The sequence below is a fragment of the Pinus tabuliformis genome, chromosome 3_2, assembly GCF_031772625.1.
Source record: "Pinus tabuliformis cultivar Carrire ecotype Pingquan chromosome 3_2, CPIR1, whole genome shotgun sequence".
Lineage (NCBI taxonomy): Eukaryota > Viridiplantae > Streptophyta > Pinopsida > Pinales > Pinaceae > Pinus > Pinus tabuliformis.
Window position 1 is genome coordinate 526,912,191 of NC_142302.1, and position 576,716 is coordinate 527,488,906.

Sequence of the window (576,716 nt, forward strand, 5' to 3'; positions counted from 1 at the left end):
TGCACTGCTGCTTCCTGTACTGCTACCCATGACTCTGTCGTTGCCACTGCTACATATGTACTACAACTTCCTCTCAAAATGCTGCCTCATGCTGCCCATAACGCTGCCACTACTAACTGTTGCACTGCAACTCAGTTGCTGAGAAGTAAGCAACCGAAACTTCACCCAAAAGCTGACATACTGGTAAGTCTGGATACCTCATGATGCTGAAGCTACCTCTACTGCTAATCTGTGCTAACCCTCTACTGCTATTGCGTTGTTGCAATCTGCTATGTGCCTCTGGCATTGCTGCAACCTCTACTGCGCTACTTCAGGCTATGGCACTCTAGCTCTGCCACTGTTTCTCCATCATCCCTCACACTGACTGACTCCCGTCATTCAGCTACTGTCATTAAGGGCTCCCGTAGCCGTATGTGATCCAAGAGTTTGGGCACCTCAAGGTTCATGCCCCTTGTGTAGTCCTCCCGACTACAACTCAATGTCGCCCCACCTCTTCTTCGGAGGTGCATGAGCACTCATGGCACAATCCTCGTCATCATCCTCCTTGTCAGCTTTCGCTCGAGCAACCTTCAAGTCAGAAGCCTCTTCCTTACCCTTCTTCCACGGGCACTGAGTGGCGAAACGTCCTAGTTCCCCACACCTAAAGCATCTGACCTTGGATATATCCTTCTTTTTCCTCTTTTGCTGCCCTTGTTGTCCCGATGATGTGAGAGTTGCATCCTCCTCCTCCTCCTTCTTGACCTGGGCACCTTAAACGCTACTCCCTGCCTTGGTTAACCTCTTGATCTCTTCTTGTCGAAGAGCTACCCACATCTCCTCCCAACTGGGAGAGTCGCTTTGCCCAAGATACTTTGGACAAATGTCTCCTAGTCCTCGGTGACTGCATTCAGGGCAGTGCTAACAATGAACTTAGGATCTGGTGTAGACTCCACAGAAGTCAATTGGTCCCGAATCCCTTGCAACCTGAGGAGGAAGGGATTGATCTTTTCTCCCTTCTGCATCTGGTACTGTCTTAGCTGATTTTCTAATAGCATCTTCCATTGGATGGAAGTGCCATGGTAAAAGGTGGTCAACGCCTCCCACATCTCCCTTGTTTTTTCCTTCTCAGCAATGTGTGGTACTACATGATCCTTGACCCTATCTAGGATCATGCACTTGGCCTTTGCTTGGGCCTCCTCATACTTCTTTAACAGATCAACGTCGACCGGAACAACAACTACTTTAAAGGAATAGTCCTTGATGCGATGCTTGTTTAGGATTGCTAGGATCCTTCCCTTCCAGATGACAAAATTGGATGCTCCATCCAATTTGTCCTGATCCCTTAGTCCATTGACCGCCATCTCTGCTCAAAAAATAGGATTGGTTCTCTTATCCCTCTCTTGCTTCCAATCCAGCAAGACTTGGATCTGGATTTCTTTGGTGCAAGAAACCCTCTAAGGAACAAGCTCCTCTAGACTCCCTCCAAGTCCTGATTTCCTTCACATAAATCCTCCCGCCAAATGTTGAATCACTCCTCTCCAATCCTTCTTTGCTGTGCAACCCAGATCTAGATTTCTTTGGCTAGAAATCTGTCAAGGCAGTGACTCCCTATACCTCGTCTTTGTCTCCCTAGACACTGTTATGCACCAACAACAACAACGTCCCACCAGCTCCTCAGATCGAATCCGTTGTGCTCCTTTATTCCCGACAACTGACTGATTCGAGCCTCTCAGGCTCTGTGCTGACTCTGAGAGCTGACGCAGTCACTGCGTGAGCTCCTCTTGGGTTCTGCGTCACCCTCTGCAGGCTCAAAATGCTGACCCAGGCACTGCGTGAGCCTCTGCGTCACTTTTCTGGCTTGCGTCACACCTTCAGCTACTCCTCTGCCACTGAAACAACGTTGTCACTCGGGACAATTGCTTCTCTACAACAAATTATCTGGATCTCCCGACTGGTGTCTTCAGTCTCCTATGATCTACAATGCGTTGATACCATGTGAAAATTTCTAAATCTACACATCAGAAATCCTACTGCAATCATTGGTTTATCATCTCCGACTTGTTTTTACATTCAACAAGTTATTTAATTATTTAAACAGCGATGAAAACACTATTGAGGACTATACATACATACATATCATGAACTGAAAATAGAATGAGACAAATACACAAGGGTCACCGTTATTTTTGGACAAACGTCTCTGGAAAAACCCAATGCGGGAAAACCAATGCAACAACTCAAAGGGTTTTCTATTATTAAGCAGTAGTTTTGTATACAACTTTGGATGCCCTCTCGGCTATCCAGTTACAGAGATAAAAATATACTAGCAGAAACCTTAGTGAGACTACCTCACCTCACCAGGAAAAATCTCTCCGTTCTGGCAACTAGACTGTTTATCCCCAACTACAACTGTGCTGCTCCTTCACAGTAACTGCGTGGGCTTGCATGGAGCACACCAGGATATTGCGTCAGAACTGCACTACCTCCTCTACCTCCTAGAGCTCTGATTTGAGCCTTTTCGGCTAATCCTGCTACTCCTCGGCTAAATTCGAACTTCTATTGGAGGGTGGCTCTACCCCTGCATTGACACTGCGTCAAGCAATGTGTGGGCCCTCCTAGCCCAGCGTCAGCCTCCCTAGGTCTGCGCTGCCTCCCCTAGCGTCTTTATGCCTCTCTCTACTATGTATTCGAGGTCTTGGAGAAGATCCTCCAACCTCAACTATCCCTGCCCCTCTTCTACAACATATCACTTGTTCGATTTTCTCAGCAAATCCTGCCCTAAAAAAATCAAACTGACTGATCTGTCAAGTGTATCTCCAACTGACCCTCAAGCCTCCCCTTATACTTTTCCTGTTGATGAATCAACGACCGATATTAAGTCCCTAATCAACTGCTAAGATTAAAATAGACTTGATCCTTGTCACTTAGAAGTTTCTCACCCATATTCCTATTAATACCCATTAATATTTTTAATTTCCTAAGTTTAGACTTAGGAATGCATTAAAAATATTAATTATTTTAATAACTCCCCATCATGGTGGAATTTCTCCAAACGATTTCTGGGTCTTGGAGATCTCATGTGTTCTAGCCCCTCCACAAAATTTCGGAGCTAGAGCACATCCGATGCTACCTAAAATCAACAAAGTATTTGTTTCCAAGTAATTTTTGTATAGGGATAAAACCTACATTAGTAACGAAAACACTTAGATTTTTTTTAATAAAATATTCATTAAATTCAAGATCATTTTTAAAAATCTCTTTATAAGAGGTAATTTTAGAAGCAATAGCGAGTGAGCTCTCTAGTAGTTCTCGTGATTGCAAGATTAGAACAAGTCTTATATTAAAATTTTCAGCCACATATTTTCTACTCTCCAACAATAGACTCGATGCTACTCTCATTTTGCACTTGGTTCAAAAAAATATTTAATGGATCTCAATGTATTCAATGGTTAAAGAAATAATGGCCTTAAACATAAAGCAACTTCGAGTTCATTAATTATTTTCTTTGAGGTAATGATTTCCCTTTCTTGTCCATTTATGTAATACTCGAGAACATCCCCTATTACCTAGTGAAACTTTAAAACTCAAGAAACTTTGATTTCTCCAGTGTTGATGTCATAATTCCATTGCTATACTACTTCCTTATTTTTAACATTAACCTTTTCAATTTGTAATTTATTGTAATGCCTATCAAATTCACATTGTGTAATGTCTTTTATTCTTCTTCAAAAATAATAAGATCTTGATTAGCAAGTTCTTCACTAATCATTCTGTTTTCTAGTATTTGCTCTTAGGTCCAACTAAGGATTTCAATGACAATATCAATCTCAATATTTTGAAAATCAATTTGTTCTTCTTGGGATTCCTTAATAGTTTTTCATTTTTCTCTTTAAGTTGATAGGAATAGTATGAGATATGTCAATCGACTGTCTTAGAGGGTCTTCACCTTCTCCATTACTAGCACTTTTTGTAGCAGATTTCTTCTCCTTAGATGTATTTTCTTATCCTTGACTTTTAGAAATTGAAGAGATTTTATGAGAATTATTTGGGGACTCGTGGTTAGTATCAGCTGTAGGTGTTCCCATTGCTTCTATTTTTCATTTGTATTGACCAAAGTACTAATATTACCATGGAGAGGGTTATCTTCATCATCATCTTCTTCTAGATTCTGAATATCCCCCATTTTCTTCTTCTAATTGCTTATTAACGCTCAAAGAACACCTAATAGAAGTCATATGAGGATATTCCATGTAAACCTTTGCAAGAATATACTTGCCTCATTTTCTGAGTGTCAAAAGATGAAGAAATTTCATGTAAATGGACAATAAACTTCACTTTGAAATCTTCAATTTTGAAAAGAGTATGAATGAATTGTTTTTTCCTTCTTGTATTTTGGATTGCAGGTTTCTGTGGAGTGGTTTTTGAGAGATAGAATTCGGATAATCCACAGTGTTCATCTTTTTTCTGTCGACGTTTCGAGTCTAGAGCAAGACTCATCATCAGGACTTGTTATACAGAGAAGAGGAAAATGATTGTGATAAATATGGTAAAGGATGATAGCTAGGATGATTTAGCCGACCATTGATCATTTAATAATTTATTAAATTTTTATTATTTAACCCATTATCTGAAAAACCCTAAACCTAGTTTTACTTCTGTATAGGTGAATGATGATGTTTTACTAATATTAATAATTGGATTTTAATTAACCTGGCTTAATTTGATTTGGAATGTTGAATATTGTATAATTAATAAGTTTTTATATTTTGTAATTTATATAGATCTAGGTTGCTTTAATTTGTAAAGTCCTATTTTGTTTTATTAATTGGATGCCTATTATTAACTACAATTAATACTTCTAGGTTTTATATATTAGGTTTATTAGTTTAGATTTAATAGTCCACTTAACCTAGAAGTATATATATATATATATATATATATATATATATTTATATATTATTTTTTTTTTTTTTTTTTTATGAAATGTATAATTGTAATTGTATAGTTATATGATGTTTAATCAATATGGTATTATATTGTTTTCTAATTAAATTGTTTAATAATTTTTAATATATTAAGTTTTGAATTGTTTTATTAATCTAGTCTAAATTGTTTTATTAATTAAGTCTATAATGGATATTATATACATTTTGTATTGTATATAATATATATAATATTGTTTATAGTTTTGTATTGTATATATAATATTTAATATTTAATATATTAAGTTGATATTGTTTTTATTATCTAGTCTAAATTGTTTTATTAATCAAGTCTATAATGAATTTTGTATAAATTAATTGAGTTTTGTATTGTATAGATATCTTGTTGTTTGATTATTATAGTCTTATTTTTATTTTTAATTTAGATGCCTATTGTTAAATAACTGAGGTTAATACTTATAGGTTTTATATATTAGTTTTATTAGTTAAGATTCAATAGTTTAATTTCAACAGTGAACAACTTATCAAAAACATAATATGGTAGAAGCATAGGCTTTCCTTCAAAAACCAAAGTGTCAAATGTAATAAATAATTTCTTGAAATTGAGAGATGCCTTTTCATGAGAGAAGAGTTTGAGCCTCATCCAAGAGTTTGCCTATATTAGGACCCAAAACCATCTCCCTAAATTATGTAAAAAATAGAGTTTTGTACTTGATAAAAGTGAAAGGGAGTATTATTGAATGCCAAAATTGAATAGACTCTTTGTCTATATTCACATTTTGAGCATCAAGTAGGTCTTTAAATATTTTTGCATAGACCAAGGCATAAATCAAATAGGAAGTCATGCAAAACCTCTTTGTACTTTCAAAATTTCCCAATTGTTAGGAAACCTCATTGGATATTATACTAACATAGTCAAATGCAACTCCCTCATTGACTAAATAATAGAGAACATAAAAAACATAACTAGATACATGTTCAGTGGAATCCTGACTAGCAATTCTTACCAAAAGCCATGTAAATTCTTTGTAGGGGTCAATTCAAGTATTTACTTGAATTTGGACAACATGAATTGAAGTGGGAGAAAACTTGTTTAAGACACTTTTTAGAAGTTCAATACATCTTCCTCGACTCTTGATGAATTCATTTGCTTCAATAATTTTGAAATTTATGTGTGGCATATATAGTCTTAATATTCTTTTGAAAAGGCTTGGCATTAGTTGTACATGATTTTTGCTAGTTTCTGCAAGGTGAACCATCCTTTTCTTCTTATCAATTTTTTTTACGCACCATGGAACAATGTCCGTGAAGTCAAATACTTTAGGCATGCAACCCGATTTTATTATTCTAATCACCTAGGCTTGGTTGGTACTTTGTTTCTCTTATGGTAATTCAAAATACCACTTATATGCAATAAACTAATGAAATTCATGGTATTCCCTTCCGAGTATAGTAACAATATTATGTAATAAGGCTCCTTCTCTATATTCAACATCTTTTGTTTTGGTAGGCTTGAGGTACTCAGTGGTAATAAACTCTTAATCCCACTTAATGAGGAAAGTAACATTGCATGATACTAAATCCATTAGCCACTTGTAACATTCCATAATGGTGCATTAATGACAAGTGCTTTTCTAAGGTAACAATTGTATGATCCCTTTATCAAGAACCTATTGAAAATATGATTGTACTAAGAGGGTGGTGCTGAATTAGTATAATGGCCAATTTTAATTAATCCAAAACACTTCATGCATGTATAATATCAGTCACAAGAACAACATAAATATACACCATGTATATATAATAAATTTTCTTTATTATTACATGATCTTGTTGGCACCAACCTACTGTTACATTGATTTTATGGCACCAACTAGAAGGAGGAACCAATCCCATGAGAAATACAAGCACCAACCTGAAATGCTTTACTGGAATCAACTAGAAGGAGACACTAGTCCCCTGAGTAATGTAAACACCAACCTGAGTTACAACTTACTTGATTTCTGATTTGATTTGTCTCTCCTCGAGTTTTCCTCTACTTCTGCATACAACATTCAATTGCACTTGGATTGAACAACTTTGAACATATTCCTTGAATTTATCTTCTGACCTTTTCCACAATCACATGTCTTCCATGGAATTCATTTATCGAGCTTATTCTACTCTAAGTCACACATACTTTCTTTTCACTTATTTGTCTTTCTCACTATTCACACAACCAAGCTAGGCGGATGATCGTTATGCTACAAAAGCATCATTGTATTAACTGCACTTTCAACCACACTCCAATTCCAAAATGTTTTGGTTTATTTATACCTTTCTAGGAAAACAAAACCTGGCAAGGCTAACACTTCATGGAGGATGATCTAGAAAACCATGAATTTCCAATTTATTTATATTACTAGAAATCCGGTCTAGAGGACCCATATTACTTTCCATATTTTCTTGGCTCCTCAAGGGCTTATGTTTGCATCCACATGACCTTTTTAATGTAACCATACTTTTAAGATATTATAATATATATCCAAATTTGAGTCCACTTAAATGTAAAAAGTTCTTGGACACCCAAATTTCCATGTTAGCTCCAAGTGCTTTGACACCTAACACTTCATGACGTAGGGCTAGGACCATAAGCCGAGACCAAGAGATTAAACCATGTGCTAAATAATTACCGACTTCTAAAGACATGAAAATTGATCCAATTAAGATCGACGGTGGCTAAGCCATTGTGAGCCCCCCTCGACTAATTGACCTTTAACAAGGGGGGTCCACAGTTTAACGTACGTGCAAATTAAATATCCTTCACATTTTTAAAGGCACACTAATGATCCCATGATCCATTCAAATCTAATGGTGGAGAACACACTTCAACCCCTCACTTTTCAGGACCGGGGGGGGTGATTTATCATATACAGTTTACTATTATGCAAAATGGTGCTGCCACCTGACACCATATCATCGCTCTACCGCATCATCACTCAACCATATCATTGTTGCCACTTGTCATGTCACACCACCTCGACGTCACTACGATGTGTCACTTCCTTCAGCTGCAACATCATCACTCTACCATCTGGTTCCACCTGTATTGCCACTTCATGCTACCACCTGCCTAACGTCCACCTACAAGCTTAGACCAGGGAATCTAGATTTGATGACTTTCTCAAGCTTTTCCTTGTTGCACGCCAAGAGGCTCGGATGCCTAGATGCAACCAACTTATCCGAATGTATTTGGTATTCAACTTTTAAGCTAATGTGATATGCGACAAAGAGCTCGAATGCCTCAATGCATCCCCAGATCCATGAATGTCTGGATACCTTAATGCAACTCTCGATGCACAAATGTCGGGATATATTTGAGGAGGCTTGGATGCATTTCAATGGTTTGGATATATTTCGAAGCCTAAATATATTGAGGGCTCGAATGTCTAGATGCCCTAATCCTTTACAGAATTGATTTCACTTCAAATCCAATTTCTTCATCATTCCGTAGGAGTTTACCTGAGTGTCATATACTATTGGAGAGCTCTTTGAGAGGCCTATCTATCCAACCACTTTTCCTAACTAACTACATTTACAAATTATAACTTTCACTTCAATCTTGAATGCTCAATAAGCTATTCACACCAACATCACACATTCAACTATCTCTCATTCTACTGGGCTTTGACACCAATGACAACATATGTGTAATAGGACCATGTCGTATTGAATGCTAAGATCAACTAAAATGTGTGAAGTATGTCATGGTAGTGCATCTTTAATTCACCTTGGAAGTAGTGTTTTGTACTAAGTTGATTGAAAAAAGACCGAGTATGCGAGGATATGGAAGTTGGGAAGTTGGGTTCGGGATGGAGTGTAAGTGTTAAGCGAGGTTTAGGTCATCCCACTATCCCAACTTTTGGACAAAGACTAAGAAGGAAGTGGTATATCAGGATGAGGATATGTGAATGAGGTGGTAAGTTGCCTTGTAATTCCAACTAAACGAAAAATGGCTAAGGAAGGATTTTTTTTTTCTTAAAAGAGGTATTTGACAATATGAACCAAATAAAAGCATAGTATGGCTAGGTTGTTTGGATACATGTATAAAGGACATGGAAACATAAAGACTTTAAAGGATTTACTGTTGATAAAAAATATTGATCAACAAGCCTCCAAATTAAGATATATCCAAACTCATACCTATAAAAAGTGTTGAGATTGCAACAAGATGATGGAGCTTAGTGAAAAGAGTCGCCTTCACTAAGTGGGCCCGCAGGCAAATTATGGCGCAAGTTTTATTTTTAGATCCCAGCAGGGATGATCACAACGGGAGTGACCACAGCAGGGATGATCATAGCAGGAGTGACCACAACAGGAATGATCACAGTAGGAGTGACCATAGCAGGAGTGATCACAACAGGAGTGATCAAAGTCTATTTTTAGACTGGCTGTCCAAAATAGAAAAGTCAAATATTATTGTCTCATAATAATATTTGGACTATAAACTTGATCTTATTCTCTTGGAGCACTTCAGTTTGAGCTACAAATGTGGCCCATGCAGCTGTCAGAAGGAAGTACGCTTTTCTTATGAGTCAGTTGAGTTGTTGCATGCATGACTTCAGTTAGAACTCAATCAGTTGAGTTTGGTGGAGTTGATTGTAGAGTTGATGGAGTTGTGTTCAGTTTGACTTGGTTAAACTAGTTGTAATTAGTCTAACTGCAAATAGACTAATGATGAGTTGTTAAACTAATTATTAACTCATAATGCAACTAATGAATACATCAGTTAACTCAGTTGCATGTCAGTGCATGTTCAGTTCAACAGGGACAGGTGTTAGAGGATCAGATTGCTATCAGTTGTGACTATAGTTGTGCATGAGGATTTGCACAATCAAGGGATTGAGTATGCCAATGAGTTTGCTCATGTATTTGCCTAGTATTATAGCCTCTGCTCACGTCTTACACAGGGTGAGTGATTCTTTGGAGGTGAAATACGAGTTTGGTAAACCATTCTCATTCATTCTTGAGCAGGTATTGAGTTGTGGAGGCAGGCAAGCAGTGGAATAGATTTGGAGATCAGATCTTAGCTGTATTGTGTGTAACAGGTGGAGCTGGTACTAGATTGCTTGTGATAAGCATTGTACTTTGTAATGTTACATGATTCAATCAATATAATATACAGATAATTGGGGTTTTTAGCGAGATGCTTTCCCCGGGATACATACTGTGTTAATGAGTTTGATTGATGCTTCTATGTATGCCTGTGAATGTTTTTGCTTCTGTAAATTGATGATCAACGTAGAGGAGGTTATGTATTATGCATGTTCCGCTTATAAGTGTATAATCAGGATAATCTCTGTGAATATGTGTCATATTATTCAAAATTTCTACAAAAAGTACCACAATGATACAATACACAAGATAAGTCCATAATTAGAGACTTAGTAAATAATAAATAGAATATGAATGCAATAACAAAATAGAGCATAGGCAAATAACACAAACCATAATATACAGATATATATTTAGGATATAGTTTTGCCCAACATTATTTCAGTCAAATGTTTGACTCTTTCATGTGCCGAAAGATAGTTTTGACTATTGTGTAAGTTTAAAGGAAATTAGGGGAGAGAAGGGAAGAGAAGGGAAGGTGGGAAGAGGTGATTGAAGAGAAGAAGAAAGGGGAGAAAAAAAGAAGAGGGGAAGATCAAAGAATAGGAAGAGAAGGAAGGGGGACTTGAAAAACAAGATGAGGAGAATAAGAGGAAGAGAGACAAATGAAAGAGGAGGAGGAAGCAAAGTGGAAGAGGAAACAAAATTTGGGGAAAAAGAGGAAAATGAAGGGCTATTTGGGGAAAAATTGGAAGAGGAATGTGGAAGGAAAAATAAGACAAAGATTAAGTGGGGGGTAGGAAGGGTGGTGGCGAGTAAGGTAGAGAAAATGAAGAGGAGGGGAAGAAACATAAGATGAAGAGTAGGAGGAGGATGAGAAAGAGAAAGAAGAGGGAGGGAGTAGGTAGAGACAAAGATGAAGAAGAAGAAGGAGGATTTGGTGGAAAATATGAAGAGGAAAGGGGAGGAAAGAAAAAAAGGGAGGAAGAAGGAGGAATTGAAAAGAAGAAGAGGAGATAGAATATGGGGGGAGGAGGAGGATTTGGGGAAAAAGATAGAGAGGGAGGAGAAGGAAGATGAAGAAAGATGAGTAAAAGAGGAGGAATAAATAAGTCCACTCTCCTAAACCCCTCAATTATTTTCCATTTTATGTTTAGTTTGTCTTAATTTTTACTAGTGAAACACCCACCCTGGGAAAATATCCCCCTAAATTCATAAACCCAACCCCAAAGACCCATTGACTTTCAATTTTTTTTTTTTTTAAAATCCCAAATTGTGCATTCAAATACCATTCCAAACCCCCAAAACAAAAAACAAACCACATTAAACATAATAAACTATGTAATCTCAAAGAAAAGATTTGGGAAAAGCTAAAAATAATGAGAGATTCTTATCATTCATCCAATCGGGGACCCATTAAATCTTTACTAAACTCAAATGTTGTCCACACACTGTTCAAAGAATAAGTCTCCATATGGTCTGGATGAGAAATACTCAAAAATAAAATGAAAAAAGTGACTCAAGTCATTTAAAACAAAAATAGATGGAATGAAGGCATCCCAAACTTACTCATGTGTCCATTTTTCACACATTTTATGTTGCAAGAACTTTTTTGCCTTTTATTTTTGTTTTAAATATATGATGCAAAACTAAACATGCACATTGTTTTCATAAAATTTGTGTACAATGATGCAAAATGGTTTTATTGTAAGAGTGAGAATAAATGAAAACATCAAAATAAAATCAAGATATTGGGTAGAGGAGAGGGGAATGGAAAGGGACAAGGTGAATTTTCTGAAGTATCCTCTAATGAAGAGAAGCAATTTTGAAATGAGATCTATATTCTTATTTATTTCCAAATTAACATTCTTAATTATTTTATTTTCTTTAAATGGGTGCAAAACACTTCTTTCTAATTAAAATCTGCATTTAAAAAAAATATTATTTTGTAGGTGCTCATATCCACCAGAAAAATAATATTTGAAAGAGATTTTTTCATGATAAACATCTTATGTATAAATTTTGTCTAATAAAATAAATAAATTTATCAATATTCAAATTAAGATAATCGTAATATAAATTATTAATACAAAATAATAAACACACACAAATTTTGATATAAAAAATTGGCTTAGTCTAACCTATAAATGAAATGACTTAAAATGTTTAATTTATAGAATTGGAGTGTCATAGGGATTTTTCAGGGAGCTGAATCTTTTTATGTATTTGAAAATACATTTTAAACAACAAAAAATTACATTCTTTCTTAAAATTGTTTTATGGTGAAAAAGCCTACTTTGTCTATAAGTTAGACTGCACTTAAAAAATTATTCCCATTTTATTCCCCTTTTATTAATTGATAAAGAGAAATGTCTGTGATAATCCCATCACCATTCCCCTTTTATTAATTGATAAAGAGAAATGTCTGTGATAATCCCATCACCATTATAAAGATGCACTAATTTTAAATCACAAAATCAGAGCCTAACCAGAATAGGGTTTCTTGACAAAATGTTTGTTTGTGTGAAAGCTTGTAAATTAATGCCATGTAGAGTTCTGTTCAATGAGGAACTACCTTTTTTTGTTCGGTTTTCGAAAATGCTATTCTAAAACGCTGCAACATTGATATTTCAAACTTTCTATCGTTTATTTTATATATAATAAATCACCGTAGCACAATTTAGAGGCATAAGTCCAATTTAATATCATCTTATGTTTTATATTTTGTGTTGCCCAGGAGTCTTCAGCTTATTTTGTGTTGCCCAGGAGTCTTCAGCTCCTCCCGACCGAACTGGAGGATAATCGCTCCCAAGATTCTCCGATGCGGTCCATAGTGGACGGCCATGATAGGTCCACGTAGGTGCGTATATTACATCTATCTATCTCCCCCTATCCTCGATCGGGTTTTTTTTCTCACGTGGTGGTCTGAATCTCCGTTTATAATTTTTATTAATCACAATGAAAATGAAAATGGTAATACAATTCAGAACAGGCGTCATCCTCGGCCTCGCTTCCCATTAACACCAAGCAAATAATAGTGATGTTATCACTACTCATGGCGACTGCTCCCAGTTCCGCCATTAATGCCGAAATTCTGTCACTCAGCAATTTTACATTCAAGTGCAGTGTGCCCTACAGATTAAAGAACCATGTGCCAAGTACCCCAATTAATTTCATTGGCATTGATTCCACTGGCACTGCCAGGAGAGTTTTCTGCAAAGGGCTCTCCTGGGAATACTCTAGTTTTGGCTTTACCTGCAGAAGTAGTAGAAGCTTAAACAGGTTAAAGTGCCGCAGTAGCAATGGCGACCAGCACGACAAAGGTTTTAAGAGCGGGTCCGTTTCTACTACTACAGAAGAACCACCTCCGTCTGAAGACCGTGACTCTCAAAAAGCCGAATCGGACTCCGAATCCACTTCTGCTAGCAATTCGACGGTATGAATATAAAAAATGTTATGTTCATGCCTGTAAAAATAGATTAAATTTGGATTCTCAGAGTCATTTCTTAATGGTATATTAATTCATTAATTTGCAGAGGCAACCCTATATGCTAATTTAGGTTACAAATTTAGAGTAGAAGTCGGTGAAAAGTTTGACTAAATGAAGTGTATTTTGCCGAGCTGTAGAATAAGTCACAATCTTTCTTTTGTTCCGAAGATGGCAAAATCTATTAGTTGTAAATCCGCATAAAGTGTATTTTGCCAAGCTGTAAAATAAGTCACAACCTTCTTTTGTTCCGCAGGTGGCAAAATATATCATAACTTAGCTGTCAATCTGCAGTGAGCACAACCATCACTGGCTGCTATCTGTGATGGGTCAAATCATCACTGTTATTCAAAGAAAGCTATGCTACCTGAAATGACCCACTGCTAGTATGTAAAGAGACAAACTATCACTCTAGCAGAGACCTCCTGGTCTTGGACCATTAGCCTGGTTCCTTACATTTGATGGAGACAAACTCTCAACTAATCATATGCTGTTTTAGGTCTTACTCTAGGACCAAAAGTTGGTTTCAGCCTAGAATTCACAAGGAAGTGAATATCCCTTGTGGTCATTAAGGCCAGCTTCAGTGGGGTCATGTGCTTTCTTGTAGCATTTAGCCTTAGTTCCATACAGAAGACCAAATGCTACCCCTTGCTGCAGTTTAACCTTATATCCAAGGGGAAAGTCACAACCTACTATTGCACAATTCTGGAAATTTGGGTGGTTTCATATATATATATATATAGATATAAATTAAATTTAGCAAGGTAAATTAGATGGAATGGGGGAATATTAATGTGGAATGAAATCCCAACACAGGAATATGCCATTGTAGTATGATAGCTCGGCCCACATGGCATGGCACCATAATCACAGCCATGGTAGTGGTAGAGTGAGGAAATATGCTATCACATCAACAAGGGGACTTGCACCCCAAAGCTAGATTGGCAAAGTAGGAAAACCACTTAGAAACCTTTGTATCTTGACCTTCTAATCTTTAATACAACTCACATATCTCAACAGCTCCAAAAATTTCTTTGCATATTCTTCCATGGTCATGTTCTCTAGTTTGAGTTCAAAGAATTCTCGCGTCTTCTTGTCATAGTGGTGCTTAGAGGATTACTTTTTTTGGAAGTACTTCTTGAATTATTTCCATGAGATTCTCTTCTCCTTAATGTACTTAACTTGTCTGTGCTGCTCCCACCACATAGAGGATTTTCCTTGCAAATTATATATAGCAATTCTGGCTTCTAAATTGGATGAGTAGTTATGCAACTGAAAGTACTTTATCCTTAGCAACTAGGATTTAGCATCCTCTCCCATCTTGTTTGGACCATCAAAGAATGGTGGCTTAATTTTCCCAGGCTCTCTTTGTAAATTATCTTGTTCATACCTCCTCCTTTGATGTTTGTCTAGCGATACTTTTGGGCTACTCTATGATTCTTTGGATGCATACAGCCCCGTAGTTGAATGTGTTGGTGAGTGATGGTGCCTTTGAGTTCTGGTAACACTTCTTCAGTGCCTGAATCTTCCCTATTTTTCTCTTTTTGAATGAACTCTACCTTCTTCCCCATGCCTTAAGCTTGACCCATTCTTCATTTGGGTCTGCAATTGATTCAAGCTTAGCACTAGCTGAGTGTCTAACTGATTTTGTTTGTCTTGAGCCCTTAGCATTCTATTATTATCAACACTATAACTTTGCACCTCCATCCTCAAGCTCATAGTTTCTATAAGCTCTAATGGCTCAATCATGACTATAGGGATCTTGCCTATCCTCCATGTTATCTTTGCAATGGTACTCTTCGATGTTGATCATAACTTATCCTTGCTGGAGCATTGACTCTTCAAGAAGTGTGCATTTAAGAAAAATTGTTAATCACACGTTAATTCTAGGTCTATAACATTTTTTTAAAAAATTCTAGAAATTATATGCATTTATTAGTTTTGCCTATTAAGGCTACAAGTCTCTTCTTCTCAAGTTTTGAAGTTTTGAGCCATCAAAATTATTCTTGTCTAAATTAGCCTTGCAATGGTTACACCCATACCCAGTTTTGGGCTTCTAAATAGGATGTTATGGCTTTATACAATGCTTTCTTCTACTGGACATTTTGTCAAACACATATCTTGCAAGGTACATTTTCCCAAACTTTTCATAGAGCTAACTCTGAAATTCGGGCACTTCTCATTTACACCTCCATAAGCTATTCAAATGCTGTAACAATTTTCCAATCTAGTAATTGCAACACTCAGTTCAATATTTGCAAGCTTCAAATGCTATTTTGCTCAATTATGCTCACGGAGAAATTTTGTCAAACACTTGTCACACAAATTGTGATTTCTTTATATATAGTTGACTTCTGGACCATACAATTCCAATGTTGCAACCAATAGTTCTGATGCCATATTGTAATGTACCCAATGCCCTTTGTGCACTTTGAGGATATGGGGTACTCTTTTAAACTACCCAAATTCACACCAACTTTTTGTCTGTGATGGCAAAATTGATTATATGAACTAGCTGTATAATTCAATAGTGGAAATAAAGCTACAAAACTTTTAACCATCAATTTCAAACTTAACACATGCATGCAACTTTATAATAATTTCAGCCATGAATAGGTAAATTAAAATCATGAGCACCGAACTGCACAAACTGGATTTAATGCTATACATAATAGAAACCACAATAACATTGTATTTCATAACACAACTAAGTAAACCTATCTTTCTAGGCAAATAATCCACTAATTGGTTGCAGGAAGACGTTCCACCCAACCATAGGCTCTTTGTTGCACTTAACCTCTTTGCAACAGAGGCTCACCTTTGAGTCGAAGCTATGAATCCACAAGGGTAAACTCTTCCTATGGCTGGCACTAATTCTCTTCTCACAACCCAATTCCTAGGTTCGTAGTGAATATTAACTCCTACAACAATCTCAATCCACAACCTTCTTTCCCCCTCATCCTGCACAGCATAAGGAATGTGATCCCCTTATTTGCTCAGTAGTCCCTCAAGCCATCCCACTTTTTTATAGGGCTCTAGCATAGGTTGGCCAAAAGTTCTCATTGTTGGGATTCTAGGGATTATCAATTGTAGTGAATTTGTTCAATGACACTAATTATCACTCCGTACAACCACAATTCTCTCATAATTTGTAGTTGTAGCTTTTTGTAGTTTGATTATAGTAATCTTACAACAATTTGCTTAGAGAAAGGTCTCTCGATTCCCCTCAACAGAATAATAGTTTGCATGGTAATTTTAATTCCCGATAGTTTGGAGTCTTCGTCAATTTGAAGGACATTCAAAATGTTCAAACTTCCCTCTAAACCTTCAATCAAATGATAGTTTGTTTGCATGGAAGAAAGGTAAAGCTCAAGTTGCATGTCATGAAGGGGCCGTGTATCCTTATAGAGACCCACACACCTCCTTCATGCACTAATCCTCCCATGGCTTAATGAAACAATGATTAGTTAATAATCAAGGGACATAATTAAGGTTGCAAAGACTCTGGGTTAAATCACTTACTAAGGTCCTTTTTGTTAGCCTACTTAAGCCCCCTTGTCTTTCTCCTCTTGTGGAGTCGTAGCCCTCCATTCCTTTGTCCTTCTCTTTTGTTGTTGGTGATGTATTTTTTTTTTATTATCATTCAATGTACAATCTTACATATCACATAGTTTGACTTTTAGCCATTCACCATATATATACACATTATTGAATTATGAATCAAAACTGAGGTATTACAACAAGGATTTTACATAACTAGTTCAAGTATATTTTTAGGTTATGTGAGAGGATGTGATAGGGTTTAGAGGGGACTTGTGAATGTTGACACCTAATCCGAAAGGATTGGGATTATTGTAAATAGTTTCAGTTGTGAATTAGAGAAAACCAAGAGACCTTGGAAATGGAATACCAAGAGTCTCTCCACTCATGTATATATTCATGATTTGGCTAATGCAATAAACAATTCATTTGTGGAGTTACTTTCCTGGCCTGATATGGTATCGGAGCACAAGCCCATAATTAGTCCCTTTCTGCCCTTGTAACTCCTATTTTTCTTCCATTATTCTCTGTCTAGAATATTTTGTCCTCTGTTTGCTGGTGAAAACGATGATTTTTTGTTTTGCTGTGCATTACTCATGTGACTGGTTGTGTTGAATTGAAGGCCATATGCTATATCTTCCTTCTGGAAAATGCATTTTGGAACTATGTTGTGCGTGTGTTTTAATGGTAAAAGCCGTGAATGCTGCGCTGGAGGATGTTAACTTTGTTGCTGTGCTAGAGTATGATAAGGCCATGATCTCAATACTATGTTGAATCGAACCTCTCCTGTTCAACCTGAGATCCGACGCTGTCTATGTAATCTAGTATGTGTAATCATCAATTTTTGAAGACTGTAATCTAGTTTGCGTAGTGTGGTGCGGTAGTTGAATGTTGTCGTATGTTGTGGAGATTTGTGTTAAATTGTATACACTTGCACTTGTGTTAAACTCATTTGGAGGGCCCGACCAGGTGTGATGTTTTGAAAATTTATTCTTATTAAAAGACCGATATGTGTATGTGGAAGATTGCGCTGGATTTGGTGGTATTTTTTTTGAATACTTTGAACAGGTCGTATTCCATTCATTATGAGATGAATTTTTTTAATGGGGCCGATATATATGTTGCATGGTATATTGAATGGCTTATGGTGAATGGTCGTAGGTGAATTGTAATATTGTGTTGAACCTTATTTTGTTCATATATATTATATTGAGAGGTTGGTTAATATATATTGCTTCATTTATTATATTGGGACGTTGGTTTATATACACATTTGAAAAGTCAAAGATTATTTGAAGCATGATGTATGGAGGCATATTGATGATCTTTTTGAAGACATAGCCAAACAATTTTATTACAAAGACATCAATCTTTTGTTGCAAGTATTATAATTATTTTGAGGCCAGATCAAATTTTATGATGCATTCACTTATCGCTATAGTTGGAGTGGTTTTCTCCGCCAAAAAGAACTACCATGAGTGGTCCAGGAAGATAAAACACACTTTGATTTTCAATGAGTTGTGGAAAGGAGTTTGTGAAGGAGAAGGAGCTAATCCTCCTCAGAAGCCCACTTCTGACAAAGAGCTTGCCATTTGGGAAAACAAGAACAACAAGGCCTATGCCTTGATTGCAACATCCATCAATGAAGAGGTGAGTCGTCATATTACTCCTTTTACATATGCTTTTGGTGCTTTAAGGAAGTTGAAAGAATTATATGACTCTCACTCCAAGCTTGAATTAGTCCAAGTTATGATCAAACTTTTTAATTTAGAATTAAAGGATGATGACCCTTTGGCCTTAGCTTCTAAAATAGGAGCCATTATGCATGACATAAAATCCACTGGTGTTGAAATAGATGTTCCTCTCACTACTTTTGTCAAGGCATTGTATCCTACTTATTCCCATTATCTTGAGTCATTACAAGCAAGTGACAAACTTTCAGAGATTTCTTTTGACTCTCTTGTGGACAAGTTTGTTGAAAGAGAGAAAGATTTTGGGAAGAAACAGACAGCTGCTTAGTCTTCTGAAAACGCTGCATGCCTTGCACAAAAAGAGAGGGACATGATTTTTCTAGAGAAAAGGTGGCCGAAGAGGACGAGGAAAGAAGGATTTAGAGGAGGGAGGCTGACATTTCCAAGGAGAAAGGGGGCCGACATTTCAAAGGAGAAAGCTCTGATCTTCATTGCATACGGTGTAACAGAAATGGTCATGATGCTTCCACACGTAAGCACTCATGGGACAGGATTAGATAGGACAGGGATGAAGAAAAAGGAAAAACATTAGATAAAGGGAAAGGAAAAGCACTTGAATCCGCTCATTATGTTGTGGCACATTGCAACATTGGAGTAACTAAAGACCTATTTAATGCTTCACTTGTTTCATGGAAAGATGCTGGGTTGCTTGATTCAGGAGCAACTTGCCACATGACTTTCATAAGAGACTCTTTGAAGAATTCACTGACAATGTTGATGGAGCAGTCTACTTTGCATATAAGTTAAAACTCAAGCCATCAGGTTCAAACTGCTTGGTCTTCCAAACTTTCTTCTACATGATGTTCTATGCCTTTCGGAGTTGAGGAGAAACTTGTTGTCTTTGGTCCACATCCGCCAGTAAGGACTCTCCATTCACATATTTGATCGCAAGGTTGAGGTCAGAAAAACATCAGATCAGCCACTTGTGATGATTGGGATAGAAGAAGAAAGATTATTGAAGCTGCAAGGAACCTCTCCTCGTGCACAAAACTTTTGATACACTTCTCATTATGATGAAGGTACACTTCCATCAAGCGTTTTATGGCATTCTAGATTTGGACATTTGAACTATGACAATCTTCATTTGTTGAAGGAAAATGGTGTTACTGGTTTGCTTACAATTCCTACAAAACTTAAGCAGTGTGATACTTATATCTTAGGAAAGCACAACAAACAATCATTTCATGATTCCCATTCTAGAGCACATAGAAAGCTTAAACTCATTCATTCTGATTTGTGTGGCCCTATGCCTGTTCCTTTTGCAAATGGCAATAAATACATGATGACATTAATGGATGACTACACCAGAATGTGTTGGGTGAAGAACAAATCTGAAACTTTTGAAACATTCAAGAACTTTCATGCATGGATTGAAAATGATGAACAATCTCATATTGGCTCTATTCGTACTGATAATGAAAAATAATATACTTTAAATGAATTTGAAATATATCTTCGCCAGCATGGGATCAAACATCAAATAACCGTGCCTTATAATCCCCAACAGAACGAAGTAGCTGAAAGAATGAACAGGACAATATTAAATATGGTATGCTCAATGATGTTTTTCAAGAATGTTAAGTTGATGTTTTGGGCTGATGTAGTTCTATGTGTTGTGTATATATATTATAAAGAATAGGTGTCCATCTCATGCTTTGAAAAACAAGACTCCTTATGAAATGTGGTATGGCCACATTCCTTCGGTGAGGCATCTCACGGTTTTTGGTTCCACCTGTTATGCCTTGATACCCAAGGAATAGAGAAATAAACTCGGTGCAAGGAGTTGCAAATGTATCTTCTTAGGGTACTCAAATACCTCCAAAGCATACCGTCTCTATGATGAAGTAAATAAGAAGTTTATAATATCTAGAGATGTGATATTTTTTGAATCTTCCAAGATTGACAATGTTGTTGAGCGACAACTTGATCGCTTGGATAGATTTGGACATGCAAAGTCTTTTCAAGAGTTTGATAATGAGATTCCACATCTTGAAGGGGGTATCCCTATACTGGATCAATCTATGGAATCTCCTTCTGAAGCACTTTCTCCCCCTCATGAAGCTCCAACCACTTATCAAGAAGACACTTTGAGTGATGTGATTGAGAGAATTGGAGGCTAAATCCTGATTTAGCCCCATCTCAGAAAGGTCCTCCAAAATGGCTCACAAAGGCACTTGAAAGTGTTCGTCCTGATGAAGTTGGAAAGATAGGAATAAGAAGCTCAACTAGACAAAATGGAGGTGATGTAGACAATATTGATTCACTGGTTGATATGGATGTTTCTTATGATTGTTGACTAAATTTGTCTACAGATTTCAAACCAACTTCCTTCAAAGAAGCCACTTCTCATGATGAATCGAAAGAAGCGATGCAAAAAGAATATGATGCTTTGATAAAGAATGGCACCTGAAAGCTGGTTGATCTTCCATTAGGAACTAAACGAATAGGTTGCAAGTGGGTCTTCAAGAACACGTATAAAGCAGATGGCTCACTTGACAATCATAAAGCCAGGCTTGTGGCAAAAGGTTTTGCACAGACGAAAGTGGTTGATTATGAGGAGACTTTTGCCCCCACAACAAAATGGGCTACCATTTAGACACTATTTGCCTTAGCAGCTCAAAACGATTGGAGAGTCCATCAAATGGCTGTAAAAACTGCTTTCTTGAATGGATATCTGAAAGAGAATGTTTTTATGTCCCAACCAAAAGAATTTGTTGTGAAGGGTCAGGAACACAAAGTATGCAAGCTTGTAAAATCCTTGTATGGCCTCAAGAAAGCGCCTCGAGCATGGTACCAGAAATTGATTAAGCATCTTCTGAAACTCAATTTCAAACATTATGATCTTTGAGGATGCAACTTTGTTTGTCAAGAAAGTTGGCAAAACAATTGTATATCTTGTGGTGTATGTAGATGATCTTCTGATGACAGGGAACAACGAAAACTACATTGCATTCTTAAACAAAGAACTGAGGAAAGGTTTTGAAATGACAAATTTGGGCTATGTTGACTACTATCTTGGTATTGAAGTAACCCAACATCCAAATTTTATATTCCTCTCTCAAAAGAAATACATCGGAGATCTGTTGAAAAAGTTTTGCATGGCTGAGTGCAATCCTTTGACTACTCCAATGGAACAAAATTTAAAGTTCACATCCACTGGAGGAAAAGAATTCGAGGATGCAACAAAGTAAAAACAACTCGTAAGAAGTCCCAACTACCTGACTACTACTAGACCAAACATTTCTTTTGATGTTGGAATCCTCTCTAGGTTTTTGCAAAAGCCTTGTGAGGGTGATTGGTCTGCTGCAAAAAGAGTTCTAAAGTATTTGAAGGGAACTCAGGACTTTGGACTCAAGTATATACAGGTGGATGACTTCAACTTGATTGGATACTCTGATTCAGATTTGATGGAGATAAAGAAACCGAAGTATCTACTTCAGGTTATGTTATGAGTCTTGGATCGAGAGCTGTCTCATGGAGGTCATGCAAACAGTCAGTGCCAATAGAGTCCACAACTGGGGCAGAATATGTGGCAACAATTGAAGCAACGAAAGGAAACTGTGTGGCTCAGGAAAATTCTGGAAGATTTGTAGGAGAAACAAGTGCATTCAACTCCTCCTTTGATTGAGAACACTTATGCAATAAAGTTGGCCAAGAACCCAAAGTTCCATGATCGTACCAAGCACATTAATACACAATGTCATTTGATTCTACATCATTTTGAGGCCAAGACTATCCATCTACGACATTGTTCCACAAATGAGCAAATTGTGGACATCTTCACCAAAGCGCTTCGAAGAGAAAAGTTTGAAAGATTCAGATTGATGCTTGGACTCACCAACATCCCTTTAGATTAGGGGGGGGAATGTTGACACCTAATCCGAAAGGATTGGGATTATTGTAGATAGTTTCGGTTATGAATTAAAGAAAACCAAGAGACCTTGGAATTGGAATCCCAAGATTCTCTCCACTCATGTATATATTCATGATTTAGCTAATGCAATAAGCAATTCATTTGTGGAGTTACTCTCCTGGCCTAACAATGAAACTTCAATACATATCCACAGATGAAAAGGTTGCATATATTCTCATCAAGCCTTTTGTGAAAGGAAAACTTGTCTTCTATAGGGATAAGCTAGGGGTGGTGTAGAATACCTTCATCACGAGGAGGCAGTGTTCATGTTAATAGCTCGGATAGGTGCTTTTGCATATGCTAGGTGTCAAGCACGCAGAAGATGTCCAAAAGCCTTTTTAGGTGCTTTTTTGTGTTGAGCAAGTGACTTTTATGATTTCTTTCCTAAGTTTAACTTAGAAAAAGCACATTAATCAATTAATTAATTAATTAATTAATGTTGATTGTTAAGCTAAGGATTCCAAAGAAAAATGAATTTAATTCATTTTAGTGAATTAGATCTAATATTTACCATTGATCTAAGTGGGTTAGGATTTAATCCTAGCCATCCATCACTTTGGAGATTGAGGGTTAGGGATTTGGCTTAATGAAAATTATAAAGGAAGCTTAAGGGAGAGGAAGATGACACATCCGTGCTTGGGAGAGTGATTTTCTCAAATGAGTGAGAGAACCATGGCTGGAGAGAAGAGAAAGGTGTGCATTAACGTGATTTCGGGAGAAGGATTAAAGGATGCTGAGTTTGTGGAGAGAGGACGTTGAGATTGCAGGAGGCCGAAATTTGTGAGGGGTTGAGTTTTTCCAGCCAGGTTTGCACAAGGGAAGGAGAACGAATTTCTCTAGCGTACAAGGGTCCGTATAGGTTGAGGAAGAGCAGGGGGAGGCTGAGTTATTTCTAGGGTCGAGAATTTCCAGTGGGCCGAATTCTTTAGGAGGCCGAAATTCCCAGGGGGCCGAAAATCCATGTTCTAGTATGCTGTAGTTTCTATGTATTATCTGAGGGTAATTTTCCTCTTTAAGGGAGCCCTAATTTTCTAGAGTAATAAAAAATGAAGGAGAATTTGTTGGGCAAATTTCTACTGTGTTTTGTCACTGATTCTGTATTCAATTCTACTGCAAATTATTTAAGTTAAATGGCAATGTATTTTTATTTAGTAGTTTTCACAAAAAATAAAAATATTGTGTTGCTATTAATTCCTAGGTATAAAATAAATCGCTGAGAATATTAAATCTGATCTGGTATTGGAAAACTAACAACAAGTGGTCAGTGACATGGTTGGGGTTTACTTTATGGAGGATGCCCCCATCTTCGTAATGGCTATGGAATTCCATGATTCTTGAGCGTTATAATGTGAAGAGGGAGCAATCACGGGACCTGAGTTGCCCTGCTCCTCTACCAATTTTCACCACCCAACTTGTGCACCTTTTTATTTAATGATTTTCTGTTTCTTTCATTGCTGCTTTTATTTATGCATCAAATACCCCTTAAAGATGAAGTGATCAATTGCTCATTGGGGTTGTTGTCAAAGTTCCTTCCATTTTGATTGCTCAATACATTAGCCAGGAACTGGGTGAGGGCTAACAAGGGGAGTAGAGATTAGGCTAAGATTTTGTCCACACACTTTATTATTTCCCAACCAATCTTTTACATTTTACCTTCATGGCCAATGTTTTCTTTTCTTTTTGCTGCATTAACCTCTTAGGGTAAATTTCCAGCCCCCTGCTCAAGAATGAGAAAAATAAGGAACCAACATTGGTTATGGATAACAATCAACCCAAATATGGGATGTGTGGATAAAGGGGATAAATAGAAAGTGTAAATATGAATTACTAGGTACACACAACATCAATAAGTGCTTCTTATTTGTGCCCATCCTGAACAGTGGAAAGAAAGACCTCAAGAAAGGTCACACTAGGCTAGTGTTAATTTTCCAATGTTCTATGCTGAAACAATCACTTATAACAATTCTTCTTCCAATAGCAATCAATTATCCAATATATCTTCAATCATCCAATGATAGTAAGCAATTGCAAATAGAACATAAAACCATATGCACAATAGAAGACAACCAAGAAAAATAAGGACACAAATATTTGGTCAAACACTAGGGAAAAACCCCACAAGCGTTTATTACTTAGAATAATGAGGGTTCCCTAACTAGGAAAATGACCCTACTGAGAAAATATAAGCTACAACAATTACAAATATTTTTTGGGCACTTGTGCTAGCTATATGACCCTCCAAATCTCCTCTAAAACCCCCCAATGACTTGCCGTTTGCTTCAGCTAGCAACCTTCCCTCAATTGTGTGCCTGATTTGTACTTCTGTGCACTTGGGCACTTGTACCTGTTACTACTCAAACTAGCAGGGGGTCCTAGAGGGGCACTAGCTAGGTCAAGAGCAACAACGAAGCTAAAGCCCACTGTCACCACAACTAAAGCTTCCTACTCTTTACGGACTTTCACCGATGGGAGGAGACCCGATATATAGAGAATCACTTATAAAGGATAGATCAACTAATGATGGGTGTGAAGTGATCTTGGGGACCCTTTCTTATGGGAGGCTCAAGAATGGGACTTGCTTGCTTCTTAAGCAAGGTACAAAGCTTTCTAGGATAAAGGGGTGAGGATTTAAGGGCTAGGTTCAAGGAGTATGAATTGTAAAAGAGCTTCCAAAACCCTAAAATCCTTATTGAACTTGGTTTCCCAATTGGTTTTTGAAGAATTGACTTTTCAAAGGTATGGGACCACATAGGACCAAGTGGACCCAGGTTAGGTTAAGGGGAGGATGTTTAGCAACCAATGATGATCTTAACCTAAACAAGGAAGGCGAAAGGATCAAAACGAGAGTTTCCACTTAGAGGTGCCAAATTGATCCTATGAGGTACTAGCCTAGGGAACACCAGGGCAAAGTTTGGTCTCAGGGCTAGGGTTTGGGATATCTCGCAATCCCACTGTCGAAATTTCTTCAAATTTGGAGGAGACCTTGAGGACACACCAACGCAGTAGAGGCCAGGACATCAAACTTTTTCTATGGCTACTTTGTCGGGAAAATGATGCCCTAGGTGGCCCATTGTGGTTAAACCTAGAAAAAAGGGGGAAAAGTGAAGAAAAAAAGAAAGGTTTTAAGGTGATCACCTTATGGTGGATCAATGCTTAATTCCTTTGGGGATATGGAGTCAAGAAGAATTATGAGAGTGGATCTCGTTTCTAGCTCAAGGAGGCTTTAAGGGCAACTTTGTTTAGCATTAGGGCAAAAAAAGAGAGTGACCTTAAAGCATTTATACTTCGTTTGCAAATCAAGATGGATTATCAAGATAACTTCGATCTCTAGGAAAATTTGTTCAACAAACATGGCCCATACATAGAGATATGCTATATAGAAACATAATTCCACAATGAAGTAGTAAATGCATGCAACAATTAGCCCTAAAATAGCGAAAATCCCATGATCAATGTATGTGACAAAGTAAAAGAAAATAGCATCAAAATTGTACTTGCATGTAAGAGAATACATCCAACCATTAATACATTTGCCAATTAAGAAGCTCCATGATAAGAAAGTGCAATCCAAACATCAAAATTCATCCATGCTCCAATTTCGTCCACCAAGAAGGAAATGCAAAATTCTCAAGAGAGCGAGTGATCCAATCCAAGTGAAGATACAAAATGAATTCATGTCTCTCTTATTTATACACTCATTAGAGTTCGAATTACGTAATTTGAGCCTACATTAGCCCATCAAATAAAAATAATGTGCAAATAACTAACTTTTGGTGACAAGCCCACCAAACTAGCTCATAAACAAAATAACAAGCCTCCCAAGAGGTTGAATAATCAATAATGCATGTCGTTGGGCTCTCTAAGAGGCCTGATGAAGTCCATAAGTGCCAAAATGGACTTCCAAAAGTAATGGACAAAGGGTTGGCCCCTTGTTCTCCACATAATAAACCTGTGGTGCTCCTAATGGCTGTGAGGGCACACAAGTGACCTCATGGGTCTCCAGGTAAGTTGAAGATGCCTGTAGACTATTTGCAAGGGCTCAAATGATGGTGTAAGTGATGCCACATCGGCATACAAGTCCTGGATCATCTGCCAAGTGCATGTTTCAACTGTGGGGCTTGCTGGGCAAAGGTGAACCAAGTGCATCTTCCTCGTCCAATATGTGAATCTCGAGCAATCTCTGGACATCTTTGGGGATCCATGGAGTGTTGTCTTCTACTGTGGAGGCCCATGGCTCTCAGCACACACCCTACATGTGCCAATGTAGCCCTCTAGAGTGTTAGGACCCCGTATAGGGAGACCAAACCCAAGATGGAGACCACCTGCAATCCTGCATAAGATCCAATGCGTACCCTAGTCTTCCAGTACAACAAGTCATCAAGGAAATCGAGTAAAAGAGCTTACAAATCATGGACAACAAGTGGGGACTTTATAATGGCATGCCCTTCCATAATGGGCTTTGGCATGTGCTAATGTCTCCAAGCTCCAAATGGGGTTAACCCAGTATCCTATTAGGTGGTTTCTACTTCTAAAGGGGATAATATTTCCAAGGTACATCTTTTAAAAGGTGGTGGCATGTGGTAAAGATATGAATGGATTATGGAATGAAGAGGGGCAGCCCTGGGCCACATGCTAGTGTATAAGGTAGCTAGTAAAAGGGAAGCCCACACTTGGGTATATAATGTATAGGAGGGAGCAATCGTGGTACATGAGGTGCCCTGACCTTGATTTTTCCACCCTTCTTTAAATGCCTTTTGCCTTTTACGATTTTTCTTTAATTAACTGCATGGGGCTCAAGGGGTGAGAGCATGATGTGTGAAATATAACAGTGGTTACCCCTTTTTAAGGTAGGGCAGTTCATTGCCCACCAGGGGTTGGGACAATCATGGGTTCCTAAATGATAAAGGAGGCTCATTTAGGGCCTATAGGAACCAGGGTGATGGCCATGATGATGGGGTAGAGCTCATGTATTTTTGCCCACGTGCTAAATGTGTTTGTAACTTTGTCCTGACCATCCTTTACATTTTGTGGTACATTTTCTTGTTGAATGTGGCCAATTATGCTTTTACTTTTCTTTTCAGCTGCATCAATCCCCGGGGCATCATTCCAGGCCTGACCCAAGGTGTGGACAAGGGGAAGGGGAAAGCTAACCTTATGTGGACCCGGTGGAGGAATGTGGACCCAGGTGGGAGAAACGATAAATGGGGTCATACTGAGTGGAAATGGGGGCAATATATGTGGATGTGGGAATGGGACTACGCAACCAAAATCAAGGTTTCCCATGAAGTACCATCCCTAAAGCCAAAGGGTTAATAAAAGAGATCCCACAGGACTAGAATCCAAGGGTAACATCCAAAAAGAGGTCTAGGGGACAAGAACACCGACCTAGCCCATTCTTTCTGCTGAATCCCCCCATTAATCTATGCCCAGAATTGTCAATGATAAGCAAACTACAATAGTCAATTACCAAATGACAAGGCATACCTTTAGGTTCGTGAGGTCCACCCTCAAACATATGATCATGGCAGATGGGTGAGGGATCACATGGCTGGCTCAGGTGGCGGAGAAGGGGCACAACGAGCTAGTTGGTGGTTCTAAGGGGTTGCTGGCTGCCGGTTGAGGACCATCTTGGAGAAAGCTTTTCTCCTAGAGATATCAACAATAAAATGGTGGGTAACATCTGGCTCTAATTGGGACATGATCTCTCAAAGAAGTGGACGAAGCTACTCAAATGAGAGGTCACGAAAACTCTAGCAATCTCTTGGTTACTGCAGACCTGTTACTTGCACATATAATGGATGAAGGACACGGGGCGACATGCTTTCGTGGCGTCTCATGATTGCACATGCTTGGATTAGGCCCATAAAATTGACTCATAGAAGTAAAATGCAGTTCTTCAATCTAAATGCTGCTAATCCATCATGAGAAATATCATATGACATTAGTTCGAATGTCGATTCAACATGCAATGCATCCTACCGTAACATGCGTATGGTAAGAGCAATACTAAGTGTAATCATAAAGCCAGTGCAACCAACATATCATCACGTCACTATACATATGCCTGCCAATATGATTACTCATGAAACAAAACCCAAAGCGAATGTGGACACAATCACATGGAGGCTGAAGTGGGTGGGAGGTGGGAAAACATGATCTCCATTTGATGTAAAATGAAGTCCTAAGAGAAGGAGAGTAGGTTGATCTAGAAGTGCAGGATTTTCCCTCTAAGTACACAATGATGGTATGAAGGACCACTCTCAAAAACTCCCCATCACAATCATTGATTATAATATTATGCTTTGTAGATGCCGCAAGGTCGTGACGAGAGGGGAACGAAGGGTGAGGGACATGAGGAGTGCAACAAGCAGGTTGCCCATGGAGATGGTCACATTGGGGAGGGGAGGTTTGCAGAGTGATCATAATCTCGAGATGAGTCAAAGGGGATAAATTCTACTCAATGAAGGGTTCTTCCTTGACATCATGTTCAAAAGGGGGAAAGGGTTATGGTCACTTGAGGTCATACCAAAAGGGATGAGGGACTCACTCGAGGAAGACTCAAAATGATGAACAAGAGGGAAAGGCAAAGGGAAGGGTGAAGTGTCACAGTGAACAGGTTTTCCTTCCCCAAAACCATATTCAGAAGGCTCAAGCGATTTGAATATATAATCATAGGGTGGGCAGGTACGAGCCTCATTGTCAAAGATTGGGTTTTCATTAAAAGGAGAATCAATTACTTCCAACTGTCCCTCTTCGTGCAAGGGAAAATAATAATTCTCCTTCCCAAGGGTATCGATGGACATGTCATCGCAAGTAATGCACGGGATAAAGGGAAAACCAATCTCAGCCTCATCTTCTTTGTTAGTATCATAAATCGGAGCACAATCAAATTGAGGCCCAACAATTTCCCATTTCGCCTTTTCAATGCGGAAATAATCTCCACTGTCATCTTCCAAGGAGCTCATGGGGCCACCTTCCTCAAGGTTCTCAAAAGGAGAGTCGTCAGGAGTGATACCCTTGAGAAAGGTAATGTTAGTCTCGACTTTATTTCCCGTAGCCTCATCCTCCTCAACACATGTGTTTTCAAAATCATTCTGTCCATCTTGCGGACCCAACGAGGACTCATCCTCCTGCTCATCACCGAGATCCTCAAGGTTATGTTCATCTAAGCGGGATCTCTCTTCTTCTCTCTTTTCTTGAAGAACAATGGCTAAGGTATTTGTTACATGATTTTGGCAATATGCTTCTAGGAGGAGATCATTAGTAGGGTTCTCTTTATATTCACATTTCATCTTATGAAGCTTCACCTCTTCTTCATATAAATGTAAGAATACTTCATTAGAATTACATTCCCTTACAAACCTCCTACACGACCTACTATATTCATCCATTCTTTCTTGAGTGATTTGGAGGCTCACAGGATCCAACTCTTCATCATCCTTAGAGGAGATATTCCTTTTCTCATTGTCATTGTCTTCCAACTCTATAATAGATGCTTGCTCATCATCCCCACCTACACTCGCGCTCTCTTCATTGTCATCCGACTGATCACCCTTTGGTTGACTATAACATTAATCATTGATTAGGTCAGTTAGAATATTTAAAGCATAGGTTAGGTGAGCTAGGTCAAAGAGGCGATTAGGATCCCTCTCATAGACATCTTTCATCATGTTGAGTTGTACTTGTTGTGATCTATAAAACCTGAGCATGAATTCCATATCCATACCTTCCAACACATTTTGGTAAGATTCTGCATATTTATCTCCACTCTTTTGTAGTTCTTGAAAGTCTTGGTCAGTGAGTTTTGCAAATGTAGGGCCAAGATTAATCTCTCTTTTACGATAGTCCATTTTCTATGATTTTGCGTATTAGGATTAAGATGGAGTCACGAGGGTGAATTAAAGTGCCTTGATAGATGCTAGCTTTACCCCACAAGCATTAACTTTGAAGCTTAATGAAGAACTAGGGCGTCATTCTTCCAACAGAGTCACCAATAATGATATGTCAATATGTTGTGTGGGGAACACAACACACGTTTCGTGTCCCCGACAACCACGCAAAAATGTTACCGCTCAAACTAGCAGGGGGTCCTAGAGGGACACTTGCTAGGTCAAGAGAAATAATGAAGCTAAAGTCCACTGTCACCATAGCTAAAGCTTCTTACTCTTTATGGACTTTCATTGATGGGAGGAGACCCGATATATAAAGAATCACTTATAAAGGATAGATCAACTAAGATGGGTGTGAAGTGATCTCAGGGACCCTTTCCTAGGGGAGGCTCAAGAATGGGACTTGCTTGCTTCTTAAGCAAGGTACAAAGCTTTCTAGGATAAGGGGATGAGGATTTAAGGGCTAGGTTCAAGGAGTGTGAATTGTAAAGGAGCTTCCAAAACCCTAAAATCCTTATTGAACTTGGTTTCCCAAGTGGTTTTTGAAGAATTGACTTTTCAAAGGTATGGGACCACACAGGACCAAGTGGACCCAGGTTAGGTTAAGGGGAGGGAGTTTAGCAACCAATGATGATCTTAACCTAAACAAGGAAGGGGAAAGGATCAAAACAAGAGTTTCCACTTAGAGGTGCCAAATTGATCCTATGAGGTACTAGCCTAGGGAACACCAGGCAAAGTTTGGTCTCAGGGCTAGGGCTTGGGATATCTCGCAATCCCACTATCAGAATTTCTTCAAATTTGGAGGAGACCTTGAGGACACACCAGCGCAGTAGAGGCCAGGAGATCGAACTTTTTCTATGGCTACTTTGTCAGGAAAATGATGCCCTAGGTGGCCCAGTGTGGCTAGACCTAGAAAAGGGGAAAAGTGAAGAAAAAAGAGACGTTTTAAGGTGATCACCTTATGGTGGATCAATGCTTCTTAATTCCTTTGGGGATATGGAGTCAAAGAGAATTATGAGAGTGGATCTCGTTTCTAGCTTAGGGAGGCTTTAAGGGCAACTTTGTTTAGCATTAGGGCAAAAAAAGAGAGTGACCTTAATTAAAGCATTTATGCTTCGCTTGCAAATCAAGATGGCTTATTAAGATAACTTCGATCTCTAGGAATATTCGTTCAACAAACATGACCCATACATAGAGATATGCTATATAGAAACATAATTCCACAATGGAGCAGTAAATGCATGCAACAATTAGCTCTAAAATAGCAAAAATCCCATGATCAATGTATGTGACAAAGTAAAAGAAAATAGCATCAAAAATGTACTTACATGTAAGAGAATATATCCAACGATCAATACATTTGCGAATTAAGAAGCTCAAAAATAAGAAAGTGCAATCCAAAAATCAAAATTCATCCATGCTCCAATTTCGTTCACTAAGAAGGAAATGCGAAATTCTCAAGAGAGAGAATGATCCAATCCAAGTGATGATACAAAATGAATTCATGTCTCTCCTATTTATACACTCATTAGGAGTTTGAATTACCTAATTTGAGCCTACATTAGCCCATCAATTAAAAATAATGTGCACATAACTAACTTTTGGTGACAAGCCCACCAAACTAGCTCATAAACAAAATAGCAAGCCTCCCAAGAGGTTGAATAATCAATAATGCATGTTGTTGGGCTCTCTAAGAGGCTTGATGAAGTCCATGAGTGCCAAAATGATGAATTGGACTTCCAAAAGTAATGGACAAGGGGTTGGCCCATTGTCTCCACATAATAAACTTGTGGTGCTCCCAATGGTTGAGAGGGCACACAAGTGACCTCATGGATCTCCAAGTAAGTCGAAGATGCCTCTAGACCATTTGCAAGGGCTCAGATGATGGTGTAAGTGGTGCCACATCAACATACAAGTCTTGGGTTATCTGCCAAGTGCATGGTCCAACTATGGGGTTGGCTGGGCAAAGGTGAACCAGATGCATCTTCTTCGTCCAATAGGTGAATCTCGAGCAATCTCTGGACATCTTTGGGGATCCATGGAGTGTTGTCTACTGCTGTGGAGGCCCATGGCTCTCAACACACACCCTACATGTGCCAATGTAACCCTCTGGAGGGTTAGGACCTCGTATAGGGAGACCAAACCCAAAATGGAGACCACCTGCAATCCTGCATAAGATCCAATGCATCCCTTAGTCTTTTAGTACAAGAAGTAGGCTAAGTACAAGAAGTCATCAAGTAAATCGATTAAAATAGCTTACAAACCATGGACAACAGGTGGGGACTTCGTAATTGCATGCCCTTCCATAATGGGCTTTGGCATGTGCTAATGTCTCCAAGCTCCATATGTGGTTAACCAAGTATCCTATTAGGCGGTTTCTACTTTTAAAGGGGATAATGTTTCCAAGGTACATCCTTTAAAAGGTGGTGGCATGTGGTAAAGAGATGAATGGAGTATGGACTGAAAAGGGGCAGCCCTAGGCCACACGCTGGGGTATAAGGGTAGCTAGTAAAAGGGAAGCCCACACTTGGGTATATAATGTATAGGAGGAAGAAATCGTGGTACATGAGGTGCCTCGACCTTGATTTTTCCACCCTTCTTTAAATGCCTTTTGCCTTTTATGATTTTTCTTTAATTAACTGCTTGGGGCTCAAGGGGTGAGAGCATGATGTGTGAGATATAGCAGTGGATACCCCTTTTTAAGGTAGGGTGGTTCATCGCCCACCAGGGGTTGGGACAATCTTGTGTTCCAAAATGATAAAGGAGGCTCATCTAGGGCCTATAGGAACCAAGGTGATGGGGTAGAGCTCATGTATTGGATTTTGCCCACGTGCTAAATGTGTTTGTCCCGACCATCTTTTGCATTTTGTGGTACATTTTCTTGTTGAATGTGGCCAATTATGCTTTTACTTTTCTTTTCAGCTGCATCAACCTCTGGGGCATTATTCCAGGCCTGACCCAAGGTGTGGGCAAGGGGAAGGGGAAAGCTAACCCTATGTGGACCTAGTGGAGGAATGTGGACCCAGGTGGGAGAAATGATGAATGGGGTCATAATGAGTGGAAAGGGGGGGGGTCAATCTATGTGGATGAGGGAGCGAGACCACACAACCAAATTCAGGGTTTCCCATGAAGTACCATCCCTAAAGTCAAAGAGTCAGTAAAAGAGATCCCACGGGACTAGAATCCAAGGGTAACATCCAAAAAGAGGTATAGGGGACAAGAGCACCGACCTAGCCCATTCTTTCCGTTGAATCCCCCCATTAATATATGCCCAGAAGTGTCGATGATAAGCAAACTACAATACTCAATTACCAAATCACAAGGCATACCTTTAGGGTCGGGAGGCCCACCTTCAAACATTCGATCATGGCAGATGGGTGAGGGACCACATGGCTAGCTCAGGTGGTGGAGAAGGGGCACAACGACCTAGTTGGTGGCTGCAAGGCACTGCCGGCTGAGGACCATCTTGGAAATTTTTTTCTCCTAGAGATATCACCCACAAAATGGTGAATAACAATACCAGTTATACAAACCCTCCCTGCACGACACATGTGAGATCTCTGGTTAAATACAGCCACACACGTGCAGCTACTCCTTGTTGATTTACCAAACTTGCTGTACAGTTTTGTTGGGAATGATCTCTTGCTACCGAAATCTCTCTTGATATTTTTCTCCCTTGGCCTTGACCTCTAAATGAAAGTCCTTTGCTGGAAAATGTAACTAGTTTTGATTTTTATAATTGTCATTGTACTCATGTCATTATGTATATTTTATGTAACAAGCAAAAGAAAAAAGAAAAATTATTATTTCAAGCATAGGTTTCATGCTTCTTTTGATTGGTCATCTAGATTAAGCATGTTCTTCATGCTTCTATGGTTTGTCATGTCATAAGAATTATTGTCATGAGTTAAGGAAGTCAATATCATTTGTATAAGACATTATTGAGCAAGTTGTATCTTGTAAAAGAATTCATTTTGAGTTTAGACAGTTAAAATAAGCCTCCTAGCACAAGTTGGCCCTGCCAGTGATATGTCGACCTAGAAGATGCTATTTGACCTCCACAAATGTGTATATATAGAAGCAACTTCGACCTCTTTTGTCACCAATTCGATCTACACAAGAAAGAAGTTCGATCTGAAGCAAGGAACAAGAAGGAAGCTAGAGCGAAGGTCAAGGAAACAAGAAGAAATCAAGAAGAAGGAAGATCTAATTTTGAGCCTTATTCTCTCACGTGCGAAAGAATTAGGGTTTTTGCAGCTATTACAGGGCCAAAGATTGCAGGTCGAAGTTGTAGATTCGAAGCTGAGGCCTGACGCTGATACTTGAAGCTGGTTGAAGAAGGATTGACCTTTGTTGACTTGTTTGATCTTTGGCCTAATTGGAGGTGATTCTTGGAGTGCTAGTTTGGTGCTTGGAGGAGGACTTGGTCTAGGGTTTTGGGTCTTGGTTTTCTCATTTGAAGTAGATTCTATAAGAGAAGAGATTCTTTTTATAAGAGAAGAGATTCTTTATGGGTTTTCCCCTTTGAAGGGTTTTTCCCTGGCTTGGAGCCTACTTTTTGTGTCCATTGTCTTTATTGTTTTTGCTCTTGATAATTGTTTGATGCAAAAATCTAATAAAGAAACATAAGAAGATAACTAAAGTTCACAAGCAATTATTAAGGTTAAGGATAATTAGTTTAAATAACTTCCCAACTAGATTCTTCAACATGGAATTAGAGCTAAGGTGAAGAAAGAGAAGGAAGCTTGGTGAACATGTTATTGACATAAGAAGGAATTTCTTTTCAAGGGAAATCATTTGCAAAAGGACACAAGGAAAGAAGAAGAAGAAGACGTATTGACCTAGAAAAAAGGTTACTACATCAAACTTTCATTGAAGACCTCATCATCTCAAGTAGGTTCAAGCTCTCATTGAAGAAGGAAGGATAAGCTCTTGTTGAAGGCTATCTAGTGCATCATCTTGAAGAAAAGAAGCATCAAAGAATCTTGGAATCATCATCCACTCTCTGACGCTGTTTGAAGACTCTATTGTCGAAGGCATCTAGAAGTTATCATTCTAGGGCATCTTTGAAGTCTCTTTGAAGGCCTTGAAAGCATCAAGATAGTTGGAGACGTCATGAAGAAGGAGAACTCTTGGTTGACAAGTAAGTATTGTTTTCTGTGTCTCAATCTACAGATCATATGGCTACATTTTGCAAGGAAAGCAACAAGCTCGTTGGATCAAGTCATGGAATAAGTTCTTGGTGAAGTTGCTATACCAGACAAAGAAAAGACTCAAGGGTTATCAAAATACAAGAAGGGAGAAGTGAGAGCAAAAAGGATTATTATTGAATCCATAAAGGGTCATCTTTTTCCCTTTGTTGTTGATTTGAAGACATTCAAAGCTATGTATGATAAGTTGGTGAAATTGTACTTTATAAGTACATCAAGTTAGAAGATTTCCTTGAGAAATCAACTATATAGAATAAGGAAGTCAAAGGATGAAGACATGACCACTTATCTTATGAAGCTCTCATAAATAGGAGATCAGTTGCAAGGGCTTGGGGAAGTTGTTTTCGATTCAGAAATGACTATTTGTGTATTAAATGCTTTGCCACCTGATTGGAGCAGTTTTGCAACTAGTATATACTCAAAGAAGGATACTACCCCTTTTGATGAGTTATGGGCTCAATTTATCTTGGAAGAAACTAGAATAAAGACAAAGGATGACATCGAATCAAATGAAAAGTCTCAAGCCTTTATTGCAAGGTCCAAGAAGAAGAAGAAAGGGAAGTTTGGAAAGTCCAAAGGAAAGCTAGATATGTCCAAGATTCAATGCTTTGGATGCAACGAGTATGGACACTTTAAGAGGGACTATCCAAACAAGAGAACAACAAAAGGAAGGAAAGGAGTGAAGCTCATATAGCTAAGGAAAAAGGAGAACCTGAGAAGAAGCCAAAAGGAGAAGATCCCAAGGATCTTTACTATTGAAGGAAGCTCCATCTCTATCAAGTTCTTTATGCAATTTGTCTTTCTTTTATTAAGTAGAAAGTAGAGTAGCATGCACAATTGCATTCTTTAGAAGAAGTCTTGATTTTTGTAAAGCATGGCATCATAGAAAGAAGCATATGATAGTAGAATTAGAGTCTGTTGGAAATAATACTGAGAGAGGGGGGGGGTGAATCAGTAGTATCAAATCAATATAACTTTTTCATTTCCATATTAAGATTCATATACGCTGCTTCAGCTAAGGCAACCCACAACTATGTGTAATGCAACAAGTGTATATCAACTAGACTTATGATTCAGTTAGTTGATCCGTTATGAGTGCATCAGAACATTATTAACCATATGACCAGTAAACAGGAGCAGTAAAACAGAACAGATCATCACACACAAGAAGCACACATGCACACCATGATGTAAGGTGGAAACCCAATGTGGGTGAAAACCACCTGCTGCAAGTCGTCTCAATCTTTATTTTAATAAGAAACTTCTTTTACAATGGTTCTGTATTGGTGCAGTCTTATACCAGTACGCAGGCTTCTACTTGCAGAAGGCTACAACCTTCTTTCGTTCTTCAGCTTCTCCTGAAGGGAGCTACAACCCCCATAGTTCTTGTACTAGCCGATCCATTTACTAGTACGCAGGCTGCTACCTGCTGACATGCTCCAAAGTTTTCCAACTGCTACTGGAAGGGAGCTACCACCCCCTTTGCTCTTGTACTAGTTGAGATACTAGTACGTAGGTGCCGGCCTACAATCTTCTCTCCTTCGGGTACCTCGTTTCATACATTTTCAGACTGGATACTCCTGAAGCACAACACATAATCTGAAGGCCACGTTTCATCCAATTTTCATACTGTACCCATCAATATAGTTGAAACACATTATCAATCAATCTTCTGAATAACCCAATCACCAGATCATTACATATACAAGGATAAATATGTGTGTTAGCAACCGGATCTAGTCCATCAGATCACATAAAGATAAGTCATTATGAACCTGATCCATTATAGATCTCATCCATCAATACTGAAGCTAAACATAATCAATCAATCAATCACTTCTCAGAATGCTGTTATCAGAACATAGTACCAGTAACCAGACATTAATTCAGAACCGTGAACACAACAGTAATAGACAAAATCAACTACAACATATCTTCTGAGAAGTCCGCAACTTCACCAATAGGAAGCATGCGGGTATCCGCACTTTCTCCGTGACGAGCCTGCGTATCACCGCACCTACGCCTCCGGCTCGACTACGCACCTTCGCATCTGCTGTTGTGGCTTGCCTGCGCACCCCCGCACTGCACAGTCTTATGATCTGCGAGTATCCGCACCTGCTACTGCGGCTTGCCTGCGTACCTCCGCACCTGCTGCTGCGGCTCGCCTGTGCACCTCCGCACATGCTGCTGCGGCTCGCCTGCGCACATGCACCGTGTCTGGACTGCGTACCTCCGGGTATAGATAATTTATCAGTCTTCAAGCATACCCCAGACTATCAGATCTACAGATCTGATCATGCGCCAAGGAGATCTCGACCCATCAGTCGATTTGTCTATAATACTCAGGTTTCTCCTTGATTCAGATCTAGCTATCACTCACCAACCGATCACCAGAATTTCAGATCTTGCTCTTCTTCAGATATTCAACACACAAGTTACATCCAACCAAATGATCTCCTTCCCCTTTTTATAGTCTAGGCCTTTCTCAAACCATGGACCAAAACCATAGAGATCCAATACTAGGGATCCAAAACCGGAGTTCAAACCTTTAGATGCAAAACCACGGACCAAACCATAGGTTCAAAGGCGTCGGACTAAATACCATGGACCGCCCGTAAGATTTCCCACGTGCGCGCGATTTTCTCTGCATGAAAGTGTGTGAATTGGGGTCCGCACCTTTTGAACTGTGAACCTGCGAACATGTCCGCACCTTCTGAACGATGCGCCTGCGGAACCTGCCGATGACCGCATCTTTTTATCGGCGCACCTGCGAACTTCTTATTTTCTTCATTCTTTGTAGGGTGGTCATCAATCTTTGCTACTGACCTGTTGCACTATGATCTGTCATCTGTATGAGTTGCCATCAAGGACAACACTTGAGCCATAATGCTAACAATCTCCCCCTTTGGACTTGATGGTAAAGCTAACTTTTCATACTAAGGACTTGTCATTTGATTCCTTTGAGCTGTCCTGCATCCCATGTATTATGTCACATCTAATATCTCTTCTGTAGATTCATCTGATTGTATATAAGTGAGATGTTCTTCTATGAGTGGGTTGCCATCAAGTACAACACATGCATCATAATGCCAACAATCTCCCCCTTTGGACTTGATGGCAACAACACCAACTCACTCTCCCCCTTTGACATCAAGGGCAAAGGGCGGACCAAGATATTCTCTTTCCTTGATAAACATTCTACTGTCCATACTCCCCCTGAGTATCTGCTGAAATCTCTGAATGAGCTCCCCCTTTGTATATGCCAAGGTGTACCAATCTGACCATACTCCCTCTGAGTACTGCTGAAGACTCTGCTCTGCTGAAGAGTGCTGTTCATGCTCCCCCTGACTGTAAGCAAGGTCTGCAAAAAGATGTTCTACAAGAAGAACATGACTCTATACATCATAAATGACCTTCCTATCACCAAAGACTCATACATACATCCATCTCCCACCAAAATGGGGATATACCAAACTTGACTCATCCACCCAATCAAGTGGGGATACATCAAGGTTTACACATGATAGCACAAGAGTATAACATCATCCATCCCAGGCATAGTGGGGAAACCAACATAGGTCGTTACATGACCTTGATAATGACTGAAATATTTCATCATCCTTCCTATGCATGGGGGTACAAATTACATCATATGACCAAAAAAGATTTCATCAAGTGACTACAATAGATAGAGACACACTATGACCTTTACATCGAATGATGACATTTATAACAGAGACCAAACATCTAAATAAGACCATGAAAGTCATCAGCAACTATCATACATAGAGTATGATTTGCTCTATAAGCAACATCCAGACCAGCAACCTGAATATGTCCATTAGTGTAGATGGCATCAACCTGTGACAAGATATGTCATCATGAACATCAAGATTTGCATGATCCAAGTATCATCACTTGGGAACCTCTGCATCAATCAACATATGTAAGTATCAACCCATCATTATATCATCATGACTCCAACAATGCAAATTTGAGTAATCATCCATGTATCCATCACTATGTATCTTGAGCTTAAGATCATGATTTCTTGATATCATCAACAGCAACAATCCTCTTCCACATGAGCGCTAAGAACTATAGGAATCCTACATCATAACTGTATTATATGATCTTTATGCATATGACGATAGCAGCATATGAGTGACTCATCATCAAGTAATGAAGATGTGTATTCAAGCTTTGTACTTCTCCTTATCCTTATGAAGATCACCATGTAAACACCATATATGTATCATCAGAGAATCAACCATAAATCTGATCAACTATGTAACCCCAAGAATCATATGACAACAATATATAAGTCTCATCACCAAGAACTACTAAACATAATGCCAACAATGCATTATTAAAAGCATATGCTCCCCCTGAACTTGTGTCATCTGTTCACTTGTCAGATCTGATCATGCATATATCAGCAAGAAGTATCAAGGCATCATCATTATCAAGTTAGGCGCAAAAACACTTCTAAACATCTTACAAGTGTCAAGACATTTCCACACATCATCAGTGTTGTCGCGCGGACTGACACGACAACGCTCAGACCGGGGGCTGTCACTCTGATCCCCGATCCCTCCGTTTAAGCCTGTTTCCCGCGGCTAAGGGGGGTAGTCCCTGTGATATGATGAGGCCAACTGTCGACCAGTTGGTTGGGAAACACGAGATACGATATAGAAAGGGCTCGATGGGTTTAGAGATTTAATAGACCAGTGCCTTGTGGAGTTAATGTTTAAATGATTACTTTTTAAATGATAAAAAGATGGACCATGAACAGCGATCATTTATCATTAAAAGCGAGATATCTGTTAAAACCACAAAGCTTTGTAATGACCAAAACGATATCCAGCAACATGAAAATTTTAAAAGATGAATGCTTTAAATCACCACGAGTCATGAACCATTAACCAGATATCATATTTCATATCTCGACTTGGAAAACTTAGATCTCAGCATGAAAGATATAACGTGAAAAAACCACTGAATCTGGCAAAATAACTTTCCAAAATTTTAATATTTTTCAAAACATTTTAAATCTTTTTTCAAAGTTTTTTATATATTTTTTTATTTTTATTTTTATTTTTCAGTACTATGGAAACTTAAAAAATCCTAAAAAGGGTTAAAATTCTAAAGCTGAATTCTAATCATTAAAACTAAAAATATATATATATATTTTTTATTTTTTATTTTTTATTCAAAAATCAAAAATGAAAATCTAAAAAAAACTAAATATTAAAGTCTAAAATTAAAATCTAAAATAATTAAAATCTAAAACTATAAACATAAAATCTAAAGACTAAATACTAAAGTCTAAACTAAAAATCTAACTTAAAGCACTAACGCTAACATTTAAAAACTTAATTAAAACAAAACGAAATAAAATCTAACTAAAAACTATGACTAAAACGTAACTACACTAAACACAATTAAAATTTAAATCTAAAAGATTCACGAACTATGTAAATATTAAAAAAGCGTAATGTCAAAAATTAATACAATCTACCAAAAACTAAAAAAACACTGAGCCGTAACCTCTCAGGACTCATTCACGCTTACAAAAATGAATCGATACGCAGCATACCTGACCCGAGAGAAATGACAGCGGACGGATTGCAGGGGTTGAGGATCGAATAGAAGTTGGTTTTGTTACCTGGAGCTTCCACGGGTTTGCCCAAAATCGTGACGTTATGAACAATGAACTGATCCGGCGGGCTTGAGTACACGCAGAGCACAGTCAATCGATTTCACCATAGCCGTGACCCAGCCTCAGAAAAACTGTGGATATCCAGCGGATTTGGAAACGATTTGCTAGCAGTCGGTTGGAGCACGTATGGGCAGGAAGAAAATCTCCTTTCTCTCGCCGTTTTGCAGGTGTATTTGCGCGTTTTGCAGGTGTATTTGCGGGTCAGCAGAGGAGTCGACGTCTTCCAGCAAATCAGGCAGCAGAGATTTCAGAAAATTTGCATGGGTGTCTTCAGTTTGATGGCCAGCGTGTTTTAAAAAAACGTGTTTCATCCAAATCGTCTGCCCTCTGACGCCTTCAAGCCATATGTCTGCGTGCTCATTCAAGTTTACCTTACGCTATTGATTGAGGCGTGCAGCTTTCAGCGACTGCGTGATGCTTGGGAAATTTTTCAGTTTTGAAACAGTCACTTGCTATCCAAATCGAATCTGCCTGTATAATGAGATTGACTGGCTCGCATAACAACCAAATTGATGGCGGCAGACGGCAGGATGGCGTGATTTCTTACGCAGATGCAAATTCAAGATTTTATTTCCCAATGAAAGCCCAGGCGTATTTCGAAAGCGATTTCAAGAGTCTCTTTCTGCAAAAGAAAAAAAAATTTGAACAGTAAAAACAGCTTTGATGAACCCTTGAGATTTCTCAGAAACCCTGCAAATCAAAATAGAAAATCGATACAAGAAAAATATGTACATGAAAACAAAACTGAAAAACCCTAATGAAAAATTTGTAACCCTAAGCAAAATTTTCGAAACCCTAGATTAGCTGATTAATGTACAAATTGTGGCCTCTTAACAGCCAGATTCAGCAAATAAGAGCAGGAATACTTTCAGAATATCAGAAATTTTGAACTTCACTGTGAACAGAAAGAAAAATCTCTCAATGTAAAACACGAAATAAAACTTAAAAGATTAACCCAGGGCACAATCAGCTGGGCTCTGCACAGAAAAGCCTGCGGGAGTTGGCTGGTTCAGCCGAGAACTTCCCCGAACGCCCACAAAATTTCCCTCAAAAATGTTTTCCTGCACATCTCAAGCAACCATCAGCAAAGAGAGAGAGAAAGCTGCTAGATCTCAGGAAATAATGGAGATACCTGCCATTATTTCAGAAACCCTAGCAGCCTTCAAACCCTAGCAGGTGAACAAGATACCTGTGCTCACACTACTCTAAAAACAAGCTATGATTAATGGCTGAAAACTGAAATATGCATAAAATTAAAGATCTCACAGCAATCCCAGAGAGTAACACCAGCCATTTTGAACCCCAAAGTCTTCTTTATTAACCAGAAAATCAGATTACAAGAGAGCTTTTTCAGTACAGACTCACAGATCAGATGATCTGAAATGACCCCCTAAGACCCTATATAAAGGAAATGATCCTAACGGCTAGTTCGAGTGATCCATGTAGAAATGATCTCGACCGTTGATGAGGATCAAGACATCTCTTGATCTCATCCGTCGATTTATTCACTTAAAATATTATTATTTTATTAGTTAGGGTTTTTGCTTGATTTTTTAATTTTTTATTATTTTTCATTATTTTATTATTTTTATTCATTTTTTAATTTTTTAATTCATTTTAAAATGGATCACTGAACTAAGCCTTCGGAAACATCACCTAGGACCTAGGACCTAGGGCTCATGAGGGGATTTAAAACATTTCTCGACCCTCAGGACACATTATATCATGACTTTTACAAAATTACATCTTAAGGGACAAACCCATTTAATACAGACCCTCACAAAACACCCAGCTCTGCGACACAACGATAATCTAGCAGATCAACACACTAGGATTCTCCTAAAGTTCTAATGACAAAATCAATCCCGGCTTTGGGGTCAGGTTTGAAGGAAAACTCTGCCGATCTGTGGATCGGTGAGACAAAAAACCTTCCGGGACGTAGATTATCATCAGAAAGTTAGGTCCACCTAGGCAAACTACATACATGACTTCATGTCTGCTAAGATTATTTACAGTTAATACATGCAGACTGGGTTTACAATCAGAAAGATCAAACTGCTGATGATGGCATGGCACGGACATGCTGATCAGGTGCTGCTTCTTCTTGTCAAGAAAAGACGGGGTGCACTGCATGGGAAGTTGACCAGTAGGGGTCAACAATCAGCAAATTGTAACCATTATCAAACAGAGCAAATAATAAACTGAATCATATCAGACTCTGCTAACATATACGCGGCTGTGCAGTGACTAACTCGCGTATATACGCGTCTTCCCTTTATCAAACTTGCTTATGAGATTTAGGACACTGAAGTTTTACACTTTCAGCTCCCTCTGAGTCTATATATTGTGCTGTACCACATCTTTCTGTCTGTACTTCCTTCTTCTTCCATATCTTCAAGTGTGATGACGTTTTCTTCTTTTGGTATGGTGTCCGTACTTTGTTTCTGCATTCCTTAGCTATATGTCCAAGCTTGTTACATGCATAATGTTGTCGCACAGATTGTCATGACAACGCTCAGACCGGGGGCTGTCACCCTGATCCCCGATCTCTCCGTTTAAGCCTGTCTCCCGCGGCTAAGGGGGGCAGACCCTATGGGATGATGAAGACCAACTGTGGACCAGTTGGGTTGGGAGACACGAGAGAAAACAAGCACTTATTTGATTTTATTAAGTTAATAGACCAGTGCCTTATAGAGTTAATGGCTGAGTTATTTTTTTTTTTCTTTCTTAAATAAAATTCTAAGATTAAAATAAAACAAAACTAAATTCTAATTAAACTAAATGAAACTTTACAATTTCTAAATTAAACTAAATGCTAGACCAAAATTAAATCTAATCTAATTCAAATTTAAATGAAACTGAAACTTCAATAAAAATGGTTAAAATTTAAAACATAAGAGAATGAAACTAAACTAAACCCTAACGAATTCCCTTTTTTCCTTTTTGATAAAGATCAAAAATTAAAATAAAAAATTAAACTAAAATCTAAAGCCTATAGTAATCTAGTTCTAAAAAAAAAAACATAAAATGTAAGCCAAAAAACATACCAACGTATGCATTTAAAAAAAAAAAAACCTTACGCATATAAGAATTTCATTTTGTTTTGGCTGTTTGTGTCAGTGTTTTACGACTCCGACTCCGACTCCGACTCGGCCGAGGATCGACTCCGACTCGGTAATGACTCGGCCGGCTCTATTTCAATGACTCGGTCGTTGTAAAAAATACATTAAATATTTATTTTTTTTATAAAAAAACATAATTTTAAATATTTTAAACATAATTTTAAAGATTTTCATTCATGTTTCCAAACACACATCATTATAATATAGATGGAAGACAACATATGATCAAAGTAGGCTCATGAACCAATCCATTATATCAAAATGGTACCCAATGGCAATACATAGTCAACTGTCATACATGATCAAAGACTCAAAACAAAATACAAATAACCAAGGAGGCTAGAAATGGCCTCTACAACAAAAGTAAACTGTGATGGTGACCAGACTCCAATACTAGTACTACTGGCTAGTAGCTACTGCCAGAGGAGCCAAGATCATCTCGACCAATCTTTGGATCATCATCATCAGAGTCAGACAAGGGGCCCCATGGCTCCTCCTCATCATCATCGTCTCCAACTGCAACTGTAGAAGTGGTGCCAGTACCACTAGCAGGCTGTGCAGCAGATGCAAGCTGAGATAAAGTAGATATGCGGCTGCGCTTTTGTCGTGGCTGAGCAGAGGAAGCACCTACAACTGGAGTCCTACTCCTTGCTGGCTGTGAGACTGAGGCTGGTCGATTGGGATCTGCATTCAACTGAACAGGCTGAAGTGGATGTTCCAGTTCAAGTTCATCAAGATCCTCATCAGGATCAAACTCTGGTGGATGACTCTCCACTACCCAATCTGATGTTGGATCAATGTCTTCCAACACAATGGGATTTGAATCAGGTCTTTTGTTCAGCAATTGGTTCCGTCTGAGCCGAAGGTTGTATTGGACAAAAACTAGATCATTCAACCGTTTTTGCTCCAAACGGTTTCTCTTCTTTGTGTGAATCCTCTCAAAGACAGACCAATTGCGCTCACACCCAGATGCACTGCAAGTTTGACTCAAAATATGAATTGCAAACTTTTGCAATTGAGGGCACTGGCCACCAAAGGCCTCCCACCATTGTGTTGCAAAAAACATAGGAGTGTAATGAATTATGAGTTAGATGAAGGCTGAAGCTCAACAAAATTACAAATTATATCTAACTTTCAAATTATAAATGATTTAACAAACTTTAGTCTTTAATAAAAAAAGTAAAACTGTAAAACCATTAAGAAATTGAAAATTGAAATTTTTGTTTACCTGGCTCATCTGCTTCTCTTGCAATCTTTGCTAGGTTCTTCCCAAAGGTACCTGTTGCATTGCTGAAGGATGTGACCTGTTGATGTATCTGCAGCTGATCAGACTCCGATGGGATCATGCGTTCAATGCAATCAACCAGTCCATCTCTGACCTCCCCCCTCAAAGCTCCTGACTCCTTAGCTTTATAATGATACCGTGGGTTCAAAAAATACCCAGCTGCATGTATAGGGCGATGGAGTTGATTGTTCCATCTTTCATCAATGATTGCCCAAATGGGCCCATACTTTGCCACTCTATCCTTGTATGCTGTCTTTATTTGCTCCTTTGCTTGATCCATAGCCTCATAAATGAAGCCCATAGCCAACCTTTCCCCATCCACCAACCGCAACACCTTAACTAGTGGCTCAGCAAGCTTCACAATCTCTGCTGCCTTTCTCCAAAAAGTTTCATCATGGACTTTCCTTTTCAATTCTCTGCCTTTTGGTTTGTTAGACCAATTGCTTTGATTCCATTCATCACTGGAAAACATCTTTTGCAAGTTTCTATGTTGGGAAAGCATAGATTGCAATGTCAAAAAATGTGTAGCAAATCTAGTGATGGCAGGCCTAATAATATCCTTGCCTCCAGTGTGTTTCCTCATGAGACTCAAAACCAGTGTATGATTGTAGATAAATTTTGTTATGCTTTTGGCATTATCTACAGTGTTTCTGACCCAATCTAATTTTCCAATATCCTCAAGCATGAGGTCTATGCAATGTGCAGCGCATGGGGTCCAAAAGATGGTCTTGTGTTTTTCCTCTAACAGTTTACCAGCAAGAACATAGTTAGAGGCATTGTCTGTGATGATTTGAACAACATTAGCCACCCCCACATCCTCAATAACCTCATCCAATAGCTGAAACAACAAGTGGCCATCTTTTACCTTATCAGATGCATCAACTGATTTTAAAAACATGGTTCCCTGTGGGCAGAAGACAAGAAAGTTTATGATGGTACGGTTTCTTTGATCAGTCCATCCATCTGACATGATGGTACACCCTGTTCTTGCCCATGAGTCCCTGAACTCTTGCAAATACTCATTAATGGATTGAATTTCTTTCTGCAAACGAAACCCCCTTAGCTCTTGCATAGTAGGGCCTTTGAAGCCTTTTCCAGTAGCATGTATGGCATCAAACATAGGCTCATAATATGGTGAACGAGCAGCATTAAAGGGGATATCAGCATCATACCACCATCTAGCTATGTAGTCACAAGCAGTCTCCCTCAATTCTTTCTTCCAATGGTCATCTAAAGTGGGCTGAATTTGACCTTTACTAACTTCAGGACCATGTGCATCTGATGGAGAGGAGGGAGTGAAATAACTTTTGATAGTCACATCACCCTTCATTCTACCCTTTCCCTTATCTTGAACAGAACCAAAAGAGGGAGGAACATAACAGAAAGGGTTGGATGCCTCAGTTTGAGGGATAGAGGAAGAACCCTCAAAATCATAGTGGGGGTTGGTAGCCATCATTCTTTGTATCTCCCTCTTCCTCCCAATTTCATCCTGTATCTCTTTTTGCCTAGCCTTATCTTCTTTAAATTTTTCAAAGCTGGCCAACAAATTCTTTCTAATCTCCTCAATTTCATCAGAGGGACATGCGGTAATTTGGCCTTTAATCCCTGCCAAGTGTTGTTTCAGCCTATGAATCCCCCCAGGACCTTCCTTAATTTTCCTATAGCAAAACTTGCAATGCATCTGACTATCAACCATTTCAACATATGCCCAAGCAGGATCTTTTGCTCTAGGTGCCATTTTTTGACTAGGAAAACAATCTGAAAATGAAAAAAAAAAAAAAATTGATTCAATGTTCATTTATTTGACAAAAAACACTCTCTAAGCTTTCTTGATATGCACCTAAAATTTACTAAGCAAAAACAGATTTATAGAGGTGGAAAAAAATACCTCCAGGCACAAACTGCCTCCTCAAGCTTGCTCCAAGAATCAGCTCCTCAATGCTGCTCCAAATGGCTGCCCAAGAAGCTCCTCACTCTAGCTACAATGCTCCTCCAAGACTCCTCACTGTTGCTCCAAAACAAGCTCAAGAACTGCTCACTAATTCTCAAAGAAGACTCTCACTCAAATGCATAAGACTGCTGTGAAAGAATGAGAGCATTTGGCTGTCTTAAATAGGGTTTGGGAGGGGGAAATGGACCCCAAAAGCATTTAACAAATTACAATTACCCTTTAGAATCCATTAACTGCATTTAACTTTTTCAAAAATCACATAAAAAGTGAATTTTTTTCATTTTTTACGCTGCTCAGCCGTAGGTTCATTGACTCGGCCGGGTTGACCGAGTCACATATGACTCGGCCGAGTCATATGTGACTCGGTCAACCGAGCCGGGTTGCTGGCCGGGTCAGAGTTTTGGGTGATGACTTGGTTCGACTCGGCCGAGTCGGAGTCGAAACGGGCGGGTTGTAAAACACTGGTTGTGTAGGCGGCACGACAGAGCTGGACGAAGGGCAAAACAACACGCAGGTGGAATATGGCAGCCGCTGTGGAATGGCAACTCGGGGTTGCGAGTTGAGCGTGAAAGACTGCGCGTTTTTTTTTAATTTTTTTTTATTTGCAGGTTGTGTGAAGACAAAAGGGGCTGCGTGAAGAATGCTGCGATTTTGAACCCACAAGTCAGCGTGAGGGTGATAAGCAATGGGTGCAGCGTGAAAGATCAGTGAGGGAATTGCAGGTACAACAAGTCGATGCAAGGGAATGAGGAAACTGCTGCGTTTTGAATACAAGAAAATGCGTGGAACAACAAAGGAGAATGGAATGGCAGTGGGGTGTGGAAAGGTAGCTGCACGCAGGGAGTTGGCACTTAGATAGAGGCTGCGTGGATAGTTTGGACAGAAGAAAATCACACAGATGGACAGCGATGATGAAGATTGAGACTGCGTGGAGGAAGAACTTTTGGAGCAATGGCAACAACGGAAAGATGGATCAAAAAACCCTCTAGATTCTCCAGTAAATCTTAAATCACCGTGCATTCAGATTTGTCTGATGGAAGCTTTGAATTTTTTCTCAAAACCTGTACCTGCAACCTGTAATGGAAAAAACAGAAAACCCAAAAATAATATGTGCAGAAAACAAAATTGAAACCCTAAATCAGCTAAATAAGTATAATATTTACAGATTAACGACTCTTAAACAGCCAAATGTGTCAATAATCACAGTAATATTATCAGAATTTAATTTTAATGTAAGACGCTTCAGAAAACCTTGCATGCATTCATAAAAAATATTTCGAATGATTAGCCCGGGATCAAGAATTGGCTGGGCTCTTTCAGAAAACACAATTCGGGAGTTGGCTGGTTCAGCCGAGAACTTCCCCTAACGCCCGGTAATCTGAAAAAAGGATTTCCTGCACAACTTAAAATCGACCATTAACATAGAGGGAGAAAACAATAGTGAAACCCAGATCAAATGGAGATACCTGCCACTATATTTCAGAATCTAAACTATCATTCAAACCCCAAAGATCATACAAGATACCTGTGCCTAGATCAATCTTCATTAAGCTACCATCAATGGCTGAAAATAAAGTTATGCAGAAAAATAAAACAATCTTACAGCATTTCCAGAAGAGTAACACCAGCAAGATTTTTAACCCCAAAGTCTTTCTTTATTGCACAAAAATGACTACAAGAGAGCTTTCTTTAGCACCAGACTCTCAGATCTCATCTGATCTCAAATGACCCCTAGCACCCTATTTAAAGGAAAAATTCCCAACAGCTAGTTCGAGTGATCAATGTCAAAATGATCTCGACCGTCGATGAGGATCAAGATATCTCTTAATCTCATCCGTCGAATTTTTAATGCATTAAAAAATTGAAATTCTGCATTTATTTACTCAAAAATGTTATTTATTTATTATTTTTAGGTTTTTATTTTATTATTTTTATTTATTATTATTATTATTATTTTTTAATCTTTTAATTTTTTAATTTTTAATTTTTTTAATTTATTTTTAAATGGATCCTCGAACTTAGCCTTTGGAAAAATCACCTAGGACCTAGGACTTAGGACTTATGAGGGGATTAAAACATTTTCTAACCTCAAGACACTTTACATCGTGACTTTTACAACTTTACATCAAGGGGGAGAACCCATTTGACATAGACCCTCATAAACCACCCAGCTCTGCGACCAAATATAATCTAGCAGATCAACACACTAGGATTCCTCTAAGATTCTAATGACAAAATTCATTCTGGCTTTGGGGTTAGGCTGAAGGAAAACTCTGCCGATCATGGATTGGTGAGACAAAAAACCTTCCGGAACGTAGATTATCACTAGAAAATTAGGTCCACCTAGGCAATTTACATACATGACTCAACTCTGCTAAGATTATTTACAATTCACACATGCAGACTGGGTTTACAACATAAATTGATCAAGTCGACGATGACTGTCAAATGGCACAGACATGTCAATCAAGCGCTATCCCTTTTGCGAAGAAAAGGAGGTGTACTGCTATGGGTAGTTGACACATAGTGATCAACACATAACATCTTACATGTCTCATATTCCTTCTATAGCAATCAACAACTCTGTGACCAAACATATTGCAAGCAAAGCAATATCCATTAAAGTACCTAGAATGTGATGATCTTTCTGCATGATGACCTTGACTCATTTTGCATCTGGATGCAACATGTCCAAGATTATGACATACATAGCATTCAACCTTATTTATAGGAGGAGTAAAAGATTTTCTTTGAAGAATTTCTTTCCTTGGTTGATGATGAGATTGACCATTCATGTCCTTGTTGAGCATTTCAGATTTTACATTAGAGTCCCTTGTCTTACTAGATTCACCTTTAACAGATTCATGAAAACCAAGACCAGCTTTGATAGCAGGAGACCTTTGACTACTAAGAATATCATCCAAAATCTTAGTACTATCTTGAAATCGTAAGAGCTTATCTTTTTCTTCTAGCTTATCTTTTAGCATATTTACCTCAACCTGATGTTGCTCTTCCTTTTTCAAGATTTCGCTTCTTCATGTTTTCTTCAGCTTTTCTTCCTTCTTCCAACTGATGTCTTAGATCGAGAACTTCATTTTCTTGTTTTTCATGAGCTTGGAGAAGTTCGTTATTCTGCTTCTTTGATTCTTCAAGATCTTCCTTTAGCGAGAGGATCGTAGCTTCAAGACTTTCATAGTAACTGGATCTATCTCTGAGTTTCTTGATTGTTGTGCTCTTCTCATTGACTTCATCTCTTAGTGATGTTACTTCATCCTGCAACTTTTGATATTTGTCCTTGAATAACTTCCTTACCTTGTTTCCTTCCTCTAGTTGAGATTTTAGATTGGTAGCTTCTTCTTTGAAGGCACATTCCCTTTTGTTCAATAGATCTTGTTGATATCTAATTTTGTCTGTAAGCCTTTTAAATTCTGCCTCTATTTGATATCTTTCTTGCTCACCCATAAGAGCAAATTCAGTTGTTTCGCTATCACTTTCATCATTTCCAAATGGATAGATACCTGTATCACCAGAGGATAACAAATTCATACCTGATAGATCATTTGCTTGTTCATCTTCATCATGAAGTGATTCTGAATCTGAAGTGCTTCTTCCACATAATCCCCAGTCGATTCTCCCACTGTCATAGTTCTTCTGAGATGCATTCTTCCTCTTAGGTGCTTTCTGCTTAAGCTTCTTTCCCATTGATCTACGGATCTCCTTCAAGCGATCAAGCTTCTACCAAAGGACCTGCTTTGATACCAATTGTTGGAAATAATACTGAGAGGGGGGGGGGGTGAATCAGGATTATCAAATCAATATAACTTTTTCATTTCCATATTAAGATTCATATACGCTGCTTCAGCTAAGGCAACCCACAGCTGTGTGTAATGCAACAAGTGTATATCAACTAGACTTATGATTCAGTTAGTTGATCCGTTATGAGTGCATTAGAACATTATTAACCATATGACCAGTAAACAGGAGCAGTAAAACAGAACAGATCATCACACACAAGAAGCACACTTGAACACCATGATGTAAGGTGGAAACCCAATGTGGGTGAAAACCACCTGCTGCAAGTCGTCTCAATCTTTCTTTTAATAAGAAACTTCTTTTACAATGGTTCTGTATTGGTGCAGTCTTATACCAGTATGTAGGCTTTTACCTGCACAAGGCTACAACCTTCTTTTGTTCTTCAGCTTCTCCTGAAGGGAGCTACAACCCCCATAGTTCTTGTACTAGACGATCCATTTACTATTACGCAGGCTGCTACCTGCTGACATGCTCCAAAGTTTTCTAACTGCTACTAGAAGGGAACTACCACCCCCTTTGCTCTTGTACTAGCTGAGATACTAGTACATAGGCGCCGACCTACAATCTTCTCTCCTTCGGGTACCTCGTTTCATACATTTTCAGACTGGATACTCCTGAAGCACAACACATAATCTGAAGGCCACGTTTCATCCAATTTTCATACTGGACCCATCAATATAGTTGAAACACATAATCAATCAATCTTCTGAATCACCCAATCACCAGATCATTACATATACAAGGATAAATATGTGTGTTAGCAACCGAATCTAGTCCATTAGATCACATAAAGATAAGTCATTATGAACCCGATCCATTATAGATCTCATCCATCAATACTGAAGCTAAACATAATCAATCAATCAATCACTTCTCAGAATGCTGTTATCAGAACGTAGTACCAGTAACCAGACATTAATTCAGAACCGTGAACACAGCACTAATAGACAAAATCAGCTAAAATATATCTTTTGAGAAGTCCGCAACTTCACCAATAGGAAGCATGCGGGTATCCGCACTTTCTCCGTGACGAGCCTGCGTATCACCGCACCTACGCCTCCGGCTCGACTACGCACCTTCGCATCTGCTGTTGTGGATTGCCTGCGCACCCCCGCACTGCACAGTCTTATGATCTGCGAGTATCCGCACCTGCTACTGCGGCTTGCCTGCGTACCTCCGCACCTGCTGCTGCGGCTCGCCTGCGCACCTCCGCACCTGCTGCTGCGGCTCGCCTGCGCACCTCCGCACATGCACCGTGTCTGGACTGCGTACCTCCGGGTATAGATAATTTATCAGTCTTCAAGCATACCCCAGACTATCAGATCTACAGATCTGATCATGCGCCAAGGAGATCTCGACCCATCAGTCGATTTGTCTATAATACTCAGGTTTCTCCTTGATTCAGATCTAGCTATCACTCACCAACCGATCACTAGAATTTCAGATCTTTCTCTTCTTTAGATATTCAACACACAAGTTACATCCAACCAAATGATCTCCTTCCCCTTTTTATAGTCTATGCCTTTCTCAAGCCATGGACCAAAACCATAGAGTTCCAATACTAGGGATCCAAAATCGGAGTTCAAACCTTTAGATGCAAAACCACGGACCAAACCATAGGTTCAAAGGCGTTGGACTAAATACCATGGACCGCCCGTAAGATTTCCCACGTGCGCGCGATTTTCTCTGCATGAAAGTGTGTGAACTGGAGTCCGCACCTTTTGAACTGTGAACCTGCGAACATGTCCGCACCTTCTGAACGATGCGCCTGCGAAACCTGCCGATGACCGCATCTTTTTATCGGTGCACCTGCGAACTTCTTATTTTCTTCATTCTTTGTAGGCTGATCATCAATCTTTGCTACTGACCTGTTGCACTATGATCTGTCATCTGTATGAGTTGCCATCAAGGACAACACTTGAGCCATAATGCCAACAGAGTCGACATAATCAAGTTGCTTTGAAAAGGATCATCTAGCTCAAAAAGAATGAGAAGATTGGGACCATATTGCATATTAAAGTTCATCCAAGCATTTTTTAACCTATTGTTAGAGGTAGTCATTTTGCAAGAAGGATCACTAAAGCTCCTCCTATAAGAACTATCATTTAGGAAGGTTCTTGGAAAAAGCATTATGACTAGTATATATTCCATCTAGTATGGAAACAATACTCTTGAAGGATGAAGGAATGTAAATGGTCAAGTTGCAGCATGAAAGAAATGATTAAAGTCTTTCTCCTCTTGGGGAAAAACCTATCTTCAACGGGTATAAGAAGCAAGCTCGTTCAAGAAAGGATGACTAGATGGTTATATAGAAGCAAAGGTATGCATATTTTAAGTAACTCTTCTCTAAGGTAGGGTTCATATCTACAAGAATCTTATAGAAAGAGTTGATTATAAAAGTGTGCTCGGTAAGTCTTCCATGTGATTACTCGATGCTTGAAAGAAGAAGTTTGATATGCCTCAGAATGGCTAAAAGATCAAGACTCTCCTGCAAGATAGCATGACTTAAACATGATGATATTAATCAACATCAAGTATGGTCACTTGAAGAAAGTAAAAGAGTTCATAAAAGGAAGATATTGTAGCTTGCTAATCAAGTTTGATTAGCAATGCATGGAGAAGGATTCTTGTACAATATGAAGATGGACCATGTAGAAGGATGTTGATCTCAAAGGATACAAGTAATAAAATAATTTAATGAAAGGGCCATCATGATAAGGTAATTATGATATTGATGTTTTGGTATTGGTTATTAGGTTAACATATTGTTTTGCTACTTGGAAGGAAATTGCAGAAATGCATAATGACAGTTGAGGCAAGTTCAACTGTTGGTGTTGAACTCGATTCAAAGAACATATGGATTGAATGAATGGTTTTGGTAATCCTTAAAAAATTATATAGTCAAGATGTTTACATCATCGTCTTAGAATTGGAAGGTAGTAGTACTAGAAGAAAACCTTGATGATCATATTTATATGACAATAAAGATCAATTTCATTTATAGAGGGAGCAATGATAGGCTCAATATAATTCCTTCATTGAGATAACTAGAGGAAAGCAATGTGTAAGGCTGATGGCCTGTCACAAGATTAAAGGAAGAAGATGGCTCCATAATATCCAGAAAGGTAGAAGCTCAACATGATGAAGAAAGGAGGAGCCATGCAACTACTACTTAAAAAATCTCCATGAAGAATTGGTAGCTGATACACTTATGAAGACAAGCTAGAGAGTTTGTGGTTATGACTTCCCAATTGAAAGGAAGTGAAGGACTCTCCTCTATGAGTTAGAGGGAGTAGGAAGTGTTAATTTTTACACTGCACTATGCTGTTTCAATTACTTTAACCCAATTCAATTCTTCAATTAGCAATCTTTCAATAACAATTAATACTTCCAATTATCAACAATAATTGATGATAGAACTGCATATGTAATGATAATAGGAGACAATCAACACATCAACAAGAGACACCGATTTGGTCAAAGACCAGGGAAAAACCCCACAAGGGGGAAAGCCCTTTGAAATTCTTCTTCTATTAGATTGTCATAAAATGTTCAGCAGAGAGTACAATGAGCCCAAATCCATAAATGATAATCAAAGTCAAAGTATTGACTTGTTCAACAAATCTACCAACCAATATCCAAAATATGTGCCAATAGTCAAGTTAATGCAATCAAAGATACCCACACACTTCTTGTTCACTGTTCGTAGTTCTTGTTTACCCTTCGCGGTTCCTGTTCACCCTTTGCAGTTCCTATCCAACCTTCGCAGTTCCTGTTCACCCTTCGCAGTTCCTATTCAACCTTTGCATTTCCTGTTCAACCTTCGCAGTTCCTGTTCACCCTTCGCAGTTCCTGTTCAACCTTCGATTTTAGATAGAATGAAACTCCAAAAAGAAGAAGAAAAGATATGTGATGATGATGTCCAAATGAGCTTGAGGTCACTTAAATTTATATGCTTCCAAGGGTGTCCAATTTGCTTTAGGGCCGACCTGATCAAATGTGCATATGTGGGCTTTTCTTCATAAGTACACTTTCCCTTATCCAAATTGAGTGCTTCAATAGTCAAAATTGGTCCTCTCGAAAAGAGGAATCTAGTCCCATGGTTGGAATTTGTCACTGAGAAGCAAAAATTAACACTCCCTCTCAACTAGGGAGAAATTCCAACTACATCATGTCATGTCACATCATGTCCCATCTTTTGCTCAACTCTATCTGCTGAAACATTCTCGAATCTAAAGAAGAAGAATCAGGGAGCATTAGCTACCACCCTCTATAACGTCGAAGAGCACATCTCAATCCAAAAATAATATCAGGGAGCACATCTCAACCTGAAACTATATCGAGGAGCACATCTCAACTTGAAACTACATCGGGGAGCACATCTCAACTTGGAATATCATGGGGGAGCTAAACATCTACAACCCCATATCGAGCAATAGGTGATATAGGGGAGCACATCTCAACCCATCCTATTGCCCACTGATCTTCCCAATAATGACCCTCAAGAGTCATGTGGTAGAACACCTGCATCATAATCAGCTTGGGTTGTACATCGCCAAGTACACTCTTAACCTATTTGCGAAACGGGGAGCGGTAATCCCAACAAGCCCAGCTTGTGGGTATGATGCCAACTGGGGTATACTCTGCAAAGACCAAGATAGGGGAGCAACATCTCCAACCCTTTGGTTAACAGATAGGGAAGCAACATCTACGACCTTATTGTCCAGAGATCCCTCAACTCTAGGAGCCCTCCATCTCAATTCCACACCCTGAGAGCTCAGACAGGGGGGAAGAGTCGACTAAGTGTTCTCGATCAGTGATGCCCCTTACCAGGAGGGGTCACATCCATCAGTCCAAGTTGCTCTCTGAAGACCAAGAACTTCCCTTTCGGTAAAGCCTTGGTGAGAATATCTGCAATTTGCTCATCTGTCGATATATGGAGTTTAACGACTCCTCTCTGCACTGTGTCTCGAATGAAATGATATCGAATTTCTATGTGCTTGGACTTGTCATGAAATATGAGATTCTTTGCCAGACAAATCCCACTCTTCTTCTTGCAATATATCGCTGTAGTGTCTAGGACCTGCTCGAATAGCTCTCTAAAGAGCTTCCACAATCAAACTGCTTCACAGCTAGCCATGCTAGCAACAATGTACTTTGTCTTGGCGGTACTCAATTCTATGAACTTTTGCTTCCTGCTCATCCAAGATATGATGGTAGATCCAAGACTAAAACAACATCCAAACGCACTCTTCTTGTCGACAACGTTTCCTGCCTAGTCAACATCGGTATATTTATGAAGTCGAACATCTCCAACAAAATATCTCAGACCAAATGTGATCGTCCCATGCAAATATCTCAAAATGTGTTTAACATCAATCCAATGTGCATGGAGAGGCTCGGTCATGAATTGACTCATTGTGTTCACTACATAGCATATGTCTGGACGAATGTTCACTAAGAACATTAGAGCCCTAATCAACTATCTATACTCAGATGGATTGGCCAAATTAGGCCCTGCAACATCTCCACATAACTTCTTGAAATTCATGTCCATCGGTGTAGGCAAGGACTTGCATTCTGTCATTCCAAATCTCTCCAACAACTTCACAACATATTTTACTTGTGAAGGAAAATCTCACAGGGCCTTTGCCACACCTCAATGCCTAGAAAGTAGAGCATGAGTCTAAGGTCCTTCATCTCGAATTCAGAAGCTAGCTCCCTCTTACACTCTATCATCAGGGGCTCACTACCTGCCAAGAATAGATCATCAACATATAAAACCAAAATCAACAACATATCTTGGACTACCTTGAAATAGACGTTGGGATCGACATGGCTTCTTGTGAATCCCAGCTTCACCAAATAACTGTCTATGTGGGCGTGCCATGCTCAAGGGGCTTTCTTCAAACCATACAATGTCTTCTTCAACCTGCAAACATGTGCTTTTCGATCCTCTACTTCAAATCCCCGTGGCTACTCAACGTACACTTCGTCCTGAAACATTACATGTAGGAATGTTGTCTTCACGTCCATCTAATGTAGGGTCCATCCTTGACTTGTGAAAAGAGCGACTATCGAACGAATGGTTGTATATCGAGCCACATGTGCAAATAATGTCGTCATAATCTTCTCTCTCTTTTTGGGAGAATCCTCGGGCCACGAACCTTGCTTTATATTTCTCAATGCTACTATCAACTCCATGTTTAATCTTGAATAGCCACTTTGAAGTCACCACAGATTTCCCCTTTGGTCTCGGCACAACATCCCATACGTCATTCTTCATGATTGATTCATATTCTTCAGCCATAACGTCCTTCCAAACTTGTTCTTTCACAAATTCTTCAAAGGCGGGAGGTTCTGCTTGTATCATAGTGCTCATGGCTACAACATTTCCCTGGTACCTGCATGGCTTCTTGCTTTCTCTAAATGATCTTCGAATGAGAACTTGTCTCTCATTATCTTGCAATATGTCACAGAGCCAAAGTGGCCTCTTTCTGATAGGAGGATTAGTTGGAGGAGGATCTAAGGGATCCATAGGTTCCATGGGATCATCGACAATGTCGGTCTCGGATTCGGGCAGGAAAGGACCATCTACAATATTCATACCATCATTCTTCTTCTCAGGAGGAGGAGGCAGAGGAAGGTCCCTTGCTTTCCCAAGGGCAACATCTTCATCAAATGTTACATCCCTGCTAATCTCAACCTTCCTTTGACCAGGAATATGTATTCTAAAAGCTTTAGAATTTTTAGAATATCCAACAAATGCACCTTTACTTCTGTGGCTTCCAGCTTGTTTCTTTTGTTCTTCGGCACATGGAAATATATGGGGCAACCAAAGATACGAAGATGGCTAACATCGGGCTTGACACCTGTGAACACATAGTTATAGTAGTGGTTGTGGGAGTCATAGTAGTGGTTGTGGTAATAGTGGGCAGCGGGCCACACCTCATATTGTTGTGCCTTGGCCTAGTGCTTGCCTTGTGAGGTCCCCTCACAAGACCTACTAGATTTCGAGGCAATAGGCAACATTAGCACATAGTTTAGAAATGGTAAAATATTACATTATATATAATTCATGCTCTGCTAATGTTACAATTACTTTATTTTGATTATAAATGGGAGTCATAAGGAGTTTAATGTTTCATGGAGGTATAAAGGGTATATTTTGGGAGTCACAAGGCCTTTGTGAGCTTTGAGAACTTACGTCCCATGGTAGCTTTGCTTTAAGTTGCACTTGGTTCTGGGTTTTCTTTTCATTGGAGTCTTTTCCCCATGTCATGAACCTTTGGAATCACATGTTTTATTACTTACCTTTTAATTTGAAACCTTAAAAGTGTATATTACTGCTATTGTTATTTATTATTTTCTCCTAAAGCAGCTAGTAATTGCTATTGTCCTCCAAATAGCTATAAATTGAAGAAATGGAGAGACACATGATAGAATCACAAGGGATGCTAAAACTCTACTAGTTTGCTTTGAAGAAGACCTCAAAGACCCTACCTCCACTCAAAAAAAGAAGGACTCTACACATTTGAAGCATCTTGGGAAGCCTCCACATTCTACTATCATCAACCAAAGGAAGCAAAAATAGCACTTCATCATAAAATCAAAGTGATCTCCCTCACATTGAAGAAAGGATCACATCTTGAACATCCTTGAAGGAATAGGAACATCTCTCCTTATATTGCAGAAGAAGCATTGTCATTCTTGAAGAAGGAAGATCATCATCAAGAAAGGCATCTAGTGAAATCATAATCATCAAGGAGGCATCTTCATTTGACAAGTAAATACTTTATATTTCATGTCTCATCCCACAAACCAAATGATTTCATTCTGCAAGGAGAACAATAAACTTGTTGGGACATTTAACTACCTTGCATGGAAGAAGAGAATATATTTAATTCTCATAGAAAATGAAGTTATTGAATATGTCAAGGGCTCAATCTCCAAACCTCCACAGAACAATCTCAAGCATTATCAAAGTATATGAAAGGAGGAATAAGGGCCCAAAGAATCCTCATTGAATCAATCAAGGATTCTCTCATCCCCAATGTAGCAAAGTTGAAGACATCAAAAGAGATCTATGACAAGTTGGTGGAATTATTCTCTGTAAGTATTGTAGGGGAAATAATATCTTTAAGAACTAATCTATACAAGATGAAAGTATCAAAGGAAGAAGGGGTAGCTTCATATCTCATGAAGGTATCTCAAATAAGAGACCAACTACAAGAACTTGGAGAAACTATGTCAGATCCAGAGATTACCACTCTTGTACTCAATGCACTACCAGATGAATGGGGCAATTTTTGTATCAAGCATCTATGGAAAGACGGAAGTCACTCCATTCTGTGATATGTGGTCATTATGTAAGATTGAAGAAACAAGATTAAAGGCAAAGAATGACGTTGGATCTAATGAGCAAACACAAGCATATGCAACTATAACAAGAAGGAAAGGGAAGTTTGGAAAGTTTGAACCTCGAAAGAAATTTCAAAAGAAAATTGACATGTCTAAGATTCAGTGCTATGAATGTAATGAATATGGGCACTTCAAAAGGAATTGTCCTAAACTCAAGAAGGGCAACAAGAAAAGAAAGGAAAGAAGTGAAGCCCATGTGACCGAAGAAGTAGAAGAACTGGAAGAGAAGAAGTCAAAGAAGGAAGAAGTAAAAGACCTCTACTATTGAAGATCTCACATACTTTTAGTTCATTTTCAGTTTATAGAAGTTAGCTAGACATGATAGGAAGCATTACAATCATGATAAGATGTAGTATAACAATATTGAGACGGCATCATATTAGAAGCATGAAAGGATAGCCGAAGTGGCAATTTAAATGGTTAAAGCAAGTCATCTAGCAAGATAGAAAGAGAAGACTATCATCACACCTCATCATCATTAGGAAGAAGCATTTGCTGAATAAGGATAATCAAGATCCTTCGTCGGAATCTTTGTTAAAAGGTTCACCTCTACTTAGAAGAAGCAAGTGCCACATTCCACCTAGTGTGGAATCCATAGTTTAGAAGGATGAAGGTATGGTACAAGATAAGTGCAATATGACAATATAGTTTGATGATAATATTACAAGGTTCGATGAGATTTTGCCAGTTAAGAAGAAGACCATGCATACTGTTAGGGGGAGCTCGTAATTCTTGACCATTCTTGCATAAGCTTTCCGTGAAGAACCCTATGAAACCTTTGATGAGTCACACATGGACAATCTTGATAGATCATCTCCCAAGAGTAACTCTATTGAAGAAAATCATGATATTGTGAAGATGTCTTCTGCTTGATCACAAGACAACAATCTTTCTTGTCTTAAGCAAAAAGAAGAGCTAGAGGAGTTTATGCAGGCAGGGGGAGTATGTGGATCATCTACCTCATCCATTTCCATGAAAGCATGCAAAGGCTTAGGGGGAGCAAGTCCATTAAAGAAAAGCATAATGACAGAGGGAGTTGCAAAAAGCAACATAACAAGAAGGAGCACTATGACAGGGGGAGCAATAAGGAGAACTATCATTGATGAAGAAAGGAAGAAAATATGATGGAACAACATGTCAAGAAGCAACTTGATAGGAGGAGAACTTGGACACCCCATTTTCCATTGATGTCAAAGGGGGAGAAATTGTTGAAAGGGAAAGAATATTGCCATCAATGACAAAGGGGGAAATTGTTGGTCCAAGTTGTCATTGATGTCAATATGGCATTGTTGGAGATGACACTTATCCCTGTAATACATGAATAGCCCTTGTTCCCCTAACCTCATGCAAACCCTAGGAGAAAACCCTAAGCATGAGATGATGCAAATTCCCTAGATATATATATCCCTATCTATATGATGACAATTCCCTAGTCTAATGATGCATGATCTAATGATGAATGAAGGAGCCTTTTCCATGAAACCCTCTTCTTGCATGTCATAAACTTGAAGGCCTAAAAAATAAAATCCTAAAGCCCTAGCCCTAAATGCTTGATTCATGATGCCCTAAGGAAGCCTTAATCCTTATAAATGTCTTAATCCTAGAGGAAGCCCTAACATTGTCCAAAACACAAATATCCTAAAGACTGCCATGAATAAAATTATGATGACAGTTCACAAAAATAATTTTATTGGTGGTAAAATGACCTCATTTAAGGATGAAAATGGCACCAACTTATAGAGGACATTTTCCCCTTTCCAATGAGCTATTACTCGCCCTCTAACTCCTTCTAGATTGAGAGAAATTGATTTTACAAGTTGGAAAAAAATATATTTTTAATGCTGGCCGACATGAGCCTACATGTGCAAGTCGGCTCCTTCACCCAACAGACGTGTCTATTCGTTGAAGGTTAAAATTTGTATAAATACATGTTTGGACTCCTCATTCTAGCATCCATTTTCGGTGAAGATTTCAGAGACAAGGCAGAGAAACAAGACAAAAGGCCGAGGAGGACAGTTAAGGATATTTTTGGGCATACTTCAGTGTTGGATATCTTTCAAGCTGTGGAATTGTGGATCTATGAAGAACTCAGATCTGCTGTGAAGACCATAATTACTAGGAGGCTCAGATTAGAAGAACAGGCCTACAGGGGCTCAAACTTAGCCTCAATAACTCAGATCTGTGGAAATATTATAGCTCGGTTGTGTAGACAATTTTGTGGAGTTTTGGAGGGTCAGATCACCCACTGTAATAACTCAGTTCTGCACTCTAGACAACTGCCTGTGGAAGACCAAAGTCACAGTCTTGTGACAGTCATCTAAACTTCGGTCCAGAGACTTGTTTAGGAGCTCGGTTGATCTACACTTCACCTGTAGCTTAACTCTGTGGAGGGCTCAGAATAGAAGAGACTCGGACTTGTGGAAAAGCTGCAAGTTTAAGGGCAGTCACATTAGTTTGCAGCCCGGTAATAGATATCTCGAACAAGTGTGGAAGCTACCTAGTGCAGTAAGCTCGGACAACCACCTTTGAGATAGCTCGGATCTGTGGAGTTATAATTGCTCAGTTTATTGACCTGTGATCCGAAGTACAACAACCTGTGGAAGTAGTGCTCAAAGGAAAGTGTGGTCAGTCACCATTATAGAACAGTGATACATGTGATAGATAAAAAGACTCTGCCTCCAAGATTGGAAGTACATATTTGACATTGGTTTGTAAGAGCTTGTTTTTGGAAACATCTCTTGACAGTCTTTTGTATATATTGAAGTGGATTTGGAGCTGCTTTGAGAATACTCTTGAAGACAACCTTGGAGTGGCCTCATTCAAAAGCCTTTTGTATTGACTTAAGGATTTGTGTAGCAACCTTTGGAGCATCATTGAAGTAATACCTTGGTTGAGCAACAAGTCTCTAGACAGCAGATAGTTGACATACCTTGGAGCAATAAAGTATTTGGACAGTGGAGTACTAGGACTCTTGGAGCAGTGAAGTATTTGGACAGTAAAGTGTTAAGAGCCTTGGGCAGTGAAATTTGGAACTCTTGGAGAGTTCTTGGGGTAGCATATTAAAGACACTTTGAAGATTTCTTGAAGACATTTTGAAGGCATCCTTGGAAATCATGATTCATTGTTGAAGACGCTCATGATGTGACCTTGGAGAAAGTATTTAGGTGACATGAAGAGCAATGGTGACACTTTCTAAGAAGAGAAATTGTCATTGATGAGCCAAATGCCTTGGAGATCGCTAAAGGGGAAGATATTGTTAAGGCTCGTTGTAGAAGATATTGGGAGTTGTGAAGAATCATTGAATTTATTTTAAAGAATTGAAGCAAAGGGTTGGAGCCCTAGAGGATAGGAGTCCTCAAGAAGACCAGGTTGGAGCTTGTACTAGAGATAGGGTTGGAGCCCTAGAGGTTGGTGCCTCAAAGTGACAAGGTTGGAGCCTTGGGAAGATAATGTTGGAGCACTTGAGGTTGGAGCCTCGTGAAGTCCAAGTCGGTGCTTGGAAAAGTACAGGTTGGAGCCTGGTGGATTGAAGATTGGTGTCTTCATCTAGGGTTGGAGCACTAATTATTATTGTACTCGATTTATTGTAAAGAGGATTGGAGTCCTCGTCATTCATTAATACAATTTTTCTATCATTGTTCATTTTGTGTTCTAATTATAAGTGATCTTAACTGGTAAAAGCAATAATTGAAAAGAAATACTGATTCACCGCCCCTTAGGCCCCTCTTAGTATTTCCAACAAGGTGAAGCTGCAGTATATATCTACAAATGAGCAGGTTGTAGACATCCTCATGAGCCTTGATGAAAGGCAAGTTTGTCTTCTTCATGGACAAGTTGGGGGTGGTGTAGAACACCTTCCTTGCTAAGAGGGGGAGTGTTAAAAATTGTAGCTTGTATAGGTTTATTGACATAGGCCTTGTCAATGTTGCACGAAGTAGGGACGAAGTGGGCACATTTTCACATTTTTTGGAAGTGAAGCATTAGAACCGTCTTTTTCCAAAATTCTCGGGAAGCGAAGCGTCTATATATATACATCATTGCATTTATATTCAAAAAACCATCTAGAGTGCTAAATTCGTTGCAGAATATATCAAAGTATGCATATTGTACACAAATCAAGATAGAAATGGCATCCATAGTACATTAATGATTAATTATTCGAGCATCAACCATCTAGAATCTAGATTCCTCTCCTCTTGTCTAGCCTTTGCCTCTACTTCGATTCTCTAGGGATATTAGTCAACATTGCCCAATTTTGATTAAACTGCCTAATCCAAGCCTTATAATATGGTAGAAAATGCTTAACATGTTAAAATTTGATGTTCTATGCTGTAACAATCACTTATTACAAAATTTCTTTGTGCTGCAATATTAGTTAAGCAATTGTAGATAGAACATAAACCAAATGCATGATGGAAGACAACCAAAAATAGAATGAGACACAAATAATTATATCCAATGACCAGGGCAAAACCCCAAAGGGGAAAACCCAACCGGATTTTTCTTCTATTAGATATCAATTGTTCAACAAAGATATAAAGTACAATGAGAGATCAAGAGAATGAGTAAGTTCACCCAAATCTGAACAAGTTGTAGCATGAAGATCACTGATAGCAATAGCTGATGCAAACACTGAATCAACCTTCAAGTTCTGCTCTTACTCTCCAAGTCTCTCTTCCTCACAATCTTCTTCAAGTCTCTCCAACTCTCTCTCTCAATTTCGAATCCTTCTTTCACAATGCACAAGTAGTGAGGGGAGAAGATATGAGGCACATATATATAGGAGGAGCAACGAATTCATGCCATAAAGGAGGAGCATGCCTTAGAGTAACTTGTATGCCAAATAGGGAAGAGTAACTTAAGCCATTATGGAGAGAGGCAACACATGCCTTCAAAGGAGGAATCTCGCATGCCTTGAGGAGTGTAACTCATGCCCTTTTAGGAAGTGTAACTCATGCCATTAAGGAGAGAGGGTAACAAATGCCATTTAAGGAGAGGTACGCATGCCTTTGTAACTTATGTATTTAAGAGAGAGTGTAACATATGCTTTAAAGAGTGCGTAAGAGGAATCTTTTATGACATGCCTTCAATGAGTGTGTAAGAGGAATATGCCAAGTCTTTAATGAGAGAGTAAGAGAGAGTGTAATGTAGACTCGTGTGAGACATATAGGAGAGAGGGGTGCGAAGATTGAAGGTAAGGTGACTTGAATTTCTTTTTGATAATAATATCATAGTATCATAAGGATAATGATAATATTGATAATTAAGTCAAAATTGAACTATTAGGATTGATTAATGATAAGTTGAGTGATTTTCCATCAACTATACTTGATTACCAATTGATATAAGGTGATTTATTATTTTTGGAAAGTCATACTTGAGATGCTAGACATGACTTTCTATTTTTGGAAAGTCACTCCAAAATTGTCAGAAATGAAATTTTATTTAAGAAAATTCATCCCTGGGCTGCCAATTTTCAACATAACATGGTTGATCAATGATTTTGACTTGAGTGAAGGGTACATTTTTGCTAAGGCCATGACAAAGGAGTTCAACAATCAACACCATCAACATTGGGGTACATATAGGGCTTTGTGCTCTTGATTAAATGCTAATCACATAATTTCATACATGATATAATCTAATGAAATGCCACAATCCCATTGATATTGAAATCCTGAAAATTGTTAAGTTTGTTGAATTTTGAATGGGATATGAAATTCTATTTTCTTCATATGAAGTCTAATGAGGTTGGAACCACTCTCAAACACCCTGAGTCATTTCATGGTAATGTTAAAACTTCAAGTAAAAAGATGAAAACGAAAGATAAAACTTTAAGAATTTAGCATTACCATTAGGGAGCATCTAGGAAGTGTCTAGGGAGCATCAAGGGAGCACCTTGGGAGTGTCCGGGAAGCACGGTTCTTCACAAAATGGTTTGAAAATTCCAAAAAGAGAAAAGAAAAAGATGTGTCCCTCGGAACCGTGCGAGTGGTTTTTGGCACTGTTGTGGAATCGTGGTTCAGGCCTGCGGAACTGTGCCAAAAACACTGTTTGGGCATGCAGAACCGCGGTTTGGAACTGTTCTGAATGTCCAGGAGCAGTGAATTTCAAGCGGAATGACAGTTTCGCCTGCTGTTCACCTGTGGATCCGCATAGGGTGCGAATCCGCACTTAGAACTGGGGGGGGGGGGACGGTTCTTGCAACATTGGGCCTTGTGTCTAGGCATGCAGAAGATATCTTGAAAATTTACTTATTTTGGCATTTTTTAATTCTTCCTTAAGTCCAAACTTAGGAAAAGCATGATAATTAATTTAATTAGTTATTATTGGCTTTGTAACTCAGATTTCTAAAGTTTGTAACTTTGGAAATTAATATTTCCATTTGACAAAATCAAGGAAAGTGATAAAATCAAATTTTGGCCTTTGATATTTTCTTTGAAAATCTCAAGGAGAAACTAGGGTTATGAGATAAATTATAAATTGCCGGAATGAGTGGGTGAAGGACACATTAGAGATCACATTGAGTGAGAGAGAAGAGGGCCAATTTGGGTGAGAAGAATGAATGTCAAATAGGTGAGAGAAGGGGCTGTCTTGTTCAGAGAAAGAGGGGTCGTAGCCTGGCCGTACTGAGCAACGAGAGAGGGGCCAAACCCTAGGCCGTGTTTGCAGGAGAGAGAGGCAGAGTATTGAGACTGAGTTTCCTGCTGGAGGAGACGCTGAACCCTGGGCTGAGATCTTCTGAAGAAAAGGGGCTGTACTATGCTAGAGAGACGGCACACTTCAGGCCGTACCATTGCAGAGGAGGGAAGGCCAATTTCTGTGGCTGTTCTTGGCTGTACATTCTCTGGATTTGCTGCTGTAATTATTTCCTGAGTATTTTCTCTGAAGCCTAATAAAATCCCTCTTTGCTAGCTTTTCCCCAAGCTGGGGTTTTCCATTGTAAAAGCTGTGTAAAAAGTTTGTGCCTGGATTCTTGTTTCTGCTGTAGATAATTTGTTTGAAGCTCAGATCTGTTAATTGTGTGTAGATTTCAGATTTGAGTTTTCTAGGTTTTCAGTGAAAATAAATTTCTGGGTTTCAAAATTTACTGGCACATTAATTGTTTGGCTGGGCTTAGAGAAACTAACAAGCTGTTAGATAAAATAAGTTACCCTAAATGTATCTACTAGTTCTAATACGTTGACTAGGAAGCTGCATAGAAGATTGGATAGCTCAACAATGAACATAGATATCTGTTTTTGTTTAAATTATTGTCAGCCATGCACTGGATCCTATGCAACATGATCACAATATGGAAAGATGAGAACCAAACTCAGCTAAGATGACCTAGTGTGAAACTGTTTTCTTTGCATGAATATGCTTTGATAACATTATGCATAGTGATGAGAATCCTTTCAATGTGTCTCCAACATGTTTCCCTCATATATGGGCCTCACACCTGACAGCTACAAAGAGAAGATGTCGTGAAACTTTGGCAGTGGTAAAAGAAGATTAACATGTGAAAGAAGCTTACATACCTCACTTTGGAAAACATAATATAGCAGTATTGGAAGAATACACAATTGGCATGTTGCCTAATCACCAAGGATCAAAGCATGGAAATAATGCATGTGTTGAAGGAGATATATCATATCAATTGTTTGAAACTTGATTGTTAGGATGCTATACTGTTACTAGCTACTTGCATGACCTGGCATCATATATGTCATAGACGAATTGTATCTAAACTTATACACGTTATTCTCCTTATGGACTTTATCTAATCCTTTCATTCTACTTATGAACATAGACATATTCTAAGTAAAATTTCAAAATCTTTTGTGGTCTTCAGGAGGAATTAGATTTTTCCAGGTCAAAGTGGTGATTGTTCAAAGTCTTTTATTTCTTTTATGGTAAATTGCATGCTATATATTCTCTGTAACATGCTTATAGAAAAATTAGAAACATTCCCAGCAAATATTTCATCTTCTTTTAATCCCATATTATTAACGCAAATCAAGGAACAAAAGAACAAATGGTAGGTCTAACTTCGTTCTATCAGAGTGACATTGTTGAGTTTCTTATTTGTGGATTGCTTGAGCTTCTTTAACTGCTAGTATGTTTTAACATGTTGGTGTGCAAGAGATGGGTATTCACACGCAATATTTTTAGCATTGTTATGCCCTTCAATCTGATAATGTTTTAATACAGGAACCAAATAGCCCTCAGTTGGAGTCAACAATAAGAAATTTTGAAGTTGATGCTTTCAAGTTGATGGAGCTAATTGGACCTGAGAAGGTAGACCCGGCTGATGTGAAATTAATAAAAGAGAAGCTTTTTGGTTATACCACATTTTGGGTTATTGGTCAAGAACCTTTTGGGGATCTAGGTGAAGGAGTTCTGTTTCTTGGAAATTTAAGAGGCAACAGGGAAGAAGTTTTTTCGAAGCTTCAAAAACAATTGAGGGAAGTTTCTGGTACTAAATACAATCTTTTCATGGTAGAAGAGCCCAATTCAGAAGGTTCAGATCCTCGTGGTGGTCCTCGAGTTAGTTTTGGGTTGCTAAGAAAGGAAGTTTCGGAGCCAAGGCCTACAACTTTATGGCAGTATGTTATTGCTGTCATACTGTTTGTTCTTACTGCAGGATCATGTCTAGAGTTAGGGGTTGCTTCTCAGGTATGCAGTATCCTTTCAATTTACTTTTACATGACCATGTATTTCTAGTTCCTATTGTTATGAGATGAAATTACTGGCTTTGGGGAAAAATGTTGGATTTTCACGTTTTATAGAATTTCAGAAATTTTATATGGTTATCGCTTTTTTCCAGTTACCCAGGCTACCCCCAGAGGTTGTTCAATATTTCACAAATCCTGAAGCCACAGAGCCACCTGACTTGCAGCTGCTGGTTCCATATGTGGAGTCCGCATTACCACTTGCCTATGGTGTACTTGGAGTTCAGATATTTCATGTATATCTCTTTCTAATTTACTTTTATTCTGAGGATATTTTTAGTTTTCTTAGCAATGTGGTTGTTCTGTTTTCCTCATTTTCATTATTCCTCGTCGTTGAGCTTTTTGATGACAGTTCAACTTATTTTACATTCAAACAATTCCACCATTTTCTCTTTCACATTATAAAAGTTTGTTTAGTAGCTCAGCAATGGCCTTCATGCTTTTCATTTTCTAAAGTTATACTAGACACTCGAATTATTGTAAACATCTGATCATGCATAAACCGCGTAGCCTGTTGGCACATTAATGTGTAGATTCTATGTTTTTTATGAGATTTTATCCCTCACCAACCTGAAGAAATCTTTACTTTTCCTCTTCAACTAATCACATAGGTTACAGGGGTTCCAGTTCATTTTGTCAGTTGAAATCTCTTTTTTTTCATATTACATGAAGGGCTGCCCGTATTCCCACATTTCTGTGTGCATTTAAATAATATATGCTGTCCCTTGCCTATATCAACTGAAGAACTTATTTCGTTCTCATCTTTAGATCTATGCTATATTCATCTTATCCATTAATCATGCAAATATCTATAAGCATTTTGATAACTGGGATTGAATTGCCCATTGGGTCTAGCTTGGGTGGTTAAGAGGACAAGTTGTTATCCTCCCCCGTTAGATTTAAATCCTGCTTGTGATGTGTTTGTGTCTTATGGGTGGACTGGTGATGGCAAGATAACAACAATCTCACTCTTGCTAAAGTGCTTAAGGGTGGGATGAGATGTTTCAAATGTTTTAAGCTCGAGGGGTTAGCTCAATTGGTTGTCATCAATGTTGACGGACAATTGGCTAATTCTATGCCAGTAAGGGCCTGATTTGAATTCCCCTAGGTGAGTGCACTAGTCTCTTGCTAACAAGCTTGGTATGGATGCCATCCCAATGTTACCAGACTCGGAATCGACAATAAATCGGTGAGGCAAAAGAGTGAAGAGTTTTAATCGGATTGGGAAAAAATCAGTGAATTCAATAAATAAAGATATACACATATATTAAATTAAAAAAAAACATTTTTCATTGATATTCAATAAAGCCATGTCTGTAGAATGCATAATATCAATAGATGAACAAAATATCATGAATGAATATCTCATATATGTTATGAGTCCAAACATGATCCAAAGTACCGAGCCCTGACTCCTAATCGGTGACTATGTAGAACCAGAAGCATCTGCTTCTAAAAGTTTACACAATACTGCATACTAATCGGTAAAAAAACAGTAACTAAGACTCTAAGAGTGAGAACTAGAAGCAATTCCTCCCACTCCTTCGCTTGCTTGACTCTCAAAATTCTCCAAGTCATCTAGGCTTAAAAGAGGAGCCTCCTCCGATTGGACCCAATCTGCTGCATTTGTTGTTTGCAGATCTATCTCTTCAAAGTCAATTGGTGAATGATCCAAACCTATCATTATCATGAGACATGAAATGTGAATTAAGGTTTGAACTTTAAGGTGCAAATCAAATTATGAAACCTTCAAATTCAAATGCAATTATGAATGACTATGCCAAGCCTTTTGTTTTTCAAGGCTTAGTGTCTCAACTCTCACCTAGTATTTGTTTGTTGAGAAGTCGTAGATTGTAATGGACACATACAAGGTCATTTAAGCTGTTTTGTGTCAATTGGTTGAGCTTCTTAGAATGTATTTTCTCAAACATGCTCCAGTTGCACTCGCAGCCTGAAGGACTGCAATGATTGCTTTAAGATTCAAATGGCAAATCTCTTCAAATTTGGTGTATCACTACCAAAGTTTTGCCCCCAAAGACCTAAAAAATGGCAAGGGTTCGTGGGTGGTAAGTTCTAAGTACAAATCAAAGATGATAAATAGTAAATACTAAAAAGACAACAAAATGTAATAAAACATTTAACATACAAAATAAAGTTTAAACAAATTTAATGAATTGATGAAGCCTTCAAGCCTCAAAGGGTACTTGGCGACATCTTAGTCCTTTCTCGTATAACACTAGTATAGGCAAATAATTTGGCTGGCGACCTATAATATTGTAGTTGGGCAAGGATGTGGCTTTGAACTTCTTGATTAGGGAAGCAACTTCAATGCATGTTATAAGTCCTTTGCCAACCTCCCCATCTTGATTAAATTTGCTCTTATCATAAAAAAAACTGTGTGTTTAAGAAGTACCCGGCAACAAGTAAGGGGGAATGCAATTGCTTATCGCAACGTGCATCAATACTGTCCCAAAGAGGCATATAGTTGGCCTCCTCATCCCCATATCGTCTTTTGATGGCCTTCTTTGCAAGATCCATTGCCTCATAAATGTAACCCATAGCGGGTTTGCCGCCATCAACCATCCTAAAAGTTCAAGCTTTCAAATTCAATGAAATATGAAACTTTGAAAATGAAATGAAGCTTGAAATGAAATTTTAAAAATGAAAAAGTTAAAAGACTTGAAGTCGCCGAAAACTCTGACAAGGGACTCCGTCACAACAATAATCTCTTCTGCATCTTTCAAGAAACCGTCATTAAACACAAGTGCAACAATTTCAGTGCCTTCAAGGGCCTTGGAATGTTTAGATGCCATCCACTCAGGTCCCAAGAACATCCTCTTTAGATTTATCTTTTGCTCAACCACAAATAGCAAAGATATGAAATTTGTTGCAAATTTGGTCACTGTAGGTCAAACAATTTCATTACCTTCAGTGTATTTTCTCATGGTGTTTAGGACAATAGTGTGATTGTACATATATTTGGTTATGGATTATGCATTATCCACAGCCTCATGTATCCAAGGAAGGTTACCAATATCCTCAAGCATTAAATCTATGCAATGGGCAGCACAAGAGGTCCAGAAAATAGTGGGGTACCTAATCTCAAAAGGCTGAACAACAACCATATAATTCTCTGCATTGTTGGTGACAAGTTGTATAACATGTTCTTCTCCCACTTCTTGAATGACTTCCTCCATCATTTCACAAATAGGTTGGACAATCTTAACCTTGTCTGAGGCATCCACTGATTTGAGAAACATTGTGCCTGCTGGACAAGATACAAGGACATTTATTAAAGTTCTATTCCTCTGATCTGTCCATCCATCACTCATGATGGTGCACCCTATTTCTACCTATGATGAATGAAATTCAGATAGCACAAGCATGACATCTTCAACACTCTCTAACAAAAAATTTGTCCTAAGGCTCTCTGACGAAGGGGCTTTGAACCCTGGACCTACAGTAGCAATTGCATCAATCATAGCTTGCCAATAAGGACTTCTGGTACAGTGGAAAGGTATGTCAGAATAGTACCAAAATTCAGCAATGGCCTTCCTTGCTTGACTATGGACATTTTTTTTTCCAACCAGTGGCATCCAAGGTAGGTTGGGAACTGGGTTTTGTGCGGGGAGCAAAAAAATTGTTTATGTTTCCATCTCCAATGTTGAATGTAGGAGGATTCATTTGGCCTTGAGTTTGACTTGAACTTTGAGGCATGTGTGGGAAACTTGAGCTCGACGTTGATGATTCAATAGAGGGAGATGAAAAGGGGGTATTGAAAGAAGAATGGCCAGCTCCAATAGTTCCTATTTCTACGTTTTGCTTTGCTTTCTTGGCGTTATGCTGACTCAACATATCAAGGACCAAGATTGCTTGGTGTTTGACAACTTGGTCAACCTTTTTGTAGAGACCTATATCATGGCTGGGTATTTGTGCAAGGCGGTACTTGAATCTATAAATGCCTCCACTACATTTTGCTTTGCAAAATTTATAGAGGAGCTTGGGGTCTCCGGGAATCTTGTCACAATAAGCCCAAGCAAAGTCCTTCTCCCTCGACATTATTGCTATTTTGGACTTGTGTTTAATTTGTGGCTCTTGTAGGCTGTAATAGACAAAAAAATTAAAAATTAAAAATGATCCAGAAATCTGAAAAACTAAATGAAATCAATCCAAACCTGCAAACCTTCTTAATCATAATGAAGACGTTATAAATACATATATATTTTATTTTTTGTTTTAACTTTAGAATCTCAGTATAAAAAAGTTATGTTAGAAATAAAAGCTTTCAAATTACTGTCACATTCAATCAAATTTATAACATTTACAATCAACAATCTAACATTTGGCGAGTCTGGTAATAATGTTTTCAATCCTATAACAATGTTAAGTCTTCACTCCTATTTCATATAACTTCTATAATAGAAATAGGAGCAAGTATGAAATTTATAACAATGTTAAGTCTATTATAAATAAATATAGAATTATTGAAAAAATGGCCTCTAGTGATATTGACATTCATGTATTCTTTATTGCAAGGAACAACCAAACCTGTGAAAGTTTGGAAATATTTCCATTTCTAAAACATCCCATGAAATGGCCAGGAAATGTTTCCCAGCTGTTTCCCAATGATTTCATGTCAACTAACCTGTTCCCACATTTCTTCTATCTTTTGTTGGTCCTAACGGAACCAACCAAAGTAAATACAAAAAGAATAGTTCCCAAACCATAAAGTATACCCCACTTTTTTATTAAACACAAAATGTTGATCTAAATGTAAGAATAATTCTACCCTATGTTTAATTCAATGATTTCTATTCGTTTTCATTGTGTAAGCAATATTCTGGGGCCCCTAGCAAGTACCTAGAATATTTCGGCAATGTCCAGAATAGGTCATCCAGACCTCCACTAAATAAATTGAAGTTAAAGTTAGTATTCGTAATTGGAATTAGCATTAAATAATTGAAGCTTGCAACTTGAAACAGTGAATGAAGCAACAATTTCACACATGTATAGGCAGTCACACTAAGTTACCAGGATTTGGATACGGATACGGATTCGGATTCAGAGCTAGATCCGCCAATGTTTTGAAAAGTCAGGATCCGAATACACCAAGGAAATGACAAGTACAAATAATATAAATATTTTTTTTATAATTTTAAAAATAAAAATTATAAATTTTATAATATATAGTCTATATATATTTGTAAAATGTAATACTTACATAAAATAATTAATATATTCCATTAATAAGCTTAGAATTAATATATTATTTATGTATTAAATAGTAAGTATTCATACAAATTAAATAGTTTATAATTAACGTAAAACATAATAATAACTATTATAAAAATTATTATTATTATTATAAATTACCTATTATAAAAAAATATTTAATTATTATAAATTAAATTAAAGAACAAAACTATTTAGATTCATTTATAAAGTGAATTGGATTATAAATTTAATAAGATAAAGTATCGGAGATCAAACACTTGGGAGCTGGGAATTTAAAATCCACATTAAGTGTTTTGTGGGCAAAATAAATTTATGTGGGACCTGGAGGCTAACAATCGAGTGACACACATATGTTCTGACAGACATTTATCAATGTTAAATAATATGTTAAATTTCGATTTGAACAATCGTTTGACGCACAAATTTTCCAACAGACTATTGTTACCCAACTGGTCCGACCAACGCACCTTCATTTGCAGAATTGATCAAGTCGCCGCCATAGAACACATGATTTTGTAGGTTTGGATTTACTATGAAAGGTTCATTATTTTTGAAAGCAACTCTTAAAGTGCATAGTGCAGATCCCAGTGGATTCGGATCCGGCTTCGTATCTGATTCGGGGATCAGCGGATCCAACTACCTAGCCCCACGGATCCGGTAACATAGCAGTCACACAATTAACAACACCAAAACATCACTTTTTTATTAAGAATTTGGGCACAAGAGTACAATGTAGATAGAGATAAATGAACTTGGGCTTTGCCTCAACAAGCTGGAGCAAAACCCAGGTGGTAAAATGTTGATTCCAGCTCCAAGGAAGATGCCCACAAATTCTGCGCTAGCCTTGGAAATTCACGGTTGCTGCTGTAAGATAGAAACGGGGTTTTCTGCCACCCCAATGCTCGGAATGCTCTAAAAATGTTGCTGCAACCTCCTTTTAATTTCCCCACAGGACCCAGAAAGGAATTGGTCCCAAACCCTTCCACCAGAAAACCGACAAAAAGTGTGAATTTCCAACTCCATTGGCTAAACGCACTGCCTAGAAATAAGCTACTGCAACTCCTCCAATCCTCCAGGGAAACTCCCGAAATTTGTTTGCTATTTCCCACAATTTCTCCTGCCACCAAGCCCACAAAATAGTGCTGTTCCTATTTCCCACTAGTGCCTCTGCCAAAGAATTGCACAGGCCCTAGAAGGCCAAAAATTTGCCCAGAAACTCCCTCAATATCTAGCCACCAAACCACCCCAAATAGCCTGCAATTGATGCACCAAGTTAACCCCAAAATTCCCAACAAGGAAGCTTCTCTCAAATGAATTCCACAAGTGGCACGAATTACTCCTCCAGCATCACTGTTCTACACAGTGGTGAGAACAACCTTCGATCCCCTGCTCCAGAATGGTTCCCAAATTGACAAATGACTCCCTTAGGGTGGTACTCTATGTCCACCAAAGTAAGAGCTGAGATTCCCTCCCAAATAGTCTCTTTGTGCTAAGCAACACTTGTTCACCTAGCTGAACAACTGAAGTAAACAACTAAGTTTAGATGTAAAATTGACAAAAGCCCCAAACAATGGCCCTCACCTTCTATTTAAGGTTGCTGCCTCAATTTTCCCTTGGTGGGGCCCAAACTCCACTAGCCTGAATTTACCTCTATTTTCTCTCTCTCCCAAGTGCGTACTCCTCAAGGGGGTGCATCTTCTTCCTTGTGATTGGCCCTCGCAGCCACCATAACTTTAATTTTCCTCATCTGCTAAGTCAAGCTTCCAGAAATGTATGCTAACGCCAAAAAATAATCAAAATGGTGACCCTCCTTAATACTTAGGAAATTGGGGATATTATAGTCAGCCTTGCCAAAATTTGCTTGTCCTCAAGCATCTTCAGTGCTAGATGCTGTAACACCTGCTCACCTTCCCATATAGTGTCCTCGGGAAGGTCCTTCCACTTGACCAAAAATCCTCTTATGGTTCTTTTCCCGAGTTTCCTTTCCCTTGTTTCCAAGATGGCCTCTGGCACCAACTCTAGATGCCCCTAATCATCCAATGGTGGAAGCTTTGTGGTGACTGTGAGCTGCTGCCGAAATGCCTTCTTCATGCATGAAACATGGAAAATGTTTTGCACTTTGCTCCTTGGCGAGAAGCTCCAGCTCATAGGCTACCTACCCGTGGTGACTGTGAGCTGCTGCCCAAGTGCCTTCTTCATGCATGAAACATGGAAAATGTTATGCACTTTGCTCCCCGGTGGGAGCTTCAGCTTATAGGCTACCTACCCAACTCGTCTTGTCCCTCGGTATGGCCCATAGAACTGGGGATTAAGTTTTTTGACCCCCTTCTGTTTCAGTGAAGACGGCCGGTATGGTTGGAGACGCAAGTAGACCATGTCCCCTACCCAACTCGTCTTGTCACTCGATATGGCCCATAGAACTGGGGATTAAATTTTTCGACCCCCTTCTGTTTCAGTGAAGACGATCGGTATGGTTGGAGATGTAAGTAGACCATGTCCCCCACCTCAAACTATCTCTCAAACCTGCGCCTATCAGAGTACATTTTCTATTTATTTTGTGCCACCTGCAAATTGTCCTTGAGAGCCTTGAGAATCTCTTGGCTCTCTTGGATCCAGTCCTTTGCCCTTGGGGCCCTGCTATCTCCAAAATCATGTTGGAAAACTAAAGTGCATCATAACAATAGAAGGCTTGAAAGGGTGACACACTGATCGACATATGGTAGGTGGTGTTGTAGCAGAACTCTGCAAGTTGTAGCCACTTCACCCACGCTCTCTACTGCTCGGTCACATAATTACGGAGGTACCCCTCCAACCACTTATTCACAATCTTCGTCTGCCCGGTCACATAATTACGTAGGTACCCCTCCAACGACTTATTCACAATCTCCATCTGCCCATTCGTCTGAGGGTGATAGCTTGTATTGGGTGTAAGCTCTGTCCCCACCAACCTAAACAACTCCTGCCAAAACGCCCCCATGAATCTGCTGTCATTATCATTTACTATGGTCTTTAGGAGAACATGCAATTGGAATACCTCTTTGAAGAACAACTCTACTACCTGAGAGCCTGAAGATCTCGATGAGATGGCGAAGAAATGGGCAAATTTGGTTAACCTATCCACCACTACATAAATGCGATCCCGCCCTTATGCAACTGGAAGGTCCGTGATGAAATCCATAGACACACTCTCCCATTTGCTCTATGGGATGGGAAGCGGCTAAAGTAGACCTGCAGGGTTTGACGACTCCCCCTTGTTTCTTTGATAGGCCACACTCTTCTGCACGTGCTTCAATACGTCTCCCATGAGACCATTCCATGAGAAATGCTCTCTGGTGGTCCTGTATATCTTGAGGAATCCGTGGTGCCCTGTTAGGGGTGAATCATGAGCTGCCTGCATAATCCTCTCTCTGAGCTGAGACCATGGCACCAAGTAGATCTTGTCCTTACAATATATCACATCTTCCATCACCCTGTACCGATCGTCCCCTAATGCGCCATCTAGTATCTCACAGGCCTGCCTGTCCTTGGAATACTCAACGAAAAGCTGAGCCTTCCAATCCTATGTGATGTCCATCAGAGATAGTGTCGCGGGCCTCCTAGATAGTGCATCTACCACTATGTTTTGCTTGCCCTTGACGTATTCTATCTCGAAGTCATACGCTTGGATCTTGCTGACCCACTTCTGTTGTCTCTCCTGCAACTCCTTCTGCTCTAGGAAAAAGCGAAGACTGTTGTGGTCAATCTTCACTTTGAATGACTCTCATAAGCTATGGGATGGCCCCTTTGCATCAACACTACTCCAATGCCCTCCCTTGATGCGTCACACTCCAATACAAAACACTAAGTAAAATCCGGTAATTCTAGAACCAGGTAAGTGCTCATGACCACCTTGAGATTCTCAAAGGTCTCCCACGCTACATCTGTCCAGCTGAAGGCCCCCTTCTTCGTGAGGTCTGTGAGGGGTGCGACCAACTGTGAAAATCCCCTCAGAAAGCGTCTTTAATATGTGCATATGCCCAGGAACCCCCTCAACTCTGTAACATTCTTGGGTGTGGGCCAATCAATGATGGTGCAGATCTTCTCTTGGTGGACCCTGACTCCATCCTCTCCTATCACATACCCCAAATATAGCATCTCAGTCAGCCCAAACTCGCACTTGGACATCTGGGCATAAAACTGCTACTCCTCCAAGATGCTCAAGACCCACTCCAAGTGCTGCAAGTGTTCATCCCAAATCTTGCTGTAAATGAGTATATCATTGAACAACACTAAGATAGATCTGCACTAGTACTTACAAAACATGTGGCTCATGCAAGGCTAGAATGTGGCGGGGGCATTGGTGAGTCCAAAAGGCATCATGAGGAACTCAAAATGTCCATAATGGCATCTGAATGCCATCTTCGGAATATCCTGCTCATGCACCCTGATCTGATGGTACCCAGAGCGTAAATATATCTTAGAGAAGTACTTGGCTCCTCTAAGCTCATCCATCAGCTTGTCTATCTGGGTTATGGGGTACCGGTTCTTCAATGTCCTCTTGTTCAATGCCCGGTAGTCAATGCACATATGAAGAGACCCATCCTTTTTCTTCACCAGTACCACTGATGAAGCAAAAGGGCTAGTACTTGGCCTGATATGCCCCAGCGCCAACAACTCCTGGATGGCCCTCTTGATCTCGTTCCTATAGGCTGCCTATATGGGGTAGTGATCACATTATGAACACCCTCCTCCAACTCAATGGTGTGCTCAAACCCTCGATCTGGTGGCCTGCCTGGAGGGATCTCCCCAAAAACCCCTTGATGTCTCTCCAACAATGCTAGTATGTCTGGATGCACTGGTCGTGCCTGTGTCCCTATCTCTGAAATCCTGAGCTCCACTGCCCACTCTATATCCCCATGCCGCAAGTCAGCCTCGATCTGATGAGCGGACACTATCTGGGGCGGGTAGGAGTGCATATCCCTTAGCACTATTGACTCCCATCTGAGTCCGTGAATTCCATTTCCAACTTCTGCCAATTAGTGGTGACTCTCCCCAGTGAGTACAACCACTGGACACCCAACACCATGTTGGTGTCCAAAACATCAACTACAAAGAAATGGTCAGTGACGGAGTAGTACCCCATCGTCAGAGTCAGGCTGGGGACATACTTCGTGCACTGCATCGTCCGGTCTCCCGACACCAGCACGTTGAACCCCTCAAATGTCTCTGTGCATATGCCCCTCCTCTCCACCATTTGGGAATCAATAAAGTTGTGGGTAGCCCCACTGTCCACTAAAACTGACACACGTTGCCCCTGTACTGTGCCTCTGATCGTGAGTGCCAAGTACTTTGGAACTTCCCGAAGTGAAACTAGAACGCCCTTAGATGGGGTAAATGGTCCTCCTCCCTGAGATGGTTGTGGGGCTACTCCTGTAGGCTATGGTCCCTCATCTCCGTGCCCTGCCTCTTGCTCAGTCTCCTCCTCCGGCTCACTATTTGAGTACACCTCAATGTAATGGGCCTTGCCCTTGGTGCACTTGTGCCCTGGTGCCCAAGGCTCCTGGCATGTGAAGCATAGCTTCCTCCTCCAGAGGTCCCTCCTCGTCTCATCATCCAACTAGCCACGCCCAACCTCCCTCTAAGGTTGACGAGTGTCTCTGCTCCCTTGAGGAACCAATGGTCTGGTGGGTATAGGGGCTCGAGTCTTGGGCACTGCGTCAATCATGTCTTGGGTCCTGGAGATAGCTGTAATACCCCCTAATAATAATAATAAATAAATAAAATAATATAATATTAAAATATAAGTAAATAAATAATAAACAATAAAGTAAAGATAATAATAGTAAATAAATAGTAAACAATAAAGATAAGATAATAATAGTAAATAGTAAATAATAAAGAAAAGATAATAATCGTAAACAAATACTAAATAATGAAGAGAATATAATAATAAATAAATAAAATAGAAAATAATAAATTGAAGTTTTAAATAAATATATATAAAAGTAAACTATAAAAATAGTAAGAATAAGTAAAGGTAACAAAAAGTAAAAATGAATAAATTAAGAAAGAGTTAAATTAAGAGAAATATTAAATTAAGTAAAACTTAAAATAAAGAAATAAGAGTTGGCATGTTGACACATGGAATGTGTGCATGTGGATCCCTTTCCATTTTTTGGTCTATTTAATGGACGACGAGGAAGATGAGATTCGTCCATTCCTTCATCCATTCTCTTGGGAGCAAAGTGTTGTGAGACAATGGATTCCCTAGCAGTAGTACGTTGATTGAGGGCTTAGGGGTGGTCAATTGTAGAAAGATTGTGTGCGACTGTGGGTGGAGAGTCGTCCCCAAAATCTTTGTTGCAGTTAGCAGAATTCAAAGAGCATTCAACTCCAAAAGCATAAGTAAGGAATATTGTCGATACATGTAAGGCGTTTCTACTCGTGTTTTTTGAAAATTCTATGTTAAATTGTTGAATAATTGGGTGTTGATTATTAATCATATAAATTGATGTAACTATTTGTATATTTTAAATCAGGGTTGTTACATATGGTATCAGAGCCTAAGCTCAACTCATAGGGCTTAAGGGCATTTTAATGTAGAAAACTTTGATTATTTCCAAAATTTCCAAATTACTGCTTCCATAGGAGAATACTCCCCGAAGTTTTATTGTCCATCATCGGCTTCAAAATTCTTCATCTGCTTAAAAATTTCTATGTGACCTCTAGGTACAAGTTTGAAAGAAAAAAATATATATTCAAACTTGAGTTCAATAATTTTGCATCTGATGACAAAGAGGAATTTAGTCAAAAGTGATTGAAAAATAAATACCAATCGAAGCAACAAATTCCAATTTAGACTCAAGCATTTTCTTGGAAGGTGACATTCACGACATTTGATAGAAGACAAAAGGCAGGCGTGTGAGCCAGTCGTGGGAAAACCAGGGCAGCGAGACTAGAAGCCCCAACTGGAATTCGAGCAAACTCACGCCCTATCAAATACCCCTATCATAGATATAAGTATCAGAGGCACATGGTGGCGACCATCAGAACTGTGCGCAAATTGGACTCGAAGCCGCCGGGGTCTTACAATATCTGCCATGTTCTTAAGGCGTATAACGAACGACTTTCGTTTAGAGATATGTGTGTTGTGGTGAAGGAGCAACGAGGCCTACTGCTGAATTCTTTGCCTAGATGAAGTTTCAGCTATCCGAGCAGTGTGGTCAGCGTGAACAGTGAGAGCAGTGTGAGTGTAGGGCACTTTTATGTAGTAGAAGTATCGAGCAGCGAGCAAGGAGTAGCGATAACCTAAACAGCTAGGAGCAGTGCGAAGTAATCTTGGCATTTTATAGACCTACATATTTCTTGAAACAGGTTGGACAACAAATGCATTCAAACATGACAAAGGAACAAGAAATTTCAGAACATGTGGAGACAAATGATTTAGGACAAGTGAAAATTGCCTCATTCGCCAAAGCTGGGAAGTGGGTTTGGGTCAATGCCAAACAATATCGGGGCATTTTAAAACGAAGAATAGCCCGTCTAAAATGGGAGCAAACAAGGAAGAAACGGTCTAAAAAGAAAAGTACTCGAGCCCTTCGCAAGAAGCACTCAAACAAGTCTCCTCTACAAGCACGTGGCAACAAGAAGTCCAGAGGAAAAGTCATTGATGATTCTGCCTTATATAGTCCCACATCCACACCTCTCACCTGGTCATCTGATCTTTATGTGAAAGAATTGTTAAATGCAAAACAAAGGTTGGAGGTTTTAGAAGCTAAAGGGCAGGAAAAAGATCATAAAATTCATATAATAACAACTGAGAACAAGGCTTTAACAGAAAACAATAAAGTTTAAAAAAAAACAAGTGACATTGCTACAGGAAGCTCTCCTGATAGGGAAGACAGAATGACAATGCATGAAGACGGATGTGCAAAACATAAAGAAATATGTAGTGGAAAGTACAGAGGTAGTGAATGTGAAATCATCCCAGGATAAAGGGAAAATGATTGCCCAAATAAACAACCATGAAGAGAATGCAAGAGAAGAAACGAAAGGAGATTCCACCAAAGTTTCCAAAACTTGGGCTCAAGTTATTAGCAATTCTGCTAATAAGGAAGGAGAAACAAATGTTCAGGTTGACAACATGCAAGATAGTGAAGGCAAGGAAAGACAAAATAGGGCAGCAAACATAATTATTAAAAGGGTGAAAGACTATGGGAAAAATGAATGTACTCTTGACCTTGCAAGAGACTTCTTGAAAGACAAGTTGCTATGGCAAGGACAAATATGCCAAGCATAGAGGGTGGGTAAGTTTAACACGGAGAGCCAGGCCCATAAAAGTCATTATGCCTAGCTTGTGTGATAAATATATCATTCTCAGCAAGAAATATCTCTTGAGGGGTTCTCGTTTTTTCCTAGAAGAAGATTTAACTGTAAAACAACAGGAGGAAAGAAGGGAGGAAATTTTAAAGGTTAGGGTAGCAAGAGATGAAGGCAAGAGAGCATGGATTTATAAAGGCAAAGCTATGATAGCGCAATTTGGACCCCCTTCCAAAACAGAGCAACAAGATGGTAATAAAAAAGAGGCAACAAACTCTTCAACAGGAAATCAGAAAGAGAGGTCAGTATGGGAAAGCAGGGACAAAGACTCATATGTGAGTCTTGCATGTCAAAATAAATAGTAATCAAGTCATACCTAGGTTTCCTTAAGATTAGTTTGTTGGAGTTGCAGAGGTTACCCATGGAGACGAGGACCTGGGTTAGGGCCTATTGCGGAAGATAGAGACATAATTTGCCTCATAGAAACACATGAGCATGAAGGGTGCAAGACACCTCTGTTTGAAGGATACTGGAAGATGGTAGTGTGGAACAGGGCAACAGGGAATGGCAAAGGGCACAGGGGTATCATGGTTTAGTAAGGGAGAAAGAAGGTCGTCTCATTCAGTTAGAAAAAGAAGACTCAAATAAGCAATTCATTTGGTTTAAAATATCAGAAAATGGAAACCACATCAGAATTGCAACATGCTATTTTGTTTTGCAGGTTTCAAAAATCTACAAAGGTAGAGGGCTTGACCACAAAGATCCATTTGCAGCCTTAAAAGCGGATATTACAACATATTCGCAGCTAGGTGAAGTCCTTCTAGTGGGTGATTTCAATGCTAGGACTGCAAGTGAGCAAGCTAGCATTCTTTGTTGTAAAGATAATTGTGACCCTATTTGGCTTACAGAAGAAAGTAATCATCAGTGGGAAAGAATTTCAGAGGACAAGGGCTGCAATCTCTTTGGTGAACAATTGCTTACTCTATGTGGGGCATTTGATTTAGTTATTTGTAATGGCTTGACTAGATGGGCAAAGTCCGGTAATTTCACTTGCAATACTTACAATGGAGCAAGTGTGGTAGATTATGTAATTTGCTCGCATGGTTTGTGTGAGAAAATGGAGGAAGTTTTGATTGGAGATCAGCTGTGGGACTTGAAATCAGATCACAAGCCAATTTATTTATGTTTCTCTTGGATTGGAAATAAAAAATTAGAGTAAAAAATTCAGCTGGTCCAACAAAATCTCCCATAGGGCAGAATTCTTTTGACCCCAACAAATTGTAATACCTTCAAAATGATGCTAGAGAGGCTCTTCGAGAAGGAGAAAATTACAATTCACAGCCTTCATAGTCATGAATTAACACATTTAATTCAATGCGCACTTGCAAAGTGCAAAAGAGCAAAAATTAAGAAGTCTGAAACAAATTGCTTTCTGGTTAATGCTTGGTTTGACGAGGAATGCAAAAAGTCAAGGAGAATGTGGAAAGAGTCAAACAAGGATAACATAAAGCTCAAAGCTTACAAGCAGTTAATAAGCAAGAAAAAGGCCGATTTCATGGTTTCAAGGAGGGGAGAACTAATCTTCCTTGGGAAAAATAATCCCAAATAATTTTGGAAGGAGCTCCAACCGAAAAAGATACAAATTGGAAATAATATTACAACTTCTAAATGATTTGACCATGCAAGACAACTCTATGAGCAGGTTCCCAAGGTTGACCCTCCCCCCTTGGTCAACATTGATATTGAACTCTTCACGGTACAAGAGGTAGAGATGGGTATCAAGAAGTTGGGTGTTGGAAAAGCAAAAGACTTAGCTGAACTCCAAGTAGAATATCTAAAGTGGGGCTCAAGGATTCTTGCACCTCACATTACAAAAATCTTCAACACCATCATACGACAAGGGCTCCCCACAGATTGGACAACTAGTCTGGCAATACCTCTTTTCAAGAGCGGTGACGTCAATAATCCCTCCAATTATAGGACCATCATGATAAACCCTTTGTTTGCAAAGCTATTTGGAAGTATGCTAGAAAACAAAATTAGCAAGTGGGCAGAAGAAAGAGATAAGCGTGCTAAAGGGAAAGCAGGTTTTAGACCTAAACATTCCATAGTTGATCACTATATAACTTTAAGGCACATCATTGAAAAATTTTGGGAGAAAAAGGAAGAATACTTTTGTTGCTTTGTTTATTTCAGAAAAGCGTTTGACTCGGTTCCTAGGGATAAGCTTTGGCACAGAATGGAAGAACTTGGGGTTACTAAACATTTGAGAGCAACTGTGCATAGGCTGTATGAAGAGGTGAAAGTCAAAATTAGAACTTCAACAGGCATTTCTGAAAGTTTTAGAAGCAATATCGGGGTCAAGCAAGGTTGCCCACTGTCTCCTACCCTTTTTGGTTTATATATCGACAAGCTTGAGGAGTGGTTAAATTTGCAAGGGGGTGATGGTATCTATTTGGGCAAGTTTGTTATAAGGCTTCTTTTGTATGCAAATGACTTTATTCTGATTGCTAAATCGGCCCTTGGTTTGCAAGAGCACTTACTATCCCTTGAGCATTTTTGTAGAAGTGTGGGGATGCAAGTTAATATCAACAAAACGAAAGTAGTGGTTTTCTCTAAGAAAAGAAAACATAACCAGCATAAGTTCTACTTTGAAGGCAACATTCTGGAAGAAGTTGCGGATTACAAATACCTCGAAATTGACTTCAACAAAAATCTAAGCTGGAATGGTTGTAGAAAGAAAAGAACTTTGGGGGGTTGGAAAGCATTTTATGCTTTTCAAAATAGGTGTAGAGAGGCAGAGTTATGGGACTGGAAAACCACTCAAACTCTTTTTGGGCTTCTAGTTATTCTGATGATTCTCTGTGGTTGTGAACTATGGGCCAGCAGTACATCCGACATGCAGTGGAGACAAATTGAGAAAATTTAGAAGCGTTTGATTACAAACAAATTTAAAGATTAAAAGTGCAGTTCCTTATGATATCTTGTTAAGTGAAACAGGGACTGCTCCTATTGAAGCAATTGCTATGGTGCGAGTCATAATGTATTTAAAAAAATTGAGCAAATGGAAGATGGTAGATGGACTAAGGTTGTCTTTAATGATAGATTGTGCAAGAGCAAAAAAACTTGGATGCAACAAAATAACAAATGGTTTAGTAAATGGGGTATTTGCTTGAACGCGTGTCCCATAAACAACAAAGAGATAAAAGCTTTTGTTATGGAAAAGTTCTACAAGCGTACTTGGGATAAGGAGCTAGGAAGAAAGAAAAAGTACCATATTGAAGTGTTTAATCCCACTCTTAGTCATCAACCAAAAGCATATATAGAGGCCAATATCTCTTGGAGAGCCAAAATTCTTATTGCTCAGTTAAGGACTAATTCTCATCAACTCCGTTGTGAAACAGGGCATTGGAAAAGGCCAAAGGAAGTGTGGGAGGAAAGAGTATGCATTTTTTGTTCTTATGAAAAAGTGGAAACATAAAAACATTTCATTTTAGAATGTGAGGCCTTCAAAGACAACAGGAAAGTGCTAGCAGCTAGCTCTTGGGATAATCTATTTAGCGAGGGGTTTGTCGAGAAGATGGGAGCATTTATTTTGAAGCTTCACAGAAAAAGGGTCGAATACATCAAGCAGATGGAGAAGCAATCTGTCCCATAGGCTATCTTTAGCCTCATGGACGTTAAAATAATTTCTTTTTCTTCTTCTTCTTCTATATAGATTTTGTAAAAATAAATAATTTTAAAATAAAATAATTGTTATTAAATTTAGATTTTGGATGAAGTAGTGTCCAAATAAATTTACTGAGAAGTTGCATGTCGGCAATGATAATGATAATAGACTTGAAAATCTTACACTAATTGTAATAAGAGATTTTTTTAATAAATCAATATTGACTTTTATGCTTAAATATATTGTTTATTACTTTTGGTGCAAACTATAAAAATAAATATAATAAATATGTTGCAACGATAGAGCAACCGACTTTTAAAAACAATAAACAATATACAAAGAATTAAATTAGTTGTCTTACTCTGAAGTAAAAAGTATTTTAAATATTTATTATTATTTAAATTTAAATTTATCTAAAGTTATCTAATATATATATATATATATATATATATATATATATATATATAACTGGTCATAAATAACTAAAAGTTATTTGATTGTTATCTTAAACTTTATGATTTATTTTTGAATTAAAAAATATATTTTAGAAATAGCTAAAATAAAAGCTAATTATAAATAATTAAAATTTATATTCTAAATTGTAAACTAATTATAAATAACTAAAATTATATCTCAAACTGGAAACCAAAACCCAAAACTTAAAGAGAAGTTCTAGTTAATTTGATATGACATACATAATTATTAATAATATAAAAGTTATGTATTAGTAAAAATAGAGATCTAAAAATACGTTAAAATTAATATTGTTCCTATTTTTAGATAAACAAGAGTTCGCGTATACCGATACACTGTAGTGGGTCATACCCATCTCAGGCCACCACTAGTATGTTTTTCTAAGATCTCAAGCATCATTTTTTTAGTATTTATTTGATATTTTAATTCGGCTCAATAGCTTTAATAATCTAAGTGAGATCTTAGTATTGAGGGGCTTTTTCATGCTTTACCCAATATATATATTTGAATCAAAATAAAATCGGTGTATTATAAGAGGTGCTTTATTTTGGTTAATAAAGTATAAAAATAAAAGTATTTTTAAATGACAATGATTATAAATAAGATAAAGGTAATGGTGATAGAGGTGAATATTAAATATTAATTATAATTAAATTTTGTAAGTCTTTTTTTTTATGAATTTAATTATGTTTTATGTCTAAGCCATTATATATGGGAGAAATTATAAAAGTGATTTTATATTTTATTTTGAGAGAATATTTTAAATCATAAATTACACAATTATTATGCTTATTTATGTCAGAATAGAGTATAGCTTAAGTTGATAGGATGAATTTCTTATTCCTATTAAATGGAAAAAAAAAGTAATTAGGTTGGCTTAGTAATCAAACTAATTAGATTTAATGAAGGTTATTGAGTGATATTTAAAAAATTACATCATGAGAGAGTACATGTATCTATCACATTAATTAGATGTCAACTTCTATTTATTAAATACTTGTTATATTCTTAATATATGAAAATATCTAATGTTGAGCTAATAAGAAATTGGAAATGTAAAAGAATTTATTGGAATCTGGTGAAAATTAATAATTAGGATTTCTTTTGACGTTTATGTAAAAATGAATTATATTTAGAGAATAGTGAATGATTATTTTATAATTTTCTTCCTATAAATTTTTTGAATGCTTATTGATTGTCTTATTATATGGTCGCGATGTGCTATTTTGTGTAAGTGTGAATTTGCTATGCAATGTTGTATCAAATAAATGTAACATTGGAAGTGATGTGGAATTCAAACTTGGTTCGCTACAAGGGAGATCATGGCTCCTAAGTGTCGAAGACAAACCCAAGTCACCCTTGAGGTGGAAACCCCACCTCCCGCCACTACAGAGATTGGAACCCTAGCTGAGCAAGCTATATTACGTTCCCTTGGGGAAATGACAAATATCTTTAAGGATTGGGTCACAAGCCAAGGTCAAGGTCAAAGAAATGATCAAGGTCAAGGAGGGGAGTTGGAACAAAAACGGAGACAAGACTTAAATTCTTAGTTCAATGTCGAAGATAGACAAACAAACCTCGATATTATGAAAGAAGTCCAAAAATCCAAATTACTAGAGTTCACAGGTCAAGATGGGGGTTCAATAGCAGAAGCTTGGGTAATCGGTGTCAAGAGAGCACTTAGATTTAAGGCATATACTTCAAGGGAAAAGGCCCAAATAGCAATGAGTCTACTAAAAGGAGAAGCTTTATTATGGTGGGTAAATGAAGAAACGAAGATGCAAGTCACCCCATTGCAAGTTACTTGGGAAATGTTTGAGGAAGCCTTCAAAACTAGGTACCTATTAGAGGAATACAAACACCAACAAATAGGGGCTTTCCATGTAGTGCGACAAAATGGTAGATCTATCGAAGACTATGAAGCTGAATTCTATGTGTTGGTCCATCATGTGGACTATATGGCAGATGATAAATGTCAAGCTGAAAGATTCTTGCATGGGTTTGATCCTTTGGTTCGAGCGGAGGTCGCCATGTGGAAACCCACCACTATGGAAGCAACCACTAGTTTAGCCAAACAAGTCCTGAGGACGATAAATATGAAAAAGAAAATGGTGGATGATGGAAGCATAGGGAAGGAACCCCCCAAGGCGAGGGTAAATAGAACAGGGGGGCACCCATATGGATTTAGGGAAGACGAAACAATGTTGCCTGGATTGCCAGTGCAAATTTTGGGTTTCCTCCAGAAGGATGTAGGGGTCAACCCTACTTGAGAAGAAATAATGGTGGAGGTAGAGGATTTGGTGGCCAAGGACAGGGACAAAGTGAGAATCGAGGTCAAACAGAATGTTGGGAATGCGGAGGTCCACATTATAGAAGGGACTGTTCGAGGTATCAAGCAGGGATTAAACAATAGGGACATAAAGCAAAAGGAGGAAGACCACATAACCCACATCGAATTCATGTCGCCATAAACCATCGCCAGGCCAAGCACCAAGCCACAATTGTGGAGTTCCTAGGTATGATAAATAACATTCCTCTATCTGTGTTAATTGATCCAGGTGCCACTGATAGTTTTATTTCTCCTTCAACACTGCTTAGATGTGGATTGACAACTCATGAGAAAAGTAACTTTAGGATGGTAGAAATGGCATCAAGCTCTCAGCAATCAGTAGGATCATTGGTAAAGGATTGCATTGTTAACATTGGGGGATGTGACACCAAGATGAACCTGTATAGCACGACTCTGGGGACTTATGAATTAATTGTAGGAATGGATTGGCTTGAATCTCATCAAGCTATAGTGGATTGCTATAATAAGACAATTCTCTTCAAAAATGACCAGGGAAAACCCACAGTAATCGAGGGAATTAAATGTGATGTTACGTTGCGCCTCATATCAGCCAAGAAGGTCAATAAGTGTATGAGGAAAGGATGCAAGATTTATGCAGTAGAGATGGTTCATGTTGACGGGAAGTCCTCTGATAAGTTTCACTCACTACTTTCTGAATTTGTAGATGTATTTCCTCTAGAGCTACCAGGCTTGCCTCGTATTCAGGAAATTGATTTTTCCATTTCCTTGAAACCGGGAACATAACCCATATCCAAAACACCTTATTGAATGACTGTCCCAAAGCTTAATGAGTTGAGTATACAACTTAAAGAACTGCTTGATCAAGGATTCATCTGACCCAGTGTATCACCTTGGGGTGCGCCAATGATCTTTGTGAAGAAAAAGGATGGAACTCTTAGGTTATGTATTGATTACCGAGATCTAAACAAAGCCACCATTCGAAACAAGTACCCCATGCCTCGCATAGATGACCTCTTTGACCAACTAAAAGGAGCTTCAGTATTTTCCAAGATAGACTTACGGTCAGGTTACCACCAACTAAGAATCAAAGAGGAGGACATACCTAAGACAACATTCAGAACACGATATGGACACTATGAGTTTATTGTGGTGCCATTTTTGTTTGACTAATGCTCTAGCAACATTCATGAACTTGATGAACAGTGTTTCCGCAGATACCTGGACCTTTTTGTTCAAGTGTTCTTAGATGACATCCTCATTTATTTCTGCAATGAGAAGGGGCATCAAGAGCACTTGGCATCAAGAGCACTTGAGATTGGTACTTCAATGCCTTAGAGAACATAAGCTATACGAGAAACTTACTAAGTGTTCTTTCTTTGAGAAGGAAATTCAATATCTAGGCCATACCATTAGTGGGAAAGGCATTGCAGTGGATCACAACAAGATTGAAACTATAATGGATTGGCCTACTCCTAAGAATGTCAAAGAAGTACGCAACTTTATGGGGTTGGCAGGCTATTATAGAAGATTTGTAGAAGGATTCTCACAGATATCCAGTCCCATCACAAACCTCCAAAGGAAAGGGGTTAAGTTTGAATGGATAGGTGAGTGTGAGAGAGCATTCAATGAGCTAAAATGACGATTAACAACTGCCCCAATATTAAAGGTGCCTGACATGGACAAGGACTTTCGTGTATGCACAGATGCATCAGGAGAAGGATTAGGTGCAATCTTGATGCAGGATGGAGGGGTTATCACTTATGCTTCATGTAAACTCAAGACCCATGAAATCAATTATGCCACACATGATCTAGAATTAGCTGCAGTTGTAATGGCCTTGAAACTATGGAGACATTATCTAATGGGGCGTCAATTTGAATTAAGAACGGATCATAAAAGTCTTGAGCATATCTTCACCCAAAAGGACCTTAATGCTCGACAACGACGTTGGAGTGAGCTATTTAGTGAATATGATTTCAGGATATCCTACATCAAGGGGAAGGAAAATAAGGTTGCGGATGCTTTAAGCAAGAGACCCAGAGTTCATTCAATACTATCATTGAAGATAGGCCTGAGAAGCCAAATTCTAAACCACCTAATAGGGGACCAACAATACCAACAAATAAAATTTGCCTTACAAGGAGGAGTACCAGTGGCATCCAAGTGGGAAGGATACACCTTAGATAATGATGGATTGCTACGATATAAGGGTAAGATGTACGTGCCAGCTGATGATGAACTTCATAAATTAATAATGAAGGAAGCCCACCAAGCTCCATATGTTGCACATCCAGGAGTCCAGAAAATGTATGCGGATTTAAAACAACTATTTTTTTGGACAAGAATGAAAAAAGATATAACGTAGTTCGTGGTCCAATGTTTAGAATGTCAACAGGTTAAAGCTGAACATCGTCACCCTGCAGGGCTTTTACAACCCCATGATATACTAGAAACTAAGTGGGAAGTTGTTTCGATGGATTTTGTTGGAGGCTTACCTATGAATTCCCAAAGACATGATTGCATTATGGTCATTGTTGATAAATTAACTAAGAGTGCTCACTTCATTCCAATTAAGAGCACCTTTGAGGCACCAACTATTGCTCAAGTTTTCCTAAAAGAAATAATTTGCCTTCATGGAGTGCCCTGGAAAATAATATCCGACAGAGATGCACATTTTACTTCCAGATTTTGGCAAAGCCTTTTACAATCTATGGGAACACAACTCAACTTCAGTACTGCATATCATCCAGAGACAGATGGGCAAACAGAGAGAGTAAACCAAGTATTAGAGGACATGCTAAGAATGTATGTCATGGATCAACAAAATCAATGGGAGAAATACCTTCCCTTAGTGGAATTTGCATACAACAATAATTATCACAGTTCAATTGAGGCAGCTCCCTTCGAAGTCTTATATGGAAGACCCTATCGTACTTCATTGAGTTGGGATCGATTAGAGGATCGAGTTATGTTGGACTTTGAAATGCTCTAAGAAATGGAAGAACAAATGGCTACAATTAAGCAAAGGCTAAAATAAGCCAGGGATCGCCAGAAAATTTATGCAGATGCAAAGAGAATTGATAGAAGCTTTGAGGAAGGAAGCCAAGTTTTTATTAGAGTCAAACCCTCTAAGAGTTCCTTTAGATTTGGCAAGGGAACAAAGTTATCCCCTAGATTTGTCAGCCCATTTAAGATCCTAGAGAGGATCAGACCAGTTGCTTATAAGCTCGAGCTACCATTCCATCTAAGAAGGATGCATAATGTGTTTCATGTTTCTATGCTTAGAAAATATGTACCTGACCATCCCATGTGTTGAAATTTGAGAAATTACAGGTTTCCAAGGAGGGAGTCCTTCAGGTCGAACCATTCTGTATACTGGACCACCAGGTTCGTCGGCTTAGGAATTGTGAGTTTGAGCAAGTCAAGGTCCAGTGGGACCAATATAGCCCAGGGTCAGCTACATGGGAAGATGCAGATGCTATTTTTAATGACTTTCCTTATCTATTTGATTAAATTGTGTGGTGAACTAGATAGGAGTGCATAAATTAGTTAAGGTAGATACTTTTATGGAGCATCTAGATCATGTCTTATTGTTTAAATTTGATCGATACATCTAAATCATACACTATGATTTCAGTTAAATGTTATGTTAAAATAGGTTTGTTGAGTATAATATTGGGATGAGGTTTCATGATATGATGGTATGAGGATAATGATGCACATGTGGTTCTTATTTATATAGTTGTTACGATAATGATGTTGTATGCTTATGATGAATATGATATGCATAGGGATTATGATGTTATGTTGAGGTATATTGACATATGGTTCATTTATTATGTGATGATATATCTTTGATGTTGAATGTTGATGTTATAACTTAGGAGGATATTATGATGTGAAGCATGTGGTAATTGTATGTAGATTTATGACAAGCAAAATTTTGTGATAACAATGATGTTAGAATTTTGTGATAACAACAATGTTATGTTCTCATGATGACATGCAATACTTGGCATGTGGATTATTTTCTATGATACTATGTGTTATAGCTAATGCCTTGGATGTATGTTGAGATGTGGCAATTGACAAGAAATCCACAAATGGGCTGAGAGGGCCAGTTTATTTGATGATTTGATGGGAGCCCACACCTGCAAGGGAGTATATGTAACACCATATGGGCTGCGGACAAACTCAATCAACACTACATATGCCAGTGGTTCCTTTGTCTTGTATAGCTCTTGAGGGGCTATGGGACCATCTTGAGGAGGCCAAGTGTCTATTGTAGGCCAACTGACTGATATTAGATTGGGATGTCGAAGTCTGGTGGGGGTGTAAATACTTCGATGCTTGGGGCTGTGCACCTTAGTGACTGTGGAGGGAGTGGGCTAACCTTGCAAGATGCCTAGAGTCATTGAGTACTGGGCCCAGATACCTGCCTTGGGGCCAGCCATAGGCTATGGTATAGACTGATGAGGCTTATGCCTGGTTTCAAAAGTGGGAAAATGACAAAGATTCCTTGGGATTTCCTAAGTGTTGTGGAAACATTCGATGCCTGTTGGTTATACTAGTTCAACAGTGGGTGTGGGGCAAAAGTGAAGTAATAAATAACTAAATATAATAAAATGTTAAATGATTCAACTTAACTTCGGGACGAAGTCCCTTAAAGAGAGGGAATATGTCATACCCCCTAATAATAATAAAAATAGTAATAATAAATAAATAAAATAAAATAATATTAAAATATAAGTAAATAAATAATAAACAATAAAGAAAAGATAATAATAGTAAACAATAAAGAGAAGATAATAATAGTAAGTAGTAAATAATAAAGAAAAGATAATAATAGTAAACAAATAATAAATAATGAAGAGAATATAATAATAATAAATAAATAAAATAGAAAATAATAAACTAGAGTTCTAAATAAATATATATAAAAGTAAACTATAAAAATAGTAAGAATAAGTAAAGTTAACAAAAATTAAAAATAAATAAAATAAGAAAGAGTTAAATTAAGAGAAATATTAAATTAAGTAAAACTTAAAATAAAGAAATAAAAGTTGGCATGTTGACACATGGAATCTGTGCATGCAGATCCTTTTCCATTTTTTGGTCTATTTAATGGACGATGAAGAAGATGAGATTCGTCCATTCCTTCATCCATTCTCTTGGGAGAAAATTCTTGTGAGACAAAGGATTCCCTAGCAGTGGTATGTTGATTGAGGGCTCGAGGGTGGCTAGCTGTAGAAAGATTATGTGTAGTTGAGCTTACGATTGGGTGGAGATTCGTCTCCAAAATATTTGTTGCGGTTAGTAGAATTCAAAGAGCATTCAACTCCAAAAGAACAAGGAATATCGTCGATACAAATAAGTCATCTCTACTCTTGCTTTTTGAAAATTCTATGTTAAAAAGTTGAATAATTGGGTGTTGATTATTAATCACATAAATTGATGTAAATATTTGTATATTTTAAATCGGGGTTGTTACAATAATGTCCATCAATGACGTGGGATTGTAAGCCCTCACCCATCCGCGCAAGGGTTCAGCTAACCCCTCCACAAACAACATAATCAACCGAGCCTTTGAAATATCTGATACCATCACGACCAGCCTCCAGAACTCTGAGATGTAGACCTCTGCACTGCTTGTCAGCCTCAGGTGGGCCAACTCCCTGAAATGTAGCTCGGGGTCCTTCCTTTCGATTCTCTTAATCAATCGCTTGGTGAGCTCGATATAAGAAGTTATATGAATGTGTCCTAGTGTGATCAGGTCGTGGTACCACCACTCCTGTGCATCCCCGTCCAGATGTAGCGTAGCAAACATAATAACTTCTGTCTCTAGCATGGGGTTTAGGTGAAAGTAAATATCTAGCTTCTGGACCCATGCTCTGACTGAATTTTTAGTTGACCCATCATAATTGGGGAGTGTAACTTTCCCTGCTATCTTTTGCACCTCCTAACTGGATGACCCTCCTTTGAAGTTTGAAATGAGCCCCAACTCCTGTGGCATGCCTCTCCTTGAGGTGGAGGTATTCCCCAAAGGACATCACCCTCCTAATCCTGGGGTATAACCCCTCATATTAATTAATATCTGAGGCAAATGAGTTCACCAGATCTACAACAGGGTCAGGTTCCCTCTCCTGCTCAGGCTCATCCACAAAATGGGGCATCGTAGGGTGACCTGTTTGGCCACGTAGAGGGGTGTGAGGTGGCTAGTATGTACGACTTCCTCCCCTTGCTCTGGAACCCCCATCACCTTGGGGTTTTGCCCCTGGTCTATCATTCACATGTAAGCCCATCACCTGTTGCATCATGTCCATCATAAGTTGACCTTGCCTCAACATCTGCTGGTTGGTCCTCAATAACTCCTCTAGAATCTAGTTCTGTCCTTCCTATCTAGGTTGCTCCAGATCCTCTTGGTTCTCCATGTGCCCTCTAAAATTCTCTAACTTTGTGTCACAAAATGGGTGTTGTGCTCTCTCTCTGCCTCGACCTCTAACTCTTCCTCTTCCCTGACCTCTTTGAAAAACAACTCCTTGGTACCTGGGTGGCATCACTTGCTCTTATCTTCCCACACTGGCCAAGAACATGCTTTGATACCACTGTAGTATTCCTAATTAGAATTAACAATAAATAACAGAAGAATGCAACTTGAAAAAGTAAATGAAGCAACAATTTCACACGTACAGGGAGTCATACAATTAGCAGCACCAAAAATTCGCTTTTTATTAAGAATTTGGGCTTAAGAGTACAATATAGATAGAGAGAAATGAACTTGGGCTTGCCTCAACAAGCTAGAGCAAAACCCAGGTGGTAAAATGTTGATTCCACCTCCAAGGAAGATGCCCACAAATTCTATGCTAGCCCAAGAAATTTACTGTCACTGTTGCAAGATAGAAATGGGGTTTTCTGCCACCCCAATGCTCAGAATACTCTGAAAATGTCGCTGTAGCCTCCACTTAATTTTCCCCATAGGACCCAGAAAGGAATTGGTCCCAAACCCTTCCACTAAAAAACCCACAAAAAGTGCAAATTTCTAGCTCCATTAGCTATAAACACACACCCTGGAAATAAGTTGCTGTAGCTCCTGCAATCCTCTAGGGAAACTCCCAAAATTTCCCTGCTATTTCCCACAATTTCTCTAGCCACCAAGCCCACAAAATAGTGTTGCTCCTATTTCTCATGAGTGCCTCTACTAAAGAACTACGTATGCCCTAGAATGCCATAAATTTGTCCAAAAAACTCTCTTAATATCTGGCCACCAAACCACCCCAAAGACCCTGTAGTTTGTTGTAAAATGTAACTAGGTTCATTCTTCATAATGACTTGTAATTATGATCTTTGTAAATGATGAAATGAAAAGAATAAAATTATTTTTATATGTCTTGCTTCATGGGTTTCATGAGCAAGAGATTTTATTTGTTAGTGGTTCCCGTTGAAAGCCTTAGGATTTGTTATTAAGGTCAATGAGTTAATGTCATGTATGAAGAGCTCGTCTTGCGCGTATGTAAAATGCATATGAGTCAATCTAGTGTCTAGATAGCCCTCCAAAAGACAAGCACAGATCTCCTCTTGAAGTTGGCGTGCAAGATGAATATAATGACACATGTTGGCTCACCTAAAATGTCACAACTATTCAGATGTTAAGGTCGGCTGAATATATGGTCGAACAACTATATATAGGAGGCTAGGCTCCTCGCATAAATACAGTGAACAAACTTTGCATCACTATAAGATTTGCTGATAACCATTACAATCAATAGTTCAGATTCCTCTGAAGTTTTTCGGGTGACCAAGAAACAGTGACAAGTTTGGATTCGGTTAGGAGACTGCTGTAATTGCTGTAAGAAGTTCAGATTTCAGAGAAAATCACTGTTCAGAATTATAATTGAGAGACATAGTTTCAGACAAGGATATCACTATAGTTCAGATATTATAGTCATTTCGGATTTCGGTGAGAGAGTGTCAGAGCTATGAAGGAAAGCTCAGATCAGAGCACAATATTAATGTTATGACAGTATTGTGAGATCGGTGCCTTTACAGTATTAAAGCGTCTATCTCAGTATTGATGTAATCACAGTAAGAATGATCACAAAAGTAAGGTCTCGAGAATATGACAGCGAAAAGGTCTCATAGTAAAGGAGATCTTGATGTGGAGATGGTGATAAGATCTCGATGATAACTATGTCTTGATGCAAAGAAGGTTAAAGCGGAAGAGGAGTCAAGAAGAAGAGAAGAAAGTCAAGAGAACTAGTCTCTTGGTCTTGGAGTGGCTAATAGGTCAAGGGTCTTGGTCTTGGTATTTGTCAATTGGAATCTTTATAAGAAGAATTTGTGCAGGTTTTCCTCTCAAAGAGTGAAAGGTTTTGGCCATGGCTTATAGCCTACATGATGTGTGTCTTGTCTATTTATGTTCATGCATTGGTTACTGTTTGATGAAGAAGAACACTAATAATTTAACGTGAGGAAGATACTAATCTAAAGAAGTAAAAAGCATTCACACGCAGTCACTAATGGAAGAGAAATCCCCTCATGCTGATGCCCTAGATTTCTCAACATGGTATTAGAGCTAAGGTGCTGAAGTCAAAGGAAGGGTATGTAATCAAAGAGACATTCAAGGTTCAAGTTCCAAGGAAAGGCATCAAAGCAAGTTGAAGGCTATCAAAGCAAAAGAACAAGATCTACATTGAAGAATCAAGCCCTAGATCGAAGAAGTAGCTGCAACAACAAGAGCTTTTGTTTCTCTAATTATCATCAAAAGGCCACAAAAACCCTCATCAAGTTGTCTACAAGGCAAGATAGCTTAAAGGACTTTAAAGAAGAAGATCACATCATCTTGGAGAAAGGTTGAAACCCTAGAAGCATTTCTGATCTACACTACAAGAGAAGTCGAAGTATATTGAACGCAAGAAGGCATTATCATCATTTTCAAGGTTATAAAGCAAGCAAGGATCCTCTCCTTGCCATAGAAGAAGATCACCCGAGGAAGCAACAAATCATCCTCATCAAAAGGAGCAACCTTTTCTATTAAAGAAAGGATTTTTCATTCGGAAGATCATCCAAGAGGGAGCACTAATGCATCTTCTTCAATCATCATCAAAGTGATCAAGTAGAAGAGTTCATCTTCACTTGTCAAGTAAGTATCTTTCATTCTTTAATCAATTTGGTAAAATGACTTCATATTTGCAAGGAGATCTATAAATTGGATGGGTCATCGAAATTCCTTGCATGAAGAAGGAGGATAGACATAGTCCTCTAAGAAGATGAAGTCATTGAACATATCAAAAGGTCTCCTCTGAATTCATGGAAAGGGATACTTATGAAGGATCCCCTCATATAGCAATATTGGAGACATCAAAGAGATGCATATGATAAACTCATTCTTTGAAGGTACGATAAAGAAGGTCACATTTGATCTACACAAAAGTAAAGATATCAAAGGATGAAGGATATCTTCATAAGATCTCATCTTCAAGATCTAGGAAAGAAGATAATCATCATTGATCTATAATGCACTAACTGATAATCAAGGTAACAAATATCCATGGGATAAGAAAGTTACCTCATTCAACAACTTGTGATTTCTATGCAAGATAGAAGATGACAAATTGAAGGCAAAAGTGTTGAAGGTTAAGGACTCAAACATTTGCTGGAAGGAAAGGAAGTTTGGAAAATTATGAAAGAAGAGCATAACTGAGATTCAATGCTATGGAAGTAAAAGATTATGTACTTTATAGGAAAGATTGTTCTTAGCTTAAGAAGGACAATAATAAGAAGGAAGCTAAAAGAAGGAAGTCCTAGGAAGAGAAGCATTAGAAGCAAGAGCTCGTGACATCACCATAGGGAAACATGAAGGATCGCTGGAACAAAATCTATGGTAGTCAACTTTGGAAGATATAGCTCTTGGTGACCTCATTAGAAGATCAAAGGAAGAAGTCATCCAGGACAAGTCTCATCATACATTAGTTTAAAAGGGAAACATTTGCTGAATAAGGATATGCGAGATGGAATTCTAATTGGAGGATCCATCGATCAAGAAAGGAAGCAAGTGTTTCATTAGAAACTCCAACTTGTGGAGTTCATGGGATGATGGTGACATGAGAGATGAAGCAGATCAAGGGGTTGGAGATCTTTTCAATCAAGGAAGTTGCTGAAAGAAGCCTAGATGACCTAAAGACAAAATGAGGTATGTATGCTTGTATTTAATATTATAAAGTCATGTCGTATGGTTGCAGTTAATCTCCTCCTATGAAAGAATGTCGGAAGGCATGAGTCACACTAGATGAAACCAACATAATATGTCTGCATATGAATTATGAGGTGGTTGACTACGATTGAGGAACTCTGAAGCCCCTAGGAATGAAGTGTGTGAAAAGGTAGGAAGAGATCGTGATAATATGCAACGAATGTTGAAGGCATTCAACATTCGAAGTCCAAGAAGATTTGACTAGAAGATCTCTCGGAAGGATGTGAAGACTCTGATAGAAGTCAGAAAAAGATAAAGACCCTTGACACTTAACATCTGTGGGAGATGTGTTGATCTGCATATAGGATGCTGATACTTACAAGAAGATGTCATGGTGAAAGATCATCACAAAGGTAAATATGATTTGAAGTGTTCAGTGATTATTTTTGAACTAACATCTAGTTGGGCTTATGTAGCACTGTAAAAGGAAAGATCTGTGAATGACTTCCAAGTAGACCATATGGAAGGATGTAATGTTCTTCCAGAAATATTTCATGAAAGAAGAATGACATGAAGCAAAGCTAGATGGAAAATCTGATAGATCACTTTCTGATGAGTTAGGGACATGACTAACTCATGGACAAAAGTGATAGATGATCTGTGCCCTATATAGAGAAGTTCCCAAAAGTTGAAGACTCCTTAAAGAAATTCTTGACATCGAAGAAAGGAGATTTTCATGAAGCTGAGTGTTCTAGAGATGCTATAGGTCCCTGGTTAAGAGGGAGCTTGAGAAGAAGTTTCCTACTTGGAGGAAACTCGGAAATTCCTAAGCTGAAAGGTTAGGTACATTCCTCTATGATAGGAATGGGTACATCAAAAGAATAAAACTCTTGGTATAAGGAGTGATGGACATGTTGTTTTATGCTTCATCTGAGAAGATAGAATGGAGGGTTGTGTAATCATTTGGCATCCAATGCTCTTGTGGGATGAGATAGGGAATCCCACGGAAGAGTAGTCATGGAGGACCGATATTCTTTGAGGACTGGGGAGTCCAAGATAAGAGTAGTCCTCATGGAGCATATCCTGAGAGAACCCGGGTGGGGTATGTTTTGAGAGAGACAAGGATGATGAGGGTGTCTATAAATCATTGGGTCTCGCCAACATTGAGCTCAATATCTTGAGAGATGGAGTTGTGAGTCAAGGCCTTGCTATATAACAATGCTGGTCGGTATGATGCTATACAAATGAGTTACAAATCTGAATTCGTCTTATGAGAAATTAATCAGTTTGAGAATGACCAAGTACCATTATGAATCCCTCCCTAGTTAAGAGGGAGTGTTGTAAAATGTAACTAGGTTCGGTATTTTTAATGACATGTAATTATGATCTTTGTAAATAATGAAGTGAAAAGAATAAAATTATTTTTGTATGTCTTGCTTCATGGGTTTCATGAACAAGAGATTTTATTTGTTAGTGGCTCCCATTGAGAGCCTTAGGATTTGTTATTTAGGTCAATGAATTAATATCATGTATGAAGAGCTCTTCTTAAGCATCTGTAAAATGTATATGAGTCAATCTAGTGTCTAGATAGCCCTCCAAAAGACAAGCACGAATCTCCTCTTGAAGTCTGCCTGCAAGATGAATTTAATGACACATGTCGGCTCACCTAAAATGTCACAACTATTCAGATGTTAAGGTCGGCTTAATATATGGTCGAACAACTATACATAGGAGGCTAGGCTCCTCTTATAAACATAGTGAATAGACTTCGCATCACTCTAAGATTTGCGGATAACCATTACAGTCAACAGTTCGGATTCCTCTAAAGTTTTTCGGGTGACCAAGAAACAGTGACAAGTTTGGATTCGGTTAGGAGACTGCTGTAATTGCTGTAAGATGTTTGGATTTAAGAGAAAATCACTGTTCAGGATTATAATTGAGAGACACAGTCTCAGACAAGGATATCACTATAGTTCAGATATTACAGTCATTTCAGATTTCGATGAGAGAGTCTCAGAGCTATGAAAGAAACCTCATATTAGAGCACAGTATTAATGTTATGACAATATTGTGAGATCGGTGCCTTTACAATGTTAAAGAGTCTATCTCAGTATTGATGTAATCACAGTAAGAAGGATCACAAAAGTAAGGTCTTGAGAATATGACAGCGAAAAGGTCTCATAGTAAAGGAGATCTTGATAATAACTATGTCTTGATGCAAAGAAGGTCAAAGCGAGGTCAAAGCGGAAGAGGAGTCAAGAAGAAGAGAAGAAAGTCAAGAGAACTAGTGTCTTGGTCTTGGAGTGGCTAATAGGTCAAGGGTCTTCGTCTTGGTATTCGTCAATTGGAATGTCTATAAGAAGAATTTGTGCGGGTTTTCCTCTCAAAGAGTGAGAGGTTTTGGTGCTGGCTTATAGTCTACATGATGTGTCTCTTGTCTATTTATGTTCATGCATTGGTTATTGTTTGATGAAGAAGAACACTAATAATCTGATGTGAAGAAGATACTAATCTAAAGAAGTAACAAGCATTCACAAGCAGTCACTAATGGAAGAGAAATCCCTTAATGCTAATGCCCTAGATTTCTCAACACAATTGACGCACCAAGTCAACCCCAAAATTCCCAACAAGGAAGCTACTCTTAGATGAACTCCACAAGTGGCACAAATTTTCTCCTTCAACGTTGCTATTCTGTGTAGTAGTGAGAACAACCTTCGACCCCTTGCTCTGAAATGGCTCCCAAATTGACAAATGACTCCCCTATTGTGGCACTCTAGGTCCACCGAAGTAAGAGCTGAGATTCCCGCTCGAAAATCTCTTTATGCTAAGCAATTCTTGTTCACCTAGCTGAACAATTGAAGGAAACAACTAAGTTCAAATGTCAAATTGACAAAAGCCGCAAACAATGGCCCTCACCTTCTATTTAAGCTTATTGCCTCAATTTTCCCTTGGTGAGGCCCAAACTCCACTAGCCCGAATTTCCCTCCATTTTCTCTCTCTCCCAAGTGCGTACTCCTCAAGGGGGTGTGTATTCCTTGTGAGTGGGCCCCACATCCACCAAAACTTTAATTTCCTCATCTCCTATGTCAAACCTCCAAAAATGTATGCTAACGCCAAAAATTAATCAAAATTGGTGACCCTCCTTAATACTTAGGGAATTGGGGATATTATAGTAGCATAGAGAGAGTGCATTGTTACAATCAATTTTATGTTCGAAACTTTGACTTTTTATCATTGTTAAAATGCCAAAATCCATCGCGACCTTGACGAATTACTAGGAATTAGAGAAAGGGAATTACAGAAGCCGAAGTGCATGCAGTGGGGGAAGAACCGTGCGGCGTGAACGTGACAATGGTGTCGTTGATCCAAGACATCTTTGGATAGGCAGGCAACAAGAGAAGTGAAAGCAAACAAGCGAACTCTTGTCTCCAAGCGCGACAACAACAAGAGAAAGCGAACAAGAGAACTCCAAGGACGACAACGACAAGAAGAAGTGAAGGAAAAATGCAAAACCACAAAATAAAATCCCGTAGACTTTTAACCTAATAATCTGAGTGGATCGTTGAGTCCTCTGCAAATTGCCAAAATTGCCAAGCCGCAAGTCCAACTCGGTGAACGCGATTTTGTCTCGCGGAGAGTTAGATTTGCTCGTTTGGTTGTCGATCAGAGTCGAAATCACGAGTACTCGCGAGTGATTGACAATTCCTGTTTCACTGTGACATCCTATGAGGTTTTATTTACATGGAACAAAATGAGGGGATTGCTTGATTAGGGTTTAAGGTTAGCCTAGTTATCTTTTTTATTACGCCGAGAGGTACTCTACAACCTAGTATAGGGTAGATGTGTTGGCGTTAGATGTTAGACGTTAGACATAAATATTTTTTTAACTTCCATTTTTTTTATATTGTAATTTTGTTTTTATTAATAAATTACAAAGAATTTTTAAGATAAAAGAAAATCATAATATACACATTAAAACAATGATTCCGTAACCATATTTAAATTTAATGAATAGGCACACAAAAATTTAATATTTACAATATAACAAGTTTCTTAACCTTGAATATTCACCCATTTTACCATGGATATTATTAACTTCTAAATAGGCTTTCCTACAATACCATGGGCCAATACCAAGGCTTATCAATACCACATACCCAAAAACAATAACTCATTTTGAATTTTTTTTTTTATAAATATTTTATTTAACTTAATTTTATAAAAAAATTTAAATTAAAACTTAATACTTACAATAAACATATCATAAGATTCATAACCATGGATATTCACCCCATTTTACCATGGATATTATTAACTTCTAAATAGGCTTTGTTACAATACCATGGGCCAATACCATGCTTATCAATACCACTTGCCCAAAAACCATAACTTATTTCAAAATCAAAATATTTTATTTTAATTTTATTTTATAACATTTTTAAAATTAAATATAACAACAAAAAGCTATGGGGAGATGTTGTAGTGGTGTAAATGTTTGTAAACATTTACATGTAGCTCAATTAAAAAATAATAAAAGGTTAAAAGTAATTGCCTAGAGGCGCTCTCTAGTCCAGTATGTAGAGATGTTGTAATGTCCTATAAACATTTTGACTCGGTCAAAATAAAATAAAGTTTAAAATTAAAATTAAAATAATAATAATGATAATTATCAATAAAACATTTTGACTTGACAAATTACATAAAAATAAAACGAAAATTAAAAATAATGTAATATATAAAATTAATAATTATAATTATAATTATAATTAATAATAAAACTAACCTAGATCCATCTTAACTTTGGATCTACCAAGCGTCGAGAGGGATCAAATTTGTTAATATGCAAATATCTTTTAGAGTGAAAAGAGATTTGATCCCTCTCGGTGCTTGGTAGATCTAGAGTTAAGATGGATCTACGCTGGTTCCACTTTTTTGGAAAAATGTTTATATTAATATAAGAAGGAGCATAACACGACTAATAAATTACAACTATAAGAAGTGTTACTGATCCGATCAGCATATGTGAACAAATTCCAAGATTAGTGGTAGTCAAAGGGAAACTCAAGCGAGATGCCTTTAGATTGGCTCTCCTTTGACACAAGTGGGTACCCCTAGATTAGGATTGCTAAAGCTAAGTAATGGTGGCTCAAGATGAAATGAAGAGTTAGCTCTAACAAAACATAAGTTGTAGCATAGTCAAATAAGGTGATGGAGGAATGACACTAGTGCCTATCCAAAGTGGGAAAATGGAGTCAACAAAGGAATCAAAGAGGGCTGAAAAGTAGATGAGTGAGGGATGATGAGATGTGCTGTTTTGGCATACAAAATCTCACCTATGAATGCATCATTGTATTGTTGGAAAAGACAAAATGTAGGCCCATATAATGGTGTCCTACTTATGAACATGTAAAGGAAGCAAGGGGTGATCTTACTCCTTGCATGAAAACATTATACAATTGTTCAATGAAACAACATAACATCAATGCTCCAAACTTGAAGACAAAAACATCAAGATGATGGATAGGAAACACGTCATCCAACCTTCTCTATATTGCGAGCTGCACAAGTACGAAACCTTTATTGGAGCAGAATTAGAAGTAATTTCTGGCAAGGATAAATCAACACCATGAATGAAGAATGAAGCCACACATTATTAGAAACCATAACTTTCCATTAACCTTCAAAAGATATCTAATGAGGTTTGTTACTGCGCAAACTAGCAGGGGTCCTAGGAGAGGATCCTAAAAGGGCAACTACTAGGTCAAGGGCAACAATGGAGTGATAGCCCACTGTCACCTTAGCGGAGGCTCTCTGCGATTTACAAACTTTCATTGATGGGAGGAGACCCAGAATAAAGGGAATCACTAGATGAAGGAGTCAATGAAAGGATGAGGAGTGATTTCTAAGACCTATTCACAAGAGAGACTCAATTGTATGGTTTGCTTGCTTGATAAGCAAGGTATAAGGTTCCCTAGGAAGGGCCAAGGGGATTTCAAGGGCTAGGGTTTGAGGATAAGACTTGTAAGGAAGATACCTAGTCCTAGAAATCTCTGTGAAAACTTGATTTCCAAGTGGTCTTTATGAAATTAACTTCAATAGGTTGTGGGACCACACGGGATCAAGTGGACCCAAAAGTAGGTCAAGGGGATGGAATTGATCAACTAGGGGTGTGCTTGACCTAATTGAGGGGGAGAAGGGGATCAAAGGGGAAATTTTTGATAATTTTGATGCAATGATCCGAATGAGGTCACTAGCCAAGGGAAACCAAGGGTAAGAATCGATCTCAGAGCTAGGGCTTGAAATATCTCGAGATCCCACCATCATAATTGCTTCAAATCTGGAGGGCCTCGAGAAGACAAAATAACGCAGTAGTGGGCACTTTTTTGATGGATGAATTGTGAGAAAATTGAAGCCCTAGGTCACCTATGGAGGCTAGGCATAGAAAGAAAGAGAAAGTGGTGAGAAGAATATGCTTTTTGAGTGATCACTAATGAAGGACCAGTGCCTAATCCTTGGGGGAATATGGAGTAAATATGAAATTTGTGATTTAGCGGAACTATACCCAATCAAGGAGCCTCCTAGACAACTTCGCATGGAAATAAGGGTATGAGAGCAGTTGCTAGGAGAGTTTATACTTCAATGTGCAATAATTGATGATTTATCAAGATATGTTCAATAGAAACAATCTCTAGGAACATTTGCCCATTCACACATGATACATAAAATAATGTAAAGATAAGCCTCTCAAGGGGGTCAAATGATCAACAAAGTGAGTTGTTGGGCCTTTGAGGAGGCCTAATGAAGTCCAAGGGGTGCCATGATGTAGAAATGGACTCCAAAAATAGTGGACAAGGGGTTGGCCCCTTGTTTTCCGAGTCAGAACATGTGGTACTCCCAAGTGGGTGTGGGGGCACAAGGACATCCTCATGGGTCTCCAAATGGATCGAAAATGCCTGTAGACCATTTGTAAGGGCTAGAATGATTACATAAACCCTCCCTCTGCAATGGGAGACATCCTTTTGACCCTGGAACATCTGTCTAGTGTATGGTGCAAGTGTGGCGCTGGCTGGGCATGGTGAACCAGGTGCATCATCCTCATCCAAAAGGTGGAACACGAGCAATCAATGAGCGTCGCTGGGGATCCATGAAGTAATCTCTGCTATGTTGGAGGCCCATGTCTCTCAATGCTCACCCTACAATTGCCCATGTGGCCCTCTGGAGGGATAGGACCCCATATAGGGAGACCAAGCCCCAAGTGGAGACCCAACTGCAATCCTGCATAAGATCCAATGCGTCCCCTTTCCCTCCAATACAACAAGTTGTTAGAATAATCAAGTAATAAAGCTTATGAGTCATGGGATCAATGGGTCACTTCATGGTGGCCTGCCCTTCCATAGTGGGCTTTGGCATGTACAAGTGTCTCCAAGCTCAATAGGGGGTTAACCAAGGACCCTATTAGGTGGTTTCAACCTCTAAAGGGGGTGACATATCCATGGTACATCCCTCAAGTGGTTAAAGGGGGTGACATGTCCATGGTACATCCTTCAAGTGGTAGGTGGCAAATGATTGAGCCGAGAGGCTCATTTTACAACCCAGTATGAGGGGATGTGGAAGTATGTCTGTTCATCAGTTTCCCTTTAAAATAAAAATAAAATTAAAAATTATGTTCTAAATAGAAAAATAATGTCAGCTATAATAAAAAAAATGAATATGAAGTAAAAAAAATGTGGGAGTAAGATGTTTAAATCTTACTTTTCAAAAATATTTCAACAAAAGATTTAAATAAACTATTTGAAGATCTATATTAACTAATTTATGTCAATATCAACTTCACATATGTCTATATATAGAAAATATGTTAAAATAAAATATTTTAGTGTGGTATATAAAAAATATTCAATGTGGGTTATCAATAAAGTATTTTAATAAGAATTAATATTGACATATACTTAAAAATATATTAATAATAAAAAACCATATTTGGTCCTATATATCCTCTATTTAGCATTCAAAAATACAATTTAAACAATGAAAATTAACACATTATATTTTGCACTCTAAAGAAGTTTGCACGTGAAGAAATTTGATCCCTCTCGGCTCATGTTAGATCTGTACTTAAGATGGATCTATGTTGGTATAATAATGGAATGGAGTGGAGATCAGGGGAATCATCCAGACCACATGTCAAGGTGCAAGGGTAGCTATAGTAAGGGAAGCCCACACCTGGGTATATGAGTGTAGGAGGGTGAAAATCGTGGTACATGAGTTACCCTGACTTTTGTTTATCCACCCTTCTTCATATGCTTTTTGCTTTTGATTGATTTTTCTTTGTAACTGCTCGGAGCTCCAGGGGATGAGAGCATGATGTGTAGTATATAGCAGTGGATACCGCCTTAAGGTGGGGTAGTTCATCGCCCACTAGGGGTTGGGACAATCATGGGTTCCTTAATGATGGAGGGGGCTCATATAGGGCCCATAGGAACCATGGTGATGGTCGCGGATAAGGGGTAGAGCTCATGTTTGGATTTTGCCCACGTGCTAAATTTGTATGCCCCGAATGCCTTTTGCATTTTGTGGTACATTTCCTGTTGAGAGTGGCCAAATTATGCTTTTTCTTTTCCTTTAGTTGCATCAACCTCCGAGGCATCGTTCTCGGCTCGACCCAAGGTGTGGACAAGGTGAGGGGGAGGGTAACCCTATGTGGACCCGATTGGGAAAATAGGTGAATGGGGCTAAAATGAGTGGAAGGAGAGTGATGTAGGTGGTATCGGGAAGCAGGACCACACAATCAAATCATGATTTCTCATGTAGTGCCATCCCTAAAGCTAATGGCCAGTAAAGGAGATCTCACGAGACTAGGATACAAGGGTAATCACGAAATCGGGCAATGGATACAAGAATTCAAGCCTAACCCACTCTTTCCGCCAAATCCCCCCACCAATCCATGCCCAAAAGTGCTCATGACAAGTAAGGAAAATTACTCAACTATACCAATGAAAAGCCATGCCTTTGGGGTTGGGATGCCCACCTTCAAACATACGTTCATGACAAGTGGTCGAGGGACCACATGGTTGGCTTAGGTGGCAGAGACAATGGCACATTGAGTGTAATATCCGTAACCCAGAATATTCCTCAAACCCCAGCAAAAATCCCAACCAAATATGTGCAAATGATATAATAACCCAGAAGTGATAAAATAACAGTGAAACAGTATATAATAATGTAAACCGGAAATATAAGCAGATACACAAGAAATGCAACGAGAAAATGCTAAGCCATTTTATTATACTGAGCAATAAACTGAGTACAAGAGGTGAACAAACAGATGGCACTTCGACTTGCACAAGGCAAGTGAAGAAATACTCTCGGAATGACAAGAATGGCCTCTCTGCATGGATACTGCTGCTGCTAGGAAACAAGTGATGATTTGGGGTTGCTCCCCTCCTCGGAAAAAGCTGAAACTCTGGATTCGGGCTCTACTCAAGAAACCCAGAAAAACCTAGAAAGCTTTCCTAGAATGGCCGACCTCCGAAAAACACCCCCTTGGGGTTCTGCGCAGTTCCTCGATGCCCTGCACTGCCACTTAAGAAAACCCCTCTAAACACTGCCTGAAACACTGCCTGAAACCCTGCCAAAATCCTCCAATGGGACAAGAGCTGGACCCATGCTCAATCTCCCTGTAAAAACCCACCTGCAAGACCCCAATCCAACACAACAACCAAACGAACTACGTCCCTCTCCCAGTGCTGCACAGTCCTCCAAAACGCTGCTAAAACTGCTGCTGGAATGCAAATGAAACCATTGCTGAAACACCAAAGGAAATACCTTGCCCGAGCAGGCACTCGAAGTCCCCCGGGGCTAAGGGTGAGATCTCCGAACAGAGACGCTCAATGCACTAAACAGTGCTGCAGACTAGCTAAATGGCCAGCATGCTCAGAAGTCGAAACGACTAGCTCAAAATGCACATAACTGAATGATCCAAAATGAGGGGGCTCCTCTCTATTTTATAGCCTCTGCTTCTCACAATCCCTAGGCCCACCTTCTCCTGCGTGCTTCTCCTCTTGCCACGGGTTCTTCCCTCCTGTGCAGTCTCTCCATGTGTCTGCGTGGGCTCCATTTCTGCGTCTACCCTTTGGCCCCCCTTGGCTCCCCTTTAAGTCACAACGTTGTGCTACCTAGGAAGTGACTTTTTATTCTAAAGTGAGTTATGTCCCCCTTCCTCACCTTTTATTTACAAATAACTATAGAAGGCAAAAATTGAACAAAATCGAATATTCCAATTAGCCATGGCTAATTAGGAATATTATATTCTCCCCCGGCAAAATGTTGTTTGTCCTCAAGCAACTGAAGTGATGGATGCTGCAAGATCTTCTCACTTTCCCAAGTGGCATCGTCATCCGACAAATTCTTCCACCTCACCAAGAATTCTCGGACCGTCCTGCTCCGCAGCTGCCTCTCCCTGGTATCAATGATAGCCTCCGGCTGCAATACCAAATGCCCCTCGTCATCCATGGGTGGTAGCTCATCTGTCACCGTCACCTACTGCCCGAATGCCTTCTTTAGGCATGATACATGAAAAATGTTATGAATCTTGCTGCCTTGGGGTAGTTCCAACTCATATGCAACCTGTCCAATCCTGCGTATCACCGTGTAAGGCCCATAAAATCGGGGCTTGAGCTTCTTAGCCTTCTTCTGCTTTAGTGACGATTGTCTGTATGGCTGTAATCGTAGGTAGACCAGGTCCCCTACCTCGAACTACCTCTCCACCGGACCCCTGTCGGCTTACAGCATCTGCTGGTTCTGTGCTGTAGCGATGTTATCCTTGAGAGCTTGGAGGATATCTTGACTCTCTTGGATCCAAATCTTGGCTCTAGGAGCTCTGTTATCACCAAACATCACGTCAACAAAAGATAAAGGATGATACCCATATAGGGCATAAAATGGTGACATACCAATGGACATGTGATGTGAAGTATTGTAGCAGTACTCCCCCAGATGCAACCACCTCAACCATGCTCGCTATTGCCCACTGACATAGTTACGCAAGTAGCCCTCTAGCCACTTGTTAACTATCTCTGTCTGTCCATCCGTCTGTGGGTGATAACTGGTACTCGGTGTCAACTCCGTCCCCACCAACCGGAAAAGCTCCTGCCAAAACCCGCCCATGAAATGGCTGTCCCTATCACTGACGATGGTCTTAGGAAGACCATGTAGCCTGAAGATCTCTCTGAAGAACAACTCGGCCACCTGTGTTGCTGTATAGTGTGCGGATATGGCAAAAAAATGTGCGTACTTTGTCAGTCGATCAATGACGACAAAGATACAATCCTTGCCCTGTACCATGGGCAACTTTGTGATGAAGTCCATCGAAATACTCTCCCATTTCCCCTCTGGAATGGGAAGAGGCTGCAATAATTGTTAAGTTATGATATGTTCTATGCTTATAACAGTTTACTTCTTTTCCTTATTATATTCCAAAGATTAGCAATCACACATACATAAAGTAAAGTGCAGATAGAACATTAAACGATCGACAGAAAACAAGCCAAGACAAGAGACACAAGATGTGGCGGCGAGCCAGGGACAAACCCCACAATGTGTGGGGAAACCCTTTGATCAAATCTTCTTTTATCTTCAATAATTCAGCAGAGAGAAATAGTACAATAAATCTGATTCATATCAACAGTAGCAAACCCTAGATCAATAGCATCAGCATTAGCGGCTTCATTATCAAACTAGGGCAGACGATATCTTGCAAACCGTTCGTCGGATTGACTTCATTCCACCACCAAAATTTGCGGCTTTCAGAGGAGGTTCAGATGAACCTACATCGCAGTTCCAAAGAGGAGATCTTCTAGGCCACGCAAGTCAATCTTTACTTCTGCAGTTGCAGCTTCAGTTTCAACAGTTTCCGGCTTCAAACTAGGGCAGTCGATATCTTGCAAACCGTTCATCGGATTGACTTCATTCCACCACCAAAAGTTGCGGCTTTCAGAGGAGGTTCAGATGAACCTACAATGCAGTTCCAAAGAGGAGATCTTCTAGGCCACGCAAGTCAATCTTTACTTCTGCAGTTGCATCTTCAGATTCAACAGCTTCCGGCTTCACATGTGTGAGAGAGAGACCCATTTCAGCGCAGTAGAGAAGAGACTCATTTCTGCGTAGTAGAGAGAGAGAGAGATGTGATGATATGAGTGAGTCCAAATGAGGAAAAGTCCTCTTATATTTATACACAACGTTGGTGGGTGAATAGATGCGACTGTTGGGCTTCTGAGCTTACATGAGTTGTAGGTCGGCTTGATAATAATTCCATAATCAAAATAAATTCATATCTCCATGAATACTTATCGGAATCGAATGATCTTTATATCAATCCTACACCTCTCGACGAGAGGAATCTAATAAATGTTATCAGCCATGAATAAGATGACCCACATGAAGTTTTGCCCTGGTTGCCAATTTTAACACTCCCTCTCAACCATGGAGAACTTCATCTGCAATCTGTCTATCGGTTGTTACTATTCATCCATCAAATGCACTGCCCTGTACAGCCTGACCCTTCCCTGCTCTGCTCTATTTTGCCTGTTCTGCTTTGTCTTGTTCTGCCCTGCACTGATCTGTACTGTTTTGCTCTGTTCTGCTTTGCTCTTGCATTGTTCTGTTCTGCTCTGCTTTTGTCTGAACTATGAAGAAGAAGAAATATCGAGGATGTATCATACTGACTCAAAGTCAGTCTTAGAGTATGTACCACTGGTCCCAGACCAGTCTCAACCAACCCGAAGTCAGCGTCATAGTGAGTACAACTCCACTGGTCCTAGACCAGTATCATCCTCCAGTGACTCAAAGTCAGTCTCAGAGTGTGTACCACTGGTCCCAGACCAGTCTCAGCCGACCCGAAGTCAGCTTCATAGTAAGTACCACTCCTACCACTGGTCCCAGACCAGTATCGCAGTCTCAGAGAGTGTACCACTGGTCCTAGACCAGTCTCAACCGACTCGAAGTCAGCGTCATAGTATGTACCACTCTCACTGGTCCCAGACCAGTACTGCACTGACACGAAGTCAGTCTCGGAGTATGTACCACTGGTCCCAGACCAGTCTCAACCAACCCGAAGTCAGCGTCAGTATGGTACAACTCCTACCACTGGTCCCAGACCAGTATCGCAGTCTCAGAGAGTGTACCACTGGTCCCAGACCAGTCTCAACCGACCTGAAGTCAGCGTCATAGTATGTACCACTCTCACTGGTCCCAGACCAGTACTGCACTGACACGAAGTCAGTCTCGGAGTATGTACCACTGGTCCTAGACCAGTCTCAACCGACCCGAAGTCAGCGTCATAGTATGGTACAACTCCTACCACTGGTCCCAGACCAGTATCATTGATCCCAGATCAATGGAGGTCATCCTAGCGTAGGGAGTACGGTAGATACAACGATGCGTCCATCGGTACTACTATGGTCCCTAACTTCATTTCCCTGCTCATTGATCAGATGAGAGGTACTTCCCATGAGTCCTAGACTGCATGGGTAGGATGCCTCGACAGGAGAACTAATCAATCCTGTCCTCACAGGAGAACACATCAATCCTGCTACAATCGCCGTGGAGAACACATCAATCCAGGTTGCCATGGAGAACACATCAATCCAGGCCTCACAGGAGAACTAATCATCCTGCTACACAGGAGAGCGAATCATCCTGTTCCACAAGAGAGCGAATCATCTTGTCCCACAAGAGAGCGAATCATCTTGTTCCAGTGTGCACCACCATGGGAGGGTGAGTCACCCTGTGGTCATATGTTGCTCCAGTAGGAACTGCAAGCCCTCAGAGCTCCCAGAGCTCAATGTATGCAACATGCAGGAGCCTTGTACAAGGGTTTCTTGCCGACTCCAAGTCGTTTGGGAAAATCACAGATTAGATCTTTCCTCTGGGCTTTGACAAGGTGTATCAACCTGTACATCATCTTAATGTGATGGAGCTTCCTTGCTCATCGACTTACCATATCCTAGATGATGTCTATCTGCTGGAGCAATTGACGAATACGGGATTCCTCAATAATCGAATCCCACCTCTGGTTGTTACAGAGAATCACAGTGGTATCCAATGTAAATCCAAACAACTCACTGAAGAGCTTTCGCAACCAGACTGCCTCACACGAGGTTATGCTAGCAACAATATATCCTGCTTCGGCGGTGCTCAAAGCCACTGACTTCTGCTTCCTGCTCATCCAGGATATCGAAGCAGATCCCAAGGTGAAACAGTACCTGGAAGTGCTCTTACGGTCCACCACAATGCCTGCCCAATCAACATCAGTATATCCAAGTAGTCTCACATCTCCGGCAGTGTATCTTAATCCATGAGAGATTGTGTCCTGAAGACATCTCAGAAGATTCCTGGCATCAATCCAGTGAGGCTCAACCAAATATGAACTCACAATGCTAACTGCAAAACATATGTTCGGACAGAGGTTCACCAAGAACATCAATGCGAATGAGTTTTTGAAACTCAGAGGCATTTCCCAAGTTTGGTCCGACATCACTACCATATAACTTCTAAAAGTTAAGATCCTCGAGGTAGTCATAGGCTTGCAGTCCATCATACCGAATCTTTCGAATATATTTACCACATATTTTCCTTGAGATAGGAAAATTTCCCTTGGCTTCTGCCACACTTCAAGTCCTTGGTCCTTCATTTCAAATTCAGAAGCCATCTCCCTCTTACATTTGTGAATGAGAGGGTTTGCACCTGTTAGAAAGAGGTCATTCACATACAACACCAGTATGAGAGGCTTGTCATCTTCAACCTTAAAGTAAAGGTTAGGATCAGCTTCACTCCTAGTGAATCCCAGCTTCATCAAGTAGCTATCGGTCCTCTCATACCATGCTCGGGGTGCTTGCTTCAGCCCATAGAGAGCCTTCTTCAACCTGCATACATGAGATTTTCAATCATAAATCTCAAATCCTTTAGGTTGCTCCACATAGACCTCTTCTTTGATAGAACCATGCAAGAACGCGGTCTTAACATCCATCTGATGTAGGTTTTATCCTTGTGAAGCCACAAGGGCTATGATCAAGCGGATGGTCGTATATCTGGCAACAGGTGCAAATATCATAGTCTATACCTCCCTTCTGGGATAAACCACGAGAACAAAATGAACCTTATACTTTTCCATACTTCCATCTGCTGCATGCTTTATCTTGTAAAGCCATTTGGATGTAACAATTGTCTTGTCCAGGGTCTGGGAACTACTTCCCAGACATCATTCTCCATAATAGACTCATATTCTATGGTCATAGAATCCTTCCATAGTTAATTCTTGATGACATCTAAGAATGATGAAGGTTCATTTTGTATGATCGTGCTCATGATGGTTAGGTATCCCTGATACTTGTTAAGTTTCTTACTTTGATGGAAGGTTCCTTAGGGTGCAGCATGTCCTTCAGCATCATCAAGTATCCCCCTAAGCCATGAAGGCCTCTTCCTAGAAGAGGAAGGCTCATGTGGATGAGGATCAATCGGATCCATGGGTTCTTCTATATCAGGCATTGATTCATCATCCTTTTCTTTCGGTTCCCTGGTGTCGGCTTCTTGAGAGCTACTCAAAGTCAGCAGATTGTCCACCTTGCTGAGAGCCATATCTTTGTCAAAGGTGACATCATGACTAATCACGACTTCCCTTTGACCGGTGGTGAACATTTCTTCAGGAGTTTAGGAACCCAATGCTTGATGAGGGCATCGATTTTGTACATATACGGCGGTGATTGTAGTTTTAGCCCATAGAAACTTTGGAAGTCTTTGATCATGTAGCATGGCCCGGACAGCTTCCATCATCGTGTGGTTCTTCCTTCCCACCACACCATTCTGCTCAGGAGTATGTGGTGTAGTAGTCTCCCTCTTAATGCCAACCTCAGGTATGCCTGAGTAAACCAATTGTAATATATCGGAGGTCTTGCTTTGGCTTGAGGGGAATGGTCCCCTTTTGAGCTTTCCTTTGGCACATCCCAAACATACACCTTCTTTCTCTACTTGGAATTCAGGCATCCCTGTTACCATCTGTCTTACATCAGGTAGAGCTTTGTAATGAAGGTGGGCAAACCTCCGATGCCAAAGTTCGGACTAAAGAGTTGTGTCACAAGACATGACACCTAGCGAACTTCCATCGACCTGATATAATGAATCAACACTAAACCCAAGAGTAAAGGCATCTTTAACATTATTTTTCCATATACATACCTTGCCATTGCTGAAGGTTACCTTGAAGCCTCTGTCTTCCATTGCCAAGATGGACACTAGGTTCCTTTTGAGGTCAGGTGTATTTAATACATCCTAGAATTTCTAGCCTTCTTGAATGCTTGTCCTCTTCCTTGATTCCCAGCTCTCCTCTTACCTTTGCTGTTGAATTTGTCATTCCTTTGATTGCCATCAGAGGGATTTCGAGTTGCACCACTGCATACTGTACCATGCTTCTCTAATCATGATTATCATCATGCTGCCCATGTCCATGATTTTATCCATCATAATTCTGCTCAAACTAGTGTGCATCATCATCATGCTATCCTATATGTCCATGATCTCATGTTGCCCTTTATGTCCATGATCTCATTCATCATGATGCTCATGATGTCATACATAGTGACTTGCTTTATCGCAAATGTAACATCGTCATTTTCTTCTAGCCTTAGATCTAGCCTTTCCTTTTGATTTAGTCTCGGAATTATTTCTTTTCTTTGCATGAGAAGAAAAGGCAGCAGGAGGACCTTTAGGCATGGGCATTTCTTGCACTTCTTCCCTTGTTTCTTCTTGAATGCATCTAGCCATTAATTCCTCGAAACCAGGAATTACATTATAGTTCAAAAGAGTAGTCCTGAACACATACCATTCAAATGGCAATCCTCCAAGAGTTGTGAGTGCCATTTCTCTGTCAGTAATAGTTTCCCCAATAGATAGGAGATCGTTCTTGATCTCGGTGATTCTTAAGAAGTATGCTTGCATACTTTCATCTTTACCCTTCTTGATTTCCCTCAGCTTATTTCTAAGAAACAAAACTTGATTTGCATCATTAACTTTAAATAAACTCACCAGTCTATCGTAGATTTCCTTGGAGGTGTCCAGTTCAGAGATGTAGGCCACCAAGTGCTTGTCTATAGAGTCCCGGATGATCTTCTATTGTTTTGACTTCTCCATTTTTTCATTTGTTCTAGGCAGCAGCGGATGCATTTGATGGAGGCTCAACAATATTGTCTCTCACATGATCCAACACTCCTTGATTCTCAAGGGTTAGATCGATAGACATCTTTCATCCGTGATAGTCAGCTTTCTCACGGAGCTTGTCTTCAGCAGGAAAGAGTGTTGAGGACCCCATAGTTCTTTTAGGATAGCCTTGCCAATATTCTCTTCGATGATTGCTCTTGCTCTTGCTCGGGCTTTGTCTTCACCTCAGCTCTGATACCATGTTAAGTTATGGTATGTTCTATGCTTATAACAGTTTACTTCTTTTCCTTATTATATTCCAAAGATTAGCAATCACACGTACATAAAGTAAAGTGCAGATAGAACATTAAACGATCGACAGAAAACAAGCCAAGACAAGAGACACAAGATGTGGCGGCTAGCCAGGGACAAACCCCACAATGTGTGGGGAAACCCTTTGATCAAATCTTCTTTTATCTTCAATAATTCAGCAGAGAGAAATTGTACAATAAATCTGATTCATATCAGCAGTAGCAAACCCTAGATCAATAGCATCAACATTAGCGGCTTCATTATCAAACTAGGGCAGACGATATCTTGCAAACCGTTCATCGGATTGACTTCATTCCACCACCAAAATTTGCGGCTTTTAGAGGAGGTTCAGATGAACCTACAACGCAGTTCCAAAGAGGAGATCTTCTAGGCCACACAAGTCAATCTTTACTTCTGCAGTTGCAGCTTCAGTTTCAGCAGTTTCCGGCTTCAAACTAGGGCAGTCGATATCTTGCAAACCGTTCATCGGATTGACTTCATTCCACCACCAAAAGCTGCGGCTTTCAGAGGAGGTTCAGATGAACCTACAACGCAGTTCCAAAGAGGAGATCTTCTAGGCCACGCAAGTCAATCTTTACTTCTGCAGTTGCAGCTTCAGATTCAACAGCTTCCTGCTTCACATGTGTGAGAGAGAGACCCATTTCAGCGCAGTAGAGAAGAGACTCATTTCTGCGTAGTAGAGAGAGAGAGAGAGATGTGATGATATGAGTGAGTCCAAATGAGGAAAAGTCCTCTTATATTTATACACAACGTTGGTGGGTGAATAGATGCGACTGTTGGGCTTCTAAGCCTACATGAGTTGTAGGTCGGCTTGATAATAATTCCATAATCAAAATAAATTCATATCTCCATGAATACTTATCGGAATCGGATGATCTTTATATCAATCCTACACCTCTCGACGAGAGGAATCTAATAAAAATATTATCAGCCATGAATAAGATGACCCACATGAAGTTTTGCCTTGGTTGCCAATTTTAACAATAATCCCGCGGGATGGCTCATCTCTCCCTTGCTTCTCTGGCAAACATCGCACTCCCGGATGTGCTGGAGTACATCCTCCTTGAGGCCCTTCCATGAGAACCTCTCCCTAATGGCCCTGTAGGTTTTGGTAAACCCTTGATGTCCTGCCAATGGTGAATCATGAGATGCTTGGAGTATCTTCTTCTTGAGCTGAGACCCCTCAGTCAAGAAGATCCGGTCCCTGTAATAAATGATCTCATCGACCACCTTGTACTTGTCATCTGCCACCTGCCCATCCAGAACCTCACATGCAAACCTGTCCGTGGAGTACTCTACTAAGAGTCGAGCCCTCCAATCTGTACCCAAGCTCATAAGAGACAACGTGGCTGGTTTACGTGAAAGGGCATCTGCTACCACGTTGTTCTTAACCTTGACATACTCAATGTCAAAGTCATATGCTTGGATCTTACTGATCCACTTTTGCTGTCTCTCCTGTAGCTGCTTTTGCTCCAAAAAGAACTTGAGGCTGTTGTGATCAGTCCTCACCCTGAACCTGTTGCCCACCAAATATTTGCGGATACTTAGCCAATGCATGCATGATGGCCAACATCTCCTTGTCGTATATGGAATACAATCTCTCGTGCGGAAGGAGCTTTCGGCTCTCAAATGCTATAGGGTGACCTCCTTGCATCAATACTGCGCCGATCCCCTCTCCCGACGCATCACACTCCAAGACAAATGGCTGCGTAAAATTTGGCAACGCAAGCACTGGGCAGCTGCTCATGACCTCCTTGAACCTGTCAAAGGCTCGCTGTGCTGTATCGGACCAACTGAATGCCCCCTTCTTCGTCAAATCTGTCAGGGGTGCAACAAGCTGTGAGAAACCTTTGATGAACTTTCGGTAGTAAGTGCAAATGCTAATGAATCCTCAAAGTTTCGTCATGTTTCTCGGCTCTGGCCATTCCTTGATGGCCTTGATCTTCTCCTCGTGGACCCTCACTCCGTCCACCCCTATGATGTGTCCCAGATACAACATCTCCGTCAACCCAAACTCACCCTTGGAGAGTTTGGCATAGAACTGCTGCTCGTGTAAGATACGCAATACTGTCTCAATGTGCTGGAGATGCTCCTCCCAAGTCCTGTTGTAAATGAGAATATCATCGAAGAATACCAACACAAACTTCCTCAAATGACTACGGAAGATGTGATTCATGTAGGACTGAAATGTCGTTGGGGTGTTGGTTAGCCCAAAAGGCATCACCAAGAACTCAAAGTGACCATTGTGACACCTGAAGGCGGTCTTGGGAATATCCTGCTCCCTCACGCGAATCTGATGGTACCCCGATCTCAAATCAATCTTTGAGAAGAATCGTGCTCCCCTCAACTCGTCCATCAACTCATCGATCCTGGGTATGGGGTACCTGTTCTTCAGGGTCTTCTTGTTCAGGGCCCTGTAGTCAATGCACATCCTCAATGTATCGTCCTTCTTCTTCACCAACACCACAGAAGAAGCAAAAGGACTCGTGCTCGGACGAATGTGCCCAAGTGCCAGCAACTCCTGGATAGCCCGCTCAATCTCGTCCTGATAGGCCTTGGGGTGCCTATAGGGGGTGGTGATCACTGCCTGGATGCCCTGCTCAAGCTCGATAGTGTGCTCAAACCCCCGATCCGGTGGCTGTCCTGGTGGAATCTCTCCAAACACTATGGCATACCGATCAAGGATGGACTGGATCTCTGGATGTACCGTCTGCCCTGTAGGCCTTGCCTCTGATGCACGCAGCTCCACTGCCCACTCTATGTCTCCCTTCCAGAAGACTGCCTCTATCTGATGAGCCGACATAGTTTGGGGCGGATATGTGTGCTGTCCCCGTATCTTCTCATGCCTCCCTGTCTTCTCATCATCCCACTCCATCTCTAGGGTCTTCCAATCCTTCGTGACCTTCCCTACATAAGCCACTGAACACCTAGTATCATGTTGGTGTCCGGAATATCGACCACGAAAAAGTGGTCAGTCAATGTGTAGGTGCCCATCATCACTGAAAGCTCTGGAACATAACGAGCACACATCATGGTCTGATCTCCTGGGACCAATACTGAAAACCCATTGAAGCTCTCTGTCTGAATACCTCTCCGCTCAACCATCTGTGCATCGATGAAGTTGTGGGTTGCCCCAATGTCAACCAAAACTGATACGCGTTGGCCACATACTATCCCTCGTACGCGCAACGTCAGATACTTGGGAACTCCTTGCAATGATGCAAGGGCCCCTCCGGTGGGTGCAGAAGATGCACAGGCTGCTGCTGGTAGTGGAGGTGGCAAAGGTCCCTGTATGGCATGGCTATCTCTTGCCTCCACATCCTCCTCGTCATCCTCTTCTCCACTACTCTCGGAGAAGACCTCAATAAAATGTGCTTTTCCAGCAACACTTCTACGTCCTGGTGCCCATGGCTCCTGACAGGTGAAGCACAACCGCTTCTTCTTCAGCTACCTCCTGGCATCGTCGTCAAGCTGTACTCGTCCTGGATTCCCCTTTGGAGGAGGAATCGTCACATCCTTCCCCTTAGACTGAAAAGTAGGTCTCTGGGGGTAAGGTGTCCGGGTCCTGGGTAAGACATCTTGTAAGTCCCGGGTCCTAGAGTGTGGCTGGTTTAGTGGATTGGACTAAACCCTGAAGTGGCTTTGCTAACCCCTCAACATACATATAGACCCTTCGTGTCGTGGATAGGTCTAGCACCATCACGGAGACCCTCAAGAAATCTGCAATGTAGGTTTCTGGGCTCCTTGTCTGTTTGAGCCTCGTTAGCTCAACGAAATGCTGCTCTGGATCCCTTCGATCAAATCGCTCCATTAGTCGCCCAGTAAACTCGACATATGTCGTCACTGTGGAGTGCCCCAGTGTAACCATCCCATGAAACCAGCAATCCTGGGCCTCGCCATCCAAATGCAATGTTGCCACCTTGATGGTCTTTGCCTCCAACATTTGGTTAAGCTGGAAATAAATGTCCAGCTTCTCCACCCAAGACTTTGCTGAATTGTTTGATGAGCCATCAAACGTAGGCAAGTGGAATCTACTCGCTGCACGGTGGGTATCGCTATCATGGTAATGCCGGTACCCTCTGTGATGGTTGTGGGGTCTGCTATCCCGCTGGAGCTGAACAAAATCTCTGAATGAGAGGGCTTCCCTGAACTCCTGCCCATAGGCGTAGTACTCTGCAAAATAATTGCCCATATGTCCGGGCTCTGCCTCCTGCTGGGCTATGGCCCCCGTGTCTGTTCTTAAGAAGGTGGGCATGGTAGAGCATGTAGGGGCATGTGAGGCCACCTGCTGCGCAGTTTCACGCTGCTCTGGCAAGTGATGGGATGCACCTGATCCCTCACCAATCTGAAAAATTCGTGGGCTCTCTCGCTGTCTAGCCTCTACTGCCGTGAATCTCTGCCCCATCACCTCAATCTGCATCGACAGATCCTGCAATGATTTGAGGAGCATATCTGCAAATCTCTTCCCGTCCTCGTCGACCATCTGTTCTGCGTCCACTACTGGCTCTCTCTGTTCTGAGTCCACCACCGGAACACAGTCTCCCTCTCCGTAGGTATTCTCCAACCTACACTCACTTTCTCTGTATTTCCTACCTTTGTAACAGATGTAGGGTTTTCCCCTTGGTGTCATAGATTGCTAGCTCCACAGGCTGAGCCAGATCTATGCTCCGATACCACTGTAATATCCCTAACCCAGAATATTCCTCAAACCCCAGCAAAAATCCCAACCAAATATGTGCAAATGATATAATAACCCATAAGTGATAGAATAACAGTGAAACAATATATAATAATGTAAACTGGAAATATAAGCAGATACACAAGAAATGCAACGAGAAAATGCTAAGCCATTTTATTATATTGAGCAATAAACTAAGTACAAGAGGTGAACAGACAGATGGCACCTCGACTTGCACAAGGCAAGTGAAGAAATACTCTCGAAATGACAAGAATGGCCTCTCTGCGTGGATACTGCTGCTGCTGCTAGGAAACAAGTGATGATTTGGGGCTGCTCCCCTCCTCGGAAAAAGCTGAAACTCTGGATTTGGGCTCTACTCAAGAAACCCAGAAAAACCCAGAAAGCTTTCCTAGAATGGTCTACCCCCGAAAAACACCCCCTTGGGGTTCTACACAGTTCCTCGATGCCCTGTGCTGCCACTGAAGAAAATCCCTCTAAACTCTGCCTGAAATACTGCCTGAAACCTTGCCAAAATCCTCCAATGAGACAAGAGCTGGACCCTTGCTCAATCTCCCTGTAAAAACCCACCTGCAAGACCCCAATCCAGCACAACAACCAAACAGAACTGCGTCCCTCTCTCAGTGCTGTGCAGTCCTCCAAAACGCTGCTAAAACTGCTGCTGGAATGCTGATGAAACTACTGCTGAAACACCAAAGGAAATACCTTGCCCGAGCAGGCACTTGAAGTCCCCCGGGGCTAAGGGTGAGATCTCCGAACGGAGACACTCAATGCACTAAACAGTGCTGCAGACTAGCTAAATAGCCAGCGTGCTCAGAAGTCGAAACGACTAGCTCAAAATGCACATAACTGAATGATCCAAAATGAGGGGGCTCCTCTCTATTTTATAGCCTCTACCTCTCACAATCCCTAGGCTCACCTCCTCCTGCGTGCTTCTCCTCTTGCCACGTGTTCTTCCCTCCTGTGTAATCTCTACATGTGTCTGCGTGGGCTCCATTTCTGCGTCCCCCCTTTTGCCCGCCTTGGCTCCCCTTTAAGTCACAACGTTGTGCTACCTAGGAAGTGACTTTTTATTCTAAAGTGAGTTATGTCCCCCTTCCTCATTTTTTATTTACAAATAACTATAGAAGGCAAAAATTGAACAAAATTGAATATTCCAATTAGCCATGGCTAATTAGGAATATTACATTGAGCTATCTGGTCGCTGCAAGGAGCCGCTGGTTGCTACTGAGGACCATCTAGGAGAAATTTTTTCTCCTATCTACACTACCCATAGGTGGTGGGTAACAAGGCGCAAGTGAGGAGCTCTCCCACAAATCCATTCTTGAGAAACAAATGAGGGAGCTACTCGTTAATTAAAGTCTCTAGCTCAACTTCTTAAAATCAAATAATATTAGTGGATTCTAGATCCACTTTTTCCTCTAACAAGAAATATAAAATATGTAATTACTTTCTAGATCCACTAATCTCATCAATAATAATATTAAAATAGGCTTGGCAACTTTAGGTCCATGCTTTTCTCCAAGAAAAACAATTTTAAAAACCATATCATTAACCAATCTGCAATATTCTAACAAATGATGGATGCTAGATCCACTTTTTACTCCAAGATAAAGCAATATAATAAACTATTTCAGATCCACAATTTAGGGAGTTGAAAAGTCCCCTTGAAGGCTAGATGTTCCTTCTCCATGAAATAGTTTCTAAACCTACCTTGGTGCTACCTCATCATGCTGAGCGTTTGATGAAGGTAAATGGGTCATCCTCCAATGGATAACCGATTCTTAAAAGTTGGACTATCTCTTGAAGGATTCTTCTTTGACCCAACTAACTTCTGAAATGTGGAATGATTTCCTCAAAAACTTCCTTATTACATGGGACGTCCAAACATAATCCCGTGAGATACTCTTCCATCCTTAAAATACACCTTGATAAATTCAAAAGTACCTCCTATGCTCAACGTCTTCTTAGAAAATTTCTTTTCAACCAAAACTTAGGCTTTAATGCCACATTCCATGGAGAGCGTTTTTCTAGAGGAGACCACTTTGAGCTTGTCAAAAGGGCTACTTAACCCATAGTATTCAAAACTGGAACCGATGACCAGATCGATCCACCTATCGAACCAATTTTTGAACCGGAACTGGAAAAACCAAACTAGTCATATCTCAATGAATCAATCTCTAATAAAATACATGAAATAATTAATTTTTAATGAAAAAGACTATTTTTAAGATTTAAAACCATGATTCCAAATCAATAGAGACAAAATATGTAAGGTTTGCTCATCTATATACCATGTAAAGGTGAATATATCAAAATGGCTCCGAGTGCAGTACATATCAACAACAAAAAACATAATCAATGAGGCTCTAAATGGCCTATAGAGTCCAAAAACAATGCTACAAGCTATGGGGCCACTGGCCTACTACAATTCTACATATCAATGATCAACATGATCACTCCTCATCATGATTAAACTTATCACCAGTATTAGACATGGGATCATCAACAAGAGCTACATAAACACCATTTGGCGTAGACTTTGAAGATTCCTTAGATTCCTTTGCAACCTTAGTAGTAATAGTAGCAACAAATTGGACATCAAAATTACAAATCACTGATCAACGTGATCACTCATCAAACTGATCATTGATTCAACACTACTAGAAATGGGATCATCAATAAGAGCTACATAAACATCATCCAGCTCAAATTCTTCAAACATGGATTGTCCAACCTTATAGTATGGTAGAATTTGAAAAAGTTTAACATGACTAACCAATGATTTTGGTTTGATTGAAGGGTTCATCTCCTCAACCTTATAGTATGGTAGAAAAAGCTTAACATGTCTAACCAATTATTTTCCTTTGAGTGAAGGCTACATTTTTGTTAAGGCCATGGTAGAAAAGTTCAACAAGCAATACCACCAACATCAACGAAGTTCAACAATCAATGACACCACCAACGTCAACGAAGTTCAAAAATCTATGTCACCACCAATATCATGGTACTTAAAGGGCTTCATGCTTTTGATCAAGTGCTAATCTCATACCCTCACACATGACATAATCAAATGGAAACATTACAATCCCCCAAATCTCGAAATCTTGAAACCATTAACTTTGTTGGATTTTGAGTGAGATATAAAATTCTAGTTTCTCCATATGAAATCTAACGAGGTCAAAACAACTCTTAAACATCTTGAGTCATTTCATGGTAATGTTAAAAGTTTAAGTACTTCAAGGACTTCAAGGCTCTAATAGAAAATCATTTAGGGAAGAGAATCAAAGATTTCAGGTCTGATAATGGTGGAGAATTGAATTCAAACGAGTTCATTGACTTTTGCAAGAAAGCTGGGATTAAGAAGGAGACTATTGTACCTTACAACTCTCAACAAAATGGAGTGGCTTAAAGAAAGAACATGACCATCATGGAAGTTGCACGAGCCATGCTACATGATCAAAAGTTGTTGAAGTTTCTGTGGGGTGAAGCTACAAAAATTGTGGTCCAACATCGGGCTTTACATATGTGAACACTTCTTCATAGGTCTATGTTCAAAACGTGACTCCGCATCAAGCCTTGGGTGACAAGACCCGCGAAGAAGTGTTCACAGATGTAAAGCCCGATGTTGGACACTTGAGGATCTTTGGCTACCCCGTATACTTTCATGTGTCTAAAGATAAGAGGAGCAAGCTGGAACCTTTAGGGAAGAAAGGTACGTTTGTTGGATATTTTGAAAATTCTAAAGCTTTTAGAATATATGTGCCTGGTCAAAGATATCGAGCTTAGCGAGGATGTGACTTGCGATGAAGATGCTGCCCTTGGAAAAGCAAGGGACACTCCTCCTCCTCCTCCCTATGTTGGGAAGAGGGATAATGGCATGGACCTACTAGAAGGTCTCTCTGTGCTTGAACCTGACACTGATGTCGCTGATGATCCTTTGGAACCCATGGATCCCTCAGATCCTCTTCCATGTGATCCTCTTGCCAAGAAGAGACTATTATGGCTTCGTGATACCTTACAAGACGCTGAAAGACATGTCGCTGCCAGAGGAACCTTCAAAGAAAGTAAGAAGCCATGCCGATACCAGGGTTATGTTGTAGTTATGAGCACCATCATATAGGCTGAGCCTCCCACCTTTCAAGAAGTAGTGAAAGAACAGGTCTGGAAGGATGCCATGGCAGAAGAATATGAATCTATAATGAAGAATGATGTGTGGGAAATAGTTCTGAGGCTTAAAGGGAAGTATGTTGTGACTTCTAAATGACTGTACAAGATCAAGCATGGAGCAGATGGAAGTATCAAGAAATATAAGGTGAGGTTTGTGGCTAGGGGCTTCTCCCATAAATGTGTAAATTTCTAAGAAATTTTTATTGCAGCAACTGGAATTAATTCTTCTAACTGTCAAATTAATTATGCAGTTTATTGCTATGACAACAACAAATTAATCACACTGCAATCTTCACAAATAAAATACTGCGGAAAATAAAAGCGTTGGAAACTGAGAAATGCTAGCGCACATAAAAATGACACCATTATTTTTGGACAAATGTCCTCGGAAAAACGTAATGTGGGAAAACCGGTTGCAGCCACTGGTGATTCTACCTAAGAGAAATATTGGAAAAATATGCTGAGGGATTTTACCCTCTCCCCGAACAATCACGACACCTGATTGCCTTTTAAAAGCAAGCCGTCTACCTTGCTCTATGTAGGCTCTGCGTCACCTTAGCGTAGACCCTCTCATGCTCAGCCCAAAACACCTACAAATCAAGCCGCCTTGCCTGCTGCTGATTGGGAAAATGCTTCTCCGACCCTCTGGAAAATCCTCCCGACCTCTAGAACTGAAAACGTCCTCCCCTTAAGCCAAATTGAATTGCTCTGCTGAAGCAACTACGTAGTCCCTCTGCTGCTTCTTCGAGAAAATTTTTGGCCTCGTCTTTCTAACACTCAAGAACTGGAAAACTTCCTCCGGATCATTGTTGACCTCTCTTGACATCTTCGCCTCTTGGCTCGATCTCCATTGCGGGATCACTCCTGCAACTAGGAATTTGAATTGCCTAGGCAACTGAGTGTTTGCACTGGTGTGTTCTCCATCTACCCATCGACCTCTACTTATAATCTCCAGGTGGGACTCTAACGACCAAGATTAAAACTTAATCGATGGCTGAGATCATCTCCAAGTCGATCCATGTGAGTTTCTAGAGAATTCTCACCTTTCTCAATTAATTACTATTAATTAACCACTTTTCCTACTTAGGTAATTTTTAATTATGGTCATTTAATTTAATTGAGCCATCTCTAGGTGGAATTTCCAGAAACGATTTCTTGGAGAACTCATCTGTTTTAGGCTTTAGCCTCTCCACAAAGTCTTGAGACTAGAACACCATCCGATGCTACAAAAACTAACAAGAAAGAGGGAGAAGATTATGATGACATCTTTGCACTGGTTGCCTGCTACACTACTATTCGATCTATTGTTGCTCTTGCTGCTAGTCAAGGATGGACTCTTCACCAAATGGATGTGAAGACCACATTTCTTCATGGCATACTCCAGGAAGAAGTATATGTTGAGCAACCATAGGGTTTTGAAGTACAAGACCGAAAGACTCTTGTTTAGGATGAGAAGGCTCTCTATGGATTGAAGCAAGCCCTTAGGGAAACAATAACTACCTGATGAAGCTTGGTTTTACAAGAAGAAATGCCGACTCAAACCTCTAATTCAAAGTTGTACAATATATGCCCCTGATTTTGGTTTTATATGTTGATGACTTATTCTTGACAGGTGGAGAGCCTCTGATTCTCGAGTGCAAGAGGGATCTGTCCTCTGAATTTGAGATGAAAGAAATTGGATTGATGCACTACTTCCTAGGCTTAGAGGGTGTGATAGAGACCTAGTGAAATTTTCCTCTCACAAGGGAAATATGTGGTGAAACAATTGGAAAGATTTGGAATGGTAGAATGCAAGTCCATGGCCACACTGATGGAGATGAACTTCAAGAAGCTATGTGGAGACGCTGCAGAATCTGACTTGGCAAATCCCTCTGAGTATCAACAGTTGATTGGGGCACTGATGTTCCTTGTGAACGCCTGACCAGACATATGTTTTGTAGTTAACTCTCCGAGTCAATTTATGATTGAGCCTCTTCACGCACACTGGGTCGTTGCTAAGCATGTGTTGAGATATTTACATGGGACGATTAATCTTGGACTGAGATATTCTGCCAGAGATGTGAGGCTACATGGATACATTGATGCTGATTGGGCCGAAAATGCTATTGATAGGAAGAGAACATTAGGGTGTTTTTTTAGCTTGGTATCTGCCATGATATCATAACCTAGAAACCCTTGACCTCCATAGGATCTTCAATTACTCCACAGTGCCGTTGAAAAACTCAGAACTTGATTTGTATTTAGATTTGCATTAGAAGCATACATTGTAGAGCTCACGAATCTCCGTTTTTGTAGAGGCCATAGAGGCTTCTAGTAAGAGAGCCAACCTTGAGATTTGAATTTTCTATTAACTTAAATTTTGCAGCCAAAACCCCTCGCGTGCTTTTAATTTCAAAACTAAATTTAGAAAACCTTCACAAACAACTTTTTGCCAAAACATTATTTATTTTTTAGTGAAGATCTTTTGCCATTGATACACTGCCACATCATACATTGTTGGGGCCTTTGACCAGGTGAAGGGGACATTAACTTTGACTTGACATAACTCTCAAACTGTATGGAGTCTCAAGGCGAGCCATATACCGTTGGGATCAACATAACGAGGGGCATCAGTTGGTGATGGTTATGAAGGCAAATTCACCATTCTTCGTCCTAAAAAATCTTCAACAAGTGCGGGGCTATTTGGAGCCTCAAGGGATTTTAGGGTTTTCCTGTCATATGAAGCTTTAATTAATGCAAACTAGACAAATATTAAGAGTGTTCAAGACCCAACGTTGGCATCATTGGCAACACCATTCAACAAATATTATCCTAGGAAAACCCCAAACTAGGGGAAAAACCAAACAACCTTTTCGTAGAGAAATTTGTCCAATTCAACAAGGAATACAATTTAAATTTTCCTTTCATATCTAATCAAACTGGCGAGTAACCAAACCGATGTCAAACCTGGTCATACAACCCTTAATAGCCTCAAAAATTCAATCGGTTGTGCCTAAAAAATATCGGCTTTCCTCATAGACTTAGGTTTGCCTCGAATTTTGTCCTTCTAATCTTCCCATAGATTCATCCTTTCAGTAGCCTCAGGTTCGTCCTTCACGAGCTTCGGATTTTTCCCTCAGGAACCTTAGATTCATCCTTTAATAATCTTCAGGTTCATCCTTTAATAATCCTCAGATTTGTCCTTCAAGAACCTTAGATTCGTCCTTTAGTAAGCCTCGAAATTTTTCCTCATATAATCCGAATTAGCCTTAGATGATGATCTGAATTTTTTTTGGATGCGTAAATGGAGAGGACAAATGTCAATAAATAGTAGTCGAATGTGCTGAATTGGTGTCTCCCTTCACTGCGGCTGACATGAATCTAACCTTATGTTTTGGGGCTGAAATTCATGGGACCAGCAATTCATGGGTTTTGGTGGCAACATTTTTGGTGCCATTGTTTTAAAGGTAAGACAAATTATGGAGACTGATCTTAGCTACAATACTTCAACACAATGTAGCTAAATTATGGATCTTCCAAGTGCAATTTGAATGGTTGGCATGGTCAATGCCTCTTCTATGCCTAGACCATTGCTAGGAAAGATTTGGTGCAACTGATGCAGGAGCATTCGGCTCAAAAATATCATTGTATTTTAGTAGACATAGGGGGTCTTGTGTTTTCAAGGAAGTTGGTTTCCTGAGTATTAAATTAATGTAATTATTAAGGTTTTGAGTGATTTTAATGAGAGAAACTAGAATAGGGATTAATTAAGTATTGTGAGGCATATTTGTAAATGTTTTCGAATGTAGGAGAACATGAGTGATGATGAGTGATTAGTGAGGATTGAGAGATTTTGAAATATTGTAAATCCTAGTTAAGGAATTGGTTTCATGATTTTGGGGATTAAAGAGAATCCTTAGGATTTAGTTAAGTTGTTGAGATCCTCAAGGGATCATTGAGAGATTTTAGGACTTGATGAGCAGATTAAGGATTTGAACCAGGAAATGGGTTAGAGAATCTTTTGTATAAATGTAAGCCTAAAAGGCATAAAAGAGGGTTAGCTAGCTAGGAGTTAATAAGTGAGTTAGTTAGAGAGCTACGGGTAGATAGATTGAAGTAGTGTCAAAAGGCTACTGATATAGAAGATCATGCCGAGAAAGAAATCCTTGTGTAAATGCTTGTTTATTAATACAGAAAGTGTAATTTCCGAGTTTGTGTGGATTGTATTGTATAATCGAATTATAAAATATGCATAGTATCATAGTATTTGCATAGCACAAGTGTGCAGGGAATTCAAAACGAATCCGAGAGAGAAGAAGTGCAGACATGAGTGTTATGGTTTGCACACAAACGGTATTGGAGAAAATCCTTAATGGTTATAGTGAAGGTAGAGCTGTAAGGCTTCCTAAAACCTAAGGATTTATGAAGGAAGCGTAAAGGCGCGAAGAAATGAAGTAACAAAGTGAAAATCGAGATCAGAACAAGTGAAGACCATAAGGTGAGAACAAAAACACAGGCAAAAAGCGAATGGGCTATTACACAGTAAGAAACAAAAGAACGTAATAGTGTACAGGAACTGTTGGATCAGTGAGATCAACGAATGAGAGCGAGGGAGATAGACGACTAGGATTAAGTTGCGCAAAATGAAGTTAAGAGGTTAAGGTACAGAGTGATCGGACCGTTCGTTTAATGAGTGATCGGACGCATATCGCTTTCGAAAGTAAGCGTAGGTTAATGTGCTAGGAAAAGGACAGAGCGGTCTTGAAAAGAGCGGTAAGCAGTATCTCGCGCGCCCTCAGAGTGGTAAATGGTATTTCTAAATTCTACGCGATTAACCTTAGCAGCCGACACGTAGCACGAGAAAACCACAAATCTCGCGCGCTCTCGACCTGATATCGGTCGTGCAAGTATCTGCGTGAGATTGTGGATGGCCATTGGATCGAGCGGAATTGATCAACGGTGGAGATCGGCCAAGCTAGTTGGTGAGCGGACGATGCGATAGCCGTTGGATCGGATGAGACAGATCAATGGTGGAGATCGACTAAGCTAGTTAGCAATCGGGTGACGCAATAACCATCGGATTGAGGAATGAGATCGACGGCGGAGATTCACTGCGCTAAAGAGAGCATCGATATATGCGCAAAGGTTTGTGGAATGGCGGAAAGGTAAGGTTTTAAATGTGGTTATGAAATATTTCTATTATACAAGAGTTATAATAGAAATGAGCGGAATAAATGTATTATGGTTAATGTTGGGTTAAACTAAAATCAGAGTTAAAAGGGTATGGTTAATATGTGCGGGTAATAAGAATTAACCAAAGATTATGAAGGATTTATAAGGTTCCGCTCAAAGGTTTATAAAGGTCCAGGCTTTGGACAATTATATAAAACGTTTCCGCTTAAGCATTTAATTAAGAGCATTAAACCTTGGATTAAGAAGGTTTTACTAGGCAGGAATATTAAAATTCCTGGGACATGTACATGACATGCATTTTATATGCATCATTATGGTATTTGCGGCTTAGGCTGGCATCATTTGGTATCAAAGCTGAACAAGGAATTCTGCATGTAAAAATTCTTTGAGAAACTTAGAACACAGTTATGTTTTGAAGGTATGTATACAAACAAGAGGAGATCAGATTTTAAATCTGACAAACAATAGGCACACAAAGATAAAGTGTAGCAGAATTGCAGATGCAAAAGAAACAGAGAATAGTCCATTCAAAGTGCAGGTGAATGGTAGAACAAGATCATGTAGAGGTCTTGAAGGTAGTGGCATAAGAAGGTGAGAAGATTGCAGCAACCTAGAGCAAGGAGTGCTCAATTGGTTCCAAAAGAGAGAACCAGAGAGATGCCGAAAGACTAAGCTTAGAGGAGAGAAGCTTAGTGAGGCATGTGTAGCAAGAAGAGGACTTGTTATTGCAGAGGTTTTTTTGCAACTCATGGAAAGATCATAAAGGCAATTCCATAGAGGATGTGGGTAGAATTGCTAAGGGATGAAGGAAGCTGGTAAGAGTTTCTGAATGAAAGCAGAATGTGGCAGAACCTTGAAGAATTCCAACAGAGGTTGGATAAAGAGGACAGTTGTGTTCTTAAAAGGTGCAGATGAGTTGAAGCCTAGAAGGAGCAGAGAGAAGTGCTCAAAGAGGTTCGAGAGAATAGAGAACCAAGTGCTTGCCAAAAGACCAAGTACAAAGGAAAGCTTGGTGAGGTAAGTGGCAGCAGGGAGGACTTGCTGTTGCAGAGGCTTTAGTGCAACTCATAGTAAGTGAGTGAGGAACTCATGAAGATAGAGAAGAAGATGACTATATTTGTCATAACAGAGATAACAGAGGTTCTGAGGAAGACCACAACAGAAGAAAAGTGAAGAAGGAGGATGCCAAGGCAAATGGCAAGAGAATGAGTCAAGAGGAGCTTGACAAGGAGATTGCAGAGTTAAAAGAACAACTCAATGTATTAAGGATGCTACTAGAGGAAAACCAAAGACAAGGTTGGGTCTTGAGGAAAAAGGCAGTGAAGTGGTCTAAATTACAGAGAAGGCTACAACAGAGGCAAGTGAAGTGGCTGGTGGAAAACTCAGAGAAGATGAGTTGGAAATGGAAGTTTCCATTTGTGAAGCAGAACAGGGTGAAGTTCTAGGTGAAGATGAAGACTGGAGATCTATGAAAGATCTTATGAACCATTGTGCGAATTCAAGACAGCAAGAAGTTTACTTTGCTGAGGAAGGAATTATTGATGATTTTCTGAACTGTTGGACAAATTCAGATCAGCAGGAGGATATGAAACCTTGTATATTTGAATCTAATAATTTTGATGTGATTACAGGTTTTGCAGAAGATGAGCAGTCTTTTGAAGCTGTCAAAAGTATGGAAGAGTATCTTTCAGAAGATAAATACTCTGAAGTAAAGAATGATGGAGAATGTCTCTTGAATGAGAAAAGCAGTGAATTATTGCAGCAAAAAGAATTTAGTAATACATTGATATTTGAAGCTGTTACAACACAGGAACAATTTCTTGTGAAAGAGGGAGATGAGATTCAGTCTGAAGAACTGATATGTGAAGCAACAGTTGAGATTGTTGAACCTTGTAATTTTCAAATTGATAAATTGTGTATAAATGCAGGAATTATAAGTGAAGATGAAATACTTATGAAGTGTCAAAGAGAAATTGAATTGCTGGAATATTTGTTGGATAACTCAGAGTATGACAGTGTGATTGCAGAGGAAGGAGCTCACTAGTGTGATTGTAGAGGAAGGAGTTCACTACAGTGGACAAGAGCAAAAAGACATCATTGAAGCAGATGGCGTGGAAGAGAGATTTGCTGACAGTCTCGAGAGTCCTTTAGGGAATTCTTTAAAGGGGTTGAATCAGCGTACTGATGTGCTGATAGAGAAGGAAAAGTCAGATCAACATACTGAAATGTCGCCAAGGGAAGAAGAGGCACTGAGGCCTTATGTTTTTCATTTTAATAATTGTTTTGTGAGTGCAAGTTTTGTTGCAGATGCTGGAGAAAATTTGGCACATATGAGTAGCCAAGTAAAGATGGAAGAGGAAGGAAAGTATGCTGGAATTGATGAACAACATAGTAATGTATTTGAGAGGAATCAAGTACAAGGGGAATTGGAGGACAATTTACTTTTTGAAAGTAAATTTACAGATATTGAACAGAGGTTGTTTGGAAAATCACAAGAGGGTAAGGATGAAAGGGCGGTAGTAAGAATCTGACAACTTCAAAGAGAAGATAATGAACAACAGTTTGAAGATGAGTGGACAGAGTATAACAACAAATGGTAGAGTATGTACCAACTCAAGGATGTGCTAGAGATAGAGATTGAAGAATTATGGCAGTTAATGATGAAGCAGTCCAGATGGAGGAGATTGACAACAACAGGGAGAATGATCAATTAGAATTTGAAACTAATTGACGAGGAGAGGAAGATGAAACAGAAGACTATAAACATACAACAATAGCAAAGGAACAGAGCATTCAGACAACTACAAACTAAAGTTTGGGACCTTGGAGGTTTTCTATCAACATAGGAGAACACATGATCAGGAGATCATGAATGTTTTCAACCTTGAGAGTTTGATGCAGGAGCATTCGGCTCAGAAATATCATTGTATTTTAGTAGACATAGGGGGCCATGTGTTTTCAAGGAAGTTGGTTTTCTGAGTATTAAATTAATGTAATTATTAAGGTTTTGAGTGATTTTAATGAGAGAAACTAGAATAGGGATTAATTAAGTATTGTGAGGCATATTTGTAAATGTTCTCGAATGTAGAACATGAGTGATTAGTGAGGATTGAGAGATTTTGAAATATTGTAAATCCTAGATAAGGAATTGGTTTCATGATTTTGGGGATTAAAAAGAATCCTTAGGATTTAGTTGAGTTGTTGAGATCCTCAAGGGATCATTGAGAGATTTTAGGACTTGATGAACAGATTAAGGATCTGAACCAGGAAATGGGTTACAGAACTTTTTGTATAAATGTAAGCCTAAAAGGCATAGAAGAGGGTTAGCTAGCTAGTAGTTAGCAAGTGAGTTAGTTAGAGAGCTATGGGCAAATAGAGTGAAGTAGTGTCAAAAGGCCACTGATATAGAAGATCAGGCCGAGAAAGAAATCCTTGTGTAAATGCTTGTTTATTAATACAAAAAGCGTAATTTTTGAGTTTGTGTGGATTGTATTGTATAATTGAATTATAAAATATGCATAGTATCAGAGTATTTACATAGCACAAGTGTGCAGGGAATTCAAAAAGAATCCGAGAGAGAAGAAGTGCAGACAGGAGTGTTATGGTTTGCACACAAATGGTATTGGAGAAAATCCTTAATGGTTACAGCGAAGGTAGAGCTGTAAGGTTTCCTAAAACCTAAGGATTTATGAAGGAAGCGTAAAGGCGCGAAGAAATGAAGTAACAAAGTGGAAATCGAGATCAGAACAAGTGAAGACCGTAAGGCGAGAACAAATACACAAGCAGAAAGCGAATGGGCTATTACATAGTAAGAAACAAAAGAACGTAACAATGTACAGGAATTGTTGGATCAGTCAGATCAACGAACGAGAGCGAGGGAGATAGACGAATAGGATTAAGTCACGCAAAATGAAGTCAAGAGGTTAAGGTATAGAGTGATTGGACTGTCTGTTTAATAAGTGATCGGACGCATATCGCTTCCGAAAGTACGTGCAGGTTAACGTGCTAGCAAAATGATGGAGCAGTCTTGAAAAGAGCGGTAAGCAGTATCTCGCGCGCCCTCAAAATGGTAAATGGCATTTCTAAATTCTACGCGATTAACCTTAGCGGCCGACACGTAGCACGAGAAAACTAGAAATCTCGCGTGCTCTCGACCTGATATCGGTCGTGCAAGTATCTGCGTGAGATTTTGCGATGGCCATTAGATCGAGCGAAATTGATCAACGGTGGAGATCGACCAAGCTAGTTGGCGAGCGGACGACGCGATAGCCGTTGGATCGGATGAGACAGATCAACGGTGGAGATCGGCTAAGCTAGTTAGCGATTGGGTGATGCGATAACCATCGGCTTGAGGAATGAGATCGACAGCAGAGATTCAATGCGCTAAAGAGAGCATCAATATATGTGCAAAGGTTTGTGGAATGGCGGAAAGGTAAGGTTTTAAACGTGGTTATGAAATATTTCTATTATACAAGAGTTATAATAGAAATGAGCGGAATAAATGTATTATGGTTAATGTTGGGTTAAACTGAAATCAGAGTTAAAAGGGTATGGTAAATATGTGCGGGTAGTAAGAATTAACCAAAGATTATGAAGGATTTATGAGGTTTCGCTCAAAGGTTTATAAAGGTCCAGACTTTGGACAGTTAAATAAAACGTTTCCGCTTAAGCATTTAATTAAGAGCATTAAACCTTGGATTAAGAAGGTTTTACTCGGCAAGAATATTAAAATTCCTGGGACATGTATATGACATGCATTTTATATGGGTCATTATGGTATTTGCTGCTTAGGCTGGCATCAACAACTCTTTTGCATCCTTCCAAAATCCTTTGGAGAATGGGAGAACCCCAAATCCTAAAGTAATTTTGTGTTCTAATCATATCAAGAATCTAAGGTGATCCTTGAATCCTTGAATTTTTCTCTTATGGAGAATTATATGCCTAACTAGTACTTTCCATGTTTGTCACCACCAAGACTATGGACATTCCATTTAGCAAACTAAATGGCTCCTTGAAGACTAATATGAAGCATGTGCTTTCGTTTGGGCAAGATGCTGATACTCCAAGGAACGAAGGGAAGGTACCTATTGCCACCTGTATTGCACAGGGATGCACATGTGATAATCTAAATTTTTTGGAGTGTGGCATGATGATCCTAGCCTTCAAAAGGCTTGTATGTTGGTAGAAGGCTTCTTCAGTTGTACACCATGGAGATCTTTGGTTGGGAGAATCTCAATTCTATTAGGTAACCGGTAACCGGTAATCGACAACCTGTCAAACCAGCCGGTTAGCAAGCCTACCGGGTCAAACTAGCTGAAAAACTCGATTCACCTCCTCATTTCGCCTTTTTTTTTCCCTAACCAGTTCTAATCGGCCGGTTTAGGACGGAACGAACTGTTTTATTGCCAGGGCAACTATAACCCCCCCCAAAATGTGTTTTTTTGAGTTTTGAAGCTGGTTTGAGGGAAATTTGGGGTTGTTTTCCTCCAAAAATAGCCCCTCCAAGAAAAACATGCCTACCCTCTCATTTCCTGACACATCTCAACCCTAACAATGTTGGCAATTAATGGTAATGTTAAATTCTTAAAGTAAAAGTGACATTTCCTTTAATTTTCATTTTCATCCTTTTACTTAAATTTTTAACATTACCATGAAATGACTCAGGATGTTTGAGAGTGGTTTCGACCTCATTGGATTTCATATGGAGAAACTAGAATTTTAGATTTCACTCAAAATTCAACAGACTTGATGGTTTTCAGGATTTCATGGTTTGGGGGTTTGCAATGTTTCCATTTGATTCTATCATCCGTGAGGGTATGAGATTGGCATTTGATCAAGAACATGAAGCCCTTTAAGAACCTTGATTGTGGTGGCATTGATTGTTGAACTTTGTCGATGTTGGTGGTACTGATTGTTGAACTCCTCTACCATGGCCTTAACAAGAATGCACCCTTCACTCAAAGGAAAACAACTGGTTAGGCATGCTAATCTTTTTCTACCACATTATAAGGTTGAGGAGATGAACCCTTCACTCAAACCAAAATCATTGGTTAGGCATGTTAAACCTTTTCAATTTCTATCATGTTATAAGGTTGAGCAATCAAAGTCTGAAGACTTTGAGCTAGATGATGTTCATGTATCTCTTGTTGATGATGTTTATGTATTTCTCGTAGCGTTGAATCAATGATGAGTTTCATGAGTCACCATGTTGATCAGTGATTTGTAGTTTTGATGTCTATTTTTGCTACTACTAAAGTTGTAGAGGAGTTTTAGGAGTCCTCAAACTCGGAGGCATATTATTTATGTAGCTCATGTTGATGATCTCTTGTCTAGTAGTGGTGATGAGTTCGATCATGATGAGGAGTGATCATGTTGTTGATCACTAATATGTAGACTTGTAGTAGTTCAGTGACCCCATAGCTTAGAGCATTGTTTTCGGACTCTAGAGGCAATTTAGAGCCTCATTGATTATGTATTTTGTTGCGGATATGTGTTGCACTCGATGCTATTTTGATATATTCACCTTTACATGGTATATAGATGAGCAAACCTTGCAGATTTTGTTTCTAATGGCTTGGAATCATGGTTTTAAATCTTAAAAATAGTTTTTTTCATTAAAAATTAATTATTTAATGTATTTTTTTAAACCGGTTCGTTTAGCCCTAACTAGTCCCGGTTCGATCAGTTCCGGTTCGAAACCCGGTTCATTAGGTGGACCGGTTCGGTCACGATACCGGTTTTTAAAACATTGGGTTGGATGGCAGTTGTGCTTGTGCTTGTGTGGTGGATTGTCATGGCTTGGGTTCTTCTTCATGGTTGCATATCTTGGTTGATGGAGTCTTAGGAGTTTGTGGTTTCATTGAGGCTATGGTTGATGGTTATGAGATGGTCCCTATCATTGCTGGATATTGTTCATGGCTAGCTTAGCCTAACACTGATGCATCGCATGGTTTAAGTTATTGCAAAATCTGGCACCCTAGTGCAAAAGCTCAATAAACAACCTAGATTGAGAGGAACAATGGGAAAGTTACCTCTGTCAACTTAGCAACTACTCACTTGCTTTCTGTGGTTGGATACAATCTCCAATGGGGAGGCTTCCCTAGTAGATCTTAGGAATTAACCTATATGATTTTAGGTTAAATACCCCATAAGGATTCTACTATGAGATTCATCCAAGGACAAGTATGCAATATTAGGGTTTCAGGTGATTTTAAGGTGTGTTTTCAAGAGAGCGATTTCAAAGGTGCCTATGGTTAAATATAGAGGGCTTAGTTAGACCTAAAGAGGCTCAAATAGGCACCCAAACACATGCATTCTAGAAATGATGCTTTGCTGTTATAAACATAAAACTAGGGTTTTAATGAACACTTTTACAACATACAATTTTTTTATAACAACAATGAGAAAATAACTATAGAATTTATGATAAATATGTGGAAAATTGGGGCTATTCAATGAACAAATAAGAGAAGAATTTCAACAATTTTCAGTTGTTGAAAGTGCATAAATCAACAATAAAACCCTAGACGTTAGGCCCTAATTAATGGCTGAAAAATGCATCTAAATAATATTTTTAATTTTCCAAATGAATGCATGAGAAGTCTAACACTAGCACTATAAGGTCTAAGGTAAATAATGCCGAAAATTGCAGATTTGGCTGTAGCCTAACCCTAATTTACCCTAGAAAACATAAAAAATGAAAATTTAGAGTTTTTATTTTTATTATTTTATGGATTGACACAAGAGTGAAGACTAGTGCCTTTCTCAATCAAGGGCTAATGCAGCCTAGAGCTACAATTCTGTGGAAGAGGACCTATTACCCCTCATGTCAGTCAGGTGATCATATATATTTGCAACATATTTCACCACCATTGTAAGCCCAAGATCATAAGTCAAAATCCTTGTAACAACCATGTGGAGGTCTATATTAGTTATCCTAGGTCTTGTGATTGGTTGGGCCATGGACAGTCCCTTTGGATTCATCTCTGGTTCCTTTCATCCTGGATAGGATTGGAGGGTCTTAGATGGACTTACTTGAGGACCCATGGTTTTATAGGAGCCTGCTTTTGTATTAGTTAATAGTGATAATGTGATATGCATTTACACTATGATAGATCTTTTGTAAAAGCAGTTCTTTGAGCTTGATGTCTTTTTACAGTTGGATCACAATTTGTTTTAACCATATTCAAATCAAGCATAGTTTATTGTTTTCATTTTTAGATTTACCTTAAAAGTTAGCATATGATTTTCATAATACTTACTGCACATATTTTTAAATTGTGTCATCTTATTAGGAGGTTGGACATTTTCTAGCTGCGCTTCCAAAAAAAGTGAAATTGGGAATTCCTTATTTCATCCCAAACATCACCCTTGGGAGCTTTGGTGCCATTACACAGGTATAGCATCAGAATTTTATTTACTTTCTATACATTGGATGAAATTATTAGAAATAAGGGCCTCTCTCGTCAGAAAATATGTTAATGGGCACGTAAGGAAACACAAAAAGGTTTAATCATGAGGAATCGGATTATACGTTCACCATGGACAGGTCCGATTGTTATTTCTTTTTATTTGATTCTGTATAATGTATGTGACGAGAACTGAAGGAGAACCATTTCTTGATCCAATATAATCTGATAAGATGGCCACAGATTTGAATAGCTGTCTTTCTATATAGGTTTATGGGATTTGTTATTTGTTCTTGTAGCTTTTGTTTCAAATTCTTTTATTCAGCTTTGATGCTCTCTCTGATTCATATTGGCTTTAAATCTTCTTTCAGTTTTCGAATGCTTATTGTTTCCTTTAGCAAAGATCATCTCGGGACTGACCAACTGCATATACAGGAAACACGATGAAAAAAATTATGTTTATTTGGTATGGAAAGTGAATCACAGGCGCTACTTTTGAAGAGCTCTTAGAGCATAACAAATGATCTGGTAGTGTTTTGACTGGCCAGCAGTGTGCTACTCTTCTTTTTAATTTTGTCTAGATGTCTATTATCAATGGTATAGGCACACAACAGCAATGTATATTACAAGATTAGGAATCCCGAGAGAGTGATCAAGCATGTAAGTATAAAGGAGATAGGATTGAATAAAATACATGTAGAGAGATAGGTGATCAAGTTTGAGCAAGCTCCCCTATGAGTTATGTACAATGAAATACGAATATTGTAATGGAAAGCATAATTTACAATAATAATACATTGTCCAAGTTCACTTTCAACATAGGGACCATGCTCATCAATTAAGTTCTATTGGAAGCCTATTCGAATAAGGGAGTTTAAAAAATTGTGACACATAAGGGCTATCGACTTATATATGCTGCTACAAGCTGCTTAATCATTTAGTCACTCATCAAGATATTGAAATGCTAAGTATCCACTTCCACTAGATCCTTACTGCCTATATTGCTGAATTGTGAATTTTCCTCACATTTGTTGTCGTATTTGGGAAACAGCCACAAGGTTGATGGACTTTATCTATATCATCAGTTGGTCGCACATGCTGAAGATACAGGGTTCCTAGTACAGCTTTGAGTTCTCGTGTGTACATAGTACATACTTGTGGTGGCCTTGTATAAAAACTATACCTCTTCAAATTCGAACACAGTCCCTGCCTTTTCAGTGATACAATTTCTATTCAGCTGTCTGAATCTATGATTGAACTTGTACTAGTTTCTTGACCTTGGACACTGTTGACATGTTATCTCTAGTTTTGTCATTAAGTTATATTTTATCCTTTAGAAAGCATTTCTTTGGAAGCATTTTTAAATCTTGCTAACATCTTCTTGATTGACAGGGTTACTTGCAGTGTTACTTGGGAGCAGGAGCGAAAGTGGGGAGCGGGAGCGAAAACAGGAGTGGGAGCGACATTTTCAGAAGCTCCCGGTTTGGGAGCGAATCCCGGAGCGTTTTTTATATAATATATATATATTTTTATATTTTTTATATTTTGATACATATATGTCAACAAAAACATGTAGAATAATGAATTAGATATAAAAAACATAAAAAAACATAGATTGAACCATATAACAACAATCATCTAGAAGTTATAATCTTTATCAACCACATACACAAGTTAGTAACATAGTAACATACAACATATTGAGTCTCATGATTCATCAATCTTAAAGTTTCAAGCTTTCAAAATTCAATATATAACATTTATCATCATTGATCACCAAAGTTGTACTTGTAAGCTAAGTGTAACCATTACAACAAATAATATCTAACATGAAATGAAATGTTATAAAATGAAATGAAATGAAACAACTTTCAACTTTCATGAAACATCATATTCATAATTCATTACTAATGAGTTATAATTGCCAACTTCAAACTTAAATTGTCATATATTGTTTAAAAAAATATCATAATAAATATGAAAGAGTCAATAGTTATTAAAGCTACTAGAAACTAGAAAAGAGAAGTAAATCTATTATCTATTTCTTATGCTTGGGCCTCTTGCCACCACGAGAAATGTCTAATTTTTTAGTCTTGTTGGAAAATTAGGATCTTTGTCATTAATATCACCCTCTAAGCATTAATATCCAGAGGTATCTTTGTCATTACCTCTGTATTTGTATAGGGATCTTTGTCATTAATATCACCCTCTAAGCATTAACATAAGATAGAAAAAGCATAGCATGTCAAGTCAAGATTTTGTTTGAGTGGTGCGTACATTTTTAGGAGGGTCATGATAGAGGAGTTCGACAACCAATTTCACTAACATCAAGGTACATAGAAGGATTGGTGCTCTTGATTAAATACGAGTTCCATACCCTAATACATGACAAAATTCAATGGAAACATTGCAATCCCCCAATCTTGAAATCCTGAAAAACTGATAAGTTTGTTGGATTTTGAATGAAATCTAAAATTCTACTTTCTCCATATGAAATCCAATGAGGCCGGAACCACTCTCAAACATCCTGAGTCATTTCATGGTAATGTTAAAAATTTAAGTAAAAGGATGAAAATGAAGATTAAGGAGAATGCCACTTTTACTTCAAGAATTTAACATTACCATGAATAGCATATCAATACTAGGGCCTAGACTTGATCATTAAGCTGCCCCACTAAAAAATTATTTGTTTCTTTCAAAAAAAATTGCATTTCAAACATTACTACAAAAAAAAATTGCAAAAAAGGCAAAACACTCCCAAAAAGGCAGGGAGTGAAATTTTTTCTAGGGAGCGCGCTCTCGACCCGCTCCCGCCCGGAGCATGGATTGGGAGCGGGATTGAGGGGGGGGGGGCCCGCAACACTGGTTACTTGTGTTTCACTTTGAAACATTTCATTTTAGAGCAAGTGTTATTTATTTTAAAGCAATATTGAAGGCACTAGTCTTATATGCTCATCTTTGATTTATGTGTTGATGGTTATTGAAGTATATTTCATTTCATATTGCTCATCATATTTGCTCATAATCTCAAGTAATCCAAATTAACCTTGACATCTCCTAGAAACCTCACATCACCTTTTTAACTTAGCTTTTCATTTAGGGACCACCCCCCTTAGCTTGCCTAGGAGAGAGCTTAAACAGAGAGAGTTGGGAATAGGTGACAACCCCATCTCTTAGTTTTGTCACCAATCACACCTTTTGGGATTAAGGGATTTTCGAACTAACTTAGGCGTGTGTGACAGGCGGAAACAACAAGGTCCACAACAAGTTAGCCTCCCCCTCCCCTTGTCCACACTTTGGGTCGGGCCTGAAACGTTGCCCCGAACGTTGATGTAGCTAAAAAAGAAAGTAGAAAGCATAATTTGGCCACTCTCAACAGACAATGTACCATAAAATGCAAAAGATGGCCGGGACATACAAATTTAGCACGTGGGCAAAAGCCAACATGAACTCTACCCCTATCGTCATGGCCATCACCTTGGTTCCTGGGGCCCCTATATTGGCCCCTTGCATCACTAACGAACCCATGATTTTCCCAACCCCTGGTGGACAATGAACTGCCCAACCTTAAAGGGGGGTATTCACTGTTATATCATTCGCAACATGCTCTCATCCCTTGGAGGCCCGAGCAGTTATAAAAGAAAATTCAATAAAAGGCAAAAGACATATGAAGAAGGGTGGAAAAACAAAGGCTCGGGTAACTCATCTACCACGATTGCTCCCTCCTACATCTATACACCCAAGTGTGGGCTTCCCTCATCATAACTACCCTTGTACCATGGCATGTGGCTAGGAGCCTTCCCCAATGCCCCACTCCGTTCCATCATTATATCACTTGTCACCTGCCATATGATGGATCTACCATGGACTTGTTACTCCCTTAGAGGTTGAACCGCTTAATAGGGTCCTTCATTAACCTCCTTCTTGAACTTGGAGAAACCTGTATACTCCAAAGCCCATTATGGAAGGGCATGCCACTATGAAGTGCCCACTTGGTTCCATTACTTGTAAGCTCATTTGCTCAATTACACTAATTGTTGAAGTTTCTAAGTCTACCAGTTAGAAACCCTCCATGCACTTTACTGATTTATTCCTACCTACTTGTTCCATTACTTAACAAGTTATTTACAATTTAAATACTGAAAATAAACACTATTGCATGCTCAACATTTTACAAATCATCAACTGAAGGAAACAGATACAAGCACACAAAATGACACCGTTATTTTTGGACCAATGTCCCTGGAAAAACCCAATGCAGGAAAACCGGTGCAACTATCTAAGGGTTTTCTTATTAAGCAGTTTCAGAGTACAATCTGGGTGCCAAATCCGGCTTACCCAACAGAGAATGCTCTTGCCAGTAGTACCTCTCAGTCTGAGACAAATGTCCCGGCTGAAACCCCAGATGAACCCTTCGGCAGCTCAACTCCAATCTGCCCCAGAAACCCCAACGTCTGCCTTTCTGGACTGGGTCAACCTCTCTTTGCACAGTGTTGGCCTTGCGTCAGCCTCAGGAGGCCCTGCGTCAGCCTTCAGGCCCCCTGCACCAGCAACACTGGCCTCTCTGAAGCACTGGGCAGCTCCTGGCTGCCTCTGCGTGAGCCCTGGCTGCTATTGCGTCACTCTTTCTGGCTCCTGCGCTGATCTCCCGGCACTATCTCTACCTCTCTATCTCTCTGTAGTCACTTCCCCTCAGCTGCAACTCCGATCACTGATTCTATCTCTCTTAGCAAACCCTGCTCTAGAGAATAGAATGACTAATCATCTGGTGTACTCTCCAAGTGACCCTCAAGCCTCCTCTTATACTTTTTTCATTGACATATCAACGACTGAGATTAAGTCCCTAATCAACGGCTAAGATTAAATCTGGCTTGATCCATGTCTTTTGGACCATTCTAACACAGTTTTATATTAATCCACATTAATATTTTAATTTCCCTAAGTTTAGACTTAGGGACTCCATTAAAAATATTAATTATTTTAATATTTCTCAAACTGTTTAGAATCTGCCCAAACCCTTTCTGGGTATTGGAGATCTCATGTGCCCCAACCTCTCCACCAAATTTCGTGGCTAGAGCACATCCGATGCTACCCCAAATCAACACTCCCTCTTAGCGAGGACTGTGCTTTAGCAATACTCCTCACTGAGTATCACCTTGATCATCTGGCATCAGTTCCTGTGCTGATGCTAGGCCTGCTGCCCAACGTGCTCTGTACTGCTGCATCCTGTACTGCTACCCATGGCCTTGCCACTGCCACTACTGCATTCGTACTGCAACTCCCTTGCATCCGTGTTGTTGCTGGTCCTTTTCCCAACACTGCATCCGCACTGCAACTCCTCTCATCATGTTGCATCGTGCTGCCCACTGCTGCACTGCAACTCAGTTCTGAGAAGTGAGTAACTGATCTCCCAACTCTGACCTCTCTGTTGGGCTAGAGGACCTCCTGATGCTGAAGCTCTCTCTGCCGCTGATAAGTGTTGCCACTCTGACCTTTGTGCTGCTGCAACAACTCCCTGCATCTTGCACCGTTGCACACCTCTCTGTGCCATCCTGCACTGGTGCAACACTCCCGTGCCTCTCGCACTGCTGCAGCCTGCTAGTTGCACATTGTCTCGGGACTCTTGCACTGTAGCTCTCTCTGCTGCTTCATCCGCATCCGTCTCTACCCACATTTGCCAGTCCTGCTACTCCTCATTGGGGCTCCTGTAGCAAGGTCTAATCCAAGAGGCTGGGTACCTCAAGGATCCTGCCCCTCATCGCTTGTAGTCCATCTGACTACAACTCGATGTCTCCCCACTTCCGCTCAAGTGGTGCATGTGCACTCATGGCACAGTAATCGTCTGTCTCCACTTCCTTCTCTGCCCTTGCTGGCGCTACCTTAGTCTTGAAAGACTCTCCCTTACTCTTCTTCTTTGGACACTGGGTCGCATAATGACCCAGCTCCCCGCAGTGGAAGCACTTGATCTTCGAGAGATCCTTCTTCTTCCGCTTTTCTTGCTTTCCCTCAAATGCTAGGGCAACATCTTCCTCCTCCTCCTTTTTGACTCTGATCCCTTTACTGTTGCTTCCTGCCTTGTCTGCCGTTTGATCTCTTCTTGGCGAAGAGCTGCCCACATCTCATCCCAAGGTGGAAGTGTCCCTCTGCTGATTATACTCTAGACAAATACCTCCCAGTCTTCTGAGACTGCATTCAAGGCTGTCCTCACCATTAGTTCTTGATCTGGCGTGGCTCCTATGGAAGTCAACTAATCTCGGATCTCATTCAGTCCTCCGAGGAAGGTGTCAATTGGTTCTCCCTTCTTCATCTGATATGACCTCATCTGATTTTCTAATAACATTCTTCTCTGCATAGAAGTATGCTGGTACAATTTCTTTAGGGCCTCCCACATCTCGTTTGTCGTTTCCTTCTCGACAATGTGTGGTACTACATGGTCCTTGACCCCGTCAAGGATGATGCTCTTGGCCCTCGCCATTGCCTCCTCGTACTTGTCGTTCTCAGCTGGGTTGACTGGGATAGCTATCATCCTCAAGGCGAAGTGCTTGACATGATTTCTGTCAAGTATGCATAAGATTCTGGCCTTCCCGACAGTGAAGTTTGAGGCTCCGTCCAGTCTGTCCTGGTCTCTTACTCCGTGTAGTGCCAGCCTGCTCTTCTACTTCCCTCCTAGAATTTCTTGATGTGACTCCCTCTGAGTCTCAATTTCCCTCCTGGAAATCCTTCTGCCGATGTTGAGATGCCCCCTACTTTGATCGTCTGTGCAACCACACCACTGATCTGGATTTCTCGGCTAGAAACCCTCGGTAGCAACTCCCTCCTCCTTGGCCTTGCCTTGTCAGGTACTGTTCTGACTACAATACCCCACCAGCTCCACTCTGCAACTTTCCCACAGCCTCCTAAACCCCAGCAACCTGAAGGTGAGAGCTCCTAGGCTCTAGGCAATCCCGACACTAGAAACTCGACCTCCTTAGCCAACTGCATCACAGTCCTCTGGCCCTCTGCGTGAGCCTCCCTTTGCCTTCCTTGGTCTCTGCGCTGCCTCTTCCTGGCTCACCCTTGATGACACAGGCACTGCATCGCCCCTCCCTTGTTGCTGCTCTGCTAGGAACAACTTCTGTCACTCGGGACAACTGTTTTCTGCTGCTATTGCTCCGCTCGGCTGATGTCCTCATTTCTCCTATGATCTGCAACCATGCTCCGATGCCATGTTGAAGTTTCTAAGTCTACCAGTTAGAAACCCTCCATGCACTTTACTAATTTATTCCTACCTACTTGTTCCGTTACTTAACAAGTTATTTACAATATAAACACTGAAAATAAACACTAGTGCATGCTCAACATATTACAGATCATCAACTGAAGGAAATAGATACAAGCAGACAAAATGACACTGTTATTTTTGGACCAATGTCCTTGGAAAAACCCAATGCGGAAAAACTGGTGCAGCTATATGAGGGTTTTCTTATTAAGCAGTTTCAGAGTACAATCTGGGTGCCAAATCCGACTTACCCAACATATAATTCCCTTGGCAATAGTACCTATCAGTCTGAGACAAATGTCTCGGCTGAAACCCGGATAAGCCCTCCGACAGCTCCTTAGCTCTAATCTGTCCCAGAAACCCCAACGTCTGCCTTTCTGGACTGCGTCAACCTCTCTCTGCCCAGTGTTGGCGCTGTGTCACCCTGAATGGGTCTGCGTCAACCTCAGGAGGCCTTGTGTTAGCCTCAGGAGGCCCTGTGTCAGCCTTCAGGCTCTTTGCGTTAGCAACGCTGGCCTCTCTGAAGCATTGCACAACTCCTGGCTGCCTCTGCGTGGCCCTGCGTGAGCCCTGGATGCTACTGCGTCACTCTCTTTGGCTCCTGCGTTGATCTCTCAACACTATCTCTGCCTCCCTGTCTCTCTGTACTCACTGCCTCTCAGCTGCAACTCTGATCACTGATTCTATCTCTCTTAGCAAACCCCGCTCTAGAGAATAGAATGGCTGATCATCTGGTGTACTCTCCAAGCGACCCTCAAGCATCCTCTTATACTTTTCTCGTTGACATATCAACGGTCGAGATTAAGTCCCTAATCAACGGCTAAGATTAGATCTGGCTTGATCCATGTCTTTTGGACCATTCTAACACAGTTTTATATTAATCCACATTAATATTTTAATGTCGCTAAGTTTAGACTTAGCGACTCCATTAAAAATATTAATTATTTTAATATTTCTGAAACTGTTTAGAATCTGCCCAAACCCTTTCTAGGTATTTGAGATCTCATGTGCCCCAACCTCCACCAAATTTCGTGGTTAGAGCACATCCGATGCTACCCTGTTGATTTGTTGTACTAGAAGGTGAGGAGATGCATTGGATCTTATGCAGGATTGCAAGTGGGTTTTCATCTTGGGGTTTGGTCTCCCTATAGGGGTCCAAGCCCTCTAGAGGGTTATATTAGCATTTATAGGGTGTGCGTTGATAGCCATGGGCCTCCACTATAGGAGAGAGTAGATAGCCATGCCATGGGATACTTCAGAACAATTCATTGTTGGCTCATGTCCCATTTATTTGATGACGATGATGCACCTGGACCTCCTTGCCCAACCAGTTACACTCTTGCACAACACACTTGGCAGTTGATCCAGGGCCCAGATGGGGTTGTGTCTCACCATGGGAGACAAAGGGGGGGCTTGCATCATTGTTCCAATCCTTGCAGATGGGATACATGCTTATTCGATTCAGTTGGAGACCCATGAGGATGATTTTGTGCCCCCACAACCACTTAGGGGTACCACAAGTCATTTGCTTGGTGATCAAGGGGCCATCCCCTTCATCACTATTTTTGCAGCCCTTCTATTCATTTTGGCACATGATGGACTTCATTCGGCCTTCCAATGATTCTCCTAGCAATTGTATTATCATTTCGGTCCTCTTGAGAGGCTCATTTTTCATATTATGGGCTATTTGGTGGGCTTGTCACCAAAAGGATGTTATTTTGCACATTATTTTTATTGTAGGGGCATTATCAAGCATAATTAGGCAATTTGAATCCCTTGGAGGATCATATAAATGTTGGACGCCTAATCCGCTAAGGGTTGGTGTGGAATGTGAACAGTCATCGGAGTCCAAGAGACCACTTGGTATGTGAAGACCAAGGTTCACAAGGAAATGTATAAATGTACATTATTGTGATTAATAAATGCAATGAATGCTTATCTTAATCTGTTGTCCATTATTTTTGTCTATGTTTAACATGGTATTAGAGCTGGGCCCTGCTCCAATTTGAGTCATTGGTTTTTTCTTTTGTGGGCTCAATCTAGGCACTCTCACCAAAATTGTCTTTTCTCTTTATGTCAGTCTTGCCTATCGATATTGCCGCTGAGCATTCTGCCTTCTATGTTTGCTAGATTGCAGACCTAATGCACTTGACTGCCTCTACCCTGATCTGTCGCCGCTGTAGAAAACGTTCCCTTTTGACATGACGTGCCTAACAACTCTACCTGTTTCTCTGCATGCCAATCGAAACCCAATTCTTCCATCATTGTCATACACACGATTTTGCCATCTCTCAAGTTTTCCGTTACTATGTAGTCGCTCCATTTATTCCTATGAAAATACAATTATTTTTTCGTGCTTGTCCATCGCGTATTGTCGTACTCTGCAGACCTGTCTTTTGGTCTGCGTTTTCTCTGGCCAAGCTCCAAAAATAACCTTTTTTGCGTAACGTTTATCCTCTTGCACTAGGCACGGTCCTCTAAGCCGTTTCATCTGAGCCTGTTCCAAATACGAGAGAATAAATTTGCTTCATGTACCATTCGCAGAAGATCACATAACACTTGATTCTTTTTCAGTTTTGTCAAAGTTGGTGTTTTCAGTCTTCTCTTTCTCAACCTCGTTTTTTCTTCTATTATTAACTTATCAATAGTCGTCTTGATCAACCTTAGATAGACAGGCCTGTTACCGCTCAAACTAGCAGGGGGCCTAAAAGGGACTCCTAACTGGACAACTGCTAGGTCAAGGGAAACAATGGAGACTTAGCCCATTATCACCTCAACTAAGACTTCAAGCAAGGTACAAAGCTTTCTAGGATAAGGAGGTGAGGATTTAAGGTCTAGGTTAGAGGAATATACTTTGTAAAGGATTTTCCCAAACCCTAAAATCCTTGTTGAACTTGATTTCCCAAGTGGTTCTTGAAGAATTAACTTTTCAAAGGTATGGGACCACATGGGACCAAGTGGACCCAACCTAGGTTAAGGGGAGGGAGTCTAGCAACCAATGATGATCTTAACCCAGACATGGAAGGGGAAAGGATCAAAACAACAATTTCCACATAAAGGTGTCAAATTGATCCTATGAGGTACTAGCCTAGGGAGGACCAAGGCAAATTTTGATCTCAGAGCTAGGGCTTGAGATATATCACAATCCCACCGTCATAATTTCTTCAAATTTGGAGGAGAACTTGAGGACACACTAGTGCATTAGAGTCTAGGAGATCGAATTTTTTCTATGGCTACTTCGTCGGGAAAGTGATGCCCTAGGTGACCCAACTTGGCTAGACCTAGAAGAGAAGGAGAAAGATGAAGAAAAATGGTTCTTTGAGTGACCACATATTGGTAGATCAGTGCCTAATCCCTTGGGGAGAATTTAGTCTAGGAGAATGATGAGAAAGGACTTCGTTTCTTGGTCAAGGAGGCCTCAAGGAATTCTTTGCTTGGCCTTTAGGGAAAGAAGAAGTGACCTCAAAGCTTTATACTTCACTTTGCAAAAAGAGATGGCTTATCAAGATAAATTCAATGGTAGAATTATCCCTAGGAGATTTCATTCAACATACATGGCCCATACATTGAGAGATGCTATATAGAAACAATAATTCCACAATTTCGCAATTATGCAATGCAACAATTAGCCCTAGTATAGCGAAAATCCCATTCCAATGCATATGACAAAGTAAAACAAGAATAACATTAAATGTGTGTACTTACATGTAAGAGAACATATCCAACCATCAACAATTTGACAATAAAGAAGCTCCAAGATAAGAAAATCCAATCCAAACATCAAAATTCATCCATGCTCCAATTCATCCTCCAAGAAAGAAATGTGAAATTCTCAAGAGAGAAGAATGATCCAATCCAAAGTGATGATACAAATGAATTCATGTCTCTCCTATTTATACACTCATTAGGAGTTCAAATTACCTAATTTGAGCCTACATTAGCCCATCAACTAAAATAATGTGCAAATAACTATCTATTGGTGACAAGTCCACCAAACTAGCTCATAAATAAAATAATAAGCCTCCCAAGAGGTCAAATAATAAAAATGCATGTCGTTGGGCTCTCTAAAAGGCCTAATGAAGTCCATAAGTGCCAAAATGATGAGTTGGACTTTCAAAAGTAATGGACAAGGGGTTGGCCCCTTGTTTTCCACATAATAAACATGTGGTGCTTCTAATGGCTGTGAGGGCACACAAGTGACCTCATGGGTCTCCAAGTAAGTCGAAGATGCTTGTAGATCATTTGTAGGGGCTTAGAAGATTCTGTAAGTGATGCCACATTAACATACAAGTCCTGGGTCATCTTCCAAGTGCATGGTACAACTGTGGGGCAGGCTGGGCAAAGGTTAACCAGGCATAACTTCCGCGTCCTATAGGTGAATCTCGAGCAATCTCTGAACATCTATGGGGATCCATGGAGTGCTGTCTACTGTTGTGGAGGCCCATGGCTCTCGACACACACCATACGTATGCCAATGTAGCCCTTAGGAGGGTTAGGACCCCACATAGGGAGACCAAACCCAAGATGGAGACCACTTGCAATCCTGCATAAGATCTAATGCATCCCCTAGCCTTCCAGTACAACAAGTCGTCAAGGAAATCGAGTAAAATAGCTTACAAACAATGGACCACAACTGGGGACTTCATAATGGCCTGCCCTTCCATAATGGGCTTTGGCAGGTGCTAATGTCTCCAAGTTACAAATGGAGTTAACCAAGTATCCCATTAAGTGGTTTCTACTTCGAAAGGGAATAATATGTCCAAGGTACATTCTTTAAAAGGTGGTGGCATGCGATAAAGATATGGTAGGAGTAGGGAATGAAAAGGGGCAACCTTGGGCCACATGCTGGGGTACAAGGGTAGCTAGTAAAGGGGACACCCACACTTGGGTATATAATGTATAGGAGGGAGCAATTGTGGTACATGAGGTGCCCCAACCTTGATTTTTCCACCCTTTTTTATATGCCTTTTGTTTTTTTATGATTTTTCTTTAATTAACTGCTTGGGGCTCAAGGGGTAAGAGCATGATGTGTGCGATATAGTAGTGGATACCCCCTTTTAAGGTAGGGCAGTTCATTGACCACCAGGGGTTGGGACAATCATGGGTTCCTATATAATGAAGGAGACTCATAGAGCTTGTAGGAACTAGGGTGATGGCCATGATGATGGGGTAGAGCTCATGTATTGGCTTTTGCTCATGTGCTAAATGTGTTTGTCCCGACCATTTTTTGCATTTTGTGGTACATTTTCTTGTTGAATGTGGCCAATTATGCTTCTACTTTTCTTTTTAGCGGCATCAACTTCCGGCCCCCCGGGCAATCATTCCAAGCCCGACCCAAGTTGTGGGCATGGGGAAGGGGAGAGCTAGCCCTTTGTGGACCCAGTGGAGGAATGTGGACCCAGGTGGTAGAAATGATGAATGGGGTTATAATGAGTGGGAAGGGGGGAATATATGTGGTTGAGGGAGTGGGACCACGCAACCAAAATCAGGGGTTCCCATGAAATACCATCCCTAAAGCCAAATGGTTAGTAAAAGAGATCCCAAGGGAATAGAATCCAAGGCTAATATCCAAAGGGGTCTAGGGGACAAGAGTACAACCCTAACGCATTCTTTCTGCTGAATCCCTTCATTAACCCATGCATAGAAGTGTCCATGATAAGCAAACTACAATACTCAATTACCAAATGACAAGGCACACCTTTAGGTTTGGGAGGCCCACCTTCAAACATACGATCATGGCAGATGGGTGAGGGACCACATGGCTGGCTCAGGTGGCAGAGAAATGGCACAACGAGTTGGTGGTTGCAAGGGTCTGTTGGCTCCCTGCTGAGAACCATCTTAGAGAAATTTTTTCTCCTAGGATATCACCCACAAAATGGTGGGTAACAAGGCCTATGTGGTTTCCATAACATTAGTGGAATAACAGGCCTATATTTTGGATTGAAGTTTCAACTTTTGTATAATTTGTTGGTGGCCATAATAATGCATTGGATGCATTTTCTTCAGACGTAAGGGATCAACTATTTCAAGCTGTGATTAGTTCCCCAAGAAGAGGATCAACTATTTCAAGCTATGATTAATGGTGCCATAATTTTGATAAATTATTTTCCCACCAGTTTTGTCCTCCAACTAATAAGGAACATTTCTCATATCAACCATTGGCACACCCATACATTTTATTCTCACAGTAGGTGCACGTCTCCAATAGTTGTGTATGCCATTTAGTATGTTATGAGTTAGTCCATCTCTACCTAATTTATCCGGGCATGTTGGAATTGCATCCTCAACTTGGACACTTAGAAGTGGTTGCGGTGCTAGAATTACTTACAATATGAGGCCCACAAAGTGAGAACACATATGGGGAATGAGAGATCTTGGTGCGCTACAAGATAGTGACAACGATGCCTGTATGTGAAGATGGTTACTATTTATTCTTCTATCTGCGTCTACTCTCAAGGAGGACATACATTGCACTTGCATTGAACCATTTTTGTCCTTTAATGCTGTTTCTCTACGGCTGAAGAAGAGTGTCCGTGTGTGTGGAAGGTTTGCAGGGTGGACATATATTAGCATTGAGCTACCATTTAGGGTGTGACTCAAATGAAGATTATTCACTTTGTATAATTCACATTTCGCTGATCCTTGTGATGTACAATGAGAGAAAGTAAGGTGCTCACTGTTAGAAGATGCATTGGTTCATTTTCGGTGAATTAGTTTATATCTAAGTTGCACTGAAATGGATACGGAGTTTGAAACGGATACGGTAAATTTTCGAAAAATCTGGATACGATACGGCATGAAATGGCACACACACACACAAACACACATATATATAAATTTTAAAATTAAAAATTTCTACTACCATTCATATTTCAAAATCTAGATTAGATATGAAGACTAAAAATAGTAAATACATAATCAATTATCATCTATGATCTATCATGATTCATCATCATCAATTCAGCATATGCCATAATTTATAAACATTCAACGTTGTCATCATCATTAACGATTATTATAACATTCATGATTCAAGTTTCAACATACATCAAGTTATCAATATGACAAGTTATACAGATACCATCATTACCAAAATTAATAATGCATACTAATTACTACAGAGTACAAAGTACAAAATGAACTATGACTAGTAGTCTACTATCATTATTCATAATTCATATGGTTGTTCAAAAGTTTAAAAGTTAAAACACCATCATAAATTACATTTACATATCATCAAATATGTCTTCATTCATGCCTCTATAAGGTTCCACATCCTCTCTGGAAATGGGACTGGGAACATTGCTGCCATGTCCACTTGAAGATCCACCTATTGGTGACTCCACATCAAACGAATTCATATGAGACATGGCATTCAATGTCATATCCAAGTCAGGCAACTCTGGTTCCACATCACATAATTTGGTGGGCCCGAATTTGTATATATCTCTCGTGTGACAGAAGGCGAAGGTTTGAATGAACATACACTAGTTCTTCAGCCTTCTTAGAGCCCAATCTGTTTCGCCTCACTGAATGGATGAAGCCGTATTTACTCCAGTTCCTTTCTGCTAAAGAGGAACTAGCAACCTGTGACAAGATCTTGATGGCCAATTTTTGAATATGTGGAAGTGCCCCACCATAGAAGTTCCACCACTCAATTGGACTTAATCTGGTCTTGTCCTGCATACACTCAATATCACAACCCCAACCCTCTGATCCCACAAAATGAGAAAACTGTGCACAAATCTGAAGCCCAATTTCGGGATCTACAAAAAGCTTTCTAAAAGAATTTGTAAATCCTTCTGCGACTTCTGGGTCTTTGTTTGGTGTGCTTCTTTCTGGATCACGTAGCAACTCTGCAGCATAATATTTTGGATTCACTGCATAGGCTAAAAGGTGCAATGGGGTGGTCATCTTGTTCCACCTTTTGGTCAATATATCTTTTACTTCTCTGTAAAAGAATTCATTCGAGTCATTCTCCTTGGCATCTATAACCAACCTTATCTTCTCTATCATGGAATCAATGCCCTCATACACCTCTCCCAAATTAGGCATATCTGTGTCAAACATACGGAGCAAATCCACAATTGGCTTAGTAAATGCCAAGAGGTATTCCACCCTATCCCACCATTCATCATCAACAACCAACCGTTTCATTGCTTGTGCTCTATCAGATTGGGATTACCTCCATTGATTCCAAAGAGAACTGCATACCATTGCCTGTAATGCATCTTTCGCTTGCATAAGTCTTGTTAGGACTATGATGTGAGAAGCAAATCAAGTCTCGGCAACTTGCAGGGGTCAAATTGCCAATGTTTCAAATTTCAACAAATTAAAAATCATAATTTGATTGAATAACTATTATGATTCACAAATCATGACATTTGAAAATCCAATTTAGATATTTGAATTTAGAGTCAGAAATTAGAATTTATGAAATATTTAATAAACTTTAAAGTATAGGTACCTTAAGGAGCTCCAACTTAGAAAATTCCCTGTAGATGCCTTGGGACATGTGGTGGTTTGTGACAAAGGCTTGAATTTCTTTTGCCTCTTCAAAAATAACTCGAATCCATTCAATTTGCTTCCCCATCTTGCTCAACATGAGGTTCAATGAATGTACAACACAAGGGGTCCAAAAGATGTGTTGATATTTGCCTTCAATAATTAGGCTTGTTGCTCTGCACACCGTTGCATTGTCAATTATTACTTGGACAAAATTTTCAGGCCCCACCAATTTAATTGCTTCAATCAAGATGTTAGCAATGAATTGAGAATCTTTCATCTGCCCCTCACAGTCCACTGCCTTCAAAAACATTGCCTCATGTGGGCTCTGAGCAATCACATTGATCAAAGGCCTATTTCTTTGATCTTTCCGTCCATCAGAAATGATGGACACCCCTGAAATGAGCCATGAATCACGAATGGGGCCTAATTTAGACTCCAAATCTAACTTTTGAGCACTCAACAATGTGGTGCATACCTTCTCATATCCAGGGCTTTTGTACCCTCTTGGGGCTTCATTCACTGTTTTTACCATCTTTGCCCAGTAAGGAGATCACACAAGGTTAAAGGGAAGACCATTTGCATAAATGCATTGGGCTACAATTGCATCTGCTATCTCTCGAGCATCATTATTAAAAATCTTTTCAAGCGGTCCCAAATTTGACTGCTTTGAACCAACAATTCCATGAGAATGAAGTGGAGGCTTTGATGAATATGCTCCCAACTTTGTTGGGTGTTTTAAATGGGAGGTAGGATTTGCCTCATTTGCTTTAGCATCTTCCTCGTCTTGTTCTCTCTGATATTTTGCAATTTTTACCTTGCTTAAACCATTTCCATTTGTCCCATTCTCTTTAGGTGGGCCACTGCATATTCGAACCCCATTGCCTTTTAACGCAAGCAAATGTGCTTTAACCCATGTGTTGATTCCTTATACTCATTTTTACACTCACTGCAAACCCATGCCAATGATCCACCTCCTTGGATATTCCAAACAATAGATACATATTTCCAAAGTGGTGACTTTGGATCAACTTTAGGGGTTGATTCAATTTCCTTTGCCACTTCCTCTGCCTCATGAATGGCTGAACTTGAAGTTGCCATGAATGATGACGATGATGATGTAAATGAAACTAAAAGAAGAAAATTGACACATATCATTATATCATATATTTCAAAAGTTCAAAAGTTAAAACTTAAAACAAGTTACAATTTAGTAATTTACAACTGTTACATTTTGAACAAGGAATCAACTACCTACAGAAAACTTATCAACCCCTATCTAGTATCAACACATGCCTGCTTAGGTACCTGTATAGAGTGCTAGAGCCAACTCCTTTTTCCTCAAAAATCTCAAGTTTCCATACAGGATTTCCATCTAATTGGAATTCAGGAACTACTAGTTTTTTTATGTGGCAATTCAGGAAACCATCCAGATATCTAGGTCAATCTCAAGCAATCTGCAGAAGATGGTCTAGTTAATGAAAGACAACAAATCCCACATAGGTTCTAGTACCAATCAACAATGAGTTCATGGTCATTGGTGAAAAAAGCTACCTAGAGCCTGAAAACAAATAATTGCCTAAACAGTTCACAGAATGAAATGATTCTATGGAAAATGCATTTGCCAAAATGAAGACCCCTAACCCCTAACAAGTCAATGCCAAGGTATATGTGCCTCAGATCGAGAAGCATAGATTTCAGGTCATGAAAGAATCTACTATTTGATCTCTTCCGACTTTTTCTCTGTTTTAAAGTTTTTATTGTTTTATGATTTATCATTATACTTGAAGATATTTCTCCCAGAAGATACATCAAGAAGTTAGAACCCCTTCTATAGGTTGACCATGCTTCACATGCTGATCTGCCTTTCAGTTTTGGTCACCATTTTCACTTTATCTCAGTAAGTACTCAAATTTTAGAATGACAAAATGGATCATTGTTGAGAAGCTCCAGTAGTACCTCTACCCCTGCCACCTGATGATGCTGACCTAAACAAAGTCCAGGGTTAGGGATGAACCTTATCAGGAGTAAAGGGAATGAGGACCTTCAAGAGGAAGAATTGCTTGTAGATAACAGTTCTAATGAGAACAACAACAATTGGACTGACTGCATTGTTCAATCTGAGTCTTGTAATACGCAACTACAAGTTAGCTAAGTAAAGCCTTAAGGCCTTCTAGAAGAAAATGACGCAGCCAGTGTAAATCTTGACTTGACTGATCTTGGCTCCTTGGGTTACAATTTCCTCGTTCAACCTGGACATATTAACTCCACTGTTTCGGTACTTGCACACTACGGGTATCTATCCACAATCTATAATTCTTATAGTTGAGGATATCCATTCATCATAGTTACTGGCAACAACATTACAGAACGCATAGAAAATTAACCAATGCATGAATTCCAAGGTTACTCCGACAAGCACTGATTTTTCCTCAATGCTCTTCATATACATGAGTATTGAAAACAACCACGACTCAGCATACTCAATTTCCTGCAGGATCCAATGCTATACGCACTAATCAACAACTATGGTTTAATATCTGGGTGTGAGCCCTGACATATAGAATCAACGCATGGTCTATTGAAGCTTGAACCTCTTGCAATCAATCGTTTGCATCCAAGTGCAGAAAAGTGACTGACCTCGCGACGCCGGGCGTAGAAGAACAATGCTGGAATCTGTCTCGACTCTCGGCTCTCAACTCGACTCTTGGTGGTGATGAAGAACAGTTGTCTTGACTCTCGGCTGCGATGAAGAACAACTATCTTGACTCTCGACGGCTTCCACGATATTTCTTCACGGTAATGGCAGCAACAGGTCCACTTTGCAACTTTTCCTCTCAGCGACAAATGGCAACTCTTCCTCTCGGCAGCAAATGACAACTCTCGGCGACTTCCAATTTGCAAATGAAATGATATGCTGTTAAGTTTTAGGTTTGGGTAGTTTTAAGTTAAAACAAAAAATCAGTTAGCTGTTCCCAGTGGGCAGATGCAACCATTCCTCGAAATGTTTTTTTTTTTTGGTTTTTCAGACAAAACGGATCACGATTTTATAAATACGTTTTAAATTTTTTCAAATTTGTTTCAAAATTGCGTAAAACGTTTCCATTTTTTTAAACCAGCAAGTATTTTCTACAAAAACGCGGGGTGAAAAAAACCTTCTCGTATCCAGAAAAAAATGGCAAAAAAACGTTTTTTTCCGGTGTTTCGTTCCCGGATCCGGATCTGAAACAGGAAAACGCTGTTTTGGAGTTTAGGGTAGCCGTTTCCGGCAACTTAGGTTTATATACATTGATTCTCTGCGATGAAGTGAGCAGTCAAAATTTATACCTCTGCATTGTATTGGAATAGTGTTGAGGGTTTCATTATATGAGTGTTGTCATATGCATTGAGAACCAGTCATTACTGCTCATGGTTGGTGTGTACGCTGATTGGAACATTGAGTCACCAATGCATTTTGGACGATTATATATTTTAAAAAGGCGAATCATTGAAAGATCATTGCAACTGGAGTTGTTTCCACCAAAGTTGTGCCAACTGTTTGGAGCAGTACCCTCTCAAAACTCTCGTGGTCCACTGTGTGGCAGCTCACGCTATTGGTGCAATGTGATAAAGTAAGATTCTTGGAATATGCATGACTTTACTTTTGGTCATAAACCAACCCTGTTTTTATAATTGACCTTCATGTTGACCCGTGTTCGATTTGTGTGGAGACATTGATGATCAAGATTGTTATTTTTAGTGAGCTAGATTGAGCTTTAGTATACTGGCCCTCGTCTCAGAATGTTTAGTGTTTCTTGTATGTAAATAGTGGTGCATTTTTTAGTTGAAGCCTTTGATTTTTGAGATCAGAAAATGGCTCGAATTAATAATGTATTAAAGTTATTGAATACCCTGATACAATCCACTGTTGATGATATGGTAAAAGTCAGCAAAATCACTCTCACAGACATTTGAACCTGCTTGCAAAATGCACAAGAAAAGATTGAGTTTTTGCAGCTTGAATCACAACATCAACAAGATGTGTTACAACATTGTAGTCATCATTTTGAACTAGTTATTGTTCAAAACAATCCCCTATTTGACTTTGAAAGTAACTCCAATCGACAACTAGCAAGTGATCAAGTCAGTAATGCTGAGGTTGATCCCCATCTAGTGCCAATTTCAGGAGTACTTGTGTCCGTAGAAGCAAGAATTCAGCGTTACACTTCCCAAGTCCATCATCAGACCTTGGGAAGAGCCTGTCAGCAACAAGCACAAAACAAGTCTTGGATATGATAAGGAGGCATCCTTTCATACTCCAAACTACTCAAAGACAATAAAATTTCAAAGTGTAGGGTTTCTTCATCGTAGTTCATCTTCACTTGTTTCAGATTTTGTTCCTCTTCCAAAGCAACCACAGATTGTGAAATGTCAACATTGTGACCAAGTTGGCCATGTGGAGGATCACTGTTTTGATCTTCACTCGTGCAAGCATTGTGACCAACACACTCATTCTTCAATTAGATGCTTCAAAAACAAGCCTCCTGTAAGAACAAAGATTCACCTTGGATGGATCACTTCTTGGCAATGGGCTTCAATAACCAAGAAGATATTTCACTCATATCACAGAATTTGTTCATATGTACTGAAAAGTCTTGTAGTTGAGTTTTCTTCATCCTCTCACCTTGGATCTGACAGGGGGGGAATTGGTGGTCATCTACAAGTTTCAAAGATACATCAAGTGAGCCTGAGCCACAACCTAAACCTGCTGCCTGAGCCTATAGCCAGAGACAACCATACCCAGATTCAGAGTTGTAGCCAGAGATATAGGAGCCCCTAAGCATGCCTTTGGTTGGAGGCCTTTCTTAAACCGCCGTAGGTTGCAGACCTCCCTTTTCCAGGTTGAAGGTCTCCCTCTTTAAATCCTTAAGGAGCACTTCCTCTAGCAAAAGACTTCAACTTCTTGCTAGATTTGGAAGAGTTTCGGGAATTGCACTAAGCGTTCCTTTGGTTGGTGGCCTTCGTTAAACCACCGCAGGTTGTAGACCTCCCTTCTTCCAGGTTGAAGGTCTCCCTCTTCAAAGCATTAAGGAGCTATTAAAATTGGCAACTAGGGCCAAATTCCACTTTGGACAACTCATTTGATCGAGATGATGATTACATTGAATTCCTTTTTTCAAGAGGACCAAAATCGATCCAAAGATCATCAAATTTGGACAAGCATAAATGTGTTTTTGAATTTATGCCCACACATGCAAATTGTCAAGGTCGACGACATCATCATGTAGCCTCATGAAGCCCAATGGACATGTCACTTCACCCTCAACGACTTATCTAAATATAAGTGATCCCAACCTCATTTGGCACCTCACTCACTCACACATTCTTCTCTCTCTTTCTCTCATTGGTTCGTACAATTATTGGGCATATCTTTTCTCTCACACGTGTGGCAAGGAGGACGAATTTCTGGGCCGATTTCAGGTTGAAGGTCTCCCTCTTCAAAGCATTAAGGAGCTATTAAAATTGGCAACTAGGGCCAAATTCCACTTTGGACAACTCATTTGATCGAGATGATGATTACATTGAATTCCTTTTTTCAAGAGGACCAAAATCGATCCAAAGATCATCAAATTTGGACAAGCATAAATGTGTTTTTGAATTTATGCCCACACATGCAAATTGTCAAGGTCGACGACATCATCATGTAGCCTCATGAAGCCCAATGGACATGTCACTTCACCCTCAACGACTTATCTAAATATAAGTGACCCCAACCTCATTTGGCACCTCACTCACTCACACATTCTTCTCTCTCTTTCTCTCATTGGTTCGTACAATTATTGGGCATATCTTTTCTCTCACACGTGTGGCAAGGAGGACGAATTTCTGGGCCGATTTCAGGGCTGAAATTTTAGCGCTGTTGCAGGGTTTGACCAACGTTGACCAGGCACTTCGACTCATCATTTGATTGCGATTTTTGTGGGAAAGTTTCGTTTTTGGCAGGCTGTACTGTTTGGCATAGAAACTGAGATTTTTTGGGCTGTTTGACTTGCATTGACCGCAGGCCTATTTGACCACAAAGTTGACTTTTGTTTGACTGGTTTTGACTGCTCTAAATAGGACTGTTTTGATTGTTGTTTGACCAACTAAGGAGGCCGAGTTAAATGCACTTTGACCGAGCTACTAAAGGGCTAGTTTGACCCTTGACCGTTGACTAATTAAGGCACACACTGTTGCTGATTTGATTGCTGTTGACCAGGGATAGAATCGCAGAATTTAACAGGGCTATTTTGATCATCCATTGGCAAGTCAATTTTTACTTTATTGTACTCTCTCTCTCTCTCTGTTGACCATTTGATATAATAATAAGAAGAATTGATCAAAGGGTTTTCCCCATCTTGAGGCTTTTCCTTGGCATCCGCCAAATCTGGTGTCCTCTTGTCTTGGCTTGTCTTTTGCATTTTATTGTTCATGTTCTATCTATAGTTATTGTTGATGTGATTTATGGTTAATGTGATTTCTATTGGAAAACTAAATTGGAAATTTTCATTGATGCTATAGGAACATTGAAGTAATTGTGCTAAGCATAGAACATACCATTGTTATCTAAAATTAACATGGTATCAGAGCCTAGGTGAAGACAAAGCCCAAGCAAGAGAGAGAAAAACAATCACTAAGAGAGATTTGTTGGACAGACTATTGGACAAGCCTCAATGGCTTCTACATTTTACTTCAAATCTGAGGATAAGCTCAAAGACAAATCTGACTATCATGCATGGAAGATGACTTTGGACTTGACTTTGGAAGAGCATGATGCAATGGACTATGTGCAGGGAAAAGTGGTGGAGCCTCCTTCAAATGCACCTACTACTGTGAAGACGAAGTATAAGAAAGGTGAGGTCAAAGCTAAGAAAATTATCATAGACTCCATTCAAAAGCATTTGGTTGCCTATATTTATGATTTGGGAACATCTAAGGAGATGTATGATAAGTTGGTTGGGATGTTCAAAGTGAACAATGCAAATCAAATCTTCTTTCTCAAGAACAAGTTGAAGGACATCAATATGGATAAAGGGGAGTCTATCCAATCCTACTTCATGAGAATAACACAAATCAAGAATGACCTACTATCTATTGGAGAAGTTATTGCTGACAGGGAGCTCACTCTCATTGCACTTGGAGGTCTTCCAAGATCATGGGATGTGTTTAACACCACCATTCTCAACAATGACAGGATACCTAGTTTCGATGAATTATTGGCTCGATGCACTCAAGAGGAGACGAGGATGATGGAGAGAGACAAGCCCTCAAATGGAAATGAACCTACTGCTTTCTCCGCTCATGCAAAGAGGAAAAATAATGCTGGTCCAAGAAGACAGGGTCAAGGATTCAAGCAGGGATTCAAAGAAGGAAGAAAAGGAAGGTGCTACAATTGCAACAGGTTCGACCACTATGCTAGAGAGTGTCCTCACAAGAAGAATACTCCAAGGGATGACAACAACATCAACAACCATTTCAAAGGCAATGACAATCAAAGTAACAACAAGTTCAAGAACAAAGGAAAGAGGAATGCTCCCTCTACTCAAAATGGAATTTGTCGACCTCCCAAAAGGACAAGAAATACCAAGTATAGTGAAAGTAATGTTGTAGATAAACAAAATGATTTTTACCTTATTTCCATTCTATGTACTGCCTCTCCTCCGGATACTTTGGATCATTGGTTGATTGATAGTGGAACCTCAAGGCACTTCACTGGGTACAAGGAGGCACTCTCAAATTTAATTGAAAAGAAGATTAATTTGGAGATCATATTTGGAGATAATGCCACCTACCCTACGAAAGGGATAGGTACTGTGACTCTTCACTTGAATCAAGGTCAAACCATTCGTCTACAAGAAGTATTATATGTGCTGATTTGAAGAAGGACCTGGGGTCTATTTCTACAATGGAAGATAAAGGCTTCAATGTAGCATTTTTTGATGGAAAAGTATGTATTTGGCAAAGAAACCCTAAATATGCATTATTGTTGGATTTAGGGTTGATGGTCTCTATCAAGTTGGAGGAAGTCCATTGGGAGCTTTGGCAAGCGATACTTCTCTTCAATTTGAGCTATGGCACCAGAGGTTCACCCACTTACATTACAAATGCTTACCTGGGGTAAGGAAGATGGTCACAAGTATGCTTGAGTTCAATATGAACCATGGAGGTGTTTTTTAGGGTTGTGCAACTGGGAAACTTACCAAGGGACCATTCCCTTCTAGTGAAAGCAAGACCGCCGATATTCTCCAATTAGTCCACTCTGACCTATTTGGTATGTTGCTCGTAACATCACTGGGAGGATACCTATATTAAGCAATCTTTGTGGATGACTTCTCATGCAAAACATGGATCTATTTCTTAAAAAAGGATGAGGTGTTCAAATGGTTTCCTTCTTTCAAAGCCTTGGTGGAAAATCAAACAGGGAAGAAGATCAAGATACTGAGGATCGACAATGGAACTGAATATGAATCAAATGAATTCAATGACTTTTGTAGAGAGGCTGACATTAAGAGGGAGACAACTGTTTCATACACTCCTGAGCAAAATGGCATTGCTGAAAGGAAGAATCGAACAATCATGGAAGCCACTCGTGCCATCCTCCATGATCAAGGCCTATCGAAGATCTTATCAGGAGAAGCTGCCAACACTGCTGTATATGTTCAAAATAGGAGCCCACATCAAGCATTGGATTTCAAGACACCCGAGGAAGTTTTCACTGGTAAGAAACTTGATGTTTCTCATTTTAGAATATTTGGTTGTCTCGTGTATTTTCATGTGCCTAAAGAGAAAAGAAACAAGTTGGAAGCTTTTGGGAAAAAGGGTATAGTCATTGGATACAGTCAAAATTCGAAAGGATATAGAATCTATGTACCTGGTCAAAGAGATGTGGAAGTAAGTCGTGATGTTACCTTTGATGAAGATACTGCCCTTGGGAAAGCCAAAGATCTCCCCATTCCAAGGAAAGATAATGATGATGCTACGAAAAAACAAGATGAACCTCCAACAGATGAACCTATGCCTGATGTTGATGGTTCGATGGATCCTATTGATCCACCTCCTGGTGATCCCTGTACCTCAAGGAAATGACCACTATGGCTCAAAGATACTCTTGAAGACGTTGAAAGACATACTGCTCCAAGAGGGACATTTCGTGAAAGTAAGAAGCCAAACAGGTATCAAGGGTACGTGGCTGCAATGAGTGCTATCGTTCAAGCTGAACCATGCACATTCGAAGAAGCCGTAAAACACCAAGTATGGAAGGATGCGATGAATGAGGAATACAAATTGATCATGGAGAATGATGTCTGGGACGTAGTGCCTAGACCCAAGGACAAGACTGTGGTCACTTCTAAATGGCTTTACAAAATTAAACATGTAACTGATGGGAGTGTTGAAAAATATAATGCCAAGTTTGTTGCTCGAGGCTTCTCTCAAAAGGAAGGAGTGGACTATGACGAAATATTTGCACCGGTTGCCCAATATACCACTATCCGATCTATTATTGCTCTAGTTGCCACTCAATGATGGAGCCTACATCAAATGGACGTTAAGACTGCTTGCTTGCATGGCTCGCTTAAGGAGGAAGTCTACTTGGAACAACCTCAGTGGTTCGAAGTACAAGATCGAAGGACACATGTATGTAGGTTGAAGAATCCCTCTATGGGTTGAAGCAAGACCCTGGGGCTTGGTATGAGAGGATTGACAGTTATCTTATGAAGCGGGAATTCACGAGGAGCTATGTTGATCCCAACCTATACTTCAAGGTTGAAAAAAACATAGTTATTATAGTATTTTGAATATAATCCTACACTTTATATAACTGTATTGAGAGGTGCTCTAGAGTCCAGTATGGGGGAGATGTTGTAGTGGTCCACTAAATGAAGAATTAAAGGAAAAAATAATAATTGTAACAAAACCTAATTTTGGCTCAACTAAAAAAGTAGTGAAAAGTAACAAGTAATAAAAATAATAAATCTATTCAATGTTAGAAAATGTAAAGTGGCAACAATTATAACTTATTTTCTTCAACCTTGATACTTGCTTGTGAAACTTAGTTATCTTCTTTATGTTCTTTAGTTAGATATTTTCATCAAACAATATAAAGAAACAATAGCAACAAAAGAGGACATAGATATAGGCTCTCACCCACGGAAATACCCCTCCAAGGGAAAACCCATAAACTCTTATCTTCTTAGAATCTGCTTCAAATGAGATACAGAGACCCAATCCCTAGACCAAGTCCTTCTCCCAGTACCAAGTCATCCCTTCCTCAATACCTTCACTTAAACTGCTTCTTCCTTGCAACTTTGACCTGCTAGCGACTGCTTAGCTACTTGACCCAACAACTCTCATTTTTGGTTCTTTATGTTGATGATCTCTTTTTGATAGGTGCCAACCCTCTCATTTATCAATGCAAGAGAGAGTTTACTTCCGAGTTTGAGATGAAGGACCTAGAATTGATGCACTACTTGCTAGGCCTAGAAATCTGGCAAAAGGTAGGCGGGATTTTCCTTTCTCAAGAAAAATACATTGTGAAGCTGCTAGAAAGATGTGAGATGGTTGATTGCAAGTCTGTTTCTACTCCGATGGAACTCAACTTCAAGAAGCTATGTGGAAGTGTTGCTAGGCCTGAATTGGAAAACCCTTCTGAGCATCGACAACTTGTGGGGGCCCTGATATTCTTGGTAAACTCCCGTTCGGACATATGCTTCACTGTGAATACGTTGAGTCAATTTATGGTTGAGCCTTATCACATACATTGGGTTGTTGCTAAGAATCTTTTAAGATATCTCCGTGGCACAATCAACTATGGGCTGAGATACACTGCCAAGAATTTGAAGCTACATGGATGCACTGATGCTGACTGTGCTGGTGGTGGATCGAAATAGCACGTCAAGATGTTGCTTCAGATTGGGGTTTGCTTTGATTTCGTGGATGAGAAGGAAGCAAAAATCGATTGCTTTAAGCACCGTAGAGGCCCAACACATCGCAACTAGTATGGCCTGTTGTGAAGCTGTTTGGTTGAGGAAGCTCTTTAACGAGCTATTTTAGCGTGTGCAGGATACCACCGTGATCTATTGCGACAATGAAAGTGGGATTCGCCTACCAGAGAATCTCGTGTTCCACGACTGCTCCAAGCACATTGATATCATGTACCACTTTATCTGAGATATGGTACAATGGGGAGCAATAAGGCTCAAACACATCAAGACTGATGAACAAGTTGCTAACACCCTCACGAAGCACTTGGGGAAGGTCAAATTCTTAGCATTCCAAGAAAGACTTGGAATCGTGGAAGGACCCTCCCATGAGGGTCCCGCTTGAGTTGGACATTGAGCTTTGGGAGCTCCTAGGGGCTTGGGGTACTTCTTGGAGCTATGAGCGACCATAGGGTGAGTGGTTCACCATCCCCTATAGGTGCGCTATGTACAGAGTTAGTGGTTCACCTTCCCCTGTGACACCCCATGATGGTTGACATGTGTGTACTTGGAATCGTGGAAGGACCCTCCCATGAGGGTCCCGCTTGAGTTGGACATTGAGCTTCGGGAGCTCCTAGGGGCTTGGGGTACTTCTTGGAGCTATGAGCGACCATAGGGTGAGTGGTTCACCATCCCCTATAGGTGCGCTATGTAGAGGGTTAGTGGTTCACCTTCCCCTGTGACACCCCATGATGGTTGACATGGGTGTAGGGTGAGTGGTTCGCCTTCCCCTACGATTGATGACACGTGTGTAGGGTGATTAGTTCACCTTCCCCTACGATCAATGATATATGCATAGGATGAGTGGTTCGCCTTATCCTATGGCATATGAGCAGGATGAGTGGTTCACCTGCTCTTGCGGATTCCCCAACATACATCCTACCCATGTAGTCCTAGACTCATGGGAAGCACCTTTCATTTCGCCAATAAGTTGGGAAAAGTGGATAGGGACCATAGCACTATAGACAGACGCATCATGCACTGTTGTACTCCCTATCTCTAGGATGCATGGTGTTCGACAACTTGATCTGGGATCAAGCCTAATTAGGGTTTTACCCCTGGACTGACTTTTGTTAGTGGAGAGTTGTAAGGTCTTGTGACTGACTCTCGATCGATTCTTCTCCACTATTTGTATCAATGTTCAGTAGAGTTGAGACAAGATACAAAGATGGTACATGATGACAAGATGGCATGATGATCGATTCTGATGGATGGATTGGCAAGTGGAATTCTCCGTAGTTGAGAGGGAGTGTTAAAATTGGCAACTAGGGCCAAATTCCACTTTGAACAACTCATTTGATGGAGATGATGATTGCATTGAATTCCGCTTTTCAAGAGGACCAAAATCGACCTAAAGATCATCAAATTTGGACAGGCAGAAATGTGTTTTTGAATTTATGCCCACACATGTGCAAATTGTCAAGGTCGGCCACATCATCATGTAGCCTCATGAAGCCCAATGGACATGTCACTTTGTTACCCACCATTTTGTGGGTGATATCCCTAGGAGAAAATTTTTCTCCTTGATGGTCCTTAGCCAGCAACCAACAGCCCCTTGCAGCCACCAACTAGCTCATTGTGCCATTTCTCCACCACTAGAGCCAACCATGTGGTCCCTCACCCATCTGTCATGATCGTATGTTTGAAGGTGGGCCTCCCAAACCTAAAGGTATGCCTTGTCATTCACCTGATGCATACAGACCCAATTTTAGACCCTAGCATCCAGTGTTGTATAGAGGTATGCAGTGATGAGCAGTGGCCTGCAGAGGAGCATGGAGATGCGTGGTTGTTTGATGTAGCATCTTGGTTTGCATTGAGCGACTCACATCGCATGAAGTACACATGGGGAGTGCCAGGTACAGTGACACAGGTAGGATACAAGACGGTACAGGATGGTACAACAGTAACACGAGGTAACAGTGGTGTGCAAGGATAAGCTGTAGGGTACAATGCCAGGTTGAGGAGTACATGGATACTTGGTGGGATGCAAGGGCATATGGTGCTGCACAGCGAGGCTTTGGGTTGTTGCCTCCAAGGAGACTTATGGACGGAGACACCGGGCATACCTTGGGGTGTAGTTCACCTAGGATCGACGGGTACGCAGATGAGTGATACTCGATGGTATCCATGGGGAGTCACAGGCCTATCCCTCTTATACATCACTTACATGCACAAAGGATTTGGCTATTGTCCTTTGACACTCTGGGCGTGAGTAGCGGGGGACAGGGAGCTCACTCGAGATATTGGGATGACACTCAAAATGCTAGGGGAAAGACTTCTCAGTGGTGGCATTGGGTCGGTGCACGAGTTGACAACCACATGTTGGGGGATGAGGTGATCATCTGCAAGGGTGGCATATCGTTCATCAGTGAGCCTATGCCTACGGAGCTGGTCACAAGGGAGACATGTGTCACTCTTTCCACAGGGCATGTCAGGACCATGCATGAGCAGAGGATACCGTGTATGGCTGGGCAACTTTCCAGTATGTGTCCGACCTCCAGATATTGTATTGGCACATTATCAAGAGGGCAGATGGCAAACTCAATGGTGATGGTTGGCAGGAGCAGGATGGGTCGGCATACACTGAGTCGATTGCGAGTATCAGATACCCATCTATTGGCTGCCTTCAAGGGGTAGTTATTGGCACATGTGGCTTCCCACAGTCGTCGGTACTATGTAATAGGCAGGCACAGGGCAATTTAGCATGCATTATTTTAGTTCGTGATATACAGGGCCTATATGTCGGTTGCATGCAGGGACTAGGGATGAGGTAAAAACAAATTCCAATAGTTGTTAGAGCTATGCATGCCATAGCAGGTCTGGCTAGGGGATCTAGGGATTTAGTTGGTTAATGGGCCACTCCATCTCGTGAGGAGCAGGACCATAGCAGAGGGCGATCTAGCTCACTTTGGGGTTGACAAATAGGGGATCACTGAGGCCTCCATTGTTGGCAAGGCAAGCTTCTTCAAATGCAGCTTAGGATCGAGACTAGCGATGGGTGGGTAGATATTGACATCATAGAGATACTTGGGCTGGATGAGCTTGGTCTTCGTTAATATTTCGCCTCCAGGTTTAAGGGGAGGAGGTTGCAGTGTGCACACGATGGGCAACCTATTCGAGTTAGAGTGGCGTAGCGACAACATGGTGGTGCTTTTCTGAGACGAGCATGGGACCCGAGCATCGCAGTACTAGACAACTTAGCGACCTTTAGGGATGAGCTGGCTGCTATAGGGGGAGATCACTCAGATTTTCTGTTGGGCTTCAGTGAGTCGCTGATGTCGTGGGGGACTTCATCAGCATGGCAGGTTGGTTAACAGGAGGATATTAGGAGAAGCACATGCGGGAGAGACTATGTCCCCATAGGGATTGGGCTGTATCTTCAGGAGTTTACTCTTGGTGTGCATGAGGTGGACTACTTGGTAGGGCAACTTCATGGAGAGTTGGACAGAGTCCTACATTATCATGATGCTCTACTTATTGATAATATGCTGAGGGCTTCTGGAGCTTATACCTGGTTGGACGATGAGTGGAGCAAGGGGTGCTTAACATTGATTAGGATGCCTTGGGATCCTGGTATTGAGAGATTCCTTCATGATTAGACAGTGCAGAGATCGGGGTTGAATTAGTGGCACATTTGGGACCCTAGTATTATTGGGTGATCATAGTGGTGATTAACAGGCAGAGGAGGTGCTTGTTTCGACATTGCTTGAGGATAAGCAATTTTTGGCGGGGAGGATTGTAATATCCCCAATTTTGTGAGCATGGGAATTTTGCCTAATTTTGGTGATATTAAGTAAAGGGGCAAATATTATTTTGGAGAAATGTGGCAAGTATTATTTTATTGGTGATTGCTGGCAAATTATTATTTTATTAAAATGGAGGCAAAAGTCACTTAGTGGAAAATGGCCCCCACCAATAAAATAATAATTAGAAAAGGAGTCTAGAAGCATGAGGAGAAATTATAAAAGGAGGATGGACGCATTTGCTAATCATCTTTTGACTATTACACTTAACACTTCATCTTCTCTTGGAGTTGTTTAGCGCAAGGGTAGAGTGTTGTTTAACACAAAAATTCTAGGGGGAATTCCACCCCATCTTCTAAGGACTTCGAGTGCCTCCCTAGTTGGGAATTCAGAGAGTCCATTGTTGGGCTTTCATAGAGCTTCATTGACAATAGTTTTCCCATCTATGCCTATTTCCTTAGCGTAGAGGCAATTCGAGTTATTCATTGTGGTCTAGCATACAACGAGTTGGAGTCTGGATTATTTGCAGGAAGATTCTCCTAGTTGGAGCCAGGGACTTTGTGGTGATTTTGCAGGGAAAGAGAGCAACAAATCTGTGGGATGAAGTTCTCTTCATTTGGAAGTGCGTAGGGGTTTCTGATTTAGTCTACGCAAGGGAAGAAGGGAGAAGAACTGTGGAGAGATAAGGGGCGGAGATGGGAGGTATACCTCAATGGAGAATTTAGTTAGTGGTAGATTTGGGCATAATTCCGTAATATCAAACTGTGGGGCGTTTTCTGGATAGATTGGGCGATTTGCACTTGTTGGGGGTCACCGGGGGTCGGTGGATTCAGCCCAAACCCTTTCTGGGTTTTTGTGGGTTTGGTGAGAGGAGTCCGGGGTTAATTTCGTAAAATTTTCTGGGCAGTATTTCTAACAGAAATCAGTGTTCTAGTTAGCAGTTAGCGACAAAAATTATTGGAGAAGGGCGCAATTCACTCTGAGACTATTCCACCACTTGGGTCCATGAGATTTTTCTGAGTTATTCTGGGTTCTTTGCGAGGAGGCTCCAGTTAATTTCTTGGAATTTTCACGCAGTTTAGAGGGTTGAAACACCAATTCCATTCTAGCCAGCAATAACAGAATTTACTGGGCCAGCGCAAAGACTTGGGGAGAGCAATTTCCAGCACTTGGGCAGCTCCATTTTCACCTGGGACTTGACTAGCTTGCTATAACAAGCCTAGGTTCATCTTCTTAATTTATATGTACCTTCTTTTCTCAATTAATAAAATGATTCAGCTCTTGGTATAATTTCTGGTGCAATTTGTCATTATGCTGGTGTGTTAGTTTTATGGTTACATGTTTATGCTTTATTTGTTGTTATCACTTAGTATTTCCCACTAGGAATATTACATTTGCCCGCACCTTGGGTTGGTCCTTGAATGATGCCTAGAGGTTGATGCAAAAGAAAAGAAAAGAAAAAGCATAATTGGCCACATTCAACAGGAAATTGTACCACAAAATGCAAAAGATGGCCGGGACAAACACATTTAGCATGTGGGCAAAAGCCAATACATGAGCTCTACCCCCTTCCATGGCAATCACCCTAGTTCCTATAGGCCCTAGATGATTCTTCTCTATCATTTAGGACCACATGATTGTCCCAACCCCTAGTGGGCGATGAACTTTCCCACCTTAAAAGGTGGTATCCATTGCTATAATTTACACGTCATGCTCTCATTCCCTTGAGCCCCGAGCAGTTAATGGAAGAAAAATCATAAGAGGCAAAAGGCATATGAAGAAGGGTGGAAAATCAAAGCTGGGGTAACTCATGTACCACGATTGCTCCCTCCTACACATCATTTACCCAAGTATGGGCTTCCCTTTCATTAGCTAGCCTTGTACCATGGCATGTGACCTAGGTTTTCTTCTTCATCCCCTACTCCGTTCCATCACTTTATCACATGCCACCATCATTTGAAGGATGTACCATGGACATACCACCCCTTTAGAAGCAGAAACCACCTAATAGGGTGCTTGGTTAACCCCCCTTTGAGCTTGGAGACATTTGCACATGCCAAGGCTCACTATGGAAGGGCATGCCATTATGAAGTGCCCCCCTGTTTTCCCTGGTTTGTAAACTCTTTTACTTGATTTCTTTAATGACTTCATGTACTGGAGGGCAACGAGATGCGTTAGATCTTATGCAAGATTACAAATGGTCTCCATTTTGGGTTTGGTCTCCCTATACGGGGTCCTAACCCTCCAAAGGGCTACATTGGCACATGTAGGGTGTGTGTAGAGAGCCATGGGCCTCCACAGTAGCAGATAGCATTCCATGGATCCCCAGAGTCATTCAAATATTGCTTGTGGTTCACCTATTGGACAAGGAAGATGCACCTGGTTCACCATGCCCAACCGACTCCACAGTTGCACCATACACTTGGTAGATGGTCCAAGATCTATATGATGATGTGGCATCACTTATATCATCATCCTAGCCCTTGCAGATGGTCTACAAGCATCTTCAATTTGTTTGGAGACCCATGGGGACATTTGTGTGCCCCCACATTCATTTGGGAGCACCACAGGTTTATTACTTGGAGAACAAGGTGCCAACCCTTTGTCCACTATTTTTGGAGTCCTATCTCACATTATGGCACCTATGGACTTCATTAGTCCTCCTTTAAGGCCCAACGACACATGTTATTGATCATGTGACCCTCTTGAGGGGCTTACTCCTTTATTATTGAGCTATTTGGTGGGCTTGTCACCAAAAGTACTTGTTATTTTGCACATTATTTTATTCTAGGGGCTAAATTAGGCCAAAATAAGCTAAATCGAATTCATTAGACATTGTATAAATAGATGATGAGTTGATTCATTCTCTCATCATCACTTGGATTGATCATTCTCTCTTAAGAGATTTTCGCTATTCTTTTTGGAGGATGAAATTGGATGGATGGATGAATTTTGATGTTTGGATCTCTTCATTTTTGTCTTGGAGCTTCTATATTGGCATATGATGATGATTGGATATACTTGTTCTCACATGTAAGTGCTCTTTTAATGCTACTTTATCATTTTCTTATGTCACATGCATGTTGCTGGGGAATTTTGCTATGCTAGGAGGAAATTTGCTGCTTTTCTTGTGTGAAAGAGCGCAAATGTCTTTTATTAGCATTGCATCATGTCGTGGGCCATGTTTGAATAAGTGAATGTTCCTAGAGATATTTTGTTGAAACTTTATCTTGATAAGTCATCGCATATTGGCCATCGAAGTATAAAGACCTTGAAGCAATTGTCCCATGCCCTAACTGCCATGCGAAATTGTTCTAAAGGTCTCCTTGATGAAGTGAAGCCATCCTAAACATTGGAAATCATCTTGACTCGATTTCTCCCAAAGGATTAGTCACTGGTCCTCCATAGGTGATCACCCTAAAGCATATTTTTCTCACCTTTCACTCTTTCTTTCTAGGTCTAGCCTACATAAGTCACCTAAGGTGTCAAATACTTCGATTTTTGGTCCACAATTGCACTGGAGTTTGTGATGGTGGGATCTCGAAATATTGCAAGCCCTAGCTCGAGGACCGTTTTCTACCCTAGGTTTCCCTTGGCTAGTGACCTCATTTGGATCATTGCATTCTATTCCAAGAAGATTTGTCCATTGATCCTCTTCTCTTCCACAATTAGGTCAAGCCCCTCCTTGAGTGACAATCCTTCTTACCTGACCTAATTTTGGGTCCACTTGGTCCCGTGTGGTCTCACAACTTTTGGAAGGTAATTCTACAAAGACCATTTGGAAACCAGGTCTTAATAAGGGTTTTTAGGACTAGGTCCCTCCTTAAGAAGTCTCATTCCCAAAATCTAGCCCCTAAGACCCTCTTGGCCCTTCTTAGAGAGCCTTTCATCTTGCCTCTTGGGCAAGCAAGCCATATATTGAGCCTCTCTTGTGAATAGGCCCCTTCAGGAACCACTCTTTTCCCTTTATTGACCCATTCATCTAGGTGATTCCCTGCATACTAGGTCTCCTCCCATCGGTGAAAGTTCGTAAAGCATAGGGGACTTTAGTTGAGGTGATAATGGGATATTGCTCTATTGTTGCCCTTGACCTAGTAGTTTCTCCTCTAGGATCCCTACTAGTTTGAGCGGTAACATTTTGGCGTCGTTGCCAGGGACATGAGACGTGTGTTTTGTTCCCCATACGACATATTGACATATCATTTTTGCCGACTCCATTGGAAGAACGAAGCCCTAGTTCTTCATTGAACTTTAAGGTCGATGCTTGTAGGGTGAAGCAAGCATTTTTTTAGGCATCTTTAAATTGATCCTTGTGACTCCTACATAATTTACATGTATATCTCGAATAGGTTGTCTTTCTTTCATGATTTTCCCGCTTTGGACATCGTTAGCATGCCTGGCCACTCTAATCATGTCACAGGAAGGATGGTACGTGGGGTGCCCATGTTTGATGGTGATCCACTCTCTGCAATTGACCATGTAGAAAGATTTAATGCACATGCTTCAAAAGAGAAAGTGGTTCACCTGGATGTCCTTATGTTGTTCATGGAATCTCTTGGTGGTGATAACTCATGGTTGCATAATCATGAACTTGAGAGCATCTCATCTATTGAGGAGTTCGTTGATGGCTTTCTTAGACACTTTCAAGTATACCCTGCATTAAGCATCCAAGAGGAAGCCTTCATCGAGCATCATCAAGACATTGAGAATCTAAGTAATGAGCAGGAAGACAAGTCATCGTTGGGTCCGCACAATGAAAAATATGATTCTAACATGTGTGTAGGAAAGAATGGGTCTATGGAAAGTGAAGTTGAGACTAACCTTACCTTTCTCAAGGATATTATTCCTGCTGATTCTCCTATTGAGAACCTTGAAGAAGGTGATCCCATTAGCCCCTTGGAAAATGACATTGGAAATTATTTCCATATTGAAAAGGAGAAATGGGAAAATTTTGGTCGTCAATTTGAATATGCTCCCATTTATGACACCGACAAGGAGGATGAGGTTGAGGGTGGTCTTCCCTTTCTTCTGGGCATTGTTTATGATGACATATCCATCATACCCTTGGAAAGGAGAATTATCATTTTCCCTTGCATGAAGGGGAGTAATTGGAGATGATTGATTCTCTTTTTTGGGAAGACCCTATCTTTGATACCAACAATGATAGGATTGATAAGGCCCTTGCTCATACCTACCTTCCTTATGATTCCGACAGTATATTCAAATCACTGGAGCCTCTAGAGTTGGATTTTCAGAAAAAGGATGCTGTTGAGACTTCACGTTCCCCTTTGCCCTTTTCTATTGTTCATCATCTTGTGTATTCATCAAGTGATTCCCTCACCCCTTGTCATATGATCTCAAATGACTGTGAGCCCTTCCCCCCGTCCAAGTATAATGTCGAGGAAGAGCCCCTCATTGATTATACTTTACCTCCTTGGACGCACCCTCAGGGTTTTGATCACTCCATGACCTCTCCTCTCCAATGTGACTATCACCTTAAGCAACCTATTTGTTGCACTCCTTCTTTCCCTCACCCTTCGTTCCCCTCTCATCACATTCTTGGGGCAACTAGAAAGCACAATATTATGAGTAATGATTGTGATAAGAATTTCTTAAGGATAATCATTCATTCCACCATTGTGTACTTAGAGGGAAGGCTCCAGATTTCTAGATTGAGTCTTGTTCCTTGTCATAGGGATTCCTCTTACCTCACATGGAAACTATATTTCCTCACCTCCCGCCCGCAACATCCTCCATATGTTTGGGCTTGCATTCGCTTTGGGATTTGTTGCATGAGTAATCAAAGAGGCATGCATAATTATATTGATTTGATGATATGTTAGTTGCACTCACATTATGATTACACTTAATATTAGCTTCGTCGTATGCATGTTAGGGTAGGATGCATTGCATGCTCATTTTCTCATTAGAACTAACATCATATAATATTTATTATGGTAGATTAGATGCATTTTGATTAAATTTGAATTATATTTACTTTCCTGTTGATTTTATGGCGTAACACTAAGCATGGGTGATCATAAGACACCATAGAAACATGCTGCCTCGTGCGTTTAGTCTTTGATATGTGCAAGTAACAGGTCTACGGAAACCAAGAGATTGATGGTGTTCTCATGACTTCCCATTCGAGTAGCTTCGCCGACTTGTTCGAGAGCTCATGTCCCAGTTGGAGCCAAATGTTACCCAACATTTTGTGGGTGATATCCTAATGAGAAATTTTTTCTCCATGATGGTCCTTAGCTGGCAGCCAGCAACCCCTTGTAGCCACCAACTAGCTCATTGTGCCATTTCTCCCCCACCTGAGCCAGCCATGTGGTTCCTCACCCATCTATCATGATCGTATGTTTGAAGGTGGGCCTCCCAAACCTAAAGGTATGCCTTGTCATTTGGTGATTGAGTATTTTAGTTTACTTATCATGGAAACTGTTAAAATTGGCAACTAGGGCCAAACTCCATGTGGGTCATCTTATTTATGGCAACTGATATTTTTCTTGGATCCCTCTCATTGAGAGGTGTAGGATTGATCTAAAGATCATCCGATTCCGATTAGTATTCATAGAGATATGAATTTATTAGTGTTATGGGACAATTCGTCAAGGTCGACCAACAACCAAATAAACCCCACTTGTGCTCAACGTTTTCGTATAAATAAAGGAGGACTTCAAGTCATTTTACTCTCATCTCTTGTGATCTCACTCTCCACTTGTTTTGGGTTTTTGGTGGAAGAGGAGGTCTAGAGGAGATGCCTTCTACACATCCCTAAAGAAGGGTCATCTAGGAGAGCCCTAGCCGCAGACTTGTAGGAGATCTGGCTGCAGATCTAAGAGGTCCTAATCCACAGCTAGAAGATGCCCTAATTCGCAGCTAGAAGAGCCCTAATCTGTAGCTAAAGGGAGCCCTAATCCGCAGCTAGAAGAGCCCTAATCCGCAACTAAAGGGATCCTTAATCTGCAGCAAAGGGAAGGCCCTAACCATCAACTAGAGGAGGCCTTACGCTGCCCTACCTAAGGGTGATATGGATATACCCTAGCCGCAACAACCTAGAGTCTAGAAAGCATGGGAAAACAGGGATCCGAAGTCTGGTACAGGAGGCCGAGTGGTTGAGGTAAGTGCGGATAGTCTTAGGGCTGGAACAATGATATAATCAGGATCCGAGTTTGCTGTGAAGAGGGCTGAGAAGGCTGACTATTAGGCCGAGTTCCTAAGGGTCAAACACATTGCTGTTTGGAAGTTATTTTGGCACATTTTCGGAGGTCTGTTGCTACAACAATCTGTTGTGCTAGGCCGCAGGCCATAGCACACAACTAGAGGCTGTGTGAGGGCTATCAAGGGTGGACAACACCCTAAGCAAGTAGCGTGGGTGAGGAGGAGACCTATGAGGGTATGCTGCAACCCTTAAAGGGTTAGTTTGTTGACTATGGGATGAAACTAGGGCTGCTGCAAGTGCCCTAACCAGGTGTGCAACAAACAACTGTGCAAACAAATGATAGCATGGTCTAATTGGACTATTTGGGCATGTTGGTGTAGCTGGACATATTATGGGACAACAGCGAGTACAACATAGTGCTATCAACATACAGTGATGGGTAGCAATGCAGCATAATATAAAAAGGGTGCAACACTATGTATGATGCAGCTACATGACTGAATGTAGTGATGATGAGTGCAACATAGAGTGTAGATTCGTGATGAGAACAACCCAGTGATTGGAGAAGCACAGTAACACGAGCAACAGTATGAGGTGCATAACATGGTCATTAGGTCCAACATTGTGATGATGAGTTCAACATGGTGTAGCACGGTGAGGTGCAGCACATGGATGAGATGCAGCGCAATGATAGGTGAAGGAGTCACCTTGGAGAATCAGTTGAAGCAACATGTCTTCAATTGATGTCATGTAGAGATGATCTAGTCTCTTATCTAGAAATTCAAAGTGTCGACTTCTGTTATAAATGTACTATCTCTCTCTCTCTCTGCTGAACTATTGAAGATCATATAAGAAGAATTGATCAAAGGTTTCCCCACATTGGGGTTTGTCCCTAGCTAGTGCCATATCTTGTGTCCTCTTGTCTTGGCTTGTCTTCTGCGATTTATGTTTATGTTCTATGTGCAGTTTACTTTAACGCTGATGTGATTGCTAATCTAGAAAGGTTATTGAGCTAACTATGAAAATTGAAATAAATTTCTCTAAGCATAGAACATAATGAAACTTAACATGGGATCAGAGCTGAGGTGAAGACAAAGCCCAAGCAAGAGTGAAAGAGTAATCACTGAAGACAGTTGGGAAAGAACAAAAGGATCAGTGGATTCCTCATCCCTCTTCAAATTCATCGAGGGTGAAGTCGAAGCAGAGAATATTATCAGAATGGCGCAACGAAAGTTTTTGATTGCCTACCTAAAGATCACTTCAATGGAAAGATCAGGGCTAAGGGTGGAAGGAAAGGCAGATGCCTTGGTTGCAATAAGTTGGCCAAGGACTGTTCGAATGGCAGGGACACATCACTTGATGATGATAACAATCATTCCGGGGTCATCTTCAATGATCAGAGGAATGACAGGTAATGCAAATAATCAAGGAAACCACTGACTCTTCAGACAAAGCAAGGAACCCCAGGTATGAAGAAGCAAATGTTGTTTCTGATAAGATAAAGAAGCGCTATCTTGTATTGGTCCTCTCCTTCAGATTCTTTGGGAATCTGGCTTATCAATTATAGTGCTTCAAGGCACTTCATTAGATAGAAGGGTTGTTAAATTATGGTATGTTCTATGCTTAGAGCAGTTTACTTATTTTTCTTCTTATTACCCACAGATTAGCAATCACATATACATTAAGTAAAGTGCAAATAGAACATTAAATGATCAATAGAAAACAAGCCAAGACGAGACACAAGATGTGGCGGCTAGCCAGGGACAAACCCCAATGCGAGGAAACCCTTTGATCAAATCTTCTTTTATCTTCAATAGTTCAGCAGAGAGAAATAGTACAAAATCTGAATTCTGTAATTTTATATCAGCAACAACAAACCCTAGATCAACAAAGTCAAACTTGGTCAAACTAGTTGAAATTGACCTCTAAAATGCTTGGTCAATTTCCGGTCAACTTGTCCTCAAACAACCTAAAGAAACAACCCTTGAACAACCCCAAAAGTACAGTCAATTTGCAGATTTATGAAGTCAACGTGCAGCCCTAAACTAGGGCAGTCAACACCGGTCAAACCAGAGGTCAGATCACCTCGGTTTTTGTGCCAAAAATTGCGGCCTGCCTAGGAGAGGCAACCACACCCAATCCGCACTTCTGGATGGTCAACGCTGGTCAAAGAGATGACCTACTGCCCTAGCGTCCTTCTTTCTGCGTCTTCCTTGCCCTAGGACGTCTTCCTTTCAGCCACACGTGTGAGAGAGAGAGGCTCCTTTTATGCGTAGGAGAGAGAGAGAGAGAAGATGAGTGAATGAATTGTCCAAATGAGGAGGAGGCTCCTTGTATTTATATGCAAACGTTGAGGGTGAATAGACGTGACTGTTGGGCTTTTGAGCCTACATAAGTTTGCTGGCCGACCTTGACAATTTGTCCATAATCAAAATAAATTCATATCTCCATAAATACTTATCGGAATCGGATGATCTTTAGATCAATCCTACACCTCTCGATGAGAGGAATCTAGGAAAAATATCAGAAGCCATAAATAAGGTGATCCACATGGAGTTTGGCCCTAGTTGCCAATTTTAACACTCCCTCTCAACTAGGAAAAACTTCATCTGCAATCCGTCGGATCGTCGCTGCTATTCATCCATCAAATGAACTGTCCTGTATAGCTTGACCCCACTCTGCTCTGCTTTGCTCGAACTATGAAGAAGAAGAAATGATCGAGGATGTATCATACCATCCTCCACTGACCCGAAGTTAGTCTTAGAGTGTGAAACACTCTCACTGATCCCAGATCAGTATCATTGATCCCAGATCAATGGAGGTCATCCTAGCATAGGGAGTACGGTAGATACAACGATGCGTCCATCGATAGTACTACTATGGTCCCTATCCTCATTTCCCTGCTCATTGATCAGATGAGAGGTACTTCCCATGAGTCCCAAACTGCATGGGTAGGATGCCTTGACAGGAGAACTAATCATCTTGTCCACAGGAGAACGAATCATCCTGTCCAGTGGATGCCACGGAGAACTAATCATCCTGCTCCACAGTCGCCACAGAGAACGAATCATCCTGGTCCACAGGAGAACTAATCATCCTGTTCCACAGTCGCCACGGGGTGTCACAGGGGAAGGTTGAACCTTTACCCTATACATAGTGCACCACCAGGGGATGGTGAGTCGCCTTATGGTCACATGTTGCTCCAAGAAGTACCCCGAGCCCCCCTGGAGCTCCCAGAGCTCAATACATCATACTCGACCCTCATAAGAGGGTCTCTGAATGACACCAAGTCGTTCTCGAAAAGTCAAGAATTTGACCTTTCCTAGGGGCGTTGTCAAAATGTCAGCGACCTGTTCATCTGTACTGATATGTTGGAGCCTTATTACTCGTTGCTGCACCATATCTCGAATATAGTGGTACCTGATATCGAGATGCTTGGAGTGATCATGAAATACGGGATTCTCTGATAAACGGATCTCGCTCTTGTTGTCACACAGGATCACGATGGTATCCAATATAAATCCAGATTCCAAACAGCTAACCGAAGATCTTTCGCAACCACACTGCCTCACAGGAGGCCATGCTAGCAGCAATGTACTCTGCCTCGGCGGTGCTCAAAGCCACTGACTTCTGCTTCTTGCTCATATAGGATATCGAGGCAGATCCCAAAGAGAAACAACACCCAGAAGTGCTCTTTTGGTCCACCACATTGCCTGCCCAATCAAAATCAGTATACCCAAGTAGTCTCACATCTCCGACAGTGTATCTCAACCCATGAGTGATTGTGCCACGAAGATATCTCAACAGATTCTTGGCACCAATCCAATGTGAGTGGTGAGGCTCAACCATATGTTGACTCAATGTGTTGATTGCAAAGCATATATCCGGACGGTATTTCACCAAGAACATTAATGCTCCGACGAGTTGACGATACTCGGTAGCATTTCGTAAAACAGGTCTGGCAGCACTACCGCTTAACTTCTTGAAGTCAAGCTCCATCGGGGTAGTTATGGGCTTGCAGTCCACCATGCCGAATCTCTCCAATATCTTCACCACATATTTTCCTTGAGATAGGAAAATCTCCCCTTGTTTCTGCCAGACTTCCAGTCCTAGGAAATAGTGCATAAGTCCTAGGTCTTTCATCTCGAACTCAGAAGCCAGCTCCCTCTTACATTCGTGAATGAGAGGGTTTGCACCTGTTAGAAAGAGGTCGTCAACATATAGCACCAGTATGAGAGGCTTGTCATCTATAACCTTAAAGTAAAGGTTAGGGTCGGCTTCACTCCTAGTGAATCCCAGCTTCATCAAGTAGCTATCGATCCTCTCATACCATGCTCAGGGTGCTTGCTTTAGCACATAGAGGGCCTTCTTCAACCTGCACATATGAGATTCTCGATCATAAATTTCAAATCCTTCGGGTTGCTCCACATAGACCTCCTCTTTGATCGAACCATGTAAGAACGCAGTCTTGACATCCATCTGATGTAGGTTCCATCCTTGCGAAGCAGCAAGGGCTATGATCGAGCGGATGGTGGTATATCGGGCAACAAGTGCAAATATCTCGTCATAGTCTATACCTTCCTTCTGAGAGAAGCCACAAGCGAAAAACGAGCCTTATACTTTTGCGCACTTCTGTCAACTACATGCTTTATCTTGTAAAGCCATTTTGAAGTGACCACTGCTTTGTCCTGGGGTCTGGGGACAACATCCCAAACATCGTTTTTCATAATGGACTCATATTCCTCGGTCATAGCATCCTTCCATACTTTATGCTTGACAGCTTCTGTGAATGACGAATGCTCATTTTGGATGATCGTGCTCATGATGGTCAGGTATCCCTAATACTCGTTTGGCTTCTTACTTTCACGGAAGGTTCCTCTGGGTGCAATGTGTCCTTCAGCATCATCAAGTGTCCCCCTAAGCCATGAAGGTCTCTTCCTAGAAGAGGAAGGCTCTTGCGGAGGAGGATCAATAGGAGCCATAGGTTCTTCCACATCGGGCATCGTCTCATCTTCCTTTTCCTTCGGTTCCCCGGTGTCAGCTTCTTTAGATCCCTTAAAGTAGGAAGATTGTCTACTTTGCTAAGAGCCATATCTTCATCAAAGGTGACATTATGACTAATTTCGACTTTCCTTTGACCAGCTACATAGATTCTATAGTCCTTAGTATTTTCACTATAGCCCATGAAGATTCCTTTCTTTCCAGATGCACCCAATTTATTCCTTCTCTTTAGGCACATGAAAATATACAGGGCTTCCAAAAATTCTAAAATGAGATACGTCAGGTTTCCTATCAGTGAACATTTCTTCGGGAGTCTTGGAACCCAATGCTTGATGAGGGCATCGGTTTTGTACATATACGACGGTATTTGCAGCTTTGGCCCATAGAAACTTTGAAAGTCTTTGATCATGGAGCATAACACGGACAACTTCCACATTTGTATGATTCTTCCTTTCCGCCACACCATTCTGCTCAGGAGTATATGGTGTACTAGTCTCCCTCTTAATGCTAGCCTCTTTGCAAAAGTCATGAAACTCATTGGATTCATATTTAGTCCCATTATCAGTCCTTAAGGTCTTGATCTTCTTTTCGGTTTGATTCTCGATCAAGGCTTTGAAGTGCCAAAATCAGGAGAACACTTCATCCTTCTTTTTCAAGAAGTATATCCAAGTCTTGTGAGAATAATCATCTGTAAAAGTGAGGTAATATAAATATCCTCCCAAGGAGTTCACAAACATCATACCAGATATGTCTGAGTGAACCAACTGCAATATATCGGAGGTTTTTCTTTAGCTTGAGGGGAATGGTCCCCTTTTGAGCTTTCCTTCGCACATCTTGGACATACACCTTCTTGCTCTAATCTGAACTTGGGCATCCCGGTCACCCTTTTTCTTACATCGGGTAGAGCTTTATAATGAAGGTGAGCAAACCTCCAATGCCATAGTTTGGATTGAAGAGATGTGTCACAAGACATGGCGGACTTCCTCCGACTTGATATAATGAATCAACTTGAAACCCAAGAGTAAAGGCATCTTTAAAGTTCTTTTTCCATACACGTACCTTAACATCGTTGAAGGCCACCTTATAGCCTTTGTCTTCCATTGCCGAAATGGACACCAAGTTCTTTTTGAGATCAGGTACATATAATACATCTTGTAAGTGGATGATATTACCCTGATTCAATTGAAGAGTGACATTTCCTACGCCTTTCATGGGATATTTTGAATTATCTCCAAGAACAATTTCCAGGTTGGTTTCCTTCTCTATCACATTATAGAGAGCTTCTTTGTAACCAGTGAAGTGCCTTGAGGCACCACTATCGATAAGCCAATTTCCCAGCGAGTCCGGGGGAGTAGTAGTAGATAGAGCTGCTGGTAGATAATATTCATCTTGCTTATTGTTAACAGTGTTAGATTCATACTTGGAATTTCTTTCCTTCTTGAATTGTTGTCCTCTTCCTTGATTTCCGACACTTCTTTTACCTTTGCCATTTCACCTGCCATTCCTTTGATTGCCTTGAGAGGGATTTTGATCATCGTCCTGGTGTGAGTCCCTTTTATCAGGGCACTCCCTTGCATAGTGACCCGTAACATCGTCCTTTTCTTCCACCCTTTGGTCCAGCCTTTCCTTTGAATTTAGCTCCGGAATTGTTTCTTCTTTTAGTATGAGAAGAAAAAGAGGGATGACCTTTAAGTATGGGCATTTCTTGGTCTTCCATCCTCGTTTCTTCTTGAATGCATCTGGCCATTAATTCCTCAAATCCAGGAATTACGTTATTGTTGAGAAGAGTAGTCCTGAATATATACCATTCAGATGGTAGTCCTCCAAGAATTGTGAGTGTCATTTCCTTGTCAGGTATTACTTCCCCAATAGATAGGAGATCGTTCTTGATTTCGGTGATCCTTAAGAAATATGCTTGCATACTCTCATCTTTGCCCTTCTTAATTTCCTTCAGCTTATTTCTAAGAAACAAGACTTGATTTGCATCATTAACTTTAAATAAACTCACCAGTCTATCGTAGATTTCCTTGGAGGTGTTTAGCTCGGAAACATAGGCCACCAAGCGCTTGTCGATAGAGTCCCGAATGATCTTCCTTGCTTTGACTTCTCCCTTGGTCCATTTGTTCTAGTAGTGTATGCATTTGATGGAGGCTCAACAATTCCGCCTCTCACATGGTCCAACACTTCCTTTTCTTCTAATGTTAGATCGAGAGACATCTTCCATCCATGATAGTCAGACTTCTCACGGAGTTTGTCTTCAGCAGGGAAGTGTGTTGAGGACCCCATGATATCTTTCAGATAGCCTTGCCAACATTCTCTTTGGTGATTGCTCTTGCTTGGGCTTTGTCTTCACCTCAGCTTTGATACCATGTTGAATTATGGTATGTTCTATGCTTAGAGCAGTTTACTTATTTTTCTTCTTATTACCCACAGATTAGCAATCACATATACATTAAGTAAAGTGCAGACAGAACATTAAATGATCAACAGAAAACAAGCCAAGACAAGAGACAAGATGTGGCGGCTAGATAAGAGACAAGATGTGGCGGCTAGCCAGGGACAAACTCCAATGCGGGGAAACCCTTTGATCAAATCTTCTTTTATCTTCAATAGTTTAGCAAAGAGAAATAGTACAAAATCTGAATTCTATAATTTTATATCAGCAACAGCGAACCCTACATCAGCAAAGTCAAACTTGGTCAAACTAGTTGAAATTGACCTCTAAAATGCTTGGTCAATTTCCGGTCAACTTGTCCTCGAACAGCCTGAAGAAACAACCCTTGAACAACTCCAAAAGTACAGTCAATTTGTAGATTTATGAAGTCAACTTGCAGCGCTAAACTAGGGCAGTCAATACTGGTCAAACCAGAGGTCAGCTCACCTCGGTTTTCATGCCAAAAATTGCGGCCTGCCTAGGAGAGCCAACCACACCCAATCCGCACTTCTGGATGGTCAACGCTGGTTAAAGAGATGACCTGCTTCCCTAGCGTCCTTCTTTCTGCGTCTTCCTTGCCCTATGACGTCTTCCTTTCAGCCACACGTGTGAGAGAGAGAGAGGCTCCTTTTATGCGTAGGAGAGAGAGAGAGAAGATGAGTGAATGAATTGTCCAAATGAGGAGGAGGCTCCTTGTATTTATATGCAAACGTTGAGGGTGAATAGACGTGACTGTTGGGCTTCTAAGCCTACATAAGTTTGCTGGCCGACCTTTGTCCATAATCAAAATAAATTCGTATCTCTATAAATACTTATCGGAATCAGATGATCTTTAGATCAATTCTACACCTCTCGATGAGAGGAATCTAGGAAAAATATCAGAAGCCATAAATAAGGTGATCCACATGGAGTTTGGCCCTAGTTGTCAATTTTAATAAGGGTGCTCTCTCTAATTTTGTAGAGATGGAAACAATCGTGGGATTATACTTGGAGCCGATGCCACCTATCTTGGAAAGGGTGTAGGGAATGTTACCCCTCAATTGAAGGAGGGTAACTCGATTCATTTACAAAATCTCTTTTATGTACCTGATCACAAGAAGAACTTGGTGTCCATTTTGGCAATGGAAGTCAAAGGTTATAGGGTGGCATTCATCGATGGAAAGGTACATGTTTGAAAATGAAATTTTCAAAGATGCTTTTACTCATGGGTTCAGGGTTGGCAATTTGTGTCTAGTTGCAGGATGGTCCATTGCGGATTATGACATATCTCATCTATAACACCTGAGATCTACTTTATGAGGCCCTTAACCGATGTGAGTCAGATGGTGACTCGGATACTTGAATTCAAGAAGAGCATGAAGGTACATGTCTGAGATGTATCGAAGGAAAATCTTACAAGGGGACCATTCCCCTCATTTAGCAGGTCCACAAGTTTGGAATAACGCGAGGGATTTGAGATTCATGATTGGGAATCTCATGTATACAGGTGGAAGAAAGCCCTCTATGGCTTGAAGTAAAACACCCCGGGACTAATATGAGAGGATCGATAGCTGTTTGATGAAGCTGAGATTCACTAAAAGTGAAGTCGATCCAAACCATTGTTTGAAGGTTGTGGATGATAGACCTCTCATACCGGCACCTTCTGGGAAACAACCTATTTCTAACCGTTGCAGACCCTCTCACTTGCAAAAGTAAGAGGGAGTTGGATTCCAGATATGGAATGGTAAACTGCAAGCCCGTGACTACCTCGAGGATCTTAACTTTCAGAAGTTATATGGTGGTGATGTCGGGCCAGATTTGGGAAATGCCTGTGAGTTTCATAAACTCATTTGCATTGATGTTCTTGGTGAACTTCCGTCCGTATATATGCTTTGCAGTTAGCATGGTGAGCTCATATTTGGTTGAGCCTCACTAGATTGGTGCCAAGAATCTTCTGAGATATCTTCAGGGCACAATCTCTCATGGATTGAGATACACTGCCGGAAATATGACGTTGCATGATTATTCGAATGCTGACTAGGCAGGCAGTGTGGAGGATCGCTAGAGCACTTCTTAGTGTTGGTTCTCTCTGGATTCTGCTTCGATAACATGGATGAGCAGGAAGCAAAAGTCGGTTGCTATAAGCACCACTAAGACTAAATACATAGCTACGAGTATGATCTTGTGTGAAGCTTCCTGGTTGTGGAAGCTCATCAATGAGTTGTTTGTACACATGATGAATACCATTGTGATTCTTTGTGAAAACCACGGGGGGATTCGATTATTGAGGAATCTCGTATTCGATGATTGCTCCAACAGATAGACATTGGATACTACCTTATCTGGGACATGGTAAGTCGATGAGCGAGGAGGCTCCATCGCATTAAGACTGATGTACAAGTTGTAGACACTTTGTCAAAGCACCGGGGAAAGGTCAAATCTGTGATTTTCCCAAACGACTTGGAGTCGTTGAGAGACCTTCGTATAAGGGTCCTACATGTTGCATGCATTGAGCTCTGGAAGCTTTGGGGGGCTTGGGGTACTTACTGGAGTGACATACAACCACTGGGTGACTCACCCTCTCCTGGTGGTGCGCTATGTACAGGGTGACAGGTTCAACCTTTCCCTGTGATACCTCGTGGCAACTATGGAACAGGATGATTAGTTCTCCCATGGCAACTATGGAATAGGATGATTAGTTCTCTTGTGGGTCAGGATGAATAGTTCTCCTGTGGAAACTATGGAACAAGATGATTAGTTCTCTTGTGGGCCGAGATGCTTAGTTCTCCCATGGTGACTGTGGACAGGATGATTCGTTCTCCTGTGGGACAGGATGATTAGTTCTCCTGTCGAGGCACCTTACCCATGCAGTCTGGGACTCATGGGAAGTACCTCTCATCTGATTAATGAGCAGGGAAATGGGGTTAGGGACCATAGTAGTATTATTGATGGACGCATTGTTGTATCTACCGTACTCCCTATGCTAGGATGACCTCCATTGATTTGGGATCAACAAAACTGATCTGGGATCAATATGAGTGGTTTGAGACACTCTTGTGATATTGATCGGGATCAATAAAACTGACTTCGGGTTAGTAAGATGAAACTAACTTCGGGTCAGTAGAGAATGGTATGAGACATTCTCGATCAATTCTTCTTCTTCATGGTTCAGCAGAGTAGAACAGTGCAGAGCTCAGCAGAGCAGAGTAGAGCGGTGTAGGGCACTGATGGCAAAGATAGTACAGTCAGACATATGGATCAACGGATGGAGTTCTCCCTAGTTGAGAGGGAGTGTTAAAATTGGCAACTAGGACCAAACTCCATGTGGGTCATCTTATTTATGGCAGCTGATATTTTTCTTGGATCCCTCTCATCAAGAGGTGTAGGATTGATCAAAAGAGCATCCGATTCCGATAAGTATTCATGGGGATATGAATTTATTAGTGTTATGGGACAATTCGTCAAGGTCGGCCAGCAACAAAATAAACCCAACTTGTGCTCAACATTTTAGTATAAATAAAGGAGGACTTCAAGTCATTTAACACTCATCTCTTGTGATCTCACTCTCCACTTGTTTTGGGTTTTTGGTGGAAGAGGAGGTCTCGAGGAGATGCCTTCTACGCAGCCCTAAAGAAGGGTCATCTCGAAGAGCCCTAGCCGCAAACTTGTAGGAGATCTGGCCACAGATCTAAGAGGCCCTAATCTGTAGCTAGAAGAGCCTTAATCGCAACTAAAGGGAGCCCTAATCCGTAGCTAGAAGAGGCCCTAATCCGTAGCTAGAAGAGCCCTAATCCGCAGCGAAAGGGAGCCCTAATCTACAACAAAGAAAAGGCCCTAACCAACAACTAGAGGAGGCCCTACGCTGCCCTACCTAAGGGTGATATGGATATACCCTAGCCGCAACGACCTAGAGTCTGGACAACATGGGAAAATAGGGATTCGAAGTCTGTTGCAGGAGGCCGAGTGGCTGAGGTAAGTGTGGATAGTCTTAGGGCTGGAACAATGATATAATCAGGATTCGAGTTTGCTATGAGGAGGGCCGAGAAGGCTGACTGTTAGGTCGAGTTCCTAAGGGTCAAACACATTACTGTTTGGAAGTTATTTTGGCACATTTTCGGAGTTCTGTTGCTACAACAATCTGTTGTGCTAGGCCGCAGGCCATAGCACACAACTAGAGGCTGTGTGAGGGCTGTCAAGGGTGGACAACACCCTAAGCAAGCAGCGTGGGTGAGGAGGAGTCCTATGAGGGTATGCCGCAACCCTTAAAGGGTTAGTTAGTTGACTGTGGGATGAAACTAGGGCTGTTACAGGTGCCCTAACCAGGTGTGCAGCAAACAACTGTGCAAACAAATGACAACATGGACTAATTGGACTATTGGGGCATGTTGGTGTAGCTGGACATATTATGGGATAGCAGCTAGTAAAACATAGTGCTATCAGCATACAGTGATGGGTAGCAATGCAACATAATATAAAAAGGGTGCATCACTATGTATGATGCTGCTACATGGCTGAATGTAGTGATGATGAGTGCAACATAGAGTGCAGATCCGTGATGAGAACAAACCAGTGACTGGAGAAGCACAGTGACAGGAGCAGCAACATGAAGTGCATAACATGGTCATTAGGTCCAACACTGTGATGATGAGTGCAACATGGTGCAACACGGTGAGGTGCAACACATGGACAAAATGTAGCACAATGATAGGTGAAGGAGTCACCTTGGAGAATTAGTTGAAGCAGCATGTCTTCAACTGATCTCATGTAGAGATGATCTATTCTCTTATCTAGAATAGTGTTGACCTTTGTTGTAAATGTACTATCTCTCTCTCTCTCTCTCTCTGCTAAGCTATTGAAGATCATATAAGAAGAATTGATCAAGGGTTTCCCCACATTGGGGTTTGTCCCTGGCTAGCGCCACATCTTGTGTCCTCTTGTCTTGGTTTGTCTTTTGCGATTTAGGTTTATGTTCTATTTGCAGTTTACTTTAATGCTGATGTGATTACTAATCTGGAAAAGATATTGAGCTAACTGTGAAAATTGAAATAAATTGCTCTAAGCATAGAACATACCTAAACTTAACAGAAACTCTTGGACACGGATTAATGGAGGGATTTGGTGGAAAGAGTGGACTAGGTTTGTGTTGTTGTCCCCTAGGTTTCTTTGAATGTTAGCCTTGGACCCTAGTCCTGTGGGATCTCTTTTACTGACCTTTGGGATTTAGAGATGTTACTACATGGGAAACCCCGATTTTGGTTGCATGGTCCCGCTCCCCGATCCACATATATCATCCCCCTTTTGCTCATTATAATCCCATTCATCACTCCTCCCACTTGGGTCCACATTCCTCCACTGGTACCACACACGGTCAATCACCTCCTCCCCTTTGCCCACACCTTGGGTCGGGTTTGGAACGATGCCCAGAGGTCGATGCAAAAGAAAAGAAAAGAAAAAGCATAATTGGCCACATTCAACAACAAATTGTATGACAAAATGCAAAAGATGGCCGTGACAAACATATTTAGCATGTGGGCAAAAGCCAATACATGAGCTTTACCCCCTTGCATTCCCATCACTCTGGTTCCTATAGGCCCTAGATGAGCCTCCTCTATCATTCAGGAACCCATCTTTGTCCCAACCCCTGGGGGGCGATGAACTAACCCACCTTAAAGGGAGGTATCCACTGCTATACTTTACACATCGTGCTCTTATTCCCTTGAGTCTCGAGGAGTTAATCAAAGAGAAATCATAAAAGGAAAAAGGCATATGAAGAAGGGTGGAAAAATCAAGGCCGGGGTAACTCGTACCACGATTGCTCCCTCCTACACAACAATTACCCAAGTATGAACTTCCCTTTCATTAGCTACCCTTGTACCATTGCATGTGACCTAGGTTTTCTCCTTCATCCCCTACTTCGTTCCATCACTTTATCACATGCCACCACCATTTGAAGGATGTACCATGGACATACCACCCCCTTTAGAAGCAAAAACCACCTAATAGGGTGCTTGGTTAACCCCCCTTTGAGCTTGGAGACATTTGCACATGCCAAAGCCCACTATGGAAGGGCATGCCATTATGAAGTTCCCACCTATTTTCCATGGTTTGTAAACTCTTTTACTTGATTTCTTTAATGACTTGGTGTACTGGAGGGCAAGGGGAAGCATTGTGTTGGGAAATGTCCCTATGTTCGGTCTTCATTAATGTACTTGAGTCATCATGTAATGTACTTGTCAAAAGAATAAAGATTTAGTTATTTATTATTGTAACACTGACTTATTAAAGCATGGGTTTCATGCTTGGGTCATCATTATATTAGTCAAATTCCAAATTGTGGACTCATAGGAAAAATATTGAGTTTATAGAGTCATTGTACATTCAAAGAGACCCTTCTTGGGCTTTTGAATCATGTAAAAAGGTTTAGTATTGAGTCAAATATGATTTATGTACCCTCCACGTCAAGTCGGCCTAAGAGAGATCAAGTCGGACTAAAGGACCTTAATTTGATCCACAAGAAGCCTATAAATACAAGCTAGTCAAAGTCATTCGGAGCATCATCTCTCAAGCTAGTTCGATATTTGAAGAAGAGTTGGAGAAGTGCGAAGTCTGTTGCCGGGAGGTCAAAAGAAGTGCGAGTTTGGGGAAGTCTATAGAGAGCAAGAAAATCAAACTTTTGGTGCCTCTCTCTCTGCTTTGTGGTCTGGATTGGAAGATCGAAGTCTGAAGATCTGGGAGGCTGAGTTGGTGTGGAGGGAAGGTCTGGTCTTGGCCTAGGGTGAAGAGTCTCAAAGAATACTATTGAAAGGAAGAATTATCTTGACTTGGGTTTTCCCCTCGAGGAGGGTTTTTCCTTGGCATAGTGCCTATATTTTGTGTCTCTTGTTTTATGATCTTCATACAGATATAATATGGTAATTGCTTGTTGAAAGATAAGATAATAAATAAGTAAAAGAAGCCAACACACTCACAAGTAATTATCAAGAAAGGAGAATTAAACCCTAATATAATTACTTTGATTTTCCAGCATGGAATCGGAGCTAAGTTCAGGAAGGGTCGAAGATCACTTTGTTGGCATGGATTCTCCCTCTATGATGAACTACATAAGAATGGGTTGCAACATTGCTGGAAGTTGGATCAAGAAGGTCATCTACTACTTGTTTAACAAGGTCAAAAGTCGAGGATTCTTGGCTGCCCTTACAGGTTCCCTTACTGATGACAATGCATGTATCATTGATAGTGGAGAATCGAGACACATGACAGGTGAAAGAAAACAACTTCATACACTATCAAAGGAGCCATCCTCTCATGTAGTGGAATTGGGTGACAACAAAAGCTATGTTGTTAGAGGCTTGGGATGAACATCGTTGACGTTGGAAAATGGATCAAAGTTACATCTCAACAACATTCTATATGTTCCAGGTTTGAAAAATAATTTGCTTTCTATTTCTTGTTTAGAAGATAAATGGCAAAGAGTTACTTTTGTTGATGGAAATGTATTGGTTTGGGGAAAAGACTCTAGCATTGATAAAGCTAGGGTTATTGCAGTTCGTGAAGGAAGTCTTTATTGGGTCATTACACCACCTCCTCAAGCTCTAGTTCACATGGAAATAAGTCCCATTGAGCTATGGCATAGGAGGTATAGTCATCTACATTACAAGGCCATCCCTTGTCTTAGTCAATTGGTTCATGGTATTCCTGGTATGAAGTTAGATCATTAAGGTGTGTGCAAGGGATGCTCTTTGGGGAAACATACTAGAAAGCCTTTTCACAATAGTGAAACTAGGTCTAAAGAGATATTAGACCTCATCCAATCTGATGTGTGTGGGCCCTTGTCCGACAAATCACTTGGAGGTCATCTCTACTATGTGACATTCATTGATGACCATTCTAGAAAGACATGGCTCTACCTCCTCAAAACTAAAGATGAAGTATTTGATAAGTTCAAGGACTTTAGGGATGAAGTGGAAACCCTAACCGAAATAAAGATAAAAACTCTGAGGTCTGACAATGGTGGGAAATACACTTATAAGGAATTGATTGCATATTGTAAGGAAGCAGGTATTAAGAGGGAGCTCATTGTTTCCTATTATCTCGAACAAAATGGATTGGCCAAAAGGAAGAATAGGTAAATTGAAGAAGGCATTCAAACTATGCTCCTTGATCAAGATCTACTGAAGTTCTTATGGGGAGAGGTAGTGATGACTGCCGTATACATTCAAAATAGAAGTCCTCATAAGAGTCTTGATAATACAACACCTGAAGAAGTATTCACAGGAAAGAAGTCGAGTGTGGATCACCTCCAATTCTTTGGAAGTCCAACATATATCCAAGTATCAAGGGAATATTCGTTGGTTACAGTCTTTCCTCAAAAGCATATAGAATCTGCATAAAGGAAGGAAGGCACATTGAAGTAAGCAAGGGTGTCATATTCGATGAAAATCAAGCATACAAGAAATCAAAAGATATTCCTATTGATTTTGATGACGAAGAAGTTCCCATATTTGAAGAAGAAGAAGTTCATCATGAAAACATTACTACAAATATCGAAGAAGAAGGACCAAGTGAGCGTATTCAATCGGTAGTTGTCCTAACCACAAAGAAGTTGCCAAATTGGTTGAAAGCTACATTAGAAGATGCTGAAGGACATGAAGCTGCAAAAGGTTCCTTTAGGAAAAGTAAGAAACCAAAGAGATATTCTGACTATGCTACATAGATGACAAAGTTAATTGAAGCTGAACCATCTACATTCAAGGAAGCTGAGCATGAAGAGGTTTGGGAGAAAGCTACGCAGGAAGAATATCTATCCATCATGAAGAATGGGGTTTGGGAGATCGTTACTAGACCTAGTGACAAATCCGTTGTCACATCGAAGTGAATCTATAAGATCAAACATGCTAGTGATGGAAGTATATACAAGTACAAAGTAATATTTGTTGCAAGGGGTTTCTCATAAAAAGAAGGCATTGATTATGAAGAAATATTTGCACCTACAGCAAGGTACACTACCATTAGATCGTTGGTTTCATTGGCTGCTACAATGGGGTGGAATATCCATCAAATGGATGTCAAGACTGCATTTCTAAATGGGTCCATTGATGAGGAAGTGTACATCGAACAATCTGAGGGCTTTGAAGTGAATAGCAGGGACTCTCATGTTTGCAGACTTAATAAGGCCCTATATGGTTTGAAGCAAGCACTTAGGGCATGGTATGCAATGATGGATGCATATCTACTTAGAATTGGGTTCGTGAAGAGTTTTGCTGATTCGAATCTATACATCAAGGTTGTGAATAATGAGCCTGTCATTATTCTACTATATGTGGATGATCTATTCATCACAGGTGTAGAGCAAAGAATTCAAGAATGCAAGAAGATGTTGGCAGTTGAATTTGAAATGAAGGATCTAGGATTGATGCACTATTACCTAGGTCTAGAAGTATGGCAAAGACTTGGGGAGATATATTTGGGGCAAGGAAAGTATATCATCAAGTTATTGCAGAAATTTGGGATGATGGATTCCAAGCTAATGACTACTCCTATGATCACCAACCTCAAGAAGTTGAGGGGCTCTGACTCTAGTCTCGTGGATCCTACCTCATATCGACAATTGGTGGGTTCCTTGATGTATATGCTAAATACTAGGCCAGATACATGTTTTGCAGTGAACATTCTTAGTCAGTTTCAGTTGGAGCCTCGTCATGATCACTGGATAGCTGCCAAACATATATTGAGGTATCTTCGTGGCACTATACATCACTCCCTAAAGTATGATAGTAAGGAAGTCAAGCTAAAAGGAAGTCAAGCTAATTGGCTTCATGGTCTCTGATTGGGGTGGAAGTGAGACCGATGGAAGGAGCATGACTAGAGGATGCTTTAGTCTGGAAGCTACTATGATCTCTTGGATGAGTAGGAAGCAAGATCCCGTTGCATTGAGTAGTGCCGAGGTAGAATATGTGGCTGCATGTGAAGTAGGAAAAGAGGTTGTTTGGTTGAGGAAGCTTTTGACAGATTTGTTTGAGAAGTCTCTGGGTTCTACTGTGATTAATTGTGATAATCAAAGTTGTATCAAGATGTATGGAGATCCCGTGTTTCATTCAAGGATGAAATAGATCAATAATAAGTTCTAGTTTATTAGGAACTTGGTGCAGGATGTGATCGTGAAGTTAGAGTATGTCTCGACAGATGAACATGTAGCAGACATACTGACAAAGGCTCTTCCTAATAAGAAGTTTGAATATCTAAGGAACCTGCTTGGTTTGGTAGATATCGCTGATTGTATTGATGATAAGAAAGTGGGAGAGATTTGTTGAGGCTTTGCGAGTGAAGCATTGCCTGGGAAGACATTTGGCCGACGCTTTGTGTTGATGTCTGGGTCCCGAAGTTGGAAATGTGGTGTTGGTTATTGAGCTCTGTTTTTGATACAAACCTGGATGTTTGGGTTGGTAGTTAGCAAGTAAGCTTGATGGTACCTAGAGGGGCTGAAAGCTCGAGTCCACCATATTCCCACTTGGATAGATTGCCTTGGTCAAGAATCTAGTCCGTGGAATTGCAGTGCCTAAGTTGTTGAGTGGCCAATTGGATAGATTACCCTGTTAAGGAATCTAGTCCATGGCATTGCGGTGCCTAAAGTTCTTCATGGTTCTTATAGTTTGAGATCTTCCATTGTATTTGTACATTATGAATACCTCCCAAGTTAAGAGGGAGTGTTGGAAAATGTAACTATGTTCGGTCTTCATTAATGTACTTGAGTCATCATGTAATGTACTTGTCAAAAGAATAAAGAAAATAATTTTTATTATTGTAACAATGACTTATTAAAGCATGGGTTTCATGTTTGGGTCATCATTATATTAGTCAAAGTCACCATTGTGGACTCCTAGGATTAATATTGAGTTTATAGAGTCATTATACATTCAAATAGACCCTTCTTGGGCTTTTGAATAATGTAAAAAGGTTTAGTATTGAGTCAAATATGATTTATGTACCCTCCACATCAAGTCAGCCTAAGAGAGATCAAGTCGGCCTAAAGGACCCTAATTCGACCCACAAGAAGCCTATAAATACAAGCTAGTCAAAGTCATTTGGAGCATCATCTCTCAAGCTAGTTCGATATCTCAAGAAGAGCTGGAGAAGTGCGAAGTCTGTTGCCGGGAGGTCGAAAGAAGTGCGAGTTTGGGAAGTCTATAGAGAGGAAGAAAATCGAACTTTTGGTGCCTCTCTCTCTCTGTTTCGTGGTCTGGATTGGAAGATCTAAGTCTCCTAAGTTTTCATTATTGCAGGAAGCTACTGCCTAGTCGAAGATCTGGGAGGTTGACTTGGTGTGGAGGGAAAGTTTGGTCTTGGTCTAGGGTGAGGAGTCTCAATGAATACTATTGAAAGGAAGAATTATCTTGACCGAGTTTTCCCCTCGAGGGGGATTTTGCCCTGGCATAGTGCCTATATCTTGCGTCTCTTGTTTTGTGATCTTCATACACACATAATATGGTAATTACTTGTTGAAAGATAAGATAATAAAGAAGTAAACGAACCCAACACACTCACAAGTAATTATCAAGAAAGGAGAATCAAACCCTAATATAATTACTTTGATTTTCCAACACATTAGATCTTATGCAGGATTATAGATGGTTTCCATTTTGGGTTTGGTCTCCCTATTCAAGGTCCTAACCCTTTAGAGGGCTACATTGGCACATGTAGGGTGTGTGTAGAGAGCCATGGACCTCCATAGTAGTAGATAACATTCCATGGATCCCTAGAGTCATTCAAAGATTGCTCGTGGTTCACTTATTAGACAAGGAGGATGCACTTGGTTCACCATGCCCAATGGACTCCATAGTTACACCTTACACTAGGCAGTTAGTCCAAGATCTATATGATGATGTGACATCACTTATATCATCATCCTAGCCCTTGCAGATGGTCTACAGGCATTTTCGATCTGTTTGAAGACCCATGAGGATATTTGTGTGCCCCATATTCATTTGGGAGCACCACAGGTTTATTACTTGGAGAACAAGGGGCTAACCCCTTGTCCACTATTTTTGGAGTCCTATTTCACATTATGGTACTTGTGGGCTTCATTAGTCCTCCTCTAAGGCCCAACGACACATGTTATTGATCATGTGACCCTCTTGAGAGGCTTACTCTATTTTTGAGCTATTTGGTGGGCTTGTCACCAAAAGTACTTGTTATTTTGCACATTATTTTATTCTAGGGGCTAAATTAAGCCAAAATAAGCTAAATCAAATTGATTAGACATTGTATAAATAGATGCTGAGTTGATTTTGTTATATATATATATATAATGTAAAACAATAATAATAAAAAATAATGATTAATTAGTAACTAGTTAATGAAAAGGTATGTCCGTAAGGACATAACCCTTGGTGAAGAGGTACCTGTATAGGGTATATAAGTAGAACCTCACCCTCATTGTAATCATCTCATATCTCACATCAATTCTTTTATACACTATTCAATATACATTACTTGTCCTACTATGGATGTTTACATCTTTGAAGTATTTTGAAGATTATTCCGCTGTGTATACAAACTTTGTTCGTTACTTTGGCATTAGAGTTGTTCGATCCTCTCGCTGCTCCACAGCTGCACAGGGTTAGTCTAATCCTGCCTTTGGCCATTAACTCTTCGTCAACCTTGTTGTCGTCATAATTGAAGTGTTTTGCTACACATTGTTGGAGATTCTCCATTTGTCGTCAGGCCTTTGGCCATTGCTAAAAGAAGAAGAAGAGAGATTATAAATTAATTTAAAAAAAAGAGTAGTGTTAAAAAAATAGTAAAAAATAAAAAAAATAAATTGAAAAATGGAGAAGTAGTTATTAAAAAATAATAAAATAAAGGGAAAAAAATAAATTATATATTAAAAAAGGCAATTAATAAAAAAAGGGAAAATAAAAATATTACAAAAAATAAAAGAAAAAAAGAGTATATATTTTTAAGGAAAAAAGAAATTTTAAGAAAAAAAAAACAAAGGTTTATATTAAAAGAAAAAAAATACATAAAAAAATTATATAAAAATATACTAAAAGAAAAAACAAAAAGAGTCAAAACAACAAAAAAAAACCTGAGCCACTAGATTAACCTCCTCTTTCTTCAACTTGGTCAGCTATGTCTGAAAACTTCGATATGTTTTCAGTGTTGAGTTCTTCTAGTTTGCTTTCCAATATTTTCTTGTCATTTTTAAGTTTCTTAATTTGCGTCAATAATTTCTTGTTGTGGTCCTTGAGGTGAGTAATTTCTTCATTTTTGTTAGCGACAATTTTGTCAACTTCCCTATGCATATTTTGTATCACTTTTTTACCCTCTTGAGAAATTATTTTTGAGATGTCTTGTATGTCTTCTGGTGTTACTGAATTTGGCTTCAATGTAACATCTTGTAGTGTTATTTTTCTCTTTTTGTATGAAAATGTCAAAAAATTCTTCTTCATATTCAGGATGCAAGAACCTAGGGATTCCATCCAAGGTGAACCTAAAATAATGTCACCATGATTGCTCCATAGGGTTTGTACTGAGAATTGTGATAGGAATGTATAATTTCCAATGTTTAATTGCAAATTGGTTATGTCATATTTTTTGTTGTCATAACGGTCTAATTTTTCGATTATATTTGACTCGGTAATCACTAATTGGTTTGCAATTTTAGGTTTTATATAATTTTTATCTTTGGCTGGCAAGATAGTGATAGTAACATCTTTTCTCGCAATAGACCCTTTAATTCTAAATAGCACTGAAGCATAGTTATATGAAGTTTCTGAAAATCTTCCTTTATTTCCGAGTTAGACTCCATTTTTTTCTTCAATGGTTGTTCTATTACTGTAATATTTGCCTTAAATATTTTATTATATAGGTATTATTTTATAATACCTTCTTCCATTATATACTTTGATTTGAGTGTCCCACTTCTTGAATATATCTTTAATAATTACAATAAATAATGCCTTAACATTAAAATTCTTTAGTAACCTTTGTTCCCCTTTTAATATAACCCTTTTTAATATATTTACATATATAACTTGTCCCCTTTTCAATCCTCTTTTGATTTTAATACCCCTATTTTTTCCTTGTAAAGTATTTTCATGTTATGAACAAACAGTGTAAAGGTACGACCCTGTCACAAACTCACAAAATTCTTTTGTTTTGTTTTTTTAATGCGGCTCAAATCCAACTTTTGGCTGAACGACTGAACATGAATTCTAGCACTAGCACAAGTCTACGAAGGGAGTTCTATCCATATCAGCAAAAGCGAAGCAAGATTTTTTTCCTGAAGAAATCGAATGTCGAAGGGTCTCCAAAGTGTCTGTACAAATCGAACCCTAGTCCTGAAACAAAGTCTGTCTTGATTGCATTATAACCGAATTCTGGGCACTATTAAGGTCCTGTTCTGGAGCAAGCGAAACTCAGTGGCTTCATTCATCACCTATGACGTGAATTTGGAAGTCTGTGGTAATTTGAACTCGGACTTGTAGCTGTAAGGAAGTCCCGAAACTGTCCACACTTGAGATGACACAATTACACAAATCAACGAAGGTTCTCTCTTGTAACTTAGTGTTTGTTCCACAGTAGGGACCTTGTTGAAGAAAGTGTAACTAGGATCGGTCTTCATAATGACACATTCCAAAGTAAATGACGTAAATTATATCAAGCAAAATATTTTGTAAATTTGAGTCATGGGTTACATGCTCAAAATTTGTTTTAGTAGCTCTCATTATGAGCTCTAGGCTAGGTGATAGGTTGGTGTCATTGATGCAAGTATTTACACTTGTAAATGTATAACTTGTGACTTCAAGATCAAGAGAACAATCATGTGGAAAGACTCCTCCAAGTTCAAGAACGAATGGCTAGTAAAAGTCTCCTCCAAGCGAAGATAAAAGAGGCAATATATTTTCTGCCTAAATATATATATATATATATATATATATATTCATGTCAGCTCTATCACATAAACAAGTCGCCCTAAAGGCATGATATGTCAGCCTAATGAGCAACCCTTAATACTATAAATAAGGGTCTCTCCTGTTCTATTCGGAGACACACTCAAGTTCATTTTGTATCTCCAATCAATGTGAAGAAGACTGTCTTTGGGTGCGAGGTAAAGGAGAAGATCAAGGAGCCATAGGACATCAAAAGAGAAGTCTATTCTGTCCTCTATAACCGCAGGAAGCTCATCCACATGTGCGAGGCTAGGGCATCTTTCTATCTGCCCTACTTGTCAAGAAAATCATTCGGTCTCACTGTCTCAGGTCTATTTGAATGGCAGAATTGTTTGAAGAGCAGTGACAAGTGGAGCGAGGGTTTAGGAGGGCTAGGAGAGCCCTAAACCTTCCACACGTGCAAAGGTGCAGGCGATCTCTCAGGCTGCATTACAGTCCTTAGCATTCTTCACGAAAGAAGGTTGATTCAAGTTCAAAAGAATTCGGTTGTGCATCAAAAGAAAGATCCAAATCATGCGAAGGGATAGGAGAGGCTACAAGCACTTGTAGCTCACACGTATGAAGAAAAGGTGACATCTTCAGAACTGCAGTTAGGGCAGCAAAGTAGTTCAGGTCAAGGAATCAAATTATTTTGTCTAAGTACAGTGTTGAGGACAGCAACTTGACAAGTGAACCATTTCATACAAGTAAGGATTGGAGGAAGGAGGAAGGGAGAAGGAAGCTGATCTACAAGTTGCAGATCTGATCCAAGGTGCAACATTTCAGAGAGCAGCAGTAGTAGAAGATTCTAGCCTTGATCTTGGAGTGAACTTGGTCAAAGGGTCTTTGTATTGGCCTTGGAAATTTTGTCAAGTGAAGATTCTATAAGGAGAATTACTGTGGGTTTTTCCTCTCAGGCGTGGAGAGTTTCTTTCCCTGGCTGCTGCCTATATCTTGTGTTATTGTTCTTTTGTTAATTATGCATGGTAGCTGGTTGATGAAGTTCACAATCATTCATATATGAAAAATCTTGTTTGAATAAGTCTAAAGGACAAAATCACTTCACAAGCAGTTATCTAAGAAAGAGAAATCATTAACATATCAAGCAGTTAAATTTCTCAACATGGTATCAGAGCGATGGTAGCACATCAAGGAAGGGCTGATAAAGAACATTCAAGAAGAGGCAAGGCAGTTGAAGTTGAAGCTAGATTCAGATCCACATTCTGAAACTCCAAGATCTATCAAAGATAAGGTAAGATATATCATTCAGGCAGATCTATAAGAGGAAGTTATCAAGAATCCTTTCACTTCAGTTGAAGAGCAGATCCTCAAGGATAAAATCTCAGGTTCCCTAGCATTCAAGGATAGTCAAGCTTCCTCAAGCTCATACAAGGCAGCCATCAAAAGTCAAGCTTCAAGGATCATCACATCAAGTAAGTATCTTATTTATTTGAGCAAAATTAATCTTGAAAAAGATGTCTTCTTGCAAGGAAAGCAATAAGTTAGTTGGAGTTGCCAACTTCCTTACATGGAAGAAGAGAACTGACCTCAATGTGAAAGAACAAGAAGTTTTTATGTATAAAAGAAAATTGCTGCTCCTAGTGATAGTCAAGAATTGGCTAAGCATAACAAGAACGAAGTGGGAGCTCAAAAGATTCTCATAGAATCTATCAAGGACCTTCTGATTCCCTATGTAGCCTAGCTTGAAACAACCAAGGAAATCTATAACAAATTGATAGATTTATTCTCCGTCAGCACTGCAGGAGAAGGGATCTCGTTAAGGAATGAGTTGTACAAGATGAAGATCAACAAAGAAGGTGGTATAGCTCCATACTTCATAAGGGTTTCTGAAATAAGAGATCAGTTGCAGGAACGAGGAGAAATCATGTCTGATCAAGAGATGACTACGATAGTGTTGAATGCACTACTTGAGGAGTGGGGAAACTTTACAGCCAGCATATGGGCTAAAAAGGAGGCATTCTCACTCAATGATCTATGGGCAATATGCAAAGTAGAAGAAGCCAGATTAAAGGCCAAAGAAGATATTGCAGTTGGATCCAAGGAGCAAGCATTTGCTGCTAGGTTCAAGAGAAAAGGAAAGTTTGAGAGATCTGGACACCAGCAACATCCCAAAAAAGACATGTCAAAGATTCAATGCTTTGAATGTCACGAATATGGATACTATCAAAGAGATTGTCCCAAGCGAAAGAAGAATGGCAAGAGGAAACATGAAGCAGCTCACGTCACTGAGGAAGTTCAAGATAATGAAAAGAAGCCGAAGAAGGAGGAGCCGCAGGATCTTTACTATGAGTAAAAGATCGCCTCCTCTTTTCTTTCATAGGTCTTAGTTAGCAGATTGCATAGTATTTAGTGACATGTTGTAATTCATGAACATTCTCATGTGTTGTCTTTTAATAATGAACTGGTTATGTATTTCGTACCATCCATGGATGAACAATTGATGTATGAGGATATGTTGAATCCTCTGGATATACTGTTAATGGTTATGATTGAAGTATATTGTATTTCTTTATGTAAGGATTCTAGGAAGAAATGAAATTGCTATGTGTGTAGGAAATTCTAAGATGAGAACACTTTGGTTCTCTGAATCTTTGAAGAATTTTTACAGGCAAAAGTCCTCTATGAAGAATCCAGGTTCATGGTACCAAGAGAACTTGTAAGGATCAAGTTAACTCCGTTGCAGGTCAAAGATCCCTCAAGAAGTCCGCTGAAAGAATCATAGTATGATTCAAGACAAATGAGGTATGTACACTTTTGTTTAATATTATAATATCATGTTACATCGTTGCAGGTAGCATGGATCAAGCATGATCAAGAGAAACAGGATCTCCTCCTCTGAAAGGTTTAAAGATGTGATCAACATGATATGTCCTCATATGGAGTATGAGGTAGTTGACTACAATTAAGGAACTTTGATTGGAAGTTCCTGAGAATAAAAGGTGTATGGATGGTAGAGATCGTGAAATATGCAACCATGATGAAGGCAATCAATATCCAGAGAATCAGGAAGATTTGACTAGGAGATCTCCCGGAAAGATATGAAGACTCTGATGAAAGTTTGAAAAAGATGAAGACCCTTGACAACAGATATCTTTGGGAGATGTGTCAACATGTATGCAGGGTGTTGATACCTACAAGAAGATGTCATTGGAAAAAGGCCATCACCAAAAAGGTAATATGTGATTTGTTTTTGGTTTCTGACTTTTTGCAAAAGTCTGGGTATGTGTGCAGGGCCTTAGCAAGAAGAGTTGTGAAGGATGTCACAACTATGTACCTTGTGATTTACAACAATCACTGCTGAAAGAAAGGTGGAGATAGATGGCCCTATGAAGAAAGCCCCAGATGTAAATCCAAGGAGGATACTTTCCAAGAAAGAAGGAATGACATGTCGAAGGAAAGTGATGGATGGCTGAACCCTACATATGAAGAAATTGATGACATCGAGGTGTTGGATCATTAGTGAACTAGAAGACCCTATAAAGTATTGATGATAGAGCCCCTGTTTAAGAGGGAGCTCTGGAAGGTTCCTATGAGGAAAGGAATGTAAGTTTCTGAGTAAAGAGAAACTTGGAACTCACCCCTGGTTAAGAGGGAGAGTTAGACATGACATTCTTGTCTTCAGTTTGGAAGAAAGAATGGAGGATTGTGTAATCATCTGGCATCCGACACTCTTCAAGGATGTGGTAGGGCATCCAAGATAAGAGTGGGCAAGAGGATTGATATTCTTGAGGGTTGGGAACCCAAGATGAGAATAGTCCTATTAGGGCATACTCGGAGAACACCTGGGTGGGTATGACCCTAAGAGAGACAATGATGATGTGTGTCTATCTGTCATTGGTCTCGCCAACATTGTGCTCTGATCTAAGTAAGAGATAGAGCTATTAGTCAAGGCCTTGCTATATGAAAACAATGCTAGTTGAAATGATGCTATAACAGATGGATGGCAAATCCGATCTTCTTATGAAAATTCTTCTGTGAACTTGAAAAATTGTCCAAGTACCATGTATGTATGAATACCTCCCTAGTTAAGAGGGAGTGTTGAAGAAAGTGTAACTAGGATTGGTCTTCATAATGACACATTCCAAAGTAAATGATGTAAATTATATCTAGCAAAATATTTTGTAAATTTGAGTCATGAGTTACATGCTCAAAATTTGTTTTAGTAGCTCTCATTATGAGCTCTAGGCTAGGTGATAGGTTTGTGTCATTGATGTAAGTATTTACACTTGTAAATGTATAACTTGTGACTTCAAGATCAAGGGCACAATCATGTGGAAAGACTCATCCAAGTTTAAGAACGAATGGCTAGTAAAAGTCTCCTCCAAGTGAAGATAAAAGAGGCAATATATTTTTGGCCTAAATATATATATATATATATTCATGTCGCCTCTATCACATAAACAAGTTGGCCTAAAGGCATGATACGTTGGCCTAATGAGCAACCCTTAATACTATAAATAAGGGTCTCTCCTAATCTATTCGGACACACACTCAGGATCATTTTGGATCTCCAATCAATGCGAAGAAGGAGCCGCGGGACATCAAAAGAGAAGTCTATTCTGTCCTCTATAACCGCAGGAAGCTCATCCACATGTGCGAGGCTAGGGCATCTTTCTATTTGCCCTACTTGTCAAGAAAATCATTCGGTCTTAGGTCTATTTGAATGGCAAATTTTTTTGAAGAGTAGTGACAAGTGGAGCGAGGGTTTAGGAAGGCTAGGAGAGCCCTAAACCTTCCACACGTGCAAAGGTGCAGGCCATCTCTATGGTTGCATTACATTCCTTAGCATTCTTCACGAAAGAAGGTTGATTCAAGTTCAAAAGAACTCGGTTGTGCACCAAAAGAAAGATCTGAATCATGCGAAGGGATAGGAGAGGCTACAAGCACTTGTAGCTCACACGTACGAAGAAAACGTGACATCTTTAGAACTGCAGTTAGGGCAGCAAAATAGTTCAAGTCAAGGAATCAAATTATTTTGTCTAAGTACAGTCTTGAGGACAACAACTTGGCAAGTGAACCATTTCATACAAGTAAGGATTGGAGGAAGGAGGAAGGGAGAAGGAAGCTGATCTAAAAGTTGCAAACCTAATCCAAGGTGTAGCATTTCAGAGAGCAGGAGTAGTAGAAGATTCTAGCCTTGATCTTGGAGTCAACTTGGTCAAAGGGTCTTTGTATTGGTCTTGGAAATTTTGTCAAGTGAAGATTCTATAAGAATAATTACCATGTGTTTTTCCTCTCAGGTTTCGGGAGGTTTTTGCTTTGGCTGCTACTTATTTATCTTGTGTTATTGTTCTTTTGTTTATTATGCATGGTAGTTGGTTGATGAAGTTAACAATCATTCATATATGAAAAATCTTGTTTGAATAAGTCTAAAGGACAAAATCACTTAACAAGCAGTTATCTAAGAAAGAAAAATCATTAACGTATCAAGCCCTTAAATTTCTCAACGGACCCCACAACAGAAGCCTCGAAGTTGGCATATTCTCTCATCATCACTTGGATTGATCATTTTCTCTTAAGAGATTTTCGCTATTCTTCTTGGAGGACGAAATTGGATGGATCGATGAATTTTGATGTTTGGATCTCTTCTTTTTTGTCTTGGAGCTTCTATATTGGCATATGATGATGATTGGATATACTTGTTCTCACTTGTAAGTGCTCTTTTAATGCTACTTTATCATTTTCTTATGTCACATGCATGTTGTTGGGGAATTTTGCTATGCTATGCCGAAATTCGCTGCTTTTCTTATGTGAAAGAGTGAAAATTTATCTTTTATTAGCGTTGCATCATGTCATGGGCCATGTTTGAATAAGTGAATGTTCCTAGAGATATTTTGTTGAAACTTTATCTTGATAAGTCATCACATATTGCCCATTGAAGTATAAAGACCTTGAAGCAATAGTCCCATGCCCTAATTGCCATGCAAAATTGTTCTAAAGGCCTCCTTAATGAAGTGAAACCATACCAAACATTGGAAATCATCTTGACTCCATTTCTCCCAGAGGATTAGGCACTTGTCCTCCAGGTGATCACCCTAAAGCATATTTTTCTCACCTTTCTCTATTTCTTTCTAGGTCTAGCCTACATAGGTCACCTAGGGCATCAATTATCTCAAAATCTAGCCATCCAAACACTTCGATTTTCGGTCCACTACTGCGCTGGAGTTTTCTCTATAGGCCCTCCAAATTTGGAGCAAATCCGACAGTGGGATCTCAAGATACTGCAAGTGCTAGCTCGAGGACAGTTTCCTGCCCTAGGTTTCCCTTGGCTAGTGACCTCATTTGGATCATTGCATTCTATTCCAAGAAGATTTGTCCATTCATCCTCTTCTCTTCCATAATTAGGTCAAGCCCCTCCTCTATTGACCAATCCCTCTTACTTGACCTAATTTTGGGTCCACTTGGTCCCATGTGGTCCCACAACTTTTGGAAGGTAATTATACAAAGACCATTTGGAAACCAAGTCTTCATTAGGGTTTTTAGGATTAGGTCCCTCCTTAAGAAGTCTCATTCCCAAAACCTAGCCCCTAAGACCCTCTTGGCCCATCTTAGAGAGCCTTTCATCTTGCCTCTTGGGCAAGCAAGCCATTAATTGAGCCTCTCTTGTGAATAGGCCCCTTTAGTGATCACTCTTTTCCCTTTTATTGACCCCTTCATCCAGGTGATTCCCTTCATATTGAGTCTCCTCCCATTGGTGAAAGTTTGTAAAGAGTAGGGAGATTTAGCTGAGGTGATAGTGGGCTATTGCTCCATTGTTGCCCTTGACCTAATAGTTGCTCTTCTAGGATCCCCCTCTAGGACCCTTGCTAATTTGAGCGGTAACACACTTGTTGAAGTTGCCCTCTGCTTCTTGCCCTTATTTTCACTTTTCTTTCTTCACGGGCAATTACTGACATAGTGGCCAAACTCATGACAACCATAACATTTGACCTTGGAAAGGTCTTTCTTCTTCTTCTCACCTTTTAGGTTAGGTCCTTTGCTAGACCCCTTCTTTGCTTTCCCTTTTCCTATTAGGGCCACGTTTTCCTGTTCAACTTCACTCTTCTGAGTTTTACTACTGTTGCCACTGATAAGACTTAGTCTAAGCGAGTGAAATCACTCCACATCTGATCCCAACTTGGTAAGGTGTCTCGTCCATTGATGACTTGAACGAAGACATCCCATTGCTTAGTAAACCCGTTCAAGGCTATTTGCACTAGCTCATCATCATTTGGCTTATCTCTAACTGTAGCTAACTTGTCCCTGAAGTGTCAAAGCTTGGTTAGGTAGCTACTAACGTCTCCACCCTTATTCATCTAGGTGTTTCTTAGGTTCTCTCTGAGAATCAACTTCTTGTTAACGGTAGCATCTTGAAACAACTTTAGAATGGCGTCCCACATCTTCCCTGTATCTAATTCTGCAATATGCGGAACAATATGGTCCTTAACATTGTTGAGGATTATTCTCCTCACTTTGGCATCTTCCTTCCTGTATGCTGTGAGTTGTGCTAGATTTGATGGTATGACCACAACACAATTCGCATATTTCTTGTGAACTTTTTCTTCCAACAACAAAGAAATTATGGCTTTCCAGACACCAAAATTAGAGGCACCATCTTATCTATCCTGATCTCTCAATTTTGCTTAGGCTATTTTTGAAAAGCCCTTGGAAAATATAGCAAAACCCAAATAAATCTAAAGAAGTCGAACTAGGTTTTATCAACCCTTGATTTTTTCTCTTCTTGTCCCTGCACTGAGCTTCTTCTGCCCTCAAATCTTCTTTGATACCATGTGAATTTTTTAATATTGCTGCAGTTAACTGATTATTATTCACCTATCTGTTGAAGAATCTAGGGCAATGAGATGTAGAATGATTCTTCGGGACTAGATAACAATTTGTGAAGTCTTTTTACAATTCATCTTTGTTAGCTTAATCTTTTCCTTCTCTTATTAATGCATGTGTGTGTACTTCATCAAACTGCTATCAAAAACATAAAACAAGAAAACAAGATATTGGCTCTTTGCCAGGGCTAAAACCTCTCTTCTCTTGAGAGGAAAACCCTTTGGTAAGTTTTCTCTTATTGAAGCTTCTTTCTTGATCATTGCCAAACCCTAGACCCTTGACTAGAAGATCCTCCAAGCACAAGTCAAGTCCTTCCTTTTCTCTGCACTATGTTTCCTCGACACTTTGTCCACCTTCTGACACTTCGTTCCCCAACACTTCGTCCTCCTTTTGGCACTTTGTTCTTCCTTCCACTGTTAGTATTCCTTCTACAAGAGACACTTATCTTTTGTACTTAGTGAGATCCTTCACCTAAGGATACTCCTTCCTTCTCTTGACCAACAGAGTTCCTTCTTGATGTATAGTTGTAGGATTTGTGTGACAGCACTGCAACCCTAATTCTCGCACGTGTGAGAGGTCTTGTTGATGTTATATGGCTCCTCTTTCCTTCACTTGAGGTCCTTTCTTCTTCGCTTCGACTAGAGGCCTTAATATGCCTAGTTTGTAGCCCAAATGATGAGGTATGTTGGGAGGTGACTTGCTGTTGTCCTAACTGCCGATAGCCCTTCCTTTTCTTCACACGTGTGGTTGGTATTGGCCCTAAAACAGTTCCAAAACCTTCGCTCTTCCTTCTTGCTTCTTCGCTGCGCTAGAGGCTCCTTTGTCCCTTTCTCAGCTTCTTTTTCGGTCCTCTATCTTCGCTGATTTTAGAGTGAGTTGCTTGTCGTTTGAGGGAGTGGACAACCTCTATATATAGAGGACTGTCCCTCCTTTAGGTCGACTTGCTGCCTTTGCTTCGATGGGTGCTTTTAATGGTGCCACTATGTCTTTTGATGGTGTCTTTGCTAGGAGACTTGACTTTGCTTGGAGGTGTCTTCTTTGATTCTTATACATAAATATACAGTGTAACATACCCTTAAGGTCTTCAACATAATTCTTTTGACTCTTTGACTCACCTATAGCACTTTAACATGTGCTAGAACTACTTCAATGAGCAAGAAACTTATTGACATATAATATGAAAATAATATTTCTTTTCTTGAATAAATAAAAATATCAAGAGTACATTTATGAAGACCGAACCTAGTTACATTTCCTTCAACACTATCTTCAATAGATTATTTGTCTTCTATAAATTATATACGACAAATATTGAATAAAATGCAACTGCAACTTCACCAAAATAAAATCACAGGAACTGAGAAAATATCACACATAAACTAATAGACACTGATATTTTTTGATAAATGTCTTTGGAAAAACCCCACTATGGGGAAAACCAATTCTGTAGATGAGGGTTTATATTATTCTTTAACAAATCAAGGATTACATAGACTGTTTGCCTCTTATTGGCAAAGCTCTGACAAATAATTCTTCTCCACCTCTACTGACCAAATCAAACTTGAAATGCACAATTTTCCTCTGCAAACCAACTCAACCTCTACTAAGCAACTCACACTTCGTCCAACAATTCGCACTAACCACTGTAAATGTGCATTGGCTCTTCCTGAAGCTCGCACTGCCTCTGGAAAATGAATGCAACATATTTCTTTGCCTACAACAACTCTAGAAACCCACTTGCATTGCCTCCAGAAAATCAATCTGCCAATTGGCACTAAAAATGAGCCTCTGACTTCTCACATTAGATAAACTGGCAATTCACACTGGCTAAATCAACCTCCCTCTATAGAAATAATTCGACCTCCTCTCGAAATACTGGAATCTTTGTGAAGAAATTCTCCGGAAATTATTTCCTCAAATTTTCATGCTAAAACCCCGCTGTTGGTGCCCTCCACACTATCATTGCGCCCTTGCTCTCATTGCAATTCTGCTTGTTCGAATAGTCTCCAAAGGTCCCATTGATCTCCTGTTATAATCCCTTGTTGAGCAATCAACAACCATGATCTATCTCCAATTGACGGCTAAGATTATTTTGACCTCATGAAATAACTTTTTTAGAAGTCACTAGAGGAAAATCGATTTGTCTCAATTAATCCAAATTAACTAACAATTTTTCCTAAGTTTAACTTAGGAAAATAATTAAACTGGCTAATTAAATCTATTTAAGACTAATTTCTTTAGAAACTTTTTTTGGGTATTGGAGATAATTAATCCATCTGTGTTTCTAGCCTCATAGACACCACTTGAGACTAGAACACTTGTCCAAGCTACACAAACTAACAACTCAAGTCTTTCTTCTGCCCTGACTGTGAGTTTAATACTTCACCATTATGCTTGGAACCCTTTCCTTTACCCTTCTTGGCATGGTTGTGCAAGATTTCCTGCAAACATAACACGACACTTAATTCATAGTAGATTAGCGATCTATTGATCAAATGCACAACTAGATTCATTAGCACAAAAAAGTTAGAGTTCTTCATTAAAAACTCCTCTTCAAAACTTACATGGGCTACGTTCTTGGGAAAATGGCCCAATTGAGGAAATACATACAACATTGGATGTGGTCCAGTTAATCAAGCCATCCTTTGCTGATTTGGATCTCCTTGCTACCTCTTTCCTTAGAGCCAACACTCACTAAGATACTTTTCTCAAGCTTCTGCTATTGTATGGTGTCTTCTCCTTCTCTCAAGCCTTGCTTTTATCACTTTACATTGAGCTAAATCCCTAACCCTAATTTCTAAAGTGATTGACGACTGAGATTAGATTAAAACATATTCACTAAAGTAATTTACTTTAATTTTCCTAAGCTTACTTTAGCTCAATAAGCCAACATAATAATTATGTACTTAGGCTAAGTTACAAAAAAAACTTTCTCACACTAGAGCAAGTATCTAAGGAGATCTTGGGCGACTTCTGCACGCCTAGACACTTAGCCCTGTGTAGAAGTACCTGCCTGAGCTACAAATATCAAAACTCCCTCTTAGTTAGGGAGGTACTTCTGCCACCTAGAACTGTCTTTGGTCCTAGAACTGCATCTACTACCATGGCTACCCCCTTTGAGCTAAAAGCCTTCCCTGCTATTTGGTCTGGAAACATCCTTGAAGTTCTGCGTTCCTTGGCCTGGTTCCTAGAAGCTTTTTGCTCCTGAACATCTTGTAACATCATTCCGTACCAAGAGACCACCTTGACGAATTTTGGAGGAATCTGTCGACTGCTCCTCCCCTCTTGAACCTGAAGGTTGACTCCCTCTAAGCTGCTCAACTTTCCGAGCTACTTGCTCCTTATTCTCTGTCACTACGTTGCTTCTTCTTGTGGCTCTTGTGCTAAGTCCTTCCAACACCCACAATAATTATGACCCAGTACTGCCGCCATGACTCATTCCAAATGCCACTTCTTTTGAAAGCTTCTTAGGCAATGGCTAGTCCAAAGCGAAACTCTGTCCTCAACCGCTGGCGTTGTGGAGGCCTGAATGGAATCTGGTCATGTGATAACGAGTTTTGAGGTGGTCACATCCCATTTAGGTAGCCACAAATTGTGGTTTGCTCTGAATCCTCTGCAACAACCTAAAAAAAAAAACTGCCACTGCATACTGATCTGGATCTGTGGGATTTTTGCTATGAATAGGAGGGAAGAGGAATCTTCCATGTGGGTTTCTGGTAAAGCACTTAATCTACAACCTGATTAGAAATGCCTGCAATGAAGCTCTGATCGTAATCTTCTTCCTGCTCAGCCTCAAGCTCCTCGAACCTCTCCTTTTTCAGCTATTGCATCAAGTGAACATTTGACAGTAGCTTTTAACCATTCCAAGGACAACAACTTCTGTTGTTGGTAAGTTTGCAAGGGGTTGTATATGTAGAATGTCACACAGTTTGATAGAATGTGAGCCATTTCTTCTAGGGCTTCCTCCCTTGCATTCCATATATCAAGGAGTTCCTTCAACAGTGCTGCTCCAATTAGACCAGGGTGACTTAAGCCTGGGAATCTAACACCTGGAATATGAGGAGAGTACGCATATATTTCATCAAGTACCAAATAACTTTTGTTGCATGAGGAAAGTCATTAGTCAAAAAATCACCACAATTTTTTATGTCAAATATCCCAGTATGCCCCCCATTCATTTCTAGGAAGAGGACCCGAATTGCAGATTTCAACCACAAGAATATCACTAGGCTTTGCAGACATACCATCTACATCTACAATCTTAATAGGAGCACTAAGGTTGTGTACAATGGAGAGATCAAGACACTTGACATCTTCTGCAGACCTATTATCTCCAATTTCTTCTCCATTCGAATCTACTGTCATAAAGCCCAACGCCTGCATAGCCTTACAAGTCATCACCATTTGAGTGTGACTGGAATATGACTGACTCTGTTATGAAGAGACCTAACTTCTTACTTGGATAATTGGCTATCTTGGGAGACTGTAAGGCAATCTTATTTATAAGTACCAAAATCCCGATAAAATCAAGTTAAAATCCCCAAATTGCGAGTTTTTCAACAAGTCTTTTATTTATTTTGCCAAGTTTTTGGCGATTTTTTTGATTTTCTCCCGACTTTATGACTTTTTCATTTTTTGGACCCTTGCCGATTTATGCCCGAGTCCAACTTCTGCAACATTGTCTGTAACAAAACTCATTGGGTAAAACATCCAACAATGTTTCTCCTAAACCTTTGAAAATCTCAGCATAAATCTACGATGTATTTCTTGACAATGAATTGGTTGTATGAATGACATGCATAATCTACATTGATTATTTCTCGAATCAGCATAGCCATACAAAGGTCATTATGCTCTGCTTTTACTTTTTGAGCACTAAAGTATGCCTTTTCATTCCACTTTGAAACCGGAACCAAGGTTGCGGGGGAGCTCCCACACCCCCTCGATCTCGCTCCCAATCCGCACTCCCGACCCAAAAGTAACACTTCTTGTTTTTTTGGGATCGACAGAGGGAGCATCGCTCTCGTCGCTTCGGGAACGATTTTTCCAGTCGGGGAGCAGTTGGGGAGCGATCGCTCCCGACCGCTCTCTGGTTGGAAAAATCGCTCCCGATCGGCGGAGAGGGACACTCGCATGACCGAGAGAGAGGTGACGACGGCGTGAAGAGGAGGGAAGGGGAGGGAAAAAAGAGAGAGAGGGAAGGGGAGGGGGGGAATAAATAAACCCTCTTCCCTCTCATTATTCACTTAAATGTTGCGAAAATCGCGATTGAGATTAAATCGACAAGGGGAAAAATCGGAAGAAATCGTAAAAATCGGAAAAAAATCGGTAAAATTCAGGAAAAAATCGTAAAATACAAAAATATTCATTTTTTTAATATCTAATGCATCTACAACATAAAATAAATACATTGACATATAAATATGATAAAATAACTAATATATAAGATGTGTAATATCATTTCTAGTGCTACATCACACATAATAGTGAATCATGTCCTGAATAGTAAGTCCTGACTCCTGAGTCCCAACTCAGCCTCAAAATATCAACAAAAAAGTATAATAATATATCTCATATTATAAGTCATAATGTCATATACAATGAAATGAAGCAAATTACTAATACCACTGATTTCCTTTGCCCCTCTTGCAAGAAAATGCAATAGCTTTCCCTTTCCCTCTAGATGTAGATGCTGGTGGAGTTGGTAATGGACTCTGCTGTGCTCTAGAAGTTGAAGAACTAGGAGCTACAGGAGGTAGACCACGTCCTCTACTGGTGGCAGGGGTAGCCTGGGTAGGTGGTGTCACCTCTTCCTCCTGTTGCTCCTCCTCCTCCTCCCCCTCCCCCTCTACACCTTCCACTACCTCCTGCTCTAACCAATCATTGACAGACTCCATGAGAGGCCTCTCGGCCTCAACCCTCCATGCAGCAGTGGTGTCAATCCCATCCAATGAGATGGCCTCCATATCAGGTATCCTCTCAAGTTGCCTCACCCACAATCGAAGATTGTAGTAGATGTAGACCATGTCATTAAGTCGCTGGGACTCCAACCTGTACAAAGATCATAAAATAATAATTATAAAAAAATATTATTTAATGAATTCAAAAAATTAATTGGAAATTTGGAATATTTTAAGTTTTAAGTTTAACCTATTGTGCTTCTTATTGTGTATTTTTCAAATACACTCCAGTTTCGCTCGCATTCTGAGGAGCTACATGTTTGGCTGAGGATTCGAATGGAAAGCTTTTGCAGATGGGGTACTCTGGCACTATAGCAAGTCCACCATGCATCTACAACAAAATTACAAATAAGATAAACGTAAGAAAAAAATGAAATTTGAGAGTTGAAGCAAAGTATGAAGTTATGAACTTGAAGAGACAATGAAATTTGAAACAAACTAAAAAATACTTGGCATTTTAGTCTCCCTATCAACCACAACCATCTCAAAGCTAAATGTGCCACCTGCCATTTTGTATATCTCCATTTCTTTGGAGATTTCTGCATGTTCTGCTGGAGATCACACCATTGTCTAAACACAGGTTAAGAATCCATCCATGATCTCAGCATCAAATAAGAACCCACATGGGTAAGAAAATGTGGGGTTTAGGTAGATCCCTGCAGCATGAAGGGGCGATGCAGTGTGTTGTTCCATCATTCATCAATCACTTCCCATAGGAGGAGTTGTTTCTGAAACCCCTCATCTCCCTTATCATCATAGTAGGCCTGAATGGATTCTTTGGCCCTGTCCATGGCCTCATACAAATAGCCCATTGCGGGCTTCTCACCATCAACTAATCGAAGAACCTTTACCAAAGGTTCAGTAACTCTGCACACCTCCTGCGCTTCCACCTAGGATTTTTCCTGGTATTAAACTAATCTACATATGTTCTCTCCCTCTGGTTTGCGGTTAAATGTCAAAGCATGCCATTCATCTGAAAGAAACATTCTCTTTACATCCCACATAGAATTCAAGAGGGATTGAAGAGATATGAAACTGGTGGTAAACCGTGTAATGGCGGGGCGCACCAACTCCTTGTTGTTGGTGAATTTTCTCATCAAGCTAAGCACAAATGCATGATTATATATAAATTTTGTAATGTTTTTTGATGAGTCAACAATATCTTTGACAAAGGAAATTTTTCCTATGTCCTCCAACATCAAATCAATACAATGTGCAGCACAAGGTGTCCAAAATAAAGTAGGATGCCTCTCCATAAGCATATTGCCAGTAGCAACATAATTTGTAGCATTGTCTGTTATGACTTGTACATGTTCTGCACCAACCTCCAAAATAAACACATTCAGCAAATTACCTAATAATTTTGCATATTTGATATGTGAAGATGCATCAACAGATTTCATAAAAATTGTCCCCTTGGGACAATTAACCAAGAAGTTTATAAGGATTCTCTCATTTTGGTTGGTCCAACCATCTGACATCATAGTGCATCCTGTTTGTGCCCATGATGCCCTAAACTCCTCCAATCTTTTGGTGCAGTCAACCTTTTCATCTTGAAGAATGCGGTCTCTAAAGTCATCATAAGAAGGGATTTTGTACCCTGGGCCAACAATTGTAATAGAATCAACAACAGGCTGGAAAAATGGATTATTCATTGCAACGCTGAAAGGAATATCACTCCAAAGGAGAAACTTGCCTAACAACTTGTTAGCTTGTTTTTTATCATTTTTTTCAAGCATTAAAGTGATAGATGGTTGTGAACCATCCATGGTTCTAGGAACAAAAAATGATGAGGTAGCTACAGGGTTGGTTGTAGACATTGATGCTGAAGTAGAACCAATGCCACTTCCATATTCACATCCTAACACACTCCTTGCTAGTTGCTTCTTCAGATCTGCTTTGGTCACTTTGTCTTGCTCTAATTCTTCCAATGATCTCATGGCTCTTCGGATGATTTCCACATTTGTATTGGTGCAAGGCCCTACATCATGTCCAGGGATTTGTGCAAGGTGATACTTCAATCTATAAACCCCCCCCGACATATGCTGCCCACACAACTTGCAAGACAAGTTTATTCTATCAAACCCTCCATCAGGTTCACCAAATTCCCACAGAGGGTCCAATTTCCTTGGCATGTTTGTAACTTGGTTGAACTCTTGAGTTTTAATGTAAGATGAAGTTTGAAGTTGAATCTATGGCACAATAAGAATTGCAAGTTAAAAATAAAAAATAAAAAAATTACATACATGACACAACACATTGAATTTTTGACAAACGAAAAAAAACCTCAACTCAATCCAACAATAATAGAAAAAATGCACATTCAAACCCAATAAAAAATGATGTAAAAAAATAGAGCAAAAGAAAAAATTAAACTAATAAATCTAACAATCAAATTTTTGCATTTTTGACCAAAATGAACTCTCTCTACTCTATGCAACAAAAATGAAAAAAAAAAACACCGTCAAATCCACTCAAAAACCATTGATAATCAATGGGTTGTAGGAACCCAAGTAAAAACAAGAAAAAAACCAAAACAAAATGGCCAAATTTGGTGCCCATACTTGGAAACCATGGTTTGTCGAAGAAATTTGGTCCAAACACGAAGTTCTCTTGCATGGGATGCTAAAATTTCGTGTTTTTCTCCTCCTCTGCCCTAGTAGACGCCTTCCTCTCTTCCTCAGCTCTCAAACAAGTTTGCTGTCTGCTAAAGATGAGAAATAAAACTCATCAGTTTGCTTATAAAACGTGCTATCTTGGAGGGTCGTGATTTTTACCGTTCGAATCACGATTTTTTGGAGAAATCGCAATTTTTTCAGCTATTTTTTCAAAAAAAAAAGAACTTTGTAAAATTCGGGCGATAATATCAGTTGAGTAAAAAAATCGCAATTAAATCGCTATTTTTGCAACACTTCACTTCATCTTAAGTGAGAGAGAGCAAGAGAGTTTGGAAAAATCGCGATTAAATCACTATTTTCGCAACACTTCACTTCATCCTAAGTGGGAGAGAGCAAGAGAGTTTGGAGAGCAAGAGAGTTTGGAGCAAGGAGAGGAGCTTGGAGGAGTTTGAAGAGCTTGCAAGGGGAGATTGGAGGCCAAAGAGGTGGGATCTACACTCTAATCTAGCAATTTTTTTTTATGTTCATTGCTAAATAAATAAATATTTTTTTCTCTATTTCCCATTCCCATTCCCATTCTATTTTTTTGCAGATTCAAAACTTAAAATTGCAAACATCATGGTTATATTTCTTGGCATTTTCTTCTTCTTGGTTCCTTTCTTGGTTATCATGGTGTTGGGGAATAGAAAAAGGAGGGATGAACACGAAGAAGGGGATGAAGAAGTGGGTTATAGTGGATTTGATGAAAACCCCGGAGAGGAGTACCTTGGTGAGGAGGAGCTGGAGGAGAGTGAACATGATTCAACTCAAAAAACTAAACAAGACCAAACCCCATTGTGGAAATATGTTACTAGGCCTGAAGCAGGGAAAGGGGGTGGAACCACTAAATTTCACGGCCCCCATTGCAACAATAATTACATAGGTTTAGACACTCATGCCGGAAAGCACCTTTGCGGGAAAAGGCCATGCATTGGAGATAAACAAGTAGGAATTTGTACTTGTACAAGTGTGCCAGCAGCAGAGAGAGCCAAATACATAAGGGAAGAGGAGGAAGCCCAATACAAATCTAAAAGATCAAAGGGTTTCTTTGAACCAAGCTCACAATCACATGCACAAAGAACTCCTTCAGCATCTTCCTATGGCAGTGGATATGGAGGCACAGGGTCACCAAACATCTCTTTAAGGTGTAGAATCATATCAAATTTCCTTGATGAAAGGTGTAGGAATGATGTGGATTGAAAAGTTTATCGGTTTCTCTATGCATGTCGGATACCATTTAATGTTCTTCGCTCACCTTATTAGCATGAAATGGTTTTTGCCATAAATGATGGCCCTAAGGGATACAAGAGCCCTGGGTATGACAGGGCTAGAGCTGTTGGACTTGGTCATGAAAAAGAAAAAATATCACATTCTTTGAGTAGAATGACAAATTGATGGACTGAGCATGGGGTGTCCATTGTATCTGATGGATGGACAAATGTAAAAGGCAAGCCATTGATAAGTGTTCTCGCTGTGTCTGCGAGTGGTGACATCTTTCTTTCAGCATATGATTACTCAGACAAGTTGAAGACCGGCATCAACATTGCACAACCATTACTTGAAACAATTGAACGTATTGGGCCATACAATGTCATCCAAGTCGTCACTGATAATGCTGCTAATTTTAAGGCAAATGGAGCAATTATTGAGGATAAATACCCCAACATATTTTGGTCTGGGTGTTTGGTTCACACTTCACACAATGAACCTTTTGATGCATGATATTATTAAGAACAAAAACCAATAATACAAATGGATTGGTGACTTGTACAAGCGAGGCAAAAAAATGATAAAATTTATTACAAATCATAGCAATACCCATGGGCTTTTCCGCAGTCACTCAAGATTGGAGCTGTTGAAGATTGCGAATATTAGATTTGCTAGCTATTACCTCACCGTCAGGTGCCTTTTCAAGGTAAGAGAGTCATTGGCTAGAAAGGTATCAAGTCGACACTGGCAGGTATTAAAGGAAAGGGCTACAAATGCAGCTGACAGGCAAGGTTTTGAACAGGTGGAGGAGACCGCTCTTGATGGTCAGTTTTGGGCATGTGTGAGGCAAGTATTGGAATTCACCAAGCCCATTTATCACATGATTCGTTTTGCAGATACAGATAAACCAATGATGGGGAGGTGTATGGACAGATGGATACCATGTTGGGGCAAATAAAAGATATTGTTCAGAAAGATGATGCCAACTTGTATACACTGATTCACAATTGTGTGTGTACACTGTACATGGTGGAAGAAACTTAATGTTCCATTACATGCATTGGCGTATATCCTTATGGCAAAACACTACTCTCCAACTTGGTTGGGCCAACCTACACTTGGGGGTGGGGTTAGGGTCAAACCCCATATGCATCCAGAGGTAGCTACAGGATATATGGAAGCATTAGACAAGTTGGTACCTGACAGGGAGGAGTGTGCTAATCTGTGTCTTGAATTAGGGAGATACTTCAGTTGCACTGGTTTGTTTGGTTCTTTGCATGCAATGGAAGATAGAGACAGATTTGATGCTCTCACATGGTGGGAAGCATATGGCGGCATGAGACTTTTGCGAAAATCGGCAAAAAAAATTCTCTAGTAGGTTGTAAATACTTCTTCTGCGGAGAGGTGTTGGAGCACCTACAACTTCATACATAATGTGAAAAGAAATAGACTCAATGAAAACCGAGGAGAAAACTTGGTTTATGTGCACTACAACTTGATGTTGTTGAGTCATTACTGTGATCGGGCTTATGAGGATCCAACATATAAAATTTGGGACAACCACCCAGAGGATGATAATTTGGAGGATGGCACTATACGTCTTGAAGAACTTGAAGCAGAACTTATGAGAGAGGAAGATGAAGCAACAACCATGCCACCCCCACCATCAGTAGCAATGCTCGAGTTCCAAGTCTTTCTCCTTTGCTGTCGCCGCCTCCATGTACATCCTCACGTGGAGGGCATGTGCCTTCTGGTTCTAGTCGTGGGGCTATGCAGGAGGAGACTCCTAGAAGACCACCACGACCTGCTAAGAAATTAGACATTATTCATGGTGGCAAGAGGAAGATGTAGATGATAGATTTACTTGTCTTTTCTAGTTTCTAGTAGTTTTTATAACTGTTGACTCTTTCATATTTATTATGATATTTTTTGTAAACAATATATGACAATTTAAGTTTGAATTTTGAAGGTGGAAATTATAACTCATTGGTAATGAATTATGAATATGATGCTCGTGAAAGTTGAAAGTTTTTTCATTTCATTTCATTTTATAACATTTCATTTCATGTTAGATATTATTTGTTGTAATGGTTACACTTAGCTTACAAGTACAACTTTGGTGATCAATGATGATAAATGCTATATATTGAATTTTGAAAGCTTGAAACTTTAAGATTGATGAATCATAATTCATGAGACTCAATATGTAGTATGTTACTAACTTGTGGACGTGGTTGATGACAATTATAACTTCTAGATGATTGTTGTTACATGATTCAATCTATGTTTTTTATGTTTTTTATATCTATTTGATCATTCTACATGTTTTTGTTGACATATATGCATCAAAATAAAAAAAAATAAAAATTATATATATATATATATATATTATATATAAAAAATGCTCTGGGATTCGCTCCCAAACCAGGAGCTTCTGAAAATGTCACTCCCGCTCCCTGTTTTTGCTCCTGCTCCCAAGTAACCTTGACTGGAACCTTCTTTATTTTCATCTAAGCTTGTTGCTATTGCTTTTCACCCTCATCACCTGGCCTTGGCATTTTTGCACTTTACATCTTGTCCTTCAGTCCATTGATCTGAATCTGTATGCAGCAGAATCCCACGAGTATCAGCAGTGGCACCATGTATTTTCCTGATAACTCCATTGATTGGAGAAGAGGCCCACTTTAAAATTTGCCAATGCACTCCTTCTTGTATTGCTGTACAACTGCTGTCTTCTTTTAAATTCGTAGAAAGAGATATATTTTCATTACATGCATCTTTTCAAAATCCGGTATTTATAAGTCCAAATCAAATATAACCCATTGAACCATTTTGTTCTATAGACATGACAAAGCTGGCTAGCTGTCTGTGGATGTGATGAAGTCAATTTTGACTGGAACAGCCTTCACCCTCGATGAACCTTGACCTAATCTTACTTTCACTTGTGAAATGAGACAAAGGGATGAATTGGCTCTGGATTATAAAGATCTAAGCATTGAACTGTATATTAAACTCAGTCCCGGTTTAGTGCCACACACAATTCACAACAGAAATAAACACCTGCACAGATAGGGAACCTATAACAGCCACTTCACCAATTTTTCCTGCTGCTGTGGAATTTATTTATTTATTTTATAAATACCCCTACTAAAATAGCTGTAATAGGACCCTTGCATCTTTGTGTCTTTCTTATGTGATGGTCTAATTCTTATCTCAATTCTATCTACATTACAGATCTTGAAAGGTTATAATTGCCTATGCATATATTACATCATAAAACTTTAACATAGATTGGAGATGTTGTATTGAACATGACCATTGGTCGTTTAACCTTTCTAAATCATGACTTCTTGAGTGATGTTGCTTTGTTCATTCATTTTGTGTCGTATAATATTTTTCTAGACTCCTTTGAGTTTTATGAGATAAACATGAACCTTGTTTGCTGTTGGGCAGTATCTAATCAAGATCTGAATCTACTCTAAGTAATCTACCAATATGTTATTCTACAAGTCAGGACAAGTACAGTTGTTACTGTGTTAATGAAGAGTATAATATTGAGCCAACAAATTGTTAGTTTCAGAAGAAACGTTTTGGTAAATAGAGCGTTACTATGAAAATTCCAAAGACCATATTTCGAATTCTGTGTGTGAACTATTACATCAGGTCATAAAGCAGTGTAAAAGTGACAGTACAGCCAATTAAATTATCTGCAAGTTTCTCTGGTCGATCTTTTTGGTATGCTTCCTATGATCAGAAATAGCTTGCCCACCCCTTTGCCTTTTTTCCCTATAACATATCTTCTTTCATTTCTTCTTTTGCAGTTTAATTCAGTCCTTCCAGATCGAACAACAAAGATGGATGTTTCAGTAGCAGGTCCATTGGCAGGTGGTGCACTGTCTTTTGCCATGTTTGGTGTTGGTCTCTTGCTTTCAACAAATCCTGAAGCCACAGGAGACTTAATTCAGGTGCCAAGCCTGTTATTTCAGGGATCTTTGCTTCTTGGCCTTGTCAGCAGAGCCGTTTTAGGTTACAAGTAAGAACTTCCTGATACATCTTAAATTTTTTAGTAGTTGGTGGTTTATAATATATATTCCTAATCATGCATTCTGTTAGGTTTTGAGTCTTAGTTCCCTCCATAAAATTCAATTTTGAGATCATTTGCAAATCTATACCTGCGTAATATTTTCAATCAAAATTAAAATTAGTTATATTGAGAATAAATGGCTATGGTTAATTAAAATGTTTTTTATTGAAGTTGTGATTGAGACAGTTGGAATAAATAGTGCAATAAAGATCTGTATTAGAATGATATACAGGATTCTAATCATAATTAAATTTTCTCCTCACAATCTTGAAAGAAGACGAAGTCCTAAAAAGAAAGCAGTTTTCCAATATTTCTAATGAATCAAGCTTAAGGAGGGTTGACATAAAAATTCTAGGTCTTGGCTAAAACATTGGAGAATAGAGGAGGAGATCACTTTGCAGGATATTGTTACCATAAATACTATCATGTCTACATTTAATAAAAAATTGTGGTGTGATGAAGAGATAGAGGATAAGAGAAATTAGTTATTGTAAAGTGGTCATTGACCCCAATATAGAGGATCAAAAGTATCACTCTAATATAGCTAACTTAAAAAAAGTTTTACATTATTAATATAAGAACGAACTCTCATGAACTCCATAGTGAAAGAAAGTCTTGGACAATTCCTAAAATGTTGTGGGATGAAAGAACTTGTCATATTTGTGATACTAAGAATTTGGGGGATAAAAATCCCACCAATCTTGGAATGTCCTGTACACGCCCATATTAAATCTCAATTTCACAATAGTTGTTGTTGAAATTTGTAACTAGGTTCAATCTTGATAATTATCTTTGTATTTATATTGATGTATATTTCTTGTAAAAATCAAAAGAAGAAAAATAAAAAATATTATTATTGTTCTTCTTCTTTTCTAGATAAGCGTGTAGTTATGAACATAATTCATATAAAAATATTAAATATAAATATAATAATAATAAATAATAATTAATTAACTAGTGGTTAGTTAGTTAGTAATGAAGAGGCATGTCTTAGAGACATGACCATTCATAAAATGACACTTGCCTAGGGTATATAAGCAGAGATTCATTCTCATTTGTAATCATCTTACATCAATTCAATATACAATATCCAATATAAAGTTGCATGTCTTACAATGGACATTTATGTCTTTGAAGTATTTCAAATATTTCGGCTGTGTATATGACTTTTGGTCATTACATTGGTATCAGAGCTATTCAATCTAAGGTTACCTGGGAGCGGAACCGGGAGCGAAAACGGGGAGTGGGAGCAGGAGAGACATTTTCAGAAGCTCCTGGTTTGGGAGCGTTTCTGGGAGCATTTTTTATATAATATATATATTTTATATTTTGATGCATATATGTCAACAAAAACAACAAAAACATGTAGAATGATGAATTAGATATAAAAAACATAGATTGAACCATATAACAACAATCATCTAGAAGTTATAATCTTCATCAACCACGTCCACAGGTTAGTAACGTACAACATATTGAGTCTCATGAATCATTATTCATCAATCTTAAAGTTTCAAACTTTCAAAATTCAATATATAACATTTATCATAATTGATCACCAAAGTTGTACTTGTAAGCTAAGTGTAACCATTACAACAAATAATATCTAACATGAAATGAAATGAAATGAAACAACTTTCAACTTTCATGAAGCATCATACTCATAATTCATTACCAATGAGTTATAATTGCCAACTTCAAGCTTCAAATTTAAATTTTCATATATTGTTTACAAAAAATATCATAATAAATATGAAAGAGTCAACAGTTATAAAAGCTACTAGAAACTAGAAAAGACAAGTAAATCTATCATCTACAACGTCCTCTTTCCGCCACAAATAACGTCTAATTTCTGAGCAGGGCGTGGTGGTCTTCTAGGAGTCTCCTCCCGCACAGTCCCACGACCAGAACCAGAAGGCAAATGCCCTGCACGTGTGGATGTACATGGAGGCGACGACAACAAAGGAACAAGACTTGGAACTCGAGCACTGCTACTGGATGGTGGGGGTGGCATGGTTGTTGCTTCATCTTCATCTCCCATAAGTTCTGCTTCCAGTTCTTCAAGATGTATAGTGCCATCCTCTAAATTATCGTCGTCTGTGTGGTTGTCCCAAATTTTATATGTTGGATCCCCATAAGCCCGATCACAGTAACAACTCAACAACCTCAAGTTGTAGTGCACATAAACCAAGCTTTCTGCTCGGTTTTCATTGAGTCTGTTTCTTCTCACATTATGTATGAAGCTGTAGGTGCTCCAATATCTCTCTGCAGAAGAAGTATTTACAACCTGTGAGAGAACGTTTTTTGCCAATTTTGGCAAAAGTCCCATGCCGCCATATGCTTCCCACCATGTGAGAGCATCAAATCTGTCTCTATCTTCCATTGCATGCAAAGAACCAAACAAACCAGTGCAACTGAAGTATCTGCCTAATTCAAGACGCAAATTAGCACACTCCTCCTTGTCAGGTACCAACTTGTCTAATGCTTCCATATATCCTGTAGATACCTCTGGATCTGTATGGGGTTTGACCCTAACCCCACCCCCAGGTGCAGGTTGGCCCAACCAAGATGGAGAGTAGTATTTTGGCATAAGGATATACGCCAAGGCATGTAGTGGAACATTAAGTTTATTCCATCGTGTACACACACAATTGTGAATCAGTGTATACAAGTTGGGATCATCTTTCTGAACAATATCTTTTATTTGCCCCAACATGGTATCCATCTGCTCATACACCTCCCCAATCACTGGTTTATCTGTATCTACAAAACGAATCATGTGATAAATGGGCTTGGTGAATTCCAATACTTGCCTCACATGTACCCAAAACTAACCATCAAGAGCGGTCTCCTCCACCTGTTCAAAACCTTGCTTGTCAGCTGCATTTGTAGCCCTTTCCTTTAATACCTGCCAGTTTGGACTTGATACCATCCTAGCCAATGGCTCTCTTATCTTCAAAAGGCGCCTGAAGGTGAGGTAATAGCTAGCAAATCTAGTCTTTGCAATCTTCAACAGCTCCAATCTTGAGTGATTGCAGAAAAGCCCATGGGTATTGCTATGATTTGTAATAAATTTTATCAATTTTTTGCCTCTCTTGTACAAATTAGCAATCCATTTGTATTGGTTTTTGTTCTTAATAATATCATGCATCAAAAGGTTCATTATGTGAACCAAACATCGAGACCAAAATATGTTGGGGTATTTATTCTCAATAATTGCTTCCACTGCCTTACAATTAGCAACATTATCAGTGATGCCTTGGATGACATTGTATCACCGATTACATTCAATTGTTTCAAGCTAAGTCACCTGACACGGGGATTCGGGATTCGTAGGATTCGGGATTCGTGGTGTCAGATTCAGACACGTTGACCTCCCGGAACAGGGCACGTAGGATTCGTTATATATATATATATATATATATAAAGATTAGATATTTCTTACGCAAATTTTAATTAATGATACAAATTTATTGATTTCAAACATAGATCTTCATCTATAGCTATTAGCATGCATAGTACATACAAAATTCAAATAAATGTCAGTGGTAGTGGTCACATAAATGATAAATGTATTAAAAATTTAAATCATGATTCATAATTCATAACTGAAAGACAACTTACAACTACAAGATAGTAAGATAAACACACTGACAACTGTAGTTTTCTCATTAAGTCATCAAATCAAAATGTGTTACATAGGTAGTGCTGGTGCAATGCCAATGGCAAATAGAAATAGAAAATATAAAACAACTACAGGTATACAAGCCTCAAGCTATGAAACCGGATTCGTTGAAATAGGCCGACGTGTCCTGAATCCGACGAATCGGACACGATTCGTGCCAATTTGTGTCCGGAAATTGGGACACGATGTGTCCAATTGGGACATGATTGGGACACGATCGAATTTGGATCGTGTCCCAATCGGACACATCGTGGCCCGATTTCCGGACACGAATCCAGAAAAAGTGACCCGCGCGACCTCAACAAGGTGAGTTGCAGTTCTTTTTATCCATTTTCTCTTCTCTCTTTGCTGTGGGTTTGTTGTGGGTTTACTGTGAGGGGTTTGGAGCAAGGAGCAAAGGGTGTGGGAGCATTTTCAAGGAGATTCAAGCAACAAGTAAGTGCATTTCCTCTCTATTTTTTTGCATTTGTATTACAACAGTTTGCATATGCATTTCTTTTACAAATTTGTGCATTTTTGGTTTATTTTTTACAGTATTCATGGCTCAATCAAGGGCATTAGGGAAGGGGAAAAGGAAGGGGAAGAATGTCCCCATTGGAGATGCCCCTCCTCCCCCAATTTCATCAGAGTCTACTGCAAGTATTCCCTCTATTGCAAGTAATGTTGAGGGAAGGCTTCCTCCTTAATGTAACATTGAGAAATATCCCTTGTGGAAATATGTCACAAGAGAGCAAGGGCCAAGAAGCAAGGTGAAGAGAGGAGGAAATGTGAATTGGAGATGCAAATTTTGCCACAGTACTTTCACAAGCACATATTTCTGTGTGGAAGGCCATTTGTTGGCTTTACGAGGTTGTGGAGCTGGAGCTTGTACAAAAGTTCCTTTACAAAAGAGGAAAGAAATGGAAAGATAGTTCAATGTTGGTATGGCAAATGTGGCTGGAAAAAAAAAAAAACCAAGAATGATGACCCCCTTCCATTTTTTGAGGAAAGGCAACAACAAATTCTCATTTGAGAGTTCTAGTGGGGGACAAGCAGCAAAAAGAAAGACAATTTCATTTGGTCCAAGGGACAAGATTTTTCAAAAGGAGAAACGGGAAGAGCTTGATCTCACCATTGCCTTTTTTTTCTATCAAAACTTCATATCCTTTAATGTTGCACGCTCACCTCTATTTATTGAGATGCGCTGAGCTCTAACTCAAGGGTTCCATCAGGGTATGTGCCTCTTGGTTTAGAGAAGCCTAGAACCACATTGTTGACGAAGGCAAAAAATAGGTACAAAAAATGCTTGAGCCTATTAAAGCATCATGGCCAACATCCGGGGTTAGCATTGTTTCTGATGGATGGAAAGATCTAGCACGACACCCACTCATCAACTTCATGGTGTCTTCCTTGAATGGTCCAGTTTTCTTGAAAGCAGTGGATACACTTGGAGAATACAAGGATGCACAATATATGGGTGAGTTGTTTATTAAAGTTATTGAAGATGTAGGTGTTGATTCTTGTGTGCAAATCATTACAAATAATGCACCTGTTTGCAAGGCTGCTGGCATGATTGTGGAAGCTAAATATCCACAAGTGTTTTGGACACCTTGCATTGTCCATTCATTGAACTTAGCACTGAAATCCATTGCTTCTGATGTGCTTTGGATTGGTAACATTATTGAGGATGCACGGCATATCCGTAACTTTGTACAAAATCATACAAATGCCCTCACTATCTACAAGGAGTACAACAATCTATCATTGTTGAAGATTGCAGATACACGGTTTGCCTCTTCATTCATCATGTTGAAGAGGTTGAGGGAGGTCAAGACCGCTCTTGGGGCCATGGTTATTTCAGAGTTTTGGTATTTTTGTAGAAAGACAGATCAAGTACCCTCTAAAAGAGTGAAGGACACAGTGCTAGATGATGCTTGGTGGGAGAGGGTAGATCTACTTATTCAGATCATGTACCCTATCATTTCTTTGCTTCGATTTGCAGATACAGACCAACACATCCTAGGAGAGGTTTATGAGGGATGGGATTTCATGATTGAGTCTGTGAGGAGCATTATTTTACAGAGTGAGTGCCCCAAGTATGAGACATCACCAAAGGCCTTCTTTACCACTATACATGATATTCTTTTTAGCAGATGGGACAAGAATTGCACACCTTTACATTGTTTGGCTCACTCATTGAACCCAAAATACTACAACCATGAGTGGATGAATGGTGGACCTTCCCGCAGATTCCCTCCTCACATGGATGGTTAAATCTCATAGGGTTGGAAAGATGCATTCAAGCTGGTTTTTCAAGATAGAGCATTGCTTGACGAGGTGGAGGATGCATTTGTTGAAGAGCAGGCTTGAGCAGTCCAGGGCAGAGACAATGGTGTATGTGCACAAAAACCTTCGTCTTATTTACAGGTAGAGGGAAGAGTGGTTGAAGGGAAAGACAAAGATGTTGGATGTCTTTCCTGATGATATGGGTCTGGACAACAGTGTTGAGTTGGCATTGGCCAACATGGATCTCAATGATCCAGTGCTAGAGCCTGTTAGATTTGATGATGGTGATACTATAGAGGGGTCATCCTCCACACCAACAGATGCAAAGATGACTTTGGATACAGGGGAGGAGGATGCAACAGAGGAGAGCAATGGTGACCATGATGATGAGGACAATGATGCTGATTTTGATGATGACTATGAGGATTGATGACTCATGAGTCATGAGCTACCTATTGCCTTGAGGCTTGTATACTTGTAGTTGTTTTGTATTTTCTATTTCTATTTTCCATTGGCATTGCACTACCTATGTAACACATTTTGATTTTGATGACTTAATGAGAAAACTACAGCTGTCAGTGTCTTTATCTTACTATCTTGTCTTTCTCCTATTGGATCATTGATGAATTGAATATGTATTATGAAATCAGAATTTATGATTTATGATTTATGTGACATGTCACAAATTACAATTGTATTTGAATTTTGTATGTACTATGCATGTCATAATGTTAATAACTTACTTTGTAAATAGTAAAACTTACATCTAGATGAAGATCTATGTTTGAAATCAATGAATTTGTATCATGAATGAGAATTTGTGTAAGAAATATCTAATTTTTAATATATATATATATTTAATAAAATAATATATAACGTGTTCGAACGTGTCCTATTTAGGGGGGTCAACGTGTCCAAATCCGACACTCGAATCCCCATATCCGTTGAATCTCGAATCCACGTGTCAGGTGACTTAGGCCTCAAGGCATTAATCAGCATCACTGTTCTCATCATCATGGTCCCCACTGCTCTCCTCTGCATCCTCCCCCTCTCCTGTATCCATAGTCGCCTCTGCATTTGCTGGTGTGGAGGTTGACCCCTCTAAGTCATCAAATCTAATAGGCTTTAGCACAGGATCACTGAGATCCATGTTGGCCAATGCCAACTCAACAGTGGTGTCCAGACCCATATCATCAGGAAAGACATCCCACATCTTTGTCTTTCCCCTCAACCACTCTTCCCTCCGCCTGTAAATAAGACGAAGGTTGGTGTGCACATACACCATTGTCTCTGCCCTGGACTGCTCAAGCCTGCTCTTCTTCACACTATACAAATTCCCATATGTGCTCCAATTCCTCTCTGAACAAGAGGATGAAGTCACCTGAGAGAGGAGCCTCATGGCTAACTGCTGAAGAGGAGGGCTTGTTGCCCCATGATTTGCCCACCAAGAATAGGGCTTCTTAGCCCCCTTGTCTCTAATCACATCATAACCTCCAAATCGACCACTGCCAGTGGAAAACTCTGCAAAGGCATCCTCCACCTTAGCAAGCAATGCACTATCCTGATAAATCCGCCTGAATGCCTCTTTCCTCCCCAGTGAGATTTCACTATCCATGTGAGGAGGGCATCTGCAGGAAGGTCCACCATTCAGCCACTCATGGCTGTAGTATTTGGGGTTCAATGAGTGAGCCAAACAATGTAAAGGTGTACAATTCTTGTCCCATCTGCTGACAAGAATATCATGTATGGTATCACTGAAGGCCTCTGGTGATGTCTCATACTCGGGGCACTCACTCTGTAGAATAATGCTCCTCACAGACTCAATCATGGAATCCCATCCCTTATAAACCTCTCCTAGGATGGGTTCGTTTGTATCTGCAACTCGAAGCAAAGAAATGATAGGGTCCATGATCTGAATAATTAGATCTACCCTCTCCCACCAAGCATCATCTAGCACTGTGTCCTTCACTCTTTTAGAGGCTACCTGATCTGCCTTTCTCCAAAAAGACCAAAACTCAGAAATAACCATGGACCCAAGAGTGGTCTTGACCTTCCTCAACCTCTTCAACATCATGAATGAAGATGCAAACCGTGTATCAGCAATCTTCAACAATGATAGATTGCTGTACTCCTTGTAGATAGTGAGGGCATTTGTATGATTTTGCACAAAGTTACGGATATGTTTTGCATCCTCAGTAATGCTTCCAATCCAAAGCACATCAGAAACAATGGATTTCAGTGCTAAGTTCAATGAATGGACAATGCAAGGTGTCCAAAACACTTGTGGATATTTAGCTTCCACAATCATGCCAACAGCCTTGCAAATAGGTGCATTATCTGTAATGATTTGCACACAAGAATCAACACCTACATCTTCAATAATTTTAATAAATAACTCACCCGTAAATTGTGCATCCTTGTATTCGCCAAGTGTATCCACTGCTTTCATGAAAACTGGACCACTCAAGGAAGACACCATGAAGTTGATGATTGGGTGTCGTGCTGGATCTGTCCATCCATCAGAAACAATGCTAACCCCGGATGTTGGCCATGATGCTACAATAGGCTCAAGCATTTTTTGCACCTCTTTTTTTGCCTTCATCAACAATGTGGTTCTCAGCTTCTCTGACCCAGGAGGCACATACCCTGTTGGAGCCCCTTGAGTTAGAGCTTGACACATCTCAATAAATAGAGGTGAACGTGCAATATTAAATGATATGAAGTTTTGATAGAAGAAGAAGGCAATGGTGAGATCAAGCTCTTCCGGTCTCTCTTTTTGGAAAATCTTGTCCATTGGACCAAGTGCTCTTCTTTTTGATGCTTGTCCCCCAGTAGAAGTAGAACTCTCAAATGGAAATTTGGTGGTGGCTTTCCTCAAAAATGGAAGGGGGTCTTCATTCTTGGGTTGTTTTGATTTTGAAGCCACATGTTCCATACCAAAATTGGCCTCCTTTTCCAATTCTTTTCTCTTTTGTGAATGTTAGTGTCAGTCTTTCCAACCTTCCTCCAGTGATCAAATATGCTCTTACAAAGTGATTTTGAAGTGTCAAGGTCAAATTTTGTCATTTCAGTGAGTCTTCAAGCAAAATTTGGTCACTAGGCATTAGGTCTAGGGTTTGCTTTCACTCCTTTCAAAATTGCCCAAATGCCAATCCATGTCATCATTCTGCTGAATCTATCATCATTCATAGGGTTGTCATTATCATGTCAATGTCTAATGAGTCATTTTACATCTTGTTCATGCTTCAGTTGCGCCTAGGTAAGTTCATTTCCCTCTCCTAGGGTTTTGAAGGCAATCTCTCTTGGATGGTCAAATCATTAGCAAAACTTGTATCTAGATATTCATACACCTTCCCCTATCCTTAAAGTACCTTATCAAACACTTCCCATCATTGAGATCCCTCAAATTCCTCATTTTTGCACAAACCCTAGTTTCTTGCCACAACTTGGCAATTTTCTAGGCTAGACCTGTGTTTTGCCCTTTTGGACCCCTTTCCCTCACTCGATCTCCGCGATTCCACTTTCCCCTGCTTCCTAACATCCCTCCCTACTTCCCAAAATTTCCCCAAGAATTTACAAGCCCCTCATCCCCTTCATTTCGCTTCATTTCCACAAAATTCCTTGTTTCACACATCAGGATAAGTTTCACTCAAAAGATGTTTTAGAGCAATCAAAGATGAATTTTGGAAAACTGAGAGAGGTTTTTGTCCACAACATGCCAAAGAAGAAAAACTCCTTCACTTTTTACACAGGTGTCATGGTTTTAGAGAAATGTCAAAAATATCGTTGCCTCAGGAGAATCGAATGCACCTCTGAAGTGACCTTGGGAAAATCAAGTTTTATCCTAGCTTGGTTGGCCAAATGACTTTCTTGATGAGTCAAATGATAACTAGACACAAAGAGCTTTCCAATGAGCTATCATGAGCTCAATTTGGAGTTGAGGAAGGCATTCAAAAGTTGACTGCAACAACACTCTGCCTTGAGGCAGCCTCATTTGGCACATTTTGACCAGTCTTGGGAGATTTGATTTTTGACAGGGCAAATGAACTCCAAATTGAAAAATTCCAGTTGTGTTGGAAAGTAGTCTCAAAGACCTTTCCAACGAGCTATCCTGCATCCAATTTGGACACCGGGAAGGCCTTCAAAAAGCATCTGAAAGTCGCGCTACGCTTAGGGCTCAGGCGCGCTATGCATCAGGGTTTTGGCTCAACGCGTAGCGCGCCGCGCGCTACCCTTAAGTTGGGGAGGTCCATTTCACAAAAACTCAGCATTTTTGGATTTGTCATGACAAATTACACTTGCTCAGCCACTGCCAAGACATTTCATTGAGGTTTGGGCCCCCAAAAGGTCAAAAAACGAGCAAAAAATGACCTTCTGCCACTTTTTGGACACACAGGAAGTAGTCTTGGGAGATTGCATTTTTGGAGGGGCAAATGGCCACCAAATTGAGAAATTCCACTTGGGCTGGAGAGTAGACATCCAGACCTTTCCAACAAGCCCACTTGTGCCTCATTTGGATGCCGGGAAGTGCCCCAAAAGTGGGCTGAAAGGCGTGCTACACGTTGATAAATGGCGCGCTACGCATCAGGACATTTTCTCAATTTTTCACCTTCAGCTCAGGAAAACGCAGCATTTGACCAGTTTTGACTTGTGATGGGATTTTTCACCCTCCTTGATGTAATTGATGTAATTTTATGTTGACTTGACACTTATTTACCTATTCTAGAAGATTCATTCATAAAATAGCAAAAAATTAATGAATGAATTGGTTTCCTAGCTTATAGAGGCAAGTTGTTTTGATTGCCTAGATTGTAGTGCTCAGTTTAGAATTGGTTGAAACAGCTCCTAGAATGATGAGATCGACCCCTAGAGGCAAGGGAAGAGGTTGGCTTGCCTATATTATGTAATTTCTAAGTCATTTTCATGGTTGGACTCTTGAGGGATAAGCTTAGACTGTATTACTCTTTGTATCTCTGCAATTTTGGCAAAGGAAAGACCAGGGTTTTGCAGCACTATTTGGGATTCCTGTGGTTATTTGTGTTGATGGTGTGTTTCTCTCATGTACTTGTAAGTTTGTTATGTGCATCATTTTCTTACTATTCTCTTCTGCAAATTAAGTAAATGAAGTGTTAAGGTAGAATTCATGGTTTCTATGCTCTGCCTTTAAGTTTGCTTAATATCAATGTTTTCATTTATTTAAGGAGAACTCTCGATGGTTTCTTGCTCTCCTTAGCTCCTCACCGGTCATATCTATCCATTCACTTATTTCAAAGGCATTAAGACAATCTCCTACCTTGCCCCAAAAAGACCTCTGCAAAAACTGTGTCTCATCCCTGCACCCAAAATTGCTGTGCTCAGTTTTCCAACAAAACCCTAAAAATTTAAAATCAAACTTTCCCCATCAGTTTACTAGCCTAAAATCAGTGTTCTTTATTGGTCATCTCAGCCCTTTGAAGACCTTTTGCCGAGATAGACCCGGAGAGAGCCCTCTCCTGTCCCCGTAGGGCTAGCTACGAGGCTAAGTGGTTTGATGTTGCCTTGGATTTTGTCTTTTTCAGCCTGAGGCCAAATTCAAGCGCTAACACCCCAGTAGAAGTAGAACTCTCAAATGGAAATTTGGTGGTGGCTTTCCTCAAAAATGGAAGGGGGTCTTCATTCTTGGGTTGTTTTGATTTTGAAGCCACATGTTCCATACCAAAATTGGCCTCCTTTTCCAATTCTTTTCTCTTTTGTGAAGAAATAGCTCTACAAGCTCCAATCCCACAACCAGGTAAAGCCAACAAATGTGATTTCACACAGTAATATGTGCTTTTGAAAGAAATGTTACAAAAGTTGCATTTCCATTGCACATTGCCTCCTCCCTTTTCCTTGGTGTTTGGCCCATTCTCTCTTGTGACATATTTCCATAATGGATATTTATCATTGTCTTTAGGTCCTCTTCCCTCAACATTACTTGCAATAGACTCTGATGATATTGGGGGAGGAGGGGCATTTTTACCCATGACATTCTTGCCCTTCCTTTGCCCCCCAACTGCTGCCTTTGATTGAGCCATAAATACTGTAAAAGAAATGAACAAAGCATGCACAAATTTGTAAACAAAAAATCATATACAAATTGCTGTAAGATATGCAAAAAAATGGAGGTGAAATGCACTTACCTGGGGGTTGATTCTCCTTGCTGAATGCTCTACTCCCTTAACTTCTTGTTGCAAACCCTTCTCTACCTGCCAACAACTCACCAAACACTTGCCAAATGAAAATATGCGTGGCTGTAATGAGCAAATACGCCCTTTTCATGCCCGCGCAGGTCACTTTTTGAGCCTAGCGAGTCCTGGAAAACAAGACACGATTCCCAAAATCGTGACATGCAGTCGGATTCGACGTGTCAAAAAAGGACACGACGTGTCATGGGTTTTGGACACGAATCTGGAGAGAATCGCATCGGACACGATGGATTCGGGATTTGTGGGGCCTATAGGACGAATCCGGTTTTATAGGTTTCAAGTAATGGTTTTGCAATGTTGATGCCGGTCTTGAACTTTTCTGAGTAATCATATGTTGATAGAAATATGGCACCACTAACAGACACAACAAGAACACTTATCAATGACTTGCCTTTTACATTGTCCATCCATCAGACACAATGGATACCCCATGCTCAGTCCAAGAATTTGTCATTCTAATGAAAGAATGCGATAATTTTTCTTTTTCATGATCAAGTCCAACGGTTCTAGCCTTGTCATGCCTAGGGATCTTGTATCCTTTAGGGGCATCATTTATGGCAAAAACCATTTCATGCCAATAAGGTGAGTGGAGAACATTGAATGGTATCCCACATGCATAGAGAAACTGGTAAACTTTTGAATCCACATCATTCCTACACCTTTAATCAAGGAAGTCTGATATGGTTCTACGCCTTAAAGAGATGTTTGGTGACCTTGTGCCTCCATATCCACTGCCATGGGAGGATGCTGAAGGAGTTCTTTGTGCATGTTGATGTGATTATGAGCTTGGTTCAAAGAAACCCTTTGGTTTTTTAGATTTGTATTGGGCTTCCTCTCTTCCCTTATGTATTTGGCTCTATTTGTTGCTGACACACTTGTACAAGTTTTAATTCCTATTCCTTTATCTTCATTCCATGCCCTTTTCCCACAGAGGTGCCTTCTGGCATGGGTGTATGAACCTGCGTAAGTTTTGTTGCAATCGGGGCAGTGAAATTTAGTGGTTCCACCCCCGTTCCCTACTTCAGGCCTAGAAACATACTTCCACAATGGGGTTTGGTCTTGTTTAGTTTTTTGGGCTGAATCATGTTCACTCTCTTCCTCCTCACCAAGGTACTCATCTCCGATGTTTTCATCAAATCCACTATAACCTACTTCTTCATCCTCTTCTTCATGCTCAACCCTCCTTCTACTGTTCAACACCATAATAACCAAAAAAGGAACCAAGAAGAAGAAAATGCCAAGCCATATAACCATGATGTTTGAAATTTGAAGTTTTAAATCTGCAAAAAAATGGGGGAATGGGAATGGGAAATAGAGAAAATTTTTATTTATTTATTTTGCAAATGAACATGAAAAAAATGCTAGATTAGAGTGTAGATCCTACCTCTTTGGCTTTCAATCTCGAGCTCCAGTCTTCCCTTGCAAGCTCCTCAAGCTTCTCTCTCACCAAGCTCCTCTCCAAGCTTCAAACTCTCTCTTGCTCCAATTACAAACTCTCTTGCTCAAGCTCTCACTCTTAATGGATGAAGTGAATAATGGGAGGGGAGAGGGTCTATTTATTTCTTTCCCCTCCTCTCCCCCTCCCTTTCCTCTTTCCTCTCCCTTTTCCCTCCCTTTCTCTCTCTCCTCTCTGACGCCAACGTCACCATCCCTCTTGGCTGCAACCTTTTCTTGTGCCAATCGGGAGCGTTTTTCAGAGGGGGAGCGCTCAGGAGCAATCTCTCCTCGAGCGCTCCCCCTCTGAAAAACGCTCCCAGAGTGTACAGGAGCAGTCGCGGAGCGAACGCTATTGAAAACACTTCGGGAATGGTAGTGAGCGTTTTTTTTTCAGGGAGTGCGCTCTCGAGGCGCTCCGTGAGGGGGGGGGACACTCCCCCACAACCCTGGTTCGATTCTTTGGATGCTCAACCGTTGAAGAGAACCAATGTGATTCGGCCTTTGGCCATTAATCCTTTGTCAACGTTGTTGTCGTCAAGATTGAAGCGTTTCACTACACAAAGTTGGAGTTTCTTTGTTTCGCCAGTTTCGTCATTCAGGGCTTTGGCCATTAAACAAAAAAAGAGAGAGAAAAGAAGTACATATAATGGTTAAAAAAAGATTTAAAGAAAAAATCATATAAATAATATACTATTAAAAAGAAAAAGAGTCCGATGTAAATTTTCAAGAACATTCATACATATAAAAAGTTTCTACATTAGTGATAAAAAGTGCATGATAAAGTTAAAAGGGAATCTTTCCAAATATCTTTAAAACTATACGTAAGACAAGGAAGAGTAATAAGATTATCTTGATTCTTCATTAAGTGGTTTATAAGCTTGTGGTTTTAGCAACCCATGGTAATTGCCCATGGTATTTTCAAGGTAAAAGAAAAACAAAAGGAACACAAAATCTCTTTATGTGAATGGTAAGTTTTACTTTCTACATAGGAAAAATTAACCCAGTCAAAGGCACATAAGTGGACATATATTTTATAGTATACCCCAAAGAGTTGAATAACTACATTTCACTAGGGTTGTAACTTTTCAAAAAGAAAAAAAAAGAGATTATATATATATATATATAAAATGTTTATAAAAAAATAATAAAAAAAGAAGAGAGTTTAAGAAAAAAAAATATTGAAATTTTGTATTTGAAAAAAGATTATTATGGACGTTAAAAGACAAGTTGAAGTACAAAGTGCAAGGGATTATATTAAAAATCATGGCTACATAAAAGATTACAAGGTTACATTGGTGGAGTCAATCATTGAAGAGAAAAGAATGAAGTCTAATTTGAAAATGATGGAAGGAAGATTCTCTTGTAAATGTGGCATGATCCCATGTTATGGATTATGTACATTAAAAGGGAATATCCAAGGAAAATATATTAATATCATTATCAACGAGAATCATCAGGAAAATTACATTAATGTTAATTTAGCAAATCAATTATTAATTTCAGGATTAGATATAATTGAGAATAAAGAAGCCTCTTATTTTGATGTCGAATACAAAATTAAAAACTTGCAAGTAATAATTGATGAATATGAGTATGTATCTCAATTTGGTGTAGCAACTATGCTTAAAGAAGAGATTGACATAATTTTCGGATTACCTTGGTTTAAAGAATTAGGTACGGTTTTTTAAACATTGATTTTTTTTTTTTTGTTTTGATGTTCCCTTATAAGAAGATGATCACATTCCAAGACATGACCCTTGTTACTGCTTAAACTAGCAGGGGACCTAAGGGGGATCCCTAAAGGGCAAATGCTAGACCAAGGGCAACAAATGGAGACTTAGCCCACTGTCACCTCAGCTAAGGTTCCCTTCTATTTTATGGACTTTCACCGATGGGAGGAGACCTGGTATATTATGGAGTCATCGATGAAGGATAAGTCAATGAAAGGATGTGGAGTGAGCCAAATAATCTCTTTTCTGGGAGGGTTAGAAAGATAGAGCTTGCTTGCTTTCTAAGCAAGGTATAATGTCTTCTAGGGAAAGGAAGGGAGGATTTGAGGGTTAGGTTTATGGAATATGGCTTGTGAAGGAATTTCCCAATCCCTAAAATCCTTGTTGAAATTGGTACCCCGGATGGTTCTTGAAGAATTGTCTTTCAAAGGAACGGGACCAAATGGACCTAGTCTAGGGTAGGGGAGAAGAGTATGTCAACCAAAGATGTCCCTAACCTAGACAAGGTATGGAAATGGATCAAAGAAAGAATATCCACTTAAAGGTTTGAATTGATCCAATAAGGTACTAGCCTTTGGGGATGCTAGGGCAAAGTTTGATCCCGAAGCTAGGGCTTGGCTTTTCTCACAATTCCACTGTCGGAATGGCCTCAAATTTGGAGGAGGTCTTGAGGAAACGCCAACGCAAGAGATCCTAAGAGATTGAACTTTTTGGATGGCTAATTTGTCGGGAAAACGATGCCCTAGGTGACCCAACTTGGCTAGACTTGGGAAAAGGTGAAAATATATGATTTTAGGTGACCACCTCTTGGTAGATTAGTGCCTTAGTCTTGGGAGAACGAAGTCTATTATGAATATGAGTGAGGATCTTTGATTCTCAGTCAAGGAGGCCTCAAGACCACTTCGCTAGCCTTCTAGGTCAAAGAGAAGCAATCTTGTAGCTTTTATACTTCGATGTGAAAATGAGATGGCTTATAAAGGTCCATTCGTTGCTAGAATTACTCGTAGGAGATTTCATTCACATTACATGGCCCATACATCGAGAGATGCTATAATAGATACAAAATTCCATAATTTAAAGCAGTGAATGCATGCAGTAATTAGCCCTAAAATAGCGAAAATCTCAGTAACAAGAATAACATTAAAGGCATATACTTACATGTAACAAAATATATCCAACCATCCACAATTGACAAAAGAGAAGCTCCAAGACAAGATAGACCAATATCCACTCATCAAAATTCATCCATAAAGCTCCAATTCATCCTCTAGAAAAAGTGCGAAATTCTCAAGAGAGAGAAAAGATTCAATCCAAAGTGATGATGAGAAAATGAACTCATCTCACTTGTATTTATACACAAATTAGGAGTTCGAATTAGCCTCCTTGGCCTAAATAAGCCCCCAAAATAAAATAATGTTATAATAATCCAACTTTTGGTAACAAACCCACCAAACTAGCTCACAAATGAAAGAATAAGCCTCTCAAGAGGTCAAATAATAATCTATGCATGTCGTAGGACCCTCTAAGAGGCCTAATGAGGTCCATAGGTGCCATGATGAAGAGTACGACTCTCAAAAGCAATGGACAAGGGGTTGACCCCCTTGTAATAACTTGTGGTGCTCCAAATGACATGCGGGGGCACACAAGTGTCCTCATGGGTCTCCAAACAAATCGAAGATGCTTGTAGATCGCCTGCAAGGGCTAGGATGATGGTGTATGTGATGCCACATCATCGTGTAAGTCCTAGATCATCTACCAAGTGTATGGTGCAAATCTGGGGCCAATTGGACATTATGGATCAGGTGCATCTTCCTCGTCCAATAAGTGAATCATGAGTAATCTCTGAATGGTTGTGGGGATCCATGGAGCGCTATCTGTTGCTGTGGAGGCCCATGGCTCTCAACGCGCACCCTACATGTGCCATTGTAGCCTTATGGAGGATTAGGACCCCGTATAGGGAGACCATATGCAATCCTGCATAAGATCCAATGCTTCCCCTAGCCTTCCAGTACAACAAGTCATTAGAGAAATCGAGTAAATGAGCTTACCAATCATGGACCACAAGTGGAGCTTCATAATGGCCTGCCCTTCCATAATGGGCTTCGGGATGTGCCAATGTTTCCTAAACTCCAAATGGGGTTAACCAATGATCTTATTAATGGTTTCTACTTTTAAAGGGGATAATATAGTCAAGGTACATTCTTCAAAAGGTGGTGGCATGTGACAGTTGGGTGAATGAAGTGGGGAATGAGAAGGGGCAACCCTGGGTCACATGCTGGAGTACAAGGCTAGCTAATAAGAAGGGAGCCCACACATGGGTTTATAATGTATAGGAGAGAGCAATCGTGGTACATGGGGTGCCCCAACTTGATTTTTCCACCCTTCTTTATATGCCTTTCCCCTTTTTATGTTTTTTTTTGATTAACTACTCGAGGTTCAAGGGGTAAGAGCATGATGTATAAGATATAGTAGTGACTACCCCCTTTTAAGGTGGGGCGGTTCATTGCCCACCAAAGGTTGGGACAATCATGCGTTTTTATATGATAAAGGAGGCTCATAGAACTTGTAGGAATTAGGGTGATGGCCATGATGATGGGGCAGAGCTCATGTATTGGCTTTTGCCTACGTGCTAAATGTGTTTGTTCCGACCATCTTTTGCATTTTGTGGTACATTTTCCTGTTGAATGTGGCCATATATGCTTTTATCTTTCTTTTTAGCTGCATCAACTTCCGGGCTTCATTCCATTCATGACTCAAGGTGTGGGCAAGGGGATGGGGCATGCTAACCCTATGTGGACCTTGTTGTCACACAAAATGTCTAGGCACTGCGACAACGGCTCAGATCGGGGGCTGTCACCCTGATCCCCAATCTCTCCGTTTAAGTTGTCTCCCTACAACAGGCTAAGGGGGGGTAGACCCTACGAAAATGGAATAAAGGAGAGCTAGTTGGAAACCAGCCAGTTCGAGAGACACATTGAAGTGACCAAGTACTTGATTTAGATTTAGCAAGATTTATAGGATTTGATTAGATTTTAAGCAATTGATGCCAATGCCTTATGGAGTCAACTATCTGGCTTGGAAATTTAGGACCAAGTAATTGATTTGCAACTGCTGTTTGGATGAATGACTATCTTATATGAAATGCAGATCCTAAAGCTAATATGAGATGCAAGAATCTTGGTTAATTTCAGTTAAATGCCTATCTAAGTTGGAATTTATCTTGAGATTAGTCCTGGAGCTTATATGAGGTAGGCTCTTCAGAAAATATATGTTGAGAGTTGGTTGGTCCAACCGAGGACTATACAGAAATGCTCAACGAAAATCTGAGAGATCTCCTACAGACACTAGATCAACCATCAAACCAAGCAGAGAAATAGAACAACAATGAAATTTTGAAGAAATAGATATACCTGCTACTTCGATCAAAATAAAAAAAATGTTACCCTAGATCCGACAAATTGAATAAGATACATGTATTTAGATTATTCTAAGAGAGCTATTGATTGATAGTTTTCACATAATATTATGCATAAATTAAAACAATATTACCATAGATTCATGAAGAGGAACACCACCACACGTTGAAATCCCAAAAACTTTTGCTTTAATTCAAAAAAGTATACAAGAGAGCTTGAGAGCTTAGTACACGATTCAAAGATCAGATGAAAAGACAAACTGACACCGACCTCTAATTCATAGGTAAAATATCTAACAACTAGTTGGCTTGATTCCTGTCAAATTAATCTCGATCATTCATAAAGATTTAATTAATCTTTAATCATCATCGTCGAAATTATTTAATTTTTGAGGAAAAATCGAATTTATCATTTAATTGACTTTTTATTAACTCAAAATTAATAATTTTGAGTTGATTTCCTCAAAAACTTGACTTTAACTTAACCACCAAGGCCCAAGGGTCCAAAATTTTTTGATTTCCTCAATATTCCCTTAGCTGGAGACCTCCAAAAATTAACTTCTTTAAAATCCACGAATTTCACCATTGGAGAATTTAATTTTACCTAAGACACAAAATTAATTAAATTTTTGGCTTAGGATTTTAATTTAATTTTGCTAAAAAATTTAATTAATTGACTTATGAGGGGATTAATTATTTTTCCAACCCTCTAATACTTAGTCATGGTGTCTAATTATGAGGGAACATGCACTAAATATTTTTTACATGAAGATTTTACAATTTAATACATGAAGGGGGAACATCCATTTGTCATAGACTCTCAACATTTATCCATTTCTGCTACTCAAAATATGATCTAGTAGACCAAGTAATCTGTAATAAAATAATCTAGCCCATTAGCGAGGATTATTTCCAAATTACTTTTACAAAGACTTGATAAAAACACTATGACTCACTTAATATCTTGACAACAAAATCCACCCTAGCTGTGGGGTGAGGTTGGAGAGAAAAACTCTGTCGATCATTTGAGTCTAGAGACACAGATGAATTAGTGAGACAAAAAACCTCTTAAGGTAGAAATCGTCATCAAAATACTATGCTTACCTAGGTTGTTACATGCATGATGGTCTTACTAGATCATTTACATTATAACCATGCAGAATGGGTTTAGATCTTTAACAAATTTCCGACTGATAATGAAAATATGAATGATGCGAACACTCGAACATGATAGATCTCTTTTGCGAAAAAAGGGGTGTACTACTATGGAGTCGTTGACACAGAGTGGTCAATAGGTCCTAAATTGACCGGTTCAGTGAAGTAGGCCGGTTTGGTACTGAAATAGCCTATTTTGGTTCTGAAGCACGAGCTAGATCGGTTTTGTGCCCAAACTAGTCAAACTGGCCGGTTCCATCGGTTCTAGTCTAATTCTAGTAACATTGCATCCAATTCAAATTTCTCTTGATAAATACTATGCACTTTTTGATTATCTAGCTTTGCAGCTCATAGAAAAGGCTTAGCCTTCCTTTGCTTGCGCCAAAGAGGAAGTCTCTTACTTCTCTTGTTGCATGCATTTGTGTATTAGTGTACATTATCATTTGTGATCATTCCTAACCTTAGTCTTTGAATGTTTTCATGCCTTGTGCAGATTTGTTGGAGAAGTTGAGGGCTTATTGAGGCACTGTTTGAAAGAGTATGTGAATTGAAGCTTGAAGACTAAAAGGATATCATTGGAAGCTTGCTCAATTCTTTCTTAACCATTCTTCATTCTCTTTCCCTCATGTGCAAGTCTTTCTTTTGCAGACCAAGGATTCGAGCCATTAAGATTGTACCTTATTAAAAAAAGAGAGCTCCATCCATTGGGAACTCCTTATTGTATTATCTTCATAACAAGCATTATAATTTCCTTTCTTGTTGCTAGAATAGGCATTAACTAGAATCAACCAAGAACACATTAGCACACAAACACCATACAAAATTTGAAAGTTTCTTCTTGCATGCATTTTGAAGTTGGCATCTCATTGGACACCTCACTATTAGAGCTCTTTCTCAAATACATGCAAAAGATTTAGAAAGCACTTACATCTCATTTACTTGCAAGTATTTTAAATTCACTCTTGTGCTTTATTTATGCTCATTTGGATCAAGTTTAAAGCTTTATATCATTGTTGTGTTTGAGCATATTTTCTCTTTTCAAGTACAAGAAGTATTTGTTTGCAAGCTTTCAATTTTATTAAGTGCTTTCCTTTCAAAGTTGTATCATCATATCATAGTTTTGCTATTGGTTGATCTAACACTTGTCTTGCAACTTTTCATTCCATTTGATCTTGTTGTATCTTGAAGACATTTCCATTTATTGCAAGTACTTTATTTATTTGAGCATATATTTCATATCTTGCAAGATTATATTTGGCATTGGTCTACTTTCATTTTCCTTGTAGGATACATTGTTGACTCATATTGATCTATTTATATTTTGATGTTGATTACATGCTCATGATTACTTGTACTTGCTAAATTCTTCATTTATTGCTTCAAGTTACATCTCGAATTATTGAATGGTTGATGTTCTAACTCATTTACTAATTATCTCCTAGAACTTGTTAGTTTAACAAGATTTTTAAAAAATCCTTCCTTAGGGTCCAACCCCCTTGGCTTTAGCTAGGAGAGACCCTAGACGAAGAGAGTTGGGATTAGGTGACAACCCCTTCTCTGAGGTTTGCCACCAAGGCTACACCTAGTGGGGTTGAGGATTTTTCCCACATTAACTTAGGTGTGTAATCAAGGCGGCAACAGGAACCACTCTCAAACATCTTGAAACAATTAATGGTAATGTCAAGAAGGATTGTTTTGGGAGGGCAATAGACCCTAGTTTCTTCCAAAACCGCATGAAAATTGATTGGTTTGGCACTAAACTAGCTGATATGTAAAACTAAAATTGTATAAAAATAAACACAAATAATGTAATAGACAACAAATAAGATTAATGATTAATTAGTTAGCAATTAATGAAAAGGAATGTCCCTAAGGACATAACCGTTAGTGAAATGGTACTTACCTAGCTATATATACAGGACCCTCATTCTCATTTGTATCAAGCTACATCAATTCTTTAATTCAATATACAATTACAATTATTGTCCTACGATGGATGTATTTGTCTTCGAAGTATTTTACATATTTCCGCTGCGTATACGACTAGTCGTCGTTACATTGGTATCAGAGCTGTTCGATCCTTTGGATGCTCAATCGCTGAAGAGAACTGGTCTGATTCGACCTTTGGCCATTAATCCTTCATCAACCTTGTTGTCGTCACAATTGGAGTGTTTCGCTACACAAAGTTGGAGTTTCTTTATTTCGCCAGTTTCGTCATTCACGACTTTGGCCATTAAACAAAAAAAGGGAAGAAAAAAATGAGATGGTCAAAAAAAGGAAAAAAAGAAAAAAGAAAATAAAAGAAGTACATATAAAGATTAAAAAAAGATTTAAAAAAAAAATATAGTCCGACGTAAATTTTGAAGGAGAACATATATATATATATAAAAGGTTCTACATTATTGATAAAAAGTGCATGATAAAGTTAAGAGGGAATCTTTCCAAATATCTTTAAAACTATAAGTAAGAGAAGGAAGATTACATAATATTATCTAGATTCTTCATTAAGTGGTTTACAAGCCCATGGTTTTAGCAATCCATGGTAATTGCCCATGGTATTTTCAAGGTAAAAGAAAAAAGGAATACAAAAACTCTTTATGTGAATGATAAGTTTTACATTTTATGTAGAGAAAATTAACCGAGTCAAACGCACATAAGTGGACATATATTTTATATTATACCCCAAAGAGGTGAATAGCCACGTTTCACTAGGGTTGTAACTTTTCAAAAAGTAAAAGAAAAGAATATAAATTAAATATATATAAAGAGAAATTTTATATTATAAAGGGGTATTTTAATGAAAATTTAAAGTCATGAAGTTATTGAAAATATATATAAGTACAAAGCGGGTATTATTATAGAAGGTTACTTAAAAGATCCATATATTAAAGTATATAAATGGTTAAATCTAGAACTATAAAGAGACATAAGGATAACAAGTTATAACAAAGGAAGAGTACTTTTTAAAAACATTATAATAAATATAAGGTGTAGTTTATTTAAATAGTGGAGCTATATTAACTTATTTTAAAGTGGGAAAAATATATAATTGAGGAAAATAAAAGTTAAAGGAATTGATAAATGTGTTCAAGTTTATCAAGTAAAAGGGAACTTATTTTAAAGAAGCAGCCCATTTTTGAAGGAAAAAACAAATGTAGTCTAATTCTAAAATGATGAAGGAGGATGATTTTGCAATAAAGGTTTTTCAGTTACGGATCACAGAGTAATTACATTAAAAGGAAGTATCCAAGGAAGAGAAGTTAATATCACTATCAACACAAGCAACGATAAAAATTACATCAACGTTAACTTGGCAAATCAACTATTAATTCTAGAGCAAGCATTGTTGTAAGGAAAAATATTTTTGACCAAAAAGAGTATAACATTAGTGATTTACAAGTGACACTAGGTCATTATGAGTACACATCTCAATTTCATGTTGTAAAGATGGATATTGACATCATACTCGGTCAACCTTGGTTTAAGGATTTGGGTACATACATGTTAAACATAGAGAAACAAGTTTTGACGTTTCCTTATAAGGGGGAGATGGTCACATTTTGAGACATAACAAGTAAATCAAAATCAATAACATCTTCATTGGAAGACTTTAAAGATATCTCAGACTTGTTGTTTCAAGATAATGAAAAAACTATATCAAAGAAGCAAAAAGTGCTTAAAGAAGTCATCTGCGGCAAAGACAAAGAAATTTCGCGCCTCAGAGATCACCAAGAAAAACTACTCGAACAAGTCAAGAAAGCCAAAGCATCAAAGAAGGAACTGAAGGAGCATTTATTAGAACAAGAAGAATAAAATTTACGTTTAAAGAGCCTTAACCAAACGTTATTAGAACAAATCAAGTGTTTAAAAGACGAGAAGCGTGAAGGCCAAAATAAAGTTGATTCAGAGAATGAGGAATGCTTACATCTCAAAAATCATAATCCAAATCTGCTCAAACAGATTAAAAAACTTAAGGACGAAAATAAATCATTGACGAATAGGTTCAAAGAACTTGTCGCAAAGGAAACATCAAAATCTCCAGATGTAGCAGTCCAAACTGAAGAACAAACATTAATACCACTAATCTTGTAGTTCAGGCAAATCCAAAGCCTATTGAAGTAAAAACGTACTCAAAGGTTGTCGTTCAAACATAGGAGACCTCAAATAAGGAATCAGTAGTCAAGTCAATAACAACATTGCCTGATGGAAATCAGGAAACTGCCATAAAAACGTTTAAGGAAGTTCAAACAAGAAAAATTCCTTATCTACATCCGAATCACAAGAGTAGATGCCTTAATAAATTTACAAATCTATATCACGTAGAACATAAACAAACTTATGTTCTGAAGAATACTGTAGTAAGCTCAATCCAACCATACGATAACTATTCACCACACATCTCCAAGGGTCAGAAGATTTCTCAGAAGATTAATCTAGGATGGTCTGATCCGTTTTCAGTACAACAATCTTGTCTATCGCTTAGAGCATCATATCGTCTTGTATCAACAAAGATGAAAGCTTAGAAAACGAGAAATATTCCGAACGACAGAAGATATCCGATCCGTCATCAGTGAGCTTTGAGGACAAAGCTTTTTGAAGGGGAAGGCAATGTAACAAACTAAAATTATATAAAAATAAACATAAATAATGTAAAAGACAACAAATGAGATTAATGATTAATTAGTTAGCAATTAATGAAAATGTATGTCCCTAAGGGCATAACCATTAGTGAAAGGGTACTTACCTGGCTATATATACAGGATCCTCATTCTCATTTGTATCATCCTACATCAATTTTTTTTATTCAATATACAATCACAATTACTGTCCTACGATGGATGTATTTGTCTTTGACGTATTTTAAATATTTTGCCTGCATATACGACTAGTGGTCGCTACACAATTCAGGCTAGTTGGTACCTAACTGGTACTAGGTGGTCCTCAAACTGGATTTTTCTTCAGTGTCATTGGCTGAAGGTTGCTGACTAGATGGCTAACTAGTCAAGCCGGTTGGTCAGCAACCTTCAGCCAATGGCCTAGTAGAAAAATCTGGTTTGCGGGTCAATTGGTATGAGTTAGGTACCAAACCGGCCCATTTGGTACTCAGTTTAAACCTATTGGTTTTAAAAAGTATGATTTTGACTCGTAACTTAGTTGGAGTAGAATTGGAGGTTCATGTTGAGCTCCACCTTGAAAGAGAGATGAGTCCATTCAAATTGATTGATTTAACCCATAAGGCTACATGGATTGTTGTATTTTTTTTTTGGTTGATTTGACGCACGGAGATTTGAACTTTGAATTTGATGGTTCACGCAATACTTCATAACACGACGATCACCAATTGAGCTGCCCCCCACGGGCTTAGGCTACATGGATTGTTATATGCGTGTGTTTGTTATTATACTTGTATCATGGCAGACCTAGCATTTGGAATCCATATTGGATACTTTGTACATGTACTTGACCTATCTTTGTACACAAGCATCTATGCAACATTGGAGGTAAAAAATACTTGTTCAGAATATTCAATTTCTTTTGCTAAATAAGGAAGGAATATATCATAATTTCAAATATATTCTTAGATGTACATGTGTATAGATCATATTAGGTTAAAAATTATTTATTTAAATTAAACAACTTCACTAGCTCAAGTTGGTTATGCTAATTTACAATTTTTGTTACTTTTTGTTGGCCGTTGCATTTTTGTTTGCAGTTTTACATCATTAAGCATAGTCTATATTGGTGGTGCTTCATATTGCTTTGCATTTTTTTGAATGTGATGCATCAAAACCTATGAAAATAAAATGGGAAGTTAGCAATGATGTGCTCAATTTTTAAAACATGGTTTTATTCACATTCTAGAGTCAAAGGACCTTCCAACAGAATGATATTTTTTTCTGAATTGCTGTCATTTGTGCTTGCAGTGCGATGCATGCAACCACAGTATTAATTCACCCTCTTGTCATTGCAGGCTGGTGAGTATTCTTCAGTCTTTTTGGTACATTATTTTATCTAAAATTAGGTGTATATCCACATATACTTAACCCCTTCTTGGTGATTGCAGGTGTGGCTTAACTACAACAGCTTTTAACATGCTTCCCGTTGGGTGCCTTGATGGTGGAAGAGCCATTCAGGTGTGCAACACTTTTTGTTCCCAATGATTAGCCATTTTACGTCTTGTTTAAATTTGCATTTATAGATTTCAGAGTTGATCTTTTATAAAGAAAATAAATATAAATTAATGCACACTTGAATAGTATGGGATTTCAAAAATTTCATAAGTTAGCATGTGTAGGAGTAAGACCAGTATCTTAACATGTTAGTATCAAGTTTCAACAACATGGACAATCATAGAAGCATAGAATGGGTGGTTAGAACCTAAAAGGGAAAGTATGACAATAAACCTCTAGTGTAAAGCAGGTGAAACTATTAGCTTCTAACACCATTAATCAAGAAACTACCATCATGGGCATATGGCCATTACCATTGTATAATTAGTATTATTAATTGTAGAAATTTTACATTTAGGTAAATTAATTCAAATATGAAGTCTCACCACTCAATAGAGATTTCTTGGATCTAATCCCTAAGAGCTTTCATCATTCGGGATGATTTAATATGTAATTACAGCAGTGACCAACAGCAAATACTTCACTTCAGTTTAGTTTGAGTCACTAGGAAACTCAAGAACAAAGATATCAAACAAATGTACTTCAATGTCAAAATGTTGCAGCCTTCAGGGTACACTTTGTTGAGAAATCAATATGCTAGTATGTTAGGGTGATTCCTCTTACTTGACAATTACTTGTAAGTGTATGTTGGCTTTTGTTACTTTTATTATGTCTTCTTCATCAAACAATTACCAAAACATAAAGTACATGAAGATCACAAAAGACAAAGAACACAAGATGTAGGCTCCAAGCCAGGGCAAAACCCCACAAGGGGGAAAACCCAAACAACTTCTCTTCTTATAGAATCAGATCAAAGTGAGATATCCAAGACCCAAGACCAGGACCAAGACCTCCACCAAGAACCAAGTCAGCCCTCCTTCAAATCTTCTCCAACCAAATCAAAGTCAACAAAAGAAATATGGTCAAACCTCGTCAAATCTAAGAATTTTGGATCTGCAATTTGGACCTGCAACTTTGTAGAGTTGCCCCAACACCTTCACATGTGCGAGAAGAAACAAGAATTTCAACCTTTTTATTCGCATAGTTGCCGCAACACCTTTGCACATGTGAACATGAAACAAGCAAAAGTTCGATTTTTCTCTTTCCTTTGATTCTTCTTCTCTCTCCTTGGCCTTTGCTCTCTTTCTTCTTCTTTCTTGGCACAAAAATTGATGATGTGTGAGTGATCAAATTAGGTTGAAGTTTTTATAACTATTCAGGAGGTCGAATATGTGCCTCTTTGAGGCCGACTTGTCTAGGCAGGGTCGACTTGGTCTTGTGGTGACAAAATGACTCTTTTTTACTCAATTTTTATTTTTATTTTTCTTACAAATAGTCCAAATGGGACTTTGACACATGACAAATTTTATTTTTGATTCAATAAACCCTAGAAGCATGAAGAACATGCTTTGATTAGAAAATAATAATTTTTTTTTTGATTTTACATGAAATACATATTGATACAAGTACAAAGATAATTATGACGATCGAACCTAATTACTTCAACACACTTTTCCATATATATCACAGATCTAAAATAACTTTCTTACATCCATAAATCTGCCCCACTTGACCAAGTTTGACTTAGAATAGCATGTAGAGTTTGGAGTTGATTCTAGACATGCAATGAAGGGTGTAGGAAAAATGGTTCTCCTACTTGGGTTAGAAGGTAAGCTAGAAGTGAAGGACATGCTATGAGTGCCAAAACTCAGGTGGAGTATGCTCTCAGACTCTATGATGGAGAAGAAGCAGTTTTGTGTAGCAATGCAGGATAGGAAAGTAATTAGTCCCAGGGGACCTAGCTTTGATGAGGGACATGTCATTGTAGTTAAAGAGAAAAACCTATATAGGCTAAGGGGCCAACCTATTCGAGCGATGATAATGTTGGAAACACATAGAGGGGGGTGAATCAGTGTTTTATTTACAATTAGTTTATTATTAAATTTCCAAGCATTAACATCAAAGCAAACATAAATCATCAACACATCGCAAGAGTAGTACACAATAAATTTTAGGCAGAAACCTTTCTAGGAGAAAAACCGCCACATGCTTTTCTAATATAATTTAATGAGTACAATATTTTTCAGCTCCAATTAAAAGGGAAGTTCCAACTTCTTAGTACTCTAGAAAAACATTCAATTTATCAAAAAGCTCCAACTCCTAAAAGGATGCTTCTACACCCTAGTTTTACTAGCTCCAACTGTTAAATTTTTTTTTAGGGCTATATTGTTCTTTGCTTAGATAATTGCATTTCTTCATTAACACATTAAGTTCACTCGATATCATCATTACATTATTCAGATTTACATCATTATTCATCAACATATGCAACTATGTAGAAAGAATAACATCATTATCATCAATGCAACGAAACATAAAGGAAGAATAGAAGAAAAGCATGCACACATAGAGACACTAGGATTGGTCCGAGACTAGGGCAAAACCGACTATGGGAAAAACCCTTGCAAATTCTTCTTCTTCTTATATTGTCATTAAATGATTTAGCAAAAGAGAATACAATGATCCATGACTTCGACTATGCAACTAACTAGTAAAACAACTATGACTTCCATGAAATGAACCTAATCATGCTTATACTCAAAACCATGATTTTGAGGACTGTAATGTACTGTCACTATCTATAGTCAATTGCTGAACACTGTTGTCATTGAGTGGAGTCTTCGGAATACGAAAATTTCATCTTTTAGTCTCGGACGCACAGAGGAGCTGTGCGAGTGACTATGGCAGTCCTGGATGCTCCCTGGTGAATTTTATGTGTGTGTCTGGGGACAAATACACTTAGATCTGCCTCAAACCCCTAGACGCTCCCTTTAGGCTACTTTGCGAGCATCTGTGGTTGCGCAGACGCTCCCTTGACCACTCCGTACATGCGTCTCGGGATCAAACTGGCTGATCTACTTCACAAGCCTTAGGCGCTCCCTTTAGGCTTATGTGCAAGTGTCTGAGACTTCCCAGACGCACTCTTGACCACTTTGTGTGTGCGTCTGGGGTCGAAAACACTTAGTTACGTGCGTGCGTCTGGGGTCGAAAATACTCAGTTACGTGCGTGCGTCTGGGGTCGAAAATACTCAGCTACGTGCCTGCGTCTGGGGTCGAAAATACTCAGTTACGTGTGTGTGTTCGAGAAACATAAACCCTAGATCCATGCGAGCTTTAACCCTGTAGTTTTAGACCCTTGTGTGAACATTCTCCGTCAGACCTATGTGAACCAAGACAATAGAAGAGAAGAGAAGATGGCTTGATCAATGTGTCCAAATGAGCTTGAGGGTCCATGAGGGTTCACTTGATGTTGAGGCCGACTTGTTCAATTGTACATATGCATATGGCCGACTTGATCCAATATACATGAGTGGGAACATAAATTCAAAAACCAACTTCTTTTTGTCCAAATGAGGCGATCTTTAGGTCGATTTTGCTACTCTTGAAAAGAGGAATTTATTGCAATTATTATCTTCATCATATGACCTGTCCAAAGTGGAATTTGACCGCAGTTGCATAATTTTAACACTCCCTCTCAACTAGGGAGAATTCCACCTATTGATCTCTGTTCATTGATCAATATGCCATTCAAGTGTATCATCACTAAACATCTCTGTCATGTAGTCGTCCTGCCATGACCATCTCAAGTATCTCATCATCACAAATCATCAATGTACATCTCGATCTATCTCTTGCTTATTTGTGCTTATCTCTTGATTTTTTCTGCTCACATGCTGAACATTCTCGAATCTAAAAGAAGAAGAATTTGTCATTGGAGGGGAGTGTTGACCGCTACGTGTCAACTACCCATAGCAGTACACCCCCTTTTCTTCGCAAAAGGGATAGCGCTTAATCGACATGTCCGTGCCATTCGACAGTCATCGTCGACTTGATCAATTTATGTTGTAAACCCAGTCTGCATGTGTGAATTGTAAATAATCTTAGCAGATATGAGTCATGTATGTAAATTTCCTAGGTGGACCTAATTTTCTAGTGATAATCTACGTTCTGGAAGGTTTTTTGTCTCACCGATCCATGATTGGCAGAGTTTTCCTTTAGCCTAACCCCAAAGCTGGAATGAATTTTGTCATTAGAATCTTAGAGGAATCCTAGTGTGTTGATCTGCTAAATTATATTTGGTCGCAGAACTGGGTGGTCCATGAGGGTCTATGTCAAATGGGTTTTCCCCCTTGAGATGTAAAATTGTAAAAGTCATGATGTAATGTGTCTTGAGGGTTAGAAAATATTTTAATCCCCTCATAAGTCCTAAGTCCTAGGTCCTCGGTGATTTTTCCAAAGGTTAAGTTCGAGGATCCATTTAAAAATAAATTAAAAATTAAAAATTGAAAAATTGAAAAAAAAAAAAAAAAAAAAAAAAAAAAAAATAAAAAATAATAAAATAAAATAAAAACTTAAAAATAATAAAATAATATTTTTGAGTAAATAAATGCAGAATTTCAATTTTTTAATGCATTAAAAATTCGACGGATGAGATTAAGAGATATCTTGATCCTCATCGACGGTCGAGATCGTTTTGACATGGATCACTCGAACTAGCCATTGGGAATTTTTCCTTTAAATAGGGTGGTAGGGGTCATTTGAGATCAGATTAGATCTGAGAGGTTGGTGCTAAAGAAAGCTCTCTTGTAGTCATTTTTTGTGCAATAAAGAAAGACTTTGGGGTTAAAAATCTTGCTGGTGTTACTCTTCTAGAAATGCTGTAAGATTGTTTTATTTTTCTGCATAATTTTATTTTCAGCCATTGAGGATAGCTTAATGAAGATTGATCTAGGCACAGGTATCTTGTTTGGTCTTTGGGGTTTGAATGATGGTTTAAATTCTGAAATATAGTGGCAGGTATCTCCATTTGATCTGGGTTTCACTATTGTTTTCTCCCTCTATGCTAATGGTTGATTTTACACTGTGCAAGGAATCCTTTTTTTCAGATTACCAGGCGTTAGGGGATGTTCTCGGCTGAACCAGCCAACTCCCGGATTGTGTAACCTAAAAGAGCCCAGTCAGTTCTTGATCCCGGGCTTATCATTTGAATTTTTTTATGAATGCATGCAGGGTTTTTTGAAGTGTCTCACTTCAAAACTAAATTCTGATAATACTACTGTTATTATTGACAAATCTGGCTACTAAAGAGCCTTAGATCTGTAAATACTGTAAATTGTTTAGCTGGTTTTAGGGTTTTCAGTTTATTTTTGGCACATTTTACTTCTGGGTTTCTTTCTGTTTTTACAGGTTGCAGGTTTTATTTTTTTTGAAAAATATTTCAGGGTTTCATCACAAAATCTGAAGCAGCTTGCAGCCCGGGGCTTTCATTGTAGATTTGACGGAGCAAAGATTTCCAGCCTTCACAGCTAGGGTTTGAGTTCACACTGATCGTAATTTTTGAGGGCAGCAAAGTGCTCCATCGTGGCTCCATCCTTGCTCCTCAACGCTACCATTCATTTGCTGTTGCCCACGTTTCATTGTTTCCACATTAAAATCTACAATCACCGCAGCACTCGATTTTCCTCCTTCAAGCAAGCTCCATTCCCTTCACGCAGCTGCCGTCCAACTCTCATGCAAACCTGCACATCTGCAACAACAAAGAACAAATAAAAAATAAATCGATTTTGAGCCATCTCTCTCAAGCAGCCAGCGTCCAACGTTGCCCAGCCACCTGCGTGCAGCGTATCTCCCCCACGCTTAAACCTCCAATCCTCGCTGCGTCTACCATCGAGCTGCCATCTCTGCCTACGTGCTGCTATCCCTTCCGCATCTTCACCTTGCTTTCTTCTGCGTATTCCTGCCATCGAAAATCATCCAGGCGTGTGGGTTTGAAGATCAACGTATCATTTTTTTTGGGAAAGATCTTTCAGGTTCTGCGCAGTTTATTTCTCTGCGTCTTTTTCTTCCTGCGTGGTCAAATCCTTTGCAGCCGCCGTCCTGCAGAGACAAACGCATGTTTCGACTTTCATAAGCGTAGGCAGAAAATTCGATTTTTGGGTTTTGAAATGGCATAAAGTTTAACGTAGGTAGTATTTAGGGTTTTAGTTTTAATTTTTAGTTTCATTTAAATTTTGTTTATTTTGAAAAATTAAAAAAATATGTATGCTTTGTATAGTTTAGTTTTAGATTAAAATCGTAAATTTCTTTTTTAGCTTTTAAATTTATTTTAGTTCATTTCTGTATAGTTTTGTTTTTTTATTAGAGTCGTAAAAAAAAATTTAGTTTTGTTTTATTTAAAAAACATTAAAAAAAAAAAAAAAAAAATCAATTTTCATAAATTAAATTAGATTTTGATTTTAGTTTAGATTTTGTATAGTCTTTAGGTTATTTAAATTTAAGTTTAGTTTAGGATTTTAGAATTGAATGGTTAGGTTTAGAATTTAGTTTTATTTTTATTTTTAAATCTTGAATCTTTATAAAAAATATAAAAATCATTTTTTTGTTTTAAATTAGATTTTATTTGGATGGTAAGTTTTGTTCCATTTTAAAATAAAAATTTTAAAATCATAAAAATAAAAAAATTTCATAAAAAGATAAAAAAAGTTCATTTTTTTTTAGTTTAGATTTAGATTAGATTTTAATAATTTCAAGTTTTGCTTTAATTTTAGTTTAGATTTTAATTTTAAGTTTTGTTTTAAAATTATAACAATAAAAAATTCATAAAAATTATAAATCTTTAAAAAGGCATAAAGAAATTGTTTTCTTATAGTTTAGATTTTGATTTAATTTAGTTTAGATTTAATGTCATTTAGATTTTTTCGATTTAAAGCTTTCATTTAGTTTTAAGTTTTGTTTTATCTGAAAAATATAAAAATATTTTGGGAAAATTTTTGCCAATTTCAGTCTTGGCTCAGGAATTTTTTAGGTTTCATCTTTTATGCTAAGGCTAAAATTTTGATGTGGGAATTAATGTTTAATATGATTTAATGTTCATCTGAAGATTAACTGCATGAATGTGATCTCTGGTTAGCTTTTTACGTGGTTGAAGCACTTTATCTTTCGAAATTTTAAATTGCTGGAGTATCATTAAGCCATTAAGCATTTTCTCGCATTTGATAAAAGTTAATCATTGCTTGGGTTATTTGATGATAAATGTTTGTTTTAGATGGTTCATATTTCTGCAACATCTAATCATTAGCTCCATAAGGCACTAGTCCATTAACTTGTAAATCAACTAAGTGCTTGTTCCCCCTCGTGTCTCCCAACCCAACTGGTCCTCAGTTGGTCATTCATTTTCCCATAGGGTCTACCCCCCTTAGCCGCGGGAGACAGGCTTAAATGGAGAGATCGGGGATCAGGGTGACAGCCCCCAGTCTGAGCGTTGTCGTGACAATCTGTGCGACAACAGGGAGCTCAATCTACCATCCTCTATCCATTGGGCTATTACTCGGAAACATTACCATCGGTCTACTACCTGGGGATATCGGTGGGGTGCTGAATCCATGATCTGTATCATCATCGGAGAGCATACCATCAAGGGAGCATATGTCAACCTGGAACCACATCGGGAGCTCAATCTCAACCCAGAATCTCATGGGGGAGATATACATCTACAACCCCATATCTAGTGATAGGATATCCAAACATGCAAGGGAGCACATCTCGACCCGGGGATCACATTGGAGAGCTCAATCTCAACCCGAAACCGCATAGGGTTATCTCAACCCATCCTATTGCCTACTGATCTTCCCATCAATGACCCTGAATAGTCATGTGGTAGAACACCTACATCGTAATCGACTTGGGTTGTACACCCCAAGTACACTCTGAACCCGTTGGCCAAAACGGGGATAGGTATTCCCGACAAGCCCTGCTTGTGGGTATGATGCTAACTGGGGTATACTCTGCAAAGACCAGATAAGGGAGCAACATTCTCTGACCTTGTGAAGATAGGGGAGCAACATCTTCAACCCTATGGGTAACAGATAGCAGGGCATACCGTATTGTCCAGAGTTCCCTCAACCCCAGGAGCCTTCTATCTCAATTCCTCACCCTGGGAGCTTTGACAGGGAGGAAGAGTTGGCTTAGTGTCCTCGATCAACGCTGCTCTCATCAAATTTAAGTCTGGTATCTGCTTGTCTCAATAGCAACTGTTTCTTGTTCATACAGGATGTCAAATTAAATATCATGTTAGATCATAAATAATCATATAAATCACAAAAGGATACCATAATCATCCTCCCTCTCAAGGAGGTGTCAATCACATGCCTAAGCTTGTCTCGAATAACTACACTGTCTCAATGTATAAAAGTATCTCAGTCCCAACTATATATATGGGATTTTCTGTCATCGCAATGTATCCATGTCATATTCAGATCCTAATCAGACAGATTTCTAAGGAGCTTCCGCCTCACAGCTAGCCATGCTAGCAACATCATACTCAACCTCGTTCGTGCTATGGACCTCTCATCCAAGATATCATGGCAGATCTCATACTAAAGCAACATCCAAATGTTCTCATCAACAATAATCTCAAATATCAACAATACGTCCATGCAGTCACATATCATATAAAGAATATTTTCGATCAAGAATTGATCATCTTATGCAGATATCTCAAAGGATGCTCGGTAGCAACTCAATGTGAATGAAGTAGAGCTATCATGAACTCATTCAAGTTCTATGCACATCATATATATGGACGGATGTTCAAAAACAGAACATCAATGCTTCAATCAATTGTCGGATGCCATGTCAAGTTCAACAACATCTTGAACTTCAAATCGGAGTGTCTAAGGATTTGCATTTCCATTATTCAAAAGTATTTTTCAATAGCTTTGCAATATATAATTTCTTTCCCAAATTCCAAAAATCGATTCATCATGCCATGATACATCATTTCGAGCTTCAGAAGCCATCTCCCTCTTACTTAGATCATCAGAGGCTCATCACCTGTCAAGAGTAGACCATCAATATATAAAACCAAAACCATAATCAAAATCAAAGCCATACCTTGGAACTTGTTGTAGCTTTTTCTATCTCCCTTTACGAGATACTTTAAAAGATGTAGAAGCCTCATAAAGACAACCCCCGGGTTGAAGGAAACGGTCAGTGCTTAGGGCATCCTAGAGGAGTGCTTTTGAGGATTCTCTAAGGTTTTCTGCTACACTCCATATGTCACATAATTTGAAGTAAGATAATTCAGAGCTTGGTTCAATAGACCTTCACCAAGGTAGACTCAAGCAGACACACAGATATATATACATACGGGTAGATATGACTCATCTCAAGGAGGAATGTCCTAATCCTGGTGGCCAACACACAACAAAATGCAGCTTAATATTGTCATTGTAGTAGAAATGAAGAGGAGGAAAGAAAGGAAGGAATTCGATGTAGAGGGTTGGATAAAACACAAAATCCTAAGCAACAAGTTCCAGCAGAAGTATGGAAGAGTGAGGAGGTGAAAACGCAGAAATAGTGGAGCGCAATTTAAGGTTTCTAGCTCTAGTGGACACATTTTGTCACCAAATAGCATTAGTAAATCTGTGCTCACACAGGTACTGTAGTCTATAAAATAACACAAGTAAATCTGTCATTTACACATGTACTGTTTGCTACTTTGCAACATACACAACCATAAATGAGAGTGAAACCAACGGCTTCATTACACAATTTCAGAGGAGGAAAAACTTATATGAAATAATATACAGAGGGGAAAGCATACTGCACATTACTCCTATTGGAATCAACAAAACCGCTTCATTAATCTTTGAAGATAGAGTCCAAATCATCAGTCCATCACAATTAACATTTGTCTAAGCCTGAGCACCTCATGAATAGACAAATTGAACCAAAAGTGGTACCGCTTTCTCTACAAACAGAGCTCAGAACTTGCAAAAAGCAGAGTTTGGGCCTTTAGAATGCAAAATTTGGGAACCTTTAAAATGAGTTTCTTCCCCCTATTTATAAGGAGAGGGGAAGCTTGAAACAATTAGCTACAAAATATCTCATTGATGCCCCAATTGTCTGATCGACTAGCTGTCTTGGCATGTGGAGGGTCTGCTACCCAAATTATTACAACAAATTTGATTCTTTCTTTAAAATGTGGAAATTACAGAATAACAAAAATTGGGAAAATTGAATGATGGTCATAGCAAAATATCTCCATGCCATTTCCTATGATTGCCTCTGATCAGGCCACGTCTTTGTCATAGTTTTCCTCCGTAGTTACCGACCGATACACCTGTCACTTTCTCCCTTAACTGCTTGAATTTCCCACTTTCTGGAGTTGGAAGCGATCAACTGTGGTGGCCTTGACGATGCTCTGTACTCATAGCTACCGACCCCTCCACTTGCCTACATCTCATAACTTCTTATAAAAGATCGTTACAATAACATAGAGTTTCGATCACCCTTAGCTCCTCTTGCTTAAGCTCCTCAACCATGGAACCACTGCCTGTGACCAAAGGTTCGATGCATAGGCGCTGTGATATCGAAGCCTTTCATCCTCGTAACTTTATTTGAACTAGCCTTCTGAAATCACAAAGTTTTGATGCCTTCAAGCTCCTTTTCTATTGGCCCTCTTCCTGTCTATCCCATGGGATCGGGTGTCGTGACCTCAAGCTCAATGCTTGGGTGCTAAAACCTTTTGGGCTCCTGTTGGGGCTTATCTCTCTTTGTGATTTGTGCTTCGCCTTTGGTTTTATGGATGGTCATGACCAAGCGCTACCTATATCGGAAGCCCTCTTCATCGTAACTCTTTCTGAAAGGGTTCTAATACTTTCAACCTCTGGTATTCCTCCTTAGCACTTGGGTGCTCTAGCCAGCTTAGTGCCCTTAGTCCTTTGAGGTCTTTGTGACCAAGTGCTAGTAGATATCGAAGCACCTCTCATCGAAAGTTTTGCAAAAGAAAATAAAAAGAGTTCTGATGGCCTCTTCCTCCGATATGTAGACCTCTGAAGTGACGTCATGTTGATGTCCTCATTTCCATGTGGCACCTCCTTGGTGGTGACACGTGTCACCCAGATTTGTCCTTTTGGGCCCTCCAAAACGTTGAAAATGCTTGCCATGTGTCCTTGTCCCTCCATGTCATGCTGATGTAATTTACCCTATCACTTCTTGGGACCAACTACATGCTACCATGTGTCCAATTTTGAGGGGAGAGAAAGGGTCCTTAGGGCCTTTGGTTTTGCGCTGGTTTCTTTTGTACTGTCGTGATCAAGTACTAGTCTACATCGGAAGCCCTCTTTATCGTAACATTTCCAAAATCGACTTACACAAGAGTTACGATATTTGCCTCCTCGATATGGTCCATAGCACTTAGGTGCTAAATCTTCCCTTGGCTCCGGGTTCTGTGGATCTCTCACGACCATGTGCCAATTTGTATCGGAATCCCCCTTCATCAGAACTTTTTATGAAGGAGTCCCGATGCTTTCAATCCCCGATTTTCCTTAGCACTGGGGTGTTGAAGAATCTAGGGTATGGAGTTAATGAGATTCTTTTTAGCTTGATAACTATTTGTGAGGTATTTAACATTTAGCTTATTAGCATTTCTTTAATGTTAGTGTGTCTTCATTAATTCATCAAACAACTACCATAATCAAGAGACAATGACACAAAAAGTTGGCTTTCTACCAGGGCCAAAACCTCTCCCTCTTGGAGAGGAAAACCCGCACAAAATTCTTCTTATAGAGATTTCAATTGACAAACAACAAGACCATGACCCTTGACTTCCTGAGCCACTCCATGACCAAGACACCAATCCTCTTCTTCGTCTGAGATCATCACTGCTACTGCACCTTCACTAAGATACTATAGTTGCCACACCTTTACTGAGATCTTCATTACTTTTATCAAGATTATGAGTATGTCGAGACAAAGATATCCTCATCTCAAGTTTCTCGAGATTATGAAAGTGATTTTTCTTCCCACGTTTCATCATTATACATATGCTGCTTCTGAGACAGAGTATAAACCAAGATACCGTGAGATCATCGTGATCCTCTTCCTCGAGACTAAGTGTTCCTATAGGATTATTGAGATCATCATAATTATGTTGAGATTGAGAGTGTGCTACGATGAGATCACTAAAATTCATTGTGACTGTGTTGCGATTACAACTGCATTCAAAATGTCGAGGGTATGTCACACAGCTACCCCGAGACTATTACTGAGATGTTACTTTATTGGGCATACGCTGAGATCTTAGATCACAGTTGTGTCGAGAGTATGTTATAGGGGCTTACAATGACCGCAATTTGTGCTGTGTTGAGATTACCGTGACTGCGATTACAATGCATTATGAGATTACAGTGACTGCGATTTGTGTTGAGTTGAGATTACCGTGATGATAGAAAACGCCGATACAATGTTTCCTCCTTCATCGAGATAGAGTATTCATCATATTCCGAGATGCTATACTTTGCTGTACTCATCGAGACTTATCGAGGAGTTCAATCATCTTGTCTTCCTGTGGTGACCCTTAGCCATATATATATAGTGATCATGTCTTCCATATCAAGCTGACATTATAGTAGATCGTTGTGACACTTCGTTTGAGCTGACTTGACATTACTTTTATTTTATTTGCACGCCGACATGACAGTGCTTTGCTTGTTGCTTTTTTCAAGAGGATTGTGCTAGTATTGGAGGGCTAATCTAGACACCAGGTAGCTTTATTTACATTACAAATATGCTCAAGAAGAGCTCTTTAACATGATTTTGACTCTTTGACTTTCCTAGACCTATGGAATGAGCAAGAAACTCATTCATATAATTTACAAAAATAATATTTCTTTTCTTTACAAGTACAAAGATCAAAATTACATGTATAAATACTGAACCTAGTTACATTTTCTTCAACTCTTCCTCTTAACTAGGGAGGTTTTTAGAGCGATACTTGGTCATTCTCAATCTGAAGAATTTCTCATAAGAAGAATCAGATTGGTAACCCATCTTTATAACATGATAGTAACCAACATTGTTTCCACAACAAGGCCGTGACTGACAACTCTATCTCTCATTAGATTAGAGCACAATGTTGGCGAGACCAATGACTATAGACACCTTTGTCTCTCAAGGTACATACCCACCCTGGTGTTCACTGAGTATGACCTTCTAGGACTATTCTTATCTTGGGTTCCTAGCCCTCAAAGAATATCGGTCCTCTTGCATGCTCTTATCTTGGATGCCCTACACATTCTCAAAGAGTATCAGATGCTAGATGATTTGTTAAAATTGGCAACTAGGGCCAAACTCCATGTGGTTCACCTTGTTTATGGCATCTGATATTTTTCCTAGATTCCTCTTGTCGAGAGGTGTAGGATTGATCTAAAGATCATCCGATTTTGACAAGTATTTATGGAGATGAATTTATTTGTATTTACTTGACAAATTGTCAAGGTCGGCCAACAGCTAAATGTGTGGCACACATGCCCAACAAATCATACAAGTACAAGTGAGGTTGATTCATTATCAACTCATCTCATCTCAACTCATCTTCTCTCTCCTCATCTTATTGGGCAAGAAAAGGAGCAACTTCTCTCACACGTGCAAGAAGAAGGACGAATTAGGTCAACGTTGACTGAATTAGGGTAGCGTTGACTTTTCTAGGGTTGTGTTGACCAAGTGCTAGGCTGTTTTATGGAGCGTTGACCAAGGGTTGACCTGTGCTGACTTTTTAGGGGATGCGTTGACTAATGTTGACCTGAAAGTTGACTAACGTTGACTGGTTAGGGCTAACCACAGATCGCTGAACTTTGACTGTTGTTTGACTGAGTATTGTGGACTGTTTTGGGCTGCTGAAGATAGCTGTTGAAGACCGAGTTCTTCAAGTTGACTAGAAGTCAATCTGGGGCTGTTTTGACCAAGTTTGACTTTGCTGATTTAAGGTTCGCTGTTGCTGTTATAAAATTACAGAATTATGAATTGTACTATTTCTCTCTGCTGAACTATTGAAGATTAAAGAAGAATTGATCAAAGGGTTTCCCTGCATTGGGGTTTGTCCCTGGCTAGACGCCACATCTCGTGTCTCTTGTCATGGCTTGTTTTCTGTCGATTGTTTAATGTTCTATCTGCACTTTACTTTATGTTTATGTGATTGCTAAACAGTGGCTAATAAAAAGATTTGAAGTAAACTGCTCTAAGCATAGAACATACCATAATTTAACATGGTATCAGAGCTGAGGTGAAGACAAAGCCCAAGCAAGAGCAAGAGCTAGAGCAATCACCGAAGGCTGTTGAAGAAATCTTAAAGAAGTCATGGGGTCCTTAGCACACTTCCCTGCTGAAGACAAACTCTGTGAGAATTCTGACTATCACCGATGGAAGATGTCTCTTGATTTGACATTAGAAGAGCAGGAAGTGTTGGACCATGTGAGAGGCAGAATTGTTGAGCCTCCATCAAATGCATCTGCTGCTGCAAGGAACAAGTGGACCAGGGGAGAAGTCAAAGCAAAGAAGATCATCCAGGACTCTATCGACAAGCGCCTGGTGGCCTATGTTTCCAAGCTGACCACCTCCAAGGAAATCTACGATAGACTGGTGAGTTTATTTAAAGGTAATGATGCCAATCAAGATTTGTTCCTTAGAAATAAGCAGAAGGAAATTAAGAAGGGAAAAGATGAGAGTATGCAAGCATATTTTTTAAGGATCACCGAGATCAAGAATGATCTCCTATCAATTGGGGAAGTAGTTCTTGACAGGGAAATGACTATCACAACTCTCTGAGGGCTCTCATCTGAATGTTATATATTCAGGACTACTCTTCTCAACAATATTGTAATTCCTGGATTTGAGGAATTGATGGCAAGATGCATTCAAGAAGAAACAAGGATGGAAGAGCAAGAAATGCCTGCACTTAAAGGAAATCCCTCTGCCTTTTCTTCTCATGCTAAAAGAAAAAACTATTCCGGGGCTAAATCCAAAGGAAAGGCCAGACCAAAAGGTGGCAGAAAAGGACGATGTTACAATTGCAACAAAATGGGCCACTATGCGAGGGAGTGCCCTGATAAAAGGGACTCACACCATGACGATGATCAAAATCACTCAAGGAAATCAAAGGAATGGCAGGTCCAATGGCAGAGGTAAAAGGAATGTTGGAAATCAAGGAAGAGGTCAACCCTTCAAGAAGGCAAGAAACTCCAGGTTTGAATCTAACATTGTTAATGATAAGAAAGATGAATATTATCTACCAGCGGCCCTCTCTACTACTGCTCCCTTAGACTCGCTGGGAAATTGGCTTATTGATAGTGGTGCCTCAAGGCACTTCACTGGTTACAAAGAAGCTCTCTCTAATTTGACAGAGAAGGAGACCAACCTGGAAATTGTTCTAGGGGACAACTCAAAATATCTCGTGAAAGGCGTAGGGAATGTCACTCTTCAATTGAATCAGGGAAATACAATTCTTTACAAGAAGTCCTATATGTACCTCATCTCAAAAAGAACCTAGTGTCCATTTCGGCAATGGAAGACAAAGGCTACAAGGTGGCCTTTATCGATGGCAAGTTACGTGTATGGAAAAAGAACTTTAAAGATGCTTTCACTCTTGGGTTTCGAGTTGATTCATTATATCAGGTTGGAGGAAGTCCGCTGGATGTCATGTCTTGTGACACATCTCTTCAGTTCGAACTATGGCATCGGAGGTTTGCTCACCTTCATTATAAAGCTCTACCCGATGTGAGAAAAATGGTGACTGGGATGCGCGAGTTCAAATTAGACCAAGAAGGTGTATGTCTGGGATGTGCCGAAGGAAAGCTCAAAAGGGGACCATTCCCCTCAAGCCAAAGCAAGACCTCTGATATATTGCAGTTGGTTCACTTAGACATATCTGGTATGATGCCTGTGAACTCCTTGGGAGGATATTTATATTACCTCACTTTTACAGATGATTATTCTCGCAAGACTTGGATATACTTCTTGAAAAAGAAGGATGAAGTGTTCTCTTGGTTTTCGTCACTTCAAAGCCTTGATCGAGAATCAAACTGAAAAGAAGATCAAGACCTTAAGGACTGATAATGGGACTGAGTATGAATCCAATGAGTTCCATGACTTTTGCAAAGAGGCTGGCATTAAGAGGGAGACTACAACACCATATACTCCTGAGCAAAATGGTGTGGTGGAAAGGAAGAATTGTACGATTGTGGAAGCTGTCCGTGCTATGCTCCATAATCAAAGACTTCCGAAGTTTCTATGGGCCGAAGCTGCGAATACTGCCGTATATGTACAAACTGATGCCCTCATCAAGCATTGGGTTCCAAGACTCCTGAAGAGATGTTCACTGGTAAGAAACCTGACGTATCTCATTTTAGAATTTTTGGAAGTCTTGTATATTTTCATGTGCCGAAAGAGAAAAGGAATAATTTGGGTGCATCTAGAAAGAAAGGAATCTTCGTGGGCTATAGTGAAAATACTAAGGGTTATAGAATCTATGTGGCTAGTCAAAGGGAAGTCGAGATTAGCCATGATGTCACCTTTGATGAAGATATGGCTTTTAGCAAAGTTGACAATCTTCCTACTCTAAGGGAATCTAAAGAAGTCGACACCAAGAAACCAGAGGAAGAGGAAGATGAGACGATGCCCAATGTGGAAGAACCTATGGATCCTATTGATCCCCCTTCGCAAGAGCCTTCCTCTTCGAGGAAGAGACCTTCATGGCTTAGGGGGACACTTGATGATGCTGAAGGACACATTGCACCTAGAGGGACTTTCCGGGAAAGTAAGAAGCCGACCAGGTATCAGGGATACTTGACCATCATGAGCACGATCATCCAAAATGAGCCTTTATCATTTGCAGAAGCTGTCAAGCATCAAGTCTGGATGGATGCTATGACTGAGGAATATGAGGTCCATCATGAAAAATGATGTCTGGGATGTCGTCCCCAGACCCCAGGACAAAGCCATTGTCACTTCAAAATGGCTTTACAAGATAAAGCATGGAGTTGATGGAAGTGCTGAAAAGTATAAGGCTCGTTTTGTCGCTCGTGGCTTCTCTTAGAAGGAAGGTATAGACTATGACGAGATATTTGCACCTATTGCCCGATATACCACCAGTCGCTCGATCATAGCCCTTGCTGCTTCACATGGATGGAACCTACATCAGATGGATGTCAAGACCGCATTCTTGCATGGTTGAATCAAAGAGGAAGTCTATGTGGAGCAACCCGAAGGATTTGAGATTCATGATCGGGAACCTCATGTGTGCAAGTTGAAGGAAGCCCTCTATGGGCTGAAGCAAGCACCTTGAGTGTGGTATGAGAGGATCGATAGCTACTTGATGAAGCTGGGATTCACTAGGAGTGAAGCCTACCCTAACCTTTACTTTAAGGTTGAAGATGACAAACCTCTCACACTGGTGCTGTACATTGACGACCTCTTTCTGACAGTTGCAAACCCTCTCATTCTCAAATGTAAGAGGGAGTTGGCTTTCGAGTTCGAGATGAAGGACCTAGGACTGATGTACTATTTCCTAGTACTGGAAGTCTGGTCGAAACCGGGGAGATTTTCCTATCTCAAGGAAAATATGTGGTGAAAATATTGGAGAGATTCGGTATGGTAGACTACAAGCTCGTGACTACCACGATGGAGCTTGACTTCAAGAAGTTAAGCAGTAGTGCTGCCGGACCTGTTTTACAAAATGCTATCGAATATCGTCAACTCATCAGAGCATTGATGTTCTTGGTGAACTCCCGTCCGGATATATGTTTTGTAGTCAACACATTGAGTCAACATATGGTTGAACCTCACCACACACATTGGATTGGTGCCAAGAATCTGTTGAGATATCTTCGTGGTACAATCACTCATGGGTTGAGATACATTGTTGGAAATGTGAGACTACATGGATATACCGATGTTGATTGGGCAGGTAGTGTGGTGGACCGAAAGAGCACTTCCGGGTGCTATTTCTCTTTGGGATCTGCCTCGATATCCTGGATGAGCAGGAAGCAGAAGTTGGTGGCTTTGAGCACCGCCAAGGCAGAGTACATTGCTGCTAGTATGGCCTCTTGTGAGGCGGTTTGGTTACAAAAGCTCTTCAGTGAGTTGTTTGGATTTACATTGGATATTACCGTGATCCTGTTTGAAAACCAGAGCGGGATTCGTTTATCAGAGAATCTCGTATTTCATGATCGCTCCAAGCATATCGATATCAGGTACCACTATATCTGGGATATGGTGCAGCAGGGAGCAATAAGGCTCCAACATGTCGGTACAGATGCGCAGGTCGTCGACATTTTGATGAAGCCCCTGGGAAAGGTCAAATTCTTGACTTTCCAAGAACGACTTGTTGTTGAGAGACCCTCTTATGAGGGTTGTGTGTGATGCATACATTGATCTCTGGGAGCTCCAGGGGGGCACGGGTACTTCTTGGAGCGACATGCGACCACAGGGCGACTCACCCTCCCCTAGTGGTACGCTATGTATAGGGTGAAAGGTTCAACCTTCCCCCGTGACACTTCGTGGTGATTGTGGGACAGGATGATTAGTTCTCCTGTGGGACAGGATGATTAGTTCTCCTGTGGGCCAGGATGATTAGTTCTCCTGTGGCCACTGTTGGATAGGATGATTCGTTCTCTTGTGGATAGGATGATTAGTTCTCCTGTCGAGGCATTCTACCCATGCAGTCTGGGACTCATGGGAAGTACCTCTCATCTGATCAATGAGTAGGGAAATGGGGTTAGGGATCATTAGTAGTACTATCGATGGACGCATTGTTGTATCTATCGTACTCCCTATGCTAGGATGGCCTCCATTGATCTGGGATCAGTGAGAGTGGTATGACACACTTTCAGACTAACTTCGGGTTAGTGGAGGATGGTATGATACATCCTCGATCGTTTCTTATTCTTCATAGTTCAGCAGAGCAGAGCCGAATAGTGTAGGGCAATGCATTTGATGACAGAGATAGTACCGACAGTTTGACAGATTAGCAGATGGAGTTCTCCCTAGTTGAGAGGGAGTGTTAAAATTGGCAACTAGGGCCAAACTCCATGTGGGTCACCTTTTTTATGGCAGTTGATATTTTTCCTAGATTCCTCTTGCTGGGAGGTGTAGGATTGTTCTAAAGATCATCCGATTCTAACAAGTATTTATGGAGATATGAATTTATTTGTATTTACTTGACAAATTGTCAAGGTCAGCCAACAGCTAAATGTGTGGCACACATGCCCAACAAATCATATAAGTACAAGTGAGGTTGATTCATTATCAACTCATCTCATCTCAACTCATCTTCTCTCTCCTCATCTTATTGGGCAAGCAAAGGAGCAACTTCTCTCACACGTGCAAGAAGAAGGACGAATTAGGGCAGCGTTGACTGAATTAGGGCAGCGTTCACTGATTTAGGGAAGCGTTGACTTTTTGGGTAGCGTTGACTTTTCTAGTGCTGCGTTGACCAAGTGCTGGGCTGTTTTATGGAGCGTTGACCAAGGGTTGACCTATGTTGACTTTTTAGGGGCTGCGTTGACTAGTGTTGACCTGAAATTTGACCAGTGTTGAGAAGCTGAATAACTCTTCTCGGAAGCAGATATTCAGTTTCTCAACACTAATTTGCCCCACGAAAATCCTTTCGGCGCTTCTCCAAGGCTCTGCGTTAGCCCTACTAGCCTCTGCGTAGCTCTGGAACCCCCTGCGTTAGCCCTCTGCCTCTCTGCGTTAGCTCTTTGGTCTTTTGCGTCACCCACGCAGGCCCCTCAGCCTCTACGCAGTCTCTAGCCGCCTCTACGTGGTTCCTGCTGCCTCTGCGCAGTCTTTAGCCGCCTCTACATGGCTCGTGCTGCCTCTGCGTAGCATCTTCAATCACTGCGTTGGCCCTCTAGCACTATCTCTGCCTCTCTACTGTGTACTGACTGCCCCTCGCTGCGACTCAGATCACTTGTTTGAATTTTCTTAGTAAACCCCACTCCAGGAAATCGAACTGACTTAATAATCTTGGTGTATCTCCAACTGACCCTCAAGCCTCCTCTTACACTTTTTCTGTTAAGTCTTCAATGACTGAGATTAAGTCTCTAATCAATGGCTAAGATTAGATTTGGCTTGATCCATGTCATTTAGAACCTTCTCACCCATTTTTATATTAATACCCATTAATATTTTAATTTTCTTAAGTTTAGACTTAGGAACTCCATTAAAAATATTAATTATTTGAATATCTCTCTAACCGGGTGGAATTTCTCCAAACCATTTCTGAGTCTTGGAGATCTCATGTGCTTTAGCCTCTCCATCAATTTTCATGGCTAGAGCACATTCGATGCTACCATAAATCAACACTCCCTCTTAGCGAGGAATGTGCTCTAGTAATGTTCCACCACTGAACATCACACTGATCATCCAGCACTGGTACCTGTGCTGATGCTTGGCTTGCTCCCTACATCCACTGCACTGTTGCTTTCTGTACTGCTGCCCATGGCTTTGCCACTGCAACTGCTACATTTGTATTGTAGTTCCCTCTCAACATGCTGCATCATGTTGCCCATAGCACTACCATTGCTAACTACTGCACTGCAACTCAGATACTGAGTAGTAAGTAACTGATCTACCCAAATACTAACATCCTTGTTAGTTCGGAAGCGTCTTGATGCTGAAGTTACCTCTGCTACTATCTGGTGCTTTCTCTGTTGCCTCTACGCTGCTGCGACCATCTATGTGCCTGTCACACTGCTACAACCTCCACTGTGCATCTGTCACGGTTGCAAACACCTCTGTGCATCTCGCACTGCTGCAATCCCCATTGCGCTGCTATAGACCCCAACACTCTAGCACGACCATTATTGCTCCATCCGCATCTTGCTTCTACCAACATCTGTCATCCTGCTACTGTCATTCGGGGCTCCCGTAGCCGGATATTATCCAAGAGTTTGGGTACCTCAAGGATCCTGCCCCTCATCTTCTATAGTCCTCCTAACTACAACTCGATGTCACCCCACCTCTTCTCTAGAGGTGCATGAGCACTTATGGCACAGTTGTCATCAGTCTCGACTTCTTTCTTTGCCTTAGCCGGAGCTGCCTTGGAGTCAGAAGCCTCTGCCTTATTCTTTTCCCTAGGACACTGGGTTGCATAATGACCCGACTCCCCACAATGGAAGCACTTCACCTTGGAGATGTCCTTCTTCTTCCTCTTCCCCTGCTGTCCCGCAGATGCTAGAGCTGCATCCTCCTCCTCCTCTTCCTTGATTCGACCTCCCTTGTTGCTACTTCCTGCCTTGGTCAGCCGTCTGATATCTTCTTGGCGAAAAGCTGCGCACATCTCTTCCTATCCTGGAAGATTCGCTCTGCCCAAAATACTTTGGACAAATGTCTCCCAATCCTCAGAGATTGCATTCAGGGCGGTCCTCACCATGAACTCCTGATCCGGCGTGGCCCCTATGGAAGTAAGTTGGTTCCGAATCTCTTGCAACCGGCTGAGGTATAGATCTATCTGCGCCCCATTCTGTGTCTGATACGACCCATCTGATTCTCCAATAGCATCATCCTCTGCACGGAAGTGCCCTGATACAAGGTCGTCAAGGTATCCTACATCTCCTTTGCCGTGTTCTTCTCAGCAATATGCAGTACTACATGATCCTTGACCCCATCAAGGATTATGCACTTAGCCTTCGCCATTGCATCCTCATACCTCTCATTATCCACTGGGTCTCTTGGGAAGGCCACGGTTCTCAAGGCGAAGCGCTTGTTGCGATGTCTATCCAGAATAGACAAGATCCTGGCCTTCCAAATGACAAAGTTGGAGGCCCCATCCAACCTGTCTTGATCCCTTAGTCCGATCATTGCCATATCTGCTCCTCTCCTGGACTCCCTCTGAGTCTCGACATCCCTGCTGGAAATCTTCCCGCCAACTGTCGATTCACTCCTCTCCGATCTTCTTTGCAACTGCAACTCGGATCTGGATTTCTTGGCCAGAAATCTGTCAAGGCAGCAACTCCCTCTACCTTGGTTATGTCCCGTTAGGTACTATTCTTCTTTGACAACAACAACACCCCACTAGCCTCCTAATCCACAATCTGCCCACAGCTCCTTGTGCCCCAACAACTGAGGGAACTGAGCCTTTCAGCTCTGCGCAATCCCGACAATGGTTGAATGACTCCTTTGGCCAATTGCGTCAAGCCTACCTCACTGAGTAGGATGACGTGGCTCTTCGTGAGCCTCTTCTGCCTCTGCGTCGGCCCTCTCTCTGGCTCGAAATGGTGACACAGGCCGTTTGCGTCACTCTTTCGCTGCTGCCTTCTGCTTAGGAACAACTCTGTCTCTTGAGACAACTGTTTTTGCTGCAAATTTTCTGATTTCTGCTAGTGCCTTCAGTTTTCCTGTGATCTGCAATCCTTTGATACCATGTTGAAATTTGTAAGTCTGACACATCAGAAATTCCTACTGTATTATCTAGTTTATTTCGCCTACTTGTTTATTCCTTAACAAGTTATTTAACCATATAAATACTGAAAATAAACACAAATTCAGTCTCAACTCATATACAAATCATGAACTGAAATAATAGACAAACACATAAGGGACACTGTTATTTTTGGACAATCGTCCCCGGAAAAACCCAACTTGGGAAAACCGGTGCAGCAGTTTTGAGGGTTTTATTATTAAGCAGCTTTCTTGAGTACAACTAGGGTGCCAAACTGGCTCACCCAATAGAGATTTCTACATGACAGTAATACCTCTTCTCGGAAGCAGATATTCAGCTTCTCAGCACTAGTCTGCCCCACGAAAATCCTTCTGGCACTTCTCCAAGGCTCTGCGTCAGCCCTGCTAGCCTCTGCGTAGCTCTGGAACCCCTTGCGTCAACCCTCTGCCTCTCTGCGTCACCCCTCTGCCTCTCTGCGTCACCCACCTAGTCCCCTCAGCCTTTGCGCAGTCTCTCGCTACCTCTACGTGGCTCCTGCTGCCTCTGCGTAGCATCCTCAATCATTGCGTTGGCCCTTTGGCACTATCTCTACCTCTCTACTGTGTACTCACTGCCCCTCGCTGCAACTCAGATCACTTGTTTGAATTTTCTTAGCAAATCCCACTCCAGAAAATCGAACTGACTTAATAATCTTGGTGTATCTCCAACTTACCCTCAAGCCTCCTCTTATACTTTTTCTGTTGAGTCTTCAACGACCGAGATTAAGTCTCTAATCAACTGCTATATTAGATTTGGCTTGATCCATGTCATTTAGAACCTTCTCACCTAGTTTTATATTAATACTCATTAATATTTTAATTTTCCTAAGTCTAAACTTAGGAACTCCATTAAAAATATTAATTATTTGAATATCTCTCTAACCGGGTGGAATTTCTCCAAACCATTTCTGGGTCTTGGAGATTTCATGTGCTTGAGCCACTCCACCAATTGTCAAGGCTAGAGCACATCCGATGCTACCACAAATCAACATGGATAGTAGCTAGTGGAGTGACCCACAATGATGTTATACTTCTAGCAGAAGCTCAAAAACTTAGCGGATTTAAAAATTTGAGCATTATCAATGATAGTCTTTGTTGGGCAATTGAACTTGGCAAGGATATTTTCGTCCATGAATTTGATAACCACGACATCGGTTGCATTCCTAGCTGGGACTGCTTCCACCCACCTAGTGAAGTAATGGGTGGCCGTAAGATTCCACCTGGGTTGACCGCTGGAGGGTGGGTCTATTTCCCCAATGAAGTCTAAACCCCACTGTCTGAAAGGTTCTTCAACAAAAACAGGGATTAAAGGAAAAGGTGCTAATTTCTGCCTTTCAGTAAACATATGACACTTCTCACAGGCCCAAACATATGCATGTACCTCACTAAACAACTTGGGCCATTAGAAACTTGCTTTGAGAATTTTATGGGTTGTAGCTCTCCAACTATAATGCGCACCCCCACACACAATTATGGAACTCATCTATCACTTTATGGATCTCTTCTTCAAACAGGCATAAAAGAAAAATCCCCACTGGATCTTTCCAATATAGTTGGCGATTTAAAATGACAAACTTCTGGGCTTCTAAGCAAGCTCTGTATTTTACTTTATCAAAATTGATTAGACAACTCAAAAAAACTAAATAGTGGATTATATGTTTATACTAGTGAGACATGAGGTACTTCGTTTGGATGTTCTTCATTGCAGTCTTGACCTTATTATGTTCCTCTTCTCTTCGGCTTTCTCCGACCCCTATCAGCAAATTATACCCAAATCTTGGCAGTTCGATTTAGACAAAATTTTAGCTAATCCCTGCCCCTTGATCAACGTTGTGGGTTTGATCTCCAAGTTGTATTCTTGGATTTTAGCAATCCATTTACCTCTTTTTCCCTCACTATTTCCTTGCACCAAAATGTCTTTCACAGCTGTTGTAGGAACATAAGTTGTTATGCTTGATTGCAGGACATATATTTTGAAGGTCTTCAGGGCCTTGACCAAGGCATAGGCCTGCTTCTCCAGAATGTTATACTTTAACTCAACATCTCGTAGCACCTGGTTGAAAAACACTATTGGTTGCTCATGTCCTTCATTGTTCTTTTGCAATAAGACAACAACCACTATATGAGGAGAAGCAAAAGAGAAAATGAAAAATGGCTTTAGGTAATCAGGGCTGACTAATACATGAGCTTTTGTAAAGACCTTTTTGATTATGGAGAATGACTCCCAAGCTTCACCAGTCCATTTTACCTCCCTATCCTTCTTCAACATCCTTGTAATTTCTTTAATTATCTCAGCATAATATGGTACGAACCTCCTCCAAAAGTTGATTCTGCCAAGAAAGTCTGGATTTCATTCTTATTTCTTGGTAGTGGGATGTTGTTGATGGCTTCCACCCTCTTGGGATCTATATTCACCCCCTCTTTTGCCACAATGTGTCCTAGCAACTTTCCCTCACTTAGAGCAAACTGAGATTTCTTAGGATTTAAAGACAGGCCATATTTTCTACATTTCTCAAAAGTGAGTCGTAGGTATTCGATATGCTCCTCATTTGTTTTTGAAAAATCAATGATGTCATCTAGGTAAATTACCACAAAATTATCTTGTTCTCCCACAAACTCTATATCCATTGCTCTCTGAAAAGTGGCTCCTGCATTAATGAGGCTGAAGGGCATTCTGGCATACATAAATGTTCCCCAAGGCGTGGTGAAAGCAATTTTCTTTTGATCCTCAGGATGCACAACTACTTGATTGTATCCAGAAAAACCATCCATCATAGACATAAAACCTGTGCTGAAATAAGTCACAATAATAATATTAATAATAATTATTTTCTTTATTCTTTTGACAAGTACATTACATAATGACTTAAGTATATTAATGAAGACCGAACATAGTTACATTTTCCAACACCCCTCTAGCGAAAACAAGACGGATTAAATTCTTCATCTCATTCATTATGATATATGTGTTCCAATGGCCATGCATTCACTTGGGGGTCATCTTTATTACATCACCTTCATCGAGGATTTCTCAAGGAAGACATGGATATACTATTTGAAGCACAAGGATGAGGCATTCAAAATATTCAAGAAATTCAAGGCTATGGTTGAAAATCATATAGGGAAGAAAATAAAGATCTTCAGGTTTGACAACGTCTGGGAATACATCTCAAATGAATTCATAGACTTTACAAGAAGGAAGGAATCAAGAAGGAGACCATTGTGCCTTACACTCCTGAACAAAATGGAGTGGCTGAGAGAAAGAACAGGTCCTTTATGGATGTTGCCCGAGCCATTCTCCATGATCAAAAGTTGCCAAAATTCCTTTGGGCTAAAGCAACAAACACAACGGTATATTTTCAAAACAGGTTGCCTCATCAAGCTTTGGACAACAGGACTCCTAAGGAAGTATTCACAGGCGTCAAGGCCAATATTGGTCATCTCTAGATTTTTAGTTGCCCCGTATACTTCCATGTACCAAAGGACAAAAGAAACAAGCTAGAAGCTAGAGGAAGGAATGGTACGTTTGTTGGATATACTGAAGATTTTAAAATATATGGAATATATATTTTTGGTCAAAGGAAGGTTGAAGTTAGCAGGGATGTAACATTCGATGAAGATGCTGCCCTTAGAAAAGCAAGGGACCTCCCTTCGCTCCTCCTGAAGACAAGGGTGATGAGATGGATATTCTAGAAGGTCCTTCTGTGACTGGATTTGAGAAGGACATCGTTGATGATCCCATGGAGCCTATGGATCCCATGGATCCTCCTCCAAGTGATCCTTCTTCTAGGAAAAGACTACTTTGGCTCAAAGACACACTACAAGATGCCGAGAAACATGCTGCTGCTTGTGGAATTTTCAGGGAAAGCAAGAAACCATGTTGGTACTAAGCATATATTGTAGCTATGAGCAATATGATTCAAGCTGAATTTTGTACCTTTGAAGAAGACGTGAAGGAAAATATCTGGAAGGATGTAATGGCCTAAGAATATGAGTCTATTATGAAAAATGACGTATGGGATATTGTGCCGAGACCACAGGGAAGATTTGTGGTAACCTCCAAATGTCTTTATAAGATTAAGCATGGGGTTGATGGAAACATCGAAAATTACAAGGCAAGGTTTGTAGCCCGTGGATTCACTCAGAAAGAGGGAGAAGATTACGATGATATATTTGCTCCTGTGGCTCGATACACAACCATTAGTTCCATAGTATCCCTTGTTGCTAGTTAGGGATGGACTCTCCATCAAATGGATGTGAAGACCGCTTTCTTGCATGGTTTGCTGCAAGAAGAAGTGTACGTTGAACAACCTCTAGGATTTGTAGTTCATTACAGGAAAACCCATGTATGTCGATTGAAGAAAGCTCTCTATGGATTGAAGCAAGTCCCCCGTTCTTGGTATGCTTGTATGGACAATTACTTGATTAAGCTGGGATTCACAAGGAGCAATGCTGATCCAAACTTGTACTTCAAAACAATCCAAGGTATGCCTCTCATTTTTGTATTATATGTTGATGACTTATTCATGATAGGTGCAAACCCTCTCATTCTAGAATGTAAGAGAAAGTTGGCTTCCGAATTCAAGATGAAGGACCTTGGTTTGATGCACTATTTCCTGGGATTAGAAGTATGGCAAAAGTCGGTTGATATTTTCCTTTCACAAGGAAAATATGCTGTGAAACTTCTAGAAAGATTTGGCATGGTTGAGTACAAGTCCTTGCCTACACCTATGGAGATGAATTTCAAGAAGTTGTGTGGATAAGCTACTAGACTAGACCTAGGAAGCCCTTTTGAGGATAGACAATTAGTTGGTGCTCTGATGTTTCTTGTGAACACTCACCCTAACATATGCTTTGTAGTTAACACTTTGAGCAAGTTTTTGACTGGGTCTCACCATGTATATTGGGTCGTTGCCAAGCGTATACTGAAATATCTACATGGGACTATTAACCTTGGATTGAGATATGTCGCTGGAAATGTTAGACTACACGGATATACAGATGCAGGTTGGGCTGGAAATGTTGTCGACAAGAAGAGTACTTTCTGATGTTGTTTTAGTCTGTGATTTGCCATGATATCGTGGATGAGCAAGAAACATAAATTTGTAGCCGTTAGCATTGCTGAGGCCGAGTATATTGTAGCCAGCCTAGTGAGTTGTGAAGCAGTTTGGTTAAGAAAGCTCTTTGGAGAGCTATTTGAGCAAGTTCTGGATACGACTGTCATCTATTGTGACAACAAGAGTGGGATTTGTTTGTCTGAGAATCCTGTGTTTCACGACAAGTCCAAGCATATCGAGATTAAATATCATTACATCCATGACATGGTGTAGAGAGGAGCCGTGAGACTCCTCCACATCTCAACAATTGAGCATATAGCTGACATCCTCACCAAGCCTTTGCCGAAAGGGAAGTTCTTGGTCTTCAGAGAGTAGCTTGGATTGGTTGAGATGAAACTTTCAAATAAGGGTCCGAGCTGATCAAGAACATTGAGCAGTGCTCTGCCCCCCTGGTTGAGCTGCTAGGGTGAGGAATGGAGCCATAGGGTTCCTGGGTATGAGAGACCTCTGATCGATAGGATGTTGAGACCTGGGATCTCCCCTAGTCAGAGTATGCCCCAGTTAGCGTCCTGCCCACTCTATGGGATAACCTCTCCCATATGGCCAATGGGTTGAGGGACTTGGGATAGAGTGTGATACCTACCCCTTGCAGTAGGTAGATCTCGCCCAAGTTGGTTGATGCATGTGTTCTACCATCTGACTCTTTAGGGTTAAGATGGATGATCAGGGACAAATAGGGTAGAGTGTGATCCTTACCTCCGGTATGTTGATCTCACCTATTTTTAGGGACTTTGGGATAGAGTGTGATCCCTACGCTTGGGGTAGGTTGGTCTTTCCCATTGTCTTTGCTCCCGAGTGGTAGCTATGGCTTCCTGATGATGATGATGATGATGAGGATGACTCTGGGTGGTAGCAGAGTCTCCGGATGGTGATAGAGGCATGGTGGTAGCTGGAGTTCCCCTGTAACATTTCTTCTTCTTCAGATTCGAGAATGTTCAACATGAGATGAGTAGAGACAAGCAAAGATTGTACATGATGCAAGATGACATGATGGTTAATGGAAAAATATTGACAGGTTCAATTCTCCCTAGTTAAGAGGGAGTGTTAAGTTATGCAAATAGGGTCAAATTCCACTTTGGACAACTCACTTGAAGGGGATAATTATTGCATTAAATTCCTCTTTCTGAGAGGACCCAAATCGACCTAAAATTCACTCAAATCGGACAGAGAGAAGTGTGTTTTTGAATTAAAAGCCCTCACATGTGAAATTGTCAAGGTCGACTTCAACTTCAAGTAGGCTCATGAAGCCCAAACGACTTGTCTTTTCACCCACATGGATTCATATAAACACATGAGACGTCAAACCTCATTAGGCACCACATTCACACAACACACATGTTCTCTCTCCTTCTTCTATTGGTTCGTATAGCTCAAAAGTGAAAGTCCTCTCTCTTTGTCATGTGAAGTACAGGTGGCTGAATTACAGGGTTGGCTGTAGGGCCGAAATACAGAGTTGAATTACAAGGTTGGCCAACGTTGACCTAGGCATTCTAGGTATGTTTTGATCGTGATTTTTCCACAAAGATTCGATTTGTGTACGCCACATCTATTGGCACTAAAACCGAGAAGTTCTGGGCACTTTCACTGATGCTGACCGCAGAATCTGACCACAAGTTTGACCGCAGGCAACAGAGCAGACATTGACCAAGTTTGACCATCTGTTTTGGGACTCTTTTGACTTATCTTTTTTTGAAAAATGTAACTAGGTTCGGTCTTCATAATGACATGTGTAATTGTGATTTTATTTAGTTAATATAAAGAAGAAAAATAAAATTATTATTGTAATGCTTGTCTCACGGGCTTCATGAGCAAGGAATTTTATTTTTAGTTATGGCTCCCATTGTGAGCCCTTAGGATTGGTCATAAAGTCAAATCGAGTCAATGTCATGTATGTGGTCAAGAGCATGTGTTTCCTCCTAAAAGGTCGCAGGTTCAAAACCAAAGGGGGGTAGGGTATGTATGCCTTCGTAGACTTAACAGTCAAATTGCTGCGCGGAGGTGGGTCCCTTGTCCCACAAACAAGGTGGTCTCATAAACCAATTTGGTTTCTGGCTTGGCTGTGACCTTAAAAATGGATATTATTATTATTATTATGAAGGACCCACTTGGGCGTGTTACATTTGTATATGAGTCAAATGAAAGAGTCAAAAGGCCCTCCAAGATCAAGCTCAAGCTCCTCCAGCAAGTCGACCTCAAGATGGAGTAATAAACCTACACCAAATGGCATGTCGGCCTATGGGCAAGGAGAAGTCGGCTTATTTCATGGGCAACCACTATAAATAGGTAGCTCGACCTCCATTTGAGCACAAGGAATTCGGTCAAGGTCTAAAGCAAGGAAGAAGTGCGAGAATCATCAAGAGAGAAGCCTAACCATTAAGTGAAGGAGAAGAGAAGACAACTGAGTCAATTTCAGATCTGTTTTAGGGTTACTCTCTTCCACACGTGCGAGATTACAGTGCTATCTACTGCAGGAAAGAGCCGAAGTTTTATAGTCACCTTGTGAAGGCAGATTTGGAAAGGAATCAAATGAATCTTCAAGCCAAGTTGAAGAAGTCTAGTCTCCATATCAAGCGAAGGAAGTTGAAGGCAAAGATCTCTCAAGTACAGAATCTAGGGTTTTTGAATTAGGGCCGAAAAGTTGCAGATCTATCCCAAAGGACCGAAATCTTGAAGGGTAGCCGAGAAGGAGGAAAAAGGCAAGAAGTTTGACTATCGTTGACTCAAGGAAGAAGAGGAAGCTTTGTGTCTTGATCTTGGAGTGGCAAATAGGTCAAGGGTCTTGGTCTTGGTATTCATCAATTGAAGTCTCTATAAGAAGAAGAATTTGTTTGGGTTTTCCTCTCAAGTGGGAGAGGTTTTGGCCCTGGCTGATCGCCTACATTTTGTGTCTCTTGTCTCTTTATTGTTTATGCATTGGTAGTTGTTTGATGAAGAAGAACTCAATAATAATATAAGCAAAAGAGAAGATCCCAATCTAAAGAAGTAAAAAGCATTCACAAACAGTTATCTCTAGAAGAGAAATCTCCTAATTGCTTTGCCCTAGATTTGTCAAGATGGTATTAGAGCTATGGTGACAAAGTCAAGGAATGGCATCTTATCAAGGGACATTTAAGGATAAAATCTTGAAAAAGACATCAAAGCAAATCTAAGAAGATCATCTTGGAGTCAAGATCTATAAAGAAGTATCAAAACCCTAGATTGAAGAACAAGTCTACACCAGAAGAAGTCTTGGGATCCTCAAAAGACCACAAAGACCCTACTCAAGTTGAAAGGACTTACAAATCTTAGTCTCTAGACTATTCATCATAGAGAAGCAAGACCAAGGACATTGTCATCATCTTCAAAAGGATTCTAAGGCGATCTCCCTCTCATTGAAGTAAGGTCCTTACCATTGAAGACATCATCAAGAAGTCATCATTGATTATCATCAACAAGGACATCACCATCAAAGGATCTAAAGTGATCTCCTTCTTTGTGGAGTCAAGGATCACTCTTGAAGAGATCTATCTTCATCGAGGAGAAGTTCTCTATCATCCATATTATCATCGGATTCAAGGAGGCATCTTCACAAGTAATTTTATGCCTGAATCTTTCAAAATGTCTTTTTGCAAGGAAAACAACAAATTGGTTGGGGCTTCAAACTATCTTGCATGGAAGAAGAGGACAGATATGAATCTCATTGAAAATGAGGTTATGGATCTATCACCAAACCAACGAAAGAAGATGCTCAAGCACTTGCAAAGTTTATGAAAGGGAAAGTGAGGGCTCAAAGGATTCTCATAGAATCCATCAAGGATCCCCTCTTTCGATATGTATCTAAACTCGACACCTCAAAAGAAATATATGGCAAATTGGTAGAGTTGTTATCTGTAAGCACTGCAGGAGAAGTTATCTCTCTAAGGCAAGAACTCTACAAGCTAAGGATATTGAAAGAAGAATGAATAGCCTCATACTTTATGAGGATATCTGAAATAAGGGATCAATTTCAAGATCTGGGAGAAGTAATGTTTGACAAGTGTTGATTTGGGGTAGCATCGGATGTGCTGTAGCCACGAAATTTGGTGGAGAGGTTGGAGCACATGAGATCTCCAATACCCTGAAAGGGTTTGGGTAGATTCTAAAGAGATTAGGAAATATTAAAATAATTAATATTTTTAATGGAGTCCCTAATTCTAAACTTAGGGAAAATAAAATATTAATGTGTATTAATATGAATCTGTGTTAGAATGGTCCAAAAGACATGGATCAAGCCAAATCTAATCTTCGTTGTTGATTAGGGACTTAATCTCGGCTGTTGAGATGTCAACAAGAAAAGTATAAGAGGAGGCTTGAGGGTCACTTGGAGAGTACACCAGAGTGATTAGTCATTCTATTCTCTGGAGCAGGGTTTGCTAAGAGAGATAGAATTAGTTATCGGGAGATGCAGCTAAGGGGCATTTGAGTATAGAGAAATAGAGAGGCAGAGATAGTGCCAGGAGAGCAGCACAATAGCTAAGGAGAGTGACGCAGAGCCATCCAAGGATCACACAGGGCCACGCAGAGGTAGCCGGGAGCTGTGCAGAGCCTCAGAGAGACCAACGTCACTGACGCAGAGGTCCAGAGGGCTGACATAGGGCTGACGCAGACCCATCCAGGGTGACACAGAGCCAATGTGAGGCAGAGGGGCTGACACAGCCTAAAGAGAGGCTGACGCTGGGGTTTCTGGGGCAGATTTGTGCTGAGTAGCTGCCGGAAGGATTATATAGGGTTTCAGCCAAGGGATATGTCATAAACTGAGAGGTATTACTGCGAAGGAAATTCTCTGTTGGGTAGGCCAGTTTCGGCACCCAGATTGTACTCTGATATTGCTTAATAAGAAAACCCTCAGATATCTGCACCAGTTTTCCCACATTGGGTTTTTCCAGGGACATTAGTCCAAAAATAATGGTGTCATATGGTGTGTTTGTTTCTGTTTATTTTAGTTGCTGATCTGTAATATATTGAACATGCACTAGTGTTTATTTTCAATATTTACATTGTAAATAACTTGTTAAGGAAAATGACAAGTAGGTAAGAATAAATCAGATAAAGTGCATGGAGGGTTTCTAACTAAGTAAACTTAGAAACTTCAACAACAAGGAGATGACCAATGTAGTAGTAAATGCACTACAAGAGGAATGGGGTAACTTTACTTCAAGCATTTATGGGAAGAAATAAGCTACTCCATTCTAGGATCTATGATGTCTATGCAAAATCGAAGAAACCAGACTGAGGGCAAAAATTGATGTAGGATCCAGTGAACCAAATCAAGCATATGCTGCTATGGCAAAAAGAATAGGAAAGTCTGGGAAATTTGGTCCTCAGAAAAAAAAGAAGAACCTGACTAAGGTTCAATGCTATGCATGTCAAGAATATGAGAACTTGGCTAAGGTTCAATGCTATGCATGTCAAGAATAAGAAGATAATTTTCTGGGTTTTCCCCTAGCTGAGAACCTATATCTTGTGTCCACTCTTTTTTTGTGATCTTCATGTTGTTTTTGGTAATTGTTTGATGATGGAATAAAAATAATAATAAGATAAGTAAAAATCAGTCACAAGCAATTATCATTTTTGAAGAGAAATCACCTAATTCTACAGCCTCCCGATTTCTCAATCGCTACAAAATCTTGAGAGTCCTCATTGGTAGGTTGAGTATTGTTTCTATCCTTTAGTAGAGTTTCTTCTAGAGTACATTGAGCCCATAATTTTTCAAAAGTAGGAGTTTCTTTTCTAGCTTAAATGCCTCCAGCAAAACCATCCCATTCTCTAGGTAAAGCATTGGTTACAACGGTAATCATTTTTGAACCAGATATATGCTGACCAACTTCTTGAAGTCGGTCTTTAATCTTTGATATCTTCATGAATATGAAGCTTGTGTCTTCTTTTGTCATCTTTGATTGATAGAGTTGAATCCTTTGAGCTCTAACTTCTCCCTTATTATATTTGGCTACTTTCTTAGCATTGTTTTTATCTGGTGCTGGAACTTTTCCTTCAACAAATTGCATTACCTCATTTTCAATGAGAAGTAAATCAATCCTCTTTTTCCAAGCCTTGTAGTTGGATGCTCCTTTGAGCTTGTTGCTTTCCTTGCAAAAGGATGTCATTTGGTTTGGAGGATTAGACATAGAATATACGAGAGTACTTACTTGTTAAAGAAGGAGAAGAAGTTATAAGAGTGTCTTCAATAAAGCTGATGAGTGAGCAAGAGTGTTGATGAGTGAAAGAGAACTAGGTGATATTTCTAAGAGCCTTCAACAATGTCCTCAAGAGAGAGATGGCTGCTATGAGGATGTTTTCAACAATACGATCTTCAATCCTACTTCTGCTTTGAGAGAGAGAGAGAGAGAGAGAGAGAGAGAGAACTGCTGCAATAGTGTCTTCAAATATGCCAATCTTCAAGCTGTCTTCCTTTCACCTTATCTCTAATACGGATGTTGAGATGAGAAACCAAGTGTAATGAAGATGATTCTTGATTTCTCTTAACTTGATAATTACTTGTGAATGTTTGTTACTTTTTTATTACTTATGTTATCTTCTTCATCAAGCAATTATACAAATGCAAAACATAAAGATCACAAGAGAACAAGAAACACCAAGACTTCTGGTCCAAGCCAAGGCAAAACCCCACAAGGGGGAAAACCAAAACAATCCTTCTCTTATAGAATCAGATCAAAATGGGATATCCAAGACGCAAGACGAAGACCAAGACTGCCACAAAGATCCCTAGTCAACCTTCCTCCAAGTCACCTCCAACGAGTCAAAGTCAATGAAAGTCAATGCTGGTCAAACTCTGAAAATCTGGCCAAACACAGAAATTTTCGGACCTGCAGAGGAGGCTGAATTTTGGCCCTGTAGTGAACTCAGAAAACTGCAGAAAACTCACATGTGTGAGCAGAAACAAGGCAGAAAACCTGAATTTTATCTCTCCTTTGACTTCGGCTGTTTTTCTCCTTTATTAGGCACAGAAATCGATGTATGATGTGATGGTTGAGTGAATGAATCCAAGAGGTCGAGTTGACTCATATATATACCTGTCCAGGAGGGTCAAATAGCTGCCACATAGGCCGACTTATCCAAGGAGGGCCAACTCGGTCTTTGTTTGACTCTTTGATGGTTTGACCCAAAATAAAAATTATTTTTGTTTTCTGACAAAAGTCCTAATGGGACTTGACTCAAATACATTCTTCTTTGCTCAAAATAATTTCATTTTGACTCTAAAAGCATGAAGAACATGCTTTGACTAAATAAATGAATATAATAAATACATCAATGATAGATTACAATTTACTTTAATTATGAAGACTGACACTAGTTACATTTTCCAACAGTATCAATGATACAAGATGCTAGTAATCTTTTGTTCTACTTTCTGATATGTTGTTGCATCTGCCATGACTAGAGTTTGGACACCTATTTGTAGTCTGTTTCCAGTGGAAGCAGTGATTCAAGTTAGTTGAAAATCTATTTGTTGCCATTAGCATATATCTAGAGGGCTTGTCTATGAGGTAGTACTAGTAGCATCCAACATTTTATGCAGTGATACTGTACAAATTGTATAAACCTTATAAAGTGCATATGCATTTAGAAGTTGAGATTTCGGAGTATTTTGATAAAAGGTTAGGATAATTGTATCTAACAGAATCAATGAACCATGATGATACTTTATTTTTGTTGATATGTAAGGCTTGTGCATGGACTACAATTTGTTATGAGCATGTGGCATTTAGGGTTGAGCTTGGGAAGGACTCACTCATAAACAAAAATGTGATTATTTTGTAGGCTGCATTTGGGAAGAATGCGCTGATTGGATTTGGTCTAACAACTTATACATTGCTCGGGCTGGGCGTGGTTTGGCAACTTGTCCATTCTTGATTAATTGCTCATAATTCTCATTATTTCACAAAATAAAAGAATAAAAAATCCAAAATTAGGCAAGAGCTAGTTCAACATTATTTTAGACATGCTCCAGAAATAAATGTCTGTTTTCTCTTCATTGAGAGCAATCCATGTTTTCTATATAAGTAAACCATCTTCTAGCTGCGTAAGTTTAGAAAACAAAACAAAGTTTGTTTTCTTTGCTATAGATGTAAACATGTTTCTAATTTTTTCTTTTGTGCAATGAAACGGAAGATGCAAAAGGTCTATAGAAAACGTTTTAATTTATAGTTAATTGCCTATTTGTAATGTGGGTGACAAATTGTTTGAAGCATTTTCCTTGATCATACATTTCGTCTATAGAATGATGATAGCATGCACTATTAATGCATATTTTGTGTGTGTTTTCTATTTTGAGTAGCTTATGAAGAGATTAGTTGGATAATGTTTGTTACTAACAGCTTTTACCCATTGTGACATGAATAAGGCAGTACCTTGACATTATAAGCATACCCATTGTAATCATCACTAGTTTTCTGGGTTTATCATAGTTGTTGATCCTTTGCCTACGTCTACTAGTATTTGTTGAGTAACTTATATACATCTTTTGTTTGTCTCCTTTATTAGTTAAATTGTATGTATCTGCTTACCTGCGCACCACTTCCATCAATGTGCATATTTTCTATCTTAATGTTGACTCAGAGGAACAACATTTGACCCTGTGCCCAAAATTTTACACAAGTGCGAACTTTTATGCATGAATATTCATTGGTGCAAGAATTCAAGACTAATTCAGGGTGGCCAGCACATGATTAATTGGAAGAGGGTTTGTAACAACTCCCCAATCTATCCTCTGGAGGAAAAAAATAACTTTTATTATTTGTGCCATACTTACATGTAGAAGTACATATCTAAGTATAGAATGAAGTATTTGGGTATAGCTGAAGGTATTGGTCCTATTGCCGCAAAATCTAGCAGGCCTTGTAGAGGGGTACCCTACAAGATGTTGGAAATATGGTAGCCATGGTTGGTATTTTCATCTTGAAAAGAAATTGGAAATCTGAATATTAAATTTTTTGCCCCCAAATATTTCAAATTGGCCTCATAGTGTTTAGGTTGGCTGGGCCTCTTGGAGACACCTATTCGCCCCACTTAAGAAGTCTATATATTGGAGAGCCCTCCTCATTTGATCATCAACACATCTCTAGATTATCTCTGTTCTGCGAAGACTATGAAAGAAGAGGAGGATGAATTCTGTGGAAGGAAGGAAAGAGGGTTCAATGGCTTGGCACTTGATCTTATGTTACTGGTTAGATGTTATCTTGATGTTTTTGTTTCTGGATAAATTGATGAACATTGAACTCTCTCTCTCTCTCTCTCACATAAGGAAATATTTCTGGGTTTTCCCCTTGTGGGTTTTGTGTTGGCTTCAGGTCTAATTTATGTGTCTCTTGGCTCATTGTGTCATGGTTATTTTCTATTGCTCCTTCATGTTTAATGGTTGAATTTTCTTCTGTATAACTGCTTAATGATATTGGATGAATGATATGTGAAATTAATGCTCACTGATTATGGGAAGTAGTTATCTGTGTTGAAAATGTTGTTGGATGGTGTTGTCATTGATGTCAACCCATGGGTTTGACTAGCTTTGACTTTGACTTTGACTAAAACACCAATAATTGATGTCAAATGAACAATGAACGTTTCTTAGAATTTTCTGGATTACATCAAGTTGAAAGCTACACTATTGGATAGTTGAAAACCCAGGTCCTAGGGTTTGGGTTCCCTAGATGTACCCTGACTTTGTCGAGGGTTTTTGAAGGTTCAAAACATTGAGTTTGACTTGGAGATCCATGTCATTGGATTCTCCTCGACGAGATATTTCTATTGATATGTGGTACGCCACATAAGTCCTCCTGGTTTGAGAGATATTCACTTTTGAAGTTGATGACCCCAGTTGGTGGGCTAAAACCCCAGGTGGTAGTGACATGACACCTTATCATTAATTTAAGGGTTTGACCTGCTCATCTTGACAATGATGTCTCCTCTTGAAAACTGAAGGTACTCAACAAAGTAAGAAGCAATATTCACATACGGTTGTCAATATATGACAGTAATTCTCGCCGCAATTTCACTGTGTATAAGTTGAATAACTTCAAGAACCAAAGGCAATAACCCAATCATTGACTTCACAACCTTGGTAGGACCAAATGCACTAAGCCAAACATTGATTTCAAATTCTAGTGGAATTGAAAATATTTATAGGCATGATCCTTAACACAAATATTAAATAATAACTATTAAGGGCAGTCTTAATGTTTGTATCATTCCTCACACCCTTAGGCTCTAATCATCTCATTAAAACTAAAGTAGTTCTTTCCTTAGCACACAAGAACACAATTAAATAACAATTATTTAATTAGTTAATAATTCATAAAGGAGTCTAAATACCTACACTCCATTCCAATGTACACTTTAATGAAGCTCCCAACTATGCCTACCTTACATTATAAAAGGAACCTTATCTAACTCTCAAAGATACATCAAAATCAACAAATCTCTTGCTCTGAAATTTTCGGTGGTCGAGGCAGATTATCTAAGGAAAAGTTTCGGCATTCCTGAGGCAGCTAGGGCTTGTCACAAACAGCACCTTGATAGGGTGTATCTCTTGAAACATATTACTCTGCACTCTCGGCCCTGAGGTAAGTCTTCTTGTTGGTTTGTTTGTGTTTTATTTTGTATTTGCCAGGCATTTTTTTTGTGAACTGACTCTGCGGCTAGGGCATTAGGGCACAATGTTCTGAACAGTCACCAAGCGGCATCCCTTCCAAGGCTAGTTTTAGGGCATCACTTGTTTGTTAAGCAGACCAAGGGATGGGGAACTCACACAAGGGATTTTGAGACCAATATTCACTGGATTTTGTTGGACTACTCACATAAATTGTGGTTTTCTGTGGTGACTTTCTGAGTTGATATGAATAGGACGGAACCCTAACAGATGGCCCACAACTCATATTTCTGCTGAAGAACCGATTGTGAATGGTTTTGAAGTCTTACCTCTGTGTTTGAGCTTGATCCAACGCTAATCTGAGCCTAACAATTATCTAGACCATGCAAGCTTGTGTCCTTAGGTAATCACTGAAGTCGCTAGCAAATTCTGAGGGTAAGCACTTCTGTTGTGGCATACGTTGAACCACTAATCAGAGATGTTGAAGGACTGATACTTAATTAATTCACCGTTTCTTCCAGACCTTAGAACAGTGATTTGGCATTTTGATATAACCTCTGTAATATGATGACTTTTTGGGAGCAGCAGTAACACTAATGACAATGACATTCACCATCATGTGTTAAGAATTGTGATAATAGTCCTCAAGTGTATAGATAGATTTGGCAGAGACTTAGAACCTAAGTGATGTGACGATCTAAGATATTACAGCTAGATATGACACAGTGACCTAAAGACCTAGGACTGTAATTATAGTGGCATGTTTAACCTACAGCACATTAACAAGAAGTGCAGCAACTAGACTAGATGACAAATGACACATTAACCCTATGTAGTAGTGCATGAGAATTTGTGTTAACATAGCTGCATTACAGTCTTTTGGCCTCTTGACTGTGACCTTTTTATAATGACTGTACCTTGACTGTGACTTGATACATTGACCTACTTGACATGACAATGACTATGCATTTGTGTGAAAATTCCGCAAACCGGAATCCTACTGTGTTGGAAACACTGAGAAGGGGGGGGGGGGGTGAATCAGTATTTCTTAGCAATTAGCACTTTTTAAATCTTTCAGAGCATTAGTTAATCTTCAATTTTTATTAATGTTTATGCAGTAAATAGAGTAAACAGTAGAACACGGTGGGCACATGAATTTAGGTGGAAAACCTCCTCTGGGTCAAAACCACCAAACGCTTTTCTAATAAATTCTTTAATCTACAGCCCCAACTGAAATGAAAGTTACAACTTCTTAGAATTCTAGAAAAACATTCTTCTCCAGCGCCCACTGGAAGGACGCCCCAACGCCCTAGTTTCTTCAGTAGTCAATTGAATGGATGCCCCAACGTCCTAGTTTCTTCAGTAGTCAACTGAATGGATGCCCCAACATCCTAGACCGACCTACCACCCTGAAGTGTTCACAGGCTCCAACCTGTAGGCGACTTCGTACACCTGCCTAGCACCTCCCTGCCACCTTATAATGAATAAAATGAGACAAGAGTGTGGATTCCCGTACCAGGGACAACAATCCATGATACAATATGATTTACAATGATTTTGACCGAACACTATGACTTGCAACCCAACCATGACATCATCCCAACAGAGACTCCTAAACCTCCCAACAATGCTTTTTCGACTCTAGGCAGATTGACTCTTTTACAATAATGACTCTTCCAATGATGACACTTTTACAAATGACTCTTTTACAGCTTTACAATGATGACTCTTGGCCTTGACACTTCTTCACAATATATGGATGGCTGTCATGTCTTCAAAGGATGTCCCGCTGCAATGCTTCCTTTGATTTGATACTTCAGCTCTTGAATGCTCACTTGATGCTGTCCTTGAGTCTTCTTCTATCTGCATGCAAATTGCCCAATGGAACACAATCCCAAAGCAAAAGAAATAAACACAACAGCCCTTTAACTTACCTCTGCCTGCAAACACACATGTAAGCACATAATACTAAATAAATAGAAATCAAATGAATACAATGCGTACCTGAAATGTGCTTATTGTTTGTGATTGTAGTTGACTTGTTGCAGCAACAGAGACCTAGACTCCACACTCTTGATATAGACCTAGACTCTATGCAAGACTATATACAAAGTTGACTACATGCACTAGAGCTATCCTCAACCAGCCCTTATGATAGTTCATGACTTCTACTTATAATCAACCTAAGACTAGACTCACAGACTTAGAGACAACAAAACACGGAAAACTACACAGACCCTAAACTAGTGACAGATTTAGACATTGATGAGGTTCTAATATTATAGCACAACAGAACAATCCTACAACCGTCCACACAACATAGCATAAAAAAAGTACCTATCATGTAGCGTCTGAGACTGAGACTGAGTGTGAAACCCTTTTGTCACGTAAAAATACACTGTAGCGTCCAAGATACTGACTGATATATCCTATCACTGTGGCATCGAAAACTTGTTTGAAAGACATTACCTCGCATCAAGGATGGATTGTGGAACATCACCATCTCACTGTAGCATTAAAAGACTGATTGTGACATATCATTGTTATGTGAAATGTCTCTGTGGCATGGAGACAACAATTTGTGGTACTGAAGAATTGCAGATCCGAGATGCAACGTTAGAGTTCACTGCAATTTTATATCACCGAAGGCAAAAGGATAGCAAACCTTTCCACAGTAATACTACTACAAATTTTCCACAGTAATAAATCTGATGTGCAAACTTCAAAGGATGGCTCAGAACTGCGGTCAAATTGCACCAAAAATGCCAACGAATCAAAGTCCCTAAAGCAGCTTGACTTCCTGCGTTAATTTTTGCTTCAGCTGCAGTTTGAATGGAAGACCCCTCAACTGTGTTTGTGTTGACCTTCGTTAGACCTGTAATGACCTGCAGTTAAAGCGAAACAAGAACCAAACCCTTTACGTAAAGATTCTGCGTTGATTTCCTCTGTAGAGTGATCACAAAATTAAGAATCTTTGGATACTTCGTTAAGATCTCATCACGTCTCTGTTTTAGAAGGTTCATAACACTCTTAATATATAGCTTAAGGATTTCATATAAAACCCCAGGTGGTAGTGAGATGACACCTTATTATTAATTTAAGGGTTTGACCTGCTCATCTTGACAATGATGTCTCCTCTTGAAAACTGAAGGTACTCAACAAAGTAAGAAGCAATATTCACATACGGTTGTCAATATATGACAGTAATTCTCGCCGCAATCTCACTGTGTATAAGTTGAATAACTTCAAGAACCAAAGGCAATAACCTAATCACTTACTTCACAACCTTGGTAGGACCAAATGCACTAAGCCAATCATTGATTTCAAATTCTAGTGGAATTGAAAATATTTATAGGCATGATCCTTAACACAAATATTAAATAATAATTATTAAGGGCAGTCTTAATGTTTGTATCATTCCTTACACCCTTAGGCTCCAATCATCTCATTAAAACTAAGGTAGTTCTTTCCTTAGGACACAAGAACACAATTAAATAACAATTATTTAATTAGTTAATAATTCATAAAGGAGTCTAAATACCTACACTCCATTCCAACGTACACTTTAATGAAGCCCCCAACTACGCGTACCTTACACTATAAAAGGAACCTTATCTAACTCTCAAAGATACATCAAACTCAACAAATCTCTTGCTCTGAAATTTTCAGTTGTCTGAGGCAGATTATCTAAGGAAAAGTTTCAGCATTCCTGAGCCAGCTGGGCTTGTCACAAACAGCACCTTGATAGGGTGTATCTCTTGAAACATATTACCCTGCACTCTCGGCCCTGAGGTAAGTCTTCTTGTTGGTTTGTTTGTGTTTTATTTTGTATTTGCCGGGCATTTTTTTTGTGAACTGACTCTGCGGCTAGGGCATTAGGGCACAATGTTCTGAACAGTCACCAAGTGGCATCCCTTCCAAGGCTAGTTTTAGGACATCACTTGTTTGTTAAGCAGACCAAGGGATGGGGAACTCACACAAGGGATTTTGAGACCAATATTCACTAGATTTTGTTGGACTACTCACATAAATTGTGGCTTTCTGTGGTGACTTTCTGAGTTGATATGAATAGGACGGAACCCTAACAGATGGCCTACAACTCATATTTCTGCTGAAGAACTGATTGTGAATGGTTTTGAAGTCTTACCTCTGTGTTTGAGCTTGATCCAACGCTAATCTGAGCCTAACAATGATCTAGACCATGCAAGTTTGTGTCCTTAGGTAATCACTGAAGTCGCTAGCAAATTCTGAGGGTAAGCACATCTGTTGTGGCATACGTTGAACCACTAATCAGAGATGTTGAAGGACTGATACTTAAATAATTCACTGTGCAAAATCTTGAGACTGATGCTGCCTTCTTTTCGATGCTATTCTTGCAGACCTTAGAACAGTGATTTGGCATTTTGATATAACCTCTGTAATATGATGACTTTTTGGGAGCAGCAGTAACACTAATGACAAAATGACATTCACCATCATGTGTTAAGAATTGTGATAATAGTCCTCAAGTGTATAGATAGATTTGACAGAGACTTAGAACCTAAGTGATGTGACAATCTAAGATATTACAGCTAGATATGACACAGTGACTTAAAGACCTAGGACTGTAATTACAGTGGCATGTTTAACCTACAACACATTAACAAGAAGTGCAGCAACGAGACAAGATGACAAATGACACATTAACCCTATGTATTAGTGCATGAGAATTTGTGTTAACATAGCTGCATTGCAGTTTTTTGGCCTCTTGACAGTGGCCTTTTTTTTAATGACTGTACCTTGACTGTGACTTGATAGATTGACCTACTTGACATGACAATGACTATGCATTTGTGTAAAAATTCCGCAAACCGGAATCCCTATTGTGTTGGAAATACTGAGAGGGGGGAGGGGGGAGAGGGGTGAATCAGTTTTTCTTATTAACTAGCACTTTTTAAATCTTTCAGAGCATTAGTCAATCTTCAATTATTATTAATGTTTATGCAGTAAAAAGAGTAAACAGTGGAACACAATAGGCATAGGAATTTAGGTGGAAAACCCCCTCTGGGTCAAAAACCACCGAACGCTTTTGTAATAAATTCTTTAATCTCCAGCCCCAACGGAAATGAAAGTTACAACTTCCTAGAATTCTAGAAAAGCATTCTTTTCCAGCTCCCACTGGAAGGATGCCCCAACGCCCTGGTTTCTTCAGTAGTCAACTAAATGGATGCCCCAACATCCTAGACCGACCTACCACCCTGAAGTGTTCACAGGCTCCAACTTGTAGGCGACTTCATGCACCTGCCTAGCACCTTCCTGCCACCCTATAATGACTAAAATGAGACAAGAGTGTGGATTCCCGTACCAGGGACAACGATCCATGATACAATATGATTTACAATGATTTTGACTGAACACTATGACCTGCAACCCAACCATGACATCATCCCAATAGAGACTCCTAAACCTCCCAACAATGCTTTTTCGACTCTAGGCAGATTGACTCTTTTACAATAATGACTCTTCCAATGATGACACTTTTACAAATGACTCTTTTACAGCTTTACAATGATGACTCTTGGCCTTGACACTTCTTCACAATATACGGATGGCTGTCATGTCTTCAAAGGATGTCCCACTGCAATGCTTCCTTTGATTCGATACTTCAGCTCTTGAATGCTCGCTAGATGCTGTCCTTGAGTCTTCTTCTATCTGCATGCAAATTGCCCAACGGAACGCAATCCCAAAGCAAAAGAAATAAAAACAACCCTTTAACTTACCTCTGCCTGCAAACACACATGTAAGCACATAATAATAAATAAATAAAAATCAAATGAATACAATGCGTACCTAAAATGTGCTTATTGTTTGTGATTGTAGTTGACTTGTTGCAGCTACAGAGATCTAGACTCCACAGTCCTGATATAGACCTTGACTCTATGCAAGACTATATACAAAGTTGACTCATGCACTAGAGCTATCCTCAACCAGCCCTTATGAGAGTTCTTGACTTCTACTTATAATCAACCTAAGACTAGACTCACAGACTTAGAGACAACAAAACAAGGAAAACTACATAGACCCTAAACTAGTGACAGATTTAGACATTGATGAGGTTCTAATATTATAACACAACAGAACAATCATACAACCGTCCACACAACATAGCATCAAAAACATACCTATCATGACCGAGACTGACTGTGGAACCCTTTTGTCACGTAAAAATACATTGTAGCATCCAAGATACTGACTGTGATATATCATATCACTGTGGCATTGGGAACTTGTTTGAAAGACATTACCTGGCATCAAGGATGGATTGTGGAACATTACCATATCACTGTGGCATAAAAAGACTGACTGTGACATATCATTGTTGTATGAAATGTCACTGTGGCATGGAGACAACAATTTGTGGTACTGAAGAATTGCAGATCCAAGATGCAACGTTAGAGTTCACTGCAATTTTATATCACCAAAGGCAAAAGGATAGCAAGCCTTTCCATAGTAATACTACTACAAAATTTCCACAGTAATAAATCTGATGTGCAAATTTCGAAGGATGGCTCAGAACTGCGGCCAAATTGCACCAAAAATGCCAACGAATCAAAGTCCCTAAAGCAGCTTGACTTCCTGCGTTAATTTTTGCTTCAGCTGTAGTTTGAATGGAAGACCGTAACCCTCAACTGTGCTTGTCTTGACCTTCGTTATACCTGTAATGACCTGGAGTTAAAGCGAAACAAGAATCAAACCCTTTACGTAAATATTCTGCATTGATTTCCTCTGTAGGGTGATCACAAACTTAAAAATCTTTGGATACTTCGTTAAGATCTCATCACGTCTCTGTTTTAGAAGGTTCATAACACTCTTAATATATAGCTTAAGGATTTCATATAAACGTTGGATTGGGATCCTTGATTTTAGGAGACACCACATACTTATGTATTGATATTTATCATTTGATCATTAGGTGTTAAGGAGGGGCTTAATAATGCTAAATATTCTAAAATATGTATCGTTTTATTCTAAGGTAAGTGAATCACTTTAATATTCCTCCTAATATTTGCATTAATATTTATTGACTTAAATTGAATAAAGTTTTCGTTAGTGACATACCCTTAATAATTCTTCTTAAATTTGATGTTAATTGCAAGCAAACCAATGATTGGCTTCGGGCATATGATCCTAATTCCTACTCGAGTGTGAAGTCCATGATTGGTTTACTATCAAATTATTCAACTTATACAAGGTGGGATTACGGTGAGAATCCCTGTCATATATTGAAAATCGTTGGGGAATAAGGTGATGTCTCAACCCCGGGGGTTTTAGCCCACTAATGGGGGTTTCTGACTTCAAACGCAAATAACTCTCAGACCGTGAAGAATTGGTAGGCGTACCATATATTAACGGAAACATCTCGACGAGTAGAATCCATCGAGATGAACTTTGACACAAAATAATATGAGTTGTCAAGTCAAAATGCCCTTGCAAGATCAAGGTAGCCCTCGGTGCTGCTTGGGTTGACATCAATGACAACCACTGATCAACAATCTCCCCTTTGGCATTGATGGAAACACAAGTACTCCCCCCTGCGATCATGACACCTCTTCCTACTACCTTCTCTCCCCCTTTATCATCAATGGCAAAGGGTAACTCCCCCTGACAAACAACCATCTTGCGGACTTGTACACACCTCCACTCACCCTTTCTACTCGAGTAGATAGGAGAAAAAGTCTAATGAAAACTTGGGAGAATCCCGAGCTTTTGGTGAAGATACTCAAATGCTTCACGAGCTAATGGTTTGGTAAAGATGTCAACAATTTGTTCCTTTGTGCCAACATATTCAAGCTTGATATTGTTTTCGACGACCTTCTCTCTAACGAAATGATATTTAATCAGAATGTGCTTCGTTTTGGAATGCATCACAGGATTCTTGGAGATACTGAAGGCGCTGATGTTATCGTAAAAGATGGGAATAGGCTCATCAAACTTGACCTGAAGATCTTGCAAAGTTTGCTTCATCCAGAGAACTTGAGTACAACAAGCTACTGTCGCGACATATTTTGCTTCTGTTGTGGATAACGAGATTGAAGACTGCTTTTTACTTAACCATGAAACAAGACAACTACCTAGATAGAATGCTTCTCCACTGGTACTCTTACGATCATCAACACTTCTTGCCCAATCTGCATCTGTATAATCTTGGATAACCAGATCATTTCCTTTGGGATACCATAGACCATATTCTGCTGTGCCCTTAAGATATCAAAGAATTCTTTTGACATCAATAATATGAGATTCTTTTGGTGCTGCTTGGAATCTTGCTACTTGTCCAACTACCTACATCACATCAGGCCAGGAGGCTGTCACACATACGAGACTACCAATCATGGATCTATACAACCTTTGGTCCACATCCTTTGATGAATCTTCTAAGCTTAACTTGCAACCTATTATCATGGGGGTAAGGACTGGGTTGCAGTCTTCCATCTGGAATTTTTTGAGAATTTCCTTGATGTACTTGGTTTGATATATGAATATTCCTTTATCCTGTTGAGAAATTTGAAGCCCCAAAAAGTATGTCAGCTCACCAAGCATAGACATTTCAAACTCACTTTGCATTTTTGTGGCAAAGTCTTTACTTAATCTGTCATCATTGCTTCCAAAGATTATATCATCCACATATACCTCGATAATCGTTAGGTTATCTTGATCCACTTTCACATAGATATTGTTGTCAACGCTTCCTTTCTTGAATGCTTGTTGATGTAGATACCTATCAAGACGAGCATACCAAGCCCTAGGAGCTTGCTTGAGACCATATAGTGCCTTCTTTAATCTGCAAACATAGTTTTCTTTGTCAGTGAGCAGAAAACCTTCAGGTTGTTCAATGTAAACTTCTTCTTCCAATTCACCATTTAGAAAGGCTGACTTAACATCCATTTGGTAGACCTTGATTTTTCTCGAGCATGCATAAGCGAGAAACATCCTGATAGCTTCCATTTTGGCAACGGGAGCAAATGTTTCTTCAAAATTGATTCCTTCAACTTGTGCATATCCTTTGCAAACTAATCTTGCTTTATTCCTGGTAACCTGTCCGTCCTCATTCAATTTGTTTATGAAGACCCATTTAGTTCCAATAAAATTTTTATCCTTTGGTCGTGGAACCAATTCCCAAGTGTCGTTCCTCTCAATTTGATCCAATTATTCATTCATAGTTGCTGCCTAGTGTTCATTTTGACTAGCTTCCTCAAAATTGCTAGGCTCAAAAGTCGCTAAAGGGAAAGATATGCTTGCTGTGATGAATGAAGTTGTCGACTTCTTCTGGTTCCAATTCCTTCATTTATGTTGCTGATGATCTGATTTGATGGATGATTCTTTTGATACCATTCTTTAGAGCCTTTTGGAGAAACTTCTTGTACATCCTGCTGATCATTTCTTATTTCTTCTTGGTTGCCTGGTGTTTCCTTATTTGATTGGTCTTGTTCTAGAGCTTCTTCTTCATCCTTCACAGATTCTACCTGAAGCCCCTTAGATTTTCTTGAAGAGACAATCTCATTGTTATGCTTTAGAACACAGTCTTTGTCAAAAGTAACATTTATACTTTCAACTATTTGTTTTTGCCTCAGATTGTAGCATCTATAAGCCTTTCTTTTGCACGAATAACCAACGAAAATACCTTCATCAACATGGGAATCGAACTTGCCCAATTTTTGGTCTTCTCTTTTGATGTTGCATTTACGTCCAAATATTTTGAAGTATTTGACATTAGCTGGTCTTCCTTTCCATAGTTTGTACAAAGTCATGTTACAATTGTTCCTGAGAAAGCCTTTCTTTATAATGAATACGACAGTATCAATTGCTTGAACTTAGAATTTATCGTCTAAGTTTGAGTCTTTTAACATGGTTCTAGCCATTTCCTGTACGATTCTGTTTTTTCTTTCAGCTACTCCATTCTGCTGTGGTGTTCTGGCTGTTGAGAATTGCCTTTTTATTCCATGTTCGTCACAATATTGCTGAAATGCTTTGGACGTGAATTCTCCGCCATTATCTGATCTTAGACATTTGATCTTCAAATCAATTTCATTTTCAACCAATTCCTTGTAGATTTTGAAACATTCAAATGCCTCAAACTTTTTCTTCAGGAAATTGACGGCTGTCATTCTGGTGTAATCATCTATCATTAACATAAAGTATAATTCACTGTTTAAACCAATGTTACTTGGGAGCGGGGAGCGGGAGCGAAAACGGGAGCGGGAGCGACCATTTTCAGAAGCTCCCGGTTTGGGAGCGAATCCGGGAGCGATTTTTTAAAAATATATATATTTTTTATATTTTTTAATTTTTGATACATATATGTCAACAAAAACATGTAGAATGATGAAATAGACATAAAAAACATTAAAAAACATAAATTGATCATTGAACCATATCACATCAATCATCTAGAAATTATAATCGTCATCAACCATGTCCACAAGTTAGTAAAATACATATTACAACTGCAACATATTGAGTCTTATAAATCATGATTCATCAAATTCAATATTAAAGTTTCAACTTCAAGCTTTCAGAATTGAAAATTCAATAACATTTATCATCATTGATCACCAAAGTTGTACTTGTAAGCTAAGTTTAACCATTACAAGAAGTAATATCGAAGATATTTCTAAGTCCTAACTTCTAACTGTTAACATGATATGAAATGTTAAAAATTTATAAAATGAAACATGAATAATGAGATGAAATGAAACAACTTTAGTCTTTCACAAAGCATCATATTCATAATTCACAATCATTACCAATGAGTTATAATTGCCAAGGCCAAACTTCAAACTTCAAATTTTCATTGTCACAGTGATATAATGTTTACAAAAAATATCATAATGATATGAAAGAGTCAAGAGTCAAGAGTCAAGGACTCAAAACTCAACAGTTATGAAAACTAAAGTCTAATAGAAACTAAAAAAGACAAGTAAACTGTAAATCTACATGTGGCCCTTGCCACGAGAGTCTCCAGGAGTATAAGCAGGTCGTGGTGGTCTTCTAGGAGTCTCCCGCACAGACCGACGACCAGAACTAGAACCTCCACGCGAGGGTGTAGATGGAGGTGGCGACAGCAAAGGAACAAGACTCGGACCTCGAGCACTGCTACTGGATGGTGGAGGTGGAGGTGGCATGGCTGCTGCAGCTGCTTCATTTTCATCCCTTACAAGTTCCTCTTCTAGTTCTTCAATATGTACAATGCCATCCTCCAAATTGTCGTCCTCTGGGTGATTGTCCCAAATTTTATATGTGGGATCCTCATTAGCCCGATCACAGTAATGACTCAACAACCTCAAGTTGTAGTGCACATAAACCAAGCTTTCTGCTCGGTTTTCGTTGAGTCTGTTTCTTTTCACATTATGTATATAACTGTAGGTGCTCCAACACCTCTCTGCAGAAGAAGAATTTACAACCTGTGAAAGAACTTTTTTTGCCAATTTTGGCAAAAGTCTGTGGCCGCCATATGTTTCCCACCATGTGAGAGAATCAAATTTATCTTTGTCGTCCATTGCATGGAAGTTACCATACAAACCAGTGCCACTGAAGTATCTGCCTATTTCAAGGCGCACAACTGCACATTCCTCCCTGTCAGGCACCAACTTTTCTAATGCTTCCAGATATCCTTTAGTTACCTCTTGATCTAAATGGGGTTTGGTCCTAACCCCACCCCCTGCTGCAGGTTGGCCCAACCAAGATGTAGAGTAGTATTTTGGCGTAAGGATATACGCCAAGCAATGTAGTGGAAGGTTAAGCCTATTCCACCGTTCACACACACAATCATGAATCAGTTTGTACAAGTTGGGATCTCTATTATGAACAATGTCTTTTATTTCCCCCAACATGGTATCCATTTGCTCATACACCTCGCCAATCACTGGTTTGTCTGTATCTGCAAACCGAATCATGTGATAAATTGGCTTGGTGAAATCCGATACCTGCCTCACAGTTGTCCAAAACTGCCCATCAAGAGCGGCCTCCTCCACCATTTCAAAACCTGCCATGTCAGCTACATTTGTAGCCCTTTCCTTTAACACCTGCCAATGTGGACTTGATACCTTGCTAGCTAATGCCTCTCTTACCTTCAAAAGGCGCCTGAAGGTGAGGTAATAGCTACCAAATCTAGTCCTCGCAATCTTCAGCAACTCCAATCTCGAGTGACTGTGGAAAAGGCCATGGGTATTGCTATGATTTGTAATAAATTTTATCATTTGTTTTCTTTTCTTGTACAAATTACCAATCCATTGGTATTGTTCATTTTTGTTTTTGACAATATCATGCAACAGAAGGTTCAATGTGTGAACCAAACATCGAGACCAAAATATGTTCGGGTATTTATCCTCAATAATTGCTCCCGCTGCCTTACAATTAGGAGCATTATCAGTGATGACTTGGATGACATTGTATGGGCCAATACGCTCAATTGTTTCAAGTAATGCTTCTGCAATGTTGATGGCGGTCTTGAACTTGTCTGAGTAATCATGTGCAGCTAGAAAGATGGGACCACTAACAGACACAGCAAGAACACTTATCAATGGCTTGCCTTTTACATTTGTCCATCCATCAGATACAATGGACACCCCATTGTCAGTCCAAGAACTTGTCATTTTATTCAAAGAATGTGATATTTTTGCTTTTTCATGATCAAGGCCAACAGTTCTTGCCTTGTCATACCCAGGGCTCTTGTATCCTTTAGGGGCATCATTTGTGGCAGAAACCATTTCGTGCCAATAAGGTGAGCGTAGAACATTGAATGGTATCCCACATGCGTAGAGGAACCTGTAAACTTTTGAATCCACATCATTCCTACACCCCTCATCAAGGAAATCTGATATGGTTCTACGCCTTAAAGATGATGACCCTGTGCCTCCATGTCCATATCCACTGCCTTGGGAGGATGCTGAAGGAGTTCTTTGTGATTGTGAGCTTGGTTCAAAGAAACCCCTTGATCTTTTTGTTCTGTATTGGGCTTCCTCCTCTTCCTTTCTGTATTTGGCTCTATCTGCTGTTGACACCGCTGCACAAGTTTTGATTTCTATTTGTTTCTCTCCATCCGATGGCCTTTTCCCGCAGAGGTGTCTTATAGCACGGGTGTATGAACCTGTGTAATCAGTGTTACAATGGGGGCAATGAAATTTAGTGGTTCCACCCCCTCTCCTTGTTTCAGCCCTGTGAACATATTTCCACAATGGAGTTTGGTCTTGTTTAGTTTTTTGAGGGTCATGTTCACCCTCCTCCACCTCCTCCTCACTGGGGTTTTCACCCATTTGACTTTCTCCGGCTTCTTCATCCCCCTCTTTAGTTTGGGGCCCCCTCCGTTTCCTACTCTCCAGCACCATAATAACCATAAAAGGGACCAGAAAGAGGAAAATGCCAATAAATATCGCCAGGTCCATGGTGTTTGATGTTTGTAGGGTTTTGAGTCTTGAATCTGCAAATTAATTTAATTTATTGGGATTAATTAATTTAATTTATTAATTTAATTTAAATACATGATTTTTAAACAGTTAAACTCAAACAACTAAATTAAATCAACTAAATTAACTACCTAACCAGCTAAACTAACTAGATTACTAAGTTACTTACCTCTACAGGCTTGCTCCTCGCTCCTTGGCACTTGCTCCTCGCTCCTCAGCACTTGCTCTTCGCTCCAATGCTCTTGCTCTAGCTCCAAACTTGCTCAATGAAGTTATAATGAATGTTTTTTGGCCCATTGGCCTTATAAAACAAAAAAAAATTTCTAATTTTTTTAATTTTTTTGGGTCCGGCGGATTTTTTTTCCGCCGAACCGCTCTCGGCCCGACTCGAATCGCTCCCGGAGCGATCGCTCCCTGTGTCGCTCCCTAATAGACCAGGGAGCGCAATTTTTTTACGGGAGCGCGCTCCCGAAAATCGCCCCCGTCCGGGAGCGATTTTGGGAGCGCGCTCCCGAGCCGCTCCCGCCCGGAGCGCGCTTTGGGAGCGGGTTCGAAAGGGGGGGGGGGCGCTCCCCCGCAACATAGGTCTAAACCTTTTGTTCTCATAGGACCACATAGATCAGTATGTATTAATTCCAATGGACATGACACAAAATGTTCCTTTGTCTTGAACTTGACTTTTGTTTGTTTGCCGTGCTGACAAGATTCACATATCATATTGGTAGGTTTTGAGATTTTTGATCTTGCTTCCTTTTTGCTGATCTTGACCAAATTGTCAAAATTTATATGTCCCATTCGTTTGTGCCATAACCAACTCTCGTCTTCTTTTGCCAAGAAACACCCTTTAGGTGTCTCATCCAAAATATATATGTTGTTTAGAGATTTGCTTGCTATAGCCACAATTTTACCAAACTTGCCTTTCCTTATTTCACATTTCTTCGAGTTGAATAACATCGTGTGTCCTTGATCACACATTTGTCCAACACTGAGCAGATTGTGATTCATATTTTCAACTAGCAACACATCTATTGCTAATGCATCCTTGCTTCCAAGAGTGACTGTACCTGCTCCTATGACATTTGAAGACCCATCATTCCAAAAGACACTGCTCCATACTTCTTTTCTTTCAAGGATATGAACTTATTTCTATCTCCAGTCATATGCGTTGAGCAACCACTATCAACATACCATACGTTTCTGTTGCTTTGAGCCTTGAGAGCGAAAGCACACCTTTCAGTCTTCCTTTTCCATACTTGTTCATTCTGATTTTGCAAGAATTCCTTTGAAGAACTTCCAAGTCTGCAATTTTTGGCCAACTGTCCAAAATTGTTACATTTGTAACATTCGACATCATCTCTCAAATGATCAAATCTAGAATATCCATTTTTGAGAGATTTCCTGGAATTATATTCATTCCAAACAGACATGCGACATTCTACAGCGCTATGTCGACATTCTGCAGCTCTATGTCCAAACCTTCCACATGAATAAGAATGACCATGAAAGATAGGTTGATAATAGGGAGGAAATCTTCTTGGAGGAATTGTCTTCCAAGGTTCTTCCTGCGACTCTTGATCTCTTGATCTAGCTGGGAGATCTACCTGCTTGGTAGATTTTGCATATCCATCTTATTTATTTGTCATAGAAGGACTTAACTCCTTTTCAAATTTTTCTTTGTAACCAAGACCGGTTTTGTCGCTGCATGATCGTTGGTTGCTGATGAGTTCGTCCAAAGTCTTTGAGCTGTTGGCATAGTTTTGAAGAGTTTTTCCATTTTTTACTTCCTTTCGTAAAGAAACGATTTCAGCTTCCAATGCTTCTCTTTCCTTGTTGCTTTCCTTTAATTCTTTCCTGAGCGATTCTTCAATTCGTTTGTATTCTTCAACCTTGATTTTAAGATTTAGGACCTGTTCCCTTTTTGTCTTTAATTCGCCTTCCAAAGTGTTGACGTGCTTCTTCTTGGCCTTGATCTCTTTGTTAACCCTGATCACTTTGTTTTGAAATTCAACCTCAGTCATTTCTTCTTCTTTGTCTCCTTCGTCAGGTGCCTCTCTCTTATTGTGCTTGGCCATAAACAATACTCTTCCGTTGAATTCTTCTTCGTTATCATTGTCTTCTTTGGATGAGGAGCTATCTTCTTTGGAGAAGAAACTTTTCTTAAACCATTTCTTCTTACCTTGCTTGTTGAACTTCCTAGGACTTTTCTTTCCTTTTGTAATAACCTCATTTTTGTGAGGACATTTCGCTGCAAAATGCCCAACCTCACCACAATTAGAACATATTAATGGAAGTTTACCTTTGAATTTTGCCATACTTGTTCTCATTTTCTGCTTGAAGTACGCAAACTCTTTATCTGAGAATTCTTCTTCATCTTCTTTCTTTTCCTCATCCTTACAATTGCAAGTTTTTGTTTTCGGAGTCTGCTTGTCCTTACTATTCTTCTTGAATGTGGCAAGTGTTGTTTCTAAGTGAGATGTGCCATCCTCTTCTTCAATCCTCATTTCATATGCTGTAAGAATTCCATGCAATTCATCTATGTTGAGATTGGTCAGATTCGATCTATCTTTCAAGATAGATATACCTTAGGGTTAAATCTTGCTGGCAAGGTTTTGAGGATCTTTCAGACAACATTTTTCGTTTCAACAATTTCTCCCAAGCCTTCCAATGTATTTGTTGTTTCATCAACACGCTAAAAGTATGCAACAATATCTTCATCTTCCCTCATTTTGAGTTGCTCAAAGTTTGCCCTGAAAATTTGAAGCTTTGCTTCTTTCACCTTTCAGTCACCTGCATATATATTTTCAAGCTTGCCCCATACCTCTTTAGCAGTTTTGCAACTCAATACCTTAAGATAAACAGATTCGATAAGCCCACTAATAATAAGATCTTTAGCCTTTGCATCATGTACCATATTTTTCTTACCTTGTTCATCCTGGGTCGGTGCAAAGCCTTTGCCAACGATTTCCCATACTTCGTATCCTATGCGACAGCAAATGAACCTGCATTCTTCCACTCCAAAGTGCATAGTTATTTCCATTGAACAAAGGAGCTCTATTCTTAGTATACTCCATGATCTCATTCCAGTTGTTAGACTGCTATTGAAGGAACCAGGCTCTGATACCAATTGTTGGAAATACTGAGAGGGGGTTGGGGGTGAATCAATATTTCTTATCAATTAACACTTTTTAAATATTTCAGAGCATTAGTTAATCTTCAATTATTATTAATGTTTATGCAGTAAAAACAGTAAACAATAGAACACAGTAGGCACAAAAATTTAGGTGGAAAACCCCCTCCGGGTCAAAAACCACTGAACACTTTTCTAATAAATTCTTTAATCTCCAGCCCCAACTGAAATGAAAGTTACAACTTCCTAGAATTCTAGAAAAACATTTTTCTCCAGCTCCCACTGGAAGGACGCCCCAACGCCCTGGTTTCTTCAGTGGTCAACTGAATGGATGCCCAACATCTTAGACTGACCTACCACCCTGAAGTGGTCACAGGTTCCAACTTGTAGGCGACTTCATGCACCTGCCTAGCACCTCCCTGCCAACCTATAATGACTGAAATGAGACAAGAGTGTGGATTCCCATACCAGGGACAACGATCCACGATACAATATGATTTACAATGATTTTGACCGAACACTATGACCTGCAACCCAGCCATGACATCATCCCAACAGAGACTCCTATACCTCCCAACAATGCCTTTTTGACTCTAGGCAGATTGACTCTTTTACAATAATGGCTCTTCCAATGATGACACTTTTACAAATGACTCTTTTACAACTTTACAATGATGACTCTTGGCCTTGACACATTTTCACAATATACGGATGGCTGTCATGTCTTAAAAGGATGTCCTGCCGCAATGCTTCCTTTGATTTGATACTTCAGCTCTTGAATGCTCGTTTGATGGTGTCCTTGAGTCTTCTTCTACCTGCATGCAAATTGCCCAACGAAACGCTATTCCAAAGCAAAAGAAATAAACACACCAACCCTTTAACTTACCTCTGCCTGCAAACACACATGTAAGCACATAATAATAAATAAATAAAAATCAAATGAATACAATGCGTACCTGAAATGTGCATATTGTTTGTGATTGTAGTTGACTTGCTGTAGCAACAGAGACCTAGACTCCACACTCTTGATATATACCTAGACTCTATGCAAGACTATATACAAAGTTGACTACATGCACTAGAGCTATCCTCAACCAGCCCTAATGATAGTTCTTGACTTCTACTTATAATCAACCTAAGACTAGAGTCACAGACTTAGAGGCAACAAAACAAGGAAAACTACATAGACCCTAAACTAGTGACAGATTTAGACATTGATGAGGTTCTAATATTATAGCACAACAAAACAATCCTACAACCGTCCACACAACATAGCATAAAAAAATGTACCTATCATGTAGTGTCTGAGACCGAGACTAACTGTGGAACCTTTTTGTCACGTAAAAATACACTGTAGTATCCAAGATACTGACTGTGATATATCATATCACTGTGGCATCAAGAACTTGTTTGAAAGACATTACCTGGCATCAAGGATGGATTGTGGAACATCACCATCTCACTGTGGCATAAAAAGACTGACTGTGACATATCATCGTTATATGAAATGTCACTGTGGCATGGAGACAACAATTTGTGGTACTGAAGAATTGCAGATCCGACATGCAACGTTAGAGTTCACTGCAATTTTGTATCACTGAAGGCACAAGGATAGAAAACCTTTCCACAGTAATACTACTACAAATTTTCCACAGTAATACATCTGATGTGCAAATTTCAAAGGATGGCTCAGAACTGTGGCCAAATTGCACCAAAAATGCCAATGAATCAAAGTCCCTAAAGCAGCTTGACTTCCTGCGTTAATTTTTGCTTCAGCTGTAGTTTGAATGGAAGACCGAAACCCTCAACTGTGCTTGTGTTCACCTTCGTTAGACCTGTAATGACCTGCAGTTAAAGCGAAACAAGAACCAAACCCTTTACGTAAAGATTCTGCGTTGATTTCCTCCGTAGGGTGATCACAAAATTAAGAATCTTTGGATACTTCGTTAAGATCTCATCACGTCTCTGTTTTAAAAGGTTCATAACACTCTTAATATATAGCTTAAGGATTTCATATAAACGTTGGATGGGGATCCTTGATTTTAGGAGACACCACATACTTATGTATTGATATTTATCATTTGACCATTAGGTGTTAAGGAGCGGCTTAATAATGTTAAATATTTTAAAATATGTATCGTTTTATTCTAAGGTAAGTGAATCACTTTAATATTCGTCCTAATATTTGCATTAAAATTTATTGACTTAAATTAAATTAATTTTTTTTTTTAGTGACATACCCTTAATAATTCTTCTTAAATTTGATGTTAATTTCAAGCAAACCAATGATTGGCTTAGGGCATATGATCCTGATTCCTACTCGAGTGTGAAGTCCATGATTGGTTTACTATCTTTGGATTTTCAAATTATTCAACTTATACGAGGTGAGATTACTGTCAGGCCAGGCAGTAACTCCATAAGGCAAAAATGATTCGTGTGTTTTATTCCATCAGGTAGGTCTTCATTATATACATGAGGAAGAGATTGCTCAGTTCATCTCCCGATGAATGTTCATATTTCTAATTTATCTATTTACATAAATTCACCCAATCACAAGGATTAGGTGTCAACATTCCCCCCCTTAATCTGAAGGGATGTTGGTGAGTCCAAGAATCGTTCAAGCTTTTCTCTTCCAAGCGCTTTGGTGAAGATGTCTGCAATTTTCTCATTTGTGGAACAATGACGGAGATGGATTGTTTTGGCCTCAACATGATGTCGAATCAGATGATATTTAGTATTGATGTGCTTCGTTCGATCATGGAATTTTGGGTTCTTGGCCAACTTTATTGCAGAGGTATTGTCAATCATGAGTGGAGTTGATTGTACTTGTTTTACCCGCAAATCTTCAAGAATTTTCCTGAGCCACACAATTTCTTTTGTTGCTTCAGCTGCTGCCACGTATTCTACTTCTGTTGTGGAATCTGCTAGAACTGATTGTTTGCGTGATCTCCAGGAGACAGCTCCTGATCCAAGACTCATAGCATATCCTGAAGTTGATACCCCAGTTTCTTTGGCTCCATCGAAGTCTGAATCAGAGTATCCAATCAAGCTAAAGTCGTTCACCTGTGTATACTTGATTCCAAAGTCTTGAGTTCCCTTCAAGTACCTTAGAACTCTTTTTGTAGCAGACCAATGTCCCTCACAAGGCTTTTACATAAACCTGGAGAGGATTCCAACAACAAACGAAATGTCTGGTCTGGTAGTAGTTAGGTAGTTGAGACTTCCTACAAGCTGTCTATACTTTGTTGCATCCTCAAATTCTTTTCCTTCAATAGATGTGAGCTTTAAGTTTTGTTCCATTGGAGTAGTAAGAGGATTACACTCTGTCATGCCAAACCTATTGAACAGATCTCCAATGTATTTCTTTTCAGAAAGAAATATGGACTTTGGATGTTGGGTTACTTCAATGCCAAGATAGTAATGAACATAGCCCAAATCAGTCATTTCAAAACTTTTCCCCAATTCCTTCTTTATGGATGCAATGTAGCTTTCATTGTTCCCTGTCATCAAAAGATCATCTACATATACCACAAGATATACCACTGTTTTGCCAACTTTCTTGACAAATAAAGTTGCATCATCAAAATCAAAATGTTTGAAATTGAGTTTCAGAAGATGCTCAGTTAGTTTTTCATACCAGGCTCGCGATGCTTGTTTGAGGCCATACAAGGACTTCACAAGTTTGCATACTTTATGTTCATGTCCTTTCACAACAAATCCTTCACGCTGGGACATAAAAACATTCTCTTTTAGATCTCCATTCAAGAAAGTAGTTTTTACATCCATTTGATGGACTTTCCAACTGTTTTGAGCTGCTAGTGAAAAGAGTGTCTGGATGGTAGCCCATTTTGCTGTGGGGGCAAATGTCTCCTCATAATCGACCCCTTCCTTCTGTGCAAAAATTTTTGCCACAAGCCTAGCTTTGTGCTTGTCAAGTGAGCCATCAGCTTTATACTTGTTCTTGTAGACCCACTTGCAGCCAATTGGTTTGGTTCTTAATGGAGGATCAACTAGCTTCCAAGTGCCGTTCTTTATGAGGGCATCATACTCCTTTTGCATCACTTCTTTCCATTCATCATGAGAAGCAACTTCTTTGAAGGAAGTTGGTTCAAAATCTGTAGACAAGTTCAATTCACAATCATAAGAAACATCCATATCAACAGGTGAATTAGAGTCATCTACATCACCTCCATTTTGCCGGTTTGGATTTCTGGTTCCTGTCTTTCCAACTTCATCAGGATGAACACTTTCAAGTGTCTTTGTCAGCCACTTTCGGGGACCTTTCTCAGATGGTCTAGGCTGCTCCGTTGATTGAGTTGGGACTGAATCAAGATTGAGTCTCCCAATTCTATCAATTACATCACTTAAAGCATCATCCGTTGTTGGAGTTTCATGCGGGGGAGAGTGTTCTTCAGAAGAAGATTCCACATGTTGATCTAGTACAGGAATCCCCCCTTCAAGATGTGGAATCTGATTATCAAATTCTTGAAATGATTTTGCTTTTGCGAATCTATTCAAGCGATCAAGTTGCCGCTCAACAACATTGTCAGTTTTGGATGATTCAAGGAAAATTATATTTCTAGATACAACAAACTTCTTATTTACTTCATCACAGAGGCGGTATGATCTGGAGGTGTTTGAATACCCCAAGAAGATACACTTACGACTTCTAGCACCAAGTTTGTTTCTATGTACCTTTGGTATCAAGGCATAATAGGTGGAACCAAAGACCTTGAGATGCTTTATCGAAGGAACATGTCCATACCACATTTCGTAGGGAGTCTTGTTTCTTATAGCATTAGATGGACATCTATTCTTTATATATGTAGCACATAGAACAGCCTCAGCCCAAAACATTATCTTTACATTTTTGAAGAAGAGCATGGATCGTACCATATTTAAGATTGTCCTATTCATTCTTTCAGCTACACCATTCTGTTGGGGATTATAAGGCACAGTTGTTTGATGTTTGATCCCATGTTGGCGAAGATAGTTTTCAAATTCATTTGATGTGTATTCTTTTCCATTATCAGTGCGGATAGACCCAATATGAGATTGTGCATCATTTTCAATCCATTTATGAAAATTCTTGAATGTTTGAAAAGCATCAGATTTGTTCTTCAATAAATAAACCCAACACATTTTGGTGTAGTCATCAATAAATGTCATGATATATTTATTTCCATTTGCAGAAGGAACAAGCATTGGACCACATAAATCTGAATAAATGAGTTCAAGTTTTCTATGTGCTCTTGAATGTGAATCATGAAAACACTGTTTGTTATGCTTTCCTAGAATGCAAGCATCACATTGCTTAAGTTTCCTAGGAATTGTGGGCAAACCAGCAACACCATTTTTCTTCAACAAGCGGAGACTGTCATAGTTCAAAATTCAAATGTCCAAATCTAGCATGCCATAATAAACTTGATGGAAGTGTACCTTCTTCATGATGAGAATTGTATGAGAAATGTTGTGCATGAGCAGAGGTTCCTTGCAGCTTGAGAAGCCTTTCTTCTTCTATTCCCCTCATGACAAGTGAGTGGTCAGATGCTTTTCTTACCTCAAGCTTGCCATCAAACATATGAATGGAGTGACCTTGCTGGCGGATGTGGACCAAGGACAGCAAGTTTCTCTTGAGCTGTGGGAGATATAGAACATGATGCAGAAGAAAGTTTGGAAGACCAGGCAGTTTAAGCCTGATTGTGCCAAGCCCTGATGGCTTGATTTTTGATTGGTCTTCAAAGTATACTGCTCCATCAACATTGTCAGCGAAATCTTCAAAAAAATCTTTTCTATGAGTCATGTGGTAGGTTGCTCCCGAATCAAGCAACCAATCATTTTTCCAAGAAGCAAGTGAAGCATTAAATAAATCTTCATTTACTCCAATGTTACATTGTGCCACAACATAGTGAGCGGATTCAGGTGCTTTACCTTTGTCTGTATCATCAGTTTTACCTTTCTGTTGGTTTCTTTTCGACTCAATTTTGTCCCATGGTAGCTTGCATGTAGAGGCATCATGTGATCTATTTCTTTTGCAGCGTATGCAATGCAAATCTGCCTTTTCTCCTTGAGAATGTCTGCCCCCCCTGCCTCTGAAATATCTTCCTCTTCCTCTTCGACCACCTTTTCCTTTTGTAGAATCTTGAGCAGGATGCTTTTCTTTATGAGCAAGGCACATAGCCTCTTCAGAAGATTTAGGGGTTGTCTTCTTTCCAAAAGCTTTCTCTCTTTCAACAAACTTTTTCACAAGAGAGTCAAAGGTTATATCTTTGAGATTTCCATTTGCTTGCAATGACTCAAGATAATTGGAGTAAATAGGATAAAGTGCCTTGAGAAAAGTGAGAAGAGGAATATCCAATTCAACCTTAGTGGATTTGATATCATGCATTATAGACTTTACTTCAGATGCAAGAGCAAGAGGATCATTATTTTGCAATTCAAGAGTGAAGAGTTTAATCATGAGTTGAACAACTTCAAGTGCAGAATGTGAGTCAGAGAGTTCTTTCAGCTTTTGTAAGGTTTCAAAGGCAGTTGAATATGACGAAATATGGCGACTCACCTCTTCATTTACAGATGCTGTGATTAATGCATAAGCTTTGCTGTTCTTGTTTTCCCAAATGACGAGCTCTTTGTCTGAGGTAGGCTGTACTGGTTCATTGTCTCCGTCTCCGACACACACTCCTTTCCACAACTCATTGAAAATGAGGGTGTGTTTTATCATCCGGGACCATTCAGGATAGTTCTCCTTGCCAGTGAGAACTATTCCCACCATGGATATGATTGAATGCATTCTATAAAAAATTTATTTCTGCTGATAGAAAAATACTTCTGCTGAAAAAATGCACTGTAGCAGCAATATTCTGAAAAATGAAATTATGGTAGCAATAGGACAAAGGTATTATTGCAGGAGGTATTATATGGAGGAGTGGTATGGAGGAATGGAATGGCGCAAATACCATGTCAGGTTCCACACAATTAATAATCATATATGGGAATCATACCACTGCACAATACAAGAATACAAGAGTCATAACACAACAGACATCAACCACTCATTATACGTAAGTCATTCATATATATGGTATACGCCAATAGAGGAGCAGTACATATTATGGTTGAACATTACGGAACAACACCAACAACATCGCTTCAAAACACAGGAAGAGCCCTTCTCAATTTGACTTTACATAAAAAAATTTGGGTCAATCCAACGAAATCATTCTCGAATAACCGACAAAAGCTCTAAGTTACGTAAAATTTATCTCGAGGGTGACTTATTCACATGAATTTGTCAAATCTGGTTTGGCACAATCCTTCAAATAACGCACAAGAAAGGCACTGGTAATATCTAGCTATTATAAATTTGTGTTGCAGCTTGTTAGAACATTAGATTACAAACAACAAGGAAGTATGAGCGCGGGAGCAAGCGTGGTATGGTTATGTGGCGCTACTGTATTTACTATTAACAACACTGTAACTGTATTAACACCAGAACTGTATTAATACCAACTGTATTAACCCGTAGATAATATGCGGAAAAAAAATGTGAATGGGAACGGAGTTGGGCAGTATGGGCGGTGTAACCATGAACCAACACATAGTCATGCTAAGCTGCCACAACTCACCAGTATACCGTTCACCTTGATGAGCTCGACAGAATACCAGCAGATATACAGACAGCTCGTTCAGCTTCAACGCAGTATCGTTTAATCTTCACAGCTTTCAAGCAGACAGCTCCTTCGAGCCAATGGGCGAAGACCTCGCAACAAACAACGAACCCTTCAAGATTGGGAGACCAACAGTCGACGTCCCTCCAAGCACACGTCGAATTCCTGAAAATAGTGCCATTTCCGCTGTGGGGGTTACGGTTTGAATGGGATTCGAATCAGCTTCTGAGCTCTTTAAAGCTGCAGAGATCTTTAACTAAAAGAAAGGCCGACGGCCTTGGACATGCAAGTGGCAAGCAGAAACAAACTCTGCGTTTATGGAACGCTGTTGAGGGGACCATCAGAAATTAAGCAGGCAAACGCTAAGGAGGAAGCGCTCACGCTTAGAAATCCTGAGCCAAAAAACCCATCTAGGAAACCCCTGGCGAGAACCGTTGTGCAGGACAGTGAAAAAACGAACCGTCACCTACAAACCCGCAGCAGCAGGCAGTGTCAGGAGCAGCTAATTATATAGAGGAGCAACGTAGGCAGTGTCTGGAGCAGCTAATTATATGAGCAACTAAAATGTCAGGCACTGAATTATATGGAGAGCAGAGGAGCAGACTAGGGAGTTACAAAGGACATAAAGGCTAAAAAAGGAGCTGGCTCTGATACCATGTCAAGCCAGGCAGTAACTCCATAAGGCAAAAATGATTCGTGTGTTTTATTCCATCAGGTAGGTCTTCATTATATACATGAGGGAGAGAGTGTTCAGTTCATCTCCCGGTGACTGTTCATATTTCTAATTTATCTATTTACATAAATTCACCCAATCACAAGGATTAGGTGTCAACAATTACGATGAGAATCCCAATCATATATTGACAATTGTTGGGAATAAGGTGATGTCTCAACCACTGGGGTTTTAGCCCACTAATGGGGGTTTCCGACTTCGAATGCAAATAACTCTCAAACCGTGAAGAGCTGGGAGGCGTACCATATATCAACGGAAACATCTCAACGAGTAGAATCCATCAAGAAGAACTTTGACGCAAAATAATATGAGTTGTCATGTCAAAATGCCCTTGCAAGATTGGGGTAGCCCCTGGTGCTGCTTGGGTTGACATCAATGACAACCACTGATCAACATACTGCAACCACTGATTAAACTTCTCCTATTTGTTAATTTTTGAAACAAATTATTTACTACTTCCTACAACAAATATCGAAGCTAATACACTGCAACCTACACTAATTAAATAATATGCCCAAAACAAGAATGAAACAATAGAGAAAGATACAACACAAATGACACAGTATTTTTTGGACAAATGTCCCCGGAAAAACCCAATGCGGTAAAATTGGTATAACAGATCTGAGGGTTTTTTATTATTATGCAATAGTCTTTTGAATACAACTTTTGGATGCCCTCCTGGTAATCTAGTTACAGAGAAATAAATTGGCAAAAGAAATTTGTGAGATTACCTCACTCTACCCGGCAAGTCTCGGTTGATTCAGCGGCTAAACTAACGTGTCCCCGACTATTTTTGTGTTGCCCCTACGTGGGCCCTGCGTCAACCTTTAAGGCTCTGTGTTAGTTCAACTGGGAATCGATTTACCTCTTGGAGCAGTTTCCAGCCCTCCCAGCTCAAAAATGTCAGTTCCCTCAACAAATTTGGACCTTTGCTTGGAGAACTGCGCTGCTTCTGCATGAGCCCTTCTGGCTCAACATCAACACCCCCTGGGTCCTACAATGCCTCCTTCTGGTGTCTCTCTGCCTCTCTGTTGCGTATCCTGGGCTCTGGAGAAGATACTCCAACCCAACTATCCATGCCCCTCACTGCACAAGCTCACTATCGATATTCTCCCGGCAGCTGCTCTGCTTTAGAAAATCAAACTTCTGAACTCACTCTGTGTGTCTTTCCAAATGACCCTCAAGCCTCCTTAAATAACCTCCTCGTTGTCATTCAACGACCCAGATTAGAAGCTATTCTATGGCTAAGATCATTTTTGCTTGATCCTCGTCTTCTTCTAGAAGTTACACCCACAGGTAGATTAATACCCATTAATTATTTTATTTTCCTAAGTTTAGACTTAGGGCCCCATTAAAAATAATTAATTATTTTAATAAAATTGTTTCTAGTTAGAATTTCCGAAAACGCTTTTTGTGTTCTTTGGAATACATGTGCCTAAGCCTCCCTGCAAAAGTTGAGACTTAGAGAACATCCGATGCTACCAAAAATCAACACTCCCTCTTAGCGTGGAATGTGCTCTAGCAATGCAACCTGCTGAAGCATCACTTTGTTCTGTAACATTTCCCTTTGCACTGTTGATGTCTGACATGCTATCCACCAACCACTGCGCAAATGTTGCATCTGTACTGCTGCTTATCCTGCCACTGTCAACTCTGCATCCATACTGCAACTCCCTCTGAATTTCTGCATACATGCTGCTACTGGCACTACCACTGCCAAATACCTTTGCATTGTAAACTGTTGCTGGCATTGCCACTGCCAAATACCTCTGCATTATAAACTCCTGCTGGCACTGCCACTGCCAAATACCTCTGCATTGTAAACCACTGCTTGCACTGCCACTGCCAAATACCTTTGCATTGTAAACTGTTGCTGCTACTGCATCAACAACGGAAAAACATCCGAAATTACTAAACTAACTTTGTTCAGTATGATACCATGTGAATGCTGGAACCTGACTGCTGCTAGTCTCTGCGTTGACCCTCTGAATCTACTGTGCTGCTGTTGACCTTTGCACTGGTGCCGACTCTGCTCTGTGTTGTTCAGTCTCTGGCGCTCCTAGCCACTGAACTGTGTCTCCAACACTCAACACCATCCGACAATAGTCCATCCTGCTACCACAAAATTGGGCTCCCGTAGCAAGGTATTGATCCAAGAGGTGGACTCGTCAAGGATCCTGCCCATCTGTAGCTCTTTTGAACTACATCTCCAAATCAGCCCATCTCCCTCCTGGAGGTATCTCGGCTGTCATGGCGAACTCCTCGATCTTCGCAGGTGCATCCTTTGGATCGTGCTTCTAATCTTTGTCCTTCTTCCTGAGAGGACACTGAGTTGCGTAGTGACCTATCCCACCACACCTGAAGCACTTTATCTTCGAGACGTCTTTCTTACGTCTCCGCTATTCTTACTGCCCCTTCGATGCAAGGGTTGCATTCTCCTCCTCCTCCTTGGGCTTCGACCCACTATTGCTGCTTCCGTCAAGCTTACAGTTGACTAGATCTCTCCTCAGCTCCTCTTGCTTAAGAGTTGCCCACATCTCATCGCAATCCGGCAAAGTCTCCCTGCCCAAGATACTCTGGACAAAGACTTGCCAATCATCTGAGACAGAATTGAGGGCCAGTCTAACCAACTCGGAATCTTGAGGTGTAGACCCCACAACAGATAACTCATCTCGGTTCTCCTGAAGATTCGTGAGGAATGGATCCACACACTCCACCTTCTGCATTTGAGCAAATCTTAGTTTCTGTTCAAGGTATATCTTCACTACTCGGAAGATCCCTAATACACCGTAGACAATGCATCCCACATCTCCTCAACAGTCCCTCTGCTAGTGATGTGACAAACCACATGATCCTTCACTCCATCGAGGATCATTCTCTTTGCCTTCGCCATTTCTGCCTTGTACTTCTTTAACAGATCTGCATTTGTAGGCACAACGACCACGCTGTTGACATATGTCTTGAGGACATGCTCATCTAGAAGGAATGACATTCTTGCCTTCTAGATGACATAGATGGATGCTCCACCCAATCTATCCTGATCCCTCAAGCCACTGGTTGCCATCTTTGCCACTGAAAATTGTCAAACTATTGCTCTCTGCTTCTTACTACTGTTGCTCAGCCAATAAGAAAACGGACTTCTTGGCAGGAAGTCTACTGAGGAAAGGTTCCCTTACTATGCTTCTCTCTTCTGACATCTTTCTGTCCAGCAAAAAGCCTGCAGAAAACTGTGTTGCACCATCTCCTCCTCACGTTGAGGCTTCAGCAGTGCTCCCTCTACCACAACAAGGTTTCGATCTAGAAGCCCTTCTCTCTGTCGACTCACTCAGAGAGAGACTGCCTCAAAATTCAACCCTCCTGGCTTGGACTGCGCAAACCCTCTGGGGTTTCGAACTACTGCCTCCTACAGCGATTTCGATCTCCTTTCCTACTCAGCGCTGGGTTCTCTGGCACAATTCTTCTTGCTTCACCTGCACTTGCTCTGATACCATGTGAAAATTTCGCAAACTGGAATCCCCACTGCAGCAATTGATTAAACTTCTCTATTTGTTAATTTCCAAAACAAATTATTTATTGCTTCCTACAACAAATATCGAAGCTAATATGCTGTAGCCTACAACAATTAAATAATATGCCCAAAACAGGAATAGAACAATAGAGAAAGATACAACACAAATGACACAATGCTTTTTGTACAAATGTCCCCAAAAAAACCCAATGTAGGAAAACTGGTGCAACGGATCTGAGGGTTTTTATTATTATGCAGGAGTTTTCTGAATACAACTTCTGGATGCCTTCCTGGCAGTCCAATTACAGAGAAATAAACTGGCAGAAGAAATTTGTGAAATTAACTCACTCTACCCAGCAAGCTCCGGCTAATCCGATAGCTAAACCAACATGTCCCTGGCTATTTCTGTGCTGCCCTTGCGTGGGCCCTGCATCAGCCTCTAATGCTCTGTGTTAGCTCAACTGGGAATCGATTTGCCTTCTGGAGCAGTTTCCAACCCTCTCGGTTCAGAAATGTCAGCTCCCTCATCACATTTGAACTTCTGCTTGGAGAACTGTGCTGCTTTTGCATGAGCCCTTCTGGCTCGGCGTCAACCTCTACGTGAGCCCTTCCGGCTCAGCGTCAACTCCTCTTGGGTCCTGTGCTGCCTCTTTTTGGTGTCTCTCTGCCTCTCTACTGCGTATCCCGGACTTGGAGAAGATACTCCAACCCAACTATCCCTGCCCCTCACTACACAAGCTCACTATCGATATTCTCCTAGAAGCTGCTCTGGCTCAGAAAATCGAACTTCTGAACTCACTCTGTGTGTCTTTCCAAATGACTCTCAAGCCTCCTTAAATAACCTCCTCGTTGTCATTCAACGACCCATATTAGAAGCTAATCTATGGCTAAGATCATTTTTGTTGATCCTCGTCTTCTTCTAGAACCCACAATTAGATTAATACCCATTAATTATTTTATGCTCTCAAGTTTAGACCTAGGGTCTCATTAAAAATAATTAATTATTTTAATAAAACTGTTTCTAGGTGGAATTTCCCAAAACACTTTCTAGGTTCTTTGGAATAGATGTGCCTAAGCCTCCCTGCAAAATTTGAGACTTAGAGCACATCCCATGCTACCAGAAATCAACAATTTGTACCAACAATGACCTAAGTTATGATGGCCATCTATGGCTTATACCAGCGAGCGATAATATTGTGTATTGCCACCTTGACATGACTTCTAAAGTACTCTTTGACTTAACTTGACTTGAGCCGATGTTAAGAATTGTCCTTCATATAAGAGTGATGAATGAAATTGACAGTGATAGTGACATAACGTGTGTATGATTTAATATGACACTTTCTCGTATATATAAAGATTGATTGGACATGACTGTGATTATGTATGAAGCAACAACACCTTTGGAATATGTTGTAGAGAACTTGATCCATATACTATATGAATTTTGTAGTATCGGGTATTGAGCTATGACAAAACTGAGAAGTGTGAATTGACTTAACACCTAGACATAACTAATGGACCTGACATGTAAATGACTTAGCAATGACATATGGTTGACTATATTAATAAAACTATTATGATTGTGATGTGATACATTGACACACTTAGATCCAACCTATAGGTTGCAGTAATACTTGACATAGTGAGTAGGTTGTCTATGATAGATGGTTGACACTACAGTAATACTTGACATAGACTATCATGACCTAGGGATTTGTCTTGTAGTGATGACCTAGAGAGTTTATAGTGACACAATTGTAACCTTGCAGGGCAGCAGATCTTTGAGGGCAATATCATCTTGTTGTACAACTTGTTGATGTGAAGATGGATAGCAGGGCTTAGACATATGCTGGTAGAACTTTGTGCGCAGAGCTTGAGAGCATCAGTAGCAGGTCATAGGGATGACCTGAGGCATCTTGGAGTATGCCATTATCAGACATTTGGGTTCAGCATTTGCAGCAGTACAAGGTGATTGGTTCAGTGATGTTTGGTAGCCAGTTTGTGAGCTTATGAATGCTTATCTATTTATGTGAGCGTTGCAGTTGAACAACGACAGTTATGTGTAGTTGAACAATGATAGTTTTGAAAATTCGGCTAACCCCGAATCCTATTGCAATAACTAATGTTATTTCTTCTATTTGTTAATTTAATTAAACAAATTATTTGCTATGTGCTATGGCAAATATCGAAACAAATACACTGGAACCTTCACAAAACAAATACCGTGGAAGAAATAAAAACGCTGGAAGAAATAGATGCACACACACAGTATACACCGTTATTTTTGGACTAAGTCCCCGGAAAAACCCAACTTGGGAAAATCGGTGTAGCAGCGGAGGGTTTTAATATTATGCAGTAGTGAAAATCTGAGTACCATCTATGGATGCTTAATTTGGTGATCCCACACTGACCTCAGGTCGAATTGAGCCGCTCCTTGCTCCCTTTGCGCAATCACTGCGTCAGCCTACGCAGTTACTGCGTCCCACAAGCTCGGAATTGCGTCTCCTCTCACTGTCTCGTTAGCTACTGTCTGGGAAACTGATTCTCCCAGCTTGTGGAACCTCTATCCAACTTTTGGCACTCAATCTCAACTTCTCCCCAGTGAAACGAAAATCTCCTCTAGAGGGCTCTGTGCTGCCTCTCTGTGGAAATCACTACCTCTCTACAATGTACTCACCGGAATTGGAAAAGCTTCCTCCGACCTCACTATCTTTTCCCCTCTCTCACCGCTTTGACCTTACTGAATCACTTTCGGCAACACACAGTTGCTACTCTAGAAATCGATTTCCCAGCAAAATCGAACTTTGCAAGTGTGATCTCCAAGCCCCATTGACTTTCTTCTTATAACCCTCTGTTGAGACTTCAACGGCCAAGATTAGATCTTAATATATGGCTAGGATTAACTTGAAGTCGATCTGTGTGAGTTTCTAGAAGATTCACACTACAACTTAATTAATTTTGATTAATTAGTCATATTCCCAAAGTTCAGACTTGAAATATTTTAAAAACGACTAATAATCTAATTAAGTCATCTCTAGGTGGAATTTCCAGAAATGATTTCTAGGTTTTGGATATCTCATGTATGCCTCTGCACAAAATTTCGTGGCTAGAACACATCCGATGCTACAAAAACTAACACTCCCTCTTAGTGAGAAATGTGTTTTAGTGCTGCAACCCACTAAAACAACACCTTGTCTCTGCATCATCTCTTGTCATGGTGCTGATGTCTAGTTGCTGCTGCCCACCAACCACTGCGCAACTCTGATATGTGTTGCTTCTGTGCTGTTGTTGAATAAACTGCTGCCAACACCGCATCTGCACTGCAACTCCCTCTCCATCTGCTGCTGCTGGAACTGCAACATTTGAAACTGAAAAACATCCAAAATACTGAATCAACTGTAATCAATATGATACATTTGTCACCCGAGTCTTTGACCACTGCTAGTATCTATGCTATCACTGAGGCATTTGCGCTGCTACTAACTCTGCATTGTGACAACCGCACTGCTGCCAACTCTGTATTGTGCTCCCCAACATCTGACATGCAATTAGACTCTGCATCTGTCACTCTGGAATCTGACTGCATCTACTGCCATTGATCCATCCTGCTACTGAAATACTGTGGGCTCCCGTAGCAAGGTTTTGATTCAAGAGGTGGACCTCCTTAAGAATCCTGCCCATCTGTAGCACTCTGAGGCTACAATACCAAGTCACCCCACTTTACTCCTGGAGGTATGTCAACAAACATGGCGAAGTCTTCCTCCAACCTCGAGGACAACCTATCGATCTCTGATGATGCTGACTGCTAGTCCTTCTTCTCCTCCTCTTCCTTCTTCTTGAGAGGACGCCAAGCTCACCACATCTGAAACACTTGACCTTTGACAGGTCCTTCTTCTTCTTTTGATGTTCCCCTTGTCCCCGACTGGGACCGTTCAATGTGAGGGCCACATTCTCCTCCTTCACCTGGTTTAAACCACTGTTGTTGCCACTGATGAAGCTCTTCACTAAGTCTCGCCTCAACTCCTCTTGCTGTAAATCGGCCCACATCCTGTCCCACTTTGGCAAGGTTTCTCTGCCCAAAATGCTTTGGACGAATACCTGCCACTCCTTGGAGACATTGTTGAGTGCAACTCATACTAGCTCTGTGGCTTGAGGTGCTGCTCCAACTGCTAACAGCTGATCCTGGATCTCCTGAATCTTGGTGAGGTAGGGGTCGATGTGTTCCCCCTTCTGCATCCTGGTGCATCTCAACTTTTCCTCCAAGTACATCCTCCGCTGCTCGGAAGTGCCTTGGTATAGAGTGGAAAGTATATCTCACATCTCCTTGGGCGTTCCCTAGCTCTTTATGTGTGATACAATGTGATCTCGAACACCATCAAGAATCAACCTCTTTGCTCTTGCCATCTCCTTTTGATATTCCTTCAGCTGATCTGCATCCGTGGGGATAGCTACCACTGCATCTATGAATGGCTTTAGGCAATATTCATCCAGAAGGAAGGACATCCTTGCCTTCCAGATGACATAGTTGGAAGCACCATCCAACCTGTCCATCTCAACAAAATAAGTTGAAATCCTCCTCTTCTCTTTTGCTTTGCTGTTGTTAGGCTCTATGCACTCCCTTCTGGAGTGAGTAAATCTGCTCACAATGACTGCTGATCTGCAAGAGAAAATTGAACTTTTGAAGCTAGAGGTCCCCTAGGGAAAATTTCCCTTAGTGTGTGATCTTTCTTCCTCCTGACACTATTTTGCACTAGCAATTGCTGCAAAATACTGTGACCAACTAGAGATCTGCTTTGCAAGGAAAATCTTGGTTGCTCCCTTTGCCTCTGGTAATCCTTGAACTGGAGAAATCGATTTTTCCTCGAGAAATTAACCCTCCTGGCCAAGAAACTACGCTGCCTCTGAGGGTTTTGAACTGCTGCTTATGCAGAGCTACGAAATTCCTCTTCCCTTCTGCTTCTGAGCTCTCTAGCTTACAATTTGTGCTCCAATACCATGTGAAAATTCAGCTAACCTCGAATCCTATTGCAGCAACTAATGTTATTTCTTCTATTTGTTAATTTAATTAAACAAATTATTTGTTGTGTGCTAAGGCAAATATCAAAACAAATACACTGCAACCTTCACAAAGCAAATGTTGTGGAAGAAATAAAAACGCTGGAAGAAATAGATGCACACACACAATATACACGTTATTTTTGGACTAAGTCCTCAGAAAAACCCAACTCGAGAAAACCGATGCAGTAGTGAAAACCTGAGTACAATCTATGGATGCTTAATCTAGCAATCCAAACAGAGAAATAATTGGCAATGATAACTAGTGAGAAAATTTTTCACTCCACAGGCGATCCCACACTGACCTCAACTTGAATTGAGCTGCTCCTTGCTCCCTTTGCGCAGTCACTGCATCAACCTACGCAATTACTGTGTCCCACAAGCTCAGAATTGCGTCTCCTCTCACTGTCTCATCAACTACTATCTGGGAAACTAATTCTCTCAACCTATGGAAGCTCTATCCAACTTCTGGCACTCAGTCTTGACTTCTCCCCAGCAAAATAGAAATCTTCTCTAGAGGGCTTTGCGCTGCGTCTATGTGGCAATCACTGCCTCTCTACAATGTATTCACCGGAACTGGAAAAGATTCCTCCGACCTCACTATCTCTGCCCCTCTCTCACTTCTTCGACCTCACTGAATCACTTCCGGCAACACAATTGCTACTTTGGAAATCACTTTCTCAGCAAAATCGAAATATGCAATGTGATCTCCAAGCCCCATCGACTTTCTTCTTATAACCCCGTATTGAGACTTCAACGACCAAGATTAGATCTTAATTTATGGCTAGGATTAACTTGAAGTCGATCCGTGTGAGTTTCTAGAAGATTCACAACACAACTTAATTAATCATGATTAATTAGTCATATTCCTTAAGTTTAGATTTGGGAAATATTTTAAAAATGACTAATAATCTAATTAAGTCATCTCTAGGTGGAATTTCCAGAAACGATTTTTGGGTTTTGGAGATCTCATAGGTTCTAGCCTCTCCACGAAATTTCGTGGCTAGAACACATCCAATGTTGCAAAACTAACTAACATCATGTGAGCAGTGCAGTTGAACAGCGACAGTGATGTGCAATTGTCAAAGATAGTAGTGACATTGATGAGCAGTTGATGTGCAGTGATCAACTTGAGCAAGATTGTTTAGTGGTCAATGGCTACCAGGACTTGATAGGATACACAATATCTTCATTATAGTTTTCTTACATTGATTCAAAGCACAAGGGGATCCAATCTGAAAATTGCGAAACGCGGTCCGCTTGTTGATTAGGGTGGTAGGGTGGTGCAAGGCAGGTGATTGGAGTCACCTTCAAGTTGTAGCCTGAGAAAACTTTAGGGCGACAGGGTGGTGCTAGTGCAGGTCGCAGCCTGCACAAGGCATTGTGGTGTCCTTTCAATTGGGGCTGATAAACTACACGGTGATGAAGCATCCTTCCGACAATAGCTGGTAAACAGAGTGTTGGGGCACTCGTCAGGTTGTGGCCTGACTTACAGGGCATTGGGGCGTCCTTCCGGTTGCAGCAAGTTATTAGGGTTTAGTAGCATCCTACAGGTTGTAGCCTGTGAATTAGGGGGTTGGAGCCTCCTTCAGTTGTGGTTGAAAATTTGATGTAATTACTTTTCTTTTAAAGAGGAGGAGAAGACAATTACTAAGAAGCGTTCAGTGGTTTTTGACCCAGAGGGGTTTTCCACCTAAAAATCTCAGTGTCTTATATTTTATCTTTCTACATTGTTGTATGGTGTTGTTTACTGTTGATTATTGTTTATGATAATAATAATTGAAGTTTAACTAACGCTCTGAAAAAGATTAAAAAGTGTTGATTGCTAAGAAATACTAATTCACCCCCCTCTCAATATTTCCAACAAATGTAACTAGTGTCAGTCTTCATAATGTAAAATAAATGTACTATTCATGTATTTATTATATTCATTATTAATTTTATCTCTAGTCTAAGCATGTTTTTCATGCTTTCAGGGTTTATTTTTTGAGAAATCAAGATGCTTGTAGATTAGGGTAGTTTTCTCTTAACTTGATAATTACTTGCAAATGTTTGTTTTCCTTACGAATATTTGTTGGATTTTATTCCTTTTATTATGTTCTCTTCATTAAGCAATTACTAAAAATATAAAACATGAAGATCACAAGAGACAGAACACAAAGATGTAGGCTCCAAGCCAGGGAAAAACCCCACAAGGGGGAAAACCCAAACAATCCTCTTCTATAGAATAATATCAAAGTGAGATATCCAAGACCCAAAAACCAAGACCAATATTGCCACAATACCCAAGTCAAGCCTCCTTCAAAACCTTCTCCAACCAAGTCAAAGTCAACAAGTCAACACTGGTCAAACTTAGTCAAATATGGTTAAATTTCAGAATTCAGACCTGCAATCTCTGGACTTGTAATTTCATAGGGTAACCCCAAAAATTTCACATGTGTAAATAGAAACAGGGCACAAAACAAGATTTTCTCTCTCCTTTAACTTCACTCTCTCTCTCCCTCTCCTTTGACTTTCATTGAATTTCTTCTTCTTCTTGCACATATTTCGATGTATATGAGTGAGTGTGTGATTGGTTGCCAAAGTGGTCGAGTTGCTCTCTATATATACATATCCAAGTGGTCGAATAACTACGTCTTCTAGGCCGACTTGTCCAGGAGGGCCAACTTGGTCTGTGGAGGACATTTTGACTCTTTTTGACTCAAGAAAAATATTTTTTCTTTTTCTTACAAGAAGTCCAAATGGGACTTTGACTCAATTACATTTCCTTGACTCAAAATAAATTTTTCTTTTGACTCAATAAATCCTATAAGCATAAAGAACATGCTTTGATTAGAAATAGAAATAGTAATAATGATCATAATAAATGAATATAATATTTACATCAATAGTACATTTGAATTTCATTATGAAGATTGACACTAGTTACATTTTCAACACTCCCTCTTAACTAGGGAGGTATTCATAATGACACAACATGATACTCTCAAATTGAAATATTCTCATAAGAAGGGATCTAGATTGATAAGCAAAAAAAGCTACCACTCGCCTTTTTCATTGTTTTGCAATTCATTGGTTTCATCGTACATCATTCCTTTCTTTGTTCTTTTTGGATTTTTAGAGTGTATTGTATGTAATCTTATCCTCTCTACTTTTCAAGAAATGAATTGAATTGAATGGTATTTTTGTATTTGATCATGTTTTAGATTTTGTAAGTTTATTTTAATGATAAAATTTAAATTTTACTTTAACAATTACAAGTGTTTGATATTTCGAACATACATATTCTTTTAAATTTTGAAACTGATGAATATGTTATATTTTTTATGCTCATTTCATATTTCATACTCATTTGTTACCCTTTTATCTTTCTTTTATCTTATATTTTATATGTATATATATATATATATATTTTCAAAATGTATATAGACAAACCTAAAGCTGAACTCCATTTGAACCTTATCAGAAAATTCGAACCCTAATCGAACTTAATAGTTGTCGAACCCAAACCGTGTGACTTCGACTGCAACAAAATTCTGCTTTTACGCTTTTCCAAGATATTATATCAACTTCCAATCATTAGTAGTATCTTTATCAGCAACACTAACTGTCAAACCAATCAACATAGAATCAATTATAGCTCCCTCTTTCGGGCTAAGATGGATAAACTTCTTCTTGATCAATATCGAATCCATCATATCTTCAAGTAAATTGTCTCACGACTTCTTGCTGCCTTTTCTACCTTTGTACCGTACACATATATGCTATATATTCTTCCTGGAAGCCATATCATGTGTCAAACATTATAGATGTCATCATCTTGATAAATCTAGGGCATAAGGAGTTAAAAGATTTCTCTGTTTGATAATTGCTTGTGATATACTATTACCTTTTAGCTTATAGTCTTCTCTTCGTTATATTATTATTGTGTTCTTTTCATCAAGACAATTACCAATATGCACAATAGAAGACAAGTGACATAGTACGTAGGCTTGTCAGCCAGGGCCAAAACCTCTCACCTTTTGAGAGGAAAACTCGATCAGAGATTCTTCTTATAGATGTTTAATTGGCGAATACCAAGACCATGACAAAGACCCTTGACTCTAGTATCCTTCCAAGAACCTTATCACTACCCTTGATGTTCTACCTCTTCCCTGTCTCGACTTCCTTCTTGATCTCGAACTTCTTTCCTCGGCTTTCTAGAGAAACTTGATCTCTATCCTTCACACTACTTCTTCTCAGCTCCCCCTAGAGAATCTCGGTCTCTAGGCTCTCATTGGTCTCCTCTAGAGAATCTTGGTCTCTATTTCGATCTCTATCTCGGTTACCTAGAGAATCTCGATCTCTTAGGTTTACCCTAGATCAGAAACCCTAGTTTCCTTAATCGAGACCTATACTGTTTCTCTTCGGCTTCCAATAGGTTCTTCCTTTTTTCTTCTTGTTATGACTTTGTTCCTTCTTCCTTTGCACATTGGAGAGAATATATAACCCAAGACAAACCTCAGAAAAATCCTTCCTTCACTGATCCCAGAAGAATCCTTCCTTCACTATCCCCAGAAGAAACCTTCCTTCGCTATACCCAGAAGAATGCTTCCTTCGTTATACCTAGAAGAATCCTTCCTATCATTTTTTCGCACTTCTGCTTTGTAGGCCTCTTCTTCGCACTTCTCTTCACTGAATTGCTTGTCGAGTTTCTTACCCCTAAGTGAGGCCGAATGTGTCTACTTATACACATCTTCTCATGTCCCTTAGGCCGACATGATCTTAAGTAGGGAGGCCGACTTCTTCTAGCAAGTTCTTTCTTCATTGTAGGCTAACTTGAAGAGGATAAGTGACAAGGTCTTGGAGGATACTTTACATAGACAAGTTTGACCTTTTACAAAGTGTAACATGACTACTCTATCATTTTATGACTAGATGACAAATAATTCCTAAAGACTCTTGATGGGAGTCTTGACTCAAAAATAAAATCTCTTGCTCATGAAACCCATGAAGCAAGCAATACAATAATTTTATTTTTCTTCTTTACATCTCATTACATAAAATCATAATTACATGTCATTATGAAGACCGAACCTAGTTACACTTTTCAACACTCCCTCTTAACTAGGGAGGTATTCATAATGGTACTTGGTCATTCTCAATCTGAAGAATTTCTCATAAGAAGAATTCGGATTGGTAACTCATTTGTATAGCATCATATCAACCAGCATTGTCACATAGCAAGGCCTTGACTAACAACTCTATCTCTCCACAAGATTTGAGCTCAATGCTGGCGAGACCAATGATTTATAGACATACTCATCATTGTCTCTCCCGGAACATACCCTACCCGGGTACTCAGGGTGTGTTCCATCAAGACTATTCTTATCTTGGATTCCCAGTCCTCAAAGAATATTGGTCCTCTACGATCACTCTTCTCTTGGATGCCCTATCTCATCCTCAAAGAGTATCAGATGCCAAATGATTACCCAATCCTCCATTCTGTCTTCCCAAGTGAAGACCAGAATGATGTGTCTATCTCTCCCTCTCAAATGGGGAGGACATATTCCAATAAAGAAATGTACCTAAGCTCCCTCTTGGCTTAGGAATTTCCAAGTTTCTTCCAAGAAACTTCTTTCCAAGCTCCCTCTTAACTAGGGACATACAACAGTGCCTCAAGTGGAGATGATGGGACAACCAGCTAGTTGAAGAACTCCTTTTCCTTCGATGTCATGAATTTCTCTTGTCATGGAGTCTTCATCTTTTGGGACTTCTTCATAGGGCACAGACCATCCATCACTTTCATTCATGAGTCAGTCATGTCCTCATTCCTTTCATCAGAAAGTGATCCATCAGTTTTCATCTGGATTTGCTTCATGTTATGCTGCTTTCTTCATGCCATAATTTTCGGAAGGATCTTACATCCTTCTATATGGTCCTCCTGGAAGTTATACACAGATTTTCCCTTTGGCAGTCCCGCATGAGCCCATCCAGATATTGGTTCAAAAATACGAAATGAACACTTAAACCAAAAATTACCTTTGTGATGGTCTTTCATCATGACATCTTCTTGTAGGTATCAACATCCTGCATATATGTTGACTCGTCTCCCAAAGATATCGATTGTCAAGGGTCTCTATCTTTTTCCGACTTTCATAAGAGTCTTTATATCTTTCCAGGAGATATCCTAGTCAAATATTGTTGGTCACGGATGTTGAATGCTTTCTACCATTGTTGCATATCTCATGGTCTCTTCCCCCTTTTTCTCACACTCTTCATTCCCAGGAGCTTCCAATCATAGTTCCTTAATTGTAGTTAGCTCCCTTATGCTTCATATGAGAACATATTATGTTGATTTCATCTAGTGTGACCTATGCCTTTCTGTAACTTTCAGAGGAGGAGATCCCATTTTCTTTGATCGTGTTTCCCAAGGTGGAAATACTGATCCATATTATCTACAACCATATGACATGACTTTCATAATAACCTATGTAAGCATACATACCTCATCTTTCTTTTGGGTCATCCAGACTTCCTGCAACAACTTCCTTTGAATGAAAGAGCTTTATCCTTTAGACCTGCTTCATTGTTATGTCATCATACCATCATCCCTTGAATCCCACGAGTTGGAATTCTTGATGAAACATTTGCTTCCTTTCTAGATCGGTGAATCCTCTGATAAGGATTCCATCAGAGAAACTTGAGGATCTTTCATATCCTCACCCAGCAGATGTTTCCTTATTGACTATTGTATGATGATCCCAGTCGATGATGACCTCTACTTCTTTCTATAAGTATCACTTGAGATTTCAATGAGGTTTCCAAGCTCTTATTCTTTGTAATCAATAGAATTTATTCCAGACATTCTTTCTGCTTCCCATGTCAAGAGCTCTTACTTCTAATGCTTCTATCACGATGCTATTTTCTAATTTGATGCATCCTATCTTATTTACACTGCTTCCTATCTATAAATTACAAATGAAAAGTACCTTCTAGTGAAGAAGATCATCTCAGTCATAGTAGAGATCTTTTAGTTCTTCCTTTTTAAGCTTCTTTGTCTCATGTTCTTTCACTTCGTCAGTATTATGGGCTTCTTCCCTATCCCTCTTGTACTTCTTACGTTTAGGACAATCTCTTCTATAATGCCCAAGTTCCTGACAACCACAACATCTTATCTTAGCCATGTTCTTCTTTTTCTTTTGAGGACCAAACTTTCCAAATTTTCCTTTTCTTCTTGTCATAGCAGTGTATGCTTGATTCTGCTCATTTGGTTCTACATCAACCTTTGCCTTTAGTCTAGTTTCTTCGATCTTACAAAGTGACCATAGATCTTGAAATGGAGTAGCCTCTTTCTTCCCATATAAGCTTGAAGTGAAGTTACCCCATTCCTCTGGCAGTGCATTCATTACCACTGTGGTCATCTCTCCATCAGACATGACTTCTTCTAGCTCTTGTAGTTGATCTCGAATTTCAGATATCCTCATGAAGTATGAGGCTATTCCATCTTCCTTGGACATCTCTAGTTTGTAGAGTTCTTGCCTTAATGAGATTACTTCTCCTACAATACTTACAGAAAACAACTCTACCAATTTGTCATGGATAACTTTTGCAATCTCTATCTTCGATACATATGGGATTAGAGGGTCTTTTATAGATTCTATAAGAATTCTCTAGGCTCTCACTTCTCCCTTCATGAATCTAGCATTAGCCTGAGTATCTTCCTTTGGAGGATGGGTTATCGACCCCTTGATGTGATCCATGACCTCATTCTCAATAACATTTAGGTCTGTCCTTTTCTTCCATGCAAGGAAATTTGCAGCCCCAACCAATTTATTGCTTTCCTTGCAAAAAGACATTTTGATATTATCAGATATAGTCATAGACTTACTTGAGAAATTGATGCTTGCTTCCTCCGTAATCTTGATGTTGATAGAGGATTTGCTTCTTGAGGAATTAATGAGAGAGAGCTTGATTCACGATCCTTCTTGAATATTCTAGTCTTCCTTCTTTCTTGAAGATGAATTCAAGACTCTTGCTGGTGTAGATTTCTTTGATCTAGGTTTTGAAGATCTTGCCCTTAGTAGCCCTTCAATGTGCTATGATTCTTTTTCGAGGCTTGATGTCTTTTTGATTGAATGCTCCTTCTTGACTTCAGCAGCTAAGCTCTGATACCATGTTGAGAAATCTAGGGCATAAGGAGTTAAAGGATTTCTCTACTTGATAATTGCTTGTGATATACTTTTACCTTTTAGCTTATAGTTGTCTCTTCGTTATATTATTATTGTGTTCTTTTCATCAAGACAATTACCAATATGCACAATAGAAGACAAGTGACACAGTATGTAGGCTTGTCAACTAGGGCCAAAACCTCTCACCTTTTGAGAGGAAAACCCGATCAGAAATTCTTCTTATAGATGTTTAATTGGCGAATACCAAGACCATGACAAAGACCCTTGACTCTAGTATCCTTCCAAGAACCTTGTCACTACCCTTGATGTTCTGCCTCTTCCTTGTCTCGGCTTCCTTCTTGATCTCGAACTGCTTTCCTTGGCTTTCTAGAGAAACTCGGTCTCTATCCTTCACACTGCTTCTTCTCGGCTTCCCTTAGAGAATCTCGGTCTCTAGGCTCTCACTGGTCTCCTCTAGAGAATCTCGGTCTCTATTTCGATCTCTATCTCGGTCACCCAGAGAATCTCGGTCTCTTAGGTTTACCCTAGATCAAAAACCCTAGTTTCCTTAATTGAGACCTATATTGTTTATCTTCGGCTTCCAATAGGTTCTTCCTTCTATCTTCTTGTGATGTCTTCGTTCCTTCTTCCTTTGCACGTTGGAGAGAATATATAACCCAAGACAAACCTCAGAAGAATCCTTCCTTCGCTGATCCCAGAAGAATCCTTCCTTCACTATCCCCAGAAGAAACCTTCCTTCGCTATCCCCAGAAGAAACCTTCCTTCGCTATACCCAAAAGAGTCCTTCCTATCCCTTTTTCACACTTCTGCTCTGTAGGCCTCTTCTTCGCACTTCTCTTCATTGAATTGCTTGTTGAGTTTCTTACCTCTAAGTGAGGCCGAGTGTGGCTACTTATACACATCTTCTCATGTCCCTTAGGCCGACATGATATCATGTAGGGAAGTCGACTTCTTCTAGCAAGTTCTTTCTTCATTGTAGGCCGACTTGAAGAGGATAAGTGACAAGGTCTTGGAGGATACTTTACATAGACAAGTTTGACCTTTTACAAAGTGTAATATGACTTCATTACATGACAATGACTATCATTTTATGACTAGATGACAAATAATTCCTAAAGACTCTCAATGGGAGTCTTGACTCAAAAATAAAATCTCTTGCTCATGAAACCCATGAAGCAAGCAATACAATAATTTTATTTTTCTTCTTTACATCTCATTACATAAAATCATAATTACACATCATTATGAAGACCGAACCTAGTTACACTTTTCAACACATTAGAGTTACCAAAACAATCTATGTTGCTCCAAATTTCAAGTTGTAAGATCTTTCAAGTCATTTTTTTCTTCTAGCTCCCTCTAAAGTCAACATTACTTTTCTGTTCACATTCTTCAAGAAATCATTTTGGAACAATGACCAATGGTAGTGTCAACCAATGTTTTAAAACTTTGACTCCGGTTCGAACACGGCTGAGGGTCAGCTCCGACTCCGACTCGATATCTACTCGGCTGGTTTGATTTCAATGACTCAGTCGTTGTAAAAAATACATTAAATATTTATTTTTTAATAAAAAAAACATAATTTTAAAGATTTTCATTCATGTTTCCAAGCACAAAGCTTTAGAATATAGAGAGAAAACAACATATGATCAAAGTAGGCTCGTGAATATATCCATTATATCAAAATGGCACCCAATGCACTGCCTAATACATACATGAATAATGATATAGAGATAAAAAAAACACATAACCAAGGAGGCTAGAAATGGCCTCTACAACAAAAGTAAACTGCAAAACATCACTAGTCACCAGTACTACAGGCTACTGCTAGAGAAGCCAACATCATCTAGCTCAGACTCTGAATTAGAGTCAGACAGGGAAACCCATGGCTCCTCCTCATCATCATCTCCAACTGCAATTGTAGCAGTAGAAGTGGTAGCACTAGCAGGCTGCACAACAACTGCACGCTGAGATAGACAGGATATGCACTTCCATCATGGCTGTGTTATGAAACCAAATCAAAAAAAGATAGAAAAGATAGATAAGTGCCTTCAAAATAAGCCTCTTCGAGGGGGCAACCTCCTTTACATTACACAAATGAACAATTCTTGGATGATACAAAAGACAATACCTCCTTTCTATATATAGGAGTCTAAGGGGTCATAATATAATCAGAGCCGACATAACAATAATAATGTAAGGGCACAATAATAACAATAGTGGGCTTCTATGGGGCACAATAATAACAATATGGGGACTACATGGGCACAACAATATAATAAGGGGGTTGTAATAATAATAATAAGGGGTTACACCAGTAGTATAGAGACCTAACAGGCTGAGTAGAGAAAGTGCCTGCAACTGAAGGACTTGGGGCTGGTACAAGTGGATCTGCATTCAACCGAACATTTTCTTCAACTAATGCCTCCGTCTGTAAATCCAAATCAAGATTCTCATCAGAATCAAACTCCGCTGGATGACTCTCCACTACCCAATCTGGTTGGATAATAGAAATAGCACAAAACAATGCTTCCACATCCTCATCCTTTCTTGAGAGTGCATCTGCAACAAAATTTTGCTTCCCTTTTCTGTAGATGAATTCAAAGTCATAACCCAACATATTTGTGACTCATTTTTTCTATTCTTCTAAAGATAATCTTTGTTCTAAAATGTATTTAAGACTATCATGATCCATTTTTACCTTGAAGTGTCTTCCCATTAGGTAAGGTCGCCATTTCTTAAGTGCATGTAGTATTGCCAACATTTCCTTCTCATAAATAGCTTGCTTGAGATGTAGCCGTAAAAATACCCAATCACCTACATCAAAACTTATTTCACTGCGATGTTGATCTTCCTGTTGTTTCATTCGATTCTGCACCAAAGTGGCATTATCCTTTAAAAGTTGGAGAACTTGTTGTTGATGCTCGATGTGATCTTTCACTGCTTGAATCTTTTTCTTCTTGATATGTCCTTCTATCTTGAGAGTTTGAGGAGTGGTAATTTCTTCCAATGCATTACAATATATGGTCGGATTCATTTCTTGATGTTCGATGTGATCTTTCACTTCTTGAACATTTTTCTTCTTGATATGTCCTTCTATCTTGATAGTTTGAGTGGTAATTCCGGCCAATGCATTACAAGATATGGTCAGATTCATTTCTTCTTTCTTGATGTGATCTTTCACTTCTTGAACCTTTTTCTTCTTGATATGTCTTTCTATCTTAAGAGTTTGGGGAGTGGTAGTTCTTGCCAATGCTTTACAAAATATGGTCGGATTCATTTATTCTTTCTCTGGGGTTGGTTCCTGGTGTATATCCTCTTCTTTTGATGTTTCTTAATCATTTTCTTCCTCTTCATAATCTATGTAAAATAATTTCTTCTCAACACACTTATGACCTTTAGTGTATTTGCTATCACAATTGTCGTGTAAACCTTGTAGGTTGTGGAAGGCTAGGAGAAAAAACACTTCCATAATTATAGTCATGTGTGGTGGGATTCCTTGTTTTCATAATTTTGCTTTCAATTTTTTTTTCCAACCTGAACGCCTTCTCCAATGAATCAGGTTCCCAATGACGAACCTCATGTTGAATGTTATCCTTTAAAGTCCCTATAAAGACATCAATCTTTTGCTTCTCTGGAATATCATTTACCCTTATATTCAATTTTTGAAAGTCCTCAATGTGTTTTGCCATTGAACCCTTTTGTTTGAGATTTATCAATTGGCTAAAGAAGGTGTTTCTCTTTGTATCCTCATAATGTGCTATCATTTCCTGCATGAAAATTGACCATGTGACAAGTGGTTTACGAGAATAAAGCCCTTCATACCATAAAAATTGATTCGGTTCTAAATATAAAGATGCAATACATACATTTTGTAATAGTTGCACCTCATGTAGATCAAAATATTTGCTCCATTTGTAGTATCCAATTTAATGGATCCTTGACATCAAACTTCCTCATATCGCCTTTTCTTGATTTTAGGAGCTCGATCTTGAAACGACCGTAACTCTGTAATTTCAGATCTCCAAGTTCTGAAATTGCGTCTTGCAGTAGCCCTTTGAATCCTCTTTCTAACCCCACAAATCTTATCAAGATTGGATTCTTCAAGGAAGAGTTATGTCAAATCTCCCACGATGACCTGATTATAGACTGGTTTAGTAGAGCGAACTTGTACGAAGTGCCACATGTCACTGTTTCAACCTTAGGACCTAAAACTGATACGTAGAATACTACAGTCCGTCCTCTTTCTGTAACGTCTTACGAAATTTCAATCTGATTCTCAAAGATAAAGTTATGATGATTTGCCCAAGGTCACCTATTTGGGATATATTTCAGGAGCTTGTAGAAACCCTAAATGTCTTGGACAGTATCTCCAAAAATATAACAAAATAAGATTTGAAATTCGGGCCCGAGCTTCACCAAGTTTTCGGCTAAAATGGGTTTTAATTTCAGAATCTGAAACTTTGTAGAAAAACAATTATAGCGAAAATTCCATGATGACTTATTTGAAATGGAATTCTAGAGCTTGCAAAACCCTAACTTCCTCAGATTATATCTCCGAGAATATAGTGAGATGATCTTAAATTTGGACCCGAGGTTCAGCGAGATGTTGTCTTAAATGGGTTTTTTTTTAACTTATGAAACGTTCCAAAAAAAACTCTATAGCGAAAATGCCAAGATGACCTGTTTGGAGCAGCGAAACCCTAGAATCTAAAGCTCTGATACCAAATGTTATGAAACCAACTCACAATAAGATAGAAAAGATAGATAAACGCCTTCAAAATAAGTCTCTTCGAGGGGGCAACCTCCTTTACATTACGCAAATGAACAATTTTTGGATGATACAAATAACAAGACCTCCTTACTATATATAGGAGTCTAAAGGGTCATAATATAATCAGAGCCGACATAACAATAATAATGTAAGGGCACAATAATAACAATAGTGGGCTTCTATGGGGCACAATAATAACAATATGGGGACTACATGGGCACAACAATATAATAAGGGGGTTGTACTAATAACAATAGGGGGTTACACTAGTAGTATAGGGACCTAACAGGCTGAGTTGAGGAAGCGCCTGCAACTGGAAGACTTGGGGCTGGGCCTGAGGCTGTTACAAGTGGATCCGCATTCAACCGAACATTTTCTTCAACTAATGCCTCCGTCTGTAAATCCAAATCAAGATCCTCATCAAAATCAAACTCCGCTGGATGACTCTCCACTACCCAATCTGATGTTGGATCAATATTTTCCAACACAATAGGATTTGAATAAGGTCTTTTGTTCAACAATTGGTTGCGTCTGAGCTGGAGGTTGTATTGGACATAGACTAGATCATTTAACCATTTTTTATCCAAACAGTTTCTCTTCTTCGTGTGAATTCTCTCAAAGAGAGACCAATTGCGCTCACACCTAGTGGCACTGCAAATTTGACTAAAATACGAATTGCAAACTTCTACAATTGAGGACAATGGCTACCAAATGCCTCCCACCATTGTGCTACAAAAAACATAGTTTTGTAATGAGTTAGCTCAACAAAATTACAAATTATATCCAACTTTAAAATTATAAACAATTTAACAAAATAAGAATTTGAAAATTGAAATTGTTTGTTTACCTGGCTCATCTGCTTTCCTTGCAATCCTTGCTAGGTTCTTGCCAAAGGTACATGTGGCTTTGCTGAAAAAAGTGATTTGTCGATGTATCTCCAGCTGATCACTCTCCATAAAGACTATGCAATCAATGCAATCAATCAATCCATCTCTAACCTCCCCACCAAATCTCCTGTCTCCAGAGCTTTATAATAATACCTTGGATTCAAAAAATACCTAGCTGCATGTATAGGGCGATGGAGTTGATTGTTCCATCTTTCATCAATGATTGCCCAAATGGGCCCATACTTAGCCACTCTATCCTTGTATGTTGTCTTTATTTGATCCTTTGCTTGATCCATAGCGTCATAAATGAAGCCCATAGCCAATCTTTGCCCATCCACAAACCACAACACCGTAACCAGTGGCTCAACAACCTTCACAATCTTTGCTACCTTTTTCCAAAATATTTCTTCATTAACTTTCTTCTTCAAATCTTTGCCATCATGTTTGTGAGACCAATTGCTTTCATTCCATTCATCATTGGAAAACAATTTTTGCAAGTTTCTATGTTGGGAAAGCATAGATTGCAATGTCAAAAAAATGAGTTGCGAATGTAGTGATGGCAGACCTAATAATATCCCCTTACCCCCTGTGTGTTTCCTCATCAGGCTCAAAATCCATGAATGGTCAGATACATTTTGTTATGCCTTTGGCATGCTCTACAGTGTTCTTGACCCAATCTAATTTGCCAATATCCTCAAGCATGAGGTCTATGCAATGTGTAGCACATGGGGTCCAAAAGATGGTTTTGTGTTTTTCCTCTAACAATTTACCAGCAAGAACATAGTTAGAGGCATTATCTGTGATGATTTGAGCAACATTAGCCACCCCCACCTCCTCAACAACCTCATCCAATAGCTAAAACAACAATTGTCCATCTTTCACCCTATCAGATGCATCAACTAATTTTAGAAACATGGTTCCCTGTGGGAAAAAGATAAGAAAGTTTATGATGGTACGGTTCCTTTGATCAATCCATCCATCTAACATGATGGTACATCCTATTTTTGCCCATGAGCTTTTGAAATCTTTCACATACTCATCAATGGAAGAAATTTCTTTTCGCAAACGAGACCCCCTCAACTGATGCATAGTAGGGCATTTGAAGCCCTTTCCAACAACAAATATGACATCAAACATAGGCTCATAATATGGTGAACAGGAAGCATTGAAGGGGATATCAGTGTCATACCACCATCTAGCTATGTAATCACATGCAGTCTCCCTCAATTCTTTCTTCCAATGGTCATCTACAGTGAGCTGCATATGACTTTTAATAGCTTGAGGACCATGTGCATCTGATGGAGAGGAGGGTGTGATAGTGAAATAACTTTTGATATTCATATCCCCCTTCTTTTTCATTTTACCCTTACCCTTTTTTTCTTGCATGGAATCCAAAGAGGGAGGAACATAGTGGAAGGGGTTGGATGCATTAGTACAAGGGATAGATGAAGAGCCCTCAAAATCAAAATGGGGGTTGGTGGCCATCATTTGTTGTATACTCCTCTTCCTCCCAATTTCAACCTCTATTTCATTTTTCCTAGCTTTTTCTTCCTGAAACTTCGTAAAACTATTTAACAACTCCTTCCTAATTTCCTCAATTTGTATTGATGGTGTTGCACATGGGGTAATTTGGTCTCTAATACCAACCAAGTGTTGTTTCAGCCTATGAATGCCCCCACGACCCTCGTTAATTTTTTTATGACAAAATTTGCAATGCATTTGATTATCAACTATTTCAGCATATGTCCAAGCAACATCTTTCACTCTAGGAGCCATTGTTTGACTTGGAAATGAAAGGAAAAAAATCTGAAAATTAAAACAAAAAAATAACATTGCTTCAATGTTCATTTCTTTTACAAAAAAAACTCTTTTCAATTTCCAAATTTGCACAAAAAATTAAATAAGCAAAAAATAGATTTTAGAAGTAAAAAAAATAATACCTCTAAGCACAAACCGCCTCCTCAATGCTGCTCCAACAAAACAACTCCTCAATGTTGCTCCAATGGTTGCGCAAGAAGCTCCTCACTGCTGCTACAATGCTTTCCCAAGACTCCTCACTGCTACTCAAATGCAATGAGATAGCTGTGAGGAAATGAGAGGGGTTGGGTAGCTTTTATAGGGTTGGGAGAGGTAAAAGGACCTCAAAATCACCCTAAAGCAAATTAGAATTGGTTGTGGGGTCCAATTTCTCCCCCCCCCCCCCCAAAAGACTTCTCTGGCCATGCGTGTGCGTAGGTGACCGAGCCGATCGATTTATATCAGGCTTAGCCGAGCCGATCGGTTTGTTACTGAGCCGGCCGAGTCGGTCACTGACTCGGCTGGCTCAGTAACAAACCAGCCACCCATTCTGTTTCATCCACCGAGGCGACCCGACCAGGCCTTGGCTCGGTCTGGCCCAACCGAATTGGAGTCGGCTTGGCCGTTTCGGAAAACACTAGTGTCAACAAAAGTTCTGCTAATGATGTGTTTTGCTGCTGTGATAACCATCTAGGAGGATCTTAAATGTTTTGGCTTTCTTTTCAACTTTGTGATCAAGACGTAATATGCCTTTACTATTAACCTTTTTTCCCAAGTATATCATGTTCTTTCGTCAACTCCTTTTGAAAATATGAGTCCTCTTAGCTTATTGCAAGATGTTTACGATAAGTATACTTCTTCCTTCCAAGCTCCCAACTGACTTCTTTGACAAAACTGCTTCTTTTAATCTTCCTTGAAGATGATGCCTATGAAATGCAAAATGATTTGATTCCTCCTCATTTATGCTTCCTGTTGATTTGGGGTAGCATCGGATGTGCTCTAACCATGAAAATTGGTGGAGAGGCTAAAGCACATGAGATCTCCAAGACCTAGAAATGGTTTGGGGAAATTCCACCCAGTTAGAGAGATATTAAAATAATTAATATTTTTAATGGGGTTCCTAAGTTTAAACTAAGGAAAATTAAAATATTAATGGGCATTAATCAATGTTGCAAACATCAGCATCGGGATAAAATCGACAAGGGTTCGGAAAACCAAAAAATCGTAAAAATCGGGAAAATATCAGTAAACATCGGCAAAATCAAAATACCATCAAAATATTGGTAAAAATTGGCAAACATCAGCTTGGCCAAAAAATCATGATTTCAAGATAAAATCGGGATGTTATCGAGATGTTTGCAACACTGGGATTAAAATAAAACTGGGTGAGAATGTTCTAAATGACATGGATCAAGCCAAATCTAATCTTAGTTGTTGATTAGAGACTTAATCTCGGCCATTGAAGACTCAACAAGAAAAGTATAAGAGGAGGCTTGAGGGTCAGTTGGAGACACACCAAGATTGATCAGTCAGTTCAATTTTCTAGAGCGGGGTTTGCTGAGAAAATTCGAACAAGTGATCTGAGTTGCAGCGAGGGGCAGTGAGTACATAGCAAAGAGGCAGAGATAGTGCTAGAGGGCCAACACAATGATTGAGGAGGCTACACAGAGGTAGCAGGAGCCACGCAGAGGCAGCTAGTGACTGCGCATAGATTGAGGGGCCTGCGTGGGTGACGCAGAAGGCCAGAGAGCTAACACAGAGAGGCAGAGGGCTAACGCAGGGGGTTTCCAGAGCTACGCAAAGGCTAGCAGGGCTGATGCAAAGCCTTGGAGAAGCGCTGGAAGGATTTTTCGTGGGGCAGACTTGCTGAATATCTGCTTCCGAGGAGAGGTATTACTGCTAGATAGAAATCTCTGTTGGGTGAGCTAGTTTGGCACCCTAGTTGTACTCAAGAAAGCTGCTTAATAATAAAACCCTCAGAACTACTACACCGGTTTTCCCAAGTTGGGTTTTTCCAGGGATGATTGTCCAAAAATAACGATGTCCCTTTTGTGTTTGCCTGTTAGTTCAGTTGATGATCTGTAGATAAGTTGAGACTGCATTTGTGTTTATTTTCAATATTTATATGGTTAAATAACTTGTTAAGGAATAAACAAGTAGGTGAAATAAACCAGATAATGTAGGAAGAATTTCTGACATGTTAGACTTAGAAAGTCCAACATGGTATCAGAGCATTGCAAATCACAGGAGAGCTGAAGGCACCAACTTAATCAGAAAATTTGCAGCAGAAACAACTGTCCCGAGAAACAAAGTTGTTCCTATGCAGAAGGCAACAGTGAAGGAGTGACACAGAGGGCCTGCGTTATCATTTCGAGCCAGAGAGAGGGTCAGCGCAGAGGTAGAGAGAGGCAAAAGAGGCTCACGAAGAGCCATGTCATCCTACTTAGTCAGGTAGGCTTGACGTAGTTGGCCAGAGGAGCAATTCAGCCTTGTCGAGATTGTGCAGAGCTAAGAGGCTCAGTTTCTTCAGCTGCTGGGGCCTAGGGGGTTGTGGGTAGATTGTGGATTGGGAAGCTAGTGGGGTGTTGTTGGTGTCGAAGCATAACAGTACCTAACGGGATAGAACCAAGGTAGAGGGAGCCGCTCCCTTGAGGAATATCTAACCAAGAAGTCCGGATTCGAGTTGTAGTTGCAAAGAGGATCGGAGAGGAGCGGATTGACAGTCGGTAGGAGGATTTCCAAGAGGGAAATCGAGACTTAGAGGGAGTTTAGGAGAGAACTTCCAGGAGGGAAGTCGAGACTCAGAGGGAGTCCAGGAGAAGAGCAGAGATGGCAATGAACGGACTGAGGGATCAGGACAGGTTGGATGGGACCTCCAACTTTGTCATGTAGAAGGCCAAGATCCTATCTGTTCTGGATAGACATCGCACCAAGGGCTTTGCCTTTAGAACCATGGCTATTCTAGTCGACCCAGCTGAAAATGAAAGGTATGAGGATGCAATGGCAAAGGCAAAGTGCATAATCCTTGATGGGGTCAAGGATCATGTAGAACAACTTATTGTCGAGAGAACATGACAAAGGAGATGTGGGATACCTTGACGACATTGTATCAAGGCACTTCCGTGCAGAGGAAGATGCTATACTGGAGAAACAACGGCGGTCGTATCAGATGCAGAAGGGGGAGCAGATAGATCTATACCTCAGCAGGTTGCAAGAGATTCAGGGCCAACTTACTTCCATAGGGGCCAAGCCAGATCAAGAGTTCATGGTGAGGACCACCCTAAATGCAATTTCCAAGGATTGGGAGACATTTGTCCAAAGCATTTTGGGCAAAGCGACTCTTCCAGGATGGGAAGAGATGTGGGTAGCTCTTCACCAAGAAGAGATCAGACGGCTAACCAAGGCGGGGGGTAGCAGCAAAGGAGGTCGAATCAAGAAAGAGGAGGAGGAGGATGCAACTCTGGCATCTGCGGGATAGCAGGGGAAGAGGAAGAAGAAGGACATCTCCAAGGTAAAGTGCTTCCATTGTGGGGAATTGGGTCATTATGCAACCCAGTGTCCCAGGAAGAAGAATAAGGGAGAGGCTTCTGACTCCAAGGCAGCTCCGACTAAGGGAGAGAAAGAAGTCGAGACGGATGACGACTGTTTCATCAGTGCTCATGCACCTCTAGAGAAGAGGTGGGGTGACATTGCGCTATAGTCAGGAGGACTACAGAAGATGTGGGGCAAGATCCTTAAGGTACCCAAACTCTTGGATCATATCCGGCTACGGGAGCCCCGAATGACAGTGGCAAGATGATGGATGTTGGTAGAAGTAAGATACGAATGGAGCAACAAGGCAGTGCTACAGTGCAGAGGTTTGTAGCAACGTAGTGGGAGTTGCAGCAATGTGAGAGGCACAGAGATGGTTGCAACAATGTAGAGAGGCACAGAGGTGGTTGCAGCAATGCAAGAGGCACAAAGGTGTTGCAGGCGCAGAGGCAACAAAGGGAGCATAGGATAGCAACAGAGGTATCTTCAGCATCAGGGGGCTTCCAGACCGACAAGGATGTCAGTGGTTGGGTAGATCAGTTACTTACTTCTCGGTAACTAAGTTGCAGTGCAGCAGTTAGCAGTGGTAGTGCTATGGGCAACACGATGCATCATGTTGAGAGAGAGCTACAGTGCAGATGCAGTGTTGGGAGGAAGGACCAGCAGTAGCACAGATGCAGAGGGAGCTGCAATACAGATGTAGCAGCTGCAGTGGCAGAGCCATGGGTAGCAGTACAGGAAGTAACATTGCAGAGGATGTTGGGCAACAGGCCAAGCATCAGCACAAGTACCGATGTCGAATGATCAGTGTGATGTTCAGGGGTGGAGCATTACTAAAGCACATTCCTCGCTAAGAGGGAATGTTGATTTGGGGTAGCATCAGATGTGCTCTAGCCATGAAAATTGGTGGAGAGGCTAAAACACATGAGATTTCCAAGACCTAGAAATGGTTTGGGGAAATTCCACCCGGTTAGAGAGATATTAAAATAATTAATATTTGTAATGGGAATCCTAAGTCTAAACTTAGGAAAATTAAAATATTAATGGGTATTGATGAGCCTCATCATTGGGTAATTATATCGGCCTTAATTCACCTCCTAGCTTAGTCAAACCAACTATTCTCATAACTTATTGCATACTTTTGATTATATTTTGTTTATGAGATGAGTTAGAGTTGGATATTTTGCTTTGTGGTCTAATGTGCATTTAATGCAGGATTAAAGGATAAAAGCAAGGAATTTTGGCAAATACCTTGGTCAAAACTCGAATGGCACAAGGGAGAGAAATTATAGGAGGAAAATCCTCGTCATTTACTGCCCCGCGATTTGAATATTCCTCCATCAGCTCGGAGTGCAAACAGCCAAATCATGAGGACTAGAAGGCATCCGAGCAAGTGAAAGACAAAGCACTAGTTTATCTTGAGTTTGGGAGCCAAGCCTCCCTAATTTTAAGGAAGTTGTTGGAGACTTCAGATGTATAAGTAGAGAGGCCTAGGACCTCAGTAGGATTCAGATTTTTTATTGTAAAACTCTACTCTATTTTCGAGCTGCAAGACTTGTGACAGTTTTTGATGTAATCCATTGTTTTGATAATAAGAATGAGTTTTGTTTTGAGCCAGCACTGAGTTAACTCAGAGGGCTGAAGCTCTTGGGTTAGGGCCCAACCCTAGCAGCCAAGGCTCCTCTTTATTGTACATGTATGCTAGCATAGATTCATAGTTTAATTGTTCATTTGCTTAGTAGCTGCATTTCCATTACAGCAGTGTAGATTAGATTGGTTGTATGTTAGTTTGCTTCCATTTGTGCCTTCTTTCAATTAGCAGGTTAGCAAGGAGAAAAAGGATCACCATAAGGTTGTCAGCAGGTGTCTCAGCCTCACTTCCTCCCTCTGGGACCATGACTTGAGGAAGAGACCCTTCAACAACCCCAAAAACACAGATTTCTAGTTCTTGCATGAGCTTTGGAGTTTGTTGTCTTGATTCAACATTTGGTTCATTTCATTGTCATCTTTTTCCATTACTCCATTTCTGCAATAAGATCTCACTCATGCTTTCATTCCCTTCAGCACTCTCTTCATGCATAATATAGGGAATTGGTTCATGCTTTTCTAGTTTATGAAAATGTATCTTGTTGCATAGTTCTTGAAAAACACACATGTTTTAAGCACAACAGGTACTTCAGGAGGAGACCCAGACTTCATCACCAACAGCTACCTTCCACTTCATCCACCCTAGCCATCTCTTGTTCCACCATCACCCTCGCTAGTTTTTTTGTCATTTTTCATTAAAATTCCCCTAGATACATTGAGCGAATCGAGCCATCTCTGATCTTGGATATTGACTCTCGAGTGCTCCTAGACTTTCTAACACCCCATCCCACTCATCACACCTTTTCCAAGCTTTCCAAGCTTTCCAACACCTCACAATTAGCTCTCGGTCATATCCTATAGGTTTCCTATAATTTCTACAGGATCATCCTGTAGGTTTCTAGTACATCCTGTGGGCTTTCCTGAAACGACCTATTTTGAGGCCAAATTGATGGGGAACCTCTAGGAAGTCACAAAAAGTGTCATAGGACCCTTCCACACCATCCAACCACTCCATAAGCCTTTTAGCCATCCTCAATCACCTTCCATCCACCTGTCACATCCACAAGAACAATTAATTTGCATACTTGATTTTGCCTAAAAAAACCAAAAATGTGAAAACCTATTTAGTTTAGTTAAACTTGCTTACTCATTAGTATGGTTTGACGCTCTTTACTTCTGTAGCTTAGATAACAGCATTAGGTTAGTGATGATTTAGCAATTTTGCTTAGCACAGTTGTTTAAATCAATGTTTTACAAAACGGACTCGGATTCGGACTCGGCCGAGGATCGACTCGGACTCGGACTCGGAAACGGCAATGACTCGGCCGGCTCGATTTCAATGACTCGGTCGTTGTAAAAAATACATTAAATATTTATTTTTTTTATAAAAAAACATAATTTTAAATATTTTAAACATAATTTTAAAGATTTTCATTCAAGTTTCCAAACACACAACATTATAATATACATGGAAGACAACATATGATCAAAGTAGGCTCATGAACCAATCCATTATATCAAAATGGTACGGTGTACCCAATGGCAATAGTAAATACATAGTCAACTGTAGTCTGTCATACATGATCAAAGACTCAAGAGTCAAAACAAAATACAAATAACCAAGGAGGCTAGTAGCTACTGGCTACTGCCAGAGGAGCCAAGATCATCTCGACCAATCTCTGGATCATCATCATCAGAGCCAGACAAGGGGCCCCATGGCTCCTCCTCATCATCATCGTCTCCAACTGCAACTGTAGAAGTGGTGCCAGTACCAGTACCACTAGGCTGTGCAGCAGATGCAAGCTGAGATAGAGTAAAAATGCGGCTGCGCTTCTGTCGTGGCTGAGCAGAGGAAGGCGAAGCACCTACAACTGGAGTCCTACTAGCTGGCTGTGAGATTGAGGCTGGTGGATTGGGATCTGCATTCAACTGAACACGCTGCAGTGGATCTCCAACATCAATTTCATCAAGATCCTCATCAGGATCAAACTCTGGTAGACGACTCTCCACTACCCAATCTGATGTTGGATCAATGTCTTCCAACACAATGGGATCTGAATCAGGTCTTTTGTTCAACAATTGGTTCCGTCTGAGCCGAAGGTTGTATTGGACAAAAACTAGATCATTCAACCGTTTTTGCTCCAAATGGTTTCTCTTCTTTGTGTGAATCCTCTCAAAGACAGACCAATTGCGCTCACACCCAGATGCACTGCAAGTTTGACTCAAAATACGAATTGCAAACCTTTGCAATTCAGGGCACTGGCCACCAAAGGCCTCCCACCATTGTGCTGCAAAAAACATAGGAGTGTAATGAATTATGAGTTAGATGAAGGCTGAAGCTCAACAAAATTACAAATTATATCTAACTTGAAATTGAGAAATTGAAAATTGAAATTTTTGTTTACCTGGCTCATCTGCTTCTCTTGCAATCTTTGCTAGGTTCTTCCCAAAGGTACCTGTTGCATTGCTGAAGGATGTGACCTGCTGATGTATCAGTAGCTGATCAGACTCCGATGGGACCATGCGCTCAATGCAATCAACCAGTCCATCTCTGACCTCCCCCCTCAAAGCTCCTGACTCCTTAGCTTTATAATGATACCGTGGGTTCAAAAAATACCCAGCTGCATGTATAGGGCGATGGAGTTGATTGTTCCATCTTTCATCAATGATTGCCCAAATGGGCCCATACTTTGCCACTCTATCCTTGTATGTTGCCTTTATTTGCTCCTTTGCTTGATCCATAGCCTCATAAATGAAGCCCATAGCCAACCTTTCCCCATCCACCAACCGCAACACCTTAACTAGTGGCTCAGCAACCTTCACAATCTCTGTTGCCTTTCTCCAAAAAGTTTCATCATGGACTTTCCTTCTCAATTCTCTGCCTTCTGGTTTGTTAGACCAACTGCTATTATTCCAATCATCACTGGAAAACATCTTTTGCAAGTTTCTATGTTGGGAAAGCATAGATTGCAATGTCAAAAAATGTGTAGCAAATCTAGTGATGGCAGGCCTAATAATATCCTTGCCTCCAGTGTGTTTCCTCATGACACTCAAAACCAGTGTATGATTGTAGATAAATTTTGTTATGCTTTTGGCATTATCTACAGTGTTTCTGACCCAATCTAATTTCCCAATATCCTCAAGCATGAGGTCTATGCAATGTGCAGCGCATGGGGTCCAAAAGATGGTCTTGTGTTTTTCCTCTAACAGTCTACCAGCAAGAACATAGTTAGAGGCATTGTCTGTGATGATTTGAACAACATTAGCCACCCCCACACCCTGAATAACCTCATCCAATAGCTGAAACAACAAGTGGCCATCTTTTACCTTATCAGATGCATCAACTGATTTTAAAAACATGGTTCCCTGTGGGCAGAAGACAAGAAAGTTTATGATGGTACGGTTTCTTTGATCAGTCCATCCATCTGACATGATGGTACACCCTGTTCTTGCCCATGATTCCTTGAAATCTTGCAAATACTCATTAATTGATGTAATTTCTTTCTGCAAACGAAACCCCCTTAGCTCTTGCATAGTAGGGCCTTTGAAGCCTTTTCCAGCAGCATGTATGGCCTCAAACATAGGCTCATAATATGGTGAACGAGCAGCATTAAAGGGGATATCAGCATCATACCACCATCTAGCTATGTAGTCACAAGCAGTCTCCCTCAATTCTTTCTTCCAATGGTCATCTAAAGTGGGCTGAGAAAGACCTTTACTAACTTCAGGACCATGTGCATCTGATGGAGAGGAGCCTGAGTGAGTGAAAAAACTTTTGATAGTCCCATCACCCTTCATTCTACCCTTTCCCTTATCTTGAACAGAAGCAAAAGAGGGAGGAACATAACGGAAAGGGTTTGATGCATCAGTTTGAGGGATAGAGGAAGAACCCTCAAACTCATAGTGGGGGTTGGCAGCCATCATTCTTTGTATCTCCCTCTTCCTCCCAATTTCAGCCTGTATCTCTTTTTGCCTAGTCTTTTCTTCTTGAAATTTTTCAAAGCTTTCCAACAAAGTCTTTCTAATCTCCCCAATTTCGGGGGATTTACATGCAGTAATATTGCCTTTAATCCCTGCCAAGTGTTGTTTCAGCCTATGAATCCCCCCAGGACCTGACTTAATTTTCCTATGGCAAAACTTGCAACACATCTCATCATCAACCATTTCAACATATGCCCAAGCAGCATCTTTTGCTCTAGGTGCCATTTTTTGACTAGGAAAACAATCTGAAAATGAAAAAAAAAAATAAAAATTGATTCAATGTTCATTTATTTGACTAAAAACACTCTCTAAGCTATCTTTATATGCACCTAAAATTTAATAAGTAAAAACAGATTTATAGAGGTGGAAAAAAATACCTCCAGGCACAAACTGCCTCCTCAAACTTGCTCCAAAAATCAGCTCCTCAATGCTGCTCCAAATGGCTGCCCACGAAGCTCCTCACTCCAGCTACAATGCTCCTCCAAGACTCCTCACTGCTGCTCCAAAACAAGCTCAAGAACTGCTCGCTAACTCTCAAAGAAGACTCTCACTCAAATGCATAAGACTGCTGTGAGTGAAATGAGAGCATTTGGCTGTCTTAAATAGAGTTTGGGAGGGGGAAATGGACCCCAAATGCATTTAACAAATCACAATAACCTTTTCATGTCCACAAACCCTAACTAACTCAGCTCCAAATCAGCAAAAAAGTATTTTTTTTTTGGTTAAATCGCTGCCCAGCCGGTCTGCTATGACTCGGCCGTTTTTTGACGGGACCCGGCCGGGTTGACCGGGTCAGCTATGACCCGACCGAGTCATTGGCTGACTCGGCCGGGTCATAGCTGACCCGGTCAACCGAGCCGGGTCAAAGGCCGTTTCAAAATTTTTTTTAATAACTCGGAACGAAACGGCTGTTTCCGTTTCGGTACGGCCGTTTCGTAAAACACTGGTTTAAATGGTTAATTAGGATATGGTGTGATTTAGCATTACATGTTGTTTTCTTCATTACTACAGTAGTGTAGCTTTCTTCGAATAGGTTTTCTCTTCTTCCATCAAATAATCAAGCTTCTTCTGACTCTATAGATGTCTGGCTTGGAACCCCTGGGGTCTCTCGCCGAATGAATAGTGACAACAGGCAGGACCTTCACTTTTACTTGTGCATATAGCACTGTCACCTCCAAGTTTGTATGAACCTTGGGTTGATAAGTAAAGCTGGTAGCCTAGGAGTTGCAGCATCCTTGCTGCAATACTGGCGTTCATCAGGTATTAATATAAAACTGAGTGAGAATGTTCTTAATGACATGGATCAAGCCAAATCTAATCGTAGTCGTTGATTAGAGACTTAATCTCGGCCCTTGAAGACTCAACAGGAAAAGTATAAGAGGAGGCTTGAGGGTTAGTTGGAGACACACCAAGATTGATCAGTTAGTTCGATTTTCTGAAGCGAGGTTTGCTGAGAAAATTCGAACAAGTGATTTGAGTTGCAGCGAGGGGCAGTGAGTACATAGCAAAGAGGTAGAGATAGTGCTAGAGGGCCAGCGCAGTGATTGAGGAGGATATGCAGAGGCATCTAGTGACTGCGCAGAGGTTGAGGGGCATGCGTGGGTGACACAAAAGGCCAGAGAGCTGACATAGAGAGGCAGAGGGCTGATGCAGGGGGTTCTAGAGCTACGCAGAGGCTAGTAGCGCTGACGTAGAGCCTTGGAGAAGGGCTGAAAGGATTTTTCGTGGGGCAGACTTGCTGTATATCCGCTTTCGAGGAGAGGTATTACTGCCAGATAGAAATCTCTGTTGGGTGAGCCAGTTTGGCACCCTAGTTGTACTCAAGAAAGCTGCTTAATAATAAAACCCTCAGAATTGTTAGACTGGTTTTCCCAAGTTGGGTTTTTCCAGGGACGATTGTCCAAAAATAACGGTGTCCCTTGTGTGTTTGTCTGTTATTTCAATTGATGATTTGTAGATGAGTTGATACTGCATTTGTGTTTATTTTCAGTATTTATATGGTTAAATAACTTGTTAAGGAATAAACAAGTAGGTGAAATAAACCAGATAATGCAGGAAGAATTTCTGACGTGTTAGACTTAGAAATTCCAACACTTCCATGCTACTGCTAGATTTTTTTGCCAACTCTTTTTGTAGAACAAACTTCTGCAATAATTCTTTGATTCTTCCACTCAAATGTTAAACTTTGGTTTTGTCGTTAGATTGATGCTTGGAACAAAATATCATGCTAGAGAGACTTCTATGATGTTGCATAATGATCGTGAACCTACTCTTGTCTAGCTTCAATTGAGAATCTTGTAGTTATTGCTTATTAAGACACTGCTTCTAAATCTTCGTGATGGAATTGGCTGCATCGGCGATTGTAGAGTACTTAGAATGATGTGTAGACAAGTTTTTGATGAACCAAACTCTTTTATTCTTGGCTAGCTGGATGATGTGATCACTCCTTACAACTCTTTGTGAAGATGTGCAACTAGGTGTCCCTTCTAGAACTCCAAGTAGACTTTATTTCTTCCAATGCCATATGCTTCTTCAAAATTTAATTTCCATGACACTATAATTTGTGTTAATTTTAGGTATGTTTTATGCTTAGCACAATTTACTTCAGTTTTCCATATTAGCTCAATATCAATTCCAGATTAGCAATCACATTTAGTATGATAGTAAAATGCAGATAGAACATAAACATAAATCGCAGAAGATATGCCAAGACAAGAGGACACAAGATGTGGTGCCAGCCAGGGACAAACCCCAGTGTAGGGAAACCCTTGATCAATTCTTCTTATATTCTTCGATAGTTCAATGGAGAGAGAGATAGTACATATACATCAGAAGTCAACACTTTGAATTGACAAGATAAGAGTAGAGATCTTTACCATGAAGATGACATAATGAGGTTGAAGATCTGATGAGAAGCACTGCAGGTTTGAACTCAAGTGAAGGCATACTTCTTCAATTGATTCTCCAAGGTGATTCCATCACCATGCTGCATCCAATGTAATGCTGCAACCATCGTGCATCCATGCTATGATAATAGCTCTGTCAACCTCATATTGTAGCAACATCATACAACCCTCTAATAGTTTGAGATCTCAACAGTATTATACACTTCAACTCCATGCATAATGCTAATGATTTGAGCCCTCAAATATCCATACGAAATTGATTGTGATGTTATGGCCTGCGGCCTAACCCACAGTCTTCAGGCAACATATTCATTGTACTTGTCCCTTCACACAGTGACCCAGTCAGCGTACAAACAACAGTTACAAGTACCTCCTTACAAAAGATTCTTCTTCTCTTTAAATCGACCTCAGGAACAATACTAACATGCCCAAATAGTTATGTTGCCACCTACAACAATGTGACAATATCACAGATCCTCTGCTGTAATGTAATTACCCTTGCTACGTGTTAGAACTTAGGATATTCCGACACATAGGAAATAGTTATGTATAACTTGGTCTAGTGTAGAGTTAGATAAAGTGTGTTTCTTTACTATGTACTTTTGTAACTTACAATCCGACGGTCACGATATGTAGTGATCCGACAGTTCATTCTCTCCTCGGTATTACCGACACTTGATCCGTGGGTTAACACCCGATTGGTCCATGATCTCTATTTAAAGAGCATGGAGGGTCATTTCTAGGCTAACCGTTCATGAGAGAAGTTTATGTAAATTTTCATTTTTTTATTAATAAATTGCCTGAAGTGGCCGCGTTGGCTCAAGTCGTGGACTGTTTCCCTCTTTAAGGGTTTTAACCACATTAAAAACACTGGTGTATTGATCTATAATCTATTTGTGAGCGGTGTCCTTTGGTGTTCTGTCTAAGGAACTTACCCTGTAAATTCCTACATGGTATCAGAGCTATTTGAGGGCCGCATCCGTTGGTGATCCAAATCTGAAGCGGTAGAACTGCATCCGGCTGTCATTTCCTAGATCTACTGTCACTAATTGCTTTCGAGCTGAGAGCACTGCTCTATTTTGTTAGGAGCATCTGTTCCAGTGAGGAACCCCTTTCGTTTGATGCGAAAAGGTTTCCGGTAGCCCTAGCTACATCATTTTTAAGATCTGGAGGTATATAGTGTTTATTTGCAATTTTTAGTTATTTTCTCTCTGTTTATTTCGATATATTTAGCTCTCTGTTTTTTATTACTGGATCTATACCTTTCATTTTTGCGTATGCTCTTTGCCTTGCAACCTTTAGACTTCTCCTGGAAGGTGTTAAGGTTAAGAAAGAAGATGGTAACCTTATCTATTCCATTCTTACTAAGTTGGGACTAGCCTACTCTCTGTTTGTTTCCACCTAACCTTATCTATTCCATTCTTACTAAGTTGGGACCAACCTACTCTGTGTTTGTTTCCACCTTCCATTTTACAAGAGAAGCCTTCATTTCTCAAGGAAAAGACTATAAGTCCCCTTCCTTTGATGCCTTTTGTGATTCTTTAATAAGAGAACAAGAAAAACTCTTACATCTTGGTCTTCTTAATCTTGGAAACTCCTCTAAGAAAGCCTTAGCCGCCTAGCAGCAACCAAATTCAAAGAATCCTAAGAAGTCGTATCCTAAAAAGAATGGTCCTAAACCAAACAAGGGTCCTAAGCAATTTCAGCCTGAAAATGAAAAATCATTTCAACAAAATGATAAGGCAAATAAAAACAAAGGGAAGCGGTCTGGATATGCACTAAATGTATCTTCTTCTTCTAATTCTCATGACTGGCTCGTTGATTTTGGAGCTTTTTATCACATGCCCAAATACAAAGCCATGTTTTCTTCTTTAAATGATTGTAACACCAAAAATATATATGTTGGTGATGATATATCTCTTAGTGTTGTAGGGACTAGAACTGTTCATATAGACAATGGTCAATTTAATGATGTATTATGTGTTCGAACCTTATCCTGCAACCTTCTATCTGTATATCAGATAACTCATTCAGGTGAAGGTAAAATCGTTGAATTTTCACCTCACGGTGTTGTAATTAAGGACCTAAGAGGTCTTAGACAGATTTTAGCAACTGGCATTGCTGATGATTCTACAAGGTTGTATAAGTTTAACAACTTTGGGTCATGAAATCTTCCCTCGGTATTTGTTGCTCATAATGATGAAGTGAGCAAACTTTGCCATGAGCGATTTGGTCATTTAAATTATCACTCCCTTCAAAATCTATGTAAAGAAAATATGGTGACAGGTCTTCCAATGGTATCTTGCAGAGATGGTGTTTGTTCCGGATGTATACACGGAAAACATCATCGGGATAGTTTTGAAAAACATGTCTCTTGGCACGCCTCAGCCCCTTTACAGCTTGTGCATAGTGATTTATGTGGTCCAATTCCAATTGTTTCATTCTCTGGATACAAGCATTTCTTAACTTTCATTGATGATTTCTCCAGACGCACTTAGGTATACTTCTTAAAACTCGAGTGAAGTATTTAACATGTTCTTGGCCTTTAAGGCCTTTGTTGAAAAACAATCTGGACATCAAATTCTGAAGCGAAGATCTGATAATGGCGGAGAATATGTTAACAACAAATTCATCAACTTTTGCACTGAGAATGGAATTCAAATGCAACATACTGTTCCATATACTCCACAACAAAATGGTGTAGCTGAAAGGAAGAATCGCACCTTAAAGGAAATGGCTAATTGTGTGCTTCAATCTAAAGGACTTAGTCTTAATTTTTGGGCAGAAGCAATTAATTGTGCAAATTACATAATAAATCGCACTCCTACTAAGGTTTTAAAGAATATCACTCCAGAAGAAGCATGGAGCTCAATTAAACCATATGTAAGTCACTTACGTGTTTTTGGAAGTGAAGCATGGGCCCATATTCCAGATGAGAAACATAAAGCTTTAGAACCTAAGAGTGAAAAATGTATTTTTGTTAGATATTCTGAAGATGTCAAACGATACAGACTTATTCCACTTAAGTCCAAATATGTTATCATTAGAAGAGATGTAAAGTTTGCTAAAAATATATCGGCCTACGAGCCTAGTTCAGTGGATGTACCACCTCTCTCTATCCCTTCTACTTCTGAAAATATTTCTTCTTCAGATGATGACAGTGAGGATGACAATCCTTCCCCACCTTCTCAGGGTCCTCCTTCAGCACCTCAGCTTCCAAAATGGGTCCGTGCTACTCGAGATGTAGTAGGTGCTCTTGCTGGTGATCCTACAGATCAACGACGTACACGTTCTCAGTTCGATAGAGCCTCTTCTTTACTGGCTCAAGCTTCAGCGAATTATGATCCTGACACCTTTGCAGAAGCTTCAGGGCATCCAGATTGGGACGCAGTTATGAATGAAGAATAGCGTTCATTATTGGCAAATGATACATGGGATCTTGTTCCCCTTCCAAAGGGACGAAAACTTGTTAGATGCAAATGGGTTTATAGAACCAAGTATGGACCAGATGGAAAAGTTGATAAACATAAAACTCGTCTTGTTACTAAGGGTTTTTCACAAGTTGAAGGCATTGACTATACTAAAACCTTCTCCCCTGTTGGCAAAATGAACTGTATCCGCCTTGTTTTTTCCCTTGCTGCCTCTTTCAAATGGGAAGTCCATCAGATGGATGTTAAATCTTCCTTCTTGCATGGGGACTTGCATGAAGAAATATATATGGAACAACCTACTGGCTTTATACAAACAGACTCCAGCCTTGTATGTCGGCTTAAGAAATCTCTTTATGGTCTCAAGCAAGCCCCTCGGGCTTGGTATGCCAAAATGGATAGCTTTCTTTTAGAAACTGGATTTTCTAGGTGTCATTCTGACAATACTATCTACACCAAGAAAGTGGGCAAGTCTCTTATCATTCTTGTTCTTTATGTTGATGATCTTATCCTTACGGGTAGTGATCCCAACCTTATAAACCATTTGAAGTCCAGCCTTCAAAAGAAGTTTGAAATGACAGACTTGGGACACTTGCATTATTTTCTTGGTCTTCAAGTCTTGCAATCCAAGGAAGGTATTTCCCTTTCCCAGTCCAAGTATGCATGTGATCTTCTACGCCATTTTCACATGGAAGACTGTAAGCCAGCCCCTTCTCCCTTTCAATCTGGAGCCAAACTTTCAGTCACTTGTACTTCCCCTGAAGTTGATGCCACCTTATACCGTCAACTTGTAGGAAAACTTTTGTATTTGACCCACACTCGTCCTGACCATTCCTTTGTTGTTGGCCTTATTTCTTGGTTTATGCAAAACCCACATGAAAGTCATTGGAAAGCAACGAAAAGCATACTTCGTTATGTTCGAGGTACAGGTCAGTTTGGGATTCATTATAGTGCAGAAGCATCTACTCTATTGGTTGGTTTCACTGATTCTGATTGGGTTGGTGACCCTGATGATCGGAAGTCTACTGTAGGTTATGTGTTCACTCTTGGTTCAGGACCTATTACATGGCCTTGCAAGAAACAAAGTGCCATTTCTCTTTCTTCAGCGAAAGCAGAGTATCGTGGTGCCGCAGAAGCTAGTAAGGAAGCCCTATGGCTTCGTCAAATCCTGTCAGAGTTTGGCTTTCAGCAGCAGCGTCCGACTACACTTTGGTGTGATAATCAAAGTGCCATTCAACTATGCAAAGATCTAGTCCAACATCAGCGCAACAAACACATTGAACTGCACATGCACTTCATCAAAAAGCTCATTCACGACCATGTTCTTGAAGTGCAATATTTTTCAACAGATGATCAAGTTGCAAACATCTTTACAAAGGCTCTCACAGCGGCGAAGTTTACTAAACTTCGATTTATGGTTGGAGTTCAGGAAGTTGTCACTAAGGGGGGATAGGCTCTAATGCCTCCTTCCTTCTCCTATTGTGTCATATTTGTACATCCTTCAATCCTATCCCAAGTTGTTCTTAAGGGGGGATGTTAGGATATTTCAACACATAGGAAATAGTTAAATATAACTTGGTCTAGTGTAGAGTTAGGTAAAGTGTGTTTCTTTACTATGTACTTTTGTAACTCACAATCCAACGGTCATGATATGTAGTGATCTGACAGTTCATTCTCTCCTCGGTATTACCAACACTTGATCTGTGACTTAACACCTGATTGGTCCATGATCTCTATTTAAAGAGCATGGAGGGTCATTTTTAGGGTAACCGTTCATGAGAGAAGCTTATGTAAATTTTCATTCTTTTATTAATAAATTGCCTGAAGTGGCCGCGTTGGCTCAGGCCGTGATCTGTTTTCCTCTTTGAGGGTTTTAACCATGTCAAGAACACTGGTGTATTGATCTGTGATCTGTTTGTGAGCAGTGTCCTTTGGTGTTCTATCTGAGGAACTTACCATGTAAATTCCTACACTACGGTTTAGTTGTAGCATCTAAGGGTCCTTTCATATATAGATAAGGGCTCCTTCAATTAAGGCTTTCCTCCTTTATTTGTTGTAGCCAAGATGTCCTCCTTTAGGACCGTGACAAGGGCAACACAAGCCCTACTTTGACAGCGGATGAGGGCACACCTGAATGCGGCTTAAACTCCTTGGTTGGTAAAGGATGGAACCTCCTTATTAAGTTGTGGCTAGAGCAGATAGGAGCCTCATCAAACTGCGGATTAGGGCCCCTAGATTAGGATGCGTATGAGTGCCTCTTGACTGCATTTAGACTGCAAATTAGACCCCTTCCTTGGACAACATATTAATCTCTTCCTTGTCAGTGTCTAGGGCACGCTAGAACACCAGCTCATGACAGTGTATAAACCCCCATTGACTGCGGCTTTGAGTAGCATATTAGGACTAATACTTTGCTGCTCCTTTAGCGCTAAGATTAGGATGTTAAAGCCTCTCCTTGGATTGCGTAGGAGAGCCTCCTTTAGGGCATCGTAGGTCTCTTTAGAAAACCCTATCACCTCCATGTCTAGGGCTTCTCCTTGACTGTAATTAGGGCTCTCCATGGCAGTGTTAGGATCTCTCCTTGGTAGCGTTAGGATCTCTTCTTGGCAGCGTTAAGATCCCTCCATGACTGCGTATTAGACTTCCCTTTATTGCGGATTAGGGCATCATTAGGCCAACGTATTAGACTCTTTCATGGTTGCTTGTAAGAATCCTCCATGATTGCGTTAGGGCTTCTCATTAGGGCAGCGTAGAGCCTAGGGCACTCCCTCTAGATCAGTGTTGATAATATCGCCGAAATATCGGCGATATTCGCAAATATCGCGATATTTTCGGCGAGCCGAAATATCGCCCCCAAAAAATCGCGATATTTGCCTGTTTTGAATTTCGCGCGAGATTTGCGATATTTCGGCGATATTTTCTAAAATATCGCGAGACGATGGAAAATATCGCCGGCGGCCTGTATAAATTGGTTTTTTAGTTTGTGGTTTCACGTCATTTCGTTTTTGTGAGAGCTGGAGACGCTGCGAAGGAGGGTTTGAATCCGACACCAACCCGCACGTCCATTATCTGTCTGCCCGTCCATTATTTGGCTGCCCGCACGTCCATTATCTGGACTCGAGACTGTAGCAGTGCTTAGAGATTATGTCGGGGTTGCTTAGAGACAGATCCAAACCCTTTTACTTGTTACAATCATGTCGAGACTGTATCACTATGACTCTTCTCCTCACAACGATGCCTGGACTGTGACGATGTTTGAGGTAGTGGCCATCAAGTATGTGACTGTGTATGGAATGAATGCTGAGAGTCTGTCTGCGTTGCCAGTGTTACATTTCGTTTTTTGAAGCTGAACTGTCAGTGTAGACAGAAACCATATAAGTATTAACTGAGAGTATTAAAATCCTGTGAAATAAACTTCACATGTATTCTAGAGCACTGATACACCAGAACAGGAAATGTCTGTAGAGAAATTTCACTGTGGTTTTCTAATATTTCTATGCACAATGGCATTAAAGCTAGCTAGAGAAGAAATATAAATGGCATTCAGTCTCTGTTTTTAACAAATCCAAGGATTAATTTGTTTTTTTTCAACTGTATGGTTTCATACTTGTAAAAACATTTTACATACAGTTTTATTTGATGGATGATAAGATTAAAGATGGACCAGATGATGCCTAACAACAGCTTTATTTTTGGAATCTGTTTTGGATGCTGTTGGTGGCTTTTCTTTTATAGGGTGCACTTCCTCTGCTGCAGTGGTGGTAGATAAGATTAAATTCACCCTAACATTTCGCTTTTACCAATGATTGCATTTCACAGCAATTTCTGGTAGAATACTCCATGATAAGTGAGCAGTTTATATGTAAAGTTATTTTCTTGCCTGGCCTTCTGAAAACCTGACAGGTCCCTCAGCTTGCATCTCATTAAGTCAACATACCGATAGCAGGTTTCTTCAAAGGAATAGAAATTGGAACCTTGTTTTCCAAATGTCCATTACAGTCAAGAGTCAAGACGTCCTGCTTTTTGTAGGCAAAATAATAAGTTAATAACAGATTCAGCTTTGCGTAATTACCTTCAACTGAAGTAGGCTTGGTCACAACCGGTGCAGACTTCCCAAGTCCTTGATTGGACAATTATCACTATCAGGGATCAGCAGGATATGTGATGTTATTTTGTTTGAGTCTTTGATTGGACAATTATCAATTTATCACTATCAGGGATCAGTAGGATATGTGATGTTATTTTGTTTGAGTCCTTGATTGGACAATTATCAGGGATCAGCAGGATTTGGTATCGCCTTTGAAGTTTGATGTATCATTTCTATTTGACATCATATATATCAATGCCTTCTTCATATTTATGTGCCAATGTGTTTAGTTCATGTTGTTATTGCTTTATATGTTTAGAAATCTGAAAAAAATGAATATATTATGCATTTTTTATGCTTGCCGATATTTGCCGATATTTTGCCGATATTTGCGCCGATATTGCCGATAAGATATTTTCCGGACCCTCGCCGATATTTTCCCGATACCGATATTATCAACACTGCTCTAGATCTCTCCTTCATCAAAACCCAAAACAGAATGAAGAGAGAGATCACAAGAGTGTGAGTGTGTCTAAATGACTTGAAGGCCACCTCTATTTATATAAAACGTGGAGAACAAGTGGGGGTAATTTGGCTGCTGGCCGACCTTGACGAATTGTCACATAACACAAATAAATTCATATCTCCATGAATACATGTTGGAATCGAATGATCTTTAGATCAATCTTACACCTTTCGACGAGAGGAATCCAAAAAAAATATCAGCTGCCATGAATAAGAAGACACGCATGGAGTTTGGCCCTAGTTGCCAATTCTAACAATTTGCGAGTCCCAAGATTTTTCTACACAAATGTAACTGCAACTACTACTTCTAACTGCAATATTCTAATAAAAGTGAAAACAAACTGATTGCAAACCCGATAATAGTCAAACCCTTCATAATAAAGGTCCTTGTTGTCTTCCATCTTTGGTTTCTTTTCGGCTTCTTCATTTTCTACAATGTGAGCTTCACTTCTTTCTTTCCTTTTGTTATTTTTCTCGTTCTTAGGATCTTCGGGACAATCTCTTTTGTAATGTCCAAATCCATTGCAACCAAAGCATTGCACTTTAGACATATCTCAGTTTCCACATGGCTGAGAATTGTTGTTGTTATTGTATCTTTGATGAGGTTCAAATCTTCCAAACCTTTTCCTTGATCTAGCAACAAAAACTTAGGCATTTTCATTGTTGGGTCCTTGGCTTTTATTCTTGCTTCTTCCAAAGTCCATGAAATGTTGGATTTTCTTTTCTAGCATAGATGCTACTAACAAAACCACTCCAATCTAGAGGTAGGGCATTGAGTACAAAAGTGATTAAATTAGAATTAGAGATGACTTCTCCAAGTCCTTGAATTTTATCTTTCAATTTTGAGATCTTCATAAGGTATGAGGCTACATCTTCATCTTTTGATAACCTTGTTCTATAAAGTTGATTCCTTAGTGAAAATTTCTGACCAATAGTATTGATAGAATACAGTTTGACTAATTTCTCACAGACTTCTCTGGATGTAGATAGATATGAAACAAAGGAGATAAGATGGCCTTTTATAGACTCAAACAAGATCTTTTGAGCCCTAACTTCTTCCTTATTTTACTTGGCCACTTCTTGAGTTTTGTCCTTCTCTGGTTCTAGAACTTTGCCTAGAACGTGATCCATAACTTCATTTTCTATGCGAACCAGATCAATTCTCTTTTTCCAAGCCTTGAAGTTGGAGGCTCCATCAAGTTTGTTGCCTTCCTTGCAAAAATATGCCATTTGATTGGAAGGTTGAAACATAGAGTAAAGTAAGGTACTTACTTGTCAAATGAGTGATGGACCTCTAAATTAGACATAAATTAAGGCCCATGCCTCTAATTTAAAACATAAATTAAGGCCTATGACCATCCTTCAGCACATTAAACCTCTTTTTTTGCATTAGATAATTTATTTTTAACTTTAATATATTCATTAGGAAGGTTTATGAATAATTGAATATTTGTGCCTAATATTATTTATTTTTTGTGGAATATTATGAGAATATTGGGCAGATTATGAAGAGTTGGAGGAGGAGATAATTTAGGGACTTGTTCCCTACTACTAAAGGATCAATAATAAATAATAAGTCAACAAGATATTATGGAATAATGACACAAATTGTGGAACTCCAATGATTGAGAGAATCTAGGAATGTGTTCCACTAATCAAGGGAGCAGATCCACTAATCAAGAGATTTCGGTGGGGAAAGCTTCCTCCATTCATGAGGAATGATTCTTAATCATTTTGTATAAGTACCAAGTCGAATTTGCCTCTATGGAATGATTGAGAAAATCTAGGAATGTGTTCCCTGCCATTTAATGCAAATTCCTAGTATTGGGGACCAGATCCACTAATCAAGGGATTTTGGTGGGGAAAGCTTCCTCCATTCATGGGAAAAGTTTTCTCCATTCATGGGGAATGTTTCCTAATCATTTTGTATAAGTACCAAGTCGAATTTGCCTCTAGATATAGATTTTCATTAGTGTTATTGTCGAGAGAGCTGGTATTCTTGCAGCTCCATTGTATTTTCTTGCAGGGATGTAATTCTATTGATGAAAATAATGAAGATTGGTGTCACGTTCAGCTTCTAAATCTTGTTCTCCTCCATAGATCTCTGAGTTTCCATGGGCTTGGCCATCCCAGGAACCTCAGAGCCCTTTTGTTTCTTTCATTTTTCATTGTTTATTCACATGCATCTCTAGTTTTTATTTCTTTCTATTTCTGCATTTAGTATTAATGATTTCTTGTTGTAATATTGAGTTAGATGGTTGATGTAAGTTCTTTTGCAGGATCACAAGCATTATTTCATCTTTGGAAGTTCATAATAATCATTGAGTTGCTTGGATTAGTCTTCTTATTCCCAAATCTAGATTGTTGGATCTCCTTTTTAGCAAAGAATATTAAATTTCTGCTATTTTTTAGAGCATACTAACGAGCTTCAATCGAATTGATTCCACTTGCATTAGATCACAAAAACATTCTAGGTCATAACAAAAATTATCCCATTGCATTTGCACTTGATTTGGTTAGACATTTTTTAGATTTACTAGCTCACTAGTTCTAGAATTTCTAGATTTTCGACTAGTAATGTTTTTTATTATTTTTGCATGGGTTAACAGAGGTCTTTTTGAGTGATTCCACTTGGAATGGGGACTTAAGACATCTTAGATAATACCAAAATTTGTCCCATCCAATTTGGATTTGATTTGCTGGGCCATTCGATGAATTATAGTAAATCTGTACATCCTGTAGGAAATCAGGGGATCTTGTAAGAAATCACTGTAGCATCTTGTAGGAAAGCTTGTTTTGAGGCCGAATTGAGGAAAAAGCCTCTAGGAAGCTAGCAAAGGGTCCCTACTTGTCTCCCAAACCTTCTGACCATTCACCATCATCTCCAAGCCACCTGCCACATCACCAAAAGAGATTAGCTTTCACACTCTCACATGAAAAAAAGACAAAAAGGAAAACAATTTTATTTTATTCATTTACATGCACAGCAGTAGAAGGTTTGATGGTTTGAATCTGCATGCTTAGGACAGTAGGATTGCATACATGTTAACTTAGAATTCTTTTGAAGCAAAACCTCTTAGCAGTTAGTTAGAAAATGGTGTGTTTTAGGATTTGATTTCATTCTCTTTCCTTGTACTTTCTTTCTTGCAATAGGTTAAGGTTCAATTTCGAACATGCAATTAGTTTAGAATTTGAGTTCAGTACATACACTTCATTACATCATGACAACAAAGGAAGGACACATTGTATATTTCACATATAGTGTCGATACCTCTTAAGTTTGTACGAACCCTGGATTGATAATTAAAGTAGGTAGCCTTGGGAGTTGCAGCATTCTTGTTGCAATACCGAGGCTCATCAAGGAGAGAGGGTTGTTATAAGAGAGCTCCTGGAATGTTGATGATGCTTCCAAGAATATTCAAAGATGTTCTTGAGTAATGGCTTATATAGGTCTTCAAGATGCTATGGTGACTTCTGCAATGATGAACGATGAATGAGCAAGAGCTTGTCAATGTTTTTAAGAGTCTTCAATGATACCTTGAAGAGAGCGAGAGAGTGTTAAAATTGGCAACTAGGGCCAAACTTCATGTGGGTCTCCTTATTTATGGCAGCTGATAATTCTCTTGGATTCTTCTCGTCGAGAGGTGTAGGATTGATATAAAGATCATCTGATTCCGACATGTATTCATGGAGATATGAATTTATTTGTGTTATGTGACAATTCGTCAAGGTCGGCCAGCAACCAAATTATCCCCCCTTGTCCTCAACGTTTTATTATAAATAGAGGTGGCCTTCAAGTCATTTGGTCACTCATCTCTTGTAATCTTTCTCCACTTGTCTTTGGGTTTTGGTGGTAGGAGAGATCTAAAGAGGATACACTGCCCTAGAGGAGATGCCCTAGACCTCAACACAGTCATGGAAGAAAGACCTTAACGTAGTCATGGAGGAGGCTTCTATAGCGCAGCTATTCCAACGCTGTCCTAGGAGAAGTCATCTAGACGCAAAGAAAGGAGTGTCATGTTATGCCCTAGCCGCTGAGAATAGAAGGTTTTATGCAGCCGTATAGACGCAGTTGAATGACTGTATAAAGGAGGCCTTAACAATCCCTTAACATAGTCAAGGAGGAGGCCTAATTAGCTGTGGAAAACAAGCCCTAAATGCTGTCAAGAAAGGGCTCCAATATGCAGTCAATGTATGCTCTAATATGCACTTAAGGAGAACCCTAAATTTGCTGTCATAATGTGCCTTAGCTGCAGCCTTATGATGAGGTCTATCTGTAGAAAAGAGGAGACCTATATGTAGGTTAAAGAAACCCCTACATGTTGTCCAAAGAGGGAGATCTAGCCACAGTAAATGAGGTTTCTTCACAGCTGAAGAAGCTGTCCTAAATTGCAGTCATGGGAGAATCTCATACGCTGCCCTAAAGAGATAAAATCACAGTCATACGCTGTCCTAAATGAGGTTATTCATCGCAGAAAGGAGAGGCTTAATACGTTGTCTTAGGAAGCCTCTATATGTTGTCTAATGAAGCTCCAAAATAGCCCTAGCTGCAGTCAAGAGGAAGAAATAATCTCACAGCTATCCACAATTTGATGAGGCTTCTATCTGCACTAACCACAGTCCAAGAAGGAGGTTCCAGCCACTGCAAACAAGGTCTCAAGTTGCTGTCATAATGCCACATTGCTGTAGGTGAGCGGATGGCCATTTCCCTATTGTTTGGGTATGATATGCTGGGCAAAGCATCCAATGAGGAGGAACTATGGGGTTGCTGCATAAAGGTTGACTGGGTCACTGTATGAAGGGACAAGGTTGTAGTCAATTGCTGGGGTAGGCCGCATGCCATAGCTATTAGTTGGAGGCCTCTTCAAGTGCGGCGTTCAGACCCTATAAGGTTGTGTATCGTTGGAGCAAATGTGTGCAGGCAAGCTACAGTCAATAGGTGGACTGTGGGGTTTGTTTAGAGTGCTTTAGCTCACAGCGTTTTTGCTCTATCTAGTGTCCAGGTCTGCTATGAAATGCATCAGTCCTTACTGCATATGAAAGGTGCCAGATCAACAACCTTGACATGATCAATGAAGCAACAAAGGAGGAAGAACTTTATAGGAGGAAAGCTTCAGTGTTCTGGGTATTTGGTTGAGCTGCTCTAGGCCTATCATCCACTGCTTTGTGTTATCTTCATGGTGAAGATCTCTGATGTCTAATCTCCTATCTTGGCAAGTCAAAGTGTTGACTTCACATGTATATGTAGTATGTACTATCTTTCTCTCTGCTGAACTATTGAAGAATATAAGAAGATTTGATCAAGGGTCTCCCCACATTGAGGTTTGTCCCTGGCTGGTGCCACATCTTGTGTCCTCTTACGTTGGCTTGTTTTCTTATGTTTATGTTTATGTTCTATCTGCACTTTACTATCATGTTGATGTGATTGCTAATCTGGAATTGATATTGAGCTAAAATGAAAAATTGAAGTAAACTGCTCTCAACATAGAACATACCTAAAATTACCCTCTGCGTCAGCTTTCCCAGCAGTTCCCGACAGTTTCGGCTTCTGCCCTCTGTGTCATCTTTCCCAAAAGTTCCGGCAATTCCCGGTAGTTCCCAGCAGTTTCGGTAGTTCTGACAATTCCAGCTGTTCTCGGCAGTTCTGGTTGTTCTGGTTGTTTTGGCTATTCCAGCAGTTCTTGACAGTTCTGGCAGTTCCCGACAGTTCCAGCAATTCTGGCAGTTCCCAATAGTTATGGCTATTCCAGCTGTTCTGGCTGTTCCCGACAGTCCTGACAGTTCCAGTTGTTCCGGCTGTTCCTGGCAGTTTCGGCTTTTGCCCTCTGGATTAGGGCAGCGTTATCCCCTAAGATCTCTCCTCCTACTAAAACCTAAAGACAAGTAGAGAGGAAGAGATCCCAAGTGTGTTGAAATGACTTGAAGGCCACCTCTATTTATACTAAAACGTTGAGCACAAGTGGGGTTTATTTGGTTGCTGGCCGACCTTGACGAATTGTCCCACAACACAAATAAATTTATATCTCCATGAATACTTATCGGAATCATATGATCTTTAGATCAATCCTACACCTCTCGATGAGAGGGATCCAAGAAAAATATCAACTTCCATTAATAAGATGACCCACATGGAGTTTGGCCCTAGTTGCCAATTTTAACAGTTCTCCTCCGAACTCTTTGGGAAACTGACTTATTGATAGTAGTGCTTCAAGGCACTTCATCGGATTCAAGGAAGCTCTCTCTAATTTGAGAGAGAAGGAGACAATTGTGGAGATTATTCTTGGAGACGATGCCACCTATCTTGGAAAGGGTGTAGGGAATGTTACCCTTCAATTGAATGAGGGTAACACGATTCATTTACAAGAAGCTCTGATCTCAAAAGGAACCTGGTGTCCATTTCGGAAATCGAAGACAAAGGTTACAAGGTGGCATTCATCGATAGAAAGGTACTTGCTTGAAAAAGGAATTTTAAAGATGCTTTTACTCTTGGGTTCAGGGTTGGCACTTTGTATCAGGTTGCAGGAAGTCCATTGGGGACCATGTCGTGTGACATATCTCTTCAGTGGCACCTGAGGTCTGCCCATTTTCATTGTAAGGCCCTACTCGATGTGAGTCGGATGGTGACAGGGATGCCTGAATTCAAGGAAGAGCATGAAGGTACATGTTCGAGATGTACCGAAGGAAATGTTACAAGTGGACCATTCCCCACATATAATGGCAAGACCTTAGATGTGGAACAACCCGAGGGGTTTGAGATTCATGATCGGGAATCTCATGTATGCACGTGGAAGAAAGCTCTCTATGATTTAAAGCAAGCACCCCGAGCTTGGTATGAGAGGATTTATAGCTATCTGATGAAGCTGAGATTCACTAGGAGTGAAGCCGATCCAAACCATTGCTTTAAGGTTGTGGATGATAGACCTCTCATACTGGTACCTTATGAGGACGACCTCTTTCTAATAGTTGAAGACCCTCTCATTTGCAAAAGTAAGAGGGAGTTGGATTCCGGATTTGGAATGGGGAACTGCAAGCCCGTGACTACCTCGATGAAGCCTAACTTTAAGAAGTTATGCGATAGTGCTGTTGGAACTGATTTGGGAAATGCCTTTGAGTTTCTTAAACTCATACTAGCATTGATGTTGGTGAATTTCTGTCCGGATATATGTTTTGCAGTTAGCATGTTGAGCTCATATATGGTTGAGCCTCACTGGATTGGTGCCAAGAATCATTTGAGATATCTTCAGGGCACAATCTCTCTGGATTGAGATACACTGCCGGAAATGTGAAGCCGCATGATTATTCTGATGATGTCTGGGGAGGATAGGTGGAGGATCGCAAGAGCACTTCTAGGTGCTGGTTCTCTTTGGGTTCTCCTTTGAAATCCTGGATGAGCAGGAAGCTGAAGTCGGTTGCTTTGAGCACCGCTGAGGCCGAATACATAGCTGCGAGTATGGTCTCGTGTGAAGCTGTCTGGTTGAGGAAGCTCTTTAGTGAGCTGTTTGAACACGTGTTGGGTACCACCATGATCTTCTGTGACAACCAGAGTGGGATTCGATTGTTGAGGAATCTTGTGTTCTATGATCGCTCCAAGCATATAGACATCAGGTACCACTTTATCTGGGATATGGTACAACGGGGAGCAAGAAGGCTCCATCACTCTGGGACTAATGTGCAGGTCGCCGATATTCAGATGAAGCCCCTGGGAAAGGTCAAATTCTTGACTTTCTGAGAATGACTAGGAGTCGTGGAGAGACTCTCTCCTAAAGGTCCTGTATGATATGGACACTGAGCTCTGGGAGCTCCGGGGGGCTTGGGGGTACTTCTTGGAGCGATGAGCAACCATAGGGTGAGTGGTTCAGCCTTCCCCTAGTGGTCTGCTATGTAGGCAGGATGAGTGGTTCATCCTTCTCCTGCCGAGACACAATCATAGGGTGAGTGGTTCAGCCTTCCCCTAGTGATTTGTTGTGTACAGGGTGAGTGGTTCAGCCTTCCCCTAGTGATTTGTTGTGTACAGGGTGAGTGGTTCAGCCTTCCCCTAGTGATTTGTTGTGTACAGGGTGAGTGGTTCAGCCTTCCCCTGGGATACCTCATAGCAACATGTAGGCAAGATGAGTGGTTCATCCTTCTCTTGCTGAGACATCCTACCCATGCAATCTGGGACTCATGGGAAGTACCTCTCATTTGGCCAATGAGTAGGGAAATGAGGATAGGGACCATAGTAGTACCGATGGACGCATCGTGTAACTACCGTACTCCCTATGCTAAGATGATATTACTCTGGGATCAATTGGAACTAACTTCAGGTTAGTAAGAGTGGTATGACACACTCTCTTTATTGGAACCGACTTCGGGTCAGTAAGAGTGGTATGAGACACTTTCTTTTATCTGGAACTAACTTCGGGTCAGTGGAGAATGGTATGATACATTCTCAATCACTTCCTCTTCATAGATCAGCAGAGCAGAGCAAAGCAATGCAAGGCACTGATGGCATAGATAGTACAGACTGGCAGATTGATTAGCAGATGGAGTTCTCCCTAGTTGAGAGGGAGTGTTAAAATTGGAAACTAGGGCCAAACTCCATGTGGGTCTCCTTATTTATGGCAACTGATATTTTTCTTGGATTCCTCTCATCGAAAGGTGTAGGATTGATCTAAAGAACATCTGATTCCGACATGTATTCTTGGAGATATGAATTTATTTGTGTTATGTGACAATTCGTCAAGGTCGGGCAACAACCAAATTAGCCCCCCTTGTCCTCAACATTTTATTATAAATAGAGGTGGCCTTCAAGTCATTTGGTCACTCATCTCTTGTGATCTCTCCCCACTTGTCTTTGGGTTTTGGTGGTAGGAGAAATCTAAAGAGAATACGCTACCCTAGAGGAGATGCTCTAGACCTCAACGCAATCATGGAAGAAAGACCTTAACGCAATCATGGAGGAGGCTTCTATAACGCATCTATTCCAACACTGTCCTAGGAGAAGTCATCTAGACGCAGAGAAAGGAGGGTCATGTTATGCCCTAGCCACTGAGAATAGGTGGTCTTATGGAACCCTATAGATGCAGTTGAATGACTGCATAAAGGAGGCCTTAACGTGCCCTTAACATAGTCAAGGAGGAGGCCTAATTAGCTGTGGAAGACAAGCCCTAAACGCTGTCAAGAAAGGGCTCCAATACGCAGTCAATGTATGCTCTAATATGCACTTAAGGAGAGCCCTAAATCTGCTGTCATAATGTGCCCTAGCTGCAGCCTTATGAGGAGATCTATATGCAAAAAAGAGGAGACCTATATGCAGCTTAAAGAAGCCCCTACATGTTGTTCAAAGAGGGAGATCTAGCCACAGTGAATGAGGTCTCTTCACAGCTGAAGAAGCTGTCCTAAATTGCAGTCATGGGAGAATCTCATACGCTGCCCTAATCACAGTCATACGCTGTCCTAAATGAGGCTATTCATCACTGCAAGGAGAGGCTTAATACGCTGCCTTAGGAAGCCTCTATACGTTGTCTAATGAAGCTCTAAAAGAGCCCTAACCGCTGTCAAGAGGAAGAAATAATCTCACAGCTATCCGCAGTTTGATGAAGCTTCTATCTGCCCTGACCACAGTCCAAGAAGGAGGTTCCAGCCACTGCAAACAAGGTCTCAAGTTGCTGTCATAATGCCACATTGCTATAGGTGACAGCATGGCCATTTTCGTATTGTTTGGGTATGATATACTGGGAAAAGCATCCAATGAGGAGGAGCTATAGGGCTGTTGCATAAAGGCTGATTGGGTCACTGTTGAAGGGAAATGGTTGCAGTCAACTGCTAAGCTAGGCTGCAGGCCATAGCTAGCAGTTGGAGGCCTCTTCAAGTGCGGCGTTCAGACCCTATAAGGCCGTTTATCGTTGGAGCAAATGTGTGCAGGCAAGTTGCAGTCAATAGGTGGATTGTGGGGTTTGCTTATGGTGTTGTAGCTCACAGCATTTGTGCTCTATCTAGTGCCCAGGTCTACTATGAAATGCATCAGTCCTTACTGCATATGAAAGGTGCCAGATCAACAACCTTGACATGATTAGTAAAGCAACAAAGGAGGAAGAGATTTATAGGAGGAAAGCTTCAGTATTCTGGGTATTTGGTTGAGCTGCTCTAGGCCTATCATCTATTGCTTTGTGTTATAATCTTGGTGAAGATCTTTGATGTCTGATCTCTTATCTTGGCAAGTCAAAGTGTTGACTTCAAATGTATATGTACTATCTCTCTCTCTGCTGAACTATTGAAGAATATAAGAAGATTTGGTCAAGGGTTTCCCCACATTGGGGTTTTCCCCTTGTTGGTACCACATCTTGTGTCCTCTTGTGTTGGCTTGTTTTCTGATGTTGATGTTTATGTTCTATCTGCACTTTACTATCATGCTGATGTGATTGCTAATTTGGAATTGATATTGAGCTAAAATGAAAAATTGAAGTAAATTACTCTCAGCATAGAACATACCTAAAATTAACATGGTATCAGAGGTGAGGTGAAGACAAAGCCCAAGCAAAAGTGAAAGAGAAATCACCAAAGACAATTGTACAAGGTCAAAGGCTCAATGGGTTCCTCATCCCACATTCCGAGAGCAAGAAGTGCTGGATTACGTGAAGGGTAAAATCCCTGAGTCTCCATCAAATGCACTAGCTACTACAAAGAACAAGTACACTAAGGGTGGAAGGGAAGGCATATGCCTTTCTTGCAATAAGTTTGGCCATTATGCGAAGGAGTATCTGAATAGAAGGGACACATCACTTGATGATGATAACAATCATTCCAGGGGCATCGTCAATGATTGAAGGAATGACGGGTACAATGGCAAAGGAAAAAGGAATGCAGGTCATCAAGGAAATGGCCGACTCTTCAAGAAAGCAAGGAACTCCAGGTATGAAGAATAAAATGTTGTTTCTGATAAGAAAAAGGAGTATTATCTTATATCGGCCCTCTCCACTACTTCTCCTCCAGACTCTTTGTGAAACTGGCTTATTGATAGTAGTGCTTCAAGGCACTTCATCAAATTCAAGGAAGCTCTCTCTAATTTGATAGAGAAGGAGACAATCGTGGAGATTATTCTTGGAGACAATGCCACCTATCCTAGAAAGGGTGTAGGGAATGTTACCCTTCAATTGAATGAGGGTAACACGATTCATTTACAAGAAGTTCTAATCTCAAAAGGAACTTGGTGTCCATTTCGACAATTGAAGACAAAGGTTACAAGGTGGCATTCATCGATGGAACGGTACGTGCTTGAAAAAGGAATTTTAAAGATGCTTTTACTCTTGGGTTCGGGGTTGGCACTTTGTATCAAGTTGCAGGAAGTCCATTGGGGACCATGTCGTGTGAGTCGTGACACATCTCTTCAATGGCACCTGAGGTCTGCCCATTTCTCCAAGTATATTTGCTGCCAATGATGTCCTCCAATGTGGCTGATGTAATATGATTGTTGTAGAAATGTTCTTCAAATATGCCAACAAAAGTGATCTTCAAGTTGTCCTTCCTTCACCTTAGCTCTGATACCATGTTGAGAAATTAAGATGCTTGTAGATTAGGGTAGATTTCTCTTAATTTGCTAATCACTTGTGAATGTTTGTTGGCTTTTATCCCTTTTATTATTTTCTCTTCATCAAGCAATTACCAAAAATATAAAACATGAAGATCACAAGAGACAAAGAACACAAAGATGTAATCTCCAAGCCAGGGCAAAACCCCACAAGGGGGAAAACCCAAACAATCCTCTTCTTATAGAATCATATCAAAGTGAGATATCCAAGACCCAAAAACCAAGACCAAGATTGCCACAATACCCAAGTCAGGCTTCCTTCAAAACCTTCTCCAACCAAGTCAAAGTCAACATTAGTCAAACTTAGTCAAATCTGGTCAAATTCAGAATTTGGACCTGCAATCTTTAGACTTGTAATTTCACAAGGTAACCCCATAACCTTCACACGTGTGAGCATAAATAGGGCACAAAACAAAGTTTTCTCTTTTCCTTTGACTTCACTCTCACACTTACCCTTATAATATTAAGTTTTCTTTTCCCACTCACTTAGGGTTAGAAGTTCCAATGTTTTAAAAAACGGCTGACCCAAATCGGAATCAACCGAGTTGACCGAGTCGGACCCCTACCCGATCGGCTCGGTACAAAAACCGGCCCCAAGGCCAATCCATCACTGAACTCGTCGAGCAGGTCACCGACTCGGCCGGTTCGGTAACGGACCGGCCGACTCGGCCGAGCCCGACATAACCCAACCGAGCCAGTCAAAACCGGTCTACGAAGGAAAAAGGGAGGGAACAACAAACTCCAAATTAGTTTTTTTTCGGGTTTTAGGTTTTTAGGGTTTTAGTGCCTAGCCCAGCAGCAAGACAACCCAACTATCTTTAAATCTTCTCTTGCACACTCAGCAATTAAGGTACATGAGACCCCTCCTAAGACTGCGGTCTAGAACAGTGTTAAGGTCTTCACCATAACTTCAACTTGACTGCATTTAGGGCAGCTTCAATATAATAGTGTACATGACTATTACCTAGAACCAAGACAACGTAGAGGGCAGCTAGATCCATGACAGTGTTTAGGTCTCTCTTCTAAGTCTGTGTTTTAATTGGCATCTTCTTTAGGCAGCGTAGCTTCTTCTTACCCAAGACAGTAACTATGTCTAGGGCATCTCCTTTCCCTTTAGTCCTGTGGCTAGGGCATTCTGCCTTCATGACTGTGTTAGGGACAGCGTTAGGTCAATTATCACTGTGCCTTGATCTTGTAGAGAACAACAATTAGGGCATCTCTTAGCCCTACATTTCCCACATTGTTCTTCCAATTATGACAGTGTATTAAGATCAAATCAAGGTTCTCTTCTTGTTGTGTTTGAGGGTTTCTTTTCAGACAACATTAGGGTTGTTAGGGCTTCTCTATACCAGCGGTGAACTCTATCCTTGCTGCGATATAAGAGCCTCCTTTTTGGGCAGCAAAGATTCTTCTCCATGAATGTAGATGAGGGTAGCATATAGATCTCTTTGTCTAAGGCTAGGGAAAGCATCCTAGATCAACGTATTCTCTTAGGGATTCTTCCTTCCATTAAAACCCAAACGAATGGAGAGGAAGAGATCACAAGAGAGTTGTGAGTGTGTCCAAATGACTTTCAAGGCACCTCTATTTATACTAAAACGTTGAGCACATGTGGGGTTTATTTGGTTGCTAGCCGACCTTGACGAATTGTCCCATAAGACAAATAAATTCTTATCTCCATGAATACTTATCGGAATCGGATTATCTTTAAATCATTCCGACACCTCTCGATGAGAGGGATCCAAGAAAAATATCAGCGGCCATTAATAAGATGGCCCACATGGAGTTTGGCCCTAGTTGCCAATTTTAACAGTTTTTGTTCTGATTTCTATATATTACATGTATTGGACAATGCACTGGGTGCCATTTCGATATAATGGATATATTCATGAACCTACTTTGATGATATGTTGTTTTCTCTCTATATTCTAATGCTTTGTGTTAGGAAACATGAATGAAAATTTTTAAAATTATGTTTTTTTATTAAAAAATAAATATTTAATGTATTTTTTACAAAGGCCGAATCATTGAAATCAACTAGGCCAAGTCAATACTGAGTTGGAGTCGGAGTCGGAGTCGACCCTCGACTAGTTCGGAGTCCGAGTCGGAGTTTTAAAACTATGGTTAGAACGACTTGGGTACTTTCGTCACATCCTCACAAATCAAGTACCCATGATTTGTGGGTGTACCTCCCAAGCTTAAAAAATTAACACTCCCTCTTAGCGAAGGATGTTGAGAAACCATGCGTAATGAAGTTGATGCTTGATTTCTCTTAACTTGATAATTACTTGTGAATGTTTGCTGGCTTTCTATTACTTATGTTATCTTCTTCATCAGCAATTATAAAAATGCAAAACATAAAGATCAGAAAAGAACAAGAAACACCAAGATTGAAGATCCAAGCCAGGGAAAAACCCCACAAGGGGAAACCCAAACAATATTTCTCTTATAGAATCAGATCAAAATGAGATATCCAAGACCGAGATGAAAATTGCCACAAAGACCCCAAGTCAACCCTCCTCCAAGTCACCTCCAACAAGTCAAAGTCAATGAAAGTCAACGCTGGTCAAACTCTTTGAAAATATGGTCAAAACACATAAGTTTTCGTACCTGCAGAGGAGGACGAATTTTGGCCCTGTAGTGACCTCAGAAAACCACAGAAAAACTCACACGTGTGAGCAGAAACAAGGCAGAAATACCTGAATTTTATCTCTCCTTTGACTTCGACTCTTTTTTTTCTTTATTAAGCACAAAAACTGATGTATGATGTGATGATTGAATGAATGAATCCAAGAGGTCGAGTTGACTTATATATATACATGTCTAGGAGGGTCGAATAGCTGCCACATAGGCTAAATTGTCCAAGGAAGGCTGACTTGGTCTTTGTTTGACTATTTGACCCAAAATAACTAAAAAAATCTTTTTCTCTTCTTACAAAAGCCCAACTGGGACTTGACTCAAATACATTTTTCTTTGACTCAAAATAATTTCTTTTCGGCTCTAAAAGCATGAAGAACATGCTTTGACTAAATATAATAAATACATCAATGATAGATTACTTTACATTATGAAGACCAACACTAGTTACATTCTCCAACATTCCCTCTTAACTAGGGAGGTATTCATAATGACTCAATAGGACAATCTCAAGTTGAAATATTCATATTAGTCACCATAAGGTGTATTAATTACACATATTCCACTAGGATTGATGACCCTACTTCAGCCTTGTGTGTTGGTTAAATTCCATATAACTTATTTGCAGAAAAAAGAAATGATGAAAAGACAGATGATGAAAGCACATTACTAAGGTTTCAAAGCACAAACACAATATGGGTCATGGGTTCGACATACCAGTCCCAAGAGATTTTTTGAAATTCTGGGTTTCTAGGAGCGGGCTTTCAGGACAAAAAAAGTGATCATCCCACGAAACCTGAAATCCCCATGCAGTAGACTCTTAGACATGAATGCAAGTTGGCTAAATGAGATGCCAGATAATGTCTGAGGATCAGGTGTCTAACACTAACATTAAAGTTCACCAACATGATTTAATACAAAAGTACATGTAGTAATATTTAATGGTGGAGCTTACTGTTTTCTTCTCCAACACCTCTCTCAATAGGAGCTCCCATAAACTATGAGAGCTCAATATTTGACATGCACATGTATTTTCAAAATATGAATCGGCAAAATCCCAATGTATGACATCTTCAACCCCCTCAAACAAGCACTGAAACTACTGCAAAACTGGACTCCCCATCCAAAGTTGAGAGCCTCTGTTTTCTCCTAACACCTCCCATCTATTCCGATGAACTTGCAAGTCCCTTAAACATATAGCCCAACCCTCGATTCAACAGTTTTATCTTTCAATCACCTAAAGCTAGCCTCTCTTTGATAAGAGGATTTTCTGTTTTTCCCTGAACCAAAGGGTTTTCCAGTAACTTGTATTCATACTTCAGTGAATTGATCTGAAGGGATCATATGGGATAACTCCCATCCATCAAGACATCTGGGGACTAGCCACATTTCTGGTTAGTTCTCTAGAAGAGCAACTTGGATACTTGTATCTTCAATTTTTACTCTAATCATGTTTTGCCATAATATATGGCTCCTCATGCCTTTTAGGCTACTTAACTTACTATAGTCCCACTTCTATCTCTGGTTCTTGCAATAAAAAAAATGAGGAAAACAATACAATTTGAAATTTTGCGTTTTACTATGGACTCTATGCCCACAACTGAATGAAAATTTTATGGGGTTAATGAGTCAATACTAGACCCACATTCCACATTGGATATCCATTACATGCTGAAATCACCATACAACCTGCTCTCTCTTGGAGTAAATGAAAATTGTTATTTCTAATTTGTCTATTTGGTGTAAAACTATTTAGTCTTTCTTTTAAACACATCAAAATATTGTTTGCTAAATATTGGCTAGCCTTGACAGCTATCACCACTGAACTAGTACCAAACCCAACACAATAATAAAACCTTCATCTAGCAATCTAAACTCAAATTTTTATTGTGACAAAATTACATGTTCTTGTGTTTGAACAAACTTATAGTTTCATGTTTTAGATTGCCACACTTTGTTTTGGAAACGATGTGCACCAAGACATTTCCAACAAATACATTCACAGGTTTTTTCAGGTTTTCTATCACTTTTGGTCCCACTTTTGTTTTTCAAATACCATGCAAATCTGTATGTTTTTTGCTTGATACAAATTCTGATATTTTACAATTCAGCCCAGTGTTACAATTTTTTTTCAAGAATGCACTTGTAATGTCCCTTCCTTGAGATGCAATGCTGAATTAGGTATTCAATAAACATATGACAGAATTGCATTTCATAACTGTGTTGTAATATTCACCAATCTATGAGATAGTAATGCCATTTTATTAAATGCACAAATGTTAAGTTATGGTATGTTCTATGATTATAACGATTTACTTTTTTTTCTTATTATATTCCACAAATTAGCAATCACATGTACATAAAGTAAAGTGCAGATAGAACATTAAACGATCGACAGAAAACAAGCCAAGACAAGAGACACAAGATGTTGCGGCTAGCCAGGGACAAACCCCACAATATGTGGGGAAACCCTTTCATCAAATCTTCTTTTATCTTCAATAATTCAGCAGAGAGAAATAGTACAATAAATCTGATTTATATCAGCAGTAGCAAACCCTAGATCAGCAGCATCAACATTAGCGGCTTCATCATCAAACTAGGGCAGAGAATTTCTCACAAACCGATCGTCGGATCGGCTTGATTCCACCACCAAAAGTTGCGGCTTCTAGAGGAGGTTCAGATGAACCTACAACACAGTTCAAATGAGGAGATCTTCTAGTCCACGCAGGTCAAACTTTACTTCTGCAGTTGCAGCTTCAGTTTCAGCAACTTCCTTCAAACTAGGGCAGTTGATATCTTGCAAACTGTCCGTCGGATTGACTTGATTCCACCACCAAAAATTGTGGCTTTCAGAGGAGGTTCAGATGAACCTACAACACAGTTCAGATGAAGAGATCTTCTAGTCCATGCAGGTCAAACTATACTTCTACAGTTGTAGCTTCAGTTTCAGCAGCTTTCGGCTTCACATGTGTGAGGGAGAGACTTTTTTCTGTGCAGTAGAGAAGTGAATTTTTTCTCCGCAGTAGATAGAGAGAGATGTGATGAGATGAGTGAGTGCAAATGAGGAAAAGTCCTCTTGTATTTATACACAAATGATGATGTTTGAATAGATGTGACAGTTGGGCTTCTGAGCCTACATGAGTTGTAGGTTGGCTTGATAATAATTCCATAATAAAAATAAATTCATATCTCCATGAATACTTATCAGAATCGGATGATCTTTATATCAATCCTACACCTCTCGACGAGAGAAATCTAATAAAAATATTATCAGCTATGAATAAGATGACCCACATGAAGTTTGGCCCTAGTTGCCAATTTAACACTCCCTCTCAACTAGGGAGAACTTCATCTGCAATCTGTCTATCAGTCGTTACTATTCATCCATCAAATGCACTGCCCTGTACAGCCTGACCCTTGCCCTGCTCTGCTCTATTCTGCCTGATCTGCTTTGTCTTGTTCTGCCCTGTACTGATCTGTATTGTTCTACTCTGTTCTATTATGCTCTTGCATTGTTTTGTTCTGCTTTGCTTTTGTCCGTGTTGACCTCTACCGGTCAACTACCCATGCAGTACACCCCCTTTTTCTTTGCAAGAAAGGGGCAGCACCTGATCAGCGTGTCCGTGCCATCCAGCAGTCATCAGCAGCTTGATCAATCTAATTGTAAACCCAGTCTGCATGTATTATAATTGTAAATAATCTTAGCAGACATGAGTCGTGTATGTGAATTGCCTAGGTGGACCTAACTTTCTAGTGGTAATCTATGTCCCGGAAGGTTTTTCGTCTCACCGATCCATGGATCGGCAGAGTTTTCCTTCAAACCTGACCCCAAAGCCGGGATGGATTTTGTCATTGGAATTTTAGGAGAATCCTAGTGTGTTGATCTGCTAGATTATAGTTGTGTCGCAGAACTGGGTGATTTGTGAGGGTCTGTATTAAATGGGTTTGTCCCTTAAGATGTAAATTTGTAAAAGTCATGATGTAATGTGTCCTGAGGGTCGAAAAATGTGTTAAATCCCCTCATGAGTCCTAAGTCCTAGGTCCTAGGTGATGTTTCCGAAGGCTTAGTTCGATGATCCATTTTAAAATGAATTAAAAAAATTAAAAAATGAATAAAAATAATAAAATAATAAAATAAATAAAAATTAAAATAAATAAAAAATAATAAAATTAAAAAATAAAGCAAAAACCCTAACTAATAAAATAATAATATTTTAAGTGAATAAATCGACGGATGAGATCAAGAGATGTCTTGATCCTCATCAACGGTCGAGATCGTTTCTACATGGATCACTCGAACTAGCCATTGGGATCATTTCCTTTAAATAGGGTGCTAGGGGTCATTTCAGATCATTCGATCTGTGAGTCTGAGACTGAAGAAGCTCTATTGTAAATCTGTTTCTGGTTAATAAAAGAAGACTTTGGGGTCCATATCTTGCTGGTGTTACTCTCTTAAAATGCTGTGAGATTGTTTCATTTTCTGCATATGTTATTTTCAGCCGTTAATAATAGCTTTTTGTAGAGTATTGTGAGCATAGGTATCTTGTTCACTTGCTGGGGTTTGGGTGCTGTTAGGGTTTCTGAAGTAATGGCAGGTATCTCCATTACTTCCTGAGATCTAGCAGCATTTTTGCCCTCTTTATTGACAGTTGTTTTGAGCTGTGCAGAAAACATCATTGAAGGAAATTTTGTGGGCGTTCGGGGAAGTTCTCAGCTGAACCAGCCAACTCCCGCAAGCATTTTTTGCTGAGCCCAATTGGATTTGATCCTGGGTCTATCATTCGGTTTATTTTTCTAAGTTTGCATGAGAGATTTTCTGAAGTTCTTCACAGTGACAATCTGAAATTTTCTGTTCTTTAAAATATTTCTTTGCTTATTGATGAATCTGGCTGTTAAGGGGCCAAATTTGTAAATTAATCAGCTGTCTTAGGGTTTCATTTTTTTCTGTTCTAGGGTTTCAGATTTTTGTTCAATTTTCATTAGGGTTTTGTCTCCTTGCAATTGCAGGACCGCCGTCAGAGATCATTCACGCATTTTCTTCCTCCGGCTGAGTATCATCGTTTCGGTTCCTTGGGTTCTTCGAATGTGTACATATCTGCGCAGTGCTCAGATCAAAATCATTTAATGTTTTGAAGGATTTTGCCAGAGGCGTCTCTGTCTGCATTTCGAGCAGTTTCCACACGGATTTCTCACGAGTCATATCATAAGAGCCATATTTACCGCCGGCAGCAGCAGTTACGATTCGTCACCATAGTCAATCTCAGATTTTCTCCTCTTCGCTGGTGGCTATCCGCATCTCCCTCAGCTGCCTGCGGATCTCTATTCATCCTTTCGCCGCCATTGGGTGTCCGAGTTTGTAAAGCCAGCGGATCCAGTAAATAAGCATTTCAAATTTTATCTTATTTACGCCTCAGAAACAGTGTTTATGAGTTTTACGCCTAGTATCATTGTGGTCTGTTTGCAATCTCAGCTTCTATTAGATCTATTGTTTCTGCATATAAGGTTTTGAAAATCCAAAGAACGCGTGGGCATCGAATTTTTTTTTTTTTATATATGCCGGCAGAAGGATGTTCCATCAAGCCTGCGTATTCAAGACCACCATCACTGCGTTCTGCTGCGTGGGCGTAACAAAGCCAGTTTGCATAGTCAGTTTCGATACCATTGAATAGCGTCTGCACAGCCAAGCATTTCCGCCGACAGAAGAAACCACAAACGCATCGAAAGGGCATCTTTCAGGTGAGTTTCGCACTGTTTTACCATCGCTGTCGTCTTCAGGTAACGTATTGCACAGGTGATATATTGAAACGTATTCCTATTCTACATTTGCGTGGGCATCGAACTTTATTCACGCGGGTAGCAGGTAATTCGATTTTCATTTCGCAAATACGTGTTCTGCGTTGCTCATTTAGTTTAGGGTCTTAGTTATTTTTTTTTATTTCGTTTTCCTTGAGTTGAAAGAAAGAGCATTAAATCGAATTCCTTTTGTTTTCTTTTTTATTTAATTTAGATTTTAATGGTTACGCTTTTATTTAGATTTAAGTTTAGCGTTCATTTAGGATGTATTTTGAGTTAGATTTAAGAGTTACCTTCTTGATTTTTCTAGAGTGCGTTTAGATTTTTTTTTTTTTTTTTTTATGTAATTTAATTTCATTTATTTATTTTATTGGGGTTTTGACATGGTTCTAATAAATAAATAAATAAATAAAAGGATTTCTTTTTCTTTTTTTAATTTTAGGATTTAAAGCTTTTGGATTAAAGTTAGATTCTAGTTATTTAAATTTTTATTTAACTTTTATATTTTAGTTTAGGACTTTAGTTTGTATAAATTTTAATTTTAGATTTTTTAATATTCATTTTTTAAAATAAAAAATTTAAAAAAAAAAAAAAAAAAAAAAAAAAAAAAAAAAAATTCGAAAAAAGTATAAAAAATCTTTGTGGAAGATTTTCTTCGTCAGATCCAGTCATTTTCGGGATTATCATCTTTCATGCTGAGATCTAAAATTTTTCAAGTCGAGATGCAAATATGATATCTGGTTAATAATTCATGATTCTCGTGGTGGTTTAAGGCTTTCATCTTTTTTTTTTAAATTTTCAGTTGCTGGATATCGTTTTGGTCATTTTAAGAGCATTGTGATTTAGCTGATGACAAATGATTGTTGTTCACGATTTACGTTTCCATATCATCTAACAAGTAATCATCTTAACTATAATCTCTTAAGGCACTGGTCTGCTAAATTAATTAAATCTTTTTAGTGCTTATCTTAAATCGTATCTCATGTCTCCCAACCAACTGGTCAACAGTTGGCCTCATCATCTCACAGGGACTACCCCCCTTAGCCGCGAGAGACAGGCTTAAACGGAGGGATCGGGGATAAGAGTGACAGCCCCCGGTCTGAGCGTTGTCGTGTCAATCTGCGCGACAACATTTTTTGGCCCCGTTGCCGGGGACTTTGTTTTCTCGGCATTTCAACGACTTTTTCATCGTTCATCTTTCTATCATTCATTTGAGCCGGCAACGCCAACATTTTTTGGCGCCGTTGCCGGGGAATACTTTGTTCTCGGTGTTTCAACGACAATCATCCTTCTCTTTTTTATCTTTTCATCTGGCCCGCAACGGCAACATTTTTTGGCGCTGTTGCCGGGGAAAGAGTTTTTTCTGTCCTTGGTTTATTCGACATTCATCTTCTCATCTTTCTCATCTCTCATTTGAGCTGGCAGATTCAACATTTTTGGTTATTATTTGGATCTTTTATCCCCTTATCTTTCGTCATATCAGCAACTTCTCTTCGATTTGTTTTTTGTTTGGGTGGTGACTCCATTTTCTTATTTTTCCCAGACAAGAAACCTCCCTCATATCTATTTGTTGATTGCTTTTTGGATCTTACAATCAGGTTTATTATTCAAGTGGCGACTCCACTTCTTTCATCTTTTGATTTTCTTGAGCATAGATCTAGTTCTATCATCCATCTCATCCCTTATTATTCATCATGGATTATTCATGTAAACCATGTCGTTTTACTCACCGTCTCCATGATTTTCCGAAAGAGGCCCTTCCTAAATTACCTATTTTTTCAGATGGTGATCCAATCGCTGCTAAAAGGCATATTGACTTGTTTATTCGCATCATGATCATATATTGCAGACCCCCTCAGTTTAATCATGACGATATCAAAATGCGTCTATTTGTCCTTTCTTTAGAAGATGATGCTTTGAATTGGTTTAACAGTTTTCCTAAGGAATCTTTTACTTCTTTAAAAGACATTATAAATGCTTTTGAAGATAGATATGGTTATCCAAACAGCTTGCCTTCTGCCTCTAAAATTGTGCAACAGAATAAAAGTAGTTTGATAAGAGGTCCAGCTGATGGTGAAAGATCCCAAGACGACCCTTCATATCAGAATGTGTCATCCACCGAAAATATTGCAGATCAAGCTCATGATAGTGAAAAATCAGGGACAAATGACAATGAAAGGGAAGAGCAAAAACAAATTTTACGAGATCTAATGATGCTGGTAAAAAATATGGAAATCAATCAAACTAATTATGTCAATGATGTGAAAACTTTATGCACCCACCTGGAAAAACGTAATAGGGAGATTGAGGTCACGCAAAATCAGCATGCTAAAGAAATTGAGGCCATGAAAACTAAATATGAAACAGAAATTGGAAACATGCATAGCAAGATGTCAGTCTTAGAGGAAAATATGGTGACCATGAAAGCTGATCATGATAAGGAAATTGACTCTATGCAAAACAAGTTATTAACTATGGATGAGGAAATGACTATCATGACGTTCAATCATAATAATCAGTTGGCTGACATGCAAGCGAATCATAAAGAAGAAATAAATTTCATGCAACATTGCTTGATGGACATAAAGGAAAAGAATGATAAAGTAATAAAACACATGCAAGAACACCATGCCATACAAATCAGTGCTATAAGGGATGAATGCTCTAGTCAGATGGATGCCATTAGAATACAAGTTCAAAAGATTCAACAATGGTCAGATGATGAGAGAAACCAGGTGACATCAATAGATCAGGAGCCTTCTCATTTGTTACAACAAGTTCCATCTTATTATGAGAAGGTTATTGATTCGATTGAAAGATGGTTAATTGAAGGAGATCCAGATAGACTTAAAAATGATAAAGATCAGATACAAGATGAAGAAAGACATAGCACGCATATCTTACATACTTCATCTGATAGTTTTGAAACAGAAAGTTCCGTGTCATCAGTCATACAACCAGCCAGAAAGAAAAAGCGCAAGAGAAAGAAAATGAGAAGAAGATTTGACGCATCAGATGGCCGCGAGCAGCTTGATTTTCGGATAGGAAAAAGTCCTACCATATGCAAAATTGGACATGGCACATCCGACAAGCAGCCGACAGATTTGCCTGAAAGCAAGCAAATGCTCAGTATGCACTTTATTGAACACATCTGATGCCATGGGGCATCTTTTGTATCGTATTTCTAACCCTACTCCTTGTTTTTTCCACATTTTTATTTATGTTTTAGGATTAGATTTGCTTTTCTAGATTAGTTAATAAATGAAGAGCTTTTATCTTTCTTGTGCTTAATGTATATGATGATTTTTGGATGGACGCTACTTATTTTTGTGTTGTATGGATGCAGATTCTGGATTCTCACATTCCTGCAAGCAGCAACGTGTCCCCAAGTAGAGCCAGATGTTGACCTCTACCGGTCAACTACCCATGCAGTACACCCCCTTTTTCTTTGCAAGAAAGGGGCAGCACCTGATCAGCGTGTCCGTGCCATCCAGCAGTCATCAGCAGCTTGATCAATCTAATTGTAAACCCAGTCTGCATGTATTAATTGTAAATAATCTTAGCAGACATGAGTCGTGTATGTGAATTGCCTAGGTGGACCTAACTTTCTAGTGGTAATCTACGTCCCGGAAGGTTTTTCGTCTCACCGATCCATGGATCGGCAGAGTTTTCCTTCAAACCTGACCCCAAAGCCAGGATGGATTTTGTCATTGGAATTTTAGGAGAATCCTAGTGTGTTGATCTGCTAGATTATAGTTGTGTCGCAGAACTGGGTGATTTGTGAGGGTCTGTATTAAATGGGTTTGTCCCTTAAGATGTAAATTTGTAAAAGTCATGACATAATGTGTCCTGAGGGTCGAAAAATGTGTTAAATCCCCTCATGAGTCCTAAGTCTTAGGTCCTAAGTGATGTTTCCGAAGGCTTAGTTCGATGATCCATTTTAAAATGAATTAAAAAAATTAAAAAATGAATAAAAATAATAAAAATAAATAAAAAATAATAAAAAAAATTAAAAAATAAAGCAAAACCCCTAACTAATAAAATAATAATATTTTAAGTGAATAAATCGACGGATGAGATCAAGAGATGTCTTGATCCTCATCAACGGTCGAGATCGTTTCTACATGGATCACTCGAACTAGCCGTTGGGATCATTTCCTTTAAATAGGGTGCTAGGGGTCATTTCAGATCATTCGATCTGTGAGTCTGAGACTGAAGAAGCTCTATTGTAAATCTGTTTCTGGTTAATAAAAGAAGACTTTGGGGTCCATATCTTGCTGGTGTTACTCTCTTAAAATGCTGTGAGATTGTTTCATTTTCTGCATATGTTATTTTCAGCCGTTAATAATAGCTTTTTGTAGAGTATTGTGAGCACAGGTATCTTGTTCACTTGCTGGGGTTTGGGTGCTATTAGGGTTTCTGAAGTAATGGCAGGTATCTCCATTACTTCTTGAGATCTAGCAGCATTTTTGCCCTCTTTATTGACAGTTGTTTTGAGCTGTGCAGAAAACATCATTGAAGGAAATTTTGTGGGCGTTCGGGGAAGTTCTCGGCTGAACCAGCCAACTCCCGCAAGCATTTTTTGCTGAGCCCAGTTGGATTTGATCCTGGGTCTATCATTCGGTTTATTTTTCTAAGTTTGCATGAGAGATTTTCTGAAGTTCTTCACAGTGACAATCTGAAATTTTCTGTTCTTTAAAATATTTCTTTGCTTATTGATGAATCTGGCTGTTAAGGGGCCAAATTTGTAAATTAATCAGCTGTCTTAGGGTTTCATTTTTTTCTGTTCTAGGGTTTCAGATTTTTGTTCAATTTTCATTAGGGTTTTGTCTCCTTGCAATTGCAGGACCGCCGTCAGAGATCATTCACGCATTTTCTTCCTCCGGCTGAGTATCATCGTTTCGGTTCCTTGGGTTCTTCGAATGTGTACATATCTGCGCAGTGCTCAGATCAAAATCATTTAATGTTTTGAAGGATTTTGCCAGAGGCATCTCTGTCTGCATTTCGAGCAGTTTCCACACGGATTTCTCACGAGTCATATCATAAGAGCCATATTTACCGCCGGCAGCAGCAGTTACGATTCGTCACCATAGTCAATCTCAGATTTTTTCCTCTTCGCTGGTGGCTATCCGCATCTCCCTCAGCTGCCTGCGGATCTCTATTCATCCTTTCGCCGCCATTGGGTGTCCGAGTTTGTAAAGCCAGCGGATCCAGTAAATAAGCATTTCAAATTTTATCTTATTTACGCCTCAGAAACAGCGTTTATGAGTTTTACGCCTAGTATCATTGTGGTTTGTTTGCAATCTCAGCTTCTATTAGATCTATCGTTTCTGCATATAAGGTTCTGAAAATCCAAAGAACTCATGGGCATCGATTTTTTTTTTTTATATATGCCGGCAGAAGGATGTTCCATCAAGCCTGCATATTCAAGACCACCATCACTGCGTTCTGCTGCGTGGGCGTAACAAAGCCAGTTTGCATAGTCAGTTTCGATACCATTGAATAGCGTCTGCACAGCCAAGCATTTCCGCCGACAGAAGAAACCACAAACGCATCGAAAGGGCATCTTTCAGGTGAGTTTCGCACTGTTTTACCATCGCTGTCGTCTTCAGGTAACGTATTGCACAGGTGATATCTTGAAACGTATTCCTATTCTACATTTGCGTGGGCATCGAACTTTATTCACGCGGGTAGCAGGTAATTCGATTTTCATTTCGCAAATACGTGTTCTGCGTTGCTCATTTAGTTTAGGGTCTTAGTTATTTTTTTTTATTTCGTTTTCCTTGAGTTGAAAGAAAGAGCATTAAATCGAATTCCTTTTGTTTTCTTTTTTATTTAATTTAGATTTTAATGGTTACGCTTTTATTTAGATTTAAGTTTAGCGTTCATTTAGGATGTATTTTGAGTTAGATTTAAGAGTTACCTTCTTGATTTTTCTAGAGTGCGTTTAGATTTTTTTTTTTTTTTATGTAATTTAATTTCATTTATTTATTTTATTGGGGTTTTGACATGGTTCTAATAAAAAAATAAATAAATAAAAGGATTTCTTTTTCTTTTTTTAATTTTAGGATTTAAAGCTTTTGGATTAAAGTTAGATTCTAGTTATTTAAATTTTTATTTAACTTTTATATTTTAGTTTAGGACTTTAGTTTGTATAAATTTTAATTTTAGACTTTTTAATATTCATTTTTTAAAATAAAAAATTTAAAAATTAAAAAAAAAAAAAAAAAAATTCGAAAAAAGTATAAAAAATCTTTGTGGAAGATTTTCTTCGTCAGATCCAGTCATTTTCGGGATTATCATCTTTCATGCTGAGATCTAAAATTTTTCAAGTCGAGATGCGAATATGATATCTGGTTAATAATTCATGATTCTCGTGGTGGTTTAAGGCTTTCATCTTTTTTTTTTAAATTTTCAGTTGCTGGATATCGTTTTGGTCACTTTAAGAGCATTGTGATTTAGCTGATGACAAATGATTGCTGTTCACGATTTACGTTTCTATATCATCTAACAAGTAATCATCTTAACTATAATCTCTTAAGGCACTGGTCTGCTAAATTAATTAAATCTTTTTAGTGCTTATCTTAAATCGTATCTCGTGTCTCCCAACCAACTGGTCAACAGTTGGCCTCATCATCTCACAGGGACTACCCCCCTTAACCGCGGGAGACAGGCTTAAACGGAGGGATCGGGGATAAGAGTGACAGCCCCCGGTCTGAGCGTTGTCGTGTCAATCTGCGCGACAATAGTCCGAATTATGAAGAAGAAGAAATGATCGAGGATGTATCATACTGACTCAAATTCAGTCTCAGAGTATGTACCACTGGTCCCAGACCAGTCTCAACCAACCCGAAATCAGCTTCATAGTGAGTACAACTCCACTGGGCCTAGACCAGTATCATCTTCTACTGACTCAAAGTCAGTCTCAAAGTGCGTACCACTGGTCCCAGACCAATCTCAACCAACCCGAAGTCAGCGTCATAGTAGGTACCACTCCTACCACTGGTCCCAGACCAATATCGCAGTCTCAGAGAGTGTACCACTGGTCCCAAACCAGTCTCAACCGACCCAAAGTCAGCATCATAGTATGTACCACTCTCACTGGTCCTAGACCAGTACTGCACTGACACAAAGTCAGTCTCAGAGTATGTACCACTGGTCCCAGACCAGTGTCAACCGACCCAAAGTCAGCGTCATAGTATGGTACAACTCCTATCACTGGTCCCAAACCAATATCATTGATCCCAAATCAATGGAGGTCATCCTAGCATAGGGAGTATGGTAGATACAGCGATGTGTCCATCGATACTACTATGGTCCCTAACTTCATTTCCCTGCTCATTGATCAGATGAGAGGTACTTCCCATGAGTCCTAGACTGCATGGGTAGGATGCCTCGACAGGAGAACTAATCAATCATGTCCTCACAGGAGAACACATCAATCCTGCTACAATCGCCATGGAGAACACATCAATCCAGGCCGCCATGGAGAACACATCAATCCAAGCCTCACAGTAGAACACATCAATCTTGCTACAATCTCCATGGAGAACACATCAATCTAGGCCTCACAGGAGAACACATCAATCCTGCTACAATCGCCAAGGAGAACACATCAATCCAGGCCTCACAGGAGAACACATCAATCTTGCTACAATCGCCATGGAGAACACATCAATCCAAGCCTCACAGGAGAACACATCAATCCTGCTACAATCGTCATGGAGAACACATCAATCTAGGTCTCACAGGACAACTAATCATCTTGCTAGACAGGAGAGCGAATCATCCTGTTCTGCAAGAGAGCGAATCATCTTGTCACACAAGAGAGCGAGTCATCTTGTTCCAGTGCGCACCACCAGGAGAGGGTGAGTCACGCTGTGGTCGTATGTTGCTCCAGTAAGAACCGCAAGCCCTCAGAGCTCCTAGAGCTCAATGTATGCAACATGCAGGACCCTTGTACAAGGGTTTCTTGATGACTCCAAGTCGTTTGGGAAAATCACAGATTAGATCTTTCCTTGGGGCTTTGACAAGGTGTATTGACCTGTACATCATCTTAATGTGATGGAGCCTCCTTGCTCATCGAATTACCATATCCCAGATGATGTCTATCTGCTGGAGCAATCGACGAATATGGGATTCCTCAATAATCGAATCCCACCTCTGGTTGTTACAGAGAATCACAGTGGTATCCAATGTAAATCCATACAGCTCACTGAAGAGCTTTCGCAACCAGACTGCCTCACACAAGATCATACTCGTAGATATGTATCCGGTCTCGGCGGTGCTTATGGCAACCAACTTTTGCTTCCTGCTCATCCATTATATCGAAGCAGAATCCAAAGAGAAACAGCACTAAAAAGTTCTCTAGTGATCCTCCACACTACCTACCTAATCAGCATTCGAATAATCATGCAATTTCATATTTCCGGCAGTGTATCTCAATCAATGAGAGATTGTGTCCTGAAGACATCTCAGAAGATTCTTGGCACCAATCTAGTGAGGCTCAACCAAATATGAGCTCACAATGCTAACTGCAAAACATATGTTCGGACGGAGGTTCACCAAGAACATCAATGCGAATGAGTTTTTGAAACTCAAAGGCATTTCCCAAATCTGGTCCAACATCCCTACCATATAACTTCTTAAAGTTAAGATCCTCGAGGTAGTCACAGGCTTGCAGTCCATCATACCAAATCTTTTCAGAATCTTCACCACATATTTTCCTTGAGATAGGAAAATTTCCCTTAGCTTCTGCCACACTTCAAGTCCTTGGTTCTTCATTTCAAATTCAGAAGCCAACTCCCTCTTATATTTGTGAATGATAGGGTATGCACCTGTTAGAAAGAGGTCATCCACGTATAGCACCAGTCTGAGAGGTTTGTCATCTTCAACCTTAAAGTAAAGGTTAGGATCGGCTTCACTCCTAGTGAATCCCAGCTTCATCAAGTAGCTATCAATCCTCTCATACCATGCTCGGGGTGCTTGCTTCAGCCCATAGAGAGCCTTCTTCAACCTGCATACATGAGATTTTCGATCATAGATCTCAAATCTTTCGGGTTGCTCCATGTAGACCTCTTCTTTGATCGAGTCGTGCAAGAATGTAGTCTTGACATCCATTTGATGTAGGTTCCATCCTTGTGAAGCGACAAGGGCTATAATCGAGCAGATGGTCGTATATCTGGCAACAGGTGCAAATATCTCATCATAGTCTATACCTTCCTTCTGGGAGAAACCACGAGCAACAAAACAAGCAAGCCTTGTACTTTTCCGTACTTCCATCTGCTGCATGCTTTATCTTGTAAAGCCATTTAGAAGTGACAATTATCTTGTCCTGGGCTCTGGGAACTACTTCCTAAACATCATTCTCCATAATAGACTCATATTCTATGGTCATAGCATCCTTCCATACTTGATGCTTGACGACATCTGAGAATGATGAAGGCTCATTTTGTATGATCGTGCTCATGATGGTCAGGTATCCCTGATACCTGTTAGGTTTCTTACTTTGACGGAAGGTTCCTCGGGGTGCAGCATGTTCTTCAGCATCATCAAGTATCCCCCTAAGCCATGAAGGCCTTTTCCTAGAAGAGGAAGGCTTAGGTGGATAAGTAGGATCCATGGGTTCCTCCAAATCAGACATTGTTACATCATCTACCCATAAAGTCAGCTTCCACAATCGTACGGTTCTTCCTTTCTGCCACACCATTCTGCTCAGGAGTATGTGGTGTAGTAGTCTCCCTCTGAATGCCAGCCTCAGATATGCTTGAGTGAACCAATTGTAATATATTGGAGGTCTTGCTTTGGCTTGAGGGGAATGGTCCCCTTTTGAGCTTTCCTTCGGCACATCCTAGACATACACCTTCTTTCTCTACTCGGAATTCGGGCATCCCTGTCACCATTTGTCTTACACCGAGTAGAGCTTTATAATGAAGGGGGGCAAACCTCCGATGCCAAAGTTTGGACTGAAGAGATGTGTCATAAGACATGATACCTAGTGGACTTCCATCGACCTGATATAATGAATCAACATGAAACCCAAGAGTAAAGGCATCTTTAACATTATTTTTCCATATACGTACCTTGCCATCGCTGAAGGTTATCTTGTATCCTTTGTCTTCCATTGCCGAGATGGACACCAAGTTCTTTCGGAGGTCAGGTGCATTTAATACATCCTGGAATTTCTAGCCTTATTGAATGGTTGTCCTCTTCCTTGATTTCCAACATCCCTCTTACCTTTGCTATTGAATTTTTCATTCCTTTGATTGCCACTCAGAGGGATTTTGAACATTGTCCCGGTGTGAGTCCTTTCTATCAGGGCACTCCCTTGCATAGTGACCTACTTTATCACAGATGTAACATCGTCCTTTCCTTCCACCCTTAGGTCCAACCTTTCCTTTTGATTTAGACCTGGAATTCTTTCTTTTCTTAGCATGAGAAGAAAAGGCTGCAGGAGGACCTTTAGGCATGGGCATTTTTTGCTCTTCTACCCTTGTTTCTTCTTGAATGCATCTAGCCATTAATTCCTTGAAACCAGGAATTATATTATTGTTTAGAAGAGTAATACTGAACACGTACCATTCGGATGGTAATCCTCCAAGGGTCGTGAGTGCCATTTCTCTGTCAGTAATAGTCTCCCCAATAGATATGAGATCGTTCTTGATCTCGGTGATTCTTAAGAAGTATGCTTGCATACTCTCATTTTTACCCTTCTTGATTTCCCTCAGTTTATTTCTAAGAAACAAAACTTGATTTGCATCATTAACTTTAAATAAACTCACCAGTCTATCGTAGATTTCCTTGGAGGTGTCCAGTTCAGAGATGTAAGCCACCAAGTGCTTGTTGATAGAGTCCCGGATGATCTTCTTTGTTTTGACTTCTCTATTTTTCCATGTGTTCCAGGCAGCAGTGGATGCATTTGATGGAGGCTCAACAATATTGCCTCTTACATGGTCCAGCACTCCTAGATCTTCTAGGGTTAGATCGATAGACATCTTCCGTCCGTGATAGTCAGCTTTCTCACGGAGCTTGTCTTCATCAGGAAAGAGTGTTGAGGACCCCATAGTTCTTTTAGGTTAGCCTTGCCAATCTTCTTCGGTGATTGCTTTTGCTCTTGCTCGGGCTTTGTCTTCACCTCAACTTTGATACCATGTTAAGTTATGGTATGTTCTATGCTTATAACAGTTTACTTATTTTTCTTATTATATTCCACATATTAGCAATCACATGTACATAAAGTAAAATGCAGATAGAACATTAAATGATCGACAGAAAACAAGCCAAGACAAGAGACACTAGATGTGGCGGCTAGCCAGGGACAAACCCCACAATGTGTGGGGAAACCCTTTGATCAAATCTTCTTTTATCTTCAATAATTCAACAGAGAGAAATAGTACAATAAATCTGATTTATATCAGCAGTAGCAAACCCTAGATCAGCAACATCAACATTAGCAGCTTCATCATCAAACTAGGGCAGACGATATCTCACAAACCGACCGTCGGATTGGCTTGATTCCACCACCAAAAGTTGTGGCTTCTAGAGGAGGTTCAGATGAACCTACAACGCAGTTCAGATGAAGAGATCTTCTAGTCCACGCAGGTCAAACTTTACTTCTGCAGTTGCAACATCAGTTTCAGCAGCTTCCTTCAAACTAGGGCAGTTGATATCTTGCAAACCGTCCGTCAGATTGACTTGATTCCACCACCAAAAGTTGCGGCTTTTAGAGGAGGTTCAGATGAACCTATAGTGTAGTTCAGATGAGGAGATCTTCTAGTCCACGCAGGTCAAACTTTACTTCTGCAATTGCAGCTTCAGTTTCAGCAGCTTCCGACTTCACATGTGTGAGGGAAAGACCCTTTTCTGCGCAGTAGAGAGAGAGAGATGTGATGAGATGAGTGAGTGAAAATGAGGAAAAGTCCTGTTGTATTTATACACAAATGATGATGTTTGAATAGATGTGACAGTTGGGCTTCTGAGCCTACATGAGTTGTAGATCGACTTGATAATAATTCCATAATCAAAATAAATTCATATATCCATGAATACTTATCGGAATCGGATGATCTTTATATCAATCCTACACCTCTCGACGAGAGGAATCTAATAAAAATATTATCAGCCATGAATAAGATGACCCACATGAAGTTTGGCCCTAGTTTCCAATTTAACAACAAATAGTATAATGAGGTACTCAAACAATCATTGATTCTTCAAGCAACCACTGTAAATTAGGGTTAATCTTACTAGTAAACAGCAGGTCTATTATGCAACACAAAGATCCACAAATTCCCAGCAGGGCTAACAATACCAACTAGTTTTTATGCTTACAAACTAACACTATCCAAGGTTCTGTTACTCAATGGCTGGTCACACCAACTATCCTAACCTTAGGTCAACCGAGATTGCTCAGGTTTGCTGTTGGACCGTGTTATGGTGCTACCCTAACGCACTACTTCCATACTTCTGTGATGTTCTTCGCTGCCTCAGCTTCAATTAGCTGCACCTTCTAGCTCCTGACAGTGGCCCCTTTAGGCCACCTATTGCTCTGATTTGACCTTATGCTGTTATAGGAGACAAAAATCCAGCCTTCTGCTACGTTGCTCTCCTTCGCTGACACAGGTAGCTCAATCCATTGCCCACTTCCAGCCTTCTCTGCCCCTGCGAGATGAGTCCCAGCCCTTATGCTTCCCTAGACAAGCCGCGTCTCAGTCCATTCCTCTTTTTCCAACCCTTGCTGTCCCTGAGAGATGAGTCCCAGCCTTTGGCTGCCGCAGAAAGGTAGCTTCCACCCTTCACTGCCATAGAAAAGTGATTTACTAGACCTTTGCTGCCACAGATAAATAACTCCAACCCTCCACTGCCTAAGAAGATTGTAACTCAGCCAGAATTTTGTCTTGTAGCAAGACAAAGTGGAGAAATTAGCTAGGGTGGAATCTTTCACCACCCAAACCAATCAAAGAAACGGGCTCTTAAAACTCTCCAAGAGCCTCAACACAAAATTAGAAAGAATAACAATTCGTGATGATCATAATGAATCTCCTCTCTCCCTTTTATAGATTCTCTTTGGGGTTTTTCCCTCGTAATTTCAATTCTTGAGTGACTAGCAAGTTTCCCTACATTTGCCTAAGATTTATTTTTTATTACAAGCTTCCCTCCATTTGCCCCAAATATAACTATTATTATCTAATGTTACCTAAGTAACATTAAATAATGTTTTCCCCTTTTTAAATGACTATTGTCACTATAGCCTACAGGGTTAAATAGGCTAATATGTCCTTCCTTGGGCAATTAATTTGAAGAGGACAGTACAACACTTCCTTGTAGTGATAGTGTTGCCCAATCAACACTAAAGTAGAAATTTGATGACACTAGGACCAGGAACTTGTTCCACCACCACATTCAACCTGCTTATGCGACCATGACGACCGTCGTGGGAATAGTATGTGTGAAGGGAAATAAAACCCCTGTGAGGGAAATATCACCTTGATTTACCAACCAGACAACCCTCATTAAATATTCTCAAACTTTAGAAAATTAAGTGTGTTTAACTTCTCTAATCTCATAGTTCTGGTCAAATTTCTATTGAATCGGGTAATAATAAACAATTGAACCATGATATACATTTGAATCAAGGGTAATCATATACATGTTCGTTCCAGCTAAACCAAGATAACCAGTAGTAGTAGGTGTAGTCCCGTTCATGAAATTGTAATTTGAACCCTCCACTATTTATACTTACTATATGCAACTGCAAAAACAACAACATAACAGAGGGTTGTGTTTGGTCCGTCTTGAGGTTTATACACCATGGGTTAAGATGGACCTAAATTGATGTATTATATATAATGCTATATATGGGTAGAGTCATGAGTAGCAGCAAAATCAAATTAAGCTTTATTATTATATCATATAATATCTATGGATGATCATCTCAGCATTGATTCTCCAAGTCGACACAATACCCTTAGTAAGAACCATAAAGAATATCCAACCTTTGAATCTTCTATGCCTGTCGTACTCTACAGTTGGAAGTTAAGACATTTCAAAGACAATCATCCAATCAACTTACATGGTGATGACTAATAAATTGCTTCCTTTCTTTCTTAATCATATTTTTGTACAAAAATATCTTTAACTCAACATTGGCTATGCTTCCCATATTTGAGGATACCCGAAATTCAGTCTAGGTTGTGGGTGGAGCGATGCTTATGATTGCAAGCTTACTTTTTCGTACTTGTGTCATAAGGGTATTTGGGGCACTAATGTTTATATGCTCATGTCTGTAGCTGTATAGTCAAGAGTTCAAATCATATAACTTTGATGGGATAGTCATGACCAATAGCATTGATCATTCTTGGAGAGACTCTGAGAGGTTTGGTTGGCAATCTAGTTTGATCTAACGATGTGTGAGATGGTTTGTGCCTCGTTTATGCTAGGTTTTTTTGGCCCGATCCAAAAAAGTCTTTTTGAAGAATATTCCTATGTAGGTAAATATAGGCTTTGTGTTTCATTGTTCCTTATGGTCATGACAAATTTATAAAGTTGTTTTCGAAGTAAGTAAGAATATCTCCCACAAGCTCGGGAGAACAAACTTTCAATATTCTAATTCTCTCACAAGTTCTCAATCGCTTCCTTTGCAGTAGATCGAGTATAAGATAAGATAATTATATTTATGGCCAACTATTGACCACAAAGTAGGTCAAATGGACTATTGAGTACAATGATGTCCATACAAAGCGAGAGAATTAAACAGTCTCTTATAAAAGATACAATGCATGAAGTAAACTAACCTCTAGCCCTGGCGGAGAAGATCCAGGAGCTAATAGGTCTGAGGATCAAACCCATCTTTCCTAACATCCAAGGCTAAATGAAGAGCACTGAAGAAACTCAACAAGTTTTTTGGCCTAATGAAGAGTTGGTGGAAAGTGTAGACTGTCCACTAAATCATTGCCTGGGGAAGTTCACTCGCTGCTGAGGTCTGGAGGACCTTATCTGTTTGTTAAATTTGGCAACTAGGACCAAACTTCACCTTGGACAGCTCATATGAGGCAACTGATATTATTATTGGAGTCCTCTTTCCGAGAGGTGTAGAATTGATCTAAAGATCATCTCATTCTGACATGTACAAATGGAATTATGAATTTATTTCTATTATGGACAAATTGTCAAAGTCGGCCAACCATCTAATTTAGACCCTCAAGCCCACAACGTTGCATATAAATAGAAGGCGCCTCCTCCTCGTTTAGACACTTCACTTCACACACATATCTCTCTCTCCTTTCATGATTGGGTACGGATTTCTGAGGCAGCTTTCCATACGTGCGAAGGACGACTCTTTTTTGTTGCTGTGTTGACTAGTGTAGTTGCAAGAAGTGTTTTGACTAGCGTTGACTTGTTTGACTGAATATTTTCGGACTATTTTTGGGCTGATTTGATTTGTTGTTGGAGGCCGAGTTGACCAAGTTTGACCAAGTTGTTTTAGAGGTCAAAATCTGCCCTGTTGACTAGGGTTGACTTTCTGGTTAGGGCTTTTTGTGGTTGCTGTTTGACTGGTCAAATTTCACTTTGATTGGGCAAGTGAATATTTCATATTGTATTCTATCTCTCTACTAAACTTTTGAAATAAGAAGAATTGGTCAAAGGGTTTCCCCACATTGGGGTTTGTCCTTGGCATGCGCCATATCTTGTGTCCTCATATCTTGGATTGTCTTCTATTGTTATTGTTTATGTTCTATCTGCATTTTACTTTCAAAATCTGCCCTGTTGACCAGTGTTGGCTTTCTGGTTAGGGCTTTCTGTGGTTGTTGTTTGACTGGTCAGATTTCACTTTGCTTGGGCAAGTGAATATTTCATATTGTACTCTTTCTCTCCGCTGAACTTTTGAAATAAGAAGAATTGATCAAAGGGTTTCCCCACATTGGGGTTTGTCTTTGGCATGCGCCATAGCTTGTGTCCTCTTTTCCTAGCTTGTCTTCTACTGTTATTGTTTATGTTCTATCTACATTTTACTATCATGTTGATATGATTTCTAATCTAGAAATTGATATTAGGTTATAAGAAAATTGAAGTAAAATTTCTCTTAAGCATAGAACATACCATTGTTATCTAAAATTAACATGGCATCAAAGTTGAAGTGAAGACAAAGCCCAAGCAAGAGTGAAAAGAGAAATCACTAAGAAGAGCTATCACTGAGATCCTTTGATCAAGGACAAGATTCAATGGCCTCCACATCCTACTTCAAGTTTGATAACAACTTCATGATAAGTTTGATTATCATGCATGGAAGATGTCTCTTGATTTGACTTTAGAAGAGCAAGATGTTATGGACTATGTGCAGGGAATTCGGAACCTCCTTCTAATGCATTAACTGCTGCTAAGACAAAGTACAAGAAGGGTGAAGTCAAAGCAAAGAAGATAATCAAGGATTCTATTCATAAGAATTTAGTTGCTTATGTCTCCGATTTGAACACATCAAAGGAGATATATGACAGGTTGGTTGGCATGTTCAAAGCAATGTGGAAAAAGTCGAAGTCGGGATTAACTCGGCAAGGGTCCAAAAGTTGAAAAACTCATCAAAGTCTGGATTTTTTTGAAAAACTCTGCAAAAAGTCGGCAAAATTAAAAAAACACAGCATTATTCTTTTTTTTTTAGCATCTAGAGTATCCACAACATCAAATAAATGCATTTCCACATAAACATGTAAAGAAAGCTAATATATAATATGTATATGAAGTCTAGTGCTACATCACATACCAAAATAATAAATCAACACCTGAATTTTGAGTCCTGTCTGAGTCTCAACTCTTAAGAGTCAAAATATCAACAAAAAATATAATAAATGTATATCATGAGTCATCTAAAAGTCATCAAGTAATCAGTGACTGAGATCCTCTTCCCCTTTTAATTTTTGTTTCCGCTAATTGTATTAAGAAATAAGTCATGCATTTATTTAGTAGATTGTAATCTGCTTGGGTAATAAGGTGTCAGGTGGTAGGTCCAATGAAAATTAACAGTGAGTATCACAGTAGATGTGAAAATTAACGCTTGGTGACCCCAAGTTACTTATTTTCTGAGAAAACAGTAGATGTCAGATTACTAACCTAGCCTTGGCATCTATTATTCAAAAACTCTTGGAGGTAAAATCCACTTCTGACACATAACCTTTCCCCACATTTACAGGGAGTTCACCACTAAAGAAGATTCCCTTTCAAAACGTGTTCTCATTGCAAGAAGGATCTTTGCTGTCACAAGATTTCACTGGTACTTTGTTCCTGTCTGAAAAATGGGTTCTTTTTTGAGGCACTGGTTTTGTTTTTTTGGGACAGGTTGTTGTTGTTTGATCTTCATGACCTCCTCTTTATTGTTTCTTCTGGAAGCATTCAACAACTGTAACAATGTTTTTGATGGTGTGGGGTTCTTTCTACGAAAGACTGTTGTATGCCTGTCCTTTTGGTACTTTTGTAATCTTTTGAAGGGGGAGTGGTTGTTAGAGTCTGGATCACTGAAAGCCTGGAGGCTTAGCCAATGTATACTTTGGTTTCTAACTAGAAATATGAAGTATAAAGATTTGTTTTTCCTTGGAAAACAAAAACATATCTTAACCTCAAAACTAACAGATTACAAATGAGACTGTTATGCTCGCAAGAAGTATGACAAACAATACAATGCAATAACTTGAAAATGCATGAATGGAAGCTTCAATTTACAATTTTTTCACCTTTGCGGCCTCTTTATCTGCGGCCTGAGAAGGGAGGCCGACTTTTTGGGTTGACTCTCGATTAAATCGGGAGTATAAGAAAAAATCGCGATTTTTTCCTTTGTGAAAAAGTCGCCAAAAAGTCGGGGGATTAAATTGTTTAGTTCAAAAAATCGTGTTTTTAGGATTAAATCACGATTTTTTGCAGACTTTTTCCACACTAGTTCAAAGCTAGCAATGCAAACCATAGGATTCCAGGTTCAACACTATTATTCTTAACATCGACAAGATTCTAGGGTTTCAAGATTGCTAACCAGATGTTCTCAAGAAGAAACAAGGATGATGGAACTAGATATGCCTTCAAATAGGAATGATCCTACTGCATTCTCCGCTCATGCTAAAAATAAGTACAATGCATGTTCAAAGAAGTAATGTCACGGAAGACCGGGTTTCAAGAATGGAAGGAAGGGAAGATGCTTCATTTGCAACAAGTTTGGCCACTATGCTAGGGAGTGTCCTAATAGAATGGATACACCTCATGATGATGACAACCACAACAACAACAATTTCAGGGGCAACAACAATCAAAGGAATGGCAAATTCAACAACAAAGGAAAAAGGAATGCTCCCGCTACTCAACATGGAAATGGTCGCCCTTCCAAGAGATCGAGAAACTCCAAATATGATGAATCTAATGTTGTTGATAACAAGCAAAAAGAATTTATCTTATATCTGCCCTCTCTACTTCATCTCCTCCGGACACCTTGGGAAATTGGTTGATTGATAGTGGTGCCTCAAGGCACTTCACTGGGTATAAGGAAGCTCTTTCAAATCTAATTGAAAAGGATACAAATTTGGAAATTATCCTTGGAGACAATGTCACCTATCCCGTGAAGGAAGTTGGGAATGTTACTCTTCAATTGAATCAAGGTAACACCATTCATCTTCAAGAAGTACTATATGTACCCGATCTAAAGAAAAACCTGGTATCTATCTCGGCAATGGAGGACAAAGGATTTAAGGTGGCATTCATCGATGGAAAGGTACGTGTGTGGAATAAAATTTCAAAGATGCATTTACACTTAGATTCAGGGTTGACAGCCTATATCAAGTTGGAGGAAGTCCATTAGGAGTTATGTCTTGCGACACATCTCTTCAATCCGAATTATGGCACCAAAGGTTTGCCTATCTACATTATAAGGCTCTACTCGATGTGAGGAAGATGGTGACAGGTATGCCCGAATGTAAAGTAGAACATGAAGGTGTTTGTCAGGGGTGTGCCGAACGAAAGCATACAAGGGGACCATTCCCCTCTAATGATAGCAAGACTACCGACATATTGCAACTAGTTCATTCTAATCTATTTGGTATGATGCTCGTGAACTCTTTGGGAGGATATTTATATTATGCCATTTTTGTGGATGATTTCTCTTGCAAGACTTGGATTTATTTCTTGAAGAAAAAGGACGAAGTATTCTCATGGTTCTGTTCTTTCAAAGCTTTGGTCGAAAATCAAATAGGGAAGAAAATCAAAATATTAAGAACCGATAATGGAACCAAATATGAATCAAATGAGTTCAATGACTATTATAGAGAAGTTAACATTAAGAGGGAGACTATTACCGCATAGACTCCTGAGCAAAATGGTGTTGCTGAAAGGAAGAATCGTTCTATTATAGAAGCCACTCGTGCCATGCTTCATGATCAAAGCCTTTCGAAGTTCTTATGGGCCGAAGCTGCAAAAATTGCCGTGTTTGTTCAAAATATATGCCTTCATCAAGCGTTGGACTCCAAAACTCCCGAAGAAGTTTTCACCAGTAAGAAACTTGATGTTTCTCACTTTAGAATTTTTGGTAGCCCTGTATATTTTCAAGTGCCGAAAGAAAAGAGAAGCAAATTGGATGCTTCTGGGAAGAAAGGAACATTTGTAGGCTACAATGAAACTTCTAAGGCATATAGAATCTATGTGGCTGGTCAAAGAAAAATGGAGATAAGTCATGATGTCACCTTCGATGAAGATGTTGCCCTTGGAAAGATTAGTAACCTTCCTATTCCAAGGAAGAACAAAGAAGCAGATTCAGGATAGAAGGGAGAACCGCAGGATGAGTCGATGCTTGATGCTGAAGGACCAACGGATCCCATTGATCCACCCCCTCATGAGCCCTCCTCCTCAAAAAGGAGACCCTCATGGCTTAGGGAAACTCTCGAAGATGCCGAGAGACATGTTGTACCAAGGGGGACATTTCGTGAAAGTAAGAAGCCGAATGGGTACCAAGGGTACTTAACTGCCATGAGCACCATTATTCAATCTGAGCCTTTCACATTCGAAGAAGCTATGATGCACCAAGTTTGGAAGGATGCTATGAACGAAGAGTATGAGTCGTTTATGAAGAATGATGTTTGGGATGTGGTCCCTAGACCCAAGGACAAATCTGTTGTTGCCTCGAAATGGCTCTACAAGATCAAGCATGGAGCTGATGGAAGTGTTGAAAAGTTCAAGGTTAGATTTGTTGCTCGAGGCTTCTCTCAAGAGGAAGGTGTATACTATGATGAGATATTTGCACTAGCTGCCACTACCCATCTATTCGATTATAGCCCTTGCTGCCTCACAAGGATAAAAGCTACACCAGATAGATGTCAACACTGCCTTCTTGTATGGTTATCTTAAGGAGGAAGTCTATGTAGAACAACTTAAGGGGTTTGAAGTTCAAGATCGTCAGACACATGTATGCAGATTGAAGAAATCCCTCTATGGTTTGAAGCAAGCACCGCGGGCTTGGTATGAGACGATCGACAACCATTTGATGAAGCTGGGATTTACAAGAAGTGAAGCTAATCCGAACCTTTACTTTAAGATTGAGAATGACAGACCTCTCATCTTGGTACTTTATGTAGATGATGTCTTTCTGACAAGTGCAAACCCTCTTATTCATTAATGTAAGAGGGAGTTGGCTTTCGAGTTTGAAATGAAGGACCTAGGACTGATGCATTACTTCCTAGGGTTGGAGGTCTGGCAAAAGCCAGGTGAGTTTTTCCTCTCTCAAGGAAAATATATTGTGAAGCTACTTGAAAGATTTGGGATGGTGGACTACAAGTCTGTGACTACTTTGATGGAACTTAACTTCAAGAAGTTATGCGGAAGCGTTGTTGGGCCCGATTTGGGAAATCCTTCTGAGTATCATTAACTCGTGGGGGGCCTGATGTTCTTGGTGAAATCCCATCCAGACATATGTTTTACAGTGAATACATTGAGTTAGTTTATGGTCGAGCCTCATCACATACATTGGATTGCTGCCAAGAATCTCTTGAGATATCTCCGGGGCACAATCACTTATGGACTGAGATACACTGTCGGGAATGTGAGGCTCCATGGTTACTCTGATGCAGACTGGGCTGGCAGTGTGGTGGATTGCAAAAGCACATCTGGATGTTTCTTCTCTCTAGTTTATGCTTCGATATCTTGGATGAGCAAGAAGCAGAAGTCGGTTGCTTTGAGCACCACTGAGGCTGAATACATTGCTGCTAGTATGGCCTCTTCTGAAGTTGTTTGGTTGAGGAAACTCTTTAGTGAGCTGTTTGGGCATGTGCTAGATACCACCGTGATCTATTGCGACAACCAAAGTGGGCTTTGTATTTTTGAGAATCTTGTGTTTCATGACCGCTCCAAGCATATTGATATCAGGTACCACTTTATTCGGGATATGGTGCAAAGGGGAGCAATAAGGCTTCGTCATATTGGGATTGATGATTAGGTCACAAATACTCATATGGAGTCCCTGTGGAAGGTCAAATTCTTAACCTTCCGTGAACAACTTGGAGTCGTGGAGAGACCCTCTTATGAGGGTCCTGTATGAGATGGATGTTGAGCTCTAGGAGCTCCGGGGGGCTTGGGGTACTTCTTGGAGCGATGAGCGACTATAGGGTGAGTGGTTCACCTTCCCCTAGTGGCGTGTTGTGTACAGGGTGAGTGGTTCACCTTCCCCTGTGATACCCCATGTTGATATATGCATAGGATGAGTGGTTCACCTTATCCTATGGCATATGAGTAGGATTAGTGGTTCACCTTCTCTTGCTGGCACATCCTACCCATGCAGTCCAGGACTCATGGGTAGTACCTCTCATCTGGTCAATGAGTAGGGAAATGAGGATAGGGACCATAGTACTACCAATGGATCCATTGTGTAGTACTCCCTATGCTAGGATGTTTGATATTGATCTGGGATCATTGGACACTGACTTCGGGTCAGTGAAGAGTGGTATGATACACCCTCGATTATCGAAGACCGACTTCAAGTCAGTGGAGAATGGTATGATACATTCTCAATCATTTCTTCTTCATTATTTCTTCATGGTTCAGCAGAGCAAAGTAGAGCAGAGATGATAGGGATGGTACAAATTGTCAGACAGTTTGGCAGGTGAAGTTCTCCCTAGTTGAAAGGGAGTGTTAAATTTGGCAACTAGAGCCAAACTTCACCTTGGAAAATTCATATGAGGAAACTGATATTTTTATTGGATTCCTCTTTCTGAGAGGTGTAGAATTGATCTAAAGATCATCTCATTCTGACATGTGCAAATGGAATTATGAATTTATTTCTATTATGGACAAATTGTCAAGGTTGGCCAACCATCTAATTTAGACCCTCAAGCCCACATTGTTGCATATAAATAGGAGCCTTCTCATTTAGACACTTCACTTCGCACACATATCTCTCTCTCATTTCATGATTGGGTATAGATTTCTGAGGCAGCGCTCCACACGTGCGAAGAAGGGTAGTTCTTTTTTGTTCTTGCGTTGACCGAAGTTGCAGGCAGGGCTTTGACCATTGTTGATCAACAATGTTGACCTATTTGACTGCGTTTTTGTGAGGGATGTCTCTATTTGGGTAGGCCACATTTCTAGGCACAAAAATCGAGGCAGACCGTATTGTTTGACCATCGTTGACTGCAGAAGGGTTTGACTACAGCATTGACCTTCGTTGACTAGGTTTGACTGAATATTTTCACACTGTTTTTGGGCTGATTTGATTTGTTGTTGTAGGCCGAGTTGACTGAGTTTGACTGAGCTGTTTTGGAGGTCAAAATCTTCCCTATTGACCAGCGTTGACATTTTAGTTAGGGCTTTCTATGGTTGTTGTTTGACTGGTCAGTTTTTACTTTGATTGGGCAAGTGAATATTTCATATTGTACTGTTTCTCTTTGCTCAACTTTTGAAGAATAATAAGAAGAATTGATCAAAGGGTTTCCCCACATTGGGGTTTATCCCTATCATGCGCCATATCTTGTGTCCTCTTGTCTTGGCTTGTCTTCTACTATTATTGTTTATGTTCTATTTGCATTTTACTATCATGTTGATATGATTGCTAATATGGAAATTGATATTGGATTATAAGAAAATTGAAGTAAAATTTCTCTTAAGCATAGAACATACCATTGTTATCTAAAATTAACAGCGTCTCCTAGGAACAAATCTGAGACAGATTTGTTGCTGAGATCTCGTGTGGCAGGGTGAGGTCCCACGAATCGTCCTTGTTCTAGAGTCTGGATGTGTACTGGTATCCATCGGTCTCTTGGTGCCCCTGTCTAAAGGTAGTACCCTGAAAAATGTGTGATCCTCTGTGTGGAGTCTGGTTTGATGGGAGGTTGAAGAATGTGCACTCGGACCCTAAGAGCCTTCTGCATATATAGTGCCAAACATCTCTGATCGGGATGCCTAAAAAAGTCGGTGAGGGTCTGAGAATCTCTGAACAAGAAATAGAACGTTCCTTGGATCTCGTAGTAGACAGGGCATCCAAAAATGAAGTTCACCTCGATCTCCGCATCCTGTAAATGACATACCTGGCAGATTCTGTCTGGTCTATCAATCTGCCCCGAAGTCTATGAGAACCTACTCTGAACTGACCTAGAGGAATGCGAAGAACATGCATCCAGTGTCGAAGCATATACTGGGGTCGAACAATGAGCCTGTCTCTCAACTCTAAGATGTGCTCAGTGTAGAACGCCATCTTTGGGTACAGCCCTCCCGAAGGATTGACCCAGGTGACCTGGACAAACTGGTTGTAGATGTCCTCCCTGATGATCTTGTTCAACTCTTGTCTAGTAGGTAAAAGGTGACTAGGTGCATCTAAGGAAATATCGGAAAGGAGGGAGACAATCAAACTGAGTGCCCACTGACCCTGAGATTTGAAACTCCTGTAAACCAACATCTGGCCCAGCTCGAGGGAGTAGAATGGGCAATAGTCTCAGAAGAGCAAATGCTAAGTAAGGATATCGGTCCCTACTCTTTATCGAGTCTGCAAAGCTTCAGACACAATGCAAGAATGAAACCAATCTAAAGACTGTCTCAAGCCGAAAGGGCTGAGCTCCAAACTCTGCAAGGATGATGTGCCAAGGTACTATTTGTTTGCATCTAATATGCGGTGAAGAAGAAGAATCTAGACTCTCTTGGCTGAAGCCCAATCTGACTCAAGTAAAGACGGTCCCCAAATCTCTGAGCCATATAGAACAGTGGGACGCATCGAGGTGTCCATGAGGCTCATCTTGGACGAGATGTCTTGGAAGTGATGTCGAAAGCACGGTCTGTCAAGAAGGGCTAAGGATCCATATCCTTTGTTGATCCAAGGTTGAAGCGTTGGTTGCAAACTAAATCGGGGACTTGAGAATTGCACCCCCAAGTAAGTATACTTGTTGGTGATCTCAACCTCCCCTCTGAATAGGAAGTGAAGGTCCAAAGTTTTCGTCCCCCCATTGAAGATCATAACCTTGGTTTTACCCAGGCTGACCGTCAATCGTCGAAGATCACAAAACAAAGCTACGGCATCCAGTTGCCTTTGTAATCCTTCTGGGGATGAGGAGAGGAGGATCATGTCGTCAACAAAGAATAGAATAGATATCAGAACCTGGTGAAGAAGGCAACCATCAGTGTCTTGGATATGCTCGCGTAGAAAAGCCACCAACTCATCAATATAGATCCCAAACAGGGTAGAGGACAATGGACAACCCTGTTTAACCCCATTGGTGCTTCTGACGAAATCAAACATCCCATGAGCCGCGCGAAGACGACCAAGGATAGACTCATATAGGTGCATAATAGTTGTCAATATGGTCGCAGAGATGCCAATATCTCTGAGTCTCTAGAGTAAGGCTTCCCTCAGAACAGAGTCAAAAGCTTTCCGAAAATCTACGAAACAACAGTAGACTTTCGAAGAGCGGTGTCATGCCTCCTCACTCACAGAAGGGAGGGTGAAGATGTGGTCAATGGTTTAATGAGCCGGTCTAAAACCTGCCTATCACCTAGCTCTAAGTTGTCTCTGCTCAAGGTCACTGGAGAGCTTCTTATGTAGAATAGTAGCGTACAACTTCGAGAACGTGTGGCCCACCATGATTGTTCTGTAGTTATTGGGACTTGAGCTGGAACCTGATTTGTGGACCGGATGGAGGATGTGGTGTGACCATGCTGGTGGAAAACCTTCACGGACTACATGGTTGAAGAGATCAGCCAAGTAGCTAACCAAAGCACAAAAACCGTGCTTAAAGAACTCTGATTAAATTTTAATAATCAGTTTTGCTCATACTTTTCCCATGAGATTGGGAGAACAAACTTTCAATATTCCAATTCTCTCGCAAGTTCTCAGTCGCTTCCTTTGTTTTCAATCGAGTTTTAATTTTTAATGTTATCAGTTTTGCTCTTACTGTTATTTTTCTTTTATGTTTTACAACATAAATTTTGTAGTTGTGACTGCCTTCAATACACATTATAATGCTATCTTTTTGTGCACCTGGCACTTCTTATATTGAATTCTTTATCTTCATGTTTCGAATTGTTGGGAAAGGAATTTTACCAAATCTATATTGCTCGTATGTCTTACTCGAAGGTTCTTGTTGCTTATTGTTGATCAGTTTCCAAGTTTATGTTAGGTTCATAGTGGTGTTTCATCTTTATAGAAAAGACTTTGAAATTATTGTTGAAATAGTTAGTATATCCTTTTGACGACTCACAAAGTGCTCATATTTCTCCATATATGAAAGCATAAAGCTCTCCACTGTTAAATCAATTCTAACAAGGACATGTTTTCTTTTAGGAATCTTACCAAATCTGTCTTTCTTATCTGTCTGATCAAGGTTGGATTTACCTTATTGGCATGCATATTTTATGGTGTTTCACCATTGCTATTTTATATTTTCACAGGAAAAAGTAAAATTTAAAATTATATCTAAATAATTAATTTAGCCTTGTGATAATTGTTAGGTGCTAATCCTTTTGTCAGACTTGGGAGACTCTTGTTTTGTTAGACAAAGTGTAACAAAAGACCATTTTTCTTCATTTTCAGATCTTCTGGCTTTATATATGCATTTTATATTAATGGAAACAAAAATTTTAGGTCAAGTAAATTGACTATTTGGCATTTGGTTCAACAGCTAGGTGGACCATTATCGTTACCTTGGGGTCTCTACATACTTATTTGCCAGGTGAGATCACCGGCCATCAATTTTTTTATACGGAAAATATTTGTTTTTTAGTCAGAGTATGATATGCTCCTTCTAACTGGTGGTTATCTTCCAGAGGTCACCTGAGAAACCATGCCTAAATGATGTCTCTGAAGTGGGATCATGGAGGAGGACAACTCTAACCATAGCTGTTTGCCTGGTTGTATTAACACTTCTTCCGCTATGGGATAATCTTGCAGAGGAGCTTGGTATAGGGCTTGGTACCACTTCTTTGTGAATGTATAGTGATATATCCTTCATCTCAATTTTTGCTTTCTTGTACAGTAATTTTGTTTGATATTTCTGGCCTTGTGACAGCGAGAAGAATATAATGATGTCAATGATTAAGTAATTCTGTTGTAGCTCTACATTGAAAAATGTTTAATTAATCATCAGTTGTTGCGATGCAAGTAAATATGATTCTCTCAGACCAATGGTGCTGATGCACAGTGATTTTACTAGGCATGTTACCATATGCCATTGTATAACGATTTCCACAGTAGTGATAAGCAAGTAATGGTCATCGTAGTTTATGATAAATACATGGATTAGCTTATAGTCAAATTTGGCCAAGGAGCATATCCAGTATTATAAAAATATTTTCTACTATCCATGCAAATACTTAACATAAATGCAAGTTTAAAAATGTAATAAAGAAATTTAGTTGACTTCCTTAGAATTGATGAACTTTGTATGGCGTTTGATGGTATATCTATATTGAATTGAATTGACGTTAAGTAATGGTCATCGTAGTTTATGATAAATACATGGATTAGCTTATAGTCAAATTTGGCCAAGGAGCATATCCAGTATTATAGAAATATTTTCTACTATCCATGCAAATACTTAACATAAATGCAAGTTTAAAAATGTAATAAAGAAATTTAGTTGACTTCCTTAGAATTGATGAACTTTGTATGGCGTTTGATGGTATATCTATATTGAATTGAATTGACGTTATCTTTTATCAAGTTAAAATTTATAATATACATGGTATTTGTATTTGTAATTGTAATATCCAAAGGGCTTGGTTCCTAATTTACAAGATTCTATGATTAGTGTGCAAGCAGCATAAGTTCACATCACAATCAAGTATAATGAAATCCAAAGCATTGTATTAAAGAAGTTGAAGCATGTCATTTACCATTGAGGGAAGGCGCACTAGATAGAATTTTGATGCCACTATTTGTAACTAGAGTCATATAATGTTCGGATCCATTAAGTGCTAAGAGATATCAAATCCTTTGTGGTGCAAAAATTTGAGGAAAAGTTTGCACATTGAGGAGTTTGTTTCATCTTGGCATTTGTCTCAGGTTAAGATGGATTTATGCTGGTTCCAATCAGGGGCATCAAAATTTATATTCAATCAGATACAGAACAAATAAAACCAAGAACATAACTGCAAAATTTACATTAGCAAGTAGGTAAATAGTAATAAAGCAACAATTTTTAGTGATGAAGAAGGTGAATACACAATGATTGATCAATTTACCAGTCTTCTTTTCTCTTAGCTACCCTTAGTACCTTTCATGTTTTTTCATATGAAACAGAGGTTGAAGTCAAAGATCATCAAACGTTTAAGTCAAGATATTACAACAAATGTCAGATCTTGCTTCTCTTTCTCGCTTCAATTTCTTTTCTGTTGATTGGTTATATGTTTTAATTTTTTCTCGGCGACCTAACACATTCTCTTGTTTATCTTCTTAAATACTCAACATTTAAAACAAATAATGAATGTTAATAATTAAAAATCAATCAAACATACAAAACGTTGGAATTGATGCACTAAAGCATTATCAAGTTGCAAATTTGTTCATTGTCTGTAAATTAGTTTATATCATGTTGCTGATTTGTACATTTGTCAAGTTGCAATGAAAAAATTTGTGACCTTCAAGGAGACGAACTTGATATCATGTGTCATTCTTGAATAAGGAATGCATTTATTCTTCCATGTGTCTTCTTCCCATTCAGGTTGACCACTTACTTCTTTATAAGTTTGAATGTATTTAGTGTTAATGTACTTACAAATAAAGGATGAACCAACTAGATGGAACTGAGTGATTCTTGCAAGAAATATTCAGATCACCAACTGAAGTACTGTGACAATGTCCCTTGTTTTCTAGACCCATTTCGAAAGAGGAGATATAGAGGTGCAAGATCATCAAATTGAACTTGAGGAAGAGTTTGTGGATCTATTGCATGTTCATCATGTAAAGAAGGATCACCATTCAAAAGAGATGAAAATGTTAGATAAGATGAGAAAAATGGCAAAGATGTAGGCACATAGGCCCAAGGTGTTCATAAAATCAAGCATCTCTCTAAACGATAACCTTTGAGATTTGAGGTACAAAGAGCATATAGGATTTAACATCTTCATAACGTCCAACAAAGATATATTGCTTACTTCTAGGTTCCATAGCTTTATGCTTTTAATTTAGCATGCAGGCCCAAGTTCCATAAGAAAATTATAGGAAAACACATTGATACTGAGAGGGGGTGTGAATCAATATCACACCAATTATTAACTACTTTTTCTTCTTGGACAATAATCACATAGAAGTATCAATCAACAATATATGAACACAATGATTTTCTTCAAAAAAAATTCTTTAATAATTTCAATTTGATACAATGTCACGAAGAGGACACCAATCATCAATAAGCACCAACGTTCAACTTTTGTAGGCACTAACCTATGAGAGACACCAATCCCCCAACTAAGCACCAACTCAGTAGATTTGTATGTACCAACTTACAAGAGACATCAATCCCCCAATTGAGCACCAACTCGACTTCAAGTTGTACTTTGTTTATGTCATCAATAACTTTAGGTCCTCAACAAATTCTTCTTCGAATAATCATCACTTTACCATGCAATCTTCATATTTACCCTTCTACCTTGATTACATCCACTTGGCTTGTACATTGCAAATCTCTGCTTTTTCAACTTTGACTTAGTTCATTAGACTTGTTCTGCAATACATCAACTCTCTATCTCTTACCAAGAAGGGGTCTACCCACTTGGTAACTAATACTCATAATAGAAGCTTTCTTTTTGCAAATAGGGCTTCTTTGAACTTGTAGTCTTTAGATACAAACAATGTCAATGAACCATCCTTCCTTAATGCATTGGTCACTCAACTAAAAAGACTCAAAATGCACGTCACAACCACCTTCCTTGTTGATCTCGACCTCCTCTTTTTATCACTCAACAATCATCCTCAATTTGATCCTTAAAATTATCATGTTAACAGAAATTTTGGTTTGCAATTCAGGCCAATTTTGGGTTAAAAGAGGTCTACAACAAAGGTATACCTTAGCATGAAATAGGTAGAAAATTCAGGCCTTTTCCAAGGATAGTGTCATGTCCCTTCTCAAACACATTAGTAACAGGGCACTACTACACAATTTTGCACATTTTTTACTAAGAGGGCCCCACACTTTCGACAAGGACTTAGGGGCCAAATCGATTTTATTTAGCTGCTAGTGGAATGTGGGGGTCATCCACATAGGAGTTCGAATTAGCCATTCAATATGCTTGGAGGGAAAATCGAATGGGTGGATGGAGGGGCCCACATGAGGCTAAGGGGACCTAATGAGTTATAAAGAGAGATCAACTCTCATTTTGTTTTCATCTTTGACATTGCAAACAAACACACATTTGTTGACTCTGTTATTTAACGAGTCTACCCATTGTTTAGCCACGAGTCTCTCATGCGAGACATTCAACCTCTACTTCAGGGGACCATCTGTGCCCACCCTAGGGAGGTTGTTCTACAAGAGTTTTCAAGAGTTTCGGGACAGTGACACACATCAGAAACAACGTAGAGGAAGGGAGTGTGTATTTCTAGGCAGCTAGGAATCACGCAGAGGGAGTTTGAGACCACTAGGGATCACACAACTTGCCGAGAGGTGGAGGCGCTGAGGTAGTAGCATTGGATAGGTATTTTCGCTGGAGATTTTAGCCAACATTCTAGCAATTCACATTTCTAGGCTGAGAGATAGCGTAGAGGCCACACAACGGAATTTCATGGTGCTTGGAGAGCAGCTGGGTCAGGCCAAGAGTTCATTTGGGGAGTTAGGAGTTGGGTAGTAAGGGTAAACCCAATATTTTGGAGGAGTTTGCAAGTGGATTTGCAGCTAGTTTCCAGCAGGTTGAATTTGGCAGCCATAGCTGGGGTGAGGCTCCAAGGGGGTCGAAATACCAAAATTAAAACCAACTAAAATCCCTTCTGGGTTTTTCTGGGTTTTGGCCAAGGAGTTTAGGGTTAAAAGAATATAATTTTTTGGTTGTTTTAGTACCCATTCCAGCCATTCGAACTTCAGTAGAGCAGCAACTTTCTGGGCAACGCAGTGCAGAGTGGTGCAATAGTTGGGCAACCTTCATCTCAACCCTTTTCCTACCTGGGTTTGGTCCTGCTTGTCCATTGAAACAAACCCAGGTGCACCATTCCATCATTTATTGTATTTGGCTTGCAAAAAAATAATAAAATGGCTCAGAAGTTCTCCATTTACAATTTTTATATGGGTGTATGCTGAACATTTCGTTTTTGTATTTTGTGTAGAATATTTGTTGTTATCTCTCGTATTTCCTATTTAGGATCATTACAGTTAGCTACTAAAAAAATTTGCCTGTCAAATTTAGGCTTGTTTTAAGCTAGTTGCCAACTTCCAAAACAACAAAAAATTATCCCAAAAACAAAGTCAAGAAGAGAGCCACCTACAACTCGAGTAGGGGCAACATTTTCTCCTTCAACAGGAAAATCTCACCAGGTCTTTGCCACACCTCTAAGCCTAGGAAGTAGTGCATCAAACCAAGTTCTTTCATCTCAAATTCTGAGGCCAACTCCCTCTTACACTCGAGAATAAGAGGCTCTCCACCTGTCAAGAATAATAAGTCATCAACATACAATACAAAAATCAAGGGCATGCCTTGGACTAATTTGAAGTAGAGATTCAGGTCGACACTGCTCCTTGTGAATCCAAACTTCATAAAGTAGCTATCAATGTGGGCATACCAAGCCCTAAGGGTTTTACTTCAATCCATAAAGCGCTTTCTTCAGCCTACACATGAGTCTTCTTTTCATGCTCCTCAAATCCCTATGGTTGCTCAACATATACTTCTTCCTTGTGTATGCCATGTAGAAACATGGTCTTCACATGCATTTGATGAAGTGTCCATCCCTGACTAACAACTAGAGTAATGATAGACCAAATAATAATGTAGCTGGCAACTGGTGCAAAAATGTCATCATAGTCTTCTCCCTATTTCTAGGAGAAAGCTCTAGCCACAAATATGACAACCCCACCCATGGCCCTCTCAAAAATACATCGTAAATGTTTTGATATATGTGAAATTTGAAAAAAAAGGGACTGAATCAAGGGACACAGATTCCAAAGCTGGGGAGGAGGATTGCTTGCTTAGGATGTCATGGCTTCTTGTGCACGAAACTTGAATTGCAAGACAACCATTAAAATTGGTTGGTGTAAGAATTTAGGAGATTGGTTCTTGAAATTAAATGCGCTGCAAGAGAAAGTACACAGGCCCTGGTTGCCTGAGAAATAATGACAAGAAAAGAGGACAAACAATCCAGTAGAGAGATTGTGCATGGTAGGTTTGCAAGGACGCAACAGTAAATGAAAAACAAGAAAGAGACCATTGGCATGCAACTCTAGGGGGAGGCATTCAAACTCATGCTGGCTAGAGGCAGATAGAGAAGGCAGAGGAGTTTGAGCATCTAGTGAGAGAAAATCAACAAGCAACTTTGAGGAGAAGAGAAGAAAAGGGGATTGGTTCTTGGTTCCCTGGAGGCTGTGGATTTAGTTGCTATTCTCTGAAGCCATGTAACAGAGTGGGGTCCCTGGAGGCTATGGGTTGAGATAAGATCCCTCGAGCCCTACAACAACTTGGGTCCCTGGAGGCTATGGGTTGAGACAAAGGTCTTTGGAGCCCTATAATGGCTTATGTCCCTGGAGGCTATGGGTTGGGATGGAATCTCTGGAGCCCTGTAACAGCTTGGGTCCCCTGGAAGTTGTGGGTTGAGATAACAGATTTTGGAGCCTTATAAAAGCTTTGGAAGATGTCATCTTGAAGCAACATCAAAGGAATACATGGTTGAATATTTTTGGTGACTACAATATTGTTGTAGTGGAATCTGGACTCCCTAGAAGGGGGTGAATCACTGTGTGTGCACCTCGGGGTGAGGTAGACTGCCTTTGGACTCCTTGTGTGACAGAGAAGTGGCATCTAGTTGGTGGGATTGAGGAAAGTGGCCCTCTAGATTCCCTGTTTCAGTTGGCAGTTGGTATTCAAGTTCTAGAGCAAGCATCCTCCTTATACGTTGGAATTTGGCTCGGGGGTGATAGTTGCAAGTAAGTGTGGCTGCAACTATCTATGGTTGGGTGGAGATTCCTTGTCCCAAACTCAATTTCCCTGCAAGTTTAAAGATAAGTATCTATTTTTACTCGTTTATTTGTTGATGCACCATGATGCATTCTTGACCGTGAGAGTTCTAGATTTTGGGACTATATTCATGTTGTTTATGTATGAATATGTGGATGCATTTTATGCGGATACTATATGGATGAACATGTTGAATATATATTAATATGTGTGTGTGTGTGTGTGTGTGTGTTGTTCTCTAGAATGAATGGTACTGTTAAATAAATTAAGCATGAGCTTCTGAAACGGAAATAAAATGTTGTGCGAATAACTTTCTGGTGTTGATCACAGTGTAACAGAGGAACAAATGTGTAATAAACCATGTGATTATAAGAACCAATCTATAACGTTAAACTGAACCTTACGTTGAACGAAATGCTTAATTGTAATGAGAACAACACATAAATGAATAATAGAGAAACATAAGGCCATGTTGCAAGTCGTAACAAAAGCCATAAGAGCTTGGAAGAAAACTTGAAACAATGGTCTTAGAGACCCTTTATTAATATGAAAAAGTTACATTGAAGACCATCTGCTCAACAAGGTCTAAATTCACTTACATGCATTTATTTTTCTTAAGTTACAAGTTGCTTTTCCACTCTATGTCATTGCATGAGAGTTGAGGGTCATTTCCCTTGGGGCCAGATGAGCCCATCAACTTTACTTAGCTGACATTCAACCTTGCATTATGAGTAGGCTAGATGTCTTTCGTTGGCACCCTAGTGCCACCAGTGAGGCACCAGAAGGTTCTGTATAATGCCATGGAGCTGCTTCTAAGCTCATCATGGATTCTGGCACTTTCTCCATGTGGTGGGCGAGGTGGATACCCCTTAGGATTCCACTCCAAGCCCATGGTAGGTAATGTCCACCCAATCACTTGTGTTGGCATGTGTGGAATTCCCTATCCGAGAATGGGGAATTTGCAGGCGAGGAACTCTTGTGAAAGCCTTTCGCCCAAGCTTAGGAGGGGTAGCACCAAAATACACCTTAAGAAGTCATTGACCTTGGCATAAAGACGTGGAGACGATCTTGAGGTCTGTCAGACCTCTGAGACAAAGCCATGGTCGAGAAGGTTAGCTCTAGGAAGCTTGAGCAATAGCAAAACTCAAGTTTGGGGTGATCATGAAGATCCCCATGTGAGATGTTGCATGGGGTAGGACTTAAACCCCTTAGTCGAGCCATGGCAAAGGAACAGAATGAAAAACTTGTTTCATCACAAGGGGATAAAACCCTAAACTTATAAGAAAATATCATACAACCCTATCTTGTCACAGATCAAAACCCTAGCCGAGAAAGCCTCCTCTTGGCACGACCAATTTTCCCCTTACATGATTGGTCGTGAAAATGTTGACATGGCCAGGAGTGGTTACCCCAAAATGTTGTCAAGAAAGGAAATAGGAACTAACCAGGAATATATCCACTGGGATGAGCTCATAGCCACGCCAACCTGGGAGTTCCATGATTGGACAAAGGCGGACCCACCTAACAGGTCATCCCATTAGGTTCGCCCCAAACTATTCTGTTAAGTTATGGTATGTTCTATGCTTATAACAGTTTACTTCTTTTTCTTATTATATTCCACCAATTAGCAATCACATGTACATAAAGTAAAGTGCAGATAGAACATTAAACGATCGACAGAAAACAAGCCAAGACAAGAGACACAAGATGTGGTGGCTAGCCAGGGACAAACCCCACAATGTGTGGGGAAACCCTTTGATCAAATCTTCTTTTATCTTCAATAATTCAGCAGAGAGAAATAGTACAATAAATCTGATTCATATCAGCAGTAGCAAACCCTAGATTAGTAGCATCAGCATTAGCGGCTTCATTATCAAACTAGGGCAGACCATATCTCACAATCGACAGTGGGATTGACTTCATTCCACCACCAAAAGTTTCGGCTTCTGGAGGAGGTTCAGATGAACCTACAACGCAGTTCAGATGAGGAGATCTTCTAGGCCACGCAAGTCAATCTTTACTTCTGCAGTTGTAGCTTCAGTTTCAGCAGTTTCCGGCTTCAAACTAGGGCAGTCGATATCTTGCAAACCGTTCGTCGGATTGACTTCATTCCACCACCAAAAGTTGCGCCTTTCAAAGGAGGTTCAGATGAACCTACAGCGCAGTTCCAAAGAGGAGATCTTCTAGGCCACACAATTCAATCTTTACTTCTGCAGTTGCAGCTTCAAATTCAACAGCCTCCGGCTTCACATGTGTGAGAGAGAGAGACCCATTTCAGCGCAGTAGAGAAGAGACTCATATCTGCGCAATAGAGAGAGAGAGATGTGATGAGATGAGTGAGTCCAAATGAGGAAAAGTCCTCTTATATTTATACACAATGTTGGTGGGTGAATAGATGCGACTGTTGGGCTTCTGAGCCTACATGAGTTGTAGGTCGGCTTGACAATAATTCCATAATCAAAATAAATTCATATCTCCATGAATACTTATAGGAATTGGATGATATTTATATCAATCCTACACCTCTCGATGAGAGGAATCTAATAAAAATATTATTAGCCATGAATAAGATGACCCACATGAAGTTTTGCCCTGGTTGCCAATTTTAACACTCCCTCTCAACCATGGAGAACTTCATCTGCAATCTGTTTATCGGTCGTTACTATTCATCCATCAAATGCACTGCCTTGTACAGCTTGACCCTTGCCTTGCTCTGCTCTATTTTGCCTGTTCTGCTTTGACTTGTTCTGCCCTGCACCGATCTGTACTGATTTGTTCTGTTCTGCTCTGCTCTTGCATTGTTTTGTTCTACTCTGCTTTTGTCCGAATTATGAAGAAGAAGAAATGATCGAGGATGTATCATACTGACTCAAAGTCAGTCTCAGAGTATGTACCACTGGTCCCAGACCAGTGTCAACCAACCCAAATTCAGCGTCATAGTGAGTACAACTCCAATGGTCCCAAACCAATATCATCCTCCACTGACTCAAAGTCAGTCTCAGAGTATGTACCACTGATCCCAGACCAGTCTCAACCGACCCGAAGTCAGCGTCATAGTATGGTACAACTCCTACCACTGGTCCCAGACCAGTATCATTGATCCCAGATCAATGGAGGTCATCCTAGCGTAGGGAGTACGGTAGTTACAACGATGTGTCCATCGGTACTACTATGGTCCCTAACTCCATTTCCCTGCTCATTGATCAGAAGAGAGGTACTTCCCATGAGTCCCAGACTGCATGGGTAGGACGCCTCGACAGGAGAACTAATCAATCCTGTCCTCACAGGAGAACACATCAATCCTGCTACAATTGCCATGGAGAACACATCAATCCAGGCCTCACAGGAGAACACATCAATCCTGCTACAATCGCCGTGGAGAACATATCAATCTAGGCTGCCATGGAGAACACATCAATCCAGGCCTCACAGGAGAACTAATCATCCTGCTACACAGGAGAGCGAATCATCTTGTTCCGCAAGAGAGCGAATCATCTTGTCCCACAAGAGAGCGAATCATCTTGTTCCAGTGTGCACCACCAGGGGAGGGTGAGTCACCCTGTGGTCATATGTTGCTCCAGTAGGAACCGCAAGCCCTCAGAGCTCCCAGAGCTCAATGTATGCAACATGCAGGACCCTTGTACAAAGGTTTCTTGCCGACTCCAAGTCATTTGGGAAAATCACAGATTAGATCTTTCCTCAGGGCTTTGACAAGGTGTATCAACCTGTACATCATTTTAATGTGATGGAGCTTCCTTGCTCATCAACTTACCATATCCCAGATGATGTCTATCTGCTGGAGCAATTGACGAATACGAGATTCCTCAATAATCGAATCCCACCTCTGGTTGTTACAGAGAATCACAGTGGTATCCAATGTAAATCCAAACAGCTCACTGAAGAGCTTTCGCAACTAGACTACCTCACACGAGGTTATGCTAGCAACAATATATCCTGCTTCGGCGGTGCTCAAAGCCACCAACTTCTGCTTCCTGCTCATCCAGGATATCGAAGCAGATCCCAAGGTGAAACAGTACCCAGAAGTGCTCTTACGGTCCTCCACATTGCCTGCCCAGTCAGCATCTGTGTATCCAAATAGTCTCACATCTCTGGCAATGTATCTTAACCCATAAGTGATAATGCCACGAAGATATCTCAGCAGATTCTTGGCACCAATCCAGTGTATGTGGTGGGGTTCAACCATATGCTGGCTCAACGTGTTGACTGCAAAGCATATAACTGGACGGAAGTTCACTATGAACATTAACGCTCCGACGAGTTGCCGATACTCGGTAGCATTTCGTAAAACAGGTCCAGCAGCACTACCGCTTAACTTCTTGAAGTCAAGCTCCATCGGAGTAGTTACAGGCTTGCAGTCCACCATTCCGAATCTTTCCAATATCTTCACCACATATTTTCCTTGAGATAGGAAAATTTCTCCTGGCTTTTGCCACACTTCAAGTCCTAGGAAGTAGTGCATCAGTCCTAGGTCTTTCATTTCAAATTCAGAGGCCAGCTCCCTCTTACATTTGTGAATGAGAGGGTCTGCACCTGTTAGAAAGAGGTCATCCACATACAACACCAGTATGAGAGGCTTGTCATTTTCAACGTTAAAGTAAAGGTTAGGATCGACTTCACTCCTAGTGAATCCCAGCTTCATCAAGTAGCTATCGATCCTCTCATACCATGCTCGGGGTGCTTGCTTCAGCCCATAGAGAGCTTTCTTCAACCTGCATACATGAGATTTTCGATCATAAATCGCAAATCCTTCGGGTTGCTCCACGTAGACCTCTTATTTGATCGAGCCACGCAGGAACGCAGTCTTGACATCCATCTGATGTAGGTACCATCCTTGTGAAGCTGCAAGGGCTATGATCGAGCGGATGGCCGTATATCTAGCAACAGGTGCAAATATCTCATCATAGTCTATACCTTCCTTTTGGGAGAAACCTCGAGCAACAAAACGAGCCTTATACTTTTCCGTGCTTCCATCTGCTGCATGCTTTATCTTGTAAAGCCATTTGGAAGTAACAACAGTCTTGTCCTGGGGTCTGGGAACTACTTTCCAAACATCATTCTTTATGATAGACTCATATTCTTCGGTCATAGCATCCTTCCATACTTGATGCTTGACGGCATCTGAGAATGACGAAGGCTCATTTTGTATGATCGTGCTCATGATGGTCAGGTATCCTTGATACCTATTAGGTTTCTTACTTTCACGAAAGGTTCCTCGGGGTGCAGCATGTCCTTCAACATCATCAAGTAACCCCTTAAGCCATGAAGGCCTCTTCCTAGAAGAGGAAGGCTCATATGGAGGAGGATCAATCGGATCCATGGGTTCTTCTACATCAGGCATTGATTCATCATCCTTTTCTTTCGGTTCCCTGGTGTCGGCTTCTTGAGAGCTACTCAAAGTCGGAAGATTGATCACCTTGCTGAGAGCCATATCTTCGTCAAAGGTGACATCATGACTAATTATGACTTCCCTTTGACCGGCTACATAGATTCTATAGCCTTTAGTATTTTCACCATAGCCTACGAAAATTCCCTTCTTTCCAGATGCTCCCAATTTATTTCTTTTCTCTTTCGGCACATGAAAGTATACAGGGCTTCCAAAAATTTTAAAATGAGAAACATCAGGTTTCTTACCGGTGAATTTTTCTTCAGGAGTCTTGGAACCCAATGCTTGATGAGGGCATCGATTTTGTACATATACGGCAGTGTTTGCAGCTTCAGCCCATAGAAACTTAGGAAGACTTTGATCATGTAGCATGGCCCGGACAGCTTCCATAATTGTGCAGTTCTTCCTTTCTGCCACACCATTTTGTTCAGGAGTATATGGTGTAGTAGTCTCCCTCTTGATGCCAGCCTCTTTACAAAAATCATGGAACTCATTAGATTCATATTCAGTCCCATTGTCAGTTCTTAAGATCTTGATCTTCTTTTCGGTTTGATTCTCGATTAGGGCTTTGAAGTGTCGGAACCAAGGGAACACTTCATCCTTCTTTTTCAAGAAGTATATCCAGGTCTTTCGAGAATGGTCATCTGTAAAAGTGAGATAATATGAGTATCCTCCCAAGGAGTTCACAGGCATCATACCTGATATGTCTGAGTGAACTAGTTGTAATATATCGGAGGTCTTGCTTTGACTTGAAGGGAATGGTCCCCTTTTGAGCTTTCCTTCGGCACATCCCGGACATACACCTTCTTTCTCTACTTGGAATTCAGGCATCCCTGTTACCATCTGTCTTACATCGGGTAGAGCTTTGTAATGAAGGTGGGCAAACCTCTGATGCCAAAGTTCGGACTGAAGCATTGTGTCACAAGACATGACACCTAGCGGACTTCCACCGACTTGATATAAAGAATCAACTCGAAACCCAAGAGTGAAAGCATCTTTAACATTATTTTTCCATATGCGTACCTTACCATCGCTGAAGGTTATCTTATAGCCTTTGTCTTCCATTGCTGAGATGGATACCAGGTTCTTTTTGAGATCAGGTACATATAATACATCTTGTAAGTGAATCGTATTATCTTGATTCAGTTTAAGAGAAACATTGCCTACACCTTTCACTGGGTATTTCATGTCATCTCCAAGGACAATTTCCAGGTTAGTTTCTTTCTCTACCAGATTATAGAGTACTTCTTTGTAACCAGTGAAGTGTCTTGAGGCACCACTATCAATGAGCCAAATTCCCATTGAGTCCGAAGGAGCGAAGGTCGATAGAGCAGCTGGTAGATAATATTCAGCCTACTTATCGTCAACAGTGTTAGATTCATACCTGGAATTTCTAGCCTTCTTGAATGGGTGCCCTCTTCCTTTATTTCCCGCATTCCTTTTTCCTTTGATGTTGAATTTTCCATTCGTTCGATTACCATGAGAGGGATTTTTATCATCGTCACAGTGAGAGTCCTTTCTATCAGGGCATTCCCTTGCATAGTGACCTGCTTTATTGCAAATGAAACATCGTCCTTTTCTTCCACCCTTAAATCCAGCCTTTCTTTTCGATTTAGACCCAGAATTATTTCTTTTCTTAGCATGAGAAGAAAAAGCAGCAGGAGGACCTTTAGGCAAGGGCATTTCCTGCTCTTCTACCCTTCTTTGTTCTTGAATGCATCTAGCTATTAATTCCTCAAAACTAGGAATTACATTATTGTTCAGAAGAGTAGTCCTGAACACATACCATTGAGATGGTAATCCTCCGAGAGTTGTGAGTGCTATTTCTCTGTCAGTAATGGTTTCCCCAATAGATAGGAGATCGTTCTTGATCTCGGTGATTCTTAAGAAGTATGCTTACATACTTTCATCTTTACCCTTCTTGATTTCCCTCAACTTATTTCTAAGAAACAAAACTTGATTTGCATCATTAACTTTAAATAAACTCACCAGTCTGTCGTAGATTTCTTTGGAGGTGTCTAGATCAGAGATGTAGGCCACCAAGCGCTTGTCGATAGAGTCCCAGATGATCTTCTTTGTTTTAACTTCTCCATTTTTCCATTTGTTCTAGGCAGCAGCAGATGCATTTGATGAAGGCTCAACAATATTGCCTCTTACATGGTCCAGCACTCCTTGATCTTCAAGGGTTAGATCGATAGACATCTTCCATCCGTGATAGTCAGCTTTCTCACGGAGCTTGTCTTCGGCAGGAAAGAGTGTTGAGGACCCCATAGTTCTTTTAGGATAGCCTTGCCAATCTTCTCTTTAATGATTGCTCTTGCTCTTGCTCGGGCTTTGTCTTCACCTCAGCTCTGATACCATGTTAAGTTATGGTATGTTCTATGCTTATAACAGTTTACTTCTTTTTCTTATTATATTCCACCGATTAGCAGTCACATGTACATAAAGTAAAGTGCAGATAGAACATTAAACGATCGACAGAAAACAAGCCAAGACAAGAGACACAAGATGTGGCGGCTAGCCAGGGACAAACCCCACAATGTGTGGGGAAACCCTTTGATCAAATCTTCTTTTATCTTCAATAATTCAGCAGAGAGAAATAGTACAATAAATCTGATTCATATCAGCAGTAGCAAACCCTAGATCAATAGCATCAGCATTAGCGGCTTCATTATCAAACTAGGGCAGACCATATCTCACAAACCGACAGTCGAATTGACTTCATTCCACCACCAAAAGTTTCGGCTTCCGGAGGAGGTTCAGATGAACCTACAACGCAGTTCAAATGAGGAGATCTTCTAGGCCACGCAAGTCAATCTTTACTTCTGCAATTGCAGCTTCAGTTTCAGCAGTTTCCGGCTTCAAACTAGGGCAGTCGATATCTTGCAAACCGTTCGTCGGATTGACTTCATTCCACCACCAAAAGTTGTGGTTTTCAAAGGAGGTTCAGATGAACCTACAGCGCAGTTCCAAAGAGGAGATCTTCTAGGCCAAGCAAGTCAATCTTTACTTCTGCAGTTGCAGCTTCAAATTCAACAGTTTCCGGCTTCACATGTGTGAGAGAGAGAGACCCATTTCAGCGCAGTAGAGAAGAGACTCATATCTACGCAGTAGAGAGAGAGAGATGTGATGAGATGAGTAAGTCCAAATGAGGAAAAGTTCTCTTATATTTATACACAACATTGGTGGGTGAATAGATGCGACTGTTGGGCTTCTGAACCTACATGAGTTGTAGGTCGGCTTGATAATAATTCCATAATCAAAATAAATTCATATCTCCATGAATACTTATCGGAATTGGATGATCTTTATATCAATCCTACATCTCTCGACGAGAGGAATCTAATAAAAATATTATTAGCCATGAATAAGATGACCCACGTGAAGTTTTGCCCTGGTTGCCAATTTTAACATATTCACATATGGTGTGCATAGAAGGGAGTGAGATGAGAGGCGCGAGATGAAATGGAAGTGTCACCACACATCCCAATCGGGAGCGAGGGCTATGAAAGGGTGTGACCCACTAAATTATGTGCCCTGGAGGTGAGAGCTAGAGAGTTCTAACCGAAGCGATCTACGGGCACATGCAACACAGAGCCAAGCAAGGAGAAGCAGGATGACAGGGGAGTGGACACGGAGGCTAAGGAAAGTTGGCACTAGGGTCCAATGGGAAAGGTGGCCATACGGCCCCACCATCCATGCAAGCCTGGTGAGTGAAGTCGACAGATAGCAAAGGGAAGTTGTTGGGAGTGTGCCGAGGGGGACCGAATGAGAGACATGGCTGACAACACTGGCCACACCTTAATTATGATAAAGCTTTCATTGGAGAAGGGAGGGCCCACAACCAAGTTAGTGCGACATTGTGAGCCCAGAGATATATGTATAGAGAGAGGTGCTCCAAGTGAGGGCGTCGAGTTACTAGGCTCTGGGATAAAGTGAATCGACAACGAAAATGATTGGCAAACATGCCAAGGGATAATGAGGAGATTGGAGAGGGTCTTGTTTCCCAAGTAAGCCCAAAACACAGAATCCAGTGGGTGACCAAAGGCGGAGTTTGGAAACCGTCAAGAGATGGTGAGCGAGGTGACGTGTCCCATAGGGACCCATCCGAAAGGCATAAGCTAGTGTGGGAAGCGAAGGCCATTGGGACTTCAACAGACATATATATATATATATGGGATTTAGAATTCGATAATAAAAAATTATAATAATAATAATAATAATAATAATTAACCCATTCCTCTAATATCAAATGAGGGATCGGGTGATGTTAGAACAAATATCACCTTATATTTATCAATAGTTCCATCCGCACCATTTAGAAGACACAACAGACCTCCCTTCGGGTCTCGAAACCACTTCCCACACATCATTCTTCATTATAGATTCATATTCCTCTGTCATAGCATCCTTCCATACCTACTCTTTCATTGCTTCTTCAAATGTGTGTGGTTCAACTTGTATGATGTTGCTCATAGCCACAACATATCCCTAATATCAGAATGGCTTCTTTCTTTCCCTAAAGGTTCTTATGGAACCAACATGTATCTCATCATTTTGTAAGGTATCTCAAAGCCAAAGTGATCTCTTCTTGGCAGGAGGATCACATGAAGGGGGATCCAAGGGGTCCATGTGTTGCATGAGATCATCAAAAAGATTAGACTTAGGCCTAGGCCTAGAAGGTCCATATAGAATATCCAAGGCATCATCCTTCTTCTCAACATTGGTAGGGGGAGGAGTGTCCCTTGCTTTCCCAAGGGCATCATCTTTCTCAAATGTCACATCCATGCTAAACTCTATGTTCCTTTGACTAGGCACATATATTCTATAAGCTTTAGGATTTTCAAAGTAACCAAGAAATGTAACTTTCTTTTCCCTATAGCTTCTAGATTGTTCCTTTTGTCCTTGGGCACATGAAAGTAGACGGGGCAACAAAATATCATCAAATGTCCAACATTGGATTTTATAGCTGTGAAAACTTCTTCGGGAGTCCAATCATCTAAGGCTTGATGAGAAGTCTTGGTTTGAACATAGACCATTGTGTTAGCAGCTTCACCATATAGAAACTTCGACAACTTTTAATCATGCAACGTAGGTTGGGAAAATTCCATGATGGTCTTGTTCTTCCTTTTACCCACTCCATTTTGTGTTGGAAATAATGAGAGGGGGGTGAATTAGTGTTTCTTTTCAATTGTTATTATTACCAGTTTAGATTCTTTACAATTTTAATCAAATAAATGATTTTATTAAAATATAGAAAAAGAGAATACAATATCTGATGAATTTTTCCAAGCAACAACTTGGACTTTGATGAGGCTCTGACCCTATCTAGTCAAGGCACCAACCTTGGATTTAGGAGCACCAACTCCAAGGACACCAATCCCTCCATTTCTGAGGCACCAACCCCAAGGGCTCCGGCCCTATAGTTTTGCTTTGTCAAGAAATGTTTTGATTGTATTTCACTACTCCTTGTCCTTGTGACCTTTGTAACGGGTCACTGTCTGCACTACATAACTGCGTCAGGAGTGATTGGTTCTCACGAGCCCTTTTAGAGATTAACCCAACCAACAGACTTGCTCAACCTTCGGCTTCCTTCCTTTTGCTCAACCTTTGGCTTTCTTCTTCAACGCTAGAACTTCAGGTTCTGTCTTCGACCTTACGGCTCTCTCTATTTCTTTGAGTTCACGAGTTGTGAACTGTCAATTCTACTTTGTGCTCGATGCCGAGATCAATGCTTGAGCTGAGGCGTTTTAACCCGTATTTATATGAGTCTCACCAATAACCAAGAGACATGTTCATTGGAGGGAGAGACCGACTTATGAATATTCATCCAATTATTCACATACTTGTTTATTTACATAAAATTTCATAGGAGAGGCCATACCCACATGAGGTTCCACATCCACGTCATTAACTCAATCGCAATCACAGCTTTCGAAGGTCTTTTATAAGTCATGCTCATACCATAGACGATTGTTGATTGCCCCTACTGGATGTGATATTATATTAAATTGTTTTGATAACTCCATTGGGTCCACCACACTATCGCAATCGGCGGTCCGGGGTCCACCACTCTATCGCAATCATAACTTTATAAGACTCCTACAATCGCAACACTTTGGCTTTACAATGTAACATTTTCGATACCCCTACTTCCGATGGAGTGAATGTGATATTCAATAAGATGTTTTTAATAAATCTTCGGGTCCACATATTTATCGCAATTGGGGATTTTGAGCAGCGACACATAATAAAACCCGCTGATATTATATATGCCGATATGTTAACTCCTCCGGTTTGTTTTATTCCATGTGTTGTGAACTTTTAATGGGTTTCCACGGTTTATTCATTCTTCTGATATTTCTCCTTAGTTCCTCCGATATGGCTCTTATTCATAGGCATATGATTTTTCTTAGCTTGTTGCTCCTATGACTTCTGATAGCTACTCTTTGATTCTCGATAGTTTCTCTTGCTCCGATATGACTGCCAATGGCTTCCCTGATGGATTTCCTCCTTGGCTTCTTTCTCTTGTGACTTCATGGATATGCTTTGCTTCTCCTTGGCTTCATGTCATCATTTAGTATCCCAGAATATTTCCATATTGACGTCAATGAAAATCTAGATCAACAATCTCCCCCTTTGTCATTGATGGCAATATTTGTCTTCTCTCCCCCTTTGACATCAATGGCAAAGGATTGCACAAGGACTCGCCCTGTCAAACTACTCCCCCCTGTCATGCGACATATTAAGAATAGATTTAGTTTGAGGATAAAGCAATAACCCCCATCTTTTGATGGAGATGTTCAAATGCTTCTCGAGGAAGAGGTTTGGTGAAAATATCTGCAATCTGTTCCTTAGTATTGATATATTCTAACTTGATGTTTTGTTTAGCCACCTGTTCACGAAGAAAATGATACTTGATTGGTATATGTTTGGTCTTTGAATGCATCACTTGATTTTTACCGAGACTGATAACACTTGTGTTGTCACAGTAGATGGTGATTGGTTGTTTAATTTCTATGTTGACATCCTTCAAAGATTCCTTCATCCATAGTATTTGTGTACAATAGTCAGTTGCGGCTATATATTTGACTTTAGTTGTAGAGAGAGATTTAGACGATTGTTTTTTGCTAATCCAAGCTACCAAGCAATATCCCATAAAAAAATGCATTTCCATTGGTTCTTTTATGATCATTCATGCTTCCAGCCCAATCAACATCGATATAAGTTATTGTAATATTTGTGCTTTTGGGATACCAAAGACCAAAGTCAAGAGTTTCTGTTATGAAACCAGCTCAAGAAAAGATAGAAAAGATAGATCAACGCCTTAGAATTCAGCCTCTTCGAGGGGGCAACCTCCTTTACATTACATAAATGAACAATTCTTGGATGATTCAAATGAAAAAACCTCCTTTCTATACATAGGAGTCTAAGGAGTCACAATATAATCCAGCCGACCTAACAATAATAATATAAAAACACAAAAATAACAATAGAGGGATTCTATGGGGCACAGTAATAACAATATGGGGGCAATAGGGGCACAACAATATTAATAAGGGGTATAACTACAATAGTAATGGGGTAATCACTAGTATTATAGGGACCCAACATGCCCCTCGCCTTCAAAAAGATGTTGTCCTCAACGCTTGAGTAGTTCTGGATACTTCTGCATAAAATTCTCATCCTCCCATGTGGAATCTTCAGCGGATAAGTTCTTCCACTTGATAAGATACTCTATAATTGATCGATTTCGTAGCTGTCGAGTTCTTGTTTCTATGACTGCTTCCGGTTCCAATGTAATTTTTCCTTCCTCGTCAAGTTCTGGCAATACTGTTTGAACTGGGAGCTTGTCACCTATAACCTTCTTTAAACATGAAACATGGAAAACTGGGTGCAATCGAGAAGATGTAGGAAGCTCCAATTTGTATGCCATAGTACCAATCTTTTGCAACACCTTGTACGGACCATAATACTTTGGTGATAATTTATTATCCTTCTTAGCTTGCTTGAGGGACATTTGCTTATATGGTTGTAGCCGTAGGAATACCCAATCACCTACATCAAAACTTCTTTCACTGCGATGTTGATCTGCCTGTTGTTTCATTCTATTCTGTGCCAACACGAGGTTATCCTTTAAGAGTTGTAGGACTTGTTGTTGATGTTCAATGTGATGTTCCACTGCCTGAACTTAGAATTTTCTCTTAAATATGATGTGATGGATGGTGGTTGATACCCATAAAGTGCCATAAATGGGGTCATTTTTGTTGCTGTATGGAAGGAAGTGTTATACCACCATTCAGCCAGAGGCAACCATTTGACCCATTGTGTCTGTTTATCAGATACAAAGCAACGAAGATATCCTTCCAAACATTTGTTTACTATCTCAGTTTTCCCATCAGATTGAGGATGATAAGATGAGCTATGAGCTAACTGAGTACCAAGACAAGAAAATAATTATGTCCAAAAATTTCCAGTGAAAATGGGATCTCTGTCACTTACAATAATCTTTGGGTTTCCATGTAGCTTTTGAATTGTTTCCATAAATGCAGTAGAAACTGTACTAGCTTTAAATGGATGTGATAATGCACAAAAGTGTGCATACTTGGTAAGTTTGTCAACTACCACCATGATGACACTCTTTCCCTCAGACTTGGGTAAACCTGTGATAAAATCCATTGAAACCTCCTCCCAACGTTGGCTTGGAATGGATAAAGGTTGTAATAGACCCGGTGTGTTAATTGTTTCAACTTTATTTTGTTGGCAAACCAAACATTCCGCCACAAACTTTTGAATATCTGATTTAAGGCAATCCCAAAAAAATTCCTTCTTAACCCTGTGGTAAGTTTTTATAAATCTTGAGTGCCCTCCTAAGGAAGAAGTGTGTAATTCCATAAGAATCTTTTGTTTTAGCTGGGAATTCTTACAGAGGTATAAGCGATCTTTGTACCATAATGAATCATTTTTCCAGCTAAATGTATCAGACGTACTGGAATCTTGTTGTAGCTTTCGAATAAGTGCCCACACTTCTTCGTCATTCTTCCATTCCTCCCTTGCTTCGTTTATCCAATCTGGTTGGATAATAGAAATGGGGCACAACAATGCTTCCACATTCTCATCCTTTCTTGAGAGTGCATCTGCCACCACATTTTGCTTCCCTTTTTTGTAGATGATTTCAAAGTCATAACCCAACATCTTTGTGACCCACTTTTGTTGCTCTTCAGAGGATAATCTTTGTTCTAAAAAGTATTTAAGGCTATCATGATCCGTTTTTACCTTGAAGTGTTTTCCCATTAGGTAGGGTCGCCATTTCTTAAGTGCATGGAGTATTGCCAACATTTCCTTCTCATAAATAGCTTTGCTTAAAAACTTTCCCTTGATTGGACGACTTTCAAAGGCAATGGGTCTTTCATCTTGCATTAGAACAGCACCAATTCCATTTCTTGAAGCATCACATTCCACAATAAAGGTTTTTGTGAAGTCCGGTGTAGCTAAGACCGGTGCTTGGCACATTGCCTCTTTAAGATGTTCAAAGGCCTTTGTTGCTTCCGGAGTCCATGAAAATGCATCTTTCTTCAATAATGTTGTTAGAGGTGTTGTTATTCTCCCATAATTCTTAACAAACTTGCGATAATACCCTGTCAACCCAAGAAATCCTCGCAGATGCTTTATGGATGTGGGGATTTTCCATTCCTTAATGGCTTTAATTTTGCTAGGGTCTACCTTAACTCCTTCATGAGATACAATATGACCCAAATATTCCACCTCCTGGACTCCAAAGAAACATTTGGATCTTTTTGCATATAATTGTTTCTCCTCTAATAGTTGTAGCACCCTATCAACATGTTCAACATGATCCTTCCAAGACTTGCTGTAGATTAGTATATCATTAAAAAATACTAACATATATTTTCTAAGGAATGGTTTGAAAATTGAATTCATCAAACCTTGAAATGTTGAAAGTGCATTGGTAAGGCCAAAATGCATGACCAAAAATTCATAATGACCCTCATGAGTTCTAAATGTTGTTTTCGGAATGTCTTCAATCTTTATTCTGATTTGATGATATCCTGAACGAAGATCCAACTTGGTGAAGTAAATTGATCCATGCAATTCATCCAGTAATTCATCAATGACAGGAATGGGGAACTTATCTTTAATAGTGAGCTTGTTGAGCTCCCTATAATCCGGACACATGCGCCATGATCCATCCTTCTTGTGCACCAATACTACTGGGGCAGAGAAAGAACTTTGACTCGGTTGAATTATACCAGCCTCTAGCATTTCTGCAACCATACGTTCAATTTCACTTTTTTGGACATAGGGATATTTGTACGGCCTGATGTTTGGAGGAACACTTCCTGGAATCAGATGAATAGCATGATCATGATCACGCATAGGTGGGAGACCTTTGGGAGTCTCAAATACCTTGGAATGATTGTCCAGGACTTTTTGGAGATCTGGAGAAATAGATGATTCCGATGTGGAAACATCTAGCAAACATAATTGTGCAATTACACCTCTTTGCTCCTTTTTTAGAAGCTTTGTCATACCACTAGAGCTAATTATCTTTCCTGGTTTCTCTGCAATACCCCTTAATTCAACTTCATTTCCTTCCGTAGAAAATTTGATGAAAAGTTCTTGAAAATTAAAAGCTATTGTACCCAAGGACTGTAGCCATTGGGCTCCTAGTACAACATCAGCACCTCCCATTGGAATGGAAAGCATTGGGCTAGTCAATACATATTCTCCCATGGATAACTTGATATTATGGCACTTTCCAGAGCAATTTATTGTCCCTCCATTTGCAATCATCACTTGACACTCTGGTGCTGGATATAGGAAGCAATTCAATTCTTTTGCTACCCTACAATGAATAAAATTGTGGGTGCTTCCTGAATTAATCAACACTATTACCTTTTTCTTCTTGATTTGTCCTCTTAATGTGCTATCAATTCTTCCGTAAAAATTTCCCAAGTGATAAATTGTTTACGAGAGCAAAGCCATTGATACCATACAAACTGATTTGGTTCCAAATATAAAGTTGCCATACATACCTTTTGTGTGTTTTGCACATTATTGAGATCGAAGAACTGCTCCATCTGTAATATCCATGTGGCGGGATCCTTGCCATCAAACTTCCTCATATCAATTTTTGGAATATGGTGAGTCTTCAATCCAACATTAGAGTCTATGAAATCATTATTAACATTTCTTTTGTTCTCATCATGAGTTTCCTTTAGTACCCTTTCACCCTTATTGACCATTTCTTGTAGCAACTTATTCATATTTATCTTCAATTCTTCCATCTTATCATCCATGCCATCAATTTTAGCTTCTACGCCTTTCTTTAAACCATCCATCTTAGCTTCTACGTCTTTCTTTAAACCATCCATCTTAGATTCTGTTGCTTTTTGTGCAAGTGACACTTGTTGCACTTGTTCTTGTAATTTTGATATATCATATAGCATTTCTTCTTCTTCTTCATGAGTCATGCTAGCGCTTCCAGGTTCCTTACTAGGTGTTTTCATTTTCTTTCCTCGGGGCATCAATTACCGATAATAATGCTCTATTATGCCCTTTGAATTCCTTCAAAACAAATTTTCAAACCAAGCTTAAGCAAAAATTTAAGAAAATCTACACACCTTTTTTCACTTTGTAGGAGCTGGATATTGCCTCTAATGTATCTCTGTACTTTCCGATCATCTAGTTCTGAATTTGTGACCTGCAGTAGCCCTTTGTGTTCTCTTTCCAATGCCACAAGTCTGACCCAAATTGGTTTCTCCAAGGAAGAGTTATGCGAAATCTCCCACAGTGACTTGATTATAGACTAGTTTAGTAGAGTGAACTTGTACGACGTGCCACGAGTTACTGTTTCGACCTTTGGATCTGAAAAATGCATACAAGAAACTACAGCCCGTCCTCTTTCTGTACCTTCTTGTGAAATTTCAATCCGATCCCCAGAGAGAAATTTATGACGATTTTCCCCAGGTCACCTGTTTGGAATGTAATTCAGGAGTCTGCAAAAAGACCAACTTCCTCAGATCATATCTCCCCAAATATAGCGCGAAAAGCTTTGAAATTCAGACCCGAGGTTCAGCACGATTTCTTCTCAAATGGGTTTTTTTTGCAACTTCTGAAATGTTGCAGAAAAAAGTTATAGCGAAAATGCCACGATGACCTGTTTGGAACAACGAAACCCTAGAATCCAAAGCTTTGATACCAAATGTTATGAAACCAGCTCAAGAAAAGATAGAAAAGATAGATCAACGCCTTAGAATTCAGCCTCTTCGAGGGGGCAACCTCTTTTATATTACATAAATGAACAATTCTTGGATGATTCAAATGACAAAACCTCCTTTCTACATATAGGAGTCTAAGGAGTCACAATATAATCCAGCCGACCTAACAATAATAATATAAAGCCACAAAAATAACAATAGAGGGATTCTATGGGGCACAATAATAACAATATGGGGGAAATAGGGGCACAACAATATTAATAAGGGGTATAAATACAATAGTAATGGGGTAATCACTAGTATTATAGGGACCCAACAGTTTCTTTCAAGTATCTGAGAATTCTTTTCATAGCCAACATGTGTGATTGCTTAGGAGCTGATTGAAATATTCTCACCATTCCCATTGCTTGCATAATGTCCAGTCTTGTAACAGTTAAGTATAAGAGAGCTCCAATTATTGACCTATAAAGATTTGCATCTACCGGGGGGGATTCATCATCTTTGCTTAATTTGCAGTTTGTGGTCATAGGTGTGCTCATAGGTGTGCTCATAGTTGCACATTCTTCCATTCCATATCTTTTAATCATGTCTCTGAGATATTTTGTTTGAGAGATAAACATACCTGCTATGGTTTGCAATACTTGTAGTCCAAGGAAGTAGGATAGCTCACCAATCATTGAGATTTTGAATTCTTTTGACATATTTTGAGAAAACGCATGGCTCATTTCATCATTATTACTAGCAAAAATCAGATCATCAACATATACAAGGGTGATTAGTAATTTATCATCATCCATCTTCATATAGAGATTACTTCCTGCCACCCCTTTTTGAAGTTTTTCTGATGTAGATAGTGATCTAATCTTCCGTACCACACTCGAGGAGCTTGTTTCAAACCATATAATGGCTTTTTCAACTTACATAGCCTTTTCCTTCTGCTAGATCAAAACCTTCTGGTTGCTCCATGTAGACTTCTTCCTTGAGTTCCCCATTCAAAAATGTTGATTTTATGTCCATTTAATAGACTTTGAATCCTTTTGAGCAAGCAAATGCCAAGAACATCCTTATAGCTTCTATACGAGCTATCGATGCAAAGGTTTCTTCAAAATCGATTCTTTCAATTTGTGAATAACCCTTACAGACAAGTCTTGCCTTATTTCTGATGATTTTTCCATCTTCATTCATTTTTTTGAACACCCACTTAGTTCCAATTATATTTTTATCCTTTGGACGAGGTACCCGCTCCCATGTATCATTTTTCTCGATTTGAGACATTTCTTCTTCCATGACTTCCACCCAATGAGGATCCTTACTTGCTTGAGTAAAAGTTTCTGGTTCTATCATAGATAGGAGAGCAACATCATTTTTCTTTGGTGTACTTGTCATCCTTCTTCGGGTTTGTATTCCTTCATCTACATTGCCAATAATATGCTCTTCTAGGTGATGTTTTTGGAGGAATTTCACTTTTGAAGGAGTTTGAGATGGTTCTTTTTGTTTTTGTTTTTCTTGATCTTTTCCTCCTTTTCAGGTTCTTCTTCGCTTTCTTCAATAAAGGGGTCAACTTCATGATCTTCAATTTTCTTTTCTGGAAGGCCTTCATCAATATTTACATCAATACTTTCCACTATTTTTCGTAGTCGATTATTGTAGCACTTGTAAGCTTTGCTTCTAGTAGAATATCCAATAAATATTCTTTTGTCAACCTGTGAATCAAATTTTCCTGGTGAGTCATCATTGATCTTTATGAAGCATTTGCTTCCAAAAATCCTGAAGTATTTTACTGAAGCAGGTCTTCCTTTCCATAATTCATAAGGATTCTTTTCATTATTTTGTCTTAGTTGAGTTCGATTCAAGGTATAAACTATTGTCCCGATTGCTTCCTTCCAAAATTTTTGCTGCAAGTCAACTGCTAGTAACATAGTTCTTGTCATTTCTTGAATAGTTTGGTGTCTGCTTTCAACTACCCCATTTTTCTTAGGTGTTCTAGTAGTGGAGAGTTATTTTTCGATTCCATGTTCGTTACAGAATTCATCAAATTATTTTGATGTGAATTCTCCCCCTCTATCCATTCTAAGACATTTAATTTTGGAGTCCTTTTCATTTTCTACAAGAGCTATAAGATTCTTAAAGCATTCAAAGGCTTCAGATTTATATTTTATGAAATATACCCATGTCATTCTAGTATAGTCATCAACTAATAAAGCAAAGTGCCTTTCTCCTTGGAGTGTTAGAGTCCTAGTTGGCCCACATAAATCTGCATGAATGATCTCTAGAGGTTTTGATGTGGAGAATTCCTTAGTCTTGTGGCTTGCTCTAGTTTGCTTGCCATGTTGACATGGGCCACATACAAATTGATTTGGTTTGAACATCTTTGGAATGTCCCTTAATGCATTGATTTTTCTGATATTGATCAAGTTATCAAAACTTGTATGCCCCAGTCGCTTATGCCACAACCAGCGTTCATCTATTTGACTTAGATACCATTTATCTTCTTGAATTTTGTTCAAAATGTAGACATTATATGATGTTCTAACTCCTTTAGCCACAAGTTATCTTGAGGAAGAGTTCCTTATGTCATAATTTTTAGTGTTGAAGACAACATTACGTCCTTGATCATAGATTTGGCTAACACTCAAGAGATTGTGTTTGAGCCCATCTACCAGCAAAGAATTTTGAGCCTTTCCTTTTCCATTAATAAGGGTAATGGTTCCTTTTCCAGCAATTTTGGCAAACCCACTCCCAAAGGATACATTTCCTTCCTTTTTGTTTAATGAGACAAACTTCCTTTTGTCACCTGTCATATGTCTGGAGCACCCACTGTCCACAAACCAAAGGTTTTCCTCATTGTGAGAACATAGAGCTAGACCACATTTATCTGTATTGGGATTTTCATCTTTTGCTTCTCTACTTTTGAGGGGGAAATTTTGTTCACTATGTCCATTATCATTACATAATGAGAAAATTGGATCAAATTTGGCCAAAGGATCAAAAGAGTTGAAGGTCTTGATTTATCATTTCTCTTTGAGACTACATGGTTTGTTTGTCTGATCCTTCAATCTTGGTGCTTCATTCTTACGAGCCATGCAATGTTTAGTTTGATGACAATTTTTTTTACAATAATAACAATGCCTAAGAAAGATAGTTTGGTACCCGTTATAATAGCCATGATTTGAAGAAACCTTCTTTCTTGGAGTTGTTCTTTCTTCATTCTTTGGATTTGAGTTAGGCCTTTGATGAGATGATTTTTCTTCTTTTGGATTGCTGCAAAGTACATCGGCATAGCTTCTTGCATTATCCTTAGCACTTGATGATTCTTCTTTAAAAACCAATCCAAGACTTGTCACTTTGAGATTTTTGAGTGTTGAGAATGTGATCAAGTTTTTGAGAATATTGCCAACTTCTTTTGATTTCTTCCAATTCTTTCTTAAGAGATACTATTTCAGCTTCATGTCTTTCATATATGACGTCCTCCCTTCTTTTAGCTTCCTCTTTATCTGTTTTAAGTGAGATGACATTCTTTCGTAACTTTTCATTTTCTTCAATGGAACTAATTAGTAGTTCGTTTGTATCTTCTTCGTTTTCCTGTCTTGATTCATAATCTTCAGTGAATGCCATAAATAGTACTTCCTTGCTTCCATCATAGTCATTTTCTTCATCTGATTCATCATTACTTCCTTTGGATGATTTCTTTTTGATGACCACATATTCATCCTCATCAGATTCATCTTGTTTAAAGAGGAAATTCTTCTTAGTAAATCCTTTCTTTCTGTATATCCTCGTTTTTTAATCTTCCTCATCATCATTGTCATGCTTATGAGTACATTTTGCAGCATAATGACCTATTATTCCACAATTGAAACATATAAGAGGGTGCTTACCTTTTAGCTTGGATCCTTTCTTTAGTCTTCATACAAATTGTGCCAATTCGGATTCAACATCAGAGTCATCACTGCTGGTATTCCATCCTTTCCCCTTTTTTGATTTTGAGGCCTTGAATGTTGCATCTTTGGAACTTGGGATTCCTTTTCTCATCTCAAAGGAAATGGGGATTCCATGAAGTTCATCCATCTTGAGAGTGTCTAGTTCCTTCATTTCTTCTATAGCACGCACTTTGGAGTCAAATCTATCTGGGAGAGATCTTAAGACTTTTTGAACAACACTTCTTTCTTCAATATTTTCTCCCAATCCTTTAAGAGAGTTGACTACTTCAATTGCTTGGAGGAATTATGATGCAATATCTTCTTCATCATCCATTCTCAGACTTTCGAACTACCTCCTATGAGTTTGAAGATTTTCCTTCTTAACTTTGGAGTCCCCATCATATAAGCTAACCAACTTATCCCATACTTCTTTTTCTGACTCACAATTCAAGACTTTCGTAAACTCAGAATTAGTAATTCCACTAGTAATGGAATTTAGAGCTTTGGAATTTGCAATGTACACTTTCCTTTCATCTTGATTAGTAGGAAGAGTGGGAGGGGAATTGTACCCATTCAAAACAACGTTCCAAAATTCAAGTCCAAGGGACATTAAGTAGTAAGACATTCTCTTTTTCCAAAAACCAAAATTAGTACCATCAAACAAGGGATCCTTCCTGTCATTTCTTGATTCTTCATTGTAACTAAGAACCCTTCTTCCAGCTATTAGGTTGATTCTAAAGACGCTGGCTCTGATACCAGTTGTTGGAAATACTAAGAGGGGGGTGAATCAATATTTATTTTCAATTGTTATTATTACCATTTTAGATTCTTTACAATTTTAATCAAAGAAATGATTTTATTAAAATATAGAAAAAGATTGAATAAAATATCTGATGAATTTTGCCAAGCACCAACTTGGACTTTGATGAGGCTCCAACCTCTAGAGCTCTGACCCTATCTAGTCAAGGAACCAGCCTTAGATTTAGGAGCACCAACTCCAAGGACACCAATCCTTCCAATTCTGAGGAACCAACCCCAAGGGCTTTGACCCTATAGTTTTTCTTTGTCAATAAATGTTTTGATTGTATTACACTGCTCCCTGTCCTTGTGACCTTTGTAATATATTGTTGTCTGCACTACATAACTGCTTCATGAGTGACTACTTCTCACGAGTCCTTTTATAGATTAACCCAACCAACAAACTTACTCAACCTTCGACTTCCTTCCTTTTACTGGACCTTCAGGTTTCTTCTTCAATGCTCTACCTTCAGCTTCTGTCTTCGACCTTCAACTCTCTCTATTTCTTTGAGTTCACGAGTTGTGAACTGTCAATTATACTCTGTGCCTAATGCCGAGATCGATGCTTGAGGTGAGGCATTTTAACCCAAATTTATACAAGTCTCACCAATAGCCAGGAGACATGTTCATTGGAGGGAGAGGTTGACTTATGAATATTCATCCAATTATTCACAGACTTGTTTATTTACAGAAAATTTCATAGGAGAGGTCGTACCCACATGAGGTCCCACATCCACATCATTACATCAATTACAATTGCAACTTTCAGAGGTATTTTACAAGTCGTGATCATAACATAGCCAATTTCCGATTGGCCCTACTAGATGCGATGTTATATTAAACTATTTTGATAACTCTGTTGGGTCCACCACACTATCACAATCGGCGGTCTGGCGTCCAGCACTCTATCGCAATCATAACTTTATAAGACTCCTGCAATTGCAACTTCATGAAAATCCCGCCATCGTAACCCTTTGGCTTAACGATGTAACGTTTTCAATACGCCTACTACCGATGGAACGTATGCGATATTCAATAAGTTGTTTTTAATAAATCTTCGGGTCCACACCTTTATCACAATCAGGGATTTCGAGCGGTGACACTTAATAAAACCCACTGATATTATATATGTCGATATGTTAACTCCTCCAGTTTTTTTTATTCCATGTGATGTGAACTTTTAAAGGGTTTCCACAGTTTATTCCTTCCTCTGATATTTCTCCTTATTTCCTCCGATATGGCTCGTATTCTTGGACATATGCTTTTTCTTAGCTTGTCGCTCCTATGACTTCCGATAGCTACTCTTTGATTCTCGATATATTTCTCTTGCTCCGATATGACTTCCAATGGCTTTCTTGATGGATTTCCTCCTTGGCTTCTTGCTCCTGTTACTTCACGGATATGCTCTGCTTCTCCTTGGCTTCATATCATCATTTAGTATCCCAAAAATATTGCCATATTGACATCAATGACAATCTAGATCAACATTTTTCTCAGGGTTGTAAGGTACAATGGTCTCCTTCTTAATCCCTAATTTCTTGTTAAATTAAATGAATTCATTTAAAATTAATTCCCTCCATTGTCACACCTGAAGACTTTGATTCTCTTTCTTGATTTATTTTCTATCAGTGCCTTAAAGTCCTTGAACATATCAAATTCCTGGTCCTTGTGCTTCAAGAAGAATATACCTGTCTTGCGAGAGAAGTCATCCAAAAAAAATATGTAGTATAGATAGCCCCCAATAGATGTCATTGGCATGGGTCCACATAAACAAGAATGTACAAGTTGTAGAATACCATTGTTCCTTCTTCTATTGGAAGGGAATGGTACCGTCATCTTCTTTCCACTTTCACATCCCAAAAAAAACCCATCATGATTTGCTTGAACCTCAAAAATTCCATAAACCATCTTCCTCACCTTAGGAAACGCATCATAGTGAGGTGAGTGAATCTTCGGTGCCACATCTCACATTGATGATTACTATCATAGACCAATTCTCAGATTGGTCTTCCATTGAATTTATAAAGGGCTTCAATCACTTGATCCCAAAGTGAAGGCATCCTCTTCTCGCTACAACAAACACCCTCTAAATTTTTCCTATATCCAAATTTTGGAGCCTCCTTATTGTCATGCCATATTTAATTTCAAGCCATTAATGTCAATTTTAGTCATGTTGTTCAAGTGTTGAAGTCTTCCTTTGAGAATTATAAGTGTTAGAGTGACCTGCTTTTATATGCCTATCTTGTCATGACTCCATAGAAAACTTCTTCTAAGCAAGCATAACAGTCAATGTGTAAACTTAAAAGTCAAGCATTGCACAATCCTTGATGATAGTAGTTGCGCAGTGCCTAAGGCTAGTGATTGTGCAGTTCCTTGTGGATGATGACTGCACAATCCTTGAAGACATTGTTTGCACAGTCTCTAGTGACAGTGCATGCACAATTCCTAGAGACATATATTGTGAAATATTTTCGGACAGTGACAATGTGAGGAAATCTTCTATAGATAGTGATTGTGCACTATTTGTTGATAGTGAGTGTATTTCTTCAAGTTAGTCAATTCATTCTTGGCTCCTAGTTCCCTGACATGCACTAATCACCCTCATCAATCATAAACCTCATTACATGTTTTTTCCCTTGTAAAGAGAGTAGTCCAGAGCTCATCTTTATGTTTGTCTTTTGCTTTTAAGATTTGTGCACTGTTGGAGTATAAACATAATTCTCTCGTTGATAGTTGTAAATGCCCTGTCTTCTGAGTTTCTCAATTATTTCTTTTGCTTTCACAAGTGTTGTTTTTTTTGCATTTGTCATTTTGGCTTACTCTGTCTTTTGCAAGTGTCTTTTTTTTCTACTTTCACTCTTCCATGTTTTTCTTGTGCTCTTTTTGTGTTTTCATGTGTCACATTCACTTGTTTCCACACATCTTAAAGAACACCATGTCACGCCTTCTAGAGGAAGCTTCCACACACTCTCTTGTACTAGTGGATTTTATTTATCATCAGAACATGTGTTGGACACATTCTTATGGCATAGTGCACATTTTCATTACAGTTGACACTTGTGTCATAAAGGTACATATTAAGTGTCGCACTTGGAGAAAAGTGTAACTTTACTCTCTTTTCATTGTATACATGTTGATTTTGGGTACTGAACATCTTATCGCCATGTTTTGGATTGTATAAATATGTGTGATCATGTTTAAGACTTGTCGTATGCTCTTACTCTCACTTTCTTGTGTCACTAATCCCACACTTAGTTAATTTTGGACTTTTCTTAGTCCTCTCAACTTGCACAATTCATGACTGATCCCACAACCTCGTCCAACTACACTGCACATTTCCAAGCCATAACTGGAACTATGCACTGCGCAATCATAGAGGAAAACCTCCTTCAACTGAACATTGAGCTATCTCAAAGCTCAATCACTCCATCCTGTTGAATATACTTTCCTATTGTGCAGCCCTTGACCAACCTAACCCAAGGTTGTGCACTGCGCACTTCTATTGGACAATCAGGTCATTCTTGGACCCTTCCCATGCTCAACTATGTAATCCTTAGGTCCCCTCCCTCATCAACTGTGCACCGAGAAATCATTGTTCCTAAGCATGTCACTCTTGTCTCCTAAACTTTCCCAATGTGCAATGCCTTGACCTGCCTTTCCTTCACTGCGCAATACACACTTTCAGTGAAAAATAGGGTCTTCTCTCAGTCCTTGCAGTGCTCAATTGCACAGACCCTTAAGTCTTCCCTTCAATCACTTCGCATATATAGTGCACAACCTTGCCTCTCTTGTCTCCTTCACTTGATCAACTGCGCGATGCCTTTATCAAATTTGCCTCCACTGCACACTACACATTTCTCGTGGATAGTGGGGTCATCCCTTAGCCCCTTCATTTCTCAACTGAGAAGTCCCTAACCTCCATTAAGTAATCATTTCACATTATGCAGTTGCAGTTCCTAAGCATGCTCTCCTTGCCCTCTGGACTTTCCCAATGCATAATCCACACCTTACCTCTCTCTTTCCACTATGCATTATGTTGTTGAAGAATGTAACTAGGTTTGATATTCATAATTGTATAATGTAATTTATTTGTCATAATAAATTTAATTATGACTTATTAAATAATGGGTTTCATGCTTGGGTCATCATGCTTATATGTCAAAGCCTCCATTGTAGGCTTCTAGGTTTTATATTGAGTTAGTAGGGTCATTGTCAATTTTATTAGACTCTTCTTGGGATTTTTTTTATCATGTAGAAATAATTATTTTTGAGTCAAATTGGTCATTTTACATCTCCACTCCAATTTGGCCCTATGACAATGAAGTTGGCCTATATTAGGGAAATTTGACCCACAAAAGAGGTTATATATAGACAGGTAGTTCCATCCATTTTCTCACTCACTGGAAACAAGTTCAATACACAAGAAATACATGCAGTAAAAGGTGTGAAATTCCAAGAGAAGGAAGAAGATTGCAGAAGAAGACAAAGTCAAAGTTTTTGGGCTATCTTTCTCTCACACATGCGAAGTTACTGGGCTAGTGTTGGGGCCGAAATTTTGAATACTACTGCAGGTTGAAGTTATGTTGTTCGGGTCGAAGTTCTGCTACTAGGGAGGCCAAAATTCTACTGTTGCTAGGTCAAAATTCTAGGTTGAAGTTGCTGCTGGGAGAACATCACTTGGAGAAGAAGGAATAGTTGACTTGGTTATTGGGGGAATTCTATATCTAGGTCCAAATAGTCTTGGACTATCTCATCTTGTCTTTGAATCTATTAAAGGAAGAGTTCTAATTGGATTTTCCCCTTATAGGGGGTTTTTCCCTGGCTACCCACCTACATGTTGTGTATCTTATTCTTGTGATCGTCATATACACATAAATTGGTAATTTCTTGATGAAACATAATATAATAAAGAAGTAAAAGAAGCCAACATAATTCACAAGTAATTATCAAAGAAGAGGAATTAAACCCTAATTACTATTAACATTGATTTCTCAACATGGTTTTAGAGCCAAGGTCGAAAAAGGTTGGAGATCACTTTGTTGGTGTCATGTCCCTTCTCAAACACATTAGTAACAGGGTGTTGCTACACAATTTTGTACATTTTTTACTAAGGAAGAGGACCCCACACTTTCGACTTAGAAACTTAGGGGCCAAATTGACTTTATTTAGCTGCGAGTGGAATGTGGGGGCCACCCACATGGGAGTTCGAATTATCCATTCGATATGCCTGGTGTTGGGCACATATAAGGTGTCTTTTAGAACTCCTAAATGGCTCACATTAATTATTGACCTGGGTAAGTATTTTTGTTTCAAGAGTGTACACAATATGTGCAAGTGATGAAAATCGTTATATCTACAGAGAGTAATGCTTTAAGATATCTTATTGATTTCAATACAAGAGTAAACGAATCAAACCATAACTATCAAACTTGTAACTTCAAGGAAATTAACCTATTCAAGCACCAAAACTCAATCTTAATCAAAACAAATACTCAATCTTTATCAGAAAGTCCTAATTGCAATTACATCAACCGAATGCACCGTAGCGATAATAGAACTCTTTCAGCTGAATCTAAACTTTTGCATAAAAGTAATACACCTGATCTAACCAATAACACTCTAGCTTTCAATTAACAAGAAATGATTCTTACCTAATAATTAAATCAATCTACGACATAAATAAATGAAGCCAATCAACAGAAATAAGAATTAATGCAATGAATACACAAACTCAACACTAGTGAAAGTAAATCAATCGTAAAGCTATAAAACAGAGTAATTAAACTTGCAGTAAAAGAAAGGTAAAACTATAAAACAGGGAACAACAGTGAAATCCACCAGTGACTGGGCCCAAGCCACCAGTGATTACTACTTAATTACTTCAGAATATTGCGAATAAACAGCAACACGAATTATATTTTATTCATCAAATCCAATGTCATTACAACACGATGTATCCTTCAGAATAACGATCTGTATATTAAAATTACAATTGAAGTAAAAAGGAGAAAAGTTGTTCTACTCTATACGTTTTTCCCCTCTTATAGTCAAAGAGGAAAAGAGATAAATGTGATTCCTCAGGATCAGGAGATCTTGAGGAATTCGCAACCAAATACTATTATCAGACAATCTTCCATATTGTGTTGATCCTCCTGATTCTCTTCTCAATTGACTGCACAAGATACACTCTTTTCTCCCTATTTAGCCTTTGTTGTTCAATAGTTTGAACAGCAGCTGTCCCATTCGCTAATCTCTGCATAAAAAGCAACGAAAGTTAGTTTTGACAGCCAAATCGCATCAAAATCAGTTTTGTTCACTTTCTATCGAAATTCTATCAAAACCTTATTACATCATGGCATAAATGCATAAAAAGGAGGAAAAAGATAGTGTAATCAAGAGTAAATTTATACCTGTTGCACGACCCAACATACTCCCCTGCTTACCTTGTTTCATGTCCTCATGAAAATAAGTAGTTATCATGTAATGTAGTTAAAGAGTAAGAAGGAAAGACTTTTTCTTTATCCAACCTAAAACCGTGCTTTTGTATTAAAAGTGCAAAGGTTGTCCCTTCATGACCATCAGGAAACTCATAATCAGAACGGTATCCTTCAGGAGGGTACCAAATAATAGGGCTCCTAAATCGACATCCTAGCCAATGTGGTCCTTCCCTCAAGATAATATTACTGTATGTGGCAAAACGGCCTGCGACAGCTTTAAAATTCTTGTAGTTAAACAGTTCTCTGTTCTTGACATTATTGGTTGAGACTGTCCATCTCTGTTTGGATGCAAGCAAGGACCTTTCCTGAATGGATAAGAAATATGCCCTTCCCATTTGCACAATTTCTTTATGTATAGGCCCCAGAATCTTAATTATGCCCTCCTGTGTCATGAGCCTTTTGTGTCTAACAAGAAGTTTCAAGGGGTGAGTAGGCTCACCCCTTACCCACAAATCCAGTCCATGTTCTTTTCTTTGAAAGGTGTTATAAGCCTTGGACCACTTGAGTTGGTTTGCTGTGAAAGAAATAAAGGCATGGAACTGAATGTCCCCAACAAAAGGGCTAGGATTATTATCCACCTCCCCTTCTAATAAAAAATTATGCAAATAAAGTTCACAAAGAAGACGTTGGACTTTTATCCCATGCTCCTTATGGCATTTAATAAATTCTTCGATTGTCTTCAATTCAACTGACTTGCCGGCCTTAACGACTTTAATCTTCAACAATAAATATCTTTCCAATAAAAACATAGCATAGTTTGTAGCAGGAGACCTACAAGATTAGACATCAAAATAAAAAGAGAAAATGGTGTCAATGTGAACCACGACCTTATCCAGCTTGGCTTTTATTTTCCTCAGCTTTTCTTCCTCCTGCTTGAACTTAGCAAAAGTTTCATCCTCAGTTATGGTCAATTCTTTGAATTCTTCTGCAACTCCTGATACTTTTGCAGAGGAAATGTCTCCCTCTTACATTGTTCTAAAGAAAGTTGGGCTTGTGCCATCTCCTCCTGTAACTCTAAAAGAATAGGATCACTATTTGATGGAGTGTCATTGAATATTTCTTCTGTCTGGGTGATTTTGTTGTGAGATGGTAAACCCTCAGTCTGAGTAGCCATATCTATCAAATCTATATGAAAGCTTGTTTGTGTGACTACCGTTTGAGTACAAATACGTTCAATCTGGGTTCCTATTGCCCTACCATCACATATTTTTGTTTGTGTGGCCACATTGACTAACTCAGGAGTAGTGCTTTGAGCTTAACTATTTGCAGTTTCTTTTAATTTCCAACGTAGCCGCTTAACCATCTTCTGAAGTTTCTGGTATTTCTTCATCAGCTTCCTTAACTTTATTTTGGCTACCTGCTTCTTCTGAGAATCATATTTTGTAGGAACAGGTTTATCAATACCCTCTGTATCTAAGGGTTCTTAGTGCTCGTCTTGGCTATGTTCCACTATAATCGTGTAACCTGAGTGGTTATCAGATTCATGAATTATTTTTGTGTCCACTTCCTCTTCCCAATCTGCAGCTTCTGGGGAAGGCAAAATTTCCGTGTGGCCAGAATCTCCTGAGGATTGAACTTTGTTTAGGTTCTGGTCAAGTGATCCTCCAAGTTGCATATATGCATTCAAATTTGCAAGAACTTGAGCCATCCCTTCCTCAAAGTCCTATAAGAAATCATCTCGGGGGCTCATAGGTGGTGTTTGAGAAGGCCCTGCTTCATTTTCTGGTTCACCATCATTTTGAAAAAAATATTTTGCTTTCCTTTGTTCTGGGTCAGAATCATGTTCTTCCCCCTATTCTGGTTCAGAATTACATTCTTCCTTCGGTTCTGATTCATAATTACATTCTTCCTCTGGTTCTAGTTCATAATCCTGTACAGTTATCGGACTAGATGGTTCTGTCGGGCGTTTGACACTACCCTAAGGATCTACAAAAGTCCTCTGAACTAGGTTTAGCTTCACAGAATGCCTGCACTTATGAGGTCCTATTACTGTATGAGCAGTTATTTTCCTCTTCAGAATAGGGTTTTGCTGTCCAATTTCCAAGGTTGCAGAATTTTGGACTACAGGGTCTAGCCCAATCTCTAGTGGCGCTATAAAATTATCCCAAGTTAAATTTTGTTGAGCAAGACTGTGACTAACAATCAGTCTAATCAAACCATGATGACTGACTACAGTATTAGGATTTTTAGCCCGTCTTACTCTATCAGTTGTATCCTGCAATAATGAATTTAAGAAAAATGGCAAATTGATAGTAAGCTTTTTCTTTAAAATGGCTAAGAGTTTAAGTTTCCATGGTTTTACCACATCCCGTCTGTTAGTGTCAGTATTTCCAGCCTTCCTCCAGTGATCAAATATGCTCTTACAAAGTGGTCTCAGAGTGTCAAGGTCAAATTTTGTCATTTCAGTGAGTCTTCAAGCAAAATTTGGTCACTAGGCATTAGGTCTAGGGTTTGTTTTCACTCCTTTCAAAGTTGCCCAAATGTTAGTCTATGTCATCATTCATCTGAGTGTATCATCATTCAGAGGGTTGTCATCATCATATTAGGTTCCATTGGGTCATGTTACACCTTGTTCATGCTTCAGTTGTGCCTTGGCAAGGTTCATTTCCCTCTCTTAGGGTTTTGAAGGCAATTTCTCTTGGATGGTCAAATCATTAGCAAAACTTATATCTTGATGTTTATACACCTTCCCCTATCCTTAAAGTACCTTATTAAATACTTCCCATCCCTTAGATCCGCCAAATTCCTCATTTTCGCACAAACCCTAGTTTCTTGCTACAACCTGGCAATTTTCTAGGTTGGGCCTGTGTTTTGCCCTTTTGGACCCCTTCCCCTCACTCAATCTCTGAGATTCCACTTTCCCCTGCTTCCTAACATTCCTCCCTACTCCCAAAAATTTCCTCAAGAATTTAGAAGCCCCTTATCCCCTTCATTTCGCTTCATTTCGGCAAAATCCCTTGTTCCACACATCGGGATAAGTTTCACTCAAAAGATGTTTCAGAGAAATCAAAGATGAATTTAGGAAAATTGAGAGATTTTTTTGTCCACAACATGCCAAAGAAGAAAAACCTCCTTCACTTTTTTCACAGGTGTCATGGTTTTAGAGAAATGTCAAAATTACAATCGCCAGATCCAAGGAGGTTGGCCAAGGCACTAAAACAACGGAAAAGGTCCGATCCACTCCAAATTTTGGCCAAAGCCTCATTGAATGAGCATGGTACTTGATTGGGGACTCCTAGCCCAAATTTCAAGAAATTTGGAAAAAATTTTGTCAATTGTGAATTTTTTGTGCCAAACACAGGTTTTTGCCCTCAACGCGTAGCGCGCCGCGCGCTACCCTGAAGATGGGCAAGTCCATTTCTCAAAAAATCAGCATTTTTGGATTTTTCATGCAAAAATACACTTTCTCAGCAATTTCCAAGAGATTTCATCAAGTTTTGAGCCTCCAGAAGGTCAAAAAACATGCAAAAAATGACTTTCTGCCACGTTTTTGACACACATGAAGCAGTCTTGGGAGATTGCAATTTTGAAGGGGCAAATGGTCACCAAATTTAGAAATTCCACTTGGTTGGAAAGTAGACATCCATACCTTTCCAACAAGCCCACTTTTGCCTCCTTTGGACTCCGGGAAGTGTCTCAAAATCAATCCCAAAGGTGCGCTACGCGTTGAGATTCAGGGCGCTACGCATCAGGGTATTTTCACAGAAATGCACCTACAGCTCAGCAAAACACAGTTTTGACTAGGTTTGACTTTTTGGAGTGGATTTTTATCCTCCTTGATGTAAATAATGTAATTTTATGATAATTTGACACTTATTTATCTCTTCTAGAAGATTCATTCATGAAATAGGCAAAAATTTAATGAATGAATTGGTTTCCTAGCTTATAGAGGCAAGTTGTTTTGACTGCCTAGATTTTAGTGCTCAGTTTGGAATTGGTTGAAACAGCTCCTAGGATAGTGAGCTCGACCCCTAGAGGCAAGGAAAGATGTTAGATTGCCTATATTATGTACTTTCTTGGTCATTTTCATGGTTGGACTCTTGAGGGAGAAAGCTTTCTATTGTATTACTCATTGTATCTCTGCAATTTTTGGCAAAGGAAGACCAGGGTTTTGCAGTCCTTTTTGGGATTCCTGTGGTTACATGTATTGATGGTGTGTTTCTCTTTGTACTTGTAAGTTTTTTATGTGAATCATCTTCTTACTTTTCCTTCTGCAAATTAGGCAAATGAAGTGTTAAGGTAGAATTCATGGTTGCTATGCTCTCCCTTTCAGTTTGCTTAATATCAATGTTTTCATCTGTTTAAGGAGAATTCAAGGTCTTTACTTGCTCTCCTTAGCTCCTCACCAGTCATTCTTGCCCATCTGACTCTTTCAAAGGCATCAATACAGTCTCCTACCTTGCCCCAAAGAACCCCCTGCAAAAACTGTGTCCAATCCCCGCACCCAAAATTGCCTTTCCCCAACTTTCCACCGAAACCCTAAAAATTGCAAATCAAACCTTTTTATCAGTTTACTAGCCTAAAATCAATGTTCTTTATTGGTTATCTCTGCCCGTTGAAGATCTTTGCCGAGACAGACTGGAGAGAGCCCTCTCCTGCCTCGTAGGGCTAGCTACGAGGCTAAGTGGTTTGATGTTGCCTTGGAATTTGCCTTTCTCAGCCTGAGGTGAAATTTCAAGCGCTAACATATTGGCGACCATACTGGGGAGAACAAACTTGTTTGTGGATTGATGTGTGTGTTTCATAAGTCTTAGACGGAGCCTGAAGTTATGCCAGGTAGCCTTCGAAACGTTTTTGCTTTGCATAAGCGGAAGTAGATAAACGCTGCTTCAGTCAATCTCCGTGAGCTTGTGAATACGGCCACTTCATTTGCATTTTACCCCAGTACATGTATCAAGTTCAGATCTGATTGTTGATAGTGGACAACGATCAGACACTTGAAAGGCTGAAATCATTCACCTGGCGACTCTAAATCAGTTTCGAGATCAGATCCAAAGACTCCACTGGAGGACAATCCCGACCAGCAAAAACATGAAGGGACAACATGGACAGATCAGGTATTCAAGTTGGAATTTCATCCAAGACATTTTGTTCTTTGTCATAAATTATTTCTTCTCTTTTCCCAAGAATGTCAAGAAGGCTTTGCAAAGTATACTGTATTTGAGAAGAGATCCTCGGCCTGCAGTTGATTCTTTCCCTTTGAAGATTGTGAATACCAAAGATTTGCGTACCTTTGAGCTTGATCAAGACCTTTCTTCTAAATCTTGTGATGACCATCTTCAGATTGATGAATCTCAAGAGACCAAGACTGATTCTATACCTGTTGTACATACCCCTACACCTTGTAAAATTCCAGATCGGTATAAACCTCTTATTCTACCTTCTGTTCTCCATGCTTTCCCCAAAAACTATGATCTATACTTGCCGAGGTTCGATGGTGAAAGTAAGAATGTCAACGCTGAGCAACATGTGCAGAATTTTGAGTCTTTTCTAGACCTTTTTGAAGTTGATAGCGAAGATGTTAGTATACGGCTTTTTGCTCTTTCTTTGCAAGCCAAAGTGAAGAGTTGGTTCAAAGCCCTTCCTGATGCAAGCATTTCATATTTCCGGCAGTTCGTCAAAGTTTTTCTTGACAGGTGGATGATCGGACAGAACCTTCTCTTGATTGTAGAAGAGTATAACCAGCTGAAAAGACTACCAGGGGAGACAGTACAACAGTTTTCAGCCAGATTTAACCAAGTTTATTATTCGATGCCAGTTGATATAAGACCTTCTCCTAGATCTGCTCTCTTGCACTATCCGGGTGCCTTTGATCCGGAAATGGAGTTTCAGCTGAGAGAAAGGAATATTGCAACACTTCATGAGATGCAAAACAGTGCAGTAAATGTAGAGGCTCATCTGCTGATCCGAAGGGCAAGGTTGAAAGAAGAAGAAATGAAAAACATAGATCCGGCTGAATCAACATCTCTAGAGGTAAAGCTTGACATTTTGGTAAGTCCAGTGAAAAATATGATGGACAAGATCAACGCAAGGAACGATTATGATGTTCAAGTTCAAGGCTCGCTGATTGAAAAGGAACAAGTTGTTGATCCAAAACATCTTCTTTCTTATCCCAGTTGTCATAGATCTGATAATGATTGTCTTATAGATCATCTTGGAGAAGAGAGATCTGTTGATATGATGTGTATGTTTGATGATGATTTGCCTCAGTTTGATCAGTATGATGATGATTATGTTCTCCAAACAGAAGCTAATCTTGCAATCAAACAAGTAGCTAGTTTGTGGGAGGAAAAAGTTCATTTTCAGTAGCTTGAATACAATGTTCAGCCATCACATATCAGCTATGACATTGATGAGGAAAGTGCAGCAAAGTTTGAAGTAAGTGAAGGATCTTTGCCTTTTTGTTTTGATTCGTTTCAGTTCATCAGAGATAACTACCATGCAATCAGAAATCAAATGTCAACAAGTCTTGATTTGGACCATCTTGAGAGCAAAGAAAATTTTGTTCAAGACTTCTCATATTCAGATTTGCAACCCCCGAAAGCCATTGATTGTCAAGTTGCAGCTGAAAACTTGGAAGTGGACACACATGATTTAATGATTCAAGGTGACTCCATACCATTTTGTTTTGAATCATGTCAATTTTTGAAGGGTAAATTGCATAGCAAATCTTCAAATGAACAGCCCATAACAAATCAGCAATCTCTCAGTGTGAATGTTGAGGATGAGACATATAACCAAATTCTTGAGCAGCCTGTAGCATCAGATTTGCAGCCACCAAATGAAATTGAAGGGCAGATTACAGATGAAGTTGTGGAAGATGAAAACATGATTTGATGATGCAGGAAGATTCTATACCCTTTTGTTTCGAAGCATTTCAGTTTATAAGGCAGAATCTTCGTAGAATCTCTCAAGAAAAAGATGAACAACTAGAAGGATGTCATACATTTTCAATGGATACATTACAGCAGTCTTTTCAAGTTTTTCATGATCCAATAGCTGATGTTTTGGATGAGGTTTGCAGTCAAAGTCTTTCTCCATTGACTACATGTGAGCCTGAAACATGTGCTGATATGAATTTGATCCGGCAGCCGGTTTCTTTGTCATTTTCAGCAGAGGTCTCGTCACAAGGCTCAGATCAAAGTTTGCATTCATGGTATGAGGAGAAGAGAAGTAATCCATTGGATGAGCTAAGTTCCAGTGTGCTTGAATTTCAAGATCCTTATGCAGTGTTTTTGGAGGCGGATAGAGAATTTGTATCATTCAACGGATTTGTTTCTAAGTTATCATGGGAGTTTCCGTTCAGTAGTTCTCTTTTGTTGTTCATAAGTGAGCACTTGTGGAGAATTCGAACAGCAAACGGGATACTTACTTGGTTGCATTGGTTGTTTCATTTCACTTGATCAGGTGATGAATGAAACTGTTAGAGTAGGTTGTGATGAATAAGCTCCCCTTTGAGCATCATTTTCAGTTGGTCGATTGTGTTTAAGTATCGAGTCAGTTTTTAGTTGAGTCATGAGTCCTTTGTGAGTCAATTTTCAGTCTTGTTGTTAAGTTAGTTTGTGTCGGTTTTCAGTCATGCATTTTAGTTTGAGTTTTTGACTCCATTGCCCAATGGACGAAGGCACTGTCTGCTCTCCCAAAGATTTGTTGTTCTTGGCACCTCCAAGGAGCTACCATCCCCATTGGAGCCAATGTTAGTGTCAGTCTTTCCAGCCTTCCTCCAGTGATCAAATATGCTCTTACAAAGTGGTCTCAGAGTGTCAAGGTCAAATTTTGTCATTTCAGTGAGTCTTCAAGCAAAATTTGGTCACTAGGCATTAGGTCTAGGGTTTGTTTTCACTCCTTTCAAAGTTGCCCAAATGTCAGTCCATGTCATCATTCAACTAAGTGTATCATCATTTAGAGGGTTGTCATCATCATATTAGGTTCCATTGGGTCATGTTACACCTTGTTCATGCTTCAGTTGTGCCTTGGCAAGGTTCATTTCCCTCTCTTAGGGTTTTGAAGGCAATTTCTCTTGGATGGTCAAATCATTAGCAAAACTTATATCTTGATGTTCATACACCTTCCCCTATCCTTAAAGTACCTTATTAAATGCTTCCCATCCCTTAGATCCGCCAAATTCGTCATTTTCGCACAAACCCTAGTTTCTTGCTACAACCTGGCAATTTTCTAGGTTGGGCCTGTGTTTTGCCCTTTTGGACCCCTTCCCCTCACTCAATCTTTGAGATTCCAATTTCCCCTGCTTCCTAACATTCCTCCCTACTCCTAAAAATTTCCTCAAGAATTTAGAAGCCCCTTATCCCCTTCATTTCGCTTCATTTCGGCAAAATCCCTTGTTCCACACATCGGGATAAGTTTCACTCAAAAGATGTTTCAGAGCAATCAAAGATGAATTTGGGAAAAATGAGAGAGGTTTTTGTTCACAACATGCCAAAGAAGAAAAACCTCCTTCACTTTTTTCACAGGTGTCATGGTTTTAGAGAAATGTCAAAATTACAATCGCTAGATCCAAGGAGGTTGGCCAAGGCACTAAAACGACGGAAAAGGCCCGATCCACTCCAAATTTTGGCCAAATCCTCATTGACTGAGCATGGTACTTGATTGGAGACTCCCAGCCCAAATTTCAAGAAATTTGGAGAAAATTTTGTCAATTGTGAATTTTTTGTGCCAAACACAGGTTTTTGCCCTCAACGCGTAGCGCGCCGTGCGCTACCTTGAAGATGGGCAAGTCCATTTCTCAAAAACTCAGCATTTTTGGATTTTTCATGCAAAAATACACTTGCTCAGCAATTTCCAAGAGATTTAATCAAGTTTTGAGCCTCCAGAAGGTCAAAAAACATGCAAAAAATGACTTTCTGCCACTTTTTTGACACACAGGAAGAAGTCTTGGGAGATTGCAATTTTGAAGGGGAAAATGGTCACCAAATTCAGAAATTCCACTTGTGTTGGAAAGTAGACATCCATACCTTTCCAACAAGCCCACTTTTGCCTCATTTGGACTCCGGGAAGTGCCTCAAAAGCAAGCCCAAAGACGTGCTACGCGTTGAGATTCAGGGCGCTACGCATCAGGCTATTTTCACAGAAATGCACCTACAGCTCAGCAAAACGTCGTTTTGACTAGGTTTGACTTTTTGGAGTGGATTTTTATCCTCCTTGATGTAAATAATGTAATTTTATGATACTTTGACACTTATTTATCTCTTCTAGAAGATTCATTCATGAAATAGGCAAAAATTTAATGAATGAATTGGTTTCCTAGCTTATAGAGGCAAGTTGTTTTGACTGCCTAGATTTTAGTGCTCAGTTTGGAATTGGTTGAAACAGCTCCTAGGATAGTGAGCTCGACCCCTAGAGGCAAGGAAAGATGTTAGATTGCCTATATTATGTACTTTCTTGGTCATTTTCATGGTTGGACTCTTGAGGGAGAAAGCTTTCTATTGTATTACTCATTGTATCTCTGCAATTTTTGGCAAAGGAAGACCAGGGTTTTGCAGTCCTTTTTGGGATTCCTGTGGTTACATGTATTGATGGTGTGTTTCTCTTTGTACTTGTAAGTTTTTTATGTGAATCATCTTCTTACTTTTCCTTCTGCAAATTAGGCAAATGAAGTGTTAAGGTAGAATTCATGGTTGCTATGCTCTCCCTTTAAGTTTGCTTAATATCAATGTTTTCATCTGTTTAAGGAGAATTCAAGGTCTTTACTTGCTCTCCTTAGCTCCTCACTAGTCATTCTTGCCCATCTGACTCTTTCAAAGGCATCAATACAGTCTCCTACCTTGCCCCAAAGAACCCCCTGCAAAAACTGTGTCCAATCCCCGCACCCAAAATTGCCTTTCCCCAACTTTCCACCGAAACCCTAAAAATCGCAAATCAAACATTTTTATCAGTTTACTAGCCTAAAATCAGTGTTCTTTATTGGTTATCTCTGCCCGTTGAAGATCTTTGCCGAGATAGACCGGAGAGAGCCCTCTCCTGCCCCGTATGGCTAGCTACGAGGCTAAGTGGTTTGATGTTGCCTTGGAATTTGCCTTTCTCAGCCTGAGGTGAAATTTCAAGCGCTAACACTGTCAACCATCATAGGTAATGTACTTCTAGATGACAGTTTCCAATTCGCACCATGGTTCTCCCGGAGAGGACAGTTGAATGGCCTTGCCTTTTCGGGATAGATATTCACCTGCGTCTTTGAAAATCTCCACTGCGTCATGCAACATTACGTGCTTTTTAGGCCATACTGCTCCTTCTGCCGACAGCCCAGAAACTTCATCTATCACAGCTTCCAATATTGTTATTCTTACACCTTTTACTGTGGACTGCCCATTCTGTAAGTGCTGTAAAAATTCGAGAGCGATTTGAACGCTAGGGGCCTGAAGCTTGGTGAAATATGACATCCATCCTGCGTGCACCAGAATTTCCTTGGATCTGTCAGAAATTTCCAACACCAAGGGTTCTCGGCGAACTGAATTTCCACCCATAATGCTCGAATTCTTCCAATATTCTCCATACAATTTTCAAAGATTAACACATCAGAAAAAATGCAACAGAGAACAACAATTGCTTTGGTAAAATAGAAAAGCAAGTATATGCAACAACTAAATTCCATAATGTTAAGCAGAATTTCCATGAGAATTAATAATATTAATTCGAGGACTATCATATGGCCACACACCATTTGATCATGGGATATCATAGCAACATATCAAGTCCAATAAGCGGAATAAATATAGTGCACACAAAGTTGTAATGAGAATCCTCCCCCTCCTTAAAAAGAGAGGTTGCCTACGACCGAGTAGACAGGGAAAGGGCTATTTTGATGGCAAGGCAAGGGAGTGAACAGTACGGCAATAAATGAAACAGAGTACGCATATCAATGATAGGACAGCAAGAGGTATGGTTATAATGAGAGCAAAGTGTGTAAATATAGTTATGAATATGAGATAGGATGATTTGGATTGATGATAATTTATGCAAGAAAGAAAAGGACAGAAATATGCCAAAAAGATAATCTACTGACGATATTCTAGCCAAGAATGATACGATTGATCGAAAAGCAGTATCTCATGCATAAAGGTTCTAAACAGGAAAAAATTAAGGAAATAATTTCTTCAATAAAAAGAAAGAATAAGAAGAGGGTATTATAGTAATAATTGATGATAAGATATAACTTCAATACCATAAGCAGAGTCTCTGCTACCAGCAGGCATCCATACCCTCGACAGACTTGCTTTTTAACCCATATGAGCCAGGATCCTCACTTTAGAAATGGAGAGTTCCACTGTTGTTCTACAGAAGATATTAGTGTGCTAGTGTGGTAACCATATGACCACACTGCCATTCACTGGGATGTAGCAAAAGTGATCAAGCAGGCTCGTGATGAGACCTCCTGTTCTAGGGATATTATGGCTGTCCAATGGATCATAACCCTGGTGTGGTGGCCATATTGGGAATGCCATTTTGCTACAACCTTATGAACATGGTAAGCTAGCTCATAATGAGACCCCCTATCCTCCATTTGAAAACAAAATTTCGTTGTTATTACACATTTTTATGATAAATAGAGGGAGGCTCAATACTCCTTAAGAGCGGGAATGGTGGAAGAAGTTGAACATGTCAATAGAAAAAGTATACCCATAGTCTTATTTATTACATACAGAGAAGATTATAACCAAGAAGGGTGGAACCAGCATGGTATTAAGATGATCAACCAGTATCATGTACAGCAGAAAACGATGCAGTAAAGTAGTATATAAATAATTGTGCCCATTTTCTTGAAAAGAATCTATCATCAAGAAGTTGTCCTATTAAAGATCATAACGTTAATGGTATTAACTCCCTTTAATAGAATCCATAAATTATTGTCCTCATAGAAGTAGTGTACTTCATGCCATGAAAAGAAAACAAAATGAAAAATAAAATAAAAATGGAGCTAAGATAAGCGAAGAGCAATCACACAAAATAAAAATTTTGTTGTTCAATTGGGTTGAACAACGACGATTCAAAAGATTGAACAACAGTTGTTCAATTAAATGAATAGCAAAACAACGCAAAAAGAAAAGAAGTGTTGTTCAATAGATTTAACAACAGTTGTTCAATATATTGAACAACAGTTGTTCAGCAGTTGTTCAATTAAATGAACAGCAAAACAACACAAAAATAAAAGAAGTGTTGTTCAATAGATTGAACAGCAATTGTTCAATAGATTGTTCAATAGATTGAACAACAAATTTTCAATTGAATGAACAGTAAAACAACGCAAAAAGAAAAGAAGTGATGTTCAATAGATTGAACAACAAAACAACGTAAAAAAAGAAAGTGATGTTTAATTGGATTGAACAACGGCTGTTCAATAGATTGAACAACATAACAAAGAAAAGAAAGAAAGTTTTGTTCAATTGGATTGAATAGCAAAACAACGAAAAGAAAAAAAGTGTTGTTCAATTGGATTGAACAGCAAAACAACGAAAAGAAAGAAAGTGTTGCTCAATTTGATTGAACAACGGTTGTTCAATTAACTGAACAGAAAAACAAGCAGAAAAAAAGAAAATCAAATCAGCAATCATATTTACATATTTTACAAAGAAGAAATAAATTTTATAAAGATGAAGCTGCTGAAGGATCGCCTTCTGCAGCTAAAATTTGCATGGTGGGGTCCTCATGTATCTGCTAGTAGAAAGATTCTCTGGTAAGTGGTTTTTGGTAGAGGCGCACCCGATGCCCGTTTGCTTTAAAATAAGAACCAGATCCATCAATGGTGGCCAGCGTAAGAGTGCCATTTTCGTGTACTTTATTTATTTCATAGGGGCCTAACCACCTATTCTACAGTTTTCCAGGGAAGTCTTGAAACCTGGAATCATAAAGAAGTGCCCAGTCGCCCTCATGAAATGTCTTTTTCTTAATTAGAGCATCATGCCATTTGGCTCTTTGTTGTTGAATAAGTGTCGTATGTTGTAGAGCCAGTAGCTGAATTTCATCTAATTCGTCCATCTACTATAACTTGTTAACTTGGGCTTTAGTTAAATCCAGTCCCACTTCCTGGGTTGTTCTTAGTGTTTGTATTTCAAATTCTATGGGAAAAATTGGTTCCTTACCAAATACCAGTTGATACGGAGAGTATACAGTAGTGTTTCTCCAAGTTGTGCGATACGCCCACAAGGCCTTTGGCAGTCGAGTAGTCCAGTCTCATCGATGTGATGAGACTATATTTGTTAGAGTAGCTTCGATAAATTTGTTGGTTCTATCCACCTGCCCGTTCGCCTACGGGTGATACGGAGAAGTAATTTTGTGTGTGATGTGATGATTTTTCAGTGTAGCAGCAATCTTGTGACCCACGAATTGTGGCCCCCCATCAGTAATTACTTCTTTGGGTAAGCCATACTATAGAAAATTTTCAAAAATAAAATTAATAACAGTTTCCTCTGTTGCTCTTGGTAACGTTATTTCTTCCACCCACTTAGTTACGTAATTTGTTGCAACCAATATTTACAATTTCTAGTTGGATGGTGGTTTGAACAGCCCAATGAAATCTAATGCCCAATGCTCAAAGGGTTCTATCCCCAGCTGTGGATGCAGGGGAATTTCATCAGATTGGCCAGGGCGGCCCATCCTTTGGCAATTATCACATGCCTAGACAAATTTCATAGCATCTTTAAAAATAATGGGCCAGTAGTAGCTCATATGTAGAATTTTATGTCTAGCTCTGCAATCTGCAAAGTGTCCACCACAAGGTCCATCATGGTAGGCTTTTAAGATATCATAACTTTTGTCCTCCTTGATGCACCTACGGATGTGCATATCAGCTCCCGTGTGGAAAAGGTATCCTCCAATCCAGGAGAAACGAGTGCTATGCTACACAATCAATTTCCTTTCTCTGGGTGTCATATGTTTGGGCAATTTTCCCACTGCTAAGTAATTCGCTACATCTGCATACCATGGCGTTTTTATGGCCACAACAAACAAATGTTCATCCAGGAACTGATCCTCTACTGCCATTGTATCGTCTATTCTTGGCACTCGGGAGAGGAAGTCTGCCACGAGGTTCTCCTTCCCTGGTCGATCCCTTATAGTTATGTCAAATTCCTACAAAAGTAGTAACCAACAAGTCACTCTTCCATTTGTAATTGGTTTATTGGCTAAATATTTAATGGCAGAGTGATCAGTATATAGAAATATAGGGTATCCAATTATATAGTGTCTAAATTTGTTGATACCATAAATAACAGCTAGAAACTCCTTTTCTGTTACTGTGGAATTCAACTCAGCAGGAGTTAGGTTTTTGTTGATGTAATATATAACGTAGGGTTTCTTGTATTCTTCTTGGCCAAGAACAGCTCCAATAGTTGTATCTGATGCATCTGATGAAATTTGGAAAGGTATATCCCAATTCAGGCCTTGTAATACTGGTGTTGTCGATACTAACTGTTTCAAATCTGTGAAGGCAGTGTCACATTTATTAGTCCATATAAAATCAACATTTCCTATCAAGGCATATAAAGGTGCAGCAATTTGTGAAAAGTTTTTTTATAAATCTACGATAATATCCAACAAACCCCAAAAAACTGCGTACCTCTGTTTGAGTGCAGGGAGTAGCTAATAAGAGGATTACTTGTATCTTTGCTAGATCTACGTGAATTCCAGCTGCTGAAATGTAATGACCCAGAATTAGGCCTTCTGTCATCATCATATGACATTTCTCATTACTTAATCATAATCTAGTAGCAATACACCATTTTAGGACTTTCCCCAATGTCTGTAATGCCTGATCAAAGTCATCCCCATATGGTGTAAAATCGTCCACGTACACCTCCAATCCTTCATTTATCAAGTCTGCAAAAATACTAAGTATGGCTCTTTGGAATGTAGCAGGTGTGTTGCATAATCCAAAAGGCAATACCCTGTAAGCGAATGTTCCCCAGGGGTAGGTGAAAGTAGTTTTATCCTGGTCTTCAGGGGAAATTTGAATTTGGTTGTAGCCACTGAAGCCATCCAGGAAAGAGAAGAATTTCTTTCTTGCCAATGTATCAAGGACCTGGTCGATAAATGGAAGGGGAAAATGGTCTTTTTGCATTACTTTTTTGAGTTCTCTGTAGTCAACGCATATCCGCCATTTTCCATTCTTTTTGGGGCCAACTAATAATGGAGAAACCCATTTACTGTCAGATATTGGATAAATAAAATTCACATCTAACAGTTTTTGAAGTTCTTCTTTCACAATATCCTTTAGATGAGGATTTAATCTACGCTGCTACTGTCGAATGGGTCTTGCATCTTTTTCAGTGTAGATGTGGTGCATGCATAACTAAGGGTCAATCCCTTTCATGTCTAGGTAGTCCCATGCAAAAGCCCCTTTATATTTCCTAAGGACTTGGATAATTTTTTGTTGTTGGTCATTACTTAGATTACTATTAATGTTCAGGATTTTCCCTTGCTCGATTTCAATAGGTTTGCTATTATAGACGGTGGTTGTTGGTATTGGTTGGTCATTGATGTCTCTCAAGGAATCTTCTTCAATATCATTGTCAAGGACTGCTTCAATCATGTGGCATCTAAAATTAGACACTATAACAAGGTGATTGATAAAGGTGTTAATGACATCATCTTCTGTTTGGTTTTTGAATTCAAGCGCATATGCCACAGTCAACGGTGAATGAATATTTTCTTTTAAATATGTTACTGGTTGTTTCCGAGTTTTTACAATGGTTAGGCTTGGCTGAGCAGGAGGGTATAAAGCTAGTTTCTTTACATAATTTCCTTAGGTTATGGTCATACTGCTTGTTCGACAGCCTATATAAGCATCAGTTGTTGCTAGCCAAGGCCTTACTAGTATTAAGGGATGTCCATCTAGCCAATTTCTAGGGTTGATAATAAAAAAATCTGTCGGATATTTCCAAGTGTCCACAGAGACCATCACATCCTGTAATGTTCCTTTTGGCTTAATGATTGAACAGTCGACAAGCTCCAGCAACATAGTGGTTGGTTCTAAGGCTTTGATGCCAAGCATTTCGCAAGTTTTTGTTGTAAGAATGTTAATGACTACCCCTAAGTCAACTAAAGCATTGGGAAAAGAGCGGCCATCTATTTGGACTGTGACAATGGGATTCCCCAGGTCTTCGTATTTTACAGGTGTCTCTTTGCCTAGTAATAAATCAAAAAAAGTCCCAATGACATGGACAGTCGGTGTTATTTTTGTTTTCCTCACAGACTTCTTTTCACACAACTCTTTAATGGTTTTAGCATATATCGGAATATCTTGAATGGCCTGGAGGAGGGGTATTTTTATATAGAGATTTTTTAGTTCACCCAGAAGATCAAAGTCAGGATATTCAATTAGTTGAGGTATTATCAATCTTTCTGGGAACGGGGGAGAAGTAATGATTTGTTCGGGGTCTTTCTTCTTGACTGTATCTTCTCCCTGTTTTGTTTGCTGGTTATCTACAGTCAAAGGCTTATTCGAATATGTTTCTTTAACTTTAGGTTGCAGATTTTTGTCCTCATCTAGAGCAATTACATGTCTAGATCTTAACTTAAGTTCATTACATTCTCTTGTCTCAACTTCAGGGTCCAGACTCTCAATAATTTGTACTGACTGGATCAGTCTGTTGTTAGGATTTGGATTTGGTTGAACTGGGAGTTGCGGCCATATATTAAGTTGAGGATTTTGCTGCAACGTGTAAGGTGTTGGTAAGGTTGGTTGAGGCAGAGGAATTATTCCCATAGGTTGGTTTGCCGTTCGTTGCCAATTTGGTTGCCAGATTTTGTGAGGTAGAAGGAGACCGTTGAGAGGAAGAGGGGGTGTTCTAACAAAATGGTGGAGGGTAAGAGGAATTTGGCTAATTATTGTTTGGATTTGATTGGTTGGGCCATAATGGCATAGAAAATGCTTGAGGTGGCCAAGTAGAGAAAGGTGGCTGGTTCTGCCATGCTGCCCCTAGATATTGTTGAGAATTAAATTGTGAGGAAGGAAAGAATGAAGAAGGTTTTGTAGGCATACCTATCAAACGTGCTTGCCATTGATGGCGCTGGTTCAACAGATATACTGGTTCCACTTACTCTTTTGCTTCCTTGAAAACTGCTTTTAATCCAGGAAGCGATGGACAAATTTTCGTAGCATGATCCTTAGTGAAAATGGTGCATGTTCGTATCATATCTAGCGGAAATTCTCTATGATTGTGTTTATTTTTGCAACGTGGACAGAAAATAGCCAGGTTCTGTTCTGCTTCGGCCTTTTTTTTGTCTTGCATGATATCTATTTGTGTCATCAGGGTCCCCAAGATATCAATCTTGAAATATTCCAGCAGATTGCCAATTTCCACTCGTGTAATGCTTCCTTCTGATGCTTTGCTGTCTCTAGTAATTGCATCACACCCTGTTGGTTTCAGCCTTGTACTACCTCTGGAACACCTGATGCACAATTGTATAATATTGTCATAGTCCTCTTGATAAATATCCCCTTTCCCCATTAAATTTAGTGTTTCTACCCACTGGTCTTTCATACCTTTGATCATCGTAGTTTTAAGAACTTCAGGGGGTAAATTTGCATAAGGAGATATTTGCAGATTATATTGAAAACGTTCTACATACTCTTCAAGAGTCTCATTACTCTTAGCTACCATTTAAAAGATTTCATCCTTCAATCCTCTAGTTCAGCAATAATCTTGGTATTTTTTTAGAAAGGTTGTTTTCATTTGGTCCCAGTCATTAATGGTACCTCCACCAAGCCCCATAAACCAATGCAAAGCTGCTCCCTTCATAGTAGAGGGGAACAGCTTCAAATTCTGGGGGTTGGTAGTGTAATCATACCCCCTACATAAAACATCAAATTCGAAAAGGAATGCATTAGGATCCTCTGAAGTTATCCCATGAAAGGTAGGAATATTTTATAATGGAATAGCTTTCATGGGGGCATTGGTAGCTGTATCAACAATAGGGTATTGTAATGTAGAGGTCTGAGGTTGTCGCGGATTATAAGCCATTTGGTCAAAAATATGCCAATATCCTTCAGGGATTTATGGAGCTGGAGATCTGTTCCTAGGGGGTTAGAAGAGATGTTTAGAATGATTTTAATAGCACTACCTTGGTCCGGAATACTGGGTGTCCTCTGTTCAACTACTACTTCCAGAGATTTGGGTTCTGATGATTTAATATTTTCAGCAATACCTGTTTCACCTTCTCCTTCACGAAGATTGCAAGAATTCCCTTCTTGTAAAGGGATAAACTGAAAATTTTTAGTGTTCTGAAAACTCTTTTCAGACCCTTTAGTCTTGCTGTGAAGCTCGGCATCAGCTGTATATGGTGATCCTGTGGCCTAAAGGGTTAGAGTAGGATTTCTTGTAGAAACGATTCAGGGTCCTATTGATGATTGAGACTCAGCTTTCCTTATGATTTCGTCAATGAAGGTTGATCATCCAAGGCTCACCGAACCCTTAGTTTTTTTAGATCTAGGTGGAGGAATTAAATCTTTTTCTACTCTTTTCTTCTTAGTCATTCATACAAAAATTCAAACATTTATTTCTACTTTAATTCCTACGCAATTTTCCTAAAAAGCGGGCAAAGGAGCAAGCACTTTACTTTCTTGTACGTAGGTTCTTACCTTCTGTTTTTAATGCCCAATTCTTTCATAGCAAACAAACATCAAACATCTATTTCTACTTCAATTCCTACACAATTGTGTTGAAAAGCGGGCAAGAGAGCAAGAACTTTACTTGCTCGTACGCAGGTTCTTACCTTCCGTTTTTAATACCCAATTCTTTCACAGCAAACAATTATCAAACATACATCACCTTCTGTGAAATGGAAACACTCTCCCTGACAACGGCGCCAAAATGTTGGGCGCATATAAGGTGTCTTTTAGAACTCCTAAATGCCTCACATTAATTATCGACTCAGGTAAGTATTTTTGTTTCAAGAGTGTACACAATATGTGCAAGTAATGAAAATCGATATATCTACAGAGATTAATGCTTTAAGATATCTTATTGATTTCAATACAAGAGTAAATGGATCAAACCATAACTATCAAACTTGTAACTTCAAGGAAATTAACCTATTCAAGCACCAAAACTCAATCTTAATCAAAAAGTCCTAATTGCAATTACATCAACTGAGTGCACCGTAGCGATAACAGAGCTCTTTCAACTGAATCTAAACTTCTGCATAAAATTAATACACCTGATCTAACGAATAACACTTTGGATTTCAATTAACAAGAAATGATTCTTACCTAATAATTAAATCAATCTACGACATAAATAAATGAAGCCAATCAACAAAAATAAGAATTAATGCAATGAATACACAAACTCAACACTAATGAAAGTAAATCAATCATAAAGCTATAAAACAGAGTAATTAAACTTGCAGTAAAAGAAAGGTAAAACTATAAAACAAGGAACAGCAGCGAAATCCACCAGTGACCGGGCCCAAGCCACCAATGATTACTGCTTAATTACTTCAGAATATTGTGAATAAACAGCAACATGAATTATATGTTATTCATCAAATCCGAATGTCATTACATCACAATGTATCCTTCGGAATAACGCTCTGTATATTAAAATTACAATTGAAGTAAAAAGGCAAAAAGTAGTTCTACTCTATACATTTTTCCCCTCTTATAGTCAAAGAGGAAAAGAGATAAATGTGATCCCTCAGGATTAGGAGATCCTGAGGAATTCGCAACCAAATACTATTATCAGACAGTCTTCCATCTTGCACTGATCCTCCTGATTCTCTTCTCAATTGACCGCACAAGACGCGCTCTTTTCTCCTTGTTTAGCCTTTGTTGTTCAATAGTTTGAACAACAGTTGTCCCATTCGCTAATCTATACATAAAAAGCAATGAAAGTTAGTTTTGACAGCCAAATCGCATCAAAAGCAGTTTCGTTCACTTTCTATCGAAATTCTATCAAAACCTTATTACATCATGGCACAAATGCATAAAAAGGAGGAAAAAGATAGTGTAATCAAGAGTAAATTTATACTTGTTGCATGGCCCAACACATGGAGGGAAATTCGAATGGGTGGATGGAGGGGCCCACATGAGGCTAAGGAGGCCCAAGGATTTATAAGGAGAGACCAACTCTCATTTTGGTATCATCTTTGACATTTGCAAACAACTGCTCAACTGTTCACTCTGATGTTTAGTTGAGTCAACCGACTATTTAGCCACGAGTCTCTCAAGTGGCAGATTCAACCTCTACTTCGGGAGACCATCAGTGCCCACTCTAGTGAGTCTGTTCTACAAGGGTTTTCAAGAGTGACAGGACAGTGACATAGAATCAGTAGCCAACACAGAGCAAGGAGTGCATATTTCTTGGGAGCCAGGAAACACGGAGAAGGAGATTGAGACTAGCAGAGATCATACTTCTTGTCGAGGAGTTAGGGAGCTGAGGTAGCAGCACTAAACCAACAATCTTGTTGGGTTTTATAGCCAACTAAGCCAACATTCCATCAATTTGAATTGATGGGCTGAGGGACAACGTAGAGGCCACCTCGTAGATTTTCGTGGAGCTCGGGAGTAGGTGATTTTGGCCAAGAGATCATCCTGGAAGTCATGGGTTGGATAACAAGGGTGAACTCAGCACTTTGGAGGAGTTTTCAAGAGGATTTATAGGAAGTTTCCAGCAGGCCGAGTTTTGCAGCTATAACTGAGGTGAGGCTCCAAGAGGGTCAAAAATTAGAGGTCCAAACCAGCTAAAATCCCTTCTAGGTTTTTTTGGTTTTAGGCTACGAAGTCCAGGGTTAAAAGCATACAATTTTCTGGGTAGTGTAAGTGCACTTTCCAGCCATTCGAACTTCAGTAGAGAAGCAGTTTTCTAGGCAGCCCAGTGCAGATTGGTCAAGCAGCTGGGAAACATTCAGCTCAGCCATTTTCCCACCTGAGTTTGGTCCTGCTTGTCCATTGAGACAAGCCCAGGTGCACCATTCCATCATCTATTATATTTGGCCTTCAAAAAGTTAATAAAATGGCTCAACAATTCCATATTTGCGGCTTTTTGTGAATGCTTAAATGTGAATTTCGTTTTTATAAATTGCTGCACAGTTTATTTGTTTTATATCACTTGTATTCCTTTTTAGGATCATTACAGTGGTATCAAAGCCTAGTTCTTGGCTCAGTTGTGGAGATTGTCTCCTATGAGAGAAGGGGACCAACAAAACATCACCTACCAAAGACAAAGGTATAGGAGCAGAGAAAGGGAGTTAGAGATTAAGTAGTAGCCGAAGAGGAGGAAATGGAAGAACCCAAGAGGAGGGAAGAGATGGCTTTTGACAGCCTTCTAAGGACCCTGAGTGATTTTGCCAAGGGTCAGAAAGACATGCTGGAATAAATCAAGTCACTGAATAGAGTGAGGACCACGCTTAGAGGGTTTTTGCTTGGGGAAACTTTTGGGGCCTCTCAGCCATTCGATCACTCCTCACCAGCAGCGCAATGCCCTTCAGCCAGTGTGCCAACTCGTGCTCCACTACCTTCCTTCGTGCCAGTAGCACAAATAGAGCCTGCAAGGGAGGAAGATCCCCCTTAGATGGGAGATTACTTCAGCGAGTGGCAGTCTATGGATGAAGACTTTAAAGAAGCCCTCTCCTTCAGATATTACTCCACGCTCAAGCAAAGTGAGAAGAATAAGGGGTATGGAGGACAAGGGACCCATAACTATGAGTTGTAGAGGACCATAGGGAGGATGTATTTCCCTACTTTTGATGGCACTACCAAGTGCATGACCAAGGCTTGGGTTGAGAAGATGGACACCTACTTCCAACACAACCAGATGACAGAGAAGGAAGCCATTAAGATGGCCGCACTGCACATGGAGGGGGAAGCCCATGATTGGTGGTTTCATGGCTTGACCACCCTAGGGCATGCCCACGTAGTTTCTTATGAGGACTTCACCAAGAGGGTGGTGGAGCAGCTTGATTAGAGGGATCCAGAGGCTCATTTTAGAGAGCTAACCCAACTGCGCCAAATCAGCAACTCGGAGTAGTACTTCTCAGATTTTCTGTGGGTGTCAGTGATGGTCCTGAATCTATCTAAAGAAAGGAGGGTGTATACCTTCATTGAGGGCTTGCTTGAGCCCCTGCGTGGACTAGTGAAGTCACACAGACCCCCGACGTTGCAGGAAGCAGTCTTGTGTGTCAGAGTTCTACAGGGGGCCATCCCCAAGACTAGAGCACAATTTCCTGCATGGACCCCTTTCCCACAAAAGGGGCATGAGACTAGACCTCTACCTTAGAGGACCACACATGGGAAGGGGAAGTTAGAGGAGGAGACACGAAAGGACCTCTGGAGGAGGAATCTATGCTTCACATGTAGAGAGCCCTGCGCACTAGGCCATCGATGCACTGCTGGGAGAGCACACTACATTGAGGTTTTTTCTAAAAGTTACCAGGAGGTTGAGGTGGAGCAGGATTGCAGTGGGGCAGATGGCGAGAGTTCGACAGACATAGGGCCACCACCACCACCTCCACAAGGTGGGGCATCCCTTTCCCCACAGGGGAGACCTTGCTTCCTTATGTGTAATTCCCAATTTTTTGACACTGAGGATCAGAGGCACTATACAGGGGCAGAGAGTATCAGTGCTAGTTGATAGTGGGGCTACCCACAATTTCATAGATGCACAGTTGGTCCAAAGGAGCGGTCTCACCATAGTTGAGTTTGAGGGTTTCTCAATCCTAGTACTAGGTGACTGTACCATACAATGCACTAGATATGTGACTTACTTGACAATGGTTATGGGGAACTACTCGATAACAGACAATTTCTTTATGGTCGATGTGCCAAACACCAACGTGGTGATGGGTGCCTAGTGGTTGTATTCCCTTGGGCGAGTCACGACAGATTGGAGGAAGCCAAAGATGGAGTTCATTGGGCCAAAGGCAAACTGGTAGTCTTGAGAGGCATGCAGTCTTATCCACCTCAGACAGTTTCAGCCCACAAGATTGAGGCAGATTTACGACATGTGGACATTGCATGGGAAATTGAGCTAAGGATCTCAGAGGCTGGAGAATAGGCTCAGCCACCACTAGCAGACATACAAGCCTTGCTGGATAGATACGCAGTAGTGTTTGTGGACATTCTACCTAAGCGCCACCAGATAGAGGGTTTGAGCACACTATTGAGTTGGATCTGGGTGTGCAGGCAATGATCACCACCCCTTACAGGCATCCCAAATCCTATAAGGACGAGATAGAGAAGGTCATCCAGAAGCTGCTAGCATTGGGCCATATCAGGCCAAGTTTGAGTCCTTTTGCTTCTTCAGTGATGCTGGTGAAGAAGAAGGATGGAACCCTTTAGATGTGCATTGATTACTGGGCCCTCAATTGGAAGACACTAAAGAACCGATACCCCATTCCTCCCATAGATGAGATGATGGATAAGATTAGAGGAGCCAAGTACTTCTCTAAGATTGATCTATGTTCAGGGTACCACCAGATCAGGGTGAGGGATCAAGATATCCCTAAGACAACTTTTCGGTGCCACTATGGGCATTTTGAGTTTTTGGTCATGCCATTTGGGCTAACCAACACTCCAGCCACATTCCAGTCATGCATGAACCATGTTTTCTGGGGACAGTTGAGGAGGTTCGTGCTAGCTTTCTTCGTTGAAATTTTGATTTACAGCCGAACATGGGAGGAGCACCTCCAACACTTGGAGGAGGTATTGTGCATTCTGGAGGAGTTGTAGTTTTATGCCAAGCTCTTGAAATGCAAGTTTGGGTTGATAGAGATGCTCTACCTAGGGCGTATCATTGGTGTTGATGGGGTGAAGGTCCACGAGGAGAAGATTCGGGCCATCCGAGATTGGCCAGTACCCCGAGATGTGACTATGCTGAGGGGCTTCTTGGGAATTTTCATCTACTACAGAAAGTTTGTCAAGGAGTTCTCACATCTGGCAGCACCCTTAACCGACTTGACCAAGAAGGGGCCTTTGCATGGAATGATGGAGCATGGTTTACCTTCAATCGCCTCAAGGAGGTGATGAGAAGTTTCCTTGTTTTGGCACTTCCAGATTTTTCCAACCATTCACAATGGAGTGTGATGCATCCGGGGTAGGATTTGGAGTAGTATTTTCATAGGAGGGGCATCCCATTGCTTTCGAGAGTCGAAAGCTCCTACCGCATGAGTTGTCATATTCCATATCTGACAAGGACATGTTGGCCATTATGCATGCATTGGCCAAGTTCCGCCAGTACTTGGTGGGCAATCAGTTTCAAGTGAAGACTGATCACAATAGTCTTCAACATTTCATGGGGCAATAGGGTCTCAATGATAGGCAACAAAGGTGGTGTTGATTTGGGGTAGCATCGGTTGTTCTCTAGCCATGAAAATTTGTGGAGAGGCTAAAGCACATGAGATCTCCAAGACCTAGAAATGGTTTGGGTAGATTCTACCTGGTTAGGGAGATATTAAAAAAATTAATATTTTTAATGGAGTTCCTAAGTCTAAACTCAGGAAAAATAAAATATTAATGGGTATTAATATAAAACTGGGTTAGAAGGTTCCAAATGTCATGGATCAAGCCAAATCTAATCTTAGCCATTGATTAGAGATTTAATCTTGGCCGTTGAAGGACCAACAAGAAAAGTATAAGAAGAGACTTGAGGGTCAATTGGAGAACATACTGAGGGAGACTAGTCAGTTCGATTTCTGGAATGGGGTTAGCTGAGAAATTCAAACTAGTGGTCTGGAGAGAAGAAAGAGGCAGTAGGTATGGAACATAGAGTTAGGAACAACACCAGAGGATCAACGCAAAAGTTAGAGAGGTAGATGCAGAGCCACTCAGACAGACACAAAGGCAGAAGAACTGTGCAGTCACTGGAGGGCCTACGTGGGTGGCGCAAAGAGGCCCAATGCTGACGCAGAGAGGCAGGAGCTGACACAGAGGGTCTGGGAGTTGCAAAGAGGCCATCAAGCTTGATGCTGAGACTGGGAGAAGTGTGGCATAAATTTTCTTTGTTGGGTAAGCAGTTTGGCACCCAGATGTACTAAATAATTGATGAATAATAAAATCCTCCTCTGCTGCACCGATTTTCCCGCATTGGGTTTTTCTAGGGACAATTGTCCAAAATATCTGTGTTTATGTGTCTGATTCTTGTGCATGCATTTTTTTCTGTATTTGGTGTGATATCTGCAGCAAAATTTATTTTAATGTTTACTGAAGGATTTTTGTAAATAACTTATTGGGAAATAAGTAGGTAAAATAAATCAATTGTTGCAGTGATAGAATTTTCACATGGTATCAAAAGAAGTAATCAGAGACAATAAGGGAAAATCAATCATGGGTTGATACCATGATGTAGAGGCATCTACGTTAGGAGACTCGCACATATTTTCATAAAATGGCATAAGAGACAGTAATTTCGATTTCTCTATGTTGGCTTCTAGGGTGGAAGAAGAAGTGGCTTGTGCGACTAGTTATAAATCATCATAGGTATGGTATACAGACAATGAAGCCTCTTGGCATATGACAGGAATCTAGGAATTTTTCTTAGATTATCAAGAGGAAACGATGAATTTCAAATCACCATGGGAAATAAGGCAAAGTGTACTCCAGTAGGGAAGGGTACCATAGTTTTTCAAACAGAAACGAGTGAGTGGTTCTGTGCCACCAATGTGCTGCATGTACCAAGATTGGGGATGAACTTACTTTCCGTGTCGCAAATTCAAGGAAAAGGGTATGAATCTTTCTTCATCAAGGAGAAAGTACACGTCAAACACCCGAGCTTGAAAAAGAAAGTGAAGATCAGGATCAGAAGTAACAGGTTGTACAAACTACAACTAGAATCACCAACGGCACTAATAGGTAGTCATGGATACAAGGATTTGAACAAACTATGGCATAGAAGAATGGGACATTTTCACCATGGTTCTCTGAGAATTCTCAGGAACACTGTAACGAGAGTTTCGGATCTTAGTACAGAACGAGATGATGCATGCAGAGGATGTGCTCTCGGAAAGTATGCCAAAGAAACATTTCCTAGAAGTAAAAACAGGGTGAAGAGTGTACTAGGATTAATACACTCAGATATCTGTTGCCCTATGTCCACTAAAGTTCTTAGTGGTGCCGAGTACTTCATCACCTTCATTAATGACCACTCAAGAAAAACTTGGATTTATTTTCTGAAAACCAAGGTTGAGGTTTTCTGTTGATTCAAAGAGTTCAAGGCTCTGGTGGAGAATCTAACTAGCAAGAAAATAAAATTTTTGTGCTCAGATAATGGTGGAGAGTATGTCGATAAGGACTTAACTTATCTTTGTGCTAAGGAAGGAATTTGAAGAGAGTGGACAACTCCTTACAATCCGGAGCAAAATGGAGTAGCAGAAAGGAAGAATAGGACTATCGTAGAAGCAACTAGGGCCATGATGTATGATCAAGATATGCCAAAATTCTAGTGGGCAAAAGCATGCAACATGACAGTCTATGTTTAGAATAGAACTCCTCATCAAGAATTGGGCAATATTACTCCAGAGAAAGTCTTCATAGGGAAGACACCTGAAGTTAGTCATTTCAGGATATTTGGGAGCTTAGCATATTGCTGCATACCCGAGGAAAAGAGGAAGAAGCTGGATCAAACTATAGAGAAAGGATATCTAGTGGGATATAGCGAGAATGATAAGGCATACAGAATCTATCTTCCAGGAAGCAAGAAGGTGGTAGTTCAATGAGATGTGAAGTTCATGGAGGACAGAGCTTTCAGAAAATCTCGAGAAATGTCATTCGAGGAGCAGTCAAAAGAGGAATTGTTGGTAAAACCTCTTCAACCAACGGAAGTAAAAAATTCTTCCTCAGATTAGGAAGAATCATAGGAGGAGGAGGAGATAGTAGAAGAACCTGCTGGCTGAGGAAGAACAAGCAGGGAACTTCGTCAGATTCTGCGACATGCAGAGGATTTCATCAATGCACAAAGGAACAATAAGAGGGAGCGAAAACAACCAGATAGATATCATGCATTAGTAGCTCAGGATGGTGAGCCTGCCAGTTTTCAGGAGGTTGCTCAACATTAGATTTGGTTGGATGCGATGGTAGAGGAGTACAACTCCATAATGGTAAACGATGTCTGGGAGATAGTACCAAGGCCTCAAGACAGGTCGGTGGTAAGTTCGAGATGGATCTACAAGATTAAATACGTTGCAGACGGCAGTGTGGAAAAATACAAAGCCAGGTTTGTGGCTAAGGGGTATGCTCAAAAGGAAGGAATTGACTACGAAGAGACCTTCGCCCCAGTATCCAGGTATACATCTATTAGAACTGTGATAACTCTTGCAGCACAAATGGGATGGGAGATTCATTAGATGGATGTCAAAACGAAATTTCTGAATGGGGTGATAGAAGAAGAGGTATACACTGAACATCTAGAAGGATTTGAGACACATGAGAAGAAGTCTCATGTACGTAGATTGAAGAAAGCCTTGTATGGGCTGAAATAGGCACCTAGAGCATGGTATGGTCGAATTGATGGCTACTTGAAGAATATGGGATTTGTTAAGAGTGATGCAGATCCAAATCTCTACTATCTGGTTATAGAGAATGAGCCTCTAATCTTAGTATTATATGTGGATGATCTCTTCTTGATAGGATCATCTAGGCTCATCGGGGACTACAAGAAGAATCTAGCCACATAATTTGACATGAAGAATTTGGGACAGATGCATTATTTCCTGGGGTTGGAAGTTTGGCAGCAAAAGGGAGAGATCTTCCTTGGACAAGGGAGATATGCTACAGAGATTCTAAAGAGATTTAGGATAGAGAATTTTAGACCCATGGCTGCTCCAATGATCACCAACTGGAAGAAAATTGATGCATCAGAAGACAAGGATGTTGATCCCAACTTATACAGGCAGCTCATAGGGTCCCTAATGTATCTAGTCAATACCAGGCCAGACATTTGTTACGCTGTCAACACCCTTAGTCAATTCATGGTGGAGCCGAAGAGGGCGCACTGGGAAGCAGCCAAACATGTTCTCAAATATATACCGAGAACAATCGATTATGGAAATTGGAGGAAAGACCAAAGAAAAGAAACTCACAGATAGGATGAAAAGTGTGTTTGGCTTAGTAAAGAAGTCACGCAACTACTCCATCCGCTCAATCACAGACAAGGCGATACAGTTTGCCATGCAGATTTTGGCCTACAAGGTTAATAGAAAGTGTCGTGCGGATGAGGTTCTGACGCTAGTTATTTCGCTTTCTGCCCAATGCGCGAACAGGGTACAGTATAACTGGGCACAATATCTATGTAAGGAGTTTTTGTTGAATTTTCACGAAGCGCAAGACGAGGGCAAGGCATTCCATTATGCCTAGTTGTTGTTGTTGATCGCCCTCATCACGTGGAGGCTACCATAAGACAGTCAGTTCCCTCCACATGATGTCGACATACCAGAGGCCGCAAAGTTCACTTCGCTATGGGTGACAAAGGACACAGAGAGGGTCATCGAAACGGATGTTCTGGGCACTGGTAGAGATGGAGCTCCGCACGGTGATCAACCAAAGGCTGAGGTTGTCACCAACCCTATTTGAGTAGTTGGAGGCATATGCGGAGTTCAAGATTTTCACAATGTGTCTATCCATATGCAACTAGACCGTAAGAAGGTATGGTACAAATTGTCGTACCTAGTCACTGAAGCATATGTACAGGAAATTGTGGGAAAATGGCCAGGGGAGTGGTTGCACCCCACAGATCTTGGCGCGAGCACAATAAAGGGTGGAGAGAGTTCCTCTGCATATACCATAGCAATGCAGAAGAAAAAAGTGGCAGAGCAAGCTGCAACCTGAGAGACAGCTGCACAATGAAATAAGGAAGTTGCTACCAAGGCAGTTGCTACTAAGGCAGCTGTTGAAAAGGAGTGCATCGCGAAGGAAACCATAGAGGATGTTAAGGAGTACGCTCCTCAGCACACTGCAAACAAGGAAGGGTCTGGTGAGGAAGGAAGTGGGGGCGAGGATTAGAGCACTCCTTTCAGAATAACGAAGCACCATAAGGAGATGACTTCTGGACCTAGGAAGAAGCAGAAGTCGAATCAGCACACGCACGTAGATCCAATGGTCCTCACTGAGGGGGACTTAGATGAAATTGGAGACAAGGTCTGTGACACAACGAACGAAGTGTGGATGCAGTTTGAGCAACAATACCAGCATGCACTGGGGAATGTGCAGAAGGATCTGCGTGAGTTGCAGATTCAAACGGGATGAATTCAAGCAAGCATGGGACAGGTGAGCGAGATTCAAGCAAGCTTGCAACAAGCAAGCACAACCGTGCTGGAGATAGATAGGACTCTAGATCTTAGAGTCATACCATTACTAGAGGGATCACTATGTGCACATATAGATGAAGAAAACACCCAACTTGCACAGATCAAGGATGTGGGTGTCAACCTAGTCACGTTGCCTATTCAGACCCTCCATGAACTACATCAGGGGGTATCAGACGAGCTCAAGGTTAGGGAGTAGCACACGCTTATTCACCAGTGAAGTAAAGATAAACAACGAGCAAATATTTGTAGAGAAGGCACAAACGTTGAAGGAAAAGGAAGAACTTACCATGCATAGCCACAACTTGGAGGCAACCATTACACAAGCATGTAACATGCTGCCTAAACTTAATATCCCCAAATATGCAGCATTAGTAGCGAATATTCGAAAGTTGGCTGTCGGACTTAGAGAATCAAAGGAGGAAGTCAGTTGAGTCCTATTTGAGTTACAGATGCAGATCTCAGAGTTGCAGTTGAAGTTGCAACCAACCACTCCGCTAGAAGTCCAAGAGCAGCGCGGAGCAACCATCAAAGAAGGAATGGCCACGTTAAATGAAGGAGTCAAGGGATGCACCGATCTCTTTGATCAGGCAATGGAATTATGGAAGACTCTGCAGGAGGAACCAAGTCTGCAGAAAATTGGCACAGATATCTAGGAGAATCAACAACAATTTGATGAACTTAGGGCAATTGCACACACTTTTGCGCCAGTCCAGATATCTAGAGAATCAACAACAATTTGATGAACTTAGGGCAATTGCGCGCACTTTTGTGCCAGTCCAACGCTTCGCTTGCTTGACAGAAGGGAAAAAGTTGCAGACACAAATTAAGGAGTTGCAAAGGAAAGAGGCCATCTTAAAGGCCAAGACAGAGTTGTGGACAGAGGAAGCAAGCCATATTACTCTATCAACATAAGAGAAGTTGAAGATAATCCAGCAAACAAAATGGACAATTGGTCTCGCGGTGGAAGGCCCTACAATAAAGAAGCTAGTAGACGAAGTACAACAGGTTGCGGTGCAGGGAACTGCTGATTTGCAGGTACTTAAGGTGGAGTTACACTAACTCTAGTTGAATATTGCTACGCTAGTCAAGTGACTCGAGGGAAAGTCACCCAATTTGTGTTGGGGGGGCTGTTGGGACAGGGTCCCTAGGGACATTTTGGTCAATTTTATAATACCTTTTTGTAACGAATGTAAAGTCTCCGTGAAATGTGGAAGCGAAGCGCAAAGCTAATACGAGTCAAAGGGACTTTAGTCCCTTGGGTGGGTAGGTGATAGAGTGGTTTTGAGACCTACCCATGGTCTACAGACCATGGTATTATAAAGCAAATGCTATATATAGATGAGTCATAGCGAGTCTTAAAAAGTATCTAATAGTGAAGAATCATTGTAAGGGAAAGGTGTTAAGGTAGGAAATGTCTGTTTCTTGTACTTATGCGAAAGGGGAAGGCTCATGCAGCTAAGTGCGCAAAAACCTTGGTAAGTCCGCAAGCTGAGTGTGTGGGCCGTTGCAGTTGAGTGTGCAGGGAAAATAAGTCTGTATCTGAATGATTATACTTAATAAAGACTATCCTGAGCCAATTTTGATGCATCTGTGTCTTAATTATTACTTCTGCAAAGTTTATGTATCTTCACTATATGTTACAATTTGTATGGATTAATGCTTTTTTACTGCGCGAAACTAGTAGATATGTACTCTTTATGCATGTTAAGGATAATTAAGGACCTTCGCGAAGATTTGTATGTCATTTAGATAGAATTACAATAGTTGTCTGTTCGGAAGGGTTAAAGGTGTGTGAAGGTAGATCTAAGCCTTAAAGACTGCAGGAACACATCACACGGGCCTCTGGATGTAGAAACCTGGTTCTAGCATCCCCTAATACTGCTTCAGGTGAGACTGCAACCTACGTTACGCAAGCTGTTGTCGAAAGGGCCAGCAGTTATGGTTTTGCTGGTTGGCACAGATAACGTTGAACCTGGGTCAAGCCCCATCAAGCCAACACCAATTCTTGTTGTCCTTTTTCCATACTTCTTCGTAAGTTTATTACTTTCTCTTTGAGGATCTTGTTTTCCTTTTCAAGTTTTTGATTGGCCTCCATAATTTCTTTTAACTTGAGATCATTGAATTGTCCTTTTAGCTCAATGAACGCAATTCTTTTTTTCATGCTCATGAGTACGCATACGTAGAGCTCAGATGACCATAAAAATAGAGTGGTTGTGGGGTTGTATGTGTCCATGTATTTGTCTTCTCTATTTGTTGGTGTAACTTTGATTTCTCCCTACATTGGACTAGACCTCTCATGTGTTGATAAAATTGCCTTGTTTTTACTATTGACCACACTCAACCCTGCTTATTCCTCTACTAATGGCTGTAACTGGTCATAACACTTGCATTACTTTTAGCTGATTTTGGTATAATGCAAGTGAATTTTTTTCTCTATGATTGTCTCATCTTTTTCGCCTGTTTGCACCTTAAAATCCCCTTGTATTGCTTCTCATTTACAAAAATCAACTTTTCCTTTGTGTTGAATGCATTGGCTTAATGCACCCGAGGCAAAAGGGGGCCCCAAGTCATGCATACATTCTTAGTAAGAGTGTTGGGGTAGGGTTATCGTCTTAAAATGTTAATTTTTTTTCTTCAGTGTAATATAAAATAGGGGAACCCAATTATTCTGATTAATGTTTTCTCGACTGTATGTTGAGAATTAACAAGAACTAATGTTGGACTTTACAATTCCATGTGTCGTATTTCTATATACTAAACAAAAAGCTACTTTCCTAAAAGCACCTAATTTTTTTTTTATCAATATGAATATGATTATTAAGAGTAATTGAGTAGAAATCTATAATCAATATTAAAACATTTATTTTATAATACATTAAACACTATTTTTAAAAGAAATAATGTATGAATTAAACATATATATAAACACATAACAAAAATTTTAATTGTGAAGATCCATTTCTATTTTATTAGGGAGATTTTTAATTTCTAATAAGTTTTGTTACAATACCATGGCTTATCAAGGCCACATACCCAAAAAACCATAACTCTTTTTGATATGACACTTCTTACATGATTTTTGTTTTTTAAATTAATCAATTTAATTAAAAGGGAAAAGGGCATAACTACTTTTAAGATAAATCTCAACCTTTAATTTGTGATTATTAATAAGAATATTCTAAAATATTATATGGAGGTTAAATCCCTACCATTCACTTAATAATTATAGATAATTAAATAACATAATAATATGAGAAAAATAAAATCCTATAATAATATTAAATATAAAATTACATAAATATATATATATATGTGTAAAATAGCATGAGATAATTTTTAAAATATCATTAAAATTATAAAGTACAATGTTTTTGTTGAGATGAAAAGGGACCATAAACGACTAATCATTTTAAAATATATTTTTTAATATATGATAATAATGTTAAATTATAAATTTATATTTATAATCACATTTTTCTTAAATGTATTTCTTATATTTTAATAGTTATGTAACTAAATTTTCAAATCTATTATTTATCGATTATAAATTAAATCTCTTATATTTGATTATTTTTATTAATATTAAATGGTTAAAGTTATATTTTTTTTTAATAAATAATTATTAATAGATGAGACATTATTTTTCTAATATCATAACTTTTATAATTGATTATACATATAGTTAAGGTAGTCATATAAATTAAAAATGACTAGTAAAATTCCATAGTTATCAATCTACAATAACCATCAAAATACTTATTTGATCATACATCTCAAGTTGCTAAAAAAAAAAAAAATTAAAAATTAACTAAATTATAACTTTATTTAGAATAATAATTATTATCATTAATGATAAATAAATTATATATATATTTGAAAAAAAATCATGTAACAAGATTTTTAACCATGGAGATTCACCCCCACATTCTCATGGAGATTCTTAATCTGTAAATAGGCTTTGTTACAATATCATGGCTTATCAACACCACATGCCTAGAAAACCATAACTCATTTCATATGACACTAGTTAATATGACATTTTTTTATTAATGAATTTAATTAAAATTGTAATGTCTCAAAACTCTTGCTAGGTGACGCTACCACATCCACGACACCCTAATTAGACAACTCTTCCACGGAAGCAAAACCCCTAACCTACTCTTGGTTGCTCTCATGCCTGGCAGAGCTGGGTTTTCTAAAATGCAATTGGAGAATGCTTATAATGTTAGTTCCACACATATGAGCTAGATTTATAACATTGCACTATGGAATTATCCATTAATTGTCAACATTGGAATATATTACATGAAACCCCAATTGTGGTTGCAACAGAGCATAAAATACATCAATATGCACAAGGAATAATATGCACAGTAAACATGACACATAATTAAATTTCACAATAGATCATTCTATATTATTGCATGTGAATGTTGAAGATAGGGTTTAAATAGTAATTCATATAAATAATACAACACAACACATTAATCAAACATTTATTTGGTAAAAATAGATCGACTAACTACGGGTTCTCCACGTTCCTCCCTACCATAGACCACGTGGTTTATGAATTTCAACCACAAGTCACCCTTGAGCCAGGGATACAACTCCACAAGCAATGGTAGAGAAAACACCCATACATCTACATAAAAGGTTCCAACCTAATAGCCATGTTGATCTATGGCTCCAGGAACCCTCCAAGCTAACTTCCAAGGTACCAACCCAACAACATGTTTCTCTAGGGCTCCAAGAACCCTTCAAGCTAACTTCCAAGGTGCCAACCCAACTGACATGCTGCTCTAGGGCTCCAGGGACAATCCAAACCAACAAAATGACACAAATCCTAACTGGTCCTAAAACAAAGCTCAGGGCTCACCAGCTGGCTTCTCGGGATCGAAAGTCCAAAATATTCCTCTTCCTCAAAGCACTGAATAACAATTATCATAATGATAATGAATAATCACAATTCATGTAGAATATATATATATATATATATAATTTAATCCAGATTCTCTCAACTACCGGAATTAACCAAGATCTTTTATTTATGTGATGTTATTAGAATTGCATGTGAAAGAATATGAAAAACCACATGTGCATACTTTAAACAAGAGGAAACATAACAACAACCATCAAATCAAAGAACACACACAAGTTTTTAACAGAGTTCACCTAGGGTGGGCTACGTCTTCGGGCCCGGTGTCAAGAGTGGGGAGGCCACTTCATTAAATGCTGCAAGATGATGATGAGTACATGATGTGTTGTTTGTCAAATACAAGAATTAAATTCTTCTCTAGAGTGGCAAGTCTCTCCATGAGATGTTCTCCTATAAGAACTCTCACTCATAAAATCTCTCCTCCAACATGACAAATGAACAATCTCTCACATACAATGGCATACAATGATCTTCTCATAAAGTGGGATACATAGATCTCAAAATCAAATCATCATCTCAAAAAAAATCAAAAGAAGACATGGCATCAATGCATCTAATACCTCCACTTGTGAGGATGGACTGAAAATTTATACATATGTTGAAGAATCAAACTGCACAATTGAATTCTTGAAGAAAAATTATGAATTAAACAAAGTCTTTTGGTAGAAATCACATGAGAGAATTTTTTTTTTTTTTTGGCCAACGCGTTTCGAACCAACAAGTGTAGTTCATTATCAGGGCCAGATGAAGATGCAAACCATGGCAAAAGCTTAAATAGAGAGCAATGTAGAGACATAATTTCAAGTAACGGCTATATTTGAACAATAATGTTTAAATTATAATATTAATTTATTAATATATTAAAAACAAATATTATTAACTAACGCTTATATTAAATGGCTAGTTTTTGAAAAAAATATTTAAATAATGATATTATTTCATTAATTTATTAAAAATATTAATAGGTAACGACTATATTAAACAGCTAGTTTTTAAAAAATAATATTTAAATTAATTTATTAAAACCAAGTATTACTAGTTCTTGAAAAATAATATTTAAATAATGATATTAGTTTATTAATTTATTAAAATATTAATATGTAACGGCTATATTAAACGGATAGTTTTTGAAAAAATATTTAAATAATGATATTATTTCATTAATTTATTAAAAATATTAATAGGTAACCGCTATATTAAACAGCTGGTTTTTGAAAAATAATATTTAAATTAATTTATTAAAACCAAATATTACTATTTTTTGGAAAATAATATTTAAACTGTGATATTAGTTTATTAATTTATTAAAAACAAATATTAAAAAGTAAATAAAAATGAGTGAAGACCCTAATCGAGACAAGATCATTTGATAAATAAAATAACTAATGGAAATAAATTAAAATAAATAAAAATAATTAGTGAAAAATAAATAAAATAAAACAAAATATACATAAGTCAATATATATATATATATATATATATATATATATATATATAATAATAATAATAATAATAATAATAAAAATAAATAAATAAATAAAAAAAACATATATATATCCAAAGAAAAACAATCAATAAATAAAATGAGGTCAATAATAAAATATGGGGCTCAGGCCTATTAAACAAATAAAAAAATACTAAAAAGAGTTAAGAATGAATAAGATGATAAAATACATATAAAAACACGAAGAATCAAGAAAATGAACTCTAATGAAGAATAAAACAACAACAAATACTTAAAAAAGGATGTCAATACCAACATAGATAAAAATAAATAAATAAATAAAATAATATATATATATATATATATATATATATATATATATATAAACTAGGAAAACAGGGGAGGGACCCAACTTCTATTAATATTCCAACCATCATCTCTATTCAAATTATTGGGTCTTTTTCAATTTCTAGGGTCTCCTTCAATTTACAATGATGAAAATGACTAACCTTAGCAACGACTTAGGCCTCCTCAATGCAGATGTAATGCTTAGATTTATCTACATGCTCCACCAAAGTAGAGGAGCGGGTCCTGTCATGCTTGATGTCAACAACATGCTCACGAATCCTTTGATTAATCGAGCGACCAGTCTCACCAATGTAGGGAGTCCCACAAGAGCATGGGATAACGTAAACACCCTTCATATTCTTGGGGTACACTGGGTCTTTTACAGATCTAAGGGAGATCCGTATGGTATTTAAAGGCCGAAAAGTTTAAGCCACCTTGTCCTTCCTTAGGATCCTTGCAATATTGTCAATGGTCCCTTGGATAAAAGGAAGATGAACACCAGAAAATCGATCCTTTGTATCTTTCTTAGCACTAGGACCTTTTTCAGCTCTGAGGAAACCCTTAGTACATTGGTGTCTACTATACCCATTATTAAATAAAACACTTAGGAGATGTGCTTTCTTTTCCTTGAGATGGTTCTCATCAAAAACTCTTAAAGCTCTAGTTGCTAAGATGTTGAGAACACCAAGCTTTTGAGCCGGGAAATGATGAGAATTAGCGTGAAGATATTGTTCCGTATGAGTTTTCTTACGATATACCTGATGAGAAAAAGAGCCATTATCATTCCTTGAGAGGAGGACATCAAGGAAGGGAAGACTACCATTACATTCAAATTCCATGGTGAACTTTATAGAACTAGATTGATTGTTAAGATGGAGGAAAAATAGTTCCAACTTATCTTTACCATAGGACTAGATGACAAAAGTGTTATCCACAAACCTCTTCCACAACTTAGGCAGAAGTCGAGAAGAGGTTAAGGCATTTGATTCAAAATCTTCCATGAATAGATTAGCTATCACAGGGGAGAGGAGGGAACCCATGGCGACACCACAAGTTTGCTCATAGAATTCCCCATCGAATGAAAAGAAAGTAAAAGTAAGACAAATACCAACTAAATAAGCCGTATCAAGATTTGTAATGCGCTTGATGACTTCGATGGCCTCGTTGATAGGGATATTAGTGTAGAGAGAGATCACATCGAAGCTCACAAGCTTGTCATCTGGATCAAGCTTGAAACTCTTTAACTCATTAACAAATGATGCAGAGTCCTTGACGAAGGATTTTGTATGGCCAACAAGGGGCCTAAGCTTCTGAGCTAAATATTTAGCAAGAAGATAAATTGGCCCTCCTATCGTGTTGACAATGGGTCTCAGAAGAGTCCCTTCCTTATGAATCTTTGGAAGACCATAGATTTTGGGGGTAAGAGGGCAACTTTCAATAAGCTTATGACTGAACGAGCTGACTGAGCTACTAGCCTTTATAGCAAGAGCCACATTTTTGGAAATCTTCTTCAAAGGAACCTTGTTGAGTTTCATGTAGCTCCCGCTATTATGGAGGTGGTCCAACATCTTTCGACGGTAATCATATTTATCAAGAATAACCACAACACCACCTTTGTCGGCTTTGAGAACAACAATATTCTTATTATCATTTAACAATTTGAGAGCATCAAATTCAAGTTTGCTGATGTTATTCTTGGGGGGCTTTGCCTTTCTAAGACAACCGCATAGTCTTGACGAATGATATCTTTAGTGACGTCTAGTAAGTCTCTAATACCATATTCAATGTCACAGATGATATCGTCGACCGGAATCTTTCTAGGAGCAAAAGAAAAATTTAAACCTTTCTCCAAAATACTAAAGACACAGGGATCAAAAGAAAAGCTAGAGAGATTGACAACCCTATTACTAGAAGAAGGAAGAAAATTAGAACAACCAATATTATCCAAACTTAAAGTCTTATTACCTATCCTATTATTATTACAATTATCGGAATTGAAAACAGAGTCACTAACCTCATTAACATTATTATTATTTTTCAAGAACTAGTAATATTTGGTCTTAATAAATTAATTTAAATATTATTTTTCAAAAACTAGCCATTTGATATAGCCATTACCTATTAATATTTTTAATAAATTAATGAAATAATATCATTATATAAATATATTTTTTCAAAAACTAATCGTTAATATAACCGTTACTTAATAATATTTGTTTTTAATATATTAATAAATTAATATTATAATTTAAACATTATTGTTCAAATATAGCCATTACTTGAAATTATGTCTCTACATTGCTCTCTATTTAAGCCTTTGCCATGGTTTGTCTCTTCATTTGATGCCGATGATGAATCACACTTGTTGGGTTGAAACGCATCTGCCAAAAAATTCTATCATGTAATTTCTACCGAAAAACTTTATTTAATTTATTATGGATCACAGAAACTTAAATACAGAATATATATATATCACAAATTTTAATCCGTGAATATATATATACATACAAAAATACAAAAATTCTCATCATGAATATATATATACATACAAGAATTCTCATCGTGAATATCCATTTTGTTATCTTTCAATTACAGAGAAACCCACTAAGAATCATCTCATCATAAATATCCATACATATTCTTGCACGAGACACCATGTTGCAGAAAAATAAGTCGCACCGCAACGAAAGAGAACACGGGCCTCAGTCATGTATACTTTACCTGCACCTGCCACGCGGTTATAAGAAATCCCATGTCGATCTGAGAGATCGCATTCGCTTCAAAAAAAAATATCTGCACTACCTTGAAAATTTTCCTTCCTCGTATAAAAAAAATTGTTGCAACATTAAAAATCTCTAAATTGAACTCCCATCCAACGTGTTCAGAACCCTTCTCCTTGCGTACTTTGAAACATTTTCCATCAATTATTCCACTTGTCACCTCTACCAAACACAAACTAAATCAATTTAGGCGTCATGTGCCTAGAGCGGCATAGAGGTTGGTTTTTACATATTGCTCGCCCTCTCTAACGCCAGGTGTGTATGCTGTAACAATTTTTTCTCTTGCAAAAGATATATATTGTTTGTATTGTTAGGCTTCATGTTGCAAGAACATTCTTTATTCTTCTTTTTTAAATTAACAAGTTGGAAATGAAAGGCTTGTGAAATAAGGCTCATTTGTGGATTAGATAGTTATATAAAGACGTCGAGCGGTATGGTTTTAGAAGCATTCGGATTGTGTGTCAGTGTGAACTATATTCTGGTTTGAGAAACCTCATATTTACTTCTTGTTTGAACTATTGGAATTTTCATTATGGAGCAGACCTTCATAGTGATCAAGCCCGACAGCGTGTAGCGGGGATTGGTATGCAATACATATCGTAAAGTTCCTCAGAATTTAGTTTGATTTTAATCATGGGCTTGGACGTGAGATATTTATGAGAAATCTATGTTCTTTCATGTCTTTTACCAATTCAAAATGAAATTCATGTCATCCATTGGTATTTTTAAGCCTTTTCGATGTCGGTTCCACTTATGGGGTGCATATTTGAACTTTGTTTTCTTCCATTAAAACCATGTTCAAAATGTCTACAATTTTGTATGGAATCTTATTGATAAATTTCCCCTTTTGATCAATAAAGAATGGTATCATATCAAAATGGAATGATACATGTATGTGAGTGGCGTGGAGTTAGGGGCGAGGGTTGGGGCTTGTGCTGGTGGATGGTCAAGTTTTGTGACTATAGAGGGTGGAACTCTTTTCAATATGTTTTGCTAAGTATGATTTTCTCATGAGAAAACAAATGGTGTCTTTTTAGATGGGCATCATAAGTTTGGCTATATTAGATATGCTTTGTTATGAACCTAGATCATCATTCATGGTCGCAAGAGCTGGAATATATAAGTAGACTTTAACCTGATAAACTAATGAATCTTTTTTTTTCCATTATGTGCAAAATCAATTCCCATTTTTTTTGGGGACCTTCTCCACACGATGCGCCTGAATCTTGTGAGGGGTCATGCTACATTATTAGAGTTTGATTTTCAAAGGTCTCTCTTGTTCAATGACTTATGGGGCCTAGCAACCCAATTTTGTTACATGTAGGCCAGTAGTCTTGAGAAGCCAAGGTGGATTTCCGAGAAGCTTAGTAATAATTTTTAACTATTTTTCTTGAGTGGGCGGTTTCTAGATGTTGATGATTCTTTACTCTAGGTGAGGGTTAAAATAGAAGTCGTGACTATTATTTTGCAGTGTTGATGGTAGTTATTATACCTGCTCTGCATTTTTAAGCAATTTTTGTGATCACAACCATGTTAGATATTATTGTAGTGGATGGGTTTTTACATAGAAGGGTTCTAGATGATGATAATGATGTTAGACCTCACCCCACCCTCACGCACTTAAAAGAAAAATGGGGTTGCTTATACCATGCTAATCCTTATTGAATTCTCCCTCTTCTTACCCATAATTTTTCAATGCAAGGTGTATTGGCTTTCAGCTGCATATGTCAGTGACCTAAAGGACCCAATTAGTTTGATCTTGAGATTTATGTAAAATCAGTATCTTGAGTATTAACTAATAAGTGAATCCTTGAGGCACTCCCTCACTCAATTTTCACTTATATTGTTAGCTCAAGTACAATGCAGTTTGATGATATTAAAACAAGAAGGCCTACTTTTTGGGAAAAATTCCCTTGATAAAAAATGTCTTATGCATTGAATAGAGTGGGTTTCCTTTGGCTTTGGTGTTCCGAAGGGTTATTATTCTGATAAAATTGCCTAGATGAAAATTGGCTTTATCCCTATGGAACTCATATGATCTGGATGGGGAAGACCATAGCATGATTGCAACCCTTGTGGATGTATTGATAGTCAATGAAACATGCCAATGGAAATATGAAAATGAGAGAAAAATGCTTTCTATGTAATTTATGCTAAAGAGATGAGTGTTTGGGTTGTCATTCATTTCTTTAGCAAGAAACAAGAATGAAACCCTGGTGGATGGCCATCAAACACCTCAGTGAACCAAAGCCCCATTGCGTTGGTAGGTACAGTTTGCTCAAAGGGAAAGAGAAGCGTTTAACCCAATTTTTTTGCTAAAGAGATGGGTGCAAAGGATGCCATTCATTTCTCTAGCAGGAAATCGGGTGGGATTTGATTTTCCTTGGGCATTTGATCGGTGCAAAGCACATTGTTGTAATACCCACATAAATTTTTGTAATACATGTATTGATAGGCATTTCTTGGAATACCCACATAAATTTCTAATTCCAAACATGAGAGTGATATTGAAAATTTTTAATGTTATTTTGTTTATAGTTGTACATTATGTGCATTTATCCTAGGCTCTAACTTCACCCAGTTTCAGGGTTGGCGTTAGAAATACCCACATTCTTATATAAATATACTTTTTAGAATACTAAAAAGTGAAAACTAGATTTATAATTACAAGCATACTAGTTAAATTTGAAATTCCCCATTAAAAAAAACCCAAAAAGTGAACCAGTGACAAAACAAATCAAATGGTACCTGAATGTTCCTAAATTCAACATGGGAGATCCCATAGCCTCGTTAATCAATTCTCCTAAGGATGCTTAACAATACAAACAAAAAAATTGTTTCTCTATTTTATCATTGCTAAGTTTTAATCTTTGGAATCCATTGAAAAAGAGATGAAAGAAAATGGATTTATAAAAAAATACCCAATAAAATTACTCCATCGAATTTAAAAACAAATTGAAGTCGTGCACCACAAACATTAGATAGGAAACATAGCAATGCTCTATACCAAAAACATAGCTAATATTTTCGTCCCTTTCTCATTTCGGTGGTTGGATGCAAAGATATATACAAAATAAAATGTTGAACTAGGCATATATAGAGGATGAATCATTTACTGACATTTGTACAGTGAAAGAATGAACCTTTCGTGAAACCCATTTCCGCTTTTGATATGAAATTAGAGATGTGCAAGGAGGGATTGAGTTTGGTGGCTATGTTTTCCCCAATTTGATCCCACTTGATTGGTTCGTATTTTATTGTAATGGCCTCAGTAATATTTTTATTCCTCGGTGTGAGGGGCTCTATTACAGTTCTTTAGACAACACAAATTCGGACATTTTTGTCTACATTTATTTTAACCAATGTTGACAGTTTGTAAAATGTGACTATGTTGACATTCATGTTATGTATATACTCATGTCACTAAGTGTATGATAATAGTATAATTTCTTCTAATTCCAATTCAATAGCCTTATTAAATTATTCATCAAAATTATTTTTTGATTTTGCATTATGCAACAAAAAATGTAATAATAGTACACTTAACTCCCAGTCAATATTCATTTTATAAGCGTTAGCTAAAATATTGGATGTCTTACTTGCCATAGAGAATAAATCACACACCCCCCTCTCCGGTTTGTTGTTAAAGTTTTATTTACAATCTATTACAAATTTGCTGTTAAAGTTTTCATGACAATGGATTATAAATTTGATCAGTGAATGGTTTCTCCTTACTTGACTGTAAAAATTCTATAACGTGTCATTTTTCCTAGGCATCTAAATTTCAAAAGCAAACTGAAATCATGCACAAAAAAATATTAGATAGGAAACATATCAATGCCTTATACCAAAAACATAGTTAAGATTTTTCTCCCTTTCTCATTTGGGTGGTTGGATGCAAACATATATACCAAACCAAATGTTGAACTAGGCATATATAAAGGATGAGTAATTTACTGACATTTGTACAGTGAAAGAATGAATATACCATGAAACCCATTTCTGCTTTGGATATGAAATTAGATAAATGTGTAAGGAGGAACATTTGGCTCCATCTAAAATAGTTGATGTCTTACTTGGCATACAAAATAAAACACACACATGCCCCTCGCCTCCCCCAGTTTGTTGTTAAAGTTTTATTAACAATCTATTACAAATTTGTTGTTAAAATTTTCATGACAATGGATTACAAAATTGATGACTAAATGGTTTCTCCTTACTTGACTGTAAAAATTCTACAGTGTGCCTTTAAGCATCAAATTTATTTTCTTAGGCATCTAATTCCAATTGTCATAAGGAATTCTATGCGATGAAGTGCATTAGCTTGTATATATATTTGAGGCTTATTGGATACATTATTCCATGCTAAGATATTTTATTTTCTATTGTGTTTTCCAAATCTTGATTTGCAACTTAAACTCATAACGATTGAAGGAATGACCCAATTTATCCCTTATATATCACTAAAAATGACATCATTATAATTGGGATCCAAGGCGTGTTAATTAAATATCAAAGAACCCTTCTTGTAAAATCAAGAGAGGGTTTTTTTTTCCCAAATTGAAATAGTCAGCACATGTAGTATGAATTTATGAGCACCTTACTTTAAAATAAGGTAATAGTCTTCTTAATTTTGGATTTTATTACAACTTTCACTGGTATTATCTAAAAACATTATGGTTTTAGATGTTTTTAGCAGTAAAACATTCGCTTCAAGTTTTCAGTATAAATATCCATTCTTATTCCTTCCCTTGTATGTTTATGCCATGCCAGTCATTGGTCTTATTGATGTTTGGGTGCCTTCTTTTTCTAAAACAATTTCATGTTTACAACTTGTCCAACTTCCTATGAGTTGTAATTTCAGTTTTATTAGGCTTTATTCTCTACATATTTTATTTTATTAGGAGGTTGGGTGGTCCTTATGCTTTTCATTTCTAATTTCAAAATTTTCTTCAGCTACCTTAGCATTTATTTTATCTGTAACCAAATGTTCATCTTCTAATTTTAGTGACATCTTCGTAGCAAGATTGTGATCACCTCACAAATAAGCTCTTCTAGCTTCCATTGAATATCGATTTGCAGCCCTACTTGGAAACAAGCAAAGATAATATATGTTCATGCCTTCCCAAATATCAATAATGATCACCTTCAAAAAATGCAATGGCCTTCATGGAAACTAGATAGGAAAAATATACATGGGCATCCACAATGCTTCCTTTGAATGTTTCAAATACACATCCTCTTCCTTTCAATGTTTCTAATACACATCCTCTTCCTCCCATTCTAGCTCGGGGAGAGCAATTGGCATGTGTCCTCTTACACTTGTCACATGTATATTTTCAAAACCCAAGGAATCGAGCAATAGAGGATACTTTTTGGAGGATGACAATAGGAAGAAAAATGGGTTTTAGTATTTTCCACCCCCTAAATATTGCCTTTTAGAGTCAAGAATCTCTCTTCTTGTCATGTTTTTTGTTTTTTTTGACATGTAACTATTACATGTATGTTGGTTAGACTGTATAGAAGAACATGGTTGTCGTGATAGATTTTTCTTGGTAGAGGGTCACATTTCTTGTTGGCAATATTTCCCAAAGGAAAAAATATAGGTAGATTGATTAGTCTGCTTTGCCTCTTATTGTCCAACAACCAATTGGTACTTGTATGTAAAATCCATAATTTGACATTTTCCTATACCGAAAAGCTTATCTAACTCAAAATCATGCATGTGCATGTTTCGTTGCATATAAGCATCTTTATATTCATGCACCTACAATTTATTCCCATGCATGAACACTTGATACAAAAACGTTCATGTGTATACTTGCTTGTATATGTACTACCATGTTTGCATTCTTACACGTTTAGTTCATTTACAAACTTGAAAAACTGTTGAAGGAAACTTGCAACTGCAAGTATAGAATGTTTGAATACAACCTAGATTTTCCTTCATATAATCTCTGTTGTGGAGAATGCCACATGCTCTTCTATATTGAATGTGGTAAGAGATTTATTATCATGAGATTTAGATGCCTTATTTTTCTAAAATTGTTTCATATTTACAACTTGTCCAACATCCCATGAGTTGTAATTCCAATTTTATTAGGCTTTATTCTCTACATATTTTATCTTCTTAGGAGTTTGGGTGGTCCTTGTGTTTGTCATTTCTAATTTTAAAAAATTCTACAACTTCCTTAGCATTTACTTTATCTATGGACAAATTTTCCTCTTTTGATTTTAGTGACATATTCCTAGCAATGTTGTGATTGCCTTGCAAATAGGATTTTTCAGCTTCCCTTGAATGTCAATTGTAGCCCTGCTTGAGAAAAAACAAAGACAATATGTATTCATGCCTTCCCAAATAGAATTAATGATCACCTAAAAAAACAATGGCCTTCATGGAAACTAGATTGGTAAAATATACCTGGGCATTCGCAATGCAACCTTTCAATGTTTCAAATACACATCCTCTTCCTCCCATTTGGCTCGGGGGGAGAAGTTTGCATGTGTCCTCTTCCACCTATCAAATGTAAATTTTCAAAACCCATGGAATCAAGAAATAGAGGATATTTTTTGAGGATGAGAATAGGAAGAAAAACCGGTTTAGGCATTTTTCATCCCCTAAATATTACCTTTTTGAGTAAGAAATATCTCTTTCCTATCTTGTTTTTTCCACTTGTAAGTAGTGCTTGTATGTTGTCTACACTTTATAGAAAACCATGGCTACTGTGATAGCTTTGTCTTGGAACATGGTTGCATTTATTGTCATCAATATTGCCCAAAGGACAATTATAGGTATATTGATCAGTCTCCCTTACCTCCTCACTGTCCAGCAAGCAATCATTACTTGTATGTAAAAATCCATTATTCAATATTTTCCTATACATAAAATCTTTTCTAAGTCAAGCTCATGCATGTTCCTATTTCGATGCATATGGCCATCTTTGCATTCATGCACCAACAAATCATTCCCATGCATGGAAAACATATACAAAAAAGGTAATGGATATACTTGCTTGTATACATACGGCCATGTTTGCATTCAGACACATATAGTTCATTGCTAAACTTGAAAATTTTCCAAAGAAAACTTGCAACTGCAAATATAAAATCTTTGAATCCAACCTAGAATTTGCTTCACACAAATTGTGTTGTGGAGAATGCCACATGCTCTTCTATATTCAATACGGAAGAGATTTTACCTCACAAGAATGAATAAGATATATTTTCCTATACAATAGCACAGAACTGGAACTATGAATTACGAGCATGAGAAAAGTTTCAAGGTCTTGTGAATAATGTAAGAAGTTGTAATTGACAGAAATTTAAAAACAATATTTATTTCACAACCAACTAAAATAATTGAAGTTATGCTTTTTTGGTATGCTTGGAGTGTTTCTTTTGTTCTTTCTCCTTTGACTTGTTACTACCATTGCATAGACTACCAGGACATTCTTGGTAAATATTTAAGGTCTCTTGGCTTGAAAAATAGATCTAGGTTTGCTAAATAACTCATTCAATCTGTCAATCCCTTCCTCTTTTTCCTCCAAACCTATCTGACACTCAAGGAAACCCATTCTAGAACATCACCCATACCTTATTCTTTTTCTTTGACATGAATCTTTTTTCTTTTACACTTAAATTTGTAAGAATGAAGAGCGTATTTGTCTTGCAATATTTGTGTTAATAGTACCCCTTGTGTTCTTGTCCTTCTTATTTTCTTTTGCTCTTAGATATCCACACTCTTTGCTTCATATTCTTTCTTTCTTCATCTCTTGTAAGATTCATTATGTAAGCATTTCATTCAATTTTATACTCAAACTACTTATGTTCCTATCCACTTACGTTTGATATCAGCTAGTAGTTTCTCTCTTCAAACAACAAATCCATATCACAATGGATCCAACCTTGACTAACAATGCACTTTCATTGTTGACGGTTGGTTCTACCGACAACAACAACACCAACCATTATTGTAGCAACCCAAAACGATATAGAAAGAGTTACAAAACCTTCACAAAGTTCGGGGTTTAGTGCATAAAAATGAACATAGTTCTATTGACGAACACAAACATCTATTACAACAACAAGGATTGTCATAGGCTTCATCAAGGAAACTCCACTAACCTAGTTCATACATATAACCTTTGTAGGCAATAGAATTTGTTTCACCTTACTTCTAAAGTTTGTCCTTGTCCTCTTGTTTTGTATATTAGGTATCAGATTTCAAGAGGAAACGGTAGATAGTGTGGCATCAAATCAGATAACAAGTCCTCGTGCTCAAGGAAAAAATTCCCTAGTACTAAAAAAAGATTGCCAACAATGAAATATATCCAGTTTTTTTCACGGGTGTTCAAAATACTAGAACAATGCATGAATTTTCTCTTAGACTTAGAATTTCCTTCCAGGTATTTCGTACTTTGTTTTGAATTTTAGTATTGCAATCCTGACAAAAACCTTGTCGAATTGAACCCCATATAATTTCGCTCCTCTACCAATGGAGCCAGAGATGTCCCAAGTCACAAAAGTTCTTGACTTCGGGTATAGTACTTTATTGAATTGAATTAATTTAAACATTAGCTAAAGTATGATCATGGTGAAATGTAGTGGATCTGTATGGTCCATTTCAAACATTATCTATCCTCCTACTTGCAAGACAAGTTAAAGTTGTAGCAGTCATACTAATTTAAAGATCCATGAGTCTTCATTCATCAATTCCCTCCCAAACTTAATATTATAAGGATGTATTAGACTAATACAAAAAGAGTCTTATCTTTTTCACAACAGAATCTCTCTCTCTCTCTCTCTCTCTCTCTCTCTCTCTCTAATACAATGGTGACAGAAATTATGTTATTAAAAAATATAGGCTTCCAATGCTTGCAGGAACAATAAGATACCAATGCTTACAATAACATTTGTATCTTTAATTTGAATGGAATTGCCAAATGGTTGGATATGATTTATGTTTCCTTTGTCCACTTCTCAATATAAGCTAAGATTACATCTGATAGGTCTCAACTCCAACGGATTGTTTTTCTAGCAAATAACAAATCTTGTTGCATCCTTGCAATGTTGCAAGTTGTTGTTTCCTTTGATTATACCATTATGTTGGAGGATATAGATAAGTTGCTCAAAATTTTCATTGCCAATAAATATGTAAGTATAATTTTCATCACCCATCATGCCCTCACATTAACATTCACCTTGTTCAACAGTTATGTGCATTACCTATCACAATAGACTATGTTTCCCCAAAACCGCAGGTTGCAATTCAAAAAGCTTCTATCTAGGTGAGTGTTTATTTGACTCATCCAATTTTCAACATGTAAGAATTAGTATTGAATTTGACTAGATTTCTATATTCAGTGTTTTTGGTTTTTTTTTTTATATAAGTACACTATGTCCATTTTAAACTTGTTGAGACATATAATGTGCATTCCCAATGTTGAGTTACTAATTAAAAAAATGCCAGTACATGTAAACAAATAAATGGAGCCAAAACTCAATATGTTCCTTTCCTATGGTTGATACCAGGTCACATCATCATGCCAAGTGTATGCACAAGGCCAACCATAGGCTAGAGGCCTTTAAAAACCACACAACACACTTCTAATAGAGAAAACCCCTAATACTGAGTTTAACCAACTAGAGCCTCTCTATTTGAGGTGTCCTTGGAGCAAATAATTATGAGTAATATTGTTGCTACACTTCTGCTTTCTAAACACCTCATGTTGGTATCACAAAAGGCTTACATTCGATAAAGATGTTAGAAAAAGGTGTATACAATCCTAATCAATGAATTCCACATAAGGGAGCATACTTTAATTCACCACTCTCAGTCTTGGGAACATGATTCGATAGAGATAAATAAAGGTGCCAGGAAAATTTATAATCATCATGCATCCAACAGATGAATACAAGAAATATAACCAACCTTCAAGCAAAAGACTACCCCTCTACCAAACAAAGAATGCACTACAACCACCTCCTCATCTCAATTCCAAGGTAATTTAGCATCATCAATTGCACTAGCAATCTTCCATGATGCTTATGTGCTACTAGCTATCATTGGAGAGACACAACAATATAAATGATACTGGCACTCTCCCTTCACAACCCGCTCAAAAATAATTCTAGGTCTAATCTCAAAACAACAATGCATACGAAACCAAATTCTTATCTTATAATCCCTACCAAATTTTATCTGACGTACCTTTTGAAAAACCTCTATGTCATTTTATCTTTTGATACATGTCAATAGTGGACTACTAGATAGTGGAGTTCATTATCTAACCTGTTGAGATTGAATTGGCTTTTGGAATCATATATTGTGAATGTTGATATGCAAATATGCAATCTAATACATTCATACCAAGTTCACTCATAAATTGTACATAGGTATTGTCAAGGAGCTTATGAAACCCAACCATGATCTGAAGAAAATTTTGGATTTATCAAATGCGACAACTCTTATTTCTATTGCAACTTAGGGTCATTTTGGGGTGGTCAATGAGCTTCTTGCTAGAGAAATTCAATTCACAGGGATTGTCGAAAGTGATGGCAAGAATCCACTACAACTGCCTGCAAGAAGTGGTTACACAGATATTGTGAGAGATTTACTAGTAAAGGATCCATAAATGGCTAAAAGAACATAAAGTAAGGGCCATACAACATTGCACATGGCAGCCAAAGGAGCCAACTTCTTTGATGTGGCGAAGGAACTACTTCAGGTTGAACCGGAAATATTTATGCTACTTGGTAGAAATGGAAACAAACCACTACATGTAGCTACAAGGAAGAAGCGTGAAGAGGTATTATCTCTTTCTACAACCTACTAGAGTTTCCTCTAACTAAATAACCTGGTTTAAAGTTATAATTTTAATTAGTATGAGAAGGGAGTTGTTGTTTCAACCAAGAAACACAAAGGCCCATGAAGATTCTATCGGGAGGAATATTAAGGACTATTTATGCCAAATTGGGGCTTTATCTATGTTACGGGAAGGCCCATGAAGATTTTGTAAGCACTGAAAGTTCATATCTAAATTTTCCCTTTATGTTAGTTTTCTAAAATAAAGAATTGTTGGGAATACTCTCTATATTTTTCTCTTCAATTTTTCCTATTTTAATGCAATGTGTGTGAAAATGTGGATCATATGCCTTCTATTGGGGGAGTTAAGGACTATGTATGCCAAATTGGGGCTTTATTCATTGGATAGGAAGGTCCATGCACATTTTCTAAGCAATGAGATCACATATGCGATTCCTATTCAAAGTATGAATAAAATAGGTTTTTGTTTTCTTGAAAGGAAACATTAGAAATAGAAATCCTTTAAAGCTACAAAGTAAAACTTAGAAATATGAATTCAATAAAGCTACCAATTTATTTCCTGCAACTTTATGAGAAAGCTTGGAACTTTCATTAAACTGCTATGATAGTGTACATAGAGTTTTTTTCATAAAATGATTGAATTTTCTCTTTGGAAGGTGTTATTTTATTCTTTTAGATATAGAACTCTCTGCATTAATGCAACTTTAAATATTTCATGGAATTTAACTGACTTTTAATTCTTAGGTTTGCCTACAACTTGACACTTATTAGATTCCTATGTTTTCTTTATGGTTGGGGAGGTCCAAACATTAATGATATCATCTAATTTCATCTAAGAAATAAGCCTCAAGTTTCGCAACAAATGATCACACATTTTTGCACTTCCCCATGGCATCATGACCCCTATGAATTCATTCAATACATTGATCCAATAAATATACTAAATTCTATTGCAATATTCCTAGAATGTTTTTTCATGAAAATGAGTAGATATTTCTAAAGTGTGACTGCATTCCATTGCTATATGTCCAGAATGAGTAATGACAGATATGCTACTTAGGGAAAATAATAAATATGTGTCAATACTCAAAAGAAAATATTTACAAGCATTGTCTACTTGTGTGATGAAACTAGTGGTTGGATGACTTCATAAATAGATTCTTGTAACTAGTTAATAGAATGTATTCAACAATCCATATTTTATTTTCTTTCCTCTAGCTCAAATATTTGGCTAGGCAAGGTAGGTAGTTTGTAATCTTTCTTGACAAATACAAATGATTGTTTGTCTTTTAGTTTTTTCCTCTAGCTCAAATGACTTAATGATATGGCTCTAGTTTTTAAATTGACTCACTGATATAGCTACGGTTTTTTAAATTTTTCCATGGTGTAGTTGTTATATTTTTGCATGGGATGTTAACTTTTAAGAGAGTGTAGGTGATTTCATTTTCCACACATATTGTCCTAGTAGAATGCTTTATTTAGTCAAGAGTCCACAACAAAAGTTTATGGACTACGAAGTTTAGATGGTTTTACTCTGCCCAAAATCTAAACTTTAGTAGCAAGTTATAGGCTCACCTTTAAAATTCAGTGCTAGAACTAACAAAATGGATTTTTCAAAAGAGGATAATCATAGAACAACATGACCATAGGTGTGTTAGGAGATAGCTTCGTCTTACTTTTCATTGCACTAAGAAATCCATATGTGTTGTTACTTCAATCACCAATTTGATTTGTAGAGCGGAGATTGGCATGGATAAGACAATTTCCAACTCATAATTACAATATGAAGTGTCTAAGGATTGAAAACACACATTATAGTAGAAAGGTAGTGAATGAAGTGCATTTTTATGAATATATTCCTTCTAAGAAACCACAATTGCATGGCATAATAGTTACCTTCGTGTATTCATGATGTGTTGGTTTCACCCCACAGATGAGGACTTGGTTTTTCCATGCCTCTGCCTATGAAGATTATTGCAGAAATTGACCTTTACAAGTTTGATTCATGAAAACTACCTAGTGAATACCAAAAACCTCTTTGTTGAAACTTGTTGTTTCATAAATTTTTTTTATGGATCCCTCGCATCTTTAGGCATCACCTCAAAATAAAAATGTATAGTAATTTATAGTATACATAGAGAAGATGAATTGCAGCTGAGCTCGAGAACCCTTTTGTACAATTTTTTATGATCTTTCTCCTTACATCTTGCACAATGCCCATCCAGATATTCTATTTCATTACAAGTAACTAATTTTTGAGTAGGTACAAGAAAATTTGTTTTTATATGGATCCTAAAATTTGTTTTCTGAAATTGGAGTTTCTGGGTATCTGAACTATGTTTAGGTAAGGCAACTTTTGGAGAGAAAGAATATCATTTTTCAACCTAAGTGATAGGAAATACCCCAATGGGGCTAGACCTAATAGAGCTACAACATCTGGATACTAGAAAACTACTGGAACGAACAAACCTATATTAACATTTACAATAGGATGCACATAGAAGTTGGGAGTGAAGAAGGTCCTGGTATTCTATGGAGTTAGACCACCCAAAGCATTAAAAACCAACTGGATCATGCATGAATGCCATAGTGTCTATAGTGGAGCCAGGCCTAGTAGTTTTCCCAACATGAAGGATTCTTTAAGAGTGTGTGTGTGTGTGTGTGTGTATATATATATTAGTTGAATTCTTGTATCTGCCCTCCAGAATTGTTGGTCTTCTTATTTGGTTGTTTTCTGAGAAAATCTGATGGAAATATTGTTCATATATTGGTGAATATTCATCCATACGAATGCTTTTCCTTTCATTGTTCTTTATTTCTGATTCTTGATGAATATAAATTGATTTATTCAACTAAAATTGGTATTGCTGATTTTGATGATATGTTTGTTCTCCATCTTGATGATTGGGTGTTGTGTCAAATTTACAAGAAAAATGGTCATGTTCAGAGAGTACAAGGGGGAGAATGAGATGAATCACTAACTACAAATGACGCGATGACTTCTTTGTCTTATAGTGATAAAAACAAAAACAAATTGCAACTACCCAAACTTGGCTCTTTCAATGGGTTGTTGGAGAGTAATGATCATTTTACAGAGGGTCTTTTGAACAATGAATCCATGGATGGTGATGGCTTCTTTGCCTGATAGTGATCGACAAAACAAATTTCAACTGCCCAAACTTGGCCCTTTCAATGGGTTGTTGGAGAGTAACATATTTTTTTAGAGAGTCTTTTGAACAATGAAGCCATGGATGGCAATGGAAACAACAATAGAATACCTCAAGTCCAATCCTCCTACATTTCTCACAACAATTTCAAGAATAATAATGACAAAAATAATGATTTCCCATATGAAGTTGTCCCCAAACAAGAAGCATTAGCAGTGGAGAATGAAACAAATTCAAATCTATCAAGAGCACCCTCTCCTTAGTATATGGGGATGATCAAACCCATCCTGCAAAGAGATCCAACAACATGCATAACAACTACAACTACAACATCAACAATAATCATCCAGGCTTGCTCAATTCAATGCATCCCAATCAAACTTTCCAACAGCAGAACTTCCTAAGCGCATTGAATGAAAATCAATAGAATTTTAGACTTACCTACATACAGAACATGCATTGGACCTATTAAGCAAATGCTCATTATAAATATTTTGAATTCTATTCAACAGACTAAGATTGGTATACGTAAAAAATTTCTAGATATTGACTCAAATAGATTGTTCTTGCTATAATTGATTTGTATAATAATGTCTATGGTATACATCAAGATTGTCATAATTTGTGCACGGAATGAATAGTATCAACTTGCTGAAGTATATTTTGTGTATGCCAATAGATGTATACAAATAGTGTATCAGGTGCAAAGAAACTGACTATGGCTTCAGGTCTTTATTCATCAGAAATTGTAATATTTCACTATGGTATTGATGTTTATAGAGGTGTACACAAGTTGTATTTTGTTTTAATTTTTCATCCACGCCGTCCTCATTTTTTATGATCCTTGGCTTCAATCTTGTACCAAATAATCAAAATAATTGAAATGTACACAATGTGGACAAATATGGGTCTATTATTTGCTCCTGCTTTATAAGATTTCAATCCCTTAATCACGAGACTCACCCAAAATCACTTTTCAGCTATTGATGATAGTTTTAGTTTTTACTATTCAAAACATATTAAAGCAATTATTATAGAATAGATCTGCCATAGTTGTAAATAAGGTCTATTTCCTTACACACAAAATGCTTCTTAATAGAATCAATTTAAAAATCGAAACCTTTAAAAAGATACAATTGTTGGACTACTTGAAATTATGATCTCATATGATAATAAAGAGATATTATTGTAAGTTGGATTAAGATTACTTACTTTACACGTGTTTCTTTTCTATTTTTTCTTCTGGAGTAGTTTATAAATGATAATGATAGTTCTATAAAAGAAATATTGAAAATTTTTATTTGTAAATGTATATTTTTAATATGTTTTAAATTATTTCAAAAGGGGCAATATGTAGATGATGATAGAGATTTTTTTAAGAAATATTGAGAAAACATTTTTGTCATTTTTGGAAAATTTTGGGAAATGCACAAATTAATCACTATTTCTTGGAATTTAAGACAAAAAAGTTATTACTCTGATATAGTGCCACATGGTAAGACACAACATGCTTGAGAATGACATGCTTCATCTGACTGGAATGTCACCATCAATTAAGGCAACTAAAAACAAGGCATCAATGTTCAAAACATCAACTTCACCAACATCACCTCCAAGAACAACTCTAGCTTCTTAATATTGTCGTGTTCCTTTGCAACTCTTGGTGCAATTACTAGTAGTTATATAACTAGATTTTCAAATTTATATATTTATAATTAGCTTTAAATTAAATCATTTACACTTAATAATCTTTATTAACATCAAATGTTTAAATTTAATTTTTTTTTGTTTGTAATAAACCAGCCTAGATCCATCTTAACTCTAAATCTACCAAGCACCTAGAGGGATCAAATCTCTTGAGGTGCAAACACCTTTTTGAGTGAAAAATATTGGATCACTCTTGGTAGATCCGGAGTAAAGATGGATCTAGGATGGTATAATTATTATTATTATTATTATCCAATTTTAAGGTCACAGCCAAGCCAAACACCAAATTGGTGTATGAGACCCCCTTGTTTGTGGGACAAGGACCCACCTCTGCGCATCAATTTGACTGCTAAATCTATGAAGGCATACATACTCTACCCCCTTCTTGTTTTGAACCAGTGACCTCTTACGAGGAAACATATGCTCTTAACCATTATGCCCACTCAAGTTGCATCTGACATTAAAATATATATGTAGTTGACATTGAAATATTTTATTTATAATTCATGTTCTCCACATTAAAATGTTAAAACATGCCCCCTCACCCTCATATTTTGTTCTTGTATGCGTACATTTAATTATTTTTATTATTAATATTTTCTAAAATATTACATATCAAGTCCATATTAAGCATTGAAAGAATTACAAATATCCCTCATACATTGAATTAAAAAGCAATAATTAATGGAATAAGAATTCTCTCAATATTTCCCCTCTATATATGATTCATGTTAAAATATTTTACTCAACCTGCATATTGAAATATTTTATTTGTTATTGATATCTTTAAAACCTTATATATGAACTCCATATTATAAATAAAATAAATTACACATCTCTATGGTTATGGAAAGTGATAATATAAAAAATCTTAATTTAAATTACTTTAGTTTTCTCTATATAAAGTAGACATAAAATTATGCTATTTAATATGGACATTGAAATATTTTACTTATGGTTCACAATAAAATATTTTTTTATTAATATATCTTTGTTTTAAATATCACATGTAAACTCAAGGTAAAATGAGTTACACGTCATGTAGTATCATGGATACTATTCTTTGTCATCTCCATATTAAATAGTGAAGAAATTACATTTCTTCCTCATAGTAAAAAGTAAATTAATTTTTTTTACTCATATTCATATTAAGTAGTGAAGAAATTACATTCCTTCTTCATAATAAAAAGTAAATTATTTTTTTTACTCATATTCATATCAAGTAGTGAAGAAATTACATTTCTTCCTCATATTAAAAAGTAAATTATTTTTTTTTTACTCATATTCATATGAAGTAGTGAAGAAATTATAAAAGATTTTATTATTATTATTATTATTATTTATATATCTCTATATAAAAATTATGTAAAATTAAGGTGCAAATTGAAGTATATTAATTATGGTGGAAATTAAAAAATAATTTCTTTTCTTTTTACTATTTTTAATTTCTTAATTTAAATTGTTATTTTACTATTTTTAAATGTAACTTTACGTGATAACATCATACTAGGTTGTAAAGCGCCTCTCGACCAATAATTATTTATAGATGAGACATTATTTTTATAATACCATAATTTTTATGATTGATAATACATATAGCTTGAGTAGCCATATAAAGGAAATGGTTGGTAAATGCTCATAGGCATCAATCTACAATAACCATCAAAACTGTTGGGTCCCTATAATACTAGTGATTATTCCATTACTATTGTAGTTGTATCCCTTATTAATATTGTTGTGCCCCTATTGTCCCCATATTGTTATTATTGTGCCCCATAGAATCCCTCTATTGTTATTATTATTGTTAGGTCGGCTAGGTTATATTGTGACTCCTTAGACTCCTATATATAGAAAGGAGGTTTTGTCATTTGAATCATCCAAGAATTGTTCATTTATGTAATGTAAAGGAGGTTGCCCCTCGAAGAGGCTGAATTCTAAGGCGTTGATCTATATTTTCTATCTTTTTCTTGAGTTGGTTTCATAACAAAAACACTTATTTTATATTACATCCCAAGTTGCTAAAAAAAATTCTAACTTTATTTAAAATAATAATTATTATTATAAATGATAAAAAGCTAATATGTAAATTAAATATATATACATATAACAAGATTTTTAATCATGAAGATTCACTCTCACTTTCTCAAGGAGATCTTTAATCTTTAAATAGGCATTGTTACAATACCATAGGCCAATATTGTGACTTATCAATATCACTTGCTCGAAAAACCCTAACTCAATTCATATGATGCTTGTTAATATGACATTTTTTATTATTAATGAATTTAATTAAATTGGTAAAAAAATATAAATATTTTGGAAATGAATCTCAACCTTTAATTTGTATATACTACTAAGAATATTTTAGAATGTTCTATGGAAGTTAAATCCCTAACATCCACCTAATAATTATTGATAATTAAATTAAAATTCTGAAAGCCCTATTCCAAAATAGACATATAGATGGACATAAATATTAATACTTCTTTTACATATTAATTTTTAATATCTATAATCCCTTGTGTTGGGTGTGGAGCCTGATTATCTTTTGTATTCAAAGGTTTCAGCCGGATGTATACCTCAGGAAGACTGTACACGCCTCCACGTGAGGGTCCGGGGGGGCTAATCCCCCCTGGCTGGAGGGTTTGAGGGCCAACGGTCCCCCAGCCATTGCCCCTGAAGCTAAAAATAGATGTAAAATTGCCTTGTAAAAGTATAGTAATTTCTAGTCAATTTGGGCCGTTCATTAGGCAGATGATCTGATGGTAGAAGTTATGTTTAATTTAGGTTTTTTTTGCCCTAGAAGGCAACCCCTCACTATATATGAGGGAATTGTATTGCGTTTATGTATATCTGTATTCGGAGTGGGCAAAAGAGAGGAGATTAGAGCGAAGAGGGAGTTACAACGGATCTGTTGTAGGTTGTATCTCTTCAGTTTGCTAGATAATATAATAAAAGAAGGTCTGGTTGTTTCCCGTGGACGTAGCCCAAACTAGGTAACCACATATATATGTGTCTCTCTTGTTTTATGCGTTTTCTGTGTTATATGTCTGCAATATTTTATGTCTTCCATTGCTCTGTAATCACTAATTTTCTAACACCTTATACCATACCATTATAAGCGTGACTACTATAATCACTAATTATTTTGTAACTCTAAACACTATAATTACTCACATCTAAATCATATTTTCCATATAAAAAATAATTTCTATTATATCTAAAAACCCTTATCAATGTCTAAAACTTTTAATCTCTAATATAATATTTAATAATACTTATAATCTCTAATGCACCTAATTTCTTATATTTATTACCTTTACTCTATCCCCTTCAAACATATAACTCTTAATAAAACCCATATAACTCTATACCTTATACCTTAAATCCTGTAATTCTTAAACCATGTCTTTTAACCCATATAAGTCCTACCACCAAATACCTATAATCTTTGTCCCCTATTTCATATAATCTACTTAACACTTTAAACACTAACGTTTAAAGCAATTATCACCCATTATGCTTATAACTCTAATATAAACCATAAAATACGTTATATACTTATCTCACCTATAACTAATAATATATTTACTTACTCCTAAAATATATAAAACCTATAAGCTTTAATCACTAAACCATCTTCTATAACCTAACCACAATAACCCATTATTACTAAACCCAAAAATTATACACCCCAAAATCCTAACACACATAGCTAATTTACCATATCATTCATAACCCATTATTACTAAACCCAACAATTATACACCCCAAAATCCTAACATATATAACTAATTTACCATATCATTCATAATACACGTAAGCTATTACCCTTAATGAATATATATAATAAATAAATGACCAACCCTAAAACCTTATTACACCAAACATCTAACTTTATAACGCTATAAGTAGTATCCCCATAACCCTTTATGTAATAACTAATATATAAGATAGATAATCCTTATCATGTACATCTAACTTTATAACACTATATGTAGTATCCCCATAACCCTTTATGTAATAACTAATATATAATATAGATAATCCTTATCATGTATGGCTTTTTCTCAAGGAGCCGTGCTAACCCCATTAACCTTAGATCTACATCATTTCTAATGCTTACGACCATGAATCCATGGTGCTTGATAAATTATAATATTTGTCATTATCCCCTTACCATTAACACTTCCTGCCCCTAATACCTAATATACATATAAGCTTCACCTATTTATTATATGTCCTTAACCTTTATAGTCATTTAACATGTAACAATACATTCTATTTCCACAATTATCCCTTACACATACCCTTAAATATAATTCATTTATCTTTATGCGATATCTTTATTAATCACATATACTCTTTCTCCTAATGTAAGTAATAAAGATTATTATTCGTAATTAATATAAGTTACAACCAGTATCATTCCTTAACATTTGTAATCTCTATAACCCTTAAGAGCGAACCCTCGACCCTTATAAACCCCATTTTATAGATGACATACCAATAATAATTGATAACTTTTATATCCTTTAGTCCAATTAACAAATAATCCCTTTAATCCATCTAAACTATCATCTTTGTACATCTAATACTTTACCGCTAAATTATATGACAATAATTCTTATAGCTACTATTGTTCACAACTCAAGCATCACTTCATCCCTTTATCAGGTAAATTTTCAATATTTATAATACCCTTAACCTATAATCCATTTATCATATCAACCCTTAACATTTATAATCCCTCGCATGCTAAAATTATAATCCTAACTAGTATAATAACTAATAATGTTATAAATTTAACTACTATAATTACTAAAATGTCCTAACTAATATAGTTTATACCATCTCTAATTTCTTCGCTATATAACTTACATTAATATCTATCGAAATATATTAGAAAATTTGAAATATATACGATTATGATCTATTTCTTCTTAATTTTATGGATCTGTTAATTAGTGTTTATGTATATAAATGCAAATTACAATCCACAAATTAAAACAAGATATAATCTTGGAAAACTTTTCAGGAAAAAATCTAGTTGTACGGTGACATTTCTTTTATCTTTTTCTCTAAATAGAAAATGGATGCAAATTCAAAGAAGTGAGGTTTGTGGCTCAAGGGCCAACAAACCCTCTTTGTTTTCTCTCTCCCTAAGAACTCTTTGTTACTCTAGTTATTTATAGAAAAAGATGTACTTGAATAGAGTGGAACCCCTTTTTCTCCTAGTTGCATAGTTATAAGAATTCTCATAGCCTACTAGTGGTTAAGTTTGACTCCCTTGGTCTAGGTCCGGGTGTGAAGAAGAACCCTTCCAAGACCTCTTACTTTCGTGATGTGTTAAAATTGTTTTTAAAAGAACATTAATGGATACATCTGCATGCGGAAAAGAAGATGAACATAACAATTATCAGCACATGAAAACATAAGCCATTGATAATGGAGTTCATCCAGGAGGGACTACGTTTCCGGGCCCCGGTGTCAAGATGGTGTAGACTGCTGCATTATGTGTTGTCAATAAAGATGATGTCTCCATCGTACAAGGAATAATTCCCTCACGCAAGAGTGGCTCTCAGAGATGTTCCACAACTAGAACTCTCAATCAAAAGACTCCTATCAGTATGACACAAAAACATGCATGGTGCGCATCTCGCCAACATGGCACAAAAGGGATGTCAAAGAAAAACACATGCATGATGACAACAAGAGTATCCAAACAACATACAACAAGGGATATCAAAGCATAACATGGTAAGTTATGACAGAAAGTACATCACATAAAAGATTCTGCATAACATGAAGCAAGGAATCATGACAACATGTAATAAAGAAGATCCTGCATCAACATCAATCAATGATCTGTACAACATAATACATAAACAAGAAGTGCATGAACACATCATATACCTCACAACCAAGGGCCATCTGAAGAAGTGGATGTCTCACTGTTGAAGCTGCTCGGACCATTGCTCTCAAGGCATCGATCTCATGAAGATGGTTGCTCACACATGAATGTGGACATCTGCATTGGCACTTGGAAAAATGACGAGAAGAAGAAATGAGAGAATAAGAAATCTAAAGACGCCATCAGATTTGTGGTGTCGAGTAGTGCTGAATCAACTGTCCAAAATCCAAATTCTAAGAAGTGGAGAATTCTAGGCTCAAGGAATCTCCTAGATTCTCCATGGATTCCTCAAAGATTCTGTTCCATGGATGGACTATAAATCTACAACTCAGAAGGCGAATCTGATCTCGTCATTGCGATCCCTGCGGAAAACCATAAAAAACAAGTATAAACTTGACTATATTCTGAAATGTCAAAATTTTACCTCCTTGGGAAAATTTCATGGCTCATGGTTCCGCTCCCTATTTTCGTTGAAATCATGGTTCCACTTGCATTCTGGAACTGACCGAAAAATGAAAACCTTTGATGAAGAAATGAACAACACCATTGTGTTTGTGGCGATGAGAAGTGTAAAAAACATATAAAACTTGTCAAATTCTGACAAAGTGAAAATTTTGCCCTCCTGCAAAATTCATGGTTCCTACATTAAAATATTAATGAATTCACTGCCTTGAAATCCGTGCCTACATTTTGCCTCGAAATCCTTGCATGTAGTCTCTCTCCTCCTCGAACTGTGTGCAAAGGCAAAAGTCTGAGTTTAAATAAAATTTCATCGGTGGATTTCCCAATGGGAGTAGTTGGCGCATTGGTAATATTAGGCAGATGGTTGAGGAGAGGTCGGGAGATCAAATCCCACCTCTTCCTCATATAAACCTTTTATCAACCATAATGATGCATAAACAGGGGTCGAGTCTGCATTGGGCGGCCCGCCCCTTAAACCCCACATTAATCCTTATCAACGCATATATATTAATACATATGCATATCTCGGTGCACATATAAATCACAATCGACGGTCGGCTATGGCAGAGGTATTGGCTCCCTAATCGGGGTTACGCCGACATACATATCGGCAATTATATATTGGCATAATCATCAACATATATAAATCGCAATCGGCGCTTAACATGGGGCGCTGGCAGGTTTATCGACCCGATATATCAGCAATCAGCATTGTAATGGGTGCGACCATTGGGGTTTGGGCCGGGGTCCACCACCGATGGCCCACGCCTGCCCTTTAATATATATTATGGTTATAACATATGGTTGTAAGTCTGTGCAGGATATGTGGAGGAGGGTTCGGCGGAGGTTATTACCGCCGATCTCGATCCCCTATAGGAATGCGATTTGTATTAAGGTCATTTTAAAGGGTTCGGTGGGGGTTGTTGCCGTCGATACCGAAACCATGTTTGATTGTTTTTATATAGTTATTTTTAATAACTATAACATATTTCGTTATATGGTTATTCATTAACCATTTAAAATGATTTTGTCTCTTATGCAGGTTTTAGGAGACAAATGAGAGAATGCCAAGTGTCAATGGTTGATGGGTTGCCATGTGGGTCCCCCTCTGCTTACTGGGATGCCATGTGGCACACTTTGGGCCCCACTTTTCCCCTATCATGTCAAACTTTGAAGAGCTCTATCTTTCGCATACAAGCTCGGTTTGACGAACTGTTCGCACCACCACGATCGGGACAATGAGATCTTTGATATGTTCCTAGTTTGAGCATAATCCAAACACTTTGATTTTTAAGCCATCTTTGTCTTGTGTGTCTCTCTGGAGCCACCTGGATCACCTCAACACTTAACTAGAGTTACAATATTGACTCTTCTAGAGTCTTCTTGATCATGGTCAAGTGGCTAGCCCCATTTCCATGGATATTGGGGATTGGCATGGCATCATCTCAAATCATTGTGCTCAAAATAGGAAGGCCAAATTTAAGGTGGCATAACCTTAGCATACATACTCTTATTAAATTGATTCTTACACAATTTGAAAGGTATATGTGTGTAGAATAGCTCTACTGCGTGCAAAAATTAAGCATCAAATTTTTACCTCTAAATAATTTCATTTGATTGCTTAGACTGCTTCCAAAATGTCTCAGACCCCAATTTTCCAAAGTGGGTCTCACTTGTGCAAATGGTCCCTTGAGTAGATCCCTCCAAACTTTTCACTATAAAAGCATCAAGGTGGATGAAAAATAATATAATTATCCAATTTGAAGCACAAAACCCATTTTTAGGAGGATTTTGGTCCCAAAAATCTTCTCTTGGTTGAGGTAAGGAAATTTTTCCCTCCACTTTCTCTTTGGTGTACCATTTATGTTTTCCTTGAAGTTTTCCTTGAAGTCACTTTCTCTCTGGTGTACCATTTAGCTTTTCCTTGAATTTTTCCTTGAAGTTTTCCTTTCAAGCCAATCTACCAAAGGTCATGTTAACCCTATCTTGTAGTTTTCGACCTCTTCTACAAAATTGTATCCTCTATTAATTTTACCTAATCATCTAGTAACAATTTGCTACAAAAGGTAGGAAATGTTCCTCTTCCTAATCTAACATTGAAGGCACATAGAGTTTCAGATTATCTACATTCACCACTGAGTAAATGTGTATGTATGGGTAGATTAATTCTACAGTAATTATCTCACACCATTTTCAATATCTCAAATGGGATATATCATGGAGACTTCGTTTTCTTACAAATATCATGTGACCTCTCCTTGTTTAATGATAACCATACTCATTTTCCCACCTTGAGTGTCCTCTCTATTATGTGTTGATCATATCTAGCGTTGTTTTTTATTGTGACTTATTTAGTGCCTCATGTACCTATAAATGGATCTTCCTAATCTAATAAAAAAAATTTCTTCCCTTAATGAATACCCTATAAGATGCTCCCTCACTTCTCCTTGTTATCCATGTGCACTATCCAACAGTGAAGGTGGAAGATATCCAAAATAAGTTTCAAATGGGAACTTACTAGTAGTAGTGTGGACTACTTTGTTATAAAAGTGTTGTATATATACCAAATTTTCATTCCATGTCTTCAAATGATTCTGATTGTAACCCCTTGAATGTTGCCCCAAAGTCTTGTTGACTACTTACTTCTACCCATTTGTTTGTGGATAAAATGGTGTATACCACTTTAACTTCATGTCCATATTCTCCCACAATGTATTCCAAAATGCACTGACAGGTCTTGTGTTCCTATTTGAAATGAAGTTACTTGGTATCCCAGAGTGCAACTAGACCTATCCAAAGAACAATTTTATTTATTCTTTCCCATTCATGGTCTTTTAACAGGGAATCAGAACATGCGTCATGTTGAACCTATTAACTACCATGAACATGTAGTCATGTCCCTTCTCGTTTCTTGGTAAACCTCCCACAAATTCCATGGAAACACATTCTCAAGGATGAATGAGTGCGAGGAAGAGATTACATTTACCATTTTTCCTATTACTAGGCTTGCTAGTAAAAAAAAATCATCCATCCTCCTTGCATCTTGCAACATTACACATACCTCTGCAAGTTGGCCACTTTCTATCATACACCAAAGTTCCCTACAAATTTGAAGGTGAGAGCCTCTCTAATTAACTGCAATTGCTCGCCTTTAGGAACACATAAATTATACATCCAATAGAGTAGCTTGTCCTAGAGATGCTAATCAATTGTACTATCATCATTGTTGTTATCACATAAAAAGAGATCACCTAGCCATAATTAATTAGGTGGATTGAAATATGCCATGTAGTATGGGTTTTACACATTAAAAACCACTTTCACCTAAGGAAATAGCCTAAGGAAACATTTTCCCTAAGTTATTTCTATTAATTAATCCACGTACATGAGAATAACCTATAAATTCATTAATTTTATGTTATTCTCATATTTTTACCCATTTAAGTGAAAATAAGTCAAAATATTTAGAAATAATTCAATAAATAATTTATTTGTTCATTATTCCTTAATATTTTAAATATCCTCATAGAGATAATTTTTTAAATGAGTATTAGTCCGTGCCTCTCCAAGGATATAACATTAGCCTCACAGTCAAAGTGCATTGACTCTGGATTATTTTGCTTTTTTTTGCAATTTTAACCAAAGGGAAAATGTTAATATTTCTATTTTCCCTAAATTCAAAAGTAATTTTCTAATTTCCTCGAAGTCTTATTTCTAATTTTCAAATGGCTCAGTGAGCTTTGATGGGACATAATTCCCTTGGTGGAGGGTATTTTTTCGGTATTTATTTGACAATGTCTCAGAATTCATTCGAAAATTATAAAAAAAAAACAAAAACAAAAAACAAAACAAAACAAATCAAAACAAAACAAAAAAACAAAAACCAATTTTGGTGAGTGCTCTTGACACTGGCACTAACATTGTTATGCTACTTCTTTTCTCAATCATTCCATCACTAACGCGGTTGTAAGCCTTTTACATAAATGAAGAGCAAAGAGGAGCTGAACAAATATGGAGCTTCATTGTGTGGAGCTTTCACTATGTGGAAAAGGCTAACTGTGAACTGTGAAATCTTCACGCAACGCTAAAATTCGCAAAATATGTATGGTTAATAGTCATTTTTACATGTATAAAATATCATTAGTGAGCGTTATTCAACAAATTGATATCATGCCACTCGACAAGTATCCCTATAGGAAAAATGATTGGAGTCAACCATGGGTATCTTAGTATCACTATTTTAGAGATGAAAAGTGTCTTAACTAAAATCGATTAATAGAAGTTTCCAATTGTACAAAGACATATCCCAAGAGGCCATAATCGGAATGTTATCTCACTGTGGATAGAAAGAGTGGTGTTAAACTGATTTCTACTGAAATCATTACTTTGTCAAGCCAATCATTGTCACCGTTGTACATTGCTTGATTCTTACTATCTCCGACCTTACTGAGCACTAGAGAATAGTGATTTCTTGTTATGAACAATATTACTAACATTTTCCTTTTTAATTCATTGGTATAATTATATACTCTATTCAACATTATGGTGGTCGAAATAGCTCTTCCCTTCCCCTCATGTATTGTGATTATAAAGGTTGGATGTCGTTTTTCGAAGGGCTGATCAACACGGAATTTATGTACATTCTCACTCTCTGAGCACCATAATGCTTTTCTAGTTATAAGATTGAATTTTAGCCATGACATCAACATTATGGTGTGTTTGATTTAAGAAAAAATGGGCCATCGTTAGTGCAAGCCCTTAACAATGAATGTGGGCCACTACTTTCCTTGAAGGACTGTGATTCTTCATCTCTAAGGAATTAGTCACTGGGGTTGGCCCCTTTGCCTGTTGTGTTCAACAAGTGAAAAAAAATTATTTGTTTTCTTCTCGTCACAAGTGGGACATTCCGGTTTGATTTCATGGGAAGGAAGCATATTTTTAACATTTTGTCTATGTAGGTGAAAGCGAGTGAGATTTATCTATATTCAGAGGTTTTGAGATCAATTCCCACAATTTTCGAATACAAGGTTTAGTGGGCATTTTGCCTGCTAATAGAGCTTATAAAGGTGGAACCGGTGAACTACAGGATTGTTGGAGCACAGATACCTCCAGATTTGATAGACCACATCCCAGCTAGCATTCCTGTTGTTCCTACATTCTATGATATTCCAATCATCTTGGTTATAACATCTGCATATGTTTCTCTTTATGACGCATAAGCAAAAGCACCAGAGATCGGACGGTCAATAATCAGGTTTGGGTAACGGGAAAGCCTAAAGTGGTTTTCTCACTTTCTTGGTCGTTATTCATTAGCCATATCATTTGATTTCTTGCTACAAATGCTTATACTAGAGCCCCGGAAAGTATGATGGTGGTTAGGCTACTACTTCCACTCTAACTTATGTTTATGAAGTTATTTTCACAAGGTAAACATAAACTATGCCAAAGGTAGGGGATTTTGTTGAGCGAAGCAAGCTCGGGCGAGTTGAGCTAGGATGTAGGTTGCAATGCTTGGAGTGGTTACCTTGTAAAGGAGACAGTGAAGATAGATTATTTTCTAGTAATTAGCAAAGGTTGGGCAAGAATGGCTCCATGGTACCTTGGCAGTAGATCCTCCTAGCAGTAGACCCTCAGAATTTATTTATCCTTTGTCCTTGAACCTCCTCTCTTCGGAGTTCTATGATCCTTATTCAGTTGCTTTTTTAATTCCATATCTAGCCTTGTCCTTAGGCTTTGACAGGATCTAAGGGAAGGTCTTTTCATTTGTACTTTTCCCCCTCTTTCTCCTTTCAGCAGTTATTCTATCCAGGCATTTTGTTGTAGAAGGATCTTTGGTGGGATTTAGCTTCAGATACGTGTTGTACCTTAGCTCTTTCCAGCACCTTCCAAGATTTTTCCCTTGTTTAAGATGACGGATGGAAGTGACTCTCCCGCCACGCAAGCCCTCATTCAGGCCATAATTGAGGCTGAATCTGCACGTGAAAATGCCAGTCATGGCAACAGCTGGCATGCCACGGTGGAAGAAATGCTGCTCCCTGAATTTCATGAACAGTACAACCCTGCTCGGACGGAACCTGATTTGGCTCATCTGAAAACTGGGGTGGACCTTTCTAGAAAGGGTAGATCCCAATACCATGCTCAGCACTTTAACAAATCAAAAAATCCGGTCAAAACAGTCCCTCCTCCAAAGGCTATTTCCGTGGTCAGTGCTACACTTACAGAACGTATTGATAGTTTGCAAAAGTTGGCACTGATCGGGAAGTGGCATTTTCCGGAGATGGCTGAGGAAGATATGAGGAAATGGCTGGCGAAAAAATGGACTCCTCTGATCGGATACACTCCTGTCATATCTCGTCTAATGAAAGACTGGTTCTCCTTTCATTTTCTTAAAGTATCTGTCTGGAGATCATCCTTAACAGTCCATGGGTTTTTGGCAGAAGTTTTCTGTCCCTATCTCGATGGTACATGGGCTTTGACCCTCTTAAGAATACGCCATCAAATTGCATGATATGGGTAAAACTTCCTAACTTACCTCTGGAATTATGGTCGATAGAAACCCTTACTGAGATTGGTAACTCCGTTGGCAAGTTTATCTATGTGGATCCCTGGTGTAGAGGAGAGAAGGATAAAAGGATTGCGTGGATTCTGATTGAAAAACCTTATAAAGGAGGTTATCCGGACCATATCGAGATAACCTGGGAGGGTGTCAAAATTAGCCAAAGACTTGACTTTTGGGGTATTCCCTTCCGATGTTCTCTGTGTCATCGAACTGGACATCTCATCAAAAATTGCAGCCTTCGTTTTAATCGCAGATCTAAGAGGCATAGTCATTATCGGGGCAGAAATTCCGGATCTGATTTTCTTTCTGAAGATGTAAGCAATCATGAGAATCAATTAAACATTCAGGACTCGGATCTCCTCTGCTCTCAGCAAAATCCCCAAGATCAGTCAGAGGCTCTAAATGCGACGGTTTTTGAATGCCCTCCAATTCCCGAGCCTTTTGAGGCGAAAACGGTGCCCTCTCCTCCTGCTATGCATCAAGGGGATTTTGTGGTAGGTTCCCATCCTATCCTGATTGCTTCTTCGTCGCCCTCTTCTGCTAATCCTTCTGCTGGCTTGCCAAAAGGAAAGGAACTTATGCTTTCGCCTACCCCTTTCAACTCCCCTGCTGAATCACCTGTCAATAAATCCGACAGTGACTTAGATCTTTTTCTTCAAAGGAACCCCTCGGTTCTCGAACCATTAACCATTCATAAGCCTTCTTCCCCTCTCTATCCTTCTATCAGTCCAAATTCTGCAAAAAATATTACGGTCAGAAAGAAGCAAAGGGGAGGCAGTCGTCATTTCAGAGGTAGACCCATTGCCCCTGATTTTGGTGTCACAAATTTATCCCTTGTTGATGTACCAATCCTGGACTCAACAGATTCTCAGCCTCTTAGAGCATGTATGGCTGGAGAGTCTTCAAAATGACATTCTTAATCTCAATGAATATCAGGGGATTGGGCGCCCTCCCAAAATTTTTGGCGCTAAAAGAAATCTTTTTTCCGGCTCGTCCAAAAATCATCTTCATACAGGAAACTATGCATTCAAGTATGGTATCCTTGGCTTTCTTTAGAAGAATGTTTCCGTCCTGGCATATGGTTGCCACTGAAGTAGATGGTCTGTCTGGTGGTCTGGCAGTACTATGGGACCCCGCATGGATAAAAGCAAAAGCTTTTAAATGCTGTGCAGGAATTCTTATCTCGGCATCAATCAGAGGCCAGCCTTTGATTCTCAACATCCTGAATGTTTATGCTCCTTACAGGAATAGGCTCCCTTTCTGGGAAAGTTTGTTTGCCTCGGAAATCCTAGATATTGAGTCGTTGTTGATAGCAGGAGATCTAAATGTGACTTTAAAATCTGATGAGTGTTGGGGTAATTGCAGGAAAAGAGATCCCCTGGCTGACAGACTTCGACAGGAATTTCTAAGTAGGAATCTAGTAGATATCATACCTGAAAGAATGATGCCTACTTGGGAAAACAACAGGTCGGGTCAAGCCTACATTGCAAAAAGAATTGATCGCTTTATTATAAATGCTAGCATCATTGCTAAATGGGGGATGCCTTTTGCAAGTACTGGGAATGATTTTACCTCGGATCACAGACCTATCTTTCTAGAATGGAGGGAAAAGGACTACAGGTTGGGTTATTCCTTTAAGTTTAACAGGATCTTTTTAGAAGACCAATCCTTCAATGATGTCATATCAAAAAAGTGGAAGGATCTTCAAGAATCTGAAATGGCCCTCTTTTCCACCTTTCGGGAAAAGATTCAAACTCTAAGGGATGTTGCAAAGGACTGGCAAATCCAAAAGAGAAAGAGGGATAAACAGGAGCTGAATGACATTAAAAAGGAGATAGACATTTTTACCAACTCAGCTAACTTTGACTGCTTGACTTTTGAGCAAAAGAATTTTATCAGAAATTTGGAAAAAAAGAAACAAATGTTGCTGCAAAAGGAAGAAGCTTCCTGGAGGCTAAAAAGCAGAGCGACCTGGCTCAGAGAGGGGGATCGGAACTCGAAGTTTTTTCATAATTTTGCAAATGCTAGAAGGAGAAAAAACTCTATCTGGAAGATTGAAGATGGTAATGGGGGGTTTTTTTACTCTCAACATGACATATCTGCTGAAGCTACAAGGTTCTTTCAGAAACAATATATGAGGCAACAGGGTAACATAAATGACATCTTATGGGCTGTGGATCTGGTACCAGAAATGTACGACGAGGCTGCAAATGATGATTTTCTTAAGCCTATTACGGAAGAGGAACTCCAAGCTGCTATCAAGGCCTTCAAAAAGGACAAAAGTCCCGGGCCAGATGGTTGGCCAATTGAATTCTTTTCTCATTTTTACGATATGTTCAAAGCTGACATGCTGGGGATGGTGGAGGCTTCCCGTATGTCTGGAAACATCAACAGTGCTTTAACTTCCACGTTCATAGCACTTATTCCGAAAAAGGACCGAACAGACTCATTTCAGGACTACAGGCCTATTGCCTTATGCAATATTCTGTTTAAAATCATCTCTAAAATTATAGCGGAAAGGATGAAGCCTGTTCTAAACTCTTTTATCACAAGTGACCAGCATGCATTTCTAAAAGATAGGAACATACTGGATGCGGTTGCTATGACTCAGGAATGTTTATTTTCAATTTTGTCAAATAATATTGACGCGGCTATTCTAAAGATAGATTTGAAAAAAGCGTATGATTGTGTGGATTGGGGGTTCCTTAGAATCTTGCTGGCCAAAATTGGTTTGAGACCACAAGGTATTAACTGGATAATGGCGTGTGTCGAAAACGTTAAATATTCAGTTATTATAAATGGTATTCCATCATCTTTTTTCCAAGCGGAAAGGGGACTTCGTCAGGGTTGTCCCCTCTCCCCTCTGCTCTTTATCCTAGTGATGAATTCTCTCAGCACTCAGATCAACAAAGCTGTGACTGATCGAAGATGCAGGCCGATAAAGATTTGCAAGGATATATTCCTATCCCATAATCTTTTTGTTGATGATGTTCTCATTTTCGCCATGCTCTGCAGGGCAACCTGGTATTGCCTAAATGATATCCTTCAAAAGTTTCAGTCAGCATCCGGCCTGGTCATCAACAGGGACAAATCTTTGTTGTATCACAATGAGTCTAATCTGGAGACAGTTCAATGGATTGCAGCCCTGTTCGGCATTAACCAGGCATCGATTAAGGAAGGCTTTAAATATTTGGGTTTTATCCTGAAAGCAAAAGGAAATCACAAACAGGATTGGCAATGGTTGATAGATCGCTTCTACAAAAAAATATCAGGATGGGAGACGAGATTCCTATCTTTGGCGGGGAGGTACATCTTGGTACAGGCGGTTCTATCTCAATTGGCGGTTTATTGGGCCCACCTATATCTTCTCCCTGCTCCTGTTATAAACAAAATGTGTTCTTTAGCTGCCAATTTTTTATGGGGAGGAAGATCTTATCAGACCAAGATTCACTTAGTAAAGATGGATTTTATCACAAAATCGAAGAAGGCGGGAGGCTGGGGTCTTATGCACATGAGGACTTTTGGGAAAGCCCTCCTATGTAAATCTCTTCATAGAGGCATTTATGGTGAGGGTCCGTGGAGCAAAGTCATCAATAGAAAATATCTAAAAGGTAGAAGCATGGTATTCTGGTACAGGAGGAAATCTCTGGGCATTAAAAGAGGATCAGCTATCTGGCAAAGTTTCAGGAAAATTCAGTCTTTCTTCATGGGAAATTTACGATGGAGAATTTTCTCGGGCTCAAGCATCTTCATCGGTTTCGATTCAATTGTAAATGGTTTGGATTCATTGCTCTCCCCTAGACTAATCTCCTTTTTCCACTCAAAGGGCATATTTACGTGGGACAAGCTGATAAAATCTTGGTCCTTCTCATCTCCAGTATGGAAGGACGGGGAGGATTTATCTTTGCCTCTATCTTTGCGGCCCTTATGGTTGTCTGTTGCTCAGAACCTTATCGGCAAGGGGATCCATCGATCTGGTTCAAAGGACGTTCTGGCATGGTCTCTACAGAATTCTTCTCAGCCTTTACGTGTTAAGGATTTATATACAGCAATGTCAACAGGCCTTACGTCTTACTCCGATCCGATCTTTCCACCCAGGCTTTGGAAGGCGACATGTCCTCTCAAAATGATTCTATTTTCATGGCTGGTTTTTTCAAACAGGAATCTTACATGGGAGGTCCTTCAAAAGAAGGGTTGGCAGGGTCCAGGCAGATGTTCTATGTGTCAGTTTGCGGCTGAAACTAACGCTCATATGTTCTTCCAATGCGCTTCAACTACTCATATCTGGTATGAACTGTCTTTGTCTTATGGTTTTCCTTACCGGGTTTTCTCCTCTGTACAGGATGGTTTCAAATGGTGGAGTGAACAGTGTTCATCTTGGCGAACCTTATTTATCCTTGCCTGCTGGTTTTTATGGAAATGGAGGAACGCTCAAATCTTTCAAGATTCCAGGGCGCCCCTTGCCTCCATTCTGTTTCACATATCGGCATATCTCGACCTTTCTGGATGACTTTGGTCTATGGTTTCTTTAAACCGATTATCTGGCCTTCATGATCTCTGCTTTTTGTGGGAGTCAACATTTTTGATATTATCTCTATGCATTATGGAATATGTTTTTTTTTGGTTTCCAAAATTAAAAATCTGTAAGTAATTTGGACTGACAAAGTTTTCTCCTTTATGGGGTTTCTGTTTATCTGCCGCTTGGACTTTCCTGAACTCTGTTTCAGGATTTGGATGGTCTCTTTGTAATGTATTCAGAATATTATATTTTCTTAATATAATCTATGATGATTTTCTCTCTGAAAAAAATAAATAAATAAATAAATAAAACAAAACAAAACAAAACAAAAAAAAAAAAACAAAAAAAAAACAAAACAAAAAAAAAAAACAAAACAAAAAAACAAAACAAAAAAACAAAAAAAAAAAAAAACAAAAAAAAACAAAACAAAACAAAACAAAACAAAACAAAAACAAAAAAAAAAAAAAAACAAAAAACAACAAAACAAAAAAAAAAAACAAACAAAACAAAAAAAACAAAACAAAAAAAAAAAAACAAAACAAAACAAAACCTCAATAACCTCGACTCAGCTCATCTATCAAGGCGATCATAAGTTAGGAAAATTAATGAAAATCCAAGTTCCTTAATGAAAATGCGTTCTCTTTCCAGTTTGGGAGCCAACACTGATGATTTCATTATGCGGTTGAAAGTGGATTGTGCAGGGGTGTAACGAAAATGTGTTTTCTTCGCACTCTGGCACAATGAACTTTCCCGCACTCAAAAGAAACTCTCTACCGTGTGATATGGTCATAGAAATTCAACCAATAGCTTTGCATTTTGATCTCAATATGGAACACTATGCCCTGCCTAACAGATATTGTGAAATGTGTGGGGTTGTTATGGATCAGTTCGAAACAAAGATAAAAATACAAGAAGAAGAGTCACAAATGTAGGAAGAAGAAAAATCATTGACAAAGTGTAAACAAGGGTATGTGTGGTCTCATTTGGCAGAGTTTTTTCATGACCCAGGTTCGATCCTCAGCAACAACGAGTTATTTTTCAAATAAAAATGAATAAATTAATTTGGGTGGTTATCCTGGGTTCGATACCCGATAATGGCGAGTGCCTTTTTAAATACAAATGGATAAATTACTTGAGTTGTTATCAGTATTACTATGTAATCTGGGTTGCCAGAGGTATTATTATAGGTGTTAAAAGTATTTATGCACATAGAGAATAGTAGAAGAAATTGGGTGGTGTTTTGTTTTGTTTTTGCTTGTTAATTTTTAAACTTTACACTTCATTTCACATGGTGAAATATTTTGTTTTTGCTTGTTAATTATGTGGAGATTTTTGTGTGGAGAGTTTTTATTGTGTAAAGAGATTTTATTGTGTAGAGAGATTTCACTGAGTTTTCATTGTGCAAAGAGATTTCATTGAATTTTTTTTTGTAATTTTGGCACGTCTATATCTTCATCATGTCCAATATATCACCCCGATAAGGGTGGGGAATTGAACTGGTGACTTCACATCAAAGAGTGCCTTAACAGAGCACCCGATCACCGTGGACAATCATTTTACCCATTTTTATTGATCAACTAAATAAATCATTAATCATTGAGTTAGTTAACTAAATAAAAGTTATTTACCATTTCTTTGACCTTTTCCTCTCACAAATAATAATAAAATACCAAATTGGATATATCTTGATTTGGTCCAGCAAATATTTTATTGTATTTGACCTTATCAAATCTAACCTATAATTTTATTATAAATAAAGATGTTTTCCGTCTCATTCCACATGATCCACTAAAGGCGCTAAATTTTACTTTTATTTTTTGTTTTTGGGTCACATTAGCATTTCTGGAGAGAGGGGATCACATGAGCTACAGTAGGGACTATAAACAAACCCTTCGAAGAATGAGGTCCTTTTTGAACCACTGTCATAGGGAGCTTCTCATCAAGTGGGAACACAATATAATAAAAATATTTATTTTGGGTAATGGAATTGGCATTTGTTATGTGATGATCCATATATGTTTCTTTTGTATTTTCCTAGTTTTTATTTTGGTTTCTGACGTAGGTCTAATGAATACCCATATTAACACTTGTTATTTCTCAGATTATAATAAAAATCCTCATTGTTGTTAGACTACTAGCAACTTGTATAAAAAGTATTTCTTTGATATCCCTTATATAGGAATATTTCTAACAAATGGTGACTCCATTGAGAAGCTAAACACTTCAAATCTTGGGTGGAATTATCTAAGATTCTTTCCCCTTTCCTTTTTTACAAATTTTCTATCTGTGGTGTTATTTTGGAAAAACTTGGTGTCTTTTTTCTTTTCTAAGTGTTTGTCAAGTCACAATTCTTAAATCTGCAATCGAAGGAAAATTTGGAGAAAACCCTGAAAGGTAGAAACCCTAGGAAGTCAACGCAATTTTCAAGATATTTTTTGCATTGCTCAAAATAGGTTTTGAACCATTTTTTTCATTGTTCAATGCATTTAGCGCCCCAAAATTGCATTGGTCAATGCACTTTTGGGTACATCTTTGCATTTGTAAAAAAAAAAAATTGCAAATTTTCCATTTTTCTGTATGTTTTTTGGTTGTAGGGTTTTGGTTCCCTCATGTTTGTAGCTAGTGAGTAATCCTTGATCCCTTCAATTTCTAAATCTTAAGAGGAATAAAGAAACCCCTTTGAGGGCTTCTAGCACTTCTCCACCAAGTTGGGCTGAAGGATGAATTGGTAGTTTACTATCATATGCCAGAAAAACCCCTTGTCATTACTATGTTTACATATCTGAGATTTGTTTTCCTAATTAGATCTTGGGATTAAGAAATCCCCTCACTTGGCTATTATTTTTCTCCCTTTCTTGTGTTCTTTTGAACCTCCTTTTTGGTGTATCTGTTACTGGGAAAAGTGTCTATTTATAACTGATCTATCCCACTAAGGTGTGACAGCTGCCTTAGAAACAAACAGAGAAAAACTACTTTTGTATTTCCTTTATGAACTATAGATAGAGAGGAATAGAAATAACCAACCTGTGTCTTGCGCTAATCCTTTGATCCAATCCCTCTCTTCTTTGACAGTCTCCAGCTACCTGCTCCCTTACTTGCCCAGCTTCACCAAGTACCTGTAAGATCACAGAAGAAGAACACTATACAAATACATGGATCTATATTCATAAACAACTTAGGATCAGATTTAAGTTAACCATACAAATGTAACAAGCATCAATGATACAAAATCATGGAGGAAAAACTCAAATAGTTTTTATTGATAAACAAGAAAAGATCTAGGAGGAGTTACAACCGATGGTTCGTGACCCAGCATCAACCTCCCAGCAAAGAAGCCCCTCTTCACCTCCAACAAAGCATAGATCACCCAATACTCTGATGTTTGCCTCAAAACCAACAGCAATTCCTTACAATATGCAAAATTCTAGCCTCTGGATCTCTGGGATGAGGGATCCATATATAGATATGTGTAAGGAGGATGAGTCAGCTTGTGATTTGATTAGTGTCTTCTTTCTGTCAGTTCTTGCTTCCACTTGGAGACTAAAGGCCTCTTACTCATCCTTGGTCGAATTCAGTGAGGCAAGTGTCACAGGAGAAGATTTTGGAAGCTTCCATTGTCTCTCCACCTCGCGGAATGACACTGCCATTTGTCATTTCTCACCCAACGCACCCTCACAGTGTATTTAGGTGCGTTGCAACGCACCTAGCCAGTGTATTTAGGTGCAATGCAACGCACCTAGCCAGTGGAGCAACTGAAATGACCCTGTTTTGACTTATTCTGAGCAGTTTCTGGTGGGGAACTTCTGGGAGAAGCTGTAATCTGTTGACCTTGTTCCTTTAGGGGTTAGAACAACACTTTTAGGGACTTAGGAGCCCTTGGTTTATGGAGATTTCATGCTTGGAGTTGTAAGGCACAAAAATGTCTATAACAGTTGCCCCCTAAAGTATGAGGCCGTTAACCTTTTGGTGTCAGGTGAAATGATTTATTATGAGGATCCGAAGTTCTTTCAATGCTGGGAGGAGACCTGTAATAAGATACAATACAATACATTATCTTCATACTGTTTTTCATGACCTAGCTGAGGCGGGCATTCCCATGCTCAGCTTTCTAAATTCATTTTCATGTACATAGGACAGACAATCATCTGATTGTAGACTGATGATTCTGATAGAGCCATCATCCTTTTGGTAGGATGATTATCTGTGCTGCAATGTTGTACATTTAATGTCTTTATTTCCCTGGATATATATCGCAACCCGGATGGATGAAACTAGATCCGGGGTCTTCAATCTCGTCTGATCTTCACTCGAAGTACAAGTCGATCCATGTGAGAAATGTTCTGAAGTCGAACATGGAAAGACATCGCTTGATTACTAGTCAATGATGTAAATTGTTAACAAGCGCGAGAGGAATCACCGATAATGATAATGATCCTCAAGGTACTGCAGTACAATTCACGTGGTGTGAATAAAGGACTTGGCGTCGAACACCACGCAAAATATTTCGGTCGAAGGTCATTGATGTAAACCTGTCACCGGAAGTGAGAAACTTGCCATTGAGGCATGCAAGCTTCAAAGTACTGAATGGGGTGTTCCTAGACCAACTTCTTGGATAATGAGCTGATGTCGACAAGAAGTGATCCGTCACAGGAGGGCCTTAATGAATCCCACATCAATGACACGGAACGAAGCAAATGATTTTGATGGAGGTGAAAACGATCTGATGATATATGGTTCAGGGTGGCGGTCATGAAAAAATGGAGTATAATGTATGGTAGTGGGTGGGACACAGGTGGCTTCTCTGGATGACTTCTCTTGAACATGTCGGCGACACTGATGTGATGGATTGGTAGCATTAACCCCAAATGTGGATGGTATGGTGTGACCATGGCGATGTGACCGGTGAATGAAACAACCCTACCCGACTTGGACACGGAGTGGAAGTGTCATGTTCAAGAGCGACTTGCTACCAATAAAGATTCTTTGAGTTTTCTTCCCAATTTTTCCCCAGTCATTGCTGACCAGTACCTCTTTATTTTTGTCAAGCTTGAGGAGGATAACATATGCTTGTTCTATAATTTTCCCTTCGGGCAAGCCCATCGCTATGTTTTAACGAGCCTAGCGATAGTGAAACTCGTTCTCGTCTAAAGACAAGTTTGTCGCTATTAATCTTTTTAACGAGTTTAACGACAAAGATAACTCGATCCTTTTCAATTTTAGAGATTCTGAAAAGGTACGTAAAGGTAACTCCAAAATTCCTTTTTCGTCATCTAATCCCTTAAGTCCGAAAAAGTATAAAACAATACAGAAGGGATGAATTTTCGATAGTTTTAACGAGCCGAACAAAACAAGCGCTCGATCTTTTTGTGCAATAATCCCTCAGGTCCAAAAAGATTAAAATCTAGATGAGGGATAGCACTTCCTGTCCCTTTAGCGAGCTGGAAGGCCAAGGACTCGGAAATCTTTTCATATTTTACGAGTCAGTTAAAAAGAGCTTAAAGAAGACTCGTCTTTTGAGGAACGAGTGATAAAACGGGTAGCAGCTGATTCTAGGTAAGGTTTGGAATTTTCCAATCACGGTAGTGTCACAAGGATGGCTAGTGAAATCACTCTTCGCAGCTGTTCCTCAAAATGGGTAAACAATCAAGTGGAGGTGAATGATCGGCCAATGAAAAAGTGGAGGTGACGGTGCAAACACGACCAAGGCTTTAATGGCTGAAGTACTACATTCATGGTGGTTATTTACCGGGGAATAGTTCATTTTTTAACGAGCTTAAACGCGGGTGGAAACATTTGCTCGATGCGGGTTTATTTTTTAACGAGCTTGAACCTTGCGGTAACACTGCTCGATTAATCCAGTCGTATGATAAGAATGTCTCATATAAAACGGCAATTTTTAGAGTTTTGCCCCACATCCTTTCTTTATGCAAGTTAGGAAACGACTAATCCAAAAAACAGATAAATAATCGCTCTTTGCTTGCACTCCAAAAGGTTTGCATGCCCCCAGGTATAAAACAGAGTTTCAAGGTTACCTCTACTTCTCTCCGCCAAAACATTTGTTTTACCGAGAGAGGCCTACCTCTTACAGGTTACCAAAGATTGTTCTATTCACGGCGCAAACAAAACATTTCTCCGGCGATGCCTACCGAAATAGACAAAGGTGAGACAATCCACTCACATAACTTTGACAAGAGAATCTTGTTCTAGAATAACCCCCTCTTCCACTCACGGACGGGGGTACAGACTAGTCATATTCTCCCGCGGAAACCTACCCCATACCCGAAGTTTTCCTGCCAAAGCAGACCAGGGTGCATGCCCCCTGGGTTTCAATCATATCCCTCCGAATTACTCACATTCATCGGGAGGACGGACTGGAGATTGAGACATTTCTTACATGAAAATACCATTCAGGGATGGTATATGACTATTTGCTATGCGTGATCCGGGAAATGAAAGTTGGTCTACGAGCTTGACCACTCTTCCTTCGTGCAGAAAACACATTACTCTAAAGAGTGAGGAGACAATTGCTCCCATGCAATAAATATAGTCTCGTCCAAGGAGTAGATTGTAATCCAGGGGTCCTTGAACTACCATTACGTTCATGCGAACTGTTTTCCTTCTCAATTTTATGGGCACATCGGGAAGGATCCCTAAAGGTCGACTGGTTCCTTTATCAAAGCCTGTCAGATTTCTCATCTCAAGAAAAAGCGATGGTGAACCAAGCACTTTCCAAGCAGTTGAGGAAAGGATACTCACAGAAGCCCCCTCATCTATGATGGTACCAGCCATAACCATTCTATATATTTGAACGATAATTCGGAATGGTATGCTTGCTGGTAAATGGGGTCTGCCTAGTTGATTCCAGTCGAAGGAGACAACTAGGTTGCTTGGAGGTGGGACCGAGTAGATGGCCGGGTACGGCTCTGACGAACTTCCTTCCTGCGGTAAAGGAACGGGTAAATTGCCCCCTTGTTCGTCGGAGTCTGTGTTTATGAAGAGAATTTGGACGGTGTCATCCTTGTTCTCTTCAGTGACTGTATCATCTGAAGATAAAACCTCTGAAGGCAAGACTGGGTCAACTGCGGCCTCGACCTTTTGACTTTCGTCTGGTATGGATCCAGATGGTTTATCTTCAATGATAGGTGCTTCAGCCGACCACCTAGGCGGGCCAGCCGGATTTTCAACTAGTGACGGACTTGGCAAGAGTTTTTTATATCCAGGAGGAAGTCGTAACGGTGAAACCGGATGATCATCCAAAACTCTTTTAGCTTCGTCTAAGAAGGGACAACGGTGGACGGCATGATCACCTTCGCACAGTTTACAAGGAAATCTACATTTCCCTTTTTTTCCTGGGGCTTCACTTTCACTAGTTGATGGTGTGCTTTCAACATGATCATCAGAGGTTGATGACACCGGGTTGTGCAAACGAGGAGACTAGTCCCTTAATATCCGAGGGATGCAAGGACAATCTCTGTGAAAGTGGTCTCCTTTGCAAATGACACATGGCGATTTAGGCCTGGTCGGTGCAGTGTGTGGATTTTCGCTAGACGACACTCGTTTTCCCCCATTCGCCTTTGGCTCCTTCTTCTTCTTTTCCTTCTTCTCCTTAGGAACTTGACTTTTGGCTTTACCAGCCCCATCAAGCGAAGAGGAAGGAGGAGAGGAAGAATTAGAGGAAGTAGAAGGCTGGTGGGAAACTCTAGACTCGTCTAATTGCTGATTCAATTGTTCAGGAATAGTGGTGTTCTGAACGATAGAGGTTGAGAAGAGCCATACAGGCAAACCAATTGTCAGCCCTGGAAGCGACAATGTGGCCATATGAGGCGCACCAACATCTCCCCAAGAGGAGAAGGGACTAGGATTTCCTCCAAGGGGAATTCCTTGGTTGGTAGACTCCATTTTCTCAACCCAAGATCAACGTAGGAAAGGGTAATGAATATTCCGTTTAAAATAAATTTTATACGCTTTGACACAACTTGTTTTTTCAGTTTTTAAGAGTCGAGAAAAAAAAAAAGATGACTCTAGTCTCCTTCGATTTTTAATGAGCCTGAAGTGACAAGTGCTCAGATGGACCTTTTCTGTTAAGGAGTCTGAAAAGGAACGAAGGGGACTGCTCTGGAGGTCTAGGTAGAGGGAGTACCAAACCAATCGCAAAACTGCAGAATACTTTTTACGGTACGGCAGTCAATCTTCCCGAATGCTATGTTCAGTGCATTGCGATCGATAGGGCGGCAGACACGGCTTCCTATGGATAAAGGATTTAAGCCTATAGGGGTCTCCCAAAATATACTCGACGGTATGTGGGAGCACAAGTCCGTACTGGCACTTATCGTCTCAAAGTGGAGGAATCACCCAACCATCAGTGAGGACAACAGTTACCAGGCTTTACGACGCCGGAATACGTCTCTAGCCTAGACCTCTAAATGTTGTGCGTTAAGTTCCAAAGCATTGTTAGATTCATTGAATTTATTTTAAGTTGATCTTGCTTATGAAGTTTGCCTTTTGGGTTCACCACGAGATGTAGATGTAATTCCTAAAATGCAATCTAAAGATGATAAACAAACTTTTATCTCTTTTGTGAAATGAAAATCCTAGCTACTAGAGGAAAAGAAAGACACAATCTTTTCACAAAGAGAAAGAGCACACTGTAAATGCACTTTCCTAAATCAAGCCAAACAGACTGTCTATATGCAAATGCACATGCATGTATTTGTTTTTGACTTTCTTAGTATTGATGCTAAAAAGAAAGTTGATGTACAAATCTAAATTTGCTTTCAAGTGACAAACAGAAACAAGCTTCTTTTTGAAATCAAAAGATATAGATGACACTTTACGATTTTGAAATGAATACTCGTTTTTGACACTAGAAAATCACAAATTCAGACCAAAGGCAATAGTAACAGTATAATCGACCATCAACAACAATCAAACTTTCTCCTATGATCGAAATCGACACTTGCGACAGATCTAAATCAAAGGACGACAGTACGACTATTCTACTTTTGCAATGGAAAACTGTAAACAACTCAACAAACACACAAAAACATCTACAGTTATTTTGTACAAAGGAGGCGGAATAACAACAAGGAAAGGGGGTTTTAAACAGACATATACTGATCACAGGCAACAAAATTCAGAGATAGAACTGGAGAGAATGAAGCACAAGAACCTCAGCTGCACAGGGCTAGTCTGATCAGTGCACCTGTAACACAGAGAAACTGCATTGCAGCGCAGGTTTCCCTTTCGGGAAGTGCACTGAAATTCAGGATCTCTTAACAGTACCTACGCTGGGCCAGAAACGAGAATCTGTCCGGGTTCTGGGTCACAGTTTGCAGTTCAGTCTTTGGTTTTTGGTCGAGTAAAAGCAATCAGTAATGCACAATCAGGGGTAGATCTAAGGAGGATCTAAGAGCTATCACAAGGGCAATCAGATAGTTTGTGAATCAACTGTTCAAATCATAAACAGATCCAGTGAATGGATTGAAGCAGCAGATGTCTACTTTGCATTTGTTATGGAAAATGCAGTTCGAACGCCACTTATAAGTTTATGAAACAAACAACAAAGAGATACACAAACAAACTAATTAGACATTCTCCCCAGCGGAGTCGCCATTTTGTTACCAGGAAAAGTGTCTATTTAGAACTGCTCTATCCCACTAAGGTGTGACAGCTACCTTAGAAACAAACAGATAAAAACTACTTTTGTATTTCCTTTATGAACTATAGATAGAGAGGAATAGAAAGAACCAACCTGTGTCTTGCGCTAATCCTTTGATCCAATCCCTCTCTTCTTTGACAGTCTCTAGCTACCTGCTCCCTTACTTGCCCAGCTTCACCAAGTACCTGTAAGATCACAGAAGAAGAACACTATACAAAGACATGGATCTATATTCATAAACAACTTAGGATCAGATTTAAGTTAACCATACAAATGTAACAAGCATCAATGATACAAAAGCATGGAGGAAAAACTCAAATAGTTTTTATTGATAAACAAGAAAAAATCCAGGAGGAGTTACAACCAATGGTTCCTGACCCAGCATCAACCTCCCAGCAAAGAAGCCCCTCTTCACCTCCAACAAAGCATAGATCACCCAATACTCTGATGTTTGCCTCAAAACCAACAACAATTCCTTACAATATGCAAAATTCCAGCCTCTGGATCTCTGGGATGAGGGATCCATATATAGATATGTGTAAGGAGGATGAGTCAGCTTGTGATTTGATTAGTGTCTTCTTTCTATCAGTTCTTGCTTCCACTTGGAGACTGAAGGCCTCTTACTCATCCTTGATCGAATTCAGTGAGGCAAGTGTCACAGGAGAAGATTCTGGAAGCTTCCATTGTCTCTCCACCTCGCGGAATGACACTACCATTTGTCATTTCTCGCCCAACGCACCCTCACAGTGTATTTAGGTGCGTTGCAACGCACCTAGCCAGTGTATTTAGGTGCAATGCAACGCACCTAGCCAGTGGAGTAGCTGAAATGACCCTATTTTGACTTATTCTGAGCAGTTTCTGGTGGAGAACTTCTGGGAGAAGCTGTAATCTATTGACCTTGTTCCTTTAGGGGTTAGAACAACACTTTTAGGGACTTAGGAGCCCTTGGTTTATGGAGATTTCAGGCTTGGAGTTGTAAGGCACAAAAATGTCTATAACAGTATCTATTTGAGGCTTGTTTGCAACCCTAAAACCTATGTTTTCTAGTTGTAGCCTCTACATAAATTTGTCTATAGGATATTAGATTAGATTCCATTTCTATCATTGATTTTTTCTACACCAATTAAACCCTCCTTTCTTACACTTTTGAGCCTTTTTCTCTTTGCACAAAATCCCCCAAAGGTTGGGTACTAAATTATTTTTAGTGAATGAGTGATTTATGTTTTGTTACAACATTTTGTTTAATATCATATGAAATTTATTATCTATAAATTTAATATGAACTAAATTTATTTCAAGCAAGGATAATTTTAGGGGCGAATGTTCGCCCTTTGGCGAAATTAAGGGGTTTTAAATTTTTAGTGGGCGAATATTTTGTATCATAGTACATTTTTACAAATCACCTCAAATAGCCCACTTTATTTTAAGGGAGAGGGTAAAAAAGGTAAATTTAGCCCTTGAAATTAGGACTTACAACCTTCCATTCGCCCATTTTCAAGATTAGGTTTTATTTAAGTGAATCCATTCGCCCATTTTCAAGAATAGGTTTTATTTAAGTGAATCCTATGGGCCAAATACCATATTTATAAAAGAGGCATGGTAAATTAATAAAAATATAAATAAATGAGAGGTATGGTAAATAAATAAAACATTTTTTATGTTTACTCCATAAGTCACCTTATATACATGTAAGGGTGTAAACAAATAAAAATATAAGTAAAGTGGAGGACTCAAAAGGTATGGTAAATAAATAAAAATATAAATAAACTAGACGTATCGTAAATAAATAAAACCTCTTTTTATATTTAGTCCATAACCCTCGTTCTATTTATGAAGGCTCAAGAAAGAGGTTTTATTTAAGTGAATCCTATGGGCCAAATACCATATTTGTAAAAGAGGTATGGTAAATTAATAAAAATATAAATAAACGAGAGGTATGGTAAACAAATAAAACATTTTTTTATATTTACTCCATAAGTCACCTTATATTTACGAACACTCAAAAAATGGGTTATATTTAGGTGAAACCTATGGCCAAAATACTATGGGACAAATACCATGGACTAGATTGTTATTAATACCATGCAAAAAACAATTATTAACCCTAATATTAGAATTAATAAAAATAAAAATGGCACATGGTATTGACCCATGGTATTCACCTGGAATGTAGCCTATCTAAATGGGGGAATTAAACCAGCATGTAGCCTATGCTAAGATTCACTAGGACTTTACAAAGTTTTATTATTTAGTGAAAGACTCACCAAGATCTTACAAGATTTTATAATTGAGTAAAATATTCGCCATGCCTGGTGAGAGATTCGCCAAAAAATTATATATACATATTATATTATTGATAAAATCGCCTTCAATTTTTCCTATATACCATGGAGATTCGCCCATTTATTATATTTATAAATTTAGGGGGGGTTCTTAAAATTTTCCCTGATTTCAAGGTGAGTCACAAATACAATTGCACACACCTACACACCACTAAGTTAAAATGCTTTGTTCATTGCCTCAAGCTCAGCCTCTAAAATCAACCTTAATCTAACATGCATTGATTAAACCCACTTATGCATCAAAATAATCTATTAGTTAAGTTAGGATCTATGGGATAGGAATCCAAATAGCACCCATCGATCACTGTAGATTGAAACATAGTGGTTTTCTATCGGGAGTTTAATATCCTTCATCATTCATTGGTAAAAAGCATAATGCAAAAGAAACCCATGAAGGGGGTAAGACTTAGACCACAAATACTAGTGGTTCTCATTGAACCTCCCAACACTTCATCAAAAATCCAAGTCCAAAGTTGACACCCAAAATTCAATATTCCCTTGGCCACATTAGATGAAGTTAACCATAGTGGTCTCTTGTAGGTAAGATCACCCTATAGGTGGCATTTGTGGTGAGAAACCACGCCTTGTTCATGGCCTTGACCATCTAAGAGCTTGGCTTTTTGGAAGGCCAACTTGAAACGTAATTTAGGACTTGCTTGGGGCATAGTTGATCTTCTAGGCTAGAGTCTTTTTCTTTGATGGCATGAGATTGTTTGAACTGGATTAGCATAAGGTCTTAGTTAGGAAACCACCTTTCACCATTGCACGTAGTTTTCTACTTGTTTCTTTTTAATTTAATTCACTTTTTCATTGTTGTATAATGTTATATTTATACTCATACCAACACCATAGTGGTTATCAAGTGCCAGTCATGGATATTGAGAGTTATTCACCCTAATTTTCCTTTATGACAACCCCTTAAACCTACTCGACGAGTTAGGGTCCCTCATCCTAACTCACCTTTTAGTTTTAAATCTTTTGAGTGTCCTAGTAATTCCACTTCTTCTTAATCAACCTAACCCCACCCCTCTACCATAGCAGGTGTTAACCCTAGTGGTAATGTCAGTCCCACTGTGGGTGCCACCAATAAATGAAACATTGGTTCTAATACCGATACAAACCTTGAAGCTAATGGAAGAGGGACTACTAGAATGAATGTCACTCATATGTTTCTCTCGTTCATGGATAACTTGAATATACCAGATTTAATCCAACTCATTAATGATCCTGTTCTCAATTATTTGATGTGGCTCTCAATCCCAACCAAACTTCCCTTGGATATCCTTAAGTTTGAGTGGAACTCAATAGAAGACCCTACCAACCATATTCAATCATTCCATATGAGGTGTTCATTAAAATGCATAGTAGAAGACTTAGTCTATCTTTGTTTGTTTCAACACACGCTAACTAGTGTTGGAGAGATATGGTATGTCAACCATCCCCATGGAACTCATGGGGTGTTCGCAACCATCAAAAATTATTTCCTTTCTTATTTTCAATTATATTTATGCCATGAAAGTGGTATATTTATCTTAACTACCTATCATCAAATCACCTCGACCAACATCACTAGTCATATTTAGGAGTTGTGTAGACGATGGAGCTTGTGCAAAGCTTTAAAATTGAATGACCCAATTTTCATGGAATGGCTTTGAAATAACTCCTTCTTCCCATTTCCAAGGATGTTGCTTCAAAATTTCCACAAATTGTGGAAAATTCCACTCAGAATTCCATGCAATATGATTTAATCTTTGACCAATTGGTGTACTTATGTTGTGTGTGGAGCATGATTGTTCAGAGGTCTTTGTTTCAGCCGAATGTATACCCCAGGAAGTTTGTACACCCCTCCATGCGGGGGGGTGCAGGGAGGACTTGTCCCTCCTGCGGGGGTCCCGAGGGGCCGATCCCCCCCGGCTGGGGGGTCCGGGGGCCAGCGGTCCCCCGGCAGGGGCTCGGGGGCAGCGCCCCCGAAGCTAAAAACAAATGTAAAATTGCCTTGTAAAAGTATAGTAATTTCTAGTCAATCTGGGCCATTCATTAGGCATATGATCTGACGGTAGAACTTATGTTTAGTTTAGGGTTTTTTTGCCCTAGAAGGCAACCCCTCTCTTTGTATGAGGGCATTGTATTGGAGGCTGAGATATAGATGTGTATTCTGTGAGCGAGAAACAGAGAGGTGAGACTGTGAGAGAAAACAGAGGATATCACAGTGGATTTGTTGTAGGTTGTGTCTCTTCATTTTGCTGGATAATAGAAAGGAAGGACTGGTTGTTCGGGGTGGACGTAGCCCAAACTGGATGAACCACGTATATCTTTGTCTCTCTTGTTTTGTGCGTTTTCTGTGTTTATATTTCTGCAATATTTTATGTGTTCCATTGCTCCGTAATATATAATTTTCTAACAACTGGTATCAGAGCCGAAGGTCTATTTGGCTGATAAACTCGCAGGAAAGAACGGTTCCTGGTTCGAGTGGGAGCAATGGCGGAAGATGGAAAGTTTAGGGTCGAGAAATTTAACGGCCAAAACTTCTCGCTGTGGAAGATGCAGATGAAAGATTATCTGTATCAGAAAGATCTATACCTACCATTGGGCGGAAAAATAAAGATGTCGACTGGTATGAAAGACGAAGAATGGAACCTTCTCAATAGAAAGGCACTCAGAACAATACGGTTGTGCCTTGCTGCGTCAGTCGCCTTCAACATTTTGAAGGAAACCACGACAGAGGGTTTGATGTAGACGTTGTCGAAACTATATGAAAAACCCTCGGCCTCAAACAAGGTATTTCTTATGAAACGATTATTTAATATGAATATGTCGGAAGGTGGATCTGTTGCAAACCATTTAAATGATTTTAATACAGTTACAAGTCAGTTAAGTTCCGTAGGGGTAAACTTTGATGATGAATTTAGAGCTCTGTTATTCTTGTGCTCATTACCAGAAAGTTGGAATGGTTTGGTAATGGCCATTAGTAACTCCGTTTCTGGATCTAGTACTTTAAAGTTTGATGATGTTGTCGATGCTATCCTTAGCGAGGAAATGTGATGGAAAAACTCCGGTGAGACATCGGGAAATGCTTTGAGTGCAGAGTCTAGAGGAAGAAAAATGGAAAGAGGAAAGAGCTCAGGATATCGCAGTAAATCAAGGAAAGGCAGATCCAAGTCCAGATCGGGGATAGTGTGCTGGAAATGTGGAAAGAAAGGACACCTAAAGAAAGACTATAGATCTCGAAAGGGAAAAGAAGGAGATGCACAACAAGAAAACAATCATGAAGCAAATGTGACAGGTGAGGAGTTACAAGATGCTTTGATTCTTTCTTTCGAAAATATTACTGATTCCTGGGTGGTAGATTCAGGGGCTTCATTCCATGCCACACCTGATAAGAAATACTTTCATGACTATGTTCAAGGAGATTTTGGACAAGTTCGTCTGGGTGATGATAAACCCTGTAAAATCGTTGGAATGGGTAAGGTTCTTGTAAAACAGCAGAATGGAAACCAATGGCTATTAAAGGAGGTAAGGCATGTTCCAGATCTAAAGAAAAATCTGATTTCAACAGGGCAGTTAGGCGGTGAAGGTTGTGTGACAACTTTCATAGATAAAGCTTGGAAGGTCACCAAAGGAGCCCTGGTAATAGCAAAAGGAGAAAAGGTTGGTACATTGTATTTATGCAATGGTATTTCTAACTCTTTTAATGCTTTAACTTCCAAAGGAGCAGATGTAGCATTATGGAATCATAGGCTTGGACACATGAGTGAAAAGGGGATGAAGATTCTTCACTCAAGGAATTTTTTGTCGGGTTTGAAGAATGTTGATTTGGACTTCTGTGAGAATTGTATTTATGGAAAACAGAAGAGAGTCAGATTTCTCAGAGTTGGGAAAGAAAAGAAGAATGAAAAATTAGAGCTTGTGCATACAGATGTATGGGGACCTGCTCAGGTATCATCTCTCGGTGGCTCTCGTTATTATGTTACTTTTATTGATGATGCAACTAGAAAAACTTGGATTTATTGTATTAAGAATAAATTTGATGTATTTGATACTTTCAAGAAATGGAAAGCTTTGGTTGAGATTGAGACAGGAAAGAAATTAAGTGTCTTAGATCAGACAATGGAGGTGAATATTGCAGCAAAGAGTTTGATAGGTACTGTTCAGAGCATGGAATTCGCAGAGAGAAGACAGTTCCAAGAACACCACAAGAAAATGGCGTGTCAGAAAGGATGAATAGAACAATCATGGAGCGTGCAAGGTGCATGAGATTGCATGCAGGATTGCCTTTACCGTTTTGGGCAGATGCTGTAGATACTGCTGTTTATCTAATAAACAGAGAGCCTTCAAGTTTCTTGGATGGTGGTGTTCCAAAGGAAGCATGGATAGGTAAAAAGGTAAACTACTCTTTTTTAAATCCTTTTGCTTGTGAGGCCTTTGTCCATATTGATAAAGAAAATAAAACAAATCTTGAGGCAAAGTCAAAGAAATGTACCTTTATTGGATATGGTGTTAATGATTTTGGTTATCGCTTATATGATTACAAAAATCACAAAATCATTAGGAGCAGAGATGTAATATTCAATGAAAAGGTCTTGTATAAGAATCAGTTGCAGGAAAAGAAACAGGAAAAAGAAAACAAGGAATACGCAGTTCTTGATGAAATCATTGAAAAGGTAAAGGTGCCTGAAAATAATAATAATCAACAACAACAACCACCACAATAGCAACAGGCACCCCAAACACCTACCAGGATAAGTAGACCCCAGGATAAGTAGTGGTGTTAGAAGATCTACCAGGATAAGTAGACCCCCTGAACGATACTCTCCTTCATTATATTATTTATTGTTGACTGATTCCGGTGAACCCGAATGTTATGAAGAAGCAATGTAGGTTGAAAGCAGGAAGAAGTGGGAGGTAGCCATGGAAGAAGAGATGGACTCCTTAATGCATAACCAGACTTGGGATTTAGTCAGGTTTCCTGAAGGAAAAACTACAATGAAGAATAAATGGGTTTACAGGCTGAAGGAAGAAGATGGAGGAAAACAGAGGTATAAAGCTAGACTTGTGGTGAAGGGGTTTTCACAGAAGAAAGGTATTGATTTTGATGAAATATTTTCTCCTGTCGTTAAAATGACTTCAATCAGAACCATTTTAAGTCTTGTAGCAGTTGAAGATTTGCATCTTGAGCAGTTAGATGTAAATACAACCTTTCTCCATGGGGATTTGGAGGAAGAGATATATATGTAGCAGCCACAAGGATATGAGGTGAAAGGGAAGGAGAAACTAGTGTGCAGGTTGAAGAAGAGCTTGTATGGCTTAAAACAGGCTCCAAGGCAGTGGTATCTAAAATTTGACAAGTTTATGTCTGAACAAGGTTATACTAGATGTCACTCTGATCACTGTGTTTATTTGAAAAAGCAAAATGATGGCAGCTATATTATATTGTTATTTTATGTAGATGACATGCTTGTTGCAGGATCTAACATGCAGGAAATAAATGTGCTCAAAAGAAAATTGGCAAATTCATTTGCAATGAAGGAATTGGGAGCTGCAAAACAAATCCTTGGTATGAGAATAACTAGAGACAGGAAAAATCGTAAATTAACATTGTCTCAGAATGAGTACATACAAAAGGTGTTGAAAAGATTTAACATGCACAATGCAAAACCAGTTAGTACACCTTTTGCTAGCCATTTCAAACTTAGCAAGGAAATGTGCCCAAAGACCCAAGAAGACATGGATTATATGTCTAAAGTTCCATATGCATCAGCAGTTGGAAGCTTAATGTATGCAATGGTCTGCACAAGGCCTGATATTGCACATGTAGTGGGAGTTGTAAGCAGGTACATGAACAATCCAGGAAAGGAACATTGGATGGCAGTGAAATGGATTCTCAGATATTTGAAAGGTACCACAAATAAAGCATTATGCTTTGGTGGTTCAAACATCTCCCTACAAGGATATGTTGATGCAGATATGGCAGGTGACAGAGATAACAGGAGGAGCACTACAGGATATGTATTTATTGTTGGAGGAACAGCTGTCAGTTGGGTTTCAAAAATCCAAAGTGTTGTTGCACTTTCAACAACAGAAGCAGAATATGTTGCTGCTATAGAGGCTAGTAAAGAAATGATTTGGTTACAAAGGTTTATGGGTGAATTGGGTAAGGAACATGATATGGGCACGTTATACAGTGACAGCCAAAGTGCCATTCATCTTGCAAAGAACTCAGCATTTCATTCTAGGACTAAACACATACAGCTCAAGTACCATTTCATACTATCAGTGTTGGAAGATGGAGAGTTGAAGCTGGAAAAGATACACACTAGCCAGAATCCTGCAGATATGCTAACAAAAGTTGTAACCAGGGAGAAACTGAGAATATGCTCAGTTTCAATTGGTCTTCAAGGATGACGATGAAGATGAGAAACAGCCAGGTCCAAAGAGGAGTCATTGTCCAGCAAATGAAGCAATGGTGGAGTTTCTACAATCATTCTCCAAGTGGGAGATTGTTGTGTGTGGAGCATGATTGTTCAGAGGTTTTGTTTCAGCCGGATGTATACCCCAGGAATTTTGTACACCCCTCCATGCGGGGGGGTGTGGGGGGGACTTGTCCCCCCCGCGGGGGTCCGGGGGGGCCGATCCCCCTGGCTGGGGGGTCTGGGGGCCAACGGTCCCCCGACGGGGGCTCGGGGGCAGCGCCCCCGAAGCTAAAAACAAATGTAAAATTGCCTTGTAAAAGTATAGTAATTTCTAGTCAATCTGGGCCGTTCATTAGGCAGATGATCTGACGGTAGAACTTATGTTTAGTTTAGGGTTTTTTTTGCCCTAGAAGGCAACCCCTGTCTTTGCATGAGGGCATTGTATTGGAGGCTAAGATATAGATGTGTATTTTGTGAGCGAGAAACAGAGAGGTGAGACTGTGAGAGAAAACAGAGGATATTACAACGGATTTGTTGTAGGTTGTGTCTCTTCATTTTGCTGGATAATAGAAAGGAAGGACTGGCTGTTCGGGGTGGACGTAGCCCAAACTGGGTGAACCACGTATATCTGTGTCTCTCTTGTTTTGTGTGTTTTCTGTGTTTATATTTCTGCAATATTTTATGTGTTCCATTGCTCCATAATATATAATTTTCTAACAACTTATACACTATCAACCCTAATGCTCCATGCTCTTGCCTAGGTAACCATTCAACACTGAGGCATCTTATGCCACTTACAGTGTGATTGGATCTTTAACATATCACCAGCCTTCCCCACACCTTCTAAGACATATGCAAAATGCCTAGCCCAAAGGGGGGGCCAGCACCTCTTACAATTATTCTACCTTGGATCCCTCTAACATTGTGTCACAAGTATGAACTAGTACCTCTTATTCCTATTCCCATCCACATCATCCTATTCCTAGGCAAGTGTATACTCCACATACCTACTAGAACTTAGTGGTGAATCCTTACTATTCATACCCACAACTAACTATTCCAACCCCTCCAGTACCAGCACCTCCATCTCCCATGCCTCAACATGCAACTCCTCAACAAGGTCAAGTGTATGCCCAATAGAATGTAACTAAAACCCATAATCCAAAGAAAAGGAACAAGAGGTATGAAAAATAAAATTGCCATAGTTAGGGTAACTAAGGTAACTAGGGTCAATAGGCCAATACCAACCTGACATGCAACTCAAATAGCGCAACTTAGAAATAGGGAAATCAACGCAAGTAGAAAAAGGTTATTCACGTGAAAAAGCCTTGTTCCTATTGTGGTATTACACACACTAACATCCCCTCCTCCCTGAAATTTGTAGCTATAGGAAAATCAAGATATTTCTAAATGAGGTAACCAACCTCCTTCTACCTCCACTCCACCCCCTTTGTAGTTGACTATACTCCAGAACCCATTCCATAACCAAGGGTACGTAGCCACTCATGATGGCCAAAATCCTCCTCCCACTCAACCTCCATACCAACCTAAGAATAGAACATGTTAGATCCTAATGATTGATTATGATGACATCAGCCTCTCCACTTAGTTTCATCAATATGACCCTCCCATTACAATGCAACCGACACCCACCATAGAGCGTTTGAATCAACAAATAGCAACCTAAAAAACCCTCAAACAATGGTTGAGGTACCTCCTAGGATCGCAAAGGATCCATTACATCGAAATTCTACTAATTCCCTCTCACCTGACACCCATAACTATAACATTATAGATGACTTGGCGTAGTCATCTACTACCATATCAACATTGGAAGTTATCCAGACTTGCCTTTCACAATCAAGGCTCTACTCTCCACTTTGGGTGTTGTGTATCTACCTCATCTCCCCCTATTCATTTCTTTTGAGGTCCTCATATCCATCAAGAACATCATCATCTAGTTGTGTATCATTGATGAAAGGGCCTCCACATGTGTGATGTCTTCTAAGGTCTGGAAAAATATTAGATCATTGTTGTGTGTAATATCTGACAAGGAAATTACTCAACACTTACTTTGTCAATATGTGATTCATAGACTTACAGACACTACATAATTTGTACCAATGCAAGACCCACAGAGACCTATTAACTAATAATATTTGTATATTCCTAAAAGAGGTTCCACACAAGCAGCATCAAAAACTAGCATCACCTTGGTTTTTTTAAAGAGTCATCTCCTGGGCTAAAAATGATTAGAATACCTCTAGTGGCAGTATCTTAATGAAATAATTAAATATTTCTAATTAAAGTTCCATTGGTTTCTTAGTGTTGGATTTCCCTAGAGCAATTGACCTAATGTCTCACTCGATTCACTAGTGGAAAAAGGAATCAAGATCTCCCAGTGGTCTCTAAAAGCATAAGGTTGAAAAGAGAGAGTCTAGGCTTGATCAAGCATTCCATAACCACTAAGTAGTACCGTGGTTACTATTTCTGTTGTAGTTTCTACAACTGCCTCCAAAAATTTTCCTATACTCTAATTTTGGAGCCTCATTTTGGTCTTGTGAACTATCTTTTGGGTTACTTAAGTCATCCTTGGTCTTATTTTTCTAAGTGTCGAGTGATCTTATAGCCATCTCAAATGTCGCAACTTCTTGATCTTGCACACCTAGCTTGTAGCCCTCAGTTGCTCACTTCAAGTTGATAGTTACTACTTGTCGGTCACAACTGCACATCCCTTGATGGAAATGACTATGTAGGCATCCATAGGAGTAACTACGCAACCCTCTATGACAAACAATTGCACAGTCTCTTATGATAGGAAACTAAGCAATCCCTTCTTCTTGGCAATCATGTAGTCTCTTGTGCTAGTTGATTGTGCAGTCCCCTGTGCCACTGAACTGCGTAGTTCCCAAATATAAGCACTACATACTCTCTTTGGACAAGCATTGTGCACTCCTTGTGGATAGCAACTATGCACCACTTTTCGATAATGTGACACACTTTCCAAAGATTGATTAAGTCACAAGTGGCAACTGACTAACTCTAGCTCCTATATTTTTGAAATGTTTATGCAAACCCTAACCCTAGGTCTATGAGTGCTCACCTATATAAGAAGGTAACCTAGAGCACATTTTAACACTCATATTTGGAGCTCTTCACATTCCTTTAACATAAGGAGCTTTTGCATGCATATGTGTTGCCATTTTGGGTGAGTTTCGTAACTATCAATTTTTGTTGTTTTTATAGTTTCTTTTGTCAGTTTTTCTTTCGTAAGTGTCATTTTCCTTGATGTTTAGATAACAAGTATCGTTTTTTCTATATTTAGTTGTTGCATGTGTAATTCCTTCCTTTCATGGTTCTTTTCTAGTGCCATTTCATATTCCAAGTCCTTTCACATTCTAGTAAACATTGCAGATCTATCTATTTATGCATGTTTAACTTCTTTCAGTCCTCATTGCTTGTTCATGTGCCTCTTCATCACTTACTTTTGTGAATTTCTCATACCTTTTTCTCTACTGATCCAACATGCACACTTCCCAATGCCTCTCTTTCTTCAACTGTGCATTGCACAATTCCAATCACTAGTGGTGCCTTCTCTGCCATCTGTGACTATGCACTGCACAATCCCTAGCCCCCACTATGCTCTGTGTAGTTCCAGTCAGTAGTCTACCAACCTTTTCCCACTGTGGATGTGAATTGTACAATCAAAAAGCCTCTCTCTTTCAGAAACTATGCATTGCAAAATCATAAGTCTCAATCATTAATATTTCCTCTATTGATCAATAATCTGTGGTCTCCCCTCTCTATCACTACACACTGCACACTTTCATTGACCAATCAAGTTACTCTTTCCTCAACAATGCCTATTGTAATCAATCCTTGTGCAATCATTCCCTCCCAGTGACTGCCTTGTGAGTTTGATTGCTTGATAGACTAAATTATTATCCAAGGAACTAACTTAGTATTTCCATGAGTGCGTCTCAATTTATAGGTGTTGCTAATTAGGGACTTATCAATATTTTATCCTCTACAGATGTAATGCCTCCCATTACAAGACAAGCACTAGCTGAGGAGGCTATAGAAAGTAGTATTGAAGGTCCTAGAGAGAGTTCCAAATTAAGGCCACCTATCTTGGAAAACACTAGATGCTTTGATGATAAGTCCACCACCATATCATGGTTTACCATCAAATATGCTTTTAGAAAGAAAGAGATCCCAGACGACCTTGAAGATAGTGACATTTACATAAAAGTAAAGAGATCTAGATTCCACATAGTTGCCTACAGGTATCTAATGTTACCATGTGAATTACCATGTGAAGAAGCCATCGGATGGATCTTACAGGGTCTATACACTGAGAACATGGTTCTTAGTAGTGTAAGTGGGCAAGAGCTTGCATCATACCAACCACGTGATCTTCGTTCCCACTACAAGTTGTTGAAGCCATAAGTTTATCTCAACTCTTAGTATTATACAGCTTGGGCCTATTTGAATACCATGGTTGTAATATGATCATGGTGGCAAGAACTAACCAAGTTTTTCCAGAATCTAGAGGGGATCTACAAGATAAAATCATTAAATAAGGTTTATCAGTACCTCATGGAAATGTATTGTAGGTTGTATGGATGGGAAAGAACTAATATTTTCGATGAAGGATGAATCTTCATGCTTTACCCGATAGTCATAGAAGGGAACATCTTAAACTAGGAAAAGATATTTTCCCAATAGTTATAGATTAAAGCATCAAAGGTGAAGAAAGATGCAAAAAGCAAGCAAACTCAATTCTTCATGTTTGTATACCTAATTGATGGAATCTCCACAAGAAATAAGTTTCATGGTCTAGAATGGAATTGGTCTCGACAGTCTTCCTCTATCAATATATATTGCAAGCTAATCTTATAATTCAGTTACAGAGGAGTTTATGAAAAATTGTTTGAGCACTTCTTTTTTGTTCTCTATCAAATTATTTTTCATGAAGAGATGCCCTGCATGACAGATCAATCCAAAGAAGCAGTTAGAGAGGTTGTAGATTGTTTTGCTTCTTCCCAGGGAACTTACATCAGAGTCTTTAGTTCCCAAAAGTCACCACATCTTTTACTGAAGTATTTGACTGATAAGGTGGTCATGCAGGAGATTAAGTATCAAATTTTCTTAGGTTTTTCACAACTATTGCAGCAGCATAAAAAGTCACATTGGCCTCTCCTTCCCTTGCAAGTGGGTTCTTATGAGTTGGAGAGCTTACTAGTCTGTGGTTTTGTGAAACAAGTTTTCATAGATATGACCCTAGGGAAGTATGTAAATAGAATTATGTGAAGCTACATTTTTCTTAGGCTTATGTTTCTATTTCTTTGGAGGATGAGGAGAAAATGAAGAATTGGTACAATGCTTCTAGAGCAACTAGGCCAAGTGATGGGGCAGGCCCTTGTTACACATAATTTTTTCATTGTCCTTGTACTCCCCGTTCCTTGATCCTAGAGGACATCTATAGTTAACCCTTCATGCTTTCCCATCATGAAGAGACTCCCATTGTGTCCCTCTTCATGAGTAGAACAATTCCCCTTTGCATCATTTTCCCAAAATCTTATGTTTTTCCTAGTTTACAAGACCAACGCTAATGACCCATGTCCTCCTCGCGCCGATATGCAAGGATTACAATTGTCCCTAGTGCCAATCGGATCAACTGAGCCTTTTCCCAGTTGCACCGATGCTCTTTTGGAAATTTTTTTAAATATGGAGTTGAAGCTTCCAGCTCTAGAAGCTTCATAACGGAATTCTAGTAAATGGTTAGGCTGGATGGAGCCGAGGAGGTTAGATTGGGCTCATTTCCCCTATTGGGATGGAACTACCTCAAGAGATAAGATATTCTCCCATGAGAATAGGAACCATCTCCCATCCATTCAAGCTATATAAACCTCCACTTTTCCCAAGCACAAGCTAGTGTTAGTGTGTGTGTGCTAGTGCTAATTAAGTTTTGTTTGGAGTAATCAACAAGTTATCCATACTTTGTAGCTCTCCAGTTTGTGATTAAGGGAGAATTGTGAGTTGGTTTGGTGTGAAGCCTAAAGGGAAGAGTCTTGATACTATCATTCTTGAGGCCATCCATGGAATGCTAGTAGAAGTGTGTGGGAACCCAGATTTGTTAGAGGAGAATAGCAACGTCAAGACATCGATTGTAATCTCTTCTTGATTTAATAAAAATGCAACTATCAATTGGTTTCCTACATAATATGTCATCTCACATGTTTATGGCTTAATGTTTCTTGACTTGTTAAGTAGGTTGAATACAATTTGTATATTATCACAGTTGTTGTCTGCTGTTGTCTACTTGTTTCAGGTGTTCGCAAGAAAAACGGAAGATAGCTAGAGAAAGGAAGCAATGTCGTCATCAAACAGATAGCATAATAAGAGGTAGGACCTCTTAATTGGTTCTAACCTAAGGAAATCTTCCATAGACTGTATTATTTTTCGCTAGACTCTGTCTCGGGCTAGAGGAATTGTTTGTGTCTGCACTTAGAATTTTACCTACACCACAACCCTTCTAACACATATCATGTACCAAACATTGCACAAGAAGGGAACCAACAGGAAGTTCCTAATCAAGAAAATGTTATTAAGCCCAAGAGGAAGATTTTCCATGATCCAAAGAAAGAGAGGAGCATAAAGTCTAAGTTTGATCTTAATGAAAAAGGCGCAATTGAAGCGGAGAGGCAAAGTAAATAATTTTGGAAGCGGCAGGAAGAAGAATATAAACAGGAATAGGAACATAAGTAGGAGGAGGAAAGGAAATAGAAATAAGAATAACTTAGAAAGAAGAAATAAGACATACAAATAAGAAAGGAGGAGTTCTAAAACAAGAAAGAAGAAGAAACTAAAAAGAAACACGAGGAATAAACCTTGCAAAAGCAAAGGGAAGAAGAAGAATGGAAGAAGTGGTTAGGATAATAAGAAATCAGGAGGATACATGAAGAGGATATGTAGGCCTGACAGATGAATGATGAACAGGAGGAGGATGAAAAATATGTAGACGTTATGCTGATTTTAGAACAAACAAGCTATCGTCCCTCACCTCCTCTTACCAGTGGTCATATCCCATTTAATGAGATGGTACTAGTTCATCCACCAAATGATAGGGTCATGGACATCTCAAACTTTACCTTCAATCAGCTAAAGAACTTAATAGTGCAAGAGAGAAGAAGGTATTTTCCAAATTACCATCATCACCCTATCACTATCAACAAAGAAAGGGTGATCTTTTCGAACACTAGGAAGAATCCAAGAGCAGTTACAACAGTAAATGTAGCCTTTGTTGAAGCCACTAAGGAGAACACTAATTATCTAATGAGAGAAAATGAAACATTGATAAAGGAGTTGTCTTCGACAAGGCAATAGATTGAACATCTCATTGTTGAGAATCAAAGGTTTTCTTCCACTAGTGCTAGCAGGATGGAACTGAAGGAAGCAATACTTGAGGAGATCAAGCCTTTAAAAGAAACTTTGAGGCAATTATATGATGAGATGTATACTCTTCATGAAATAGTGTTGCTTATATATGAAACACATACAAGGTCACAAAAGATGGTGAAAATCCTTAAAACATCACACATGACCATAGATGTGATCCAGGATTGGGGCACCAAATATCTAAATACACCTGTGGTGTTGGTTATAAAGAGTAGACAAGATGTAGAAATAGATAGGGTAGTGATCGAGGTATTTTTGCAGATCTATGAGAAGATCCACACTTATGTGACCGGCATTGTAATAGCATATTCATGAGTTTATAATGGATTGTATTCCTTGGATAGGATGCACGATATTCCTTATGTTGGTACATTACAGAGCTAAAGAGAAGGAGCACAATAAAACAAGAAATAGAAGATTTCTTGAATAACATCAAACAGGTGACCATCCAAGATAAGCTTGAGGTAACCAAAGAAACTATTATGAAATATGTGACCATTCTAGTGAAGAAACACATGAAGTTAATTATGTTTCCAAGCACCATTCAAACATATTCTAAGACCATGCATCCAAAAGCATTGGAGGGAAAATTTTCATATATTCCAGATCCACCAGTGAAGGTTGAGCACATAGTAGAAAAATACAAATCTTGGCACCAATATCTTACTACTGAGTTACATGTTATTATCGCCGAGTTACCAATTCCATAAGTTTATGCATGATGTATTACTTTATTATTATGGATAATGGCCACATTTTTTTATTGTAATTTTTTCCTATTGTAATTTTGTGTTTCGAAAATAATAAGAAAATTTAAAAGTGTGAGTGTGAGTACAAGAGTCACATAGGGAATATGAAGAGTCCTATGTAAGTTCAAAGGTCATAATAGGAGCTAAAATACAAGTGGAAGCTCAAGAGTCATGAGGGATCTCAAGAGTTACAAGAGGAGGTGAAAGGTCACCTCACTTGTTATAAATAAACCCTCATAACTCAAACAAGGTGAATTTTGGGCAACGAGCCTTAGCTTCTCTAGTTTAGCATAGGAGTGAAGATCATTTTTTGCAGAAGCAAGTGGTAGCTTCATGTTCCACTATTGGGGCTAGTGCTTCATCATTGTAAATATGTACTTGTAACTTTCACTTAATCATCAGAATCTCTTAGAGTTATCACACTTCCATGCACGTATCATGAAAATTGTAAGAATATTCTTTTAATATTTGTGTTATATGTTTATGTTTATACTTACTAAGGTAAATAAACTATTTTTTTTCTTTAGTATAGATCTTGTTGGATGTGCATTGAATTTTCTTTCATGATCATTGTTATCTTGTGAACTATTTTGCAGGTTAACTAATGTGTCTTTATTGCCCATGTGTGTCTCTTTCAAGATAGTACTATTACTTTTCTACGAATAGGATCAATTTTCTTCCCCTTCTGTGGAAGCTCCTTTTATACATTACAATTGGTGTCCCATAAGGATTATTTACTAGTTTCCCTCAAAGTTATGTTTATGATATCTAGTGTTGTTTATTGAAACTAAGGCATATATTTAAGATCATCTTAATGTCGGTCAGGCCCATATTTAAAATGGGGCTCCTACTCCAAACAGTGTGAGGTATATGAAGCATAAACATTGTTACTGAAGCATCAAAACTGACATCTTGTTGACTTGAATGTAAAAATATACGAGAGGTATTTGTAATAATAATTTATTATATATCAAAATATATAAGTGATGAATGTTACAATGAGGACCTGCATATATATACCTAATAAGATGTCCTTTCGTGGTTGGGCATGCCTTTTAGACATGCATTTTAACTTAATCACTATTTACAATAATCAATATTTAATTATTTAATATTCACATTTATTTTATTTATTTACTTGTTATGCATTATATTCATAACATAGCCCCTTCCTTCAGAAGCTTTGTCCTCAAAGCTTTAATGCAGTTGATTTTCTTCACTTGCTGTCTGTCACTTGATGTATATAATTTGGCAAGCATCTCATCATGTAGAATCTATAATATCCCCTTGGTTTTTTTTTACATAGTAATATATATAGATATATATCTATATATATATATATATATATATATATATATATATATATATATATATATATATATATATATATATATATATATATATATATATATATAATATATATATATATAGATTATAACATGTATTTTATTTTTATTTTTGTTTGTTTTCAATAAAAAAAATTTAAATAACTCTAGTTTTTTTTAGTAATTAAATTAATTTAATTTAATTATTATGTTGTAACTATTACATAGTTATTGTACAATGGAAGTGAGGTGGTGTGTGTTATACCCCACTATAACATTAACATATTTATCAAGCCAACATGTACTTGACGTCATGTCTTTTGACCTGGGGGCACAACGTTTGATGGCAGAGACAGAAGTAACGTTTAAACAGTGTGTATGGGTGGAAGGTTCGTTGGCTATCGGAATGGAACACGAGCTTGCATAATATTCCACTATGTAGCATATGGGCTGACAGTGTATGGGAAAACATCCTCCTCTTGAGCGAGTTTGTGTAATAAGGGGGGTGAGTCCTTTGAGCTCCGCGCCAGTGTTGAGATCCAGAAAGGAATGATGGGGATGGTATTGGTATGCTGAAACTCGTAGGAAATGGGGGTGTCGTCAATGATAATTACCCTCCTCAGATCCCTTCCCAAGTGATACAGGTCTTTAACATACTTACCTTCCACATGGCACGATGAATCTTTGTAAAGCCTCAACTTGATGAAGTTTTGGGGGTCAATCTGGTCCAGGAAGTAGTCGACTCTACTTTTGATGCTCAAAGTGAACACCACCATCTCGAAAATCTCCGCCATCTCCTTCAAAAAGCATTCCAAGCTAGGTCGCTTGTAAATATACAACTTCCTTTGTTTACCACTATTAGGTAATGTATCTGTTAGTGTCGGTCTTGAGCCCTCCATCAGTGATCAATAACTCTTTGCATATGCATTTATAGGTGTCTCATCAGTGTCAGTTTTGCATCCCACTAGGCATGCCATAACACTGAATGGAGGAGCTGGTCTTTGTTCCCTTCTTGGCTTTGCTGGATCAGGTCATACAACAATGTAATTGAGTCATACTTGTTTTTGTTTTTGTCTTGAGGTCCCAGGTCTTAGGTCTAGGATTCTGAGTCAAAATCACTGCAAGGTCATGAGTTCAAGTTCAGTGAGTGCCCAACAAGCCAGAAGGAGGTATGTACATATGTTTCATTATTATTTTCATCAACTACAGCTCATTTTATGCCTTGGATTTAAAAAATTTTAAGTCCAAGGTCATGTCAAATTTGTAAAAATAAAGAAATTTTCAAAAGTTTGCAAAAGTGCCGGCAACAGCCTTGGTTCCTTCGCCACAGTCCATCAGATGGTCAACCTGCAAAAAGAACGGAGTCAAACGCGTCAAAAGGCTCATTTCAGGACAAAAAGACTCTAAAACAGTGTTAAAGAGAAATGCAAAAGACATTATAAAGTGAGTTTTTGAGTTAAATTTGTTTAAATATGAGCTTATAAAGGTAAATTCCCTCCTTGGAGGTCATCATAATGCATTTAAAGGCAAGAGAATACGAGTAAGAGAGATTGAAAGGCGATTTTAGCAAAGTTTCTGCAGTTTCAGGGCTTGGAGTGGTGCGCGACCATTCTGGGGAGGTGCGCGACCACCTGGGTGGTGCGCGACCAAACGGAGGGCAGTGCACTGTGTTAAAATACACGGGCGTGACCATTCCAATGGTGCGCGACCATTCCAGGGTGGTGCGCGACCATTTGGTCTGCCTTCACAAAAACTCACCCAAACTTCAATTTTCTTTCAAATTTGCTCGGATTTCTTCAAGGTATGCTTCCCTTATGATGTTTATAATCATGCCATGGATGAATAAGGAGGGTTATGGTCATTTTATCATGCAAGAAATTAATGAAAAATAGGTTAAGTGACTTGATGTCTTTGCAAGCTTATGTTAGGTTGTATTGTTTGTTTTTCAAGGTAATTTTTCCTTTATTCCCTTCCATTAGTTTCCCATTATAAATTCACATGTGTTAGAGTGTCATTTTCATTGATCTCATTTGCAAATTAATGCTAGACCCCATCCCAATTTCCTAAAAACCCTAACCCCTCCTAAACCCTATTTCAAATCCTAATTTCTCCCATGCATCCTACTCAAACCCTAACACTTTGTCACACAGCAAATTTATGTATAAAAAAACACAGCAAAATGAAAAAGAAACATTGTGAAAAGAAAAAGGAATATGATGGCAAATGCATGCATATGAATATCACAAAAAACAGAGTAATATCACTATGCATAGCCTAGACAAGACAAGAGCAAAAGAGACATATTGCTGTGTAAAAATCAGAGGCAAGGTAACTAGGTGGCTGTCATGACAAAGTTAACAATATACAGCTGTACATGTTGTCAAAATGAACATTTTGCTGTCGTAAGGTTTGCATAAGAACATGGTATATTTCCCTAACCTCAAACTCTGTTTTCCTACCCTTCCCTTCATTAAAACCCTAATTCAATTGCTTATCCTTTCCCTAAAAATCCCAATGCAATTGAAATCCCTCTTCCCTTTTGTCAACATGTAAATGAAGCTTTATTCCCCTATGACAAAAAGCATTCATGAAGCTGCAAGTATTGTTTAAAGACCTGCTGTTATAGAGTATGGTTGGCAAAGGATTGTTAATGTATTTCCTAGTCCCAAAATCTAATTTCCTTTCTCCATCTATCTCCCTAAATCCCTTTCATGCCATTCATCTCTTTTCCCTTTCAAAATCTGTCATATAAACCCTTCCCCTCCCCTATGATCAATACAAGCAAAACCTCTTTTTCCCTTAGCATCCAAAGTCATTTTAAAATGTTGGGAAAACAGAGTAAAGTACATTCAAAGACAAAATTAAAAGAGCAGCCTGTTGATTGTTCATTATTGATGTTACCTTATATCCCCTCATCTCCCTAACTCACATGACATCATTCCCTCCATGATGAAGATTTTCATTGTCCTTTCCCTTGGTGCTTAAAAAACACAGTTTCCCTAAATAAAGTATTGATTTGCAAATGGTGAGAGATGGAATGACATGTTTAGCATTATGTGATGTTTTCCTTCAAAATTCCCTGCTTATATATATTTTTCCCTTTCCTATATGTAAATTCCCTCCCCTAACATATCCCTCATGATGTTTCCCCTTGAAAACAGCATACTTCACAGCATTTTGCAGGCAGGGCAGCGGTCAATTTGACTTGTTTATTCCACCTTGCTCATTAACACCATGTCAACCACTGAGACTAATGAGCAAGGTGATGACCGGTCTTCTTCTACAGAGGTTGAGACATAGCAGAGGCCTCGTAAGGGTGGCAAAGGTGTTCATCATAGAGGTTACATGTTCGCAAGGCAAAAATGAAAATTCTCCAAAGGAAGCTGTCAGAGGCCCGAAAGAGGAAGAAAAGGACAAATCCACTCCGCATCTTGGCTGAGGCCTCCCTCACTCATCATGGTACTGATCAGCCTTGATCTAGCATCAAAATGTGAAAATTTTGAGAATTTTGGAGCATTTTGGAAATTTTTGGTAAAATTACAGGTTTTGCCCACAGTTTGGTCTCACCCCGGGTGAGACCATTTTGGAGGACTGCTTGGAATTTTGAAAACTTGGCATTTTTGGAAAGGGCATGCAAAAATAAAAATTACCAATGCTTGGGAGAAGCCTGATTTTGAGTTTTGAGCCTCCAAAAGCTCAAAATACATCAAAAAAATGACTTTCTGCCCACTTTTTTAGTTGCAGAAAGTGACCTTGGGAGAATTGATTTTTGAGGGGTCAAATCAACTCCAAATTCAGAAATTCCACTTGGGATGGAAATTAGACAGGCCAAGCTTTCCAATGAGCCATCTTGCACCTGATTTGGACCAGTGGAACCCACTCAAAAACAGCTGTGAAGGGGCGCGACCAGAACTTCCAGGGGCGCGACCAGAACTTCCAGATTTGCCAGAATTCACATTTTTGGTCAAAAAACACTGTTTTGACTATGGTTGACTATTTTTACTTGTAGATGATGGATAAATGTAATATTTTCATGGCACTTTGGTAGATTTTATCTTTCTTTACCCTTCTAGAAGCTTCCATGATGTAAAAAGTGAAAAATTAATGCATGGATGAGTTAGCTAAGTAATAGAGGCAAGTTGTTTGGCTGCCTATTTTCTAGTTCTTAGTTTAGAATTAGTTCAAACTGCTCCTAGGAAGCTGAGCTCGACCCCTAGAGGTGGGGAAAGGAGTTAGATGGTCTAGATGGTCTATATTATGCTCTCTCCTTCTCATTTTCATGGTTGGACTCTTGTGTAAGGAAGCTTTATTGTATATTGTGCATCTATTTCTGCAATTGAAGGCAAGGAAAGCCAAGGTTTTACAGACATCTTTGAGGATTCTTGTGGATCTGATTGTTGATGGTGTGTTCTCTACATGTTCTTGTAAGTTTGTTTATGTGTTTCACATCTCTCTTATGCTTCTAAATTGGACAGATGAAGTGGTAAAGTTTGAACTCATGTTTTGACATGCTCAGCTTTTTAGTTTGTTCAATTTTAATGTTTTCTACTGTCTAGAGAGGATTCGAATTGTGTGTTTGCCCTCTTTAGCTTTCTCCTCTATCATCTCTGATCATCCATCTCAGATTAAGACATCAGCACTCATTCCTACCTTGCCCCTTAGATCCCCCTGTGAAAACTGTGCTCAATCCCCGCACTTTGAATTGCACTTCCACCAATTGCCACCAAAACCCCCACAAATCATCAAATCAAACCCCTTATCAATTTACTAGCCTAAAATCTTTATTCTTAATTGGTCAGCCTAATCCTATTGAAAGATCTATCAAATCTGACCCGAGAGAGCCTTCTCATACCTCGTAGGGCTAGCTACGAGGTGAAATGGTTTGATGTAGCCTTGAGAGTTTGTCTATCTCAGCCTAGGTGAATTCCAAGCGCTAACATAGTGGCGACCATACTGGGGAGAACATTCAACTTGTTGATTGTTTTGTCCCGGTACATGCAATCAAGATACAGATCTGATGCTGATGGTGGACAGTTGTCAGACACTCATGCAGGCTGAACCATTCACCCGGCGACTCCAAACTCGATCCAGACATTCCAGTGCCGGTTGATTCACTCATGCAATGGTAGGGTATGTGGCAAACCCTGCACTGTGTGAAGCTCTAAATGAATTTAGAGAAAGCTTAGTGGATATTGAAATTAATGAAGAAGTTTTAAGTTTTTTCCTTCAATGTTTGAAATCTCCGAATTATCATCCTAGCGTCTGTGAGTTACTTGTTGAAAGAATCGAGAAGGAGATTCAAGATTTAGATGAGCAGATCCAGTCTTATGATTTCCAAGACCCTAAAAAGTTCTTGGAAATCCTTCCTCCTTCACAACAAGCAATAACAGACTTGCCTATAGAGGTATACATTGACAATGTGCAGCTGGAAGTATGCATTGCAGAGTTGGGGCAGCCAACAGAGTCCGGTGTCCGTGATCCTATTGCGGTATACATGGACACATTTTTCAGTTTGATTGACAGATCAGGCTGTCTGCTCTGTGACCAGGGACATTATTTGCATGAAGGGCTGCCAGCAATTGCATCTGTGACTTCGTGGCAGCATTCTCAAGCGGCTTCATTTCCAGGTTTACTCGAGTGGTTAATTTGGCATTTTAGCATTACCTGATCTATTATTTGTACAGTAGATTAGAGTAGGATTTGTAAATAAATAAGCAGCCATAAGGGCAGCATCTAGTGTTAGTTTGCTTGAAGATTGTTTGAGATCAGTTTCAGTTTGAAAATAAGTCAAGATTTGTGTTGATGATGACTCCATTGCCCAATGGATGGAGGCACTGTCTGCTCTCCCAAAGTTCTGCGGTTCTTGGCACCTCCAGGAAGCTGCAGCTGCCATCCCAAGTGGAGCCAATGTTAGACTCCGTCTCATATCAGAGATTGATTCTTCTTCAAAACCCTGTTTTGAAGAAGAAATCATTAATGTGTTGTTTTAAATTATGTAATTTATGCTCCAGCTCTGGATTATGTAATTTATTCTCTAGCTCTTCAAAAGGCAGCAGCAAACTTCAACGCTCCTATCCCTGCACAAGCACAATTTGAAACATCATCAGCAACCAGAGGCAAAAAGCTATTTGGAGGGCGCCATCTGCATTTTTGGAATAGGATACCAATTTTCATCTGGATTGAATGTTTTTTTTTTTAGCAGTTTTTATGTTCAGTGACTAAAGTTGATTACTTCACATTGCGCCATGGCTTCATCTCTGCACACTTAGCTCCAGGAAGCAGATTTAATTTTCACAAATATATTGAGAGAAGCCCTGGATGAACACTACTCACAGGCATTTCAATTCTATGGTTCTTGCATATGTTACGCCCTGGAATAGTAAAGGTTATGACATGGCCATAAAATTTCGTGCCAAACTTACACATGTATCACCGGTCTGGTATCAGTTGAAGAGAATTGGGACAGAGCTACAGTTATTTGGTAAGCATGATGCTGATCAACAGTGGATGGCTCAAGTTCGTAAGCATGGGCTGCCATTGGTATACCAATCCTTATACTACCTAGAGTTGTATTGGAAGCATCGCCTATAGAATTGTTGACAAAGAAGAGGGAAAAGAAGCAAGCAATTGATCTTATTGTTTCAGAGTGCAAAAACATGGGATATGATGGTGTGGTGCTTGAGGCCTGGTCACAATGGGTAGCTTATGGCATTCTAAAAGATCCCAAATTACGTCAAATGGCATTGCAATTTGTTCAAGAACTTGGATCCAAGCTACATGCTACAAAAGCAGTTGAGGGGCTTGATCGTAACTTGCAGTTGGTGTTTGTCATTCCCCCACCAAATTCAATTGAGAACAATCCAGACATGTTTACATCAACTGATATGGAGAGGCTAAGCAACAAAGTTGATGGATTTTCACTTATGACTTATGATTTTTCAAATGCATAATTTGGGTGCGTGCATGTTTGCAACTTTTGCTTCCTCTTTCAGCTGCAAAGCGCCAAAGGGATGCAAAAATTGATATGTGGACTGCCAATTTTCAGCTGGCAGCGAAAATCTTAATGGGTATAAATTTCTATGGAAATGATTATGTTCTTCCAAGAGGTGGTGCACCTATCCTCGGTCATGGATACCTCTCCTTGCTTAGAACACACAAGCCAAAGTTGTTTTGGGATGAGCAGAACATGGAGCATTATTTTGATTATGAGGAGCGACTGAACAGACATAGAGTCTTTTACCCTTCTTTGAAGTCAATTTCCGTGTGGCTGGAAGAAGCACAAGCATGGGGTGTTGGTTTATCAATCTGGGAGATAGGTCAAGGACTGGAATATTTCTTTGATCTGCTGTAATTTCTCTAAATTATCTTGTAGTAGCGGAATGAAAGTTCTCCCTAACTTATTTGAGTTCTGTCATTTGTTGTTTAATTTTACACCTAGGAAAATTAAGGGTGAGGATCACGATCATTTGTGATGTGGACCTCCAAGGCTTGCAAATCAAGAGGTTCTGCAGTTTGTCTCAAATGACTTGTTTTGAGTAACTTTTGAATAACGCAGCTAAATTCAGGCCAACAAAGGAATTGATCCGTCGCGTGAAGGTAATGGCTAGTTTGTAAGATCGTCTCGGTGAAACCAAAATATTCATTCCGACAAAGGCTTCAATTTGCCGTTGATGGAATTGTGAGCTCTGCACACCACAAATGGATCAGAACAGTGAGAAAATTGCCAAAGCTTAGGGATTCGATAAAGCAGCATGTAGACCATTCAGCGGATCTTTTTATAGACTTGTTGCAAGGCCTTCTTCGGTTTGAACCGTCTGAACGTTTGACAGCTTTGCAATGAAACATCTGCTGATTAAATAGCATGCGTACAGAATAAGTTCACCATAAACCATCACGTGAGGACTTCGTCATATTTGTTGCAGGTGCATGAATACAGTGGAATAGATGCAGCGTGGATGCTCGGATGCTAATCTAGTCAATGTCCAAGCACTACCTATTTTAAGTGATCAAAGTGGGACCTCCACAATGAAAGCAATTTTGTTGGAGTTCTGGCAGGGTCGCCAGCATAATAGCGTACAGTAAACAGTAACAAAACCCAAGAGTTATACATTTCAGGCTGTGAAAACCAGAGAGATTCCATGACAGAAGATTAGTTGTACATGTCTTCCAGTATTTGTCTGTGTCACCCTTCGGCATTATTAGACATCAATTTAGAAGAAATCTAAGTGTGGACGTGATAATTGCAGCTATGTTATCATGCGGTCAATATCTCATTATCATCAGTACTTTTTTAACTGGGTTGTAATGCCTCTGATCAACAAATCGTCGTGACAAACAAAAAATGGTTGTATATATTCAGGCAATGGCATTGTTTGACATTGTGTGGGGAGCTTATTGTAGATCCAAATTGTTACGACTGTAATTGTGTCCGCCGCTTTCCTAATGATTTTGACTGATGGCAGATCATCTACAACTTCCTATGTTTTAGGCATGAAATCAGCAAATAGAAGCAGTTCCAGATTCGAAGGCATAAATTCAGTGGATAAAGAATGAAGTGGCAGCAGGAATTGGACATTTGGCAGTAGTTATCTCTATAAAATCTCAAACTATTCCAGGTTCTTTCCAGAAATCTTTCGGCGAACAAATTCACCGGCAACATCAGCAGCTCATGACATATGGCAACCGATCCTTTACTAATGTCCAGTTCTGATCCTGTGGAAATCTGCGCTCTATTTGTCTTTTTATTAGTCAATCAGAGGATTTTTAGGAGGGACATTGTCTTATTTTAGAATAGAAAGCTGTTCTCTTTTCTAATTTTATTGTAATTATTCAAACAGCGCCCAGATGGTGGGTCGATCGGTTGTTTTTGTTTTAGGATAGTTTATAAAAATTTGATTTGTAAGAGAGAGTTAGAGAGAGGAGAGTTTTTTCTGAGCGCTGGGAGCTGCTGGAGAAGCAGAGAGCTTTTCATTGTACAGTTTTTGGCAGAGAATTTAATGGAATTTCACAGCTCTGTTTGCTGAGATTCATGTGGTATGTTGATTTAGCATAAGTTTTTCCCTTTGTCTCATATGTAAACTGTTATGTTTCATTCACCTCATGATCATATCTATTTGAGCAAATGAAGTGATTAGGTAGGAATTCATAGTATTGTATGCTCCTCCTATAAATTTGCTCATGTTCAATGTTTTCCTCTGTTTGACAAGGATTCAAAGTTATTGTTTGCCCTTGTCAGCTCCTCACCAGTCTTGCCATCTCATTTAAAATCTAGATTTGGTGTTAAATTGCTTGCCTACCTTGCCTCAGTTGATAATCTGTGTAGTCATCATATTTCTCTGTTCAAACTGTGATTTTGCCCATGCGGCCCAGAAAAGCCCCGTCATTTAATTAAAAACCCCAAGCAAACCTTCCTATATCAATTTACTGGCCTAAAATCTTAATTCCTAATTGGTCAGCTTATCCTATTGAAAGATCTACCGAATCTGACCCGAGAGAGCCTTCTCATACCCCGTAGGGCTAGCTACAAGGTGAAATGGTTTGATGTTGCCTTGAAGATTTACCTTTTTCAGCCTAGGGTGAAATCTCAAGCGCTAACATAGTGGCGACCATACTGGGGAGGTGCGCGACCACCTGGGTGGTGCGCGACCAAACGGAGGGCAGTGCGCTGTGTTAAAATACACGGGCGCGACCATTCCAATGGTGCGTGACCATTCCAGGGTGGTGCGCGACCATTTGGTCTTCCTTCACAAAAACTCACCCAAACTTCAATTTTCTTTCAAATTTGCTCGGATTTCTTCAAGGTATGCTTCCCTTATGATGTTTATAATCATGCCATGGATGAATAAGGAGGGTTATGGTCATTTTATCATGCAAGAAATTAATGAAAAATAGGTTAAGTGACTTGATGTCTTTGCAAGCTTATGTTAGGTTGTATTGTTTGTTTTTCAAGGTAATTTTTCCTTTATTCCCTTCCATTAGTTTCCCATTATAAATTCACATGTGTTAGAGTGTCATTTTCATTGATCTCATTTGCAAATTAATGCTAGACCCCATCCCAATTTCCTAAAAACCCTAACCCCTCCTAAACCCTATTTCAAATCCTAATTTCTCCCATGCATCCTACTCAAACCCTAACACTTTGTCACACAGCAAATTTATGTATAAAAAAACACAGCAAAATGAAAAAGAAACATTGTGAAAAGAAAAAGGAATATGATGGCAAATGCATGCATATGAATATCACAAAAAACAGAGTAATATCACTATGCATAGCCTAGACAAGACAAGAGCAAAAGAGACATATTGCTGTGTAAAAATCAGAGGCAAGGTAACTAGGTGGCTGTCATGACAAAGTTAACAATATACAGCTGTACATGTTGTCAAAATGAACATTTTGCTGTGGTAAGGTTTGCATAAGAACATGGTATATTTCCCTAACCTCAAACTCTGTTTTCCTACCCTTCCCTTCATTAAAACCCTAATTCAATTGCTTATCCTTTCCCTAAAAATCCCAGTGCAATTGAAATCCCTCTTCCCTTTTGTCAACATGTAAATGAAGCTTTATTTCCCCTATGACAAAAAGCATTCATGAAGCTGCAAGTATTGTTTAAAGACCTGCTGTTATAGAGTATGGTTGGCAAAGGATTGTTAATGTATTTCCTAGTCCCAAAATCTGATTTCCTTTCTCCATCTATCTCCCTAAATCCCTTTCATGCCATTCATCTCTTTTCCCTTTCAAAATCTGTCATATAAACCCTTCCCCCCCCCTATGATCAATACAAGCAAAACCTCTTTTTCCCTTAGCATCCAAAGTCATTTTAAAATGTTGGAAAAATAGAGTAAAGTACATTCAAAGACAAAATTAAAAGAGCAGCCTGTTGATTGTTCATTATTGATGTTACCTTATATCCCCTCATCTCCCTAACTCACATGACATCATTCCCTCCATGATGAAGATTTTCATTGTCCTTTCCCTTGGTGCTTAAAAAACACAGTTTCCCTAAATAAAGTATTGATTTGCAAATGGTGAGAGATGGAATGACATGTTTAGCATTATGTGATGTTTTCCTTCAAAATTCCCTGCTTATATATATTTTTCCCTTTCCTATATGTAAATTCCCTCCCCTAACATATCCCTCATGATGTTTCCCCTTGAAAACAGCATACTTCACAGCATTTTGCAGGCAGGGCAGCGGTCAATTTGACTTGTTTATTCCACCTTGCTCATTAACACCATGTCAACCACTGAGACTAATGAGCAAGGTGATGACCGGTCTTCTTCTACAGAGGTTGAGACACAGCAGAGGCCTCGTAAGGGTGGCAAAGGTGTTCATCATAGAGGTTACATGTTCGCAAGGCAAAAATGAAAATTCTCCAAAGGAAGCTGTCAGAGGCCCGAAAGAGGAAGAAAAGGACAAATCCACTCCGCATCTTGGCTGAGGCCTCCCTCACTCATCATGGTACTGATCAGCCTTGATCTAGCATCAAAATGTGAAAATTTTGAGAATTTTGGAGCATTTTGGAAATTTTTGGTAAAATTACAGGTTTTGCCCACAGTTTGGTCTCACCCCGGGTGAGACCATTTTGGAGGACTGCTCGGAATTTTGAAAACTTGGCATTTTTGGAAAGGGCATGCAAAAAGAAAAATTACCAATGCTTGGGAGAAGCCTGATTTTGAGTTTTGAGCCTCCAAAAGCTCAAAATACATCAAAAAAATGACTTTCTGCCCACTTTTTGAGTTGCAGAAAGTGACCTTGGGAGAATTGATTTTTGAGGGGTCAAATCAACTCCAAATTCAGAAATTGCACTTGGGATGGAAAGTAGATAGGCCAAGCTTTCCAATGAGCCATCTTGCACCTGATTTGGACCAGCGGAACCCACTCAAAAACAGCTGTGAAAGGGCGCAACCAGAACTTCCAGACCAGAACTTCCAGATTTGCCAGAATTCACATTTTTGGTCAAAAAACATTGTTTTGACTATGGTTGACTATTTTTACTTGTAGATGATGGATAAATGTAATATTTTCATGGCACTTTGGTAGATTTTATCTTTCTTTACCCTTCTAGAAGCTTCCATGATGTAAAAAGTGAAAAATTAATGCATGGATGAGTTAGCTAAGTAATAGAGGCAAGTTGTTTGGCTGCCTATTTTCTAGTTCTTAGTTTAGAATTAGTTCAAACTGCTCCTAGGAAGCTGAGCTCAACCCCTAGAGGTGGGGAAAGGAGTTAGATGGTCTAGATGGTCTATATTATGCTCTCTCCTTCTCATTTTCATGGTTGGACTCTTGTGTAAGGAAGCTTTATTGTATATTGTGCATCTATTTCTGCAATTGAAGGCAAGGAAAGCCAGGGTTTTACAGACATCTTTGAGGATTCTTGTGGATCTGATTGTTGATGGTGTGTTCTCTACATGTTCTTGTAAGTTTGTTTATGTGTTTCACATCTCTCTTATGCTTCTAAATTGGACAGATGAAGTGGTAAAGTTTGAACTCATGTTTTGACATGCTCAGCTTTTTAGTTTGTTCAATTTTAATGTTTTCTACTGTCTAGAGAGGATTCGAATTGTGTGTTTGCCCTCTTTAGCTTTCTCCTCTATCATCTCTGATCATCCATCTCAGATTAAGACATCAGCACTCATTCCTACCTTGCCCCTTAGATCCCCCTGTGAAAACTGTGCTCAATCCCCGCACTTTGAATTGCACTTCCACCAATTGCTACCAAAACCCCCACAAATCATCAAATCAAACCCCTTATCAATTTACTAGCCTAAAATCTTTATTCTTAATTGGTCAGCCTAATCCTATTGAAAGATCTATCAAATCTGACCCGAGAGAGCCTTCTCATACCTCGTAGGGCTAGCTACGAGGTGAAATGGTTTGATGTAGCCTTGAGAGTTTGTCTATCTCAGCCTAGGTGAATTCCAAGCGCTAACAGTATCCATGATCTCAAAATATTCAGACCCTTCCTTTATGGGCAACTTTCCATGGCACTCCAATAGAAGAGTTTTGTCCATGTCCAGAACTACAATGTGGCGTAATGGAAGACCACAAGGAAGAACAAGTGGCAACGACTACAAGGGCGATGTAGTTATAGTCATAGAGGGACCCAGCTCATTGGCATTCGAAATTTTGTGGGTAGCAACAACATTTGTGAGGAGATCGAAAATCTTTCGGAGCTCTCAGTCAGTTGGGTTTTTGTTATACCATCTCACTGGAATAGTGTTGTGGTGCTAAAGCACGTAAGTGAAATGGAAATTGTCCATTGTGATGACCTTCCACACCTCTGATCCACGAAAAAAAATTCGTAGATTACAGGATTGCCTCTCACGCATAGACAACAGATGATACTGCAATTTCTTTTCTGCTGGAAACCCCACTCCTGTTCTGAGAGCCAGTCCTTCAACAGCAAAAGCAAGTTTGGTTGGGAGTCACGTATGAAGATGGTGGCCCAAAGGACTGAATTTCCTATCAGGCAATGGTCATTCTTTGCTTCAGTTCCCACGCGGTCATGATGATTCAGGAGTCTAGGCAGACAGGGGTAGTGGCAAACAAAGGGGTCGTGACAGTGGGGGTGACTCAATGGCAGCAGCAGTGAAGGCGATGGGTGGACATGGATGTAGGTGTCAGACAGAGGTCATGACAGTGGGGACAGATTTTCTTATTGGTGTGATGACAACGTGGCCACACAACGGCCACCGCCTCCATCATCCAACATGTACGGGTTGTTGTCGAGGGCGTCCTTGGACTCACGGAAGAGGTCCTCATTGAGTTGATGTGCCACAGAGCTCGATTCCGCCATGAGGTCCTGTTGGTTGGAGATAAATTGGAAAGGAGGATTGAGATTATAGTGAGAGATCCATTCTTCAATAATCGTTCTCATTCTCAGATCGTGAACCACATCTTGTGGCTTGTGCAGATGTTTTACCAACTTCTGATCGTAGGTAAATTTAGAGTTGGGGATTGTAACATGATCCAAGATGAATTTATTTGAAATTGGGCAGAAAAACTCTTCCGGTATTTCTTCATACTTCTCAGTGTGATCTACATTCGTTGGGCTTAGGCTTATCTCCTACTTTATATAGCTCTTGGCCATATATTTTACAAGTTGTATCGATCCTGTAGTAATCAAGTAGCAACTTTGGTTTCCAAAAGCAGTCAAGATACGGGTATTATCCCTTAACCAACAAATATCAAAGATGGCATTGTTGTGAGCCCTCCATAGCTCAGTTTTGTCATCCTCTATGTCAAGTTGACAGGAAAAATAAGAAGGCAGTCGACATTGTGTATTAAAAATGTTAACAACCCCTTCTTCATCTGAAACCACAAGCACGTGATTGCCACCATTTGTATGCAAAAATTATACTGCAAGCTCAGATTTAATACCAAATGGAGGATTCAACCCCATAATCAATTTGGTACCATTTGGTAGTTCATCAATCAGCTAATCCCTCTTTTCAAACTCGAAATCATTCTTTGGTTGAATTATGTCAAAATTCCTAAGAAAATATCGCTTCTTAGACCGTTCAAGCTTTTTTTCATCAACCTTGAAAAATCATTTGCTCCACATTTAATATTCTTATTGTATGAGTTTTTGTTACTTAATGGTAAAATGGAAACAACAACACCTGAGGGTCCAACTGGCCCAACTAAATATGACATTTGACACAAAGACTCGATGAATGGCATTGATTTAATACCCCCAACTGTTCCATCCAATTCAATGACACAGACATCTGCTGGACCTTCTTTCCCATCAATAGGAATTCCTGCATTTTCTTCTTTCTCTTCCCCATAATCCACTTTTTCTTTTTCAAATATGTTGTCTTCATAATTATCTTCAAAAATATCTTCTTCTTTTGCTTCTTCCATGTCTTCCTCTTCATCATCAGCAATGTCTTCTTCCTCATTGTTATGATATTGTTCATCTTCATGTCTCTCAAGATAGTCCTCATCCACATCATCTACATCTAGATCATCATTTTGACATTTTTTCGTTTCTTCATTGTCGCTATTATCTTCCTTATCATCAATTTCCCTTCGACATGCTTTAGCTTCTGCAATTGATTTTTCTAAACATTGAAATGCTTCTTGAATTTTACTAAAATTCTCAATGCATTCAGGACATGAATGTAATGGCACATTGTGCGGCGAACAACGTTTAAAGACCCACATCATTATATTGTGCGCCATGGATCTGATACCATTGAAGCATCAAAATTGATAGCTTGTTGGCTTGAATGTAAAAATACATGAGAGGTATTTGTAATAATAATTTATTATATATAAAAATGTATAAGTGATGAATTTTACAATGAGGACCCGCATATATATACCGAAGCAGGTGTCCTTTCGTGATTGGGCATGTCTTTTAGAAATGCCTTTTCACTTAACTTAATGACTATTTAACATAATCAATATTTAATTATTTAATATTTACATTTATTTTATTTATTTACTTGTTATGAATTATATTCATAACAGTATAATTGGGACTTCATTCTGGGGAGACCCCCTTACTGTTGGCAGCATCCAAAACCATCAACACTCTGCTAAAATATAGAGGTGACTAATCCCAAACTTTCCCTAGGGTTGTGATATTGTCAAACACTCCTTAATGATCTGAGTGTAGGTTTTAACCCCATACAAAAATTATCTGCATACGAATTCTAAAACACTAAAAATAAACAATGCGAGAGCATAACACATAAAACACATATACACAGAGATTTTCCCCTGGATCCCAAAACTGGGACTACCAGATTGATTTTTCATTATGTTCCTTTCAATGCTACAATACATATTTATACATGCCGAAGCATCCAATACCATGGAACGAAAACCATCGCATCCAAAACCATGGACCGAAAACCATCGCGTCCAAAACCATGTGCGAAAAACATGCAAAAAACCATAGGTAGGTCTGCCCAACCTAATATAGGGTCCAAAACCAAATTTTTTTGGAGCACTGCCCTGGACCCCATAGAGTGGGGTTACCTGCACCCCTCAAAACCCCTATGACCCCCCCCCCCCCCGCTATGCAATCGGTGCAACGAAGGGGGGGCTCCGCCCCCCTTCTAACCCCCTAGTTAACTACGTGGACTAGTCGTGGAAAGAATATAACACAACCCAACATTCCCCCACTTGTTGTTTTCTTTCCACAGGGGGCCACAAGAGATCTTAGTCATTTATCCATCCCTGCAACGCCCATTATTTCTCTACACCAAGAGAATTTCTCAAAGCTCATAGATTTTTTCAATGCATCTGCAGTATTCTTCAAAGTGTCCACCTTTACCAACAAAACCTTTTTTTCTTCTATCATATCCCTCACAAAGTGATGTTGAACATCAATGTGCTTTGTCTTTGAATGATATGCAGGGTTCTTTGCCAAGAAAATTGCACTTTGGCTGTCACAGCCTATCCTTATAGCTCCCTGTACTAACCCCATACTTAAACACAATCTCTGCAACCAAATGGCTTCCTTGCTTGCATGAGTGGCTGCCATGTATTCTGCCTTTGTAGTTCATAGTGCCACTACAAATTGTTTCTTACTCATCCAACTGGATGCACCTCAAAATAGGTTAAACACATACCCACTTGTAGATCTTCTCTAATCCAGATCTCTAGCCCAGTCTGCATCAACAAAGCCATGAATATCCAACACTCTATCCAATCCTGGTCTTCCTTGGTAGCACAAAACATAATCACTAGTGCCACGTAAATCCCTAAAAACCCGCTTCATTGTTGTCCAGTGCTCCTTCCCTAGTTTTGACATAAACCTACTCAATACTCCCACTGCATGTGCAATGTCTGGTCTAGTACAAACCATCGCATACATCAGGCTACCGACTGCACTTGCATATGGAACACAGGACATGTCCTCTTCCTCTTCTTGTGTCTTGGGACACTGTTCAGCAGATAAATTTACACCTACAGGAATAGGAATATTCACCAGTTTACTATCCTTCATATTAAACCTCTGCAATATTGTCTTGACATACTTCCTCTAGTTTAACCAGAGCTTCCTCTTTGTCCAGTCTCTTTTAATTTCCATGCCCAAAATATAGTTTGCAGCACCAAGATCTTTCATGTCGAATTTAGAGGACAAATGGGTCTTCAAATCTTGGATAATTTCTTTGTCATTTCCAACCAGCAACATATCATCCACATACAAGACTAGATAAATAACATGATCACCAATTAATTTAAAATACACACATTGATCTGCTTTGCTTCTGGTGAAGCCAAATCCCTGTATAAATGTATCAAATTTTTGATACCACATCCTTGGTGATTGTTTTAACCCATGCAGAGACTTCTTTAACTTGCATACCAATTCTTTCTCACCCTTCACCGTAAAACCTTCAGGTTGCTTCATGTAAATCTCCTCTTCCAGATCCCTGTGAACAAATGTTGTCTTCACATCCATCTGTTCTACCTCAAAATCAAAAGCAGCAGCAACCAATAGAAGTGATCTAATAGAAGCTACCTTGGCAACACGAGAAAAAATATCACCAAAATCAATTCCCAACACTTGGGAATAACCTTTTGCTACCAACCGAGCTTTGTATTTCTCCACCTTTCCTTCTGCATTTATCTTCTTCTTGAACACCCATTTGCTACCAATGGGTTTCCTGTCAGCCGGCAACTCCACCAAATCCCATGCCTCATTTTTGTGCAAAGATGCCATTTCATCAACCATGGCCTCTTTCCATAGTTTTCCATCCTCTAAATCTATTAATTCCTTCATAGTTTTGGGATCATCAGGATCATCATCAGTAATAGATAAAGAAAAATTTGAACAGAAAGCAAATGGACTATACCTTTCTAGCTGCCTTCTTTCTCGAATTGATATTCTCACACCTAGAGTTTGTGGCTCTTCATCTTCTAATTCCTCCCCTGTTGTAGAGTCTAATTCTTCCTCCTTAAGCTCAAAATCTATCTTCTCAAGTTCCTTTGGTTGGACTTCATGTTTAATAACATCTTTTACCTCTCTGAACACCACATCTTGGATATACACAACCTTCCTTGTTACTGGGTTCCAAAGCTTATAACCCTTTAAACCATCTTTATACCCAATAAAGATGCACTTTTCAAATTTACTATCCAACTTGGTTCGTTTCTTCTTTGGAACATGTACATCTGCATCACATCCAAATACCCTCAAATGTGAAAGAGAGGGTTTCTTACCAGTCCATACCTCTTATCGAGTCTTATCCTCCAACGCTGATCAAGGTGATCTATTGACCAAGTAACATGTTGTCTCTACTACCTCTGCCCAAAATTCTTGTCCTAACCTAGCACCACTGAGCATGCTTCTTTCCCTTTCCATCAACGTCTTGTTCTTTCTTTCTGCAACTCCATTTTGCTGAGGTGTATATGGAGTAGTCTTTTGTCGTGCTATACCACACTTCTTACAGAATTCTTCAAATTCCTTACTGCAAAACTCTCCATGATTATCTGTCCTGAGCACCTTTATCTTCTTCTCTGTCTGGTTTTCCACCAAAGCCTTAAATTATTTAAACCTGTCAAAGACTTCAGATTTCTTCTTAAGGAAATATATCCATGTATTCCTTGAGAAGTCGTCTATAAATGATACATAGTACACAAACTTACCCAATGATGGAACCTTCACAAGTCCAAACACATCACTATGCACAAGCTCTAATATCTGTTTCGCCCTCTTACCACCTGTTAGAGTCGGTCTAGTAGCCCTCCATCAGCGATCAAAGCTCTTTGCATTTGCATAAGTAGGTGTCTCATCAGTGTCATCTCATTGCATTCCATTAGGCATGCCATAACCCTGATGGAGGAGCTGGTGTATTTATTCCCCTCTTGGCACTGTTGGATCAAGTTGTTTCAGTCAATAAACTCTTCAAGGTTTCTTGTCTTGTCTTGAGGTCAAAAGTCCTAGGTCTAGGGTTTAGGTCCAATTTGTCTTTGAGGTCATGTCTTTAAAAGTCAATAAATGCCCAGCAGGCCAGAGGGAGGACTATCAAAGTTTTTCTTCAAAAAAGATCTCATCTTGTGCAGCTAAATTTTACCTTGGATTTAAAAACCCTGTTTTTAAAGACAAGGTCATTTTTTCTCATTTTTGTAAAAAGTTGTAAAAATTCAAAATTCTTCGAAAGTCAGCATGCAGCCCTGGTCCCCTTTGCCAAGATTCCTTAGAAGCTATCCCTGCAAAAATTTTCAAGAAAAACATCAGTTCAACCAATTTCAGGACAAAAAGAAACCGTAAAGTCAGCAACATTTAAATTTTGAAAAAAGTGTCAAGTTAAAAACATTAGAAAGAGGGTTTGAGGGGAAATTAATTTAAATCAAGCCTATAAAGCCCCTCTCTCCCTCCATTTGATCATCATTTGCCTCTAAGCAATAGTGAAGAGCGATTTGGAGAGAAATTGAGTGAAATTGTGGACAGAGCCCGCGCGCGACCTGTTGGGCAAGCGCGACCTGTCAGGGGGGTCTTACCAGTTGGGAAAATACACTGGCGTGACCTGTTGGGCGCGCGTGACCTGTCGGCACCTGTGCGCGACCTGTTGGGAATTCATCCACAAAAAATCGCCAGTAAACTGCCAAACGACCCCAAAAATTTTCAAGATTGCAGGTAGGACTCTGATCATCAAAGTATTTTGCTTGATAAAGAAAAATGAGCATGGGAAATGTGTTTTAATGCCATCAAGTTGAAATGAGAGGTTCATGTATATTTGCTTTAAAAATGTCAAAATGCAAGTAGAGATAGGGTTTTGTTTTGCTGCTCTCAAGGTCATCCCTTTCATTCCCATTTTTTCCCCCACATCCCAACCATCTCCCTTATCATTTTTACCTAATCTCCCTACCAAAAAATATCAAAGGCCCAACACCCTACCCATATCCCTAAAATCCAATAATATAAACTTAAACCCTACTTCCCATAAAATCTTTGCAAATGATAATGGTATGATGTTGTATATGTCATGATTCCTTCCCTTAATTCCCTTTTTCATGTATTTTCCCTAATTCCCCTTAGAAGTCTCCCTTCCCTAACATCTCCCTTGTGTTATTTGTCCCCTTGAAGCAGCATTTCAAACAGGGAAAAACAACAGGTCATTTGAGCAGAAGCAGCAGTACATTTCAACCACTTTGCTCTTGAAACCATGTCAGAAACTGAAACCGACTATGAGCAAAGTGATGACCGTGAGTCAACACCAGAAGTTGAGATACAAAGGAGGCCTCACAGGGGTGGTAAGAGTGGTCACCATCTGAGAGAGGAGCCCACCTCTTTGACCTATTTGCAGGCTTGTCCACTTGCAGTCACATGTTTCCGCTACCTCTCATGTTATGAATTTTGCGAGAGGATTTCTCAAATTCAGCACCATAGGGAATTGGCCCGCTTGTTTGTTTTGCATCTGCATGATGGGCATGTAGATCTTGCAGGGGTGGATTTTATATTGTCATCTGAAATTATTGCTCAAGCAACAGGGATACCCAATGTGGGAGAAGAGTGGAACAAGCGCAAACTGTTGGACAGATTTCAGTATGAGCCCTACATTAAACCTGCCTACATGAGGTACATAACTGGTATGTTTCCCTTCAGATTTTTGAGGGATGAGTATGCTCCCTTGATGAGGCTCATCATGCGCTATTTCACCTGTGAGGGCAAGTTTGCATATTTGTATTCTTACCATATTCGCTTGTTGATGCATTTCACACAGGTACGGATGATGAACATACCATTTTTCATGTGCCGGAATATTGAGAAGATGGTGCCCTTGGTGCAGAGAAGGAGCCCAGCACAGCAACACAGGAGCATCTATCATTATGGTTTGATCCAGCTTGTGGTCATACATCAACTGGCTCAGCAGGGTATCCCATGGGAGGATTTTATCTCTCGAGATTTTTTCACAGCATCAGCATCATCACCCCCTGAGGTTGTTCATGAGGAGGGAGGGCCTTCATAGCAGCATGATATTCCTGAGACCAGACATGTCAGCTCCCCTCCATTGGTCACATATCAGAGAGGCCACAGGGCCTTATTTGCATCAGCTAGGCGAGTATTTTCTCCACACCAGGTGGAAGGGGTCTCGCCTTCTTCATCAGTACCACGAGTGTTATCTCCACACCAGGTGGAAGGGGCCTCGTCTCTGACAGCAGCACAGGTACCAGAGAGAGGCAAGCAGCCCAAGATTGATGAGGGGCCATCAGGTGTTCCAGGCATAGAGGTTGTTGACCTTGATATCAGTTCTCCTAGCCTAGAGTCAAAGGAGATCATTCAGCACCTAAGAGCTGAAAATGATTCATTGCAGCAAAGATTGGAAATGGCAAATTGGACAATCACCTACTTGGAGCAGCGCAACAAGCAACTTGAAGAGGAGCATACTCTTGATGAGTTGCGGAGGATCCATGAAGACCGTAACTTGGCGCGCAAGAGACCCGGTGACTTGGTACCCGTTGAGGGAGAGGCTATGCTTCCCCGGGTCAATGCTCATTTGGAGAGGCTGCTGGCCAAGGCCAACAAAGATAAGGACCTGCTCCAGAACATGAAAAACCATTATTGGGCCCGTATGCACGTATGCAAGGTGAAAATGAAGGTGATCCAAGGGCGGTTGGCCAAGGCACTAAAACGACGGAAAAGGCCCGATCCCCTCCACATCTTGGCTGAGGCTTCCTTGAAGGAGCATGATACTAAATGAATTAACTTCAGCACAAATTTCAAAAAAATTTGAGCATTTTTGGTCACTTGTGAATTTTTGGGCAAAAAACAGGTTTTCTCCACCAACACGTCGCGCGCCGCGCGCGACCTATTCGATGGGAAACTCTATTTCGGGAAAACTCAGCATTTTTGGATTTTTCATGCAAAGATACACCTGCTCAGCAATTACCAAGAGATTTGATCAAGTTTTGAGCCTCCAGAAGGTCAAAAAACATGCAAAAAATGACTTTCTGCCACCTTTTTGACACACAAGAAGTAGTCTTGGGAGATTGCAATTTTAGAGGGGCAAATGGCCACAAAATTCAGAAATTCCACTTGGGTTGGAAATTAGACATACAGACCTTTCCAACAAGCCCACGTTTGCCTCATTTGGACACCTGGAAGTGCCTCAAAAACAGCTCCAAAGGCGCGCGACCTGTTCAGGATCAGGGCGCGACCTGTTGGGCAGTTTTCACAGAAATTCACCTACAGCTCAGCAAAACGCAGTTTTGACTGGATTTGACTTTTTGGAGTAGATTTTGATCCTCCTTGTTGTAGATGATGTAATTTTATGATATTTTGACACTTATTTATCTCTTCTAGAAGATCCATTCATGAGATAGGCAAAAATTTAATGAATGAATTGGTTTCCTAGTTTATAGAGGCAAGTTGTTTTGACTGCCTAGTTTTTAGTGCTCAGTTTAGAATTGGTTGAAACAGCTCCTAGGATAGTGAGATCGACCCCTAGAGGCAAGGAAAGATGTTAGATTGCCTATATTATGTACTTTCTTGGTCATTTTCATGGTTGGACTCTTGAGGGAGAAGCTTCTATTGTATTTACTCATTGTATCTCTGTAATTTTGGCAAAGGAAGAAAGACCAGGGTTTTGCAGTCCTTTTTGGGATTCCTGTGGTTACATGTATTGATGGTGTGTTTCTCTTTGTACTTGTAAGTTTTTTATGTGATTCATCTTCTTACTTTACCTTCTGCAAATTAGGCAAATGAAGTGTTAAAGTAGAATTCATGATTGCCATGCTCTGCTTTTAAGTTTGCTTAATATTTATGTTTTCATCTGTCTAAAGAGAACTCTTGAAGGTTTCTTGCTCTCTTTAGCTCCTCACCGGTCATTTCTATCCATTCACTTAATTCAAAGGCATCAGTACAGTCTCCTACCTTGCCCCAAAGAACCCCCTGCAAAAACTGTGTCCGATCCCCGCACCCAGAATTGCCTTTCCCCAACTTTCCACCAAAACCCTAAAAATCCCAAATCAAACCTTTTTATCAGTTTACTAGCCTAAAATCAGTGTTCTTTATTGGTTATCTCTGCCTGTTGAAGATCTTTGCCGAGATAGACCGGAGAGAGCCCTCTCCTGCCCCGTAGGGCTAGCTACGAGGCTAAGTGGTTTGATGTTGCCTTGAAGTTTACCTTTCTCAGCCTGAGGTGAAATTTCAAGCGCTAACATATTGGCGACCATACTGGGGAGAAAAATTTTTTGTTGATTGAAGTGTTGGTTTCATAAGTCTTAGACGGAGCCTGAAGTTATGCCAGGTAGCCTTCGAAACGCTTTTGCTTTGCATTAGCGGAAGTAGATAAACGCTGCTTCAGTCAATCTCCGTGAGCTTGTGAATACAGCCACCTCGATTGTATTTCACCCCAGTATATTTGTAAACTCTAAACTTTTGGATGATTGGTTAAGAGTTTTCACAGGCTGATTGGCTATTTGTTCCTTGATATCCAAACTGGCTTCAGATTCTGGTCATATATTCAAATCTCATTCATGTCCTTCTGTTTTTGAGTATCTTGAAGACATTGATTTTGACGTGAGTTTTGAGTTGTCCTTGTTCAAAACTAAATCTGAAAGTGCACTTGATTCTCTAGTTCCCAACCCTGATTTTGCAGCCGCTCTTGAAATTGAGAGACACAATAGATTGGTTGACAATTTCATCCTAAGATCTCTTCAGTCAGATATTCACGCTACAAATCTTGTTGAGTTCGTTGAAACTATATCTGTTCATATCGGATCCACTATCACGGCGCATGAGCAGTCCAATCCTCCTTTTATTTCTGTTTCCCCTATAATCACTTATCCGGAATCTACAGTTGGTTCGCCCTCTACATCCCATACCACTTCTCCTCCTCATACTCCTCATACTACAGCTACACTCATTCCACCTGCTACTCCTAGACCTAATCTATCTAAAGCAATGGCTGCCCGATTTGCTCCTCTTGCTCTTCCCCAAAATCTGCATGATATGCCAGCCGATTATCAAAGTAAAATTCCCATGTTTGATGGCACTCCACAGAGTATTTCTGCTCAGCAACATATAGACAAAATGATGACTTTCTTTGATCTATATGAGATAGATGAAGAGGATGTAACTATGCATTTGTTTGTACAAACATTTGATGGCGAAGCAAGAAAGTGGTTCAGAGGTTTGACAGCCCGGAGCATCGCTACCTTAGAGGCACTTCAAAGGCAGTTTCTAGATCGATGGGAAATCAGAAAGGATCCGCTTCAGATTAATGCCGAATACAACAACCTTAAGCGTAATCATGGTGAGTCCGTTCAAGATTACATAATCAGATTCAATACAGTGTACAACGCTATTCCTGATGATTTGAGACCGTCAAGAAAATCAGCGCTCCTCAAATTCCCGGATGGCTTTGATCCGGAGATGGCTTATTCATTGCGAGATAGAGATCCGCCTACCTTGGAGGATATGCAGAAAATTGTTGTTAGTGTTGAAGCAAATTTGAATGATAAAAGAGCAAGGATGAAGGCGGAAAAGCGAGTCACAATCAAAGAAGAAGCTTCTACATCAAATCAGCTCCTCCGTAAGGTTGAAAAGATCGAAAGGGCACTTGAACATACTCATCTCAGCAAGCCGGAACCGCAGATCCGTAATCCTAATTTCCGAGGTCCGCAGCAGCCGTAATATAGAATCAAACAGCGTGAAACAAGAGCACAAAAGGCAGCAGTTCAGCAGCAAATTAAACCTCCTTTTCAGCAGAATTTTGTTAGCCAAGAATCAGAGGATGAAGGTGATACGGTGGGAGAGGAAAATCACTTTTTCACTCCTGATGATCTGCCTACCTATATTACAGAAGAAGAAGAATTTGAGAGAAATTCAGTCATACATCAGGATGAGAATTATATCTTATCAAATGAGGCAGTACTTGAGGAAGAATCGGAGGAATACCAAAGAGGATATCTCAATGCTTTGTCCGCTCAGCAGAGGCAATTAAGAAACCGAGCTGTTCCCATAAATCCCATTAAGAAAAGGAAAGATACTTCAGCAAAGAATGATTCATCTTCCCCACAGACAAAAGGAAAAGACATAAGCGATCCTTCAGCAAGTCAATCATCATCAGCAAGCAAGTTAGGTCAGCCAGCAAGTACACCGAGAGATAAAGTGGAAAAAAGAGAAGTTCCGGTTAAAGAAGGTGAGAAGGTTACAGCTTTCAGTTTGGAGAATGAAATTTCAAAGTTGAAAGTGTCCATTCCTTTGACGGAAATCATGAAGAACAGTACTTACCGAGGCCAAATCTCCAAGATGTTGAATTTTGATCCAATGCTAGACACGGTGAATGTAGAAGATGATCAGTTGGAATTGATTTTTGGGCCTGCTTTAAATGGTGAGTCTCCAAAAAGTGATGTTCCTCCATTCTATATCAGTTTGCGATTGCATGAGTATGTTTTACATAATGCCATGTTTGACTCGGGAGCTTCGCATAATTTGATGCCGAAAGCAATTATGGAAAAGTTGGGGCTAGACATCACAAGGAATTATCATGATTTGTATTCGTTTGATTCCAGCCGAGTGAAATGTATTGGTTTGATCAAGGACTTGGTGGTGAGCCTAGATCAAATCCCAGCAAAGAATGTTTTGATGGATGTGGTGGTGGCGGATATTCCTCCGCGGTTCGGTATGTTGCTTTCGAGATCTTGGGGAGCCAAGCTCAAAGGTACACTTCAGCTTGATTTTTCTTATGCTACAATCCCGGTCTTTGGTCAGATGAGGAAGTTGTATAGGGAGCAAAAGATGAAATACATGATCACTAGTAAGGAAAAGCCAGTGAATCATCCTGTCAATTATGTACATACAGATTTGGAATCGTTTGTTTTGTTTGCTGATAATTTTAATGAGATAGATAGCCAGTTGGTTCAAGCAGAAGATATACCAGACATTACAGAAAATTTTAGAGAAATTTTGAGAAAAGAAAGTGAAGAAAGGTCCGTTGTCATGGAGCCAATAGCTGAAATGAAAGGGCAGCAAATAGAAAATGCAGAGACATCACAATTTCAGCATTTAGAAGATGATGAGGATGGTCTTTGGACCATGGATTTTGATGGCGCTGTGGGCAGCGATGGTGCTGGTATAGGTGTGTGGATTCGAAGTCCATTTTCTGTCCGAAACAAAGTCCCAAGCAAGGTATGAGTATGCTCTTACAAATTGGCATTTGATTGTTCAAACAATGAGGCGGAATATGAGGCTCTCATTGCTGGCCTGAAAATCCTTCGGAAGTTGAAGGCAAAGAAGATAGCAGTATATGGCGACTCTGAACTGGTTATAAAGCAAGTGAAAGGTGAGTTTCAGGCCAAGCATCCTCGTATGCGAGCATATCGAAATGTTGTCCTAGATATCTTAAAGCTGTTTTCTGAACATACTTTGACATGTGTGCCCCGTATCCAAAATGGTGTTGCGGATGCATTGGCTAAGGCAGCAAGTAATCTAAAAATTCCCATGAATTCCAGCAATAAGTTTGAGATTTATGTGAAGCACCGTCCTACAGTCCCAGACAATCAAAGATGTTGGCAAGTTTTCCAAAATGATGAAGAAATCAAGGATTTTCTGCAAGTTGAAGGTGAGTTCAAAGACATTTCCATAGATACAAAACCTGAGGAAGTAAATCAAATGGATGTATTGCAGCTTAAGGACAATTCATTCCTAAAGGATTGATTCCTTTGGAAGAGTTGTTTGATCAAGATGATGTCACCCGCAAACCAACCTTGAGCCCAACGGAAGAAGGTGTCGAAGAAGTGAATCTTGGAACAGCTGAAAATCCAAAGATGGTGAAACTATCGAAAGCATTGTCGCCAAAGGTAAAGAAAGAGTATATTAGATTTTTGTCTTCATTTTCTAATGTTTTTGCATGGGATTATTCAGATTTGAAGACTTATGACACAAGTATCATTCAGCATACCATTCCCATAAAGCCAAATCAAAAGCCTTTCCGACAAAAGTTGAGAAGAATTAATCCTAAGTTGCTGCCATTGATCGAGAAGGAAGTTAACAGGTTGTACAAATCTGGAATTATAGTGCCAATCAGATTTTCCGATTGGATTTCCAACTTGGTGCCCGTGAGAAAGAAGACCGGTGAGATCCGCTTGTGTATAGACTTTAGAAATCTGAACAAGGTGTCGCTAAAGGACAATTATCCGCTGCCCAAGATGGACCATATATTGCAGCGGGTAGTTGGGGCATCAAGGATGTCGCTACTTGATGGTTATTCCGGGTACAATCAGATTTTGGTGCATGAGGATGACCGCGACAAGACTGCATTTACTACTCCATGGGGAACATTTCATTATGCCAAGATGCCATTTGGATTGAAAAATGCAGGTGCCACCTTTCAGCGGGCGATGGACATGGCCTTTGCTAATGAGAAGGATGTCTTTTTGGTCGTTTATTTTGATGATTTAACTGTGTTTTCTAAATCTGATGAAGAGCATTTGTATCATTTAACAATGGTGTTTTAAAAGTGCAGAAAATATGGTATCTCATTGAATCCAAAGAAGAGTCTTTTCACCATGAGTGAAGGCAAGTTGTTGGGCCACATCATTTCCAAAGATGGCATTCGTATAGATCCTGCACATGTGGAAGCCATTCAGCAGTTAGAGCAGCCCCGAAACAAGAAAGAGATTCAGTCCTTCAATGGCAAGTTGAATAATCTGTGCCGCTTCATTCCGAATCTTACCGAGCACCTTAGAGAAATCACTAACATGCTTAAAAAGGACAGCCAGCTCAAGTGGACCGAAGAGGCGGTAAAGTCTTTCAATTTGGTAAAGTTAATTTTATCCTCAGCCCCAACTCTAATCAGCCCGAATTATACACAGGATTTTATTTTATTTTCATTTGCTTCTGAGCATACATTGGCAGCTATGCTAATGCAAAAGAGAGATGGAGTTGAGAAGCCCATTGATTTTTTCAGTCGTATAAGGGATGGAGCGCTGAAGTATAATATCATTGAAAAACAAGCATTGGCGCTGGTAAAAGCTTTGAAAGATTTCCGTGTGTACATACTGAATTCTCACATTTTGGCATATGTTCCTAACGCGGCTGTTAAAGATGTTTTGGTACAAACGGAACCGGAAGGAAAGCGGGGTAAGTGGATTGCTGCACTATTGGAGTATGATGTGGAAATTAAGCCTACCAAGCTGATCAAGGGCCAAGGTCTCGCTAAATTGATGGCTGAAACAAATCTCCATGTCCTAGACATTAATTTGATTGTTGCCTTGTCCGACGAAGATGAAGAAAATTCAGTGCTACAGGTATCTAATATCTTTATTTCCTCTCCTTGGTATGCTGATATTGTATATGTGCTTCAAAATTTGTCTTCACCTCCCGGGATGCCTCAAAACAAAGCTAGGACATTGAAGTTAAAGGCTGCAAAATTTTGCATCATCAAATCTGCACTATATTGGAAAGACCCCGGTGGCATATTGCTGAATTGTTTGGTCGAGGAGGAAGCTAAGAGAGCTGTAGAGGATTTTCACAAAGGTGACTGCGGGGGTCACTTGTTTTGGAAGACCACGGCAAACAAGATCCTAAGGGCAGGTTTCTATTGGCCTTCGTTGTTTTCAGATGTATATAAAGCAGTCAGGAGTTGTCATGAATGTCAAATTTTTCAAGGAAAGCAGAAATTACAGCCCTTGCCTCTCAAGCCCATTGAAGTCAGCGCACCATTTCAGCAGTGGGGCTTAGATTTCATCGGCGAAATTCATCCAACATCTTCCGGGCAGCATCGCTGGATATTAACAGCCACCGATTACTTCACGAAATGGATTGAAGCCATTCCCACTCGGCAGGCCACAGACTTGGTAATTATTTCTTTCCTTGAACATAACATCTTGTCACGTTTCGGCTGTCCACATAAGTTGATTACAAATAATGCAGCAGCGTTTAAATCAAAGAAGATGGTTGACTTTTGCTACAAATATAACATCAGCTTGGGGCATTCAACCGCCTATCATCCGCAAGGAAATGGGTTGGTTGAATCTTCGAATAAATCTTTGGTAAACATCATAAAGAAGTTGCTGGAAAACAATAAGAAGAGCTGGCACAAACAGTTAGTAAATGCATTATGGGCTAATCGTGTAAGTCAGAAAAAGTCAATTGGTATGTCACCTTTTGAACTAGTTTACGGGATAGATGCGGTGTTTCCTACCTCACTTAGTATTCCGGTGGCAAAGTTGCTTCAAGAAACTAGTGGCGAGGAGGATCCTATGCAAAGGCGGATTAGTCAAATGATTCATTTACAGCAGACACGGGAGGAATTTCTTCAAAATACTCTTAAGTTGCAAGAGCGCATAAAGAAAATCTATGACAGAAAAGCAAAGCCGGATGATTTCCAGATAGATGATGTTGTTTTGAGGTGGGATGCCCGAAATGAAGACAAAGGGAAACATGGAAAGTTTGATAACTTATGGAAAGGTCCTTACAAAATTGCAGCATACCATGGTCCAAATGCCTTTCTTCTCAAAGAAATGAACGGTGATGATTGTCTTGGAGGGTCGGTCAATGGCCGGCTGCTTAAAAGGTACCATGTCTGAGCATTTTCTGCTCTAGCCATTATCATTGTAATTACCATTTTACTTTATATTTCACTACAAGTGTGCACTGATCTTTCATCTTTAGTCTGGGGCCCGCGGTGAAGGAAATAATTCTGAAGATGGAGATTAGTTGGTGTGAGTTTTTATGTTGTTTTTATCAGTCCATTTTATGTCCAAAAGTTGAGTTAGTTTGGGTCAAAGTTAGTCCAATTTTCAGTCAGTTGTTAAAGTCAATAAAGCTGTCCCGGTTTGGGTCACATATGTAAATAATGACTCCATTGCCCAATGATCGAAAAGCACTGGTCTGCTCTTCCAGAGGTCTAAGGTTCTTGGTATCTCCAAGGAGCTACCATCCCCATTGGAGCCAATGTTAGAGTCGGTCTAGTAGCCCTCCATCAGCGATCAAAGCTCTTTGCATTTGCAAAAGTAGGTGTCTCATCAGTGTCATCTCATTGCATTCCATTAGGCATGCCATAACCCTGATGGAGGAGCTGGTGTCTTTATTCCCCTCTTGGCACTGCTGGATCAAGTTGTTTCAGTCAATAAACTCTTCAAGGTTTCTTGTCTTGTCTTGAGGTCAAAAGTCCTAGGTCTAGGGTTTAGGTCCAATTTGTCTTTGAGGTCATGTCTTTAAAAGTCAATAAATTCCCAGTAGGCCAGAGGGAGGACTATCAAAGTTTTTCTTCAAAAAATATCTCATCTTGTGCAGCTAAATTTTACCTTGGATTTAAAAACCCTGTTTTTAAAGACAAGGTCATTTTTTCTCATTTTTGTAAAAAGTTGTAAAAATTCAAAATTCTTCAAAAGTCAGCATGCAGCCCTGGTCCCCTTTGCCAAGATTCCTCAGAAGCTATCCCTACAAAAATTTTCAAGAAAAACATCAGTTCAACCAATTTCAGGACAAAAAGAAACCATAAAGTCAGCAGCATTTAAATTTTGAAAAAAGTGTCAAGTTAAAAACATTAGAAAGAGGGTTTGAGGGGAAATTAATTTAAATCAAGCCTATAAAGCCCCTCTCTCACTCCATTTGATCATCATTTGCCTCTAAGCAATAGTGAAGAGCGATTTGGAGAGAAATTGAGTGAAATTGTGGACAGAGCCTGCGCGCGACCTGTCAAGACCTGCGCGCGACCTGTTGGGCAAGCGCGACCTGTCAGGGGGGTCTTACCAGTTGGGAAAATACACTGGCATGACCTGTTGGGCGCGCGCGACCTGTCAGCACCTCCGCGCGACCTGTTGGGAATTCATCCACAAAAAATCGCCAGTAAACTGCCAAACGACCCCAAAATTTTTCAAGATTGCAGGTAGGCCTCTGATCATCAAAGTATTTTGCTTGATAAAGAAAAATGAGCATGGGAAATGTGTTTTAATGCCATCAAGTTGAAATGAGAGGTTCATGTATATTTGCTTTAAAAATGTCAAAATGCTAGTAGAGATAGGGTTTTGTTTTGCTGCTCTCAAGGTCATCCCTTTCATTCCCATTTTTTCCCCCACATCCCAACCATCTCCCTTATCATTTTTACCTAATCTCCCTACCAAAAAATATCAAAGGCCCAACACCCTACCCATATCCCTAAAATCCAATAATATAAACTTAAACCCTACTTCCCATAAAATCTTTGCAAATGATAATGGTATGATGTTGTATATGTCATGATTCCTTCCCTTAATTCCCTTTTTCATGTATTTTCCCTAATTCCCCTTAGAAGTCTCCCTTCCCTAACATCTCCCTTGTGTTATTTGTCCCCTTGAAGCAACATTTCAAACAGGGAAAAACAGCAGGTCATTTGAGCAGAAGCAGCAGTACATTTCAGCTGCTTTGCTCTTGAAACCATGTCAGAAACCGAAACCGACTATGAGCAAAGTGATGACCGTGAGTCAACACCAGAAGTTGAGATACAAAGGAGGCCTCACAGGGGTGGTAAGAGTGGTCACCATCTGAGAGAGGAGCCCACCTCTTTGACCTATTTGCAGGCTTGTCCACTTGCAGTCACATGTTTCCACTACCTCTCATGTTATGAATTTTGCGAGAGGATTTCTCAAATTCAGCACCATAGGGAATTGGCCCGCTTGTTTGTTTTGCATATGCATGATGGGCATGTAGATCTTGCAGGGGTGGATTTTATATTGTCATCTGAAATTATTGCTCAAGCAACAGGGATACCCAATGTGGGAGAAGAGTGGAACAAGCGCAAACTGTTGGACAGATTTCAGTATGAGCCCTACATTAAACCTGCTTACATGAGGTACATAACTGGTATGTTTCCCTTCAGATTTTTGAGGGATGAGTATGCTCCCTTGATGAGGCTCATCATGCGCTATTTCACCTGTGAGGGCAGGTTTGCATATTTGTATTCGTACCATATTCGCTTGTTGATGCATTTCACACGGGTATGGATGATGAACATACCATTTTTCATGTGCCGGAATATTGAGAAGATGGTGCCCTTGGTGCAGAGAAGGAGCCCAGCACAGCAACACAGGAGCATCTATCATTATGGTTTGATCCAGCTTGTGGTCATACATCAGTTGGCTCAGCAGGGTATCCCATGGGAGGATTTTATCTCTCGAGATTTTTTCACAGCATCAGCATCATCACCCGCTGAGGTTGTTCATGAGGAGGGAGGGCCTTCATAGCAGCATGATATTCCTGAGACCAGACATGTCAGCTCCCCTCCATTGGTCACATATCAGAGAGGCCACAGGGCCTTATTTGCATCAGCTAGGCGAGTATTTTCTCCACACCAGGTGGAAGGGGTCTCGCCTTCTTCATCAGCACCACGAGTGTTATCTCCACACCAGGTGGAAGGGGCCTCGTCTCCGACAACAGCACAGGTACCAGAGAGAGGCAAGCAGCCTAAGATTGATGAGGGGCCATCAGGTGTTCCAGGCATAGAGGTTGTTGACCTTGATATCAGTTCTCCTAGCCTAGAGTCAAAGGAGATCATTCAGCACCTAAGAGCTGAAAATGATTCATTGCAGAAAAGATTGGAAATGGCAAATTGGACAATCACCTACTTGGAGCAACGCAACAAGCAACTTGAAGAGGAGCATACTCTTGATGAGTTGCGGAGGATCCATGAAGACCGTAACTTGGCGCGCAAGAGACCCGGTGACTTGGTACCCGTTGTGCGAGAGGCTATGCTTCTCCGGGTCAATGCTCATTTGGAGAGGCTGCTGGACAAGGCCAACAAAGATAAGGACCTGCTCCGGAACATGAAAAACCATTATTGGGCCCGAATGCACGTATGCAAGGCGAAAATGAAGGTGATCCAAGGGCGGTTGGCCAAGGCACTAAAACGACGGAAAAGGCCCGATCCCCTCCACATCTTGGCTGAGGCTTCCTTGAAGGAGCATGATACTAAATGACTTAACTTCAGCACAAATTTCAAAAAAATTTGAGCATTTTTGGTCACTTGTGAATTTTTGGGCAAAAAACAGGTTTTCTCCACCAACACGTCGCGCGCCGCGCGCGACCTATTCGATGGGCAACTCTATTTCGGGAAAACTCAACATTTTTGGATTTTTCATGCAAAGATACACCTGCTCAGCAATTACCAAGAGATTTCATCAAGTTTTGAGCCTCCAGAAGGTCAAAAAACATGCAAAAAATGACTTTCTGCCACCTTTTTGACACACAGGAAGCAGTCTTGGGAGATTGCAATTTTGGAGGGGCAAATGGCCACAAAATTCAGAAATTCCACTTGGGTTGGAAATTAGACATCTAGACCTTTCCAACAAGCCCACGTTTGCCTCATTTGGACACCTGGAAGTGCCTCAAAAACAGCTCCAAAGGCGCGCGACCTATTCAGGATCAGGGCGCGACCTGTTGGGCAGTTTTCACAGAAATTCACCTACAGCTCAGCAAAACGCAGTTTTGACTGGATTTGACTTTTTGGAGTAGATTTTGATCTCCTTCTTGTAAATGATGTAATTTTATGATATTTTGACACTTATTTATCTCTTCTAGAAGATCCATTCATGAGATAGGCAAAAATTTAATGAATGAATTGGTTTCCTAGTTTATAGAGGCAAGTTGTTTTGACTGCCTAGTTTTTAGTGCTCAGTTTAGAATTGGTTGAAACAGCTCCTAGGATAGTGAGCTCGACCCCTAGAGGCAAGGAAAGATGTTAGATTTCCTATATTATGTACTTTCTTGGTCATTTTCATGGTTGGACTCTTGAGGGAGAAGCTTATATTGTATTTACTCATTGTATCTCTGCAATTTTGGCAAAGGAAGAAAGACCAGGGTTTTGCAGTCCTTTTTGGGATTCCTGTGGTTATATGTATTGATGGTGTGTTTCTCTTTGTACTTGTAAGTTTGTTATGTGATTCATCTTCTTACTTTACCTTCTGCAAATTAGGAAAATGAAGTGTTAAAGTAGAATTCATGATTGCCATGCTCTGCTTTTAAGTTTGCTTAATATTTATGTTTTCATCTGTCTAAAGAGAACTCTTGAAGGTTTCTTGCTCTCTTTAGCTCCTCACCGGTCATTTCTATCCATTCACTTAATTCAAAGGCATCAGTACAGTCTCCTACCTTGCCCCAAAGAACCCCCTGCAAAAATTGTGTCCGATCCCCACACCCAGAATTGCCTTTCCCCAACTTTCCGCCAAAACCCTAAAAATCCCAAATCAAACCTTTTTATCAGTTTACTAGCCTAAAATCAGTGTTCTTTATTGGTTATCTCTGCCTGTTGAAGATCTTTGCTGAGATAGACTGGAGAGAGCCCTCTCCTGCCCCGTAGGGCTAGCTACGAGGCTAAGTGGTTTGATGTTGCCTTGAAGTTTACCTTTCTCAGCCTGAGGTGAAATTTCAAGCGCTAACACCACCCAAAGGGGAAACTCATAAGATTCAGCTTCCCATATACACAATTTTCACAAAAATCAAAATCCAGAGAGCTATTACTCATACCTTCTACCATACCTTTACCATGAAGTATTCGAAGGCCCTTCTCTCCAATATGTCCAATCCTTTGATGCCACAGCATGGTCTTCTCTCCAGAGACCACTAGATTTTCTGCTCCACTTTCAGGAACCACAGAATTGTTGCACCCATCAATAACAGTGCTACCTTGCAGCTTGTATAGAGTTCAAATCCGAACTCCCCACATCAATACCAGTGCTTCCCAAACCATCTTGCAGGTATCCTTCTCAAACACTGTTTTGACACCTGCATCATCCAGCTTGCTTACAGAAATTAGATTTCTGGCCAATGCAGGAATATGGAGAACACCTGGAAGTGTTCTAACCCTTCCACCTTGCAACTTCAACTTTACTTTTCCATGACCAATGATTCTAGCCTTCCTATCATCCCCTAAGAAGACACCACCACCATCATATTTCTCATACTCGCAGAACCACTCTCTATGGGGAGTGAAGTGAAAGGATGCACCTGAGTCAATCAACCATGCCTCATGATCTACATGTGTACTTGAAGAAGTGAAGTACACATCCCCACCTTCATTTGTGGTGGTTTTCACCTCTGCAGAAGGAGCATCATCAGATCCATTTCCTTTGTTAGGAGCTTTAGATTTACAGTCCCTTTTGTAGTGCCCTTCCTTTCCGCATTTCTAGCACACCACCTTTACAGGTTTTCCTAGAGATTTAGATCTCCCACTCGATGACTTATTTTTGTTTCTGTTTCGGGACCTTCCTCGTACAGACAAGGAATCACCATTCTAGCTCTCCATATTTTTCCATCTCATCTCCTCCATCAGCAAGGATGAGACTATTTCATCAAACTGCAAGGCAGTTGCATTGCTACCTATTGCAATACCCAAACTATCCAACGAATCTAGTAGAGAACACAACAAACTAATGCACTTATCTTCATCTGAAATTTTGATATCAACAGAGGATAATTGACTTACCACAGTATTAAATGCATTCAGATGCTCTATCACCGAGTCTCCATATTTCATCCTCAAGTTATACAGCTTTTTCCATAGGAACAGTTTATTCACCAGAGACTTAGTTTGGTACAAAGTCCCTAACTTGTCCCACAAAGCCTTCATCGTAGCTTCCCCTGATACATTCTGAAATACTGAATCTGAGACACACAATCGTATTGTGCTCTTTTCCTTCTGATCCAACTTCTTCCATTCTTCATCAGACACTCTTGTTGGTTTAGTACCCAGATCTATCGTGATCCACTGATCTTTATCCACCAACAGATCCTCCATCTTGAGTTTCCACACTCAAAACTCTGACCATTAAATTTCTCGATCTCTATCTTTCTACTGCTCACCATCTTCTTTCACCACCAGAATTGATCCCGTAAATCTGCCGCTGAACGGGGTCTACCACAGGCCCGAGCGAACCCCTCAACAATAAAGGTGTCCCCTTGAAGCCAAAACAGCTCCGATACCAAATGTAGGTTTTAACCCTGTACAGAAATTACCTACATATGAATTCTAAAACACATAAAATAAACAATGCAAGAGCATAACACATAAAACACATATACACAAATATTTTCCCCTGGATCCCAAAACTGGGACTACCAGCTTGATTTTTCATTATGTTCCTTTCAATGTTACAATACTTATTTTATACATGCCGAAGCATCCAATGCCATGGACCAAAAACCATTGCGTCCAAAACCATGTGCGAAAAACATGCACAAAACCATAGGTAGGTCGCCCAACCTAATATAGGGTCCAAAACCCCCTGTGACTCCCCCCGCTACACAATCGGCGCAACGAAGGGGGGGCTTTGCCCCCCTTTTAACCCCCTAGTTAAATATGTGGGCTAGTCGTGGAAAGAATATAACACAACCCAACACTGAGTACAAACTAGAAAAAGTATCCTATTATCACTTTCCACAAATCCCTACTTCAATTACCAAGCACACATTAGCTCCATAAGATATCACAAATATTTTTTTTACAATGAAACAAAACAAAGCATAAATAATAAAGAATATAAATGTAGTATTAAAGATATTTAGATTTAAAGCCTTTATTATGTTTGCCTTATAATATGAATCCACACCCTATACCAATGATGAGCTTATCTCCAACCTATGTATAGAGTTTAAACAAGTTTTATAGTGCCAAGAAATCATACCTTTAATGAAGCATACAGGACATAGAGAATAATTTACAACCTTTACAACAAATACTAATATAGTACAAAATGTAGATATATGTTAAAGTAACCATTATATTTCCATTTGATGATTGTAAATCAAAATTATTCTAAACCAGAGGCATCAAATTAAAGGCTATAGACTCTAAATCACTAAGATCCCTTCATTGTAATATTTTGAAATACACAATCTATAAGAATTCTCCACAAGCCTACATTTATAAGTAATATATCATTAATATAATGACAAAGCTTCAAGAAACAAAGTTGGAACTCACTCTTCAAATCAGATCTAAATGTTAGATTACATATATACCTAGATCTGCATACATTTAATCTTATATTCATAAGGTCGTATTAAACAAGACAAGCCAACAAAATCATCACATTATCATAACTCATCAAGCTTCAAATCTGAGAAAAAAATATAAGTTCTACTTGAATCAATGCCACACTTCTATATCTAAATCATTCATACTCATATATATATACATTCAAACAAGAAAGTTATAAGAGGGTAACGGGCTTGGTTGTTGGGCCCAGGCCAACCAGATCATTGTCTCTATTAAAATAAATCATAAAAATAGAGAGCATACAAATAGTAAATGATAAAACCTAGCATCATAATTTTCATTATTAGATCCAAAGTATTTTTCATAGAGCACTACAATAAATTCTTGACCCAATGATTTGGGGAGTGACTTGCAAGCTCAAAATAACAATACAACTAAATATTATCACCACTAACATAGCCTAATGTTAATGTTAGTCTTATATATTGATTAGAGTACATATGAAATTTGAAATGAGACATGCTCAATTGCAATACAAATAGAAAGCGATGAGATCCAAATGATCTTCTTAGGTCGAACAAATAATTATGTTTGTTTAAGGCTAGAATGATCTAAAGTGATCTAGAAGAGGACTCGAAGAGGGAATCCTAAAATTTTGACCATTATCCAACAAACAACCAAATGGAGAAATCCATTTAGCTTGCCAATATTTGACTTCAAATACATCCACAAAGTGCCAGAGTATCCTGATAGCGTGCTCCTCGAGCCCACATGTTGTGTTTCCATCAGAGGTTTTATGTATGATCTCACCTAACCCTAGTTGCATGACATACACAACCTCATTAGTAACACCTTAAAATAATAATTAAGCTTCATTAATGTATTTAAACAATAGGTTCTTGGCATAATTTAGAAACTTGCCTCATAACCTTGTAGAATGTATAGATTTAGCATAAAAATATGTTTTTGTATGCAAAAATGTGACATAGGAGTGCAAAATCAGGATTTAAGGGAGGCAAAAAGGGTGTTATGGTAGAAAAAATACGCTTAATTACTGATCCCAACATGTCCCCCAACCCTAGGGTTTTGAGTTTCCTCACACAAAAAGAGAAGGTTGTAGACCATACCATTGAACCCATAAGGTACCTCTACACAAAATTTGGTTAAATTGAGGCTATGCATACTCATTTTCCAATGTTGATGCTTACACTAGCCATACTGATCTTCTACATGTCCTTTTGTCTCATCTTCATATTTCTATTGTGAACCACTAGGTAATAAGTCTGCATGTGCCATTGTTTAGCTCTCTTAGCATTTTTCTTGTTCTCCCCCAAAAGCCTCTCCAAGTATTGTTTGAGCTCTTCATTTCTAGCTTTCAACATGGCATTCTCAAACTTAAGTGCCTATAAAGGATTTTGTACTCTCTAATCCTCTTTTCAATTTTTTTATTTTCTTAACCTTTTCTTTCAACATTTTGTCCTAGGATCCATAATGCAATGGTTCCTAGAAATCAACTACAAATTCAAAATCATGGAAAAATGGGTATGAAAAATCCCTAGCCTCACATACCAATGGCTTCATATTATTGTTCTTGGAGATAGGCCTTTTCTTATGGAAAGAGTATCGATTAGTGACAGGGATTTTTGGGGAGGCCTTGTCAAGATCTGGAGATTTCTCTACAGGATACATATCATTGAGAGGGCTCTGGTTCTCAGCAGGGGACTGACATTCCTCTTGGGTGAAGGGTTCCTACTAAATTTGGACTCATTAACGGAGTTATAAGGATATGCATGTGGCAGATCAGCCACTGGAATAAGCTAGGGGACTCAGGAATGGTGATGTAGGGTTTAAATACATGGGCTTATTTTTTACCATACTTCTTTTCATTATTTTTGTAGGAATATAAGACTGTGATTTTAATGATTTACCCTTATTTGATTATGCAATGTCCAAATCCTAAGCTTCTCCCTCGATATTCTTTGATTTGCAACCCTCATCTTGCACATACCCCTACTACATTGTTATATGGTTTCAACATCCTTTCCCCTTGACACTACTTCTATCACCATGTGAGGGTTTCCAAATTGATTTACATACAAGAAACTATCCAATGTAGAGTCTCTCCTATTCAACTCCTAAATAATTAACAAATTGATGAGGTTGTAATCATATAATCTATATCTAATTTGTGATGGAGGGATTCTTCGTACCCCTAAGCCATATGCTTGAGACTTTTATAGAGAACATAAGGAAAATTTATAAATTGATTAGACTTGAAATGAAAAAACAATCTAATGTGATACAAAAAGGCGATAGTGTACCATCCCTCAAATGTTATGATTTTTTGTAGAACGTATAATAGGTAGCACCATTTCTCCACAATGCAACACTGAGGGACACCCTTCTTCCAGTTAGGTTTTAACTTAGGCTCAACAATGAATCTCCTCCATGCCCCCTATGTAACCTGTTTATTTTTGAACCATTATTCTCCATATTGAGAGATGTCAATGGATTGAGCATCAAACCCTTCTATAACAACCATAACTAGGCTATTAACCCTAGCCATCTTGTTGTCAAATCCTTCAACAAACACCTACGCCACTACAATGTCGAATACCTAAAATTTCCTAAGGAAAGTGAGCCATCATGTAGCCTCCAGTATTGGCTCACTAGCATTATATTCAAGGCACCCCTCCAACTCCCTTAGATTCCATGGCTCTTATCTCATGAGGCCAAGTTTTCCAATCCAAATAGTGTCGAGGTTGGATCTCTTTGAGTTTCTACTACCAAATGGGGAAATGAATTTGGGGAGATAATTGATTACGGAAATGAAATGATATGAGAGGTGAGGGTATAAAATGGAAATTGATATAGGGTTATAATGGAGGATCAAGAAACTCCTAAAACAAAGTTATCAGATGATGACAGAGATTTATAGGTATCATTCAATGATGGCACACAATCATATGATAATTTAGTTATGATTCCAAGGATAGTGACAAGAGGACTTCCACCTTTTGAATTTGAGCACTCATTTCAGTGGAAAAATATCATGTATAGACATATTAATATATGTATAAGGTTATTAGGTTAATGTCACCAATAATATCTATTGCCCAAACATATTCTAGAGCTTATACAAATTAGGTTTTACCTCAATTACCTTGCCACCAAAGGTCTCGATGAAGCTCACATGCCAATTTATGTTGTCTCTGGCCAATACTTAAACAATCTGAAGAGACAGGATAAACTGGAATGAGAAGACCTCCTTGGATCGAATCATGATGAAACTTAATAAAGAGGTCAATGTGTCAATATATCTCTAAAATCACACATGTTTCAGAGTGTTTGTCCATTTTAAGCCTACATATTTGAAAATTGTAAGATATAAGTAGTCCTACAACTCATATATAGTTGTTTCAACCCTTAAAAACAATCTTTAAAAGAAAAATAATTGTCAAAGTTTCTCCACTTATCTTAAAATCAATATGAAAATTACACCTTCGATTATCTCTACACTAGGTCATGCAAGGCACAGGGGCCAAAAATAAGAAATGCTTAGAAACAAAAGGATTTTTTACCTCCATTTGCAAGACTTGTTCTCTTTCTAACTGTAATAAAATTTTTGATCATGCTAGGGTTGCTACTGCTAAAAGTGCCAACGTTGAGACCAATGAAATGTTGATGATGTTTATTCTGATAATGTTTAAGGTAGTGAAATTGGCAGTAATAGAACTAATGGGAAGCATGGAATTGGTATCGAGAATAATGGATATAGGGGTAATGGTGATAGTGGGAAAGTGATGGAATGATGAAAATGAAAATGATGGTGAAAGGGATGGTGGAAACGGTAATGATCATCGGAATGGAGGAAAGACAAATATTATCAGATTGGAAATTATAAGAACAATGACCATCCTAAAGAGCAATGATAATGAAAGTGTTGATTATGATGGTGGCAAATGTTGGTAAAAATAGTTGTAGTGGAGGGTGCCTACTAAATGCAATAAAAATTTGGCAAAATGGTTGGTTCAAGCTTTGTAACGAGGAAGCATTTTATAGATCTGTTTTGCTACCACCAAAACCGAACAGAAAATCAATCTCTTTTTGGAAACAATCCAAATTTCCTAAACATCAATCAGTACATACATTTTATTAAGTCATTATGGGTGATTTTGCTCGCTAGTTACCTACTTTTCAAGTAGAACTCATGTTCAATTGTGCCAGAAAGCTATTTTTCACAATTGAACATTGTTTTTATATTTACTTTTTCTATTTTTTAAGTCTCTTTTCTCTTTTTTCAAAGAAAAAGAAACATATCAAGATAAATTCTCAATATGTTAGAAATTTTCATTCCTACCATCTCCAACTCAGGAAATTGCAATATTTGTTGAATGAACTCTTTCTTGGTAGTGGGATGATGGTAATATTTGAGACTATGTTCA

At 39.3% G+C, this 576,716-nt stretch overlaps 2 protein-coding genes and 1 pseudogene across 4 annotated transcripts; 2 read left to right on the plus strand and 1 right to left on the minus strand.

Moving 5' to 3' along the window:
- The first annotated feature begins 12,720 nt into the window (after window positions 1-12,720).
- LOC149181620 (putative zinc metalloprotease EGY1, chloroplastic) lies at window positions 12,721-400,686 on the plus strand. Of its 3 annotated transcripts, XM_089416656.1 has the most exons (12): window positions 12,721-12,876; window positions 13,004-13,452; window positions 68,314-68,778; window positions 68,930-69,070; window positions 138,864-138,965; window positions 220,482-220,693; window positions 241,149-241,193; window positions 246,580-246,630; window positions 246,720-246,789; window positions 282,060-282,128; window positions 400,203-400,253; window positions 400,348-400,686. In XM_089416656.1, exons 2-12 carry the CDS (start codon window positions 13,057-13,059, stop codon window positions 400,507-400,509), a joined length of 1,764 nt encoding a protein of 587 aa, XP_089272782.1. In that variant the 5' UTR covers window positions 12,721-12,876; window positions 13,004-13,056; the 3' UTR covers window positions 400,510-400,686. The 3 variants fall into 3 exon arrangements, with proteins under 3 accessions (XP_089272782.1, XP_089272780.1, XP_089272783.1); XM_089416654.1 differs by lacking the exon at window positions 12,721-12,876 and having other exon boundaries at window positions 12,892-13,452; XM_089416657.1 differs by lacking the exons at window positions 12,721-12,876; window positions 241,149-241,193 and having other exon boundaries at window positions 12,895-13,452.
- Window positions 340,484-343,558, minus strand: LOC149181621 (uncharacterized). The gene is made up of 2 exons (XM_089418366.1): window positions 341,571-343,558; window positions 340,484-341,453 (listed from the first exon to the last, which is right to left on the minus strand). Exons 1-2 carry the CDS (start codon window positions 343,369-343,371, stop codon window positions 340,801-340,803), a joined length of 2,454 nt encoding a protein of 817 aa, XP_089274492.1. The 5' UTR covers window positions 343,372-343,558; the 3' UTR covers window positions 340,484-340,800.
- A 141,010-nt stretch (window positions 400,687-541,696) lies between the features above and the next one.
- LOC149181622 (uncharacterized) lies at window positions 541,697-542,825 on the plus strand (annotated as a pseudogene).
- The last annotated feature ends 33,891 nt before the right edge of the window (window positions 542,826-576,716 follow it).

What these genes read in the sequence shown, in the direction of transcription:
- LOC149181620 (XM_089416656.1), top strand. Translation starts at nt 13,057, where the DNA reads ATGTTATCACTACTCATGGCGACTGCTCCCAGTTCCGCCATTAATGCC. An exon ending in TTGGAGTTCAGATATTTCAT is followed by an intron (nt 69,071 to 138,863) that starts GTATATCTCTTT and finishes TCATCTTATTAG; the next exon opens with GAGGTTGGACATTTTCTAGC. An exon ending in CATTGCTCGGGCTGGGCGTG is followed by an intron (nt 282,129 to 400,202) that starts GTTTGGCAACTT and finishes TTGGTTCAACAG; the next exon opens with CTAGGTGGACCATTATCGTT.
- LOC149181621 (XM_089418366.1), bottom strand. Translation starts at nt 343,371, where the DNA reads ATGGCACCTAGAGCAAAAGATGCTGCTTGGGCATATGTTGAAATGGTT. An exon ending in AAGAGAAGCAGATGAGCCAG is followed by an intron (nt 341,454 to 341,570) that starts GTAAACAAAAAT and finishes TGTTTTTTGCAG; the next exon opens with CACAATGGTGGGAGGCCTTT.